Source organism: Mustelus asterias, chromosome 2 (genome assembly GCF_964213995.1).
Source record: "Mustelus asterias chromosome 2, sMusAst1.hap1.1, whole genome shotgun sequence".
Classification (NCBI taxonomy): Eukaryota; Metazoa; Chordata; class Chondrichthyes; order Carcharhiniformes; family Triakidae; genus Mustelus; species Mustelus asterias.
Genome location: NC_135802.1, coordinates 145,872,883 through 146,356,695, shown reverse-complemented (window position 1 = coordinate 146,356,695; position 483,813 = coordinate 145,872,883). Strand labels below are relative to the sequence as shown.

The 483,813-nt window shown below is 44.0% G+C and overlaps 5 protein-coding genes, 1 non-coding gene and 3 pseudogenes across 29 annotated transcripts; 2 read left to right on the top strand and 7 right to left on the bottom strand.

Annotated features, from left to right (window-relative positions):
* Positions 1 to 24,569: 24,569 nt before the first annotated feature.
* On the bottom strand, positions 24,570 to 24,775 carry LOC144481752 (U2 spliceosomal RNA; annotated as a pseudogene).
* Positions 24,776 to 59,051: 34,276 nt separating this feature from the next.
* LOC144479228 (solute carrier family 12 member 7-like) lies at positions 59,052 to 324,105 on the bottom strand. 5 transcript variants are annotated; one of them, XM_078197896.1, is made up of 26 exons: positions 323,685 to 324,105; positions 162,194 to 162,288; positions 155,223 to 155,354; positions 140,032 to 140,178; positions 134,964 to 135,018; positions 132,700 to 132,830; positions 128,108 to 128,349; positions 126,500 to 126,711; positions 122,218 to 122,385; positions 119,467 to 119,565; positions 116,653 to 116,710; positions 113,749 to 113,923; positions 113,415 to 113,533; positions 111,422 to 111,520; positions 109,351 to 109,470; positions 109,115 to 109,219; positions 107,324 to 107,492; positions 104,489 to 104,684; positions 93,633 to 93,802; positions 92,700 to 92,831; positions 88,289 to 88,396; positions 84,285 to 84,392; positions 72,015 to 72,190; positions 69,414 to 69,428; positions 66,161 to 66,294; positions 59,052 to 63,132 (listed from the first exon to the last, which is right to left on the bottom strand). In XM_078197896.1, exons 1-26 carry the CDS (start codon positions 323,839 to 323,841, stop codon positions 63,041 to 63,043), a joined length of 3,414 nt encoding a protein of 1,137 aa, XP_078054022.1. In that variant the 5' UTR covers positions 323,842 to 324,105; the 3' UTR covers positions 59,052 to 63,040. The 5 variants fall into 5 exon arrangements, with proteins under 5 accessions (XP_078054022.1, XP_078054031.1, XP_078054045.1 ...); XM_078197905.1 differs by lacking the exon at positions 323,685 to 324,105 and adding an exon at positions 255,303 to 255,477; XM_078197919.1 differs by lacking the exon at positions 323,685 to 324,105 and adding an exon at positions 209,212 to 209,325.
* LOC144481894 (U2 spliceosomal RNA) lies at positions 200,213 to 200,387 on the bottom strand (annotated as a pseudogene).
* LOC144481611 (U2 spliceosomal RNA) lies at positions 319,713 to 319,922 on the bottom strand (annotated as a pseudogene).
* A 29,185-nt stretch (positions 324,106 to 353,290) lies between the features above and the next one.
* On the bottom strand, positions 353,291 to 353,373 carry trnar-ccg (transfer RNA arginine (anticodon CCG)). Its single transcript has one exon. It is a non-coding gene; the product is annotated as a tRNA-Arg (tRNA).
* A 9,706-nt stretch (positions 353,374 to 363,079) lies between these two features.
* anks6 (ankyrin repeat and sterile alpha motif domain containing 6) lies at positions 363,080 to 410,577 on the top strand. Of its 3 annotated transcripts, XR_013495484.1 has the most exons (16): positions 363,084 to 364,142; positions 369,571 to 369,615; positions 371,507 to 371,711; positions 372,394 to 372,500; positions 377,112 to 377,257; positions 384,292 to 384,514; positions 385,984 to 386,033; positions 388,427 to 388,630; positions 389,850 to 390,027; positions 391,835 to 392,004; positions 393,350 to 393,533; positions 396,660 to 396,727; positions 397,657 to 397,700; positions 401,917 to 402,033; positions 407,896 to 407,992; positions 409,428 to 410,576. XR_013495484.1 is itself a non-coding variant. In XM_078197878.1 (15 exons), exons 1-15 carry the CDS (start codon positions 363,317 to 363,319, stop codon positions 409,481 to 409,483), a joined length of 2,676 nt encoding a protein of 891 aa, XP_078054004.1. In that variant the 5' UTR covers positions 363,080 to 363,316; the 3' UTR covers positions 409,484 to 410,572. The 3 variants fall into 3 exon arrangements, 1 of the variants encoding a protein (XP_078054004.1); XM_078197878.1 differs by lacking the exon at positions 397,657 to 397,700 and having other exon boundaries at positions 363,080 to 364,142; positions 409,428 to 410,572; XR_013495485.1 differs by lacking the exons at positions 393,350 to 393,533; positions 396,660 to 396,727 and having other exon boundaries at positions 409,428 to 410,577.
* Positions 410,578 to 417,578: 7,001 nt separating this feature from the next.
* On the bottom strand, positions 417,579 to 433,070 carry pdcd6 (programmed cell death 6). The gene is made up of 6 exons (XM_078197967.1): positions 432,813 to 433,070; positions 428,057 to 428,118; positions 422,731 to 422,775; positions 421,640 to 421,798; positions 419,671 to 419,780; positions 417,579 to 418,381 (listed from the first exon to the last, which is right to left on the bottom strand). Exons 1-6 carry the CDS (start codon positions 432,896 to 432,898, stop codon positions 418,283 to 418,285), a joined length of 561 nt encoding a protein of 186 aa, XP_078054093.1. The 5' UTR covers positions 432,899 to 433,070; the 3' UTR covers positions 417,579 to 418,282.
* An 82-nt stretch (positions 433,071 to 433,152) lies between these two features.
* On the top strand, positions 433,153 to 445,711 carry pigm (phosphatidylinositol glycan anchor biosynthesis, class M). Of its 2 annotated transcripts, XM_078197947.1 has the most exons (5): positions 433,153 to 433,635; positions 440,797 to 441,383; positions 441,526 to 441,784; positions 443,203 to 443,304; positions 444,220 to 445,711. In XM_078197947.1, exons 1-5 carry the CDS (start codon positions 433,414 to 433,416, stop codon positions 444,385 to 444,387), a joined length of 1,338 nt encoding a protein of 445 aa, XP_078054073.1. In that variant the 5' UTR covers positions 433,153 to 433,413; the 3' UTR covers positions 444,388 to 445,711. The 2 variants fall into 2 exon arrangements, with proteins under 2 accessions (XP_078054073.1, XP_078054081.1); XM_078197955.1 differs by lacking the exon at positions 443,203 to 443,304 and having other exon boundaries at positions 433,156 to 433,635; positions 444,220 to 445,705.
* A 2,804-nt stretch (positions 445,712 to 448,515) lies between these two features.
* exoc3 (exocyst complex component 3) lies at positions 448,516 to 482,043 on the bottom strand. Of its 17 annotated transcripts, XM_078197831.1 has the most exons (18): positions 481,853 to 481,989; positions 478,055 to 478,120; positions 477,952 to 478,019; positions 477,617 to 477,667; positions 472,564 to 472,612; positions 472,376 to 472,397; positions 470,891 to 471,057; positions 469,171 to 469,390; positions 462,262 to 462,943; positions 460,373 to 460,490; positions 459,719 to 459,844; positions 456,891 to 456,991; positions 455,884 to 455,994; positions 455,485 to 455,641; positions 454,225 to 454,347; positions 453,049 to 453,210; positions 451,301 to 451,428; positions 448,516 to 449,480 (listed from the first exon to the last, which is right to left on the bottom strand). In XM_078197831.1, the coding sequence occupies exons 7-18, from the start codon at positions 471,032 to 471,034 to the stop codon at positions 449,309 to 449,311; spliced, it is 2,244 nt and encodes a 747-aa protein (XP_078053957.1). In that variant the 5' UTR covers positions 471,035 to 471,057; positions 472,376 to 472,397; positions 472,564 to 472,612; positions 477,617 to 477,667; positions 477,952 to 478,019; positions 478,055 to 478,120; positions 481,853 to 481,989; the 3' UTR covers positions 448,516 to 449,308. The 17 variants fall into 17 exon arrangements, with proteins under 17 accessions (XP_078053957.1, XP_078053876.1, XP_078053911.1 ...); XM_078197750.1 differs by lacking the exon at positions 472,376 to 472,397; XM_078197785.1 differs by lacking the exon at positions 472,376 to 472,397 and having other exon boundaries at positions 477,952 to 478,085; positions 481,974 to 482,043.
* Between the last annotated feature and the right edge of the window lie 1,770 nt (positions 482,044 to 483,813).

The following is a 483,813-nucleotide window of genomic DNA, read 5'->3' as shown; positions in this document are numbered from 1 at the left end:
GGCAATTATCTATTCCTCAATCAGCATAACTGAAAAACATAATCTGATCATTATTGATGGTCACAAATTCTGTTTGTGGGAGTGTGCTGTGGGTAAATTGGATATTGCCTTTCCCACACTTTCCTATAAGTGACTACACTTCAGCAATCAATTATAACGTTCTTTGGACATCTGAGGTAGTGAAAAGCATTACATGAATGCAAGGTCCTTCTTTCGCTGATGAGAATTTAGACGCGGCTTGCAGAATATATTGGGAATTTATTTTTGATCCGTCAAAAGATTGTTCAAAACGAACACACAACACTCAAGTCACCGTATTAAGATCATGTACAGACCAGAGATGCAATGAGCTCTCATAATCTGATTTCTGGGTAACCTGGTTGTATTTAAATAAAACCTGCGTGTTGCTTTCCTTTTGATGCAGTTCCACCTTCGTAAGGTAATGGCCCCTTTAAGATGAAGCATTCTTATACAGTTTTTAAAAAAAAAATTCTCAGTATGTTGTGACAATGTCAGCACTAATTCCTTCAGAGGGCAAGTTTGATGCAACTAAACAGCTTGTCAGGTCACGTCAGAGGGCAGTTAAAAGTCAACCACATTTTTGTGGGAATGCAGTCACATAGGCCAGACCAGGTAAGGACAGAAGATTTTCTTCCCTAAAGGATATTGGTGAACAGGTTGAATTTTTAAGACAGTGCAATATCTACGCTTAAGTTTATTTACTAGTGTCACAAAGTTTTAAGGTTTAAAGTTTATTTATCCATGTCACAAGTAGGTTTACACATTAGCACTGCAATTAAGTTACTATGAAAATCCCATAGTTGCCGTACTCTGGCGCCTGTTCGGGTACACTGAGGGAGAATTTAGCATGGCCAATGCACCTAACCAGCACATCTTTCGGACTGTGGGAGGAAACCGGAGCACCCGGAGGAATCCCAGACACTGGGAGGACATGCAGGCGCCGCACAGATAGATATGATTTGATTTATTGTTACCTGGAGGAAACCCACGCAGACACGGAGAATGTGCAGACTGCACAGACAGTGACCCAAGCCAGGAATCAAGCCCAGATCCCTGGCGCTAACCACTGTGCTACCGTCTATTCAGTGGTCCAGAGTTCAAATGCAATAGCCTTTACTCTGGTTGGGGAGTAAGTGACAAGGGGGGTCACCATTTGAAAATTGTCATGGTGGGATGATTCAGAGGAAATTCTAATTGCCTGGGGCTTGGAATACCATGCCACTGGAAGTGATAGAGGCTGAAAACATCACAATTTTTTTTTAAGGAAAATTGGATAAATATTTAAAGCAGAGAAAGATGTGGGTTAGTCTTGGAATAATCCAGCAGAGAGCCACGATGGGCTGGGTGGCCTTTTGCTTTCTGCGCTTCAGATTTTAATTAGGTTTTAGAAGTCTTCTCATGTTCCCATTGTTTTTCCACAGTGGATCAACAACAGGATGTGTAGGTTCGAGTTAAGCACAAAAAAATACAATGTTTTATTTGGTGGGCCCACCCAGGGTGGTAATTCAAAAACCTTCTCCAAAGGATCCCTGTGGTTTAGTTGGAAAATCGTGAGTTTTGGATGTTGCAAAATTACAACGATCAGGCCTTTGCAAATCCTAACCATTTAATTTATGATGGACATTAAAGTACTCTCCTCAGAGATGAGAAAAGGATGTTTGGCCCATTACCTGCTCCTTCCACGGACCTTATAATTTTCCCATTGCAGGAAAAAGGCCTTGGGGAGGTGCCAATGCGGAGATGAAGGAAAATCAAACAGAAAAGAAGCATATTGAGCCATGCCAGATAGGAGACAGCTTTTGCAGTAGATTTGAGCAGTGTGTGCTTGAAAAGATTGGTTGAATAGAAGAATTTTTTTATTGTGCACCTCTGATATCTAGAGTCATGGAAATGTTACGGTGCACAAAAGGTGGCACAGTGGTTAGCACTGCTGCCTCACAGCGCCAGGGACCCGGGTTCAATTCCTGGCTGGGGTCGCTGTCTGTGTGGAGTTTGCATATTCTCCCCATGTCTGCGTGGGTTTCCTCCGGGTGCTCCGGTTTCCTCCCACACTCCAAAGATGTGCGGGTTAGGTGGATTGACCATGCTAAATTGCCGCTTAGTGTCAGGGGACTAGGAGGGTAAGTATGTGGGGTGATGGGGATGGGGCCTGGGTGGGAGTGTGGTCTGTGCAGACTCGATGGGCCAAATGGTCTCCTTCTACACTGTTGGGATTCTATGAAAGAGGCCATTCAGCCCATCATGCCTGCGCAGGCCAGAAAAGAGAAAAAGTAACATAGCTGCTTATTTTAATCCCATTTCCCAGGCAGCACCTGCTCCATAGCCACATTATTTTGGTTGAATTTTTATTTTAAGATGGCAACGGCCCGTGTGAAGAGATCAGTTGGTCATTTTTGGCTTTCGGATGGCATATGGTCCATGCATAATCCAGTGCGTCACCATTGCCTTGGAACAAACCACACCACGGCATCACTCCAATGCTTTCCATCCTCCATACCAGTTTGTCGGAACCCAGTAGCAAGTGCAGTGTGTCTGTCAGTGATTTTTTTTTAACCCTGCCACTTCATTTAAGAACTTTATTTAAGTCAAAGAAAAGTACAGTACAGGAACAAGCCCTTAGCCTTCCAAGCCCGTGCTGATCACGATGTCTTAACTAAACTAAAAATAAAACCACCTTAAACAAAAATCCTTCTATTCCCTCCCTATTCATGTACCCATCCAGATGCCTTGTAAATGTTGCTAATGTATCTGCTTCCACCACCTCCTCAGGCAGCACGTTCTAACATCATTTATATCTAAGTCCCATGCTGACCACTTTGGGTGAGTCAGCATAATATTTGTCGATTATAGCTTTCCTTATTTAAAATGACAATACAAAGATTTGATCGATTATGGAGTTGGGGGAACAAAAGTGAGTCTCAAAATGGATTCCCCAGATAACATATCTGCACCTCCTTTTGCTGATGTCTCCCTGGATTTAATTCTGCAGTGTGTAGCGGGGAATAGAGTGATAATCTTCCCTATCAAGGCTGTCATTGAAAGTAAGAAGGCGTGGCTGGAGGAGAACCGAAGGACCAGTGCCATCTTCCTGAATTCGGTGCCAAAAGTGGTTCAATGATCCAATCAGGGCAGGAATGCTCAGCATAGCGACATGTTCAAATACATCCTATTGTGTGCATCACACCACATCCCCTTACTCTGTCTTAAGCATTTCACTCCTCACGCTATTCACCCATCCCCATCTGACTCTCCACCACCAACACTCGCCTTCTTCATAATGCAAAGTCACGAGGTCGCACTCAACAAATGCCTTTCAATTCCATTGCTCCTAATCACAAGTCTCTACCTCCTGGCAGGAGAACATCGAACACTTTGATGTAGCAGTTAGTGAAATAGGGGCTGCAATTCTCCGTCTTGTACACCCACCACTCCTGCAAGCACGAACAGGGAATTTGGTGCTCGACCATATCTCCATTCACAGCAGAGAGACTGAAGAATCCCAGCCGCGGGCAAGGTTGGAGAATCCTGTCCATGATCATGTGCAGGACGATCATTTAAAACATTTTTCCTTGATGGCTCCAATTCATGTCTTTGATCGATCATCCCATAAGAGGTGGTCCAGGAGGGCAATGATGACTTCTTAGATGAAGTCATACATTCTGAGGATTTATCTCAGGATTTATGCAGGCAGCATCTCAAGTGCTCTCACTTTGGTGGGCTTGGTAAGCAAGATAGTTGACTTTTCAACCAGTATCTCTCACATTACAAGTGGGCATGCGGATAGTGGAGACTGGGAGAACAGTGGAGGGCACAGGACTTTGCAACTTCTGTTCAGTTGATTTGATTTGATTTATTATTGTCACATGTATTAGTATACAGTGAAAAGTATTGTTTCTTGCGTGCTATACAGACAAAGCATACCATTCATGGAGAAGGGAAGGAGAGAGTGCAGAATGTTGTGTTACAGTCATAGGGTGTAGAGAAGGATCAACTTAATGCGAGGTAGGTCCATTCAAAAGTCTGATGGTAGCATCATTGGAGGAAGATGCTGAACCTTTAGGACTTGTAACAAAGGGGATGCTACTGAAAGTATATTTTTTAAAAGACAATCAACAATGGTTTCATGGTCATCGTTTGCCCTTTTAGTTCCAGATGTTCATGGATTTCAAATTTCACCATCTGCCGTGGTGGGATTTGAATCCAGGTCCCCAGAACATTACCTTATATCTCTGGATTACTAGTCCCATGACAATGCCACCACCTCCCCATTACTTTACACCTTGCTCCGCCTGAAGCCCAAAGTTTAATATTGTACAGAGTGCAGCACACCATGACCATGCTGGAGACCCTGGCTAGTACATCTCGAAATGCATTTGGGACCTGTTGTGACACCGGAAGTACATCTCCTGCATGCTGACTGTATGCTGAGTGACACATCTGCTTATCATATGTCTTTCCCTTTAGTCATCCTGGGCCTCATTGCTTGGGTTCCTCACAGGTCAGGTCTTGAGTAGATATCTCTGTGTCTCCAAGCAGCCAGCCAGTATATCTGCTTCAAGGTGTGAAGAGGCGAAGGAGGCCAGACTGGTGCAGGACAAAAGCAGCACAGCAATTTCCCCTTTATCTGGAGCAGACCTGCATAATCCTTTTTGGCTGAGTACCAATTGTGCATTGAGGGTATAAAAACCCTTGTGGTTTATGAACACTCCTGGGTGATCTGGGAGTCAATACTGCCGCACTTCAGGGGGAACTTCCAAAAGTGTCTTTGAAGCAGGTCTTTTGTCTTCCCTGCAATGTTGGCCATTTAGAATCATAGAATCCCTACAGTGTAGAAGGCGGCCATTTGGCCCATGCTAACCACTCGGGCGGCACGATAGCACAGTGGTTAGCACTGCTGCTTCACAGCTCCAGGGACCCGGGTTCGATTCCCGGCTTGGGTCACTGTCTGTGTGGAGTTTGCACATTCTCCTCGTGTCTGCGTGGGTTTCCTCCGGTTTCCTCCCACAGTCCAAAGATGTGTGGGTTAGGTTGATTGGCCATGCTAAAAATTGCCTCTTAGTGTCCTGAGATGTGTAGGTTAGAAGGATTAGTGGCTAAATATGAGGTGGGGCCTGGGTGGGATTGTGGTCGGTGCAGACTCGATGGGCCAAATGGCCTCTTTCTGCACTGTAGGGTTTCTATGATTCTACGTGCCTCCTGATAAGTCCAGGAAGCTGATCCTCTGCCTGCACACACTATGTTGTAAACAGTGGCCGGGACTTTCCGGCTCCCCCGTGGCAGGTTTTCCAGCGGTGGTAGGATCTTCCTGTCCTGCCAAATCAACGGCCGTTTGCGTTGCTCACCGGCTCTGCCGCCAGGGAACCTGTCGACCAATGGTGACCTGCCTCCACCGTTGGAAAGCCAGACAGGGGAGAGTTGGAAAATCCTGATCATTGACCCGAGCTCAAACTGTTAGCTCAACTCTTAGCTCAAACTGCTCCTGATGTGGAGGAGAGGGATGTTTCTCCTACTGGGGCTGCCGTTGGTGCTCACACCGCTGGTTCCCCTGCTTCTCCTGGTGCTCTCCTTGCTGCTACCAGTGCTGTTGGTGTTGCCGGTTATCTTGCTTCTTTTCTGAGGCCTGATCTCAAACCCAACACACTGAGGATCCAAGCTCATCTGATACATACGGCAGCACAGTGGTTAGCACTGCTGCCTCACAACGCCAGGGACCTGGGTTCGATTCCTGGCTTGGGGGACTGCCTGTGTGGATTTTGCACATTCTCCCTGTGTCTCCGTGGGTTTCCTCCGGGTGCTCCGATTTCCTCCCACATTCTGAAAGACGTGCTGGTTAGGTGCATTGACCCGAACAAGCGCCGGAGTGTGGCGACTAGGGGAATTTCACAACTTCATTGCCGTGTTAATGTAAGCCTACTTGTGACTAATAAATAAATACACATACACTAAATTTCCCCAAGGTGCCAGGGGGGCTATCAGGGTAAATACATGGGGTTACGGAGATAGGGCCTGGGTGGTAGTGTTGATGTGGAGATGCCGGCGTTGGACTGGGGTAAGCACAGTAAGAAGTCTCACAACACCAGGTTAAAGTCCAACAGGTTTATTTGGTAGCAAATACCATAAGCTTTCGGAGCGTGCTGCTCCTTCGTCAGATGGAGTGGTAATCTGTTCTCCAACAGTGCACAGACACAGAAATCAAGTTACAGAATACTAATTAGAATGCAAATCTCTACAGCCAGCCAGGCTGTAGAGTTGTCAGTAGTGTTGTCAGAGATTTCACAATAACTTCATTGCAGTGTTAATCTAAGCCTACTTGTGACTAATAAATAAACTTTACATCACACAGGCAAAGAGTAGATCAGATGCACAAACCTCCCAAGTAGTGAAAGTGACTTCCAATTTATTAGAAATCGCCTGCAAAGCGATTTTTAAAAAAAACCTGAAGTAGTGAAAACAAAATCTGAGAACAAATCTTTCTGTGAGCAAAGGTCTTTCCCACGATTGTGTAAGGAAGCAGCTGTGAGGTTTCAGTTTTTATGGGGAGTATTTTTCCTTTCATTTCTCCACCCCCCTCAGTTACCACTGCGTCCCTGCCTTGTTTTCAACTGGCAAGTTCCAGGGAGGTTTTAACTACAAAGAGAAAGCAGCCTATAACGTTGAACATAAACGTAGTCCACAGATTCGCAAAATTGCATAAAGGGCAAGTGTCTTGGGGAGGTACGATGGCACAGTGGTCAGCACTGCTGTCTCACAGCGCCAGGGACCCAGGTTCGATTCCCGGCTTGGATCACTGTCTGTGTGCAGTTTGCACATTCTGCCCATGTCTGTGTGGGTTTCCTCCGGGTGCTCCGGTTTCCTCCCACAGTCCAAAGATGTGCAGGTTAGGTGGATAGGCCATGCTAAATTGCCCCTTAGTGTCAGGGGGACGAGCTAGGGTAAATGCATGGGCTTATGGGAATAGGGCCTGGGTAGGATTGTGGTCGGTGCGGACTCAAGGGGCCAAATGGCCTCCTTCTACACTGCAGGGATTCTATGAGCCCGTGAACCAGTGCAATTTATGTTGGTATGGTATTGCTAGCTGCATTAGCCTCCACCCTAGGTCCCCGATATGATGGGGGGAGAAACCCTCGGTAGAGGGTCTCCACAGCGGAAGTTCCAGGAAGGCTCACCCTTCCTGGATTTCCCAAACCCCAATTAAGATAGCATTTAATGAGCTATTGACATTTCGGACTTGCCAACCCACCACTTTTGATGGGGTTTCTCGTATGCAGCTAAGTGCAGGAGTTGATGGATTGGAGCCAGCTCCTTGTTTCGCTGTCAATATCAGCACTTTTAACCAAATAACTCTATTCTCCCCTTACCAGGGTGGCACAGTGGTTAGCACTGCTGCCTCACAGCGCCAAGGACCTGGGTTCGATATCTGGTTTGAGTCACTGTCTCCCATCCATGACTCTGTCTATACTTCCTGCTACCTCAGCAAAGCAGCCAGCATAATTAAGGACCCCACGCTTGGATATTCTCTCTTCCACCTTCTTCCGTCAGGAAAAAGATACAAAAGTCTGAGGACATGTACCAACCAACTCAAGAACAGCTTCTTCCCTGCTGCTGTCAGACTTTTGAATGGACCTACCATGCATTAAGCTGGTCTTTCTCTACATCCTAAGTATAACAGTAACACTACATTCTGCACTCTCTCGTTTCCTTCCCTATGTATGGTATGCTTTGTATAGCACGCAAGAAACAATACTTTTCACCGTATGCTAATACATGTGACAAATCAAATCAAATCATATTTATCTGTGCAGAGCCTGTACGTCCTCCCAGTGTCTGGGATTCCTCCGGGTGCTCCGGTTTCCTCCCACAGTCCAAAAGATGTGCTGGTTAGGTATATTGGCCATGCTAAATTCTCCGGAGGCACCGGAGTGTGACGACTGGGGGATTTTCACAGTAACTTCATTGCAGTGTTAATGTAAGCCTACTTGTGGCACTAATAAATGAACTTTATAAACACCCCCACCCTGACACACACACACACACACACCTGCTCCCAAACCCACTCACTCGTGAAAGTTAAAACATCCTCCCAATAGTCCCTGAGCATGTATTGCACTGTAAGAAGTCTAACACACCAGGTTAAAGTCCAACAGGTTTATTTATAGCAAAAGCCACTAGCTTTTGGAACAGCTTGTTCCAAAAGCTAGTGGCTTTTGCTACCAAATAAACCTGTTGGACTTTAACCTGGAGTGGTTAGACTTCTTACTGTGTTTACCCCAGTCCAACGCCGGCATCTCCACACCATGTATTGCATTGCCAGAGATGCTGGGGTTAATTTTCCTATTCCACCAGCCATGGGAATCGTAGCGGGTGAGGGGTGGACCATGGGAAGGTTCGCTGACCTTGGGCGAGATTTTCCGGTTTTGGGGAAAGCATAGCCGGAAAATCCTGCCCGCCATCTTTCAGATGCATTTTAAAATCAGGATATTATTTGCCTTCCCAGGTAGAGGTAAAAGAATCCATGCCACAATGTAAGAATAATAGATACGTTCTCCTTAACGACCTGGTCAATATATATCTCTCAACCAACAGCCCTAAAACACTGGATAAAAGCAAATTACTGCGGATGCTGAAATCTGAAACCAAAAGAGGAAACGCTGGAAAATCTCAGCAAGTCTGGCAGCAAATGTAAAGAGAGAAAAAAGAGCTGACGTTTCGAGTCCAGATGACCCTTTGTCAAAGCTAAAAGGCATAGAAAGTGAAAGATATTTATACTGCAGGTGAGGGAATGAAAGATGAGTCATAGCCACAAAAACAAGGGGAAAGGCTAAGAGGTGCTAATGGTAGTCCATAGAGAGAATAGAAGATGGCCAAACAGCAGAGAAGCTGGAATCAGAGGGTAAACTGTGATAGATGAAGATGTCGGGGGAGGGGAGGGGGGAGGGGGGGGGGGGGGGGGGGAGGGGGGGGGGGGGGGAGGGGGGGGGGAGGGGGGGGGAGGGGGGGGGGAGGGGGGGGGGAGGGGGAGGAGGGGGGGAGATGGGTGGGAGAGAGGTAAGATTGAGAATAAGGGGGAAAAGGGAAGCAAAGGGGGAGAAAAGGTAAGAAAGGGGGGATAAAATAGGGGGAAAGAGTGGGGGTGGGGGGGAAACATTATTTGGTCGCCAGCTCATTGTTGTTTGTAGATCTTTGCTCCATACAAATTGGTTTCCGTATTTCCCTCCAACAGTGGTTACACTTCAGAACTTCTTCATTGGTGGTGTAGCACTCTGGGGAGTTGTGGGTTTGTTGCACTAAGGTGGGCTCCTTTAATTCATTTTGGGCTTCAGATGTGTGTAACCCTTCGATTTGATATTGTTTCACTTGTTCCCCTTCCAGAGCGCCTCCAAGCCTCACCACAGTTTAAACATGAGTGTGACGATGTGCATAATTCCAGTCGAGTGGAAAACCAATAAAGCTGAGACAGTTGGGAAAATCTCATTTCCTGTCGATTGCGGTTACAAACCAATCTGACATAACAGAGGTTTTAATAGATATATTCAAACTGTGGGGATCTCCATGTTCCAGTAAATGTGTCACCAAGGGAATCAGACCAACATGACAATTAAGCACCAAGAGTATATTTTTCCATTGTTCTGATTGCTCCATTTACTGCTGTATTTCATTGACGTGTTGAAGTGGAAAATATCATTATTCAAAGCCGTGGTCTACTCATGCTCCATAAACAATCCAATTTCCATTAAACTTTGAACATGTTGTAGGAACTGATTGTGAATTATCGGTGAGAACTCTCTATGCAACAGTTTTATACACAATCTAAAGGGAGGCAATGGTCTAGTGATATTATCACTAGGCTGTTAATCCAGAAATTTAGCCAATGTTCTGGGAGCCTGGGTTCGAATCCCACCATGGCAGCTGATGGAACTTGAATTCAATAAAGGCAAAATATCTGGAATTAAGAACCTACTGATGCCCATGAAACCTGTTGGACTTGAACTTGTCGATTGTTGGAAAACCCCATCTGGTTCACTAATGTCCTTTAGGGAAGGAAATCTGCCATCCTTACCTGCTCTGGCCTACATGTGACTCCAGAGCAACAGCAATGTGGTTGACTCTCAACTGCCTTCTGAAATGGCCAAGTGAGCCACTCAGTTCAAGGGCGACTAGGGATGGGCAATTGGCCAGCCAGTGACACCCATGTCCCACGAATGAATAAAAAGAATAATTTTATTGCTTTTTTTGAAAGGTACATTGTCAACTCCCTCTTCTTAACTGCCGATGGGTTAACAGCTTTCCAGGATTGGCCTGGAGTCTTCTAGAACTGAGGATTCATCTCCTGGACACTGCATAGGGAAAAAAACAAAGTAGAGAATCAAAATAAGTTACCTGGTCATTATCACATTGCTGTTTGCAGAACACGGTTGTGCAGAAGTTTATCTCATCTCTCGACTACTTCAAATCTTCAACACTTTTATTGGAAGGCTTTGCTGATATGGTCAGATGATAGACATGATGTGGAGACGCCGGCATTGGACTGGGGTGGGCACAGTAAGAAGTCTCACAACACCAGGTTAAAGTCCAACAGGTTTACTTGGAATCACTAGCTTTCGGAGCACTGCTGCTTCATCAGGTGAAGATCAGGACAGAATGTCCAAAGAAATCGCACATATCACTCACCTGAGAAAGGAGCAGTGCTCCGAAAGCTCGTGATTCCAAGTAAACCTGTTGGACTTTAACCTGGTGTGAGACTTCTTATGACGAGATGAAGAAGAGTGTGAGGAGCCTCATGTGCAGTATAAACAATAGCAACGTTTAAAGTTTATTTATTAATGTCACAAGTAGGGTTACATTAACACTGTAATGAAGTTACTGTGAAAATCCCCCAGTCGCCACACTCCAGCACCTGTTCGGGTCCATATGCATCAAGACGTGGACAACATCCAGGCTTTGGCAAGTCACATTCATGCCGCATAAGTGCCAGGAAATGACTATCTCCAATAAGGGAGCATCTAACCATCACCCCTTGACATTCACTGGCATTTCATCATGGAAAACCCACCATCAACATCCTGGGGATTACTATTGACCAAAAACTGAATTGGACCGGCCATATAAAAACTGTGGCTACAAGAGCAGGTTAGAGGCTGGGAATTCGGTGGCGGAAAACTCACCTTTTGACTCCCCGAAACTTATTCACCATCTACAAGGCATACGTCAGGAGAATGATGGAAAATTCTCCATTTGTCTGGAAGAATGCAGCGCCAACAACACACAAGAGACTTGACACCATCCAGGACAAAGCAGCCTACATGATTGCTACCCCTTCCACCACTTTCAACATTTACTCCCTCCCGCACCAATGGACAGTTACAGCTCTGTGCACCATCCTCAGGATGCACTGCAGCAACTCATTCAGCCTCCTTAGGCAGCATCTTCTAAACCCTCGACCATTACCATCTAGAAGGACAAGGGCAGCAGATGTCTGGGAACACCATCACTTGGAAGTTCCCCTCGAAGCCACTCACAATCCTGACTTGAAAATATATCGCCTTTCCTTCACTGTTGCTGGGTCAAAATCTTGGAACTCCCTCCCTAAGAGCACTGTGTGTGTACCTACACCACATGGACTGCAGAAGTTCAAGAAGGCAGCTCTCCACCACTTCCCCAAAGACAAATAGGATACGCAATAAATCCTAGCCTAGCCAGTGATGCCCACATCCTGTGAAAGTATAAATATTTTAAAAAGACTGTGGATTCAGGGTCAATTGAAATTTTCAATATTACTTTCAAAATAAATTTTTCGCACACAGATACTTGTTTTCAGGCTTTAGGTCAACTTTGAGAAACCCCACATGTTATGTTGGGATTTCAATGGGTGGCACAGTGGCACCATGGTTAGCATTACTGGCTCACAGCGCTAGGCACCTGGGTTTGATTCCTGGCTTGGGTCATTGTCTGTATGGAGTCTGCACATTCCCCCCGTGTCTGCGTGGGTTTCCACCGGGTGCTCTGGTTTCCTCCCACAGTCTGAAAGACATGCTGGTTAAGTGCATTGGCCAAGCTAAATTCTCCCTTGGTGTGCCCGAACAGGCGCTGGAGTATGGCGACTAGGGGATTTTCACAATATCTTCATTGCAGTGTTAATGTAAGCTTATTTGTGACTTCAATAAATAAACTTAAACTCTTGGTGATGGCAAATATCAATGCTCAATGTTGGCAGTCCTGGCAATGTTCATTGTGGTGCTAAGTAGAGACTTTCATCCTTGGATAGCACAAGGCAGAAGAAGAAACAAAAATACAGCCAAATGTCAGGGTAGGACCATGAAATGCTGTAAAGCTGCCTCAAATGCATCATCAAACTTAGTAAAAATGAGACCTTTCCATAGATCAGTGCAAAGGCAGAAGTTAAGCTAAAGCGATTGTATGGAAAAAGGAGCTGGATACATTTGTGGATAGAAGGAGCAGTTACAGGGATTGGCAGCAATTCCGATGGACCATAATGGTCCGTTCACTGGGGGTAGATGAGGCTCATTACTTGTGGAGGGCAACAGGATCCAGTTAAATAATAAGAACAAATGATTATTTGATGGAGGGAATTGGAAGCATTTCTTTGCAAGATGTTCCCTTCAAATGGTTAAATAGGAGGAATAAAGGTTGCACGTTAGTGAGTTAAAATCTACATTGCCTATGAAAGGAGCTAGCTTGGAACGAATGAAGAAGTAGCAGAATTTAAATTTGTATTGTGCATTTCGAAACCTCATGTTGTCCCAAAATGTTTTACGACAAATGAATTGCTTGACGTCAACGTTGCAACATAACGAAATGCAGCAGTCACTTAGTGCACGAAATGTCTGGTGAACCACAATGTTATAATGACCAGATTATTTGTTCTGGTGATGTTGGTTGAGGGATGACTATTGGCCAAGACACCTGGGAGAACTTTGCTGGTTTTCTTTGAATATTGGCACAGGACATCTGGAACAGAACTTAAACCTATAACTTCCTGGGCGGAATTTTTCCGTCTCGTCCGCCAAGGGGAATCATAGCGGGCGGGACAGGACCAGGCAAAGGTCCATTGACCTTAGGCAGGATTTTCCGGTCTAGAGGTGAGTGCGGCCAGAAATTCAAACCCGACTCAAAATTGAGAGGGGGCCATGGCTGATATCACACAGTTTATATATAGGGCAGCCAACACGTCAAAGGCAGTTATATACCCTGGTGGTTAATTAGGGATCTAGCTGGGGGTTTTTCTGATGTCAATAAATGATATTTAATAAAGAAAAAATATTCTCAATTTTACAGATGGTGAAGTCATTGTTGCTTATATCTGAAAGACGGTGTGTGATGATATTGTTATGTGAGCATAACGCTATGTGACAGGCTTGTGAGCATAATGCTATGTGACAGGTTTGTGAGCATAACGCTACGTGACAGGTTTGTCTTAATACTAAACTATATAAAGGAGCTGTGGAAGGAGGCAAAAGGGGGAAAACCTCTTTCAAAAATACACCCAATAAACATATTTGTAAAATGTCTCAAATTAACTAAAAAGTTATCAAATGAATGAGCTGAAAGCGCCCCTCTGCCAAACGTGAGTGACTGCAGCCTAGGGGAGCTTCGGACAAGCTTCTGTTCATTGATTTTATTGAGGAGAGCATTCACTGTTAACATAGAAACATAGAAGATAGGCGCAGGAGGAGATCATTTGGCCCTTTGAGCCTGCTCTGCCATTCATTACGATCATGGCTGATTGTCCAACTCAATAGCCTAATCCTGCTTTCTCCCCATAACCTTTGATTCCATTCGCCCCAAGTGCTATATCCAGCCGCCTCTTGAATACATTCAATGTTTTGGCATCAACTACTTCCTGTGGTAATGAATTCCACAGGCTCACCACTCTTTGGGTGAAGAAATGTTTTCTCTTCTCCGTCCTAAATGGTCTACCCCGAATCCTCAGACTGTGACCCCTGGTCCTGGACTCTCTCACCATTGGGAACATCCTCCCTGCATCTACCCTACAGGGTAGTGAAATATGGGCTTGTAGTTACTAGTAGCACACAATTCCTGAGTTCCTGAGGCCATTGTGGAAAGACACTAAGCCAGGAAAGGAAGCAAATAATCTTTGCAGGGTCGACCATTACAAATTGAGATTCACTAGGTTGATCCCAGAGTTGAGAGGGTTGGCTTATGAGGAGAGACTGAGTAGACTGGGACTATACTCATTGGAATTTAGAAGAATGAGGTGAAATCTTATAGGAACATATAAGATTATGAAGGGAACAGATAAGATAGAAGCAGGGAAGTTATTTCCACTGGTTGGTTATAACTAGAACTAGGGGGCATAGCCTCAAAATAAAGGGAGCAGATTTAGGACTGAGTTGAGGAGGAACTTCTTCACACAAAGGGTTGTGAATCTGTGGAATTCCCTGCCCAGTGAAGCAGTTGAGGCTACCTCATTAAATGTTTTTAAGACAAGGATAGATAAATTTTTGAACAGTAAAGGAATCAAGGGTTATGGTGAGCGGGTGGGTAAGTGGAGCTGAGTCCACGAAAAGATCAGCCATAATCTTATTGAATGGCGGAGCAGGCTCAAGGGGCCAGATGGCCTTCTCCTAGTTCTTATGTTCTTATGCTCTAGTGTCCCTCCTTGTGGCCATCACATGCCACATGGTCAGATCCCCTGAAGGAGGTGGCTGCCCTCAAATGGGGGAATAACATAAGTGGCAGGAAGATAAAAGTATCCATTCAGTAATCTTTCAAGATTGCTAAAGGTTCGGCACAGAGAGGTTTTGCTATCTTTCTACAATATTGTCCTCCCCTCCACTGGACTATTCTGTCATACAGCTCCACAGTATTCACACTTCCATTGGACACCATCAGACAGCAATCAGGAATTGGAAGCCCCGCTGCTTTTAACTCCTTCCCCTGGTCCTGGGTATTGAGGTCAAAAATTCTGCACAAACCGTTCTCTCAGTTGAAATGTACTGGTTCTACACAGACTTGGGATCTCTTAGCACTCAGCCACTAGCCCCAAGGAGAGCGTGGAATGGCTAGATAGAATAAATAAGGAGAAACTGTTTCCAATGGCAGAAGGGTCAGTAACTAAAGGACACTGATTGGCAAAAGAAACAAAGGTAGGATGAGGTGGGGGGTTTTTATGCAGCGAGTTGGGATCGATAGATGGGCGCTTGATGGGGCCAGCACAGACACAGAGTCATAGAGTCATAGAGGTTTACAGCATGGAAACAGGCCCTTTGGCCCAACTTGTCCATGCCGCCCTTTTTTTTCAAACCCCTAAGCTAATCCCAATTGCCCGCATTTGGCCCATATCCCTCTATACCCATCGTACCCATGTAACTATCTAAATGCTTTTTAAAAGACAAAATTGTACCCGCCTCTACTACTACCTTTGGCAGCTTGTTCCAGACACTCACCACCCTCTGTGTGAAAAAATTGCCCCTCTGGACCCTTTTGTATCTCTCCCCTCTCACCTTAAACCTATGCCCTCTAGTTTTAGACTCCCCTACCTTTGGGAAAAGATAATGACTATCTATCTGATCTATGCCCCTCATTATTTTATAGACCTCTATAAGATCACCTCTCAGCCTCCTACGCTCCAGAGAAAAAAGTCCCAGTCTATCCAACCTCTCTTTATAACTCAATCCATCAAGTCCTGATAGCACGCTAGTAAATCTTTTCTGCACTCTTTCTAGTTTAATAATATCCTTTCTATAATTCTATAATCCTTTCTAGGGTGACCAGAATTGCACACAGTATTCCAAGTGTGGCCTTACCAATGTCTTATACAACTTCAACAAGACATTCCAACTCCTGTATTCAATGTTCTGACCGATGAAACCAAGCATGCCGAATGCCTTCTTCACCACTCGGTCCACCTGTGACTCCACTTTCAAGGAGCTATGAACCTGTACCCCTAAGATCTCTTTGTTCTGTAACTCTCCCCAACACCCTACCATTAACTGACATGATGGGCTAAAAGGTCTCATTTGGTGTTGTAAAGCTCTCTGACTCTGTGGAGTAGAGTGTCGCAAAGATTGGCGGGAGGAGGTTCAATTATAATTTTCAGAAAGGAATTGAATGTGTACATAGAATCATAGAATCCCTACAGTGCAGAAGGAGGCCATTTGGCCCATCAAGTCTACACCGACCACAATCTCACCCAGGGCCTATCCCCATAACCCCATACATTTACCCTAGCTAATCCCCTGACACTAGGGTCAATGTAGCATGGCCAATCCACCTAACCCGCACAACTTTGGACTGTGAGAGGAAACCGGAGCACCCGGAGGAAACCCACGCAGACACAGGGAGAATGTGCAAACTCCACACAGACAGTGACCCAAGCCAGGAATCGAACACGGGTCCCTGGCGCTGTGAGACAGCGATGCTAACCACTGTGGCACCCATCAAAAGGAAAAATTTTTCTTATGGGGAAAGGACTGGAATTGAGATGAACTTCATTGCTCTTCAAAGACACAGCACAAGCAACGATGGGCTGAATGACCTCCTTTTACAGTGCATGACTCGATGATTTCATATTTGCTGCTCAGTTCAATTCAGTGAAGCCTCTTTCAGGAGGCCCCTGTTGAAGCCTTTCTAAAGATGTACAAGCACCCGTTGCTGCAACTTGGATCTCCTTTTAGAGTGGCACGGCGACACTGAGATTGCATTTCAGTGGGGAGGAGCACCTCCTGAGACCAGGGCTCTTTGTGTAGCTCAGATCAAAGAAGCACCAGAGCCCTAAATGTCAAGCTTTGGGCATTCAGACGTGAGTAATAGGCACCAGAAGCATAACACTCACATTGTCCCAGATCATAAATAATCAAAGCCTTCTGCAACCGATCCAAAGAAAACACAGGCACTCACACAAAGCCAACGCCATCAGCCTTCATTAACAAGCAGCCCATGTAGGGTCAGCAATACAGCCACAGCAAAAGAGATCTCTTTGATCTGCACAACAAGCCCTATGTTGGTTCAGTTATTGCTTGCTTTTCAATCTCGCTGTTATCCTACGATATTTACCTCTTAAAACGAATGGAGTCCACTTTGGGTGGGGGGAAGGGGCGGAAAGACAAACCTTCCCCAGTGGAAACAGATTGACGTAGACTCAAAGTTCTCGATGGCGAATTTTTCCACTGTTTGGACAGGTTTGGATATAATTGATTTAAATTTGGAGCCAACTGCAGTACATAATGTGCACATTTGTGCAGAAAGCGTCTGGCTAAGGAACAACGTACAGACCTCCCTTTGATTGCATTTATATATAGTCTCCTGCACTTCAATAGGAATTGGGGTTTATTTAGTCATCATCGAAATACATGGTCCAGGGATTGGTGAGAGTCATCGCAGAGATGCTGGGCATTTTTTAATATTTTTGTTTTCTGCGAACATTATCAAACTGGTGCCACACTTCATGTTGTTGTTTCCACAAGCCTTATATTTTTCTTGTATTTTACAATCTCTCATGGTGCTTTCATTTCTTATTACGGTAAGCTCTCAAATATCAAGACCATTTCCTCATTACATCATGAGGGCCTCACTCAGCCCCACCCATACCAACAACTTTCAAAAGGCCTTCCATTTATTATCAGTTCCTGTAAGCACATTTTACAAGCAGCATTCAAAAGGATACTTCAGAGGGGGCATGAAATACTCTTAATGTTCTAACTCCTGAGGGTGACCTGGCTTTGGTATCAAGTCATGTGGATATAAATAGCTGCTCGGCCTTCCCCAAGAAGCATCCGAATCCTTCCAATTTCACAACAGAATTTTGTCACGGTAAGAAATACTACAGGATAATACAGGAATCCAGATTTTCATAGAATATCTACATTGCAGAAGGAGGCCATTCGGCCCATTGGGACCGCACTGACTTTCTGACAGAGTAACTTACCGAGGCCCTCTCCCCCACCCTATCCCCATAACCCCACACATTTCTCACGACTAATTTATCTAACCTACACATCTTTGGATGCGAAAGGGCAGTTTAACGTGGCCAATCTGCCTAACCTGCACATCTTTGGAGTGTGGGAGGAAACTGGAGCACTTGAAGGAAACCCACGCAGACACGGGGAAAATGTGCAAACTTAAACAGACAGTGACCCAGGGCAGAATCGAACTCGGGTCCCTGGCACTGTGAGGCCACGTCACCATTTTTGATTTTGTTTTTATTAAAGTAAGGGCGTTAGCCTCAGCTCCAGTTCCCTCCCCCAACTCCCTCCGATTCGTTAGTCAAAATAATATTTTTTGCTCTCCTGCTTTCCTGAAGGTACTGACTCATGTTGGAATGAAGCTCCACAGCTATTGGCTCTCCACCACCCAACTAGAATAGTGAATGTCAGTCTGTCTCAATCCTGTCCTTAACCTATGTGCTTTCCTCTAATTTGGTGAATGTTGGATAGCATATGCTATAGCGATATAATATAATGGCACAGAAGTCAATAGTAATGTCTTTGCATTATGAACATGTTCTCTGTGTGATAGAGACTAAGGAGGCAAACTTACGAAAAAATTCTAAGTGAGAATACAGGAGAGTTTCAGACCCTATTTTTTTGGTGAGTTTGAAAATGCAATCTTATAATGTTTTGTCATTTTTTTTGAACAGTAGTGCGGTTCTCACCGGTGGCTGGGCAGTTGGGGGGGAGTTTAAGCTTGCTGGTGATGCCAGCTGCAGACTGCTCGGTGCGCCATTGTGCAGGTGCCCCGATCTCCTAGTGAACTGGGAGACCTCCTGCCATACCTCTTGCTACTCACTTGTGAGGACCTGTCTCAAAGCCCACCCACTGCAGGTTCCCGCTGAGGAAACGGGTCAATAGTGAGGGCCATTCGAATCGGGCTGTAAACCCATTAATTATATTGAAATGTGTGGATTTGAATCATGCATTGGGTTCCTGCCCATATCGAGGCCGGTGGGGCGGCCTGGGGGGTCACAGCGGATTTGGTGCCCAGCACAAAATCTGCTTTCCCACCATCTCTTGATTCTCTAGGCTATCGCAATTCACGATCGGGGCTAGTGGAGAATTTCCCACCATCCCCTTCCCCCCACCCATAGACTTGTTTGTCCTTTCTCTCAGTGTTAATAAATCCAACAAATCGCTGCCCTATGTAATATGGATTAATTTACCCAGTTAGTCTAACAATGATTAGGAGTTAAAATTGTGTTTTTTTAATAACTCCTAATTCATTGTATTCATTTGTACACACCTGTGTACCCATTCGTACATGCCTGTGTACTCATTTGTACACACCTGCACTGCAGGAATTGGCCACTTCAGCACAGACAGAAGAAAACATCTAGGCCGTATGGCCCAATCCCACAAGTATTATATATGCTCATCAAACGAGCAGGGAGCCCTAATTACTTTTAGCTGCTTCTTGTTCTTAAATCCTCTGCACCCCTGGATTAAGGAGAGGAATAAAATCACCCAGACTTTCCAACTCCTGATTTGGAAAGAACTTAGAGGCCCTCAGGTGAGGAAAGGATCTGATGAAAGTGAGATGCCCTGCACTAACAATTAACCTAACGCACGCCGTTAATATAATGGCAGGTTCTGAATCTGCTGAAGTGCATTGGGTGCAAAGGTTTATGGCCCACAACATATCAAAGATGCTCAAGCATCGAAATTAGTGTGGAGAACTAGTATAATATGGAACCATAGAGGCTTCAGAACAGACAGAGGCCATTCAGCCCTTGACAACCATGTTGGTTCTTTGCTAAAAAAATCTGGAACTGTTCCCGCTTCTTTTCCCTTTCTCCCCATTATCCTGTATTTTCCTCTGCATCAAATATACGCACTGTTCCTTTAAAAGGTGCAATGGAAATGTATGTCATACTTCAACAATGAAGCTTGCCTTTTTGTAGCACTTTCAATGTAGTAAAACAACACGATGGCTTCACAGGAACACAAATGTTTGACACCGGATCACATGCGATGATAGTCGGACAATTTTCCTAATCTCCCTCCGTGACAATGTTAAATTGATGGACCCGTCATTACTGACTCACCAACCAGAAGAAACATTCTTTACATATTTACTTTTTCAAAAGCACTGAGAGGGAGGTCTTGTGGAGCAGTGGGTAGCATTCCTGTCTCTGACCCATGAAGCTCTGGGTTCAAGTCTCACTGCAGGACTTGATGGCCCATGCAAGGTGCATACATAATGTGGCCAAACAGACAGACAATTCTTCCAATGTGCCTATAGCAGGTGGTAAGGGCAGGGGAGACTCTTGGTCAACCATGTGTGCATGTGTGACATTCCTCCGGCTTCAGGATAGCAACCTCTTGCAGGAAAAGTAAACTATGGAAAACAGACAATGCATGTGTTTTGTCTGCTACATGTGTCCCTAGACACAGGAAGTCTTCTAAGTCTAAAACCACTCACAAAACTTCAATTAGATATCTGCTTAACCTTTGCTGCGCCTCTGTAAATGGAATTTCTGAAGTTCCTTTTTAACCAGTTTCCCATCCTAAACATCATCCTGTTGAATCTACACTGTACATAACCTTATTTTAATATCCTTTCTACGATGAGTAGGATTAATACAATATTGTAGCTGTGGCCAGACCAATGTTTTGACAAATGTATGAATGCTTCTTTATTCTGATACTCTGCATGGTACCCCAATCCATAAAGATTCTGTTAGCTTTTATGATGCTATCTATCTTTTTCCTGAATTTTTAAGGAGTTTTGTAATTGAACCCTTTGGTCTCTGTTGTTACAGTTATGAGGTTTGTAGGATTATTATATTTTGGGACTGTAGCTTAAATTTAGGGAAGTTGAGGGAGGTCATGTGATCTGTCCTGAAGTCTGCCTGACAGTCAGCCTGGGCGATTTGGTTGTTAGAGATCAAAGAAAGGCTTACATTGTTTTATTGGAAAAAAAATGCAAATTATTTATGCTTGGAGACAATGGCAGCAATCTCTGAGCTTGTCTGAGTAAACTCTGAGTCTCCTAATGTCCCAGAAAAGTGTTGTTTGTATTGTGTTGTAAACGGTTTTGCTGTAAATGGGCCATTTACTTCTATAATGCAAGGAAGTTTTGTTCACAGATCACTAATTAGCAATTTTACCTAGATACAAGGCTAATGTGCTTCATGTAGCTATGGGGAAGAGAGCAGAGGAAGCAATTTTTAACATCAGGTTACAGCCTTCCCTATGAACATTGAATATATCATAAGGAGCCAGCAGTTTGTTTGGAGCAGTCTCCAGCCATCTTAGAGGTAGAGAGCAAGAGAGAGATGCAATCAGTATTGCACCTGAAGCAAAGAAAATGCTGATTCTATTGTTCACCATATAGAATACGGTTGGGAGTTTATACTCAGATTGCAGAGTTAAATTTGTAAAGTTTTAAAGGAGGCTGGAATATTTACCTAGCTTGGGATGAAGACAAGGAATCTACAGCGTAATCACAATGAAATTCAATTCCAGAATGTAGAAATAAAGCAAGCCATCAGAAGCAGAGAATAATTTTAGACTGGTTCCTGGAGGATTAAGTCCACTTAATGTATAACTGTGGCAGGAGATTTTCAGTTGTGCTGAAGGTTTAATGGAAAATTCCTTCTCTGTAGTTTAAAGTATGAGGTGCCTATAAAATAAAATAGTTTTTTGTTGTAATTTGTTACAGTAAAAGTTTTAATACATGAAATGTTGGGCCATTCTTTCAGCTTTAACTGTTACTACTAATAACTCTCTTTGTTAAAAGTTATCAGTCTCTAAAGAGATCATAATACTGTTCATCTACACTCATCAGTATCTTTCCTTGCCTTTCTTCCTGAACTATATTATTTTACAATTAAGCACCATATTGCATCAGCTGCCCATTCCATTTCTTCCCAAAAGCCCTCAATCTAAATACAAATTATCTATTACTATATCAGAATAAAAGTGGATGAAGCAATTTGGAGTCACAAGTTCTAACCTATCTCCAAACCAAATCAATTTTTCCTGACTCTTTGGGTGAGATTTTCCACTCCCGCCAGCTGCTGGCAAGACCGGAAAATATTAGCCTTTGTTTCCTCTCTGTTGATTGATATTCAATTCTTGCTTCTGACAAATCTTTTTTGTGAAGCACCTGACCGAACATCGATTGAAAGTCCAAATATACTACTATCACATCCCCTTTATCTGCCCAATCAATGAATTTACTGTTACCATCAAATGAGAAGATTAACCCTAGTTCAATGAGTGGATTATCCATCTCAACCTCCTTCAATCTTCAGTTAACTTGACTCGCTCTGTGTGATATCAAGAAACAACTGAATTCACTGAACACAGCAAAGGCTTTCAGTGGCAACAACATCCTGGCTTTAGTGCTGAAGACATTTGCGCCAAAACTAGTTCTGGCTGCATGGTTGCACAGTGGTTAGCACTGCTGCCTCACAGCGCCAGGGACCCAGGTTCAATTCCTGACTTGGGTGACTGTCTGTGTGGATTCTGCACGTTCTCCCCGTGTCTGCATTGGTTTCCTTCGGGTGCTCTGGTTTCCTCCCACAGTCCGAAAGATGTCCTGGTTAGGTAGATTGGCCATGCTAAATTGACCCTTAGTGTCAGGGGGATTAGCAGGGTAAATACGTGGGGTTGCAGAGATAGGACCTGGGTGGAATTGTTACCGGTGCAGGCTCAATGGGCTGAATGGTCTCCTTCTGCACTGTAGGGATTCTATGATTCTATGATTCCCTTCCATGATTCTAGTTGTTTTCTGATGACGTGGGGATGCCAAATGTCCGTATGTCGGGGGGACACATTTCACACAGCTTTTCCTGCCTGATCAAAAAGCAATTTTGAGAATATTCCATCCATTGTCATTTCTTCACCGATTGTTAGGTGAAATCCGAGGATTCCCTTCTTAACGACACTGTGGATACATCCACACATGTAGATTTCAGTTGTTTAAGAAAGTGGTTCACCACAATCTTCTCAAGGGAAATTAATGTTGGCCAATTGTTACAATCCCTATAGAAACTGATAATCTTTAAATAAAATGAATTTCTCAGCAACCAACAGAAGTGAACAAAAGGATAAGACCTCAAGGGACAAGTTTTAAGACTTTTGCTGTAACAAAGAAACTCAAACCAGCAAAAATAAACGTGACTTAAAAACAAACTAATACAACAAACTAAAGAAAAGGTGCTTTCCCATTACCTGATACAACTGAGATACACCTAAAAGCTCTGTTTGCTGTGCACTGCACTTAAAGTTAAAAGTTTATTTATTAGTCACAAGTAGGCTTACATTAACACTGCAATGAAGTTACTGTGAAAATCCCCTAGTCGCCACACCCCGGCACCTGTTCGGGTGCACTGAGGGACAATTTAGCATAGCCAATTCACCTAACCTGCACATCTTTGGACTGTGGGAGGAAACCGGAGCACCCAGAGGAAACCCACGCAGACACTGGGAGAAGGTGCAAACTCCACACAGTGACCCAAGCCGGGAATCTAACCTGGGTCCCTGGCACTGTGAGGCAGCAGGGCTAACCACTGTGCCACTATGCCGCCCCTTCGGGCAGATCGGGAGAATTACAATGAGTTACTAATTATTTTTAGTTTTCCAGCATGCTCATTTCTCCCTTCCACAAAAGATCAAATCTTCCATAGTCTTTCCAAAATTTTCCATTCAGTCTGTGTATTCCAGAACTGAGTTCCATTGGCAAAGCCCACCTCAGCAACTCCTTGTTCATTAAATCTCCAAAACATCCCATCTGCCCCATCTTCTTCTTTTTAAACAAAGAACCAGCTCTCACCAGCATCCATCTTGGTTGCTATCACAGAAAAAAGCTTTTCCTGCTCTTCACAGCAGAAGATGATTATTTTTCTCCTTTGGTGTCTCTGTGTCTCAGTGTCTGTCTCATATAAAACAGTTGTCCCATTTCTGCGTCAAAGTGTGAAAGCTGATACTTGATTTTCAATAGAATTAGATTTGGATTGCTCTCCCCATGGCAGTCAGATCACATGGGCCTGTATCTGGGCAGATGTTTAGTGAGTGAACTGTCACCCCTATCCACTTTACAAGACTTTCTGGTTCACCGTAAGTTAAAGAAGACACTTTAAAACGTAACCATCTTGTAAAGTCCTGCATTTTTAAAAATATTTTTTTATACTTTTCCAATTCAATCAAATCAAGTCCAATTCAGAGTCTCAACAAGTTGAGACATTTCCGATCCAAGCTGACAAGACAGGGCCTTCACACCTGTCTTGGGCCTGATCTACATGAGCCAAGCTGTTTGGAGGAGGGGGAGGTTTCCTCCTCCAAGGCTTGATCTCATTTGCATCTTAGCCAAAAGGCTGAGATGCCGCTTTTAAAAATTGCTTCATATGAATATGAAGCTTAAAAGCAACCCAATGACCTCGACCAAGCGCAGCATCCAATCCATACTACACTTGATCTTAGCCAAAATGCATTTTTTTAAATACTTTTCCAATTCAATCAAATCAAATCCAATTCAGAGTCTCAACAAGTTGAGACATTTCAGATCCAGGCTGACAAGACAGGGCGAGCGACCAAACCACCCTGTCCTGGGCCTGATCTACATGAGACAAGCTGATTGGAGAAGGGGGAGGTTCCTCCTCCAAGACTTGAGCTCATTTGCATCTTAGCCAAAAGGCCGAGATGCCGCTTTAAAAAATTGCTTCATATGAAACATATGAAGCCTCAGCGTAACCTAATGACCTCAACCAAGTGCGGCCGACCATGGGCTGCCGACCATACTACACTTGATCTTAGCCAAAAGGCCGAGAAGCGATACCCTTGCCAGTGGCATTCACATCTCATGAACAAATAGAAAAACATTCAAGTTAGCCTCAGTTAACCTACAAATTTGTCACCTTTCACTAATGGTGTTTCTATTTTTAGATTCCAAAGTTTGCCCACAATTGTCATTTGACTAATTTGCCTATAGTTATCTGCTTTAATCTTCTCTCCCTTCTCGATCAAAGACATTACAAACTAAATTAATGATATTTTAAAATATTTTACTTTCTGAAATTCAGATATGCAGAAACATATCAGGAGTCGATTATTTACTGAAACTAATTAGCCTACCCACTTCCATTCTAATAATGTATTAAAAAAAGGTTCCAAGGCACAAAAAAACCCTGTAAGCTATGAGTCCGCACTCCACATGTGTGGCGTGGTATGATTAGGTGTTGTACAAAGTGATATTTTCATTGGAATTATATCATGAAAACTCTGACTGCTGTTATTTTCAAACTCTGGGTATTTTTAGATCTGCCATTGCATTAGTTAACATTCTGCAGACAGAAACACAAAAAGGATTTAGCCCACTTAACTCAATCTTCCAGGGTGATGTCACTCGGGAAGCACTCCACCTCGTACGGAAAGGCGAACAAGGAAATTGGTCTGGCGAAGTGCGCATGTGAGTCGAGAAATAAATGATAGAAACTTCTGGTACCAATTAAGTATGAAGCGATGAGGAACCAAAAACAATTTGTAAATTCACTGCAGTAAACTCAGTTTTAAACAGCGCGCAAACCACAATGTGTTTTATGGCATTGTGAAGGGAAATTGTGTCATAAATCATAACTGGGCAATTTGATCACTTACGAACATCCTCTAGGCCCAGAGAAGATTGTAACAGTTAAGCAGGCTGTGGTATTCTTTATAATGAGGCAAAAGCTCTTCTTTGTGTGTTCTGTGGTCTACATCAAGTGACTCACTCAACACACATATTGAGGGTTTTAATTCCTTCCCATTTTTCTCTCCCTCTCCCGCCCAAGATGTTGATTCTTAGGTATGTCTCCACTGCCTTCATTATCCTCTCTGTATTTGCCCCAAGTGTTAATTCTTCATTTTTGATCCTGGAGTGACAGAGGCCCACATTTTCAATGTTGGAGTCCAGAGGGACACGCCTAAGTTTTAAGTTTATTTATTAGTGTCACTAGGAGGCTTACGTTAACACTGCAATTAAGTCACTGTGAAAATCCCCTAGTCGCCACACTCCGGCACCTGTTTGGGTCCCCCTGAGGGAGAATTTAGCATGGCCAATGCACCCAATCAGCACGTCTTTTAGGCTGTGGGAAGAAACTGAAGCACCGGGAGGAAACCCACGCAGACACAGGGGAGAACATGCGGACTCCGCACAGATAGTGACCCAAGCCGGGAGTTGAACCCCAGTCCCCTGGCGCTGTGAGGCAGCCCTGCTAACTACTGTGCCACCGTGCCGCACACTCAGTCCCAGAGAAAATAGGAAGTCGTCACTGAACTTTTGGGGGTTCCATTATATGTCACTGTGGTTTCTCCAGGAAGAATGATCAACATGCGTCACCTGAAGCAGGAGTCCATTAGAATTACCTCACATGGCAATCAGACATTCAAAAGTGAATTTAAAAGATTTGTTCCTGACAAGGTAATATTTATTGTCTATCTTTATTTACATAGAGTAATCACATCTGGAAGAAGAAATATGGAAATATTCTCTTCACTCACCATAGGGAATTAAATTGGGCGGCAGTTCCAGAGGGTGAGGCCTTTGCCCCAAACCTATTCATGAGACCTGCAGTTTCTTGCCATCACAAACAATGCGGATGTTATCTAAGAGGGCATCTCAACATGATACATTGGTTTGTGGTGGTGTATAGTTTGTATTTGGAATGGTGTGAGCAGTCATGTGAAACCCCCAGTGAGAATAACCAGCGCATTCATCGTGTAACAATTACAAAAGACTATTTATTAAACTAAAGAAAGGATAAGTACACACAAATAGGACTACAGCGCTCTAAGACAGTTAAATATATGAATTACTAAACACCCACGTGTGTGTAAATATGTGTGTGCATGTGTGTGTGCGCATGTGTAGCTCCTCATTTAAGGCACTCCTGAATGTCTACCTCTTAGACCAAACTTTCACCAATCTCGATATATCCTTCTTTGGCTAAATGTCAATCTTTTTCTGCTAACAATTCTGGGTGGCATCTGGGAATGTGACACAGTGGCACAGTGGTTGGCACTGCTGCTTCACGGCATCAGGAACCCGGGTTCAATTCCAGCCTCAGGTCACTGTCTGTGTGGAGTTTGCACATTCTCCCCGTAACTGTGTGGCTTCCTCTGGGTGCTCTGGTTTCTTCCCACAGTCCAAGGATGTGTGTGGTTGATTGGCTATGCTCAATTGCCCCGTAGTGTCAGGGAGATTAGCAGGGTAAATACGTGGGGTGAGGGGAATTGGGCCTGGGTGGGATTGTTGTCAGTGCAGGCTCGATGGATTGAATGGCCTCTTTCTGCACTGTAGTGATTCCATTTATGTACAAGTTGTTCTTATTGGCAGTGGGCAAATCTATTGGTCAGTCAACTGTTCATGACTAGGACTGATTTAATATAATCAAGCTCCTTGCCTAGACCTCATTGGACTGACTGACTTTCCTTGTGTTCTTATTTTTGACCTGTCTGTCCCTAGGAAATGGAGAAAGCTGTCACTTTTCCATTCAGGAATTTGCCAGAGGGTACATCAATCAAAGTGGCTACATCCCTCTTAAGATGGTGGCAGAAAAATGGATAACCAAACAAATCATCCCAAGCGGATAGCCCACCGCTTGTCTGGCTATATTCCATTACCCCTAGTCATTGTGGAAAACAGTATGTAAACTTAACTCATTACCATGCCAATCCCCTTTTCCCTGGGCGGGTAAGACAGTAAGGAGTCTAACAACACCAGGTTAAAGTCCAACAGGTTTATTTGGTAGCAAACGCCACTAGCTTTCGGAGCGCTGCTCCTTCGTCAGGTGAGTGGGAGATCTGCCACTCACCTGACGAAGGAGCAGCGCTCCAAAAGCTAGTGGCGTTTGCTACCAAATAAACCTGTTGGACTTTATCCTGGTGTTGTTAGACTCCTTATTGTGTTTACCCCAGTCCAACGCTGACATCTCCACATCACGGGTAAGACAGACCAATATATATAATCAGTTCAGCAAAAAAACATTATTTTTCTCCTACCTTTGCGATATACTTTCCAGAAAGCAAATCTCTTGCTGTCCTGTAAAAATTCAATGTGTTTTATTATTTTATTTAGGAAGAACTCAAACTTTTATAATCTCCTCTCTGGGATATCCCAAAATGCCTCACAAGCATTAAATACTATGTATATGATGGGAATAGGGGGATATGGTCCCCCGAAGGGTAGGGGATTTTAGTTCAGAGGGGCACTATGGTTGGTGCTTGGAGGGCCTGTGATGTAATTTTCTTTGTTCTTTGTTCTAACCAACGCATTACTTAAGAAGTCTAGGCCTTATGGTTGTGTCGGAAAATGTGGCAGCCAAATTGCGTACAGCACTAAGAGAAGAGACTTATGGGATGAATATATTGGTCTGAAATAAGAAAAACTCCCTGATCCTGGATTGACAGAAGGCACCTCAGCTTCATTCCACCAGGAAAAACAGATATATAGAGAAATGTTATTGTTCAGAAGGAGGTCATTCGGCCCATCAGGTCTGTGCCAGCCATAGAAGAGCTATCCAGTCTAATCCCAGTTTCCAGCTTTTGGTCCATAGCACTGTAGACACTTCAGATGTATATCCAAGGACTTTTGAAATGCAATGACGGTTTCTACCTTTATCACCCTTTCAAGCAGTGAGTTCCAGACCCCACAACTCTCTGGGTGAAAAAATTCTCCTCTAATCCTTCTGCCAATTACTTTAAATTTAAGCTCCGTGACTATTGATCGCTCTGCCAGAGGTGATTTGTCCTTCTTATCCACTCTATCTAGGCCACTCATAAGACCAGAAGAACTAGGAACAGGAGTAAGCCATTCGGCCCCTTGAACCCGTTCTGCCATTCAGAAGGATCATGGCTGATCTGACATTCCTCACGTCCACTTTCCTGCCCTTTACTTTAAAACCCTTGATTTCTTTACTGATCAAAAATCTATCCATCTCAGCTTTACAAAGGTACTTGGCCATTTTCTCATTGCTGTTTGTAGGTTTGTAGGACCTTGCTGATGCAAATTGGCTGCTGCATTTCTTAAATTACAACAGGTCCAAAGTAACTAACCGGTTGTATAACGCTTAGGGAGGTCATGAAAGAAAGTCCTGTATAAATGTAAGTCTTTCTATCGAATCCCTTTAAAGATCTTAATATGATCAGCCCTCAATATCCTGGATATGTAGCATTCTGCTACATGTACATATTTTTTTAAAAAATCCTTTTGAATACTGTTTTCTCCCATGGGTTTAGACAATTAGTGGCGACGCCCTGGTTCTAGAAAGCGAATGCCAATAACACTTCAGCGCTGTTGTGAGGGAGCAGCAGGAGGGCTTGATGCAGTCCAGCTGGTGACTGCCCACAGCTGACTCTACTTAGGCCACACCTGTACCCAATAATGACGGGGAAGCAACTTCAGATGTCGACAAGAGGTAAATCCAACTTTTGGAGACCATGCCAAAGCGTCTCCTTAAAAGAAATATATATATTTTTATTCACAGCTGGACAATGATGAATGGCTCATTCAACTTACGTTTGCAACTATAAATAGACAGTTCTTTATGGCACCTTGTCCCTTGGCCTGAATGATCCATTGAAAATGTAAATAACACCGATGTTTCTTTGGTGAGCTATGAATCTCCATGGGTAAGGTTTACCAGCCCTCCAGCATTGGCTTGGAATCACCTGAAATGGAAGATTAGTAACCAGGCCCATAAATCCAGGCAAAAATCGTGGCGATGTGGAGAAGGCTCTTTCACCAACAGTCAGGATTTATCCAACTGGGTTACATACGGATGGCTAAGTGGAGCAGATTAAGGTGCATGTGGTCAGTTAAATCCCTTAAAATGGATGCTGGGTAGGAATCCCAGCATTATCCTGCCTACTTTTGAGTTTCATCTGGGCTAGTTTGCAGGCAAGCGGACCTCCTGACCCCCAGCCCCCTCACATCCCCCCTCCCCCCCACCCCACCTTGGAGCTCAGTTAAGTAATTAAAATACTGATATAGGCCACTAACTGCAGTTTGTAAGAAAAACATAGAAATATAGGAGCAGGAGTAGGCCATTCGGCCCTTTGAGTCTGCTCCACCATTCAACATGATCATGGCTGATTCTCGATCTTAACACCATACAACTGTGCTGTCCCCATATACCTTGACACCTCTAGAAATCTATTTATTTCCTTCTTAAATATATCCAGTGACTTGGCCCCCACAGGTTTTTGTGATAGAGAATAGGGTCACCACCCTCTGGGAGAAGAAATTTCTCCTCACCTCAGTCCTGAATGGCATACCCCACATCTTGCGACTGTAACCTCTTGCTCTAGCACACCTGGGCCAGAGGAAGTAACATCCCTGCATCCAGCCCTATCAGAATTTTATATATTTCAATGAGATCCTCTCTCGTTCTTCAAAATTCCAGTGAATATAGGGCCAGTCGACCCAATCTCTCCTCACACGCCAATCCTGCCATCCCAGGGATTAGTCTGGTGGACATTCGCTGCACTCCATCTATGGCCAGAATATCCTTTCTTAGATAAGGAGACCAAGACTGCACAGCAATCATTCTGCTTTTACCAGCCAGCTACTTCGTGAGCTGTTAGGAACTCAACAGGGTCAACCAGATGGGTGCACAGTGAGAAGAGGTTCTTCAGTGAAACTGACAGGCCAGAAAACCTTCAAACGCTGAAACAGAGGAGCTCCAGCCATGGCCAGCTGAAAGGCCCTCAGGACTAAACTAAAAGCAAATCACTGCAGATGCTGGAATCTGAAACAAAAACTGAAAGCGCTAGAAAATCTCAGCACATCTGGCAGCATCTGTGAAAAGAGAACAGAGCTAACATTAAAATAGCGTATGGAAATCCGGTTTTCAATGTCATTAGCAGGCCCGGACTGGTCTCCGAGGCCACTAGCGTCTCCCACCCTCCCCCATCAGGTGTGGTTCACTCCAGTGGATTTACAACTGCTCCCCACTAATGGGGAACTGGTGGCCAACCCCACTGGAATGAAGAGAGCCCATTGAGACAACCCCCCCCCTCCCCAGGATGCCGGGGCTAAAGGGAAGCCAGCCTGGCACCCTGGCACAGCCCAATGGGCAAACTGGCAATGCCCAAGGGGCATTGGGCAGCGCCAAGGGTGGAGGGGTGCAGGGGGGCGGGGTCTATTGGGGCCGAGCCTATGGGGGTGATCGGAGTGGGTGGGACCTGCTGCCACTCTGCATTCGGGATCGCAGACAGAGGGAAGTAGGGTGGCGATTGGGCCTGGCCATTCGGCTGGGTGTGGGTCAGGAAGATCGGGGCTGGCCCGGTGAAGTCTGGGAGGCCAGTGATCAGGGCGTGGAGGGAATGGGGGAGGGGTCGGATGGCCAGTGATGTGGAGTCGGGGGGACCGGCCAGCAATTGGGAGGCCGGCAATGAGGGATCCACTGCGCATGCGCCGATCTCGGTGCTGACAGATCGGCACATGCACAGTGGCCCGCTCAGCGTTATGCTGCCGGCCTCTCCGGCAGGGATAGGCTCCATCCCTGATTTTCAGCGGGAATCCCGCTGGGGCACTCAGTGATACACAGAGTGTCGGAGATTCATTCTGAAAATCACGCTGAAAATAATCAGCAGGAGTGACTCCCATTTTCACACAAACTGGGGACTTTTAGTTTTTTTGGGAGAATCCAGGCCAGGATGTCTAATTTTCACAAAAGGCAGTAGGTGCTGATCTAAAGCAAATGACTTCAATGAACCCAACAGTAGCAGCTAAATGCATGATTACCATCAGCATCATTAACATGTCCAACCCTTAATCCTTCTCAGGCAACACGTCAGATTCTTCCAGTTCAATATCGCTGCTCGGCCTTTTGGCTAAGATCAAGTGTAGTATGAAGAGGATGCTGCACTTGGTTGAGGTCATTAGGTTACATTCAAGCTTCATTTTCATATGAAGCAATTTTTAAAAGCGGCATCTTGGCCTTTTGGCTAAGATGCAAATGAGATCAAGCCTTGGAGGAGGAAACCTCCCCTTCCTCCAATCAGCTTGGCTCATGTAAATCAGGCCCAAGACAGGAGTGGAGGCCCTGTCTTGTCAGCTTGGATCAGAAATGTCTCAACTTGTTGAGACTCTGAATTGGACTTGATTTGATTGAATTGGAAAAGTATAAAAAACATATCTTTCTCCCTTGATACCTCCAAGGAGTGGCCTGGTGGCACAGGGATTAGCACTGACTGCCTGTGTGGAGTTTGCACATTCTCCCCGTGTCTGCATGGGTTTCCTCCGGGTGCTCCGATTTCCTCCCACAGTCCAAAAATGTGCAGGTTAGGTTAATTGGCCATGGTAAAATTCTCCCTCAGTGTACCCGAACAGGCGGCAGAGTGTGACAACTAGGGGATTTTCACATCTTGTGGCAAGTGTGAAGAGTGACAGTGCAAGCACTGGGATCCCTTGAAAATAAATGGAAATGTGCATCAGGACAGGGATTATTCAGAAACATCACTGAGCAAAGTTGTTTTAGATGACAGATAACAAAATAATTCCCGATACAGGAACTATGTGGGAGAACTTCTGTATTACTGCCACTGTTTAATTAAGTTGTGTACTTAGAAAGTGTTCTGAGACCTGTCTCAAGAATCTTTAGGGTAGAGTTTTATTTTTTTAAAGTTAAAGTTTATTTGTTAGTTTCACAAGTAAGCTTACATTAACACTACAATGAAGTCACTGTGAAAATCTCCTGGACGCCACATTCCGGCACCTGTTCGGGTACACGGAGAGAGAATTTTGAATGGCCAATGCACCGAACCGGCACTCCTTTCAGACTGTGGGAGGAAACCGGAGCACCCGGAGGAGACCCACACAGACACGGGGAGAATGTGCAGACTCCGCACAGACAGTGACCCAAGCCGGGAATTGAACCCGGGTCCCTGGTGCTCTGAGGCAGCAGTGCTAACCCCCAGTGTCTCAAGTTCAAGGGCTGTTTATGTTTTCCACTAACACCCTTTACATTACATCCCACTCTATTCTAATTCTATTTCTTTCTAGATATTACATTTGAATGCTAAGAGCTTCCAGCAATAATATACGTTCATATAGCATCTTTCATGTAATGAAACATCCCAAGGCACTTCACAGGAGTATTATAAAACAAATGTGACACTGAGCCACAAAAGGTCGTTTTGGACAAGATGACCAAAAGCTTTGCAATGAGGTAGATTTTCAGAAGTGTCCCAAAGGAGGAAAGCGAGATAGAAGCAGAGATGCGTAGAGAAGGAATTCCAGAGCTTGGGGCCAAGGCAACTGAAGGCACGGCCACCAATGGTGGAGCAATTATGATTGGGAATGCACATGGGGCCAGAATTTGAGCAGCGCATGTGCTCAGAGGGTTGGGGAGTCAGAGGAGACATTATGACATTAAACAAGGTACTCATTGATTGGGTAACTGAATCCAGCAGTGTGATAGCCATTTTCCAAGCAACATTCATTCTTGAGACATGGTCATCCCTGGCAAGGCCAGCATATATTGCCCACCCCTAGTTGCCCTTGGCAAAGAGGTGGCAAACTTTCTCCTTGAAGCACTACAGATGGTGTAGTGAAGGTGCTCCCTTGGCGCTGTTAGTCAGGAGTTCCAGGATTTTGAGTCAGCGACGTCAAAGGAACAGTGATATATGTTCAAGATAGGATAGTGTGTGGCTCAGAAGGGAACTTAAAGGTAATGGTGCTGCCATGCACTAGCTGCTCCTGTCTTTCTAGACATTAGAGGTTGCCATTGAAGAAGCTTTGGTGAATTGTCGCTGTGCATCATGTAGATAATTATTCTGGCACCATAGTGCTCTGGTGGGGGCAAAGGCGATGTTTAAGTTTGTGGATGGGCTGCTGATGAAGGGGATCGTTTTGTTTGAACTTGCTGAATGTTATTGCAGTTGCACTCCCATAAACAAGTGGAGAATATTCTATCACATTCCTGATTTGTGCCAGTTGGAAGTTAGTTGGTTAGTTGAGAGCTGCCTGGGTTCACAGATGCGCAGCAGTCCAGAACTTACTATTCACAATAGGCAATCCTTGTAAGATGCATGTGTGCGTGTGGCCTTAAAGGCACTGTGAAACACGACAAATGGTCTGTACACAGCGAAGGGATATTAGAGGAAACATTGGTCAGGAGGTGAGATACTTACAGCAGAATACCTAGTCTTTGACCTGCTGGTAATTGCCCTTGAGAAGGTGATGATGGGCCTTCTCCTTGAAGCACTGCACTCGTGGTGATTACTTGATGAAACACTAAATACAAACAGTCATTTTGTGCTACAGAACTTGAATACTTTTGAAAAGAGAGACACTTTGCTGAAGCTTTTCACCGTGTACTCATCAGGACGTACGCAAGAAAAGGCAGCAGGGCACAGTAGTTAGCACTGCTGCCTCACAGCGCCAGGGACCCAGGTTCAATTCCAGCCGTGGGTCACTATCTGTGTGGAGTTTGCACATTCTCCCCGTATCTGTGTGGGTTTCCTCCGGGTGCTCCAATTTCCTCCCACACTCCAAAGATGTGCGGGTTAGGTGCATTGGCTATGCTAAATATACCCAAAGTGTCAGTGAGGCTAGCGGGGTAAATACATGGGGTTACGGGGATAGGGCCTGGGTGGAGTGTTGTCGGTGCAGACTCAATGGGTCAAATGGCCTCCTTTTGCACAGTAGGGATTCTATGATTCCATGAATAGGTGTAAACGAACCACATTATGAGCTTGACTGCTTATCGTAAATTGGTTGTTAGTGTTGCTGTTAGCACACTGACATTGTCTACACTTGCTAGAAGCAACATGCATTCATACACAAGGGTTTTGATTTGTTTTTATTTGATTATCGTCACATGTATTAGTATACAGTGAAAAGTATTGTTCCTTGCGCGCTATACAGACAAAGCATACCGTTCATAGAGAAGGAAAGGAGTGAGTGCAGAGTGTAGTGTTACAGTCATAGCTAGGGTGTAGAGATAGGACAACTTAGTGCGAGGTAGGTCCATTCGGAAGTTTGATGGCAGCAGGGAAGAAGCTGTTCTTGAGTCGGTTGGTATGTGACCTCAGACTTTTGTATCTTTTTCTCAATGGAAGAAGGTGGAAGAGAGTATGTCCGGGGTGCGTGGGGTCCTTGATTATGCTGGCTGCTTTTCCGAGGCACTATTTTTGAATTACCTGGGAGCATGGGTGCCTATATATCGCCATTGATTTCCGCGTGGCATTGCCGCGGCCAATCAGAGTTGACTTGCCAACCATTAGAGCCCTTTTCTCCTGCAGCATAAATTGTTGTTTGAAATTTGGTATTCTTGTGTTTGTCCCGATGGGCGCAAGACAAAAAGATTCAGTGGTGTGTCTCTCTTTTCAGCCATGTTCAAACTACAAGGTTAAGAGTGTGGTTGCCGTGTTGGTTTAGTGGCTGGGACCGACTATCTGTCCCATTAATTGGACGGCGGACTACAAGCCCTACCACAGGGTTACTCTGAATTACTCAGCATGGTGTTTCCTCAAGCCATTGCAACCAGCATACAGATTAGCAGAGTTTGTGCTTGCGAATGCAACCCCTTGTTTGCAAAATCCTCTGATCAGGATTTCCATAAACAACAGGAGATAGGGTAGGTGAAGGATCACTTTTGTCTGCATTGACTTAAGAGGATTATAAATCCGATTATAAATATGATAGTATTCCGGTGTACTTGCTACCAATAAATATGAGGGAAGAAGAATGCAGTATGTCAGCCGTAGTTCTGTAGTAGAGGGTCAAGTCCCACTTGAGAGAATTAAGCACAAATATTTGTCCAGTGCTCCCACTGCAGTACTGCATTGGAAGTCCAATCTCTCTAAAACTAAGGCCCATCTGTTCCCTCAGGTGGAAATAAAAGAAGTAGGACCTGCAGAGTTTCACTGGCTGTCTTGTCTGGAGACAATACACATCTTTTTAGCCTGTCTTGATGCTCTCTCCATTCACGTTGTTTGTATCTTAAAGACTTGATTGGCTGTAAGTATTCGCATTCCAACCATTATTCATGTAAATTGAGTCTGTGGCTTTATATGCCCTGTTTGTGAACAGAATTCCCACTCACCTGAAGAAGGGGCTTGGAGCTCCGAAAGCTTGTGTGGCTTTTGCTACCAAATAAACCTGTTGGACTTTAACCTGGTGTTGTTAAACTTCTTACTGTGTTTACCCCAGTCCAATGCCGGCATCTCCAGAAATAAAAGAACACAGGGGAGATCGCCCCACTGTATTGCTGAATATTTATCCCTCAACCTACATCTAAAACATCCCACCGGACAGAGGGTGCTGGGGTATGGCGGAGCAGACTCAAAGAGCTGGCTAGCCTACTCCTGCTCCTAAGTCCTATGTTCCTATGGCATCAAGTGAAGACAGTGTTCTTTAATGGTGGTTAGTAGCAATGCTTGTCCGTGACCCACAGGGCAAGTCCAGGCCTATGCTGGCCTCTGCTCCCAATCTCCCCTGACCCCCTGTAATGGGACTCTTAGAATATCCCTCCTGCAAGCTAGCTGCTACTTACATAGAATCATAGAATCCCTACAGCACAGAAAGAGGCCATTTGGCCCACCAAGCCTGCACTGACAACAATCCCACCCAGGCCCTATTGCCGTAACCCTGACACTACGGGACAATTTAGCATGGCCAATCAACCTAACCCGCACATCTTTGGAATGTGGGAGGAAACCAGAACACCCGGAGAAAACCCACACAGACATGGAGAGAACGTGCAAACTCCACACAGCCAGTCACCTGAGGCTGGAATTGAACCCAGGTCCCTGGTGCTGTGAGGCAGCAGTGCTAACCACTGTTGAGGGAACAGATTCCCGACAGGATTCAAATCCTGATGACTCAAATGCTAAGATGGGATTTCCATCCATTCATTTTGGGAATTAATATTGGCCTGATAGCTTCATTCCTAAGGTGCCTGTTCCCAATTGGTGTATAGTGCACAGTTCTGGTTTGGAGTATTGTGCGGAGTTCGTCACTTAAGGGGCTAAATTGGATTACTCCAAAAATAGGCATGTGCAATTAACCCATGCAGGTTTGTTGAAATGCAGTCAGCATGCCAATTTTGTGCTCTTAAAGGGAAGGTGACTCTACCAGGAACTGGCAATCACACAGGAAGTGAATCTATGCTGCCAAACAAAGAGGAATGGCACAACATTTTTGATTGCTGCACTGAAGGTCTTGGTGAGAGAAATGGAGAGGGGAAGAGCTGCCCTGTATCGACAGGAAGTTCCCTACACATATGGTCAAAAATCTAGAGGAGCTGATAGTCTTGGAGATCAATGTGAGGAGATTAGTCCCAGGACCTGGATGCAGTGCCGCATGAAGTTCAATGCTCTCATGCGAGTGAGAGTCAAGGTCAGTTAATGCATCTTCAAATGGCATCAAGTGCATCACTAGCCTCAGACACACTCCATCATTTATCTACCAAGGACCCCGCCCAAAATGTTTCACTTTGCTGTGGGGAAGAAGAAACTATTTGTGAGATCAGGTTACCAGCTTCCTTACAAATCAATGAATATCATAGCCTGATATCAGTTTGATGTGGTCAACCAAGAGAAAGGCTACTTAGCCTCATGAGCTACCACAATGCACCTAACTGGCATGTCTTTCAGACTGTGGGAGGAAACCGGAGCACCCGGAGGAAACCCATGCAGGCACAAGGAGAACGTGCAGACTCTGCACAGACAGTGACCCAAGCTGGGAATTGAACCCGGGTCCCTGGCACTGTGAGGCAGCAAGTGGTTTGAAAAAAGGTTTGAAACATAAAATCTTGTTGTATCATCTTCTTCAGTAGCTCTTAAGTGGAAGACTTAATTTCCTTTACAACATTACTGGTTTCTATGAACAGCCCACCAACATACTGCAGCCAAGTTGCACTGCTGATGGAGAGATTGGATGGTTATGGTTGTCCTGGTCAGTGCTGAACTTCTCGAGTGTTCTTACAGCATCACCCATCCAGGAAAGTCTATTTCATGACACTCCGTCCCTTGTGAGTGGTAGAGAGGCTCCGAGGATTCTGAAGAAATCATAGAAATCATAGAAACCCTTCAGTGCAGAAAGAGGCCATTCGGCCCATCGAGTCTGCACCGACCAAGATCCCACCCAAGCCCGATCCCCACATCCCTACATATTTACCCGCTAATCCCTCTAGCCAAGCATCCCGGGACACTAAGGGGCAATTTAGCATGGCCAATTAACCTAACCCGCACATCTTTGGACTGAAGATGAGCCACATGCCACAGAATATCCTGTCTCTGTCTGACTTGTTCTAGCAGCTATGACATTTATGTGGTTGGTATTGTCGACCTTCTGGTCAGTGGCGACCCCCTAGATATTGATGCTGGGAAACTAAATGATGGCAATTCACAAGATTGACAGAAGTGTCATTTGAGAGCCTTCAAATAGAAAGGAAAAGGAAAATAATCAATTGGTAGAACAGGACTTGAGTAATGCTACAAAAAAGAGACATGCTGTTGAATCTTTTCATCTTGCACTCATCAGAGCAGATACAAGAATACCAAATTGAAAAGGGAACAACAATTTGTACTGCATGAGAAAAAGGTGCTGATTGGTTGGCAAGTGAACTCAGAAGAATAGAGATGTTGCCATGGAGAATGCACCAGTGAACAGCTGACCGCCAACCTTTTGTTTAGATTCAAACCAGGCAAGTTGATTCCAGTTTGTCAAGTTATTGCTATGGGGAATGAATCAGGAGATCATTGAATCATAGAATCCAACAATGCAGAAGGAGGCCATTCAGCCCATCGAGTCTGCACCGATCACAATCCCACCCCGGCCTTATCCCCATAACCCCATGCATTTACCCGAGTGAGTCCCCCTTATACTGAGGGGCAATTTAGCATGACCAATCCACCTAAACCGCTCATCTTTGGACTGTCCCACAAGCTTTCGTTTAGTTGAAAAAGGCGCAACGTATGAACATGTTCTTTTTGTTTGAAAAGGACAAGGTTTTCTGTGTGAATAAAGAGAAATAGGAAATTATTTACAGAAAGAAAGATGAAGGTCCTACGTTACCAGATTGAAAGTAATGAACCTCATTGCTGGCAGCTTTGAAATACTGATGCTTTGTCCTAGCTTAATATAATCATAGAAAGAGAGGTTAAGCTATCCACACATATTCTGAATAAACTTTCAATGCACTTCCCTCTCACAGGGTTTTACCCTGACCAGGAACTTTCATTCAAAGAGGTTGAAGGGAAGAGGGGTGGGCGGAATACAAACAATCAGACAGTAATAACAACAGGGTGGTGTCACAGAGATTAAAGGGAAGCCTCTCCACAGACAGAAGTAATTCTTAAACCCTTGCCTGGATTTCTTTGTCTTGTACAAGAGAAACATGAAGGGGCTCTTCAAAGTTTATTATTCTTCATGAAAGATGAGGAAGAAGTTTCATCTCAGTGTGTAATTCAGACCCTTTGGCCACCTTAGTAGTGACATCCTCCTAAATCCCTTTGACAAAAAGCAAAGTAGTTCCTTTCATTTCCTCTACCAACACAAGTAGGACGGAGGTTGCTTTGAACAATATTCTGTTTCTTTTCTTTATTCCCTCTCTGCTGGCTCAGTGTATTCAGCGCAGATCTTAATGATCCTTAAGAGAAAACGCTTGTGAAGTTAATCAGAAGACTGCTGAAAAGGACTGAGTTGGCCACGTAACTCTGTCTTTTCTTGTTAATCAGCATGTACAGCTCAAATTCACTGTGACTCACCACCAGAACCTACTGTTTGTTCTTGCAGCGGCAGGTATTTATTAAATAAATGAAGAACTTGCATTTATATAACATCTTCCACATTCAGGATGTCTCAAAATGCTCGACCGTCCATTAAAAACTTTTGAAGTGTAATGAGGAAATGTGCACACAGCAAGCTACCAGAAATAGCAATGAGTTAATAGTTAATGGGTGGCATGGTGGCACACTGGCTAATGCCTGACAGTGCCGGAGTCCAAGTTTGATTTCAGGCTTGGGTCACTGTCTGTGTAGAGTCTGCACGTTCTCCCAGTGTCTGCGTGGGTTTCCTCCGGGTGCTCCGGTTTCCTCCCACTGTCCAAAAGGTGTGCTGGTTAGGTGGATTGGCCATGCTAAATTCTCCCTCAGTGTACCCGACCAGTGTAGTGACTAAGGGATTTTCACAGTAACTTCATCGCAGTGTTAATGTAAGCCTACTTGTGACACTAATAAATAAACTTTAAACTTAGCTCAATCATTTGCTTTAGTGATATTGGCTGAGGATTAACGGCTAAAGCACTAATCTTCTTCAAAGTAATGCCCACCAGGTATTTTACATCCATTTGAGAGGGGGCATTGGTTTCATGGTTCATCTCTAGGAAGATACCTTCAAAAGTGAATGTCAAATTGGATTTTGTGATCAATTTCTGGAGCAAGGCTGAATATCCAAAACCTCCTAACCGGAGCCGAGGCTGGGTAATGCAGGATTAAGGTGCAGGGAATGCACAAAGATACCAGCACGGTGATCTTTTATTCCACCAGCATCAAACCTATGTGTACACTCCTGAAAAAGCTTATCCTAAAAGAACTTCTTACAATGGATGACTGTGGCTTGACACTCCAAACACAAAAACATTGAGACCTCAACTCCTAGTCTTGAATAAGCTGTGTTGCAGGCTTGGTTTTGTTGAACAGTAGGAGCAGGGAGAGCTTTGTGTCCTTTCTCTCTTCCTTCCTATTCCCACTCTTTGCAAAATGAGTTTGAGGTCAAAACTAGATTTAGTACAGCAAAGAAACAGGGTGGAGAGCCAACATGCTTGGGGCATTGCCATTGCTGATTCCCCTCATACATGAGTCAGATTACCTTTCCATTCAGACCACAAATGTTATTTTCCACATCCAAAGCTTCTCAGAATCAGGGGAGGTTTGGTGTGTTGCTGTCCTGTCCGGACATGGATCCCTAACAAATGTGTGCCTTCACCTCAGCAATTCTCCAGACACTGACAGACATTTCTGACCACTCATTATTCATGGATCCTGCTCCTTCTGTCTGCTCCTGCCCACTCCTCTTGGCCTCTTGTTCCATCCTGACTTCAGTAACTTCTGGCCTCTGCGTCCATCCCGACCTCAGTCCTCGCTTTTGGACTCTGGCTTCAGCCACGCCTTTTCTGATTGTCAAAAATTGCTCTCCAATCCCAAAGCAGATGGGGATGCTCCTGCCCGGCTGACAGGCAGCATGGGAACCGCGAGGAAGGCCCGGGCCCAGAATCCAGGCCCATGCAACATATCTTGACATCCTCCAGACTTAACAAAAGCATTCTCTCACTATGTAATCCTTCCTACCATATTGCGATGGTACAGCTATTACTAATCATGTACTCATTCTTGAAGGCACTTGAAAATCTGAATTGGGATGACCAAGTGTGAATCATTACGTTACACAGGAAGTATACTCATTACGTTACTGGATGGATAATACCCAGAACATGAGTTCAAGTACAACAGCGGTGATTCAAAAATTCGAATTCGATCTACAAAAACTGGAAATAAAAAAGCTGGTATTGGTAAAAATACACTACGACTCTCACCAATTTCACAGATGCACCACAGAAAGCACCCTTTCCAGTTGTACCACAGCTTGGTATGGCTCCTGCTCTGACCAAGACTGCAAGAAGCTACAAAGGGTTGTGAACGTAGCCCAGACCCTCACGCAAACCAGCCTCCCATCCTTTGATTCCGTCTATACTTCTCGTTCCAAGAACACGACTCAAGAACAGTTTCTTCCCTGCTGCCATCAGACTTTTGAATGGCCCTATCACATATTAAGCCAATCTTTCTGTACACTCTACCTGTCGCTGCAACACTGTATTCTGCATCCTATGCTTTTCCTTTTCCCCTATACACTTCATGAACGGTGTGTTTTGCCTATATAGCGCGCAAGAAACAATACTTTTCACTGTATCACAGTGCATGTGACACTAAAATTAAGTCAAATCAAATCAAATGACCATAAAGCTGTTGGATTATTTTAAAAACTTAACTGATTTACTCATGTTCTTCAGGACAAGGAAAGCTGCTGTACTTTCCCAGTCCGCCTTGTATGTGGCTCTCGCCCCACGTCGATGTGCTTGACTTCTAATTACTTCCTGAAATGGCCTAAGCTCAGTTGTATCAAATGGCTACCAATGGGTTCAAGAGGGCTGCCCAGAGCAACCAGGGACACTCAGAAAATACCAGCCTTCCCACTGAAATCCCATGCAGGAATTTAAAACAGGATCTGTTAGCTGATGTACTTCGGTGTTGAAATAAATACTGCCTGAAATTAAAGTCTTCATTTAAACAGGATTCGGTTCTCTTGGCAAGTCATCCTTCTGTCTCACTGGCTTTGCTCTTTTGATTTGATTTATTATTGTCACATGTATTAGTATACAGTGAAAAGTATTGTTTCTTGCGTGCTATACAGACAAAGCATACCGTTCATTGAGAAAGAAAGGAGAGAGGGCAGAATGTAGTATTACAATCATAGCTAGGGTGTAGAGAAAGATCAACTTAATGCGAAGTAGGTCCATTCAAAAGTCTGATGGCAGCAGGAAAGAAGCTGTTCTTGAGTTGATTGGCACATAATCTCAGATTTTTGTAGCTTTTTCCCGACGGAAGAAGGTGGAAGAGAGTATGTCCGGAATGCATGGGGTCCTTAAAGTTTATTTATTAGTCACAAATAAGGCTTACATTAACACTGCAATGAAGTTACTGTGAAATTAATTATGCTGGCTGCTTTGCCCCGGCAGCGGGAAGTGTAGACAGAGTCAATAGATGGAAGGCTGGTTTGCGTGATGGATTGGGCAACATTCACGACCTTTTGTAGTTTCTTGCGGTCTTGGGCAGAGCAGGAGCCATACCAAGCTGTGATACAACCAGAAAGAATGTTTTCTATGGTGCATCTGGAGAAGTTGGTGAGAGTCGTAGCTGACATGGCATGAGCATAATGTTCACCTTCGTTCTAATATATGGCACAGGCTTTTCTGAATTAATGTATTTCAGCTAAAAAAAAAGCCCATATTGTTAAATAGATTTTTATTTTAACACAGTAGGTATTAGACCTGTCTCTGAGATAAGAACAAAGGACTAGGAGTGGGTCATCAGGAGAGCTGGACGCTGCTGACGGAGGTTGGGAACCTCAACGTCGAGACTTTCTCGAGGCAAATGGAAACAATCATCAGCCTCAGAGCAGATTCCATGAGCAGAATGGTTTTGATCATTGGTGCGGCTTTTCCTCATTGAGGCATGGAATCTCCGGCTCTGATGGCCCCTCATGGTCCACAGCAGAGAGACCACTTCCATGAAGTTGGCAGCTCCACACGTAATTGCACAGGTGACGGGGCGGTGGGGGGAGGGGAGCAGTGAATTCTGCCATCTCTAAAATGGCACTGAGGTCACAAAATCACCTCTAAATGGGGTCTCAACCATTTTATTTCCTACTCACCTTTTGGGAGTGGGAACAGATCCACTTCCCAGCCCATTTCTAGGAAAGATCCCTGGCAGCGGGATTGTGTCGGGGAGTCATTCTGATGCAGTTCTCCATATTTTCCTGCCCTCTGCTTCCAATCCCACAACCTCGGAGCCGGGAACATTCATCCCATTCTTTCTGACATCTTTAGAGATATCAGAGGACTGCCCCAAGACTTCTTGAACAATGTGTGCAGTTAGTCCATGCTATAAGGAAATGGTCAAGCAACAAAACAAAGGCCGCTGGCTTCAATTTACATTGAGAAAGGCACCATCTGCAATGATCAGATACTTAACTGTTTGAGTTATTTGCAACCAGTACTGAATCAGCCAAGCTTCAGCCAGAGTTTTACAGCATGGAAAGAGGTCCTTCGGCCCATTATATCCATGCTGGCTATTGAGAACCTATTTATTCTAATCCTATTTTCCATCACTTGGCCCATAGATGTGTATGCTATGGCATTTCAAATGCTCATCGAAATACTTCTTAAATGTGAGGGTTCCCGCCTCTACCACGCTTTCAGGCAGTAAGTACCAGATTCCCATCACCCTCTGGGTAAAAAGGTTTTCCTCACATCTCCTATAAACCTCCTGCCCCTTAACTTAAATCTATGCCCCCTGGTTATTGACTCTGCTCCTAAGGGGAAACCTTCTCTCCTATCCTCCTTATCTATGCCATTTATGATTTTATACACCTTAATCAGGTCCCCCCTCAGCCTTCTCTGCTCCAAGGAAAAAAACCCATCCTATCCAATATCTCGATAGTTGAAGTGCTCCAGCCCGGGCAACATCCTGGTGAATCTCCTCTGCAGCCTCTCTAGTGCAATCACATCTTTCCCATAGTGTGGGAATGTAAAAATATAAGTTACGAGGTAGAGGAGGTTACAATTAGGCCAATTAAGGTTCAATGAGAAAAGGCAATAAATAAAGAGTTCATTGACAGTAAATGTGCTGACCACCGTTTGATATAAGCAAACACAGTATTCAGCTTAGTTGAAAGAGCAAGAAAGCGAGGCACACAGCTTTTTTCCTGTTTTCAGATGTTCATTCTCCAGACTGTTCCAAAGCAAGTAGGGCAATATAATAAAAAAATTCAAAATGGTGATCCTAATCATGTGACCTGTCTCTCCATGATGCTTGAATATTTCACATAAAATAACTGATTAGCTTATATGTGGGCAGATCGTGGCTTTTTTAAATTTAATTTTGGGATGTGGGTGTTGCTAGCTAGGTCAGCATTTATTGTCCATCCCCAGTTGCCCCAGAGAAGGTGTGCTGAGCTGTCTCTTGAATCACTGCAGTCCATGTGGTGCAGCTTCACCCACAGTGCTGTTGGGGAGGAAGTTCCAGAATTTTGACGCAGGCTTTTGCTTTGGCCTTTTTTAATAGTCATAAAGTCATAGAGGTTTACAGCATGGAAATAGACCCTTCGGCCCAACTTGTCCATGCCGCCAAGTTTTTACCATTAAGCTAGTCCCAATTGCCCGTGTTTGGCCCATATCCCTCTATACCGATCTTACACATGTAACTGTCTAAACACTTTTTAAAAGACAAAATTGCACCTGCCTCTACTACTACCTTTGGCAGCTTGTTCCAGACACTCACCATCCTCTGTGAAAAAATTCCCCTCTGGACTCTTTTGTATCTCTCCCCTCTCACGTTAAACCTATGCCCTCTAGTTTTCAACTCACCTAGCTTTGGGAAAAGATGTTGACTACCTTATCTATGTCCCTCATTATTTTATAGACCTCTACAAGATCACCCCGAAGCCTCCTTCGCTCCAGGGAAAAAAGTCCCAGTCTATGCAGGCTGTCCTTATAACTCAAAGCATCAGGTCCTTGTAGCATCCTAGTGAACCTTTTCTGCACTCTTTCTAGTTTAATAATATCCGTTCTACAATAGGGTGACCAGAACTGTACACAGTATTCCAAGTGTGGCCTTATTAATGTCTTGTACAACTTCGACAAACATGTCCAAGCCTTCACTTCTGAATCTCCCATTTGCCCTTGTAATGAGTTAGGAAGAACATAATGGGGCGGGATTTTCCGGCCACACGCACCCCAAAACTGGAAAATCCTGCCCGAGGTCAACAGACCTTTGCATGGTACGCCACCCCCCACAACCCCCCCACCCCCGCTACGATTCCCATGGCAGATGGGACAGGAAAATTCTGGTCATCGTCTCCAAGGTGTCATCGTTGTCTCTGTTGACTTTCCGTCCCCAGCCTGACACAATAGAATGTCGCTATTAGAGGGATGCTGATGGTAACAGCCATTTTAAACTTCCGTCTACTTTTGAAGTAATTCTTGACATCAGCAAGTGTGAAATTCCGCAGAAGGGCTGCCTGGACATGTTTTATTTGCAATCCATATTGGAAACTTCCAAAAATTTGACGAACTTGCAGTTGCAAACACCTTGGGTGACCTCTGGCAACCATCTTACATCAGTGCCCTTGTTTTAGCTGTTGATGCAGCCTTTTTAAAAAAGTTCCATATGTGAATCCAGAGACCTCTGTAACAAGAGAAAATAAACAAACACAAAGAAGGTGGAATGGGGGGAACCATATCCTTACAACCAGTGAGAGAGAAAAACACAAAAATAAAAGTTTATTTATTAGTCACAAGTAGGCTTACATTAACACTGCAATGAAGTTACTGTGAAAATCCCCTAGTCGCCACACTCTCGCGCCTGTTCGGGTACACTGAGGGAGAATTTAGCATGGCCAATGCACTTAACCAGCACAAGAGGAATTTCTTCTCCAGAGGGCGAGTCTTTGGAACTCATTGCCACAGATCGTTAAATAGGATCATAGAATCCCTACAGTACAGAAGGAGGCCATTCAGCCTATCGAGCCTGCATCAAATACACCCTATCCCCTTAACCCCACATATTTGCCTGCTAATCCAGCTGAAACTAGGGTCAATTTAGCATGGCCAATCAACCTAACCCGCACATCTTTGGAGTGTGGGAGGAAACCGGAGCACCTGGAGGAAACCCACACACACGGGGAGAACGTGCAGACTCCGCACAGATGGTGACCCAAGCCAGGAATCGAACCCGGGTCCCTGATGCTGTGAGACAGCAGTGCTAACCACTGTGCCACCGTGTCGTCCACAAACATGTACCAGTTAGAGAGAGAGAGAGATTTATTTTTATTTCAATTTTCCAGGGCTCCGCAGTTTTTGCTTTTAGATAAAACAATTCTAATTGCAAATTCCAAGCTTAGGGCAAAACTCTTTGATTTCCTCAGCGCTCTGGTGACTGCTACTGGATGAAAGAGAATTCTCTTTGATCATTATGAACACTCACTGAGAGGAAAGGGGGAGGAACAAAGAAGACGATGCACAAGATCGATGGTATGTGCCCCTCTACTCGAGTATGTGTGGGGTAAGGATTAAAGGTGAAAAATAAATTCAGTATTATATGCATTTACTCTCAAACAGTTTAATGCACTTACTCGCCAAACCAAAATTTTACCGACCCTGGAGAAACGCCCCTTAGTTTCGGTATTTATTAGAATTTTACCATGTGGAAATATAAAAGGCAGAACAGCTTACAAGCAGGAAAATGAAAAATAAAACTCGGAATAGTGAATGGTCTTGCAGTCCGCAGGGACATCTACCACCTCAAATAAGAACCTCCACATTCAATGGTCGACCTCCGTCACCTCCAGTATAATGTCACCATGCTTTCCTCATCTTTCGGCATTCCAAAGGGGTGGCACTGTGGCACAGTGGTTGGCACTGCTGCCTCACAGCGCCAGGGACCCGGGTTCAATTCCAGCCTTGGGTCACTGTCTGTGAACGTTCGCCCCGTGTCTGTGTGGGCTTCCTCCGGGTGCTCTGGTTTCCTCCCACAGTCCCAAGGTGAGTAGGTTAGGGGGATTAGTGGGGTAAACATGTGGGGTTACGGCAAAGGGCCTGAATGGGATCCTCTGTCGGAGAGTCGGTGCAGACTCAATGGGCTGAATGGCTTCCTTCTGCGTTGTAGGGATTCTATGGTTCTATGGAATCAATCCCTGGTCCACCCTCTAAACATTCCCAACACACCTGCCTCTTCCTGCGGCACCTTGACCTGGAAGCACAGGAAATGCAAGTCTCTCCTTTCACACCCTCACTCCCATTGTCTCAAATCCCAAACACTCCCTCCAGGTGACACAATGATTTACTTGGACCTCTTACAATTGAGTATACAGGTCGGGACTTAATAACCCCGCTCAGATGAGGCTCGTAAAATCCTGCCTAAGGCCAAGGGAGAATTCCGTTCTGCGAGCCTCACCCGCCCCGGAGGTGGTAAAATTCCGGCCTCAGTGTCCACTGCTCACAATGCAGTCTTCTCCAGATTGGGAAGACTGAACACCCTCTTTCAGTCCACAAGTGTGCTCCTGAGTGTCTGTTTTCCTGCCATTCTCTGATCCACTCCCCCTCTGACCACTCCATCCTGGCACTTCCACATGTTCGGAGTGAAGCTTAATGCAAACTTGAGAAACAGCAGCTCACCTTGCTCTCAGGCAATTTACAAGATTTGACGATGATTTCAATAACTTCAGATCGCATCCACTGCACCCATTTATTTTTCAGATAATAGATGCTGGTAATGGGCAGTAAGGTGGCACAGTGGTTAGCGCTGCTGCCTCACAGCGCCAAGGATCTGTGTTCGATCCGTGGTTTGGGTCACTGTGTGGAGTTTGCACATTCTCCCCGTGTCTGTGTGGGTTTCCTCCGGGTGCTCCAGTTTCCACCCACAGTCCGAAAGATATGCTGATTAGGTGGATTAGCTATGCTACGTTCTCCCTCAGTGTACCCGAACAGGCACCGGAGTGTGGCGACTGGGGAATTTTCACAGAAACTTCATTGCATTATCAATGTAAGCCTATTTGTGACACTAATAAACTTTAAACTTAATGGTTCTGCCGCTGTCATTTATACCTCCTTTAGATCCAACTTCTGTTTCTTACCCTCTTTTATAGCACCATCCCTTTTATGCACTCCATAGAATCCCACAGTGCAGAAGGAGGCCATACGGCCCATAGAGTCTGCACCGACAACAATCCCACCCTATCCCCATGTATTTACCCTGCGAATTCCCTGACACTAAAGGGACAATTTAGCATGGCCAATCAACCTAACCTGCACATCTTTGGACTGTGGGAGGAAACCGGAGCACCCGGAGGAAACCCACGCAGACACGGAAAGAATGCGCAAACTCCACAGAGTCGCCCAAGGCCAGAATTGGACCCGTTTCCCTGGCACTGTGAGGCAGTAGTGTTAACCACTGTGCCACCATGCCATCCCCAAAACCTTTTGCAATCTTGCGAATGTTTTCTCCCCCTTTTCTCTGATATAAAAGGATATGTCACTGGAAATATTCAGCAGGCCAGGCAGCATCTGTGGTGAGAGAAACAGGACAAATGTTTCTAGTTGATAGCCTTTTTCTCAGGACTGGGAGAAGTACAGAGACCGGGGAAATGGGCAGGGGTGGATATGGAAGAGGGGAAAAAAGAACAAAAATAGAAAGTAATAGAACGGAGGGCAGGCAGTGATTAAATGTACAAAAGAGATGACGCTTCATGGTAAAACGCGATAAGAAACAAAAGGAGAAAAACAAATGCTTTTCAAATCTAAATCTAAATGTGGGTGGCACAGTGGTTAGCACTGCTGCCTCACAGTGCCAGGGACCCCGGGTTCAATTCCTGGCTTGGGTCACTGTCTGTGTGGAGTTTGCACATTCTCCCTGTGTCTGCACGGGTCTCCTCCCACAGTCCAAAGATGTGCGGGTTAGGTTTATTGACCATGCTAAATTGACCCTAGTTTCGGGGAGATTAGCAGAATATGTGGGTTTTCGGGAATAGGGTGGGATTGTTGTCGATGCAGGCTTGATGGGCCAAGTGGCCTCCTTCTGTACTGTAGGGATTCTATGATTCAAGTGTAGGGCTTTATTTTTTAAACAGGCTAAATTATGGAAAATATTTTTTTTAAGTCAAATTACATGATGATCAGTTGTGCTAGAGCCTGGAACCAATCTCTCCCCCAGATTTTTATTATGTATTTGGTGCTCTTTACCCCATAACCTATGATGTCTGCTCATGGTCCAATGTCATTGGCCTTGCTATGTAGGTTTATGGTTGCAGGTGAAACATTCAGAGTACAATATGAAAGATGTAAAATCACAGAGTCTGTCATTTGTGTTGTTGGCTTTTGTGGTGGTCATTTCTTACATGACAGGCCAGCAATGTGATTAGAAATCTCCAAAGTTTATTTCCACCTCTGCAGTGTTAGTCAGCAGTGGAATGGCGTGTGTGCGCGCACGCGTGATGGATAGGCCAAGAATAAGTCCTCTCCGCTTCATTCTAAGGTGCTTTTGTACTTTTCAGAGAAGGAAACCAGACATGTAAAATAAAGTAGGCTCACCAGAAACTGATAACTGTCAGCACCTAATGATTTGCTAGTTTAATAAGAGTATGCAGGCTGACCATTTCTTCTCTGTCACTCGGCAATCACGCAAGTATTTCCATGACAGGATAGTTTTCTCATGCTGCAAAATCTGTACACTGCTTTCCAAGGTAGCAGACATGAGGGAAAAATTAATACCTCAATAATTGTGTCAGCTCTGGCTTGGTAGCCCTCTCACTTGATTCAGAAGTTTGTGTTTTCAGGGCCCAGTCCAGTCACTTGAGCAACATAATCTAGCCTGGAGTGCAGTATGGAGGGAGGACGGCACTGTCAGAGGTGCCATCTTTTTGGATGCCCCACCCTTCCATGAAATAGCACCGTAGATCTTTGACTAAAAGCTGAGACGGAGAGGTGGCTATTGGCCTCATGGCGCATCTAAAAGGCGGCATGCCCAACAGTACAACACACCCTCAGTATTGCACTGAGCTGTGTGTAGGGTTGGATAGTGGATTGATCCTATGACCTTCTGACCCTCGAGTTGAATGAAGGTTGGCATGTGATTGAGGTAACATGTAAAACTTTTACTCCATTATTGAATAGGAAAAAATGCTAATTAATGCACATTTAATTTTCACATTTTCATTCTTTTCCCGAAAGCATTAACATCGTGCCATTGCTTGGGGCTGTTTCGCTGCATTGAGTGTCTTTTGGCACAAGGTTTTAAGTAACCTGAATTCATGTGTGGGGTTATGGGGATAGGGCAGGGTGGCATATTCATAGAATAGAATCACAGAATCCCTACAGTGCAGGAGGCGACCATTTGGCCCATTGTGTGTGTACTGACTCTCTGGCAGAGCATCCATGCCTTATTCCCATAACCCATGTAATTACCCTACTAAAGCCCCTAACCTGGACATCTTTGGACACTAAGGGGTAATAAGCAAGGCCAATCCACCTAACCCGCACAGTATTAGGTGCACACAGACAATGACCCAAGGCTGGAATTGAACTTGTGCCCCTGGCGCTGTGAGTCAGCAGTGCTAACCACTGTGCCACCATGCCGCCCCTATTCTATCACCTCTCTTTCACAGGCACATCTAGGAAGTAGCCCGGGACTTCAACTCCAGCTCCAGCAGCAGCACAGCGGAGACATTTAAAGACCCTGATATAGGAGAACTGTCACAGCACTCACCCACCATCCACCAGCTCAGAGACACACACTGATGCGCTATCAATAAGGCGAAAGACTACCAATGTGCCAATACAAGTGTAGGCTTTTATTCACAACAGAATCAGGAGCAGATCCCAACAAATAACCAACCTGGACTGAACAAGGGGGAGGAGACAGCCACCTTTATACTAGGTGCCGAGGGGAGGAACCAAACTGGAAGGGGATGTGTCCAGGTATGACAAGCACACACAACGGTGGTCCATATAGGACAAAGGCACAACTGATGTCCACCACACACACCTTACTGGGACCTAGTTCCAGAGGAGCCTCAGGGTCACAATCTGGTGAGCACTCTCAGAGTCACAGCAGGTCAAGGCAGGGACAGTCCAGGGTGCTGGAATTCGGAGGATTACTGGAGGCCTGGAATCTGCTGAGTCACAGTCAGATGATTCCTGGGTCTCTGGACTTAGTCACTCTGAAGTTGCTGCAGCTCCAAAGGAAAACTCATTAAAATCAGGAAGGGAGTCCATCTGATACTGCAATGCAAAGATGTCAACACAGCTAGGGCGTTGGCCACCATGGAGACCTTAGTGTAAGACTTTTGTCCTGCACTATGGTAAGACATGCGCTCCCCATGCAGGAACCTGCTGGGATCCATCAGTGCCAATACCAGAGGTTGTGGGGCTTTTCAAACTCACTCCAGCCTCCCCTCTATCTCAAGGAGGAAGCACCCATAGGCAGGAGGATCAGTTGGCGCAAACCCTGGGGCCACCTACCCAGGTGACTCTAGGAGTATCCCACCCATTTGAATCCCCTCTTCTTGTGACTGCTTCAACTCCATCGCCACAGACTGAGGATGGTGGCTGATGCACTATCAATAAGGCGAAAGACTACCGATATGCCAATATAAGTGTAGGCTTTTATTCACAACAGAATCAGGAGCAGATCCCAACAATTAACCGACCTGGACTGAACAAGGGGGAGGAGACAGCCACCTTTATACTAGGTGCTGAGGGGAGGAACCAAACTGGAAGGGGATGTGTCCAGGTATGACAAACACACACAACGGTGGTCCATATAGGACAAAGGCACAACTGAGGTCCACCACATTCACCCCTTCCTTTTAAAAAAACAACACGGGGGTGAAGCGGAAACAATATCACAAGTCCAGACGAACCGGTGGCTTGATCCGTCGTCGCGATCGTCGTAGTGCAGGTCGCAGAGTCGTCCGAGCAGGGAGCGATGTCGGCCCAGGCTCCGTACAGTGAGCGTCGAGAGAAGGCGCTGGGTGGTGTGAAGCGGACCGATCCGTCGTCCCGTCCAGTCGTCGGGTACTGCGTGGCGACGGCTCCGGCGACTCAAGCGAGCTGTACATAGGGGCGAGAGGAATGGGCTGTGGCCCTGGTGGCGTGTGGGGAACGGTGGGAACCGGAGCTGGGGGGTGGGGGGCTGCAACAGGCTCTGGGCACACTACATTGGGGACAGGGACTGAGGGAGGAAGAGGCGTAGCAGTCTCCGAATGGACGACACCAGGGACCGTGGGGCGGAAGGACGTGGTGACCTCCGGGGCACCCGCGGGTGCCAAGTCACGGACAGAAACCGTGTCCTCCCGCCCATCAGGGTACGCTACATAAGCATATTGGGGATTAGCATGGAGCAGTTGGACCTTCTCGACCAAGGGATCTGCCTTATGGGTCCGGACATGCTTCCGAAGCAGGACGGGTCCCGGGGACATCAGCCAATCCGGGAGCGAAGTACCCGAGGAGGACTTCCTGGGAAATGAAAACATCCGCTCGTGAGGGGTCGTATTGGTCGCTGTGCACAAGAGTGACCTAATGGAATGTAATGCGTCCGGAAGGACGTCTTGCCAACGGCTGACTGGAAGGCCCCTAGACCGTAACGCTAATAGAACGGCCTTCCAGACGGTTGCGTTCTCCCGCTCTACTTGACCATTGCCCCTGGGGTTATAGCTAGTGGTACGGCTGGAGGCAACGCCTTTGGCGAGCAGGTACTGCCTCAGCTCATCACTCATGAAAGAGGACCCACGGTCGCTATGAATATAGGCTGGGAAGCCGAACAGGGTGAAGAGCTTGTTCAGGGTCCGAATCACTGTAGCCGTGGTCATGTCCGAGCAGGGGAAGGCAAAAGGGAAACGTGAGTATTCGTCAATGATATTCAGGAAATAAACATTGCGGTTAGAGGAGGGGAGGGGGCCTTTAAAATCAACGCTAAGGCGCTCGAACGCGCGAGTGGCCTTTACAAGGTGCGCCCTACCTGGCCGGTAGAACTGCGGTTTGCACTCAGCGCAGACCCTGCATTGCCTGGTAATCGTCCGGACTTCCTCAAGGGAGAAGGGCAGGTTACGGGACTTGACAAAATGGAAAAATCTGGTGACACCCGGGTGACAGAGGTCGTTATGGAGGGACTGTAGCTGGTCTAGTTGGGCACTGGCACATGATCCACGGGACAGGGCGTCTGGGGGCTCATTGAGCTTCCCAGGCCGGTACATGATGTCATATCTGTAGGTGGAGAGCTCAATCCTCCACCGCAAGATCTTGTCATTCTTAATCTTGCCCTTTTGCCTGGTGTTAAACAGGAAGGCAACTGACCGCTGGTCCGTAATTAAGGTGAATCGTTGGCCCACGAGATAATGGCGCCAGTGCCGGACGGCTTCCACGATGGCCTGGGCCTCCTTCTCGACCGAGGAGTGTCGAATCTCAGGGCCTTGTAAGGTCCGGGAAAAGAAGGCCACCGGACGGCCCCTCTGGTTAAGGGTGGCAGCTAGGGCAAAGTCAGACGCATCACTTTCCACTTGGAATGGGATGGATTCGTCCACAGCGTGCATCGCGGCCTTCGCGATGTCCGCTTTGATGTCATCGAAGGCCCGACAGGCCTCCTCCGCCAGGGGAAAAGAGGTCGATTTTAGGAGCGGACGGGCTTTATCTGCGTAACGGGGAACCCACTGGGCATAATAGGAGAAGAAGCCCAGGCATCTCCTCAGTGCTTTGAGGGTAGTAGGGAGGGGAAGCTGCATAAGGGGACGCATACGGGCTGGGTCGGGGCCAAGGACACCATTTTCTATCACGTACCCAAGGATGGCGAGGCGGCGTGTCCGGAAAACACACTTCGCCTCATTGTATGTGAGGTTCAGGAGAGTGGCCGTACGAAGGAATTTTTGTAGGTTGGCATCATGGTCCTGCAGGTCATGGCCGCAGATGGTGACGTTATCCAGATACGGGAAAGTGGCCCGTAGTCCGTGCTGGTCCACCATTTGATCCATGGCCCGTTGGAAGACTGAGACCCCATTGGTGACACCAAAGGGGACTCGGAGGAACTGGTAGAGGCGGCCATCCGCCTCAAAGGCAGTGTATGGGCGATCCTCCGAGCGGATAGGGAGCTGGTGGTAAGCCGATTTCAAATCGATCGTTGAAAAAACCCTATAGTGCGCGATGTGGTTGACTATGTCCGCGATACGGGGAAGAGGATATGCATCTAGTTGGGTATACCTGTTTATGGTCTGGCTGTAGTCAATCACCATGCGGTGTTTCTCCCCCGATTTAACTACGACCACTTGCGCCCTCCAGGGGCTGGTGCTGGCCTGGATAATCCCTTCCTGGAGCAAACGTTGTACCTCGGACCGAATGAAGGCCCGGTCATCCGCACTATAGCGCCTACTCTTGGTGGCTATAGGCCTACAATCCGGGGTGAGGTTATCAAATAACGGGGGGGGGGTGATCTTGAGGGTCGAGAGACTGCAGGTGGTGCGCGAGGGGCGCTGCCGTGACGGCGCCTTGCAGACGGAGAGCGGGGGATAAGGGCCATCGTACTGCAGGATGACGCTTCTATGATGGCTGAGGAAATCTAACCCCAGCAGTACAGCTGCGCAGAGTCGCGGCAGCACGAGGAGCCGAAAACGCTCGTAGACTGTGCCCTGTACCGTCAGCGTCACCAAGCAGCACCCGAGGACCTCCACTGAGTGAGAATTCGAGGCCATGGAGATGGTCTGGCTCCAGGGTCGCACGGGAAGGGCATATTGACGCACTGTGCGAGGGTGTATAAAACTTTCCGTGCTCCCACAGTCAAACAGGCAGTTTTCTGCATAACCATTTACCTTGATCTCCATTATGGACTTGGAGAGTTGATGTGGCTGCGACTGGTCCAGGCAAATCGATGCCACTGTTGAATTAAAGAAGAATCCATCTTCGTCGCCGTCTGATGACGTCACGGATGAAGCTTCCTGCTCAGCTTGCCTTGATGCCAGTCTCAAAGATGGCGACTCCCGCACTTCCGGTGACCGCATCAAAGATGGCGATTCCCGCACTTCCGGTGACCGCATCCAAGATGGCGATTCGCGCGCAGCCGCCGCCTGCATCAAAGATGGCCGCGCCCTCGGAGCACACATGGCTCCACGAGTCTTCAGAAGCGGCTTTGCTCTGCAGACTTTGACAAAGTGGCCTAGCTTACCGCATCCGGAGCAAATCGCGTCCTTTGCCGGGCAGTGACGCCGAGGGTGCTTAGGGAGGCCACAAAAGTAACATTTGGGCCCTGCTGGAGCAGCCGTCGCAGTGGAGCCGTCGGTGGAACGGGATCCAAGGTAAGACCCGAGATTATGGGAGGCTGCTTCTAACGTTTCAGCCATAGTGGCCGTTTTCCGGAGGTCTAGGTCATCTTGTTCCAGCAGACGCTGCTGGATGTATGTAGACTCAATGCCCGCAACGTAGGCGTCGCGGATCAGATCCTCCGTGTTCTGAGCTGCTGAAACAGCCTTACAGTCGCATGCTCGGGCGAGGACTCGCAGGGCGCGCAGAAATTGGGCGCACGATTCTCCTGGCTGCTGTTTGCGGGTAGTTAGGAGGTGTCTGGCGTAAACCACGTTAGGGCTCTTTCGGAACTGCCCTTTTAGGAGTTCGATAGCGTCCGCGTAAGTAGCAGCGTCCCGGAAGATTCCATAGACAGTTTCGCTTACCCGGGCGCGGAGCACGTGGAGTTTAGCAGCGTCGGTGTCGATGGCCGTAGCGGTGTCGACGAATGCTTCGAAGCAGTCCAACCAATGATCAAATTTATCAGAGGCTCCAACCTCTTGAGGGTCTAAAGCTAACTTGTCGGGTTTTAGAAACTGCTCCATACTAGTAACTGTTGTGAATAAAATTGATGCACTATCAATAAGGCGAAAGACTACCGATATGCCAATATAAGTGTAGGCTTTTATTCACAACAGAATCAGGAGCAGATCCCAACAATTAACCGACCTGGACTGAACAAGGGGGAGGAGACAGCCACCTTTATACTAGGTGCTGAGGGGAGGAACCAAACTGGAAGGGGATGTGTCCAGGTATGACAAACACACACAACGGTGGTCCATATAGGACAAAGGCACAACTGAGGTCCACCACAGTGGCATTGCCACACAGTGGGACCCTAAAAGCAGGCTGGGCACCTCCAAGTGTTGGCCCTCCAGAGGACACCTGTCAAGGTCATCACAGAAAACAGGGTGTGGCAGACAGCAGGCCACATCCATCTCCTGCCGTAATGTCTTGGTGCATCCCCAACTGAGTCAGACATTCACAGAGGTATTAGTTGCTGTCAATTCCCACCAGTTCAATCCATATTTTATAGAATACAGACGCACTATTTTTCTCCCTGTTCTAGGGATTCCCATTCCAAATATTTGATCGACAGGTATAATCATCACTAAACAGCCGCAGTGTCTATGAAAAGCTGATTTTATATTTGTCGAAAGTCAAATTTCTCCATTATGCTAACTAACAAATGTGTAAAGATTTTTCTATTTGAGATTTTCCAGCTGTGCATCCAAATCATTTATTGGCACTTTTAATTGAGTGAAAAAGTCAAAGCATTTTAATCCCTGTGGGCAGCATGGTGGCACAGTGGCTGGCACTGCTGCCTCACAGCGCCAGGGACCCGGGTTCGATTGCTGGCTCAGCTCAGCTCAGTGTGCGGAGTCTGCACGTTCTCCCCGTGTCTGAGTGGGTTTTCTCCAGGTGCTCCGGTTTCCTCCCACAGTCCAAAGATGTGCGGGTTAGGTTGATTGGCTATGCTAAATTGACCTTTAGTGTCAGGGGGAATAAAAGGGTAAATACATGGGGTTATGGGGATAGGGGCCTGGATGGAGTTGTGATCAGTGCAGACTCGATGGGCCGAATGGCCTCCTTCTGCACTGTCGGGATTCTATTCTATTTTAGCTGCTTGACCTTCCTGATCACACGTGCTGGGTGGCTGGAGATTGGCTTTGTTTGGGGCCATACTCAAACTGATGTCAGGAATAGGGACATCTTTGCTGCAGAGATCACTGCATGTTTGTGGGCACCTGTTTGAGGGCAACGGCAAGCCCCAGTGCTTCGTCACTGACCCTGAAATCTAAACTACCAGAAATGTCTGTTTATATTCATGATCTAGATTCTGGTGTGCAGGAGACTGTTTCAAAGTTTGCAGATGATGGGGAGGCAATGGCCTAGTGGTTTTATCGCTAGACTTCTAATCCAGATACTCAGCTAATGTTCTGGGGACCCGGGTTCGAATCCCACCACGGCAGCTGGTGGAATTTGAATTCAATAAAAAATATCTGGAATTGAGAATCTACTGATGACCATGAAAACCATTGTAGATTGTCGGAAAAAACCATCTGGTTCACTCATGCCCTTTAGGGAAGGAAATCTGCCGTCCTTACCTGGTCTGGCCTACATGTGACTCCAGAACCACAGCAATGTGGTTGACTCTCAACTGCCCTCGGCCAAGTCTGGATGGGCAGTAAATGCTGGCCAGCCAGCGACGCCCATGTCCCAGGAATAAATAAAAAGAATACAAAACTTGTAAGCATTGTAAACGGTGAAGAGGACAGTGTAGAACTTCAAAAGGACATAGACAAGTTGGTAGAGTGGGCAGATAAAGTTCAATATGGTGATGCATTTTGGTAGGAAGAACATGGAGAGAACATAAAATAAGGGGTAAAATTCTAAAAGACTTTAGGAGTACAGGGACCTGGATGCATTTGTGCATAAATCATTGGAAGTGACAGGGCAAGTGGAGAGAGCAGATGATAACACATATATTATCTTGGATTTTATTAAAGCAGCATAGAGTACAGATGCTGAACTTATACAATGCTCAATAGACCTCAGCTGGAATATGGTTTACAGTTCTGGGTGCCACGCTATAGGAAGAATGTGAACACATTGGAGAGAGTGCACAAGAGGTTTACAAGAATGGTTCTGGGGATGAGAAACTTCAGTTATGGAAATAGATTGGAGGGGTTGGGACTGTTCTCCTCGGAAAGGCGGCTAAGGGGAGATTGGATAGAGATGCTCAAAATCATGAGAGGGCAGGACAGAACAGATAGAGAGAAACTGTCTCCCCTCTTAAAAAGATCAAGAACGAGAGGGCACAGATTTGCAATTTGCAAAAGAAGCAAACGTGATACGAGAAAAAACATTTTCACTTTAGTTTGGGTCTGGAATGCACTGCCTGGAAGTGTGGTGGATGCAGGTTCAATCGAGGCATTCAGGATGATTACTTGAATAGAAACAATGTGCTGGGGTATGGGGAAAAGGCAGGGGAATGGAACCAAGCCATAATGCCTGTTTGGAGCGCAGGTACAGACATGATGGGCCAAATGGCCTCCTTCTGCACCATAACAATTCTGTGATCTAAGTGTGCAACACAATGTCAGGATGAGCAAAAAAATACAAGGCTTGGCTTAACTTTTAAAGCTACATGAACTGCATTTTCTGAGTTTCTGAAAATAAGGGTTTTCTTTCTTGAGAACTTTCTTCAAAAAGGAATAAAGCCTTTAACTTCAAGACAGCTCCATATTAAAATCTACAGCATTGGAATAAAATGCAGAAAGTAAATGGACTGACCACAAACACTTTGTTGACTGAAAAGTTAAAGTGGTAATTATGTACAAAATGTGTGGATTTAGCATTTGTGCTAATTCTTCAATCGAACATCAAGTGAGGAAGACAAAACAAAAAGTTCTTCAAAACTTTCACTGATCCAAAATTTGCAATGAATTAATCCCAGTCGCTGAGAAAGATAATCAAAATGTCACCCATTACATTTTTATATTGCAAACCATAACCACTTTGCTCCCAGCTGCACACAATAATACAACAGTGCAAATAGCTTCAACAAGATACATTATGCATTGCGTTTTACTCATTGCTCAAGAACAGTACTTAGTCTTTAGAAAGGTTGGAAATTTAATTTCACAATATCAACTTGTTAAATACATGTGTTAGTTATACAATTGTAACATCTGTTAAGTTTTAGTTACATTTACACCAGTTTTTTTTAAAACCCACTTCCTCTCATCCCACCACCCCTCCAAAAATAAAACATAGCCCAAATAAGTTACCCTACCGAAACTGGCCTGAAAAATCATTACAACTAGTTTAAATTACTCGTCAAAAAGTGCAGCTAATATATGAATGCTGGTCATTTTAAAAAATGAAACTACTTTTATATTTACTTGAAATAAAAGGCCAACTTCACCATGTATATTCAGTGCATCATTTGTCCTGGCATCGCTTTTGGGAAAGGGCCTGTGTAAATTTTTGTCTTAAGCTCCAGTGATCTCTGCGGGTTATAATTAAAAGGTGCCTCAGATATGTAGCTTCAATCGGAGATCACATGATAACCATACTTGGTGCACAGCAGATCCTACTTCTGCCAACCGACTTTTTCTTCTTCTTTTGAGATGCCACATGAGGATTGCCGAGTGCCAACCACTGGGCACCTTTCTCCCAGATGCTGCTAGTTAGCGTTAACTCAGTTCTACTTGCTGCCCTAGCTTGTGATGTAAAATAAAAGTGGCAAGAAGCTTCTGTATCAGTTGGTGCCTTGATATCTCTCTCCATCAGTGTGTGTGTGTGTGTGTGTGTGTATGTTCCCATGTACAAGGCAAACCTAGGAGCTACGGAGTAGGTCTCATTGGGGGAAAAAAGGTGCTGTTTTGCTGGAAAAATTCCATTAGCTGCACCCTAAATAATGGGAGTTCCTCCTTGTAAAGCAGTCGGCCAAATCATCCTATTCTAACTGCTTTACCATTAGAAATCATACAGTGCAGAAGGAGGCCATTTGGTCCATCGAGTCTGCACCGACAACAATCCCACCCAGGCTCTATCCCCATAACTCCACTTATTTACCCCGCTAATCCCTCTAACCTACGCATCCATGGGTACTAAGGGGCAATTTAGCATGGCCAATCAACCTAACCGGCACATCTTTGGACTGTGGGAGGAAACTGGAGCACCCGGAGAAAATCCACACAGACATGGGGAGAATGTGCAAACTCCACACAGTGACCCAAGCCGGGAATCGGATCCAGGTCCCTGGAGCTGTGAGGCAGCAGTGCTAACCATTGTGCCACCAGCGTAGGGGTGGTGGGGGTGCAGAATAACACAGAACCAACTACTGCACAGTGCAAACATAAATTCAACACATTTAGAATAAAATGTTGGGTGACAAGGTTTTCCAAGAATTGCCAATTCTGGAGCCCATACTCTTAAAAGGCAAAACTGTGTGCAGCACAACCATGGGGACAGTTCAATCATTGTGCAGTGTGGCGTTCTGTAAAAATGGTGCTTCTTTCACCAGGAGCTATGAACTACTTGAGAAATTTTAGCACAGGCAATCTTTGGACTGTGAAGATTTGAGTTGACATTACTTCAGTCACACTGTGTGTGGGCGGGTCTAAATTTCCCAACAGACAAACCATCACACTTAAATTGGAAAACAAGAAATGCTGCATTTGGTTTTCTTCTAATTAATCAAAATAACCCAATAACAAAATGAAATTATCTTTACTTAGAACGTAAAGATTTAAAGTCAACTGCATAGAATCTTGGGAATTCTCAGCTCAGGATAGCTGAGAAAGTTTAGCTACCCATTCACATTTACACCCAGACTAATGCAGGGGAGATGCAAGGTTCCTATGTTTGAATAGATAGCGCTGACTGAACGCAGTGTCAGATATGCAAAGAGGAAGGACCCCACCACCAACTAGAAATTGGACCAACCTCTGTCGACAGACACATGGAAGAATTCAAAACAACATGGAGGGCGGGTTACATAAGAGATTTGAGTGACTGAGAATTAGCTTATCTAAAGTGTGAATAATAAAGGTGGACTCTGTGATAAGGAAGCTAGGTTCACAGGGGTAGCCAGACCTGGACTGACCATGAGAACGAGGCCCACAACTACAGCCAGGCCTGTGCAGAGAGCAGGTGTTCAAATAAAAAGATGGGGGCATCTTGATATGAACTGGAGGTTTTAGAAAAATCTTGGATGTTTTAAAACACTTTATACAATCCACAATTATAGGCAGACAACTTGTCTGCTAGGCACACGTTGTCAGCCTATAATATGCTAGGAACAAGCACGTTTAGTGAACAACACAAATGGATTCAAACTGGGCAAAGAACTCAGAAGGAAAACATGTCTCTTCAGCTGTGAATTTCTGTTAAAAAAAAATGATTGGGGTAGGTCACTTGAATAAGAACGCCTGTGCACAGAAAACACAAAAGTGCACGTGCCAAGAATTGATGTGCAGAAGAGAGATTTCAGGAAGTATTTGTTCATTCGCCTCCACAAAGTGGAGGTGGTAAATATTTGAGACATTGAGGAACAGTGGGCTATGGGGAAATGGTGCAGAAAAGAGGCCAGCATAGATCAACCGTGATTGCGTTGAATGGCGGGGCAGGCTTCAAAGGCCTGGTGGCCTACCCCTGCTTCTATTTCTTGTGTTCCGATGTTCTTCAATGTGAATGGACAGAGGGCCTTGCAAAGTGTGCAGCCTTGATACCCAGTTCCTCAGACGAACTCTGCAATGAAATCTACCCAGTTCTATTTGCACAAAGAGAAAAATAAAAATCCTGGGGGGGGAGGGGGTAACGTTCATACAGTGTGTAGAAAACAAAAACTGAAGATACACTTAACCTGTCCCTATTCTAGATCAATAAAAATAATTAGGTAAATACACATTATTTAGATTCTTATGGTCATTTAATCAGGACTACAGTTTCTTATTTTAAGAAAGAGGATTCCTACATCGATAAAGTGTAAAAATTCATACTTTGTTATCCTTAATGCTGCTTTTTTTCCACTTTTAGAAAAGTATGTGACAAAATATTCTTACATTTAATACATTCCTAGCATCAAAACTCATTTGATCTGCAATATACTGCGTATTTATAGAAATAAGGCTGTCATTCAAGCCTATTTTCCTGCAAGAAGTGAAACAAATGCTTAAACTGAGCGAATAGCTTTTTTTCTGAAGTAAAAGTGATGAGACTCAAGGTCTCGGCAAATGCCCGCAAGTGCCGACAAGGCGGACTTGCCGAAAATCTGACAGACTGCTCCCTGCATGGGGATGAACAGAGCAGGAGGGCCACCCAGTGGCCTGTCCTGGCAAGTGCCTGGAGCAAGACGACTCGCAAAGTTTCGACCTGGCAAAACTAAGGTTGACCAGAAAAAAAAAACATAGGAATTTTACATTTATTTATACAGCGAAAACAAACACTTTTTGCAGGATGCATTCTCGTTTCTCCCTCCACCCCCCCCCCAAACGGTGCTGATATTCCTTGGCTTTGATCCAACTGTTTCTGAGGAGGTGTACAATCACTCAGCGTTTAAGAATACACCAGTGCTATCGATAGTGGTACACATTTAGATTACACAATTTGCACACAACTGTTGTGAGAGATAGAGAGCGAGCGAGAGAACATAAAGATGATCGCCTGAATCAAGCGTCTATGGTTTTGTTTCCACCAAGAATTGTGCAGCGATGTCTCCGGTCCCTCATGGTCCAGAATGTCCAGTGGAAGTCTGTTCACCCTCAGGATGCTCCTCTCCTCCATCACAATCAAAAGATCCCAGCAGCAAATGACACACAAAAGCAAAACATTTCAAACCCCCCCCCCCCCCCCTCCCTCCAGTCACACAAAAGCCAAACGTCACCAGTGAAAGTTGTTGGCATCCCATTCGGTACAGATGCTCCGAAGCTGGCCAGCGGAGTGGTCTTATGAATAAATGGTGATCACTTCACTGCCGCCACCTCGCACCATCAACACTCTATTTAAGCCCTCGGTCAGCACCTCCAGGAACTCCATGTCTGTCAAGCTTTAAGTCAAGGGTGTATCATCCTCTAAAACTAGGTGAAGCGCTGAGGGAGACTGCAATTGGAAAGGGTACAATAGAAGGCAAAGATCTGATCAAGAGGGAGGGTCACGCAGTGGTTAGCGCTGCTGCCTCCCAGCTTCAGGGATCCAGGCTCAACTCCGACCTTGGGTAACTATCTATGTGGAGTTTGCACGTTCTCCCCCTGGCTTTCCTCCAGGTGCTCAGATTTCCTTCATTCTAACCTGCACATCTTTGGACTATGGATTGGCCATGCTAAATTACCCCTCGAATGTCCCACGGTTTGATGGATTAGCCATGGTAAGGTGTGTGGGGCTAGGAACATAGGAACAGGAGTAGGTTATTTAGCCCCTCAAGCCCGCTCTGCCATTCAATAAGATCATGGCTGCCTGTGGCCTAACTCCATGTAGGCTCATATCCCTTGATACCCCTGCTCTATAAAAATGTGTCTATCTCAGACTTAAACCTAACAATTGAACCGGCAATTACAGGGATAGGGCAGGGAAGAGGGGCTGGGTAAGATACTCTGTCAGAGAGTCGGAACACACGCGATGGGGTGAATGGCCTCTTCTGCACTCTATGGATTCTATGATTCTAGGAGGTTGGGGCAGAGAGGGATTAGAGACACAAGGAGAGAGATTTGAATAAACTGTCTTGCAGGGTTTAGTAATATTCCATAGACACTTTGAAGTTGAGAATTCAGACATGCAGTCCTCCCTGCATTTCATAGTGTTCTCCAATATAAATCTGGCAGCTTCCAACAGATTCCAACAATCACATTTTCCTGGCACCAATCCTTGCTTATCTTTCACTGATTTTGATGTGCAAGGCCAGCATAATTAAACAAATCGGGTTCAAACAACCTGCAGAGATCAGGGTTGCTTTGTTTCAGGGCCCTTCAAGGGGTTCATGTATTTAAATATAAAAGTGCTTTTATAACACATACCATCCCAGGTAGCATGTCCACCAGCAACTAATTTGCATAAACTCAAACCATTGGAATTACTAAAAAGGCTATCAAGTCAAGTGCCAACAAATATAAACGCTCAAGCATTTGAAAGCAGCTCTACACTATAAATGCAGTTCAAATTCTCTGAAGACATAACTGAGCATTGATACTAGCTCCTGAGAGATCACAGAATCCCTACAGTGCAGGAGGAGGCCATTTGGCCCATCAAGCCTGCACCAACAACAATCCCACCCAGGCCTTATTCCCATAACCCCACATTTTTACCCTCCTAATGCCCCTGACACTAAAGGGCAATTTATCATGGCCAATCAACCTAACCCGCACATCTTTGGACTGTGGGAGGAAACTGGAGCACCCGGAGGAAAACCCACGCAGACACGGGGTGAACTTGCAAGCTCCACACAGACAGTCATCTGAGGGTGGAATTGGACAAAGGATCCCCGATGCTGTGAGGCAGCAGTGCTAACCACTGTGGTGCCCATAAAAGAACATTCCACCCAGGCCCACCACCTCCACCCTATCCCCGTAACCCCTTTCATTTACCACGCCTACACATCTTTGGATACTAAGGAGCAATTTAGCATGGCCTATCCACCTAACCTGCACATCTTTGGTCTGTGGGAGGCAACCAGAGCACCCGGAGGAAAGCCACGCAAACGCGGGGAGAACGTGCAAACTCCACACAGAAGGATGAAGGATTACAGCTGGTCAGGTTTAGCAAAAGCACACAATACTCCCTTCAGAGGAATCATGAGGAGGATTGTTATTTTACACCCAGATCTTTGGCAGCACTTCCCTTTCCTTGTGGTGAGCCGCTTGGCTCCTTTGAACAGACACAAGGGAAATTCTCAAGTCTGAGCTGCTGAGTCACAAAGTCCGTGCTCGGAAGTTAGAGGAAATTAAGAAATTCAATGTTTCCTTTATAAAGCCAGGCCACCCCTTCACAGCTCGCCACCTCAGAAAGCAGAACTCCTCAAGGATCTGAGTGGCAACGTGACCATGAATAATGGCTACATCCAACTTGCCAGTGGCTGGTGGAACAATATCAAAAAGCAAATATTCTTGCCAAAAATCTAGCAAGCTATCGACTTCAAAACGTGGCAGCCATTTTGAAAGGCTGAAATGAGGAGGAGAGGTAACCATTAAAATGTGGATATCAAGGAGGTCAGGAAGGGAAGTCGAGTGATCAACAGTTGCATTAGACTAGACAAGGGATGGGTCACTTGGGTAGGAAGAGGATGGGGACAATGAGAAGGAAGAAAGCAGCAAGGGTGCAGAGCCTGGGTAGGTGGCACTGGTGGGAGATTTGTTTGATGGAAAAACGTGGGGACCAAACAGCTGAAGCAGGATTAAGTTTAAAGTTTTAAAGTTTATTTATTAGTGTCACAAGTAGGCTTACATTAACACTGCTATGAAGTTACTGTGTAAATCCCCTAGTTTCCACACTCCAGCACCTGTTTGTTTACACTGAGGGAAAATTTAGCATGGCCAATGCACCTAACCAGCACATCTTTCGGACTATGGGAGGGAACTGGAGCACTCCGAGGAAAGCCAGGCAGATACGGGGAGAATGTGCAGACTCCGCACAGACAGTGACCCAAACCAGGAATCAAACCCAGGTCCCTGTCACTGTGAGACAGCGGTGCTAACCACTGTGCCGCCCATGCTCTCTAACTCAAGTGAGAAGGTTGAACATGAGCTCCTCGCACTCATTAGCGGTGAGAGCGGAGGGGGCAGGCTTGAGGGGGATTAGTGAAAGGTTTGGAGGTTGAGAAAATAAGCTCTGGAGGGTATGTTTGATCAGCAGTGTTCAAAAAGTGGCTGAAAAGTCAAGGAGAGAAACATAAGGAGAGAGAGAGGTTAAAAATTGTTCAGGAATGAAATACTCATTACATAATCAAAGACAATGATGCACAGTTTGATGCAGCTTTTTCAAACAAACCTGCAATCAGATTACAAATAAAATGTCATCTTTCCAAACCTGTTCTTCATCATAGTGCACTATCTGTAGCAGCTGCCATTGAAAGGATACAGTTTTCGTCACCTTGTCTGTTCTTGGGGGGACCTGGCATGTTCAGTAACACAAGTCTGGCATCCTGGGACTTGTTGACAACAACTTCATTGAGTCTCACCGCAGTATGCATCCGCCGAACATTGGACTGATTCCTGAGAGGGGGGAAGATTGATAGATGTGTACCTTGGGTCAAGTGATCAGGAATGGAGTAGAATGAGCTTATCATTCACATAACCTCCTGCCTTAACCATGTTAAGGTGGAAAGGCACTATGGTTAATTACTCTCTTGGCACACACAGAACAAGGAATACATTTAGAAAAGCTGATTGAATTTAACATGGGCTACCTTAGTGACATTTTAAGGAAAAGAACTTGAGCAAACAGCTCGTCAAATTCCACCTTGCTCCCTGCATCCAAATTCACTGGAAATGCACTTGGCTAATTTTTGGGAGTAGGCACATTACAGGTGTTTTCGGAAGGCGAGATTGCCCAGGTACTCCGACATAGCAGCATCATCACCACCCCTCTAACGCATAGCCAGGTGAGATTAAACATTTCCTACTGTATGGCCAATTGCAACGGCAGAAAGCATTCATACGATGTGCAAGATCTTCACGATCAGTGTCATGCTTATAAATCCAACAAGTACATGCAAGGTCATTATCTTTCAGTCCTTTTCAGCCGATCCAACCCAAAAGCTTCATTGATTGTCCAAACCAATAGTCTATTATATTTAAATGTTATGTATTAAAATCTCTGTTTGGTGATGTGTTCATTTCTGCCAAGGATCAATGTACTAAAACTTATGGCGCCCTGCATCTAACTCTGGACTGAGTGGCAATGCTGCTTAGTAGCAGGGACAGATTCTTAAAAAAAAACCTAGGGCGTCACGGTGGCACAGTGGTTAGCACCGTTGCCTCACAGCGCCAGGGACCCGGGTACAACTCCAGCCTTGGGTGACTGTGTGGAGTTTTCTCCCCTTGTCTACGTGGGTTTCCTCCCATGCTCCAAAAATGTGCAGGTTAGGTGGATTGGCCATGCTGAATTGCCCCTTGGTGTCCCAAGATGTTTAGGTTAGGGGGATTAGCAGGGTAAATACGTGGAGTTTTGGGGATAGGGTCTGGGTGGGATCGTTGCCCGAGAGTTGTGCAGGATCGATGGGCTGAATGACCTCCTTCTACACCATAGGGATTCGATAATCTCTTCAATGTGTTTTCAGTCAGCGAATGATAAAGCAGTCTTATTTAAAAGGGAGTCCACCCGATGGCTTCACCTACAAACATATTGTGAAGTATGTTGCTAAGCAAACTGAGCAGCTTGCTAGACCATTTCAGATGGTGGTTGACAGTCAACTGTAGCCCTTCTCACCCAGGGTATTACTAGGGGGAGAATTAAGGAAGAGAAGTATGAACTGAAAATCCAATCCAATTCCTCAACTTCAATCCACCCATTTTGCTACTTGATGTGTGTTTGCATAGATATGAGATGAAGAAAGTTTCTCTGTTAATTCATGATGATGGGTCAAAGCATTGCTCCTTCTACATCCTAGCACGACTCAGTACTCAAGTCAATGGTAGTGTTAGGAATATTGCCATCATTTTTGAATTAATGTGAACACGGGTTTGAGTAGTTACATCGGAGATGGTCTTCCTTTTTGGCTGAGTCAATTCACCCTCATTGGTGGTGAGGTTTGAAGAGGTTGGAAAAATGACTCAGAAGGAAATTAGTCATTTGAGTTGGGGTAAACTCTCCAAATATCAGTTTGCGTTATAGGTTTTGTAACGACTTTAATCAGGCAATTGAGGTTGGCCTGTTAGAATAGTAACTCCCTGATCAAGAGGCCTAAATTGATGGGCCAATCTTGTTTTGTATTTAACCAGGAGTGTCAGTTCCTCTGGAACTCCTAGTGTAGACTGTTAACTGAAAGCACTCTGTATGCTGTTGTCAGACCCGTAAATAAAGGGATTTTGGTGAAGGGACTTCTGCCTCCAAGGACTTATTACAGGTTTCACCTAATTAATTCTGGTGAATGAGATTTGAACCAGCCATTAATTCAAAGTACCCTCTAACACGGCAAAATATCCCAAGGAGCATCCACAAGTGCATTATCGGACATTTTATACTGAGCCAGACAAGGAGATATCAGGATAGGGAATCATAAGCTTGGTCATAATATAGGGATTTATTTTAAGGATCATCTCAAAGAAGGAGGCAGAGAGAGGCAGAGTGGTTTAGGGAGGAAATTCCGGAGCTAGGATCTGGATAGCTGAAGGCATCGCTATCAACGGGGGTGCAAAGAAAACCGGAATACACAAGAGTCCAGAGTTGCAAGAATGCAGAAATCGTAGAGGGTTACAGATGGTGGATATACAGTCAAGGAAGGCTAGAATAGATTGAGAACGTTAAAATTTAAGGCATTTACTGGACTAGAAGCCAAGGTAGATCAGCGAGCATAGGGCTGATCAGCGAACAGGACTTGGTGCAGGTTCCGATACCGTGAGCTTACGTTAATGGAAAGTGATAGATGGGAGGTGAACTTGGGAGCACAGGTCTCCACTGGTGCGACCAGTTTCCAATGTCAACCAAAGGACAAAATACACTCTCCTAGTCACTGCCCAGATAGGAAAAACATTTCAAAGATCTTTTTTAAAGTTTAAAGCTTATTTATTAGTGTCACAAGTCGGCTTACACTAACAATGTAATGAAGTTACTGTGAAAATCCCCTCATTGCCACTGGCGCCTGTTCGGGTACACTGAGGGAGAATTTAGCATGGCCAACGCATCTAACCAGCACGTCATTTGGACTGTTGGAAGAAACTGGAGCAACCGGAGGAAACCCACGCAGACATGGGGAGAACGTGCAAAGTCTGCACAGTCCGCGACCCAAGTCGGGAACCTGCGTCCCTGGCACTGTGAGGCAGCAGTGCTAACCACTATGCCACCCTTCATAGTCCAGGAAACTAGGAAGGTAAATTAAAATATACAGAACTGTATGGAGCTGCACTGGACACCACATTAACATCCAATTTGAACATGTAAATGATTCACTAATAAGCAGACAAAACAATCTTGGCATAGCAAGTGCCCAAACTGAATTAGTGCAAACAAAATGAACCCTTACTCTCGAGAATAATTTGAATATAGAGCAAACTTCCTCCAGTCTGCCGCTACTGAAGCTTTTGGAGAAAACATCATGTGCTGTTAAGGACTATCTACAAACACAAACACACATAAGGAGCACAGATTAAATTGAAATCAAAATGCGACTTACAGATTTCCCCATTCTCTGGAACAAGAGAAGGAAAGAAAAATGACAGTTACTGCATAGTTCAAAAACTGAAGCTCTTTATTCCTATTTTCACAAAAAGTCAATGAAATACCTAAAAGATTACAGGATGTCATAATGCAATACACCAACTCAACAATACATCAAACAGTTCAAATTGTTTTCTGGCATGGTTGACATTTGCAAGTATCCTTGATTGACAGTGATGTGACAAATCAGAAAACACCAACATGGTTTTCCCCAAGAGGCAGATTTTAACCCAGGGTGGGAAACTACACAGGCGCTACATTGGCACGGTAATCTTAACAACCAGTTAAATACCATTGGTCCACTCCTACTCCTGGAATGGGCCAAAAGCAGGTAAAGATCAGGTAAGCATCGGTGGTGATCCACTGGTCTCTAGGCAACTAGCATGGATAGAGTTTGGAGAGGATCTCATGGGCAGAAGCGAAAAGGTGGGTTGAGTGTCTTGGGCAGCGAGGGAGACCATGACTTTCCTTGTGCAACATGGAAAGAGCACTTCTTTTCCTCGTGGTTCCATAAAAGGAAAGCATTAAGACTCACCAGAAGGAGGTCATCTGTCTCCAGATCAGCTGCCAATCTCCTCTGGTCAATGCTAAATGCATCACAATCTTTTAATACAGCCAGTTGGTATGGTTATGAGGGGAGGTGATGGCCTAGTGTATTATCACAAGACTATTAATCCAGAAACTCAGTTAATGTTCTGGGGACCCGGGTTCAAATCCCACCACGGTAGGTGGAATTTGAATTCAATAAAAAATAAATCCGGAATTAACAATCTACTGATGACCATATGACCCTTGTCGATCGTCAGAAAAACCCATCCGGTTCACCAACATCCTTTAGGGAAGGAAATCTTCCGTCCTTACCTGGTCTGGCCTACATGTGACTCCAGAGCCACAGCAATGTGGTTGACTCTCAACTGCCCTCGGGCAACTAGGGATGGGCAATAAATGCTGGCCAGCCAGCGACGCCCATGAAAAAAAAAATCAGGCTTTCACCAGGTTATTGCTGCTAACAGACAACCTTTGAGTGGGCAAGTTACCTGCTGGTTGTAAACTGCCAACTCTTACACAACCCCTTTCGTTAATATTGAGTCCAAACATTGCCACTTGCTTTCTCCCCTCTCAAGTTGAATCTCACCTCATGATGGCAAAGCTTTACATCCATCTCTTATAGGACACCTAGTAAGGGATTGTTGCGTGTGCTAACGAACCTGATCAGACAAAGGAAACTCTACACATCCCCAACTCTTATCTACTGCTAAGATCTCTTGTTCTGTCTTGTTGATGTCTCTAATTTGTCAAAGAACAACAGCCACTCCCATCTTAAATAATCTATGCTGTTGCCTGAACTCAAATATGTTTTGTGCTCAGTGACTAATAATTGCAATTAGAATGGTCTTCAAGGATTTGCTAGAATAACCATTTCAAAGCTTTTCTGAATTCACAACATTCTGGTGTTAGTTGAATCTCTTCTTAGTACAGTAAAGTTTATCTATCTACTCTGGGCCTACCTGTGAATCCAATCCCATACTATGTGGTCAATTCTTTATGTCCTCAGGGCAGTAAACATGGTCTTGGTGACCCAACCTGGATTACTAGCCTAGAACCATAACCACTAAGCTAGGCACAGGAAATTCATACCAAGGCCCACTCCCCGCCCTATCCCTGCAACCTCATGCATCTACCTCGCTAATTCCCCTAACCTACACATCTTGGGTCGCTAAGGGGCAATTTACCATGGCCAATCAGTCTAACCCGCACATCTTTGGACTGTGGGAGGAAAGCGAAGCACCTGGAGGAAACCCATGCAGACACGGGGAGAACATGCAACCTCCTCACAGACAGTGACCCGAAGTCGGAATTGAACCCAGGTCCCTGGCACTGTGAGGCAGCAATGCTAACCACTGTGCCATTGTGCCACCCTGTCCAGTTAGAAGAGACACAAAAGGAGACCTGTTATTTAAACCAGCCTCCCATCCATTGACTCGGTCTACACTTCTCGCTGCCTCGGAAAAGCAGCCAGCATAATTAAGGACCCCACGCACCCTGGAGATTCTCTCTTCCACCTTCTTCCGTTGGGAAAAAGTCTGAGGTCATGTACCAACTGACTCAAGAACAGCTTCTTCCCTGCTGCCATCAGACTTCTGAATGGACCTACCTCGCATTAAGTTGATCTTTCTCTACACCCTAGCTATGGCTGTAACAACGCATTCTGCACCCTCTCCTTTCCTTCTCTATGAACGGTATGCTTTGTCTGTTTACGTGCAAGAAACAATACTTTTCACTGTATGCTAATACATGTAACAGTAATAAATCAAATCAAAATCAGTCAGCTTAAACGTGCGTCAGCCACTGGGGGTTAACAAAGGAGTTTGGTTTTCTGGTGCCTTCTCAGTCAAAAGATTTGGAACATTTGTGAACCGACTTGAGCAGACCTCAGGATTGTACAGGGAATTGAAATACACGTTTCGGCTCACACATTAACAGAACACACTTCACAGAAAAGCTGAGGCTGAACATGGGGCAGGCTCATTTAAAAATAAAACTGAAATCAACTTACGGTTTCATGTTAAAAATATCCCTCACACCTTCAGGCGATAACGATTCTTTGTTTCTGTTCTTTTCCGCGCTGATTTTCTCTTTGGTCCAGGTCATGTGCACTCCTTCGGGAACTGCTGAAAGCTTGTCGGTGGCAGAGGAGTGAGCTGCAGCGTTCCGGTCGTGGATCAGCTGGGCCTACGGTGGAGTCAGCAGGAGACAACAGTCACCAAATCGGCACAACTCCCCAGCCACACGGAACCAAGTGAAGAAAGTAAAACTGCTCGCTCAGTTGATTCTGGGCCAAGACCACGATTACTGTTCCTATCTGCCCTGGCAGGCATTTAAAAAAATCAACCACTGGAGTCACATGTAGTGGGGAGGTAGTGGCCTAGCAATATTATCACTAGACTATTAATCCAGAAACTCAGCGAATGTTCTGGGGACCCGGGTTCGAATCCCGGCAGATGGTGGAATTTGAATTCAATTTTTAAAAATCTGGAATTAAGAATTGACTGATGACCATGAAGCCATTGTCGGAAAAATCCATCTGGTTCACTAATGCCCTTTAGGGAAGGAAGTCTGCCATCCTACATGTGACTCCAGAGCCACAGCAATGTGGTCGAGTCTCAACTGTCCTCGGGCAATGAGAGACAGGCAATAACTGCTTGCCAGCCAGCAACGCCCAAGTTCCACGAATTAATTAAAAAAAAGATCAGGGAGAGACAGCCAAGTTCCCTTCTTTAAATGGCCTCACTGAACAAGTTGAGTTCTTATATGGAGAAAAGTCATCATCTTTATCTGATGCTAGTCCACAATCACCAGATTCATTCAATTAGTTTCTTCATTTGCCATGGTCAAACTCCTGACCTCATTAGTGCCCCACTACCTGAGCCATAAATGGCATCAACCTATTCGAGGCATGTTTCTGGGCCCTCATCTTTTGTGTGAAATGGTGTAGGAATCAAACACAGATCATGAAGTTCAATCAATCAAAAAAAGGGTAAAAGCGAAAGAATGAGACTTTAGGAGACAGACAGGAACGCAGCTTCTCACTATCCGAGACTCACTGCTGCGCAGGAACAATGGACAAAGCAGGAACAAGAGGTATAATTCTCCCATTTTCAGGCTAAGTACAATCCCTGTAACACACGTCCCGCCGACCAGTTCCTCTCTGACTGTCCTGGTGAGCTGGCGGCTGAATTGTCCACCCGTCCAAACCCCAAGGTTCAAAGATCTCAGCACCAGATTTAAACACTAGTCCAGCACAGTCATATCACTCTCTCCAGACTAACTGTCTTCCCCAGACAGTGCAGGATGTCATCAACCTAGAGGGAAAAGGCCGGCATCCTCAAGAATCCAACCCCCCCCCCCACCTCTCCCAACCGAGCCCATCACCTGTGAAGCACCCATGCCCCACTTGGGCCTTACTGCATCTGGAAACGTTGTGTATCCACATCCAGTGAGTGATGGAGTATCCATTTGATCCCCTTGCCTGTGAACTTTTCATGCAGCCTTGTCGGAATCCGGCTTCCCTCTCCTCGGTCTTCTATTGTTCATCATCTTCATCCACCTCCCTGTCCCTCTGGCTGCCATCATGAGCCCTCGCACTTCACACCCCTCCTTCTACGTTGCCTCCCTTAGAGATTTATAGCCTGGAAACAGGCCCTTCAGCCCAACTTGTCCAATGTCACCCTTTTTTTTAAACCCCTAAACTAATCCTAATTGCCTGCATTTGGCCCTTATCCCTCTATACACATCTTCCTCATGTAACTATATAAACGCTTTTTAAAAGACAAATTGTACCCGCCTCTACGACTACCTCTGGCAGCTTGTTCCAGACACTCACCACCCTCTGTGTGAAAAAATTGCCCCTCTGGACCCTTTTGTATTTCTCCCCTCTCAACTTAAACCTATGCCCTCTAGTTTTAGACTCCCCTACCTTTGGGAAAAGATATTGACTATCTAGCTAATCTATGCCCCTCATTATTTTATAGACCTCTATAAGATCACCCCTCAGACTTCTATGCTCCAGAGAAAAAAGTCCCAGTCTATCCACCCTCTTCTTATAACTCAAACCATCAAGTGCCCGTAGCATCCTAGTAAATCTTTTCTGCACTCTTTCTAGTTTAATAATATCCTTTCTATAACAGGATGACCATACCAATGTCTTACACAACTTCAGCAAGACATCCCAACTCCTGTATTCAATGTTCTGACCAATGAAACCAAGCATGCGGAATGCCTTCTTCACCACTTTGTCCACCTGTGACTCCACTTTCAAGGAGCTATGAACCTATACCCCTAGATCTCTTTGTTCTATAACACTTCCCAACGCCCTACCATTAACTGAATAAGTCCTGCCCTGGTTCGATCAACCAAAATGCATCACCTCGCATTTATCTAAATTAAACTCCATCTGCCATTCGTCAGCCCACTAGCCCAATTGATCGAGACCCCCTTGCAATCCTAGATAACCTTCTTCACTGTCCACTATGCCACTAATCTTGGTGTCATCTGCAAACTTACTAACCATGCCTACTAAATTCTCATCCAAATCATTAATATAAATGACAAATAACAGTGGACCCAGCACCGATCCGAGGCACACCTCTGGCCTCCAGTTTGAAAAACAACCCTCTACAATCAGTCCCTGGCTTCCGTCATCAAGCCAATTTTGTATCCATTTGGCTACCTCACCCTGCATCCCAAGAGATTTAACTTTATGCAACAACAACCTACCATGTGGTACCTTGTCAGGCCTTGCTAAAGTCCATGTAGACAACATCAACTGCACTGCCCTCATCTACCTTCTTGGTTACCTCTTCAAAGAACTCAATCAAATTCACGAGACATGATTTTCCACTCTCAAAGACATTCTGACTGTCCCTAATCAGTCCTTGCATCTCTAAATGCCTGTAGATTCTGTCTCTCAAAATACCTTCCAACAACCTACCCACTACAGATGTGAGACTCACCAGCCTGTAGTTCCCAGACTTTTCCCTGCAGCCCTTCTTAAACAAAGGCACAACATTTGCCACTCTCCAATCTTCAGGCACCTCACCTGTGACTATCAATGTTTCAAATATCTCTGCTGGGAGACCCACAATTTCCTCCAGTGTCCTGGGATACACTTCATCAGGTCCCAGGGATTTATCTACCTTGATGCGCTTTAAGACTTCCAGCACCACCTTCTCTGTAACATGTACACTCCTCAAGACATCACTGTTTATTTCCCCAAGTTCCCTAACATCCATGCTTTTCTCAACAGTGAATACTGATGAGAAATATTCATTAAGGATCTCACCCATCTCTTGTGGATCTGCACATAGATGACCCTGTTGATTCTTAAGAGGTCCTACTCTCTCCCTAGTTACTCTTTTACCCTTTATGCATTCGTAGAAGCTCTTTGGATTCTCCTTTGCCTTATCTGCCAAAGCAATGTCATGTCCCCTTTTTGCCCTCCTGGTTTCTCTCTTAACTCTACTCCTACACCCTCTATACTCTTCAAAGGATCCATTTGATCCCAGCTGCCTATGCATATGCCTCCTCCTTCTTCATTGTCTTCTCCTTGTCTTCATGAGGCCACATTCCCCTCACCCCCTTCTGGCCTCACCTCGCACTCCACACCCCGTTGAACTGTGGATGTTTGTTGTGGTGGCTGCACGACTCCTACAGTGGTCCTGTCCAGATAAATACTGGTGTGTAGCACCAAGGGCAAAGAGACCCCTGTACTCCCCAATCCCCAGCGCAGTACTGATCTGACTCGATGACACAGCAGGGTCCATGGGTCCAGCAGCACGGTGCTGCCCAGGAAGACCAGCATGGCATGGAGATGGAGGGCAGGAACCAGTCTGGCCTGGCAGAGTGGTGTATAGCACATTAGGAGCCATGCAGCACTATGGCGGAAAGTTGTCGCACTCACATCAAAGTCTCTCATGAGCTGAGGAACGACCTTGTGCATGCCACTCTTTAACAATCGCTGAGGTAAATTCCCGTTGGCGTGACCCAAGATTGAGTGGCCTGATGGGACACTGGCATGCAGCTGTTTTGCAGCTGCTTTAACGAGCATTCATGAGATGCAAATGAACGAAAATGGCATTCATGGCACCAGCCAGCAGGAAGAGTGACCCACCGTTAACTCACCACTGGGAGAATTGCAATGTGATCACCGGCAGGTTTCTGACTTTTTAGCTCTGGCCAGATTCACCAATCCCGCCAGCCACCAAACCCACCATGGGCTAGTTAGGAAAGTTCCGCCCCAGGTCTTTCATCATCTGGTACTTTCTAAGCTCCATCGAGTTCTGCTACCACCATCTTCACTCGATGCAGCGATAACCAAGTTTGTTGACTAATCAATCTCTAAAAATCAGTTAACAATTAAGCCAAACACGAGGTAAGAAAAACCGTGTTTTTTTGTCCTAGGCCTGCTGCAATGTTCCAGTGAAGCTCAACGCAAACTGGAGGAACCGCATCTCATCTTCCGGTTACAGCCTTCCAGGCTCAACATCGAATTCAACAACTTCAGATGATTAGCTCTACACCACCTCAACCCCTTTGTCTTCATTTTATTTAACTTTTAACTGTTCTCTACCTTTTAATTCTTTATTGCCTTTATTTTTCTTCCCCCCACACTCTTGCCTCTTATTTTATTCCCATTTCCTTACCTTTTCTTCCCCTTTTTCTCAATTTTATCTATCTCATCTATCACATCTTCTCCTCTGATTTCAGCTTCTCTGCCATTTGGCCATTCACACCTCTATTCTCTCTATGGACTGCCATTAGCACCTCTTAGCCTTTCCCCTTGTTTTTGTGGCTATGACTCATCTTTCATCCCCTCACCCTACAGTATAAATATCTCTCACTTTCTATGCATTTCAGCTTTGATAAAGGGCCATCTGGACTCAAAACGTCAGCTCTTTTCACTCCTTACAGATGCTGCCAGACCTGCTGAGATTTTCCAGCATTTCCGCTTTTGGTTTCAGATTCCAGCATCCGCAGTAATGTGCTTTTATTAAGAAAAAAAACACATGTTGTGGAGATCTTTGGGAACCATTGGCTTAACATTAGCTGTTCCTCCCCAAGCAAGCAACAGTTACCACACATCACATTTTTAAAAAAAATGACTCACATTGTATCCCAAATGTTATTTTCTGAAACTACTTTGTATTTGAACAAATCAACAATTCCATCACCTCCCAGGGAGCCTGTTTCATCATAATGGAGGGTAAAGGAACAAGGTGTAGATTTAGCTCTAACAATCCAGACATTCACTTCTATTTGTATTCTTGAACTTGGGCTGATATCCCGAAAGATTCACGATGCTGGTGTTGGGTGCAGAACTCCACCTCAATCAGCCGGGCTTGCCTTGAATTATCTTCACCCCGTACCTCTCACCGCTGGTCGAGTTGGCCAAAATAACCCAATCTCGGTCCACCGAAACGTCCCTCATTCTCACCGATTGTGGCAACAATCCTTACCTCGACCTCCTGGATTCTGTACGGTCTTCAGCTATCTGACTACGACACGTGATCCCAAATGTATAAGTTTGCCTGCTTCGATCGGGTTGCGCAATGGAGTGCCATGCACCAAGAGAAACACATCTTTAAGGGCGGTGAAACAAAAACAGAAAATGCTGGAAAATCTCAGCAGGTCTGACAGCATCTGTGAAGAGAAAATAGAGCCAACGTTTCGAATCTAGATGACCCTCTGTTTGAGCTCTGACGAAGGATCATTCTGACTCAAAACGTTGGCTCTATTCTCTCTCCTCACAGATGCTGTCAGACCTGCTGAGATTTTCCAGCATTTTCCGTTTTTGTTTCAGATTCCAGCATCCGCAGCAATTTGCTTTTATTATGGGAGAAGATGGCTTGATTTGAAATCACACCAGTGACGGACTGGGTGAAGAACACAGTACATATTCAATCGGCAAAGGCAGGATTCATGGCACCAAGTGATGCACAGAAGGAGCAAGAATGTTTTTCTTTATTTGCTCTTGTGACACCATGCAAGGTTAATTTCCCTGAAGTCATTAAGATTCGAGGACTGGAGTCACAGATCATAGAAGTATTACAGCACAGAAGGCTGCCATTTGATCTATTGTGCCTTGGCTAGACCGGCTGGAGGCGAGTCTGGCCTGAGTAACATCAAATTGGCACAACACATCTTTCCAGGTAATTTTCCATTGGTGCTGTACCAGACTGACTGAATTCCATTGCCCATCTTGGTGTGATGAGATTTGAGCTCATGGGGTGGTATTTAATGGAGGCAACAAGGGTCTCACCCACCACCTGAAGAGCAGGGAAGTGCCTCATGTTGCCTCTTTTCAGGAGCGCCTGCTGAAACATCGTTTAGAGAAGGAAATCTGCCATCCTTAACCTGGTCTGGCCCACTTGTGACACCAGAGCCACTGCAATGTGATTGTCTCTCAACTTCCCTCTGAAATGGCCTAACAAGCCGCTCAGTTGAATCAATCGCTCAAGAAGGCAGCTCACCACCATCTTCGAGGGGGCAATCAGGAACGGGCAACAAATGCTGGCCAACCATGGATGCCCATGTCCACAAATGAATAAAATCAAAGTGCCAATCAGACATTTAACTGGACAGAGGTGGGCCTTCCCTAGGAAATCCCACCCAGAGAGAGTTGCTAGCCAAGCAGAGGCCAGTAGCTCTATTGAATGGCAATGCCACTAGAGAGATAGTGGCTGCTGCTGGTACAACACCCACCAAGATCGAATGTTCTCCACAGGAACATTGGAATGGGCACTCAGCTGTTCAGAGTCTGCTCTGCCACTCATTCAGATCTGGCTCTAACTTTTTCCCGCGCCATCCCCATACGCCTCAATGTCATTAATATCCAGAAATCTATCAATTTCTGTCTTGAACAGGCTCAAAGACTGACTTTCCACAGCCCTCCGGGTAGAGAATTCCAAAGATTCACCGCACTCCGAATGAAGAAATTCCTTCTTGTCTCAGTCCTAAAAGGGTCTGTCCCTTATTCGGAGGCTGTTTCCTCTGGTTCCAGACTCATCAGCCAGAGGAACCATCTACAGCTACCCTGTAAGTTTCAATGAGATCACCGCTCATTCTTCGAAATGCCACAGAATACACAACCAGTTTGCCCGATCTCTAATCACTAAAACAGGAGACTAACTATTGTGCTAGTTGTTCATTAAAGTTTCCACTGTTGCTATACTTTGATCAAATGACAATTGATTCCTAATGTTATTAACAAAAAGGTCAAAATTACAATTTATTTTCCTTTGAACCCAGGACACTCATGCTCTCATTCATAACCAGACAAAATTTGTTCTGTGAAGAAAAACACAGGAAAAATGTCAAATTAGATCGTACAAACACGCCGTTTTGCTGTGGTAACCTTCACACCCTACACTGCCCCTGCAGTCCTTAACACTACTGTCCTTAACACTGACAAAAACAAGGTAGCAGGTAGGAGAATAGATACAGAGAAGCCACCGCAAAGTAGCACCCTGTCCCTTCTGCAACAAATTAAGAACGCACAAAGTTCTGTTATTTTGCAACTATTAGCTTATTTTGTTAAGGATCAAGGATCAATATTGCAGGAACACCAGCAGAGTTAGAGCAGAGAGGGGGAGGTGAGGTAACTTGAACCAGTGTGATACAGGCAATAGCAAGCTTACGTCTTTACAAGTCTTGTACACTGTAGGAGAGAAACATAGACTGGGGGAAATGAATCAGTAGGTATCAAGCGCTGAAGTACTGAGAAAGAGGATTCAAAGGAAAAACAGTAACAAGTCTCAATTTCAATACTGAGAGGATGGTGGGAGGGACAGAGGACGGTAACATTTCACTCAGCATTCTGCTCAGATTCAAGACATCCAGACAACTAAATGTTTTGGGCTCTGGTTATGTGATTGTATCATTTAGATATCCACAGCCTTTGAGATCCCAAACTGGCTCCCAGGTGATATTATTGCAGGGTAGAATTTACAAGCGGCTGGAACAGGTTCACTGAGCGAGGAAGCACTCTCACTTCATCCTTCATTTAAAGGATGCATTGTGTTTGGCTCTCTGATCTCTTCGAACGCTTTAGCCGAATAATCAAAGCATTCTCACACTTCAAGGAAAGGGAGTTTCCACTCTTCCGATTAAAAGACAGATATATTGGGAAGTGCTGATTTGGAGAGGAAAAGAGCTTCAACAAAAGAAAGACAGACAGACAAGCGCAGATGAGACAAGGCGCAAGGGCGGGAGCGCGAGGGAGACAAGGCGCAAGGGCGGGCGCGCGAGGGAGACAAGGCGCAAGGGCGAGGGTGCGAGGGAGACAAGGCGCAAGGGCGGGCGCGCGAGGGAGACGAGGCGCAAGGGCGGGCGCGCGAGGGAGACGAGGCGCAAGGGCGAGGGTGCGAGGGAGATGAGGCGCAAGGGCGGGAGCATGAGGGAGACAAGGCGCAAGGGCGAGGGTGCGAGGGAGACAAGGCGCAAGCGCGAGGGAGACGAGGCGCAAGGGCGGGAGCGCGAGGGAGATGAGGCGCAAGGGCGAGGGTGCGAGGGAGACGAGGCGCAAGGGCGAGGGTGCGAGGGAGACGAGGCGCAAGGGCGAGGGTGCGAGGGAGACGAGGCGCAAGGGCGAGGGTGCGAGGGAGACGAGGCGCAAGGGCGAGGGTGCGAGGGAGACGAGGCGCAAGGGCGAGGGTGCGAGGGAGACGAGGCGCAAGGGCGAGGGTGCGAGGGAGACGAGGCGCAAGGGCGAGGGTGCGAGGGAGACGAGGCGCAAGGGCGAGGGTGCGAGGGAGACGAGGCGCAAGGGCGAGGGTGCGAGGGAGACGAGGCGCAAGGGCGAGGGTGCGAGGGAGACGAGGCGCAAGGGCGAGGGTGCGAGGGAGACGAGGCGCAAGGGCGAGGGTGCGAGGGAGACGAGGCGCAAGGGCGAGAGTGCGAGGGAGACGAGGCGCAAGGTCGAGGGTGCGAGGGAGACGAGGCGCAAGGGCGAGGGTGCGAGGGAGACGAGGCGCAAGGGCGAGGGTGCGAGGGAGACGAGGCGCAAGGGCGAGGGTGCGAGGGAGACGAGGCGCAAGGGCGAGGGTGCGAGGGAGACGAGGCGCAAGGTCGAGGGTGCGAGGGAGACGAGGCGCAAGGTCGAGGGTGCGAGGGAGACGAGGCGCAAGGGCGAGGGTGCGAGGGAGACGAGGCGCAAGGGCGAGGGTGCGAGGGAGACGAGGCGCAAGGGCGAGGGTGCGAGGGAGACGAGGCGCAAGGGCGAGGGTGCGAGGGAGACGAGGCGCAAGGGCGAGGGTGCGAGGGAGACGAGGCGCAAGGGCGAGGGTGCGAGGGAGACGAGGCGCAAGGGCGAGGGTGCGAGGGAGACGAGGCGCAAGGGCGAGGGTGCGAGGGAGACGAGGCGCAAGGGCGAGGGTGCGAGGGAGACGAGGCGCAAGGGCGAGGGTGCGAGGGAGACGAGGCACAAGGGCGAGGGTGCGAGGGAGACGAGGCGCAAGGTCGAGGGTGCGAGGGAGACGAGGCGCAAGGGCGAGGGTGCGAGGGAGACGAGGCGCAAGGGCGAGGGTGCGAGGGAGACGAGGCGCAAGGGCGAGGGTGCGAGGGAGACGAGGCGCAAGGGCGAGGGTGCGAGGGAGACGAGGCGCAAGGGCGAGGGTGCGAGGGAGACGAGGCGCAAGGGCGAGGGTGCGAGGGAGACGAGGCGCAAGGGCGAGGGTGCGAGGGAGACGAGGCGCAAGGGCGAGGGTGCGAGGGAGACGAGGCGCAAGGGCGAGGGTGCGAGGGAGACGAGGCGCAAGGGCGAGGGTGCGAGGGAGACGAGGCGCAAGGGCGAGGGTGCGAGGGAGACGAGGCGCAAGGGCGAGGGTGCGAGGGAGACGAGGCGCAAGGGCGAGGGTGCGAGGGAGACGAGGCGCAAGGGCGAGGGTGCGAGGGAGACGAGGCGCAAGGGCGAGGGTGCGAGGGAGACGAGGCGCAAGGGCGAGGGTGCGAGGGAGACGAGGCGCAAGGGCGAGGGTGCGAGGGAGATGAGGCGCAAGGGCGGGAGCATGAGGGAGACAAGGCGCAAGGGCGAGGGTGCGAGGGAGACGAGGCGCAAGGGCGGGAGCACGAGGGAGACAAGGCGCAAGGGCGGGAGCACGAGGGAGACAAGGCGCAAGGGCGGGAGCGCGAGGGAGACAAGGCGCAAGGGCGGGAGCGCGAGGGAGACAAGGCGCAAGGGCGAGGGTGCGAGGGAGACAAGGCGCAAGGGCGAGGGTGCGAGGGAGACAAGGCGCAAGGGCGAGGGTGCGAGGGAGACGAGGCGCAAGGGCGAGGGTGCGAGGGAGACGAGGCGCAAGGGCGAGGGTGCGAGGGAGACGAGGCGCAAGGGCGAGGGTGCGAGGGAGACGAGGCGCAAGGGCGAGGGTGCGAGGGAGACGAGGCGCAAGGGCGAGGGTGCGAGGGAGACGAGGCGCAAGGGCGAGGGTGCGAGGGAGACGAGGCGCAAGGGCGAGGGTGCGAGGGAGACGAGGCGCAAGGGCGAGGGTGCGAGGGAGACGAGGCGCAAGGGCGAGGGTGCGAGGGAGACGAGGCGCAAGGGCGAGGGTGCGAGGGAGACAAGGCGCAAGGGCGAGGGTGCGAGGGAGACAAGGCGCAAGGGCGGGAGCGCGAGGGTGACGAGGCGCAAGGGCGGGAGCATGAGGGAGACGAGGCGCAAGGGCGAGGGTGCGAGGGAGACGAGGCGCAAGGGCGGGAGCATGAGGGAGACGAGGCGCAAGGGCGAGGGTGCGAGGGAGACAAGGCGCAAGGGCGGGAGCACGAGGGAGACAAGGCGCAAGGGCGAGGGTGCGAGGGAGACGAGGCGCAAGGGCGAGGGTGCGAGGGAGACGAGGCGCAAGGGCGAGGGTGCGAGGGAGACGAGGCGCAAGGTCGAGGGTGCGAGGGAGACGAGGCGCAAGGGCGAGGGTGCGAGGGAGACGAGGCGCAAGGGCGAGGGTGCGAGGGAGACGAGGCGCAAGGGCGAGGGTGCGAGGGAGACGAGGCGCAAGGGCGAGGGTGCGAGGGAGACGAGGCGCAAGGGCGAGGGTGCGAGGGAGACGAGGCGCAAGGGCGAGGGTGCGAGGGAGACGAGGCGCAAGGGCGAGGGTGCGAGGGAGACGAGGCGCAAGGGCGAGGGTGCGAGGGAGACGAGGCGCAAGGGCGAGGGTGCGAGGGAGACAAGGCGCAAGGGCGAGGGTGCGAGGGAGACAAGGCGCAAGGGCGGGAGCGCGAGGGTGACGAGGCGCAAGGGCGGGAGCATGAGGGAGACGAGGCGCAAGGGCGAGGGTGCGAGGGAGATGAGGCGCAAGGGCGGGAGCATGAGGGAGACGAGGCGCAAGGGCGAGGGTGCGAGGGAGACAAGGCGCAAGGGCGGGAGCACGAGGGAGACAAGGCGCAAGGGCGAGGGTGCGAGGGAGACGAGGCGCAAGGGCGAGGGTGCGAGGGAGACGAGGCGCAAGGGCGAGGGTGCGAGGGAGACGAGGCGCAAGGTCGAGGGTGCGAGGGAGACGAGGCGCAAGGGCGAGGGTGCGAGGGAGACGAGGCGCAAGGGCGAGGGTGCGAGGGAGACGAGGCGCAAGGGCGAGGGTGCGAGGGAGACGAGGCGCAAGGGCGAGGGTGCGAGGGAGACGAGGCGCAAGGGCGAGGGTGCGAGGGAGACGAGGCGCAAGGGCGAGGGTGCGAGGGAGACGAGGCGCAAGGGCGAGGGTGCGAGGGAGACGAGGCGCAAGGGCGAGGGTGCGAGGGAGACGAGGCGCAAGGGCGAGGGTGCGAGGGAGACGAGGCGCAAGGGCGAGGGTGCGAGGGAGACGAGGCGCAAGGGCGAGGGTGCGAGGGAGACGAGGCGCAAGGGCGAGGGTGCGAGGGAGACGAGGCGCAAGGGCGAGGGTGCGAGGGAGACGAGGCGCAAGGGCGAGGGTGCGAGGGAGACGAGGCGCAAGGGCGAGGGTGCGAGGGAAGGTAAAACGGAAGGGCGGGGGCGCGAGGGAAGGTAAAACGGAAGGGCGGGTGCAAGGGGAGACAAAGCACTGGGATGAGTGCGGGGGGGTGTGGAGACACAAAGTGCAGGGGCTGGTGCAAGGAAGGCAAAGGCACAAGGGCGGGGGCGCCAGGGGAGATGAAGTGCAGGGTCAGGCACAGGGAGGGCGCGAGAGTAGGAAAGTGCAAGTGAGAGGAAAGGGAAGAGTGAGAAAAGGAAAAGGAGAGAGATCCCAATATATTATAAGTGATCGAGAAGAATATTTGAAGGAGTTGGCATGATTGGAGAAATGTAGTCATGGGTAAAAAAGACTACCTCTTCATTGGGTACACCATCAGGATTCATGGCCTGGAAATCCAAAGAAGGGCGTGCCGAATTCTTCCTTATAGTAGCGCCACGAGACTCATCAGCAATGCTCTGAATCTGGGGTGTAAGGGGTGATAAGCACATGCAAGCAACCACAATCAAGTTAGTCAGCAGTACTAAGAGCAATTAGTATAACCAACATAATCAGAATTCACCTCTCCATGGCTGCATCCTACTGATTGTTACATACCTCCCACACAGTTCTTGACTTTATTTCTTACCGTCTAACGCTTCTATTGAAGATAGAAGCTTCCCACACAAATGGAAGCGGAAGAATGACTGCGGGTCTTCGGGAATATTTCTCAATGGCCATTTAGACCCAAGGGCAGCATGTGCACCTGTTCTTGGTTGGCATGTGAACAGTCAGTGCCGGGTTAACAAAAAAGCCATCTCAAATTATGATGTTCTGAAAGTAACAGCCCTTCTGGCAATTGCAAAAATAGCAGGTGAGAAACAGAAGGCAGCAGATGGAATTGCAGCTTCAGTTCTGGTGTTTACTTTGCTGAAGGAGTGTCTCTGTGACATTCAGGGATACAGTTTTCACATCACAATGTACAACCTGGGGAGAACGGACCATTTTGAAAGCCTTTTGACATCAGGTTCACACTGTGCAAATCTGCAGGCTGTTTAGTCAAATACCAGACTATTTAGTAAGAAGTCTCACAACACCAGGTTAAAGTCCAACAGGTTGATTTGGAATCACGAGCTTTTGGAGCGCTGCTCCTTCATCATGAGTGTCTCACCTGATGAATAAACCTGTTGGACTTTAACCTGGGTGTTGAGAGACTTCTTACTGTGCCCACCCCAGTCCAAAGCCGGCATCTCCACATGGGCTATTTAGGGCTAATGACAATACAAAATGCATCATGTGCTGCTTAATACATTGCCAGTAGACTTCAATTAAGACAGCACCATGAACAATGGTATTTCAATCTGTATACAGCATTCATTTGTTGTGAGCAAAAGCCCACTATCATTCATCCCAACATAAATAGCAATATGCAGCCAGGTTTACAGCAAATATATTAACTCACACACTTGTGTGCAAAACAACCTCACTGTAATTGTAGTGTTTAATAGTAGCTTTCCTTACATAGCTCCCACATGATCCAGGATTCTACAGTGAACCGATTCCAATTCATTCGGTTTGAGCATTCACATTATTGTATACTCACCTGGCGTCTGCCGGAGCTGGAGACAACTAGAATCAGGAGCTGCTGCATGTGGGCAAGGGCTGGGGACTCTGTCTCAGCGGGACCAAGATTGAAAGAGAAAATTGATGAAGGAAAAGTGGTCAACAGAAAGACCAGGCTGACAGGAGAATAGGACGGAGTTGAGACTGGCTGGCCAATTTGCGTACAGTACTTACAACCAAATCACCATTCCCAAGTGTGACCCATTGGGATAAGTTTTCATTTTCACTGTGCGTGCGTTAATCCGATGGAATGGATGACCTGTCACCCCTGTAGTTGTGCATCGCATGAGATCTACACACGTCAGATGATCTGTTGCCAGATTACCATCCCAGTAGTGGAATGCTTACTCCTTTACACAAGGCAGTTTTAAGATTGGACCCCACAGTTAACACTATTATGGGTTTTAAGTGTAATATGAATTGTATTCACATAGAATTTCTCATACATCCTTGCAACCAACGAAGACTGTTCTGAAAGGAAATCATTGCTCTAACATAGGAAATGCAGCAGCCAAAAGCAAACTCCCATAAAGAGATATAATAATGCCCAGATAAACTTGTGATGCTGATTATGGGTTAAATATTTGCCAGAATCTTTGCTCTTTTTCAAAATATTTGTATATTTACTGGTGTTACAAGTAGGCTAACATTAACATGGCAATGAAGTTACTGTGAAAATCTCCTCGTCACCATACCCCAGCACCTGTTTGGGTACACAGAGGTAGAATTTAGCATGGCCAATGTACCTAACCAGCACATCTTTCGGACTGTGGGAGGAAACTGGAGCTCTCACAGGTGCGGGGAAAACATGCAGACTCCACATGGAGCGGGGAATCTAACCCAGGTCTCTGGTGCTGTGAGGCAGCAGTGCTAAGCACTGTGCTACCATGCCGCCCCAAATAATGCCATGAGATCTTATACATCCAAGCAGACAGACCATTTAACGTCTCATCTGAAAGACCATACCCTTCGGCAGTGACTAGTACAATATGTTCCAGTACGTACGGCAGCTATTAACCGCGTGATCTATTGGTAATCCTGACGTGTCCAATTGCATTTCTGATCAGCAAATCAAAAAAACGCAAAAGACAGTGTTCTGGTTTGTAATGTCATCACGCAGATGCTTGGTGTGTGTGTGAACCTTCCTCTGCATTTGTTGGTAAAATGAGAAGACAAAAAGCAGAGAATGTGTGAGGATTTGTTTAAGTAATTGGAGCTGCTTTATTCCCTTGGTTACTGAAGGGTGGTAGACGTTTGTTAAGTAAAACTTAAACTATGCCTATAAAATGTAATTACCACAATCAGGTACAATTACACGATTGGCAAATTTGTGCCTTGTAGCACTGCAGTCATTTTCACTTTGTGGAATTGTGAAAAGCTTCAATAAAACACTTGCGTCAATTATCGAATATGTCAGAAAATGAGGCTGGAAGTGAATGAGGAAGTCAGTGATACGTGGGAGCGATTTCTAGCGATCCCACGAGAGTGAGAGTGCGAGTGCGAGTCTTATATTGTAGCTCCAGTTGTCATTGCCTCGTCTCCAGCCCAATAGACAGAAGTTTATTTGGGAATGACGACAGTGGCCCAGGAGGATGCAAGGTACAGATCCATTTCACAATCATAGAATCCTACAGTGCAGAAGGAAGCCATTCACCCCAACGAGTATGCATCGGCTACAATCCCACGCAGACCTTATCCTCATAACCACATGCATTTACTCTAGCTAGCCCCCCTGACACTAAGGGGCATTTTAGCATGGCCAATCAATCTAACCCGCACATCTCTGGACTGTGGGAGGAAACCGGAACACCCGGAGGAAACCCACGCAGACACGTGGAGAACGTGCAAACTCCACACAGTGACCCAAGCCGGGAATCAAACCCGGGTCCCTGGCGCTGAGAGGCAGCAGTGCTAACCACTGAGCCACCATCCCACCCGTCAACCAATACTTAACCAACATTTAATCGATTTGTGGAAGTGAATGACTGATCCTGCAACTGGTAGGGTTTTGCTTCTGTTCTGTAATAACTGGGCTGTTTTTAACCATTTCCACCACCTCTCCCATGGCATCAGGCCACCAGATGCAGTCGACCACGAGAAGCTGGCCTTTACCTGGAGGACTCGCACTTGACTGACTTTTTAACCTGCACACGCCCATTTATTCATTCCAGTGTAGGGCCAGCCGGGTTTGCCAAATGCAAGGAGTCGTTTATAACTAAATGGTTTGTAACCAAATTAACCTGCAACTTCTTCAGAATGGACCAGCAGCTCAGTGAGCGCCCAATTATGAATCCATGATTCAGAGTGGGTTACACCAACTTCACCAAAAATATTGGCCTCACGACATCAAACAATCGTTCAATTGGCTCCCAGTAATTATTTGTGTTTATTCATTCACACGTCTGCTATTGGCAGAAACTGTTTGGAATCAGTCAACACAGTTTTGTTTCAACCATAACCCAGTGGAATTGCTTTCTAGAATCCTTACCTTTTACTGTCGCGTGTTCAATATAATTTTCTACCTTGACGCAGCATGACTGACATTTAAACATATATTTATGTATCACTTAGAGTAAAAGTAGGAACTGTGCAAAACATTATGAAATTGACACACAAAAAACCCAACAAACATGTTGTGAACCTGCAAACAAATACTGTTTCGTGCGAACATCATCAGGCATGAGAGAGCTCTTTGCAAGTAGAATGATGTACATTTCTTCGGCAGTAGTGAGCAGATTTGCAGCCAAAACATGCTTACCTCTCGCTCCCTTTCGTTTTTGGAGAGTTGCATCTGTTTCAGCATCTGTGATCTCTGCTCCATCACCAAGGTTCGCTCGTACGTGAAGGCTGAAATATCATTGTCCAGCTGGGAGTTGAAACAAAAAGGGACAAAGCCCCAAAGAGTCACTAATAAACACCCGACATGCTGGCCTTTGTTCAGGAACTTAAATTCACCGGTGGTACATGAAACGATGAGGACCGTTACAACCTAAGCTTCTCCTCCGAGTTCAGCAGATTCAAAGAACGTTAAAATGAGAAGGAGATTTAATAGGTTAGAGAAAGAGAAAAACTGTTTATTAATTAGCGTCACAAGTAGGCTTACATTAACACCACAACGTACTTACTGTGAAACCTAGAAACTAGAAACAGAAGTAGGCCATCAAGCCTGCTCCACCATTCATTTTGATCGTCAAATTCAATATCCTGACCCCCCGTTCCCCCTATATTCCTTGATCCCTTTAGCCCCAAGAGCTATATCTAATTTTTTCTTGAAATCAGACAACGTTTTGGCCTCAACTACTTCCTCTGACAGTGAATTCCACACATTTACCATCTTCTTGTTGAAGAAATTTTTCCTCACCTCAATTCTAAAAGGTTTATAAGAACATAAGAACATAAGAAATAGGAGCAGGAGTAGGCCATCTAGCCCCTCGAGCCTGCCCCGCCATTCAATAAGATCATGGCTGATCTGAAGTGGATCAGTTCCACTTACCCGCCTGATCCCTATAACCCCTAATTCCCTTACCGATCAGGAATCCATCTATCCGTGATTTAAACATATTCAACGAGGTAGCCTCCACCACTTCAGTGGGCAGAGAATTCCAGAGATTCACCACCCTCTGAGAGAAGAAGTTCCTCCTCAACTCTGTCCTAAACTGACCCCCCTTTATTTTGAGGCTATGCCCTCTAGTTCTAGTTTCCTTTCTAAGTGGAAAGAATCTCTCCACCTCTACCCTATCCAGCCCCTTCATTATCTTATGGAAACTATGATCCCTAGTTCTGGACTCCCCCACCATTGGGAACATTCTTTCTGGATCTACCCCCTCTAACCCTGTTAGAATTTTATAAGTTTCTATGAGATCCCCTCCCACTCTTCTCAACTCCAGTGAACATAATCCTAACCGACTTAGTCTTTCCTCATATGACAGACTTGCCATCCCAGGAATCAGCCTAGTAAACCTTCGCTATACTCCCTATGTAGCAAGGACAACCCTCCTCAGATAAGGACACCAAAACTGCACACAATACTCCAGGTATGGCCTCACCAACACCCTATATAACGGCAGCAAACCATCCCTATTCCTATATTCAAATCTTCTCGCTATGATGGCCAACATACCATTTGCCTTCTTTACAACCTGCTATTCCTGCACGCTTAGAAGAATCATAGAATTATTACAATGCAGGAGACCATTTAGCCCACTGAGCCTGCATCGACAAAAATTCCATCCAGGCCCTATCCCCATAACCCCACGTATTTAACCTGCTAATCCCGCTGACATAAGGGGCAATTTAGCACGGCCAATCAACCTAACCTGTACATCTTTGGGTTGTGGGACGAAACCAGAGCACTGAAGAAAAGTATGAATTTAATTCCTCAGCCATTTCGTTATTCTCTGTTATGAATTCTCCCGTTTTTGAGAGTAAGGGGCCTACATTTGTTTTTGTCAATCTTTTTCTCTTTACATATCTATAGAAACTTTTATAGTCAGTTATGTTCCCCGCTAACTTACTTTCATACTCTATTTTTCCCTTCTTAATCAGTCCCTTGGTCCTGAATTTTAAACTGCCCCCAATCCTCAGGCCTATTGCTTTTTCTTGCCAATTTGTATGCTTCTTCCTTGAATCTGATACTATCTCGAATTTCTCTTGTAAGCCATGGTTTGGTCACAATTCAATTACCACTCTTGTGCCAAACAGGAACAAACAACTTTGAGAGTTCACCTATTCGTTCTTTAAATGCCTGCCATTGCCTATCCACTGTCTTTCCTTTCAATGATGTTTCCCAGTCCACCATGGCGAATTCATGCCTCAAACCATCATTGTTACCTTCATTGAGATTCGGGGCCCTGGTCTCAGAATCAACTGCATCACTTTGCACCTTGACAAAGAATTCTACTATATTATGGTCATTCATCCCCAAAGGTTCTCTTAACTAAATTGCCAACTAATCCTCTCTCATTGCACAACACCCAGTCCAAGATGGCCTGTTCCCTTTGTTGGTTCCTCAATGTATTGCTCCAGAAAACCATCCCATATACACTCCAGAAATTCCTCTTCGATTGTACGGTGACTAATTTGACTCTACCAATCTATATGCAGATTAAAGTCACCCGTAATCACAAATGTTCCTTTAACAGATGCATCTCTGATTTTCTCTCTAATGCTTTTCCCAACATTACCGCTACAGTTTGGTGGTCTCGATACCACCCCCACCAATGTTTTTTGCCCCTAGAAAATTCCCTAGTTGCCACACTCCGGCGTCTGTTCGGGTACACAGAGAATTTAGCATGGCCAATACACCTAACCAGCACGTCTTTCAGACTGTGGGAGGAAACCGGAGCAACTGGAGGAAACCCATGCAGACACGAGGAGAACGTGCATACTCCGCACAGACAGTGACCCAAGCCGGGAATCGAACCCGGATCCTTGCCGCTGTGAGGCAGCAGTGCTAATCACTGTGCCACCGTGCTGCCCATTCATTCTGGTGGGAGAGTTCAGAGCAAGGGAACAAAGCCTAAAAGTTAGAGCTCAGCCTTTCAAGGAGTAATGTCAGAAAGCACAACATTTAATTAAGTATTTAGATGAGTGAAAGGCTACATGTGATGGAAAATAGGATCAGAATAGATAAGTGCTTGATGGCTGGCACAGATACAATTGGCCAAATGACCTCATGATGGGCCATAAAAATTCCATGATAATGACACTTATCACAAAGTTTAGTGACAATCCGGAACTCTCCCAAATGGATGTAGATGCCGTGTCAATTGAAAATTTCAAGTAGATTTTGTTACATGAAAGTATCCAGGGCTCTGAGGCAAAGGTACATAAATGAAATTGAGGCACAGATCAACCCTGATCTAATGGAATGGTGGCACAGGCTCAAGGGACAGAATGGCCTACTGCTATCCTGGTGTAAAGGCTGCACTTCCGTCATCTTTCAGGGACCAGCATCCTGCACTGCAAAGGGCAGAACAAAGTTTCACCTGAAATTATGTCAGGTAATTTTTCAGGCATCCCTCGCAAGCACCTGAAACAGGAAATGCGAACAAAGGGCACTCCAAAACCCCATTTTAGGCCACCTCATTAAAGCTGGCTGAGCATCAGTCAGTGTGGCAGCAATGGAGAGTGCTTTATTTAAAAACTTTGATTTATTGGTTGGTTGCGAGCTGCCTGTGGAGGTGGGACAGGAAGCGGAAGATGACCCAGAGGCAAGAGGCTCAAATTAGAGTCAACCTTAGGGACCCCAGCTTGGAGATGCTAAGTGCCCACTAGTATCCCTTTGGGCTCGAGATTAGGTGGATTGGCCATGGTAAATTGCCCCTTAGTTTCCCAAGATTTGTAGGTTAGGGGGATGAGTGGGGTAAAAATGTGGGGTTATGGGAATAGGGCCTGCGTAAGACGCTCTGTTGGAGAGTCGGTGTAGACGGGCCGAATGGCCTCCTTCTTCACTGTAGGGCTTCTATGATTGCAGCCAGAAAATTTCTACCCCACCATTGGATGGTGCCCCAATAAATGTAGACTGATACTTCAAGATTCATTATCACCCAATATGGTCATAGAACATAGAACAGTACAGCACAGAACAGGCCCTTCGACCCACGATGTTGTGCCGAGCTTTATCTGAAACCAAGATCAAGCTATCCCACTCCCTATGCCTATCCAATAGCCACTTAAATGTTCCTAAAGTGTCTGACTCCACTATCACTGCAGGCAGTCCATTCCACACCCCAACCATTCTCTGCATAAAGAACCTACCTCTGATATCCTTCCTAAATCTCCCACCACGAACCCTGTAGTTATGCCCCCTTGTAATAGCTCCATCCACCCGAGGAAATAGTCTTTGAACGTTCACTCTATCTATCCCCTTCATCATTTTATAAACCTCTATTAAGTCTCCCCTCAGCCTCCTCCGCTCGTACAAGTAAAACAAATGTCGGATGGGTAGATCTCTATGGACCCGAACTGTTATGAAGTTCACTGAATGTCCCCAACTCAATTTGGCTGGCATCATAAAACAAATGGAAGGGGTAAACCTTAGGAACGTAGGGTCATGAACATGCCCCCCCAAACCTATTCTTTCATTCAATTAGATCATAGGAACTAATGACTGTTCCCGCGGCTGGTAGGCTTTTGTTTGCATTCTGTAATGGCCAGACTGTTCTTACCATTTCCACCACCTCAACCTCGGCGTCGAGACGGAGTTGGTACAGGAACAGCTGCAAATCCTTCTTCATCTGGATACTGTTGTCATCTATCTGGGCGACAGTGAAGATGCGCATCTTGCACTTCCTCCAAACCTGCAACACATTCACTTATCAGTCACCATTATTATAAACAGCAACTTGCATTTATAGAGCATCTTTAACCTAGTCACATTTTACAAGTTGTTTATTTCTATTTATTTATTATTGTCACAAGTAGGCTTACATTAACGTTGCAATGAAGTTACTGTGAAAATCCCAGAGTCGCCACACTCCGGCGCCTGTTCGGGTACACTGAGGGAGAATTTAGCACGGCCAATGCACCGGACCAGCTTGTCTTTTGGACTGTGGGAGGAAGCCCATGCAGACATAGTGAGAAGGTGCAGACTCTGCACAGACAGTGACCCAAGCCGGGAATCGAACCGGGTCCCTGGCGCTGTGAAGCGGCGGTGCTTGGAGCCTAAGCAGCTGCTGAGAGTGGTTGGCCATGGAGGGGTGAAAGCAATTTGGAATGCACAAAGGTGCCAGAACTGGGAGGAATTCAGACATCTCAAATGTTTATACACTGAAGGAGTTTACAGTAATTGTAAAGGGCTAGGCTAATGCAGGGTTTTGAAAGGAACGAGGACAATTTAAAATCCAGGGATTGTCAGAGCAGAGCTAATGTAAACCAATGAGCACAGGACTGATGGTTAAATGGTATTTTCTGCGAGATAGAATGCGGGCAGGGTTTGGAGGAGTTTAAGTTTACAAAGGGTGCAAGATGGGAGACTGGCATTGGTCAAACCTAGAGATATCAAAGGCATGGATGACAAGGCTGCATTTGTAACACTGGAAGCAAGCGGTTAGACTTCCAGTCATTGTGACTGAATCTGTTGAAAGGTGTAGAAAGGTTACCTTGTGCTGACTGAGGAGGAATGGCAGTAACATCAGTAATCCCCCATCGTGGACAATCCACCAGATATCGATGGTGCCTCCGGCGAACCGCTCCTGGTTTGTCGGGAAGGAATCTATGTTCTTGGTCACCAGCAGCGCCTGGTGAGCAGCTGTCGTTTCACGTACCATGTCTGTAATGGGACAAAATCTGTGTATTAGCTTCAGGGGGAGACGGTGGTATAGTGGTATCACTAGACCAGTAACTCAGCGGCCCAGGTCGCTGCTCTGGCGAGATGGGTTTGAATCCCACCACAGCAGGTGGTGCAATTTGAGTTCAATTAATAAATGGGGAATTTAAATCTAATCTCAGTAATGATGCGCATGAAGCTATCATTGAATGTTATAAAAACAACCCCATCTGGTTCACTATTGTCCTTTAGGGAAAGATATCTGCAATCATGCAACTCCAGACCCACAACAATTTGTGTTGACTTCTATTGGCACGGTGGCATAATGGTTAGCACTGTTGCCTCACAGCTCCAGGGACTCGGGTTTGATTCCCTGCTTGGGTCACTGTCTGTGTGGAGTTTGCATGTTCTCCCCATGTCTGAGAGAGTTTCCTCCGGGTGCTCCGGTTTCCTCCCACAGTCCGATAGAGTGCGGGTTAGGTGGATTGGCCATGCTAAATTGCCCCTTAGTGTCAGGTGGACTAGCTAGGGTAAATGCATGGGGTTATGGGGATAGGGCCTGGGTGGGATTGTTGTTGCTGCAGACATGTTGGACTGAATGACTCCCTTCTGCACTGTAGGATTCTATGATTCTATTCTATAAAATGTCCAACCATTTTCTTCAGCGCTTCAGTCTCTTTCTTGTAGCTCTGGCCTTCCTCCTGGAAAGTAGAACACTCCTGTGTCTTCTCTGCCAGCTGGGTCTCCAGTTCCTTCATAGTGACATTAAATTCATTTTGCACATCTTTGGACCGTGGGAGGAAACCGGAGCACCCGGAGGAAACCCATACAGGCACGGGGAGAATGTGCAAACTCCACACAGACAGTGACCCGAATGGAACCTGGGTCCCTGGTGCTGTGAGGCAGCAGTGCTAACCACTGTGCCACCCAACCTTTAGAACACATTACAGTTTAAAAGGTATGACGGAGACCAATTGATAGAGGGCTCGAAATGCTTAAATGATGAACTTGTAGAAGCAGATTCAACAGAGATAGCTCTTCAATTAAAACTTCAGCAATTTCAAGCATCAGAAATGTTGTGCAAGCAGCAAGAACAATGTTAACAATATGCAAAAGAATTGCTCAAGTTTTAAAGTGTATTTATTAGCATCACAAGTAGGCTTACACTAACACTGCAATGAAGTTACTCTGAAAATCCCCTGGTTGCCACACTCCGGCACCTGTTCGGTTACACTGAGGGGCAATTCAGCACGGCCAATGCACCTAACCAGCACATCTTTCGGGCTGTGGGAGGAAACCGGAGCACCCGGAGGAAACCCATGCAGACACGGGGAGAACGTGCAAACTCCACACAGACAGTCATGCCGGGAATTGAACCTGGATCCCTGGCGCTTTGAGGCAGCAGTGCTAACCACTGTGCCACCATGTTGATGCTCGAATGCAGAACTGATAACAAAACTGATGGAACTGTTGAACTCTGATCCAGCCTGAACTGCAGGATGGATGAGATGCACAGTATGGAGGAGCAAATCCAGACCTTGAAAGCAGGGAAGGGAAATTCTAAGAAACACATTGAGGATCTAATGATTGAGTCAAAAGATTCTGAACAGCAGGGAGTGACCATGCAAGAAACATTCCGGAAGAAACGGAATGCCCAGGTGAAGTTTCTGCAGCAAAGACAACTCAACTTACCGGAGGAGTTGTGGAGCTGAATGAAAAAGCCAACAAGCTTTGAAAACAACTGGAAAAGAAGTAATCAAACATTTGGCTAAAATTGGGAATACAAATTGGAACGAACTTCCATATATGTGGCAATGACCCACACGGTGAATGAAAAGGAAAAAGATCCAAGAAAGAGACGAGCACAATGTTCGTCCACCCCAACAACCAGCATGACAGCTGAACTGACACAAAAGAATGAAAGAAAAGAATGGAAAAAATACCCAGATGCCAGAACAACCTCCAAGTCTACAGAAAGAACAGGCAGCTACAGAGCCTGCCAGTCCTCAGACAGTACTGTGGGTAAGATAGGAAAGGGGTAAAAAGCCACCAGAACATCTGAAACTTTGAAATGGAGGAAGAGAGGGGAAATGGGATCGTGATAATATAGTAATAACAATATAAATGGCCAATGGTAATAACAATGTAAGACATAAGAGAAATTATAATCACTTAAAATACATTGGATAAAGACTTGTGGGGAGATATAGTATATGGGTCTAACATATATAGGGTTAGTGAGGGACTGAGTACAGTACCGCCCAGGGAGCAACGCACAGAGCGCAGTACCGCCCACACAGCAATGTACAGAGCGCAGCACCGCCCATGCAGCAACGTACAGAGCGCAGGACCGCCCACGCAGCAACGTACAGCGCGCAGGACCGCCCACGCAGCAACGTACAGCGCACAGTCCCGCCCACACAGCAATGTACAGAGCGCAGCACCGCCCACACAGCAACGTACAGAGCGCAGCACCGCCCACACAGCAACGTACAGAGCGCAGCACCGCCCACACAGCAACGTACAGAGCGCAGCACCGCCCACACAGCAACGTACAGAGCGCAGCACCGCCCACACAGCAACGTACAGAGCGCAGTCCCACCAAGGCAGCAACGTACAGAGCGCAGTACCGCCCACGCAGCAATGTACAGAGCGCAGCACCGCCCATGCAGCAACGTACAGAGCGCAGGACCGCCCAGGCAGCAACGTACAGAGTGCAGTCCCACCAAGGCAACAACGTACAGCGCGCAGTCCCGCCAAGACAGCAACGCACAGAGCGCAGTCCCGCCCAGGCAGCAACGTACAGAGCGCAATCCCGCCCAGGCAGCAACGTACAGAGCGCAATCCCGTCCAGGCAGCAACGCACAGAGCACAGTCCCGCCCAGGCAGCAACGTACAGAGCGCAGTCCCGCCCAGGCAGCAACGTACAGAGTACAGTACCACCCACATAGTAATGTAATAGGGTAAAAACATGGGGTTGCTGAGAAGGGGGGGGGGGGGGGGGGGGGTGGGAGAGGTGGCTGGGCAAGATGTTGAGTCAGTGCATACAAGATGGGCCAAAAACCCCATGTTTTTACCCTGCTAATCCCCCTAACCTACACATCTTGGGGCAATTTAGCATGGCCAATGCGTCGAACCTACACATCTTAGTGGGAGGAAACCGGGACACCCGGAGGAAACCCACGTGGACACAAGGAGAATGTGCAAACTCTGCACAGACAGTCACTCAAGACTGGAATTGAACCTGGGTGCCTGGCGCTGAGAGGCAGCAGTGTCATTGCAGGGATTCTATGATTTTAGCTCAGAAACAGCAGAATTAGTTTGGATGGAGCTAACAAAAAGCCAGTGGCAGAACATATTGGTGGGTGTTATTTATAGGCCCCTAATGATAGTTATAGTGCAGAACAGAGTATAAAACAGAAAATTAGAAGTGCACACAATAAGGGTAATACAGTAATCGTGGGGAAGTTTAACTTTACATAATCGAGTGAGCAAAGCTAATTTGCAGTAACAGTGTGGAGGGTGAATTCGTGGAATATATACAAGATAGTTTTCCTAGGCTGAGAAACTAACTAGAGGACAGATTATTTTGACTCTAGTAATGTGCAGTGAAAAAGGATTAACTAATAATCTTATAATAAAGGGGCCTGAATGGGAGAGCGATCACAACATGATAGAATTTTAAGAAGTTTGTAAGTCAATTAGTTAAGTCCGAGCAGAGGTGAAACCACAATCAGGCAGGGGATGAAGTTAGCCCATTGCACAGGGGGGTGTGCTGACATCTGCGATCATGGTTTTCCCCAGAGTAAGCGATCAGGGTAGCCAATGAGGGTAAACCGAGGCTTTACCTGATGTAATTTTTCAAAGCTATCGCGACCTTTTGGCTAAGATGAAGCATTAAATCAAGCCCAGGAGGGGGTGTGATGCCTCATCCTGTCAGCTGGCATCTTGTTTGATCGAGCCCAAGATGGGATGCAATATCCTTGTCTCGTCAGCTTGGACCTGCCTTGTCCCTCATGCGGGGACCATGATTGGACTTAATTGGCTTTTTGATTAGAAGTACCAAAAGGTACAAAAGAAAAGTCAATTAGTTTTGGGTGGCATGGTGGCACAGTAGTTAACACTGCTGTGTCAAAGTGCCAGAGACCCGGGTTCAATTCTGGCCTCGGGTCACTGTCTGTGTGGAATTTGCATTTTCTCCCCGTATCTGCGTGGGTTTCCTCCAGGTGCTCTGGTTTCCTTCCACAGTCCAAAGATGTGCGGGTTAGGTTGATTGGCCATGCAAAATTGGCCCTAGTGCCAGGTGGATTAGCAGGGTAAATATATGGGGTTACGGGAATAGGGCCTGGGTGGGATTGTGGTTGGTGCAGACTCAATGGGCCGAATGGCCTCCTTCTGCACTGTAGGGATTCTGTGATTCTAGCTAAGTCCAAAAGTCTTAAGTCTGAACAAAGCAAACTTGAGGAAGAAAGCCAAATTGACTCAGATAGATTGGAGAAAACTATCAAAATAAATTACAAGCAATGGCTAGCACTTAAATAATTAATACATAATTTACAACAAATACACATTCTTTTCAGACACAAATGTGTGGTGCAGCTATGATTAGTGAGGAGTTAAATCTGGTGTTCAATCAAAGGAAGCATCTTATGCTTTGTCAAAATAGCCGTAAGCCTGAGAATTTGGAGGATTTTGGAATTCAGCAAAGGAGTCCCAAGAAATCGACAAGAAAAGAGATTAAGAGTAGACCAAGAAGCCACTCAAAAAGAGACAAGAAAAGTTTCTGTCGGCATGTAAATAGGAAGAGATGAGTGAAAGTAAACATGTACCATAGAGGCAGAGACAGGTTAAAATTATAACGGGACATTAGGATTTGGAAGACATTAAACAAATACTTTGCATCTGTCCTCGGTGTGAAAACACTAAAAACATTCCAAAAGTAATGGGAAACCAAGGGATTAGCCAGAATGAGGAATTTAAAGCAGTCAGTGTATGTAAAGAAATTGTTCCATTTAATCTCTCCAGTACTAAGTAGTGACAAATCCCTTGGAGATGACTTGCACCCTGGCATTCTCAGAGATAGCTGCAGAGATAGTGGATGTATTGGTACTGATCTTCCAGCGTTCCCCAGAATCTAAATCTGTTTCCAAGGTCTGGAAAGTCACAAACATTTAAGAGGGAGAGAGAAACCAGCAAACTATAGATCAGTTAGTCTAACATCAGTAATTGGCAAAATGCTAGAATCAATTATGAGAGACACAGTAACAGGTGTACTTCGAAAACCATAATATAATTAAACAGCAGACTTCTGAAAGGGAAATTTTATTTGTAAAATCAGTTGGGAATTTGCGAGGATGTAACTAGTAGGATGGCTCAGAGGGAGCCAGTGGATGTAGTGTATTTGAAATTTCACAAGGTATTCGATAAGATGTCACACAAGTGGCTATTACATAAAATGAGGCAATATGATTCATACAATCATGTTGTTATGCATTTTTAGAATGCATCAGGGCTCCGATTTGACCTTGAGTTTAGGGAGGACCTGATTGAGGTGTTTAAAATGATCAAAGTTGTAGCTGCTATGGGCAGCATGTTAGCACTGCTGCTTCACAGCGTTCGAGACCCAGGATTGATTCCCAGCTTGGGTCACTGTCTGTGTGGAGTCTGCACGTTCTCTCCGTGTCTGCATGGGTTTCCTCCGGGTGCTCCGGTTTCCTCCCACAGTCCGAAAGATGTGCTGATTAGTTGCATTGGTCATGCTAAATTCTCCCTCAGTGTACCTGAACCGGCACCAGAGTGTGGCGACTTGGGGATTTTCACAGTAACTTTACTGCAGTGTTAATGTAAGCCTACATGTGACAATAATAAATAAACTTTAAAACTTTAATTATTTTCTCTGGGGAATCCAGAGCCAAAAAGGGTGAAAACTTCAAATTAGAGTCAAATTACTGAAGAGTGGGACACTGGGGTCAACTTAAGATTTTCAAGACTAACACTAATAGATTTTTGTAGAGTGAGGGTATCACGGAATATGCTAGAAAGGTGGAAAAGTGGAGTTGAGGTACAGATCCAATCTGATTGAACTGGCTCAAATCGTAGAACCATTGAAATCATAGAATCCTACAGTGCAGAAGGAGGCCATTTGGTCCATCGAGTCTGCACCAACCACAATCCCATCCAGGCCCTATCCCTGAAACCCCACATATCTACCCTGCTAATCCCTCTAACATTCACATCCCGGGACACTAAGGGGCAATTTACCATGGCCAATCAACTTAACCCGCACATCTTTCAGACTGTGGGAGGAAACCGGAGCACCCGGAGGAAACCCCACGCAGACACGGGGGGAATGTGCAGACTCCACACAGACAGTGACCCAAGCCAGGAATTGAACCCAGGTCCCTGGCGCTGTGAGGCAGTGATGCTCACCAGTGCCTCACAGCGCCAGGGACCTGCAATGACCATGCTGCCCCCTAGTAATAGTATACTTGCTTTCACCATCCCCGAAACAAGTTCAAATAGCTCTCCACATTTATAGCCTGGCTCGGATGGTACTATATTATAATTTCCTCGTTGAGTCAAAGTTGATGAGATAAATACTGCTGTGCAATTATAATCAAGTTTTACTGACTCCTGTTCCTACGTATTGGGGCAAAGTATTAGCAAGGATTGATTATTGGTTAATGGACAGGGCGCTACGGTGGCACAGTGGTTAGCACTACTGCCTCACACTGTCAGGGACCCGGGTTCAATTCCAGCTTGGGTCACTGTCAGTGTGGAGTTTGTACATTCTCCATGTGTCTGTGTGGGTTTCCTGCGGGTGCTCCGGTTTCCTCCCACAGTCCAAAGATGTGCTGGTTAGATGCATTGGCCATGCTAAATTCTCCCTCAGTGTACCCGAACAGGTGCCTGGGGGATTTTCACAGCAACTTCATTGCATTGTGAATGTAAGCCTACTTGTGACTAATAAACAAGCTTTAGAATTGGAATAAACAGGATATTTTTGTGTTAGCAGGATGTAACTAGCAGGACTTCGCAAGGGTCAGTACTTGGACCTCCGCTATTTGTGATCTACATTGTCATACACTCGGGGACTGGGTGTAACCCATCCTAGTTTGCTGACAATACAAAGTTAGCTGGGAAAGTACACAATGAGGAGAGTTCAAAGAGGCTGCAGAGGGATACAGAAAGCTAGAGAAACGGGCAAGAACATGGCAGATGGAATACAATGTGGTGAAATGTGAAGGCATCCACTTCCATCAGAAAAATTAAAAAACACAATATTTTTGAATGGACAGACTGGGAAACATTTGCATTAATAGGGACCTGAGGATCCTTCTACATAATAAATCACAATGCAGGTGAAATGGTATGTTGGCTTTTGTTACAAAGGGATTGGGGTGTGAGAGTACTGCTCCTATTTAGGACATTGGTGAGACCACACTGGGAGTAGAGGGTGCAGATTTGGTCGCCTTATCCAAGAAAGGACCTACTTGCTCTACGAGGTAAGTAATAAAAGTTCACTAGACTGGCTCCGGGGATGAGAAGATTATCTGATGAGGGTTGAATAGATGAGGCCCATACATGTGGAGTTTAGATGAAAAATGATTTAACTGAAATGTATAAAATTGCTAAGCGGCTTGACAGGGTGGGATGCTGAGAAAATATTTCCCCGGACTGTGGCTTCAAGAACATGGGTCAGAATAAGGGGCTGGTCATTTGGAACGGAGACCAGGAGAAATTTCTTCACTCAAGGGCTGTGAATCTTTGGAATTCTCTACCCCTGAGTTTCTATAGTTCTTCATCATTGAGTATATTCAATAAGTCGTCTCACAACACCAGGTTAAAGTCCCACATTTGGAATCACGAGCTTTCGGAGCGCACAGGTGAGTGATGAAGGAGCAGCGCTCCAAAAGCTTGTGATTCCAAGTAAACCTCTTGGACTTTAACCTGGTGTTGTGAGACTTCGTACTGTGCCCACCCCAGTCCAACGGCGGCATCTCCACATCATGAGTATATTCAAGACAGAGCTCAGTATGATTTTTGGATATTAAGGGTATGTGCGGGAGATTGATCATGGTCTTGTTGAATGGTGGAGCAAGTTTGAAGGGCCAAGTGGTCTACACCAGGTCCTAATTCTTAAATTCACAACTGCAGGGACTGTACTGACCCTTCCAACTTTTCAAAAGGTGAGCTGTGAGCGCCACCTCCTGTTTGCAGATAGGAGCGCAGAGATCCAGAGAAAGTGCCCATTTTATCAAGGACCACCACGCACAAAACCTTTCTGCAATTATTGATAACTTATGCTACACGAGAACAGTGCATTTTATCTCTGTTTACAACACTGAAGGTTTCAAATTGTTAACTCTCCATTAAAATATACACGTATGACATGCACATAGAGTTTCACATTTCAAAGGATGATTGGACTAACAGCGAGCAATTTGTACTTTTCTCCAACATGTCGACTGTGATGTTTATATAAATGGAATAGAAAAGAATTATCCAATGCTTACAGTTCAGAAGTGAGGCATTCAGTCCATCATGTCTGGACTGACTCCCTGCAAGAGCAACCATCGAGAATCATTCCCCTATCTTTACCTGTAGCCCTTCAGATTTTCTTTTCAGATACTTACCCAATTCTCTTCAGAAAAATGATACTAAAGTCCTAAAACAGCTGGATGTGAAACTGCGGTAAAATATTGTTAGAGTGAGTATATCGCTTCATCGATAGTCCACCTACTGGTTTACACATTCACTCCCTCCATTGCTGGTGCACTGTGGCTGCAATGCGTATCATCTACAAGAGGCACTGCACCACACGGTAACTGTAGAGTTCAATCACCAGCTCCCAAGGGCAAGAAGGGCAGCACGGTGGCACAGTGGTTAGCACTATTGCTTCATAGCACCAGGGACCCGGGTTCAGGTCACTGTCTGTGTGGAGTTTGCACATTCTCCCCGTGTCCGCGTGGGTTTCTTTCGGGTGCTCCGGTTTCCTCCCACAGTCCAAAGATTAACGGATTAGGTGGATTGGCCATGCTAAATTGCCCCTTAGTGTCAGGGGGACTAATTATGGTAAATACATGGGGTTTTGGAGATAGGGCTGGGTGGGATTGTGGTCGGTACAGACTCGATGGATCAAATGGCCTCCTTCTGCACTGTGGGATTCTAAGGGAAGGGCCACAAATATCAGCGCCCACAGAATGAATTTTTAAAAAATGTGTCTGGATGCACAATCCAGAATCCTGGGCAACTATTGACCATCCCACAAGCAGTCAGAACCTCTTGAGTGCACTTTCAAAGTGACTTGAGATGGATTATGCACATCCCTGAAAGTTACATCAGGTATCAGGGAGGAAATAACTTGCTGGATTTTGGTGGTATCTTTATAACGTAGGAATTAAGGCACGCCTTAAGTTTAGCTCCTGGGTTTTGATATTAAAAAAATTGACAATCCATTTGTTAGGCCTGATCAGCTGTGATGCTTTGCAAACACAATGGAAGAAGCAGAGAATGGATCCATGGTGTACACATTACACAACTTCATTTGGACTGGAAAAGTGATTGTATAATCTTGCAAGCGAAACATAGGAACAGAGGAAAGCCATTCGGCCCTTCTATCTTATTACACAGGAACAGGAGTAGGCTAATAAGCACATTCGTTCCACCATTCAATTAGATTGGACCTGTACCTCGATTCCACTTTTCCAACTATTCCTAGATATCCTTGCTCTACAAAAATCTATTAACGCTCGTCTTGAAACCCCAGCATCCACAGGAAGAGTTCCAGATTTCCGCAAGCCTTTGTGTGACGAAATCTCCCTCTTGAATAGCTTGGCTCTATCTAATGTGAAGATTGTGCCCTTTAGTTCTGGACTGCTCAAAGAAAACGTTTTCAGTGGTGAACAGTGCTTAACAGTGGTTAGCAGTGTCAGCTTGGATCTTGTTTGACCGAGCCCAAGATGGGATCAATATCCTTGTCTTGTCAAGGATGATAGGATGAGAGGATGATAGGGAGTGGGATAGCTTGATCTTGGTTTCAGATAAAGCTTGGCACAACATCGTGGGCCGAAGGGCCTGTTCTGTGCTGTTCTATGTTTGTCAGTTTGGACCTGCCTTGTCCCTCATGTGGGGACCATGATTGGACTTGGTAGCTTTTTGATTAGAATTACCAAAAAGTAGGAAAGAAAAGTCAACTAGTTTTGGGCGGCACGGTGGCACAGTGATTAGCACTGCTGCTGCACAGTGTCAGGGACCCGGGTTCAATTCCCGGCTTGGGTAACTGTCTGTGCAGAGTTTGCACGTTCTCCCTGCGTCTGTGTGGGTTTCCTCTGGGTGTTCTGGTTTTCTCCCACAGTCTAAAGATGTGCGGGTCAGTTTGATTGGCCATGGTAGTGTCAGGGGGACTAGCAGAGCAAATACGTGAGGCAATGGGGATAGGGGCTGGGTGGGATTGTGGTCGGTGCAGACTCGATGGGCCGAATAGCCTCCTTCTGCACTGTAGGGAATCTATGATTCCTCATCAACCAGCCTTGATCATTTTTAGCATCCCCGCGCCAATCATCCCTAAACTCAAAATGGATCCCCAATGGATTCCCAAAATGCACAGCAGCTCAATTGGGAAAAGAAGACTTGGTGCCTCTGCGACTAATCGAGAAAATATTCAATGAATAATTCAACAGTACTGACCGACAAAGCTCTTCCACCCAGATGGACCATCTGTCTGTCTCCATAACTCTGGCCACGCCACCAGTACGGTGTTGTGTTTCATTCCTCCCAAGCCGGACGACTGGATCAGGTGGGAGACCCCATCTCGCCGGTTGGATGACACGACCACATGGCAGAAACCTTTCGTCTTCTCCAGCCCCATCAACGACTTGATATTCTGTCAACAAAACCAACCACGTAAGCAGGGGCAAAGGCACAGTTTCCACTGGGGTACGTGTCTGTCATGCTGGTGGAGTGCGCGGACACATTTTATGCAGTAATGTACAGTGGATGTTAATTAGGGACAAGGTGGCAACAACTATTACAATTCCAACCCAGACTGCAGCAGAATGGAGGCACTCAGGCTCACTTCCTCCACTCGGCATGCCTGAGATTCGGAAGTCAGCAAAGGCCTAATATTCCCTAGACGGGAGGAGGAGAAAATGAAGAGTCAGTCATCACTGCCATGGGCCAGTTACAGAGTCGCATTGGTGTACAGTTGAAAGCAGGTACTTTGCCTGCTCACTCAAGCCACTGAGAGCCAACAACACCCAAACAGCAAGGAAAGAGGGGGAAAGTAACAGGGTTCTCCATGTTCTCTGGCAGCACAGTGGTTAGCACTGCTGTCTCTAAGCGCCAGGGACCCGGGTTCAATTCTGACCTTGGGTGACTGTGTGGAGTTTGCACGTTCTCCCCGTGTCTGCGTGGGTTTCCTCCCACACTGGTTAGGTTGACTGGTCACGCCAAATTGCCCCTTCGTGTCAGGGGGATTAGTAGGGGTAAATATGTGGGGTTATGGAGATGGGGCCTGGGTGGGATTGTTGTTGGTGCAGGCTCAATGGGCCGAATGGCCTCCTTCTTCATTGTAGGGATTCTATGATTCTTATTGACAAGCTGCAAGGGTTTATGCCCCACCACCTGACTTTCTGTATAACATAAAACATTGTGGCCACCATCTCACTCAGCACGATTGATGCTTTGCCACAGAGAATGGTGAATTCAACACTTAACCCTACTGCCAACCAATCACACGGAACTGTTGGCATTGGATATAGAAACTATCAACCTCAAATTTCTCAAGGCTCACTCTGCAGACTCCTACCCCAGTTCATTCTTTTAGATAGTGAATATCCCCTAGCATCTAGTGAAAATCTCTCACTCTCCAAGGTTGATATGCAATGGAAATTCTGTCTTCTAGTAAAACTTTGCAATCATCAGATAATTAGACTCTACACTGGTGGTTACAGAAGACAATTGTTGGTCTAATTCCAGTCAAACAGGTGACTTGGGTCAAAAATACACTGCATCCCCAAGAAAACATTGAAAAGGTTTGCTTACAACTCAACATGTCATCTATCAGAGATAATTTGGGGGGGGGGGGGGGGGGGTAGAGAGAGAGAGAGAGAGAAGTGGAAGAAGATGGCCTTAAATATGGTTGGTCACAACGAAGACCTGAACACAAATCGATCATAGCACTTGGGACGAATGGGATCAAAAGTTATGGGGAGAAAGCAGGATTAGGCTACTGAGTTGGACAATCAGCCATGATTGTGATGAATGGCGGAGCAGGCTCGAAGGGCCAAATGGCCTCCTCCTGCTCCTATCTTCTATGTTTCTATCAAGGTTTGTGATTACTCAAAAATCAATTCCATGTAATGCATTTTCCAAGCTACATTTTATTGTTTCACTAACTTTATGTGGAATATCTTCCCGCCCACCCACCACAGGAATCATAGCGGGCGGGACACGGACCATGCAACGGACCTCAGGTGGGATTTTCCGGTTTTGTGGCGAGCGTGGCCAGAAAGTCCCGCCTGAGGTGTCAAATAGAATTGAACAGCTTTGCAAAGCTCGGAGGCAGTTGTAAGCAGAGAGATTGGTCCGAAATCTTTGGTCACGAGATTTTGATAACCTATCCAGGTTCTCTTTGCAATGGGCGTCAACCCAAATCTTCCGAATGGTGAACTGGCCCATGGAAAATGGTCCCAGTCTTTCTTGGTTTTGTTGCTGTTTTGAGCAGGTCAATCTTCCATTCTGGTTTTGGTTTTAAAAGGCCGCTATTGTTGTGAGAAGTCTGGGTTTGGAGCTACACAAAACAGACCGAAAACATATCATGCCACCCCAGCCAAGAAATGTCAGGCCTACAAAGTTGTTGAGCTTCCTTCCCCAAACAAATGATGGGAAAATATAGCATTGGAGATGACCATTCAGCCCATTATGTTTGGGCTAGCTCTCTTGAAAGTGCAATCCAAAGCGTCCCTAATTAACCTGGCAATGTTGCCTCTTCTCACAGATCTTAATTTCCTTTTGAGAAGTTACTATTGAATCCACTTCCAGTACCCCTTCAGGTACGGCATCAGGGAAATCACTGATGTTTTTGTCTCTCAGTGAATATAATGAGGGGCATGGACAGGGTGAATAGGGAACAGCTGTTCCCCTTAGTTGAAGGGTCAGGTGCAAGGGGACACAAGTTAAAAGTGAGGGGTGGGAGGTTTAGGGGGGATTTGAGGAAAATTGTTTTTACCCAGAGGGTAGTGACGGTCTGGAATGCGCTGTCTGGGAGGGTGGCAGAGACGGGATGCTTCACATCCTTTAAAAAGTACTTGGATGAGTACTTGGCACGCCATAACATTCAAGGCTATGGGCTGGCAAGTGGGATTAGATGGGCCGGTCAGGACCTTTCATGCGTCGGTGCAGACTCGATGGGCCGAAGGGCTTCTTCTGCACTGTAGTATTCTGTGAATGTCTGAGGCCAAGTTGACAAGTTAATTCTGGTCAGCTACAATGCTCGCTGGATTTCTGTGGTTGGACAAGTACCTGCTCAGCATTCTGAACATCAGCGTGCCTCTCCAGAAACGTCCCTTCCAACACGGAGCCAACGATGGACAATCCCTTGCCAGCCTTGAGCTGTGTGGTGAGCGACAGGAGACGAGGGTGCTTCACATTCTGTTCAGAATCCAGGTTCAGCAATATCAGCAGTTGAGGCCTGAATGGGAAGGCCACAAAAGAGGGAAGGGGAAAGTAGAAGCAAAAAGGTTAGACCAACAAGCCTAGTCCGCTTTGTGATCTGTTCCTTTCCCTTTTTTAAAACAACTAACTCCCCTGGGTGCACAAAAGACTAAAAAGACTGGCTGTTCATTTTTTCCCTTCCTGCCCCTTAACTCACCCATGGCTAGAACAAAAAGACAACGCCTGGTCTCCAGTAAATTGGATGACATCGCTTGGTTTTTACCTGCAGTGTTATACCCTCTTGTGGCAAGTGGATTCACCACACCTTGTGGTGGCATTCTGCATCAGTAACTGAGGCCAACACCACCTCCAGGAACAAATGCTAAACGCAGAAATGCAGAGAGGAAAAGGCACGACCCCCAAGGCTCAGTGGCACAGCGGTTAGCACTGCTGCCTCACAGCGCCAGGGACCCGGTTTCAATTCCCAGCTTGGGCAACTGTCTGTGCGGAGTCTGCACACCCTCCCCGTGTCTGCGTGGGTTTCCTCTGGGTGCTCCGGTTTCCTCCCACAGTCTTTTGAAAATGGCGGCACAGTGGCAAGCAATGCTGCCTCACAGCGCTAGGGTCCTGGGTTAGATTCCCGGCTTGGGTCACTATCTGTGCGGAGTCTGCACGTTCTCCCCATGTCTGCATGGGTTTCCTCCAGGGGCTCTGGTTTCCTCCCACAGTCCGAAAGACGTGCTGGTTAAGTGGATTGGCAATGCTAAATTCTCCCTCAGTGTACCTGAACAGGCGCCAGAGTGTGGCGACTACGGGATTTTCACAGTAACTTCACAAGCCTACTTGTGACATTCATAAAAAAAACTTTAAACCTTAAAAACTTCATGTACAATATACCACCCCAACGAGTTTGAGTTCCAACTATGCTATTTTATGTAAAGATTGCTTGGAGCAAAATACAAGATCAAATTTAAAGAAAAACATCTCCAATGTCAAACAATTTATCACATTTCTGTCTACTAAGTCACATGTGAATGTCCATTTTCATGCTGACTAGTCTCATTGGTTGGTGCAGTGCTCAGTCTCAGTGCCGTGTTTCCCAGTATACAAATGTTGGGGCTAAGAGTTTGTACGGTCATTCCGACTGACTGATTGTTGTCTAATTTTCATGGACGCTGGGCAAAAAAAAGGGCAATGTCAATCGATTCCAAAACCTTTGTAGTTTACTGTAAATAGGGTCAGATATAGATTCCCATTCCGAATGTACTGCATGATAAGGAAGTAATTGAATCATTCTGGTCGGGTTTGGTGGTAAAACACACTCTCGCACAAGAGCTCTGGGAGTATTAATTTGCTTGAATCCCAGGACATAGAGTCCTTGAAGCTGATCTCGAGTGAACACGAGTTTGATCTTAGGCTGCAACATCCCTCATTCTGATGAGCACACCAGACAAGTCGCCAAGAAAATGAAAATGGACTAAACACCCCCGGGAGTAAATGTTGCTACTAAAGGCCTAATGGCCTCCTCCTGCTCCTATCTTCTATGTTTCTAAGCAGGACAACAAGCTTTGTGCTCACGATCGTAAGCTCCTTCCTGGAAAAGTAAACTTTGAACAGCTTTAGAGATTTGTACCCGGCAAACTCCAGTTCTGATTTTACCTCCAGTTCTTTGTGTGGGGTGGTCCATCCTCCAATCGCAGCAGAGCGTATCGGGCTGCATTAAGGGACAGGCCCCTAATCCCATCGCCCCATTCTTTCTCGGCTCTGAAAGAAAACATTAATTAAAATCATTTCACACCAAAGAAAAATGGACACAAACCATGCAAATAGTCACTAGGTTAATACTCTTTCATATAAAAATGTATTTGACTAATGGAAGTTGGCAGCCATCTTACCCTCGATATTCAATGTACTTGTAGATACATCCTGCTATAACCATGGCGACCAGTGCGTAATACCAGGAACAGATGAACATCAAGGCAAGACATAAACTCATTCCCAGGAAGGACAAGGTCCTAGAAGTAAATTACTTACAATAAGGCACTAAAAATCAAAACATTTTCACATTTTTCAGAGTCGTGTATACTAGGCCTGGAGGCAAGATTGGATACATTTGAACTCAGTAACTCCCTTCCTATCAATAGAATCATAGAATCCCTACAGTACAGAAGGAGGCCATTCGGCCTATCGAGCCTGCAATGGCAACAATCCCACCCAGGCCCTATTCCCGTAACCCCACATATTTACTTGCTAATCCCCCTGACACTAAGGCGCAACTTAGCATGGCCAATTAACCTAACCCGCATATCTTTAGAGTGTGGGAGGAAAGCGGAAAACCCAGAAGAAACCCACGCAGACACGGGGAGAACTTGCAAACTCCGCACAGACGGTCACCCGAGGCTGGAACCAAATCCGGGTTCCTTTGCGTTGTGAGGCACCTGGTTTAGAGAAAAGATGTGAGACTGTATGCATTGCATTTTATGGCTGAGGGACATGAGGCTGTTGCACTGATCTTTAATCTCCAACATCACAGGTAACAACCAATGAAGTCCATACTGAACCATGTAATGTCATCAAGTGTGCAGCATGCCACAAGTACAAACAACACACGTGCTGGTCAATTCCACCAAAAAGCAGCTCAAAAAATTCAGCAAATATAAAAATATATAATATAAAATATATTTTAAAAATAAACCTCTGCATTTCGTATAAACATGGTGCAACTGAAAATTAGCAGCATGTAAAATTAAGCAACGATGCAGTGCATGCTTATCGTATCACTGATATAATACACCTGGTTCTAAGGAGACTTGACCACGCAAAGGATTACACTAGAAGTAGCTTAAACGTCGGCTTTCTACAGTTAGTGTGCAAGTAGCTCATGCGAAGAGTGTTATAATGATGGAGGGAAAAGAAAACCACGGAATTATACACAGAAAGATTGGACTTTAAAAAGACCTGAAAAATCAACTAGTGGAATCAACATGCATTAGCCGCTCAATGTTTACTCCTGTTCTGTATACCTTTATTTCAATATTTACTTATTATTGGACATTAGCTGCTAAAAAGGTAAGGGGAAATGGTAAAATATATGCATCTACATTCATATAGATCAGAGGTCAGAATTAAGTTAGTCCATCTTAACTCAAGGCGGCCTGGTTAAGTTGGCTTCTTTTTAAACATAGCCATTGGGTCTGGGAAAGGTATCCAGGGGAAAGGGAACCTTGTTAGATTAACCCTTTCTTGCTCCAAGCAGAGGGTGGGTTGAATGAAGGCACAGAGACAGTTATCTGTCTGGCTCTGACGAAGGATCATCCTGACCCGAAACGTTGGCTCTATTCCCTCCCCACAGATGCTGTCAGACCTGCTGAGATTTTCCCGCATTTTCTGTTTTTGCATCTGTCCTCACCTAAATTGGGGCATCCCAGCCAGATGGTGACAAATCGAGGGGTCTTGCCCAGATCAACCTTTGGGGAACCTTAGCTGGGGCTGGTCCTAACATGAGATTTGTTGAAGAGGTTCCACACTAAAATTGTTCGAATGATCTATTAGTGAGATAGTGCTAGCGAATGGCAATTGACGTTTGCTGTGCACTACCAACTAAATCCCATACAATCCCTACAGTGCAGAAGGGAGCCATTCAGCCCATCGAGTTTGCACCGGCTCTCCAAAGGAGCACCTTACCCAGCCCCCCACCCCATCATCCGACATTTACCGTGGATAATCCATCCAACCTATACATCTTCGAATACCAGGCCAATCCACCTAACCTGCAGCAGGAAACCAGGACACCTGGAGGAAACCCACACAGACACGGGGAGAATGTGCAGACTCCACACAGTCACCCGAGGCCGGGAATCGAACCCGGGTCCCTGGCGCTGCGAGGCAGCAGTGCTAACCACTGTGCCACGGTGCTGAGGAAGCTGTCAACTATTGTTTCTTTTGTGCGTGGTGCTTCTGTCATACCAGTGATAGTACTTAAATCGCGGCCTCCAATTGGGCGTCTTCAAGAGTGTTTGTAGTGCGCACGCCAGGTTCACAAACATGTAACACATCAAGAAGAACCTGAGGGAGGGAAAACAAATGTAAATTAAAATGTTTTTGTACAGTTAAATGCAGCACTATGCTGCGGTCTCCCTGTTTTGCTACATGCTCAATTTTCCAGCTTTTTGTTCCAATACCCAGCTTAGTCTTATTTTAAATACTTCACTCTATTCTTGCTCCACTTCCCTTTTGTGTCAAATCTGGGTTTCCAACTGTTCCCAAATCTGCCCTTTAGCCCTTGAATCAACTATTCCCCCAAACTGTAGCAGGCTCACAAAGTGGGCGGAATTTTCCAGCCACGCTCGCCTCAAGACCGGAATATCCCACCCGAGGTCAACGGACTTTTGCATGGTTCCCCCCGTTGCCCGCTAAGATTCCCATGGCGAGCGAGACAGGAAATTCTGCCCAGTGCCTCTCCTTACAAACCACATGGAAGGTGAATAATGGATGCCTCCCCATTTTACAATGTTTCAGTCCAAATATTAAATGTGGCCCCATGTGAGGAAAAGCAATGAAGCTCAAGTGGCTTGCATTAATCATATTATTGAGTTCACTCCTATGAAGTTTATTTTGTCTGCAGATTTTGGATTAATGCTTTGATCTGTACTTTTGGTGCTTTTTTTCCCTTGATGTACAATGAGGCAATTTAGAAAGGCATTCAGTTACTCTGCTTTACCAGTCAGTCTGATACATTATTCACTCCTCCATGACTTGCAGTCCTTATTTTGACCCTAATCAATTCCTAGTGTCTCCAGTCAATAATGAGGCACAAGCTACAATTATGTAGAAATGACATATCCTTGTAAAGAAAAGCTTATTTATTTGTCACAAGTTAGGCTTACATTAACACTGCAATGAAGTTACTGTGAAAATCCCCTAGTTGCCACATTCTGGCACCTGTTCGGGTACACTGAGGTCAATGCACCAAACCAGCATGTATTTTGGACTGTGGGAGGAAACCGAGGTACCCGGAAGAAACCCACGCAGAGAGGGGGAGAACGTGCAGACTCTGCACAGACAGTAACCCAAGCCAGGAATCGAACCTGGGTCCCTGGCACTGTGAGGCAGCCATGCTAATCACTGTGCCACCTTGCCGAATAGACTGCATCAACAATTGCATGCTTCTGGACAGCATTATCATTCCATACAGGATGAAAACACTTCCTGCTTCCTTCAATGTTGAGCCCGTGCGACTCCAGTCCAGGTAGTCCCAGGCTATTTCATATTTGTTCGCCTACGACTATTTGAGAGTAGTGTGAACATCTGCCTCCCCATCTTTTTGTACTTGTCCAGTTTGATTTTACTAGTATGCCTGACCTCTACTTTTAACCTTGGACTTTAACCTGGTGTTGTTAGACTTCTTACTGTGTTTACCCCAGTCCAACGCCGGCATCTCCACATCATGTCCTCTACTAACAGAGCTTTTCTGACTTTGGCCTTTTGTGCATCTTCTCCCCAACCCCTCCTTCCCGACGACCTTCATGAGCATCACTCCTTCCTTCTGGAAGTCTGTACGTGAACCTCTTGACTTCACCACTTCCTTCTCCTCCTTAAAAAACACTTTCTTTTCCTTCACACCAAGTTCGCTGTCCCAGCCCACACGACCCCCAAAACACATCGCTTCTGATTCAGCACTCATTTTCCTAACAGCAACCCACAAAGCGCCCTCTTCTTATGCTGAAGACATTTTGTAAATACAAGCCGACATATACTGTTGAGACCACAAAAGCAATACTGAAGACACAAATGCACACCAGACACTCATGAACGAGAGGGTAAATGTATATGCCTGATGGGCACATTGCAAAAGATCTCAGAAGCCAACCACCACTGACTTTGGACCATCTTAAGAGATGGAAACTGTACAGATTCTTCAATATCAACTTGATTTGGATAAAAGAAAATGTATACTTACATGGAAAGAATGGGGGCTACGCTGTCAAGAGAAGCAATCAAAATGCCAATCTCACAAATACCAGCTGTGAGTAGGAGGGCCCATGTTGGTTCACCATTAGCCTTTCCGTGACCAAAGACCTGGTTTTAAAAGTAGAGAATTTATATATAAAATAGGCTAATGTTTTCCAAGGGGTATTTGGCCCTCTTATTCCTTCTACCGAAATATACCACCTCCTTCTCATCTATTGAAACTAATTTCTATTTACACGCTTACTCTGCAAGTTTAACAACCATATTTTAATCAACACCTTATTTACGTTCAACACAACCTCCCCCTGCTTACACACACATACCCGGAGGAAAGGAACTATTCCGTCCCTGGCGATGGCCTGCATTAGCCGAGGGGCCCCGGTGAGACTCTGGAGACCGGCGCCACATGTTGAAAAGAACGAACCAATCACAATAACCCAGGGAGATGGCCAGGCCAGCGTCCCAATGACAAGGTTGCCATTTACCGACTCACCAAACCTAGAAAGATAAACAAAACGAAACTTCCTATAAACGCAAGTTTTAACAAGAGGCCAAGAAAATTATGAAAAAAAGGAAATTCATCAGATGTATACCTAGCCTAGCCATGTGGAGACAATCCAGTGAATCATACAATCCCTACAGTGCAGAAGGAGGTCCATCAAGTTTGCACCGTTAACAATCCCACCCAAGCTCTATCGCTGTAACCCCACGTAATTACCCGCTTAATCCTCCTGACACTAAGGGGCAATTTAGCATGGCCAATTAACCTAACCTGCACATCTTTGGAGTGTGGGAGGAAACCGGAGCACCCGGAGGAAACCCACGCAGACTCAGGGAGAATGTGGAAACTCCACACAGTCACCCAAGGCCAGAATTGAATCCAGGGTCCCTGGCGCTGAGAGACAGCAGTGCTAACCACTGTGCCACCCTGCTAACCAGTGTGCCACTGTGCCACCCAGTACAAACAACCAGTGTAAAATCTGTACCTCCCTCACCGATTCACAATAAGAGGTGGAGGGGGTGTTCAGAAGAAGTGTTACTGGACAAAGTAGCAGCAAGGCATCCAGGATGAATTTCCTCACTAGCCCACATCCTTCGAGGCATGGATCCACTGAAGAGTCTAAGAAGCTAGGCACCTGCAGGGAATTCTTCGCAATCCCATTCAAAACTAAAACTATTGGACAGTTTGGGTCATGAGGTTGATATCCTGCTGGTCACTCCATCTCAACCTAATGGTGGCAGATAGTAAATCCTTAGAAGCAACGATAAAGCAGATCAACTGAGGAGTGATCTTATAGAGGTGTATAAGATCATGAGAGGCATGGATAGGGTGAATGCGCTCAGTCTTTTTTCCCCAGGGTTGGGGAATCGAGGCATAGGTTTAAGTTAAGAGGAGAAAGAATTAATGGGAACCTGAGGAGCAACCTTTTTTTTAAAAAAACACAGAGGGTGGTGCGTATGCGGAATGAGCTGCTGGAGGAAGTGGTTGAGGCAGGGACATTTTCAACATTTAAAAGGCATTTGGACAGATACATGGATAGGAAAGGTTTAGAGGGATATGGGCCAAAAGAAGGCAAATGGGGTTAACTCAGATGGGGCCTTTTGGATGGCATGCCTGGGCTGAGGGGCCTGTTTCCGTGCCGTAGATTCTATGATTCTATTTGTCCACCTTTCATCCATAACCCCCAGTACCAATAATAAAGCAACAAAATATTTTTGTGCTGTGGACATCAATGCCACTTGCAAATAAACACCAAGGAGTGGCTAAAAACTCAATATTCGTGGAAAGGTTGCAGATGGAAGCCTTCACACCCATTGGGGTTCATGCTAATAGGCAAAAAACAACATTCATTCAATAACTTCTATATCTAGAAGCTCAAACACTAGGCAAATACCTAACATTGAAATGCATAGCACATTGGCAGTGAATCTGATCGGCTCCTGATATTTCATCTTATTATTCTTTAGTAGAAATAGAATCAATGATATAATACGTCAATGTTTCTTCATATCTTTCCTGCCGGTACATGTCAATTGTTGAATCAACAGCTTAACCAAAAGATCTCATCTAATCATTTGTGTCAGGGAGTAACATGACCCAGTGTTGAATAATGATAGTCTGTGATCTATTCTGCACTGAACCATCTATCAGAGTTTTGAACTAGGCATATTTGCTATCACACCATATAATTTCCATCACCTCATTCGGCTATTAATACAGAACTAAGTGAATCTCTTTACAGTACTTTAGCATGGTATAGTGCAAGTATTGATTGTATTTGAGGGATGCAGTATAATTTGCAAACTAACCTTCAATGAAGCCTCTATAATTAAATAGTATTAAAACTGCAAACGCAGTGGGACTGAAATAGTTTGGTGAGATTGGCATCATAAAATTGCAACAATATAGACTATAAAGAAATACAAATTCTAAGAAATGTTCTGAAAATTGGGTCGTTTTGTGTTATAAAGAGCATCTATCGGGCAATTGGATATTTTCTGCTTACGCAGTGATAGCATTCTCACCCGAGTCTCTTTTTAAACACGTCAGATATTTCCTATCCCTTCTTCTTTAGGAGATTGGGCAATTCTACTGGCAAACCACCCAGCTCCAAGTAAATCACTAACTGTCTGCCCTGCAGCACGACAATTGGAAGATACCAGTGAGAGTGCGATTAACCAAGTCATTTAAGATGCATTCAGATGGACACAGGGGGAACAAACAATCAAACGGATTCCAAAAATAGATTACAGAGCAGACACAGCTTGTGGGGGGTGATTGGGTAGTTACTGAGAAGAGATAGGGGGGGGAAGAAAATGGTACTAATACTTGAAGACATCATGTCAACATGTACATTCTGGAACAGTGTTCACTTATTAAATTAGAACTTAAACATATGCTCACTTTATTGAACATTAGCATATCATGTATACAACTCCTGGTCAGCCACGCTTGATGTGGAGAGGTGCCCCCAAGCTATAAGCCTCTGGCAACAGATTAGCAACCCGTTCCGGTAATTACTAGCTATGGAAACAGACAAAAGTCTGCCTTAGTACACCCCCAGGTGCAGGAAGAGAATTGAAATGGAATAGCACATGTGTGTGTGTAAATGATTTACGTGCACTGATAGACCTTGATAGCTTGGAACATTTCGTAATATTGGATCTTAGTAAAAACAGACAAGCGATTTTTCAGAGAATTCCATAAATTTATGTTAACCGCTTACTTGTCCCTTAACAGTACACCTTCGATGCAAGCTCCAAACAAGATAATGCAGGTCAAGTCTGTTGTTGATTATCAAGGAAATTATGATTTTCTTTTAAAGAGAGCAATGTTACCTTGGTTAGTTATACTACACTTACTGGTAAAACACACAATGTCAAAATCCTCTGTGGGGACAAAAAATACTCTTTCAATTTTATCTATGCAGTAATAGTATTACAGCTTGTTAGTGGAAATTTTAATGAGTCATGGATTCTTCAGTAATGACCCACCAATTAGGGAATGTAGATCAAAGTAATCTATTTTTTTAGTGAGGGTGTGACTACAAGAGGGTTAGAGGGGCCACTTTTCTCTGAAATGAATCTGCTGAAAGTCTGACCAAAGATCAAAGGGATGGAGCACATTGTATTTTAGGGTGTGCAGTAATCACCAAGCCAGGCAATAGTTTCCCTAGTGGCTAAGTGGAGCTCTTTGAGCCCTTGGTGGGTTGCACCACAACTCTGGGTTCCCGACAAAGCCCCACTTGTGTTGATTTGCTGCACAAAGACTTTGGCCAGTGTGGAAACGGTTGAGGAGTGCCCAGTGTTGGTGTGGCAGGTTGAAGCCGGGTAGGTGAGATCCATGATGAGGAAGGGGTGTTGAATGATGGTGTTGGTTCCATTCCTGCTGCCATAAGGCCTCTGCTGTTATTCCTTGGCATGGTGGTCTTAACCATACAGGCTGACATGAAGGAAGCAGGTGGATTGGTACGGTCCTTGTATAGCGGAAAGCTTGGGTTGATGTAAACCTCCAGGAGCTTCCTTGTTGCAATCTCCGTCCTTATGTGAGGGATGGGATGTTGCTCAATTATTTAATGAAACTCAAATGAACCATTCACTGTGGTAGGATTTGAACCTGGAGCCCTAGTGCATTGCTCTCGGTTTGTGGATTATCAGTTTAGTGGAAGCCAGGGGAGTTGAGTTGATCAGAGAGTACCGGGGATGATTTGCATTGTTGTGTTGAAATGGGTATCTACAAGACTGGCGTGGGAAGACTTGTACCACACTGGTACACAGTATTTTGCAGTTGAGTAGACAATAGTAAGAGCTGTGGTCCTTAAGGTTGGAGCATCTGCACCCTATGGAGAGCCAGCAAGTTTGCTGAGGAGGTTGTTTCATGATCTTTGCTGATGTCTTGCTCAGATGTTTTTTGTACGTCAGTATTCGTTCAAGGGTAACATCAAAATAAAGGATGGATTTCGTGATTCGGTCTCTTACCATTCGAGGAGATGTTGAGTTCCCTCTTGGTGCTGACATTGTGAAGGTGGAATGTACCTGAGATTGTTCTGTTGCTGCCGAGCTGAATGTGCCATGTCTTACAGCGGTTGGCCAGCTGTGCAGCATCATTGTTTAGCATTGCCTGGAGTTTAGAAAATGTCCGAGCCCGAGAGACACACAAATGTTGTCAGCATTGACAAACTTCCGATACAGGGTTCAAGGCAGATCATTGACACAGGAAATTGGAAGTGGTTGGGCCTAGAACAGATCCCTGGGGAAGCCCGATGGACTGTTTCCTCCAGGCACTTGTCTCATCACCCAAGTGCACCCTGAACCATCCACTTTGATGTAATAGTTTGATGGCATCAGTAACCTATAGAGGGACTTGACAAGGAGACCAGTGTGCCAGACCATGACATATGCTGCAGTCAGGTGGAGAAAGACAGCGCCTGCTTTGAGGTTATTTTTAAAGCCAATTTTCAATGAAGATGGTTAGGGCAAGGACCTGGTACATGTGCGTCATCCTCACTGAAAGCCAGCTTGTTCAGCTTTCAAGATATTCTCCACCTCGGGCTCCATCCGCTGTCCCTGTGGAACACACTACCCTTCCGACATGTGCAAGAAATTAAAATTATATTTAAATGATGTAATAAGTTTAATGAAAACTTGTTATGGGCCGCACGGTGGCACAGTGGTTAGCACTGCTGCCTCAGAGCGCCAGTGACCTGGGCACGATTCCAGCCTCGGGTGACTGTTTGTGTGGATGTCTGCATGTTCTCCACGTGTCTGCGTGGATTTCCTCAGGGTGCTCCGGTTTCCTCCCATGGTCCCAACATGTGTAGGTTAGGGGGATTAGCCATGATAAATTGCTCCTTAGAGTCCAAAGATGCATAGATTAGGTGGACTGGCCAAGGTAAATGCGCAGGGTTACAGGGATAGATGCTCAGAGAGACAGTGCAGACTCAATGGGCTGAATGGCCTCCTTCTGCACTGTAGGGATTGTAATCTAAAATTGAGCATTGAAGAGAACACTTCAAGGTTTGGAAATGGGGCCTGGTTCCAGTATTCTAACTCGACTTGTGGAAACGATTGTGGTGCGGGCGTGAAAGGAAAAGTTAAAGAGTGACTTGCCGAGAAGGATACTGACTACATTTAATCAACCGGCTTGCTTCTGGTATTACAAATTAATGAGCTTACAGGTCTGAAATAAAGTTTGAGAAATGGACTTCTGGATAGTCAGCTGCATCGACAGTATTGATTGTTACCCCAAGAGCATTAAGTGTGGAACAAGAATCACATGTAGACACTGGTAATGGTGGTAACCTCTATTACCTAAAGGCAATAATTAAATGTCTGAGATTCTTACAAGAGTTAATTAACATTTTATGTCCCAATCCATAAATTACCAGATCTACTGAATTCAATTTCCCGAATTCACGACCTTTACGTTACCTGTCCAGTTCCACAGCAACTGGAGCCTTGTATCCCCAGAACATTCTGAAATTTCTGCATATTTAAGTGATTTACATTCAGAGTTCGCTCATTTCCCAATGTAAGGATACAAATGAAAGAAGTTGTGATAATTGCCAACAGTGTTCCAGTAGGGATGGATTTCTGAGCATCCTTCAAGTCTCCAGACCTATTTGAACCAGCCATGATACCTGTCCAGGGAAAAGGAACCTTAGTCAGAACCAAGTGTTTCATTCATGAAAGTTATGCATGAGCTCACCCTTGCTGTTTTGCGACATTTACCTTTAGTCTCACTAGACGTTTTGCTCATTCATTTGTACAATTCTGTTTGAACATCCATATTACTAAATCTGTCCCTTCAGGCCCTTGCTAAAGTTAAGAAAGCCCACCAACGCCTCTACTTCCCCGAGAGGCTAAGGAAATTTGGCATGTCTGCTACGACTCTCACCTACTTTTACAGATGCACCATAGGAAACATTCTTTCTGGCTGTATCACAGCTTGGTATTGCTCCTGCTCTGTCCAAAAGACCGTAAGAAATAACAAAAGGGTTGTGAACGAAGCCCAGTCCATCAAGCAAACCAGCTCCAGCCCGTTGACTCTGTCTACACTTCCGGCTGCCTCGGAAAAGCGGCCAGCATAATCAAGGACCCCACGCACAGCGGACATACTCTCTTCCACCTTCTACCGTTGGGAAAAAGATACAAAAGTCTGAGGTCATGTACCAACCAACTCAAGAACAGCTTCTTCCGTGCTGCCATTTGAATGGACCTACCTCGCATTAAGCTGATCTTTCTCTACACCCTAGTTACTGTGACACTACATTCCCCACTCTCTCGTTTCCTTCTCTTTGAACGGTATGCATTGTCTGTATAGGGTGCAAGAAGCAATACTTTTCACTGTGTACGAAGACATGTGACAATAATAAAATAAAATAAAATAAATTCACCGTTTTAGCTTGTAAACACATGTCAGAAAAGCACCCCTTTCAAAAGAATCAGGGAAGTGCTGTTATTTTAGTGATTGCCAATGGGATTTACCAGTTAGGGAATAATTATTAAATCAGGACATGCTGAATGCAATGTGTATCCGGGTGTGAGTTTTGGAGAATGTGGGTGATGCTTTTTAAGAATCATCTTTTTGCTATGAACGCCAGACCATGATGGAAAAATTCCCAAATCATGAGAGGCTCAAAATTCTCGGAGAAGGTTCTGAAGCGCAGCCAGGATTATTAGCAACACAACACCTTCAGAAAAGAAGTGGGCTGGGAGGCAACAACCTGATGAGGGTTACAACATGTTGTTATGTATGACAAAGGAGAGGCAACTAAAACATCACTGTTTAGCCACTGTTTAAAAAAGGAGGTAGACAAAAGGCAGGTAACTACAGGCCGGTTAGCTTAACATCCGTAGTTGGGAAAATGCTGGAATCTATCATTAAGGAAGAAATAGCAGGACACCTGGAAAAGAATGGTTCAATCAAGCAGACGCAGCATGGATTCATGAAGGGAAAGTCATGTTTGACTAATTTACTGGAATGTTTTGATGATATAACGAGTGCGGTTGACAGAGGGGAACCGGTGGATGTGGTGTATTTAGATTTCCAGAAGGCATTCGATAAGGTGCCTCACAAAAGGTAGCTGCATAAGATAAAGGTACACGGAGTTGGGAGTAAAGTGTTAGCGTGGATTGAGGATTGGCTATCTAACAGAAAGTCGGAATAAATGGGTGCTTTTCCGGTTGGCAATCAGTGACTAGTGGCGTGCCGCAGGGATGGGTGCTGGGGCCTCAACTATTTGCCATATACATAGACGATCTGGAGGAGGGGACTGAGTGTAGGGTAACAAAGTTTGCGGATGATACAAAGATGAGTGGGAAAGCAAATTGCGTGAAGGGCACAGAGTCTGCAGAGAGATTTGGATAGGCTAAGTGAGTGGGCAAGGATCTGGCAGATGGAGTATAACTCTGGTAAGTGTGAGGTTATCCACTTTAGAAGGAATAATAGTAAAATGGACTATTATTTAAACGGCGAAAAATTGCAACATGCTACTGTGCAGAGAGACCTGGGGGTCCTTGTGCATGAATCACAAAAACTCAGTTTGCAGGTGCAGCAGGTAATCAAGGCGGCAAATGGAATGTTGGCCTTTATCACGAGAGGGATGGAGTATAAAAGCAGGGAGGTCATGCTGCAACTATACAGGGTACTGGTGAGGCCGCACCTAGAGTACTGTGTACAATTTTGGTCCCCTTATTTAAGAAACGATATATTAACTTTGGAGGGGTTACAGAGAAGGTTCACCAGGTTGATTCCGGAGATGAGGGGGTTAGCTTATGAGGAGAGATTGAGTAGACTGGGCCTGTACTCATTGGAGTTTAGAAGGTTGAGGGGAGATCTTATAGAGACATATAAGATAATGAAGGGGCTAGACAGGGTAGAAGCAGCCAGGTTATTTCCACTTACAATGGAAACAAGAACTAGGGGGCATAGCCTCAAAATACGGGGGAGTCAATTTAGAACAGAGTTGAGGAGGAACTTCTTCTCCCAGAGGGTAGTGAATCTTTGAAATTCTCTGCCAATGAAGCAGTAGAGGCTACCTCGTTAAATGTGTTTAAGTCACAGATAGATAGATTTTTGACCATTAAGGGAATTAAGGGTTATAGGGAGCGGGCGGGTAAGTGGAACTGAACCCACTATCAAATCAGCCATGATCTTATCGAATGGCGGAGCAGACTCGAGGGGCTAGATGGCCTATTCCTGCTCCTATTTCTTATGTTCTTATCTTATCATGCAAGGGACTGCTCAGTAATTGTACACTCCACTGTCTCTTCACAACCACAAATCTCACCCGTCACAGAAGGGAAGTAGATGCCAACCAGCATGGTGAAGTAGGTGGTAATGTCACTGAACACGTATGGGAGCCCGACGTTTGTTGCATCCTCCGAGGCAGGTACAGATGGCACTCCGTGCTTTTCCAACATTTCCCCCTGTGATCCGTAAACACTCCAGATGTTGTCTGGTAGGAAAAACAAGAACCACAAGCGCCATATGTGTTTGGGTAAATGAGACAATTAATTCAAAGCAATGGTTCAGACTCTGGAGTTGCAACGATGGCAAATACTGTCAGCATTCAGTAAAAGTAAAGTTTATTCATTAGTGTCACATGTAGGCTTACATTAACACTGCAATGAAGTTACTGTGAAAATCCCCTAGTCGCCACACTCCAGTGCCTGTTCGGCTACACTGAGGGAGAACTTAGCATGGCCAATGCACCTAACCCAGCACATCTTTCGGACAATTGCCATTTTATAGAATTAGAGAATCCTACAGTGCAGAAGGCGGCCATTTGGCCCATTGGGCCTGCACCAACAACAATCCCACCCGGGCCCTATCCCCATAACCCCACGCATTTACCCTGCTAATCCTCCCTGAAACTAAGAGGCAATTTAGAATGGCCAATCAACCTAACCTGCACATCTTTGGACTGCGGGAGGAAACCAGAGCACCCGGAGGAAACCCACGTAGACACAAAGAGAACGTGCAAACTCCACACAGACAGTGACCCATGCCGGGAATCGAACCCAGGTCTCCGACGCTGTGAGGCAGCAGTGCTAACCACCATGCCACCCAGTGTACTCCTTTCCTGGAGTTCAAGCTGCCGATTCCTCGAAGCACCTCTCTTTATCTGGGTGGCTGATTTTAGAAACAGAAGTAGAACACTCCATCGCTGGGAAAGTGAGAGAAATAAAAGCTGGAGGTACAGTTGCTCGATTCCAAAAAGGGCTCAATTTCAAGGTGTCTGGATCAAAGCCAAAACTTGTATCAGCACATTTCATTTCCCACTGGATGAAAGTATCTTACATCACTGAAGCAGATTAGTGGATTTAAAAGCTTTGAAACATTGCTGCTAATACAGTTGAAGTTCAGCCAAAAACTCCCATTTAATTACTGCTCGAACGTTCATGTATTTGTGTGTGCTGCCATGCTCCTCAAGATCTGTGCCTCCAAACTCAATAGCATCCATCACCATCTCTTCGACTGCTTCTCGGGCGGCACGGTGGCACAGTGGCTGGCACTGCTGCCTCACAGCGTCAGGGACCTGACGCCTCACAGCGTCAGGGACCTGGGTTCAATTCTGGCCTGTGTGTGGAGTTTGCACATTCTCCCTGTATCTGCATGGGTTTCCTCCAGGTGCTCCGGTTTCCTCCCACAGTCCAAAGATGTGTGTGGGTTAGCCATGCGAAATTGCCCCTAGTGTCAGGACGATTAGCAGGGTAAATGAGAATTACAGGAATAGGGCCTGGGTGAGATTGTGGTTGGTATAAGCTCGATGGGCCAAATGGTCCCCTTCTGTACTGCAGGGATTCTATGATTCTCGTCAATGCTTCATTCCATCTCTTCGCAAATTTACTGTCATCATCCACCTCAAGCGAATGAAGCCCCTCTGTGTTGAAGTTGAGATTCATTGAACACGCTTTAATTTCCTTTCATCCCCCTCTGAGGAATAGATTACTTTCCTTCCTTCTGAAGTTACCAGGATTTTAAAATCCATAGAATCTCTACGTTGCAGGAGGCCATTCGACCCTTCAAGCCTGCACCGACCACAATCCCATCCAGGCCCTATTCCCGTAACCCCATATATTTATCCCGCTAATCCCCTGACACTAGGGTGAATTTTAGCATGGCCAATCAACCTAACCCGCACATCTTTGGACTTTGGATCCACACTTAATTTCATTTAATCTCAACCTCCATGATCAGCTTTGTGTGCTATTTTGCATTTGTCAGACGTTTGGAGGTCTTCAACATAGTTACGGGCACTTCAGCTGGGTCTCAAGGCATTCCAAAATCACCTTTGGGGTGGAATTCTCTCATCCTGCCCCCGGTGGGTTTGGTGGCGTGCTGGAGCAGAGAGTGGGAGCCAGAAAGTCAGAAACCCACCAGTATAAAATCATGTTGCAATTCTCCCAATGGCAGGTAACGGCAGGTTGGTCCTCCCACTGGCTGGTGTATTAATTTGCATCTCTATAATGTTCATTAAAACAGCTAGATGCCAGCATCCAGCAGGCCTTTCAATATTGCTTCATGCCAGCTGGAAATTACATTGGTTTAAAACCCAATTGCTAACCCGATTAGGGCGGCACAGTTGCTAGCACTGCTGCCTCACAGCTCCAGAGACCTAGGTTTGATTCCCGGCTTAGGTCACTGTGTGGAGTTTGCACATTCTCCCCGTGTCTGCGTGGGTTTCCTCCGGGCGCTCCAATTTCCCCCCACACTCCAAAGATGTGCGGGTTAGGTGCATTGGCCATTCTAAATTGCTCCTTCGTGTCCCGGGATGCGTAGGTTCGAGGGATTAGTGGGGTAATCATGTGGGGTTACGGGGGATAGGGTCTAGGTGGGATTCTTGGTGCAGACTCGATGGGCCGAATGGCCTCCTTCTGCATGGTAGGGTTTTCTATGATTCTAAACAGTGGCATGCACAAGGCGGTTCTCAGGTAGCAGGAGGGTTCAGGACAAGTGCAAGGAAGTCTTTCTGCCACAGTGCAGCTTGGCTCCTGATGCACTGTACAACACTCTGCCAGGGCAGACCAGTTCCTGCCCTCCATCTCTGTGCCAAGCTGGTCTTCATCTGGACCCATGGGCTCTCCAGTGTCACCGAGACAGAGCAGCACTGCACCTGGGATTGGAGAGAGTACAGGGGTCTCCTTCCCTCTGGTGCCACACAGCAATGTCTACCTGGACAGTATTATGCTGTCGGACTCATGCAGCCACTGCAACAAAAGTCTGAAGTTCGACCGGGAGTGGAATGCGAGATGAGGTGGTGGAGGTGGTGACAAGATGCATGGACCAACAAAGATAAGGGAACAATGTGGAAGGTGGGCTGTGCAAGGAGGAAGAAGGGTGTGGTAGGGTGAGACTCACAATAAGAAGTCTCATAACACCAGGTTAAAGCCCAACGGGTTTATTTGGAATCATGAGCTTTCGGAGCCCCTGCTCCTTCATCGCTCACCTGTGCGCTCTGAAAGCTCGTGATTCCAAATAAACCTGTCGGACTTTAACCTGGTGTTGTGAGACTTCCTACTGTGCCCACCCCAGTCCAATGCCACATCTCCACCTCATGGAGACTCACAATGGCAGACAGAGAGGCAAGTAGGCGGATGAAGGAGACGAACAGTGGAAGGCAGAGGGAAAACTAAGGGGAGGGAAACTGGACCTCAACAAGGCTTTCCCCAACATGAAAAGCTCAGAAACAAGGGCATCAAAGGGATACAACATCGTTCACTGGAATGGGGAGGTGGGCAGAGAGGCATGGGGGAGTATGAGGATTGGGGGGGGGGGGGGTGGAGATTGGGGTAAGAGATAGGTAAGACGTTTTGAACTTGGTGTTCAAAAGGTTTGTTCATCCAGACTATGGTTCCCCACACCTCTGAGGGACCTTAAGCCACAACTTACTGAAACGTCGGCTCAACATCCATGAAAATTGCAATGGATTAGGAGATGCCTATCCCTGCAGCTGAGAATTCCAGGCAACCGCCATCAGCCAGCCTGCACCCTTACTCCATGCTGACTAACACTGGGATACCAGGAATTCTGGAGTCAACACCTGACTGCCATTTTTAAAAAGGCTTGTGGAGTCTCCCTGACTGTGCAACAATCCAGCCGGTTAGTTCTGGTTCTCTCTCTTAGGGGGTGATCTCTCTCTGTACAGACTGATGGAGGTCAGCTGAGCGTTTTCCAAGATTTCTGCTTTTGTTTCCGATTTCCAGCCTCTGCAGTATTTATCTTCTACTTTGGTAATTGGAACAATGAGATTTAAATCTCCACAATTCTTTTACTTAGAGCTATAACAGACAGTGCAATATTAATGGGTGGGATTTTATGGCGTCACTCGGGCGAGATCGGAAATTCCCGCCCGAGGTCAACGGAGATTTCTGTTGTCGGACCCTCGCCCATGCCGGGCAAGGTGGTAGAGTTCCAGCCAATACGTCTGGGGGAACCTTCATTCTTAGAGATGTATTAGGGGCAATCTTTCAAGTGTGTTTTGACTCATGCCACAGTTATAAGCTGTCTATTAAAATATCTGCCTCGTGCAACTGCTAGAATTATCTACTTTTCTAATGAATACTCACCAAGTATCACTCTACTCGCAATACCAGGGATCCCTTGAATTATTGTTACGTTGTTGAGATTAAAATATTCACTGCAAGTGGCGTTGAGATTGGGACTATCACAGAAGAGCTGCCAAAGCTGAGTTGTCACGGTCTGGTTGCCTTCGACGCTAAACTTAGCGCATACGTCAAAAGTTTGCCAGGCTAAGGTCCGGTTTCCAAGCATACAAAGGCTGTAGAGGGGAAGAAAATAATAGTGTATAAAATTGCAATGTGAAAAATATAAGAACAAGAACAAGGAATTAGTTTGTCACAAGAGTAGGAGATCAGAGCTGTAGAAACATTCTCCTATTTCTAGGTTCACGTTCCAAGAACACAACGGGAATCAAGGGCAACGAATGGCAATATTGATTCAGATACATTTTACCCAAGGAATGATTCAGTGAACACTGGGTACCTGCAAATACGCACCCCAGCAACAGTCAGCACCTTGAGGAGGGGAACTAAATTGAAAGGGGTAAAAGGCTTCAATTGCGAGAATAAATTGCATAGATTAGGCTTGTATTCATTCAAGTACAGAAGAATAAGAGGTGACCTAATTAAAATTCTTAAGATGATCAAAGGAATGGATAGGGTCGATAGAGACAAATGGTTTCCTCTGGTGTAAGTCTTCAGATGCAAGCGTTCAGAACAAAGGGGCTATATCTTAAAGTTAGAGCTAAAAAGCACTTCTTCACACAAATTTGACTGCAAATGTGGAATGCACTCTGCAAAAAAGCTATTGAGAGTAGGCCAACTGCAAATTTCAAAACTGAATCATTTATTTTTTGTTAGGCAAGGTTAAGGGAATTATGATACCTTAATCTAAATGACAGAATAAGTTCAAGAGGCCAAATGGCCTATTGCTGTTCCTATCTGACAGAAAATGAACATGATCTTTCATTTCCAATCTATATTGTTGAGAGCAAATGTTACAACTCATTTTTCATTTACTGTGTACAGTTCTCATCACCCTATTATAGAAAGGATATTATTAAACTAGAAAGAGTGCAGAAAAGATTTACTCGGATGGTACTGGGATTTGATGGTTTGAATCATAAGGAGAGGAGGGATAGACTGGGATTTTTTTCCTTGGAGCGTAGGAGGCTTAGGGGGTGATCTTATAGGAGGTCTATAAAATAACGAGGGGCATAGATAAAGTAGATAGTCAACAACCTCTCCCAAAGGTAGGGGAGTCTAAAACTTGAGGCCATAGGTTTAAGATGAGAGGGGAGAGATACAAAAGAATCCAGAGGGGCAATTTTTTCACAAGAGGGTGGTGAGTGCCTGGAATGAGCTGCCAGAGGTAGTAGTAGAGGCGGATACAATGTTGTCTTTTAAAAAGCATTTAGACAGTTGCATGGGTAAGATGGCTATAGAGGGATATGGTCCAAATGGAGCAATTGGGACTAGCTTAGAGGTGAAACCTGGGGCAATTGGGACTAGCTTAGAGGTGAAACCTGGGCAGCATGGACAAGTTGGGCCGAAGGGCCTGCTTCCATGCTGCAAACCTCTATGACTTTAAGTGACCAGACTCTTGCAGAATTCAAGGCAGCTCCTTCAAGGTAGCTGATGGATGGGTGTACTTACGGAAAGTCAGGTGGGTAGAAGGCAGTTTTGATGACCCCTGCATAGATGGCAAGGATAGAGAGGATGACGCAGGCTAGGAACACCAGAGCCAGTTTGTTGACGTATTTGACTCCGACAAATACCACCGTGGCCATCAGAGTGATCGCACATGTGCCATAAACCCTCATGTTGTTCAGCAGGGCCGAGTTTTCTTGGCTGGGATCCTCTGCTTTGAATATAGCTGCACTTGGAACAATGTAGGTCTAGAAGAGAAGTTGTGCATTAGACACGGAAAACGTCACTGATTCACCATTCTTTAATTTACAACATTTTGGCAATAGCACAGAATGGCATCAATGAGCTTTTGACAACTTCCATACAATTGCTACATCTATCTCCCTTACCCCATCAAGTGTGAACACAAGCTTAAACTGGAATACAGTTGCACTTTTCTCTTCAGAAACTGTTCTTGAAAGCAAGTGTCATCTAGTTAACCAGGTATCTAACTCAGCCCAATTCAATCTTTACCAGAGACATTAATGTGCACATTGTGCGAGCCAGAAAATATTAGGCAACAAGGTTTTTAAAAATGTATTTGTTAGTGTCACAAGCAGGCTTACATGAACAATGCACTTACAATACAAAGATCAAAACCGGGTTAGGTTGATTGGCCATGCTAAATTGACCCTAGTGTCAGGGGATTATCAGTGTAAATGCATTGGGTTACAGGAATAGGGCCTTGGTGGAATTGTGGTTGGTACGGACACAATGGGCCGAATGGCCTCATTCTGTACTGTAGGATTCTAAACTATGAAAATCCCCAAGTCACCACACTCAGGCCTGTTTGGGTACACAGAGGGAGAATTTAGCATGGCCAATGCACCTAACCAATATGTCTTTTGGACTGCAGGAGGAAACCCACGCAGACACAAGGAGAATGTGCAGACTCCGGGCAGACAATGACCCAAGCCGGGAATCGAACCCGGGTCCCTGGCATTGAGAGGCAGCAGTGCTAACTGCTGTGCCACCGTACCGCCCATAATGAAACATGCAAGGTGCCTTGAGCTTCATGCCCCTAAGATTTTATTCACTTACAAGGCATCCATGGAGGACACAACCTTGGGACAGGACAAATTGACATCGAGTTTCTCATCCTGCTCCAATTGCACCTCCGGTCACTGAGTTACAAAATGGGATTCATGGCAGTTATGCAAACATCTGTCAGCTTCTCCTGGTTCAGTGATAACTGGAGAAATAGCCCTATAGGTGAATGCCAACAGAATTCAGGAGTTACTTCATTCCAATTTATGCATATAAAGGAGGAAGAGGATTACGGGCAGCACAGTGGCATAGTGGTTAGCGCTGTTTCCTCACGGCACCATGGACCTGGGTTCAATTCTGGCCTCGGGTCACTGTCTGTGTAGGGTTTGCACATTCTTCCAACGTTTGCGTGGGTTTCCTCCGGGTGCTCCGGTTTCCTCCCACATTCCAAAGATGTGCAGGTTAGGTTGATTAGCCATGCTAAATTGCCCCTTAGTGTCAGGGGGACTAGCTAGGGTAAATAGGTGGGGTTAAGGGGATAGGGCCTGGGTGAGATTGTGGTCGGTGCAGACTCGATGGGCCGAATGACCTCCTTCTGCACTGTAGGGATTCTATGACTACAACTAAGGCTTTAAGTTTTGTTGCAATTAACCTTTGTATTGTTGTGGGAAATTTATCACCGGAGTCAGACTTGGAGGTTTCAACAATACAGTTTTATTTCGGATATGAAGCTTCGGGAGAAAGCGCTGGTACTCCGCAGTACTTGGCAGCTACCTTCTCAATTACACAATAGCAGTTGATCATTTTTGTACCTTTTAGACAATAGGTAGTCCGGACATTAGCCGTTTAACACCTCGTTATAAATTGAGATGACAGATTACGGACATCGGTAGTTAACACATCGTTACAAGCAGACATGTACAGTTAACATATCATTGTTCATAGAATGGATACATTTCCTCTATCAATGACTGGTTTCGATCTATACATTCAGTGGTTGATGTTGTTGCATTTATGTATTTATGTTCCCATCTGTGGCTGACCTTATTATCAGACTTATTGTTCTGGGTCTGCCCTTAGCTTAAAGTGCCTCAAGCTCTGAGTAGCTTCCTGCAGCATTTCGGTTCCTGCATGTTTTAACTTTAAGTAACTTGACTGTGCTAAAAGCCAGTGCCTGTCCCTTCCCAGGTAACCATTTCTTTAATTCCCCCACAATAATATTACAACATGCGTCAGTACTAGGAGCATTATTATTCAATCATAACGTTCGTAAGGGAATTTGAAAATGAAAAATGCGCAGGGGGTACGGTAAAAATGAAACTAATTAGATAGCTCTTTCAAAGACACAATAGGCCAATGATTGGCACCTTGTGTTGTATGATTCTATACCAATAAACTCCCAAAGTGCTCCATCACTGGCTTTGAATCTCCTCATGGCTGGGCGGACAAATGCCAGTTGCCTGGGAAATCAGGAGCACAGCCCACTCCCCCCAAAATAGATCAATGAAATTCAGTGATGTGCAGGAGGCCTGGATTGCAGGGCAGAAGGAAGTTACAGATGTAGGGTAGGCAAGGGCTTTGAGGGCTTTGAACATGAGGATGAACATTTTTAAATTGAGGCCGTACCAATGTAGGTCAGTAAGCACAGGGGCGATGGGTGAATTGGAGAGTTCAGATAACGACAAGAGTCTTTTGGACGTGGAGAATGCAAGGACAAGGACAGAAAGACTGGCCTGAAGAATATTGAAGCCAACTTCTATCTAAAATTGAAGGAGGTGAAAACGGGGCCTTTCTCAACAATGAACAATCTAATTAACACAATGAATGTGTGACTTTGAAATGTGCAATTACTCAGAATAGAATTCCATTAGGTCATTAATTACAGAGCTACACATCTTTCATTAAAATAGTAATTTCATGCCTCTATGTTAATTGTAACAGAACACTGTCAAGTTCAAAGACTATGCTTGCAAACATTTGAATTTCAAGACCCAGTATTTAGCATTTACGTATTTTGAGCATATAGAAAATCTTCTACAGCAAACCAATACAAGAGACTGCAGGCTTTAGCTAACAACTCAGCTCTGGAAGGCAAAAATTAGCATGTGATCTCGTCCCTCTTGGCTATCCAACGAATCCCAGTTTCAGCTCTCTTAGAAGGGCGACACAGTGATTAGCACGACTGCCTCGCAGCGCCAGGGACCCAGGTTCAATTCCAGCCTTCGGTAACTGTCTGTATGAAGTTTGCACATTCTCCTCGTGTCTGCGTGGGTTTCCTCCAAAAGATGTGCGGGTTATATGGACTGGCCATGCTAAATTGCCCACTAATGTCAGGGGGATTAGCAAGGTAAGTACGTGACAAAGATAGGAAATATACAGTAAATGGTAGAACCCTTAAGAATATTGATAGGCAGAGGATCTGGGTGTACAGGTACACAGGTCACCGAAAGTGGCAATGCAGGTGGAGAAGGTAGTCAAGAAGGCATACGACATGCTTGCCTTCATCGGCCGGGGCACTGAGTTTAGAAATTGGCAAGTCATGTTGCAGCTTTATAGAACCTTAGTTAGGCCGCACTTGGAATATAGTGTTCAATTCTGGTTGCCACACTATCAGAAGGATGTGGAGACTTTGGAGAGGGTACAGAAACGATTTACCAGGATGTTGCCTGGTATGGAGGGCATTAGCTATGAGGAGAGGTTGGAGAAACTTGGTTTGTTCTCATTGGAACGACGGAGGTCGAGGGGCGACCTGATAGAAGTCTACAAGATTATGAGGGGCATGGACAGAGAGGATAGTCAGAAGCTTTTTCCCCAGGGTGGAAGAGTCAATTACTGGGGGGCATAGGTTTAAGGTGCAAGGGGCAAAGTTTAAAAGAGAAGTAGACGCAGACTTTTTACACTGAGGGTGGTGGGTGCCTGGAATTCGCTGCCGGGGGAGGTGGTGGAAGCAGATACGATAGTGACTTTTAAGGGGTGTCTGGACAAATACACGAATAGGATGGGAATAGAGGGATATGGTCCCCGGAAGGGTAGGGGTTTTTTAGTTCAGTCGGGCAGCATGGTTGGTGCAGGCTTGGAGGGCAGAAGGGCCTGTTTCTGTGTTGTAATTTTCTTTGTTCTTTGTGTGTTTGTAAGGATAGGGCCTGGGTGGGATTGTTGTTGGTGCAAGCTCAATGGGCCCAATGGCCTCCTGCCCTGTAGGGATTCTATTCTATGATTAGGAACAGCCAACAGATTAGGTACCCGAGGACTAGCAGTGCCTAAGAAAGTGCAACCCACCAAGAGGTGGCTTCAGAGCTGAATCAAGTACCTTATGAGTCAACCATGGCACTCCCCTCAGTCTGAAGGTTAAGGGTTCAAGATCCACTTCAGACACTTCAGCACATTTAAAGCAGAGATCAGCCATGATCTAATCTAATGACAGAGCAGCCACGGAAGGGTTGTGGTCTGTTCTTCTCCTTATGCAATGCTTTTGAAATAATTTAAAAAATATATATTTATGCAGCTTGGAAGGAATTCGGATTTCACAAGTATCCTGGGCTTAACTCAGCTCCTGAAAAGTTGCAACTCACCAGTAGAATTTCAATTGTTCCCAGGATGTACATGGCTCCAGCAAATGTAGTTCCCAGATAAAAGCAGATGCCCACAGCCCCTCCAAACTCTGGGCCCAGTGACCTTGAGATCATGTAATAGGAGCCCCCGGCTGTGAAAAAGGAGACATAAGAGTGTGAGAATTAGTGAAAGGTGAAAAGGATAAGAATTAACAGAGATAAAGTGGGCCAGAGAGGAAGCAAAACATTCTAGCTTGAGCAACATCAATAGCAGACAGGCCTAGGCTAAACCCTGACGCTGGCTATTAACCATGGATTTTCGAGAGGTATTTTCCTCAGGATTGCTTCTGCTCCACGCTTTATCTTACACTCATGCTTGTAAACAGAGGATGTGTTGCACATCAGGTTAGGTTATGAAAACGGACCCAAGGAAATTCCCAGCCAAATCTGTATGGCACCCTCATCATGTTAGCTGGAGCTCAATGGTCATACTCATCACTTCAAGCAGACGCTTGATTGTTCAAGCACCAGCCCCAAGAGACTCCAGCACAAGATTCAGAGCAGCTTTGGGGATGTGCTCCACTGCGGAATTTGCCCCCTTTCAGGTGAAACTTAAATCATGGTTATTTGCCCTCTCAAATGGGCATAAAGATCCTAAATCACTATTCCTATAGAGAGGAGAGTTCCCTCTTGCATCCTGGTCAATAATTATTTCTCAAGCTACAGCACTAAAAGAGAATAAGACTGTAACTGATTTCATTGTTATTTGTGGCAGCATGCTGTGTACACATTGCTCGCTGTATGACAGCAGTGACTAGACTTTAAAAAAAATAATTTGCTTTAAAGAACTGAAAGACACTGGGTCAAATTTTCACAGATGTTGGCAAAAGCCGATAGCAGACGGAATAGTGACATTAAAGCCACCAGCCACCGACTTTTTCCACTGTATCCATCGGGACAGAGGGGGGGGAAGAAAACAGCAACAGAAGGGTCCCATGAGCCTGCCATGCCAATGGCTCAAGTTTTCTGAAGATCAGGGAGCCATTTTTTAAGGCCGGCCTGTGCACAATAGTTCGCTTGGAACTGTCCCCCCTGCATCCCAATCCCCACCCACGCAATGCACCACATGCCCCTTCCTCTCCCACCCTAGGCACTGCCAGGGGGCCGTGCTCAGGTATGACCCTCTGCCCCGAGTGATGCACTTATGTGTTTTCCTGGGAGACCTGCTCATCAGGTGCACGCTTTGGGAGAGCAGACATAATTCATGCCTGATAATGATATGCTGATATCTCAGTTTTAAGTTTATTTTATTAGTGTCACTGGAAGTCTGACATTAACACTGCAATGAAGTTAATATGTAAATCCCTCGTAGCCACACTCCGGCACCTGCTCGGGTACACCGAGGGAGAATTTAGCATGGCCAATCTACCTGACCTGCACATCTTTGGACTGTGGGAGGAAACCAGAGCACAGACACGGGGAGGACGTACACAGACAGTGACCCAAGCCGGGTATCGAACCCAGGTCCCTGGCGCTCTGAGGCAGCAGTGCCACCGTGCCGTGGAAATGATGTTCCCGCCACTGAACGTCAGGAGATGCATGCCCCCTCCCCCCTCAACAAAAATGGGAATGGAATATCTCGGTCGCTATATTAAAAAACAAAACTTCGTTTTCTCTAGTAAAAGATGCATTGCTTGTTCATCTGCCATCACCAAAATACTGTCCAGCTTTATTTTAAAAATTAAAAGCTGGAGTTGAGGCTCCCTTGCAGTGAATTTGGTCATTATCCCTGGGTTCAATTAATTGCTGTTAGCCGATCAGAGTGTGGTGATAGCAGGAAGGATAGCAACAAACAGACTGACCAACTCGCACTTTATAGGGCGCCTATCAAACCCCCAGGAAATTGTCATTGAGACTTCATCCCAAATTAAAGGAGCAGTGGGTTGAGCCTGGCCACCCAGCGGACTGGAAAACCTTGATGCCCATTTATATATGCGGGGTGCAGAAGTTGACACAGAGGGCGGGATTGTACAGCCTCGATTGGGCGAGACCACAAGATCCCGCCCGAGGCCAACAGAGATTTCCGTTGTGGGACCCTCACCCATGCCGATTCCGGGGCAGGCGAGGTCTTGTAGTTCGGGCCAGAGAACGTTTTGTTTTTGGAAACAAGTCAAACAGAATAAATCACTCCACTGATGTGCAATCCCATAGGATATGCAGAAATATCGATAACGTTTTTAAAAAGTCTTTCCTGGGAGGCGGACATTTACAAAGGGTTTACTTACCTGGCACCACACCATTGGTCGCAATGGCACTCATCGATATTGCTGTCAGCAAGGTCTGTGGAGAAAAACCCCCAGTGAAAATTAGCTTGGCCTTAGTGCTGACAGATACACAGCAACGATCAAGTCAAGAACATCACCAGCACTCATTCATTTACAGAGCAACACTGTTTCAAATCTATTCATTCTCATGTTGTGGCAGGCCAACATTTAATAGAAACATAGAACATAGAAAAACTACAGCACAATACAGGCCCTTCAGCCCACAAAGTTGTGTCGAACATGTCCCTACCTTAGCGATTACTAGGCTTACCTATAACCCTCTATTTTACTAAGTTCCATGTACTTATCTAAAAGTCTCTTAAAAGACCCTATCAAATCCACCTCCACCACCGTTGCTGGCAGCCCATTCCACGCACCCACCACCCTCCGAGTGAAAAACTTACCCCGACATCTCCTCTGTACCTACTCCCCAGCTCCTTAAACCTGTGTCCTCTTGTGGCAACCATTGCAGCCCTGGGAAAAAGCCTCTGACTATCCACTCGATCAATACCTCTCAACATCTTATACACCTCTATCAGGTCACCCCTCATCCTTCGTCTCTCCAAGGAGAAAAGGCCGAGCTCACTCAATCTATCCTCATAAGGCATGCCCCCCAACCCAGGCAACACCCTTGTAAATCTCCTCTGCACCCTTTCTATGGCTTCCACATCCTTCCTGTAATGAGGCGACCAGAACTGAGCACAGTACTCCAAGCGTGGTCTGACCAGGGTCTTATATAGTTGCAACATTATCTCACGTCTCCTAAACTCAGTTCCTCAATTGATGAAGGCCAGTACACCATACGCCTTCTTAACCACAGCCTCAACCTGCACAGCTGTTTTGAGCGTCCTAAGAACTCGGACCCCAAGATCCTGCTGATCTTCCACTCTGCTAAGAGTCCTACCATTATTATATTCCGCCATCCTATTTGACCTACCAAAATGAACCACCTCGCACTTATCTGGGTTGAAATCCATCTGCCACTTCTCCGCCCAGTCTTGCATCCTATCAATGTCTCGCTGCAACTTCTGACATCCCTCCACACTATCCACAACACCTCCAACCTTTGTGTCATCAGCAAACTTACCAACCCATCCCTCCACTTCCTCATCCAGGTCATTTATAAAAATCACAAAAGAGTAAGGGTCCCAGAACAGATCCCTGGGGCACTCCACTGGTGATCGACCTCCATGCAGAATATGACCCATCTATAACCACTCTTTGCCTTCTGTGGGCAAGCCAGTTCTGGATCCACAAAGCAATGCCCCCTTGGGTCCCATGCCCCCTCACTTTCTCAATAAGCCTTGCATGGGTCACCTTATCAAATGCCTTGCTGAAGTCCATATATACGACATCTACTGCTCTTCCTTCATCAGTGTGTTTAGTCACATCCTCAAAAAATTCAATCAGGTCTGCCTTTGACAAAGCCATGCTGACTATTCTTAATCATATTATACCTCTCCAAATGTTCATAAATCCTGCCTCTCAGGATCTTCTCCATCAACTTACCAACTACTGAGGTTAGACTCACTGGTCTATAATTTCCAGGGCTATCTCTACTCCCTTTCTTGAATAAAGGAACAACATCCACAATCCTCCAATCCTCCGGAACCTCTCCCGTCTCCATTGATGATGCAAAGATCATTGCCAGAGGCTCAGCAATCTCCTCCCTCACCTCCCACAGTAGCCTGGGGTACATCTCATCCGGTCCCAGCGACTTATCTAACTTGGTGCTTTTCAAAAGCTCCAACACATCCTCTTTCTTAATATCTACATGCTCAGGCTTTATAGTCCGCTGCAAGTCTGCACTACAACCACCAAGATCCTTTTCCATAGTGAATACTTAAGTAAAGTATTCATTAAGTACCTCTGCTATTTCTTCCGGTTCCATACAAACTTTCCCACCGTCACACTTGATACGTCCTATTCTTTCACGTCTTATTCTCTTGCTCTTCACATACTGTAGAATGCCTTGGGGTTTTCCTTAATCCTGCCTGGCAAGGCCTTCTCATGACCCCTTCTGGCTCTCCTAATTTCCTTCTTAAGATCCTTCCAATTAGCCGTATACTCTTCTAGATCTCGAACGTTACCTAGCTCCCTGAACCTTTTGTAAGCTTTTCTATTCTTCTTGACTAGATTCATTGCAGCCTTTGTACACCACGGTTCCTGTAACCTACCATAACTTCCCTGTCTCATTGGAACGTTGCTATGCAGAACTCCAGACAAATGTTCCCTGAAGATTTGCCACATTTCTTCCGTACATTTCCCTGAGAAAACCTCTTTCCAATTTAAGCCTCCAATTTCCTGCCTGATAACCTCATAATTCCCCTTACTCCAATTAAACACTTTTCTAACTTACCTGATCCTATCTCTCTCCAATGCTATTGTAAAGGAGGTAGAATTATGATCACTATATTCAAAATGCTCTCCCACTGAGAGATCTGACACCTGCCCAGGTTCATTTCCCAATACCAAATCAAGTACAGCCTCTCCTCTTGTAGGCTTATCTCCATACTGTGTCAAGAAACCCTTCTGAACACACCTAACAAACTCCTCCCCATCTACACCCCTTACTCTAGGGAGATTCCAATCAATATTTGGGAAATTAAAATTTCCCATCACGACAACTCTGTTATTATTACACCTTTCCAGGATCTGTTTCCCTATCTGCTCCTCAATATCCCTGTTACTATTGGGCAACCTATAGAAAACACCCAGTAAAGTTATTGACCCCTTCCTGTTCCTAACCTCCACCCACAGAGACTCCGTAGACAATCCCTCCATGGTGTCCATCTTTTCTGCAGCCGTGACACTATCTCTGATCAACAGTGCCACTCCCCCACCTCTTTTGCCTCCCTCCCTGACCCTTCTGAAACATCTGAAACCCAGCACTTGAAGTAACCAGTGCTGTCCCCGAGTCATCCAAGTCTCTGTAATGGCCACATCATATTTCCAAGTAGTGATCCACGCTCTAAGCTCATCCACTTTGTTCACAACACTCCTTGCGTTAAAATAGACACATCTCAAACCTTCGGTCTGAGCGCTCCCCTTCTCTATCACCTGCCTATCCTCCCTCTCACACTGTCGACAAGCTTTCTCTATTTGTGGGCTAACCTCCTCTCTCCCAGTCACTTCAATTTGATTCCCACCCCCCAACCATTCTAGTTTAAACTCTCCCCTGTAGCCTTAGCAAACCTCCCCGCCAGGATATTGGTCCCCCTGGGATTCAAGTGCAACCCGTCCTTATTGTACAGGTCACACCTGCCCCAAAAGAGGTCCCAATGATCCAGAAACCTGAATCCCTGCCCCCTGCTCCAATCCCTCAGCCATGCATTTATCCTCCACCTCATTCCATTCCTACTCTCACTGTCGCGTGGCACAGGCAGCAATCCCGAGATTACTACCTTTGCGGTCCTTCTTCTCAACTCCCTGAAACATCCGACCCTTTATCCCATTTATCAATTTAATGCTCATGTCTTAGGGCCCTTGAGATGGTGATGATGAGCCTTCTACTTAAGTGGCTGCAATCTGCTTCCACTAAGTATGAAGTCACAGGATTTTGAACCAACAACAATGAAGGAATGGCACTGTGTCCGAGTCTAGATGGTGTGAGACTTGAAAGGGAATTTGGGGATTGATGGTGTTCTTGTGCACTTGCTTTGATTTACCAATCACAATTCTTTCCCAGAGTAAAATCCAAAGGTTGACGCTACTCAACTGAATGGTCTCTTGCTGGCCATTTTCATTAAAATGACTTGACCAAAGGGAACGGCACCAGTGATTGCTTTGTTGGATCATTACGGACAAGAAGAGAGAGGGGGCAGTGTGGGGCTAATTTCAGCTCCTGTGCAAATTAAAATGGCACTGAAGTCAACAGTGTTGTCAAATTGTTTCTCTCCAATCGATTGGTGACACTATTTTCTCAAATAGCTGTGGGGGATTTTTCAAAACATTGAGTGATACGCTGGGAATGGAACATGAAAAAAGGCAACAGCACATAAGCTGGCATGCAACACCCAAAGCAGTTATGAGATCAGAGTCTATCATATGGGACTGGCTCAGAGTAACAATATCTGCCACTTATCCAGTCTAAAATGTAGCTTTTAATTATTTTCATAGAGAACCCCATATTAACCAGCATTGGAAATTTCAAATGGATGGCTGCACCCAGGACAAGAATCATAAAATCCACATTAGTGACATTCTATCCTACCAATTCACACCAAAGCAAATGTATCTTTAAGGTTCACACCCTAGTGATACTAAGTCCCTTATGATTCATGCCATAATGAAACTAGACAATTTATACCCTCAAAATTCGTAGCCTTAGGTTAACAAATTCAATACTGGATTTCATAGAGTTAAGGGAGTTCATAGAATCCTATAGTGCAGAAGTAGGCCAGTCAGCCAATCGAGTCTGCACTGACCATAATCCCACTCAGGCCCTATCCCCATAACCCCATGTATTTACCCTGCTAGTCCCCCTGACACTAAGGGGCAATTTAGCATAACCAATCCACCTAACCCACATATCTTTGGACTGTGGGAGGAAACCGGAGCACCCGGAGGAAACCCACACAGTCTATACACAGACAGTGACCCAAGCCAAGAATTGAACCCGGGTCCCTGGAGCTGTGAGGCAGCAGTGCTAACCACTGTGCCAAATGTCAAAACCCATTTTTTACATTTTGTCAGCATCAATTGAATTGAATTTGAGCCCTGGTCAGAAGCATATTTTAGATTCTAGTTGAACACCAGGTTCAGCATTCAGCAGCCAATATTCACTGGTTTAAGAACCCAATCATGATGGAACAGATAGCTCCTGTACATTTCCTGAGAACATTTTGCAAAGCAGTGGGTGTTGTTCAAAAATCTCCTTTCAGTGACAAACATTCTCTGCATTTTTTTTTGAGCACTTTGAGAGAGAATGTTATATTCCAAACAAACATCAGACCCTTTATCCCATTTATCAATTCGCAAAAAAACTAACGGCTTCCTAAAGATGTATTGGTGGTAGCTTCCAACTTACGCAAGCGCAGCACATGAAGACAATCCAGAAGGACCCGAAGATTCCTGCAGCTCCAACAATCCATGTCAAACGCAAGAACAAGATAACTCCTAGAATGTTCTGTAGACATGGCAGGTAGACTCCTATAAATGTGCCCATTTGAGGAGCCTGCAAGACAGGGTTAACTGAATTAGGACTTTGCTTGAGAAAGCAGAAGCAACAACAAGCATCAACGCACAGCAACTGCTGAGAAATGGCAAGACTCGATCTTATATAGCAACAAAGCTATGCTCGTCACTAAATAGCATGACTTCGACATGTTACATTCACATCATAAAACAGTTGAGTGACTGAAGGCTATTAAGGCAGTTTTTGTTGTTTTATACTTTTGTCCAGATTACTGAAAAGTCGACAAAAAGTCGTGCATCTATATGGTCACTTTCACCCTCAGCACACCCCCAAGCACTTCACAAGCAATGAAGCACTTTTGAAATTAAACCCCTGTTATGTAGAGATGATTCGCACACACCAAGGTTCCATCAACATCAAGGACTAAATGACAAAACACCTGTTGAATAAGGGTTAAACATTAGCCGGATGACCTGGAGAACTCACCTGCTCTTCTTCATATAGCGCCATGGGAACTTTTACACCCACCCAAGTGGTAGTTTGACAGTTCATTCCAAAGACAACCCCCGCTGCAGTGTAGCACTCCTTCAGCACTGGGGTGGCACAGTGGCAAGCACTGCTGCTCCACAGCGCCAAGCACTGCTGCTTCACTGTGCCAGGGATCTGGTTCAATTCCGGCCTCAAGTCACTGTCTGTGTGGAGTTTGCACACTCTCCCTGTGTCTGCTTGGGTTTTCTCTGGATGCTCCTGCTTCCTCCCACCATCCAAAGATGTGCAAATTACGTAGATTGATCATGCTAAGTTGCCCCTTAATGTCCCAAGATGAGTAGGTTTAGGAGGATTAGTGGGGGTTGCGGGGATGGAGCCTGGGTGGGATGCTCTGTCAGGGAGTTGGTGCAGACTCGATGGACCGAATGGCTTCCTTCTGACTGGGAGCAGCAAATCATGGCTTAGGTGCTCAAATACCTGGAATGGGACTTGAACTCTCAATCCTGCCTAGCTCAGAGTTGACGGTGCTATCACTAAACCATAGCTGACACCGAGATGGCCATCCCAGGAGATGGGCATGAACTTTAGGGACAAAGGATGTACGATGAAGGAGCACTGGCATATTTATATGGTGTTATTAAGTAGTAAATGAAGTGGAGTTGAAGGCTCTAGCAAGATTTTTTTCAATTATATACTCCTGGGTTGACAGGATAGAAGCCACAATCCAAGTCTAATGCTGGAACTTTCCATCAAATGTCCCAGATCCAAGCGAGAACGACAATATTTTCTGATTATTTAAGAAGTATTATTTTCATTCACAATCATGTGCTTAATACCAATGATTGCAATAAATTGCAACTCAATTAAATTGGGTTAATTGAGATCCCAGTGTTAATCATGGTAGAACATTAGACTGTAGATTAGATACAATTTACCACTGGAGTAAATTTTCCTCTTCAGTGCCTGGGTAATAATGCAGCAGAGCAGAATGCCCACTTGTCACACAGTTATAATTTCTGATGGGGTCAAATAGTAAATTGGGAGCAGAATTCACCATTTACAAGTCATGAGACCTTTGGAAAGGACCAATGAAAGCGCGATTTCACATTTTTAATTTTGCCAAAATGAAGATTAAAAACTAAAATATCTAATTTTAAACGGCAAAACAGCATAGAGTAAGAGATAATTTAATAGCAAATCAGCCTTGAAATTCTAGCAGTGGACTTTTGGGGAGTTGATTGTAGAATGGGGATGTCAGCAAATTCCTGGGGTGGGGTGGTTCGAACCCCCACGTTTACTGGCCAGATGGGAATGGAGATAAAACGCGTACATTTTCCTACTGCACTTCATCACTACAGCTCAATAGCATTGATTTTGTGCTAGCTCTTGCAAAGAGTGATCACGGAAACAGAAATAGACCATCTATTCCCTCGGGCCCGTTGGACAATTCAAACGAGACCATAACTGAACTGTGGCCTCACTCCATATTCCTACTTTTGTCCAATATCCTTTTAATATTTTCGGTACAGTGTCAACCATGGCTCAGTTAGTAATACTCTCACCTCTGAATCAAAAGCTTGTGGACTCAGGTCCAGTTGCAGTATTTGAACATAAAAGGTGCAGGCTGACACTCCAGTGCAGTACTCAGGGTGTGCTGCACTGTCAGATGGGCCGCGTTGCTGCCTTCTCTACATTCCTCGCCAGAGGATGTGAAAGATCCCATGCCGCTATTTTGTAGAAATAAAATGCAGGGATATTATCCTAAGTCTTCTGCCCACTATTTACCCCTCAATCAAATTCACAAGACAGATCATCTGCTCATCATCACACCGCTGTTTGTGGGAATTTGCTGTACTCAAAGTGGCTACTGCATAGTTTCCATTACAACAAACACTGCATTTCTAAAGTACTTCATTGGTTACAGTGCTTCGGGATGTTCTGTGGTAATGCAAGACTGTATATGTACACGCACGCACCTTTATAAAATTCTGTAAAACTTAAAATTAACCAATGGCCTAGCATCAATTGCTATTTTTGGAGGAGAATTCCAAACTTCTCGCACCCTGTGGAATTATTTCCCAACTTCATCCCTGAAAGCTCCAGCTCTAATTTTTGGGACCAAGCTCCCAGTCCTAGACTCCCACTGCCAGCAGAAATTGTCTCAGAGCTTCCCAGAATAGCTTTGATCAAACTGCACCGAAAACCTCTAAAGCTGGTTGGTGTAATCTCTCCTTGCAACTTAACCTTCGAAGATGAGGCTTCATTCTGGTAAATCTATGTTGCGCTCCCTCCAAGGCCAACATATCCTTCCCAAGATGTGGTGCACAGAACTGCCCTTGTCACTTTAGGAGCGGGCAATAAGTGCTGGCCTAGCCAGCAATACCCCACATCTCGTAAATAAATAAAAATAACTCTAGATCCACCCAGAACTTTGCATAGCTGTCGCCTAACTTCTACCACCCTGTATTCTAGTTCTATACATAAAGACCAGCATGCCATTAACCTTTTTGATAATTTCCTGTACCTGTTCATGACAATCTAAATGATATATGCACATAAACAAAGTCTCTTTGGAGTTCCACTGATTCCAGCTTTCCACCATTTAGGAAATACTCACTGCCACCCTTGATCTCACATTTGCCTACATTGAAATCCATTTGCCACAGTCTTACCCAATTATTTTTATCCATTTTATTTATTCATTATTTTATACATTTTATCTCTTATTTTATTTGGGCGGCACAGTGGTTAGCACTGCTGCCTCACAGCGCCAGGGACCCGGGTTCAATTCCGGCCTCGGGTCACTGTCTGTGTGGAGTTTGCACATTCTCCCTGTGTCTGCGTGGGTTTCCTCGGGTGCTCCAGTTTCTTCCCACAGTCCAAAGATGTGTGGATTAGGTTGATTGGCCATGATAAATTGATCATGGTGTCAGGGGGATTAGTAGGATAAATATGTGGGGTTACGGGAAATAGTCCTGGGTGGGATTGTGGCCGGTGCAGGCTCGATGGGCCAAATGGCCTCCTTCTGCACTGTAGGGATTCTATGATTCTAACAATAGGACATGCTTGTTAGGTGCATTGACCGTGCTAAATTCTCCCTCAGGTGTACCCGAACAGGCGCAAGAGTGTGGCGACTCGGGGATTTTTACAGTGACTTCATTGCAATGTTAATGTAAGACTACTTGTGACTAATAAATAAACTTTACTTTAGGACTTTGCAATTTTATGCATCCATCCACATTGCTTACGATGCAACATATATTTGTGTCATCAGCAAACTTGGATATGTGGATCTCTCGTGCATCGTCTCGGTCATTAATAAATAGTGAATAATTGAGGCCCCAGCATAGATTCTTGAGCCTCAACTTTAGCTGACAGTCCCTTGAGGTGCATCATCAGATGCCTTCCGGAAATCCATATACACAGCGTCCACGCACTCTTGTCACCTCTTCAAAATGATGGGGTTAAACCTCCTCCCTGACTCTTTCTTCATCTCTCTTAACCCGCCCCCGCCTTCAATTATTTATTCAATTCCCTTTTGAAACCCATCACTGAATTCATATCACCACTTTATCAGGCAGTACACATAATAAGTGGTTAGGGCTTGGATTTGGCTTTTCCACACATCATATCTATTTCCTTTAAATCACATGCTCAGGTCTGAAGAATCATGAGGCTTCAATCCACATCCTACTGACAAGAGGTCAGAATCCTACCATTTGAGCCACGTCTGGTTAGTCATAATATGTGGAATTCTCTTCCCCAGAGAACAGTGGAGGCTGGGTTATTGAATTTATTCAAGGCACATTCCAACAGCTGACCATTCAAACCAAAGAAAATGTCAAAGGCAAGAACTAAGAATTGTTTATTAACCATAGAATTGGATTTTAGTTAGCAACACCTAAACATGGGCAACAGAAATAAATAGTATATAGGCTTAATTGATTAAATAAACTGAAGGATACAAAGATAATTCAGTCATACCATAGCAGTTCAGCATCAGTTATTTGCTGGCAAGTGATTGAAATCTGTGGCTGTGATTTGACATAAATTGGTGAGATTAATTTAGGTTAGACTTCAGGTGATAACTGACAAGTCAATACCATTAGATAGTCAGAATATTGAATGGATAAAACCTTATGCTATAATTACCAATGTTTTCAGATTAGCACAACCTCAAACTTATGAGCTGGTATAGATGCTTCCCTTCCCCTCACAGGAGACTAATAATCTTCCAAAACTTCAGAGTAATCAATCTTAGTAAATCCACCCCAGAGGCGGACAGCCTAGTATCTCCAGTCTATCAATGCTGATCGCTGACTCAAGAACAGCTTCTTCCCTGCTGTTGTCAGACTTTTGAATGGACCTATCTCGCATTAAGTTGATCCTTCTCTGCACCCTAGCTATGACTGTAACACTACATTCTGCACTCTCTCGTTTCCTTCTCTATGAATGGTACGTTTTGTCTGTATAGCGCACAAGAAACAATACTTTTCACTGTACGTTAATACATGTGACAATAATAAATCAACTCAAAATCAAATGTATTTTAACTAGCTGCTTTCAATCTCATCTCTCTTACTCCCAGAGATTCCAAGTAGGCATACTAGTATTGTTGTATAATTTTAACATTGCAACTCTTTTTTCCCTCTCTCTCCGTTGGAGATGCATTACAGAGATGCCATCCACAAATACTAGATGCCATTGAGTAGAAAAAATTTCAAAGGAACCAGAACCACACTAAAAGGACTAAAGATTTTAATGTCAAAATATGTCGAGATGAAGCATCTTGGCATTGCCTTAATGACTCAACGAACATGTAGTCTCAGTGGTTTTATTTTCTAACCCCATAAGGAACTCTTAGCTTGTGCATACCTTCACAGTTTAGTTAGCTTTTACTCGCTTTCTAATCCCTCCATTTTGAGGACACATTTAAGCCTATCCCAAGAGCATTTCTTATAGGGACAACTATGACAGTTCATCAGAACATTCAGGAGGTTGTACAAAACATGAATCTAGGGAAGAGGATAAGATTGGATTTAAAATGTTGGTTAAATCAGACAACAATGTTTTTGGATCAACTAAATTTTGGATGATATGACGGAATGAGGAAAGAGGACAAAAACAAAGGGTGGTAAAGATGTCAAGTTCAGGTCCCAGGGATTGTGCTTTGATCACTGTTTCTCGTTTGTTTAAAATAACCTAGATTGAAAAGTGTCAATACATTCTAAAACAGCAATGCCATAACCACTGAGGGTCCAGCTAAGGATTTGCAGAGGGGTTTGTGTCCTTCACACAAATGGAAAGGTAGATGACAAATTAAACTTTAACTATTGACAAGTGGAAAGTGTTGCACTCTGGACAAAATGTACCCATGTAAGCAAAATAGAATTAGAAAACAAGGGCACCAATGTAAAATCTATAAATAGATTTCTGGAGAAGCTTCAGCTGATACTTTCTATAACTCTTGTTGGCCCCAGATCTACCTCTCGACTCTCCAACTGACTCTAACTTGAACTCCTCAGTTAATCAGTATCTGCTCCAAACTCTCCCTTCCTCTGTCGACAATTGGACTTTGTTTATCTGCTGCTCCCTGAACCTCAGATTGGGATTTTGGACGGATCATTTTCTTTCCTTCCATCTTGTTCAGAATCATCCATTCCTCCTAAGCTTCTCACCTCCAGTCTCCCACCCATTGTAGTCAGGAATATAACCAGTTTCAGCTTCCTCCCCATATTGTCTCCCCTCCCACCACTCTGTGGCAGCCTCCATCATCTCCCTGATTAGTCATGGAGAATATGAATTCCATGTGTACTCACTGTTGACTGTGTTCACTGTGCTAATTTTATTTATTTTGTGCTTGAATCATACATATATTGTCCAATGTGCAATACTTTGCATTTGCCCCACCCATTCCCTAGATTCATAAAAGCCCACTCATGGGCAATTAGCAGTAAGCAATAAATGCAGACCCAACCAGCAACACCCATATCCCATGAAAGAATATAGAAAAAATATTCCCTCTTGACCACTCAAGTCTCTTATACTGGTATGTTCAATGAGTCATTTTTTCTCACACACCATCCCCGTTCCCTCCGAAATAACACATTCTCCCCATCTAATTGCTCTCTCTAACAACTGCCCTACAAGCAATTGTTACAAGTGCCTCCAGCTTTTTACTTCCTCCCAAACCCTCCAGTCCCAATTCTAGTTTTAAGTATATTTATTAATGTCACAACTAGGCTTACATTAACACTGCAATGAAGTTACTGTGAAAATCCCCTAGTTGCCACACTCCGGCGCCTGTTTAGGTACACTGAGGGAGAATTTAACTTGGCCAATGCACCTAAACAGCACGCCTTTCGGACTGTTGGAAGAAACTGGAGTGACCCCACGCAGACATGGGGAGAATGTGCAGACTCCAAAGAAAATGACCCAAGCCGGGAATCAAACCCGGGTCCCTTGTGCTGTGAGGCAGCAGTACTAACCACTGTGCCGCCCATTTGCCTGATGAGAATGGGGTACATGGGCACTGGTTGCATTACACCCCACGCAATTTTCAGCTCTACTGAAGTCAACACAAATATATTTCATGTTCACTGGAGATGTTAGGTTAAAATCGGGGTTGTTGCTATAGAAAGAAACCGTACAGTACAGAAAGAGGCCATTCGGCCCATCGAGTCTGCACCGACCACAATCCCACCTAGGCCCTACCCCCACATATTTTACCCACTAATCCCTCTAACCTACGCATCTCAGGACACTAAGGGGCAATTTTAGCATGGCCAATCAACCTAACCCACACATCTTTGGACTGTGGGAGGAAACCGGAGCACCTGGAGGAAACCCACGCAGACATGAGGAGAATGTGCAAACTCCACACAGACAGTGACCCAAGCTGGGAATTGAACCCAGGTCCCTGGAGCTGTGAAGCAGCAGTGCTAACCACTGTGCTACCGTGCCACCCGCTCTTCTGGTCTGTCTTTCTGGGCTCTTCACCCCACCACCGACAGCCTCAGGTCTCCTCTGCCAACATGAAAATTTTCTCCTTTAAACCTCACTATTTCTTACTACATCTTTAACTACCTTTCCAACAAAATCAGTCTTCACACCCATAGGTAAAGCATCAAGACATTTACACACGGCACGGTGGCACAGCAGTTAGCACTGCTGCCTCACAACACCAGGGACCCGGGTTCGATTCCCGGGTTCAATCACTGTCTGTGTGGAGCTTGCACGTTCGCCCTGTGTCTGCGTAGGCTTCCGCTGGGTGCTCCAGTTTCCTCCCACTGGTGTGCAGGTTAGGTTTGATTGGTCATGCTAAATTGCCCCTTAGTGACAGGGAGATTTTCAGGGTAAATATGTGGGGTTACGGCGATAGGGCCTGGATGGGACTGTTGTCTGCATAGACTCACTGGGCCAAATGGCCTCTTTCTGGAGTAGAGGGATTCTATAGATTCCTAATGCGTGCAAATTGCTGTAGCGGTTGATGGAATAAATCCTGGGCGTTACTTTAACAGGAGAACTTGCACAAGTAAAGCTTGTGGGGAAAAAAATTAGATCAGGCATCAGAAGGATTTCGAAGATAGATTTGGTAAATTTTTTATGTTCTGCATCAGAGTAGCGTGTTGCAGGCTTTAAAGATGTTCAAAACTAGGATGGGAAAATTAGCATTCACACGGAACAAATTTCACAAAGTCAAATGACTCTGCATCATCCTGGACACTTCCTGTGATCCTATTTGACTAATATTATGCTACAACAGATATAGGTATTGCCAGTAGAAAACAAGGGCATTAAAAACTTTGCAAGAGATGTCAGACCTTATGCAGTCAATTGCAGATCAAGTCCATAGTCTGAAGTGCCAAAGAACGTGACACCTATTTTTAAATTAAAGGAGCTGCATTTGCGCATCAGATTCTGGAATGCATCACAAGACAACTGATTGAACAGCAGCCTGCTGTGCACTCAAATTTATCAGTCATTCAAAACACTTGGAGCAGCGAAGTTTTATGATGGTAACTGGCCCAATATACTAGATAACAGCAAACTAGTGTTGTACTGAACACTGCTTGCACTGAACTTGGGCCGTTGGGGTGGATTTTACAGGGGCGGTGGCAGGGCACACTGCTTTGCGCTAGCAACTCTCGCACTCCTGGCAGTGCCAGGGCTCCATAGTGGCCGCTGCCAGGACTGCAATAGGGGCACAGGAAGGTCAGAAGATGGACACCGGAGCCAGTTAAGTCAGGTCTTTCCTGAAGTAAGGTGGGATCAGGCAGCCTAGGGAGGGAATGGTAGCGGTGATATTCTGGGGGCCATGCGGGAGGGACTGAAGTGGAGGCGGGGGGGGGGCAGAGAAATACCCCTGATGTCCCAGAAGGAAAAAGTAGTTGTAACCGGGTCGGATCCTAATCAGCACTTATACTGGGGTCAACCAGAAAGCCCCGATTTTGTCAGCCAAGTGTAGGCTGTCTGGTTGTGAGATATGTTTATTGATTTGTGCAATGTCGTTGTCACTGGCGAGGCCTGCATGTATACCAACCAACAGCCCCTGCACTTAAACCAGGAACATGAACATACACATGGTGTTCTGTTTAAATCTTCTTACTGCAAATCTTTCCTTATGAACTGAAGCAGCCAACACTCATTTTAATATGGTGTAAATGGAATGGCTACTTTCAACGGCGAAGATCTCAGGATGAATGTCTTAATCTTCATTTATCTCAATTCTGCTCTGTTGCTGGAAACAGAGACTCTGCACAACTCCTCCACACTATGAACCGATTCATGCTTGGTGCTATTTTTCATCTATCCAGGACAATAATTAAATAGATATAAATCATAAGATTTTATCAGATAACACTGGACAGCATTCATCATAGCACAAAAGCCTCTTGTGTCTGAAAGCTGTCTGTTTAAGCCCCACAGGGGCCTTGAGTACATAAGCTCGACTGACACAGCAGCGCAGTACAGAGGGAGTGCTGCACTGTCAGAGGTGCCCCTCGTTTGGATGTCATGTTAAAAACTTAAACCTTGCTCCACCTTCTTGGGCGAATGTAAAAGACCCCACTGCACTTTTCAAAAGGCCAATTTATGTTCCTCAGTCTAAACCACTAAAATAAATCATCTGGTTATCTTTCTCATTGCTGTTTGTGGAGCCTTGCTGTGTACATACTGACTGCTGGGTTTCAATGCATTAGAGCTGTGGCTGTACTTCGAGAGCACTTTACGATGTCCTGAGGACATGAAAACTGTCAAATAAATATAACGCTTTCTTCCTGCACAGCAGAGGTAATAGCTATGATACAGGGATAAAAGATGTCAAAGAGTACACTTCTAATTTAGGACATTATTTTTGATAGCTCTATCATCGTGCAGCTCAGTCTATTTATGGAGCTGAACAAATTTCTTGGTTGCAGTGGAACAGAAGTGTTTTGTTATGGATGCACCCGACACAGATATTTTTATCCATTGAGCTTAGAGAATGTGTTGTTCTCCAAATGTGCCCACACAATGTGTCACGTCTACAGAAATACTCTTACTGGACAAGGCACTTAGGCTGGAGACATATTTCACATTGTTTCCACGCTGTTAGCAAAACTGAGAAAGATGTCGGCCGGGCAGAAATGTTCAGTCTATTAGAGGGCTTGATCGCGTACAGCAATCGATTTGCAGTTTCATTTCACAAACAGGGAACAACCCTCAGGGAGAAGAACATTTTCCTGCTACATGTACATGGCACCAAGTGGTGCAGCAGTCTTTGAAAGGGGGTAGCTGAGCTTAAACTACTCACTTATCCTTCTAACACATGGCCATTATGAACAGTCTATACCCAGCAGCATACCATGATGTGGGGCGGCACGGTGGCACAGTGGTTAGCACTGCTGCCTCACAGCGCCAGGGCAGTGGTTAGCACTGCTGCCTCTCAGCGCCAGGGCAGTGGTTAGCACTGCTGCCTCTCAGCGCCAGGGCAGTGGTTAGCACTGCTGCCTCACAGCGCCAGGGCAGTGGTTAGCACTGCTGCCTCACAGCGCCAGGGCAGTGGTTAGCACTGCTGCCTCACAGCGCCAGGGCAGTGGTTAGCACTGCTGCCTCACAGCGCCAGGGCAGTGGTTAGCACTGCTGCCTCACAGCGCCAGGGCAGTGGTTAGCACTGCTGCCTCACAGCGCCAGGGCAGTGGTTAGCACTGCTGCCTCACAGCGCCAGGGCAGTGGTTAGCACTGCTGCCTCACAGCGCCAGGGCAGTGGTTAGCACTGCTGCCTCACAGCGCCAGGGCAGTGGTTAGCACTGCTGCCTCACAGCGCCAGGGCAGTGGTTAGCACTGCTGCCTCACAGCGCCAGGGCAGTGGTTAGCACTGCTGCCTCACAGCGCCAGGGCAGTGGTTAGCACTGCTGCCTCACAGCGCCAGGGCAGTGGTTAGCACTGCTGCCTCACAGCGCCAGGGCAGTGGTTAGCACTGCTGCCTCACAGCGCCAGGGCAGTGGTTAGCACTGCTGCCTCACAGCGCCAGGGCAGTGGTTAGCACTGCTGCCTCACAGCGCCAGGGCAGTGGTTAGCACTGCTGCCTCACAGCGCCAGGGCAGTGGTTAGCACTGCTGCCTCACAGCGCCAGGGCAGTGGTTAGCACTGCTGCCTCACAGCGCCAGGGCAGTGGTTAGCACTGCTGCCTCACAGCGCCAGGGCAGTGGTTAGCACTGCTGCCTCACAGCGCCAGGGCAGTGGTTAGCACTGCTGCCTCACAGCGCCAGGGCAGTGGTTAGCACTGCTGCCTCACAGCGCCAGGGCAGTGGTTAGCACTGCTGCCTCACAGCGCCAGGGCAGTGGTTAGCACTGCTGCCTCACAGCGCCAGGGCAGTGGTTAGCACTGCTGCCTCACAGCGCCAGGGCAGTGGTTAGCACTGCTGCCTCACAGCGCCAGGGCAGTGGTTAGCACTGCTGCCTCACAGCGCCAGGGCAGTGGTTAGCACTGCTGCCTCACAGCGCCAGGGCAGTGGTTAGCACTGCTGCCTCACAGCGCCAGGGCAGTGGTTAGCACTGCTGCCTCACAGCGCCAGGGCAGTGGTTAGCACTGCTGCCTCACAGCGCCAGGGCAGTGGTTAGCACTGCTGCATCACAGCGCCAGGGCAGTGGTTAGCACTGCTGCCTCACAGCGCGCCAGGGACCTGGGTTCGATACCCGGCTTGGGTCACTGTCTGTGTGGAGTCACCCCGTGTCTGCGTGGGTTTCCTCCGAGCGCTCCGGTTTCCTCCCACAGTCCAAAAACGTGCAGGTTATGTGCATTGGCCATGTTAAATTCTTCCTCAGTGTGTCTGAACAGGCGCCGGAGTGTGACGACTAGGGGATTTCCACAGTAACTTCACTGCAGTGTGAATGTAAGCCTACTTGTGACTAATAAATAAACTTTAACTTTAAACAAGAGCTCCAGTTCTTTCTAACCACAGAATTTAGCTTTAACAACCTCAATGCCGTCACATAATTCACACCGCTGGGTCCACAGCCAAGAGAGCCCTGATTAAATTCAGCATTGACTTCCTGCTTTAATCAGATTTAACCGCTTCAATAGCCAACAGGTTATAAATCCGTTGAGGCTCAAGAGCTGCAGTTTTGAACGAGGGCGAACGGGATGCAATTATCCTCTCACTGGCAAATGAGATTGAAATGCAGATTATAATTGATTTTGAAACATGCTGCAAAGCACGAAGAGCTCATCGCAAACAGCCAAGCGCCACTGGGAATAGCATTTTCAGTCATGCTCAGGTGATGCTTTTCAGGCCAAGGTGGGTTGTGGACACAGTGGGGGCAGGGGATGGTAGTCAGGTGAAGGAAGAAGTGAAGTGGATTGTGGCTGGGTAATCGTGGTTGTAACCAGAGATGGTCAAAAGTGGGAGGTGATGCCTCTAGTGGTATTATTGCTAGATTTTTAGAAACTCAGCTAATGTTCTGGGGACCCAGGTTCGAATCCTGCCATGGCAGATGGTGGAATTTGAATTCAATAAAAAGAATTAAGAATCTACTGATGACCATGAAACCATCGTCAATTGTCAGAAAAACCCACCTGGTTCACTGATGTCCTTTAGGGAAGGAAATCTGCCACCCTTACCAGGTCTGGCGTATGTGTGACTCCAGAGCCACTGCAATGTCGTGGACTCTCTTCTGCCCTCAGGCAACTGGGGATGGGCAATAAATGCTGGCCAGCCAGCAACGCCCATGTCCCACGAATGATATGATGGGGACGTTTAAGGGACTTTTAGATAAGCATGTGAATATGCAAGAGAAGGCAGAAGGGATTAGTTCAATTTGGCATCATGTTCGGCACAACTTTGAGAATGTCACTTTGTTTAAATTGGATCCATCTTCCCCTCCATAGGCCAAAGGGCCTGTTCCTGTACTATTCTATGTTCTAATAGTATTAGGACCACTGCACTTTTTGACACATTTGGAAACAGAGGTCATTATTTCATTTATTGCAAATGACATGAAAATCAAAAACAGAGTAATCAATGGGGAAGATAGTAAAAGATTTTTTGGAGGATATGGGGAGATTGGCAAAATATGCAGACAACATGAAATTTAACACAAGTCCAAAGTGATGCATTTTGGTAAGAATGAGAGCCAATTTAAACCAAGTGATAGAATTCTCAAAGGAGTGCAGAAATAGATACCTGGGGTACATACACATATCTTTGGAGGTGGCCAGACACATTGAGAGGTCTGTAAAACAATTTATGCCTCTTGGCTTTATTAGAAGAAAAAAATACGAAAGGATGTTATGCTAAACCTTTATAAAACACTGATCACTTTGGATGGAGTATCATGTCCACAAGGGTGACTGATTACCAGGATGGGCTGGTTAAAATGGCTCATCTTGATTCTCTGGGGGCTTATTCCTAATGGTTTGCTTTTATCTTGGGCCCTCTAGCCCTCACTCCTTCCCCATCCCTCCCACTCCCCATGCCCCTTCTATGCCAGCTCACATTCCCCACCCATCCCATGTGGTCCCACATACCATCCATGCCTACTCATTGCATGCCCATGCCCTTTACTTGATATACACTGTACGTAGCCCAAAAATGTGCAGGTTATGTGGATTGGCCATGCTAAGTTACTCCTTAGGATCCCAAGATGTGTAAGTTAGGGAGATTAGCAGGGTAAATGCATGGGGTTACAGGGATAGGGCAGGGGGTGTGCCTGGGAAAGATGCTCTGTCAAAGAGTCAGTGCAGACTCCATGGGTCGAATGGTCTTCTTTTGCATAGCAGTGATTCTATAATTCACTGCACAGAACCAACAGCTGTAATAATACCATGTATCAGACTACTCAAAAACTACAATTTTCTTAAAAATAATGGCCAAAACTCGACTACCTCACCCGCCTGATTCCAGGGCAGGCGAGGTTCACAGAATGGAAATCTCCCTCGACCTCGGGCGGGATATTACGATCTCACCCGAGCGAAGCCATAAAATCTCACCCAATTTTTTTTAAAAACCTTCATTTTATGGGGTTATAGCTGTTGCTATAACTCAATAGAAAAGTCAACCTTTAAGGTATCAGCACTTGACACCTCTTTATCTTGTGGAAACAAACACTGAGCATTGACAAAAGAAAGAGGTCACTGAAAAAACTAAACTCACTCATAATAGTATCATGGGAATCTGGGCTGTGTATGGAAAGATTGACAACTTATGCAAAGGTAGCAAGTCCGTGGCTGAAAAGAGATTTGACGCAATTGCCAAGGATACACAAAGGCATGACTTTTGGGGCTGGAAAAATGGGGTGGCCCTGTATACCTGGTTGACTTAAGTGCCTTCATCTACACTAGAACTCAACATTTTAGGAGTGAAATTAGGAAATTCGTTTTGATTTAAAGGGTGGTAAAAGCTTGGAGTCCATCTGCAAATGACAATTGATGCTGGGCCAATTGTTAATTTAAAATTCGACTGACAAATTTGTCCTAGCCGAAGAGATCAAGGAATTTGGGAAAAAGACAAGTATATGGAGTTAGGTTGCTGCTCAGCTATGATCCCCGAGTGGCAGAATAAGTTCAAGAGGCTACTCATAACCCTACGATCCTACCAATTACCAAGACACCAATTACTGACCAGACAACGCCCGATTCTCTCTGTGGCATTAGTCTCCCCTCAGTACAGAAAAAAAAACACAATCATCTTCTTATTCTAGGACACCTAGCATCAAACATGCAACTCTACCCCTCAATTTTTATTTAATAAAATGTTCACGACAGAGACAGAAGTATATTTTATCCCACAGGTTCAGATGACAACAATTAGCCCTTCCAGCTTTGCTTTTGTGCTCATGGTGCATCGCCAGTCCTCTAGGGGAAACTGCAGCCTCATTAGCGCTCCCAATTAGTTATCGAATTCAGCTTCCCACCGTCGCTGCGAGGTTTTAAAATTGTAAACATATTCTTGGCGTCCGAGAAAGCACAAGCATAAGATGGATCATTTTCACATTAGGAGTTTGCTCTTCCGTTTATTCGGATTGGAATCATTACTGGGCAACCTGCCAGACAGAAGTAGTTCGCCGCTAACACCCAAATCATATAATTCCTCACGCAGGCCAAGCACATTTACCTTAATTTCTTTCTTTCTCGGTTCCTCATTGTTTTCTGCCTCCTCGTGTTCTCGAACGCCCTGGGTCAGGTTGGTGTAGTTCGCCAGTCTGTTAAGCAGGGAGGAGACCATTGGGTTCCTGTCCATTTCCTCCTATTGAGGAAGATCAACACCAGAATGTTATATATTTTCACTTCTTCAACAAATAATGCATTATATTTCTTCCCCCAAAAGGACAAGATTCAGCGATACACAATCCAAGAGGATGTCAATAATGCAGGAAATAGTCCGTTATCCCAACATACTCTTGCTTGGTCTCCCACGTTCTACCCTCTATAAATGCAAAAGTCATCCAGAACTCTGTCTAAATTCACACTAGGTCCTGTTCCCAATCACACTTGTGTTCAGTGATCTACAGTAGCCTCTGGTCAAGCAACCTCTTGATTTTTAAATTCTCATCCCAGTTTATCCCACCATGGCCTCATCCTCCCCATTTCTGTTGTTGAAAGAGGAGCCCATGGACTCCTCTATTCCCACGTCAAATCCCTGTGTGCGTCCCGCAGATTGGTAAAACAGTAGATGTCGGTTGGTTCATGCACTCTCTTGGCCAGAGTGAGCTGACAGCAAGAGGAGGGAAGAGAGAAGTAACAAGCAGACAATGCATGAAACACAAGTTCAACACATGGAGAACCAGGAATATTCGACTTGTTTGGAATCGTACAAATGGCTGCTAATCAACAAACATCATTTCCTATTGCTAAGTTAATGAGGTCATAATGCTCCTTCTGAGTTTACATGTAGTTAGAAATAATGGCACTAAACCCAAATTGAGGACTATCCAATCAGCAAAGTTATCATGCACATGCAATGGATAATCTTTAAGGAATTATTACATATTTTACATCAATTATAGGGGAGGCAATGGCCTAGTGGTATTATTGCTAGACTATTAATCCAGAAACTCGACTATTGTTCTGGGGACCTGGGTTTGAATCCCGCCGCGGCAGATGGTGGAACTTGAATTTATTTAAAAACGAATCTGGAGTTAAGAATCGACTGACGACGCATGAAACTATTGTCGATTGTTGGAAAAACCCATCTGGTTCACGAAGAAGGAAATTTGCTATCCTTACCCAGCCTGGCCTATATGTAACACTAGGGCCACAGCAACATAGTTGACTCTTAACTGCCCTCTGAACAAGGGCAACAAGGGATGGGCAATAAATGTTGGCCCAGTCAGCAATGCCCTTGTCCCACGAATGAATTAAAAAAAAATTATACATTCCTTTAAGGCACAAAGACCCAAAAAAAAAATCAGTCAACCATGGCTACAATATGAAATTAAGGATTGCATAACATTAAAAGAAAAGGCTTGCAAAGTTGCCAGAAACAGTAGTAAGCCGGAGGATTGGGAGGATTTTAGAATACAGTCCCATGCCTTCCTGGATTGTGTTTCTTTTACCTTTGCTTGGTACCACACATTGCATGAGTAATGGCCAGTTATTCATGGGTTCTTCATGTTAAGGTACCCTCTCTCTCTCCATCACAAATCCACCGTTCCCATCTTGATCCAAGGGGTTGTCACTATGTCAGGGCCTCCATTTGGCCTCCCAGCTCTTGGAAGCTTTACTGCCATTCTTAATTGGAAGATGAACCCCTGCCTACCAGGAGTTGGCACAGACCTTAAACATCCAGGTGGGCATGTCAGGAACATGGTGTGCATGGATGGGACATTGAATTGAATTGGCTGCAGACTCTTCTCCAAGGTATGCTCAGAGGCTCCCCCATCAGCTGTATACAGTACTGCACCACGATAGTGCCCAAACCAAAGCTATCTGCACCTGGCTGGAACCTATCTAATCAAGTCCTATTCAAAGACATGTTCCCCGTCCCAATGTTTGAGAGATTTCTTGGGAATGTAAGCCCTGTGAATGATGGGACTTTTACTATACAGCAAAGGAGGACCAAGAAACTGATTAAGGAAGGAAGAATGGAATACAAATGTAATGTAATGGGTCATTCTTGCATTGTATAGCTAGTGGGACACTGCAGGGAATAGTAGTTGGGCTCCAGCTGTTCAAAATATACCAATGATTGTGATACATGGACCAAATGTACTATTGCCAAGTTTACGGATGACACAAAGCTAGGCGGAAACGTGTGTATGTGAGGAAGATGCAAAGTGGCTTCAAGAGGATTTGGACAGATTTAAGGAGTGTGCAAGAACATGACAAATGGAATACAAGGTGGAAAAATGTCAGGTTATCCACTTTGGTGGAAGGAACAGATGCACAGACCATTTCTTAAATATGAGAGAGATTAGAAAATTTAAATATGCAAAAGGACTTGGGTGCCCTCATCATTAAACCACTGAAAGCTAATATGCAGGCTCAGCAGGCAATTAGGAATGCTAATCGAATGTTGGCCTTTATCACAAGTGGGTTGGAATACAGGAATAGTGAAGTCTTGCTTCAATTGTATAGAACTTGGCTTAGATTGCCCCTCGAGTACGGTGTGCAGTTTTGATCCCCTTACATTAGGAAGGATATTATTGTCATAAGTGAGCAACAAAGGCTCACCAGACTTGTTCCTGAAATGGCCGATGATGACAGGGCAAACTGAGCCTGTATTCTTCAGAGTTTCGAAGAATGAGTGGCGATCTCATTGAAACCCACAAAATACTTGATAGATAGACAGGGTTTTCCCTGGTCAGGGAGTTTAGAACCAGGGGACACAATTTCCAAATTAGGGGGAAGCCAATTCAAGGTGAGGAGAATTTTTTTACCCAGGGGGTTGTGAATCTTTTGGAATTCGCTACCCCAGAAAGCTGTGGAAGTTCACTCATTGTGTATGTTTAAAGCCTACCTAGTCCAAAGATGTGCGGATTAGGTTGATGGTAAATTGGCCCTTAGCATCAGGAGGACGAGCAGGGTAAATACATGGGGTTACGGGAATAAGGCATGGGTGGGATTGTTGTTGATGCAAGCTTGGTGGGCCGAATGGCCTCCTCCTACACTGTAGTGATTCTATGACTGATTTCCAAATGCCAATGATGGAAAGAGATATGGAGATAGCGTATGGAAAAAGACATTGAAGTGAACGATTAGTGATGACCATACTGAATGGTAGAGCAGGTTTGATGGGCTGAATGACCTACCCCTGCACTTATGTTTCCATCCACTGGCAACCACACCCCTTAGAATAGGGCCTGATTTGGTCAGAGGTCAGGAACAGGAAGATGTGATTATGAGTGATGCAGGCAAGGGGATTGACGAGTTGGAGGTGGAGGAACCTCAGCGCTTGAAATGGTCCAACGGGTTTGAGGTTCTTGAAAATTATATGGATGAGCGAGGTGGATAAGCAAGCCATGGCATCATGGTACAGGAAGCCATTCAAGTGGAGGGGACTAAATAGAAACGTTGTGGTAGAGGGGGATGGATACAGGACTCTACAACCAAGCGCAAGAGTCTGTTGTGTTGCCTGCTCAAGTCTGGAAAGGAACTTGCAGCAGAGGAGAAGGATTCTGCTGTCGTAGTCTATCTGGGGTACGAATAGCACAGCTAGGACCAGGAAAGGGGTTCTACGTAGAAATTATGAGCAGCTAGGGGATAATTTAAAAAGCAGAACCTCAAAAGGCATGAATCTCTGGATTATTATCTGAGCCACAAGAAAATTCACATCAGGTAAATAAGATTAGAGGGAAGGATTCGTGGCCCAAAGGCCACCAGGGGAGAAGTAAGTTTTGATTAATGGACCACTGGCACCAGTACTGGGGAAAGTTGGAGCTGTAACATTCCTTCAGTCTTCGACTGAACCTGGAGGGGACTAGTATTCTCACAAGCTAGGGTAGTTTAAAAGGAGGCTTGAAATGAAATAATGGGGGAAGGGATCACATGAGGTGAGAATTAAAGAGAAACAATATAGTTATAGAGCAGAGTACTGATTTGGATGGCAGAAAGGGACAAAGAGTTCAAACTTAAGAGTGCATCAGCTGATACAGCCGGAGAGTGCAAAAGTGGTAAACAGACAGACTTTGGCCAAAACTTTACCATCCCACCCGCCACGGGAATCGGAGCTGGCGAGGGGCGGAACATTGAAACGTCCATTGACCTCAGGTGGGATTTTATGGTTTCGGGACGAGCGAGGCCATAAAATCCCACCCTCAGTATCTGAATGCATGTTGCATTTGTAACAAAATGGATAAATTGTTAGCACAGGCAGAAATAATGTAACATATGACCATTACAGATACGTGGTTGCAAGGTGACCAAGGCTGGGACTCTGAATATTGATAGGATATTTTGAAAAGACAGGAAAGTAGGATAAGTTGGTGGGATAGCTCTATTAATTAAAGATGACATTAGTACATTTGGCTCGAAAGAGCACGACGTAGAAACAGTTTGGGCAGAGAGAGGAAATAGGAAAGTTGAGAGGTCACTTACAGGAAGAGTTTATAAGCCCCCTAACAGTAGTTCCACTGTAGGACAGAGTACACAGGAAGAAATTAATGGGGCATGTAAAAAAGGTACAGCAATAATCATGAGTGACTTTACATGTACATTGAGCAAATCAGATTGACAAAGATAGACTGGAAAGTTAGTTCATAGAGTGGATTATTTTAGACCTGGTAATGTGCAATGAATCACATTTTTGAAATTTATTCAACTTTAAATTTTTGGATCATTTGGACAGTTCCTGGCCTAGGTGGGATCTGGACAAGCTGGATGGGTTGCACCTGAACTGGAACAGGTCCAATATTCTTGCTGGGAGGTTTGTTCAACCTGGTGGGGAGATTTTAAACTAATTTGGCAGGGGGATGGGACACAGAGCATATGTAGAGTTGGGAGGGAGGTTCAGTCAAATAAAGAAGGAAAACTGGGTCAGTCCAGCAGGCAGAGAAGACATGGGCCTCCAACAGTCAGAGGGAGATAGATGAGCATTCCAACCATTATTTTGTAAATTGAGTTTGTGTCTTTATATGCCCTGTTTGTGAACAGAACTCCCACTTACCTGACGAAGGAGCAGCGCTCCAAAAGCTAGTGGCTTTTGCTACCAAATAAACCTGTTGGACTTCTCACAAGTGAAGAGCCAGATGACTGGAAGAAACCTGATGTGGTACCGCATTTTTCATCCAGAGGGTGGTGGAAATATGGAACGGCTGCCAAGAGGGAGGTGGTGATGTGGAGATGCCGGCATTGGACTGGGGTAAACACAGTAAGAAGTTTAACAACACCAGGTTAAAGTCCAACAGGTTTATTTGGTAGCAAGAGCCACACAAGCCTTCGGAGCTCTAAGCCCCTTCTTCACCTGAAGAAGGGGCTTAGAGCTCCGAAAGCTTGTGTGGCTTTTGCTACCAAATAAACCTGTTGGACTTTAACCTGGTGTTGTTAAACTTCTTACGAGGGAGGTGGAGGCAGGGACTTTTGCAGCATTTAAGAAGCACATGGATGAGCACTTAAATCACCAAAGCATAGTAGGCTATGGGCTAAGTGCTGTTAAATGGGATTAGCATAGGTTGGTACTCAATGGTGGGCTGAGGGGCCTGATTTGTGCTGTATCTAATCAAATGGAAGAGCAGGCTCTAAGGGCCAAATGCATCACTGCTCCTCAGTCCTACTTTCCTAGAAGTCTACACCAGAGCCTCCAACGTTCAATACAGCGAGACTGATTCAGTTAATTCACACCTTTTAAATCTTTTCAATGGTCATCTTGAATCTCAGGAGAAACCATTTTAACATACAAAATCTCTTTCTCATTGACTTAGAGCTACACATCATGTTGCCAGGCTATCCTGCTGCAGGTGAGAGGTAAAGAAAGTAAACAGTCGCATCCCTTGTCCTTTCAACATACACAGCGATGCATCTAACAGAATGAATACTAATCACATGCAGGAACCCTACTCACTTGATTGGCCTCCGCTGACACATGGAGAGCAATTACCACATGGACTGAACAAGGTCAAAGTCAATGTATGTGGGACCTTTTGCTATGGTTCAACTCAACATTGGCTATGATTCAATAAGGGAGCTCATAATGCATCCATGCCGAGTCCATACAATCTTTAGCCTATTGTAGCAATTTGTCAATCTACTGCAGGACTGACGATTCTTTTTCATCCATTTGTGGGACATGGGCGTTAGTGGCTGGCCAGCATTTGTTGCCCATCCCTTGTTGCCTTTGTACAACTAAATGGCTTGCGAGGCCATTTCAGAGGGCAGCTGAGAGTCAACCACATTGCTGTGGCTCTGGAGTCACATGTAGGCCAAATCAGGTAAGGGTGGCAGATTTCCTTCCCTACAGGACATGAGTGAACCAGATGGGTTTTTCCAACAATGGTTTCATGGTCATCAGTAGATTCTTAATTCCAGATATTAAATTCAAACTCCACAGCCTGCCGTGGCGGGATTCGAAGCCGGGTCCCCAGAACATTATCCGAGTTTCTGGAATAAGAGTTTAGTGATAATATCACTAGGCCATTGCCTCCCGGGCAGTCTGCAATTTGCTGTACATTAAGTTCTTAAATGCTGTACTCAGGCAGATGAAGAAAATCCATTTAGCTTCAAAGCACAAGCTTGTGAAGCAAAGATCTGAATGCATCAGGGCACCAGAACAGAATAAACAGGCTTCCTCAATCTTGAGATATTGATCATAATCCAGGTATGGTGAGTTGTTACTGGAATGAATTCAAATCCTAACATGGCAATTGTGAATTTGAAACAATCACTGATTTTCATGACCCTCCCCCCGCCCCCGCCCCATTAATGGCCATGCCTACCGCTCTCTATTGTTCCCAAGATCTTAGATTAGCTCCCTTCACTTCCCCACCTCTCTCTTGCTTTAACACTACTCCTTAAATATTTGACTAAGCTTTTAGTACATGGCTGGATTTCACGCATTTGTCTGGTTATGCTCTTGTGGTGCCTTAGGAATTTTATGGCATTAAAGTTATTATTTACGTCAAATACACTGAGCAACAAAAATATACTGTTTACCTCAAAAAGCGCCAAGTTTTTCCCTTCATACAGGATTCCTTTGTCAATGTCCGTACTGTTGATGAAAGGACTGCTTTCTTTGGGAATTCCATCTCCTGGTTCAAATAAAATAAATACATCAGTGTTTGAGGCAATTAAGAGTTTAACATTGTTCACCAGTTAATGGTGCATCGCTTCAGCTGATGAGTAGAACGAGCATATCATTGTTATGAACTGCTAATTATTGCGCAGTAAATTTACTTGAAATCTTTCCTTAACTGATCATTTATATTTGACAGGCTGCATACAGTTTATGACAAATGATTTTCACAACAAATTGCCTTAGGAACGTACAGCTCTTTAAATACAATTCCACTTTTACCGTTATCTTTCAAAATGCATATTAAGCAATTCACAGTGGTCGCAGAGGGTTGAGGTTGGTTGAAATGCCCTAGCATATCGTTCTCAGCACATTACTATAGCCCATTAAACATGACATGGCTTAACTGTAAGTAGTGTAATGTTTGGTTAGGCTTCATCCAAGACCTTCCTGTAAAAAGATGGCAGCTTTATTTAACCTGATATTGAGCTGGAGTGGGAGAGCAAATCTGTTATTAACACCAATAGTCATCAGCAAACACACAAACAACACACATTATCCAGTGTTAACATACAAGCAGGTTCTACAGCTCATTCATTCCCTTGCTTTTCTCAATGTCCAAATATTGCTGGAGAAGGATTATTTAAATTTACTATCACTATGGTTACTTCCTTCTGCCCATTCCCATTGGGAAAGGTTATGCTACAACATCGATTGGGCTAGATTTGTGGTTAGAGTTCTGCTGAATGTTATTTTTTGTTAATAGAAGTGCATTGAAATCTTTAATTAGCAGTTCCACATTCCTAAATATAGTAGTTAAAACATGTAAGTTTAATTTAAAAGTTAGACATCATGTCTACACATCAAATAAATTCTCAAACATTCATTCAAAAATGAGTGTCTGGTAGTATTCCAATCTATCCGGTTTGGATCCAAGGGCTTGGGAGTATTAAAACAAAACAGCTTACCCCCTCATGAGTTAGATTACTGTGGACTCAAGTTCCACTGCAGAACAAGAGCACATCATCTTGGCGAACCCTTCCTCAGTGCTCCACTGGAGGTGCCAACTAATATTAATGAGATTGTGGTGGACCTCAGTTGTGCCTTTGTCCTATATGGACCACCGTTGTGTGTGTTTGTCATACCTGGACACATCCCCTTCCAGTTTGGTTCCTCCCCTCAGCACCTAGTATAAAGGTGGCTGTCTCCTCCCCCTTGTTCAGTCCAGGTCTGTTAATTGTTGGGATCTGCTCCTGATTCTGTTGTGAATAAAAGCCTACACTTATATTGGCATATCGGTAGTCTTTCGCCTTATTGATAGCGCATCAATTTTATTCACAACAGTTACTAGTATGGAGCAGTTTCTAAAACCCGACAAGTTAGCATTAGACCCTCAAGAGGTTGGAGCCTCTGATAAATTTGATCATTGGTTGGACTGCTTCGAAGCATTCGTCGACACCGCTACGGCCATCGACACCGACGCTGCTAAACTCCACGTGCTCCGCGCCCGGGTAAGCGAAACTGTCTATGGAATCTTCCGGGACGCTGCTACTTACGCGGACGCTATCGAACTCCTAAAAGGGCAGTTCCGAAAGAGCCCTAACGTGGTTTACGCCAGACACCTCCTAACTACCCGCAAACAGCAGCCAGGAGAATCGTGCGCCCAATTTCTGCGTGCCCTGCGAGTCCTCGCCCGAGCATGCGACTGTAAGGCTGTTTCAGCAGCTCAGAACACGGAGGATCTGATCCGCGACGCCTACGTTGCGGGCATTGAGTCTACATACATCCAGCAGCGTCTGCTGGAACAAGATGACCTAGACCTCCGGAAAACGGCCACGATGGCTGAAACGTTAGAAGCAGCCTCCCATAATCTCGGGTCTTACCTTGGATCCCGTTCCACCAACGGCTCCACTGCGACGGCTGCTCCAGCAGGGCCCAAATGTTACTTTTGTGGCCTCCCTAAGCACCCTCGGCGTCACTGCCCGGCAAAGGACGCGATTTGCTCCGGATGCGGTAAGCTAGGCCACTTTGTTAAAGTCTGCAGAGCAAAGCCGCTTCTGAAGACTCGTGGAGCCATGTGTGCTCCGAGGGCGCGGCCATCTTTGATGCAGGCGGCGGCTGCGCGCGAATCGCCATCTTGGATGCGGTCACCGGAAGTGCGGGAATCGCCATCTTTGATGCGGTCACCGGAAGTGCGGGAGTCGCCATCTTTGAGACTGGCATCAAGGCAAGCTGAGCAGGAAGCTTCAACCGTGACGTCATCAGACGGCGACGAAGATGGATTCTTCTTTAATTCAACAGTGGCATCGATTTGCCTGGACCAGTCGCAGCCACATCAACTCTCCAAGTCCATAATGGAGATCAAGGTAAATGGTTATGCAGAAAACTGCCTGTTTGACTGTGGGAGCACGGAAAGTTTTATACACCCTCGCACAGTGCGTCAATATGCCCTTCCCGTGCGACCCTGGAGCCAGACCATCTCCATGGCCTCGAATTCTCACTCAGTGGAGGTCCTCGGGTGCTGCTTGGTGACGCTGACAGTACAGGGCACAGTCTACGAGCGTTTTCGGCTCCTCGTGCTGCCGCGACTCTGCGCAGCTGTACTGCTGGGGTTAGATTTCCTCAGCCATCATAGAAGCGTCATCCTGCAGTACGATGGCCCTTATCCCCCGCTCTCCGTCTGCAAGGCGCCGTCACGGCAGCGCCCCTCGCGCACCACCTGCAGTCTCTCGACCCTCAAGATCACCCCCCCCCCGTTATTTGATAACCTCACCCCGGATTGTAGGCCTATAGCCACCAAGAGTAGGCGCTATAGTGCGGATGACCGGGCCTTCATTCGGTCCGAGGTACAACGTTTGCTCCAGGAAGGGATTATCCAGGCCAGCACCAGCCCCTGGAGGGCGCAAGTGGTCGTAGTTAAATCGGGGGAGAAACACCGCATGGTGATTGACTACAGCCAGACCATAAACAGGTATACCCAACTAGATGCATATCCTCTTCCCCGTATCGCGGACATAGTCAACCACATCGCGCACTATAGGGTTTTCTCAACGATCGATTTGAAATCGGCTTACCACCAGCTCCCTATCCGCTCGGAGGATCGCCCATACACTGCCTTTGAGGCGGATGGCCGCCTCTACCAGTTCCTCCGAGTCCCCTTTGGTGTCACCAATGGGGTCTCAGTCTTCCAACGGGCCATGGATCAAATGGTGGACCAGCACGGACTACGGGCCACTTTCCCGTATCTGGATAACGTCACCATCTGCGGCCATGACCTGCAGGACCATGATGCCAACCTACAAAAATTCCTTCGTACGGCCACTCTCCTGAACCTCACATACAATGAGGCGAAGTGTGTTTTCCGGACACGCCGCCTCGCCATCCTTGGGTACGTGATAGAAAATGGTGTCCTTGGCCCCGACCCAGCCCGTATGCGTCCCCTTATGCAGCTTCCCCTCCCTACTACCCTCAAAGCACTGAGGAGATGCCTGGGCTTCTTCTCCTATTATGCCCAGTGGGTTCCCCGTTACGCAGATAAAGCCCGTCCGCTCCTAAAATCGACCTCTTTTCCCCTGGCGGAGGAGGCCTGTCGGGCCTTCGATGACATCAAAGCGGACATCGCGAAGGCCGCGATGCACGCTGTGGACGAATCCATCCCATTCCAAGTGGAAAGTGATGCGTCTGACTTTGCCCTCGCTGCCACCCTTAACCAGAGGGGCCGTCCGGTGGCCTTCTTTTCCCGGACCTTACAAGGCCCTGAGATTCGACACTCCTCGGTCGAGAAGGAGGCCCAGGATATCCCCCCTCTCTTCTCATGTATTACATACCTCAGCACTACTTAAAGAGGAGTAGAGGTCCTATCCTGGTCAACATTTATTCATTAACAGCTTAGTTGGTCCTTTATCTCATTGTCATTATTTTGGATCTTGCTCAGGTTGCTAACTGATCAAATGTATCCCTGGAGGTTTCATCACATGAATTGCCTCTCCCACTCCTATCATTAGTTGGCCAACACATCTACCCTCATGATATACTACCTGCCTACATCAATTTGAAAGTACCAAAAAGATTAATTGCCCAATTAGATGATGCTTAACTGTCAAGCTAACTGCCTTCCCGCACGCTCCCCGCCTCCACTTTTCAATATTTGTATAGCTGGTAAAGATAAATATTCAAATAAAATGACAAAGAAAACTATATTTTTTTAATGCCCATATGATTTTGTTTCTCCAATGTGGCGCTCAGCAGTGTCCTGGAGACTGATTCTCAATTCCTAGAGACCCCAGGTCAGTCCTGGAGGGTTGGAAACCCTAATCTTGCCATAAGCAAATTAGCTGTTGTATTTCACTGCATCCTAAATAACTGCACTTTAACAGCACTTTGTAGCGAGGGAAGTGCTTTGAAATGTCCCGAGCTCATGAAATTATGTCAATGCATGTTCTTACATTCAATGCTGCTTGAGGCCTAATTGTGTACAAAATAGCTGCCACATCTGCCAACATCAAGTGCCAACGCTTCAAAAGCAATGAAGTGGCAAAGAAATATTTTGTGATCTGAAAAATCACTCGTTAAACACAAGCTCTTTAACTGAAAAAACAAAAAACTTACTTAAATATTTTACTTACAGCATTGCAGATTGCTACAGTTAAATTTAGCTCAGGACAAAGTTTCCGCCCTCAACCCTGAAATAACTCCTCAGAGGCCGGTGTCCCTTCACCAGATTTCCTTTATTTACAAACTCAATTGCACTCCTAAGAGTGCTTCAGGTACAAAGTCAGAATCCAGAGTGTCAGTAGTCCTAACACACACATGTATATGTAACATTTATGTATAAAATACATAGAATTCCTGCAGTGCAGAAGGCGGCCATTCAGCCCATCGAGCCTGCGCTGAGAACAATCCCACCCAGGCCTTATCCCTGTAATCCCACGTATAAACCTGCTGATCCCCGACACTAAGGGGCAATTCAGCAAATCTACCTAACTCGCACATCTTTGGAGCGTGGGAGGACACCGGAGCAGCAGGAGGAAACCCGCGCAGACACGGGGACAACGTGCAAACTCCAGACAGTCACCCGAGGCCAGAATTGAACCCAGGTCCCTGGCGCTGTGAGGCAGCAGTGCTAACCACTCTGCCACCCAGGTAGGACTCCCTGATTGGACAGGCAATCAGGGAGCTCGTACTCCAATAGGCCACGGGCCTCGTTGAGGTCATTGCAAACCCTTACTGATCAGTCTTGTAAATGACTCAATTTGGCTTCTGAGCACTTATCATTTTATTGACTTCTCTCATCCTGTGACACATCATGATGGTAACCTTCTTCCTTTCCGTTGTAGGGAAGTGAGATCATTGGACAAAGCAGTGGTCAACACTTTTGTTTCCAAAACAATACCAAACAGTGGTCACGTAAGTATCTCAAAGCTATAATTGTCACTGTCAAAAAACAACCCCAAAGCAATAATACATTGAAAATGGAGCTAGCTATAAATAAAAAAACCTCCATCTGCAGTGAAAGAAATTCAGTTTGATGTTATGGTAGCACTTTTTATGAGTTATGAGTAATTTTACCTCAAGGCTATTAGTTGGAATACAGACCAACTTTCAGCAAGTCTTAAGCAAGCACATCTTCGGGCAGCACAGTGGCAAGCACTGCGCCTCACAGCTCCAGGGACCCGGGTTCAATTCCGGCCTCAGGTTGTTGTCTGTGTGGAGTTTGCACGTCCTCCCCGTGTCTGCGTGGGTTTCCACCGAGTGCTCCGGTTTCCTTCCACACTACAAAGATGTGCAGGTTAGGTGGATTGGCCATGGTAAATTGCCCCTTCGTGTCAGGAGGATTAGCAGGGTCAATGTGTGGGGTTAAGTGGATAGGGTCTGGATGGGATTGTCGTCGGTGCAGGCTCGATGGGTCAAATGGCCTCCTTCTGCACTGTAGGGATTCGATGATTCAAAACAACTCTGGGGAATCTTGAGCTAACTTCTAATAGCCACAAGCCCACAGTACAAAACTAACATTAACTCGCTATCACATTCCAAACACTCTTGTTCAAGGGAAGACAAAAATCATAAATAAAATGGAATTCGATGCTACAAAAGTCAAATCATTGCACCCCATTAGTGTGTCAGCCTAGAATGTATGCCCACCCTGGAGTGGGATTTGTATCCATCAGCTTGACTCACGAGACGAGCGCACTATGGTTGATACTTGGAATAATTTGTACTAAAGGCAACACTGGAAGACCACCATTCCTGTCCAACGTGCACAGAATCATGACTTGAATACATAATTGCTGATTTTTCATCACAACTGCATCAATATTTTGAAATCCTGGCACCATTGTGGGAGTATCTTTGTAGCAATTCAAGCAAAAGGCTCACCATCAGCTACTCAGCAGTGCTGCTCACATCCCATGATCAAATATTAAGCAGCAAGAAACTACAAAGGGTCGTGAATGTCGTCCAGTCCATCACGCAACCCAGCCTCCCATCCACTGACTCCGTTTACATTTCCCATTGTCTCAGCAAAGCAGCCAGCATAATCAAGGACCCCACACATCCCAGAAATACTCTCTTCCACCAGGAAAGAGACACAAGAGTCTGAGATCGTATACCAACCGACTCAAGAACAGCTTCTTCCCTGCTTCTATCAGACTTTTGAATGGACTTATCATATATTAAGTTGACCCCTCTCTACACCTTATCTATGACTGTAACACTACATTCTGCTCCCTCTCCTTTCCTCTCCTCTATATTCTGCACCCTCTCTTTTCCTTCTCCCCTATGCACTCTGTGAATGGTATGTTTTGTCTCTATGGTGCTCAAGGAACAATACTTTTCACTGTACCCCAATACATGTGACAATAATAAATCAAACCAAAGATAAAAGGATCAAAAATTTGTAAGGAAAATATGAATAAAAACAGGAGGGTGAAAGTGGGTTACGGAAATAAAAGCAGAACATTCAAAAGTAAACAGTTTAATACCTAAATTACGTACATACAATTTTCCAATACAACAATAGACATTGCAACCCAATTGGTTTCCAAGTGTTTAGGATCCACATGAGCCTAAACCCACCATACTTCACCTGTTCCTTTATCCCTTCTGTACTGATCTAGCCTCTCCTTCATTGCACCAATGCTTATTGCATCGATTACTTCAGATGGCAGCAATTTTCACATTCACACCACTCTTTGGGTAAAGACGTTTCTCCGGGTTCTTATAAGGGTGATTTTGAGCTCTTGGGATTGGTGTTGCAAAATAATCTGACAAATTAATATTGTAATATTACGGCATATTTCAAACATTAGTGTTTTAACTAAAGAAAACTAACCCAGATGGTTTTTAAACATTGCAACTTGTTGAAGTGTTCAAAGCTGCCTCAGGACAATGGAAGGGGTTTACTATTTCACTTTCTCCTGGTGCGGTTATTGTAATTAGACAATGAATGTTTTCTTCTATGTGCTGTTCTGGATGGTCCACTTCCTTTCACCTAGCGATCATCCTCTCCCTTCTTCAGCCCACACCCAATGTTTTGTTATTCATTCTCAGTGTTTGTGACACTGCTAAGCCCAAGGTTTATCGTCCTTCCCTAGCCACCTCGAATAGCTGGCGGTTTCTATCTCTGAACCAGTCAATGTGCTCCCACAATGAGAAATAGCAGGAAATTCTAGGAAACCTAGCCAGTGCCAATGAAGGACCAATGTATGCCACATTGTACATTTATTATGTACATTTCTCCCACAGTCCTAAGCTGTGCAGGTTAGGTTGATTGGCCATGCTAAATAGCACTCAGGGGATTAGCAGGGTAAATGTGTGGGACTGCGGGATTGGGGCCTAGGTGGAATTGTGGTCGGTACAGACTCGATGGGCTGAATGGCCTCCTTCTGCACTGTAAGGATTCTAAAATTCAGGGGCAGCACTGTGGCACAGTGGTTAGCACTGCTGCCTCACAGCGCCAGGCACCCGGGCTCGATTCCCAGCTTTGAGTGACTATCTGTGTGTAGTTTGCACATTCTCCCTGTGTCTGCGTGGGTTTCCAATGGGTTCTCCGGTTTCCTCCCACAGTCCAAAGATGTATGGGCTAGGTTGATTGGCAATGCTAAATTTATCCTTAATGTCAGGAAGTTAGCAGGGTAAATACATGGGGTTATGGGGATAGGGCCTGGGAGGGATGGCGATCAGTGTAAACTCGATGGGCCAAATGGCCTCTTTCTATACTGTAGGGATTCTATGACTCACAGTATGGATGATGTACCATCTGGAAGCAATTAAGTTTCGCCATCCTTTTTTCCTTTTGTCACTTCTTGTTCTTCCCTAGAAATGTTCAGTCAGTCATTTTCTGGAGGCTTAAATGTGCGCACTTTGTTTTTGAATATATACAGTAAGAAGTTTGACAACACCAGGTTAAAGTCCAACAGGTTTATTTGGTAGCAAAAGCCACACAAGCTTTCGAAGCTCTAAGCCCCTTCTTCAGGTGAGTGGGAATTCTGTTCACAAACAGAGTTTATAAAGACACAGACTCAATTTACATGAATAATGGTTGGAATGCGAATACTTACAACTAATCAAGTCTTTAAGAAACAAAACAATGGGAGTGGAGAGAGCATCAAGACAGGCTAAAAAGATGTGTATTGTCTCCAGACAGCTTCCACCCTAAACACGTTAAAGAAGCCATCCCCTACGTACAAGCCCTCCGTATACACAGGATCTGCTCGGATGAGGAGGATCGCAACAGACACCTCCAGACGCTGAAAGGTGCCCTCATAAGAACAGGATATGGCGCTAGACTCATTGATCAACAGTTCCAACGCGCCACAGCGAAAAACCGCACCGACCTCCTCAGAAGACAAACACGGGACACAGTGGACAGAGTACCCTTCGTTGTCCAGTACTTCCCCGAAGCGGAGAAGCTACGGCATCTCCTCCGGAGCCTTCAACATGTCATTGATGAAGACGAACATCTCGCCAAGGCCATCCCCACACCCCCACTTCTTGCCTTCAAACAACAGCACAACCTCAAACAGACCATTGTCCGCAGCAAACTACCCAGCCTTCAGGAGAACAGTGACCAAGACACCACACAACCCTGCCACAGCAACCTCTGCAAGACGTGCCGGATCATCGACACAGATGCCATCATCTCACGTGAGAACACCATCCACCAGGTACACAGTACATACTCTTGCAACTCGGCCAACGTTGTCTACCTGATACGCTGCAAGAAAGGATGTCCTGAGGCATGGTACATTGGGGAAACTATGCAGACGCTGCGACAACGGATGAATGAACACCGCTCGACAATCACCAGGCAAGACTGTTCTCTTCCTGTTGGGGAGCACTTCAGCGGTCACGGGCATTCGGCCTCTGATATTCGGGTAAGCGTTCTCCAAGGCGGCCTTCGCGACACACGACAGCGCAGAGTCGCTGAGCAGAAACTGATAGCCAAGTTCTGCACACACGCGGACGGCCTCAACCGGGATATTGGGTTCATGTCACACTATTTGTAACGCCCACAGTTGCGTGGACCTGCAGAGTTCCACTGGCTGTCTTGTCTGGAGACAATACACATCTTTTTAGCCTGTCTTGATGCTCTCTCCACTCCCATTGTTTTGTTTCTTAAAGACTTGATTAGTTGTAAGTATTCGCATTCCAACCATTATTCATGTAAATTGAGTCTGTGTCTTTATAAACTCTGTGAACAGAATTCCCACTCACCTGAAGAAGGGGCTTAGAGCTTCGAAAGCTTTTGTGGCTTTTGCTACCAAATAAACCTGTTGGACTTTAACCTGGTGTTGTCAAACTTCTTACTGTGTTTACCCCAGTCCAACGCCGGTATCTCCACATTTTGAATATATACACAGAATACCACAAATTACTAAACAGACACTGGCCATTTGGTCTCAGGCAATGTTCATGTTCCATACAAGCTTCCCCCCCATGGCACTTTCCTCACTCCTTTTCTCCCTCATGCATTCATCTAACTTCCCCATAAATTCATCAGTGCTATTTGTTATGGCCCTATACATGTAGAGATAGGCACAGACATTACCTCACCAGCGCTAGCAGTATATTAAAGAAAAACAACACCCCAATTAAAACAAAACTAAGAATGAAATTTGCTCCTTTCCATAATTGCCTAAGATGAGCAACGTTGCTGGTTTCAAATCTACAGAGGCGTTCCTGGCCAACGTTTTGTGAGCAGGAGTGGCTCAGATAAATCAAGTACTTTAAAAACACAAATTCATATTTATATGGTACATTATATGTTGGTCTATAATATGCAAACTTCATAATCATTATATACTCAATGTTGTCTTGCAGATTTACTGCTGCTTTATTGTTGGCATCTGGGTTTGCAATAATTTTCACGTGTTAAAATGGGATCCAATTGGAAAGTAGCTTCCAAAGTGCTACTCTATGCAATTCAGTGCACACTGGTTTATTTATTAGTGTCACAAGTAGGCTTACATTAACACCGCAATGAAGTTACTGTGAAAATCCCCCAGTCGCCACACTCCTGCGCCTGTTCGGGTACACCGAGGGAGAATTTAGCATGACCAAAGCACCAAACCAGCACATCTTCCAGACTGTGGGAGGAAACTGGAGCACCCGGAGGAAACCCATGCAGACATGGGGAGAACATGCAGGCTCTGTACAGACAGTGACTCAATGTACACTTGTCGCCACTTTTTTACCTAATTTAGTCTTTTCAAAGTGGTAGCACAATGATTAGCACTGCTGCCTCACAGCGCCAGGGACCTGGGTTCGATTCCCGGCTTGGATCACTGCCTGTGCGGAGTTTGCACATTCTCCCCGTGTCTGCATGGGTTTCCTCCAGGTGCTCTGGTTTCTTCCCATAGTCCAAAAGACGTGCTGGTTAGGTGCATTGAGCCGAACAGGCGCCGGAGTGTGGCGACTGGGGGATTTTCACAGTAACTTCATTGCAGTGTTAATGTAAGCCTACTTGTGACACTAATAAATAAACTTAAACAAGCATTAATTTTAACTTCAGAAAAATACTGTGGATGTTGGAATCAAAAGCAGAGAATTTCAGCCAGCACTCATCAAATCTCACGTCGATGACCTGGTGAATCGTCAACCAACTGAAACATGGGTCAGAATTCTCCGGCCATTCACGCCCCGCCACCACTGGCAGCGAAGACGGAGAATTTGGCGCTCAGCCAAATCTCCATTCACTGCAGCAGACGGGACAGTCCTGGCTGTGAGCAAGGTTGGAGAATCTCTGCGCTCATGTCGCCTAACACAAGTTCTTCCAATGTTTTCTGTTTTTATTTCATTTTAACTTGTTTGCTAATCTGTCCCATTAGGAATATACATTAGTCTTGAGCTACATGAAAAACAGCAAACCAACAACTCGCTTCCATTGGAAAAGAAAATTAGACAGAGGGCAAAACTGTTCATCAACTTGCTGCTGCCCATTTTGCACAACGGCCCCAGAAATGTCTCTTTATTTCTAAATTTAATCCACACCTTTTAGGTGGGGGAAAACCTGTTCAAAAAGGGCCATTTCCAGTGCACTGATTACTCTTAACATTTGTTAACAATATTGCTTTCTTAATAATGGCAGTATCTGCTAGAATTTAGCCATTATGTTTGGAGTGAAAGACTGGGGACACAGACTGCTTCTAAGGATTGGGGTGGGGGGTGGGGGGGGGGTTGTTGACATAAATGGTAATGTCACTGGACCAGTATTCACAGGCACAGACTAATGCTCAGGACATGGGTTCAAATCCCACCGCAGCAAATGGTGGAATTTAAATTCAATAACTAAAATTTGCAATTAAAAGCTAGTCTCAGTAATGGTGACCGTGAAACCATTAGCACAAAATCCATTCCAATTCCCTCCTTTAGCGAAGGAAGTCTGCTACCCTTACTCCTCTGGTCGCCACACTACCAGAAGAATGTAGGGACTTTGGAGAGGGTACAGAAAAGATTTACCAGGATGTTGCCAGGTATGGAGGGCATTAGTTATGAGGAGAGGTTAGAGAAACTTGGTTTGTTCTCACTGGGACGACGGAGGTTGAGGGGCGACCTAATAGAAGTCTACAAGATTATGAGGGGCATGGACAGAGTGGATAGTCAGAAGCTTTATCCCAGGGTGGAAGTGTCAATTTCTAGGGGGCATAGGTTTAAGGTGCGAGGGGCAAGGTTTAAAGGAGATGTACAAGGCAAGTTTTTTTTACACAGAGGGTAGTGGGTGCCTGGAACTCACTGCCGGTAGTGAAAGCAGATATGGTAGTGACATTTAAGGGCGCCTTGACAAATACATGAATAGGATGGGAATAGAGGAATGCGGTCCCCAGAAGGGTAGCAGGTTTTAGTTCAGTTGGACAGCATGGTCAGTGCAGGCTTGGAGGGCCAAAGGACCTGTTCCTGTGCTGTAATTTTCTTTGTTCTTTGTCCCTTCTGACTTATTGCGACTCCAGATCCACAGCAATGTGTTCGACCTTTAACGGCCCTCTGAAATGCTCTGTTGAATGCTGGCCTTGCCAGCGGCGCCCATATCCCATAAAATAATTTTTAAAAATGTCAACTGGTCACTTTTTCCTAAAAGCTCAACTTCATGTACCTGCCTTATAGTTCAATGTCTTGTGATACCATTAGCTAATAAAATCCCATTTCTAATGGAAGCGCCAATTGAACCGGCATCTAGTTCCATCACCTTTTGCACGAAGAAGTGCTTCCCAATTTCAGTCCTAAACGTTCAAGCTCTAATTTTAAGATTAGGCCCCTTGTTCTTGATTTCTCCACCAGATGAAATAGTGTCTCTGAAATCTAATCAAATCCCAAAATACTTTTCAACACTTCGAATATAGATCAAACCCTGCATCTTAACTCAAGGAAATATAAACAAACTCTTCTCAATTTGACCCTTTTAAGATCCAGTATCATTTCAACAAATCCATACCATCACCCTTCAAAAGGCCAATATATCCTTCCTGAGTAAACCAAAATTCAACGCTTTCCTACAGATAGGGTCTAACCAAAGGTGTGTGCAATTGAAGCATTACTTCCTCACTTTTATATTCCAACCTTGAGATGAGGTACTAGCAGTGATCTGACGACAGTAGTCATCTCCCAGAGTTCTGCAAGAATGGGATACAGCGGATGACTCTTAGAATTACCCCCTCATACCTATGGAAGCTCAGTATCTCAGTGGCAACTTTTGTCCATGATCAAAAGGCTTCTCTGTATGGAGAAAATTGGTAAACATCCAATTGTTGCAAAGCATCATAGTTTCAAAGGCACAACCCACCAACTACTAACCTTCGAATTTCTCAGTTTCACAGAACTCGAGTACAATGATTTTTATCAGGCATTAGTCACATCATTGAATTTATAGTACAGAACCAGGCCATTCCGCACAACAGGTTTATGCTTTACATAAGCCTCCTACCACCTTATCTCATCTATTGGGATAACCTTCTATGCCTGATTTCTTTGCATACTTGTCTTGCTGGCCCTTAAATTCATCAATGCTATTTACCCAAAGAGGTGGGAACATGAAGTTTGCAACCATGTGGAAGTGAAGTAACTTTCTTTGTTGGTTAATGGACAGTTGGACTTTAACCTGTTGTGAGACTTCTTACTGTGCCCACCCCAGTCCAATGCTCTCATCTCCATGTCATTCCTTATTGAATTTATTACCGGCTATCTGTTTTGAACTGCCTATAAATTGAATCAGTCCACATCTATCCTATTGAATTCCTTCATAACCTTAAAGAGATAAAACACAATATTGCTCATCTCTTTATGAGCTCCAACTAGTTCAGTCTTTCCAGATTGTGCAAGGATAATATCAGAACTTTCTCACAAAATTCTCATCATCTTTTGGCTCTATCAGTTGCATTTATATTAAAATGGTTGTGTGTGTCTTTGTTGGGTGTAATGGCTTATTATCATTTGTAATACCCAGTAAATTGGGTTGGGGAAAAAAGTATAACACTATGACACTGACTGAGGCAAAGACAAAACAAATGGAAATGATGGGGTATGAAGTTGGGCACAGTTCGCGTGTTATTGGCAATTTTGGGCGTAAATGCCAATCAAAATTGCATTGGTTTTACAAAGTTGAGTTGAAGTTCACAGTTCTGTCCTAACTCACTTGCACAATCAAAAACTTAAAATCTTTCAGAAACCAGCAGAGTCTAGCAATGGAGAAGAAGAAAACTACTTTTGTTCCTTGCATTAAAAAAAAAGATTGGTGCTTTGCGCTTGTTATCTTTGGTGATAAGCTTACTTTTAGCTGTAAGAGTGTCTTGTCCACCACCAGTATGTAACCTGATTTTAAGATTACTGGAAAGGATATTAGAAATGTCGAACCATTTACTAATTTCATCGGTGCACAATGTAGCCAGTTTCTTAGTAAATTAATAATGGTTTCACATAGTCCTGTTCTGTTATTGACTATGATCATGGCTGATCATCAAATTCAATATCCTGATTCCCCCCCCCCCCCCCCCCCCGCAACCTTCCCCCTTCCGTTTACCAATAAAGACTTGGGAAATGTGCCCATCAGCGCCTCGGTGCTTAAAACACGTTTAACTTGAAGGTGGTAAAATACTGTGGATGCTGGAATCTGAAACACAACCAAAAACGGCTGGAAAGTCTCAGGTCTGACCGCATCTGTGGAGAGAGAATAGAATCAATGTTTCGAGTCAGGGTGAACCTTCATCTGAACTCTGACGAAGGGTCATCCAGACTCGAAATGCTGGCTCGATTCTCTCTCCACAGATGTCGTCAGACCTGCAGAGATTTTCCAGCATTTTTTGGTTTTGTTTAATTTGAAGAAGCTCTTTGAATGTACCCGTTTGGGACAATTCATGACTTGGATTGGGAGCATGTCCAGTAGCGGGGCCATCTTTGAGCACAATGCTTTTAAACTAACATTACAAGATTGTGAAAATTCAATTTAAGCTCAACAGACCTGTGCTTAAAAGTGTACAATTCTCTTTACACTGCTCTGACCAATTTCATGCGAATTATTCTTGCAGAACCACGCAAATGAGGGAGCAATGTTGCTTCACCCATAAAGAACAAACAAAATAAAACATTTGCTTTTTCCACAATAAATGAAAATGCTTCCATGTATACAATCTACATATTGATTTCACTGTGCTAATGATGGGAATGATGCTGCTAAGCTTATTGAACAGCATGACATCAGACTCTCGAGTCAAATCATTTTCCTTTTAAACTCACTGATAAAAGCCCCATGACAATTCCAAGTGGAGGAGCGAGATTTCAGGGACAGATAAGCAAGAATGGAATGCATTCACCCTTCATTTATTGCAGATGCTGGCCTCTGAGCAATACCGAGTTCAGTAAGAAGTCTCACAACACCAGGTTAAAGTCCAACAGGTTTATTTGGTAGCACAAGCCACTACCTTTCGGAGCGCTGCCCCTTCATCAGGTGAGTGGGAGTTCTGTTCACAAACAGGGCATATAAAGACACAAACTCAATTTACAAAATAATGGTTGGAATGCGAGTCTTTACAAGTAATCAAGTCTTAAAGGTACAGGCAATGTGAGTCGAGAGAGGGTTAAGCACAGGTTAAAGAGATGTGTATTGAACTGTCCTGGCTGGAGACAATACACATCTCTTTAACATGTGGAATTTGGCAGGAGGTCCATAAACTGCTTTCCACCAGTGTGATTCTTTCCAACAGGATCTTCCACTGTAGGTCCATCTCCCAGCTTCAGAATTTTCTTGGAGATTGATTTTCTTTCTTCAGGAGGTCAATCTTCTTTCTTCACTGGTGGGTCAGTGATGTTGGGTGCCTTTTACACATGGCACCCAGATGTGGTGGTAGGACACCTACAGTCAAGCCTCCCCTCCCCCCCCCCCCCCCCCCCCCCCCCCCCCGCCAAAACCTTGCAAACCCGCAATTTCTACGATCTATAGATGGACAAGGACAGCAGATGCATGGGAACACCACTACTTGCAAGTTCCCCTCCAAGCCACACGCCATCCTGACGGTAAACTATCACCAGTCCTTCACTGTCGCTGGGTCAAAATCCTGGAACTCCCTTCCTAACAGAACTGTGGGCGTACCTACACCAGATGGAATGCAGCGGTTCAATTATCTTATTGGGGCAATTAGGAGTGGAAAATAACAGCCAACACTGCCCACGCCATGTGAAAGAATTAAAGAGAGTGGTAGAGGCACAGAGAAATTTGAAGGAATTCTAGAGCAAAGGTTTGATGGCTGAATGCACAACAGCTAACGGTGGGTCAAAGGGAGCACATTGTACAAGGGAGAAGATTCACTTATCTGGAATCAGGTCAGGCCCCAATTACAAACTAATGCACCAAATCCAGCAGCAGCAAGCAGAGATGTTCAACCGGAATCATAAACATGCTCTTGGTGAGGAAACTGTACTGCATGCTAGACCAAGCAGTAAATTCGGAGGACATTTAATCACATGCAGTTCTGCCCGATGGGTAAGCTGCTACATAAATTAACTCAACTGCACAAAGTAAATCAACACATCATCCACTTCTGACAGAGCAAGAGGCAGGAGGGAACGAGGCAGCCAAGAGACCCAGTTAGTGCTTGTGGTATTTATTTTCTAATTCTTGTTTGTGGACAATGCTGGCAAGGCCGCTATATGAAGATATGTAGATAGGCTGAAAAAATTGGGCGGGGATCCTGGATTCAGGATTCAATCCTGGACCGGGGAGCGGCGCGGGCTTGGAGGGCCGAAGGGCCTGTTCCTGTGCTGTATTGTTCTTTGTTCTTTGTTCTTTGAACTTGAAAATATAGCGATAGGACTTTGTTTGACCACCGCAGTCAATGCAAGGTCCTTCCACAATGCTGTTAAAGCAGGAATTTCTACAACAAAGAAACAGTCCAACACCAGGACGCTGTGCAAGTTGGAGGGCAACAGGAAGGGGATAGTGTTCCGATGCACCTCCTGCCCTTGTTCTTCCAGCTGCTGAAGGACACAGATTTGGGGAGGTGCTATTGAAGCAGACTTGGCAAGTTGCTGCAGTGAATTCCGTGGACGGGACACTGCTACCAGAGTTATCTTTGGGAGTGGATTTTAAGGCTAGCGAACGAGGTGGTCAGAATAAGGGCACTCTCACCTCCCCAACTCAGAAGGTTGTGGGTTCAATCATAGAATGCCTACAGCGTAGAAGGAGGCCATTCGACCCACTGATTCTGCACCGATTCTCCGACAGAGCATCTTATCCAGGCCGTTTCCCTGTAACACCATGTATTTAGCCCGCTAATCTTGGGACACTAAGGGACAATTTAGCATGGCCAATCCACCTAACCTGAATATCTTTGAAATGAGGGGGGAAACCGGAGCACCCAGAGGAAATCCATGCAGACATGGGGAGAATGTGCAAACTCCATACAAACATCCAAGGCTGGAATCGAACCCGGGTCCCTGGTGTCGAGAGGCAGCAGTGCTAACCACTGTGCCACCACATCTTGCCCTTAATGTAATAAAACTTCCCCAGGTGCTTCATAGGAGCATTGTAAAACAAAATATGCCACCAAGCCACACAAGGAGATATTAAGCCAGGTGGCCAAAAACTTGGTCAAAAGAGACAGGTTTTAACTTTTCAGGTGAGATTTAAATGGAGATTTTAGGTGGATGACAGTTATGCCAAAGCACTCTCCTAAAGAGGAACAAGGCATTTTTGTCAAGGCAATTGTGCCTAAACCAACATCCCCAGAATCTCTCATCACTGTGCTCTTTTTCTATTCCTTCAAGGGATCTGAATGTCGCTTGCAAGGCTAGCATTTATTGCCCATCCCCAGTTGCCCCTGAAACTGAGTGACTTGCTAGGCCATTTCAGAGGGCAATTAAGAATCAACCACATTTCTGTGGATCTGGAGTCACAGATAGGCCAGACCAGGAAAGGACAGCAGATTTCTTTCCCAAAAGGACACAAGTGAACCAGATGGGTTCGATGATTGCCATGGTCACCATTACCAGTTTGAGACTAGCTTCCAATACCAGATTTATTGATTGATTTTAAATTCCTGCCATGATTGCATTTGATCCCATGTCCCCAGAACTCTACCAGTACACCATCACCCCCACTATACATGTCCCCCATTACTTAATGACTGATGACAGGGGGGGGGGAGGTGATGGCCGAGTGGTATTATCGCTAGACTATTAATCCAGGAACTCAGCCAATGTTCTGGGGACCTAGGTTCGAATCCCGCCATGCCAGATGGTAGAACTTGAATTCAATTTTTTTTAAAACTGGAATTACGAATATTCTGACGACCATCGATTGCCGGAAACATCCATCTGGTTCACTAATGTCCTTTAGGGAAGGAAATCTGCCATCCTTACCTGGTCTGGCCTACAGACGACTCCAGAGCCACAGCAACATGGTTGACTCTCCACTGCCCTCTGAACAAGGGCAACTTGCCAGCGATGCCCATGTACCACCAATGAATAAAAAAAAAAAAATTTTCAAAGGCAACTCCTTAGCTTCAGAGCCCTTTTGGATGCCTGAAGAATGTGAAAGGAACAATATAAATAAGCTCACCTATCTGTAAATGGCAAAGAGGAACATTTCCAACAGCTATTTGGATAGCTGCAATGCCTTACATCCTTGTTAAGGAAGCAAAAAACAAATGTAATGTGAGCTGAAGGTAATTTTTAAAAGTGAGCTGCATTCGACTGAAAGCAAATCAAGATAATGGAGTACTTTTAACACGACAAAGACAGTTGTGCTGCCAGCTCGCATCACTGAAGTGGAGAAAGGTCAACCTCTGAGCTAGTGCACTCAATCCCACACACAGCATTGATCGCGGACTTTCAACTGCTGGCAATTTCTGCTCTTGATGAACTCTTGAATTGATCAGAGGCTCTGCAGGTCAAGAAGGGCAAAGCGGGTGCTTGCAAAAGTGGCGGCACGTTGGCACAGTAGTTAGCACTGCTGCTTCACAGTGCCAGGGACCCGGGCTTTATTCCCGGCTCGGGTCACTGTCTGTGTGGAGCTTGCACGTTCTCCCCCGTGGCTGCGTGGGTTTCCTCCGGGTGCTCTGGTTTCCTCCCACAGTCCAAAGATGTGTGGGCTGGGTGGATTGGCCATGCTAAATTGCCCCTTCGTGTCAGGGGGACCAGCTAGGGTAAATGCATGGAGTTATCCCACCTGGGTGGGATTGTGGTCGGTGCAGACTCGATGGGCCGAATGGCCTCCTTCTGCACTGTAGGGATTCTATGAAGTGAAGAATCAGAGGACCTCCAGCACCAACGCAGTTCATAGTAGCTGACTCATTGGACTTGTGGGTAAAACTGGTTACCTCCTTAGTGCATTTATCTTTACTCATTAAAGAATTAGACAAGTATGCTTGAACGCAGCAGCTTAAAAAAAATTCCAGCAACGTTACTTTTAGTTCCACATTCAAGTTATGTGACACACACAAAACAGATGAACATTACATTAAAAATCCAAGTGACATAATATCACAAAGAGGAGCATTGGAACAATGGCTGGTATCTGCCTTTTCCTTGAACCTGAAGTTACTGATTTGGGTCACAGTTGCAAAGATATGCAGCCAGGTAACTTCCCTCTGGCGTTAGCCTTGGTTCATTCAGCAATGCAATCACTTCAGAGTCAAAATGCTCTGTACTCAAGCTCCTCCCCACTCTAATATTTGAGCAGAAACTCGAGGCTCGCATTTCTGTACAGCATTGAGGGAGTGCTATACTGTCAATAGTACCATCTTCCAGATGAGGTCTTAAACCAAGGCCCTATCTGAATTCTTAGGTGGATGTGAACGGTACCTTGGCTTGTCATTATTCAAAGAGCAGGGAAGTTTCTCTAATTCAAAATTTATCTCACAATCAACAACAGCGGGTTACCCAGTTATCACATTGCTGTTTGCTGGAGTTTACTGCATACAAATTGGCTGCCAACTTTCCTACAATACAACAAATTGGCTGCCAACATTTCTCCAATGCAACAAACTGGCTGCCAACATTCCTACAATACAGCAAAGCTCAAAAAATATCTAATTGATTCTGAAGAGTTTGGGGATGTCCTGAAGTTGTGAAAAGCACGGCACAAAGGAAAGCTGTTCTTTCTCTCCAATGCAGAAGGAACACAACCATCTCCCAAACACTCAACCTCCATCACCTACAAGGGCAGCAGATACCATCACCAAGTTCCCCTCATAGCATCCTGACTTGGACCCCATCACCATCACTCCTGCTTTGTTGTTGGCTTAAAACTGTGGAACTCTCTACAGAACAGCACTTGGGAAGCACCTGTGCCACACAGGTGCCATGATTCAAGGTGACAGTTCACTATCACCTCGTCAAAAAACTAATCAGGAATGGACAACAAATGGTGATCTCCATAGCAATGTCAATATCTGATGAATAATTTAAAACATACGTACTTTTCTTTTTAAAGTATGTAGGTAGAAAAAGACAATACACATGGGGCCTACAGCGCGCAATAAATCAAAAACAACATCAAGCTGAAGAGAACATCACACCCCATGGGAGTTTGTCCATTTGCTTTGTCACAGATGCTGTGCGTCTTGGGGAGGCTCAGTTTGAAAGGAAAGCTTAGGCTGACACGGTTGCCAATAAACAAAACAAGAGAAATGAAAAGCTCCACAATTGTCACACAGCGTCGAACCTAACTGAAGGATGGATTTAAAATGCAACACTTAGGAGCATGGAAAATTGCAAGCAAAGCCATGGTCAAAGTCCATTGAAGCCCAACTCGCTAGTATTGTGGGATCACCCTCAAATTGCACAAATCTCACCTCAGTCAGATAATTATCATTATGGACTGCACCATGATAAAACATTGGCGGCATCAGTCTATAATCAAACTGCAAAGAGTTTATGTAAGCATGATATTGTGTCTGGGTGTATTTAACTCTGGTTCAGTGAGCTCGGTATTACATGGCAAGAATTACTTCAAATTAGCCATTGCCTTTTTTTTTGCAAAAATATACTTTATTCATTAAATATCTGAAAGATTACAAACATTTCAAATAGGCCATCACAAAGTGCAATAATATTCCAGCTTTCTACATAGATCATGCTTCTCATGCAAGTCATACAGTCTGGAGGGGTCTATACAATTTCCAGCCCCTTGGTATACTATGGCGGAAAGGTCTTAAATAGTGGCCATTCCCATTGTGTCCCCTTGGCGACTGCCCCAAGCAAAAGTGCATCCCTCAACACAAAGTCTTGGACATTGGAACATGCTGTTGCAACATTCAGCTGGGGACAACCTTTTGCTCTGGAAGACCAAAAGGTTTCAGACATATCAGTGAGCATCTTTCACTGAGTAGAAGATCCAACACCATCCCAAAAGCTTTTAAATATTTAGCCCTTATTTTCCAGAAATATATGACACATTTCAGTTTCTCCCTCCTTATGGTGAAACTACCCAACTTATTCTTCTTCTTTAGGCAGTCCTTCAGAATTGAGGATGGCTTACTTCCACTCCAGTTTGATGGGTTCGGAGATTGATCTGCAGACTGTGTGTCACGTGGTGCAGGGTGTGTTTGAAGGGTTGGGTAGATGGGTTGTTTGGAAGTTTGTGCACCTCGACCTCACCTCTCCAGCTTCCCAAAGCTTCAACGTGTTTGGTGCCTTCCAGACTGAACCTTCTCCATTTAGTTCGGTCACAAGCCAGGATCTCGCATTAGCCAGCGGGTAGGTTGGCCCTCTTCGGGAATGTTCTGTGGACAGCCCTAAAGCATTTCTACCATTCTCCTGGAAGTCTCCTGCCGTGACAGAGTTCAGAGGAGAACAGTTGCTTCAGGGGTCTGGTGACAGGCACACGAACAACATGTCACCGCCCAGCAGAGCTGGTTTCAATCAGCACCTCCATACTGAATAAGTTGGCATGGGAGAGCACAGTGCTGTTGGACCTCCTCCCTTGCCACTGGATCTGGAAGATCTTGCAGAGGCACAACTGATGATATTTCGTGTTTGTTTCCCTTAGTTGACTGAAGGCACCTCAAGAAGAATTTGGTCATCTATGCCCACCTTTGACGAGAGGCGGTGGCACGGTGGCACAATGGTTAGCACTGCTGCCTCACAGTGCCAGCGACCTGGGTTTGATTCCCGGCTTGGGTCACTGTCTGTGTGGAGTTAGCACATTCTCCCCGTGTCTGCGTGGGTTTCCTCTGGGTGCTCCGGTTTCCACTCTCAATCCACGAATGTGCGGTTAGGTCGATTGGCTGTGCTAAATTGCTCCATAGAGTCAGGGGCACTAGCTTGGGGAAATGCATGGGGTTATGGGGATAGGGCCTGGGTGGAATTGTAGTCAGTGCAGACTTGATGGCCAAATGGCCTCCTTCTGCACTGTGGGATTCTATGAGGTCCCCAAGGTACGGGAAATAGCTCTCATTTTCCTGCATCTCGCCAAGGATCTTAATTGATAGGCGTGAGCCTTGCTGTGGGTGTTGGCTGGAAGAGGACCTCAGTTTTCTGGTGTTAAGAGAAAGGTCCATTTTTCATACACTTCAGAGGAGGAGGTGTCGAGAATGACCTACTTAATACGCAATGTTAACAGTACAGAAACAAGCTATTTAACTCAATGGGTCCATGCCAATGTTTATGTCACACATTAGTCTCCTCCCATAGCTCATTTCACACACAATCATATATAAAAGGGGGCTGGGGATGGGTTCACGTCAATACTTCCTGCGGAATTCTATGTCTACATATACAATAATACTGTCTACGTAAACGTCTATTTACAAATCCTGTACCAACTGCTCTCAAGGCATTTAACCCTCCCCTTCACTGCAAAGAGCACTGGGATGCTGGATGGTCATGGAAAGATGCTCTATGAATTCACATTTTTTCAGTTTTCTTTCACTGTGGCATGGTTTGAAGTTCCCTTAGGTCTGGAGATAGCTAATTGCTGACACATGCACCATCTTCAATATGCAGACGCTGGATTTAAATTGATCCAATGTTAGACACTAAGTCGATAAACTCCTGTTGACAGCATTACTGCTGTACGATTCACACCAGCAAACAAGCAGCAGTTAAGTGCTTTAGATACAACCTAATTCTGGAAGTTGGTGGAGTCCTTGCCAATAACATATCCTTCTGAAGCTCAAAATCTTGAATCAACACCTTGCAACGTTCCTCCCTTTCTACCATAGAATCCCTACAGTGCAGAAGGAGGCCATTCGGCCCATTGAGTCTGCACCAACTACAATCCCACCTAGGCCCTATTCCCGTAACCCGCATATTTACCCTGCCAATAGGGTCAATTTAGCATGGCCAATAAACCTAACCCGCACATCTTTGGAGTGTGGGAGGAAACTGGAGCACCTGGAGGAAACCCAAGCAGACACTGCGAGAATGTGCAAAGTCCACACAGACTATCGTTGGAAAGTGGAACGAGTTCGAGGTACAATTCCCAAAGCATGGCTGCAATGACGTCAGTTGGCAAAGGGTGGGAACACAAAAACCATTAACAAGACAACAGAATTGAAAGCAGATAATTGCTGGGATTTTAATAAATGGAGCCTTTGTTACTTAGGAGTTTATAAAAAAGATTGTGTGTCTACCTGTGTAAGGACAAACATTACACAAACTTGACAGCTTTGCTGAATGCCAGCCTATATTAAAGCAAGCATCCTGTACTGTCCTGCAATAATGGCACTGTATTACATTAGCCCAGTAAAAACAAAGGACAGAGCTTAGTCTATGCTAGTCCCAGTATATCAGTTATCAAGCTCTCCCAATATTAGGGAAAACAGTAGGGCGGTGGTTGTATTACTGAACAAGTAATCCACAATCCCTAGACTATTAATGCAGAGAGTACCAGTTTGAAGCCCTCCAATTCAAAAAAAATGGAAATAAAAAGCCAGTAGCAGCAAAAAAAAAGTCACCATGTAACTATCAAAGTGGAATAAGAACAAAACTGATAGATGGAATCCCTGCAGTACAGAAGGAGGCCATTCGGCCCATCGAGTCTGTATCAATCACAATCCCACCCTGTTTCCGCAACCCCATACATTTCACCCAGCAATCCCCCTGACACTAGGGCCAATCTAATCCACACATCTTTGGACTGTGGGAGGAAACTGGAATACCAAGAGGAAACCCACGCAGAGACAGGGAGGAAGTGCAAACTCCACACAGACGGTGACCCAAGGAACTGAACCTATTCCCTGGCACTGTGAGGCAGCAATGCTAACCACCGTGCCGCCCACTCATTCACTACTGTCCTTCGGTAAAGGAAAGCTGCTTCTGGACTGTCACATTTGAAATGTGACACCGGTCCCACACCCTCAAATCAAAACATCCGATCCAATATATGATTATGGGGTGGCACAGTGGCCTCGAAGTGTCAGGAACCCGGGTTAAATTCCAGTCTCGGATGACAGTCTGTGCGGAGTTTGCACATTTTACCCATGTCTGCGTGGGTTTCCTCCCACACTCCAAAAATGTGCGGGTCAGGTTCATTGGCCCTTAGTGTCAGGGGGATTAGCAAGGTAAATACTTGGGCTACGGGGATAGGACCCGAGTGGGATTGTGGTTGGTGCAGGTTTGACAGGCTGAATGGCCTCTTTCTGCACTGTAGGGATGCTATGATTCTATGAGTTCAGTTTAGCAATTTGGCTAGCTTTGAGGCACTTCATGAGAGGCAACCGTTTTCTTACACACCAAACATCAACTGGTGTTTTGAGACCATCAATTCTGAAAGATGCTCTTTGGTGTGCTTGTCACCTTTTGGCCTTCCAGAGCAAAGAACAGTCCACGGAGGTGTGTTGTGGACTGGCACATTCCAAGGTCCAGGACTGGGTGCTAAGGGATGCAATAAAGCTTGGGGGTGGGGGGGCAAGTGTCCACAAAAGGCTCATGGGGAAAGATCACACTCTTTAGGTCCTCCCTCCATTGAGGGGCTGGAACTGGTGGATAATCCCTCGGCCTGAATGCATCAGAGATTTTGACACAAAAAATATATACTGGAAACACAGCCTGTGATGTTAAGCGTGGTGAGGCACTGGCTTGCCATGTTTTTGTTAAAAGAAAATATTGGACTTCCAAAATTTGAACTTCAACAGAATTTTATGAAGTGTATATTTTGAGGGGGGAAATAAATACTCTGACTAGTTATCAACAACAACCTGCTCAGCCTTTGCATGTCTGAGGGAGTGCAAAGAACAAGTAAAGGCTCAGAAGTAGGCCACTTGGTCCCTCGAGACAGTTCACCATTCAATTAAATCACAGCTGATCTGTACCTCATTTCCCACTTCTGATCCATATTTCTTCAATACCTTAACAAAATAAAAATCAACTTCAGTTTACTTAAACTTCCTTTTTTTGTGGGGGGGGGGGGGGGGGGGGGGGCGGCATTGAAGACAAGAGAGCCCTAGATTTCCACTACTGAGAGAGGAATAAACAGTTCCCAATTTCACTCATGAATGAGTTAGCTCCAATGCTAAATTTGTGCCCTCTTGTTCTGGGCTCTTGCAGAGAAAGATACTTTCATAGAATCATAGGAGGTGGCCATTCAGCCCATCGAGTCTGCAACAACCACAATCCCACCCACGGCCTATCCCCATAACCCCATGCATTTACCCTAGCTAGTCCCCCTGACACTAAGGGGCAATTTATCATGGCCAATCCACCTAACCCGCACATCATTGGACTGTGGGAGGAAACCGGAGCACCTGGAGGAAACCCACGTGGACACAGGGAGAATGCGCAAACTCCACACAGACAGTGACCCAAGCTGGGAATCGAACCTGGGTTCCTGGCGCTGCGAGGCAGCTGTGCTAACCACTGTGCCACCATGCCGCCCTTTCTCTGCTTCCAACCTGTGAATCCCTTTATCGCTTTAAACATTTTAATTAGGTCCCCACTCAACCTTTTAAACCCCAAGGCAATACAGGTTTATACTTTAACCTCAAATCAGCTAGTTAAGCCTCACAATTCTAGTCACCTTCAGTTAAAAAGGCATGATAAAAGTCATGCTGAAAAGCAACTGGAGCAATGAACTTAAATTAATTTGGAACCCTGGCAGCAAGAGTCAAGTGGCAAAATAGGGTTCAGCGGGGAGACCTCATTTGGAGAATGCTAAAACTGCAGAGGAGAAAAGCAAAGAGAGAAATGCAATGTAACTACCAAACTGCAGCAATAGAGCACATTCAATGGTGCTAGCTGTAGCTCTGTGGTAGTACGCTTGACTCAATAAAGAAGTGCGGATCAAGCCCCAATCTCAGCTGACATCTCTCTGCTCTACCCCAAAGTAGCTGAAGATGTTTCCACTTGCAAGAAGTCCAAAATAAAGGGTCATAAATATAGTCATTAATATACCCGATAAGATTTTTGTTTTTACCCAGGCAGTGGAATTTATTGCAGTTGGGCAAATAGCAGAGATATATTGAAGGAAATGCTAAATAAGTACAAGAGCGAGAGAGGAACAAAAGGATGCATTATTAGATTTAGATGTAGCTATACAATGCAGAAAAGGCCCTTCGGCCCATCGAGTCTGCACCGACAATAATTCTTAAAGTCATGCTAATCCCATTTTCCAGCACCTGTCCCATATCCTCAAATGTGGTGAAATTTCAAGTGCTCATCCAAATACTTTTTTAATGTTGTAAGGTTTCCAGCCTCCACTATCTTCCCAGGCAGTGCATTCCAGGTTCTCACCATCCTCGAGTAAATTTTTTTCTCAAATCCCCTCCGAATTTCCTGCCTCTCACCTGAAAACTATTCCCCCCTCATGAATGACCCCTCAATCAAGGGGAACAGCTGTTTTCTATTCACCCTGTCCATACCCCTCAATCATGTCTCTACTCTAAAGTAAACAATCAAATCCCATCCAGTCTCTCCTTATAGCTCAAATGCTCCATACCAGGCAAGATGTTGGTGAATCGCCTCTGTACCCCCTCTCATGCAATCACATCCTTCCTATAGTGAGGTGACCATAACAGCACACAATACTGGCCTAACCAACATTCTGCCCAGCTCCAACATAACCTCTTTGCTCTTATAATCTATGCCACAATGATAAAAGCAAGTGTGCCATATAACTACCCTCTTCACCTGCTCTGCCAACTTGGAATCTGTGAATAAATACCCCAAGATCCATCAGTTCCTGTGTTCTGCCATTAATTACATACTCTGTCTTGTTACTTCTCCAAAGTACATTACTTTGCACTTATGGTTAAATACCATTTGCCACTATTCTGCCCATCTGACTAGCCCATCTTCCTGTAACCTATGACCTTTTTCACTATTAATCACCCCACCAATCTTGGTTCATCTGCAAACTTGCATATTCCCCCACATTCTCATCTATATCATTTATGTATATAACTAACAATAAGGTTCCCAGCACTGAACCTATGGTATGTCACTGTTCAGTGGCCACACACTCAGATGATCACTTTTTTAAAAATTCTATTAAATTTGTACGGTGAACCTCACTCTGACTAAGCCATGCTGACTATTCCTAATCAACCAATGCCTTTCCAAGTGGAGATTGGTTCTCTCCTTCAGAATTTTCTTCAATAGTTTCCCACTGTTACGAGACTCATCAGTCTGTAATTCCTTTGTTCATCTCTACCACCCTTCTTCAAAAGTGGAACCACATTAGCCACCCTCCAGTCAGTCCTCTGGCACTTCCCCCATGATGTGGAGATGCCGGCGTTGGACTGGGGTAAACACAGTAAGAAGTCTAACAACACCAGGTTAAAGTCCAACAGGTTTATTTGGTAGCAAATGCCACTGTGGCGTTTGCTACCAAATAAACCTGTTGGACTTTAACCTGGTGTTGTTAGACTTTTTAAAGTACTTCCCCCATGGCCAGAGAGGAATTAAAAATTTGCGTCAAAGCCCCTGCAATTTCCTGCCTTGCTTCCCACAACAGCCTGGGATGCAATTCATTTGGGCCTGGGGATTTGTCCATTTTTAAGCCCGTCAAGACCTCCAATATCTTTTCACTTCCCATGTCAAACTGCTTAAGGTCCTCAGTCCCTTCTCCTGAGTGAAGACCAATGAGAAGCATTCATTTAACACTCTTCCAATGTCCTGTAGCTTCACACACAGATTGCCCCCTTGGTCTCTAATTGGCCCTACTCTTTCCCTTGTTAGTCTCTTCCCCTTCATTTATAGAATATTTTAGGATTCTCCCTAATCTTGTCCTTTTCATGCCCCCTTTTTGCTCTTCTAATTGGTTTCTTAAGTTCCCTCTTGCACTTCCTATATTCCTCTAGGCCGCAGCTGAATTGCTCCCTTGAGACGTGCTAAAAGCCTCTCTCTTCTTCCTTACCCAGTCCAGAATAATCCTAGGCATCCAGGGTTCTCTGAGCTTATTGCTCCTACATTCCCCCTATAGGGGGTATGTTGGACCTGTACTCTCCCCATTTGCTTTTTGAATGTCTCCCCACTGCTCTGCTGAAGATTTTCCCACACGGAGCTTTGGCTAGAACCTGCCTTATTTGAATAAAATCTGCTTTCCCCCAGTCCAAATACATCTTTTATGAGCCATATTTCTCCTTGTCCATAACAAATTTGAACTATACCGTGTTATGGTCGCTTTCACTAAAATGCTCCCCCACTGCCACATTGAACACTTTTCCGTCTTAATTCCCCAGCACCTCTCCATCCCTCATTGGACCTTGAACATATTGATACAAAAAACTCCCCAGAATGAATCTCAAGAAATCCACTCGCTTTGAACTCTTCACACTATGACTATCCCAAAATATGTTGGGGAAATTGAAATCCCCTCGTATAATTATCCAATTATTATTCTTACACATCTCAGCAAATTATCTATGTATCTGCTCCTCTATTTCCCACTGACTCTTTGGCTATAATACACTCCTACTAATGTGGCTGCCCCCTTTATATTTCCAAGTTCACCTCATTTGAAGACTCTTCCAAGATATCATCTCTCCTTATTGCAGCAATTGATTCTATAATAGTTAACACCACCTCCCTTTTTACACCCTCCTCTGTCTTGCCTATAGATCCAATACCCTGAACTGTTAAGTTGCCAATCTTGCCCCTCCCTCAACCATGTCTCTATGATGACAACAATATCAGACTTCCATGTGTCAATCCACACCCTTAACTCAGCAGTTTTACCTATTACAGTCCTAACATTAAAGTAAGGACCATCCAGCCTTGCTGTACTCTCTTGACATTAGTGTAGCTGAACTCACTCTGACTTGCTCCCTTTACTATAGCATGATGTGTCTCTATTTTCCTAATGTCTTGTGTTCCTTTCTCCTGCCAAACTAGATCAAATTCCTCCCATGAGCACTAGCAAACCTACCTGCAAGGATGTTGGCCCCAGTGTGATTCAGATGTAGACCATTCCATCTGTACATATCCCACATTTCCCAGTAACAATCCCAGTGATCCAGGAATCTAGAACCCTCCTTCCTACACCAACTCTTGAGCCACGCTGCTCGATTTTCCTATTTCTCTACTCACTAGCACATGGCACTGGGAGTAATCCAGATCTTACAACCTTAGAGACTTCTTAATCTACTGCCTGGCTCCCTGAATGCAGGACCTCACTCTTCAGTTTATTTATATTGTTGGTACCAATATGTACCATGACCTCTAACTCATCAACCTCCCCTGTCAGGATGCCCTGCAGCAGTTCAGTGATATCCCTGACCAGGGTGGCAACACCCCAGCCTGGAGCCACGTCTTCGGCCGCAGAAACACCTGTCTGCTCCCCTGACTAATGAATCCCCCATCACTATAGCTCTTCCTCCCCCCCATACAATCATAATTGTATTTTGCAGTAACAATCTTACACAAATGAATCTAAATGAGCTGAATCAAGGCAATATTGCAGAGCACGAGGAAGAACGAACTTGCATTTATCTGATGTCTCGTGCTAAACGCGATGGACTGATCTATTTTGGAAACACATATTTGAAGGGTGAGATCTACACCACATGGCACGAAAGATGCATAAAAACAGAAGGAGTTAAGCTGCCTGATAAGTCATGCTGAATATCTTTAATTTCAAAAGTATTTTGCCACAAAATCCTTTTCACCATCACACTCCAGTGCTCCAAAAGCAAAGGTTATAAACAGTTTCCACAAGGAATTTCCCGGAAATGTGGATGCAGTTCCCCAAAACCCCCATGCTCACCCTAGCTTTCAGAGACAGAGCTAGTTGCTCAAATGGAAATCATTGACACCAGTGCTGGAAGTTCATAAGATATAGGAGTAGAATTAAGCTATTTGGCCCATCGAGTCTGCTCAGCCAATCGATCATGGTTGATATGCTCCTCATCCCCATTTTCCTGCCTTCTCCCCATAACCCTTCAACCCATTACCAATTAAAAATCTGTCCAGCTCCTCCTTAAATTTACTCACTGTCCCAGCATCCACCGCACTTTGGAGTAACGAATTCCACAGATATTGGTCTGGTGCAACAGAACATATCGTTCACTCCATCAGAAATTAAGAGCAGAAATTTGGTAACTTCACAGACCCTGGTTTTCAAAACCCAAGGAAATTGATCTGAAAATCTATTCTTGGGAGCCCGATTAGATATATTAATTCAAAGAAGAGCGACAGACTGGCATTGCACAAGGGGCATCCCCCCTGCCCCCAAACTCCCAGGCAGGGGGTGGACTCAATGGCCTCTGTCTCCACCAGCGAGGTGATCACGCCTGGTCCCCGTTGATGGGGACCAGCTTTAATCCCCGGTGGTGGGAATCTTCCCCGGCACAGGGGGCAAATGTTAGCGAGGCCAGGCAATACCGTCCCGGGCTCACTAATAACATGGAAATTTAGATTTCCATGTTGTACGTTTATAGAAAAAAATGGCCTGGGAAAGTCGCGATCGGCTGGACGCCAGTGGCAAATCCCACTACAGACCCCCCCCGCCCCGCGCTGACATTTCCCGGCCCACTGCTCTGTTCAAGTAGCGCAGCGGGCCAGGAGAATCACACCCGTCATAGCATAAATCTTGATAGTTTTAAGTTACTTGATTTTACACTTGGGCTTATCATTAGCAGCAGTCCACTGCATCAACATGTTGCGCTTAGAAAGAGTAAGACATGAGAAATCTTCACAGGAGGAGTAAAAAAGACTTCCTCAATATCTCCCATCCTCCAAGCCTCAGAACAACAATGTTGAACAATTGAAAGAAAACTGTCCACTCATCCTCTCCGATGAACAGAGTGTCATTTAAAAAACACAAGCTGCATCTTAAATGCATGTTAGCCTTGCTTTTCAACTATTTACATGTCAGGTTCCAAGGCTCCCCAAACTTTTTCCAGATTCTGAAAGTTTCCTCAACTCAGTATCAAGTTCAGGCAATGTGCCAATTTCATCAGTACAGTTCAGAAGTGAAAGCCAAACCGGATATTCCAAAAAGCAATGGGTTCAACGCTATTAAAAGGAGGATTTCCCATGCTCTGTTTCTGGCTCTGCCCGATAATCTTTTAATCCCCTGCCAGCATACAGAAGCTTGGAGGTTATTACTTAAGTGGAACATTCCTTTCTCCCCAGTCCTCCAGATTGATAAAACAGCAAAAGCAACTACAATTTAACAGATTTTCTTGCTCACTATTTAACTAGAAGACAGCAAGTGCAATTATAAATCACACCTCATGCTGGAAAACAGCTACTCTGAAGCATTGGCATGAGACGTAGCACCATATTATTTAAAAGGAATGGATTAAAAAAAGCATCATAGAACCCCTACAGTGCAAGAGGAGGCCATTCGGCCCATTCAGCCTGCCCTAGTTCTCCGACAAGGCATCCCATCCTAGTCCTATCCCTGTAACTCCACCCATTTACCCCCACTAATCCCCCTAATTTACACATCTTTCGACACTAAGGGGCAATTTAGCATGGCCAATCCACCTAACCTGCAAATCCTTGATTGTGGGAGGAAACCGGAGCACCCGGAGGAAACCCACGCAGACACGGGGAGAATGAGCAAACTTCAGACAGTCAGTCACCCAAGGCTGAAATCAAACCCGGGTCCCTGCTGCTGTAAGGCCACCCAAACACAAAGAGCCAAAGGTACAGTCCCAGCATTATCTCACTGAAGGTGTAATCGAAGATAGCACCATTACTTATTACAATAATACTAACTCTCCATGGATAAGCTCTTCATTAGCTCAGAAGAAAATAATAGCACTTTACAAATTGAAAAATATGCTCATGAGCACTTTGGTTGTAACGAGCTAAAATGATTGTGGTCTTGTTTAAAATGTCATGATTACCTTAATATTCAGTACTCACCTGATAATTAAAATTGCATTTAAGGGCTAAATATTGAATTAAATAATTTTAATTAGTTATATTTGATAGTTTAAAGTTTAAGTTTATTTATTAGTGTCACAAGCAGGTGTACATTAACATTGCAATGAAGTTACTGTGAAAATCCCCTAGTTGCTCCACTCCGGCACCTGTTCGGGTACACTGAGGGAGCATTTAGCATAGCCAATTCACCTAACCAGCATGTCTTTCAGACTGTGGGAGGAAACCGGAGCACCCAGAGGAAACCCACGCAGACATGGGGAGAACGTGCAAACTCCACACAGACGGTGACCCAAGCCGGGAATCAAACCTGGGTCCCTGGCGCTGTGAGGCAGCAGTGCTAACCATTGTGCCATCATACAACAATAGAGATATGGCAGTGCAATGGTTATGCCAATGAACCGGTAAACCAGGCATCTGTACTAATAATCTGCCACATACCCCACTTTGGAAGTTTGAGAATATTCATTAATCTGAAGAAATTTGGAAATAAAAGTAGACAAGGGATCACCAAATTGTTGCAAAAACCCAAAAGGCTCATGAATGTACTTTAGGTTTGCCATCAATACCCTACACACTGGTCTTATTATCGGCTACTTAACTCTAGTCCCACAACTGCAGTGTGGTGTGTTGTACTCAAGTTCCATGAGGACAATTAGGAATGAGAAATGTGTGTTTGCCTTAATTCTGATGCCCAATGCTGCAAATTGAAAAGTGACCAAGAAGCTGGCTTTTTTAAAAACACATAATCACAGAGTGTTTCAAAATTCATTATATTCTTGAGAATTTAAAAATGGACCTAAAGGCCAAATGTGGAATTAATTTAAAGTTGGTTAATTGAAATTTAACAGTAGATTTATCATAGAATGGTTATATCAAAGAAGAGTGCATTTAGTGTATTGAATCCATGTAGGCTTTCTGCATGAGCAATTTAGCTAGGCCAACTTCCCTGCCCAATCGCCACAGGTTTGCTTTCAAATGCTTATCCAATTCCCTTTTGAAAGTCAACAATTGAAGTTGCCTCAACCACCTTTTCAGTTAGTGCATTCCAGATTGTAACCACTTGCTGCACAAACACCAACTCCTGCCAATGACCAGGATGCACACTTGGCCCACATGGCTGCCACTGGCACAAGAGTAACTATTCCCAACCCCTTTCCGGTTGGCAGGAGTTCAGAATATGGGGGCACCAATGAGGTTGTTTAGCTATAGCGTTGAGTTTACACTGGTATCAAGTTGCCATGGAAAACTTGCAGTTGAGGGCCGAAGGGCCTATTCCTGTGCTGACATTTTCTTTGTTCTTTGTAGGAGTATCAGCAGATGCCTGGTCCCTTTGCTAGTTGCCATTGAGAAGATAATTACCTTCCACCCCATGCCCTCATCTACATTGTCCAAGCATTTGCAGGCTTGTCCCTCCCCAGCCACATACACCAGCAGCAAGGACAAACATTGTGAATGTAACCATAACCCTTCTATTGCATGCATACAACTATGAAAGTGAACCACTTCCATTTATGTTGCCTTAGTTCTTAGGTAGCCTCACTATCTCAGTGGGTAGATAATGTGACTCTTAATCCACGGGTCAAGAGTTTGAATCCCATATTTTCTCAAATATTTTTAAAATACTTTGTTTTAAATCCAAAAAGTGCCCTTAAACTGTATAGTACAGAAATTCCCAATTATATATCATTTACTGAATCATCAGAAGCATATTTTACAGAGTTAAAAATGATTGGTAGACTTGATAAAATAACGTAAGCCTACTTGTGACACTAATAAATAAACTTAAACTTCACAATAATTTCAGCAGCATCGACTACGTTGGTAAACACAGATGCATATCAGTGGCATCCAGAAAAGCAAAAAGTTTTAATTCCTACACACAAAGTCCTCTGTGCCGATGATTACCATTGTGCTATTTATTTATAATTCATTTTATCAGCTTAAACAAGGAGATTAGGCCGAGTTGCACTGAATTAGATTAGCAAGGGGAAAATAGAGACAGTTCATGCCAAGAGTGTTAACACCGCCTGTTGAAAGCAAATGCTCGATCTAGGATACTCTTCCATTTGCTCACAGCTCCTGTCAACTCCATCATAGTTTCAGATGTTCACATTTACAATGGAAAATACAAATGCAAACATGTCACCTTGCAATCTCAACCTCGAGGGAATGCACCATTACCAGTGGGAAGGTGCAGAATAGATGTCACAACATGATTAGTTTCCTTGCCATTCCTTCACTAATATCATGAACATTCCACTCTTAAATCTAGTCATTTCAAAACTGAACTAAAAGTAAAAATAACAGAAAATGCTGGGAAAGCTCTGCAAACGTTGCAAGATCTCAGGGTTAAGTTGAAGTTTATTTATTAGTGTTACAAGTAGGCTTATATTAACACTGCAATGAAGTTACTGTAAAGATCCCCTAGTCGCCACACTCTGGGTACACGGAGGAAGAATTTAGCATGGCCAATGCATCTAACCAGCACATCTTTCAGACTGTGGGAGGAAACCAATGCAGATATGGGGAGAATGTACAGACTCCGCACAGACAGTAATCCAAGCTGGAATCGAACCCAGGTCCCTGGCGCTGTGAGGCAGCATTGCAAACCACTGCGCCACTCAGAGTTAACAGGTTGATGTCTGTGGTAGCATGGCCCCTTTAAGGAGGCGTTCCTGAGGGCCACATGGTCGGGCCGGACCCTTTGGAGTGTCAAGACAGAAATAAAGCCAATTAAGTGCAAGGGCGCGTATCTTTGATCGGGAAGGATTGGCATTTGGAGTCTGGGAGGAGTGATGTACAGTCGCATAGTAATTCTGTCGGACTCTATTTGTATATATAATGAATCAATCATTGTGGTGACAATAAAGCCCTTTTGTTCTGAAGCTTCATCGAGTCATCCTTGATTTATTACATTGGCGTCAAGGAAAATCATCCCAAGATCCTTGGGGATCACAGCGCAAAACTAGAGGGGGAAGAGATTGGAGCGTTGAAAGTAAGAGAAAGCAAGGTACAAGCACATATTAAAGTGTCTTGGACTGGGAAATTAGAACATTTCGACCCCAAAGTAGTAAACTGGGGCCAGCGCATGGAGAGGCCGCATTTTGTTCTGTAGCAAATGAGATAACAATTGAAGAAAAGCGGAAGGTTATTCAGCCCAGTTTCTGGCCACAGACTTACAGTTTAATCAGAAGTTTAACGTCGCTCGATGCTCCAGACACTCAGTCTTTTGACCGGATAGTTGAGCTGGTTAAGAATCATTTAACTCCTGACCCTTAATCATTATGTTCAGGTACAAATTTCACTCAGTAGTCCGAGAGCCTCGGAGACAGTTTCAGGCTTCATGGCCAGATGGAGAGGATTAGCAGAGCATTGTTAATTTGGTCAAGCTTTAGAAGAAATGTTGAGGGACCATTTAGTCTGTGGTATAAACAACCATATTACACAAAAGAAATTGGCAGCGACCAAAATTTCGAGAAAAAACTGCAGAGTAGACCTAGGTGATTGAATGTGTAGGAAAGGGCTGGTCTCCTGCATTGTAGAGATGCCAGAATGTTGCATCAAGAAACATGCAAGTCTCCCAAGGAAGAGTAGTGCCTGATACAAAGGTCAACAGGTGACTCCAGCAGTACAAGTAGATCCGCTTGGAGTGGGAGTGGGGATCTGAGTTGTAAGTAAGGAACAAGAGCACATAGTTGTTTCAGTAACAGAGTATACAGCAGCTGCCAAGGATGATCTAGACCCTGGGTTGAACAGTTTGCCATTCGCCTTGTCCTGATCCAATTTTTCATATCCAGGCGAACCTCGCTCAGAGTTGAGGCATCCTATCAGAGTTCAGAAAGTCGCTAGACCAACTAAAGTTTTCATGGGGGGTTTCCCCCTGATTTGTTTTTGTAAATTGTTGCTCATGTCAATGGTATTTTTCTTTTTATTTTCCCCTTATGTGACTTCAGGCATTGGGAGGGGAGGGGGTGAGTGGGGAGGAGTATGGTAGCGTGGCCCCTTTAAGGGGGCATTCCTTGAGAGCCACACAAGTTGCCTTCAATTTATTACAGTGATCTTTCATCAGAACTGGAAAATATGCAACAATCTGTCTTTTGTCCTTTAATCTCTCCTGTCTTGCACTCTGTCACGGATCCGTCTTTTAATTTTTTTCATCCCCTCCTTCTTTTTCTGCCTCTGTACTTTCTTAAAACCCGCTACATGTCTAATTTTTGATTTGTTATTATCACATGTATTGGTGTAGAGTAAAAAGTATTGTTTCTTGCGCATTATACAGACAAAGCGTACCGTTCATAGAATACAAATGGGAGAAGGAAAGGAGAGGGTGCAGAGTATAGTGCAATAGTCATAGCTAGGGTGTAGAGAAAGATCAACTTTATGCGAGGTAGGTCCATTCAAAAGTCTGATGGCAGCAGGGAAGAAGCTGTTCTTGAGTCAGTTGGTATGTGGCAGAACGTTTGACAAGTTCGGATGGAAGGTGATTGCCCTGAAGCATCAACTCTGCTTCTCTCTCCACAGATTGACCCTGATCTCAAAGAATCCTGACAGTGCAGAAGAAACCATTTGGCCCATCGAGTCTGCACCGACTCTCTGACAGAGCATCTTACACCCAGGCCCACTCTCCCGCCCTATCCCTGCAACCCCATACACATTTACCATGGCTAATCCAGCTACTCTACACATGTGTGGACTGTGGGAAGAAATCGGAGCACCCAGAGGAAACCCACGCAGACACGAGTGAATGTGCAAACTCCATACAAAGAGACAGTCACACAAGGGCAGAATTGAACCCAGGCCACTGGCACTGTGAAGCAACAGTGCTAACCACTGTGCCACCATGCCACCCTGAGTCTGATCTGCCAAATATTTCCAGAATTTTCCATTCACCACCTGTTTACTTTGTCGAGCAGGTACCTCGAAATATCAGTCCTCAGGAGTCCTTGGTTAGAATTTCAACCCAGATGAAGTACACAAGCACCCAAAAGGTGTCACAAGACCCAAAGTTCAGGATGTCTCTCCCTACACCTCACTACTTATGCCTCCTTCAAGATACTCCTTTAGAAATCTCTAACCAAATATTTGGTGACCTATATCTCATGGCTTAGTGGTAGAACTTTCTCAATAACATCCCTGTGAAGTACTTTGGGATGCTTAGCTACGTTATAAAAGTGCTTATAAAAATACAAATTGGTCTCGTTGCAGATCCATTCCAGCTTGGAGACAACAAGATCGACCCTCCAGGTTATGTGTGAGCATGATGGAACTAAGAGATTGTTTCCTCCCTTCAGACAGTGTGTGTGTGGCTTCACAGAAATAACCAGCTAGAACTTCACCCATTCTGGTGAGCCATCAGCATGCTATAATACCATGGAAGGGGGTAACCAATTAGAATCAAACGTGACCATGTCCTGATCGCGCACACTTTCTCAAGAGTTCACTGATTAATAATCAGGAGCTGCAATCCTGGCTGATTTCTAGAATCTTCCCCTGCTCTGACTCACAAGGGCTCCCAAGCCCTTAGCTGGTCAAAGGTAACACCTCAAATGATTTTTAAAAATGTATTCCCAATCAAAAATCCAATTTGGCTCCGAGTACCCACAAGAGAGACATTACAGATCCAGGCCGACAAGATGGGGCCAAACCTCCTGTCTTGGGCTTGATCAACAAGATCCAAGCTGACAGGATGAGGCATTACACCCCCTCCTGGGCTTGATCTGAGCTTCATCTTAGCCAAAAGGCCAAGATTGCTTTTAAAAATTGCTTCAGGTGAAGCCTCAATGTAACTTCATTGCCTTTTATCAATTGCAGGATCAGAAACTACACTTGATCTTAGCCAAAAGGCCGAGATTCTAAGTAACACCTCACTCGATGTCGTAGTTGAGTTCCACCAACTCTCAGCACAGGCATTTGTTACCGTATGCACGGCTCAAGAACCACATTAGGCTGTGACTTAGCAGCTCAGCAGCTGGTGAGAGGGGAGGGAAGAATCTACAGAAAATTTGTACAGGCATTTTCTTTGAGCAAGTAACTCTGATCAAAAGATTGTGCAATGATTATCAGAAAGGGAACACCAGAAAGCGGTAAGGAGAATGTGAAACTGCGTTAGCCAGATTTCAATGTAGTAATTTGAATGTCACAGCATATAATTCTAATACTGAGTCGCAGCAGAACTTAAATGGACTTGATGGCATTTGGACGCTGGTAATTGAAGTTACCCAAGTGATAACTTCACTGCTCTTTAACACCATAACTTGCTACCTATAATTGGAGCTCCAAGAAACAGGCTCTGGCTTATTAGGAATAATGTACTACAAGATATTTTAGCAATCCTACATTTGCTGTCATTTACCAGGCTGATTCTGGAACTAGTCACTTCGCAAAATATTTGCCTCCAACTGCACGATATCAAGCATTATCTTTTTATTTTTAACTCTACTTTTTTCCAATAACTATATTTCAATCATAAGACACACAAGGAGAGCAATCAGCCAATCATGCCTATGCCAGTTTGGATAAAGAGTTACCCAGTTTAGCTAAAGTTTGACAATAATGCCTAGTATGAAATGTTTAAGGACCAATTGGTTGCAATAGGTTTGGGGAGGGACGACTTGTAAAGCTAACTATGGACCCACATTAGCTCTACATGTTAATTTCAATTCTCATTCACAGCAACAGGAAGTGACTGGATCCTAACACACAATGCCAACAACAGCCTGTTCACATTGGGATCATGCAGAGTTAAGAAACATAGCTCAGGGATTTAAAACAAGTCCAAAACTTTGCTGATCAATTTATTGAGTTCCTCCTCAATGGACTGGGATAGCACACACCACCTGCTTCAATACAGTGGCATCCAGACCAGGAAACTCCCAATCTATACGTTTGGCACTCTACTGGGTTAGCCTCCTACCTGGCACCCACTTTAAGCTTGGGTTCATCCAAAACTCCTCTGCCCATATCCATTCACATCATGAACCATTCACGCTAGGCCACTGCACTCATCTAATTTTAACCCCCCCATCTATTTCTCGCTGCTTGACCATTGGGGATCATGCATTCAAGTCCCCTAGGCATCTGTTCTAAACCATTCCTCACCTCTCTCTTCCTACAGCCTATTTTGACCAAGTTTGTTTGTCACTTGACCCAATATCTCCTTTGGTCACTGCATCAAATTTTGTCAGGTAACGCCCCCGTAAAGTGCTTTGGAACATTCAGACTACGTGCTTTATAAATGCAAGCTGTTATCATTTGGCAATTACACCTCCTGGTATCATACTGAGCCATTTTAGACCATGAGACTCCCAACTTTGATGTTTGGAGTTACTGGATCTCAAAACAAACAGCACGCCACAGTGCTATCTTCAATTTCCTCAGGGAAGAGGAAATTCCAGGAAATTCAGCCCCATCAGTCTCTTGCTGCCATCCAAAGATGACTGCTAGGGATAAATTAACACGTGCAATGGGAAGATTGGTCTCAGCTGCTGCTCAGAGTAACAAGGCCCATTGGGACTCGCTGTTCAAAATGAACAAACAGCAACCCAGCTTCAAATCTGAATCTCAGCAACGTAATGGATCTTTAAGCAGCATGCCCTGGCAAACATACTTTCAATATTTCTAAGTTTGCTTCTGAACTATTGAAATGACAGAGGGATGTCAACAGCTTGTTTGTGGAAGCACGCACACACAATGATTGCGTACCTTTGGTAATGCCTTGTGTTGAAACTACACAGTTCCAATTGGGTAATATGTTCCTTCTTTTCAGCAACAGTCTTACTGCAATATTATAGCTCAAATGGGATAGTACAGTAACTTTAAAAAAAGTATTTATGTCTCAGTTCTGGGATTGCTGCTGTTCCAGCTGGGCCACACCTTGTGGTCCAGGTCAGTTATAAAGAACAAAGAACAAAGAACAGTACAGCACAGGAAACAGGCCCTTCGGCCCTCCAAGCCTGTGCCGCTCCTTGGTCCAACTAGACCAATCGTTTGTATCCCTCCATTCCCAGGCTGCTCATGTGACTATCCAGGTAAGTCTTAAACGATGTCAGTGTGCCTGCCTCCACCACCCTACTTGGCAGCGCATTCCAGGCCCCCACCACCCTCTGTGTAAAAAACGTCCCTCTGATGTCTGAGTTATACTTCGCCCCTCTCAGCTTGAGCCCGTGACCCCTCGTGATCGTCACCTCCGACCTGGGAAAAAGCTTCCCACCGTTCACCCTATCTATACCCTTCATAATCTTGTATACCTCTATTAGATCTCCCCTCATTCTCCGTCTTTCCAAGGAGAACAACCTCAGTCTACCCAATCTCTCCTCATAGCTAAGACCCTCCATACCAGGCAACATCCTGGTAAACCTCCTCTGCACTCTCTCCAATGCCTCCACGTCCTTCTGGTAGTGCGGCGACCAGAACTGGAAGCACATCGCAAGTTTGGAAGAATAATAAGTCAAATTCAATTACCATACCAATAAGGAATCAACCCCGCCACTTAGCGTGCGTTCGACTAACTGCTAACAGTTATCTAAAAGTGCTGATAACGCAACAGAAACAGCATCTAATCTTCTCTCATTTAAGGTTTAAAGTCAATATAGTTCCTATTGCAACCAAGGAAGAGGAAAACAAAAAAGAAACCCAACTTAACACAAAACTGATATCTACATGGTCAATTGTAGGAAGCCCATTTCATCCGGGGTTAAGATGATCGCTAGCAACTGCAGTTGAAGAGGTGAAAAGAACAGAGAAGCGGGGTTGAGACGAAGGGCATTTATAAGTTTGGAATAAGAATGGAGGAATGAAGTGACAAGCCCAGATTGTTCATAATGATGATTTAAAGTCCGTTGTCCACTTCAAATCTTGCAAGCCATTTTTCTAGTATTTAATTCTTATTCTCTTGAAAACACTTACTCTTCCAGTTATGTGCTGTTATGGTGCTGGGAAGCCTCCAGGTACTTGGCAAGAGTGTTCATTCTCTTTGTGCAAGGATGACTTTCAGCAGGCTATTTAACTGCTGAAGTAATCACAGCTGTGCCTGAACCTGTTCTCCCCTCAGCACACTTTTTAACAACAGTCACTTGACAGTGAACAGAAGCAGGAAACCTGGTTGATTTTTCTCCCTCTCCTTTAGAATCAGAGAATCATAAAATCAGAATCCCAACAATGTAGGAGGAGGCCATTTAGCCCATCGAGTCTGCACTGGCTGCCTGACAGAGCATCTTACCCAGGCCCCCTCCCCTAACCCCACACATTTACCTTGGCTAACTATTCTAACCTCCACATCTCAGGACACTAAGGGGCAATTTAGCACGGGCAATCCACCTAACCTGCACACCTTTGGACTGCGGGAGGAAACCAGAGCACCCGGAGGAAACGCACACGGGGAGAATGTGCAAACTCCACACACACACACACACAGTGACCCGAGGCTGAAATTGAACCCAGGCCCCTGGCAGTGAGAGGCAGCAGTGCTAACCACTGCGCCATCGTGTCGCCCATGGCTCATTTCTTTCAAAATATAGCACATGGTACAGAGACGTTTCGATCTAAATTGTTAATTTTGGGTCATATTTAATTATATTTTCTGATCTCCATGACCACTGCTTGTTGAACTCATGCTTAGTTACAGCCGTAAGCCCTAGTGATGCTTTTGTGAATTAATTTTCAAAAGTCCAAGGCTCAAGTTACTGCACTGGTTTTACCTTTACCAATTATTACATTTGCCACTTTGTCTTTCTTCAAAGGGAATTGCAAACACGAAAGGGTGACTGATATACAATAACACTCCTTTGACTCAGAGTGCTCTTGCCGCCAAGTCAGAATCTCGTGAATTCAAGTCCCACTCCTGAAACTCAAGCACATAATTCACACACTCTCCAATGCTGCACTGAGGGAGTACAATACTGTCAAAGTTGCAGTCTTTTGGATGAGATATTAAAGCATCTCACAGCATTATCTAAAGAGGAGGGTGGGGGGAGGGGTGGGGGAGAGGAGAACCCCCCCCCCCATTGTCCAGGCTAATATTTATTCTTCAACCAACTACTATAACATAGTCACATTGCTGTTTGTGGGACATTGCTCTGTGCCACACTCCCTACATTACGGGCCAGATTTTCCGACCTCCCAGCTGCGGGTTTCCTGGTGGTGGAAGGTGGCGGGATTCCCTGGATTTCCCATTGATCACGCCGCCGCGAAACCCACAGGCAGGGATGCGCTGCTGGCAGGATCAGAGAATCCTGCTGGCCTGAACGGCCGAAGAATTCCAGGCGACAACAGTGACTAGACTTCAAGAAATATTTAATTGGTTGTAAAGCACGTTGTGACATCCCGAGGTCATGAACAGTGTATAGAAAAGCAAGTTCTTTCCCTATAATGGCCCATGTCAAACAGGCCATCACTTCGCTAACATGTTATTTGTAAAATGCAGCTTGCTGTCTAATGATTTCAACCATGCGTCCATACAATTTTAATAGGAAATCTTTAATCTGCCATTGCAACACCATTTAAAGATGAAACTCCCAGGAATTTTGGAGAAAAAGATGGGGGCCGGATCATTGTACCTTGATTGTCTCCCCTCCCTCCCCATTCCTATTGATGAGTAACAGACACTCTGAAGGCTTCAGAAACAGTTTCCAAAGATCTCTTACTCGTGCAGCCAACACCGTGAATCCACTTTCAGCAGGTCTGTCATTCTTAGGATCCATGATGTGGAGATGCCGGCATTGGACTAGGGTAAGCACAGTAAGAAGTCTCACCATTCTTGGGATCACCATTTTCCCTTACCACAAACAAAATCTTCCATCTCTTCCACTAACAAAGCTACTTCAGAAAGGTTCAATTTCCTTTGTCACCTTTTTTGCCCTTCTCAACAGCTCCCAATGAAGTCAAAATCTGCCGAGGACTTGAATGCCGATCCCACATCTGTGGGAGATCTTTGTAACATATCCCTGGACAGGACAGAGGAAGGAGCTAGGCAACCACTTGTCTCCACGCTTTCCTATGCTGCAAATGCTCTTTTGATTTTAACAACATCTTCTAGGATTTGTGTCACAAGGATCGCTAACCAGAAGAGTGAGATTTATGGTAGTTGGCAAAAGAAATGAGGGTGGGTAGAAGTAAATAGAAAATTTTTTTTTTGGTAAGTATGCAACCAGTTATGACCGCACTGCCCAAAATGGATGGTGGCAGTAGATTCAATAGTAACTTTCAAAAGGGAATTGGACCTATATGATGAATCATAAAAGCTAGTATGAAGGTACAGCAAGTAATTAAGAAAATTAGTAGAATATCATTTATTGTGAGGGGAATTGAATATAAAAGTAGGAAGAGCACTAGTGAGACCACATTTGGAGTATTGTATACTGTATTGGTCACCTTATTTAAGGAAAGATGTACATGCGTTGCAAGCAGCTCAGAAAAAGTTTTCTAAACTAATACTTGGATATAAGAACAAAGAAAATTACAGCACAGGAACAGGCCCTTCGGCCCTCCAAGCCTGCACCGATCATGCTGCCCGACTTAACTAAAACTCCCTACCCTTCCGGGGACCATATCCCTCTATTCCCATCCTATTCATGTATTTGTCAAGACGCCCCTTAAAAGTCACTACCATATCCGCTTCCACTACCTCCCCCGGCAACGAGTTCCAGGCACCCACTACTCTCCGTGTAAAAAATCTGCCTCGTACATCTCCTTTAAATCTTGCCCCTCGCACCTTAAACCTATGCTCCCTCGTAATTGACTCTTCCACCCTGGGAAAAAGCTTCTGACTATCCACTCTGTCCATGCCTCTCATAATCTTGTAGACTTCTATCAGGTCGCCCCTCAACCTCCGTCATTCCAGTGAGAACAAACCAAGTTTCTCCAACCTCTCCTCATAGCTAATGCCCTCCATACCAGGCAACATCCTGGTAAATCTTTTCTGTACCCTCTCCAAAGCCTCTACATCCTTCTGGTAGTGCGGTGACCAGAATTGAACACTATATTCCAAGTGCGGCCTAATTAAGGTTCTATAAAGCAGCAACATGACTTGCCAATTTTTAAACTCAGTGCCCCGACCAATGAAGGCAAGCATGCTGTATGCCTTCTTGACTACCTTCTCCACCTGCATTGCCACTTTCAGTGACCTGTGTACCTGTACACCCAGATCCCTTTGCCTATCAATATTCTTAAGGGCTCTGCCATTTACTGTATATTTCCTATCTGTATTAGACCTTCCAAAATGCATTACCTCACATTTGTCCGGATTATACTTTAATGAGGAAAGGTTGGATAGGCTTAGCTTGTATCTGCTGGAGTTTAGAAGCACAAGAGGTGATTTGATTGACTCTTACAACTTAGGAACCTAGAAATTAAGAGCAGAAGTAGGGAAATTCAGCCCTACGAGCCTGCTCCACCACTCATTCAATCAGATTATGGCAGATCTCTCCCTTGTCTCAAATCCACCTCCCTATCTGTTCCCCATATCCCTTTATCTTTTTTTTCATTAGAAATATATCTATCTCCTTCTTGAAAACATTCAACAAATCAGACTCCAAGCATGAGGAGCTCTTGATAGGGTGGATCTGGAGAGGAGAGGATTCTTACAGGAGAATCTAGAACTAGGGGTTACTCTCTAAAAATAAATAAAAATAAGGGGTTATCAATTTAAAGTGGAGAAGAAGTGAATTTTTCTCACTCAAAGTTCTGCATCTTTGGAACTCTTTTCCTGAAAAGGTGACGAAAGCAGAGTCTGAATATTAAAGCAGAGGTGGATAGATTCTTGGTAAACCTGGGTGGTAACAGGTAACAGGCTATGGGTGGGATGCAGAATAGAGATCAGCCATGATCGTATTAAATGGGAGAGCAGGCTCAAGGAGCCAATTGGCTCACTCCTACTCCTTGTTGTATGTTCATATGTCAGTTTATTTGAAGACAAAACATTTGGAAGATAATAGAGAGAGCCAGGGAATGGGATTGACTGGATAGTTCTTGAAGGGCACAGACCACCAAGTGGTCTCCTTCTGCGCCATGATTCTTGGGGTTGAACTGTCCGCTCATTCACTTGAAGATATCAAAATGCCGTCAGCCAATCTATTCTTTACCTACAATTCTCCAGTGAATGAACATCAAGATTAATCATCGCCCCGGAACTTTAGATGACAGAATTATTCACTTTCCCATCTTTCCCCACTCTTACAATCAAACTTCTAAAAGCTAAACTGGATGTCAACGAATCAGCCTCCTATCCATTGACTCCATCTACACTTCCCGCTACCTCGTAAAAACAGCTAGCATAATCAAGAACCCCACGCACCTCGGACAAAAAGCAGAATTTTCCCATCCCATCTGCCGTAGGAATCATAGCTGGCGGGACAGGACGATGCGAAGGTCTGTTGACCTCAGGTAGGATTTTCCGGTCTTGGGGCAATGCAATCAGAAAATCCCACCCATACTCTCTTCCACCTTTGTCCATCAAGAGATACAAAAGTCTGAGGTCACGCACCAACCAACTCAAGAACAGCTTCTTCCCTGCTGCCTTTAGACTTTTAAATGGATCTACCTCATATTAAATTGATCTTTCACTACACCCTAGCTATGACTACAACATTACATTCTGCACTCTCCCTTCCTTCTCAATGAACGGTTTGCTTTGTCTACATCATAGAATCCCTACAGTGCAGAAGGAAGCCATTTGGTCCATCAAGTCTGCACCAACCACAATCCCACCCAAGCCCTGACACTAGGGTCAATTTAGCATGGCCGATCAACCTAATCCGCACATCTTTGGACATCTATGTAAACTCCACACATACAGTGATCCGAGGCCGGAATTGAACCCGGGTCCTTGGCGCTGTGAGGCAGCAGTGCTAACCACTGTGCCACCGAATAGTGCTCAAGAAACAATACTTTTCACTATAGATCAGTACATGTGGCAATAGTAAATCAAATCACTACGGGCGCGATTTTCCAGCCAAGCTCACCCCAAGACCGGAAAATTCCACCCGAGGTCAATGGATCTTTGCATGGTCCGGGCAGGAATTTCTGCTCCTGAGACAGGCGGGACCAATTCCCGTGGTGGGTGCGACGGGAAAATTCCACTCTATGTCTTGACTGCTTTTGTCAACTTTTGGTTGCGCCTTGGGCTTCAGCCCTCCAACTGGGTTTCTCAACAAAGGAAAAGTTTTCAATAATCCAAGAAACTCATTAAATTACACGTTACCGAAATGTTCTACCAGTTAGACATTAGCAAAACTTCACAAACAGTAGTATGCCAAAACTGAACTACAGACCATTCTGTTAAATTAGAGGAGGTGAAAGGACCATTGATGGCAAGGAGAGCAAAATCGCACATGCCCCCTTGCTCCTCACCAGCCAGCATTAAGATGAAGTCAAAAATCAGGTAAGAGGGGCACTGAAACGTCAGCAAGATGCTACACATTGAAATTAAAAGCAGTTCAACACTTGGGTGCTACATTAGGGGAGAGAGGCTTGCCTGGCCAGCACAGAAGAGCTCACAAAAGGCTTGAACTAAAATCATTTTTTTTTAATACAACAGCAAATTGATTTTAACCTTACTAGTATTAGTATTCCAAAAAAATCTAGCATTAGGAGTGAGAACAAAATAGGCACACAAGGAAAGAAGAATATATAAAATTATGTATATATTGCAGTCAGTAGCTGCATCATTCTGCAGTCTCGCACTCACCCAGGCTGGAACAACCTTCCCCATCATCCTGCTCATTCATGTCGCGGGTTTATTGTTCCTTCTCAATGTGGAAAAAGCAGGCAGGGAGAGGTGACAAGTGCCTGCTCGTCTCCGGGGAAGAGGGGAGGGGGAGCAGGAGGACCTCGTGTCTAATCCACCAGCTCTGGGTGAAGAACAGTGAAGGGAGTCATGCAGGGGAGTACGCAGTTTAAAGCCACACAGTGTGGAAAGCGGGGCTGCAGTGCAGCACAGCACGGTGCTTACATACTCTGACACTGAAATAACAGTGAGCTTCGGGACTTCACCGAGCGATACAATATAACAGACACACCGAGGTAATTTGGGAAGGGGAGGGGGATAATTAAGAAGAGAAAAGTAATATTTATTTTTTTTTAAAAACAGAATTCTACAGTATCTTAACACGCTTGTGGCACTGCTCTATAATTACACCCTCTATCCCAACGGGGTTAAGCAATAGTCTAATACTACTGACGTATTATAGAACTGCAATTCTGGGTTATAAGATTACACTACATTTAAAGTGTTATAAGAGGATGAAGGGAGGATAACAGGTCGACTGTTGGGTTGTATTTTTGGAGCACCAATGAGGCTTTTCGGACAAAAGCACAAGGTCCCTCCTCATTTTCAAATGCATTTCAGCAGCGCGTGTTAAAATAATAAGCAGCCAACTTCAAACTGCGAGTTAAAATATTGCTGTTCAAAATTTAAACACAGTCTTACCGTTGCTGTGTCTCACACACAATGAGCCTGACCACTGCACTCCTGGGAGCTGAGGGGAGGGGACTGCCTTTCTGAACAATGGTTATGTTATTACTCAGTTCTCTGATACCATGTACCTGTGCTATATTATTGTGCTCCTTCAGCTGGAGCCAGAGACATGATCAATTGACTCAGGCTGAATCGATCACGTGTGCATAAAGCTTGGTGTTACCATTGTTGGTGCAGCTTGCAAATTGGTGGGTGCAAATGGACTGCTGCGTTAGCCTTATAGTTTCATCAGTTGAGCGTGAAACACTTCTGAGGCGTTGCGGGGGGTGTGAATGGAGCCATGTAAAAATTAAAAGTTCATCGTTGCAGTCTCGTAGAAGGTCGGCCCGCAGGTGCAGCATGTAATTAAAAAAAGGTAAATGGGATGTTGGCATTTATTGCAAAGGGACTGGAGTATAAAAGTAGAGAAGTGGGTGGCACGGTGGCACAGGGGTTAGCACTCACAGCACCAGGAACCCGAGTTCGATTCCCGGCTTGGGTCACTGTCTTTGCGGAGTCTGCACATTCTCCCCATGTCTGTGTGGGTTTCCTCCGGGTGCTCCAGTTTCCTCCCACAGTCCGAAAGACGTGCAGGTTAGGTGCTTCGACCATGCTCAATTCTCCCTCAGTGTACCTGAGCAGGCGCCATAATGTGCCGACTAGGGGATTTTCACAGTAACTTCATTGCAGTGTTAATGGAAGCCTACTTGTGGCAATAATAAAATAAACTTAAAGTTACAATTGCAAGTTTATATCGGGTGTTGGTCAGACCACATCTGGAGTAATGTGTCCAGTTTTGGTCTCTCAGGGTGGCACGGTAGCACAGTGGTTAGCACTGCTGCTTCACAGCTCCAGGGACCTGGGTTCGATTCCCGGCTTGGGTCACTGTCTGTGTGGAGTTTGCACATTCTTCCTGTGTCTGCGTGGGTTTCCTCCGGGTGTTCTGGTTTCCTCCCACAGTCCAAAGATGTGCAGGTTAGGTTAATTGGCCACGCTAAATTGCCCCTTAGTGATCCAGGATGCATAGGTTAGAGGGATTAGCAGGTAAATGTGTGGGGATGTGGGGATAGGGCCTGGGTGGGATTGTGGTCGGTGCAGACTCGATGGGCCAAATGGCCTCTTTCTGCACTGTAGGGTTTCTATGATTCTATGATTTGAGGAAGATGGTGGTGGCATTGGAGGCAGGTCAGAGGGGGTTCACCAGATTGATTCCAGGGATGAAAAGTTTGACATATGAGGAGAGATTAAACAGTTTGGGCTTGTACTCACTGGAGTTTAGAAGGATGAGAGGGGATCTGATCGAGGGATATAAAATACTAAAAGGGATTGATAAAGTAAATATAGATCACTGCCCCCTTATGGGGCAATCTAGAACAAGAGGTCACAGGTAGAGGTTGAGAGGTGGTAGATTTAAAACTGAGATGAGGAGGAACTACTCGCAGAGAATGGTGAATTTGTGGAACTTGCTGCCCCATAGCGCGGTGGAGTCTGAATCATTAAATGTTTTCGAGAAAGAGATAGATATATTTCCGATTTTAAAAGTAGGTTAAAGGGATACAGGGACCGGGTGGGGAGGTGGAGTTGAGACCAGGAAGAGAGCAGGCTCGAAGGGCTGAATTTGCCTACTTCTGCTCCTAATTCCTATGTTCCTATGCTCCACTGACACAAAAAAGGCAATAAATTATTTCACAGCATTGGAATTAATTAACATACATTTACAACAGATTTCACAGCAAGTTTTAAAAAAAATATTAATCCATGTTGTACTGGAGATGGCGTAATAAGAACAGAGAATGCTGGAAAATCTCAGCAGGTCTGACAGCATCTGTGGAGAGAGAATAGAGCCAAGATTTGGAGTCTGGATGACCCTTCGTCAGAGCCCATGCAACAACTGTTGCCTTCCTGCCCCACTGCGGGGTGATACAGCACTGACCAGTCAGAGTTGTACCAGACTGACACAGAGACCAGAGTCAATTTCTGCGGTGCACAGAACACCCAAGCAATGGGCCACCAGTGCAAAGATCAATTCAAAAAAAGATCGGCCCCTTGGAGTTTTAAACACTGAACCATTAGATTGAAGTGCTTCATTGGAAACAGCATCTCTTTCAGCTGAGTGTTAAAACAACAGGAAATAAAATGCCATTAGGAAAGTCACATTGCATCATTTACTTGCAAGAACATCATTTCGACACATTTCTCAGAAGTTTGCTAAGCACTCGCATTCTCAATTATTAAATTATCAGCTATTTTGTCAGTCCCTGCATTCTCAAGGAATGAGCAAATGATTTCCCAGGATGGTTTCAGAGGGAGGATATTTAGCTATGGGGTTAGGCGGGAGAAACTGGAGTTGTGCTTCTTGGAGCAAAGGAGATCGAGTGGGGGTGGGGGAGAGATTTGATAAGAGGTGTACAATATGATAATCAATTGCGATGAAGTAGACCAAGAAAAGCTGTTCCCATTAGCCAACAGTGCAGAAACTAGGAGACTCAAATTGAAGGTTTCAGGCAAGAGAGATGTGGGAGATGCGAGGAAGAACTTTGTAAAAAATTAAACAGTGAGCCTGTAATGTCCTGGAATTTTCAGCCGACAAGTGTGATGGAAGCAGAGATTAACAATTGGAAATTGGATGCACACTTGAGGAAAACACAACCTGTAGGATTACAGGGACGGGGCAGGGGAATGGGACTGATCAGATTGCTCTACAGAAAGCCAGCATGGATTTTGATGGGCTGAATGGTTCCTTTTGTGCCATAATGTATTATGGCTATGTCCAATTACATCGTTAATTACACTTTATCAAGCCCCATGTTCAGATTTTAAGCAGGTTTCCTCTGTGAAGATACAGCCCAAAATCATTTTAAAATGCTCAACAGTATTAATGGTTTCCCACCAATGTAAGCTGGGCTCGGGTTCTTACACTTTCAAGCCCCAAGAATAATTAGATGTTTAAGAGGCAGCACCGTGGCACACTGGTTAGCACTGCTGCCTCACAGCGCCAGGAACCTGGGTTCAATTCCCAGCTTGGGTCACTGTCTGTGTGGAGTCTGCACGTTCTCCCCATGTGTGCGTGGGTTTTCTCCGGGTGCTCCGGTTTCCTCTCACAGTCCAAAGATGTGCAAGTTTGGTGGACTAGCCATGATAAATTGTCCATTAGTGTCAGGGGGTTAGCAAGGCAAATATATAGGGTTGCAGGGATAGGGCCTGGGTGGGATCGTTGTTGGTGCAGGCTCGATGGGCCGAATGGCCTCCTTCAGTTCTATAGGGATTCTATGAATGCAGGTGCGGAGGCACCCACATGCACATCCCCTCCTCCCGCAAAACTGAATACACTACCAGCTTTTCCAGAGAGTTATAAATTGGGATTTTCCAGCCCTTCCTGCCAGCAGGCTCTTCCAGTCCCGCCGATGGCGGCCCCGCACAGTGTTTTCCCTGATGACAGAGGGGGCAAGCCAAGCACAGGATCGAAGATCCCACCGCCAGTCAATAGTGGGCCACCTCCACTGTCAGAAAGCTGCGGGGCGCCCGGAAAATCCAGCTCCGTGGTCAATTCGGTTTTGTTGATTAAAATAGAGACATTGACAAACAACCAAACATAGATTAAGTAGTAGTCAAATATTCCACTCGGGTTAAAGCACGATACATACACCAAGGGCAGATTGTCTGGTCCCGCCTGTCCCAGGAGCAGAAATCCCTGCCCGAGGTCAATGGACCTTTCGCTGGTCCGTCAAATTAATCTTCCCACCCTCCACAGTTCCCGCAGTGGGTGGGGAAGATTTCGGCCCACACCTTATTTTGTGATGGAGTCAGTCATTTCTCAGTCTGTAGGACTCTCACTTCAGAGTCAGAAGGTTGAGCTTCCACTCCAGAGATTCGAGCATAAAATCCATGTTGGCACTCCACGGTGCAGTGTTGGGGGAGGTTTGCACTATTGGGGGTGCATCGAGACCCTATGTGCTCTCTCGAATGGCTGTCGAAGATCCCTGGCACTATTCAAAGCAGATTGATGGAGCTGTTCCTGGTGTCCATCATCCCGCAACCCAGAATGACCCAGAGCATCGATTCCACCATTTGTGGGATCTTGCTGTGTACAAACTGACAGCTTTTTTTTTACATTGCAAGAAGTACTCCAATGTCTGTGATGCAGATTGGGATGTCTTGAGGTTGTGAAAGGACATAAATGGAATTTCTTTTAAACCACTTAAAATCCATTTCTAAAATGGACAGATGTTGCTCCAATATACTGATGAAAGCAGAAGAGCCCAACACTCAGCTCACTGAAGCTGTTTCTACCAAGCCACCAACTGCAACAAAAAAAAACAACCACACTGTCCCAACAGGGTTAATCTCCCAATTAAATTCCTGTGTAGTGCAGCCAAACACTTCAGAAAGTAACACTGCTGCCATTGTGGTGACTACAGCACTAATAAAAAGCTACGTCCATGGAACATGTCTCCACTTGTCTACATCGACCGGGAACCCAGAAATTCAATGAAAACATCAATAGCCTCCCGGTGAACAAATTAGAAGGTTGGGCAACAAACAAACATTTCTTTGGTGAATGCTTTTGAGTTTTCCTCCCTTCTCAAAGAGGTAGAATGCCAGAGAAATGGGTGCTGAGAGAACGTAAACCCGTGTGATGAGTTGCAAAGTGGCTGAATTTGGATGTTCTCCTGTCCATCCAGATGCTTTCCCTTTTCCGTATTTCTTCACAACACATCCTGCTTCAGTTTATTAAACTCTCTTGCAGCCGTAACATCTACCCAGCTTTGTTTTACTAGTTTCATCCTATGGAAACCCAACTAGCTACATCCAGGACGTGCTTAATGCAAATTCTACACTTTTTTGCTGTGTTGGTACCAGCCACCTTGGTTGATTAACCATTAACATTCATGAAGCATTTTTAAATCCCAAAAATCACAGTGGTTTGGGATGAATTCCAACTTCCACCTTCTTCCGTCCGGAAAAAAGACACAAAAGTCTGAGGTCACGTACCAACCGACTCAGGAACAGCTTCTTCCCTGCTGCCATCAGACTTTTGAATCATTCAATCCCTACAGTGCAATAGGAGGCTATTCAGCCCATCAAGCCTGCACCGACAACAATCCCACGATCCTACACATTTACTCTGCTAATCCTTCTAACCTACACATCCCAGGACACTAAGGGGCAATCTAGCATGGCCAATCAACCTAACCCAGACATCTTTGGACTGTGAGAGGAAACCGGAGCACCTGGAGGAAACCCACGCAGACACGGGGAGAATGTGCAAACTCTGCACAGACAGTGATCCAAGCCGGGAATCGAACCCGGGGTCGCTGGAGCTGTGAAGCAGCAGTGCTAACCACTGTGCCACCATGCCGCCAGAATGGATCTACCTCATATTAAGTTGATCTTTCTCTACATCCTAGCTATGACTCTAACACTATATTCTGCATTTTCTCCTTTCTTTCTCTATGAATGGTATGCTTTGTTTGTGTAGCACGCAAGAAACAATACTTTTCACTGTATACTAATACATGTGACAATAATAAATCAAATCAAAATTATGAGCAAATATTTTGGCTTGATCTTTAACACAAATACCTCATATGCAAGTTGATTTGATCTCGATGTTACTGTAGATAACCGGAACCAATCTTGCCCCAGGCCAGTATAAGGTGCCACACCCGGGTTGCAACACTGCAATTCCACAGACCCTACCCTCTTTATTCATATTCATCCTGGATTCCTTCCATACCCATCCCCCCACCACCACCACCCTTATATATTAACGATGACTATGCAATTCAAAAATCGTTTAGAAAAATACTTCGTCAATATTATTTTAATTCAGTCTTTGATGTCAAACAGGGGTTTATTACATTTACCCCTGAACATTTACTTATTTGTGTCACAAGTAGGCTTACATTAACACTGCAATGAAGTTACTGTGAAAATCCCCTAGTCGCCACACTCTGGCGCCTGTTCGGGTACACGGAGGGAGAATTTAGCACGGCCAATGCAACTAACCAGAACGTCTTTCGGACTGTGGGAGGAAACCGTAGCACCCGGAGGAAACCTACGCAGGCACGGGGAGAATGAAGAGAAGTCGGCACAATGACACAAACTGGGAATCAAACCCAGGTCCCTGGCATTGTGAGGCAGCAGTGCTAACCATTGTGTCCTTTGTTCATGATTCAGACAGACCCTCTTAGTTTTAACAACACCTCTGATTGACTATAGGAGGGAATTACACCTGACCCTCAAGGGTATCAATAATCTCCCAAATCAATAAAATGGTCTTGAAATACAAGAACTACTTTGCTGTGAGTTGCTAAACTATTGCTGAATGAATGGAAACACAAACTTGAAGCCAACAAGGACTGTGTAGCTCCTACATACGGTCAGTAGCCATGTTACAGCGATGTCACCCAGAGTGAGAAACATCTCGGAGTAGCTCCAGCCTCCTCTTGGTCTTGTTTGACATTTGTAAATAGTATGTAAATAAATATTTCTGGACAAAAGACTCCAGCAAGATCCATTCCAGATTGAGAAGCCAAAGTGGAAGTATATCAATGGGAAGAGGATAACCAGTGAAAGAGTAGGGCCCATTAGGGACCAAGGGGGCAATCTGTGGGTGAAGGCAGAGGACATTGGTATTTCATATCTGTGTTCACCCATGAGAATGAGGAGGTAGTTATGGAACTCGGGGAGAGAGACTGTGAGGTTCTAGAGAAAATCAAAGGGGAGTGACAAGGTATTGGAGGTATTGGCGGGCTTAAAAGTGGACAAATCTCCACGTCCGGATGAATTGTGTTCCAGGCTGTTGTGGGAGGCAAGGGAGGAAATTGCAGGGGCTCTGACACAAATTTTCAATTCCTCCCTTGCCACCGGGGAGGTGCCAGAGGACTGGAGAACACTAATGTGGTCCCACTATTTAAGAAAGGTTGTAGAGACAAGCCAGGAAACTACAGACCAGTGAGTCTCACGTCTATGGTTGGGAAACTACTGGAGAAGATTCTGAAGGAGAGAATCTATCTCCATTTGGAGAGGCAAGGTTTGATCAGGGATAGTCAGCATGGTTTTGTCAGAGGGAGGCCATGCCTAACAAATTTGATTGAATTTTTTGAGCATGTAATCAAGTGTATGGATGAGGGTTGTGCGGTTGATGTAATTTGCATGGATTTCAGCAAAGTCTTTGACAAAGTCCCACATTGGAGACTCATTAAGGCGGCTAATGCACATGGGATACAGGGTGATCTGACAAGGTGGATTCATAATTGGCTTAGTGGTAGGAAACAGAGGATGGTGACAGACAGCTGCTTTAGTGATGGAGGCCAGTGACCGGTGGCATACCACAGGGATCCGTGCTGGGCTCCCTATTGTTTGTCATTTATATAAATGACCTAGGTAACTATGTGGAGGGTAGGATCAGTAAGTTTGCCAATGACACAAAGATTGGCCGGATGGTTAACAGTGAGGTTGAGTGTCTTGGGTTACAGGAAGATATAGACGAGATGGTCAAATGGGCAGATAAGTGGCAGATGGAATTTAACCCTGAAAAGTGTGAGATGATGCACTTTGAAAGGTGTAATTTGACAAAGAAGTATGTTATGAAAAGTTTGACACTGGGAAGTTCCAAAGAACAAAGGGACATTTGCGTGTTTGTCCAAAGATCTCTGAAGGCGGAAAGGCAGTAAAATAGGGTGGTGAAAAAGGCATATGGCACACTTGCCTTTATCAATCGGGCTTTAGATTACAAAAGCAGAGAGGTCATGATGGAGTTGTGTAGAACTTTGGTGAGGCCACTGGGTGCAGTTCTGGTCGCCACATTATAGGAAGGACGTGAACACACTGGAGGGGGTGCAGAGGAGATTTACCAGGATGTTACCCGGGATGGAACGTTAAGATAGGCTTGAGTTGTTTTCGTTGGAGCAGAGAAGACTGAGGGGCGACCTGATTGAAGTATTCAAGATTATGAGGGGCATGGACAGGATGGATAGGAAACAGCTGTTCCCCTTAGTTGAAGGGTCAGTTACAAGGGGCACAAAAGTTAAAAATGAGGGGTGGGAGGGGAGATTTGAGGAAAAACATTTTTACTCAGAGGGTAGTGATGGTCTGGAATGCACTGTCGAGGAGGGTGGTGGAGGCAGGATTCCTCACATCCTTTAAAAAGTACCTGGATGAGTATTTGGCACGCCAAACATTCAAGGCTATGGACCAAGTGCTGGCAAGTGGGATTAGGTGGGCAGGTCAGGGCATTTCATGCGTTGGTGCAGACTCGATGGGCTGAATGGCCTCTTCTGCATTGTAGTATTCTGTGATTGGTCTTATTTGACATTTGTAAATAGTTAATATGTAAATAAATATTTTTGGCAAAAGACTCCAGCAAGATCCCTTCCAGAGTGAGAAGCCAAAGAATGCAGAGATAAACCCACATTAACAGATGGTGATAGCAGTGGCTGCAGCCACAGAGATTTCCCAGAGGCAGAAAAAGCCTCCAGTGAAATGCAGCAACCACAGAGGTGACAACCAAATAACTAGGGCAGCCCAGCGAGTGGCAAGACAAGCAACACGGAGAAAACACCACCTCAAACTAAGGTGAGAAGTGGCTACCACTTTGCCCCTACCCAAATCCTTTCAAAACACCGATGCTCCTAGACAGGCTGTGCAAGGGCAAAATTGGTGACAATGTTTTACCTGGATCCATAATTTATAGCTCATGGAATAAAAGGGACAATAGCAACGTAGACACAAAATTGGTTGAGTATTAGGAAACAAAGAAAAATGGTCAATGATTATTTTTGGGCTGGAGGATTCCCTTAGGGATCAATATTGTGGGATCTCGCTGTATACAAACTGAATGCTTCTTTTCTACAAAGCAAAAAGGGCAGCACTAACGGTGGTTAGCACTGCTGCCTCACAGCACCAGGGACCCGGGTTCAATTCCCAGCTTGACCAGACTGTGTGGTCTGCACGTTCCCTCCGTGTCTGCGTGGGTTTCCTCCGGGTGCTCCGGTTTCCTCCCACAGTCCAAACGATGTGCTGCTGAGGTGCATTGGCCATGCTAAATTCTCCCTCAGTGTACCCAAACAGGCGCCGGAGTGTGGCGACTAGGGGATTTTCACAGTAACTTCATTGCAGTGTTAATGTAAGCCTACTTGTGACTATTAAATAAACTTTAAAACTTGATTTCAATGCCTGTGATGCAGGTTGCTTTTCCTATATAAATAAAATATTAAAGATATTGGTGTGATCCTTGGTGTGCAAGGAACAATTTCAAAGTTTGCAGATGAGACAAAACTTGGAAGTATTGTAAAGTGTGAAGAAGAGTGTGGAACTTCAAAAGGCAAGTTGCTGTAGTGAATAGATAGGTGGTAGATGAAGTTCAAATGCGGAGAAGTGTGACAAGATGCATTGTGATGGGAGGAACATGGAGAGACACTACAAAATAAGGGGTAAAATTCTTAAAGGGTTGCAGGAGCAGAGGGATGTATATTTGCATAGATAATTGAAGGTGGCAGGACAGGTGGAGAAAGCAATTAATAAAGCATATTAGTACACCACCGGTCACGGGCTTCCAGTCACTAAGGCAGCTGTCCGTCACCACCCTCTGTTTCCTACCGCTAAGCCAATTATGAATCCACCTTGTCAGATCACCCTGTATCCCATGTGCATTTGCCTTCTCCCACGTGGGACTTTGTCAACGACTTTGCTGAAATCCATGTAAATTACATCAACCGCACAACCCTCATCCACACACTTGGTTACTTGCTCAAAAAATTCAATCAAATTTGTTAGGCATGGTCTCCCACTGACAAAACCATGCTGACTATCCCTGATCAAACCTTGCCTCTCCAAATGGAGATAGATTCTCTCCTTCGGAATCTTCTCCAGTAGTTTCCCAACCACAGATGTGATCATCACTGGTCTGTAGTTCCCTGGCTTGTCTCTACAACCTTTCTTAAATAGTGAGACCCACATTAGCATTCTCCAGTCCAAATTCTGGGCTTTATTAATGGGGTATAGTGTAGAAGAGCGAGGAAGATATGCAGAAGTTCTATAAGACACTTGTTAGGCTAGTAAGACCTCAACTGGAATATTGTGTACAATTCTGGGTGTCACATTGTAGAAAGGATGTGAATGTATTGGAGAGAGTGTAGAAGAGGTTTACAAGGTTTTCAGGGATGAGAAACTTCAGTTATGAGGATAGATTGGTGAGGTTGGGACTGTTCTTCTTGCAGAGAAGGCTGAGAGCAGATTTGATAGAGATGTTCAAAATCATGAGGGGACTGGACATAGATGGGGAGAAACTATTCCTGCTTGAAAAAGGATCAAGAATGAGGGGAGCACAGATTTAAAATTTGCAATGAAAGCAAATATCATCTGTGAAAAACATTTTCACACGAGTGGTTCGGGTCTGGAATGCACTGCCTGGAAATGTGGTGGCGGCAGACTCATTCAAGGCATTTAAGAGAGCATTAGATGATTATCTGAATAGAAACAATATGCAAGGCTACGGAGAAAAGGCAGGGGAATGAACCAGTGCAGAAGGAGGCCATTTGGCCCATCGAGTCTGCACTGACCTTAATCCCACTCGTGTTTACCCTAGCTAGTCCCTCCGACACGAAGGGGCAATTTAGCATGGCCAAACCACCTAATCCGCGCATCTTTGGACTGTGGGAGGAAACCGGAGCAGCTGGAGGAAACCCATGCAGACATGGGCAGAACGTGCAAACTCCACACGGACAGTGACCCAAGCCGGGAATCGAACCTAGGTACCTGGTACAAGTCATGTTGCTCGTTTGGAGAGCTGGTGCCACCATGATGGGCCAAATGGCCTCCTTCTGCACTCTAACAATTCTGTGATTATGTAACTTACTGAGAGGTGAGTGTGAAGTATTTCAGAGTAGTTTCAGAAATGCCTTGGTCTTATTGAACCTTTGTCAATGGTTAGCATGTGAATAAAGGTATTTTTGAACAAAAGATCACTGCCTCCAGCAAGATCTCTTATGGAGTAAGAAGTCAACAAATCCCAAGATAAATCCACAACAACAGAGGCTGTCACTTTTAATTACTTACTCTAGAAACTGTTGAAAAGTTGTTTTCGATAAACTCTTGTGATGCAAACAAGATTATGCACTAAATACAGAGTGTGACCAAACAAATACAAAAGAGTGGCCCCAACAAGAATTAACAACAATCATTTATCAAATGGTATTAATATCAACTGCCAACAAGGCTGTAATTCAATTTTTGGAGTCAGATTATTATAAACTGTCCTTCTTGCTTACAATGTCATTTGAATTCCTCAAACAGCAAACTGCTTTGTGATTAATCTCAGCTGTCCATTATTATTCTCTAACTAAATAGTGTACAGAGAACAGCTTTAAATTACTCACATACCTAGGATGTATCTGCTGTCCTACAAATTGAAAATGAATAGTTTCAACTTCAGTGTGATTTTATAACTTAAATAAACAGAATGATCAAAGAATCCCCACAGTGCAGGAAGAGGCCCTTCAGCCCAATGACTCTGCATTGACTCTCCGTTGGAGCAGCTTATCCAAGCCCCCTTCCCAAAACCCCACATATTTACCCTGCTAATTCCCTAACCTCCACATCTTGGGACACTAAGGGGTAATTTAGCATGGCCAATCCAGCTAACCCACACATCTTTGGACTGTTGGAGGAAGGAAACCCACGCAGACATGGGGAGAACATGGAAACTCCATTCTGACACTCACCTATGCCAGAATTGAACCTGGATCCCTGGGGCTGCGAGGCAGCAGTGCTAACCACTGTGCCACCCAAATTATTTGGGCAGCACGGTGGCAAGTTGGTTAGCATTGCTACCCCACAGTGCTGGGGTCCCAGGTTTGATTCCTGGCTTGGGTCACTGTCTGTGTGGAGTTTGCACGTTCTCCCTGTGTCTGCGTGGGTTTCATCCATGTGCTCCTGTTTCCTCCCACAGTCCAAAGATATGCAGGTTAGGTGGATTGGCCATGCTAAATTACTCCTTAGTGTCAGGGGGATTAGTGGGGTAAATAGGTGGGGTTAGTGTCAGAGGGATTAGTGCAGTAAATAGGTGAAGCCTGAGTTGGACTGTTGTCAGTGTAGGCTTGATGGGCCAAATGGCCTCCTTCTGCACTGTAGGGATTCTATTCTATTTTCTCATTTCTAGAGTTCAGTCTGTAATAGTTGAAGCTGAAATTCAATTTTTTATCCTGGTATAAACTGTCAAGGCAAGACTGCTGTTGCAACACTTTTCAGTCACGAACATTCATGTCACAATGGTCACAGTGAAAGACCTGATGTGGAAATGCCGGCGTTGGACTGGGGTAAACACAGTAAGAGTTTTAACAACACCAGGTTAAAGTCCAACAGGTTTATTTGGTAGCAAATGCCTTTAGCTTTCGGAGCGCTGCCCCTTCGTCAGATAGAGTGGATATCTGCTCTCAAACAGGGCATACAGAGACACAAAATCAAGTTACAGAATACGGATTAGAATGCGAATCTCTACAGCCAACCAGCTCTTAAAGATACAGAGAATAATGCTCCCTCCACTCACATTCTCTGTATCTTTAAGACCTGGTTGGCTGTAGAGATTCGCATTCTAATCAGTATTCTGTAACTTGATTTTGTGTCTCTGTATGCCCTGTTTGAGAGCAGATATCCACTCCATCTGACGAAGGGGCAGCGCTCCGAAGGCTAATGGCATTTGCTACCAAATAAACCTGTTGGACTTTAACCTGGTGTTGTTAAAACTCTTACACAGTGAAAGAGGCAGATAATCCCCACCTCACAGCAGCAAAGTAGCTGAGGAGTAGCAGCAAAAAGAGAAAGGAAGGGAAAGCCTACCTGCTTAAAAAGTCTTTGACCTTTGATTTGTTTTTGCACCGATGGACTTGCCAGATAATCAATATTCAAATTAGTGGAAAATCTGACTGAACGACAACAACACAGGTGACACCACCAGACCACATCCTGGTAAAGACTTACTTTGGCAAGAGATGCCAGGCTGCATTTTTGGCTTTTAAATCAAAACTTTGGTTTGACCCAATGGCGCAACAAAACACTGAAAGAGCTACACATATTCCTCAACTATATTAACGCACTCTAATGTAATAAACTATTTCAGGTTTGTCTCAGGGATCATATGCTAATGTATCTTCCAATCTCAAATTCCAAAGTAAAGTTCATTTATTAGTCACAAGTAGACTTACATTAACACTGCAATGAAGTTACTGTGAATGCCGACGTCGCCACACTCCGGCGCCTGTTCGGGGATACGGAGGGAGAATTTAACGTGGCCAATGTATCTAACCAGCACATCTTTGGACCGTGGGAGGAAACCGGGGAACCCAGAGGAAACCCACAGACACGTAGAGAACGTATAAACTCCACACAGACAGTGCAGAAAAGATTTACTCGGATGCTACCGGCACTTGATGGTTTGAGTTATAATGAGGGGCTGGATAGACTGGGACTTTTTTCTCTGGAGCAAAGAAGGCTTTTTTCTCTGGAGCATAGAGGGGTGATCTTATAGAGGTCTATAAAATAATGAGAGGCACAGATCAGCTAGATCGTCAATATCCTTTCCCAAAGGTAGGGGAGTCTAAAACTAGAAGCCATAGGCTTAAGGTGAGACGGGAGACATACAAAAATGGTCCAGAGGGGCAATTTTTTCACACAGAGGGTGGTTTGTCTGGAACAAGCTGCCAGAGGCAGTAGTGGAGGCGGGTACAATTTTGTCTTTTAAAAAGCATCTAATCAGTTCCATGGGTAAGATGGGTATAGAGGGATATGGGCCAAATGTGGGCAATTGGGACTAGCTTAGGGCTTTAAAAAAAAAAGGGCGGCATGGACAAGTTGGGCCGAAGGGCCTGTTTCCATGCTATAAACCTCTATGACTTTATGACTCAAGCCGGAAATCGAACCTGGGTCCCTGGTGTGAGGCAGCAGTGTTAACCACTCTGCCACCGTGCTGCCCCAAAACTGGTTTTATGGTCATCAGTAGATATTTAATTCTAGATTTTTTTATTGAATTCAAATTCCATCATCTGCTGTGGCGTGTTTTGAACCTGGGTGCCAGAACATTAGCTGAGTTTCTGGATTAATAGTCTGGCGATAATATCACTAGGCCATCGTCTCCCCAAGATGGCGCCAGAGCGTGTTGCCAATTGTACTTTTCACTCTCGTTCTATGCTTTCAAAACTCTATTTTAACTCTTTTCACCCTCTCCTTTCCTTCTCTATGTACCGTATGCTTTGTCTGTATAGCACGCAAGAAAAAATACTTCTCACTGTATCCCAATAGATGTGACAATAATAAATCAAATCAAATATGATCTCCTACTGGCGCTCACTGGGATTTAATTTTAAACATCAATTTCTTATAGGTTGCTTACCATTCAGCAGCTTTCCATGTGCGAGTCCATAGTTAATCTGGATTATCACACATACTTCTCACCCCTACAGCTGTATGTGTGGGTGGCCTTTGAGCCAGGATTACTGCTTCATGATCAATACAGAGAAAACCCATCTAGCCCAAGGATCCATCCATCAGAGGCCAATTGTAGAGCTCCTATAGCACCAACACCCATCAGCAGATGGAAACCGGAGTCGCACTGATCTTATGTCTTAGATACCATATGCGAAAAAGTCTCAGTCACTGGGGGATTCCCAGGTCCAGGGATGATCACATTACAATACCCAAGGCACTTGAAAGCTGGCGACTATTGTATGGTGTTGGTTACAGTTTGGCAAGTCTGAAGAAGTCTTTGTAGTTAAACATTGACACTTAGCTCCTAGCTTTTACTATACCTTTATTACATTTGTACCTAGGTGACCTACATTTGTACCTAGGGACCTAGGTGTGCAAGTCCACAAATCCTTGAAGTTGGCAACACAGGTGGAGAAGGTGGTGAAGAAGGCATATGGTATGCTTGCCTTTAAAGGACGGGGTATAGAGTATAAAAGTTGGAGTCTGATGATGCAGCTGTATAGAACGCTGGTTAGGCCACATTTGGAATACTGCGTCCAGTTCTGGTCGCCGCACTACCAGAAGGACGTGGAGGCGTTGGAGAGAGTGCAGAGAAGGTTTACCAGGACGTTGCCTGGTATGGAGGGTCTTAGCTTATGAGGAGAGATTGGGTAAACTGGGGTTGTTCTCCCTGGAAAGATGGAGAATGAGGGGAGATCTAATAGAGGTTATGAAGGGGATAGATAGGGGATAGAACAGTGGGAAGCTTTTTCCCCAGATCAGAAGTGACGATCACGAGGGGTCACGGGCTCAAGGTGAGAGGGGCGAAGTATAACTCAGATATTAGAGGGATGTTTTTTTACACAGAGGGTGGTGGGGGCCTGGAATGCACTGCCAAGTAGGGCGGTGGAGGCAGACACGCTGGCATAGTTTAAGACTTACCTGGATAGTCACATGAGCAGCCTGGGAATGGAGGGATACAAACGATTGGTCTAGTTGGACCAAGGAGCGGCACAGGCTTAGAGGGCCGAAGGGCCTGTTTTCTTTGCTGTACTGTTCTTTGTTCTTTGTAAATGGTTGGGTCTCCATGCTAGCTGCCAACACTCAGTTGACTCTGCATGCAGGTTATGTGCGTTCTTGCATCACACTGTGGATGGTACTGTGCTCACCTTATGTGCATAACCCTTTTACTACACCTCCCCAAGTCTTCATCCAATGTATTTTAAGTGATTATAATTTACTATGTGCCTTATTGTTTTTAACCACTATACACTTGTATTGTCATTACCACATCATCACTACCCCATCTGTCCCTTTCAAGCCTTTGGATTCAAAGGTTCAGGCGGTCTGGAGGCCTCGCATTACTGTCAGAGGAGAGGTAGGCTCTATTGCTGTTGGTTCTTTCTGTAGATTTGGTGGTTATTCTGGTATCTGGGTCTTTTTCATCCTTTTCTTCCATCCTTTCATGTTGAATTGCACTTGGTTGGTTAGGCTGTTGCACTGGTCGGTGATTGCGATGGACAAATGTTGTGTTCACCTCCTTATCATTTCTTTCACTTTTTCACATCACTGTGTGGATCATGGCCATGTCCTCTGCGGCGGAGGATGAGCATTCTTGTGACTACAAGCTGATTCAGTGGTACGCTCACCTCTCAAGTTTAGGTGTCAACAACAGACGGCTGCTACCAGGTTCAGGCATCTTTTTGTGGCTTTGGCACGCGAGCTGGGAGTTTGCAGAATGTTTTGAGGCTAGTGTTGACTTGTTGTGCCATTGGAGCTGGAGGCAAAGTTCATCAAAGGGCTGGTCGCTCTCTTTTACTGGAGATGCAGTGATTACCTCCTGGGTGGTGAGCTGGTTTGACCAGCTGGTTTGAAGGTTTGCCGGTACCTGTAATAGAATGGACAAACCTGCTCTGCAAAGGGAAAAGTCTGTTCAGAGCTGAAGCCTCAATCAGGATGCTATTTTTTATCGTTCGAGTACTTGGGAACATGCAGTTCCCTATGATGAAGTGGGTATTTTGACATCTCCTGTCATTTTGAGGAGAGTCATGATGTGGAGAACAGATATCCACTCCATCTGACGAAGGAGCTGTGCTCCGAAAGCTTATGGTATTTGCTACCAAATAAACCTGTTGGACTTTAACCTGGTGTTGTGAGACTTCTTACTGTATTTTGAGGAGATCCAGGGCTACAAAAGACATCCTTTCTCAAGAGAGAAAGGCTGGTTACGATGACAAACACCAAATCAAAGATTTGTCTTCAGCTGTACCGTAGTGGTTCCAGAATAAAAGTTGGTTTCCTCCAAGCTCCTCGGGTGATGGGTCTGTTGTTTGAAGGCAGAGGTCTGTTAGCCACAGTTCTTTGTCTGACGGGACTGTTAATGTTGGCTGCTGTGTCTAACTTCAAATTTTGTTAAATGGCCATTGACTGAAACGTCTACATTCCTACTTTCTCAGAAGACTAAGGAACTTTGGCATGTCAGCTACGGCTCTCATCAACGTTTACAGATGCACCATAGAAAGCATTCTTTCTGGTTGTGTCACAGCTTGGTATGGCTCCTGCTCTACCCAAGACCGCAAGAAACTACAAAAGGTCGTGAACGAAGCCCAGTCCATCACGCAAACCAGTCTCCCATCCATTGACTCTGTCTGCATTTCCTGCTGCCTCAGCAAAACAACCAGCATAATTAAGGATTCCACGCACCCTGGACATCCTCTCTTCTGCCATCAGGAAAAAGATACAAATGTCTGAGGTCACGTAACAACCGACTCAAGAACAGCTTCTTCCCTGCTGCTGTCAGACTTTTGAATGGACCTACCTTGCATTAAGTTGACCTTTCTCTACACCCTAGCTATGACTAACACTACATTCTGCACTCTCTCCTTTCCTTCTCTATGAACGGTATTGTGTGTCTGTATGGCGCGCAAGAAACAATACTTTTCACTGTACACTAATACATGTGACAATAATAAAATCAAATCAAATTCAAATCGAGAAACCAAGATCTTTGACCTTACCCAAGAAGCATGGCTGTGCCCTTCCTGGCTTGCAGTGTCGATTTTGTAGATAATCTTTGGGCTTCCTGTGCATTTAAGAGTTTTTTCCCCTGCACACTTTGCTGTAGTATCCAATTGTGTTGCACTGAAAGCGGAGGCCCAAAATTGTAGGACATTGATCTCCCCTGGTTGGGGGTGGGGGGGGGGGGTTGATTTGCTTCACAGCATCAGCATGGTGCCTCTGCTGGCCATTTCAGATATTGCTTTCCCTGACCTAGACTGACCCAATGGCTGCGATCTTACCTTCTCGTCCCATTGGCTGATGGGCGTGATGAGCCGGTAAGATTTATAGAGCGCCGAGAAATCGGGTTCATGAGGATCGCGTATGATCCCGCAGCAACAGGGACCAGACGCGATGGCCTCACTGGTAGAAGCAGAATCCATTGACGCTCCCCAGGAGGTCGGGGGTGGCAAGGGTGGTTGCCCCCGGGACACTGCCACTCTGCAACGGCAATCGGTCAGAATGGGGGAGGGAAGAACCGCTGCCACTCTGCAACAGCGATTAGTGGTGGTGGGGTGTAGGGTTGCTGGTTTTGGCCACAATCGATCCAGGGAGGGGAAATCCGTGATCATTCCGAGCTGGGGTGTGTGGGGCTTGTGATTCGCCACAAGGCCCCTCAGTAGCAAGGGGGAGGGGGGTTGAGGTCACAGAGGCTGGCTAAAAACAGCAGAGGCACTTGTGGGTCTCTGTGCTCTTATAGCAGAGAAATCTTCATGCACGCAATTGCACCTGCTGCTGCTATCAGCCAGCTTTCAGGTAATTTAGGCCATGCCCACCCCCCCTTCAGGCTAATTTCAAGTTTGTCAAGATTTTTTTCACAACAGTGTGGTAAGATTCAACTTTTAAGTTGCCCAAAAAGAGGCATGATTTTCTCCCGTTTGCACGCTAGTTCGGGACTTAAATTTTTTGGTACAATCGCCCCAATGTCTTTGTTGTGCGAATGGTTGAACTGTGGGTTGGGCTTTGCAACATGGTTTATTTTCTCCCCTTAAAAATGGTTCTGTGCTGCTCACGAGTCCTGACTGCCTAAATATGTGGATTGTCTTTTCTAGGCTGAGATCTCCCTTTATTTGCATGAGGCCAGAGAGTATACGTCATCTGCTACTCCGACCAATGTTCTATCCCTGACAAGTTCAGATTTTAAATCTCCATACTCAAACTTCTGCCATCCTATACAGATCATTCAGGTTTGCCCTGGCTACCGAGCTCCCTTATTGAATTCAGCTCTATTAAGTATTCTATGTATTATTCTTGTCGAGCATATTCTTCTTGCATTAAAAGAGATTAATAGGTAAAATACCTCTTTGAATGTTGCAGATGATTCATTAATCCCGTGTTTTGAACTAATATTGTTCACAATTGTACCTACTGAGTAAAACAGCGTGTTCACCTTTCTTACTGGGCGGCACGGTAGCACAGTGGTTAGCACTGCTGCTTCACAGCTCCAGGGTCCTGGGTTCGATTCCCGGCTTGGGTCACTGTCTGTGTGGAGTTTGCACATTCTCCTCGTGTCTGCGTGGGTTTCCTCCGGGTGCTCCGGTTTCCTCCCACAGTCCAAAGATGTGCGGGTTAGGTTGATTGGCCAGGTTAAAAATTGCCCCTTAGTGTCCTGGGATGCGTAGGTTAGAGGGATTAGCGGGTAAATATGTGGGGATAGGGCCTGGGTGGGATTGTGGTCGGTGCAGACTCGATGGGCCGAATGGCCTCCTTCTGCACTGTAGGGTTTCTATGATTTTTTTCTACTTTTTATTTAAACCTAAAGCAATGCTGTGTCTTGAGAAACTTCTACACCAAAGTCCCTAATTTCTGAGATTGATCTGGGTCTTGGATTAGTCCAAATTGACATGGAAATGTGAAATTCTGATTCCTGGGTCAATCTTTTGAAGTGTAGGTTCTGCTTTAAGAGCTATCTGAATATCAAGTTGGCATCACTGTTCACATGGAGACAAAAGGGAGTTCCTGAATTTGCCTGTTTTGGTGAACTCTGCAACAATGGCAACCTGCTTGAAATAAATTTCAACAATAGCTGCCTGCAGGGAACTCTTGTTCAATGGTTGAACTTGTTTAACAATACAGCACAGGAACAGGCCCTTCGGCCCTCCAACTCGCAAGTCCATCAAATTCTAACTTCTGCTTACACTTTACCAAGCTGAACAGTTGTGATGTTCCCAAGATATTTAATTACTTTGTCATTTCTGATGATCTTCGATGCTACATGTTCAGACTCTGACTTCGATATCAGGCTTTAGCATTGGGTTACTTTGAAATTGCACTTCAAACACCAAACTATTCTCAGGATTTGCTACAGCCTGAATTTTAAATGATTTCACTCATCTTCTGCCAATTCCACACGCTGAAGCTGGACTTCCAAAGGAGATTCAATGGAATCTTCCAGTGGGGTCAGAATTTTAAATTCCTGCCTTCAGCTTCCAAGCCTTTCTTTGAAACTTTTTCCTGGTGATTTTTTCCTCTGCGCCTCTGCTTTTGGAGCGGAGTCAGAATGCTTTTCTGAAAATTTCCTCAGTCTTCCTGTATTTCACTTTGTCTTTGAGTGAGGTTTTGGTTTTTTTCTATCAGCTGCCACTATGTTTTCATAGAAACCCTACAGTGCAGAAGGAGGCCATTCCGCCCATCGAGTCTGCACCGACAACAATCCCACCCAGGCCCTATCCCCATCAACCCACATATTTACCCCGCTAATCCCTCTAGCCTACTCATCCCGAGACACTAAGGGGCAATTTAGCATGACTGATCAACCTAACCCACACATCTTTGGGCTGTGGGAAGAAACCGGAGCACCCAGAGGAAACCCACACAGACACGGGGAGAATGGGCAAACTCCACACAGACAGACAGTCATCCAAGCCAGGAATCGAACCCAAGTCCCTGGAGCTGTGAGGCAGCAGTGCTAACCATTGAGCCACCGTGCTGCCATTTTAGGGCGATGGTTATAGTTTTGGTGAGCTCTGAAGTAGTTTTTAATAGTCATACATAAGTTAAGCCTTTACTAAAGACCAGAACTATTTATAAATAAAGAGTACAAAGCTAGGAGCGGTTTCCCTGCTAATCTCTGTCTGCATGTGGCTCTAACACTGCACTCATGTGGGGTGTGGGTTATGTATTCTCTTACTTCACTGTGTGGATGATACTGTACTTAGTCCCATATTAACCCTATATGTACCAGACTACAGTAACCACTTTGAACTTATCAAAAAACACAATCAGATATCGCAGCTACCCAACTTTGCAAGCACTTTGCAACATAGCATCTGTTCTGCAAGCATTTTCCAGCTGCTCCAATGTAACTGAGGATGTCATTCATGGTCAGTAGTTACCCAATAAATAAGATTCAACCGGCATGTGTACGCTATAAAAGAGGCTTCGAAAAAGATATAGATCAACTTCCAACTTCCACTATACAAGAAAACCTCCATTGTTATCATCCACCAGAATTTTGCAAGAGCCATGACTTGCACAAGACAAGGGTTTACTTGCAACTTGCTTGGTTGTTTATAACTTATTTGCCAGCACCGCTGCCTCACAACGCCAGGGACCCAGGCTTAATTCCAGCCTCGGGTCACTGTCTGTGTGGAGTTTGCACGTTCTTTTCGTGGCTGCATGGGTTTCCTCTGGATGCTCCGGTTTCCCCTCACAACCCAAAGATGTGTAGGTTAGATGGATTAGCCAGGTAAATGCATGGGATTACAAGGATAGGGCGGGGGCCTGGGTAAAACACAGAGTACCAGAACAGAGAACAGTACAGCACAGGAACAGGCCCTTCAGCCCTCCAAGCTTGCGCCGATCACGTTTACCTATCTAAATCAACTGCTTATATCCCTCTATTCCCGTTTTGTCCATATGCCTATCAAGATAAGTCTTAAATGTTGCTAACGTAACTGCCTCAACCACCTCACTTGGCAGTGCATTCCATGCCCCCACCACCCTCTGTGTTAAAAAACTTCCCCCGCACATCTCCAGTGAACCTTCCCCCCCGCTTATCCTGAACTTGTGTCCCCTTGTAATTGTCATTTCTGCCCTGGGAAAGAGCTTCCAACTGTTCACCCTATACCTCTCATAATTTTATAAACTTCTATCAGGTCGCCCCTCAGCCTCCGTCTTTCCAGGGAGAACAATCCCAGTTTATTCAATCTCTCCTCATAGTTAATGCCCTCCATACCAGGCAACATCCTGATAAACCTTTTCTGCACCCTCTCCAAAGCTTTCACGTCCTTCTGATAGTGTGGTGACCAGAATTGGACAAAGTATTCCAAACATGGTCTAACCAACATTTTATACTCGATGCCCTGACTGATGAAGGCAAGCTTTGCTGTTTACAAACAGCAAAGGTCCCAGCATAAAAAGAAAAAAAAATCTGTTTGTAATATATATATATTACAATGATTTGGAGGAAAATGTAACTGGATTGATTAGTAAGTTTGCAGACGACACAAAGGGTTGGTGGATTTGCGGATAGCGATGAGGACCATCAGAGGATACAGCAGGGTATAGATCAGTTGGAGACTTGGGCGAAGAGATGGCAGATGGAGTTTAATCCGGACAAATATGAGGGAATGCATTTTGGAAAGTTTAATACAAATAGGAAAATACAGTAAATGGCAGAACCCTTAAGAATATTGATAGGCAAAGGGATATGGGTGTATAGGTACACAGGTCACAAAGTGGCAATGCAGGTGGAGAAGGTAGTCAAGAAGGCATACGGCATGCTTGCATTCATCGGCCGGGGCAATGAGTTTAAAAATTGGCAAGTCATGTTGACGCTTTATAGAACCTTAGTGAGGCCGCACTTGGAATATAGTGTTCAATTCTGGTCGCCACACTACCAGAAGGATGTGGAGGCTTTGGAGAGGGTACAGAAAAGAGGTTGGAGAAACTTGGTTTGTTCTCACTGGAGCGACGGAGGTTGAGGGGACACCTGATAGAAGTCTACAAGATTATAAGAGGCATGGACAGAGTGGATAGTCAGAAGCTTTTTCCCAGGGTGGAAGAGTAAATTGCTAGGGGGCATAGGTTTAAGGTGCAAGGGGCAAGTTTTAAAAGAGATGTACGAGGCAGACCTTTTACACAGAGAGTGGTGGGTGCCTGGAACTCATTGCCGGGGGAGGTAGTGGAAGCGGATACGGTAGTGACTTTTAAGGGGCGTCCTGATAAGCACATGAATGAGATGGGAATAGAGGGATATGGTGTACGGAAGCGTAGGGGGTTTTAGTTAAGTCAGGCAGCATGGTCGGTGCAGACTTGGAGGGCCGAAGGGGCCTGTTCCTGTGCTGTAATTTTCTTCGTTCATGCCATATGCTTTCTTCACCACCTGTTCCACCTGTGCTGCCACTTTTAAGGATCTATGGACTTGCACACCCAGATCTCTGTGTGTCTATGCTCCTGATTGTTCCGCCATTTATTTTATAGCTCCCACCTGAATTGGATCTATCAAAATGCATCACCTCGCATTTGTCTGGATTAAATTCCATCTGCCATTTCTCCGTCCAATTTTTCAGTCCATCTATATCCTGTTGTATTCTCTAACAATCTTCATCACTATCCACAACTCTGCCAACCTTAGTATCATCCACAAACTTGCTAATCAGACCAGCTACATTTTCTTCCAAGTCATTTATATATATTACAAACAGCAGAGGTCCCAGCACTGATCCCTGTGGAACGCCACTAGTTACAAACCTCCATTCAGAAAAACATCCTTCCACTGCTACCCTCTGTCTTCTATGGCCAAGCCAGTTCTGAATCCATCCAGCTAGTTCACCCTTGATCCCGAGAGGTTTAGTCTTTTGCACCAGCCTGTCTTGAGGGACCTTACTAAAGTCCATGTAGACAATATCCACAGCCCTTCCCTCGTCAATCATTTTTCTCACCTCCTCCAAAACCCAATTAAATTAGTGAAGCATGACCTCCCTCATACAAAACCATGCTGTGTCACTAACAAGACCATTCAGTTCCAAATGCGTATAGATCCTATTCCCAAGAACCTTCTCCAACAATTTTGCTATCACTGACGTCAAGCTCACTGGCCTATAATTACCCGGGTTATCCTTGCTACCCTTCTTAAATAACAGGACAACATCGGCTATCCTTCAATCCTCTGATCCCTCACCAGTGGCCGAAGAAACAAAGATTTCTGTTCGAAGACCAGCAATTTCATCGTCTCCCTCAGTAATCTGGGATAGATGCCATCTGGCCCTGGGATCTGTCTACCTTAATGCTTTTTATTTCACCTAATACCCCCTCCCTCGTAATGATAACTTGTTCTAAAGGGTTTACACATCCCTCCAAGACACCATCAATTGACGTGTCCCTCTCCTTTGTGAATACCGATGTAAAAAACTCACTAAGGATCTCACCACTTCCTTTGGTTCTACACATAATTTCCCTCCTTTGTCCTTAAATGGACCAACTCTTTCTCCAGCTACCCTCTTGTTCCTAATATATGTATAAAACACCTTGGGATTCTCCTTAATCCTGTCTGCCCCCTTCTTACCCTCCTAACTCCCTGTTTGAGCTCTTTTCTACTTTGCCTAGATCTCATGTATGCATCCTTTTTCTTTTTGACTAGATTCACAATTTCCCGGTCATCCACGGTTCCTGAATCCTGCCTTTCCTGTCCTTCCTTTTCATAGGCACACGCCTGTCCTGCACTCCGATCAACTGCCCCTTAAGGCTCCCACATGCCAAATGTGGATTTACCCTCAAACAACAGCCTCTAAATCCTGCCTAATCTGGTTATGGTTAGCCTTCCCCCAATCTAGCATTTTAACCCTCGGACAGCATTCATCCTTTTCCCTCAGTATTCAATAGCGGAATTGTGGTCACTGTTCACATGTTCCCCCACTGCAAATTTGATGACCTTGATGTCTTGTGATGTCTTGAGGAGTGTACATATTACAGAGAAGGAGGTGCCGGAAGTCTTAAAGCGCATCAATGTAGATAAATCCCCGGGACCTGTTGAAGTGTATCCCAGGACATTGTGGGAGGCTAGGGGGGAAATTGCAAGTCCCCTAGCCGAGATATCTGAATCATCGATAGTCACAGATGAGGTGCCTGAAGATTGGAAAGTGGCAAATGTTGTGCCTTTGTTTAAAAAGGGCTGCAGGGAAAAGCCTGGGAACTACAGGCCAGTGAGCCTCACATCTGTGGTGGGTAAATTGTTGGAAGGTATTTTGAGAGACAGGATCTACAGGCATTTAGAGATGCAAGGACTGATTATGGACAGTCAGCATGGCTTTGTAAATGGAAAATCATGTCTCTCAAATTTGATTGAGTTTTTTGAAGGGGTAACCAAGAAGGTAGATGAGGGCAGTGCAGTTGATGATGTCTACGTGGACTTTAGCAAGACCTCTGACAAGATACCGCATGGTAGGTTGTTGCATAAGGTTAAATCTCACGACATCCAGGGTGAGGTATCTAAATGGATACAAAATTGGCTTCTTGACAGAAGCCAGAGGGTGGTTGTAGAGAGTTGTTTTTCAAACTGGAGGCCTGTGACCAGCGGTGTGCCTCAGGGATCAGTGCTGGGTCCACTGCTATTTGTCATTTATATTAATGATTTGGATGAGAATATAGGAGACATAGTAAGTTTGCAGATGACACCAAGCTTGTTGGCATAGTGGACAATGAAGAAAGTCATCTCCAATTCCAACGGGATCTTGATCAATTGGGCCAGTGGGCTGACAAATGGCAGATGGAGTTTAATTTAGACAAATGCGAGGTGATGCATTTTGGTAGATTGAACCAGGGCAGGACTTATTCAGTTAATGGTAGGGCGTTGGGAAGAGTTACAGAACAAAGAGATCTAGAGGTATATGTTCATAGCTTCTTGAAAGTGGAGTCACAGGTGGACAGAGTGGTGAAGAAGGCATTCGGCATGCTTGGTTTCAATGTCAGAACATTGAATACAGGAGTTGGAATGTCTTGTTGAAGTTGTACAAGACATTGGTAAGGCCACACTTGAAATACTGTGTGCAATTCTGGTCACCCTATTATAGAAAGGATATTATTAAACTAGAAAGAGTGCAGAAAAGATTTACTAGGATGTTACCAGGACTTGATGGATTGAGTTATAAGGAGAGGCTGGATAGACTGGGACTTTTTTCTCTGGAGCGTAGGAGGCTGAGGGGTGCCCTTATAGAGGTCTATAAAATAATGAGGGGCATAGACAAGGTAGATAGTCAATATCTTTTCCCAAAGGTAGGGGAGTCTAAAACTAGAAGGCATAGGTTTAAGGTGAGAGGAGAGAGATACAAAAAAGTGTCCAGAGGGGCAATTTTTTCACACAGTGGGTGGTGAGTGTCTGGAACAAACTACCAGAAGTAGTAGTAGAGGCGGGTACAATTTTGTCTTTTAAAAAGCATTTAGACAGTTCCATGGGTACGATGGGTATAGAGGGATATGGGCCAAATGCGGGCAATTGGGACTAGCTTAGGGGTTTAAAAAAAAAGGGCAGCATGGACAAGTTGGGCCAAAGGGCCTGTTTCCATGCTGTAAACCTCTATGACTCTACAACCTGGGGCTCATTCCCTCGTCATAGGTCCAGTATAGCACCCTCTCTAGTCAGACTATCCATATATTGTTCCAAAAAGCTTTCCTGGACACACTTGACAAGTTTCTCACCGTTCGGACCCTTAGCCCTTCAATATGAGGAAAATTCAAGTCTTCCAATACAACAACTCTATTATTCCTACATCTGTCCAGAATCTGTTTACATATCCATTCCTCAACTTCCCGTGGGCTGTTGGGAGGCCTGTAGTATACTCCCATCATAGTGACTGCCCCCTTCTTGTTTCTGAGTTCTACCCACACTGCCTCATTAGATAAAAGCCAATTACTGCAGATGCAAAGCTTTGACAAAGGGTCATCTGGACTCAAAACTTCAGCTCTTTTCTCTCCTTACAGATGCTGCCAGACCTGCCGAGATTTTCCAGCATTTTCTCTTCTGTCTCAATAGATGATTCTTCCAAGATGTCCTCCCTCTGTACAGCTGTAATATGTCCCCTAACTAGTATTGCAACTCCCCCTCTTTTACCTTCCCCTCTGTCTCGCCTGAAAGATTTATATCCAGGAATATTTAGCTATAAGTCCTGTCCCTCTTTTAACCAAGTCTCCGTTATCGAAACCACATCCAATTTCCGCGCAAGAATCAAGGCCAAGTTCATCTGTCTTACCTGTTCTACTCCTTATAGTAGTTGCAGACTCGACGGGCCGAATTGCCTCATTCTGCACGGTTGGGATTCTATGATCTCTGTTTAAAGTCATTTTTCCTGCATGACATTTCCCTTCATTCTCAAGCCTGGGACTTCGTCATGTTGAACACCCTTGAGCAAAATCTGGGTGTTCTCAATTCACCCAGTTTCCATTATCCTGCCTACAGTACAAGTTTTTGGAGATTCCACTCTTGTGCCCTTTCCCAACCAGTACTGCTACCAAAGCAGCATCCCAACTGCACACAGCATTAAGCTGTCAGGAGTCTGATGTCTTAATTTCCAGTCCAACAGATGGTTACCAGCTCCCAGCTGACCAGAATAAACCTACAGATTAAAAACACATCATCTCTTCTGTGTACACTGATAAAAAAAAAAGCCATTTCCTTTTAAGGAATCCATCAGCCTGCAATCTTAAACTCTCTCTCTCTTTTCCCCCTCCCCCAGTACAAACATCTTTTCCCACACCCCGTTGCCTCTCCCTCCAAACCCAGAACAATAACATCTGTCGGCAGAATAATTGTACCACAAAAATTACAGCTAAAACGTGGCTTTGCAACCATTTTCAAGCGCAAGAAATCCCAAGTGATCTGTCATCTGTCAATACAATGTTTTATTTTCTTGATATGTATTCTCAGTGTTGCAAGATCAAATATTATTTCAAAATGCATTAAATCTGGCCCTGTTGGCTTTGTAAAAGATAAGTTCATAGGACAATAATTACAAGTATATCTTGTGGGGAAGGCGAGATCAGGCTATTGAACTGGATGTTCAGCCATGATCACAATGAATGGTGGAGCAGGCTCGAAGGGCCGAATGGTCTCTGCCTGCTCTTATTTTGTATGTTTCTCGGACAATCAGAAAATACCAACTGTTGACCAAATCAATCTCCAATTTAGGCATAATTTTCCAATATCCGTATAACCTAGTGTAGCATTGATTAATGCCATTGAAGCAGTCACCTCCTCATTTGGTTAGTGGCTCTTTAGCAAATTGGCTATCTACAATACAGCGACCGTAGTTCAAATGTAAAGCATTTTGGAAGTGGCCAAGGATGCAAAATCAAACAAGTGAAGGGACTGAGTAACACCAAGTTGGGGCGAATGGGATCACAGGTTATGGGGAAAAAGCAGAATTAGGCTATCAAGTTGGATGATCATCCATGATCGTAATGAATGGCGGAGCAGGCTCGAAGGGCCAAGTGGCCTCCTCCTGCTCCTATCTTCTATGTTTCTATGTTTCAAGTTCTGTATTCAGCTACTGCTCAACTAAAAACGAGTCACCTTGCACTTATAAAGTGCCTGTCACATTTCAAAAGAGAACAAATCCCTTTACTTTGAAGTCCAGTCACAAAAATGTAGGCAAATACATCTCACAAACAGCAACAAGTTAACTGACCAGTTAAAATGCCCTTGCTGACGTCAATTGAGGACTAGATCTTGGCACCAGAAGTCTCTTTTTTTCTCCCCAAGTGTCTTGGGATCTTGTTTGTGTCAAGGAAACGTGTTCTCCTCTTTACTGGATTGGCCACAATTAGCTCATGCTGCATTGCTAGATTCGCCTCGCGTAATGACTGACATTACTTTGTAATCCATTAACTGTATCCCAAAGGATTAAAAACTCTGCTTCGTTGCCATATCACACAATAAATTGCTTCAAAAAGAAATTTAAATTGACCCCCTTATGGTCTTAAAGTCGATGCAGGAAATCCCAGTAAATCAATGCCAAAAAGAATTACATCTGCACCAAAGTTAAAAGGGACGAAATAATCAAACAAACCCCTTGGTGTTTTATTTTGACAATAACTTTAAATTTTATAATTATTTTAAATCACAGAACAAGGTGATTTGAGCCCACTGAGGCTAGACCAGGTTAACTTCAATTGGAGATATATTTTCAGAATCACAGGATCACAGAATACTACAGTGCAAAAGAGGCCCTTTGGCCCATCGAGTCTGCACCGACACATGAAAGGCCCCAACCTGCCCACCTAATTCCACTTGCCAGCACTTGGCTCATAGCTTTGAATGTTATGGCCAAGCATTCATCGAGGTACTTTTTAAAGGATGTGAGGCATCCCGCCTCCACCACCCTCCCAGGCAGCGCATTCCAGACCCTCACCACCCTCTGAGTAAAAACATTTTTCCTTAAATCCCCCCAAACCTCCCACCCCTCACTTTTACCTCGTGTCCCCTCGTAACTGACCCTGCGTTTAATTTTATTCTTCCTTTCCAAATACTTACCCACTTCCCCTTGAATATAATAGAAAGATCGAAAATCTATTACAGGAGTCCATTCAGCCCATCATGTTTGTTTTACCGAAAGAGTAGTCCAACTCAAACCTGCTGTCCAGCTTTTGGGCTGACGCCCTGCTGGTTATGACGCTTCAAGTGCATAACCAAGCTTTTTTTTTAAAAAGCAAAATGAGCATCTATGCTTTGATCACCCTATCAGGCAGAGAGTACCAGAGCCGCAACGTCCACTGCGTAAAAAGAATCTCCCCTCAATAGCCCTTTAATCCTTCTACCAATCACTTTAAAGTCTATGTCCTGGATTATGGAACAGTCTACAGGTCCTCCTAGCCACTCTAACTAGGCCACTCAATTTTATACACTTCAATTAGTTTTCTCCTCAGCCTCTTCTGTTCTAAAGAAAACAACCCCAGCCTTTCCTTATAGCATAGGACGGCATGGTGGCACAGTGGTTAGCACTGCTGCCTCAGCACCAGGGACCCAGGTCAATTCTGACCGCGGGTCACTGTCTGTATGGAGTCTGCACATTCTCCCCGTGTTTGCGTGGGCTTCCTCCAGATGCTCTGGTTTTCTCCCACACTCCAAAGATGTGCGGGTTAGGTGGATTGGCCATGTTAAATTGCCCCTTCGTGTCAGGGGGATTAGCAGGGTAAATATGGGGGGGTTATGAGGATAAGTGGGATTGTGGTTGTTGCAGGCTTGATGGGCCGAATGGCCTCCTTCTGCATTGTAGAGATTCTATGATTCTCTTGCCGCTTGTCCTTGCATCCCATGGGTTCTTAATTTTCTGACCAGTCTGCCATGTGGGGGCTGTTCAAAAGTCTTTTTTAAATCAGTGTAGACGATATCAGATATGCCACCATCATGGACCTAATTCAATTAATTTAATCAGACACAATCTTCCCTCATCAAATCCACATCGAATGTACTTGGTTAATCTGCGCTGTTGTAACTGACTATTTATACTGTCTCTCAAGATTTTTTTTGCAATAACTTGCCCATCACCAACTTTAGGCTGACTGACCTGTAACTACTTGGTCAATCCCTTCTTCCCTCAATAGACATAGAATAAAGCACTCCACATTCTAATAATCCTCTGTGAAAGGATTCTATTTACTTCCCCTTCTTGCTGATGGTATTCCTGAATTTCTATGTCACCATTCGGTTTACCAATCCATGGGAATAATTTGTCCCCTTCGTTTACAAGGGCCAGCAAAGATAGTTATAAAATATCCGATTCACAATGTTACTGGAGGACCTGAATATTTGGATGGTCAACTAGAATAGTGAGGTGAAGCGAGACCTTGTCACCAAGGCAGCATTGTGGCATCAAGGAACTCTAGCAAAACGGAGATAAAAGCAAAAATACTGCGACTGTGGATGCTGGAATCATAGAATCCTACAGTGCAGAAGGAGGTCATTCAGCCCATCAGGTCTGCACCAACCACAATCCCACCCAGACCCTTTCCCCGTAACCCCATGCATTTACCCTAGCTAGTCCCCCTGACACTAAGGGGCACTTTAGCATGGCCAATCCACCTAATCTAAGGCGTTTGATAAGGTGCCCCATGCAAGGCTGACTGAGAAAGTGAAGGGGCATGGGATACAAGGGGACATTGCCTTGTGGATTCAGAACTGGCTTGCCCACAGAAGGCAAAGAGTGGTTGTAGATGGGTCTTTTTCAGCATGGAGGTCAGTCGCCAGTGGAGTGCCCCAGGGATCTGTTCTGGGACCCCTGCTCTTCGTGATTTTGATAAATGACCTGGATGAGGAAGTGGAAGGATGGGTTGGCAAGTTTGCTGATGACACAAAGTTTGGTGGTGTTGTGGATAGTGTAAAGGGATGTCAGCAGTTGCAACGAGACATAGATAAGATGCAAGACTGGGCGGAGAAGTGACAGATGGACTTCAACCCAGATAAGTGTGTGGTGGTTCATTTTGGCAGGTCGAATAGGATGAAAGAATATAATATTAAGGGTAAGACGCTTGGCAGTGTGGAAGATCAGAAGGATCTTGGGGTCCGGGTCCATGGGACGCTCAAAGCAGCGTCGCAGGTAGAGGCTGTGGTTAAGAAGGCGTATGGAATACTGTCCTTCATCAATCGAGGAATTGAGTTTAGAAATCGGGAGATAATGCTGCAGCTGTATAGGACCCTGGTCAGACCCCACCTGGAGTACTGTGCCCAGTTCTGGTTGCCTCATTACAGAAAGGATGTGGAAACCATAGAAAGGATGCAGAGGAGATTTACAAGGATGTTGCCTGGATTAGGTGGCATGCCTTATGAGGATAGGTTGAGAGAGCTAGGTCTTTTCTCCTTGGAGAAGCGAAGGATGAGAGGTGACCTGATAGAGGTGTATAAGATGTTGAGAGGTATTGATCAAGTGGATTCTCAGAGGCTTTTACCCAGGGCTGAAATGGTTGCCACAAGAGGTCACAGGTTTAGGGTGCTGGGGAGTAGGAACAGAGTAGACGTTGGGGGTAAGTTTTTCACTCCAAGGGTGGTGGGTGCGTGGAATCGGCTGCCGGTAGTGGTGGTGGAGGCGGATTCGATAGGGTCTTTTAAGAGACTTTTGGATAAGTTCATGGAAGTTAGTAAGATAGAGGGTTATAGGTGAGCCTAGTAGGTAGGGACATGTTCGGTGCAACTTGTGGGCCGAAGGGCCTGTTTGTGCTGTAGCTTTTCTATGTTCTATGTTCTAACCCGCACATCTTTGGACCGTGGGAGGAAACCGGAACACCCGGGGGAAACCCACGCAGACATGGGGAGAATGTGCAAACTCCACACAGATAGTGACCCAAGTCGGGAATCATAGAATCTGAAACAAAAACAGAAAAAGTTGGAAAATTACAGGTGATGCTAGTCTTGCTGAGGAGAGAGAATAGAGCTAACATTTCGAGTCTGGATGTCTCTTCGTCAGAGCTCTATTCTCTCTCCACAGATGGAGACCAATTAACTCAGCCCCAGGACATCACTGCAGGAGTTTCTTAGACCATCTTCCACCTTCTCCATCTTCAGTTGCTTCATCAATGACTTTCCCTCCATCATAAAGGTCAGAATTGGAAATGGGCAGCTCGGTGGCACAGTGGTTAGCACTGCTGCCTCACAGCACCAGGGACACAGGTTCAATTCCGCCCTTGGGAGACTGTGAAGTTTGTACGTTTTCCCTGTGTCTGCGTGGATTTCCTCCGGGTGCCGGATCCGGTTTCCTCCCACAGTCCAAAGATGTGCAGGTTAGGTGGATTGGCCATGCTAAATTAAGTGGGTAAATATGTAGGGATATGGGGGTAGGGCCTGGGTGGGATTGTGGTCGGTGCAGACTCGATGGGCCGAATGGCCTCGTTCTGTACTGTAGGGTTTCTGTGATTTCTATGATAAATTGTTCCTTTGATGTCCCAAGATGTGTTGGTTAGGGGGTTAGTGGGGTTCCGGGGGAGAGGGGGGTAAAATGCTCCGTCAGAGAGTCAGTGCAGACTCAATAGACTGAATGATCACCTCCTGCACTATAGGGATTCTATACTTCTAGGATTGCAAAATGTTCAGCACCTTTGCAACACTGAAGCAGTCCATGCCCATATGCAGCAAGACAGACAACATTTGGGCTGATAACTGGAAAATAACATTCATGCCATACAAATGTCAGGGGACAACCATCTCCAATGAGAGCAAATCTAACCATCTTGACATTCAATGGCATTGCCATCACTGAATCACAGCCCACTTGGTCAGCATCCCAACCACCATCTAAAATTCTCATGCCTTCCACCACTAACAGTGCCAGTAGTGTGGACCATATTCAATATGCACCGCAGAAGCTTGCCAGGTCTCTGACACTATCCACACCTACAACTTCTAACATCCAAGGACAAAATGCACAGGACCACCACCAGCAAGTTCCCCTCCCAGCCACACACCACCATGACTGGGAACTATATTGCTGTTCTTTCACTGTTGTTGGGGCAAAGAAGCCGCTTCCCAACAGAACTTTGGGTGTACCTCCACCCCATGGACTGCAGAGTTCACCACCACCTTCAAGAGCAATTAAGGATGAGCAATAAATGCTGGCCTTTTGCATCCAAATAAATAATTTTAAAATGTGGACAGTTTGACTAACAGAAATAAAATCTCCAAGTTCATCTCCAGTAGCTCAAATCAAAACAGGAGACATTTCTTGCGATTGTCTACGGCTACCCAGTTAGCAACAATTTTGCATATTCACACTCATTATTAATACATTAGTAACGCTTGGTGCAGAGATTTAAAAAGTACCCCCAGTATTAACTCTAGCTTGAGTCCATCTATCCTTAAATATTATGTTTCCACTCATGTCCTTGTTGCCCTTACGGAATACGCAACAACTGCTTTTCTCTGGATTTGATTACGATGCAAACATGCAACTAAAAGCGACGATTCACTTCCCAAAATCAATACCGTCATTCGCTAACCCACACAAACTCTGCACAATGGGTCACTGTCGGTGCAGAGTCTGCACATTCTCCCCGTGTCTGCGTGGGTTTCCTCCGGGTGCTCCGGTTTCCTCCCACAGTCCAAAGATGTGCGGCACGGTAGCACAGTGGTTAGCACTGCTGCTTCACAGCTCCAGGGTCCCGGGTTCAATTCCCGGCTCGGGTCACTGTCTGTGTGGAGTTTGCACATTCTCCTCGGGTCTGCGTGGGTTTCCTCCGGGTGCTCCGGTTTCCTCCCACAGTCCAAAGATGTGTGGGTTAGGTTGATTGGCCCTTAGAGTCCTGGGATGCGTAGGTTAGAGGGAATAGCGGGTAAAATATGTGGGGGTAGGGCCTGGGTGGGATTGTGGTCGGTGCAGACTCGATGGGCCAAATGGCCTCCTTCTGCACTGCAGGGTTTCTATGATTCTATGATTCTATGAATTGGCCACGCTAAATTAATCCTAGTGTCAGGAGGATTAGCAGGGTAAATATGAGGGGTTACGGAAATAGGGCCTGGGTGGGATTGTGGTTGGCGCAGACCCCAATGGGCCGAATGGCCTCCTTCTGCACTATAAAGATTCTATGAACAAGGAACAAGCCAAATCAGAATGAGCAGAGTTCTGGTCAGATCTCTACAATGTGAAGCTTAGCGCTGTACCAGGTTATTAATAGTCTTTGCCACTAAAGGTTTGACTGTAAACTTCTGCTAGCTGTAAGGGGCAAATGTGAATTAAATGTGACGGTTCTCATTAGAGATTGCAAGACTGCACAGCAGGAAAGTACTAATTGTTTAACACCAATTGGTGTTTTTTTTTACAAAGAGGATGCTCGAGATTGTGGTTCAAGTACAAATCGGGGAGAAGTTACTTTGAGCTCTAATGTTTCCTAACTCCATCGGGCTAATGACATTTACATGAATAAAATTAGCAAGTTAAGTAAACTGATAAAATGGCACACTCATCTTTTTCCAACTGAGTGGAGTGGGGGATTGCAAGCACCTTGTCTAACTCTGGGCTACAAAGGAAACAGTAGCTGTGAAAGCTGCAGGACAAATCCACACTCATTCGTCGAATGCCAATGTGAACTAGTCTCTGGAGCATGCAGGACGAAAACAGTTGTGATGCCCTGTTCCGTGGCCCTCACTCACTCTGGAAGATACCTGGCCACCACAGACCACGAGGGTCTTAAACAAATGAGCCAAAAGTCCCTGGTGACATTTAAAAATGGATTTGTATTAAATCTTTTGCACTTCAGATAACCAGCTGGAACCCAAGAAAGGCAGCCCCCCCAACGGGGGCAGAGCTTTTGAATGAGAATGTGACCATCTGGACCAGCACCTGTCCATGTCGGAAAACCTGTGACAGCACAGCAATTCCTATTCTGCGGTACAGACGGGCAAAAATAAACTTCACGTTATTCAGAACTCTTTGAATGTGGAAGTTTCCCCTTTTATTACAAAGGTGTTCCACAGACATTTTAATCCGCAGTAGTTTTGCTTCAATTGATTCAGAAGTCAACAGATTAGCATGGTCAACATTGATTTCACTGTACAACTCGCACCTTGATGCGCACTGTACTCGGCTCGTGCAATATCAGGAAGGCAAGTGCCTTACCTGGAAGTAAAAGTTACGTCAGGTGCATGCAGCTCTATAAATGATTGCACATTGTGTGTATATATTTTAAGGGTCCAAAGTCTGTGTTGCTTGGTTTCAAGCCCAAGTCTTCCTGTGAAACACAGGCAATTCCTCGATCAGGGAGATTAATGCCATTCAGGAAAGTACTTCCCCGCCCTCCCCCACACAGTGCCTCAGAGGGTAGGGCACCTCAGAAATTGTTCAAATAAAAGGCTAGTTTATAAATGAGGGGAGTGTTACCCAATGTGGAATGCAGTAAGGTGGAGCTGTATCCAAGGTTGCAAAGTTTAATCGTTTGGTGGAGGGGCTTGGGCAATTATTAAATTGTTTGGTAAAGGGAAATTCGAATCTTGGCATGTGCATGTGGGCTTCAGGTCAGAAGTCAAAAATGATCTTTGGCTCTGCAACAGCAGCACAAACTTTCTGGTGTTTGTAGCACGACTACTGGAGAAATTTTAATGTCCGACGATAAAATGGGAGTTATATTGATTGGGACAGGGTTGTCTGGTCTTGGCAGAGAAAAGGTCCAGTTAAATATTAAAAACTCTTTCAAATTTTTAGCTCAACGTGACGGTCCTCAACCTTCGCAGGGCAATTAGGGTTTGGGAAAATTATTGCCGCTTTGCCCAAATCCTAAAACTATTATTTTAAAAACAGTGTGTAGAAAATCCAATCAGAAAATGATCTGATTGTTGGGAATACCAGATTATTGCCACATATTCAGAACTGAAGCAAGATCAGTGTGTAAGGCAGGGAGGGAACAGATCATGCGAATGGATCCTTCCTCTCCAACCAATATAAAATCTTTCTGCCCATTGCTCAGCATATTTAGCTTATTGCCTTCGCTCTGTCACAGAGCTATCTTCGCTCATAACTAGCATCCCAGCCATCACCTATTTATACTTTTTTGGAGAAAGACAGGTAACCAAATTAGACCATCCCTTATTTATCTGTGTTCCAAGTACTTAACCATACAATGCTCTTCACCCGTGCATCTTACCAATACAATTAACATACCATTAACCCATCCCAAATGGTGGATCTGAGAGTGCTGGTAGATCAAGAAAATGACAAACCTCGAGCCTAAGTTGGCCCCCGACTCCAAAGGTGTTAATGCATAGATGTGCATACACAGCTTTATAAGCATGGTCCAACCATAGTTCTATATAGGTTTAACATAAGTTGTCTGTCTTTTAATTCTACTTACCTGAAAACGAATCTCAAGTACTTTTGTTTGCTATTTTGAGCTGATGAGTTACTGTGAAATTATCATCCTGGCACAGATTTGCTTTTCTTCCCCATTTTACTTGTTAAAAAACTACTGGGACAACTGTTCCCTGTCGTTCCCCACCCCCCCCCCCCTCCCCCCCCCCAAAAAAGCCTCATTTCTCCCTTTCCCCTCCACAGACAAGGCAATGATTTCTGACAACACAGCTCCTGTGGGATTCCCCATCACCAAGCTAATCGTGAAACAGCGGGCGGGCCTTTACAGCCTCACTCATCCCAAAATCCCACCAGAGGTCAACGGACCTTCCCACTGTCCGCCCCTCGCCCGCTCCGATTCCCGTGGCTGGCGGGACGGTAAAATTCCGACGAGGGTCCTTTCCTGCAAATCCATTCTGCAAACATCCAGCACACAAAACCCAAGTCAAATGGAACTATCAGATGTCACCTTGCTATCTTAGCACCTCCACCCACCGTTGCTTTCAGTGCCCCACATGTTAAGAGTTTAAAAAAATATACATTGACAGTCAAATTGTGCACACCAAGGACACAAACAGCCAAGCAATAAAATAACAAATCACTTATTTCAGAAAGTACCATTTGAGGGATGAATGTTGGCCAGACCAGGAAAATTACCCTGCTCTTCAAAATCATGATGTGGAGATGTCAGCGTCAGACTGGGGTAAGCACAGTAAGAATTCACAACACCAGGATGAAGTCCAACAGGTTTATTTGGCAGCACTACCTTTCAGAGCCCTGCTCCTTCATCAGGCGAGTGAGGACTTGTGTTCACAAACAGGGCATACACAGACACAAACTCAATTTGCAAGATAATGATTGGAACGCGAGTTTCCACAGGCAATCAAGCCTTAAAGGTACAGACAATGTGAGTGGAGAGACGGTTAAGCACAGGTTAAAGAGATGTGTATTGTCTCCAGCCAGGGCAGTTAGTGAGATTTTGCAAGCCCAGGCAAGTCGTGGGGGTTACAGATAGTGTGACATGAACCCAAGATCCGGGTTGAGGCCGTCCTCATGTGTGCGGAACTTGGCTATCAGTTTCTGCTCAGCGATTCTGCATTGTCATATGTCGTGAAGGCCGCCTTGGAGAACGCTTACCCGAAGTTCAGAGGTTGAATGCCCATGACTGCTGAAGTGTTCCCTGACTGGAAGGGAACACAACTGCCTGGTGATTGTCAAGCAGTGTTCATTCATCCATTGTCGTAGTGTCTGCATGGTTTCCCCAATGTACCATGCCTCAGGACATCCTTTCCTGCAGCGTATCAGGTGGACAACGTTGGCCGAGTCGCAAGAATATGTACCGTGTACCTGGTGGATGGTGTTCTCACGTGAGATGATGGCATCCGTGTCGTGCAGAGGTCGCTGTGGCAAGGTTGTGTGGGTTGACACGGGACACGACGGACAGAGTACCCTTCGTCGTCCAGTACTTTCCCGGAGCGGAGAAGCTATGACATCTTCTCCGGGAGCCTTCAACATGTCATCGATGAAGACGAACATCTCGCCAAGGTCATCCCCACACCCCCATTTCTTGCCTTCAAAACAACTGCACAACCTCAAACAGACCATTGTCCGCAACAAACTACCCAGCCTTCAGGAGAACAGTGACCACGGCACCACACAACCCTGCCACAGCAACCTTAAAATGATGGAAAATATTGCATAAAGTGTAAATACTTCAAATGAATCACTATTCAAGCAGTTCAGAAAAGGTTCACTCAACTGATTCCAGGGATGAGGGGGTTATCTTGTGAGAAAAAGTTGTACCCATTGACATTTAGAAGAATGAGAGGTGATCTTATTGAAATATACAAGATCCTGAGGGGACTTGACAGGGTGGATGCGAATGGATATCTCCACTTGTGGGAGACACCTGAACTACAGGACAGAGTTTAAAAAATAAAGGATGTTAGTCTCTCATCTAAGATGGAGCGGAGGAGAAATATTTTCTCTGATAGCGGTAGAGGCATGGTCATTGAATATTTTTAAGGTAGAGGTAGGTATGTTCCTGGCCAACAAGGGAAACAAAGGTATTGAGGTGGCAAGTCAGTTTATAGCATGGAAACAGGCCCTTCGGCCTAATCTGTCCATGCCGCCCTTTTTTTTTTAAAACCACTAAGCTAGTCCCAATTGCTCGCATTTGGCCCATATCCTTCTATACCCATCTTACCCATGTAATTATCTAAATGCTTTTTAAAAGACCAAATTGTACCTGCCTCTACTACTACATCTGGCAGCTTGTTCCAGACACTCACCACCCTCTGTGTGAAACAATTGCCCCTCTGGACCCTTTTGTATCTCTCCCCTCTCACCTTAAACCTATGCCTTCTAGTTTTAGACTTCCCTACCCTTGGGAAAAGATGTTGACAACTATCTGATCTGTGTCCCTCATTATTTTATAGACCTCTATAAGATCACCCCCAAGTCTCCTACGCGCCAGGGAAAAGAGTCCCAGGTAGTGGCACTGAGGCCACAATCAGATCAGCCATGACCTTAGTGAATGCCAGGCCAGGCTCGAGGAGCCAGATGACCTACTCATCTGGCTCCTCGACTCAACTTTTGAGAAAGTGACCAAGGAGGTGGATGGGGGCAAGGCAGTGGACGTGGTATATATGGATTTTAGTAAGGCGTTTGATAAGGTTCACCATGGTAGGCTTCTGCAGAAAATGCAGATGTATGGGATTGGGGGTGATCTAGGAAATTGGATCAGGAATTGGCTAGCGGATAGGAAACAGAGGGTGGTGGTTGATAGTAAATATTCATCATGGAGTGCGGTTACAAGTGGTGTACCTCAGGGATCTGTTTTGGGGCCACTGCTGTTTGTAATATTTATTAATGATCTGGATGAGGGTATAGTTGGGTGGATTAGCAAATTTGCTGATGACACCAAAGTCGGTGGTGTGGTAGACAGTGAGGAAGGGTGTCGTAGTTTGCAGGAAGACTTAGACAGGTTGCAAAGTTGGGCCGAGAGGTGGCGGATGGAGTTTAATGCGGAGAAGTGTGAGGTAATTCACTTTGGTAGGAATAACAGATGTGTTGAGTATAGGGCTAACGGGAGGACTTTGAATAGTGTGGAGGAGCAGAGGGATCTAGGTGTATGTGTGCATAGATCCCTGAAAGTTGGGAATCAAGTAGATAAGGTTGTTAAGAAGGCATATGGTGTCTTGGCGTTTATTGGTAGGGGGATTGAATTTAGGAGTCGTAGCGTTATGTTGCAACTGTACACAACTCTGGTGCGGCCGCACTTGGAGTACTGTGTGCAGTTCTGGTCCCCACATTACAGGAAGGATGTGGAGGCTTTGGAGAGGGTGCAGAGGAGGTTTACCAGGATGTTGCCTGGTATGGAGGGGAGATCCTATGAGGAGAGGCTGAGGGATTTGGGATTGTTTTCGCTGGAAAGGCGGCGGCTAAGAGGGGATCTTATTGAAACATATAAGATGATTAGAGGTTTAGATAGGGTGGATAGTGATAGCCTTTTTCCTCTGATGGAGAAATCCAGCACGAGGGGGCATGGCTTTAAATTGAGGGGGGGTAGTTATAGAACCGATGTCAGGGGTAGGTTCTTTACCCAGAGGGTGGTGAGGGATTGGAATGCCCTGCCAGCATCAGTTGTAAATGCGCCTAGTTTGGGGGCGTTTAAGAGATCCGTAGATAGGTTCATGGACGAAAAGAAATTGGTTTAGGTTGGAGGGTCACAGTTTTTTTTTTAACTGGTCGGTGCAACATCGTGGGCCGAAGGGCCTGTTCTGCGCTGTAATGTTCTATGTTCTATGTTCTATGTTCTATGTTCTACTCCTAATTTGCATCTTCATATGTTCAATCTCCAATAAAAGGCATACAAGCCAAATTTATGCAAGCCACCACATAAAATTCAGCTGGTGGATCAATCTGTGATCACAAACAGCTCCAAGATATTCAGCATTCCTCGAATCACTGCGTTCTATGCCTCCCAGGATCCACGTTCAATGCCACATGTGCCACTGACCTCTCTCACCCTTCAGCAGCACCAGCTCACTTTCTTCCAAAGTTATCCTGCTCCACAGTTCCAATTCATCTCGCTTTAACAAAAAAAAATTTCCTATCCTTAAGGCATCAAGGACCGTACACTCCAAAATCTGGAATACCAGTGCTGCTCTGCATCCTTCTTTCATTTCATTTTCCGTCCATCCCACCCCTCCTTCCAATTTCACCCCTTGCCATGTTTTCATTATTTTCTCAAACTCTTCCCTCTCTGACCCTGAGCTATTGGACCTCAGTTTGTTCAGGTGTGGCATAGGGGAATGGAGTCTGGCACAATATTAAAGTAGTCTTCCATTTCCTTCACCTCCCTGCCCACTCTTTCATCCAGGAGTCTTCCCCTATCCCCCCAATCTTCACACAGCAGATCCCCTCCCCCCATTTGCAGCCCTTCCTCTGGTCTGTTACTCACTAAATAATTTCCTCTTCAATGGTCAATGTGATATTTCTATTTCAATGAACTCTAACCTCTATCCTTGGCCTCCCACACTGTCCAGCAAACTCAACGAAAGATTGAGAAATAGGACCTCATCCTTTGATTGAGCATTTTAAAACCTTCTGGGCTGACCCATTTTAACTATTTCAGACAATAAGTGCTATTCCTTCCCCACCCTCAAAAAGGATAGCATACACCAGTAATAAATCTGCTGTTCACTTAATCTCCTCCACCCCAACATTTCTTTACCTCAGAATTTGCTTAAAATAGACAGGTGAACTTGCGTTAACTCAATTTCCCTCACAACAGCTACTGCTTGACAATAAATGTCAATTTAAGCTCCTGCCCCATCTCCAACCGCACATTCCAATCCAAAGATCTCTAAAATCGGGGCCAATCATACACTTAAATCCAATCCCATCAAATTAGGTTTCTGCCCTTGCCATAGCACCAATACAGCTCTTAAAGTTACAAGTGATACCCTGTGCAACTATAACAAAGGTAAACTATCCTTCCTGATTCTGCTCGATCTTACTGCAGCCTTTGACCTGGCTAACAACACTGTCCACCTCCAACATCTCTTCATCCAGCTCATAGAATCATACAGCGCAGAAGAGGCCCTTTGGCCCATCTAGTCTGCAATGAGACATTAGAAACAACTGAACTCCCAACTAATCCCATCTGCCAGCACTTGGCCCATGTCACTGAATGTTATGATGTGCCAAGTGCTCATCCAGATACTTTTTAAAAAGGATGTGAGGTAACACCGCCTCCACCACCCTCCCAGGCAGCGCATTCCAGACTGTCACCACCCTCTGGGTAAAAAAGTTCTTCCTCACATCCCCTAAACCTCCTGCCCCTCACCTTAAACCTATGTCCCCTTCTGACTGACCCTTCAATTAAGGGGAATAGCTGCTCCTTAACCACTCTATCCATGTCTTTCATAACCTTGTACACCTCGATCAGGTCGCCCTCAGTCTTCTCTGCTGCAACGAAAATAACCCAAGCCTATCCAACCTCTCTTCATAACTTAAATGTTCCATCCCAGGCAGCATTGTGGCGAATCTCCTCTGCACCCCCTCCAGTGCAATCAGACCCTTCCGATAATGTGGTGATCAGAACTGCATACAGTACTCTAGCTGTGGCCTCACCAAAGTTCGACACAACTCCAACTTGACTTCCCTGTTTTTATATCGTCTGCCTCGAGTGACAAAGGCAAGTATCCCATATGCCTTTTTCACCACTCTACTTTCAGAGATCTGTGGACAAACACGCCAAGGTTCCTTTGTTCCACAGAACTTCCTAGTGTCTTGTCATTCATTGAATTATTTCTTGTCCAGAAACTTACTAATCCTACACCCCACATAGTCATTTAAAAAATGATATTGATGACTAACAATAGGGGGCCCAACACAGATCCCTGTGGTACGTCACTGGACACTGGCTTCCAGTCACTATCACTAAGCAGCCTTCTATCATCACCCTCTGTCTCCTACAGCCAAGCCAATTTTGAATCCACTTTATCAAATTACCCTGTATCCCACCTGAATTTACCTTCTTCACAAGTCCTCCACGTGGGACCTTGTCAAAGGCTTTGCTGAAATCCATATAAACTACATCGACTACACTACCCTCATCTACAGACCTGGTCACCTCCCCAAAAAATTCTATCAAATTTGTTAGGCATGACTTCCCTCTGACGAAGCCATGCTGACTATTCCTGATAAAGCTTTGCCTCTCCAAGTGGAGATAGATGCTCTCCTTCAGAAGTTTCTCTAATGGTTTCCCTACCACTGACGTGAGACTCACTGGTCTGTAGTTCCCGAGTTTATCCAGTTGGGAGGAATTGCAATTGTCTGGTTCAATCCTCATCTATCCAATCATGACCAGAGCATTACCTGCAGTGGTTACTCAGTCCCTCTCATTACTCACCAACATGATTCCAATCTGAGGCATCATCCAGAAATGCAACATGTAGAGACAACAACCCACCATCATGTCTCTCGTTCTCCTCCAACACTGTCTCATAATTGGCTGACATATAGTACAGCTTGGGTAAAACCACTCTCTGAATATTAGGAAGGCCAAAGTCTTGTTTCCAGACCCCACCCCAACTCCATTCCATAGCCACAGATTCCACCCTCTCCTTGACAATTAACTCAGGTTCAAACAGACAGTTTGGCAACTTTGATGTCATATCTAACGCAATGATGAACTTTTGACCATATATCTCTGCCACGGTGGCACAGTGGTTCGCACCGCTGCCTTTCAGCTCCAGGGACCCGGGTTCAATTCTGGCCTTGGGTGACTGTGTGGAGTTTGCACTCTCTCTCTCTCCAGTGTCTGCGTGGGTTTCCTCCGGGTACTCCAGTTTCTTCCCACAGTCCAAAGATGTACAGGTTTGGTGCTTTGGCCATGATAAATTGTCCCTCAAGTGTCCCAAGATGTATAGGTTATGGATTATGATGTGGAGATGACGGCGTTGGACTGGGGTAAACACAGTAAGAAGTCTAACAACACCAGGTTAAAGTCCAACAGGTTTATTTGGTAGCAAAAGCCATTAGCTTTCGGAACAGGCTGTTCCTTCATCAGGTGGGTGGGAGTTCTGATCACAACTCCCACCGGAAGGCTGCTCCTTCATCAGATGGAGTGGATATCTGCAGATATCCACTCCATCTGACGAAGGAGCAGCGTTCCGAAAGCTAATGGCATTTGCTACCAAATAAACCTGTTGGACTTTAACCTGGTGTTGTTAAAACGTTTACTTAGATGGATTAGCCATGGGAACTGTGGGGTTATGGGGACAGGACAGGGGAGAGGGCCCTGCTAAGATACTCTCTGTCAGAGAGTCGGTGAAAACTCAATGGGCCTTCTGCACAGTGGGGATTCATGATTCATAAGCTCACATTACCGTCTCCGTCATATCACTCAACTCCACCCATCCTTTTGTACCCTCTCCTTTCCTTTTGCCTCATGTTCCCACTGAATGGCACGCTTTGTCTGTATATCACAGAAGAAACAATACTTATCACTGTATACCAATACATGTGAAAATATTAAATCAAATCAAACTTATCTGCTCCTGAAACGCTCATCTACATATTGATTACCTCTAGATTGACTATTCTAATGCCCTCTTAATTGGTTTTCCATTTTTACCCTCAATTGAGGTCATCAAAATCTCTGCTGGCAATAGTCTTAAGTTACACAGATCCAATCTTCCACCATGGTCACTGATCTACAATGGCTCCCAGTTAAGCAAACACCTCAAAGGCCTCGCTGCCCACCTTTCACCCCCCACAGTCCCCACCACCACTCGCAATCTGTTCCAGCCCCGCAACCCTTCGAGATCCATGTTTCTCCAATTCTAGTCTCTTGAGGACCCCAAATATAAAATCACTCCATCACTGCCAATCATGCCTTCAGCAACCAAGGGCTAAAGATGTGGAATTCTCTCCTTGACCCTGGTCACCTCTCTTAGGGACACTCCTTAAAGCTGGTTTCATCAACTCCAACATTTCCTTATGCGACTCAGTGTCAAATTTTGTTTGATTATGCTCCCGTGAAGCATCTTAAGACATTTTAACGTGTGAAAGGCTGCTGTTGTTATTGTTAAGCCCTGATATCAGCCTGGTGAATCTACACCGTGGACTCCACCTAGGCCAATACATCCTTTCTGAGGTGCGGTATCCTTGCGAGAAACAGCACTCCCAACTCTCGATGAAGGCTCTACAATTGAAGCATAATTTGGTTGCTTCCGAATCCTCTTAGCAGAAGTGCAGGCTAATTAAATCTTCATTCAAATGAATCAATGCCCCGTCCTCTTACTGCAGAGCACTTGGAGTTAACTTTGTAAACTACAGACCCTCAGCTGCAGTGCTAATTGAAAACACAAGACGGGTTTCCAAATTTTAAACAAAAGGTCTCAAAGACAGGACGCAGCAGAAACAAATACTGCACATCCAATGCTCAAAACATGCAGCTTCTACACTGCAGACATTAGCTTGCAGTTCAGTTCTGTGGGGTTAATTCTATCAGCTCAGACGCCACCTCTCAGCCATGGAATGTGGTCCAGTCACTTTAAGGATACTTACGTCAGATAATTACGTTTTTGATCTGAAAGGAACAGGAAAGAGCTTACAAGTACAGAACGTGGGGAATAGAGATCTCAACAAGCATGGTCAGAACAATGTACTAATTTCTGACTTCATTACTGAGACCACAAGTTCAGCATCGATACTGAACACTGAAATAAAAGGAACATGCTTCAGATGCTTAACAGCAAGTGTGCTACTCTGCTTGGAGATCCAAACACACTGCGGTTTATATCGTTCACAGATTTCAAAATCAGCACTATTACTCTTAACAGAACTTTAAACACTGCTGGCTAGTTCACCGAAAAGAGTTACAGATAAAATTCCTGCAGCTTAAGTTGTCTGAGTGGGAGGATCCAACCACCTGCCTGTTGCAACCTGCTTTCCCATTGTTTAACAAGCATTTCGCTCCAGCCAAAGGAAAAAAAACACAAGAGTTTTGTTTGCAGCTTGTTCACTCACCAGAAGCCGATACTTCAGGGTCATTCTCCTCATCAGGACCTGGGCCCTCCTTGGGGGCTCCTTCATCGTCCACTGGCAGAACAGTGAAGTTGGTCGGCATTTTTACACCATGTGTGTGGGCTGCTGTGACTGGGCTCAACTAACTTGCTGTTTTAATTCTATTGCTGGGATCTCTGACCATGTGACCTGTTCCCTTATATGGAAACCACCACACTCCACCCCTCCTTGGCTGAACACTGTACTGATTCATGCCATTACTTCAGGTATCTTGGTTTAGCTGTCTAAACTGAAGGAAATAAGTTTACAGGTCTGCAACTGGGCCAGGCCTGAGGCAAATGTTGAATCTCAGTACCCTAGCCCACCAAATGGATTGCAAAGCACACATTTTGTAAAACAAACAATTATTTTTTTAAATGTTGATAAATTGTGCCTTCTCGCTCTAATTATCCGGATCAATTTCAAAGCACCAAAAAACGATATTCTCCTTCCATTCCGACTTTTGAGAGAGACACCATCTTAAGATGGAGGAACGAAAGGAGAAAAAAAAAATCTCACAGGTCATTTAATGCGAGGAATTCAGCAAGAATCTTAACGGCCATTATTTATTTGAGAAGGATGCTCAGGAGACCAACTGAGTCTGGATAAATCACCAAAAGGACTGTTCTTTTGGGAAATTTCAGGCAGCGCTCTTAGTGCAGGAGCTTAAACGTATCGCCAGTGGACGATGAAGGAGCCCCAAAAGGAGGGCCCAAGTCCTGATGAGGAGAACGACCCACAAGTATCGGCTTCTGGTGAGTGAACAAGCTGCAAACAAAACTCTTGGGCGGCACAGTGGTTAGCACTGCTGCCTCAGTGCCAGGGATGCAGGTTCGATTCCCGGCTTGGGTCACCGTCTGTGCAAGCTCCACACATTCTCCCGGTGTCTGGGTGGGGTTCCTCCTGTTTCCTCCCACAGTCTGAAAGACGTGCTGGTTAGGTGCATTGGCCATGCTAAATTCTTCCTCAGTGTACCCGAACAGGCGCCGGAGTGTGGCGACTAGGGGATTTTCACAGCGACTTCATTGCAGTGTTAATGTAAGCCTACTTGTGACTAATAAATGAACTTTACTTTTTACCATTTGAGAAAACAAATATTCCAAGTGTCGGAACTAACGATGCATCACTGGTGAGTCAAGGGACAGCAATTCAGTTTATTAGCATTGTGGTCACAAATCTTTACATCGCACAACATGCCCCCCCCCTCCCCCCAAGCTGCCCACACTCCCCCCACCAGCCACCTGACACTCTTAACAGTTCCCAGAACTAAATAGATGCAGCAGACTGATGAAGTTTTTTTTAAAACTGCCCTCAGAGAAAAGTAGACTGAGAGATGGTGGGGAAAGAAGAGAGGAAAAAATGTGGGCAAGGGCAGTGGTGGGTAAGGGAGTGGAGAAAGTCAAAGGGAAGAGAATGATGAAAGGGAAATAAAGATCAGAAGGGGGTAGAATCGCCAACCCTCTCGGCCATTATTTATTTGAGAAGGATGCTCAGGAGACCAACTGAGTCTGGATAAATCACCAAAAGGACTGTTCTTTTGGGAAATTTCAGGCAGCGCTCTTAGTGCAGGAGCTTAAACGTATCGCCAGTGGACGATGAAGGAGCCCCAAAAGGAGGGCCCAAGTCCTGATGAGGAGAACGACCCACAAGTATCGGCTTCTGGTGAGTGAACAAGCTGCAAACAAAACTCTTGGGCGGCACAGTGGTTAGCACTGCTGCCTCAGTGCCAGGGATGCAGGTTCGATTCCCGGCTTGGGTCACCGTCTGTGCAAGCTCCACACATTCTCCCGGTGTCTGGGTGGGGTTCCTCCAGTTTCCTCCCATTCAAGAGTAATCTCCTGGATTATGGCTGCAAAAAGCACTGCAACACGGGAGCCAATGACTGTTTACTTTCCAATTGGCGTGGAGAGACAACGTACTTTGGGATCAATATTAGGTGACCAATGGTGTAGTTACAGAGCCATAGAATATTACAGCACAGAAAGAGGCCCTTCAGCCCACTATGTCTGCACCAGCCATCAAGCACCTATCTATCCTCATCCCATTTTACAACACTTGGTCCGTAAGTCTTGTATGCTTTGGCGTTTCAAGTACTCATCTAGATACTTATTAAAACGTCGAGGATTCTCACCTCTACTACACTTTCAGGCAGTCAGTTCCAGATTCCCATTACCCCCGGGTAAAAAAGTTTTCCCTCAAAGCTCCACTAAGTCCCCTGCTTCTTACCTTATATCTATGCCCCCTGGTTAGTGACCCCTCTACAAAAGAGGAAAGTTTCTTCCTATCTACCCTATGTAGCTCATAATTTTCTATGGGTAAATCAGGTCCCCGTTCCCCCCTCAATCTTCTCCACTGTAAGGAAAACAACCCCAGCCTAAGCAGTCTCTCCAATTCTCCAGCCCAGACAACATCCTGGTGAATCTCTCCTGCACCCTTTCCAGCACAATCACATCCTTCCTTTCGTGTGGTGACCAGAACTGCACATGGTACTCTAGTTCTGGCCTAACAAGCATTTATTAAAGCTCTCTGCTCAGAAATGAAGTAGTAACAATGGCAGATCATAGAATCCCTACATTGCAGAAGGAGGTGGTCATTCGGCCCATCGAGTCTGCACCAATCACCCAGGCCCTATCCCCATAACACCACATATTTACCCTGCTAGTCCCCCTGACACGAAGTGGCAATTTAACATGGCCAATCAATCTAATCCGCATATCTTTGGACTGTGGGAGGAAACCGGAGCACCTGAAGGAAACCCACGCAGACACGGGGAGAACATGCACACTCTGCACAATTACCCAAGCGGGGAATTGAACCCAGGTCCTTGGCGCTGTGAGGCAGCAGTGCTAACCACTGTGCCGCCCCATCATGTGATGAAACGTCCTAGAATACATCCACGCACAGCTGACAACCCTAGGAGGGAGAGAGAGAAACGAGAAAGGCAAGAAAAAGAAATGAGGGGAGAGAAGGACGAGACAGGAAAAACCACAAAAAAATACAGAAAACTGCATTTACATTACTTATTTGACTTTCAAATCTTCATGATGCCTGAAAAGGTCAAAAAGAACTATTTTGGAAGAGGTGCCAGCGACACAGATAAGCACAATCATCAATCTGCACAGAGCCGGAACTTATAAACAGCAATGATCTAAGTGACCCATTAACCAGTTATTGATACTTTAGCTGAAAACGCAAACTTATTCAGGATTTGCTTTATTTGCCATCAGGTGACTTCACACAACTGAAATTAACATTAAAGCATTGCACAAGAGCGACATAGCTCAAGTTCAAATAGAGAGTGAGTTGAGCAAAAGAGCTTATGGAATTAGTCAAACAACATTAATGCACCAAGTCTCTCACTGCTGGAAACCTGACGAAGAGCAACAAGAAATCACAGCTGGAGACATCAAGGAACAAGGTGGTGTCAGGAACGTTCAGCTGCGAGATTTGTCATTAATAGTGTTGACATGTCACCTATTTGGCCCTCTGAACTACAGCACGCAAGTGGACTTTGTGTCACAGTAATACAAAACCATTGAATTAAGATTTTGTGAATACTGCTTCTCAAGGGCAACAGGGACTTGAGAATAAAACCAAGCATGGAGAAGAATTGGGTCTTCAAGTAGAAAGCGACGGTTATTCAATCGAGGAGTAAAGCAATGTCAGTGGTGAGGGTGCTGGTATCAAACTGGATAGACTGCCCCAGAGACTGACAATAGGATCTGGGTTGCTTGGACGCTGGTGTCACTAACAAGGCTGACGTCAATTGCCCATTCCTTGCTGCTTGTGAACAGATGGTGGTGGATAAGCCACTGCATTAGTATAGTAAAGGGATTCCAACAGGCGTGCAAGGTTGAGAATTCAAGAATTTAGACTCAGCAACAATGGAGGAACGATCATATATGTACGGCCTGGTACAGTACTTTAATATTGTTGAAAAAAATGTATATGCTGTCTAACATTTTTGTCTTGCACCCATCAGGACAGATTACCAAAAGTAAAGGGAACATATCTAACAATCAGAGTCAACTTGCCAAACAATCAGTCCTCTCTTCTCATGCAGTATAAATTATTGCTCCCTTTACTGTTGGTAACATTGCGATCTGACCTGATGAGTGCAAGGTGAAAAGTTTAGGCAGCAGATGCCCTTTTTTCAGCAATGATATATGTCCAAATGTAATGGTGTCTGATTCGGTGTTCCAACACTTGCAGTGCTCGTCCTTCTAGGTAGTGGACGCCGTGGGTTTGGAAGATTGAGCCATACATCCCACAGATTTACACTGCAGTCAGTGTGCCACCAGAGGACAGATTACCAATCAAATGGACTGCCGATCAAATGGATTGCTTTGGATAGTGGCAAGCTTCTCAAATGCTGCTGCATATAGCAATCACAAGACACAGCGGGCATATTTCCCATTTGCCACCTGAGCATAAAAGTGGCATTGTGTACTAGGTCCCCTGCTTTTATGATTTCGAAGTAAACGTAGGGAGAATGATCAAGAGGTTTACAGATGATACAACAATTGAGCTGCATGGTGGCACTGTGGGCGGCACAGTGGTTAGCACTGCTGTCTCACAGCACCAGGGACCCGGGTTCAATTCTGGCCTCAGGTGTGTGTGTGGAGTCTGCACATTCTCCCAGTATCTGGGTGGGTTTTCTCCCACAGTCCAAAGATGTGCAGGTTAGATAGATTGGCCATGATAAATTGCCTCTTCGTGTCCCAAAATGTGTAGGTTAGGGAGATTAGCCGTGGTAAATGTGAGGGGTTGCAAGGATAGGGTAGGGTACTCTGTCAGAGAGTTGGTGCAGACTTGATTGGCCAAATGGCCTCCTTTTGCACTGTAGGGGTTCTACGATTCTATAAATTGGCCGTACGGTTGATAGCAAGGAGGGTTAGTTACGACTGCAGGAAGGTATCAATGGACTGCTCAGATGGGCAGTGAAAAATGGAATTCAATCCAGAGACAAATGTGTGATGATGCATTTGGAGAGGTCAGAGGATACTGTAGAGGAAGTGAGCAATCTTGGAATGAATGTCCACAGCTCCCTAAAGGTAGCAGCACAGGTTGATAAGAAGCGTACTGACCACAGCGAATGTTAATTGCTGAGCAAAGCAGATCCTATGAGGAAACTTGACTGACAAACCATAACCCTTTTTTTCTTGCATTCCAAAAATGAGAAGAAACGGACTAAGCTTAGCAGCACTGAACCACTTTTGGGATTTTAAAAGTTAAAACAAGAAAGAAATAGAAGCATACAAAATTACAGTCTGCCCAAGGTCGTGAATGTAGCTCAATCCATCACACAAACCAGCCTCCCATCCATTGACTCTGTCTACACTTCCCGCTGCCTCGGAAAAGCAGCCAGCATAATCAAGGACCCCACGCACCCTGGACATTCTCTCTTCCACTGGGAAAAAGATACAAAGTCTGAGGTCACGTACCAACCCTGCTGCCATCACTTTTGAATAGACCTACCTCGCCCTAAATTGATCTTTCTCTACACCTTAGCTATGACTGTAACACTACATTCTGCACTCTCTTGTTTCCTTCTCGATGAACGGTATGCTTTCTCTGTATAGCGTACAAGAAACAATACTTTTCACTATATACTAATACACGTGACAATAATAAATCAAATCAAATCACACAGTTAAAATAGTCTTAAACATCTCCCCCAAAAATCTACTTGGTCAGACCCATAAGGAAACACCTTTCAGGCAACACTGTCCAATAGACATTTAACTCTAAAACTCAAGTAATATTACCCAAGGCAAAACTGCTGTTGCTGTAATAAATGTAAGCCGCACAAACTTCTCAACCTCTTCCATTCTTGCTGTGGAAATCCAAGAAACATCAGAAACAGAATGGCTTTCTGAAACCCAAGACTTTCTGAATGGCTAATTCAGAATCCACGCCTTCTCTCAGCACAAAGCTGTCTCCAGGATGTCTTCCGTACACACAGCCAACCCCAATTCAGCTTAACACCTCCTTAAATATCCTTTCATCTATGATTCCATTGTCCTCCGCATTTCTTGGACTCAGTTTTGCCAAAGTACAAAAATCTTTCACATTTTCCTATGGCCCTCACTTTAAAGGTCAAATAAAATGTGTTTACTTTTGAAAGCCTTACAAGCTGTAAATGTTCCTTGCCTTCCTTTGAAATTTAATAGCTGAAAACCTAATTCCCTATCGATCTCATAAATATAAATGTCTAAACTCTATTGAATTATGGTTTCATTACAAATGCTTGCTTTTAGCACCTCTACTCCTTTTTATCACTCAATTCCCCAGACAAACTGCAATAAAATTGAAGGCAACTCACTGTGGCTTCAAGTTATAAAGGATTTATCAGCAATATTTATATATGTACAATCAAGGATCTGACAGAACTACAATATACACCTACTCCCTTTTCCTGCCCGACTCCAACTGAGGTTCCTCCCTGACCCAGGACATGAGTCTTTGCACCCAATTTGCTCAGCTTCCTGCACTGCCTCTCCAGAGGGTCCAGTTCAATCACATGGCCCTCAGGGATCCCCCCTTAAAGGGGCCATGCTACCACCCTCCTCCCCAACTTATGAAACAAAGGAACGTCATTAAACATAGGCATGCACAACTCAAGGCATCAGGGACATCTCAGGAAAAACTTGGTCAAGAGACTTTCGAACCCTCGAGGAATGTCTCAATTCGGTTCTATGATCTTTGATGAGTGAAGAATCCAAGCAGGCTGTTGCAAAAGGCAAACTCATTAATCCTGGGTTTATTTATTTGATGTGGAGATGCCGGCGTTGGACTGGGGTAAACACAGTAAGAAGTTTAACAACACCAGGTTAAAGTCCAACAGGTTTATTTGGTAGCAAAAGCCACACAGCTAATCAAGTCTTTCAGAGTCTTTAAGACACTCTTGCAACTCGGCCAACGATGTCTACCTGATACGCTGCAGGAAAGGATGTCCTGAGGCATGGTACATTGGGGAAACCATGCAGACGCTGCGACAACGGATGAACGAACACCGCTTGACAATCACCAGACAAGACTCTTCCTGTTGGGGAGCACTTCAGCGGTCACGGGCATGCGGCCTCTGATATTCGGGTAAGCATTCTCCAAGGCGGCCTTCACGACACACGACGGCGCAGAGTCGCTGAGCAGAAACTGATAGCCAAGTTCCGCACACATGAGGACGGCCTCAATCGGGATATTGGGTTCATGTCACACTATTTGTAACCCCCACAGCTTGCCTGGACCTGCAGAGTTTCACTGGCTGTCCTGTCTGGAGACAATACACATCTTTTTAGCCTGTCTTGATGCTCTCTCCACTCACATTGTTTGTATCTTAAAGACTTGGTTAGTTGTAAGTATTCGCATTCCAACCATTATTCATGTAAATTGCGTCTGTGTCTTTATATGCCCTGTTTGTGAACAGAATTCCCACTCACCTGAAGCGGCTTGGGGCTCCGAAAGCTTGTGTGGCTTTTGCTACCAAATAAACCTGTTGGACTTTAACTTGGTGTTAAACTTCTTACTTTAATTTATTTGTACAGTAAGTAGTCTCACAACACCAAGTTAAAGACCAACAGGTTTATCTGGTAGCACGAGCTTTCGGAGCGTTGCCCCTTCATCAGGTGAGTGATGTCACAATTAAGGCTTACATTAACACTGCAATGAAGTTACTGTGAAATTCCCATAGTTGCCACATTCCGGCGCCTGTTCAGATCAATGCACCTAACCAGCACGTCTTCCAGACTGTGGAGGGAAACCGGACCACCCGGAGGAAACCCACGCAGACACAGGGAGAACGTGCAAACTCCACACAGACAGTGACCCAAGTCAGGAATCAAACCCAGTTCCCTGGTGCTGTGAGGCAGCACTGTTAACCACTGTGCCACCATGCCACCCCAAGGGTCAAGGTCCTCCTCAGTAACTATTATCTTCTCAGCTACGGAAACCACTGGTTGCCCTGGTTCCACATTTACAACATTGTAAATTGTGGTTGGCGCAGACTCAATGGGCCAAATGGCCTCCTTCTGCACTGTAGGGATTCTGTGATTTAACAGGGATCCTGTATCAGCAACTGATGAACCCGATTCTATTCAGGAGATGTCTGTTGATCCTCTGTATCAGGCCCAACTCTCTTCCTCAAATGATCCACATGTTTTTTTTATACACGGCAGTCTTATACTTCAACGGGGAGTCTTGTTTTGCTTTCTGGGAAACTTGTCTCGCCTCCACTCTCCCCATCAAATCTAGAAATTCCAAATCCAGACGTGTCCATAAACAGCATCCATTAATGACTCAGCTGGCATATCCAGTGGTCGCATTTGACATGGTATCATAAGACAACAAGAAACTTGCCAAACTATGGGTAATGGCCCATTGAAGGAGGGAAAGGGTTAAGGTTTTTTGTACTCAATGTATTTTGTGCCTGAAGGGTTAATGGATGTTGTACCTAGAATGTGTCACCATTCCTTCATTGGCTAATCTCCCCAGGTTTATACTGTTTCTAACATCAACACAAGTTATTCATTCTTTAACTTTTATTCTTATAAGGGTACAGAGACGGACTGTATTACTAGCTGCATACAGCTACTCATTCCAGCATCAATCAGGGATGCAAGTATCGAATGTGGATGCAGTTAGCCGCTTACCTCTGTCACAGACACTTCAACACTGGTACCAAATAGTGTTGGCACTGCACTTTCTAGAGACTTTGCTGGTCTCAGTGAATCATATAAAATCTTGACCCAGAAGGGACCCAGTATTATCAAAAGCCAAGAGGATGGTTTTGCAAGGATGGCAATATGATGAGTCAGAGCAACTTGAACCTTAACAGCAGCTCAGGATGGAGGTAACATGTGAGGATGGCATGTCATTGTGGGGGTTCATGTTATAGTGCTACCCCAGGGGCAAAGGCTTTTATTACAGGAATTGCACTGGTTTATCCTCTTGGAATAAACGCAACAATGGCTTGTGATCTGATACTATGATGAAATGTCAACTATATGATGAAACTTCTTCACCACAAATTACTGCCAGACTTCCTTTGTCTATCTGAGAATATGTTTTCTTAGCATCTGATAATGTTCTTGACACAAATGCAATTGGTCTTTCTACTCCATCTGACATCTGGTGGGACAAGATTGCTCCCACCCCATATGGTGATGCATCACAGGTAACTACCAATGGTTTGGTTGGATCAAACAGTATCAACAACTGTAAGACCTGATTTTGGTCAATGCTTTTCTTTGTGCTTATCCCTATTTCCAACACTGATGCTTTTATAAAAAGTTGAAGTGGGGCTAAGATTATAGACACATTTAGTAAGAATCTGCCATAATAATTCTCCATTACTAGGAATGATTTTAACCCCAATAAGGCTGAAGCACTTCCTTAATGGCTTTAATTTCTGTAAGCCTCGCGTGTCCACCCTGAAACACAATACATAACTTCATCTGCCTGGAAAGTGCATTTCTCATGTTTCAAACAGATGCCTGCTGCTTTAAATCTTCTCAAAACGTCCTCCAAGTTTGACCTTTGTTCCTCAGGCGAGGTTCCTATAATTAAGATGTCATTTAGATACACAACTACGTTAGGAATGTCCTGTAATGAATTTTTCATCATACGCTGGGAAATAACACAGGCCAATCAATGAGATTCCAAGGGAATAGTCCATTGTGTACTTCAGAATCCTCATCCAACTCCAGCTGCTGATAGGCGTGACTGAGATCTAATTGGGTGCACTTGGACTGCACGGTGGCACAGTGGTTAGCACTGCTGCTTCGCAGCGCCAGGGCCCAGGGTTCAATTCCGGCCTTGGGTCACTGTCTGTGTGGAGTTTGCACATTCTCCCCGTGTCTGCGTGGGTTTCCCCCGGGTGCTCCAGTTTCCTCCCACATTCCAAAGATGTGCAGGTTAGGTTGATTGGCCGTGCTAAATTGCCCCTTAGTCTCCAGGGAAATTTGCAGAGTAAATAGTGGGGTGATGGGGATAGGGCCTGGGTGGGATTGTTGTCAGTGCAGGCTTGATGGGCCAAATGGCCTCTTTCTGCACTGTAGCGATTCTATGATTCCACTTCAGGCTCTCTGCTAATTTGGTGCAGCAGTCCTCAATTCTGGGAATAGAGTATCTACGATTAACTATTAATAATCCCCACAGATTCTTACCGTCCAATCCAGTTTGAGAATAGGGATTATAGGTGCAGCCCAGAGAACTGTACAGGGTTTTACAATCCCTACGTCTTCCAATCTCCCGTTCTACTTCAACCTAATGATGTAATGCATAAGGCACTGGACGGGCCCAAAAGAATTTTGCGGTTGTCTCTGGATTCAAATATATTTTGACTTTAGCTCTTTTTATTCGTCCCAGTTCCTTTTGAAAAGCCTCAAAGTATTTGCACAGTAATTCTTGAAAACCTCCGTCATGTAGGTTTAATATTTCCAACCAATCTGCTGAAGCCAATCTTGATCCATGAGGCAAGGTCTATGACCCTCAATTACGAGAACAGATAGTCGAGCTGCTGGGTTTCTGGAGGATACAATAACTGTTATTGACCCTACTGTCTTCAATGTCCCTCCTGTGTAAGTAGACAATATGGCTCCTGACTATCGAAATGCCTACTCCCCTATGACTGTGGTAACAGCTCCTGCGTCAACTTCCATTTTAAGAGATCGGCTGTTTACTATCAAGGCTATCTCTATAGGAGACACCTTATTTAGTTGGACCTGGCTTAAGATATACAACTCGGGTCCTTCGACCAGTTTTTTTGGGGAGTCGAACTAACCATTGCTTTTTTTTTGCATGTCTGTCCTGACTGCTTCATTCTGCACCATGCTTGTAAATGACCCTTCCTTTTACATCAGTAACAGAGATAATTTCTGCACCAGCAAGATTCTTGGGCTCTCCCCCGCATCTGAAACAAGCTTCCACCCCTTGTGCTTCTGCGCCCTCACTCGGAATGTTCCTTGCAGTAGCTGTTTCCCATCATGAATGATTTATCTCATTGGGCACACCTTGTAACTTGCTTACACCCTGCTCAGCACATTCAACAAGTTCCCCAACACAATAAGGTCATTGCAAATAATTTGATTTTGTAATGTTGGTTGAGGGATAAGTAGTGACCAGAACCCCAGGGAGAATTTCTTTGCTCTTAATGCAATAAGATTTTTTAACATTCAAATGTCTCATTCAAAAAGACAACTCCTTCTTCTAACAGCTTACATTGTGTGCTCAAATCCCATAACCCTCTCATTTGGGGGTGAGATATTCAATGGAGTTGGAAAGATAATTTCTTTGATTTGAGATTTATCTGGTTCTCTTCATCCTCTCCTTTATTTTGGGGTGGTACAGTGGCTAGCACCGCTGCTTCACAGTGCCAGGGACCTGGGTTCGATTCCCGGCTTGTGTGGAGTTTGCACATTCTCCCAGTGTCTGTGTGGGTTTCCTCCGAGTGCACCGGTTTCCTCTCACAGACCAAAGATGTGCGGGTTAGGTGGATTGGCCATGCTAAATTGCCCCTTAGTGTCAGGGGCACTAGCTAGGGTAAATGCGTGGGGTTATGGGGATAGGGCCTGGGTGGGATTGCGGTCAGTGCAGACTCGATAGGCTGAATGGCCTCCTTCTGCACTGTAGGGATTCTATGATTGTCGACCAAGGAATATCGCTCTATCGTTCAGTTCTGATGAAATCATAGAAATCATAGAAACCCTACAGCACAGAAAGAGGCCATTCGGCCCATCGAGTCTGCACCAACCACAATCCCACCCAGGCCCTACCCCCATATCCCGACATATTTACCCACTAATCCCTCTAACCTACGCATCTCAGGGCAATCAAACCCTACACTAAGGGCAATTTTAGCATGTCCAATCAACCTAACCCACACATCTTTGGACTGTGGGAGGAAACTGGAGCACCCAGAGGAAACCCACGCAGACACGAGGAGAATGTGCAAACTCCACACAGACAGTGACCCAAGCTGGGAATCGAACCCAGGTCCCTGGAGCTGTGAAGCAGCAGTGCTAACCACTGTGCTACCGTGCCGCCTCCACTTTTATAACACTTGTAAGTCTGTTTTCATTTTCGATGCTCACAAGCCTGCTGTCCTTTCTTCCTACATTTGCTTTTATGTCAAATAATACTTTCATAGAAAAGGGACATGTTCAGAAAGGAACGATATATTCAAATCCAGCGATGATGTTCTCCTTTTAGGCTGCTGCCTGATTTTGTACTGGATGCCACAAAGGAAGATGGTATCTCGCATGCTGTGCAGCAGTTGACACCATTGCCCAACTCTTGCTGAGGTCAATTCTGGAAACAAAGTTGTGTAATTCCCAAGCAAGATAAAAATAATAATCTTAGCAGGCAACTGGTATTGTTCGTGCCAGTTACAGAGCAGTACCGACAGTGCAGGAAATGGGCAACCCATCCATGTGGAGGATGAAATTAAAGATGCATGCAGAACAAAAGGAGAAAAGAAATTATAAAAGCCAATGGCATAAACTGCCTCCTTCTGAGATTTCCTTTGCCTATTACCAGACTCCATTAAAAAATCTCTCTTACAAAAGCTCCATCAAAACCTTGCTCATTAGGAATGGACAATAAGTGCTGACCAACCAGTGATGCCCATGTCCCACGGATTAATAAAAAAAAAGTAACGCCAATTAAACAGACAATAAACAGAGCAGCACATTAGAGATATCCCAAAATATTTCCCACTTATCATCTTCACAGGTTCTGACCCTCGGAGGATGACGGATAAATGACCTTAGTTAAACCTCATGTGCAATACATGGAGCAGATCTGGTCACTTCACACAAACTGGGAGATAGATGCCCCAAGTAAGAAAGCAAAGCAGCAGAATTAATATGGGTTTTAGAAAGTCTTTGGCTATCATGGTAGCCTTAGGGAGGGGTCCTTTTACTCTAGAAAAATGAGACGACCTTTTTTTTTTGAAGTAATTACGATGAAAAAGACTGGACTGTGCATTACTGGATATATTATTTGAACTACACAGCAGCAGGTCTCTTCCCAGCTTACTTCATCCTCAGCCTATCAACATGTTCCTTTCTCACTCACATACCTAACCAGCTTCCCCTTAAACGCACCAATAATCTTAACCACGTGTGGTAGTTCCACATTCTCACCGCTCTCCAAGTAAGGAAACTTGTCCTGAATTCATAGAATCCCTACAATACAGAAGGAGGCCATTTGGCCCATCGAGTCTGTACCGACCACAATCCCACCCAGGCCTTATTCCTGTAACCCCACACATTTACCCTGCTAATCCCCCTGACACTAGGGTCAATTTTAGCATGGCCAATCAACCTAACCCGCACAAGTTTGGACTGTGGGAGGAAACCGGAGCACTCAGAAGAAACCCACGCAGACATGGGAAAAAAATGCAAACTCCGCACAGACGGTGACCCGAGGTCAGAATTGAATCCGGGTCCCTGGCGCTGTGAGGCAGCAGTGCTAACCAGTGTGCCACCGTGCCACCCCAATTACTAACTGATTTATTAGTGACTATTTGTGGCCTCTTGTTTTGGACACCTCCACAAATGCAAACCTCTCCTTTACCTCTACTCAAATGCACCACTTTAAAAGATCTCCGATCAACATCTTTGACTATCTTTTGGTCATCTGCACTATCTCCTTATAAGGCTCATTTTGTTTTATAAGACCTCTGAAGTACTGGGGGACATTTTATCACGTAAAAGGCTATTTAAATACAAGCTGTTGTTATGGCATCCATCGCTCACAGTCTCATAGAATCATAGAATCCCTACAGTATAGAAGGAGGCAATTCGGCCCATCGAGTCGATACCGACCACATCCTATCCAGGCCCGATTCCCCTTTCCCATTCATTTACCCAGCTAATCCCACTGACACTAGGGTCAATTTAGCATAGCCAATCAATCTAACTCGCACATCTTTGGACAGTGGGAGGAAACCCACACAGACATGAGGAAAATATGTGCAAACTCCACACAGACAGTGACCCGAGGCCAGAATTGAACCTGGGTCCCTGGCACTGTGAGGCAGCAGTACTAACCACTGTGCGACTGTGTTGCCCAACTGACCAGAACTTTCCTCCTGTGTGGCCACTTTCACAACTGCTCTGCACACAAATACCATTTTCAATATTACAAGAATGGAAACTATGTTCCACCATTTGAAGTTGGAAGGCTCTCTGTTTGATAGAGGGTGGAAGGATTTCCCATTGAGAATGCCAACACTGATTAGTGGCATTGGTGGAAGTTTCATCACATTCTGACCACAATCACGAGTGTTAGCGCATTTGCCTTCAAGGCTAAGTTTGCAGTATTTGAGTATATTTGCTTATGATTTCAGGCCAGCTGCTATTTGTACAAGCTGTTCCAAGGCTGACTTTCAGCATGCAAAGAGGGGAAAACTGAGATATTATAGCACACCAAGAACCTTCAAGCCCTCAGTCCAAAGATGTGCGGGTTAGGTTGATTGGCCATCCTAAATTGCTCCTTAGTGTCAGGGGGGCTAGCAGCGTAAATAATTGGGGTCACGGAAATAGGATCTGGGTGGGATCGTCATCGGTGCAGGCTCGATGGGCCGAATGGCCTCCTTCTGTACTTTTGGGATTCCATGATTCTTAGAGCTGGTGCTCTCCACCTGGTAACTTCCAGAGCCTTCTGTGTTGCTTCAATCCAGATATTAATAAGAAAGGGAAGGGGATAAATAGTACTCTGTACCTGAATAGCCACAAGTGGTCAACGATTCCGCAGACCTTTTCTTTTCCCTCATTGGTTCTTCTACTTTAATAATTTCCACTCCATGTTGTTGCTCCTGTCCCTGCAAATAATGATGGCACCACCTCATCCCTGCATCAGCCCAAACTCCCAGACTCTATCTTCTGCTCCCCATTCTCTATCCCCCTCACCTGATGGCATTTTAGCAGTACCCATTCAGACCCAGGGCAAAATGTTAACAGACACAACTCCAGCCCTCTTTCAAAAGCTTTATTTGTGATTGTGGCTCTCTGAAGGCGACATTATAGAATCCCTACAGTGCAGAAGGCGGCCATTCGGCCCATCGAGTATGCACTGACCACAATCCCACCCAGACCCTATCCCCATAACCCCACATATTTATCCTGCTAGTCCCCCTGACATTAAGGGGCAATTTAGCATGGCCAATCAACCTAACCTGCTCATCTTTGGAGTGTGGGAGTAAACCGCAGCACCCAGAGGAAACTCACGAAGGCATGGAGAGAGCGTGCAAACTCCACACAGACAGCCAGGAATTGGGTAGAGAAGGATATGGGCAATTGGGATAGCTTAGTGGTTAAAAACTGGGTGGCATGGGCAAGCTGGGCCGAAGGGCCGGTTTCCATGCTGTAAACCTCTATGAACCGGGGTCCCTGGCGCTGTGAGTGCTAACCATTGTGCCACCCTAATGAAGTTAGTGTGAAAATGAACTAGTTGCCACACTCCGGCACCTGTTCAGGTACATTGAGAGAGAATAAAGCATGGCAGTTCATCCAAAGTGAGTGTATTATGACAGATATTATCATTTGCACTTCCATAGAAAATTCAAGTATCTCCCAGGATGTTCAAGGCAGCACCCAGGAAACGGGCGCCCTATTTTGCACGTGTACCTGTCATTCAGAAGTGTGGATCCCTATGCCTGGTTCAATTTCCAGATTTTGTGGGATGCGCATTTTACACAACATCCATAGCATCAGAAAAACCACTCTATAGCCTGGGGCTAGGTCTGTAAAAGCATTCAAACTCCGAGATGGAGCAGTTTCTCTGCTACTGTGGACTCTGGCTAGAGATCCTCATTCCGCAAAAGCTGTTTTTAAACTGAGGCTATCTTATGCTTAACCTCTTGTGTCCGTGTTTGGTCTTGAAAATGGATTTCACGCTTTGATAGCTGCCTGGTTTTCAATTTGCATTTGCCCATAGTTTCAAGGTGCAACTTGTGTCCATTATAATGCAAGAAATTTGGGACCATCACTAAATGATCTTTATTTTTGCAGGTATCCAATCATCCAAATTTCATTGCATACATTAGCGCCTCTGTTCTGTTTTTCTTAGTTTCTTTGAGTGTGGATGCATCTGGGCTAGAGGATTTATCATCTCCCTCCTATCCATCTTAAAAATATTTATTTGTCTAGTGTCACAAGTAGGCTTACATTAACACTGCAATGAAGTTACTGTGAAAATGTCCAATTTATTCACCTAATGCAATGTCCAATTTCATGTTCTTTCTGGTAAAAACTGAAGTAACAAATCAATATTTCTGTCATTTCATAGAGTTTACCTTGGGCATTCCTTTTGTAATTGATCCATTGTCAAAGAAAATAAAGAAATGCAATATTGTTCTTCTGAATAATATCACTGCTGCATAGCATACGTACTGGGAAACAGGCTGTTGGGGTTATTTGTGTGGTAATTGGAGTAAAAGACAAGTGACGGCAAGACTCTAAAATAACAGTAAGAAGTTTTTTGATATGTTAATGAATCAAGAGGAACTTAAATCAGAATTTTACATCTGGCAAAAACAGGAGTAGTTTTAAAGTGCATTATTCTTGATCAAAAAAATGCAAGTAAATCAGGTAAAGATCGGATGAGTTGATAGCCCACGAGCCACAGCAAAGAAATACATTTAATCTGTTCTGGGGAGAAAGTATTTCTGAGGAGACTGGCTGAGACAATGGAGAGATCAAAGGGAAATAATCACTAAGGAAATACTGAAGCCTCGGTGGCAGGGAAAGAGGTGGGTGGCGGTGGGGTGGGGGTGGGGTGAGGCTGTTTAGATCTCCTGGAAGAGTGTGATCAAAGTGAAGCCTCAAGAACCCGTTACTGTCAGCCTCAGAAGACACACCAAGAAAAAAACGGCACTGTGATAAAAACTAATGAAATTCTATCAACTTTAAAATGTATAAAGGTATTTGCTAAACAGAAAAGGGGAGGCTCTGTAGGAGGGTCAATGGACTCAAAACGTTCCGTCTCTCCATAGATGCTACCAGACCTTCTGAGTTTATCCAGCATTTTCTGTTCTTATTTCGGATTTTTCAGCATTCAGAGTGTTTTGCTTTTAGAGAGAAGGTTAGCATTAAGGATAGTTTAAATTAAGATCTTTTGGAAGTATTAAAGCACTGTTTACTGTATGAAGTCATTCTTGTGTTTTAAGTGTAATTTTGTTCTTTTCCCTTTATATTTTAATAAACATTTAATTTACTATAAAATCACGACAAGTGGTCAGGGTCATCATTTCCAGGTTTCAAAACCCCTCCTCATACTATACAAATTGTAAAATCTGTTTTGTCGGCTGTTTCAAAATTCTCTTTGGAATTTGGGAAGCTTGGCATTTACCGTCACCAATGCCATTTCAGTGTGGATAAAAAAAAGTGTTTCTTTGTTAATTTCATGCAGCAATTCCACTTCACCTTTGCAATTGTATTGGTTTATTTCTTCATCCATTTGTGTTTCACGACAAGTTCGTTTGTTCGAGTTTTCCTTTTCTTTTGCAGAATATGTTTCTCTTCAATGTTGAGAAAACTTCCCACTGTTACATTATAAATTTTCCAATTCCTGATTTCTAACCTCTCATTGAATGTCATAGGAGTTAGATTTATGTCACCAGACCTCGATTTTTGCATAGTAATGTGGCCCTCACTGTGAGCATGCAAAGGCATAGAGTCATAGAATCCCTACAGTGCAGAAGGAGGCCATTCAGCCCATTGAGTCTGCACCGACCACAATCCCACTCAGGCCCTATCCCCGTAATCCCATGTTTTTACCCTTGCTAGTCCCCCTGACACTAAGTGGCAATTTAGCATGGCCAATCCACATAACCTGCACGTCTTCAGCGTGTGGAAGGAGACCGGGGCACCCGGAGGAAACCCACGCAGACACAGGGAGAAGGTGCAAACTCTACACAGACAGTGACCCAAGACCGGAATCGAACCTGGGTCCCTGACGCTGTGAGGCAGCAGTGCTATCCACTGTACCATCTTAAGCACACCTCCCAAAACCCAGGACTTAAAATAGTAGCTGCCACAAACGTGGTAGTATAGAAAAATAGGAAAAGGAGTAGACCATTCAGCCCCTCGAATCTGTTCAGTCATTCAATTCACTTAACACGTCCACTCTACAAAGTTCACAGCTTTCCAAACTTCAATAAAAGACAATCGATCAATGATAGGCATTTGGCAATTTCCTCTCCTGCTTCATGTTGTGTACAGCTTGTAGGTCAATAGTAAACACTGAACCACTTCAATGCAAATCCTGAAAAGGACGGTCAGATGGCAGGGCAAACAAGTCTCAATTATTCAATCACCAATGAAGGAAAAGCAGGTGATTGCAAGGTATGCTATCCAACTGGTATTTAAAGTGTGTTAATTTACAGGACACACTCTCTTGCACTCCTACACGCAAGCCATAAGATACTTTTTAAATGCTGCACATTCAGTTCTATTTACTTCATAGTGCAGCAGACTGAAGTCTTCCATTCTTGTACCTTTATCTGAAATTATTAACGTGCATTTGGGACAAAATGAAAATTTGTGCAAACACTAAAGCTACTTCAAGCCATCGCAAATCCAGTGATACCAACACCGGACTTCCAGAAGATTTTCAGGCAAAATAAGAAGTTGTGATTTTCCTTCATGCTTGACTGGTAGATCAAAGCATTGTTCAATTTTTGTTTGAATAAAAGTTTCCCCCAATCACCGACATCCAAAATACGATTGCACAAGAAACATGTCTACATTTCACAGTAGGCATACTGTATGTTTGTAATTTCTGAGGTGTGAACCATTGCCAAGTGAAAAACGTGACTGGCTTCTCAGTAGAACTGGATGTGAAATGCAAAAGATTGTGGTTATGGGTGCAGCGAGGCTAATCACCCCAGTCCCAGGACAACACTGCAAGGAGTTCCACAGCATAGTGTCATAGGCTGAACCACATTCAGCTGCTTCAATCAATCATAGAAGCTCTCTCAGCGCAGAAGGAGGCTGTTCAACCCATCAATTCTGCACCAACCACAATCCCACCCAGACCCTATTCCCATAACCCCACATATTTACCCTGCTAATCCCCCTGACACTAGGGGCAATTTAGCATAGCCAATCAACCTATCCCGCACATCTTCGGACGGTGGGAGGAAACCGGAGCACCCAAAGGATACCCACGGGGAGAATGTGTAAACTCCACACAACCCGGGTCCCTGGCGCTGTGAGGCAGCAGTGCTAACCGCTGTGCCACCCTTGACCTGCCCTGTACCATAAGGTCAGAAGTGGGATATTAGTTGATAAGCACCATTCACAACTCCTCAGATGCTGAAGCAGTCAGTATATTGTTATGAAGATACATTGCATAAAACATTGCTTTATATTGCCACAAGCAGGACATACATATGTCTTGAACTTTTGGAAAAGAACACTTTTCCTAGGCATTGGACACTGACTTACAGCAGCGATGTCACATTTGAAGGCCACAAGCTGCTTTTTATGGAGACACAGTCCAAGGAATTCTCAGAGATCCACCTCAAGAGTAAAAAAAAGATACTAGATTTCAGATAATCAGACTGCCACAAGGGCAATGGCCTTGACCCATCTCTCTTTCTTCTGAAATCCCTCTCAAAGTCAAGCTGTTTATGATTTGAAAAACCCACCGGAAGACCTGATAACTCTTGGTTTGCAGTTCTTAAAAAGGAGACGTCTGAAACCACTAAAGTCTCCAGTGAGAACTCCAAGAACCAGCAGCTACTATGGACCAGGATCCTTCAGCTGTACACAAGCATCTGGGCACAAGTATTTTTTTCTAGCTCTACTCGGACAATTTTTTAATATCTGATACTCTGTGCCAGAGCTTACTTCTTTTTTGGCATGCTTGGGTTGAGTGGGGAAGGGGGGGGGGTGGAATTTTACCATCCCCTCGCCACAGAAATTGGAGCAGGCAAGATACAAAGGTCCATTGACCTCGGGGAGGGGTGGGGGGGATTTTCCAGCTTTGGGGCGAGCTTGGCCAGAAAATCCTGCCCATCATGTCAGTGTTGTTTTTGCATTAGTCGCTGGACATATTTGTACAATTTAACTTTAAAATATCTGCTTCTTTACTCTAGTGAGTTTTAGCAATAAAACTCTTTGTCAACTTAAGGAACCCGGCTGGCTTATTTCTATACACAGAGCTATACACAGTTAAATATACATAAAATTGGCAATACCACCTTGCTTTTAAATTCAACTCTTATAACCAACTCAGGGATGGGTCAACGAGAAGGGCCAGTTCAATCCTGTTAACCTGGCCTTTACAATATATATATATATACAGCAAATCCTGAACAACATTCTGACTTGGGCTAATAAGTGGCTAGCAGCAACTGTGCCACACAAGTGCAGACAAAGGGAATAATGAAGAGAGAATGGTTAGAGGGCCAGCAATTGGTGAAGGTGGGAGAGATTGACAAAGATGTCATAGAGAAAAAGACAGAGAATGTAAATGGTGGCGATCATGGCCAAGAAGGGTGCTAATAGCGGCGCATTGAGAGATCAGAATGGTGTCACAAGAATGACTCGGGTCTGATCATATTGGAGGATCTGAAGCCGATTCTGTACCTGTGCAACATGAAAAACAAAAAATAAAATGGCGAAAGAACCAGGCACAGCTTGGAGTTAACTAGAGACTAATTACTGGGGGCGACATTTCTGTGGAATAGCAGCAGCAGCTCATTTGATTCTTGCCTCCTGCTCTTCGTAAGAATTTGTAAGGTTTCTTTTTTTTTTTAAAAATGACATTCTTGGTGTGATACCATTTTGATACAAGATAAAACAGCTAAAGCGAGATGCATCTGTTTACACAGGATTGGTAAAATGTTTAAAATGCAGAAGTTGTCCAAGTGCGATTCACAGGGAAAATACCTTCACCTCGACATTTGTTCAAACACGTTTATTTTGGTGTGTCACCGGATGCCAGCCTGCGGAAATCTAACTCCATCGGATTAATAAATGAAAGATTAAAAGCTCCTCCCCACCATAATATGCAGCATGATAAGATCAATGCCAGCAAATCTAAATAGATGGTTCAGTTTGCTGCAAAAGCAGTGATTGGAAGGCATAAAGGTAAATACCAAGGGAACGCTGTACAGTGGGAGGTGCCAACATTTCAGGTGGGACATTAAACTGAGGCTTTGTCTGTCTCCTCTGGTGGATATACAAAATCCATGGTACTAATGTGCTGGGCAATAAATTATCCCTTAACTGACATCACAAAGATAGCGCCCAGTCATTCTGTCATATTGTTGGACTGCGCTTTTCACTAGCTACAAAGCAATTTGGGATATGTGGAAGTCAAGAGAGGTGCTATATCAATACAATTTTTAATTCATTGTTACAAAGATGTGTTGTGTTGAATATTCATTTGAATGTGTACATTTTGTATGAAACAACAGATCCTGGCCCACAGCAGCCATTAAGTTGTATTTGCGAAGGCTACAAAACTACTTATTGAAGATAGAGTTCACGGAGCTCTCAGAGACAATGGCTAAGATAAGCCGAAGATTGAAACCAGAAAGAGGTCACTTAACCCAACTCCTGGAGCTGAACAGACAGAAACTACCAAGGGGACAGTGAGGGCAATAGCCTTAGCGCCTCTCTCTCAGAAACCTCTTGCAGCAAAGCTGAGTGGTTTGATAACACACAAGACCTCATTGCTGCAAACCAAAGGCTCTTAAAAGGAAGATTCCAACTCAAAACCACTGCCTTCAAGAGGAAAGGCAATCACCAGTTACAACTGCAGAACCACCGTGGAAGGTGACTGTAGCTGTGAGCAAACATTCAGACAATCCATGAATCATTCTTCAGACTTTACCATTTTTATTTGTCTAGGTTTTAACATTGGATACTCTATAATGCCTTATTTGTTTTTATGCATGACTGGGTGTTTTGTTTGCATTAGTGGAAAGTTAGACACATTTGTACATTTTAAACCTTTGTGTTAATAATTTCTCTATCTTTACCTGACTTGAGTTTTAGCCATAAAATCATTCAGATTCCTGCATCCACAGTATTTTGCTTTCATCTTAATTGGTTGTAACATGCTTTGGGACATCCTGCAGTTGTGAAAGGTGCTATATAAAAAGTCTTTTTTTTAAAACAACATTTTAGGACACATTCCTACATCTACGTAGTGACAAACCTGACCCTTTGAGCCCAGGAAATCTGTGCCTATTAGCAGATAAAATGTGCACTCAGGTTCTATGCGAAGTACATACGCCAACATTTATTTACTTCTCATGAGACACTAATGCACAGGAAATCGAGTAATGTGTAATTAAGCATGAACATGTGCAACAGTGCTCCAGATTTTATTGAAGCTTCAAGTAGCTAATTGTTTCTCGTCCAAATCCTAGGTGTCATTACATATCACTTGCATCGATAGACAAATAAAAGCATTAATTCAGTTGTTATATATAAATCATCCTCCTCCTAAGCAAGTATACTCAAGGTCCCAACACATGCGCACCATTTTGAATGAACCAGCAGAAAGAAGATTGTTGGGTGGGATTTTCCAGTCCCACCTACCTCCAGTCCTGCCAAAAGTCAATGGACTTTTAGCTGGCACACTCCATCCTCCACAGCAGGTCCCACCACGGGGACACCAAAAAAATCACAGCTAAAGTTAAACTATTTTTGGAGCATAGAACATAGAACAGTACAGCACAGGCAGGCCCTTCGGCCCACGATGTTGTGCCGAGCTTTATCTGAAACCAAGATCAAGCTATAGATGGCAGAGGGAAGTTATGTGTGGAACCGGAGGAGATTGGTGAAGCATTGAACCAATATTTCTCTTCGGTGTTCACGCAAAGGGACATGAATATAGCTGAGGAGGACACTGGGTTGCAAGGGAGTAGAATAGACAGTATTACAGTTGATAAGGAGGATGTGCAGGATATTCTGGAGGGTCTGAAAATAGATAAATCCCCTGGTCCGGATGGGATTTATCCAAGGATTCTCTGGGAGGCAAGAGAAGTGATTGCAGAGCCTCTGGCTCTGATCTTCAGGTCGTCGTTGGCCTCTGGTATAGTACCAGAAGATTGGAGGTTAGCGAATGTTGTCCCATTGTTTAAGAAGGGGAACAGAGACTTCCCCGGGAATTATAGACCGGTGAGTCTCACTTCTGTTGTCGGCAAGATGTTGGAAAAAATTATAAGGGATAGGATTTATAGTTATTTGGAGAGTAATGAATTGATAGGTGATAGTCAGCATGGTTTTGTGGCAGGTAGGTCGTGCCTTACTAACCTTATTGAGTTTTTTGAGAAAGTGACCAAGGAGGTGGATGGGGGCAAGGCAGTGGACGTGGTATATATGGATTTTAGTAAGGCGTTTGATAAGGTTCACCATGGTAGGCTTCTGCAGAAAATGCAGATGTATGGGATTGGGGGTGATCTAGGAAATTGGATCAGGAATTGGCTAGCGGATAGGAAACAGAGGGTGGTGGTTGATAGTAAATATTCATCATGGAGTGCGGTTACAAGTGGTGTACCTCAGGGATCTGTTTTGGGGCCACTGCTGTTTGTAATATTAATTAATGATCTGGATGAGGGTATAGTTGGGTGGATTAGCAAATTTGCTGATGACACCAAAGTCGGTGGTGTGGTAGACAGTGAGGAAGGGTGTCGTAGTTTGCAGGAAGACTTAGACAGGTTGCAAAGTTGGGCCGAGAGGTGGCGGATGGAGTTTAATGCGGAGAAGTGTGAGGTAATTCACTTTGGTAGGAATAACAGATGTGTTGAGTATAGGGCTAACGGGAGGACTTTGAATAGTGTGGAGGAGCAGAGGGATCTAGGTGTATGTGTGCATAGATCCCTGAAAGTTGGGAATCAAGTAGATAAGGTTGTTAAGAAGGCATATGGTGTCTTGGCGTTTATTGGTAGGGGGATTGAATTTAGGAGTCGTAGCGTTATGTTGCAACTGTACACAACTCTGGTGCGGCCGCACTTGGAGTACTGTGTGCAGTTCTGGTCCCCACATTACAGGAAGGATGTGGAGGCTTTGGAGAGGGTGCAGAGGAGGTTTACCAGGATGTTGCCTGGTATGGAGGGGAGATCCTATGAGGAGAGGCTGAGGGATTTGGGATTGTTTTCGCTGGAAAGGCGGCGGCTAAGAGGGGATCTTATTGAAACATATAAGATGATTAGAGGTTTAGATAGGGTGGATAGTGATAGCCTTTTTCCTCTGATGGAGAAATCCAGCACGAGGGGGCATGGCTTTAAATTGAGGGGGGGTAGTTATAGAACCGATGTCAGGGATAGGTTCTTTACCCAGAGGGTGGTGAGGGATTGGAATGCCCTGCCAGCATCAGTAGTAAATGCGCCTAGTTTGGGGGCGTTTAAGAGATCCGTAGATAGGTTCATGGACGAAAAGAAATTGGTTTAGGTTGGAGGGTCACAGTTTTTTTTTAACTGGTCGGTGCAACATCGTGGGCCGAAGGGCCTGTTCTGCGCTGTAATGTTCTATGTTCTATGTTCTATGTTCTATCCCACTCCCTATCATCCTGGTGTGCTCCATGTGCCTATCCAATAACCGCTTAAATGTTCCTGTATTTCAGAATGTTCTCTCCCAGGAGCCTTTGTTCAAGAGCATCAAGTGGACAATACTTTGACCCAGACTTGTCAATCCCATCAGGCAAGATTCTCTGCCCTCCCAGCTGTGTGTTTCTCTGCGGTGGAAGGCAGCATGCCGTTCACTGGTGGCAGGATTCTCCCACTGCTGTCAATGGGATTTCCCATTGAAGGTACTCCACTCCGCTGGAACCAGAGAATCCCGCTGGCGTGAACGGCCAGAGAATTCTAGCCATCAGGTCACAAATCCCAGACCCTATCCCCGTAACCCCATGTATTTATCCTGCTAATCCCCTAACACCAGGGTCAATTTAGCATGGCCAATCAACCTAACCCGCACATACAAAATAGACATGAATAGGAGCAGCACAGACATCCTGCAGTGTGTTGTGGGGCTGGAGGAGATTAGAGAGAGAGAAAAAAAAAGGATTTTGAAACAAGAATGAGAATTTAAAAAGTTTGACTGGGAGCCAATGTAGATCAGTGAGTAGAACAGAAGCCAATATAGGTTGACACGAAAGCCAAATAATGTGAATGCTAAAAATCTGGAAAACACAAAATGCTGAAAATACTCAGTAGGTCTGTGCATCTGTAGAGGAAGAGATAACATTTCAGTTCTGTGACCTTTCAGCGGAACTGTTCAAAGTAGTACAACAGGTTTTAAGCAAGTGAAAGTGGGAAAAAGTAGAAAAGCACAAAAAAAGGAATATGGTCTATAATAGGATGGAAGCCAAAGAGATTGACTGACAAAGGTTTGATGGTGCAAGGTTAAGCATGGAAATAGAACAAGCAGCAACAAAATGTGCCCAAGAAGTGACAGAATACTGAAAAGCTACCATTTGAAAGGAAAAAAATATAAGTTTTAAAATTAATTTATGAGCGTCACAAGTAGACTTACATTAACACTGCAAATGAAGTTACTGTGAAAATTCCTCCGTCGCCATACTCCAGCACCTGTTTGGGCACACCAAGGGAGAATTTAGCATGGCCAATGCAGCACGTCTTTCGGACAATGGGAGGAAACCGGAGCACCCGGGGGAAACCCACGCAGACACGGGGAGAACGTGCAGACTCCACACAGACAGTGACCGAAGCTGGGAATCGAACACAGGTCCCTGGCGCTGAGGGGCAGCAGTGCTAACCACTGTGCCACTGTCCAAAAGCAAAGAAAAGGGAAACAAAAAGAGGGACAAAAGTTACAATCAGAAATTGTTGAACACAATGCTATTGTGGCAGGATGCAGAGTTCCTAATCACAAGATGAGGTGCTATTTCTCAAGTTTTGAGCTTTACAGAAACACTTCAGAAGGCAAAAAAAAGTGGAATCAAGGTGGAGAATTCAAATGTTAGATCACCTGAAAGTTACACTTGCAGACTAAATGGTGTTTTACAAAGCGGCCAACCATTATGGGCGGCACGGTAGCACAGTGGTTAGCACTGCTGCTTCACAGCTCCAGGGACCTGGGTTCGATTCCCGGCTTGGGTCACTGTCTGTGTGGAGTTTGCACATTCTCCTCGTGTCTGCGTGGGTTTCCTCCGGGTGCTCCGGTTTCCTCCCACAGTCCAAAGATGTGCGGGTTAGGTTGATTGGCCATTCTAAAATTGCCCCTTAGTGTCCTGAGATGCGTAGGTTAGAGGGATTCGCGGGTAAATGTGTAGGGATATGGGAGTAGGGGCTGGGTGGGATTGTGGTCGGTGCAGACTCGATGGGCCGAATGGCCTGTTTCTGCACTGTAGGGTTTCTATGATTTCTATGATCTCATTCTGCATTTTGTTTCCCCATGTAGAGGAAACCGGATGATGAGCAGAGAATACAACGTACTCTACAAACAAATGCAAGCAAATCCCTTTAATCAGTTTTAAAATGTGTTTTGGGGCCTTGGACAGTGAGAAGGGAGAGGTAGCAAAAGAGAGAAGAATGATGCAAGTTCAGGAAACCAAGATTTGGAAATGGTTTGGGTGGAAATGAATAATGGTAAAGACAAGAAGTCACTGTCAGAGTCATGTACACACCCCTAACTATAACCAAATGGTAAGGTCGAGCAGAAAAAGGAAGAAATAATGGGAGCTTGTCAGAAAAGCACGGTGATAATCATAGGGGATTTTAATCTACATACAGACTGGGAAAAAAGTCTGATGGGCATTTGGATAAGTTCAAGGCAATCAGGCAGAGTCAACATGGTTTTGTGAAAGGGAAATCGTGTTTAACTCATTTATTGCAGCTACCTGAGCAAGTAACGTGCTGTGGATAAAGGGGGACTGGTAGCTATACTGTAATTAGTAAAGTGCCACATTAAAGAGTATTGTGGAAAATAAAAGCTTTTGGTGTGGGGGTAACATATTGGCATGGCACAATTAGGTGGCTGACAGAAAGCTGTCACAAATGTGTATTTTTTGGGTTGGCAAGATGTAATGTGTGATGTGCCATAGGGATCAATGCTGGAACCTCAACTGTTTACAAATTCATGTAAATGACTTGAATGAAGGGATGTATGGGTGCCAAATTTGCTAATGGTACCAAGCTAGGTAGGAAAATAAGTTGGTAAAACATGACAAAAGGAGGTTACAAGAAGATAGGTTAAGTGAGTGGGCAAAGATGTAACAGATAGACTATAACGTGGGAAAATGTGGAATTGTCCTATTTGGCAGGAATAATAAAAGCTTATTATCTCAATGGTGAAAGATCACAGAGCTCCAAGATGCAGAGGGATCTGGGTGTCTTAGTTCATGCATCCCAAAAGGCTAGTATGCAGCTACAGCAAGTAATTCGGAAAGCTGATAGAATGTTATTGTTTTTTGCGAGGGGAATTGAGTACAAAAGTATGGAGGATATGCTTCAATGAACAAAAAAAAGTACGACACAGGAACAGGCCCTTCGGCCCTCCAAGCCTGTGCTGATCATGCTGCCCTAACTGAAAAAAAAACTTCTACCCTGACACAGTCTGTATCCTCTATTTCCTCCTTATTCATGTACTCATCCAGATGCCTCTTACATGTTGCTAATGTGCCCGCTTCCACCACATCCTCTGGCAGCACGTTCCAGGCACCCACCACTCTCTGCGTGAAAAACAACCCCTCACATCTCCCTTAAACTTTCCCCCTCTCACCTTGAACCTCTGCCCCCTTGTAATTGATCAGGTGTACAGACCACAAGTGAGACCACATCCGAAATATTGTGCACAATACTAGTCACGTCATTGAAGGAAGGATAAAGTTAGAGGTTTGCCAGACTAATACCTGGAATACATGGGTTGTCTCATGTGGTTGGACAATCTAGCCTTGTATCCACTGGAGTTTAGAATAAGAAACAACTTGATTGAAACATACAGGACCCTGAGGGGTATTGACAGGGTGGATGTGGAGAGGATGCTTCCTCTTATGGGAGAATCTAGAACCAGAGGTCACAGTTAAACCATGGGGAGGTGAAATTCTCTCTCGCAGGAAGCCATGGTTCTTTGGAACTCTTCCTGAAAATGTGGTGAAAGCAGAGTTGTTGAAGATTTTTTAAGGCAGAGGTGGACAGATTCTTGGTAAGAAAGAGGGTGACAGGTTATCTTGGGTAGGTGGGATGTAGATTTGATCAGTCATGATCTTAGTAAATGATGGAGCAGGCTCCAAGGGCTGAATAGCCTACTCCTACTCACATGTAAAGGGGTAGGAGTTGCATGTCCTGCACTTGCAATTGAAAGATGGTATGGGAAAGGGTATTGAGGGTGATTGAGGAGTGGATCACTGAGTCACAGATGAAACAGCCCCTTCTTAATGTTCGAAGTGGAGGTGTGGGAAAGATGTCTCCAGTGGTCGAATCATGCTGGGGGTGGCAAAATGACAGAGGATGATCCACTGAATCATAGAATCCCTACAGTGCAGAAGGAGGCCACTCAGCCCATCGAGCCTGCACTGACAACAATCCCATCCAGACCCTATCCCTACAATGAGACGCATTTTATCCTGCTAATCTCCCTGACACCAAGGTGCAATTTACCATGGCCAATCAACCTAACCCAGAGGGTTAACCTTGGAGGCTTGTGGGGGTGGAAGGCAAAGATAAAAGGGAACCCTATTACTGTTTTGGGATAGAAGAGGAGTGAGCAGAGCAGAATAAATAAGGGAAATCAAATGTACATGGTCAACAGCCCTGTCAACTATGGGATGGAGGTGGGTGGGGGCGGGGGTGGAGTTGAAGAGATGTATACGTGAGAGAGAGAGAGAGAAAGGGAGGGGGAGAGATCCAAGCTTGAAAAAGGGAGACATATCAGAAAGGGAAGCATGAAAGACTGCATCATCATAATAAATGCATCAGGGATACAGAAACTGGGAGAACATGAAATATCCTTTGTTCAAGTTCTACGCAGACTTCCTCCCTCACCCCTTTCGTTGACTATTTGTGGTATTTTCTGCTCAAATTTAATCAACTTTTCTTCCAGTTCCCATCTCACTCTCACCTTCACATGGTTCACCTCCTAATCTTTGGTTCCATTTTCCTCTGCCTGTTTTGATGGTTAGACCACCAATATAATACAAGCCTCAGCCACTTTGACCACACGCCCTGCTTCCTGTTGACCTGATCGTCATGATGCTAAAACAATCATCCTTGTGTTTAGATGAATATTGAGAGAAGAATCATTCGACATTCCAAACAATAGGAATGGAGTCAAATTAAAAATGAACGTCCTCCCAAAAACACCTGAATATAAATTGATCCATACCACAGAATTTGTGCTGTGCTTTTGCTTCAAAGTAATAAGTGTGATCTTATTACACATTTTATGCAAATATCACATATTGGTAAGTTTATAAATAACTCAGTAATTATAAAGCCGCAATGATGTTTGTGATTGTGTGCAGTACTTTTAATAAGGTGGCAATGTACTAAAATGGTTGGGGGCCGTGAGCAGTATTAAAAAAGCAATAGCAGCTTCAGGGTCTTTGCCCCCATTTTTGTTTCCCTATTATTTGGTTTAATTTGTGAAATGAAAGTTGCCACAATCCGAGGGGGCAACAGGCTGCTCTCCCCTTTGAGAGAGAGCCGAATGGTGCCGAGTTACCCTCAGGCGAGGAGCAAGGTTGAGGAGGCATGGCCTTCATGGATAACCTCAACCGCTACGGGAATTGAACCCGCTTTTGGTGTCACTCCACATCACAAAACAGTCGTCCAGCTGCAGTTACCTTTAAATCATTAAGAGTTCATCATTCCACCCATTTATACCACCACCTGGGTTTTGTCACTTGTTCTAATTTCATGCTTAACCTTGTACCATCAAACCTTTTGTCCTTCAATCTCCGTCATCCACAGAGGCCTTCTCTCCTTGTTTTGCTATTTTCACCCCACCCTCCCCCTTTCACTGGGTTAAAACCTATTGCATTTCTTTGAACAGGTCTGCTAAAAAGGTCACAGAACTAAAATGTTAATTCATTCTCCACAGATGCTGCCGAATCCTTCTGCTTTCCCGTATTTTGCGGGGGGGGGGGGGGGGGGGGCCTTGCGCTTCAACGTATTTTGTGGGGGCTCATGCTTCCCTGTATTTTGCAGGGGGGGGGGTTTGTGTTTTCAGTATTTTGCGAGGGGTTGTGTTTTCTGTATTTTGTGAGGAGTTGTGTTTTCTGTATTTTGTGAGGGGTTGTGTTTTCTGTATTTTGTGAGGGGTTGTGTTTTCTGTATTTTGTGAGGGGTTGTGTTTTCTGTATTTTGTGAGGAGTTGTGTTTTCTGTATTTTGCGAGGAGTTGTGTTTTCTGTATTTTGCGAGGGGTTGTGTTTTCTGTATTTTGTGAGGAGTTGTGTTTTCTGTATTTTGTGAGGGGTTGTGTTTTCTGTATTTTGCGAGGGGTTGTGTTTTCTGTATTTTGCGAGGGGTTGTGTTTTCTGTATTTTGCGAGGAGTTGTGTTTTCTGTATTTTGCGAGGGGTTGTGTTTTCTGTATTTTGCGAGGAGTTGTGTTTTCTGTATTTTGCGAGGGGTTGTGTTTTCTGTATTTTGTGAGGAGTTGTGTTTTCTGTATTTTGTGAGGGGTTGTGTTTTCTGTATTTTGCGAGGGGTTGTGTTTTCTGTATTTTGCGAGGGGTTGTGTTTTCTGTATTTTGTGAGGAGTTGTGTTTTCTGTATTTTGCGAGGAGTTGTGTTTTCTGTATTTTGCGAGGAGTTGTGTTTTCTGTATTTTGTGAGGAGTTGTGTTTTCTGTATTTTGTGAGGGGTTGTGTTTTCTGTATTTTGTGAGGAGTTGTGTTTTCTGTATTTTGCGAGGGGTTGTGTTTTCTGTATTTTGTGAGGAGTTGTGTTTTCTGTATTTTGTGAGGGGTTGTGTTTTCTGTATTTTGCGAGGGGTTGTGTTTTCTGTATTTTGTGAGGAGTTGTGTTTTCTGTATTTTGCGAGGGGTTGTGTTTTCAGTATTCACAGTGTTTGTTTTTTTGTGTCTGACTACTTTGCTTCCTGTTTTGTCCCTGTGCTAGCTGATCCATACAGAGTTGAACCTCCTCAACAGACGCAAACTCCTGGCATCTCCCCAACCTGAAAGAAACCGTATGTAATTAAATTTTCCACTGCTGAGTATTATTAATCTCTGTAACAAAAGAACAAATCAGCAGACAGATAATAAGCAGCCTGGTCTGACCCAGGTCCCAAAGCAAATATCAGCACAGAAAAATTCCCAGGGTGGGAATGTATGCTCACCTCCAGTCAGAAAGTTGTGGGTTTGAGCACAAGCTAGGCTGACACCCAAGACATTGGCAGTAATCATACAAGCAAGCCTCATCTAGCCTCATGATAGCATTTTGTTGCCTCTCATACATATCGAAGTGCCATACATGCAATAAATTGCTCAGTGGAGCACAGGAGTCAGTGTCCCATCCATTAAAATAATCATGCCAGCTTGGATTGGACAGTCAGCAGCCATTCATCCTGCTTCTAACTGCAGACAGACTTTTCATGGTCTTCTGAGCAGCTGCTTACGGGACTTAGAGATCTTGCCAGCACAGCACCTTCTACAGGGAATCTATGGCATGTCCAGCAGGTCAGAACAACTGCGTTGGTCTTTAATTAGATTTAACAATTACAACTGAAGCACACACTCTTAAAAACAGGAAGTATGAATTTTTAAGTTATAATATTTACTTAACTGTAAAATTTGTACAGTAAGGCAAGGTGAGATTACAAGATAAAGGGGAAAAAATAGCTTTCTAACAGCACCAATAATTAAATTCTGAAGGAAAAGAGACTTGTAAAATTAAATTGTGACTCAGGAGAAGTTGTGTGGTAACTCACTTCTCTATTCATCGCATCCCACTCTCTGGTGGCCCTTTAGGGGGTCATCCTTCGCGGGTTACATGATTGGGCTGGATCCTATGGAACAGAAACGCAGGAAGCCGGACCAACAGGAGTAAGGGTGCGCGACCTGGTGACCGGGAGGACTTCAGTTGGAGCCAGGGAGGAAGAGAGATTAGATGTATGTGATGATTCTATCAGTCCCTTAGAGTGTAAATAGTTATTATAGTTTAAATCAACCCTTTTTGGTTGTTGGAGCCACAGCGAGTTGCCTCCAGTTATTATTATAGGTTGGTTGGTATTAACATTTATAACAATATTAAAAATGCACCAGTCCTAATTTTTCTGGCAGACTTAGTAACAGACAAGCATTGGAGCTTCCATGAATTTCAATGCTGAACCTCTTGGTGGAGGTACTGCAGAAGCAAGAATGAGAAATACAGCCAATTCCAGATCACAGTTCTAACTGCGCACGTGCAGAATCCAGAAGTTGTCATCCAATTTACTCCACAACAATGAGCAGCAGCAATAACCTGACCATTACTCTTGGTACAAAACCCAGCCATTAAATAAAAAGGTCACTTCAGTCTATCCAAGAACCCATGGCAAGTTGAAGGGCAAAGAGACCTTCCAATTCTCTGGTCAGTATTCTTCCAACATTATGCAGAGACCGATCTGGTCGTTGGTTAACATGACAGAAATAGATCAGATACAAGCATATGTTAAAGTTAATAGTAAAATTGCAGTTTAGCATTGAGCTGCAGGGAGTTAGGATTCATGGTGGCACAATGGTTAGCACTGCTGCCTCACAGCACCAGGGGCTCGAATTCAATTCCGGCCTCGGGTCAGTGTGTGTGTGGAGTTTGCACATTCTCCCTGTGTCTGCGTGGGCTTCCTCCAGGTGATCCGGTTTCCTTCCACAGTCCAAAGATGTGTGGGTTAGGTGGATTGGCCATGCTAAATTGCCCCTTAGTGTCAGGGGGACTAGCTAGGGTAAATACATGAGGTTTTGGTGATAGAGCTCGAGTGGAATTGTGGTCAGTGCAGATGCAATGGGCCAAATGGCCTCCTTCTGCACAGTAAGATTTTATGATTCTATGATCCGGTCATTGTGACAGGAAGAGATCAGATACAAGCATATCTATGTAAAAGCTAATTGTAAAATTGCAATTTAGCATTGAGTCCTAACTCCCTGCAGCTTTATGATGTACGGAGCTTGAAATTCAGAAGCTCAAGTGTTACTTTGAACAACAGAAAAATCCTCAAATACTAACAGAGGCACACCAGTAATCATAAACAGAATCTCAGCCCAACAGGGAACTGATCATCAGCAATCAGATTAGCTATCGTGTTACTTTAACCACTGCTACCTTTAGTTTTACGTTTTCAGTGGTGCAAAAGTTAAGGAAGGGATTAATGTTTGAGCCTCTGGCGTACAGAATGCTACTTCCCAGAAGAGTTTCTGATTACCCAGTTAAAATTAAAGTTGGCACTTTTATAGTGACAGAGGGGAGCTGGATTAATGGCATAATTCAGCCTCTTTCTATAATTACAAGGAAAAATGTTTGAGAATGTGCCAGAAGCGATCCCAGGTCAGAACATTTCAAACAGTACACTAATTAAATTTCTACAATGTCTGCAGCAGACAATAAATTGCTTTATGTTCTTCAGCAGCTTTTCATTTTTTGGCTTACAGAAGTTTAATAAACTGTGTTTTTCAAACTGCCTCATATCAGGAAAAACAGGTTCTTTCCTCTATCTCTGGCCAAATATGTACTTTTCACACAACATGAGCAACCTTCAAAGCAAACAGATCCCATATAATGTTTGTAATGACAATGGCATCCTTCCAACTCACAAGACAATGGTTTGTGCAGTGGTGGTCAACTGTGCTGCAAAGCATCATAGACTCCTGACAGTATAGAAGGAAGCCATTCGGCCCATTGAGTCTGCATCAATCACAATCCCACCCAGGCCCTATTCCCGTAACCCCACATATTTACCCTGCTCATCTCCCCGACACTAGGGTCAATTTAGCATGGCCAGTCAACCTAAGCCGCAGATCTTTGGACTGTGGGAGAAAACCGGAGCACCCAGAGGAAATCCACGCAGACGTGGGGAAAATGTGCAAACTTCACACAGTGAGTTGAGGCTGGAATTGAACCCGGATCCCTGGCGCTATGAAGCAGCAGTGCTAACCACAGTGCCACCAAGTCACCTGGCTTGGCAGTTTTTGCTGTGACAGTGGGACAAGACTGTGCACAATTTGCTGCCCTTTGATTTCTCCAGGCCCTCTTGGCCAGCTGAGCTTTTAGGGTTTGCTCACGTTTTCCCTATCAGTCAGTCTCCAGAGCTCATGGCTGTCAGCAACTGTCTCCCAGTTGTCACTGTTCATCCCCCAATGTGCAGGTGTCTTTGTGGTGGAGGACTGGGCCCTCAAGAGATTGTGGCCCAGTAGCCAGTTCACCATACAGAAGATCTTTAGATATACAGCCATCATCCAACTGATGAACACGTCCAAGCCAGTGCAGATTTTGTTGGCTTAGCAATGCATGTATTCAGATGATATTAGCATGCTCCAAGGCCTCCGAGATGGTGACCTTGTCCTGCCAAGGGATGCAGAGGATACCGCTAACCAGCAAAGGTGACAACTGTTAAGCCTTTTATCTTGCCTAGCTTATGTTGTCCAAAGGGGGAGGAAGTGGTGTAGTGGTACTAATCGCTGGGTTATCAATCCAGAGACCCAGATAATGCGCTGGGACCCAGGTTGGAATCCCACCACAGCAGATGGTGAAATTTGAATTCAACAGCAAAACAATCTAAAATTAAAAGCGTAATGATGACCATGCAACCATTGTTGATGGTCATAAAACACATCTGGTTCACTAATGTCCTTTAGGGAAGGAAATATGTTGTCCTTGCCTGGTTTAGCCTACATGTGACTCCAGATCCACAGCATTGTGGTTGACTCTTAAGTGCCCTCAGGGATGGACAATAAATGCTGGCCCAGCCTGCGACATCCACAATGAACGACGTCCATGAACGAATAAAAAAATAAAGCCTCATAACAATGGAGTTGGCGGAGGACAGAGCTTGATTGGGTTCGCAGTTTCAGGTTGCTGCTGTTCCACAGTCTTTCACTTGGTCTTGGACAGAGCAGCTGCAGCTTTTGCAATGGTGTAAAACAAATGGTGGAAATACTCAGGTGGTCAGGCAGCATAGTAGGTTAAAATCAAGTTAATGTTTCACATCAATGACCTTTCACCAGAACAGAAGAGAAATAGAAAGGTACACGATTTAAATTCAGCAGAAGGGGCGGGGGAAAGAGTACAAGAAGAACAAAAGAACAAGGTTGTGTGATAGGGCAGGAGAAATTACCCAATAAAAAGATTTCATGACTTAAAAGCCAAAAAGAGAGAGTGGTAATAGGTATAGGAAAGGAAAGAGAGGTTTTTGTCCAGATGAGGTGTGAGTGGCAGGCATCTGGATCTGCAGGAGTTTGCTTTCGAATGGTGTGCTGCTTAACATTAAGTGGCAGATTGGAGCTCAGATCTGTGAAGCAGCCAACAACCTCCAGTGTGCATTGTCAATGCTGACATTTGGTGGTATGGAAACACCCTGAACTGTGACATTCATTTTCCTGATGCCAAGGTCAAACCAAACTCTTTACAAGTACGGAGACTCTGTCTATTTGCCTCTGAACTTGTTCTGTGGTATGGAACTCTCGTGCAACATTGGCAGTGGAAAGCAACTCTATGATGGGGGATTGGCAACTTTTGTCTCTGATCTCAAACAAGCAAGGTTTAACAGCTTTCTATCAGTTATGTAGACATCCTACGTATGCCTTCAGGTCACCTACAAAGGCAGCAAAGAGGAGAATATGTCAGAAAGAATCTCTGTGCCAGAACACAACGCTGTTTGACAACACTGCTGACCCCAAAGGATTCCGATATTGCACCATTAAAGCTGACCTTACCCATCAGATTGTCATGCAAAGAGATCACATTGAGCAGCTTCAGTGGGCAGCCAACAGCTTAAATATAACGACCGCCTCTGCTCCTGTGATCAAAAGAGAGATTGATGAAGGCGATATATGACCATCTCCTTTGTTCATGGTATTTCCCTTGCAGTTGCTGGATCAAAGATCACATTAATTGTAGATCTTCCAGTTCTGAAGCCACATTGTGATTTGGGAATTCAGCCAAGATCTGCAGACTGATAAGGACAACACAGACAAATATTTTCCCTATGAAACTCAACAGGCAGATGCCTCAATAGTCACTGTTCTTGTACAGGATCATAATCTTTGCCTCCAGCGGACAGGGATTATGGCCGGAATTCTCTGGCCGTTCACGCAGGCGGGATTCTCCGGTCATGTCGGCAGCACACCCCCACCGGCGTGGGGTGACGTCAATGGGAATTCCCATCGACAGCGGCGAGACCAGAGAATCCCGCCACTAGCAAACAACACACCAGCTCCCACCAAGCGGGAAACACACAGCTGGGAAGCTGGAGAATTTTGTCCAGTATGTTTGTGCAGATGCTGCTGGAGCACTGGTTCCCTGTATTCAAATGGAATAGCGTCAGCACCTGAAGGTTTGTGCATGACAGATTAGACAACAGATTTGCTGAACTCCTCCAACATAGGTTCAATATCCAACTTGGCCACAACAGGCAGGCTGTTTCCTTGGTGACAGTGTTTTCCATCATGTACAGCTCAAGGTACTGTTAACTGCAGTCGTTGATGACTTCTCTGCCTTTGGTTCCAGTGGAGTTCTGATGGACCTGTTGCTTGTTTGATGCATGCCCCTAGTACACCGCCTGTCAAAAGGACATCTGGATATTCTGGCAAAGGTTGTAACCAGTAGTCATTGGCGCACTGCCTCACAATCTGTCGGACTTGACTTTGAGCAGCTGTTCGTGCACGAAGGCTCCTCTCGCTTAGCTCTCTCTTGTTATTAATGAGAGTGGACCACATGGTTTCAATGACAGGTTCCACCACAGTGATGTTAGCTTCAAACCAGTCAACAGATTTCCACTCATTTCCCATCTGTTGAGTGTGTGGTAACTGTAGATAGTGTCATGAAGTAGATTAGCAAGTGACTAGTTTTGTTTAGAATCTGGATTGTATTTCAGAGCCAAGGCATCTATAACAGGCTTGTCCAATCTTTCCATGTGGGCACTGTGAGGCAACAATGTTAACCACCGACACCCTGCTGCCCAACTGGGGAATCTAAATCTAATTGGCTTTAAAAAAAAGTCTGGAAGTATCAGTAATGTCAGCCATAAAACAACTGGATTATCTGGTTCACTATAGTTCATCAAGCATGATAGGCATCTCTCATCAGAGTCCAGGAAGGTGAACATGGGTGTAAGAATATGATAACACCGGACTAGTGGTTACATATAGCTCCAGACATATAATGATGTTGTAGACTTAACTTCCCTTGGACATGGCACACAAAATCACAAAACCAGACAGACCAACATCAATCTAGGCATGTATGATAAAGGCATATCCAAACTAGTCAATACCGCAAAGTCCTCTTCACTACAACAGGGGACTTCTTCCAAAACTGCAGGCTAGTCTGCGACAGCCTATTTTTAAATTCACAGAACCATATCTTCCAGCTAATGTTCCAAACTCCCCCATACTCATTCTTTGGTATTCTGTTCCAGCAGCACCACAGACCCACTAGAGGTGGCAGCACAGTGGTAAACAGTCTAAGTGAGGGGCCCTGGCAATCCTCACCATTGACTCCAGACCTCATGAAGTTTCATAGCATTACTGGGGTGGGCACAGTAAGAAGTCTCACAATACCACTCACCTGATAAAGGAGTAGCACTCTGAAAGCTCATGATTCCAAATAAACCTGTTGGACTTTAACCTGGTATTGTGAGACTTCTTACTGAAAATATGTTGTTACTTCTTTTTCCCAAGGTGGAAGAGTCAATTACTAGGGGGCATAGGTTTAAATTGGTCAAGGAAACACCTCCTGATCACCACCCGTCATCCTTCCCTAAACTGAGGAATCAGTACTCCATGTTGAATGCCACTTGGAAAAAGCACCGAGGAGTGTAACAGAGCTCGACAGGAACCATCCTAAATATACCTAGGTCCCAACCTTGTGAGGTTACAGAGGATTAACTGTGCGCTAAGCCACTTTCTACAGACAGAGCTAATCACTTCCTCAACTAATGGTTGATATCAATGTTTTTCCATCCTGCCACACTCAGTAGTAAATGGTTACAGACAATTAGACCAATGAGATATGAAGCTGCATCAACATAGTCACCATCGCTGATGGCAGAGCGTAGTACGAATGCAAAAGACAATACTAAAATGCCCCACAGTAAAACCTTCACTCCCACCATCAGCACCCTGAGGCTACAGTATATACCATTTACAAGATACACTACAGCTACTCGCCAATGCTTCTTCAACAGTACTTTCCAAACACGCAACCTCCACTGCCACAAAGGAAAATGATGGTGGGTGCATGGGAACATCACTTCCTCCAAGTCAAACACCATCCTGACTTGAAAATATATTGTCATGATGTGGAGATGCTGGCATTGGACTGGGGTGGGTACAGTAAGAAGTCTCACAATACCACTCACCTGATAAAGGAGTAGCACTCTGAAAGCTCACGATTCCAAATAAACCTGTTGGACTTTAACCTGGTGTTGTGAGACTTCTTACTGAAAATATGTTGTTACTTCTTTTTCCCAAGGTGGAAGAGTCAATTACGAGGGGGCATAGGTTTAAGATGCGAGGGGCAAGGTTTAAAGGAGATTAAAGGAGAAAAACGTACGAGGCACGTTTTTTTACCCAGAGGGTGGTGGGTGCCTGGAACTCGCTGCCGGGGGAGATAGTGGAAGCAGATACGATAGTGAGTTTTAAGGGGCACCTGGACAAATACATGAAAATGATGGGAATAGAGGGATATGATCCCTGGAAGAGTAGGGGGTTTTAGTTCAATCGGGCAGCATGGTCGGTGCAGGCTTGGAGGGCTGAAGGGTCTGTTCCTGTGCTGTAATTTTGTTCTTTGTTCATTGTCAATGGGTCAAAACTCTGCAATTCCCCACCTAATAGCACTGTGGAAATACCTTGATCATATTTACTGCGATAGTTCAAGGCAGCAGACCATCAGCTTGGGTGAAATATGGAATGGGATATAAATGCTGACCTTGCTAGTAGTGCTCACATCCCATGAACAAATGATAAATTGAACTAGGATTCAGTGGTAACTCGAATGCCGTGGCTCAGGAGTTGGAGCCATCTCATTTAATTCCCGTTGATTCCATAGCAACAATTATTAGAGCAATGCACAGATTTCAGAAAGACAGCTGTTCAACATTCAATAGCCTGCTACACCTCTCCTGAAGTGGACACCTAGTGTTTATAGAAGATATTAGCAGGAGAAGGCCATTTGGCCCTTTGAGCCTCCTCTGCCATTCATCACGATCATGGCTTATCATCCAACTCAATAGCCTAATCCTATAGAAACAAAGAAGATAGGGTATGGTACTGTCTACCAATACGGGCATGGGCATTCAGCCTTGGATCTTCAGGTAAGCGTTCTCCAAGGCGGCCTTCACGACACACGACAGCGCAGAGTCGCTGAGCAGAAACTGATAGCCAAGTTCCGCACACATGAGGACGGCCTAAACCGGGATGTTGGATTTATGTCACATTATCAGTAACCCCCACAGCTTGCCCCTGGTCTTGCATAATCTCACCAGCTGTTCTGTCTGGAGACAATACACATCTCTTTAACCTGTGTTTAATGTTCCCTCCAACCACATTATCTGTACCTTTTAAGACCTGGCTGGCTGTAGAGATTTGCATTCTAATTAGTATTCTGTAACTTGATTTCTGTGTCTATGCACTGTTGGAGAACAGAGACCACTCCATCTGACGAAGGAGCAGCAAGCTCCGAAAGCTTATGGTATTTGCTACCAAATAAACCTGTTGGACTTTAACCTGGTGTTGTGAGACTTCTTACTGTCTACCAAACCAGAGGTCTGATCGCACCAAGACAAGTTGTGAAATTGAATTACATGCTAGTAATTTTGCAAGTACCAGAAAAGTGATCCATGAAAACATCCCGATTGTCACGAAACCCACTGGTTCCCCAATATTCTTCAAGGAAAGGAGAACTGCCAACACTTACCAATTCTGGCTTCTAGGTGACTCCCAACCTCACAATGTGATTAACCCCTAATATCCTCTAAGGTGGCCCCCTCTACTATGCCTGGTTAGCGAGGGAAGAGCAATAACATGACTCCTACAGCGGCTTGTGACTTCCACAGTGACAGTAGCAGAGCTTCCATCAGTAGTACAAACAGGGGCAAAACAAAATCTGCAACAAATTGTCATTTGTTTCTGATGCAAAGATCCAATTAAAGTTTATCAGAATAATCCATCCCTCAAAAGGGATTTGCTTAAAAGTCAGATTTTAAAACTGCATTGATTTTTTTTTTCAATTTAAATCTTCTTATAAAACAATGTTGGAGGATAAGCCACTCTTTTCCAAACTCTTTAAGATGTATTTTTTAATGAATATGGTATTAGGATTATAAACAATAGTTCAACTAAGTATAGACTCGAAAGCTCTATTACATTGGTAAGGCCACATTTGGAGTACTGTGTACAATTCTCGTCATCCTGTTACAGGAAGGACGTTATTAAACTGGAAAGGGTGCAAAAAAGATTTACAAGAATGTTACTGGGACTGGAAGGTTTGAATTATAAGGAGAGGCTGGAACATTTTTTCCTTGGAGCATAAGTGGGGTGACCTTATAGAGGTTTATAAAATCATGAGGGGCAGAGATAAGGTGAATAGCCAAGTTTCCCCAGGGTAGGGGAGTCCAAAACTAGAGGGCATAGGTTTAAGGTGAGAGGGGAAAGATTTAAAAAGGGACTTGAGGGGCAACATTTTCACACAGGGGGTTGTGCATATATGGAATGAGCTGCCAGAGGAGGTGGTAGAAGTGGGTACAAATGCAACATTTAAAAGACATTTGGAAGGTACATGGATGGGAAAGATTTAGAGGGATATGGGCCAAAACGCAGGCAGATGGGACCAGTTCAGTTTAGGAAACCTGGTCAGCCTGGACGAGTTGAGCCAAAGGGCCTGTTTCCATGCTGTACATCTCTAAATCAGTACTTGCAGAAATGTACTCCCGCCACAGAATCAGAGCGGGCGAGGGGCGGACAACAGAAATGAATCCTAACCTCAGGCGGGATTTTCTGGTCTCACTCAAGCGAGGCCATAAAATCCCACCCATAGTGTCAAACCAAGGGCCAGAGGTTAGATAGCTGGGATATTGAAAGTGCAGCGAACACAATGAAAATGTATTTCTGCTCAAAGGGAAAAACAACAATGGTGTCAATTCACTGTGACAAAGTTATGCTTAACCTTTAGAACTCGATAGAAGCAGCATCACACTTCAGGATGTTGAGACTTGGAGAGGATGCAACAAATTTAATAGAGAATGCCACCAGGCACGAAGGTCTTATTATGAGTTCGGGTTGTTCTCCTTTGAGCAACATTTAATTAAAAGAGTTCAAATTTATGCCATTTTGATCAAGTAAGTAATGAGAAACTTTTCTCATTGACAATATGATCAGTAGCCAGAGGGCACAACTTTAACCAAATTGGTAAAATAATCAGAGAAATAATGAGTCGACAAATTGTTATGCCATGAGTTTACGGTGATCAACAACTCGAAATGGTAGTGAACGCAGATATTAAATTTCAAAATAGAATTCGAAAAGTTAAAGTTTAAAATTTGTTAGTGTCACAGGTAGGCTTACATCAACATTGCATTGAAGTTATTGTGAAAATCCCCCAGTCGCCACACCCCAGCACCTGTTCAGGAACACGGAGGGAGAATTTAGCATGGCCAATGCACTTAACCCAGCATGTCTTTTGGACTGTGGGAGGACACTGGAGCACCCGGAGGAAACCCACGCAGACATGGGGAGAACATGCAAACTCCACACGGGCATGGACCCAAGGCCGGAATTGAACCCTGGTCCCTGGCGCTGTGAGGCAGCAGTGCTAACCACTGTGCCACCATTTGCAGGGTTTATAGGTAAAGAGTAGGGGAGTGGAACTAATCGAAGAACTCTTTTCAAACATGGGCATGGTTGGCCAAATGACCTCATTGTGCGAGTTATGACTGATCTTTAGAAAGGAGTAATCTGGTCTTTCTACAAATGAAACAAACTCATGATTACACTACGTAAAAAAAGAGGGAAGAATTTGTGAACAAGATGAGCACTAAATTTAGCTGAAAAATCTAATTAAATTTTGAATGATTCTATAGAATGCTTGCAATTTCAGTCCTCCATCCACCTACCCAAGTAACAATCCAATCAAAAATACTCTGTCATTCATCACAATAGTGATGATTGCTAACAGTGAAACCTATATCAGAGCTCACTTTTATCTCACTTGTTCTAGTTGCAGATGAATCTTTGCCAAGACCTTTTGGACTGCTCTGCATCTGTGAAGCGGTCCTAAAAATATAAAGATTAGTCAGAGTTGTTGAAATGATTCCAAAAGCGAAACGATAACATGCCACACAGACCAAGTTTCCTCTTCACAATTACATACTGGAAACAAAATGCGGTGGTGATGTTGATGCAGTAACTGGAAGAGGCAGGATGTACGGAAGTGTTAAAAGTTGAAATGTGAATCATTTCTTCCTTAAGATAACAGCAGTGATTAAATATCTTCTTTGTCACCTCATGAATCAGTGCTGGACAGCAGAGAGTTGAGTCACCTAGACAGCAGAAATAGATTTTTCTTCAAATACAAAGCTACTTGCACCAGTATCATTCACATTAGGATGATTTGTTGGGAAGATAAAGAAAAGAGAGAATGTTGATGCTGTGATGAAGCAGATTGACTGTGGACCTTGCTGTACCATTCTTCAACTTCTGGGCCATGGACTTAATTCCAGCACAGTTTAGTGAAGCATATTGCTTTTTTATTTTGCATGGACATCAAGCATTTTGATCATTGCAAAAATCAGTTCCCAGAAACACCTGGACTGTATGACAGGACAGTTTTATTAAGTTTGGCAAACATCGTCGCTGACATTCTCACTCAGGGTGAAGACATAAAGAAAAATGTACAGCTGGGAGTGAAATTCGATCTTATTGTAATACTATAGCAGGACCTAATCCAAACTCTTCAATTGCTGAAATCTGGCTAATGCTCTACCATATTTACTTCACTTGATTTAATGTTGTCTCGGATATAAAATTCGAAGGTATCCTCAAGTTCTGTTCGCTCTCCACTCATTTTCTCCCACCTCTCCTCAACAATGATTTTATTCACTCCAGCAGCGCTCTCAGTGATTATCCAGGCTTCTGTTTGAAGTGATTGTTCAAAGGTTGTGACAAGCCTAGTTAGGCGTAACCTCATGCTTGTCTGATGTCCAAACTAGGCAGCCTTTCCAGCAAGGAATTCTGAGCAAGTTTTCATCATCTCAGGAACCAAAAGCTTCAACACGGTCGTTATGTCCACAGTGTTGATTTAGCCGATCTTGGCCAAAGAACAAGAACTGAACACAAGAAGAAATAGGAGTTGGAGTGGACCATTCAGGCCTCAAGCCTGCTCCAGCATTTAGCACAATCATGGCTGATCTTCAGCCTCAACTCTTCCTGCCCACTCCCAATATTCCCAAAGATATCAAATTCCATCAAAACGAGGTCTTGGAAACGCTCAAAGATGGATCATCGACAACCCTTTAGGGTAAACAATTCAAAAAAATTCTACTAATTTCAGTCACAAATGATCAATCCCTTCAACCCAAGACAGTGTCTCCACGTTCTAGAATCCCCAGGCAAAGGAAACAACTCAGTGACCAAGCTGTCAATCTCCTTCAGAATCTTGTATACTTCAATGAGATCACCTCTCATTCTTCCAAACTTCAGCCCCTTATGTTGCTCCAATGTATTTTCTTTGCCCAATGTTAAATTACCTCAAGTTCCTCACTCTTCCTAACCTCTTGGTTACCCTCTTATTTCTGGTAGGTAATTTGTGTCTTGCACTGTGAACAGACAAAATATTTATTCAACATCTCTGTCATTTCCTCAAACCCAATTTCTCCTATCTCTGCCTCTAAGGGGCCAATGTTTACCAAGGTGCAGCACTTCTGTTACAGGATGCAGGTTCCTTGCTCAGCATAGTGGAACAAATATGCGCAATTAATTAATTAGAGCACAAGCAACTGAACCCCTCCCACTCTCCTTAAGTAATTTCACTGGCGTCATGACTCATCACAGGGGAGGTGATGGCCTAGAGGTATTATTGCTAGACTACTAATCCACAAACTCATTAATGTTCTGGGGACCCGGGTTCCAATGCCACCACAGAAGATGGTGGAATTTGAATTCAATTTTTTTTTTAAATTGGGAACTAAGAATCTACTGATGACCATGAAACCATGTTTATTGTCGAAAAAACCCATCTGGTTCACTAATGTCCTTTAGTGAAGGAAATTTGCCATCCTTACCTGGTCTGGCCTACATGTGACTCCTGAGCTACATCAATCTACTCTCAACTGCCCTCGGGCAACTAGGGATGGACAATAAATGCTGACCAGCCAGCAACGCCCATGTCCCACAAATAAAATAAAATCTGCATAGTGAACTTGCAACAAAAAAAAACCCATTAGAAATATTTTTTCAAAACAACTCCACTAGCTCAGATTTTTTTCCTGAGCTGTCCTGGGGCAAGGGGGCCTCTGCATAATTGATGCTTCAAAAACCTCATCATTTTCTGTACAGAAGGGTATGAGATGAATTGAATCACTCAAGCTAATGATAGCTTAGTGGTTAAAAACAAAGGGGCGGCATGGACAAGTTGGGCCATGATGGACAAGTTGGGACTCTATAAGACATTTATCAAGATCTTCACTGCTAAAAGAAAAAACGGCGTGCATTAAAATAGTCCTCACAATGACCCGAAATGCTTTACAATAAATACTGTTCTAACGTAGGATATAACTAGAGCCAAATTTATGAATGCCAAGATCCCACAAGCAGCAACAGGATCATCATCAAATAATCTAGTCAGCAGTACTGGTTGAGAGACAAATATTGGCCAGGACACTGAGAATAACAATGCTCTTGAAATAGTGTCACAAGGTCTTTTATGCCCACAAGATTGTACAGCCAGGACTTCAGTTTAACATCTCCCTCAGTCCTGAATAGAGTGTCAGTCCCAGTCTGGTGTTGGAGTCTCTGGAGTTGGTTTTCACCCCACAATGTTCTGATTAATTCAGAGACACAAAAACTATCACTGGTCCATGGCTGACACAGTAATACCACCAACTCGAACGCTCTCCAAAATGCCCGAAGTGTGAGCATCAAGAAACATGAATGTTTGTGTATAAACTATACAAGTTCTACATCCACATAGGGAGGATATGAGTGGCATGAAACTACATCGCGAGCAAGTAACATTTGTGCACGAGTTTCAGACTTTACGCTTCACGCTAGCTTAGAGCACCAAAATTATCTACACATCTCTCCGATGCAGAACATAGAGGCACACAATCCACAAGTTATTTGTAAATATGCGCCGAGGGCAAAAGTCTGGATATTGGTTTTATGTGCAAGTCGTTCTATTGTGGAATTCATTCATTGCTCGAGGATGAAATGAAAAACACTCCGGATTGCCAGGGTACAGTTGGAACATTCTTCCTGCCCACACCCATCATATGTTGGTCACAAAAATCACTTTCAGGAACGCCGAGCCCTGTGTAACAGGGTCAATAACATCTGTACACCTTTAGGAGAATGCTTTGTGCACACCCTCTTCCTTTTTGTTCAACGTTTCTTTGCACACCAAAATTGAACACACACCTTCAAGCGCAGATTAATCTATCAAGCAGAAAACAAATATGATGTATGATTTGGTAGCAAGTGTGTATCAAGCACAATCTTACCTGTCATTCACACCCCGCTGCGGTTGTAAGCGGGGATGGAGAATTTGGCGCTCAGCCAAATCTCATCACATAACGCACCAGGAATTAAAAATTGTTATTGCAAACTGGTCAAGATTAGCCACGGTACTTTTACCCACCTTTCACTTTGCAACAGTATAATCAGATCTGGTTCTGAAAATGTTTATTTTCAGAAGGTGACAATGTGTTGCTAAGCACACGCAGACTTGAATCAGATCACACTCTTGTGTCTCACCACTCAGTGACTCAGATTGGGAAGAGTGTGAATATTGTGGCATCGTTTAGCATGGGAGGAGAATGGTGCCCCTGTGGCACCATCAGCTGGTGATGAGTTCATGTTCAACAACTTTAGACTGTGACCTTTCCAGTAACTACATTGCAGTGTTAATGTAAGCCTACTTGTGACACTAATAAATAAACTTTTAACTTCTAATCCATCTGGTACCAAAGAAAAGCCAGGCAGTGTGCCTTAATGACTATCGTCTGGTGGCTCTGACATCCATCATTATGAAGTGCTTCAAAAGGTTAGTCATGGCACAAATCAATTCCGGCTTCCCAGATTGCCTGGATCCATTACAGTTCACCTACCATCACAACAGGTCCACAAGCAGACACCATCACTCTGACCCTGCACTCAACCCTGGAACACCTAGATAACAATAACTTCACGCTTGCTGAATACTTAAAGCTTTGTTTTCTTGCTTTCTCACAGCAGGATAAATATATTGCTTATATGTTCTTAACGTTAACCTACATGTCTGTATTGAAATGTATATTCTAAAAGCTTCCTCTCCCCCTCCAGGTATATATTCACTGTTTATAACACTCCCCCATGTGCTGAACAACATTGTTTCACATAACATCATGCGGCAACACCGCCCAGGGCCACGAGCTATTCTTTAAAGGATAAGTTTAGCAACATCATGGGAGTCATCACCAACAAGTTCTCCTCCATGCCACATAATAACTTATAGAAACAGTTTGGCCCATTGGGCCAAAAACCTGGAATTGATTAACAACCCAACAACCAAATCATTTGCAGTGCGTACTCTCAACAGAATGCAGTGCAGTAACTTGCCATAGGCTTAAAGGATGACATGGACCAGTTGGGCCAAAGGGCCTGTTCCATGCTGTAAACCTCAATGATTCTATGACTCCCCAAACTCACATTGTCCACCACCTAGGAGACAAGTGCAGCAGCCACATGGGAGAACCATTACCTTAACGTCCCCCTCCAAGATTCACACACCAATCTCGACTAGGTCACAATCACCATTCCTTTATGGATGCTGGGTTAAGATGTTAGAACTCACCAGCCAGCAGCACTGTGAAGCACCATCACCACACAAGGTTCAAGGAAGACACTTTTTTTCAACACCAACTAGAGACGGGCAATAAACCTTGACGTTGTCAGTGGCAACTATATCTCAAAATAAAATATGGAGCATTACTGGAATTCCCCTCAGAACAATGCCACCGCAGAGACTACAGGATCAAGGATAAAGCCCATCATATCTCTCTTAGGAAGACGCCAGCAATACCTATATCCCATGAGAAAACAAAAAGTCACACACAGCCTTCATTTATCTGATACAGTAGACAGAGAGATAACATCTATTGTACAACAGGGTTAGTATTCAACTACCTAGAACCTGAACGTTCAAAAGAAAAACAAAGCAATTAGAATTTGCCCAGCAGAGGTCAATGTATCAAAACAAAATCTATGACCTGAACAAAGTAGAGATCTGCATTGTTTACTGCTTATTACACTCTAAATAAATGCTGGCAACGGCAATGTCACAGTGAGAAAGTATCAATTACATCATACTTCACCCACCATCACTCTCTAATTTAATCAGTTCTTGCATATAAACAAAGAATGATGAGAGCACAGCTAGAGGCACTTTGGACTGTTTTGAATCCATGCAAGGCTCTCTGGAAGTGGGCTTGAACATTTTTAAAAAATCTAATGTGACCCTCAGCATCATCAACTACCAAGATAGAACTTTGCTTCTCCAATGAAGTAACGCAAGAAACTATAAAGGGTCGTGAACGAAGCCCAGTCCATCACTCAAAACAACCTCCCATCCATCGACAGTCTACACTTCCCGCTATCTCGCAAAAGTAGCCAGCATAATTAAGGATCCCACACACTCTGGGCATACTCTCTTTCTCCTTCTTCCGTCAGGAAAATGATACAAAAGTCTGAGGACACATACCAATTGACTCAAGAACAGCTTCTTCCCTGCTGCCATCAGACTTTTGAATGGACCTACCTCGCATTAAGTTGATCTTTCTCTACATCCTAGCTGTGACTGTAACACTACATTCTGCAGTCTCTCCTTTTCTTCTCTATGAACAGTACGCGTTGTCTGTATAGCGCACAAGAAACAATACTTTTCACTGTACGCCAATACATGTGACAATAATAAATCAAATCAAAATAACTTGCATCTTCATCATGCCAATTTCTCAGAATATGCAGTTGGGCCCTGGGTTCTTTTGCCATCATTATCGCAGCAACTTTGAAGTAGCACATACAGGTAGTAACTTAATAGGTGAGTACAGCTGATACTACAAGCAAAAAGGTGAAGGAAGTGTATTTGGAACAACAGCACATCAAAAATGTTTGCCATTGTTGTCAAAATTTCATTCTCGGGAAATGGAATTAACTTAATTTTGAAAATTAATCAGCAGAATGGGCAGCACGGTGGCACTGTGGTTAATACTGCTGCCTCACAGCGCCAGGGTCCCAAGTTCAATTCCAGCCTCGGGTCACTGTGTGTGTGGAGTTTGCACATCCTCCCCTCATCTGTGTGGGTTTCCTCTGGGTGCTCCGGTTTCCTCCCACACTCCGAAGGTGTGCGAGTTAGGTGGATTGGCCTTGCTAAATTAACCCTAGTGTCAGGAGGATTAGCAGGGTAAATGCATGGGGTTACGGGGATGGGGCCCGGGTGGGATTGTGGTCAGTACAGACTCGATGGGCCGAATGGCCTCCTTCTGTACTATAGGGATTCTATAAAATAGAATACGGAAAGTATTCATTGGTACAGCTGATGAGATGGTACTGAGGCATCCTGGGAAATTAGTTTCGTTCACATGCTCAGACTGCACAACCTCAATTCAGCTCACTGCTTGGGTTTAACATCTGAACTGCAAATCCAGGCTTGAGGGGGTAGCAAGGCCATTAGCAAAAGCTTCCTAGGATAATTTAGTGCACAATTTGAAGCACATTCAAATGTTTTTGGTATTTGCAAAGCTACTGAGAACATTTGAGAATTACCATGATTTTCCAACCACATTGGAGCACTTTCTGAAGATACAGTGCCAGCTGGTGGTCAGGTCCTGCAACTACAGTTGTTAATCAACATCTCTGTCATTGAAACATTGTTTGCAAAAGTTCTGTCTTTTACACTTGCTGTGAAAGCAGACATGCAAATTTTAATTCATTACTAGTTGCGCTATGACTTTGCACACACGGAGCGAATAGAGACCTTCAGGTGCAGTACGTTGGTGGGCTCTGAACCAATTAATTTGACTTGGGGCGGCACAGTGGTTAGCACTGTTGCCTCTCAGCGCCAGAGACCCAGGTTCGATTCTAGCCTTAGGTGACTGTGTGGAGTTTGCGCATTTTTCCCGTGTCTGCATGCATTTCCTCCGGATGCTCCTGTTTCCTCCCACCCTCCAAAGATGCGCGAGTTAGGTTGATTGGCCATGCTAAATTGCCGCTTAGTGTCAGGGGGATTAGCAGGGTAAATATGTGGGGTTATGGGGATAGTGCCTGGGGTAGAGGATTGTTTTTGGTGTAGGCTCGATGGGCCAAATGGCCTCTTTCTGCACTGTAGATTCTATGACTCTGGGAGTTGTTCAGTTCCCAATTCTAACAAAAAATTACTTTTATAATTTATAATCTAGATTTCTATTGGAAACTGCTCGTGGAAGTTTCTCATTCTGTAATCGTACCTTCCCACTACAAGTGGCACTATAGGAAGTTCCTGTAATCTTTATGCATCATACAGTAAACTAAACCTAGGGCTTCTAAAGGAAATTGAGTTTATTTTTTGCTCCTATATCTCCCAGTGCTGCACACTTTTCTCAGTTGAAAGAAGGTGCTAAAGGTTATATCATTTAATACTTCCTTAACATTCATTTGGCAGATGACATAACTTGATGATTACTGAGTAAACATCCCTTGCTTCTGAATAATAGCAGCCTTGGGTTTGTAATAAGTGGATTGTACAGTGTCAATTAATTGCCAATGATAAAATTGGTCCTTGACATGCTGTTCAATGTTAAAGTGAGCAGTAGGATCTGCTCCAGCTTGCAATTAGCCACTGATTCATATGCAAGAGTTAGGTTTCTTTACTTCAACGAAGCACCACACTCAATACAAAGACTTCACTTTTCTTGACCCTCATGAAGGTGGAAGGGACCACAAGAGACCAAGCTTCATTCAGACAATGTGCCTCTGCTGCAGGGCTGAGTTTCCGACAGGCAATCAGCTTTTGAAATTCCTGTGCATGAATAAGAAATACACCACCGTTGCCTCCTTTATACCCTTGGGAGTGGCCCAAAATGCCACAGCGATTACATGTAGATTTTGCTTCGTTTGAAGGTTACATGTTCTTCGTCATAATTGATGCACACTCAAAGTGGCCAGAAGTTATGAGATCTACCACATCTGAACAAACCATTGAAAAACTTGATAAAATCTTTGCTACATTTGGTAATGTGTAACAGATTGTTAGTGATAGTGGCTCACAATTTACTTCACAGGAGTTTGCGAATTATCTTAAAGTAAATGGTATTCAGAATATAAAATCTACACCTTATCATCCATCAGCCAATGGATTAGCTGAAAGATTCACACAATCCTTGATACATTCTTTAAAAGCTTCAAAAGACTAAAGGTTTATCACATCGTGAGAACAGCTTTTTGCCATCTTATAGAAACACTACTCATGCGACTAACCAAAGTTCGCTTGCATCACTACTCAAAGATAGAGAACTATGTTTGATTTATTACCTCCAGAAACTGCAGAGATAGTAGGGCGTCAACAACAATCTAAAATTGCTAGACAAGTGAAGAAAGGACAATGTCCATTTCAACAAAGAGATTAAGTGTTAATGCGTAATTATGCCACAAGTGAGAAATGGGTACCAGAGCTTTAGCAAAAACTCTAATTTCTACTTTTGCAACGCCATGCTGACCAAATGTCATCATGAAATCATTTCTCAGAATCATCTCCAGAAGTACCAACTTCTTTAGTCCCTAGTGTTGTGAATACTACTATGAAAGATTTGGTTGAATCCGAGTTGCCTGATGATTGTGTCTTTGCTACTATACCATGAGAGAATAATGCAGAATTAGTTCCAAGAGACTGTCTACTGAAATTCCAAATCATACTTCAGGGGCAGGATTGTTATATATTTAAGTGGTTGCATGATTGCTTTAAGAGCTGGTCACATGATTTGATGATGCTGTCATTCAAGTGTTTCACAGGTCGAATTGTTTTCAGAACAGCTATTCGTCAACGGATGGATGAAAAGAAGGGAGATAATGTCTGCAATCTAGGGATAAGCCAAACGATAGTCCACTTAACATTACTAGATAATGGACAGGATTTTACAGAATCTCTTCCGCCGCCCCCACCCCCATCCCCCACACACTGGCAGCGAGGGCAGCTTGCTACTGGCTGCCAGTGGGATCTTCCGGTCCTGCCGATATCTATGGTGTTTTGCATGGCTTGCCTAACCTGCCGCATAGAGGTCACCTTCAGCAGGACCAGAAATCCTGCTAGTGGGAAGGGCCAGAAAATCTCACCCAAGGTTTACATTGAAAAAGTTAAGAAAATATAATTTTTTTCCATCCTTACATGACTAAGGGGAGAGTAGAAGATAAAGAAGTGGGGGGTGGGGAGAAAAACAGAACAGCCAGAAGAAAATTACTGAGAACAGCTACATATTATTTTCACTACATCATGCATTCATTACTGAACAAGAACACCGCAGAGTTGAGCTTCATGAGCGAGGAAGGATGGCTGATTTAACATTAAAAATGGGGAAAATGGCACCTGCAACATATTTCTTTAGTGGAAAAAACTCTATTTTACAAGTCTTCTGCTTGAAAAAAAAACTACAATCAAAAATCAAAAATTATGTTTTGCGCACTGTTATAAATACAGATGTGCAAAATTTATACCAGAAACAGCCTGTAAAAAGCAGTCTCACTTTAGTTACATTCACCTCCCAGTGAAAGAGACACAGTACTATCAATAGCATGCAGTGCAATTACAATGCAATAAGTTTACTTTTGGCTACATTTGTAATGGAAACAGCTCCAAGAATTTGTAAAAATGACTAAATTACATGTTCAAGCACAATCTTGGCAGAGATGCTAACCTTTTAACAGAAATTTGAATTCCAGTTATTAACTGAAAAGACCATGCAACAAGATTTCACCGAAGCATTATATCTAGTATGCATTTATACTTTAAACCCCAAATTCCAAACAGAACAGGGACAGCACTGGCAGCACAGTGGTTAGCACCGCTGCCTCATAGCACCAGGGATCCGGGTTCACTACTGGAATTGGATGACTGCCTTTGTGGAGTGTGCACAACCTCCCCATGTCTATGTGGGTTTCCTCTGGGTGCTCCAGTTTCGCCTCTCAGTCCAAAGGTGTGCAGGTTGGGTGGATTGGCAATGCTAAATTGCCCCTCAGTGTACCAAGATGTGTAGATTAGGGGGAATAGCAATGGTATATGTGCGGGGTTATAGGGATAGGGCCAGGGTGGGATGCTCTGTCAGAGTCAGTGCAGATTCAATGGGCCAAATGGCCTCCTTCTGCACTGTAGGGATTCTATTATCCTATAAACCCTTCTTGTTCCACTTTTAATTTTTAAACTGAGGATTCCTTTCTACATCACAGTTTCTTGAGCATTCATTCAGATTGCCTAGAAACAAACCAATGTGTTTCTCAGCTCCAAAGGATGTTTTCTTTTCTCCGTGGTTACCTTCCAGGGACAGAGTGGTTCCCTGGAGATCCCACTAGCATCCAGCTGGAAGAATCCGCCAGCCCTTCTTCCAAACCTCAGGTATTTGGATTTCCCCAGCATAGTGACGCCAAATCAACCTGGCTCTTGATGCCCCTCTGCTCCTTGCAGATCCTTTCTTTGATTTGATTTAGTGCTGTCACACGTATTGGGATACAGTGAAAGGTATTGTTTCTTGCACGCTATACAGACGAAACATACCATGTGTAGAGTGCATAGGGGAGAAGGAAATGGGAGGGTGCAGAATGTAGTGTTACAGTCACAGCTAGGGTGTAGAGAAAGATCCGTTTAATATAAGTTAGGTCCATTCAAAAGCCTGATGGCAGCAGGAAAGAAGCTGTTCTCGAGTTGGTTGGTACGTGACTTCAGACTTTCTCTGCACATCTCAAAGCTGCTCTCTGGCTGACTGCCTCACATTGTGAAAACAGTAGAGGTAAACGAGAACAAAAAACAACTTCCTAATACAACCCCTGCCCCCCCACCAATCTCCATGGCAACATGTCACACCTGATCTGTTGTTCCCAGATTGAAAGGCGAATTCATTATCTTATATTTGAACCTGTCCTTTGATTTACAAGATACATGGATACTTTACAAATTTCCTTTGTCTACCAGGGTGGCTTCAAATCTTCTTTGACCTAGAAAGAACACATAAATAATTTAAGACCCCCTCCCCCTGTTCAAACCCCCCTGCCAACACATCTCCAGAGCTATTCAGCGAGACCACTAGGATCCAAGGTATGAATTACTCTCACCATCATCTCAGGAACACGCTGACCTGCATTTCCAGGCCTACCTGCTGAGCAACCCAGAAGAATCTTTCTTGCACCTATCCTTCACCGGCATGGTGGCACAGTGGTTAGCACTGCAGTCTCACAGCGCCAGGGATCCAGGTTCGATTCCTGGCTTGGGTCACGGTCTGTGCAGAGTCTGTCTGCATGGGTTTCCTCCGGGTGCTCCGGTTCCTCCCACAGTTCGAAAGACATTGGTTAGCTGCATTGGCCATGCTAAATTCTCCCTCAGTGTACCCAAACAGCCACCAGAGTGTGGCGACTAGGGGATTTTCACAGCAACTTCATTGCAGTGTTAATGTAAGCCTACAGTGACACTAATAAACTTTTATCCTACATTTAATAATTCCAATTTCCAAACCATAAGAAATAGGAGCAGAATTAGGCCACTTGGCCCATCGAATCTGCTCCGCCATTCAATCATGGCTGATTTTTTTTCTCATCCCCATTCTCCTGCCTTTTCCCCATAACCCCTGATCCCCTTATTAATCAAGAACCTATCTCGGTTTTAAAGACACTCGATGACCTGGCCTCCTGCAGCAAAGAGTTCCACAGATTCACCGCTCTCTGGCTGAAGAAATTCCTCCTCATCTTCATTTTAAAGGATCGTCCCTTTAGCCCAAACCAGAAATTCATAACATTGTAACATGGTCCAACTATCCTCTGACCTACAGCATCACTTGCATCGAGTCTGCAGCACAGCTAGTCAACGCCAACATTTCTGTTCAACATAAATCTCCTCCCATCTCATATTATCTAACACTATTAATATATTGTTCTATTCCCTTCTCCTTCATATGCTCATTTAGCTTCTCCTTGAATGCATCCATTTGCCTCACCACTTGTTACGATAGCAAGCTCCACATTCTAACCACTCCTAGTGATGGGGGGGGGGGGGGTAGTATAGAATTCTTAGTATGAGGCCCTTCTTTTAGTTTTACCATAATAAGTAGACTAGGTTAAGGTGATTATAAAGTGCCTTTTATATATATAAGAATTCACAGTGAGCCTGGAACAATATATGCAAAGGTATTATAAACTGTATATCTACGAATTAACCAAGTATTATAAGCTTAAACTGTATTTTCAACCCTGTATTGTGCGCCTTGGCCAACTTCGTTCTGAATGCAGCATGATGGGAAACACAGTGGTAGGCAGGCCAAATTCTGTTGATACAATGCAACACAGAAAGACAGCTTCTCTTATCTGTTTTTGGATATGCGAAAGGCAAGTTTAATCACAGGCCTGGTATGTAAGGGAGTGGATTTGTTCATGGGTAGCGAGGTTGGAGCAGTCTCTCAAGCTGATAAAGGAGGCCCAGGTTCCAGCAAAAGAGTGACTCCTTTCACCAATTAAAAATCACAGGTGTTCGTTATGGCCTTGGTTACTGGTAATGACGTGTGTCAGGTTTCCTTGGTAAAGGGGAAGGAACCTACATGGGCAATAAGCTCCTATTCCTGTTGACAGGTGGAACGTTATTGGCCAAGGTAATAATGTTGAATATTGTGATTGGGCCCTCCAGTCTGATTGACGAGACTAGGCGGGATATTGAAATGTTAAGAATCATATAATAATTTTACTGGGCAATATTAGGTCAGAGAGCACAGTCAACCCTCAATGACTGTGTCTATCTCCTGATGCATGCATTAGCAAATAAATTCCTTTTCGTTCTTTAAATATATGCTGTCTCTTGCAATCTATGTATTGGTCGAGTGAGGTTCAACAATTACAGGGCACCCCAAGGGGAACGCCCTTCAGAAAATTCCTCTTACACTCAGATAAATAAGTTTCTCCTGAATCCACCACTGGGTTTACTAACTGCCATATTGCCATCCTTCACAAGTAGAAATATTTTCTCTATATTCATCCAATCAAATCATTTATCTTAAATGCCTTTATCAGGTGTGAAGTTTAAAGTTTATTTAAAAGTGTCACAAGTTGACTTACATTAACATTGCACTGAAGTTACTGCCAAAATCCCCCAGTCACCACACTCCAGCGCCTGTTCGGGTACACAGGGAGAATTTAGCATGGCCAATGCACCTACCCAGCATGTCTTTTGGATTTGTGGGAGGAAACTGGAGCACCCGGAGAAAACCCATGCAGACTCTGTCCAGACAGTGACCCAAGTCAGGAATCAAACCCAGGTCCCTGGCACTGTGAGGCAACAGGGCTAACCACTGTGCCACCCAGATTGAGGTTGACCCTCAGAATTCTATTTTTCTATAGAAAAAAGTACCTTATATTTTCTGTTGACAGGTACAACCTCTCAGCTCTGGTGAAATCCTTGTAAAATCTCCTTCTCCAATATCTTTATTCATTCATGGGATGTGGGTGTCACTAGGAAGGCCAGCATTTATTGCCCATCCCCAATTGCCCTGGAGCTGAGCGGCATGCTAGGCCATTTCAGAGGGCAGTTGAGTGTAAAGCACATTGCTGTGAATCCGGAGTCACAGAGCAGCACAGTGGTTAGCACTGATGCCTCACAGCGCAGTGAACCAGTTCGATTCCCAGCCTGGGTCACTGTCTATGCAGAGTCTGCCCAGTTCTCCCCATGTCTACATGGGTTTCCTCTGGGTACTCCAGTTTCCTCCCACTGTCCGAAAGACATACTGGTTAGGTGCATTGGCCATGTTAAATTCTCCCTCAGTGTACCCGAACAGGCATCGGAGTGTGGCGACTAGGGGATTTTCACAGTAACCTCATTGCAATGTTAATATTAGTCTACTTGTGACACTAATAAATAAACTTTTTTTAAAATGTAGGCTAGACCAGCAGATTTCCTTCTCTAAAGGACATCAGTGAATCAGATGTTGTTGTTTTTACAACAATTGGCAATGGTTTCACGATCACGGATATATCTCCACAGCAATTGGAGACAGTGACTGCCTCCAGCACTCTTGAGGATGGCTGGAGGACAGGCACCCTAGTCTAAGTCAGGTGCTGAGCCTCTGATATTATTGAATTCAAATTCTGCCATGGGGAGATTCAAACCCAGGTCCCCAGAGCATTAGCCCGGATCTCTGGATTACTAATCCAGTGACAATACCACTAGGCCACCGCTCCCAATGTCTCTACGTCCTTTATGTACCATGGAGACCAATACTCCAAGTACCATCAAATTGAAATGTTAACTGCTTCTCTCCCTGTAGATGCTGTCAGACTTGACGATTTCCAGCTTTTGTGTTTTTAATTTCAGGTTTCCAACAGCTGCAGTATTTAGTTTTTGGTCCTGTGTTCTAACCAAAGTTCATATTTTCCCAGCATTGAGTTATAACCTGCAGTGTTTACACAAACTTTTAAAGCATGGCAGAGTAACTTAAAAAAATTACCAAGAAAAAGTCAACTTTGCAGTTTGAGGCATTTTAATTTGATTTATTATTGTCACATGCATTAGTATACAGTGAAAAGTATTGTTTCTTGTGTTCTATACAGACAAAGCATACCATTCATAGAGAAGAAAGGAAAGAAAGGAAAGGAAAGAAAATGTAGTGTTACAGTCATAGCTAGGGTGTAGAGAAAGATCAACTTAATGCGAGGTAGGTCCATTCAAAAGTCTGATGGCAGCAGGGAAGAAGCTGTTCTTGAGTCGGTTGGTACATGTCCTCAGACATTTGTATCTTTTTCCTGATGGAAGAAGGTGGAAGAGAGTATGTCCGGGGTGCGATGGGTTCTTAATTATGCTGGCTGCTTTTCCGAGGCAGCGGGAAGTGCAGTCAGAGTCAATGGATGGGAGGCTGGTTCGCGTGATGGATTGGGCTACATTCACAACCTTTTATAGTTTCTTGTGGTCTTGGGCAGAGCAGGAGCCACACCAAGCTGTGATACAACCAGAAAGAATGCTTTCTATGGTGCATCTGTAAAAGTTGGCGAGAGTCGTAGCTGACATGCCGCATTTCCTTAGTCTTCTGAGAGGCATTGGTGGGCTTTCTTAATTATAGTGTCAGCATGCGGGGGGAGAGGGACCAAGACTGGTATGGGCACCGAAAAACTTGAAGCTCCCCATCGCACAATACACAGAAAAAGTACAGGCACCATTTAAATTTGTAATTTCTAGCCAAGCTTTTTTGACACACCCTTTGACAACTAGCATTTTCCAAGCTATATAATTTTATCTCCAGCAGATTTTAAAATTCCACTGGCTCATATCGGCCTGTGGACCAAGTTCAGTGACAGCCAAGAAATTACTACATCAGCAAAATCAACAGAGTTTTCCCCAAAGATGAAAGGAAAACACAGCTCATTAGAGACCATGCTGGATAGTTCAGTTCCTCATTACAGGTCACCTATCCATCAGTATCATATATGATCAACTCTCCAGATTGGGGATTGCCACAATCTAGTTTTGTTTTTGTGTAACTGATAAAACCATGCAAATTCGCGGTGCACATCAACACAACTGTATATGTTACCTAGCATTTCACTAAAGCGGCCAGGATCCGGTCAAATCATCTTGGAAATAAAAACATTTGGAGGAGAGATTTCAAGCACATCCCCACAACTGCACTGCCAACAATTAACACGCATGGATTAATCATAGACAACTCATCAGCAGCCTGCAATGCAAGAAGATCAAACCAAGGGTTACCCGAATTACAATCCAAGTTATATAGAATCCCTACAGTGAAGGAGGCCACTTGGCTCATCAAGTCTGCACCGACTCTTACCCAGGCTTACCCCATAATCCCATGTATTTACCCCACTAATCCCCATATATCTCGGGACACTAAGGGCAAATTTAACATTCTTTTCCATCATGAAAAGATTCTGAGAAAATATGCAGAAATACTAAGTGTAATGCTTTACCTATTCATGATTTTCCAAAAGTAGGGGAAAGTCAAGTGGGGTAAAGGGTAGTTATTATAACTTGACTAGGCAGATGAGCCAAATACCTGGAACCTGGCAGGAGAACTAGAATGTGTAAAGAAGGTAGCTTCTTGGGGATTCACCATCACATACTAAAACTTCTACATGGATTATTCTGAATTTTTTTTTTAATCCTTTCAATTAATATTCTATATGGCCATATTTTGATGATAATCTGGATTTACACAATTTCTAAATATCAATGCAGTTTCCATTTAACCGGCTTCTTATTCGCGGTAGATTTTAGGCTGCTGTATATTTCCATTTGAAGGGAAAAGTTGCATTTATGCAGCCATGACCCGGAGGCCATTCCAACGCACCAATGGAAGCACCTTTGAAGTGGTCACTGTTGGAATGCAAGGAAATTTGGCAGCGAGGTGATAACCGATTCCATGCTTTAACAAGGCCAAATATGAAGCAGTTAGTTTTAGCTTCACTCGTCCTTTACTTATAAGCAAAGATGACACTGAAGCAGGTTTACAACTTGCCATGCTCTGTGCAAAGTGGATTGGCGACAATTTGGACAAACCGTCCAATTTTTTATTTCCATTAGGCAGTTTCTGTTGATTTGATTTATTATTGTCACATGTATTCGTATACAATGAAATGTATTGTTTCTTGTGCGCTATACAGACCGTACATAGAAAAGGAAAGGAGAAAGTGCAGAATGTAGTGTCACAATCACAGCGAGAGTGGAGGGAAAGATCAACTTAATGCGAGGCAGGTCCATTCAAAAGTCTGATGGCAGCAGGGAAGAAGCTGTTCTTCAGTCGGTTGGTACGTGTCCTCAGAATTTTGTATCTTTTTCCCGACGGAAGAAGGTGGAAGAGATTATGTCCGGGGTGCGTGGGGTTCTTAATTATGCTGGTTGCTTTTCTGAGGCAGCGGGCAGTGCAGACAGAGTCAATGGATGGGAGGCTGGTTTGCGTGATGGATTGGGCTACATTCACGACCCTTCGTAGTTTCTTGCGGTCTTGGATAGAGCAGGAGCCATACCAAGCTGCGATACAACCAGAAAGAATGCTTTCTATAGTGGATCTGTAAAAGTTGATGAGAGTTGTTGTGGATATACCAAATTTCCTTAGTCTTCTGAGAAAGTAGAGGCATTGGTGGGCTCTCTTAACTATAGTGTAACAAGTACCCAATCTGCAATCCTAGTTCTGGGCAACAAATTTGAAAACCTATCCCACTTAGTCATTAAAGGTCAGAGGTGACGTATTTCCAGACCTTAGTCAGGAGGTAGAAAACATGAACAGATATGATCAGTAATGTACAATAGAACCATCTTAGAATCCCTACAGTGCAAAAGAAGCCATTCGGCCCATTGAGTCTGCATCGACTCTCTGACAGAGAATCTTATCCACGCACTTTCCTTCACATAGCCCTGTAACCCGCGTTTTTAGCATGGCTAATCCATCTGACCTATGTATCTTGGGACACTAAGAGGCAATTTAACATGGCCAAGACATCTAACCTGCACATCATAGAATCCTATAGTGCAGAAGGAGGCCATTCGGCCTATCGAGTCTGCACTGACCACAGTCCCACACAGGCCCTATCCCCATAACCCCATGCATTTACCTTAGCTAGCCCCCCTGACACAAAGGGGCAATTCAGCATGGCCAATCCACCTAACCCACACATCTTTGGACTGTGGGAGGAAACCGGAGCACCCAGAGGAAACCCACACAGATACGGTGAGAACGTGCAAACTCCACACAGACAGTGACCCAAGCCAGGAATCGAACCCGGATCCCTGGCGCTGTGAGGCAGCAGTGCTAACCACTGTACCACATCTTTGGATCCAAGTTTGAGTGGGTAAAGGATGATTAAAGTGGCATTCATTCACCATTGGCAAGGGCATAGACAAGTCATACGAATAAAAATTATACTTTGGAATAATCAAGTTAACATTGGGGGCTCTCTCATTAAAGGATTACCCTTTCCAATTTATTCAGGAGAAGTTCAGAAAAATATTTGAAATTCCATAATTTTTATCTACCCCACATCGTTCAACCTTCCATGAACATTTCCATTTCTGAGACCAGAACTACAGTATCTTGCTCATACCCAATGTGTTTCAGCATTTGTAACAATTTTTCAACTTCTGTTGGTGACCATGCCCATTTCACATACAGTAGGTCCAAGAGTACAAACAGGACCTGATATTTTGCCAAGTGCATCTACGGACATATGTATGAAGAAGTATGCATCCAAATATCAATAACCCATCTTTTCACTCCAACTCATTGATTTATATGAGAATCATAAGCAACCTTGGTCTATAGTGTCAGTAACTAGTGAGACTAGTTTTCGAGTACCAATGACTCTTGCTTACTCTGACAGACTAAACAATCTCCTGTTTCATTAGTTTCAATATCTTACATTTCTCTTGCACATGAGCCTTTCATTGTTATTTCTTTTCCCTGTCTCTATGTCTCGGTTTTAAGTGTCCCTACAATTCTGTGGCTCGGTCTTTCCACATCAAAGACCTGTACTTCCAAGAAAAGTGCAGAACCAGACTGCTTATATTACAGAGGCTTTGCTCTGGCAACACAGGCAGACGATAAACAAATCCACATCATCCAGCTGCCTCACCACTGCACTTCTCATGGCAGGTTCCAACTTGTTGATTTTTGGTGTGTTTACTGTAATTTTGAATTAGAGGAGGAAAAAAAGACTTGCATTTATATTGTACCACTCATGGCCTCAGGTCTTCTCACAGTGCTTTGCAGTCATTATGTGCTTTTTAAATGTAGTCACTGTTGTCACGCAAGAACTGCACAACCAATTTCCACACAGTAATGTGGCAAATGGCTAGATAATTTCCAAAAGATGTGCAGGTTAGGTGGATTTGCCATGCTAAATTGCTCCTTACTGTTGGATTAGCCATGGTAAATGCACAGGGTTACAGGGATCAGGTGGAGGGGAGGGCCTGGGTGGGTTGCTCTTTCAAAGAGTTGGTGCAGACTCAATGGGTTGGATGGCCACTTTCTGCATTGGAGGGATTCAATGGGTCTAATTTTTTTTGAGGTGGCTGAGAGATATGTATTGGTCAGGACACCAGAAACAACTCCTGATTCTTCTTCAAAATGTGATATTTTATATTCCGCCGAAGGGGCAGATAGGACCTCAGTTTAACGTCCCATCCCAAAGAGTTTAGACCCTACAGTTTAGAAGTCTTGAATCAAGACAACAGCACAGCCCCACTTGCATTGACATCAGAACAGTTGCTGTGGAAGTAACATTTATTCCTTAGAAGCGAATGTCAAAGCTTTGGAGTTACAAATGCATTGGTATATTTTAAAGTCAATTTGTCAGTTGTTAAATGGCTTTATAATAATCTACTGGTAAGAGATCTTAGTTATAGATTATTTGTCAACATTATTACTCAAAAAGTGATCATTCTCAGCACGATTCCAGATGCTAATAGTGATGAAAGGCAGTATCGCCATTAGTTCAATTCAAGTCTGCACAAAGTTAACTGAACTAAAACAGGATGGCAGCATTATGTTATAATTCTCTGCAGCTTTCAAATCCTTTTTAATTGCAAGATAATTCAAGTGCAAGAGTAAAGAAGTCTGCAATTGTATGGAGCCTTAGCGAGACCCCACCTAGAGTTCCGATGGGGCTCGACAGGGTAGATGCAGGAAGGATATTTCTTCTGGCTTTGGAGGGGGTGCAGAAATAGAGGACCGTGAGAGAATAAGATTTGATTCATTGTCACATGTATTATACACAGTGAAAAGTATTGTTTCTTGTGCGCTATACAGACAAAGCATACCGTTCATAGAGAAGGAAAGGAGAGAGTACAGAATGTAGTGTTACAGTCATAGCTAGGGTGCAGAGAAAAATCAACAATGCAAGGTAGGTCCATTCAAAAGTCTGATGGCAGCAGGGAAGAAGCTGTTCTTGAATCAGTTAGGCCATTTAGGACTGAGGCAAGGAGGGATTTATTCACTGAAGAGGGTGGTGAATTGTTGTAATTCTTTACCCCAGAGGATTGTGGAGGCTCAGTCATTGAGTATGTTTAAGACAGAGAGGGACAGGTTTCTAGATGCTAAAAGATGTCAAGGGATAATGGGAATAGTGTGGGAAAATGGCACTGAGTTAGAAGATCGGCCATGACGACTTCTAGTTGAGGGGCCTAATGACCTACCTGTTTCTATGTCTTATCCTATATGTGAGGCAGCAATGCGAGCCACCGTGCCACCCACAGCAGTGAAAACTCAGCCACAGTTGTAATTTTGTAGGCTTTAAAGCAGTTTAGGGGTACCACAAAGGATAGTATATGAATTCAAGTCTTTCTTTTGTTTTGTTTTCTTTCCTTTAGGGCATACATGTGATGACGACAGATGTGGTGTTGGCCATGATGCCCTCTACAATTGGAAAGCCTGAAAACAGTCACCAAGGAAGACAGAAATAATGGCTACTTGGGAGAGGTAGTAAAGGCTAGTCACCGCCATGACCTCTAATGAGTCAGGAATTTATTGCTCTCAGAAGGATAAAACGGGAAAGAAATTTTTAAATATGTAATTACCAAAAATCCTTGTGCACTCAAGCTAGTTTTAACCATTAATCATAGCATATAGAATCACAAACATAGGAAGTTGTCTTTCAGTTTGTTATGCCTATGCCAGTTCTCAGCAAGAGCTACTCAGCTAGCCCTACCCCTTCCCTTTTCCCATGTCTCAGCAAATTCTCTCTTCAGATGCCAATTCCCTTTTATAAGCCACAATTGAATCTGCCTCCACCACGCCTGCTGGCTGTGTTTTCCAGATCCTAACCACTTGCTGTGCAAGCTTTTCCTCATGGTTCTTACACCAATCATCTTATATTAGTATCCTCTGATTCTTTGCCCGTATGCCAATTTCTCTGTCTAGACCCAAAGTGATTTGAGCACTTCTTTCAAACCTTCCTCTCAAAACCACTCTTCTCAAAAGGAAAAAGCCCCAGGTTTTCTCATTTATCCACACAACTGAAGTCCCTCGTCCCTGGAATCACTCGCGTAAATCACTTCTGCACCTATAAAGCCTCATCATCCTTCCTAAAGTACGGTGCAGAGAATTGGGCAAAATCTCTCGTTAGATCAAAGAGTTTTATAAACTTCATCATAACTTCTTTGCCTCTATTTATAAAGCCCAGCATCTTGTAAGATTTTTTTCAGCTACTTTCTCAACATATTCTGCCACCTTCAATGTTGTGTGCACATATACCTCCAGGTCATACTGCCCCTGCACCATTTTTTAATCACCTCTCCTCATTTTTCATATCAAAATGCACCACTTCATAGGAATTTAATCTTATCTATTACTCTTGGCCCATCTTTGTATTAAATCTACCCCATGTCCACCCATTCCACCAGGCTGCCTGTGGTTTTGTGAAGATGATCACTGTCCTCCTCACAGTTCACAATACTAAACTTTGTGTCATCTGTCATTGTGTCTGGGTCATTAGTTAAGAAATGCCACGGTCCTACCAAACCACAGTATACCTACCTCCAGTCTTGAGGAGCAACCTTTCATCACTACTATTTCTTTCACTCAGTCACTTTACATTCAAATTTGCATTTAACGCAAACAGTTCCCAATTAAATTTTCCACCAGTGAGTCAACAATCTGGGTGTTCCCTATACTTTTCCCAAACCGGTCACATCAGCAAATGATTCCCCTACTTAAAATTTTTTTTTTTTAATATACTTTTCCAATTCAATCAAATCAAATCCAACTCAGAGTCTCAACAAGTTGAGACATTTCAGATCCAGGCTGACAAGACAGGGCGAGCGACCAAAATCACCCTGTCCTGGGCCTGATCTACATGAGCCAAGCTGATTGGAGAAGGGGGAGGTTCCTCCTCCAAGACTTGAGCTCATTTGCATCTTAGCCAAAAGGCCGAGATGCCTCTTTTAAAAATTGCTTCATATGAAACATATGAAGCTTCAGTGTAACCTAATGACCTCAACCAAGTGCAGCATCCAATCAATACTACACTTGATCTTAGCCAAAAGGCCGAGAAGCGATGCTTAAAATGGTCATAATGTCCTAAAGCACAGAATCGCTGATCTGATACCCACTGTGCCATCCCCTCCCTGAATATTTGTGGTATTCTCCCTTTAAGGTGAGGCACTCTGACTGTCTCAATGGGATTGGGCTGTTCAAAGTTGCGCACAAGTCACGATCCCATGATATGGCAGGGATCCATTTCCCAAATGATTCAACAGATTGTCTTGTTATCAACCAAGGAATACATCCAAATATCATTGAATGCTGGATTCCTTCAGTATAGTGGGAGGCAGAGAGGAGCAAGGGAGAGGAAAGACAGCAAGTTTTAAAGTTGACTTGTGTAGGAAAGCTTCAAGTACACCTTTACTTTCATTACTGATTTATGATCTTGTGCCCAGAAAAAATGAAATTTTGCAACACATTAAATTTGAAAACAGTACAATTGCAAGTGTTTTTTTAAAGATCCAGAACTCCTGGTTGCTGAGTTATAAGATATCTGATTATAACGTGTACCTTTCAGAAGGTTCAGATTCTAAGTAAAATATATCAATGATAGTTATAAGGGGCACAAATAAAATGGCAGTAAGGCAGCTCTTTAGAAAAAGAAAGCAATCAAAATGGCTTTTTAAGTTCCTTGTGTTTAAAAAGACCTCATGTGAAAAAAAAACACAATAGATTTAACCTCTCAGCCTCGAGCGACTACTCACATAAAACAGCCAGGGCTCAAATGTTTCCAAGCAGGAGCAAGTGTCAACACTGTCATTTTCAGGTCACCTACTCACTTGTGACAACAGCAAATAACAAAATAACAAGCTCCAATCGAAACAATTTTGGACTGACGAATAGATAGAAGCCTGCAACCTGTCAAAATAATATTCTAATCCTCAGTTCACTGTTAAGTGAAACCCTATTTGTCTGTACATTACCGGTAGCTGCTTTGGCAACTTTTAAAACAAAAATCAGTGCGCCATTGCTACATATGCAAATAGCAGTGTACCTTGGCATGGAAACCTACATGTTTCATGGTTATTTACTGTATTGATTGGTATGTAACCCGAGGTCTTTCTCCTTTGTCATGCTATACAGCTTTCCCAATGACAGCTGCCTTTTCTATTTTTACTACATACAGTCAAAATAACTTTAATCATATTTAATAAAAAATGTAGCAGTGAAATCACATGTCTGGTTTCAGTTAAATATAGAAAAAGGGCGCGTGGGCACAACTGTGATAAGTCACTTTAAAGAAGTTAAGCTGAGACTGGAATTTTACTCATAATTAAAAGGTTTCTCTTATGGAACTGTTTACAATGACCCCACACAGTGCAACCAGTAAATTTACATAGGCTGCTCATATACCAAGGGTATACCAAAGTTGGGCACAGAATGCAACTTATTTACTTCCACTCTTTCGTTTGTTGGCACTATCTTTATTCTATCAGGTTGACTTCCATGGATCTCCACCTCTGTACTGTGTACCCCTTAATCATTCTGCACAAGTTAACCACATCTAATTCATTATATATGTCATCCATTTTATCCTATGTTTCCCATTGCTCTTCCCCTCCAATAACTGTCACTGCCTAACCATTCACTCCAATGCGTGAACAGAATAAGTGTTTTCCTCTGTGGTTAAGCACTAATGTCCTCTTTTCTCCAATCACATCTCGCCCTTCCTCATTAGTCTTTGTGTGTACAAGATATGCAAAAAATTCCTCCCATCTGTCCACGTGTTCCATTTTATTCCAATCAATTACATTAGCATTGAACTGGAGTACTGCTAAAGAGAGTTATGTAGTCAAACTGTTTCACCTTGCACTCATCAGAACGAATTGCAAGAATGCTAAATCTCAAATGGAACAACAGTTTATACTGAATGAGCTGAGGGTGCTGATTGGTTGGCAAGTGGACTCTTGATTGATAGAGACTGTGTCATTGAGTATGTATCAGGGAACAATTAACTGCCAAGCTCTTGTTTAAAATTTGATCAGATCAGAATCCACTTGCCAATCAATTAGCATGCTCTTCTCATGCAGTATGAATTGTTGTTCTCTTTGAGAATTGGTATTCTTGCAATTCTATCCTGATGAGGTATTCAAAATCATGAGGGGGCTAGAGAACTGTCCACACTCATAAGAGGATCGAGAATGAGAGGGCACTGATTTTGTGATTTTCATAAAAAACAAATGTGATGCGAGCGAAAACTTTTCATAGTGAGTGGTTGGGGCCTGGAAGCGTGGTGGAGGCAGGTTCAAATCGAGGTATTCAGAGGATATTAGATGATTACATGAATAGAGACAATATGCAAAGGTACGGAGGAAAGGCAGGAGAATGCACTAAGTCATAATGCTGATTATGTTCAGTAATAATAAAGCATTTGATAGATGTTAAGATACACAGCTCTTGAAATCACAAGTAATCAAAACTAGCGAGGACAGAAAAAGCTGGAGATATTTAGCAGGTCCGACAGCATCTGTGGAGAATCGCGCTAATGTTTCGAGTCTGGATGACCCTTCGTCAAGACCTTGAAACATTGGCTCCATTCTCTCTCCAGAGATGCTGTCAGACCTGCTGAGTTTCTCCAACATTTTCCTGTTTTTGTTTCAGATTCCAGCATCTGCAGTATTTTGCCTTTAAAATGGGCCTGGCACCTATTGTGATCAGTTGGGTTTGATTTACAAAACCATTTCACAATATCGGTACATATTACTGTATAAACCTACGAATTTTAATAGCAGAATAGCAAAAAATTATACACTCCAAGAAAATATTTTTTCCTGAATAATTGCTTGTGGTGCACTTTTATTAAGGAGTTTCCACTGTGTTTATACAACTCCTTTCATGTAACATCACATCCCACAGTATTCTAGAGGAGCAGCCAGGAGATTTAATGCAGAAATTAGGTCATTAAATCTGATGTAATTGAGGAAAGTGGTGATTAAGTGTTCAGGACCATTCCTAAACTGTTGCAGCATAGGGCACTTTAATAAGAGACAATACATGCTACAAAATCCAGAATTTATCAGCATTAATAGAGATTTTTAAGGAAACTGCAAAAATATAACTGCAACCCAATGGAGTTAACCATAGCGCAGAATTCTGTGTACTGTTCTAATTCTCCTGCATGTTGGGCATCCAATATTGCAGTTTATGAAGTGAAGTTGCACAAATGTGAAATGGTGCCTTTACTTTTTCCCTCCAAAACATCACATTAAAGCCATGTTAAAATAGTAAAACATTAAATCAAAAAGGCATAGTGATACAAGGCAGAGAACAATTAAAAATACAAGGCAGTATTTTCAGAGGTTGGGAATGTTTTTTTTTAAAAAGTGACAAGTGCAATCTATTCTCTGTGATCACGAATCCATGTCACTGAACGACACAAACCAGGGGAGAAGCAAAGGGACGGAAAGAAACAATGGTTGGACTAAATTTTAAAAATGTTAAAAACGGAGGGGGGGGGGAGGGGGGGGGGAGTAACAAAAAAACGCAACAGCTCAATAATTTGCCACCCCCAAAAAAATCCGACTTAGAAAATTAATCAGAGTTTTGTTGGTGTACTTCTGTAATTAACATTGGTCCAGTATTTGATTATGAGTGATATACACACAGCTCCAAATCTTAATTGCTCTATTGCATAATTAAACTGCATTTGGCAACCTTAATCTACTGACATAAGTAAATTATTACAGAGAAAAAGCCTTGCCTGTCTTACTCCAATCGCTATGGAAAAGTGAAGCAAGTTTCCCATTCTATTAAGAGAGTTATTTCTTGTCTCCTTACCGTATCTGTTGGGCTCTCTCAGATACTCGAGTATGGGCACGGTACTCTGTGTCACACTGCTGTCATTCCTGTCCCCATTCTGCATCCCATCGCTTCCAAGTCCGTCTCTCCGGCTGCTGTGGACAGCGGTGACAAGAAACCTCTGGGACTGGGACATGCCGGAGACGGTCCTTCCTGGCCGGCGGTTCTCTCTCTGAGGGGGAAGGAGGAGGATTAAAAGTCCCTCTGTGCCTATTCCTCCCCTGTTGAACTCTGAAACAATCGGCCAGCGGTCTCAAACCCCGAGGAGGAGGAAAGGCAAACTCCTGCTGATACACCAAAAGACAACCCGCCCCCAGGCTCCACCTCCCCAACCAGCGCTAACTTTAAACCTGAACTGTTCCAACAAAACCGCTACACCTAACCATGTGCACCTCGCTTCATTGTGTTGGTTCCAGCCTCAGGCTGCGCAGCTTTGCTGTTGATGTGAATGCATCGCGGCTCTTTTCTTAAAATTGCGACAGGCACCAGAAGTCTTTGGAAGGGAGTGACGGTCACCCTCTGGTGATTGACATGTGGCGAAGCTGTTAACCTCAGATAAAGTGACCTTCAGGCGCAAGTTAAAACTGCGGGCTCTAAGTGCGATATACAACTCACAGAGCAGACTCGTGCGACCAACTCATCCCAATGCCAGTGTTGCTAACACAATGATTGAAAGGTTGCGCCTACTTCAGGCTTCTAATTTATATGTAGGAATTGAAGATTTCCAACTAATTGCATTATAAAAGCAGAAAATCAAAATCAAACTAGGGGATTTTCACAGTAACTTCATTGCAGTGTTAATGTAAGCCTACTTGTGACACTAATAAATAAACTTTAAACTGAGTGTATTTTTCAATAGGAAATTTATTGCATTATCGAAGAGGTTTCTTTGTTCTCACTGTCTAAAAACCATCAAATAAGATTGGTTAGGCTAAAGTATTGGTTATTAAAATTCAATCTTCATTAGCCAAGATATTTACTGTAGCAGGTTTTACCCAAATATTCCCTGCATTTATGGTGCCACAGTGGGTTAGCACTGCTGCCTCACAGCACAAGGAAGCTGCGTTTGATTTCCTTGCTTGGGTCACTGTCCATGCGGAGTCTGTACATTCTCCCTGTGTCTGCGTGGGCTTCCTCCAGGTGCTCCGGTTTCCTCCCACAGTCCGAAAGACGTGCTGGTTAGGTACATTGGCCATGCTAAATTCTCCCTCAGCGTACCCGAACAGGCACCAGAGTGTGGCAACGAGGGGATTTCACAGTAACTTCATTGCAGTGTTAATGTAAGCCGACTTGTGCCATTAAGAAATAAACTTTAAACTTTAACTTCCTGATCTTCTTTAGGACCGTCCTTAAAACTCACCTCTGGCTGAGCTTTTGGCCACCACTTCTCATCTTTCCTTCTTTGGGTCATCACACAGAGGCAGAATCCATGATCATCTGCCAACTTATGTCATAACTGATATGCTGACGTAAAAACAAAATCTGAAAGCAACAAAAAAAATTGAAAATAGCACTTCAAATCTGCTTGGACTATTTCATTTGACATGGGAGTTATTTTTGGTTTGAACTTAGTAAAGATTTCCTCACATTACATAGGCACTTCACTAATTGATATTGATGTTTAGCACACTGTGTATCACACACTCAAACTGATAATATGTCCCAGATTCAACATGGTCCAAAAAATTCAATATCCATTGATTAATTGAGACAGAAACTCATGGATGTACACAAAGTTCATGATATACATATGTTGTTTTGCTAACACACAGAAGGTTGCTCAATTTGTTTGAATGTTGGATAAAGTCCAAAGAAACATTAAAGTAGCAAGGCTAATTTCATATGCTGTAGTTAAATGAATTAATACAAATGCATCAAATGCAAACAGAATATTGGAATCACAATCAAATTCTAACAACAAAGGAGGTATGACAGCATTTGCTATACTTTACAGGCCAAATTATTTGAAAGACATAGAGGAGTAGATTTGTAAATAAATTATTGAGAATAACCGTAGAGTAGTGATAATGAGAGATTTTAACTACCCCAATGGGGCAGTGATTGTGTAAAGAGGAAAATAAAGAATTTTTGATGATGTTCAGGTGAATTTTCTTGATAAATGTGTTTAATGACAAATAAGGAAGCATTGATGGATCTATTCTGGGGAATGAAATGGGTCAAATGGAGAATATCACAGTTGAAAATCATCTTGGAAATGATGGTCATAATATCATGACATTTTTATTAATTACGGATAAGGATAGAGAGCAATCTAGATGAAGGGAGGAGGGCTAATTTCAGTGAATTGAGAATGGTTATGGCCTGGGTGAATTGGAATCAAAGACTGGCAAAGAGAAATATCATGGAGCAATGGGCAGCCTTTAAGGTAGAGATAGTTGGGGTATAGTGTAGGTATATTCCCACAAGGCGGAAAGAGAGGGCAACAAAAGCCAGAGTTTCTTGGATGATGAAGACTTAGATTTGGATGAAGCAGAAAAAATGGTTCCATGACAGATATCAGCTTGATAATACAAAGGAGAACCAGACTAAATATAAAAAGTACAGAGGAGAAGTGAAAAAGGAAAGAAGAGCGTACTAGAACAACTTTGTAGTTAGAAAAGGGAATCCAAAGTCTTCTACGGGCATATTAACAGTAAAAAGGTTGTTACAGGAGTGGTGGGACCAATTAGGGACCAAAATAGAGAACTATTGGTGGAGGCAAAAGGCATAGTTGAGGCATTAAATGAATACTTTTCACCAATGTTTACCAAAGAAGAGGATTTTTCCAAAGCTTTTAGTAAATAAGGAGATAGGTGGAATACTGGTTTGAGATTCATAGAATCCCAACAGTGCAGAAGAAGGCCATTCAGCCCATCGAGCCTGTACCAATAATAATCGTACCCAAGCCCTATCCCTGTAACCCCATGTATTTACCCTACTAGTCCAACTGACAATAAGGGGCAATTTATCACCTAACCTGCACATCTTTGGAGCATGGGAGGGAACTGGAGCACCTGGAGGAAAACCAGCAGACACGGGGAGAAAGTGCAAACTCCATACATACAGTGACCCATGGCCGGAATTGAACCCGAGTCCCTGGTGCTGTGAGGCAACAGTGCTAACCACTGTGGCACCGTGCAAGTAGATGAAGAGGAGGTACTTGAGAAGCTGGTGATACTTAAAGTGGATAAGTCACCTGATCCAGGTGGGATGAAGCCTGACTAACTTGGTTGATATTTTGATGATGTATCAGAGAGGATGTATGAGAGAAATGCAGTTGATATTGTTGTATATGGACTTCCAAAAGGGATTTGATAAAGGACCACATATAAGGATAGTTAGTTGTTAAAGACAAGATGCACAGACAAACTGCACTGATTTCCTCTTATCACCTGTCTGTAAGCAGAGGGTGTTTTTAAATAGTTTTTAAAAATAGGCAGTGGCATGTTTTCCCAATCCCCAAGCTTTTGTGAAATAATTTATTAATAATCCACAGCAAATTCAAGTTAAGATTAACTCAGAAAGATAGTTTATTTTTTCCGTATTCAAAATCCTGTGGAAGGAGTGTTCCCAATATCCCATTCCAAACACACACACCCACACACAGTAAAGAGAGGGAATAGAGAATATAAGTTTTACAAGAACCACTGAAATGAATATATGTTCACATGATTTCCAGAGTCCAAAGTCAGAGTCAAATGAGGAATTCTTTCATGTAGATGTTTGAGTTCAGCTGACTGAAGACAAAGTCATAATATTCATTTTCAGTTGGTGCTGACAGCAAGGTGAAATAAGTATACAGTAACTGGGTTGGTTCCGTAGGCAGTAGGATGAAATCTTTCAGCAAAGACAGTTAGACCATAAGACATAGAAGCAGAAGTAGGTCATTCAGCCCATCAAGTCTGCTCCACCATTCAATGAGATCATGCCTGATCTGATATAATCCTCAACTCCACTTTCCCACTTTATCCCCATAACCCTGATTCCCTTACTGATTAAAAATCTGTCCATCTGAACCTTCAACATACTTAAGCCAGCCTTTACAACTCTCTATAATAAAGAATTCCAGAGATTCACTACCCTCTGAGAGAAGAAATTCCATCTCATCTCTATTTTAAATGGGCAACCCCTTACTCTGAGATTATGTCCTCTGGTCCTAAACTCTCCCACAAGTGGAAACAACCTCTCAGCATCTACCCTCTCAAGTCCTCTGAGAATCCTATATGTCTCAGTAAGGTCACCTCTCATTTTTCTACGCTCCAATGCATACAGGCCCAACCTATTTAACTTCTCATAAGAAAATCCCTCCACACCTGGGATCAACCAAGAGAACCTTCTCTGGACTCCTTCTAATGCCAGTATATCTTTCCTTAGATAAGGGGACCAAAACCATTCACAGTATGCCAGGTGGGGTCTAACTAGTGTTTTGTATAATTTTAGCAAGACTTCTTTAGTTTTATACTCCATTCCCTTTGAAATAAAGGGCAACATTCAATTTGCCTTCCCAATTACCCGCTGAACCTGCATGCTAGTGATTTATGGACAAGGACCCCAAATCCATCTTCCTCCATTTAAATAATATTCAGCTCCTTCATTTTTCCTACCAAAGTGCATTACTTCACATTTTCCTACATGGGGTGGTACGGTAGCACAGTGGTTAGCACTGCTGCTTCACAGCGCCAGAGACCTGGGTTTGATTCCCAGCTTGGGTCACTGTCTATTTGGAGTTTGCACATTTTCTCTGTGTCTGCGTGGGTTTCCTCTGGGTGCTCCAGTTTCCTCACACATTCTGAAAGATGTGTTGGTTAGGTGCATTGACCTGAACAGGTGCTGGACTGTGGCAACTAGGGAAATTTCACAGTAACTTCATTGCAGTGTGAATACCTTACTTGTTACTAATAAAAAAACTTTATTTATATTCCATCTGCCCAGTTTTGGCCCACTCACCTAATCTGTCTATATTCTTCTGTAGACTCACAGGGCACAATCTTACAACCTCGTCCTGCCCGACTTTGGCCAGACATGGTGGTAAGATCGGGCAGTAGGCAAAAAATCAGGTTCACGGCCGATTTTTCACCTCCACCGATCTTACCAACACTGTTTTGCCGGCGAAATCGGGCACAAAGTCAATTTAAGTATTAATGACATGCTAAGGAGGAATAGGAGGCCATTGAAGCCCTCGGGTGGTCAGGGGCAGGGCCGGGCAGTGCCTGCCTGGCACTCTGACACTGCCTGCCTGGCACCCTGGCAGTGTCCACCAGGCAGCCTGACACTGCCCATTTGGCACCATTACTGTGCCAGGGGCAGAGCCAGAGTGGGGGTGAAGTCAGAGTGGGCAGAGCCATGAAATGGGGGGAGGGGGAGACAAGAGGGGGGCTCTGCAAGGGGTGGGAGGGAGGAAACTCTTCCAGGATGGGTGGGAAGGGAGGAACTCTGCTGGATGAGACTTACAAGTTAAACAAACTTGCAGTTAAATGTGAAACACAAATGCAAACAATATTAAATTCCTTGAAAGATATTTAAAATTTCCCACTTCTCGCCAAACTTCCACACTCTGTTCAGAGCCACATTCAGTTTTGAGGTCCAGGTGCCCAAAAGAGAAAATGCTGGAAAATCTCAGCAGGTCTGGCTGCATCTGGAAGGAGAGAAAAGAGCTGACGTTTCGAGTCCAGATGACCCTTTGTCAAAGGACTCGAAACGTCAGCTCTTTTCTCTCCTTACAGATGCTGCCAGACTTTCTGAGATTTTCCACCGTTTCCTCTTTTGGTTTCAGATTCCAGCATCCACAGTAATTTGCTTTTATTTGAGGTACAGGTAGTTGTTCTGCCTCAAGGGGTCAAGTTCTTGGTGGTTCCTCAGCTGTCTGTTACTGCAGACTGACCATTTCTCAGTTCTCAAAGGCATGTAGGGATTTCAAAATGGTCACTAGAAAATTATGTGACCTTCCTTCTACACCAATGGCTTCAAAATGGGATGTCTATCCAATGTCTGGAATTGGCTTTGATTTCAATGCTAGTAACGTCCCGATCGTTTGTTGTTGAAAGAGTAACCATCTCTGTTCAAGGTCTGGTGCTTGCGAAGCCATTGTCTAGGCAGACTCAATGACTGCACCAGCAAGCTGAACTTATCAGATGCAAATTACTTCCTTGTTGTTCGCTTTGAAGTGGATCTGGGCAGTCCCAGGTGTGATATGAATCTGTTTACAGCTCTTTAGACACAACAAATTCTGACTTGCCAGTCTCCTGGTCTTTTGTGATTACAAGGGTCTCTGTTCAATGAAGTATGAGATTCCGAAAGCTGAGTTTCTTGTTCTTGTAATCCATGAGGATAGCGCCTACCCTGTGGTTTGCAGCAGGCATCTTTTTAATTCAGCTGGAAATACATTTTTAAAATAATAACGAGGATAAAGTTTTGAATGTACAAATTTGGGATTCTTCTCATGTCATAGGAACCTGATGGAGCAAAATTGAAGTCTAGAGGATAAAAGAGGAAGAAGCAGAATTGATACAAAATTGGCTAAGGGAGAGAAAGCAAGAGTTGTGGTGAACGACTCATTTTTGGAATGGCGAGAAGCATTCGGTGGATAAAAGCAAATTACTGTGGATGCTGGAATCTTTATTTTTATTTATTATTGTCACAATTAGGCTTACATTAACAAAGATGTGCGGGTTTGACTGATTGGCAATGCAAAATTGACCCTAGTGTCAGGGAAATTAGCAGGGTAAATGTGTGGGGTTGTGGGAATAGGGCCTGGGTGGAATTGTGATTGGTACAGACTTGATGGGCCGAATGGCCTCCTTCTGTGCTGTAGGGATTCTATGATTCTATGAACACTGCAATGAAGTTACCGTGAAAATCCACTAGTTGCCACATCCGGCACCTGTTCGGTCACACTGAGGGAGAATGCACCTAACCTGCACTTCTTTCGAATCTGAAATAAAAACAGAAAATGCTGGAAATCCTGGGTCATCCTGACTCAAAATGTTGGCTCTATTCTCTCTCCACAGATGCTGTCACACCTGCTGAGATTTTCCAGCATTTTCTGGGTTTTTTCGAAGTGTCCAGTGGAGTTCCACAAAGTCCATACTAGAACCAGGCGGCATGGTAGCACAGTGGTTAGCACTGCTGCTTTACAGCTCCAGGGACCTGGGTTTGATTCCTGGCTTGGGTCACTGTCTGTGAGGAGTTTGCACATTCTCCTCGTGTCTGCATGGGTTTCCTCTGGGTGCTCTGGTTTCCTCCCACAGTCCAAAGATGTGCGGGTTAGGTTGATTGGCCATGCTAAAATTGCCCCTTAGTGTCCTGAGATGCGTAGTTTAGAGGGAATAGTGGGTAAATATGTAGGGATATGGGGGTATGGCCTGGGTGGGATTGTGGTCGGTGCAGACTCGATGGGCCAAATGGCCTCTTTCTGCACTGTAGGGTTTCTATGAACCACTGTTGATTTTGATATACATTTATGACATGGACTAGGAGGTACATGTAACAGTTTTAAAATTTGCAGGAGATACAAAACTTGGAAGTCCAATAAATTGTGAGCAAAGTCGGAAATGACTTCAGGAGGACAGAGACAGTCTGGTCAAATGGCAAAATTTTAGAGGGGTGCAAGAATAGAGAGACCAAATGGTCTGAAAACACATCACTTTGACCAAACCTGCCATCGCACCGTCTTGGACTCAGTGCTCATTTGTTTTTCATTATGCTTTTGTGAAGCACTTTGAAACAATTTTCAACATTAAAGTGCCATATAAATGCAAGATGTTGCTCTCGCATCTTCTCTGTACAAGTTGCTTCCCCAAAGCTTGGTTCAAACTCTGGAGTCAGATGCAGATTTTTAGGTGCAATGCACAGCAATAGAATATCTGTGGTGTTTGCTCTGGGCCCCCATTATCGAAAGAAATATGACCTCATTATCTGAAGAAAGTTTCAGAGAAATTATTTTTTATAGGCTGCTCTTTGTTGCCCTTTGTCTGTGGCTTATGAGGGCTGTTGTCTTTTTTCCCTGCACAAGAAAGAAAGAGAGAACTTGTATTTATTCCATACCTTTCACACTCTTTGAACATCCTAAAGTGCACATTTTCTACTGAAGTATAGTTACTGATGCAATGTAGGAAATGTTATAAAGGACCCCATGAGAAGTACTTTATGGGTTCACCACTTCCAACACAAGTATAGAGTATTCAAACCTTCAGAATACATTGCTCCTAAACCTTGACATAAATATTCATTATTTAACCAATGTCACTTTATATCAACATTTTTCAAACAATGCAATTTTTTTCTTAAATTAATGAAAATCTACATGAAGCCCTTGTTGCCAGCTATATAATTTCAAAGTACTCAAACACAATCACAATTATCTTAACTCCAACCTGGCATCCATATTTTCATGTTAAGATGGTTAATAACATAAAATGCTTAGGGTTACACAGGACATTCTCTCTTCCACCTTCTTCCGTTGGGGAAAAGATACAACAGTCTGAGGTCACGTACCAACCGACTCAAGAACAGCTTCCTGCCTGCAGACTTTTGAATGGACCTATCTCACACTAAGTTGGTCTTTCTCTACACCCTACCTATCCCTGTAACACTACATTCTGCACTCTCTCCTTTCCTTTTCTATTAGCAATGTTATTGTGTTGCATAATTTTTTTTTTCCATGCTACACAATTGCGCGTTTTGTATACAAATGATACATGCATTATCATTCACAAAAATACATTGAGCTGCACCAGAGCTAAATTGCTGAAGATATTTGTTTCAAATTTCCTTCCTTCAGAATCTGAGTTGAACCCTCTGTTGGAATCAAAACCCTTCACACCTCCCTCCAAACTTTCTCCAGTCAAGGGAGGAAATGTTGGATGAATTCTACTCAATGGTGAAGTACTCAGACATTAAGTGTCTCTGACACGGGAACCTTTTTGCAGGTGTGCTGTTCGGAGTTCGCATAGTCAACAAATATACTCCACATTGTCGCTGGAGATAAGCTATAATCTCATACTGCATCTTTCAATCGGAACTGAATCTTTGCCTCTGTCGATTCTAACTTGGAAGAATTGGTCATTAATCAACCATTGGGTTTTTAATGGGCGGAATGGTGGCACAGTGGTTAGCACTGCTGCCTCACAGTGCCAGGCGCCCAGGTTCGATTCCCGGCTTGGGTCACTGCCTGTGTGGAGTCTGCACATTCTCCCCGTGCCTGCGTGTGTTCCCTTCAGGCGCTCTGGTTTCCTCCCTCAGTCCGAAAGACGTGCTGGTTAGGTGCATTGGCCATGCTAAATTCTCCCTCAGTGTACTCGAACAGGCACTGGAGTGTGGTGACTCGGGGATTTTACAGTAACTTAATTGCAGTGTTAATGTAAGCCTTCTTGTAACACTAATAAATGGACTTTATTATCACCCAATTTTGCTAAATGCCTTTACAACAGCCATGGCTCAAAGGTTGCACTCTCTGAGTCAAAAGATTAGCAGTTTCCAGCCCCAGTCAGGAAACTGAGAGCGAAATCTATGGTGAAACTTCTCTAACAGAGGTGTCGTCATTCAGATGAGATGTTAAACCATGGCCCCATCTGCTCCCTCAACTGAACGGAAGAGATTCCATCGCAATATTCAAATAGCAGCAGAGCTCTGCCCAGCGTCTGGACTAATATTTAACCCTCAAGAACATACTAAAAGAGATTATCTGAACATCTATTTAATTGTTGTCTGTGCACCTTTCCCTCGTACAGATTGGCTGCCATGTTTCCTACATTAGAGCTGAGTACAGTTTAGAAGTATTTAATTGGTTGTAAAGTACTTTGGAACACTCTAAGGCAGAGGCGAGGCAGAGGTTGTGGGGAGGGGGGGGGGGCGTGGGTTGTGGGGAGGGGGGGCACATTTCCATTTTGAGCGCATTTCAGAAAGATCAGATGTGAACAACATTAAATATGAATTTCAAAATAATGGAGATTTGAACAAAAGTAACAACTTAATGAGCAAAAATAAAGCAATATCAAAGTAATAAATTGATAATTTAAAAAATGATAAAGATGACCATTAGAGTGTGAGAAGGTGAGAATGTGTGTGTTAATCCTCCAAAAATGCAACACCTCAGACTTTTCAGAGATAAATCCCACTTGCCACTGTTCTGCCCATCTGATTCTAGGTATGTGTCAAGGTTTAAACAGCAAATGGGCTGAACTGGACATTGGTGAGCTATGTTGGAGCAGAAGCAAGCCATTCTGTGTGTGATGGAGAGCATCTGTATACCCAAGTCTAGGTCATTAATATGGGGCAGCAAAAATCCAAAATAGTGATCTTGAGCCCTGCCGCCATTTCTGTGGACAGCAAGCATGGGTTCAAGATCAGCCCCACTCTCTCTTTCTCACACACACTTTCTCTCGCTCTCTCACTCTCTCACAAATACACACTCTCTCGCACATGCACACACACACGACACACTCTCTCGCTCTCTCACTCTCTCACAAACACACTCTCTCTGACATACACTTTCTCACACACTCTCACTCTCACAAAAGCACACTCTCTCTCACACACAAACCCCACTCTCTCTCATACACACACACACACTCTCTCGTACACACACCCAAACACACTCTCTTACACACACTTTCACACACACACACTCATATAAACACTCTCTCTCATACAATCTCTCTCACACATGCAGACACACACTCACTGTCTCATACACACTCTTTCTCACACACAGCGAGTCTCTTCCCCCTCCCAATCTGGGCCTCACAACCAGTAGCTCTCCCTATCACTCCCTCTCCTCAAATCCTTCATTTTTCACTCCACCTACTCACAGCTGCTAAGTGTTTGTGGCTCCTCCAATCGGAACCTGTTTCTCTCCCATCTTTTCTGCTGATAGGCTCACTAGCGAGTCTTCAGCTTCTCTTGCCTGTCTTACTGGTATTTTGAATACTGGCTTTAGGGGCCACATGTAACGGCTTCACAGGCCAGATGTGGGCAGTGAGTTGGCCAAGCCTGCCCTAAGATCGTGAAAGAATGGGGCTTTATAAATGCAAGTCCTTTCTTTCTTTGCTGAGGATGATTACGAATCAGAGTTCCTGCAAAAGGAAAGTGACCTGGAACAGAATATTGGAATTCTGTGTTCAGATTAGATTCTGCTCCTATAAGCTGAATAAATATTTGATACATGAGAGTTACTTGTACAGTTCTGTTCTTTGTCTAGTAGCCAGATGTTTTATGAAGCACAGGATAAGTTAGCCTGAGAAAAATAATGCACACAGACCACTAGCCTCAAGGACTTAAATATTTGGTCTGGTGTTTGTCCATCACACATGGAAATACCACACTTAATTACAGCCACAAAAGCAATCCTCATGGGGGGGGAGGAAAATCAGCTACTGCATGCTAGGTTTTTCTGATTGAGAACTGGAGATTTATAAATGACCACACTTACCTCCTAGTGTTTATAGCGGGTATAATCATCTTGATTAATGCATTTAGACTACTTCCCCACAGAGAGTGATTGAACAGTGGCCTTAAAGGAATAGGCTAGAAGAAAAAACAGCTCTATCTTAGCAGTTCGACGTCAATACTCTGCTTGAGGCTAACTGTGAACAATACCTAGGAATAGGCTGTAATATAAAATGTGAGATCAATAATTCATTTATATTGTACTAAATAAAAGTACGGCACAAGAGTAAAGCAGAAAAGAACACATTATTCAATGTCACAGTTGTTGGTGATTTTCTTGAATGTTGTGATGAATCCATATCTTTGGAACAAAATTCATCGGCAAGTATATAGTCAAATTTGCAATTGCAATAGTTTGCTAGCTTATGACTGATGAATGGTGTAGTCACTAGTTATGACATGTGATGAGGAAGAATCAAATTTCCTGATTACCAATTCATATTCTGCAAGAGTTGAATGTCAAATGCGTTATGTATTTCTTGACTCTTATTGAATGCAATTATAACTGTATAATATTATCTCTAACCAATTATTGTTCTCAACATCTTAACCTTTAGCATCCATCATTTTTGTTTGCTTCTGTCACTCATAAAAATCTCTTTTAAGAGCAATAAATCTGAAAGCTCTAGGGGACACTGTAATATGTGTTGCAATCTCCATAGCGACCAATAACTTTTAAAAAGAGCTTTGAACTTCCAGTTACTAGCTGCAAAAATACATGACAAGATTTTAGAGTCATAGACATAGTAGTTTACAGCATGGAAACAGGCCCTTCAGCCCAACTTGTCCATGCCGCCCTTCTTTTTTTAAAACTCCTAAGCTAGTCCCAATTGCCCACATTTGGCCCATATCCCTCTATACCCATCTTACCCATGTAACTGTCTAAATGCTTTTTAAAAGACAAAATTGTACCTGCCTCTACTACTACCTGTGGCAGCTTGTTCCTGACACTCACCACCCTGTGCGTGAAACAATTGCCCCTCTGGACACTTTTGTATCTCTCCCCTCTCACCTTAAACCTATGCCCTCTAGTTTTAGACTCCCCTACCTTTGGGAAAAGATATTGACTATCTAGCTGATCTGTGCCCCTCATTATTTTATAGACCTCCATAATATCACCCCTCAGCCTCCTACGCTCCAGAGAAAAAAGTCCCAGTCTATCCAGCCTCTCCTTATAACTCAAACCATCAAGTCCCAGTATCATCCTAGTAAATCTCTTCTGCACTCTTTTGAGTTTAACAATATCCTTTCTATAATAGGGTGACCAGAACAGTACACAGTATTCCAAGTGTGGCCTTACCAATGTCTTGTACAACTTCAACAAGACATCCTAACTCCCGTATTCAGTGTTCTGACCAATGAAACCAAGCATGCTGAATGCCTCCTTCAACACTCTGTGCACCTGTGACTCCACATTGAAGGAGCTATGAACCTGTACCCCTAGATCTTTGTTCTGTAACTCTCCCCAACGCCCTACTATTAACTGAGTAAGTCCTGCCCTGGTTCAATCTACCAAAATGCATCACCTCGCATTTATTTAAATTAAACTCCATCTGCCATTCGTCAGCCCACTGGCCTAATTGATCAAGATTCCATTGCAACCTGAGATAACCATCTTCGCTGTCCACTATGCCACCAATCTTGGTGTTATCTGCAAACCTACTAGCCATGCCTCCTATATTCTCATCCAAACCATCAATATAAATGACAAATAACAGTGGACCCAGCACTAATCCCTGAGGCACACTGCTGATCACAGGCCTCCAGTTTGAAAAACAACCCTCTACAACCACTCTCTGGCTTCTGTGATCAAGCTAATTTTGTATCCATTTAGCTACCTCACCCTGGATCCTGTGATATTTAACCTTATGCAACAACCTACCGTGTGGTACCTTGTCAAAGGCCTTGCTAAAGTCCACGTAGACATCATCAACTGCACTGCCCTCATCTCGCTTCCTGGTTACCCCTTCAAAAAACTCAATCAAATTTGTGAGACATGATTTTCCACTCAAAGCCATGCTGACTGTCCCTAATTAGCCCTTGCGTCTCTAAATGCCTGTGGGTCTTGTCTCTCAAAATACCTTCAACAACTTACCCACCACAGGCTCACCAGCCTGTAGTTCCCAGGCTTTTCCCTGCAGCCTTTTTTAAACAAAGGCACAACATTTGCCACCCTCCAATCTTCAGGCACCTTGCCTGTGACTACCAATGATTCAAATATATCTGCTAGGGGACCCGCAATTTCCTCCCTAGCCTCCCACAATGTCCTGGGATACACTTCATCAGGTCCTGGGATTTATCTACCTTGATGTGCTTTAAGACTTCCTGCCCATTTACCATTTTATATGGGAATCTTTGCACCTTCAAATCTTGGTTCCAGCAGGGAGCTTTACACGTGCTTAAAACTTGTGTTCTACCACCGTAAAAAATGACAAAAAAAAAACACTTTTGACTAAACATTATTTTCCTTTTTTTCAAAAAAAGTACTTATTAGTGTCACAAGTAGGCTTACATTAACACTGCAATGAAGTTATTGTGAAAATCCCCTAGTCCAGTGCCTGTTCGGGTACACTGAGGGAGAATTTAGCGTGGCCAATGCACCTAACCAGCACGTCTTTGGACTGTGGGAGGAAACCAGAGCACCCGGAGGAAACCCACATGGGGAGAACATGCAGACTCTGCACAGACAGTGACCCAAGCCAGGAATTGAATCCGGGTCCCTGTGAGAGCAGTGCTAACCACTGTGCCACCATGCGTAGACAACTTATACTGTACAACTACAGAAACTGACACTCCCCTTTTACATTTACCACCCATTGCATTATGTATAGAATTACAGTCCTTTTACCAAACAGACAGTTTCTCCAAGCTTCCAAAGGGTCCCCATATCCCTGTTTCACAGAGTAATAACCTCGAGTGACCATCTCTAGGTGCTTTCCTCAGTTTTTGGAGAGTTTTTTTAAATCCAGCATCAGCAGTAAAGTCTATTCCATGAGTCTTCTTGCCCCTGGCCATGTAAGAACAATCTCCTGGAACCCTATAAGGCTGCAGGATATGTTTCTTTAACCAGAGATGATCTCCATCCTGCAGTTTGCTGTGGTAACTCACAAATGTGTCGGGAAGCATGTAGCCTGATCTCAAAAATAGCTCCCTTTACACTCTTCTGCAAGGTAAAGTGATAAACATGAACTGTTGAACCCAAAGTTGAAACACATTAACTTCGCATCCAGGTAGAAATGCTGATTTAGCTATTCTTGACTCCAACTCACTTTCATTTAAGAAGGAAGTGGACTGTTTACAGCACAATTATTTACAACCCAATACCTATAACATCTTTCTAGGACTTTAGAAGATTCAAACGGCTGCTTTAGCAGCCGGCGTAAAAGCTCATAATGGTCGCTGAATTACACGGGTGGTTAACAATGGGACTTGCACTGGCTCGGTCTCAGTTTGAGATCTTCCCCAACCTCTGGACCGGAGTCATAATCAGACTTGAGCATTAACCTAATTTCCATATATTTTAAATGTCAGCCCAGTACATTTCTTCCCCCCGTGTGGGGGGTGGGGAGGGGGGGGTCCTATGTTGGGGGTTCCTGATGTCCATTTTGAGAGGGAGGTGGCCTTAAGTTTAACTTTGAGATTAGGGCATCATTTTTTAAAGGGCGCCCCTACCTTAGATTCCCAGTGTTGCTGGCATGTTCAAGCCCCCGACCCTCCAGCTGGCTGTATGATTCTCACAGTAAGAAGTCTCACAACACCAGGTTAAAGTCCAACAGGTTTATTTGGTAGCACAAGCCACAAGCTTTCGGAGTGCTGCCCCTTCATCAGCTGAGTGGGAGTTCTGTTCACAAACAGAATGAACACCGCTCGACAATCACCAGGCAAGAGTGTTCTCTTCCTGTTGAGAACACTTCAGCGGTCACGGGCATTCTTCGGGTAAGCGTTCTCCAAGGTGGTCTTCACGACACACGACAACGCAGAGTCGCTGTGCAGAGACTGATAGCCAAGTTCCGCACACATGAGGACGGCCTCAACCGGGATCTTGAGTTCATGTCACACTATCTGTAACCACCACGACTTGCCTGGGCTTGCAGAATCTCACTAACTGTCCTGGCTGGAGACAATACACATCTCTTTAACCTGTGCTTAACCCTCTCTCCACTCCGTTGTCTGTACCTTTAAGACTTGATTACCTGTAAAGACTCACATTCCAACCATTATTTTGTAAATTGAGTTTGTGTCTTTATATGCCCTGTTTGTGAACTCCCACTCACCCCTGATGGAGGGGCAGTGCTCCGAAAGCTTGTGGCTTGTGCTACCAGATAAACCTGTTGGACTTTAACCTGGTGTTGTGAGACTTCTTACTGTGCTTACCCCAGTCCAACGCCAGCATCTCCACATCATGTATGATTCTCCCCAACACTCTGAAATTGCTCAGAGTGCTGTTAAATCTGGCGAGAAAAAGCAGCTAGGAATCTGACGAGTTTGACACATTTCCTTGCCTGATCCAACTCTGTGCAATTTTGGGAAGATTGCACACAAAGTCTACTAATTGTAAACTCAGAGAGTTTATTGTCTTCAAGCATAAATATCATGTACCTTCCTCCCAGTAAAATAATATAAGCTTTCCTTTGATCTCTAACAATCAAACTACCCAGGCTCACCATCAGCCAGATTACAGAACAGGACACGTGACCCCCTTGATTTACCTAAATTTAAAGCTTCAGTCCCAAAATACATTAATTTTATTCATTCATTTATGGGGTATGGGCATTTCTCTCAACGCCAGCATAGCCCACATAATCAAACGGAGTAGAAGTCCGCTTGGCGATTAGCAGGGAAACAATGTCAACATGGGCAATGCAGCTATAACTCAAAAACATTCAAGAAAAATATAACAATTTCAACATCCAAGTGAATAGCCTTATTCAATTACAAATCTTTTCTCTTATTTTTTCTGGTTCTCCCTGTGGCTTCAGTCAGAGTGGCTGCTAATATCCCAGTGCTGACTTCTCAGATGCTCCTGACCAATGGAATCTATGAGGTTCATCCAAGGACTGTACCACAGAATCCCTACAGTACAGAAGGAGGCCATTTGGCCCATCAAGTCTGCACTGACTCTCTGAAAGAGCATCTCACCCAGCCCCACCCATCTGCACTATCCCTGTAACCCAGTGCATTTACCATGGCTAATCCATCCAATTTACAGATCTTTGGACTGTTGAAGGAAACCGGAGTACCCAGAGGAAATCCAAGCAGACATGCGGAGAACGTGCAAACTTCACACAGACACCTAAGGCTGGAATTAAACCCAACTTAGAGCTCTGAGGCAGCGGTGCTAACCACTGTGCCACCAGCTTCATCTGTGCAGAGGCAGGCATGGCCATTCTGCCAGGAGACTGAATGTGAGGCTCTGACTGAGGTGAGGAAGGGGACTAAGGGGTGGAAGCACTTTGAGCAGAATCCCCAGTTCCATGCCCCCTTCATCTTTCATCCCATTCATTCAGCTAGCCAAGAGTCAGAGAGCACTCTTCTGCACTTCATTGAGGTGGTGAATGACCAAGGTGAGGTTTTCATCAATCCTGTTTAAGGTGCAGTCTGTATCTCTTGTTGGTGAGGACCAGCAAGCACTCGGTTACCTGCTGCACCTGAACATTCATGCAGATGGCTACTTTTTCTTTGGATGTAGACATCTACAAAAAGGCCTGAAATATCATGGCACCCACGCCACTGACTGACTCCTCCAATCTCTCTCCAGTGTTGTGCTCTGGAAAGGTTGACAAAGCCTTAAACATTTCCTGCTACAGCTCCAGTTGAGCCAAGCCTGGAGTGTCCTGCACCTCCAACAAGGACTCTTTACTGCTGTATCTTTCTTCATCATATGTTTCTGCTCATTTGTGATGTGTGCTTCTCCATGTGTCAACTCAACTAGTTTCTTCTCATTCCACTGAGGCGTATGTACCTGAACCGCTGAAGGACACACATGAGCTTTGTGATAGCGTATCCTGAGAGTGGGTAACATCCTTTGAGAAGTCTTCATCCACCTCTAGCACCATCTCCTGAGGTGGACCTGTAGGTCTTCTTGGAGATAAAAGATGTGAATTAAAAAATACAAGAGAGGATTCTCAGCTATTATTATGCAGATGATCACATTAGTGGCTGTTACCATCATGTCAACATGAGGGTTATATATCATGTGGCTATATTGTAAATAATTCTGTCATCGGGTAGCTGGAAACCTCTTGCTCTCCCTTGCCAATGGACACATGCTGAGACCAGGCTTATCTCCATTGCCTCCTCCTCTGTCGTGGTCTTGTTGGTGATGACTGGATGGTCACATTTGCTTATCTGCCTTCTCCTGGTGTTCTGTGCTCTCTTCTGAAAGGAAAGAAAGAGGAGACCTATGATTGTGAGCAGTGGACAAGTTTAAGAGACTGGAAGGACAACGTTTGTGGAGACTCACACTGGGGCTCACTGTGATTCACTGGGTGGAATTTTGCGTCCTGTGCACAGAGTGCTGGCTGAGGCAAGAAAACCGGCGTGCGGCTATCCTGCTGTACAACAAACTTTTTTTCTCTAGATCCTCTGGCATTCTGCACATAGAAAATCTGGAAGCGGGGTTTTCACCGTCACGCTGGGGGGGATGGAGGAGGGAACCTGATTGAGCCAGCTCCAAAGAGATCAGGGGCCCCTTTTTAAAGCCACCCTGATCTGTACTGAAAAGAACATGGCCCCTGCTCCCCGATGGATATGGGGAGAATCCCCTCCCCTTTCACAAGCACTGGGCAATCCAAGGTTGGCACTGCCAGTGTGGCACTGCCAGGTTAGTGCTGTCAGGGGGGTGCTGGGGCAATGTGCATTTCCTCTCCCATGGGGGCTATCCTTTGTCCCCCTGGTGGGCTCCACTTGATGGCTTCACAAAAGCAGTTGTAAACCTTGCCGACATTTTGTTGTGATGGTGTGAGAGATTTCTTTATGTGACGGGTAACATAGAATGGGGGAGCCCTTTAGGTGTATTTAAATTTATTAAGATGTATTTAAATAAGTTTCCTGTTGTTACATCACTGGCAAAGGATGAGGAAAATCAGAGAATGAGATTCTCAATTCAGCGGTCTTGCAGGATTTTCCACCAGCGTTGCCATTTACGCCCATGGTGATCGCTGGCAGGAAATCCCGTCCATTGTTAGAAGATAAGGTGAGTGTCAGTGGTGGTTGGTCAGACCAGACCGTGAGGATGTACCTCACCAGAGGGGCAAATGCACCTGGAATGTCTATTGATCTGAGGAATGATGTGCAGAAGTCTGGAAAAGGCAGGCTGAGGGGATTTGCAGTTGAATGTGCCATGCCACTCACCTCTCTTGCCCTTATCAGGTCATTAAATCTCTTACATTATTTAGTAAGAGTTTTAACAACACCAGGTTAAAGTCCAACAGGTTTATTTGGTAGCAAATGCCATTAGCTTTCGGAGCACTGCCCCTTTGTCAGATGGAGTGGAAATCTGCTCTCAAACTTGATTTTGTGTCTCTGTATGCCCTGTTTGAGAGCAGATATCCGCTCCATCTGACGAAGGGGCAGCGCTCCGAAAGCTAATGGCATTTGCTACCAAATAAACCTGTTGGACTTTAACCTGGTGTTGTTAAAACTCTTACTGTGTTTACCCCAGTCCAACGCCGGCATCTCCACATTATTACATTATTTAACCAGAAGTGAGGCCTCATGCTCTTGCTGACAATATTGTTGGCTACCTCCAGAAACACCTCCTGGTTCTTTGAGGCTGCCTTCTTCCTCCCATCTACAGCGAACTGAATGTCCTTGCAACCTGCAGCATTATATCACAAGGACTCCTCGGAGATACTTGGTGAAGCCTTTCCACGTTGAGACTATCTGAGCTCTGTCATGACACTTCCATGACACTTCAATTCTGACTCCAGTAGGATCTCTTTAGATAGTGGAGATGTGTAAGACCGATGTGGTCATCGCCATGCCTACCTGCTCCAATGTTGGGAAAACCTGAAGTCAAATTCAAAGTCACTGATTAAGTGAAAATCTCACTGGCACACGCACTGCTACAACATCTGGATTGTTGACATGCTGCAGACCTTCCCACTCCCAGTGGGTGTGCAAGTTAAAATTCAGCCTCAGGCTTTACATATGATGGTCCCATTGCAATGGTATTTGTAACTTTTTGGTCTATTATTTTGGATTTTACATCCGCTTAAACCATTACTTCTGTGTCTGACAATGCCCAAACAAGACTTGCTTTGCTTCCATTCAGGCAAGTTTCCCTCCCATAAGATGAATGCGTTGAGGATTTTTACTTTACATAAGCTTGGTTATGAGCCACCAGTACAAGTGGGATTCAAAAAGCATAAAACAAAATATTACCCCAAACATTCCCCTTGGATGCTGGGGGTACTTAAGTGTTACTTATAAAGTAAGAGGATCGAGCAACCCTCAGTCCCTGATAATCAAGTGTTTCTGGACTCTGATTGGGGAAGCGAAGGAGCATGGACAGACAACTGAAACAGGCAATTGGAGGAGAATGGCATTGTCAACCGCATCAATGGCTACAAAAAGGTCACGAAGATCAGAGGGAGAGTGCGCTACTATCACAGTCACAGAAGATGTCTTGGTTTATGGCTGGAGTAGATAGAGTAGTAATAGATAAAAACTTGGTGATATTTAAGGAACGATCGGATGCTACAATGGGAGCAGAGCCTCTCTTAGATGGTTGAATAAAAATGGGCCAAATGATGTTTTGGCAAGGTGGCACAGTGATTAGCACTGCTGCCTCACAGCACCAGGGACCCGTGTTCAATTCCAGCCACGGGTCTGTGTGGAGTTCTCCTAGTGTCAGCATGTGTTTCCTCCAGGTGCTTCGGTTTCCTCCCACAGTCCAAAGATGTGCGGGTTAGGTTGATGGGCCATGCTAACTTGCCCCTTAGTGTCAGGGGGACTAACAGGGTAAATATGTGGGGTTACAGGGATAGGGCCTGGGTGGGATTGTTGTTGGTGCAGTCTCGATGGACCGAATGGCCTCTTTCAGCACTGTAGGGATTCTATGATTCCAAAAATATTGTGGTTAAATACATAAAGGAAATGATACACTGAGGTTGCCCAGAGTGTTGTTCCCAGATCCTTTTCTAGATGTAAACGTATGAGACAGAAACAGAAAACAATGAGAGGAGAAAGAAACAGTGAAGTAGAGAGAGTTTGGTTACCACAAGAACATGTTGACATCCTTGCTACAATTATCCATGACCTTCATGAGGATATTACAGCACTGGTTAAGGAAGTGGAAAGTGTTGTGTTGCAGTCAAGTTAACAGTTTGCTACCACTTCTTCTGAATCTATCTGTAACTTAAATACTCATCTAATGTGGCCCCACTGAATATTTAATATGTCCAAGATGTCCTCCTTCCATTCTTTCAAAATACAACACCAACTTGCATAATGCAAAATGGATCAGAACATGGCAATCAATGTGAGGTGCATGACTGAGAATGTTGCGAGTAACAATAGCATGAAAATTAGGAGGACACCTTTACAAAAGCAGGGAAACAAAATTTGGTATGATCGTTGCCTTGACAACTAGGGCCATTTTAGTTAGCCCCTTCAAGTCTCCTGTTCATTTTCAGTGACCGTATGGTTGCTAAGTGATGGCTGTGGAATTTCTCTGAGGAAAGAAGCTCTTGTAAAATTGTGTGCACAATCTGTTTTTCCACTCTCTATTTTCCATAAATTAAATAACTTTTGAAATTGAGATTGTAGCTAATGGGTGTTAAGTATATTTATAAACTGGTCTAGAACTTGCTGAATATCAAGTGGTCTAGTCCTGAAATGTTCTCATTCATTTCACAAATGCTGAAAATATTTTCAGGATCGAAAATCTAAATTCAAATGACAGAATTATTTGAATTTCCCTCCCTTCCCCTAATAAAGCATAAAATGCATATTTTATTTTATTAAAATATAGTAAAATTAAAAGTATGATATGTTATTTATTAGTGTCATAAGTAGGCTTACATTAACACTGCAAGGAAGTTACTGTGAAAATTCCCTAGTTGCCACATTCCGGCGCCTGTCTGGGAACACTGAGGGAGAATTTAGCATGGCCAATGCACCTAACCAGCACGGGAACCTGGGTCCCTGGCGCTGTGAGGCAGCTGTGCTAACCACTGTGCCACCATGCCGCCCCTCACAGTTCACAACATTCCAAGATGTTTTCCTGCAAATTTTGAAATTGTGCCCTGCAAACTAAGTCTAGGTCAGTACTATCAATCAAGAACAGAAGGGAAGAAAGAACTGGTGCAGGACAGAGGGTTTCAGATTCGTGGATCACTGGGAAGTCTTCCAGGGAGGATGGGACCTGTACAAAAAGGACGGATTACACCTGAACTGGAGGGGCACCAATATCCTGGCTGGGAGGTTTGCTAGTGTGGTTCGGGTGGGTTTAAACTAGTGTGGCAGGGGGGTGGGGATCAGAACAATAGGTCAGCAAGCGTAGAGACTGGGGACGAGCATGGGGCCAAGACAAGGCTACCTAAGAGGAAGAGCAATCTGGGGTAGAATGAACTCAGTGGGCCTGGAGGTCTGGAGTGCATCTGCTTCAATGCAAGGAGCGTAGCGGGCAAGACAGATGAACTTAGACCTTAATGCATGCGCAGAACTTGGATGTGGTTGCAGTGACAGAGACTTGGTTAAAAGAAGGACAGGACTGGCAGCTGAATATTCCGGGGTATATGTCTTAGAATCTTAGAAGCCCTACAGCACAGAAAGAGGCCATTCGGCCCATCGAGTCTGCACCGACCACAATCCCACCCAGGTCCTACCACCGTATCCCTACATATTTACCCACTACTCCCTCTAACCTACGGACACTAAGGGCAATTTTAGCATGGCCAATCAACCTAACCCGCACATCTTTGGACTGTGGGAGGAAACCGGGGCACCCGGAGGAAACCCATGCAGACACGAGGAGAATGTGCAAACTCCACACAGACAGTGACCCAAGCCGGGAATCGAACCCAGGTCCCTGGAGCTGTGAAGCAGTAGTGCTAACCACTGTGCTACCGTGCCGCCTATGTGTTTTAGGTGAGACAGAGGAGGGGCTAGAAGAGGTGGGGGAGTAGCAATACTGGTTAGGGGGCATATTACAGCGGTACAGAGGGTGGACAGTTTGGAAGGATCATGTAACAAGACACTGTGAATAGAGCTCAGAAACAGGAAGGGCACAGTCACTATGCTGGGGGTATACTACAGGCCTCCCAACAGCCCACAGGAAGTTGAGGAACAAATATGTAAGGAGATTCTGGACAGGTGTAGAAACAATAGGGTTGTTGTAGTGGGAGACTTTAATTTCCCTCATATAGACTGGAAATCCCTTAGGGCTGGGGGTCCGGATGGGGAGGAACTTGTAAAATGTGTCCAGGAAGGTCCTTTGGAACAATATGTTGATCGTCCAACTAGAGAGGGGGCTATACTGGACCTAGTACTGGGGAATGAGCCCGGTCAGGTCATCAAAGTTTCAGTGGGGGAACATATGGCGAACAGTGGCCACAATTCTGTAAACTTTCGGATAGTCATGGAAAAGGATGAGTGTTGTCTTATGGGTAAGGTGCTGAATTGGGGGAAGGCTAACTACAGCCGGACTAGGCAGGATTTGGTGGCTGTTGATTGGGAGAGGCTGTTCGAGGGTAAATCCACATCTGGCATGTGGGAGTCTTTTCAGGAGCAGTTGATTGGAGTGCAGGACAGGCATGTGCCTGTAAAAAGGAAGGACAGGAAAGGTAGGATTCGAGAGCTGTGGATAACCAGAGAAATTGTGGGTCTAATCAAAAAGAAAAAAGAGGCATACATAAGGTCCAGGCAGCTAAAAACAGATAAATCACTGGAGGAATACAGAGAAAGTAGAAAAGAACTCAAACAGGGAGTTAAAAGGGCAAAAAGGGGTCGCGAAATGTCTTTGGCAGACAGGATTAAGGAGAATCCCAAGGCATTTTATACATACATTGGGAATAAGAGGGTTGTCAGAGAAAGAGTCGAACCTCTCAAGAACAAAGGAGGGGAATTATGCTTAGAACCCAAGGAAGTAGGTGAGATCCTAAATGAATACTTTGCATCAGTATTCACAAAGGAGAGGGATACGTTGATTGGTAGTGTCTCAGAGGGATGTGTAGACCCGTTAGAACAAATCACAATTACAAGGGAGGAATTGTTAGGTGTTTTAGGAAGCATTAAGGTAGACAAATCCCCAGGGCCAGATGGCATCTGTCCTAGATTACTGAGAGAGACAAGAGATGAAATTGCTGGGCCTCTAACAGAAACTTTTGTTTCTTCATTGGACACAGGTGAGGTCCCGGAGGATTGGAGGATAGCAAATGTGGTCTCGTTATTTAAGAAGGGTAGCAAGGATAACCCGGGTAATTATAGGCCAGAGAGCTTGACGTCCGTGGGAGGGAAATTGTTGGAGAAGATTCTTTGAGATAGGATCTATACACATTTAGAACTGAATAGACTCATTAGCAATAGACAACATGGTTTTGTATGAGGGAGGTCATGCCTCACAAATTTGGTTGAGTTTTTTGAGGAGGTGACAAAAATGATTGACGAGGGAAGGGCCGTGGATGTCGTCTATATGGATTTTAGTAAAGCATTTGACAAGGTCCCTCATGGCAGGCTGGTGCAAAACGTTAAATCTCACGGGATCAAAGGTGAACTAGCTAGATGGGTACAGAACTGGCTTGGCCATAGAAGACAGAGGGTAGCAGTGGAGGGCTCTTTTTCTGATTGGAGGTCTGTGACTAGTGGTGTTCCGCAGGACTCTGTACTGGGACCTCTGCTGTTTATGATATATATAAATGATTTGGAAGAAGATGTAGCTGGTCTGATTAGTAAGTTTGCGGATGACACAAAGATTGCTGGAGTTGCGGATAGTGATGAACATTGTCAGAGAATAATACAGCAGGATATAGATAGGCTGGAAAATTGGGCGGAGAAATGGCAGATGGAAAATAATCCAGATAAATGCGAAGTGATGCATTTTGGTAGATCTAATGCAGGGGGGAGCTATACAATAAATGGCAGAACCATCAGGAGTATAGACACACAGAGGGATCTGGGTGTGCAAGTCCACAGATCCTTAAAGGTGGCAGCACAGGTGGAAAAGGTGATGAAGAAGGCATATGGCATGCTTGCCTTTATTGGACGGGGCATAGAGTATAAAAGTTGGCAATTAGAACGTTGGTTAGGCCACATTTGGAATACTGTGTCCAGTTCTGGTCGCCACACTACCAGAAGGGTGTGGAGGCTTTGGAGAGAGTGCAGAAAAGGTTTACCAGGAGGTTGCCTGGTATGGAGGGTATTAGCTATGAGGTGAGATTGAGTAAACTAGGGTTGTTCTCCCTGGAAAGACGGAGGTTGAGGGGCGACCTAATAGAAGTTTATAAAATCATGAAGGGCATAGATAGGGTGAACAGTTGGAAGCTTTTTCCCAGGTCAGAAATGACAAACACAAGGGGTCACAAGTTCAAGGTGAGGGGGGCAAGGTTCAATACAGATATGCGGGGGACGTATTTCACACAGAGGGTGGTGGGGGCCTGGAATGCACTACCAAGCAAGGTGGTTGAGGCAGACATGCTGGGATCATTTAAGACTTATCTAGATAGCCATATGAACAGACTGGGAATAGAGGGATACAAACGGATGGTCTAGTTAGGAACACATGATCGGTGCAGGCTTGGAGGGCCGAAGGGCCTGTTCCTGTGCTGTATTGTTCTTTATTCTTTGAGTTCTACCTTCTGTTGTAATATCACTTTAAGGATTTGCAGCATGGCATCACTAGAAAGGAAAGTTTAAAGTTATTAGTGTCACAAGTAGTTTTTCATTAACACTGCAATGAAGTTACTGTGAAAATCCCCTAGTCACCACACTCCGGCACCTGTTCGGGTACACTGAGGGAGAATTTAGCACGACCAATGCACCTAACCAGCACGTCCTTCAGACTATGGGAGGAAACCGGAGCACCCGGAGGAAACCCACGCAGACACCAGGAGAATGTGCAAACTCCACACAGACAGTGACCCAAGCTGGGAATTGACGCTGTGAGACAGCAGACTGCACTCTCTCCAAAGCCTCCACATCCTTCTGGTAGTGTGGCGACCAGAACTGGACGCAATATTCCAAATGTGGCCTAACCAACGTTCTAATTGCCAACTTTTATACTCTATGCCCCGTCCAATAAAGGCAAGCATGTCATATGCCTTCTTCATCACCTTTTCCACCTGTGCTGCCACCTTTAAGGATCTGTGGACTTGCACACCCAGATCCCTCTGTGTGTCTATACTCCTGATGGTTTTGCCATTTATTGTATAGCTCCCCCCTGCATTAGATCTACCAAAATGCATCACTTCGCATTTATCTGGATTATATTCCATCTGCCATTTCTTGATCTCACCATCTGCCTCAGGACAATGATTGGAGCTTTGGTGCACTGATTTAGTGTACTAATGAGTGATGTGGCATTCTGATATACATGTATCCTTACTCATGAACAATATAGTTCCTAAATCGTTTTGAAATATAACAATGCAATATCCCTTTCTCCTTAAAAACATGCTTCCAAATATCAAAGTTATCTTGTAATCATTAACTTAAAATGAAAGTAATTTCAAATCAACAATTATAATTAATCATGCAATTCCGAACGTAAGACATTTTTATAGCTTATTTTCTTTTCTCAAAGAACATTATTCATGGCATAGCTGTGAACAATGCTGTCTCCATCTCACTGATTTGGCATTCATTGGTTTCAGTAATGAGCTGGCACACTTTATTGACAATGTTGTGTGTGTTGCTCAGTATTGAAGGGGTTGTGCTTGATGTTGCTGAATTGGTGTCATTTGTGAATAATATTGTTGATATTTCTAATGACCTTTGCTGCCTTATCAGTTCTGGTGTAGGCTGAACATGGACTCTGTCCTCATCTACTTACTGCGTTCAGTCTCAATGATGTATGACCTTGGATTCTCAATTTCACCAACAACTGTTGCTGGGTTCTAAGTTACAATGTGGAGATGCCGGCGTTGGACTGGGGTAAGCACAGTAAGAAGTCTCAGTAAGAAGGTTGGAGACAATACACATCTCTTTAACCTGTGCTTAACCTTCTCTCCATTCACATTGTCTGTACCTTTAAGACTTGATTACCTATAAAGACTCACATTCCAACCATTATTTTGTAAATTGAGTTTGTGTCTTTGTATGTCCTGTTTGTGAACAGAACTCCCACTCACCTGACGAAGGAGCAGCGCTCTGAAAGCTTGTGGCTTGTGCTACCAAATAAACGTGTTGGACTTTAACCTGGTGTTGTGAGGGTTCTAAGTTACCGGCAGGGGTGGGATGGTTCACCTTTTCCCACCTCTCAATTGAGCAAAGTCAAATATATTTTAAACAAAAATTCGTTTTAACCCCTGAGTGCTAAGGATAATGACAAATACTCTTGTAGAATTTTAAAAAGGATAAATGTTGATTACTCATTGCACGAATGTATATGCAACAGCACCCACTCACAGTGACAGGCACACACAAGAAGACATGGTTTCAAAAAAAAAGGTCGCATGCATTTAGACTTTAAAAGTCCAACTATGCACTGCTTCTTTCGAGATGAAGGCTTGAAGCATTGCAGGCCTGTGATTTCCTTGTTAGGCCCATTGAACAAATAGAGGTTGGAAGTTTATGAAAATAGATTCACACTTTGCTTACTGCTGGCATATGCAGCTCTCTTTGGCTTCACTACAATCGAGGTGTAGTCAAACCCCAGGAGCAAAAACATAGTTGGTTTCTCAAATAGGTAAAAGTTAAAAGGAAGAGGGAAGCTTATGTAGGGATGAGGAAACAAGGTTCAGATGGCTCGACTGAGGGTTACAAGTTAGCAAGGAACGAGCTGAAAAAGGGGCTGAGGAGAGCTAGGAGGGGACGTGAGAAGTCCTTGGCGGGTCGGATCAAGGAAAACCCCAAGGCTTTTTACTCTTATGTGAGGAATAAAAGAATGACCAGGGTGAGGTTAGGGCCGGTCAAGGACAGTGGTGGGAACTTGTGTATGGAATCAGTAGAGATAGGCGAGGTGATGAATGAATACTTTTCTTCAGTGTTCACCAAGGAGAGGGGCCATGTTTTTCAGGAAGAGAAGGTGTTACAGGCTAATAGGCTGGAGGAAATAGATGTTCGGAGGGAGGATGTATTGGCAGTTTTGAATAAACTGAAGGTCGATAAGTCCCCTGGGCCTGATGAAATGTATCCTAGGATTCTTTGGGAGGCGAGGGATGATATTGCAGAGCCTTTGGCTTTGATCTTTGGGTCCTCGCTGTCCACGGGGATGGTGCCAGAGGACTGGAGAGTGGCAAATGTTGTTCCTCTGTTTAAGAAAGGGAATAGAAATGACCCTGGTAATTATAGACCGGTTAGTCTGACTTCGGTGGTTGGTAAATTGATGGAAAAGGTCCTTAGGGATGGGATTTACGACCATTTAGAAAGATGCGGATTAATCCGGGATAGTCAGCACGGATTTGTGAAGGGCAAATCGTGCCTCACAAATTTGATAGAATTTTTTGAGGAGGTAACTAGGTGTGTTGATGAAGGTAGGGCGGTTGATGTCATATACATGGATTTTAGTAAGGCGTTTGATAAGGTCCCCCATGGTCGGCTTATGATGAAAGTAAGGAGGTGTGGGATAGAGGGAAAGTTGGCCGATTGGATAGGTAACTGGCTGTCTGATCGAAGACAGAGGGTGGTGGTGGATGGAAAATTTTCGGACTGGAGGCAGGTTGCTAGCGGAGTGCCGCAGGGATCGGTGCTTGGTCCTCTGCTCTTTGTGATTTTTATTAATGACTTAGAGGAGGGGGCTGAAGGGTGGATCAGTAAATTTGCTGATGACACCAAGATTGGTGGAGTAGTGGATGAGGTGGAGGGGTGTTGTAGGCTGCAAAGAGACATAGATAGGATGCAAAGCTGGGCTGAAAAATGGCAAATGGAGTTTAACCCTGATAAATGTGAGGTGATTCATTTTGGTAGGACTAATTTAAATGTGGATTACAGGGTCAAAGGTAGGGTTCTGAAGACTGTGGAGGAACAGAGAGATCTTGGGGTCCATATCCACAGATCTCTAAAGGTTGCCACTCAAGTGGATAGAGCTGTGAAGAAGGCATATAGTGTGTTAGCTTTTATTAACAGGGGGTTGGAGTTTAAGAGCCGTGGGGTTATGCTGCAACTGTACAGGACCTTGGTGAGACCGCATTTGGAATATTGCGTGCAGTTCTGGTCACCTCACTATAAGAAGGATGTGGAAGCGCTGGAAAGAGTGCAGAGGAGATTTACCAGGATGCTGCCTGGTTTGGAGGGTCGGTCTTATGAGGAAAGGTTGAGGGAGCTGGGGCTGTTCTCTCTGGAGCGGAGGAGATTGAGGGGAGACTTAATAGAGGTTTATAAAATGATGAAGGGGATAGATCGAGTGAACGTTCAAAGACTATTTCCTCGGGTGGATGGAGCTATTACGAGGGGGCATAACTATAGGGTTCATGGTGGGAGATATAGGAAGGATATCAGAGGTAGGTTCTTCACGCAGAGAGTGGTTGGGGTGTGGAATGGACTGCCTGCAGTGATAGTGGAGTCAGACACTTTAGGAACATTTAAGCGGTTATTGGATAGGCACATGGAGCACACCAGGATGGTAGGGAGTGGGATAGCTTGATCTTGGTTTCAGATGAAGGTCGGCACAACATCGTGGGCCGAAGGGCCTGTTCTGTGCTGTACTGTTCTATGTTCTATGTTCTATGTAGTTATTTATTAGTCACAAGTAGGCTTACATTAACATTGCAATGAAGTTACAGTGAAAATCCCCTAGTCATCACACTCCGGCGCCTGTTCGGGTACACTGAGGGAGAATTTAGCATGGCCAATGCACCCAACCAGCACGTCTTTCAGACTGTGGGAAGAAACCGGAGCCACCCGGAGGAAACCCACGCAGACACACGGAGAACGTGCAAGCTCCGCACAAACAGTGACCCGAGCCAGGAGTCGAATCCAGGTCCTTGGCACTGTGAGGCAGCGGTGCTAACCACTGTGCCACCATGCCACCCATGAATCAATGTCAGGAGTGGGATTTGAACCCACGTCTCCAGAGGAGACTGCGACCGGAATGCAGCGCCTTAGGCTGCTCGGCCATCCTGACTCTAGGTAGGTAAGAGCCTGTCCGAATTCTTTGCCTCCCAACAGATTTTAGGCAGGGCCCAATGATCTGGAAGTCTCCTTCTTTCAATCTTTCAAAAATGTGTCTATTCAGATGTTTTATATCAGAAACCTGTTTTTGTCAGGTGACCATAGTATCTGTTGTTCATTGTCCTAACAAATAGTACCTAATGCCTTAGCCATTAACATACAGCGATGTTCAAGTTTCACCCATTTACATATCCTTGTGATAGAATGGGATTCTTCTCGCACCCATTCTTTAGAATTCCACTCTGAAGCCAAGAAGTCTACAACTTCATTGTGAAAACGTTTCTGTAACTATTTGGATAATGGCAGCCATTAATCCACATGAACTTATTTTGCATTTTAATGCATTCTCAATTAAATATTTCAGAAGGTTGTTTGCATTTTAATATTTTCTCCAGGCATACAGACTTTCCAGGACTTTGTGTAGTGACATGTATGTTGACGAAAAGAAAGGTGCCTAATCGCTCAACTCTTTTGTTTTAACAGTAGTATCTACAGTGAGACTATATTGCATAAATGTGACGGTTTTAAGGATTGGATGCACAGTTTGCTCTTTCAAAAACTTCGGGTAAGGATTTGTCGTGCATGTTGAAGTGTTGACTTACTTCAACCTGTGGTTCGGTAAATTGTTGTCTTACCTCCTCCTGGTGTCAGGAAAACGAATGTTTTATATTTTTTCTTTTTTAATATCACTGTCACATTCTCATATCAGATGTTAAATGCTGTCTAGCAAGGCCTCATACAGCTTTGCTGAATTTGCTCCTCGATTTAAATGACTTTTGTTGAAGGTAATGTGCAACTGAGTCATTCAGACCTGAAGGGACCTTGTGTATATGCTATGCCTATAATTGGACACTGAGATGATGGCTGATTTGTTCAGTGAAATTCAGTGCTTTTGAATTATAGTAAATGGTATAAGAAGGCCATTCAAATGGACTGAATTTCACTGAACAAATCACTGGCAGCCATCATCTTAGTGTCCAGTTACAGACATAGCATATACACAAGGTCCCTGTTTGCTAAAGTTCCAATATTTTGAGCCCCGACATCATTTATTTTAACTGATGGAGCTGTTATCATTGCAGCTATGGCATTACAAAGGGATATGCTTTTCCATTGAAGACATATACCATCCTTAATGGTTTATGGTTCCTGCTGGAGTTGCACTGCCCCTGCCCCCGTCTTTTTAAAAATTCATTCATGGGACATGGGTGTCACTGGCTGGCCAGCATTTATTGCCCATTCCTAGTTGCCCTTGAGTGGTAAGCTGCCTTCTTGAATCGCTGCAGTCCACGTGCTGTGGGTTGACCCACAATGCCATTAGGGAGGGAATTTCAGGATTTTGGCCCAGCGACTGCGAAGGAATTACGATGTATTTCCAAGTTAGGGTGGTGTGTGGTTTGGAGGGAACATGCAGGTGTTGGTGTTCCCATGAATCTGATGCCCTTGTCCTTCCATATGGAAGTGGTCGTGGATTTGGAAGGTGCTGTCTAAGGATCTTTGGTGAATTGCTGCAGTGCATCTTGTAGATAGTACACACTGCAACTACTGAGCCTCGGTGGTGGAGGGAGTGGATGTTTGTAGATGCGGTGTCAATCAAGGGCTGCTTTGTCCTGGATGGTGTCAAGCTTCTTGAGTGTTGTTGGAGCTGCACCTATCCAGGCAAGTGGGGAGTATTCCATCACACTCCTGACTTGTGCCTTGTAGATGGTGGATAAGCTTTGGGGAGTCAGGAGGTGAGTTACTCACCGCAGTATTCCTAGCCTCTGACCTGCTCTTGTAGCCACTGTGTTTATGTGGCGAGTCCAGCTGAGTTTCTGGTCAATGGTAACCCGAAGGATGTTGACAGTGGGGATTCAGTGATGGTAACATCATTGAATGTCATGGGGCTGTGGTCAGACTGTCTATTATTGGTGATGGTCATTGCCTGGCATTTGTGTGGCGCGAATGTTACTTGCCACTTGTTAGCCCAAGCCTGATTTTGTCCAGATCTTGTTGCATTTGAACATTTACTGCTTCAGTATCTGAGGATTCACGAATCGTGCTGAACAATGTGCAATCATCAGCGAACATCCCCACTTCTGACCTCATGAAGGAAGGTCATTGACGAAACAACTGAAGATGATTGCACCTAGGACACCACCCTGAAGGACTCCTGCAGAGGTGTCCTGAAACTGAGATGAGTGACCGTCCACAACCACAACCATCTTCCTCTGTACCAGGTATGACTCCAAGCAGTGGAGAGTTTGCCCCTTGATACCCATTGATTCCAGTTTTGCTAGGGCTCTTTGATGCTATACTTGGTCAAATGAGGCCTTGATATCAAGGGCTGTCACTCTCACCTCACCTCTGGAATTCAGCTCTTTTGTCCATGTTTGAACCAAGGCTGCAATGAGATCAGGAGCTGAGTGAAACCCAAACTGGGCATCATTGAGCAGGTTATTGATGGGCAGGTGCTGCTTGATAGCAGTGTTGATGATCCCTTCCATCACTTTACTGATGATTGAGAATAGACTGATTATTGAGAATAGACTGATTGGACGGTAATTGGCTGTGTTGGATTTGTCCTGCTTTTTGTGTACAGGATATACCTGGGCAATTTTCCACATTGATGGATAGATGCCAGTGTTGTAACTGGCAACTGAACCAAGGTACTAGTCCTGCCTTTACTCCTTATCATATTCCAATTAATTTGTTGTCTCGTCTTGGATATGTTTACAGGGGAGCAATATTTTAATTGTAAATGTGTTACCTGTTCTAATTAAGCACTTATCCTAATAAATGAATACATGAATACATCGGAGCACTCCGATTATTATTGTGCCTTTTATGTACTCAAGATGTCCTAAAGCACATCAAACTCAATTAATTATTTTTGTAGTGCAGTCACATTTTCCACATATTCTTCAAAATTTATACGAACATTCAAAGCAATTCCTTTATCTTCCTCGTTTCCTCAAAGAGATCTTATTTGTCAGACTCACGCTGCCTTTCACAAATTCATGATGGCAATCCTAAAATGAGCCATTTCTTTCAAACTGAATGTTTAATCTTCTCTCACTTTTGATTTACCAAGTCCTGTAGAAAGGCTGACAGGCATATGCTTTCCTGGATCATCCTTTCCTCCCTTTTTGACCTGATGCATTCCATTGATAACCCTTCCAGTCCTCTGATGTAACTTTTATATCCAAGGATGTGCTAAAAATTATGGGCGCAGTCTCTGGCACATATCCCCACCTTGACTTCGCTCTGCATTCCCGGATATGTGCCAACAGGTTCCAGAACCTTTTCCACTTGCCAATCTAATTTCTCCACCTCCTCCTATCCTTAATTGGTCCTACCCTTTCTTTTACTAATCTTTTCAAGGGTTTAGAGGATCCTTTTCCTGTTTCATGCCAATCTTCCTTTGTTTCTTCTATTCGCCTTCTAATCTTTGTTTATCCCTCGATATTTGGCTTGAATTTCTTTTGTATTATGAGCTTTGCTACCAGAACATGTAAAGTTGTGTATAAGAAGTAGTGTCTCAATAGAACTCAGTCACCCTCTTGCATGTCAGTAGTAGTGCTCTTGTTTCTGAGTCAGGGTTCAAGTCCCACTCCACAGTTTGAGCACTTAATCTAGGCTGAGGTTTATTGGGTGCGACATTAAGCCAGGCAATATCTGCAACTTCCTGTGGACAGAAATGATTCCAAGGCACTATTCAAAAGACAGCTCGGTAATTCTTCTGTTGTCCTGGTCAACATCTATCAATCAACATCATGAGCAGAATTTTACAGTCCCTCGCTGGTGGATTTACAAGTGAGGGTGCCTGTAAAATTCCCTGGATGCCTTCCCGGTTCCTTCCAACTTGTCTATGGTGGGCAGGTGGGTGAGGCTTAGGGCAGCCTGCCCGCCCTCACAAATGAGACCCTTAAATAGCCAATTAATGGGCACTCCCCGGCTGATCTCAATTCTGGGGCTGGCGAGAAGAGTTGGTAAGAGTTTTAACAACACCAGGTTAAAGTCCAACAGGTTTCTTTGGTAGCAAATACCATTAGCTTTCGGAGCGCTGCTCCTTCGTCAGATGGAGTGGAAATCTCCATGTGGTTATGAACCACATCTCCACATCATGAGAAGAGTTGGGCAGGGAAGCCAGCAGGTCACCTTGTTCATGCTTCAGGCAGGAAGGTAGGTACCTTACTTAAAGGTCCTCTTTCTACATTGGACATATCCCCACCCGCCCTCCCAAAGATCTGTTCCTCCACAGGTGCTCCCTTTATCCCAGCCTCTCCATATCAACACCCTCTCCTTCTTCCCAGCTGCCTCCTCCCTTGCCCCCACCACTCTTCCTTCCCCCTCTCCCCCCAGGCCTCAACTCCCATCCTGCTGTGGGATACCGGCACTCGTGCTAGATTTAGATTCCACAGACTGCTTGTTCTGGACACTGCTACCACTGGCACTGCTGGGACCAATCAGACTGGCTGAGTGAGGGGCGGAGGTTTGGTCTCCAGCCAACTAATACTCCTGTGCTGTAATTGGTAGGGATTCCCCACTGATTCTTTGGGTGATGGGGCAGGGATTTTTCGGAGGGTGGGGTTTCCTGCCCCATCAAAATAAATCAATTGGTTATTTTTCTCATTCCTGTTTGCGGAATCTTGTTATGAACCAACTGGCTGCTGCATTTAATTTATTGACCGTGAAACGTTTTGGAATATCATGAGGACGGGAAGGATGCTTTATAAATAAAAGATGTATTTGTCTTTTCCTTGTTCATTTCATGAAAACTATCAATGGGAGAGCATCAATATTTACATAATAAAACTGTTCAGTTTTATACTTTAGAAAATAATTGATAATAAGGTAAAGCAACAAACCATTGCTTCCTACTCTACAAATCAATAAGCCACTGGTCTGCAACCTCAGCATTTTGGAAAATGAAAGGTAACATTAAATGTGCTGAAATTGACAACAGCAAAAAACAATGAGAAGAAAAATCAATACAGGTTCAGAGCTCAGGATTAAATGAGGGCTACCTGTACCGATATGTGTAGGGCAGAGCATATACCATTTCCCTTGCAAATTTATTTACAAAGAACATCTGTGTATAGTTTTACGGTTGCACCCTAAATAGCTAGGGTATCTGTGATAGAATTCTGATCACATTGAGGAGAGGCACAAACTATGTAGGTTTCTGCGTCATGGTAATATGAAGGGCAAGCAGTTAGTGCTCTTTGCACTGTTTATTGGCAGTTTGCCCGTTGGGGCACTGGGAAATCCGGCAGGCGTTTCAATATTTAAATACAGGCTGTATTTCTTAAAGCGGAGGCGCTTTTTAACTATACTGTCCTCTTTATTGCTGGCACTGCAACTCAAGTGCTGCAATGACTCCCAGCTTTTCAAATGATGCCATGGAGCATGTGAAAAGACTGGGAGAACTTTAGTGATGGAGGGTTTGATTATAAGGGGAGCTGACAGGCATTTGTGAAACAGACTCTCAAATGGTATGGTGCCTCCCTGGTGCCAGGGTCAAGGGTGTCTCAGAGCGGCTACAGGGCATTCTGAAGGGGGAAGGTGAACTTCCAGTGGCCGTGGTACACGTCGGTACCAACTACATGGGTGGAAAGAGAGACGAAATCTTGCAACAGGCATTTAGGGAGTTTGGTAGTAGATTAAAGAGCATGACTTCTAAGGTTGTAATCTCTGGATTACTTCTGGTACCATGCACTACTGAGTATAAGAACAGGAAGATAGGTCAGGTGAATGCATGGCTAAAAGGATGGTGTGGGAGAGAGGGCTTTAGATTTTTAGATCATTGGTACAATTTCTGGGATAGGTGGAAGCTGGACGGGTTGCACTCAACCGAAACAGGTTCAGGTGTAAATAAGCAAGCCAACAAAAAAAAACACAGAACAAGGGAGGTTATGATCTAAAGTTGTTGAACTCAGTATTAAGTCAAGAAGGTTATAGTGTCGAGATGAATGATGAGGTACTATTCCTCGAGTTTACATTGAGCTTCACTGGAACACTGCAGCTGGGCATGGATAGTAAGGTCAAAGTGGAAGCAGGGTGTGAGAAAGTGTAGTCAAGGGGTCTGTGAAGTCCATGGTTTGTAGTGAACATTAATTGATAGCCTATCTCCAGAAACAGAAGCAGAGAAGTTGAGGAAATTAATTAATAAAGGAAATAAGTGAATGTTATTCACGAGTTCCATGACTCGCTGTTGTAACATAATATGGTGAAGGAACTATTGACATTGCTCATTCTGAATGGAATCAGGGAAAACTAAAGATTAATTGTTCAAAGACAAGACATACCGAATAGTATGCATTTCTACTTGAACATATAGAGTATCTAAATTATATTCTTAAAGTTGCTAAGGAGGTTGTAGACCAACAAAGGAATGAGTTGTTTGCACAAAAAGAAGTCCTTTTGAATTTGCTATCTCAAAAAGAGAATCCAAAGTGTTTGAGTCTGGACAATGGGCTGAAAAATAAAGATAAACCTGCAGTTGAGCAAAAGAAAGGTAGATTAACTGTGGAATTACCTGGGTCATTCTATTCGAACAATGAAGAAACTACAAACTAATTCTGAACAGACTAATTCAGACTGTGCATGAAACTTCACAAGCGAGTGTCAATGAGGAGTTTCCTCTTATGAGTAATAAAATCAATTTTTGTATCCACCACTCTCCTCCTTCTTGTCCAAAGAGGGTATAGGCAACCATGGGACTTCCATTGAACTTGTCCATGATTATGCTTGGTAATTTACTGCAGAAGTGGTTTGCCGTTGCCTTCTGTAGTATTGCTCTCCTGCTTTTACCTCCTGCCGTCTGAGGATTAAAAGCCATCACCGGAAGAAACAATTGTAAATTTTAATTGTATTGTGGTTCCTGACTACAGATTAAGCAAAGTAATGTTGTCAAGAGACTAACCAGTGAAACAATTGGGGGCAGGGAACATTGTGTATTGCATGTGGTAAAACAGTTGTTACAATGCATAGATTGTTGTAAATTGTCGTACTTTACATGGTTAGAATAAAAACACATTGTGACGAGGGTGGATTTTTATATTTTCCTGGGGGAAAGTGTTGCGAAAATGTGTAATTTCTTGATTCATTTGTTTTAGGAGTGTAACTTTCAGTTTAGGGATTGAAATATTTAAATGAAAGATAAATGGAAAAACCTGGGATTGAGAAACTGGTGAAAGGGGCAAGAATTAGAAGTGTTTATTCAAAGGGGTGAGAATTTGAGGTATGAAAATTGTAAAATAGGTGGTCACTTTGAGTTTCTTCATATACTTGAGATGTCTACAGTTGCCTTCAGTATGAATTTTCATTATTCATATGGTTTTCTAGAACAAAGGAAAATTTTGGGAATGGGAGGTAATGGCCCAGATCCTCCAGTTTCCAGATGGTCGGAGACCGGGTGTAACCCAGAAAATGTGCTACTGACTCACTTATCTGGATACCCTTTAGTGTGTTACTGATGGTAAATGCATGGGGTTATGGGTCTGGGTAAGATGTTCTTTTGGGGAGTCGGTGTAGACTTGATGGGCCAAATGGCCTCCCTCTGCCAGGAAACGTTAGACTTAATAAGAAAACAGGTCCAACTGGGTAACTATACAACTCCCTCCCCACTAACCCTCCAACATCCTCTGTCTTTCCCCTTTACCCTCCGACTCCTTTCCCAACTTCACGAACCCCACCCTTGCCCTCAGACTCCCCTGACCTTCCAGCTCACCCCATGACCCTGCGACTCCCTCCCTCCCGCTCCAACTAGTCTTTGACCTAACCTGACCACCTTATCTAAGCTGTCACCCTATCTACCCTGGCATTAGAGTGGGTGCAGAAAACAAATCACAAAAATGGTTTTAGGGATGAGGAACTTCAGTTACATAGATAGATTGGGAGTGTTTTCCTGGAAGAAGAGAAGGTTGAAAGGAGATTTGGTAGAGCTATGCAAAATCATGGGGGATCTGGACATGTTCGAGGGAGAAAAACTGTTCTCATTGGTGAAAGAATCAAGAACAAGGGGGCACAGATTTAAGCAGCAATGGTGATATGAGGAAATTTTATTTTCACACAGTGAGTGGTTGGGATCAGAAAGCACTGTTTTAAAGTGTGTTGGAGGCAGGTTCAATTGAGTTATTTAAAAGGGAATTGGTTTATTATCTATAAAGGAAGAATGTGCAGGGCTACGGTAAAAGGGCAGGGCCTTGGCACCAGACAAATTGTGCCTTCAGAGAAAGACAGTGGAGATACAAAGGGTTGAATAGCATCTTTGTGTGTTATAACCATTTTCTGATTCTGTATACTGCCAGCTGAGCTGTTTTTTTTTGAGTGATTAGCATCTCAATGCTGGGCATATTGGATTGGGAGAGAGTGCTGCTGCTGGACCAACTTTCTTACTACTGGATTTGGAGGGACTTGTAAAGACATCGCTGGTGGTACTTCTCCAGTGCTTTGAGGTGTCTGCTGCAGGTTATACAAGTCTCCAAAGCATATGTGAGTGCAGGGATCAAAACTGCATGGTATAACATGAAATTAGTCTTTGGTTTGAGATCCTGGTCCTCAGTCCAAAGATGTGTAGGTTAGGTGTATTGCCCATACTAAATTGCCCTTTAGTGTATTAGCCATGGTAAATGCATGGGGTTAGATGCTCTAATGGAGATTTGGTGCAGACTTGATGGGCCAAATGGCCTCCTTCTGCACTGTAGGATTCACTGGACGGCACAGTGGTTAGCACTGAGCCCCAAGGACCCAGGTTCAATTCTGTGACTGTGTGGAGTTTGCATGTTCTCCCCATGTCTGCGTGGGTTTCATCCGGGTGCTCCAGTTTCCTTGCACAGTCCAAAGATGTGCATATTAGTTGGATTGGCCATGCTAAATTGTCCCTGAGTGTCCCAAGATGTGTAGGTTAGTTTGAAAGTTTATTTATTAGTGTCACAAGTAGGTTTACATTAACACTGCAATGAAGTTACTGTGAAAATCCCCTAGTCACCACACTCTGGCACCCATTCGGGTACAATTTTTGGAGGGCCGAAGGGCCTGTTTCCTGTGCTGTACCGTTCAATGAGGGAGAATTTAGCACGGCCAATGCACCTACCGAGCACGTCTTCCGGATTGTGGGAGGAAACTGAAGCACCCGGAGGAAACCCACGCAGTCATGCAGATAATGTGCAGACTCCACACAGAGACCCAAGCTGGGAATCGAGCCCAGGTCCCTGGCAGTGTGCCACCCGTGCTGCCCTGGGGAGTTTATATATTAGCCTGGCTAATATGCTCTCGGAGAGTTAGTGCAGACCAGATGAGCCGAATGGTCTCCTTTCGTTGCGAGTGGGAACACACACAAGTCACCTGCAACCCTGGAGTTCAGTGACTTGAGGTTTGGAATGACTTCAGTGCGGGAGGCCCAGCTGTGACGCGCATGCGCCCTCAGCCAGCCGCTGACCAACTCAGCGGTTGTCATCTCATCGTGACGCACGACGTAACGTCATTCAGCACAGCTGCTGCTCTGACGTAACTTTCCGCCGACACCCCGCCTCCTCTTCGCTCCTATTGGCTACTCAGCCCGAGTTGGCGCACCCGTTGCTAGGTTGCCCTCGGCGCGCAGTCAGGTCGCGAGGCGACGGAGGGAACTTTGATTGGTCGCTGGTGGTGCCAATCACCGGAGCCCCGCCCTCTCCCCCTCCCGCGGGATGTTTTCATGAATCCAAGTTGGCGGCGCGCGCCAGTCGAGGACTAACTGTCGTCTGGTCTCCGTCATCAAAGAAGTGGATGTAGGTGACCTGCAAATTTCACCTCAACTAAAGAGAAATCCCTTCATCGAAGCGATGTCTTTGCAGGCTGGCTGGGCGCTAATGGACGATTGGGCTGCGAGGAGGAGTTCGCTCTTATGGTCGCCGCCCCGCCGTTAGAAGGCGATGGAGTGCGGCATCCCCCCGAGCTACCAGCTCCTGTTCCGCGCCTGCGAAGAGGGAAACTTCGAGAGCGTCAGGCGGTTGCTGGAGCCGGCAGCGCGAGACGGCGAGGAGGAGGAGGAGGGAGATGACGGGGAGGGGGTTGAGGAAGAGCAGGAGGAGGCGGCCGGGGATTTCAGGGCTCCCCAGGTGCCGGTGGACTGCACGGACGACGACGGCAACACGGCGCTGCAGTTCGCCGCCGGGCACGGCCACGAGCCGCTGGTGCGCTTCCTGCTGATGAAGGGCGCCTCGGTGGACAGCCGCAACCGTTACGGCTGGACGCCGCTGATGCAGGCGGCGCGCGGCGGCCAGCTGGGCGTGGCTCGCGTGCTGCTGGAGCACGGCGCCGACGTCAACGCGTTCAACAAGCTGGGTGCCAGCGTGCTGAGTGCGGCTGCGCGCGGCGGCCACGCCGCCCTGGCGCGAGCCCTGCTGGAGAGCGGCGCCTGCGCGGATGGCGGCGGCGCTGGGGGGGAGGGGCGAGCAGGTGCGCTCACTCCGCTCATGGTGGCGGCGCAGCACGGCGCCGAGTCGGTGCTCCGGGCCCTCTTGGAATGGGGGGCAGCTGCCGCCGACTCCGGGGCCGGCCCCGCTGGCGGCTGGAGCGCCCTGATGCTGGCCGCCCTCAACGGCGAGCTGGCGGCAGCCCAGCAGTTGACGGAGAGGGGGGCGGACCCCAATCAGGCCAACGTGGGAGGGATGACCGCCTTCGAGATCGCCTGCGCCTGCAAGCAGAAGGAGATGAAACACTACTTGGATTCGAAGACCACCAACAGACCCAAATCTGGTAAGATCCTTTCATGGACAATTCAGAAATTGAAGGAAGGTGCTGCAAATACTCAGTAGGTCTGACAGCATCTGTGCAGAGAGGAAGAGATTCTAGGTTTCAGGCTGATAACGAGACTTCCAAGTGTGAAATAGTGCAGACTTTGGGGAAGATCATCTTCCCCCTGTCAGTAATTGTACCCTCTCCTTTCCTCCTCCCCTATGTACTCAGTGAACGGTATGTTTTGTTTGTATAGCTCACAAGAAACAATACTTCTCACTGTCATAGAAATCATAGAAACCCTACAGTACAGAAAGAGGCCATTCGGCCCATCGAGTCTGCACCGACCACAATCCCACCCAGGCCCTACCCCCACATATTTACCCACTAATCTCTCTAACCTACACATCTCAGGACACTAAGGGGCAATTTTTAGCATGGCCAATCAACCTAACCCGCACATCTTTGGACTGTACCCGAAGTGACAAATCAAGCAATCAATCTTCTTGGTTTGTTTGGGATATATTCCTTTTTTGTTCCTTCTGACTGTGCCTTCAGTTGGTAGCACTTCCCCTTTTTTGAGTCAGAAATTGGTGGGTTTAAATCCCAGAGGGTTGAACACAGAATCCAGTGCTGCTGATGCACTGTTATAAATGACATGAGAATATTTCAAAGAAGAGCAAAGGCATCTGCCCTGGTATCCTGGCCACTGTTTATCAAGTAAGAAGTTTAACAACACCAGGTTAAAGTCCAACAGGTTTATTTGGTAGCAAAAGCCACACAAGCTTTCGGAGCTCTTAGCCCCTCTTCTTCCCCTGTTTATCAACCCAGGGGAACCAGTCGATGTGGTATATTTGGTCTTTCAGAAAGCATTTGACAAAGTCCCGCACAAGAGATTATCATGCAAGAATAAAGCGCATGGGATTGCAGGAAGTGTATTGAGATGGATAGAAACGTGGTTGGCAGAGAGGAGACAGAGTAGGAATTAATGGGTGCTTTTCAAATTGGCAGGTAGTAACGAGTGGAGTGCCACAGGGATTGGTGCTGGGACCCCAGCTATTCACAATATATATTAATGATTTGGATGAGGGAACAAAATCAAACGTTTCAAAGTTTGCAGATGATACCAAGTTGGGTGGGAGGGTGAACTGTGATGAGGATGCAGAGATCCTTCAGAATGATCTGGACAGGTTGGGTGAGTGGGTTAATCAATGGCAGATGCAGTATAATTTGGCTAAGTATGAGGTTATTCATTATGGAAGCAAAAACAAAAAGGCAGATTACTACCTGAATGGCTGTAAATTGGGTGAGAGGAGTGTGCAGTAGGACCCGGGTGTCCTTGTGCACCAGTCACTAAAGGCAAGCATGCAGGTGCAGCAGGCGGTAAAGAAGGCAAATGGTATGTTGGCCTTCATTGTGAGAGGTTTCAGTACAGGAGCAGGGATGTGTCGTTGCAATTGTGCGAGGCCACACCTAGAATATTGTGTGCAGTTTTGGTCTCCTTTTCTGAAGAAGGATGTTCTTGCTCTCGAGGGAGTGCAGCGAAGGTTTACTAGGCTGATTCCGGGGATGGCAGGACTGGTGTATGAGGAGAAATTGACTAGGGTAGGATTGTTTTTGCTGGAGTTCAGACGAATGACAGGGGATCTCCATAGACTTATAAAATTCTAACCGGATTAGAACATAGAACATAGAACATTACAGCGCAGAACAGGCCCTTCGGCCCACGATGTTGCACCGACCAGTTAAAAAAAAACTGTGACCCTCCAACCTAAACCAATTTCTTTTCGTCCATGAACCTATCTACGGATCTCTTAAACGCCCCCAAACTAGGCGCATTTACTACTGATGCTGGCAGGGCATTCCAATCCCTCACCACCCTCTGGGTAAAGAACCTACCCCTGACATCGGTTCTATAACTACCCCCCCTCAATTTAAAGCCATGCCCCCTCGTGCTGGATTTCTCCATCAGAGGAAAAAGGCTATCACTATCCACCCTATCTAAACCTCTAATCATCTTATATGTTTCAATAAGATCCCCTCTTAGCCGCCGCCTTTCCAGCGAAAACAATCCCAAATCCCTCAGCCTCTCCTCATAGGATCTCCCCTCCATACCAGGCAACATCCTGGTAAACCTCCTCTGCACCCTCTCCAAAGCCTCCACATCCTTCCTGTAATGTGGGGACCAGAACTGCACACAGTACTCCAAGTGCGGCCGCACCAGAGTTGTGTACAGTTGCAACATAACGCTACGACTCCTAAATTCAATCCCCCTACCAATAAACGCCAAGACACCATATGCCTTCTTAACAACCTTATCTACTTGATTCCCAACTTTCAGGGATCTATGCACACATACACCTAGATCCCTCTGCTCCTCCACACTATTCAAAGTCCTCCCGTTAGCCCTATACTCAACACATCTGTTATTCCTACCAAAGTGAATTACCTCACACTTCTCCGCATTAAACTCCATCCGCCACCTCTCGGCCCAACTTTGCAACCTGTCTAAGTCTTCCTGCAAACTACGACACCCTTCCTCACTGTCTACCACACCACCGACTTTGGTGTCATCAGCAAATTTGCTAATCCACCCAACTATACCCTCATCCAGATCATTAATAAATATTACAAACAGCAGTGGCCCCAAAACAGATCCCTGAGGTACACCACTTGTAACCGCACTCCATGATGAATATTTACTATCAACCACCACCCTCTGTTTCCTATCCGCTAGCCAATTCCTGATCCAATTTCCTAGATCACCCCCAATCCCATACATCTGCATTTTCTGCAGAAGCCTACCATGGTGAACCTTATCAAACGCCTTACTAAAATCCATATATACCACGTCCACTGCCTTGCCCCCATCCACCTCCTTGGTCACTTTCTCAAAAAACTCAATAAGGTTAGTAAGGCACGACCTACCTGCCACAAAACCATGCTGACTATCACCTATCAATTCATTACTCTCCAAATAACTATAAATCCTATCCCTTATAATTTTTTCCAACATCTTGCCGACAACAGAAGTGAGACTCACCGGTCTATAATTCCCGGGGAAGTCTCTGTTCCCCTTCTTAAACAATGGGACAACATTCGCTAACCTCCAATCTTCTGGTACTATACCAGAGGCCAACGACGACCTGAAGATCAGAGCCAGAGGCTCTGCAATCACTTCTCTTGCCTCCCAGAGAATCCTTGGATAAATCCCATCCGGACCAGGGGATTTATCTATTTTCAGACCCTCCAGAATATCCTGCACATCCTCCTTATCAACTGTAATACTGTCTATTCTACTCCCTTGCAACCCAGTGTCCTCCTCAGCTATATTCATGTCCCCTTGCGTGAACACCGAAGAGAAATATTGGTTCAATGCTTCACCAATCTCCTCCGGTTCCACACATAACTTCCCTCTGCCATCTATAACTGGCCCTAAACTTGCCCTAACCAACCTTCTGTTCTTGACATACCTATAGAACGCCTTAGGATTAGACAGGGTAGATGCTTGACATACCTATAGAACGCCTTAGGATTAGACAGACTACCTGCCAATTTGAAAAGCACCCATTAATTCCTACTCTGTCTCCTCTCTGCCAACCACGTTTCTATCCATCTCAATACACTTCCTGCAATCCCATGCGCTTTATTCTTGCATGATAATCTCTTGTGCGGGACTTTGTCAAATGCCTTAGGATTAGACAGGGTAGATGCAGGGAGGATATTCCTGATGGTGGGGGAGTCCAGAACCAGGGGTCACAGTCTGGGGATTCAGGGTAGACCATTTAGGACAGAGGTGAGGAGACACTTCTTCACCCAAAGAGCGATGAGCCTGTGGAATTCATTACCACACGAAATAGTTGATGCCAAAACATTGAATGTATTCAAGAGGCGGCTAGATATAGCAATTGGGGCGAATGGGATCGAAGGTTATGGGGATAAAGCAGGATTAGGCTATTGAGTTGGATGATCGTAATGAATGGTGGAGCAGGCTCAAAGGGCCAAATGTCTTCTGTTTCTATGGCCCCAGGGGGGGTTGCGGGCCTGGGTAAGATGAATTTTTGGAGAGTTGGTGTGGACTCTATCAGAGATTCTATGACTGGTTGCAGCGAATCCTGTAGGTATTGTAGATTGCAGCCACAAGCTCCTAGCCGTGGATGTGTTTGTTCTTCCTGACCACAATATTTCGGATGTATTCAAGCATGTCTCTTATTTTCTGGAAGCATCTACTGCCTGGGTTTACTGTTGTACACTTCAATCTATTATTTAATTTGTAACCATACTATTTACTCAACACTTAATGTTGGTTGTATTAAACCTTTTGCAAGCATGTTACTAAACGTAAACATCAACGTGCTCTCAATTTCATTCTTGTCACATTAAGTTTTTGTTTTATTTTGAACTACTTGGTATTTTGTACAGCATATTTCTCAAACTGTAAATGTGACGTGTGAATGGGGTTAAAAATCACTTTCCCGTCTTATATGGGTGTTCCCAAAGTCCAGATAGCTAGTCCCATTGCATGGTATAGTAGCTAGTCGTGCATGTCCATGGAAGAGTGGAACTTGGGAACAAGAGTAAGGTAGTCAGCCTTTGAGCTGTTTTGCCAGACATTTTGATCCTGACTGATATTAATTTCATCTATTCACCTTTGCTCTGTAACCCCTGCTGTCCTTGCCTGACACTGTTTCCTCGATCAACATTTTCTTTGGGAGGGTGCAGAAGTGGTGAGATGCGGTGAAAGCATTTCACATAGATCCCTATGCTGCAGAAAGAGGCCATCTGGCCCACTGAGTCATGAAAGAGCTTCCCACCCAGGCCCTCCATTCTGCTCTATCCCTGTAATCCCTTGTATTTACCATGGCTAATCCACCTAACCTAACATCTTGGGACAACAGGTGACCATTTAGCATGGCCACTCCACCTAACCTGCACACCTTTGGACTTTGAGAGAAAACTGGAACACCTGGAGGGAACTCGCGTAGACACAGGAAGAAGAAGCAAACTCCACAGTCACTCAAGGCTGGAATTGAACCTGGGTTCCTGGCAGTGTGAGGCAGCAGTGCTAACCATTTCCACCATGATATCCACTACCCTTTTTGTAAGAAGTGTTGGTTGACATCAGCTCTGAACAGCTTGATTAAGATTATAAAATATAACTGGGTTGTTCTTTGTTTATATTGCTGCTTTCAGATGACACATAATGTAAGTTTAGTAGGGAATTTTCTGTCAACTAAGAACTTTTTGTATCCTTATTATGATTGGACTTTTGTACTTGCCTTCACATCTTGAAATATAATTTTTCTATGTTTGGTACCTTTTGTCAGTTAACTTGGTTATTTGGTGTTTTGTGCACCAAGGGATGAGAGTTTTATGCTGGAGAAGATTGATGGAGAGGAAAAAAATGCTGCAGCGTTATTTATACAAACTCTTTCTGTTTTATCTAAAGATGAAGAGAAAAGGAGACCAGATATATTTCATGCACTAAAAATGGGTAAGTACTATACAACATTCCATTTTTGCCTTCATTGGAGAGGACAAGAATATCCCCCCCCCCCCCCACCCCCCCACTTGTGGACTCAACCAGTCCTCACTCCTGATGTCCAAGCCACCCTGACCCGATTTTCCCCTTCACAACCAGCCAAATCCCATCCATTTACTTTCTCCCTGGTCTGTCAATTTCACTGGGTCCTTTAAAGGTATCTGCAGTAATAAACTGGGGTGTGATCTCGGAGTTGAGCTGGGCTGGGCCTGCTCAGGCAAAGAGATTTTAACAAGTTTCCCATAGTAGGTAAGTGTGTTTTTAAGCTCTTGTAGTTCCAGCAGGCCATGACTTTCCAAGGCTAGTTGGAAGTTACGACCCAATGTCTTATCTACAATACTGCACTTCCAACTATGTGCATAGGCACAAAAAGCATTCTGTCGGTATTGCATGAACTGTTGGCCTCCTTTTGTGCTCTAGTATCAAGCTTGAATTTGAATCCTTGATTATTTGGTGAAAATGCTGCCACTGAGCCAAGGTTGATATCAGGGGGGGGGATGAGGTTGAGGAGAACACCGATTCCATGTCTCTGACTTAGTTTGAGATGGCAGATGATGAGGTTCATGTATAATTGTGGCTAAGTATGCAGAAGTCTGCTTCTCATTTTCTCTGGTCTGTGTAGTTTCTCTTTTGTCTCATTCTCCTTTAATCTTTCCTAGTTAGAATCCCTACAGTGTAGAAGGAGGCCATTCGGCCTATTGAGCTTGTACTGACTACAATCCTGCGCAGACCCTATTCCTGTAACCCCACGTATTTACCCTGATGATCATAGAAATCATAGAAACCCTACAGTACAGAAAGAGGCCATTCGGCCCATCGGGTCTGCACCGACCACAATCCCACTCAGGCCCTACCCCCATATCCCTACATATTTACCCACTAATCCCTCTAACCTACACATCTCAGGACACTAAGGGCAATTTTTAGCATGACCAATCAACCTAACCCGCACATCTTTGGACTGTGGGAGGAAACCGGAGCACCCAGAGGAAACCCACGCAGACACGAGGAGAATGTGCAAACTCCACACAGACAGTGACCCAAGCCGGGAATCGAACCCAGGTCCCTGGTGCTGTGAGGCAGCAGTGCTAACCACTGCCACTTAACCTCTTCCAAGGTGCCCACCATATGCTCTTGGGTAAGATGCTCTGTCAGAGTTGGTGCAGACTTGATAGGCTGAATAGCCTCCTTCTGCATTGTAGGGATTCTATAAATTGTTATGGTAATTGGGGCCCGGGCAATAAATGCTGGTGTTGCAGCAACGTCTCTATCCTATGAATAAGTAAAAATAATTATGGTATGGACTGTTCTTCTTGAAAGATGGAGGCAACTTCCGAAAGGGAATTGGATTTCCACTTTTAAACAGTAAAATTTATATAATTATGGGGGAAATGTTGTTAACAGATTCCTGGAAACTGATGTTGTTTTCTGATTTGAATTTGTTTCTTTAACCCATGGGATTTGCGTCCATCCTTCCTTTCACCCGCATTAATGGTAGCAGATCTTTTAGCTGTCTTGGGTGGGGAGGCAAACCCTTAAGTCCTTCCCTTGTGTCTGTGCACAAGTTCTTTGTCTTTCTCTGACTTTCAAACACTTTTCTCTTTTTTGACCAAGGTTTTTGCTATCTCTCTAACATTAGCATTTGTTTCTTTACCTTTTTTAACTTATTCCTCAACCTGTTGTGAAGTGACTTGGGATGGATCTTGTCTTAAAGGTGCTGTATAAATACGATATCTTGTAGTATTGTCTATGCTATAAAGTTCCTCTTTCAAACAAAATGCAAAAATATTTTCCTTCCGTTTGCTGTATCCCTTCTGTAATCTATTTGTTTGTTTGTAAATAGGAAGCTATCAGTTGGTGAAAGAGATTCTTGATGAAGATGCAATTCAGGCCAATGTAATTAATGCAGATGGTGCCTCTCCATTAATGATTGCTGCCATGACAGGTCAGCTAGACCTTGTACAGCTTCTTAGTGAGAGGAATTCTGATATTGACAAGCAAGATGGTGTACATGGGTGGACAGCCTTAATGCAAGCTACTTACCATGGGTACATATTAATATTTATTTTCATATTTGTTGAGATGTTTTGCCTGGGGAAGGGCACCGTAATAAAATATGCATTAGTCAAGCTTAAGCAGGAGACAGGAAGTTGCTGTTTTAAGTTGGAGTATAGGGAGCAAGTTTATGCTTTTGTTTCTGTACTAATTTGTTTAGGTATGATGTGAAGATGCCGGTGCTGGACTGAGGTGGGCACAATAAGAAGTCTCTCAATACCAGGTTAAAGTCCAACAGGTTTATTGGTAGCACGAGCTTTTGGAGCATTAATCCTTCATCAGCACTCGCCGATGAAAGAGCAGTGCTCCGAAAGCTCGTGCTACCAAATAAACCTGTTGGGCTTTAACCTGGTGTTGTGAGACTTCTTACTAATTTGTTTAACTAGTCTTTGCCAGCTAAAATGATTTGACTTTTCTTGTACTAAATCCAATATTAAGATAACACTGTAGCTTTACATCTTTCTGTTATTTAGTACCAAAGTTCACCAGTGCTCTGTTTTGTGCATGGGTTTCTTATGTAGAGTGCGATCATGATGATTCCAGGATGTACCTTAAACTTTTTCATTGCAAAATCATTAAGTCTGGGGGGAAAAAAGATATTCTCTTGTTTCAATATAGGTTTTGATATTTGCAGAGTGACAGGAAATTACAGTACATTTTATGTATTTTTTAAAGGAGTAAAGAAGTTGTGAAGTACTTGTTGAATCAAGGAGCAGATGTCAACCTCCGTGCCAAAAATGGAGTAACTGCATTTGATCTTGTAATGCTGCTAAATGATCCAGGTAAATTAACCCAAGACCTAGATGAACACTGTGAATTATGCAGCATTACTTTAAGCTAAAAGAGCAACATGTGACGGTTTTGACCAGGTTAGGAGTCAAATGGCTCCCTCCCTAATCCTCTCCTGTTTTGACCACAACAGTTTTTTGTTTAAAAAGATATGCTTGCCAATTTAGTGAGTACTTAACTCTTATAACTCTTATTTTCATATAAACTCTTATAAGATAACCTTGGTTGCATGATTGCTTTAAGAGCTGATTGCATGATTTCATGGTGATGTTGTGGGGTGTTTCACAGGCTCTTTACTTCCATTTTGTACTCTATGGACAACAGCTCCTTCAATAAATCTGTTGTTAATTTGAATCTACATGTGAAAACCATTTTTTCTATTTTGTTTAAAACCCACTAATATAGTTAGGACATTACAAACCTTTCGGATAGGTTTTCTTGAGTTTAATAAAAGAGATTAGAATCTAAGTTTAAAAAAAATAAAATATGCATTGATTTTCATGTACACATGCACAAAAAAGCTTTCACACACACAAATACAGATTAGAGTGAAGGATAGCTTAACCAAAGTTGGAGTCCATTTTTTTTTTAAAAAGAGTATGCTGTCTGATGAATGAAATACTGCTGATGCTGGAATCTGAAACAAAAACAGAAAGTGCTGGAAAATCTCAGCAGGTCTGACAACATCTGTGGAGAGAGAATAGTGTCAATGTTTTGAATCAGAATGAACCTTCGTCAGAGCTAAAGCCTCTAAAGTATTAGCTCAGACGAAAGGTTATCCTGATCAAAATGTTGGCTCTATTCTCTTGCCACAGCTGCTATCAGACCTTCATTTTCTGTTTTTATTCAAGAGTATGCAGTCTATGGTTTGGTGACTCAGCTGACTTCAGATTGAACTCACTTGCATTTACTTCCAACTTAAAGATGTAAATGACTGAGTAAGTTGGCTTTTGGATGACAGTTGTGCTGGGTTTGATTTTTTTTTCAAAAACAAATCTGTTTGCAGCAGGAATCCATGGATGTTCATAGTCAGGAAACAGGGCTTCCTGGGTAGCTTGTAGAGAAATGGAGCAGGAAGGACCCCACTTGGGTCTTCCTTAGCAGCTTGTCCTCAGTTCTCTAGAGAAATAATGTGCATAAACGTACAAAGGGTTGGCTTGACATGTGACCTTCCTGCCCCAGCTGCTGGGGGATTCAAAAACGGATATTGTCTGTGTCTGCAAAGGGATATAGATAGTCTAAGTGAGTGGACAAGGGTCTGGCAGATGAAGTACAATGTTGGTAAATGTGAGGTCATCCATTTTGGTAGGAATAACAGCAAAATGGACTATTATTTAAATGGTTAAAAAATTGCAGCATGCTGCTGTGCAGAGGGACTTGGGTGTCCTTGTGCATGAATCACAAAGTTGGTTTGCAGGTGCAGCAGGTAATGAAGGCAAATGGAATTTTGTCCTTCATTTCTAGAGGGATGGAGTTTAAAAACAGGCGGTTCTGTTGCAGCTGTTTAAGGTGCTGGTGAGGCCAGACCTGGAGTACTGTGTACAGTTTTGGTCTCCTTACTTGAGAAAGGATATACTGGCATCGGAGAGGAGAGAGGAGATTCACTAGGTTGATTCCAGAGTTGAGAGGGTTGGCTTATGAGGAGAGACTGAGTAGACTGGGGCTATACTCATTGGAATTCAGAAGAATGAGGGGAGATCTTATAGAAACATATAAGATTATGAAGGGAATAGATAAGATAGAAGCAGGGAAATTCTTTCCACTGGTGGATGAAACTAGAACTAGGGGGTATGGCCTCAAAATAAGGGGGAGTAGATTTCAGACTGAGTTGAGGAACTTCACACACGGTTGTGAATCTGTGGAATTCCCTGCCCACTGAAGCAGTTGAGGCTACCTCATTGAATGTTTTAAGGCAAAGATAAATTTTTGAACAGTAAAGGAATTGAGGATTATGGTGAGCAGGTAGGTAAGTGGAGCTAAGTCCACAAAAAGATCAGCCATAATCTTATTGAATGGCAGAGCAGGCTCGAGGGGCCAGATGGCCTACTCCTGCTCCTAGTTATGTTCTTCTTCCAAAGGTGATTAATTTAGCTCATGCCTGGAAGCTAATTTAGTCAGGGTTCCATTGTCCAAGCGATTGGTCTTAATATTAGTCCAATATTTAAATACCTGTAGTGATTGCTGTAGATGCCTTGCTAATGGGACAGGAGGTGAGTTCTTCACACTCCCTGAAGCCACTGATTTTTGGATATTGCAGACAGACCGACAGTATTCCAAAGAATTGGAATGAGTAGAAATGCAAGTTGTGGTTGGCCATCTCGGGCTGAGTTTATATGGTTTTAGTCTCTCTATGTTTTTAGTCTGTTTTTAAAAGTTCAATTCCAGTTTCCAGTCGGCGGATTAAAAATCATTATTTGGGCATAATGCACATCTTCACGACGCCAACGTTGTATCACCTTTCCACATTATCAATTTTGAATAAATTTTTACTATTAGCCAGACAGTTACTATTATTTGCAACAACTATTGTGTGACTAAAAGTGAAAATTATTCAAAACCAAAAAAGTGATTCCATATTGGCTGGATACAATCCGTTTTGAAACTGTTACAATTGAGAATGCAAAGCACTGACATACCAAGTGAGAGGTGAAGGAAAATCATGGTTTTAAAAAAATATTTTAACAAAATCCTTAAATGTGGCAAAGCAGAGAGCAGAGCCTATAGTGCTTAATTGAGTGAGAAGAAGGGGCTTGGAGCTCAAAGCTTGTGTGGCTTTTGCTACCAAATAAACCTGTTGGACTTTAACCTGGTGTTGTTAAACTTCTTACTGAATTGAGTGAGACCAGCAGCATTACCAGTTTGAACCTGCCTTTTTCATTTGCAATTTAGATCTTAAAGAAACAGTAGTTTAATTTTTAACTAACTTGGCATTAGTCGATACATATTAGCTTATTATCCAGGCACTATAGGTAAAAGCTTAAAATGCACAGCAAGTTGATTAACTTGTCTTTCTCTATCAGGTGCTAATGTTTAGCTGTAAACGTTCACCTGAACCGTTGCAGTCAGTTCAGAGAAGTCCTTTTATAGCGCTGACGAGGATAAGCCAGGACATATCAAAGAAAACCAACGTGGTGGAGAGAATAGGTAACAGTCACATCAATCCACCACTTTTACAAGGACACCTACTTGAAAAGTCTATTAACAAATAGTCTACCAACAAAGTGTTGTAAAGAGGCATGGACCATCAGAAACTATGAATTTAACCTCGCCTGAAGGATAGCCTTTTGTTCAAGGGTGTGAATGTTCATGTTACCAAAGTGGATAGATGTAGTTAAGGTACAGATCAACCATGACTGAATTGAGTGGGGGAACAGACTCAAGTGTATGAGCGGGCTGCTCTTGCTTTTGTAATCTGTCCCTTCCTATTTGATGGCTGTTGGTTGATGCTAATCTGCTCCAGGACCCCAAGATATCTAGATATTGCTAAATGAATCCATAATTGGCACACATGGTTCTTTGCATCCTCTAATTTGCGTTTAGATTTGTTCTTCAAGCTCTCAGCACCACCTCAATTACCAAGTCTCACTAGATCATCGTTTTCAAGATGGTCGATGAAGTGCAATAGATTTGCATGCAAGTCTTCCAACAATGCAGCACCATGTTTATAAAGCAGTGTTGTGATGCTTGAACAGGCACTCCTATTCTTTGCCATTTGATTTGATTCAACATGTCATTGAATGTTAAGTGAGAGATCACAGTCAAAAAGATTGCATTACTACTGTTTCAAGAGAGATGTGTTCCATAGGTCCCTCTCTACATATGTACTTACTTTGGAAGTGGTCTTTCTTTTAAAATCCAGGATTTGACTGTGCATTCAGAGTATGAGCTATATAAGTATAGGAGGCATTGGCTCAAAAGTCTAACAAAAATCACACAGCAGTGTAATTGAAGTGCAGAAATCTAGTTTGGATGAGGAAAAAGGTAGTGGCTGTTTTGATGAGGATGAGGCGTGTGGTGTAATTTTGGATGGCATGGAGATTAATAAAAACCTTCAAAAAGTTTGGACTTGAAATGATGAGCCTAATACACTCCTTGATTTTTTTCATTTGGCCTTCCTTTCACACAACTGATTAGTCACCAAGGTTCTTTCCTTCCATCACTACAATCTGTGGTTTGCCCTCTTTCCATTGATGCTGAAACCCTAGACCATGCCTTTGGTCAATTAAGTTGCAGACAATCAACAAAAAAAGTCAAGGAGTCATGTGGTTTGTTGGTCTGAAAATCCAAGCTCACATCTAACATGGACTAATGGCATTCAAGTAATTAAATTTCCAAATTTATCAATCTTGGTTCCAAACGACTGGCTAAATGTGCGGAAGTAAATTATTTTCTGCTATAGTAAAAATGTTCTTGTGCGATTGAGGCCATAAGAGCTCTAGTGTTGAGTATAGCTCCTCCTTCCATTTGTTGTTTGTAGCTTGGGGGAGTGTGTAGGCACTGCCCCCATCCCACTCTACTCCCCCAGGGAACGTATTTTAGCATTCTGACTTTACAGAGTGTGATCAAAAATTCTTGTAAAATTTTAATTTTTTACTGTCCATTAGATACAGAACTTGTGCGGCTTCTGGCATCTGTCTGCATGCAAGTAGATAAAGAGAAGAGCAAACCAAAATCCAAGACCATGCCTCGCTCAAAAAGTAAAACGTCTTTAAACATTCCTGTACCTCCAGATGACAAAGGGGGATTAAAGGTATAATAATTGTTTGAACCATGCAAGTTTTTTAGCAATGTATTTTGTGAGTTTTAAGAAACTTTCTGTTAACTTGGCTCTCTGGTTTATTGACTATCCATAGAGAATGATGACCATTTCTTTCTTGGGGCGTGAATGGTCCTCTGTAACATAGTTAGAATTGACTATGTATTGTTCATACTGTTATATTATCTCCTGTGGTGTTACTTTTTATTCTATGAAATGAACATAAGTAACAGTATCACACTATTCTGCTAAGGTGGAATTCTGTTTACCTTGGGATTGATCCTTATAAGAACAAATTACACACAGGAACAGGCCCTCCAAGCCTGCACCGACCATGCTGCCCGACTTAACTAAAACCCCCGACCCTTCCGGGGACCATATCCCTCTATTCCCATCCTATTTGTCAAGATGTCCCTTAAAAGTCACTACTGTATCCGCTTCCACTACCTCCCCCGGCAACGAGTTCCAGGCACCCACCGCTCTGTGTAAAAAAAAAAAAAATCTGCCTCGTACATCTCCTTTAAACCTTGCCCCTTGCACCTTAAACCTGTGCCCCCTAGTAATTGAACACAATGATGGACACAATTATGGACACAACTTAATGATGGTGAACTGTCAACTCGATGTTGGTGATTAATTAATGTTTCTAAATTGGCAGTAGTTTGTAAATCGCTTGGACAGGTCAAATTGAAAGCCCAGAGAAGCAAATGAAAATTAACAGCCTTGCCTTTCTCCAATATCCTTATCTATCCATTTGTGCTTTCATCCATATCGAGCAGACCAAAGAAACCATTAAGGTAGTTAGACGATTTTTACAAAATAAATTAACATTTTTAAATGTTATTTGAAGTAGCCTGACAAACGATCACTAAATACAAGAAGTTGTTTGTACATTATTTGTTATAGAATAGGATCCCAACAGAAGGAGTAGCTATTCAGCCCATAAAATCTGCACTGACTCAATAGAGCATCTCACCCAGGCCTACCCCCACAACCCACGTATTTATCCTGTTAATCCATGTAACCTGCACATCTTTGGACTGTGGGCAGAAACTGGAGCACCCAGAGGAAACCCACGCAGATACAAGGCTGCAGTTGAACCTGGGTCCCTGGTGCTGCGATGCAGCAGTGCTAACCACTGGGCCACCATGCCACAACTTACAAATAGAATGGCCTTCTCCCACTTTCATACTCATTTTTCAGGATGATTAAAGGAACGTGTGCATTTATGAAGCTCCTTTCATGACCTTTGGGTGTCCCAAGGATGACTATCAAAATGTAGTGATTGTAATCCAGGAAACACAGTGACTGATTTATGCCTGCAGGCCTCCACGGCAATAATAGTTACCAGATTTTGTTTGTGATTTACACTTGGTTTAGATTTTACCTCAAAGGATACATGGTGTTATTTTTTACACTATCGAACCACATTGCTACTTGCTCCCCATCCTAAACTGCTATATTAGATAAAAGAATAATGCAGCCACATGGTTCCAGGTTGCTTGCCCTGATGGATGACTTGTGCAACTAGTAAGTAAAGGGAACAGCTTTTATCTGTCTGCAGTGGGTAAAGAACACAGTTTGGTTCTTAGAACATGATTTTAAAAAAACACATTTTTCTCTAACTATTTTCCAAATCTTTTTAGCTGCCATATGTACACTTCCATTAAATCAAATGCATAACAACTTAGAAAGTGTGCATCTGAAAATTATTGTGCCACTTGGCCAAAGATTGCCTAAAGTGACAATCCAAGTTAATCACTTACGAAATGGAAAGCAATGAAAATTGGTTCCATCGAGTAGACAGATTGAAAAACTTCTATCATGAAATCACACCCAATAGTCTGCAACCAGCAGCTATTACAAAACAAACTTGTCAGATTGCTCAAATAATTCATAATTGTCGGTTGCCATTCTCCTCACCGCTGAGTTTATAAAGCTAGCAATAACAAGCACATAACAGCATTTCTAACTTATCCCTTAAGCAAGGAGGGGATAGGGCCTCTTTTTGCAGTGCAGGGATTCGATGATTTACCATGTACATTGCCACATTCTAAAGGTGAAAGCACCGTATTCAGAGCTTTTTTGTTTAGAGTCCTGGAGCTAAAGTTGAAAATGTAATTTGGTGCAGGAGATTTCTGTGATGCAAGTTGTAGTTTGACTGTGGATCTACCTGCAGTGCACAGCCCATAACGCTTGGCAACCTTGCAACAAAGGGTTTAGGGAAATTTGGCCATAATAAATTCTGTTTGTTTGAGACTTGTTGAAAATAGAAATTCTGAATCAAAGGGTTTTGGAGTGGTGTTTTTGTCTTCATTGCTGAGGGTCTGTGCTGAGTCTATATGGCTGTTTATAAGGCATCCAAGCTCCAAATCCACTGTGAACTATAAGTGCGGGGGAGGTGGTGAATTTTTTAATTAAGTGAATAATGGCAAGTTTCAGAGAGGGAGAAGCTTTGAATACAGTGCTTTCACCTTTAAAATGTGGCATTGTAAGTGGCAAATCATAGGATCACTGCACTGCAGAAGGAGGCCATTTGGCCCATCAAGCCTGCAGCAACAACAATCCCATCCAGGCCCTATCCCCGTGACCCCACATATTTTACCCTGCTAATTTCCCTGACCCTCGAGGGCAATTTACCATGGCTGATCAACCTAGGCCTTTGGGCTATGGGAGGACACCCACATAGAGAATGTGCAAACTCCACACAGGCAGTCACCCGAGACCAGAATTGAATCTGGGTCCCCGGCGCTATGAAAACAAATAAATGTTTTCTATTGATATGCATGCCACTGGTTCCTCTGAAGTATTTACCATGATTCAAAGATTAATAACGATGAACTGATCGATCCAGTCACCCATAATTTGTATGACTGGTATAAAAACTACTGAAAATGTTGAGTTTGTATTAGGGATGCCATGAGTAAAACGCATCCTAAATGTGCTAGATGCTGTTAGTTTTGCCAAGCTGAAGTGCACACAAACTCTGCATAAGACTGGCAAATAAGGATTATCAGTCAAGTTGAACTGCATTGAATGCTTCTTCTGTGGCCAGCAAGTCTGTGGGAGCGAGTGCAAGTGAATGAGGGCATTCAAGTAGTTAACGGAGTAGAGGGCGAGGGAGAGGTTGATGGCGTTTCATCAAATCGGGTCCAGATAAAAGCTGGAATAAAGACACTTTGCCTGAATGCACGAAGCATTCGGAACAAAGTTAATGAGTTGATGGTGCAAATCAGCACAAATGGGTATGATCTAGTGGCCATTACAGAAACGTGGCTGCAGGGCGACCAGGACTGGGAGATGAATATCCAGGGGTATCAGGCATTTGGGAAGAATAGACAGGAAGGCAAAGGTGGTGGGGTAGCTCTGTTAATGAAAGATAATATCAGGGTAGTAGTGAGGGACGACATAGGCTCTAAGGAACAAAACGTGGAATCGTTATGGGTAGAGATAAGGAATAGTAGGGGGAGAAAGACACTAGTAGGCGTGGTCTATATGCCCCCAAATAATAATGTTGAGGTGGGGAGGGCTATAAACAAGCAAATAATGGATGTGTGCAAAAACGGAACGGCAATAATCATGGGGGACTTCAACCTGCATATTGATTGGCTGACTCAAGTTGGAAGAGGTGGGATGGAGGAAGTGTTCTTAGAATGCTGTTGGGATAGTTACCTTGAACAGTATGTTACAGAACAGATGAGGGAACGAATTATCTTAGATCTGGTAATGTGTAACGAGGTAGGTAGAATTAAGGATGTTCTTGTGAAGGACCCTCTTGGGTCAAGTGATCACAACATGGTCGAATTTCTGATACAAATGGAAGAGGAGAAAGTAGGGTCCCATACCCGGGAACTCTGTTTGAACAGAGGGAAGTACGATAGGATGAGGGCTGAATTGGCTAAGGTGGACTGGGAGAGCAGACTGGTAGGTAGGACAGCTGAGGAACAGTGGAGGATTTTTAAGGAGACCCTTTTCAGTACTCAGCAACAATATATTCCGGTGATAAAGAAGGACTGTAAGAAAAGGGATAACCAACCGTGGATAACGAAGGAAATTAAGGAGAGTATTAAATTAAAGACCGATGCGTAGAGTGGCCAAAAATAGTGGAGAATCGGAAGATTGGGAAAACTTTAAGAAAGCGATAAAGAAAGGAAAGATAGGTTATGAAGCTAGGCTAGCTCTAAATATAAAAAATGATAGTAAAAGCTTTTACAAATATATAAAAAGAAATAGAGTGGCAAGAGTGAATGTTGGACCCTTGGAGGATGAGTGGGGGGATTTAATAGTGGGAAATGAGGAAATGGCTGAAACTTTAAATAAGTTTTTTGTGTCGGTCTTCACGGTGGAAGACACAAATAGTTTACTGAATATTAACGATAGAGGGTTGGTAGGAGGAGAGGTACTCAATACAATTAATGTTACCAGGGAGGCAGTGCCTGGTAGACTAACGGGGCTGAAGGTGGACAAGTCCCCGGGCCCGGATGGAATGCATCCCAGGATACTGAAAGAAATGTCGGAGGTAATAGCGGATGCGTTAGTGGTTATTTATCAAAATTCGTTGGATTCTGGGGTAGTGCCGGCGGATTGGAAAATGGCTAATGTTACGCCGCTGTTTAAAAAAGGAAATAGACAAAAGGTGGGTAACTACAGGCCGGTTAGCTTAACGTCTGTAGTTGGGAAAATGCTGGAATCCATCATTAAAGAAGAAATAGCAGGCCATCTGGATAAGAAAGGTTCGATTAAGCAGACGCAGCATGGATTCATGAGGGGAAAGTCATGCTTGACAAACATGTTGGATTTTTATGAAGATGTGACTAGTGCGGTTGACGGAGGGGAACTGGTGGATGTGGTGTTTTTGGATTTCCAGAAGGCGTTTGATAAGGTGCCTCAAAGGTTGCTGAAGAAGATTGGGTCACACGGAGTTGGGGGTAGGGTGTTAGCATGGATTGGGGATTGGCTATCCGACAGGAAGCAGAGAGTTGGAATAAATGGGTGTTTTTCTGGTTGGCAGATGGTAACTAGTGGCGTGCCGCAGGGTTCGGTACTGGGGCCTCAACTATTTACCACTTATATAGACAATCTGGAGGAGGGGACAGTGTAGGGTAACAAAGTTTGCAGATGACACAAAGATAAGTGGAAAAGTGAATCGTGTGGAGGGCGTAGAAGGTCTGCAGAGAGATTTGGACAGGCTGAGTGAGTGGGCGAGGATCTGGCAGATGGAGTATAACGTTGACAAATGCGAGGTTATTCACTTTGGAGGAAATAATAGCAAATTGGATTATTATCTAAGTGGAAAAAAATTACAACATGCTACTGTGCAAAGGAACCTAGGGGTCCTTGTGCATGAGGCGCAAAAACCCAGTCTGCAGGTGCAACAGGTGATCAAGAAGGCAAATGGGATGTTGGCCTATATCGCAAGGGGGATAGAATATAAAAGCAGAGACATCTTGCTGCATCTGTACAGGGCATTGGTGAGGCCGCAGCTGGAATACTGTGTGCAGTATTGGTCCCCTTATTTGCGGAAGGATATATTGGCCTTGGAGGGAGTGCAGAGAAGGTTCACCAGGTTGATACCAGAGATGAGGGGTGTTGATTATGAGGAGAGACTGAGCAGATTGGGTTTGTACTCGTTGGAATTTAGAAGGCTGAGGGGGGGATCTTATAGAGACCTATAAGATAATGAAGGGGCTGGATAGGGTAGAGGTGGAGAGATTCTTTCCACTTAAAAAGGAAACTAGAACTAGAGGGCATAGCCTCAAAATAAAGGGGGGTCAGTTTAGGACAGAGTTGAGGAGGAACTTCTTCTCTCAGAGGGTGGTGAATCTCTGGAATTCTCTGCCCACTGAAGTGGTGGAGGCTACCTCGTTGAATATGTTTAAATCACGGATAGATGGATTCCTGATCGGTAAGGGAATTAGGGGTTATAGGGATCAGGCGGGTAAGTGGAACTGATCCACTTCAGATCAGCCATGATCTTATTGAATGGCGGGGCAGGCTCGAGGGGCTAGATGGCCTACTCCTGCTCCTATTTCTTATGTTCTTAAGTCCTAGCATTGGACTCGAGTGGTCCAGCGGTAGGGATGCTAGCACTGCATCACAATGTCTCCTATAGGACATAAATCATTCTGCAGACTTTCAAACTAACTAATCTGCAACAGCCCAATTCAATTGGTGCGACTGATGCTCTTTATTTTGCTTCTTGAATAACTTCAGGACTGCTGGTTACTTGGCATTACCACCAGGATGGGAGGAGTACACAGTTTGACTTGCCCACTATTCCACAGGTCACACCATTAGTTTTAAAAGTTTGATTCACTCACCAAAATGGCTAGTTGTTTACCTTACCCATTGGTATCCAGAATAAGAGAGACTAACCAGGCTTCTTTCAATAGACAAAACCTGTCTTGTCAAATAGAAAGGCATAATTTATTAAATAGTGTTTCTTGTACACAAACACATCCCCCAAAACAAAAAGAGGAATTCTGGCAAAAGTTGAAAGTCAGTAGTTCAACGGAAAAGGAAGACTGGTGGTGTCCGGCTTATACGGTAGTGTTCTCGGGACTGATCTGTGAGACAGTTGATGACTTTTGTGCTGCTTTTCGAGTGGGCTTGAGGAATACTTACAGGTACTCTATTCCAGCATGTAGAGCAACCACTATTCATTTCCGACTGTTGACTGCAAAAAGGCTGCTGTCGTCTTTTCACATGCAGTTGATTCTCCTTAAAGCAAAATAAACTTTAGAACACAGTTTTCCAGGCATGTTTTTTTTTCTCCAAGCTATAAACTACCGTGTGACTCTTTTGTACAGTCCACCAGTGTCTATTAGTTTCCAGCTTCCTTAAAACTGCTTAATTACCTTCCCTGGTAAATGGATGTCTCTTAGAAAAATCAGAGCTCTTGTGTAAACCCATTGGAACAGTGTCTTAAAACACATTCTTCCAGAATATTCTTGGTTCTTAAAGATGAACCATTCTCTATGATTATTTGTGACAATTGAAATAATTGAAGTTTTCTCAATTCCGTGTAGTCTTGGTGGAACAGAATGTCCAACAGATTCCGTAAACTAAAACTGACGCGGACACTCAGGCATGGTTTTTCCACAAACCGGCTTGCCCCTTTTATCGATGAGCCTGAGGTGGGACTGGATATAACTATGAAAGCCAACCTGAAGGATGACCACAATCATTCAGCAGTAGTCATGTCTACAGCCAATCCTGATTCAGTTTGGGCATCAAAAAGAAAGGACAGTGGTATGAAAAAATAATGCATTTTTCAAAATAAACAATTGTATGATGAATGAAAGGTGAACAATAAAGATTGCAATTAGTAATTCTGCTTTAATTCTACATTTACCATGTTAAATTAAAACTGATAACATGGTGGTAAAGCTGCTACAGGTTAATAACCTGTTCAATGATTCATGGGGTATCTATTAATGTGAATCATGTTGCTTTGTGTCTTATCCAAGGGGTGCATTCACAAATCCTTCCAAGTTCTTGCTCTTCCCATGCAGGGTTTTTTAATTACAGGGTATGTGTTATGCAGTAGGTTTCTGGGATGGTTATTGAAGCAGACAGAATGGGTTGATTTAGGACATGATGGATTTGTTGATTTAAGGGAAAGGTAATTGGGGATTTGTTCAAAAGGTGGGTAAATGGATTTGTGTGTGTTTGGAGGGGGGGGGGGGTCTCTTTGACTCGAGTAATACTTCGTTGTATTAAATTTGTTTCTTAGGATTCTAGTTTCCCTTCCAGCCCAAGACCTCATATTCATTTGGAGTTTGAGGAGTTGCCCAAAGTGCTCAAGGATACCGAGAAGAAAAGTCTTAAATGAGTGACCCCTAATTCTGAAGCTCTACCCCCTGGTTCTCGTTCCCCATGAGGAAACGTCATATCAGCAATTTTAAAGTCCAGTAAAGTTAAAGGAGAATGCAGTTCTTGAAGTTTGTTGACTTGGCTGGCTTCAGGCTGAACTCGGTCTTTCTAGGTAGTGTGGAGGTGGTTTAAAGATGTAGATGGATGATTTTTGTTCTTCAGATAGCAGCTGTGAGGTTGAGTTCTTTGTTTAAATCTACCACACAAACAACCAGCATGTGTACACCAAGCTTATCACTTTGAAAGTATCAACTATAAGTAGTGCAACCGTTGACCCATTTTGTCCTGGCTTTGGAGCCTCTGCCTCTGCAAGGACCTCCCTTGTCTTCATCTTACCTGCAATTGATTTGAGAAGAAACAAACCTGGCTTAACATTAGAACATAGAACATTACAGCGCAGTGCAGGCCCTTCGGCCCTCGATGTTGCGCCGACCAGTGAAACCAACCTAAAGCCCCTCTAATCTATACTATTCCAATATCATCCATATGTTTATCCAATAACCATTTGAATGTTCTTAATGTTGATAAACATTTTAATTATCATTTTTCTAATTCTGTGTACCGTACTCTCAAACAGCCATTCCGCTTTGGTCTTGTCAGATAATGACATTGTTAGCACTGGGTGAAGTCAACTCCTGTTCTATTGGGTGTCCAGCACTTTAATATGATTTGAGTTAGAGTATTATGCAGCAGTTAAAATGAGAATTTTTGGGGGGATAGATTCCCTGTTAATATTTCTAATTATTCCTTGGTATGATATTTTGATTTGTATTAAGTATTAGAGTAATCTGTATCAGACCTAACACAATTCAACTTGTATTTTTTTTTTTCAATTCACTTCATAGGACTTGACAATACTAGTGCAGGAAAGGATGACATTCTTCTCACAACTATGGTAGGTTATGAATTTGTACATGGGGTAATCATTCTTTTGAGCACTTTTAGTGAAATAGGGGTTGGATTTTTCAAAGATGATATAGTTGCTTATCCGACTGCTATGTGCATTATAAAGATTAATATACTGAGCTTGCTACTACAAGAAAATCACTGACAAATTTGGACAGTGCCATATTGCAACTGACAAGTCGTGACACGTCTGCAAATAGGATAACTTTGTCGTTTTTACCCCTCTTCAATTATTGTGCTCGATGCTAGCACTAGATACTGAAACACTTAATGTGGTTGCCCAAGATGCTTCTTTGTCTCAATTTAAGATTTCCCACAGTGCATCGTTGTAGGTGTCCATTCCCCATTTTAGTTGTTCTTGTGGATTTTTCCTGAAAGATTGATGATTTGGTGTTTTGAACTTGCATCCAGGTCTTTGATTTATTTATTTTTTTAAATGAAGAAACTGGACCCATAATTATCATTGAGGTAGGAGAAAGGTGACTTGGTGATTCAGGAACGAGTGATTGACACCAAGCCATGATTTCAAAGCCTGAAGTTTTTAGGGTCAGGGGAAAACTGAGAGGGTACAAGAAGTTCCAATGTTGAGCAACTTGGAAAAAGTGAAGTAGTGTACAGAACACTCATGAGTCTTGATTTTAACATGATGAGATGGCAATAAAGTGGAAGACTGTGCAGTAGAAGAATTGAGGAGGAACTAGAGAGAGCATTTGGATAGTTGGTTGAATCTGTACTGCATTCTGTCCTTCAAAGGAGCTATTATGTTGGGATCTCCTTTTTTTATTCTCCATGTAACTCATATTTTCAATAAAGGATTAATAGATTTTGATTAAAATGACCAAAACTGGATTTCCATAATTGCTATTTGGTAAATGCACAGTTCAGGTGGGATGCAGTGAATTGTGGATGAAGTATAAGAACTAGGAGCTGGAGTAGGCCATCTGGCTCCTTGAGCCTGCTCTGCCATTCAATAAGGTCATGGCTGATCTTTTCGTGGACTCAGCTCCACTCCCCACCTGCTCACCATAACCCTTAATTCCTTTACCGTTCAAAAATTTATCTATCCTTGCCTTAAAAACATTTAATGAGGTAGCCTCAACTGCTTCACTGGGCAGGGAATTCCACAGCTTTACAACCCTTTGTGTGAAGAAGTTCCTCCTCAACTCAGTTCTAAATCTGCTTCCCCTTATTTTGAGGCTATGCCGCCTAGTTCTAGTTTCACCCACCAGTGGAAACAACTTAATAAATAATAGTCCATTTTGCTGTTATTCCTACCAAAATGGATGACCTCACATTTACCAACATTGTGCTCCATCTGCCAGACCCTTGTCCACTCACTTAGACTATCTATATCCCTTTGCAGACTTTCAGCATCCTCTGTACACTTTGCTCTGCCACTCCTCTTAGTGTCATCTGCAAATTTTGACACACTACACTTGGTCCCCAACTCCAAATCATTTATGTAAATCGTAAACAATTGCAGTCCCAACACTGATCCCTGAGGCACACCACTAGTCACTGATTGCCAACCAGAAAAACACCCATTTACCCCCACTCTTTTTGCTTTCTGTTAATCAATCCTCTATCCATGCTAATATATTACCCGTAACACCGTGCACCTTTATCTTGTGCAGCAGTCTTTGGTGCGGCACCTTGTCAAATGCCTTCTAGAAATCCAGATACACCACATCCACAGGTTCCCCATTGTCCACTGCGTATGTAATGTTTTCAAAGAATTCCACCAAATTAGTCAAACATGACCTTCCCTTCATGAACCCATGCTGCTTCTTACCAATGTGACAATTTATATCCAGATGTCTCGCTATTTCTTCCTTGATGATAGATTCAAGCATTTTCCCTACTACGGAAGTTAAGCTAACTGGCCTACAGTTACCCGCCTTTTGTCTACCTCCTTTTTTAAACAGTGGCGTTACATTTGCTGTTTTCCAATCTGCAGGAACCACCCCAGAGTCCAGCGAATTTTGGTAAATTACCACTAGTGCATTTGCTATTTCTCCCACCATCTTTTAGTACCCTGGGATGCATTCCATCAGGACCAGGAGACTTGTCTACCTTTAGCCCCATTAACTTGCCCAGCACTACCTCTTTCATGATAGTTTCTAGCCGTAGCCTTCCTGTCATCAATTTTTGGCATGTTATTTGTGTCTTCCACTGTGAAGACTGACACAAAATATCTGTTCAATGCCTCAGCCATTTTCTCATTTCCGGTTATTACATCCCCCTTCTCATTGCTGAATGTGTTTTGGATCTTTTAATGTATACTTTAGCTAATGTAAAAATTGATACAATCCACTTCATAAGGATTTTTAAAGCTATAAAAGTATTGATTGCGCCCCTGTTAAGATATCCTCTCTGTTACAGTTGAGAAATGGTGCACCCTTCACTCATCTTCCCAGTGACAAGTTGAAAGCAGTTATCCCTCCATTTTTGCCTCCATCAAACTTTGAACTGTGGAGCTCTGACAGGACACGAATGAACAAAGAGGGAAAATTGGAGCACACTGCGCTATCTATGCCCCGCCGGCTTGCAAAACCCAATTTCAACAGCAGTGGAAATTCTGACATTGTAAGATTGTTTTATTCAGATGTAACACATTTATTTGTCTGTCCGGATAAGTCTTTCAGTAGGTATTAATGAAGCTTGCTGCAAGCTTGAGTGAATAGGGACCTTAGCATACATGGTATTACTATGGTTTAACATTATTCTTAATGGAGGTATTCTAACTGAGGACCCATGACACTTGAGAACCAAGACCTGACTTCCCGGAGGCCATCAACCTGTCGATCGTTAAAATTTTCACTTAAAATATGCACGGATGGATTAAGATGGCTATTTGGCTAAGAAGCGTATGAAATGCCTTGAATCTTATTGATGGGTTATTTTGAAACCTAAAATGGATTGAGGTGGGAACAAACTTTGTAACTCATTTCCTGTGGATCACGTTAAACTTGTGTTTTAAAAAAAAGTTTCCAAATTGCTATATCGTGCTTTAGTGGTCTCCAGTCAAGTTTCATATTAAATCAGTTATCTGAAAGACTATTGTACTTGAAGCCCAAGCATCAGATGCAGTAAACTGAATATTCTGTCTGTTCAATGTGATCTTATTTTCTTGTAACTAATTAACTTGATTCACTTGCAACTAAATTGGTTTCAAATATGTTGGTGAGGAAATGAGTATCCCTGACTCGGAGAGTATTTATCTAGTGTAACAGAAGTGCTTACTGGTAAGCAAGGTACGTGAATTTTATTGAACTCTCTCAAGCTAAGTATCTTCTGTAGACATTGTGCCCAGTTAATAAGCTGACTAAGGAATTTCTGGACAGTCAGATGGTGAAATCTTTGTATTCGTATTATTCAACGTAGGCTAATAATTATGGTTGTGTGCTAGAAGGTAAATGCTTAATGTATTTGTATCATGTTTTGATTTTAACAAATTTTAACCTATTTGAAGTGAATTGGTGAATATCTGTGTTAAGAGTAGACATTTAAACACATTAAACACCTCAATTAATAACCTGACAAGTTCCATCCCTCTATCTGTTAAAATTTGAAAGTAGTTACCTGCAGCACATCATTTCTTTTCTATTTTTTATTTCAATTAAGATGTTCAGCATCATAATTCATAAACATATTGTGAAAGTTGCCCTTTGACTTTTTTAAGAAGTTTTAGCTTTTCCCAAAACCTGATTTTATTTTGATAACGTTGAATTTTGGAATAAGTTTAAAAATGTGTAGTGTTACAAATATTTATTTTGACGTACCATTTTCTGTCTTTTTGTTTCAGACCTCTGTCAGCAGAATGGGGAGATCTGTTAAACTTCCTCCTATTACAAATCTCGCCAGGAGTCCAGCTTCTTCCCCAAACTCAGGGCATTTCAATTATTCTCCGCATTCTTCTGGTGGATCTAATGGTGTGGTTAGCATTAGTAGACATTGCATCAGTGATCCACATAACCGCTCAGGTCAGAAGGATATTCTTGTCAGTTTCTTTGAAGAGTATATTTTTGTCTACGTTGAGTGCCTTTTAGTTGTCAAGAGTGGATAGTCAATCAATGAGATTAAATTGATTCTAGCAGCTTGGATTCTGCAGTCCACCTTTTTTAAAAGATGAAGGTCATTTCAAGTTAATTTTTGTACTTGTCAGCAAAGGTAACATTTCAAGCCTTTAGTGTTTCTTTCTCTATCCTGAAAAACCATCGGATCTTGCAGCACAGTAAGAGACTGTTTGTTTGCCGCATTGTGGCTGTGCTAAAGAACTATCCATTTAACCTTACCTCCTTGACCTTATCTGTAGCTCTGCTACATGTAGTTGTTTAAAAAATGTCCTCAGAGATTTGGATAAAGGATGTTCAACCTGAACGAGGGAGACATTTTAGAATCACTTGGCATGACATGGTAGAACATTTAAGGTGACACAAACTAATTGGTTAGAACTGTTATGGATTTGTGAAGGGAGAGTTCTATCAGACCACTTTAATGTTATTTACTTTGATAAAGAAGCTAAGATGTAGACTGAGGCAACTGTGCACATGTAGTTCCCTTGCACTTTGTGAAATCTTTGAAACATGTACAGATGTCACCCAAGTAGTAGCAGGTAAATGAGGAAGAGGGAGGAGCCAATGAACAAAGATTAGTTAGATCAAATTGGAACCATGCAAGTATAATCTTATGAAAATGGATGACTGAGGACAATGGTAAGATGAATCATGTCTAACATTGCAGATGTCCAGCAAGGATGAAGTACGTTATCACAGTTATTGAGTATTTTTTGGCACCTTTTTGGTTAGAGCTGCTTCATTGTAATGAGAAAGAAAGCAACACAATGATAATCAGGCAGCGAGTTATTAGAGAGCTTGGGAGATGATGACCCAATGAGTTGAGGAAAGAGAATATGTAACACAGGCAAAGGCAAATACAGAGGCCTCACCGCGCCAGGGACCCGGGTTCGATTCCTGGCTTGGATCACTGTCTGTGTGGAGTTTGCACGTTCTGCCCTTGTCTGCGTGGGTTTCCTCCAGGTGCTCTGGTTTCCTCCCACAATCCAAAGATGTGCGGGTTAGGTTGATTGGTCATACTAAATTGACCCTAGTTTCGGGGGGGATTAGCAGGGTAAATATGTGGGGTTACGGGGATAGGGTGGGATTGTTGTCGGTGCAGGCTTTTTGGGCCGAATGGCTTCCTCCTGCACCGTTGTGATTCTATGATTTGTCTTTTATGATTCTACAAGGATGATCTCTATCTCAGTAACTAAGAAATCCATGAGCTTGTACTTGATGTTTAAGGATGTCGTTTTTTAAAAAAAATTGTGAAATCATTCAACTAGGCAAAATGTGAATGCAGCAGATCAGTTAGTGACATCTGATATAAAGGGACATCAGAATAGAATATTAGTGTAAGATGAAAAGGGGTAAAATTCTTGAAGCACCATAGGGAAAATTTGTTGATCTCCAAGGCCAAATTGAAATAACTTCTTTGGAGAAAAGCACATAATCAGTTACTATTGTTAGGACAACCGTGAGTTGACTATAGCCTTTCCAGCCATGGGAGCATGAGAAAAATAGGCAACTGACTTCAGGGTTCAGTTGGTGTAATTCTTGGGCTGCTGGAAGTCATGAGACTAGGCCAATGCCCTCAGTGGCTTTCTGCACAGCATGGCTGAGATCTGGTTTTAGCTGGGACATCCCTGTAACCTTCTATCCTGTTACTCCTTACCAGCAATTTGAGAATTTAACTGTAAAAATATGTATTTATTTTCTTTAAAATTTGCAGGAGGAAGCTCAGATAGTGTCTTGTCACAAATTGCAGCCCAAAGGCGGAAAGCAGCAGGATTACCCGAATTAAAAACAAACCGGTGTGAGGTTCTGCCTCATCCAACTTCTGTTGAAGATAGCCTTCCTGAATTGCCAGCCTCTCCAACTGTGGGTAACTGCATTGCACAGGTAACTTGTCCTGAGTTTAAAAATTATGACCATATCAATAATAACCATATTCTTAAAATGGCACTCGTAGCTTTGTTATGAGCATTCAGATTATTACACAATCAGAAATTTGGTTCAACAATTTCTGCATTGGTAACTATTAAACAGTGGAAAAGCCATAGAGTTGCAGTAACATATATTTATCATCTTTGGCAAGAAAAAAATATATAATCTGCATTGAAAAGTCACTATGTTCTCATTGAAAAGGGCTGTGCTAGCATTACTATTATGCCAATTGACAAAAGGTGAAGAATACAAATTCAAAAGTTATCCTTGCCCTTCACCTTTGCAAAACAATTTGAAAATGCATTGAGCTGTGAATTATTTACTGATTCTTGATGTATACCATTATGTTATCTTGGCCTGCTTTTGATTGCTCTGGTAATTTTCAGAATATTTTTACTCTTGTATCAGAGCTCTTTTTTTTGTTTTTTGCCTCTTTCCAGCGTATCACATGGCTTGGAGGATGGGGAAAGAATTATCTAGTGATCATAGAACATAGAAAAGCTACAGCACAAACAGGCCCTTCGGCCCACAAGTTGCGCCGAACAATTTCCTTGCCTTCTAGGCTCATCTATAACCCTCTATCTTACTAACCTCCATGAACCTATCCAAAAGTCTCTTAAAAGACTCAATCAAATCCGCTTCCACCACCACTACCAGCAGCCGATTCCACACACCCACCACCCTCTGAGTGAAAAACTTGCCCCTAACATCTCCTCTATACCTACTCCCCAGCACCCTAAACCTGTGGCCTCTCGTGACAAACATTTCAGCCCTGGGTAAAAGCCTCTGAGAATCCACTCTATCAATACCTCTCAACATCTTATACACCTCTACCAGGTCACCTCTCATCCTTCGCCTCTCCAAGGAGAATAGACCTAGCTCTCTCAACCTATCCTCATAAGGCATACCACTTAATCCCGGGAACATCCTCGTAAATCTCCTCTGCACCCGTTCTATGGCTTCCACATCCTTTCTGTAATGAGGCAACCAGAACTGGGCACAGTACTCCAGATGGGGTCTGACCAGGGGGTCAAATACAGAGAATGGGGTCAAATAAAAAAATTCAAAACCAGGATGAGTAGATTTTTCTTGGTTGTTTTTTGTTTCAGAATGTGGGACAGACTTGAAGGTCTAACTGATCTGTCAGTTTCTTGTGTTCATATTCTACTGCATTGATAAATGTTAGCTGCTTAATACTGAACGGACATGAGAATATTTGTGCACTTTCACACACAAATTGTTGTCGCTCCTTAATTACCCAAGTGTAAAATGTTATCAATTATTTCTCTTGGTAATATAGAAATGTGGAAAACCGCGTCCCTCATCTGCTACATCATCAAATTCAAAGAGCACCTCTCCTACTCTCACTCCATCACCATCTCCCACCCCTAAAAGTCCCCAGGGCGAATCATCATTGGCCTCGTCTTCACATCAGCAGTCTAAGAGCAGTGGTGGGTCCAGTAGTGGAACCCTCACAGATGAAGGTAAGGCAAATATGCTAGGAGGGGACCCCTCCCCCACTTCCCTCCGGTAAACTTCATTGTACTAAGTGGTACAAAGAGCCTATATGCTCTTGACACTCTAATTAGAATTTATAAATCAACTGTTGACAGTTCATAGAATCATAGAAACCCTACAGTGCAGAAGGAGGCCATTTGGCCCATCGAGTCTGCACCAGGCCCTACCCCCACATATTTTACCCGCTAATCCCTCTAACCTACGCATCCCAGGACACTAAGGGGCAATTTTTTTTTTTTAACCTGGCCAATCAACCTAACCTAAGTTATGAAAAGGTAAAGAACTAATTTAATACCCATGATAATGAAAGTGCTGTAACAGCATTTTTGTAGCTACCAATCTGTTCACTCACACCCTCATCACAACCTTTGTCCTTATCCCATAAATACCATTGCTGACTCTGCCTAGTTAATCCTCCTGTAATGGACCCTTTTCCTGCTTCCTTAGTCCAAGAGACACAAAGTTAAACATTTATGTTTGACAACTGAAGTTTTAAACTTTAAAACTTTAAATTTTAACTGGTTTAGCCATTCATGACTTAACCTTGCTGGACCTGACAAAGCACCATATTGACCTGATTTCCTCTGCCAGAACTGATTACTATTCTAGGTTTATCTTGGAATGTAAAGATGACTCCCATTTATATAAGGAAGTAGCAGTTGGAGTAGGCCATTTGGCATTTCGAGCTTATGTTGTGAACTAACAAGATCATAGTTGACTCTGATCTTAACTCCACTTTACTGTCTGTCCCTTGTAACCCTTGACTTATAGATCAAAAATCTGTCTAGCTCAACCTTGAAAATGGTCAATGATCCAATCTCCATTGCTCTGTGGAGTAAGGAATTCCAAAGATTCTTGAGAGAAGAAATCCCTAATTTGTCTTGAATAGATGACACCTTATTTTGAAATTGTGCTTCCTCCTTGTTTTTGATCATCTCACCAGGTGAACCATTCTCTCAGTGTCTACACTGTCAAGCTTCCTCAGAATCTTCCATGTTTCAATAAGAATATATCTCATTTTTTCTAAACTCCAATAAGTATAGGCTTGATGTTTTCTCATAAAACAGCCCCTTCATCTCAGGAATCATACTAATAAACCTTCTCTGAACTGCTTCCAATTAAATATATCTATCAAGTAAGGAGACCAAAACTATACATAGTAGCCTAGATGTATTATCACTAATGCTCTGTGTAGTCATAACAAGGATTCTCTACTTCTATATCCATCCCCCTTGCAATAAATAAGGCCAGCATTTGTCTTCCTAGCTACTTTGTGATTTGTGTACAAGGATGCCCAGTTATCTCTGTACCACATCATTCAGCAGTCTCTCTCCTATTTTAAATATTTTTCTGCTTTTCTATTTTTCCCACATTACATTCCATCTGCTTATTTTTTTGCCCATTCATTTGACCTGCCTATTTCCGTTTGTAGACTCTTGGTGTCCTCCTCTCTATTTGCTTTCCAGCCTTCCTTTGTATTGTCAGCAAATTTAGTTACAATGCACTTTGTCCTTCATCCAAGTAATTAATATAGATTGTATATTGTTGAGGCCCCAGCACTGATTCTTGTGGCACTCCATTGGTTACAGTTTGCCAAACTGAAAATTACCCATTTATCCCAACTCTATTTCATGGTGGTTAGCCAATTCTGACTATGCCAATAATAGTGCCCACAAGACCATGATCTCTTAGCTTGTGCAGTAAGTTTTTATGTGGAACCTTATCAAATGTGTTTTGGAAATCCAAATACACTACATCTACTTGTTCTCCTTTATTCCCCCTACTTGTTACATCCTCAACGCTAATAATTTAGTCAAGTACAATTTCCCTTTTACAAAACCAAGTTTACTCTGCTTCATTGTATTGTGATTTCTTAACTAATACTACCTGCACCTCCTGATTCCCCATTGCCTGTTCACCATCTACAAAGCACTAGGCTGAATACTGTCCCATTGCCTGGATGGATGAGGCTCCAACAACACTAGAAGATTGACATCATCCAGAACAAAGCAGCCTGCCTAACTGGCACCCAGTCCACCAATTTAAACATTTACTCTCTCCACTATTTACATACAGTAGCAGCAGTGTGCACTCTATACAAAAGGTACTGCAGTAATTTGCCGAGGCTCCTTCAACAACAATACCTTCCAAACTCATGACATCTACCATTGATAAGGACAAAGATAGTAGATGCATGTGAGCACCGCCACCATAAAATTCCCCTCCAAGCCATAATCTATTCTGACGTGGATCTAAATTGCCTTTCCTTCACTGTTGCTGATTCACAATCCTGGAACTCCTGAACATCACTCTGGATGCACCTACATCACATATTCTTCAGTGATTCAAGAAGACAGCTCACCACCACCACTTCAAGAGGAATTGGGGATGAACAACAAATGCTGGCCTTTCAGATGCCCACATTTCATGGAAGAAAAAAAATCCCAGCATTTCTCCACCTCTAAGTTGTGCTTTGCTGGTTCCTAAAAGTTTTCTCCAACTTCCAGCCTCTTGCCAACCTTTGCAGCCTTTCAAATTCAAACTATTCTCAACTTCCTTAGGCGGCCATGAGTGATGCATTCTTTCTGTATAGTTTTTCTTCAATAGAATATAGTTTTGTTGAGCATTGTGAAATATCTCCAGAAATGTCTGCCTCTGCTTATCTACCATCTTTCTTTTAACCTAGTTCCCAATCCACTGTACCAACTCTATCTTCCTACCTTTAATTGTCCTTATTTGAATGTAAGCTGCTAGTTTCAGACCCAAATTTCTCAGCCGCAAACTGAGTGTTATGATCTCTAATTTGAATTCTACATCTGCTGGTCTGTAAAGGTAATGGTCCATCAAACAGCCAGAGTGCATTAAAGTCTCCTTGCCACATCCTAAGAAGTACAATATCAGGAAGATGTTAAGTATGGGTCTTTGAGGGCTGGAAGCTGTATGAGGAAGGTCACATCTTATTTGTGACTTGTCCTTTATCCATAGCCTCCTCCTTGGATTGTAAGGTTCTTGACTGAATTCCAACGTGATGCAAATAACTATGATTTAAAGTAAAATCAGCTAATATCACATGTTCAATTCTTTCTCTCCAGATGAATTATCCAGTATTCTAAAAAGGTTGTCACTGGAAAAATATCAACCTATATTTGAAGAACAAGAGGTAATACCAGTATTCTTTAGAAATGACATTATGGAGAATTTTTCTTGTTTTACTTGAACCTTCCATCTTGCAAGAAGGAAATAAAAGATGGGATGTATACACCTGCCCCCATGACACAAAATATTTTATTTTGTGAGGTCAACTTTGACACTGGCTGTATTCTTTTCCAAAGTGTATGATGTAGAAGCTTGCCCTTCTACTCTAATTCTCTCCTGCCTATAATTTCAGCTGCTATTTCTTAAAATGTTTTCCTTATCGAACTTGGTAAATAACTTTTTTTAAAAAAGAGTGATTCTCAACTTTATCTTTACATGAGTATACTGGGATCAGTGTGGAAAAGATTGAAGAAAAGCCAAAGGACATTATGGTCACATTGCTTACAATTTATAATCAGTTTTCTTTATATTACCTTACCTTTGTGGTAGATTTGATTTCTACATTTTATTTTAACTTCAAGCTTTCCTCAACTCTATCATCATTGCCAAAAATTCTTGGCTTTTTTTCTTCCTTGTATTTACTTGGGTCACAGACCACTCCCTAACTCAGATGCAGCAGGAATACGGCCAGCACTCAAATCGTCTGCCAATGCTGGTCTTGGGCTTGTCAGTAATCTGGTCTACTTGTTCTTTAACCACATTTTTCCTTACTTCTAAAACCTGTTTTCTCAATTTTTCAATGGATTTTTAGTGAATAGAGCAAACTATTCTTTGTGTCTCACAGTTCTGCTTCCAATTGTTTAATAGTATTTTGCTTTCTTTCAGTTTCTATTACTCTTAATTTGCCCTCTAGAGGGAGTCTTTTTAAAAACTATTCTGATTGTGATTCTGTCAGTGCTGACTCTTGCAGTAGTGTTTTTGTTCATTACTGTGTATAGTCCAATGGAGTATAACATCCCACTTCTACATGTTCTCTCTCTTGTCTTTCTGCAGTCTTCCACTTTAATTCTCTCTCTAGCTGTGAAAATAACTTGATGGTGAGTATTCATCCTTATACAGAATGTCTATCCAGTCTGTTCTTGATTGTTTCTCATAGTACTTGTTGCAGAATTGATTATGAAGAACCAGCTTTTTTCGTGAGCAATCTAAAATTGAAAGCAGAGACACAATTAACGATGAGTTAAAATGTCAGGTGTAACTTCACCTAATTTGATATTCAAAACTATAATTGAGGCCGGTTACAAAGTTGACTGCAGTAAATTAACTTGTCACGGGGTGCTATTCTGTTGCTGCAATAAATTAGATGGAAATCCATTCTACATCTAATGTAATCATTGAGAACTTTGGAAATGATTAATTGTTCAACTTTCTCGAGCTAATGCCCTTCGCTGTGTTGCAAATAAATAGAGCAAATAGTATGCATATTGCACTTCAAACCAGTGCAGCAACTGGTTTCCTGCTGCAACCTGATCCGCTCACTGCACTCTGAATTGACAACCAGGAAACATTGTAATATAAAACATCAGCTATTTTTTCTGATTTTTAAAATTTATTTAGAGGTGTATTGTTGCTGTGGTTATATTTGAAGATGTTTGTTTTGTGTATGCTGTTGGTCAAATGACAGATTTCCAGTGGTTTGTATTTTTATGGTGAATGACCTTGTAGTGCAGTTCCTTTGGAATTACCTTCTGTATGTTATAACGTGTATTACTACTTCAAAAGAGCCTTATTCTATCTCTTACATTCCTCTTGCAATGCCTGAAGTGAATTGTCAAGGAAAAAGTCACTTAAAAATATAGTTCTGTGACTTCTTGTTCTCATGACCATCCCAATTATATACAGTATCACGTAAGCGATCTCTCCTACCTGGACTACTATTAATTGTTCCAAGTGTGTATTTGATGCTTGTGCCCAAATTGGAGCTTCAAGCAAAAAAAAGGAGCCTTGTTATACCTGTTGTCTTTTTTCAGTATTTTACTGAATTTCCATAGGATATGTTCCTCAAATCCTTGAATTATTTAATACCATCATCTGTGTCAGTTTTAGCGAATGTTGAGTTTGCAAGCACTTGCTGTAGTTGATGTCTGAGCAGTACCACTCTGGTATGGCTGCTAAAGAAAGCATGGCCTATAATATTTATCTGTTATGTTCTTTGAAGCTTTTTGGCAGATATTGCTGAAATGTTGTCACTCTGCCTTGGTTAACTACAAACACTCTCAAAACTGTATCATTATTGGATCAGCATCCATCACCATCTGCAGTGCAGACAGATATTAGTTTTACCAAAGTCAACAAGAAACATAGAATCATAGAAAATGCATGACACAGACGCAGGCCATTCAGCCCTTTGCATCTGCTATCTGATCTGATTCAGCTTGATTCCACTTTCAAGCACTTGGCCTGTAGCCCTGGAGATAACTGCACTTCAAGTGCATATCCAAGTATTTCCTTAAATGTAATGACTCTACCTCCATTGTAGTGAGTTTCAGACCCCCAATATCTGCTAAGTGAAAAGTTCCCTTGCACTTTTCTCTAATCCTGTGAAATATATTTTTCCCTAGTTATTAATGCCTCTGTTCATCAGATAATTTCTCCCCATACACTTTATCTAGGTCCATCATAATTTCATACACCTCAATGAAATCTCCCCACAGTCTCTTTTTGCACCAAAGAAGACAGCCTGTTAACTGTTCGTTCCGTACATAAAATTCTATGTTCTTGGCAGCAACATGGTAACTCTCCTCTGCACCTCTCTAATGCTCAACCTATTGTGGAAGAAATTTGTGCAATAGTTACTCGACCACTCTCTCAGTAAAACTTCTTGAATATATCCCACATTTTACTAACCTACGATTGATACGCAGCTTCATTATCTATGTTCCTGTGACTCCATCTAATTCTGTAGGGGTTTATTATGAGAACATAATCCGGGTTTCCGGTTTGAGGGCGTTCCATCTCTGGTCATGAGAACTGGGCGGCATGGTAGCACAGTGGTTAGCACTGCTGCTTCACAGCTCCAGGGTCCTGGGTTCGATTCCCGGCTCGGGTCACTGTCTGTGTGGAGTTTGCACATTCTCCTCGTGTCTGCGTGGGTTTCCTCCGGGTGCTCCGGTTTCCTCCCACAGTCCAAAGATGTGCGGGTTAGGTTGATTGGCCAGGTTAAAAAATTGTCCCTGAGATGTGTAGTTAGAGGGATTAGCGGGTAAATATGTGGGGGTAGGGCCTGGGTGGGATTGTGGTCGGTGCAGACTCGATGGGCCGAATGGCCTCCTTCTGCACTGTAGGGTTTCTATGTATCAAATTGGGTCCATAATTTTGTCTTTCAGAAATGAATGTATCCTCTCTTTGAACTTTATGATATGTGCAATTTGAAACACTTGTCATGGAAATACTGCACTTTTGGTGTTCTTGTTTCAATGTGTAGTTTGAGAGCTGCAGCTACTAATTGTCAATTTTATCATCCAATCCCAGCCTTGGGATTTGTTGCCAAAGACTGTAACCCATTTTGAACCAAGAAATTGAAATTCTTGCCTTTTCTCTCTCTCTCTCTCTCTCTCTCTCTCTCTCTCTCTCTCTCTTCCTCCTCTCCCCCCCCCCCCCCCCCCCCCCCACACACACACACACACAACCTTTGAAATAAATATAAGCTAAATTGGGGTTTAGTTTATATGTATTCCTGTACAGCTCTAGCATATTATGTGGATTGATGCTGTCTCTGGATGAAAACTGTGAAGGGCCATTCAGGTAGAGTACTTCCAGTCTGGCTACCTGCAATTGTAACATTTTATTTGAAGTAGAATTTTAAAAATAACATTTGTGGACAATTTAGTTAGCTCTGCATTGACACAGTATGGTACTGAACTAGTTACCAGCTTTCTTCTCCAATGTATCCTGTGCTGCAAGCAACCCATGACCCCTTCCAACCTGGCTTGACCCAAATTTCAATGGCCTGAACCAGCCACCCCGAAATCCAGAATTATCTGAAATCTGGCATGGTCTCGGGGTGTTGGATTTGAGGTAGTTACTGTGCAATGGCAATTTCCTGTATATCCCTAAAAGAAATGCATACTGATATCCCCACTCCAGGGATTGAGTATCTAACTAAGGCTGACACTTCAGGGCAGTACTGGATGCTTCATGTAGTATGTGGAGTCTTTTGTACTCATTGGAATTTAGAAGAATGAGAGGCAATCTCATAGAAACATATAAAATCCTGATGGGACTGGACAGGCTCGATGCGGGAAGAATGTTCCTGATGATGGGGACGTCCAGAACTAGGGGTCACAGTCTAAGAATAAGGGGCAAGCCATTCAGGACTGAGATGAGGAAGAATCTCTTCACTCGGAGCTGTAAAGCTGTGGAATTCTCTACCACAGAGAGCTGTTGGGGCCAGTTCATTAGATATGTTCAAGAGGGAGCTGGATGTGGCCCTTGTGGCTAACGGGATCAAAGGGTAGGGGGGGGAGTGGGATACAGAGTGCACGATCAGCCATGATCACATTGAATGGTGGTGCAGGCTCGAAGGGCTGAATGTCCTACTCTTGCTTTTCTATGTTTCTGTGATGTGTTAAATTGAGACCCTATTTTTCCCATTGTGTGGATATAAATGATGATATGGCCGTTTTAAAGAAAAGCACGGTCAATGTTTATCCCATCAATTAACATTGCTAAAAGCAGATATTTTCACCAGTTAGCTCCGTGCTATTTATGGGACATACTGTGGTCAAATTGACTGTTCTATTTGCCGATATAACAAGTGTGACTGCAAGTAATCTATCGGTTGTGAAATGCTTTGGGATTTTTGTTCGAAGTTTAAAAATCATAATAAATACGTCAATAAATGGGAGCTCCTGTCTTTTTTATGAATCTGTTTGGATCTGCAGCTAGTTTTTATTTCCTTGCCAGGCTACTCCTTCCTCTGTGGTTTGATTTCACACTCGGAAAAGAGAGAAACCTTGTTTTCATTCTTTCAACATCATGATTTATTTCCTCTCCACCCATTTCCTTGAAACCAATGAAATGTAAATTGTATACTTTCAACTGATGCCTTGTTTCAAAAATGAATTGACTTAAGAGCAGAGCATGCATTTTTAATGCTGCTTAATAGCAGTGCTTTTCAAATTGGGATCTCTGTACCAAAAGATTTTAAACAAAGATTGTGTTCATTTCCCGGCAGAATTCATGTATGGACGATGCTCAGTATACGTCTGCTATTCAAGTGTCCAAAAATATAAACTTGCTCTTGCATTGCAGGTTGATATGGAAGCATTCCTGACACTAACTGATGGAGATTTGAAGGAGTTGGGTGTAAAGACAGATGGCTCGAGGCAACAGATCTTGGCTGCAATCTCAGAATTAAATGCTGGAAAGGTATGGATAGAAATAACTACAAGACACGGTGGAAAAAATTTGATTAGTTTAAATTTGTTTCTTGTATATTAATTCAATGGCATGAACACCAACTGTTATTTCTTGTGGTTCAGACTGTGTGTGTGTATAATGCAAATTCATGTTTTGTGACTAGATCCCATTAATGTAATAACTATTAGTCATATACACTCAAAAACTAGTTTCCTGCATACAAGCTTTATGATCAGGTTTGGTTTCTGTAAGTGATACACTTTCTACTATGTTGAACTCTAACCACAAGGAAGCTACTTCTCATTCACCTATATTCCTGTATACCCATAGTGCATGTCCAAAGGTCTTGCATATATTCTTTAGAAAATCTTCCCCTTTGGGGTCATTCATAATCTCACAATGCTGAGAATGTATATTGAAGTAAAGTTCTTTCTCTCCAAACCTGCAGACCTTCAGATAATGCATCTTGATGGTTAACTGCTGATCAGTTTTAAGCTGATGTGTTCTGCCTCACTGTACAAAGGAACAAGGAATGCCCTGGACCTTCCCAGATCATTAAAATTGCGGGCTGAATTAATATTGGCTGATCTATTCCCCCTAACCTAGCCTCTGACATTCTTGACAATTTGCATTTACTTTATATAGTGCCCTTAATGTGTATGGTGGCACAGTAGTTAGCACTGCTGCCTCACAGTGCCCAGCGACCCAACCTTGGGTAACTGTCTATGTGGAGTTTGCACATTCTCCCCGTGTCTGTCGGTTTCCTCCGGTTGCTCCTGTTTCCTCCCACAGTCCAATAATATGTGACTTGGGTTGATTGGACATGATAAATAGCCCCTTAGTGTCAGGGGGATTAACAGGGGAAATATGTAGGGTTTGAGTGGGACTATTGTCGGTGTAGGTTTGATGGGCTGAATGGTCTCCTGCACTGTAGAGATTCTGTGATATCTATGATAAACAGCTCAAGATGCTTCATAGAAGTATTATAAAGCAAATGCATCAGAGAGCTGCATATTTGGGTAGATGGCCAAATAGTTTTTTTAAGTTTAAGTTAACTTATTGGTATTGGATCTGAAAGAGAAACCATTATAGGTGAAACTTTGCCTATGATTAGATGCATAAGAATTCAATCAGACAAATGCCCTCCTACCCAGAGGCATTGGAGGCTTGATGGTGGAGTCAACAATGTCAAAGGCTGCAGTCAGGTCAAGAAAGACTTAGGAGGGTTAACGCATACCTATCTGTCAATGACTTCAGATGTAATTGAGTGTGATGAGACACTTGGCAAAGCAAATTCTAACACCTAGGTATGTATTGAAACTACTCCCCTTCACAGAACTTAAAGGGTTTATTTTTATTTTACAGTAACTGCTTTCTAATAATTCCAGAAGATAAAGTTAAAATTTTATAACCATCAGAGGGTGGGACCTGTACAAGAGAGACGGGTTACACCTGAACTACAAGGGGACCAATATACTTGCAGGGAGGTTTGCTAGTGTTATTGGGGAGGGTTTAAACTAGATTTGCAGGGGGATGGGAACCAGAGTGCCAGAGCAGATAGTGCAGCGGAGGTGAAAATAAATGATAATAGTTCATGCAAAATCACAAATCGAAGGGTTGTGTGTGGTGGTAATAATCTTGAGGTGTGTCTATTTCAATGCCAGGAGTATTGTGGGGAAGGCAGACGAGCTGAGGGTGTGGATTGACGCATGGAATTATGACATTGTAGCCATTAGTGAAACTTGGCTACAGGAGGGGCAGGACTGGCAGCTCAATGTTCCAGGGTTCCGATGTTTCAGACGTGATAGAGGCAGAGGGATGAAGGGTGAAGGGGGGGGGGGGGGGGTGGTTGGCATTGCTAGTCAGGGAAAATGTTACAGCAATGCTAGGCAGGACAGATTAGAGGGCTTGTCTACTGAGGCCATATAGGTGGAGCTGAGAAACAGGAACGGTATGACCACATTAATGGAGTTGTATTATAGACCACCCAATAGTCAGCGAGAATTGGAGGAGCAAATCTGCAGAGAGATAGCAGACAACTGTGGGGAAATATAAAGTTGTGATAGTAGGGGATTTTAATTTTCCACATATAGATTGGGACTCCCATACTGTTAAAGGTCTAGACGGGTTAGAGTTTGTAAAATGTGTTCAGGAAAATTTTCTAAATCAATTTTCTAAATGCGAAGTGATGCATTTTGGAAGAAATAATGTAGGGAGGAGTTATACAATAAATGGCAGAGTCATCAGGAGTATAGAAACACAGAGGGACCTAGGTGTGCAAGTCCACAAATCCTTGAAGGTGGCAACACAGGTGGAGAAGGTGGTGAAGAAGGCATATGGTATGCTTGCCTTTATAGGACGGGGTATAGAGTATAAAAGCTGGAGTCTGATGATGCAGCTGTATAGAACGCTGGTTAGGCCACATTTGGAGTACTGCGTCCAGTTCTGGTCGCCGCACTACCAGAAGGACATGGAGGCGTTAGAGAGAGAGTGCAGAGAAGGTTTACCAGGATGTTGCCTGGTATGGAGGATCTTAGCTATGAGGAGAGATTGGGTAAACTGGGCTTGTTCTCCCTGGAAAGATGGAGAATGAGGGGAGATCTAATAGAGGTGTACAAGATTATGAAGGGGATAGATAGGGTGAACGGTGGGAAGCTTTTTCCCAGATCAGAAGTGACGTTCACGAGGGGTCACGGGCTCAAGGTGAGGGGGGCGAAGTATAACTCAGATATTAGAGGGACGTTTTTTACAGAGGGTGGTGGGGGCCTGGAATGCGCTGCCAAGTAGGGTGGTGGAGGCAGGCACGCTGACATCGTTTAAGACTTACCTGTATAGTCACATGAGCAGCCTGGGAATGGAGGGATACAAACGATTGGTCTAGTTGGACCAAGGAGCAGCACAGGCTTGGAGGGCCAAAGGGCCTGTTTCCTGTGCTGTACTGTTCTTTGTTAATATATAGAGGTACCAACTAGAGAGGATGCAATATTAGATCTCCTATTAGGAAACTAGTTAGGACAAGTGACGGAAGTGTGTGTAGGGGAACACTTTGGTTCCAGTGATCATAACGCCATTATTTTCAACTTGATCATGGATAAAGATAGATTTGGTCCTCGGGTTGAGGTTCTAAACTGGAAAAAGGCCAAATTTGAAGAAATGAGAAAGGATCTAAAAAGCGTGGATTGGGACAGGCTGTTCTCTGGCAAGGATGTGATTGGTAAGTAGGAGGCCTTCAAAGGAGAAATTTTGAGAGTGCACAGTTTGTATGTTCCTGTCAGGATTAAAAGCAAAGTGAATAAGAATAAGGAACCTTGGTTCTCGAGGGATATTGGAACTCTGATAAAGAAGAAGAGAGAGATGTATGACATGTATAGGCAACAGGGAGCAAATAAGATGCTCGAGTATAAAAAGTGCAAGAAACTATCTAAGAAAGCAATCAGGAGGGCTAAAAGAAGACATGAGGTTGCTTTGGCGGTGAAGGATAATCCTAAGAGCTTCTACAGGTATATTAAGAGCAAAAGGATAGTAAGGGATAAAATTGGTCCTCTTGAAGATCAGAGTGGTCGGCTATGTATGGGACCAAAAGAAATGGGGGAGATATTAAATGGGTTTTTTGCATCCGTATTTACTAAGGAAACTGGCATGGAGTCTATGGAAATAAGACAAACAAGTAGGGAGACCATGGAACCTATAGAGATTAAAGGGGAGGAGGTGCTTGCTGTCTTGAGGCAAATCAGAGTAGATAAGTGCCCAGGACCGGACAGGGTATTCCCGCAGACCTTGAAGGAGACTAGTGTTGAAATTGCAGGGGCTCTGGCAGATATATTTAAAATGTTGGTATCCACGGGTGAGGTGCTGGATGATTGGAGGATAGCTCATGTTGTTCCGTTGTTTAAAAAAGGCACAAAAAGTAATGTGGGAAATTATAGGCCGGTAAGTTTGACGTCAGTAGTAGGTAAATTATTGGAAGGAGTACTAAGAGATAGGATCTACAAATATTTGGATAGACAGGGACTCATTAGGGAGGGTCAACATGGCTTTGTAGGTCATGTTTAACCAATCTATTAGAGTTTTTTGAGGAGGTTACCAGGAAAGTGGATGAAAGGAAGGCAGTGGGTGTTGTCTACATGGACTTCAGTAAGGCCTTTGACAAGGTCCCGCATGGGAGGTTAGTTGGGAAGGTTCAGTCGCTAGGTATACGTGGAGAGATAGTAAATTGGATTAGACATTGGCTCAATGGAAGAAGCCAGAGAGTGGTAGTGGAGGATTGCTTCTCTGAGTGGAGGCCTGTGACTAGTGTGCCACAGGGATCAGTGCTGGGTCCATTGTTGTTTGTCATCTGTATCAATGATCTGGACGATAATGTGGTAAATTGGATCAGCAAGTTTACTGATGATACAAAGATTGGAGGTGTAATGGACAGTGAGGAAGGTTTTCAAAGCTTGCAGAGGGATTTGGACCAGCTAGAAAAATGGGCTGAAAAATGGCAGATGGAGTTTAATGCAGACAAGTGTGAGGTATTGCACTTTGGAAGGACAAACCAAGGTTGAACATACAAGGTAAATGGTAGGACACTGAAGAGTGCAGTAGAACAGAGGGATCTAGGAATACAGATACATAATTCCCTAAAAGTGGCATCACAGGTAGATAGGGTCGTAAAGAGTGCTTTTGGTACATTGGCCTTTATAAATCAAAGTATTGAGTATAAGAGTTGGAATGTTATGGTGAGGTTGTATAAGACATTGGTGAGACCGAATTTAGCATATTGTGTGCAGTTTTGGTCACCTAATTACAGGAAGGATATTAATAAGGTTGAAAGAGTACAGAGAAGGTTTACAAGGATGTTGCCGGGACTTGAGAAACTGAGTTACAGAGAAAGGTTGAATAGGTTAGGACTTTATTCCCTGGAGCGTAGAAGAATGAGGGGAGATTTGATAGAGGTGTATAAAATTATGATGGATATAGATAGAGTGAATGCAAGCAGGCTTTTTCCACTGAGGCTAGGGGAGAAAAAAACTAGAGGACATGGGTTAAGGGTGAAGGGGGAAGGTTTAAAGGGAATATTAGGGGGGGCTTCTTCACACACAGTGGTGGGAGTGTGGAATGAGCTGCCAGATGAGGTGGTGAATGCGGGCTCACTTTTAACATTTAAGAAAAACTTGGACAGGTTCATGGATGAGAGGGGTGTGGAGGGATATGGTCCAGGTGCAGGTCAGTGGGACTAGGCACAAAAATGGTTCGGCACAGCCAAGAAGGGCCAAAAGGCCTGTTTCTGTGCTGTAATGTTCTATGGTTCTCGAGGCATTTTTAAATAAATGATGATTTTTTTTTTTTTTAAATCATTTTGTTCTTTACAATGTGCTATCTGGCTCAGAAACATGGGTACCCCTTTTGCCAGTACACTTTTTATGCTTTCTTTTGGGATGAGTACCCAAACTACTTTAAACAAATTTTGTTCAGGGTTCCAGCCCTTTTTCCCCACTGAGGTGCATGATGCTGCAAGCAAGTTGAGAATTGACAAGAATTCACTTGATGAAGGAGTGAATGCCAGTGTGCAGCTCTAGGCCTCATCTAAATTTGTAATCTGATCATCTGCATTTGCTGAATTGGAATGTGATCTTCAATTTGAGCTACCTTTTGACTGACTATAGGTTCATGTGTTTGTAGGCTCTGATTAAAGACTTGGTAATTACCAAGAGACCAAGTAACTTGAATCCATAACACCTGGATGCGTGGAATTCCGACAGCATCACCAACTGCACCATTTGTCCAGTTTCTTCCCCTAAGCCTCCTGCTCATGTAGGCCTTTATTCCTTGTCTGACAAACCGTGTGTATTACTATATTGCAAATATAAATATTGTTTTTAAATACAGGGGCGAGAGAGGCAGATTCTACAGGAAACTATTCATAACTTTCATTCTTCTTTTGGAAGCAGTGCGAGTAATACCCATCAACAGAATTTTCTGCAATGTAAGTTTTTTCTGACTAGAGCAGTTGATGAATAAACTACACGTGATTACTTTAATTCATAGGAGTTTGCATATTTGGAATAGTGTGCGTACAATTGGAGTAACTATGGAAAGTTAAGAACTCTAAAGCCTATAGTTTTCAAAATGTGCTGTCCAATCTTTGAGTGAAAATCCTGCCTGTAATGCTGATAGCTGCCTTATTCTTATTAACCTGAAAGTTGATGGCATTTCTAGCTGGACATCGTTAGATTAGATGTTGAGTGTTGCTACATGCACACTGATGCCTGCTGTTTTAATTGAACCACCTTCATCTTGGAAGAAAGACTGTTCATGGTTTGTGGAAGTTTTGTATGACATTGCTTCCATAGCTTCCTCAACATTGAACGGATATTGTGGACAGTTGATTTAACCATTTAATTGTCAAATGTACCTGGGCCAAAATGGTTTACTACTCCAGAATCATCCCTGAATGTGAAGAAACTGTCAGCTTCTTTTCTCTACAGCACCTATCTTCGGTGGCACTCTAGCTCTGCTGCCTCACAGTGCCAGGAACCCAAGTTTGATTCCCTGCTTGGGTCACTGTCTGTGTGGAGTCTGCACATTCTCCCTGTATCTGTGTGGGTCTCCTCCGGGTGCTCCGGTTTCCTCCCACAGTCTGAAACATGTGCTGGCTAGGTACATTGGCCATGCTAAATTCTCCCTCCGTGTACCCGAATAGGCGTCGGAGTGTGGCGACTAGAGGATTTTCACAGTAACCTCATTGCAGTGTTAATGTTAAGCCTATTTGTGACACAAATAAATAAACTTTTTAAACTCCACCCTCAGCAAGTGCAAAAGCTCATGGACCTCTTTCTCATTAAGATTGAGACCATTTTATCCACCCATTCTGTCATTTCCTCCTTTCCCTGTGGATCTACTTCTACCACTTTTCCTGGCAATGTAATCGAGCACACCATAACTAGAACAAGGATACTGGGTCGGCCATTTAGAACTAAGATGAGACACTTAACTCTGAAGGTAGTGAACCTGAGGAATTCTCTGCTACAGAAAGCAGAGAATGTCAAGTCACTGAATATATTGAGGAGCTAGATTTCTAGACTACATGAAAGGTTATGGGGAGAGTGTGGTGTTAAGATAAAGAATCAGCCATGATATTGAATGGTGGAGCAGGCTTGAAGGGCTGAATGGCCTTTTATTTTCTATATTTCTATCTCTGCTCATAGGATGCTATTAGATGGCTTCTATGGATGTTAACTTTTGATAGTCTAAAAAAGTTTCCCATAATCTATTCTGCTTTGCTTAATTTGGAAGTCTGACATACTAATATATACCTGCAGAACTGGATTCCTGGGTGAGATTTATTTTCAGCTGAAGTTTTAAGATGTCTTATTATTGGAAGCCATGTGAAATGTAATGTATCTATTTAATTTCCACAGCTCCTACTGCCTGGGTTAGTAAACCAGTTGTAACAACAGACAAGAGATTATCTTGAATTGGAAGGATGGTTGAAAGAGAATCTGTATTTTGGTGCATATTCACTACCGTGACTAAGGTTTCGGATGAGATGAGACTTAAATGGCTGCTTGCTCACTGAAGGAAAGGACTTGTGAAAATATCCAAGAAGCTGACTATCCAACAAAAGCTATGGTATCATGCCAAACTGAATGGGAGAATAGAGATCAAATGTCATTTTGCATTGATAGCACAAATAGTGAAGTTCTACCTTGTTTTGATTTATATTTGATAAAATTTGTGCTGTCTTAAAGTATGCAAGATGCCTTTCAAATATGCAACCAATAATTTTGCACAATTGTAGAGTATGAAGTGTGATTACCGTAACAGTAAACGCAGTCTATCGAAACCCGTGTTTAACTTATTTTCTTTAGTGTTCAACTCAGCAACTGATAACTTAATACCCTGATGTAATTGGGGATGCTACCAAGCCTGAGAGCTTCAGCTGTTGGCGATATTCTATGTGCAAGATTAATTTAGGTACAGTAAAGCTAAACTTTCCACTATTTAGCCAGTGAGAGTTAGTTATGGTATCTTTGAACTAATTAATAGGATAAGATTGGGGAAGGAAATCAGTTTCTAATCATGGTTGAAGCTGGTTGCACAAAGACTTAAACATTTAGCTAACCATGAATTTGAAACATTTCACTTGGGGAATTATATTACTGGAATAAACAAAATTACTGTATTTAGCAAGTTTCTCAACTGTACAGACCACAGTCCCAGGTTTAATTATCACCCTATGTTAATTGATTTTGTGAATAGCAGTAGAGTGTAATTGAACTTCAGTGGGAAAATACAGTCACCTAGAACTGATGGTTGTCCATCTTTTTGACATGCTAATAATGTGAAAATCATGAAAAAAAATTTGGCCCCTTGTAACAGTCAAACAAAATTGGGATTTGTTTGTATAATCCTATACTAAATTATCTTACTATTTGAATACATGAGCTCATCCATGACTTTACAACAACTATAAATAAAGCAACAAGAGTATGTATAATGTCACATGTAATTTGTTTATAAAAACAATATTTGTATGTTGAAAATAAACATTCTATTTAATAGCTTTTGAATCTGTTGTATTATGTAGAGTCTGAATGTTCACTAATTGCCTGATATTGCCCCCAGTAGTTTCTGACCCAACAGGCCGTAATGACTTCAGGATGAATGGTGGCAAATTTTATTTATTTATTCACATGTAATAACATAGTAAAGTATTGTTTCTTGTGCGCTATACAGACAAAACATACCATTCACAGAAGGAAACAAGAGAGTGCAGAATGTAGTGTTACAGTCATAGCTAGGGTATAGATAATTATCAACTTAACACAAGGTAGGTCCATTCAAAAGTCTGACAGCAGCAGGGAAGCTGCTGTTCTTGAGTTGGTTGGTACGTGACCTCAGACTTTTGTATCTTTTTTCCAAAGGAAGAAGGTGGAAGAGAGAATGTCTGGGATGTGGGGGGTCCTTAATTATGCTGGCTGCTTTGCCGAGGCAGCAGGAAGTGTAGACAGAGTCAATGGATGGGAGGCTGGTTCGCGTGATTGGGCTACATTTACGACCTTTTGTAGTTCCTTGCAGTCTTGGGCAGAGCAGGAGGCACACCAAGCTGTGATACAACCAGAAAGAATGCTTTCTATGGCGTATCTAAAAGTTGGTGAGTCATCGCTGACATGTCAAATTTCCTTAGTCTTCTGAGAGAGGCGTTGGTGGGCTTTCTTAACTATAGTGCCGGCAGGGGGGGACCAAGACAGCTTGTTGGTAATCTGGACACCTAAAATCTTGAAACTCTTGACCCTTTCTACTTTGCCCCCATTGATGTAGACAGGGACATGTTTTCCTTTACACTTCCTGAAGTCAATGACAATCTCCTTTTTGTTGACTTAAGGGAGAGATTATTGTTGTCGCACCAGTTCACCAGATTCTCTATCTCGTCATTGTTTGAGATCCGACCCACTACGGTGGTGCCGTCAGCAAACTTGAAAATCGAATTGGAGGGGAGAAACTGATAAGTATATAGGTTGCTGATAGCAGAAAATCAATCCCCAAAGACAAAAGTCGAGGAAGGAAGAGTTTGAGATAGACTGTAAAGGTAAAGCATAGATAGAAAATTTCCAGCATGATTAGCCAGATCAGTAAAAGGAAACCGATTTGGAACAAATTCAATGTATTCTGAAGACAGTACAGGAGAAGTAATATTTTTATCTTGCTGCAAAAGCAACTTTTAAGACCAAGATTGCCTTGGAGGAGGCAGTGACCAGAAGCTATAAAAGTCTTCCTGCTCGGAACAAAATGTTTTGCATTTTTGCTTTATTTGAAAGTCTGCCACACTAGAGCTAAATAACAAGACCTGCAGAACCAGATTCCTGGGTGAGATTTATTTCCAGCTGCAGAGTTTTGATTTGATTGTTTTATTCACATCACCATGCTGCACTTGATATTTTTGGTTTGTATCATTTACAGATGCTCTGGAAGAATACCTTTATCCCAATCATGGACTTTATATAAATTAATTAGACAACTGAGGAAATGGTTTTAAAAAGTGCTTGTTCAGGTCTTTTGATTCTAATTTGATCATCATTCCATCACGTCCACAAAGATTGGAACCAGCACTATGATTAAATTCCCAGTTTAAATAATGAAATTGGACAATATCAAGCTAAGTGGATGAACACATACTTGATATCCTAAAATATTTTTCCCTAGGAGTGTAATTTATTGAAGTGGGTTCTAGGTTGAGGGGATTGACCTATGAGCAAAGATTAAGAAGGCTGGACCTATAATTCCCTTAAATTAAAAACAAGGGGATTGACAGGGTAAATCCTGGAAGTTTTCTGACTCGGGGACCAAGAATATGTCTCAGCCTCAGAATAGGGTGGAGATGTTAAATTTCAAAGAGCTGTGAATCTTAATTCTCTCCCCTAGAGACTTGAATACTCATCTAACACTAAGGAATTAAATATGGGGATAGTGCAGGAAGCTGGAGTTGTGGATAATCCGTGATCTTGTTGCATAGCAGTGCAGGTTCAAGTGTTCAGAATTTTATCATCTCTTAGAATAGAAAAAATATGTTCAATACAGCAGCCATTGATGTTGGCCATAAGTTGGTCAAAAGCTTGTGGGCTCAAAGCCCATTCCAGTGAACATAGAACAGTACAGCACAGAACAGGCCCTTCGGCCCACGATGTTGTGCCGAGCTTTATCTGAAACCAAGATCAAGCTATCCCACTCCCTATCATCCTGGTGTGCTCCACGTGCCTATCCAATAACCGCTTAAATGTTCCTAAAGTGTCTGACTCCACTATCACTGCAGGCAGTCCATTCCACACCCCAACCACTCTCTGTGTAAAGAACCTACCTCTGATATCCTCCCTGTATCTCCCACCACGAACCCTATAGTTATGCCCCCTTGTAATAGCTCCATCCATCCAAGGAAATAGTCTTTGAACGTTCACTCTCTATCCCCTTCATCATTTTATAAACCTCTATTAAGTCTCCCCTCAGCCTCCTCCGCTCCAGAGAGAACAGCCCTAGCTCCCTCAACCTTTCCTCATAAGACCTACCCTCCAAACCAGGCAGCATCCTGGTAAATCTCCTCTGCACTCGTTCCAGCGCTTCCACATCCTTCTTATAGTGAGGTGACCAGAACTGCACACAATATTCCAAATGTGGTCTCACCAAGGTCCTGTACAGTTGCAGCATAACCCCACTGCTCTTAAACTCCAACCCTGTTAATAAAAGCTAACACACTATAGGCCTTCTTCACAGCTCTATCCACTTGGGTGGCAACCTTTAGAGATCTGTGGATATGGACCCCAAGATCTCTCTGTTCCTCCACAGTCTTCAGAACCCTACCTTTGACCCTGTAATCCACATTTAAATTAGTCCTACCAAAATGAATCACCTCACATTTATCAGGGTTAAACTCCATTTGCCATTTTTCAGCCCAGCTTTGCATCCTATCTATGTCTCTTTGCAGCCTACAACAGCCCTCCACCTCATCCACTACTCCACCAACCTTGGTGTCATCAGCAAATTTACTGATCCACCCTTCAGCCCCCTCCTCTAAGTCATTATTAAAAATCACAGAGCAGAGGACCAAGCACTGATGCCCGTGGCACTCTGCTAGCAACCTGCCTCCAATCCGAAAATTTTCCATCCACCAGCACCCTCTGTCTTCGATCAGCCACATTAAGAAGTCTCACAACACCAGGTTGAAGTCCAATAGGTTTATTTGGTAGCAAATACCATAAGCTTTCAGAGCACTGCTCTGAAAGCTTATGGTATTTGCTACCAAATAAACCTGTTGGACTTTAACCTGGTGTTGTGAGATTTCTTACTGTGTTCACCCCAGTCCAACGCTGGCATCTCCACATCATTTCGATCAGACAGCCAGTTACCTATCCAATCGGCCAACTTTCCCTCTATCCCACACCACCTCACTTTCATCATAAGCCGACCATGGAAGACCTTATCAAACGCCTTACTAAAATCCATGTATGTGACATCAACCTTCATCAACACAGTTAGTTACCTCCTCAAAAAATTCTATCAAATTTGTGAGGCACGACTTGCCCTTCACGAATCCGTGCTGACTATCCCGGATTAATCCACATCTTTCTAAATGGTCATAAATCCCATCCCTAAGGACCTTTTCCATCAATTTACCAACCACCAAAGTAAGACTAACCGGTCTATAATTACCAGGGTCATTTCTATTCCCTTTCTTAAACAGAGGAACAACATTCGCCACTCTCCAGTTCTCTGGCACCATCCCCGTGGACAGTGAGGACCCAAAGATCAAAGCCAAAGGCTCTGCAATCTCATCCCTTGCCTCCCAAAGAATCCTAGGATATATTTCATCAGGCCCAGGGGACTTATCGACCTTCAGTTTATTCAAAACTGCCAGGACATCCTCCCTCCGAACATCTATTTCCTCCAGCCTATTAGCCTGTAACACCTCTTCCTCAAAAACATGGCCCCTCTACTTGGTGAACACTGAACAAAGTATTCATTCATCACCTCGCCTATCTTTACTGACTCCATACACAAGTTCTCACTACTGTCCTTGACCGGCCCTAACCTCACCCTGGTCATTCTTTTATTCCTCACAAGAGTAAAAAGCCTTGGGGTTTTCCTTGATCCGACCCACCAAGGACTTCTCACGTCCCCTCCTAGCTCTCCTAAGCCCCTTTTTCAGCTCGTTCCTTGCTAACTTGTAACCCTCAATCGAGCCATCTGAACCTTGTTTCCTCATCCCTACATAAGCTTCCCTCTTCCTTTTCACAAGACATTCCACCTCTTTCGTGAACCATGGTTCCCTCACTCGGCCATTTCCTCCCTGCCTGACAGGGACATACCTATCAAGGACACCCAGTATTTGTTCCTTGAAAAAGTTCCACTTTTCATTAGTTCCTTTCCCTGACAGTTTCTGTTCCCAACTTATGCCCCCTAATTCTTGCCTAATCGCATCATAATTACCTCTCCCCCAATTGTAAACCTTGCCCTGCCGTACAGCCCTATCCCTCTCCATTGCAATAACAAAAGACACCGAATTGTGGTCACTATCTCCAAAGTGCTCTCCCACAACCAAATCTAACACTTGGCCCGGTTCATTTCCCAGTACCAAATCCAATGTGGCCTCACCTCTTGTCGGCCTATCCACATATTGTCAGGAAACCCTCCTGCACACACTGCACAAAAACTGCCCCATCCGAACTATTTGACCTACAAAGGTTCCAATCAATATTTGGAAAGTAAAGTCCCCCATGACAACTACCCTGTGACCCCCACACATATCCATAATCTGCTTAGCAATTTCTTCCTCCACATCTCTATTACTATTTGGGGGCCTATAGTAAACTCCTAACAACGTGACCGCTCCTTTCCTATTTCTTACCTCTGTGCAGATCCCCCTCGAAGTGCCTTTCCGCAGCCGTTAAACTATCCTTGATTAACAATGCCACTCCTCCACCTCTTTTACCAGCTTCCCTACACTTACTGAAACATCTATACCCCGGAACGTCCAACAACCATTCCTGTCCTTGTTCTACCCACGTCTCCGTAATGGCCACAACATCGTAGTCCCAAGTACCAATCCATGCCCCAAGTTCATCTACCTTGTTCCGGATACTCCTTGCATTGAAGTAGACACATTTCAACCCACCTTCCTGTCTACCGATACCCACCCTTGACCCTGATACCTTCCCCAATACCTCACCACCCATAACACTGACTTCTGGACTCCAACTCCTTTTCCCACTCCCCTGACAAATTAGTTTAAACCCCCCTGAAGAGCTGTATCAAATTTCCCTCCCAGGATATTGGTGCCCCTCTGGTTCAGGTGCACCCTGTCCTGTTTGTACAGGCCCCACCTTCCCCAGAATGTGTTCCAATTATCCACGTATCTGAAACCCTCCCTCCTACACCATTCCTGCAACCACATGTTTAACTGCACTCTCTCCCTGTTCCTCAACTCGCTATCATGTGGCACCGGCAATGTACCAGAGATGACCACATGTTTTGTCTTGGCTCTCAGCTTCCAGCCCAGCTTCCGAAATTCCTGTTTTAAATCCCCGTCCCTTCTCTTACCTATGTCGTTGGTACCAATGTGTACCACGGCTTGTGACTGTTTCCCCACCCCCTTAAGAATCCGGAAAACACGGTCTGAGACGTCACGAACCTTGGCATCCGGTAGGCAACATACCATCCTTGAGTCTCTTTTGCTGCCACAGAACCTCCTATCTATCCCTCTAACTAACGAGTCCCCAATAACTATTGCCCTCCCGCTCTGCCCCTTACCCTCCCGCTCTGCCCCTTACCCTCCCGAGCCACAGAGACGGACACAGGAGATCCTCTCACTGTGGCTCACCACTGGTAGGTCATCCCCCTCAACCGTATCCAAAGCGGACTACTTGTTGCTAAGGGGAACGACCACAGGGGATCCCTGCACGGACTGCTTCCTCCCAGCCCCTCTCACCGTCACCCATCTGTTTTCATTCCTCGGAGTAACTGTATCCCTAAAGCTTCTGTCTATGGCCACCTCTGCGTCCCTAATGATCCTAAGTTCATCCAACTCCAGCTCCAGTTCCCTAACACTGTTTTGGAGGAGCTGCAGATGGGTGCACTTCCCACAGATGTAATCAGCAGGGACACTGATGGAGTCCCTCACCTCAAACATAGTGCAAGAGGAACATAGCACTGCCTGCACACCCATCCCCTCTAGATGCCTTGCCAGTACCAGGTAGAAACAGCAAAAATGAATTAAACTCACCCCTGCTCGCCCTTTCTGCCTAAGCCCTGTGAGCCAAAGCCCTTATAGCTCACACTCTGCTTCCCGTCCGCTCCCGACGCTGCCCGCTGTATACTGCAGCCTACCTTTTATACTTCTCGCGCTTAAAAAACCCTTCCCAGACTCCTTAGCAGCCCACTTCCGGTTTTCACTTTAAACTTAAGAAAAATACTACAACAAAAGTAAAGGCCAAAAAATAAACACACTAATTAAATAAATAAATAATCCAATCGATCTCTCACCAGCACTCCTGCCTCCAATCACTCCCTCTCTTCTTGCTCCAGTGGAACAATGAGGGGGAACCTCCCAGGTAACTGACTTTTAAAGTTAAAATAAAAACCCTTCCCAGACTCCTTAGCAGCCCACTTCCGGTTTTCACTTTAAACTTAAGAAAAGTGACTTGCAGTGATCTTGGCTGACACTAGCACAATACTTAAACTGAGGTTCTGTGGCCCTATCTATTCTCAGCTAGTCAGGTTTACAGCATGGAAACAGGCCCTTTGGCCCAACTTGTCCATGTTGCCCAGTTTTTAACCGCTAAGCTATTCCCAATTGCCCACATCCCTCTATACCTATGTAAATGCCTATAAATGTAAAAGATCCCAGGGTACTATGAGAGCAATGGTGTTAATTTCCTGGCCAATTTTTCTCATTCAATGTCATAAAATCATAGCTGTTAGAAAACTGACTTTTTAAAAAATCACACTTCAGATCTACTTCATTGGCAGTGAAAGGCACTATTAAAAGCAAGATTTACTTGCCATATGTAAAACCCTAGAATGCATAAGTTACAACATATTGAAAAATGAGATTTATTAGTGAATTACCATAGGTTTACATTATAAATGTTACAGTAAATAAACATTTGGCACCACTTCTAGTTTTATACAGAGCATTTTGCATATACAAGAGCAAGTATCAAATGGCATTTCCTCGAGCTGTACTCAAAGGTTGGTCTGTGGACATTACATGATACTTAACTAGATTCCCATTTTTCAATCTCCATTGTGGAACCATTAACATAATTGTTACTTAATATAAATTATGAATACTAGGCATTTAAAATGAAATACATCTAAGCTTACCAAGGCCCAAGCTTGTCTAGGTTAATCTACATTACAAATTTACTCAGTTCAGGCCAAATATTTAACAAACATTTGATATTAAAATGTATTTTGCTTAAGGAAATTTCATAAGGCACCATGCATAATATTAAAGCTTTTCTTGCTATAGATAGTCTTGGCCACTGTAGATCTATCAACTCATTTGTTAGATGCAATAGGATATGGCACATCTGCATGCAGTAAACTAATTACAAATATTAAAGTAGTCAGTGATTCTCCAATTTACAAAGTAAAAAGTGAACTGTCAATATTTCCTTAATTGCCTCGAGACTTACACGAGCATTTAACTTCAAATTTGTGTTGTTAGGTCTAAGTTGTGATGTAATCAGGTATAATCAAAGCTTTATATCATAGCAAACATTTATAGTACAGTGAAGACCAGGTTGAGGTACTGCTCATAAGAAACTTGAATCCAGCCATCTTGGTCAGTGTCGTATCGCCTGAATACATCAGTCAGTCTCTGTACAAAGAACAATAAATCCTTTTTACGTGAAAGTTCAACATTCAAGCCAGAGATGTTTAGCTTTCAGTGTTAAACACTTTTCCTGTTTACCCTCAAACACAGGAACAAAATCAAGGTTTTTTTGTTGTGCTAACAATTTCAGATTCTTCCCCCTGCCCCCCAAAAAAGTATTTTGATTTAATCTAAGCTAGCTCTGAATTATTAAAATCCAGATTCAATAATGAAGTCAAAATGAAATCCCAAGTTAAGCCAACTATATCAGGAACTCAACTGTCCCCTACACTCCCAAAGGTGCTGACACTTCATGGATATCAGCTGTTAGTGACAATTCACTTCAGTGTGGGAGTCCGGAGGGTGTAAAGGACCATTATGGATCATGAATAGATCACAGCTAAGTCTGATCATGCCCTCAACTGATTTACAAGACAATCATTTGATAGCTATTGAGAAGTGATCCTTCTCTTTCCTCTCCAAGTGTAGTGGCCAATCATTGTACTTCCACTTTTGCTTGGAATACAACCTTCCAGGTTCAATTACCAATTTTTTTTGTCCCACAGTAATGTCAATACACTATCTTAAATCTATAATTCGGTATAAGAATCAGGATTGAGATAAGTGGTGAAAGTAGTGTTCAATTATTTATCAGTATCTCAGCACAGATGTATTATTATCACTGGAATAGATTCCCATGAATATTGTAAACCTATCACTACTTACAGTTGTGTTTTGTTTTACAAAGAGTATTTCAGAGTCATAGCACTGATGCATTTAAGGGGAAACTAGATAAGCAGGTGAAGGGATATCCTGACAGATGAAGTAGAGTGAGAACAACATGTGTGGGACATAATGGCAGCATACATCTTAAGTGCCAAATAGCCTATTTCTGTGCTGTACAATCAATGCAACAATTTAGAAGATGGAAGTTTCTACTGAAATGTGAAAATTGATGTCAAGAATTATTTTGCACTTCAGACAATTTATCACAGTATTGAGTGTGAAACTGCCTTGTACTCCACTCCAGCTCACTGCAATCCAAACAAATCTAGCAACTATTTTCTGCGCTCACTTTTTCAAGTTTGCTGGTGGAGATCGCAGCAACCAATGGACAGATAGTTCTTCTCTATACTCCCATAATTAGCACCTACAATGAGTTCTCATCATATTAATTCTATACCATTCTTTAAACTTCCTCCTCTCTTTGCTACATTGTTATTTTTTCTAGTTTAATCTCATGCCTACTTGCGGAATGGTCCGGAATGAAAATTATTAAATGAGTTCAACCTTACCTGCAATACAATGCAGCACTGAATAAAATCATCAAAGGCTATCTGTCCTCTTCCTTGTCTGTCAAATTTGCTAAGAAGAACATTGTAGAATTGGTCTGACAGACGGTACCCTTGAAAAAAGTTAGTGATAAAAGTAATATTTTAGAAAATCTTAGTGAGCACTGTTACACTTTAACTTTCATATCCCCACACACGCAGTAATACAAACATAAAACAAGGACTGAATTAATTCAAACAAGTTGATTGATTTTCATAGCTTCTCCTATTTGAAATAATTAAAATAAAAAACATACGGGTGGCATCGATCCTTGGGAGTGACTGGATTGGTTTAGACCCAGAAAGGTACAGGGAAAGAGATCATTGAATCCTACAGTGCAGGAGGCAGCCATCCGGTCCATCAAGTCTGCACCGATCACAATCTCACCCAGACACTATCCCCATAACCCCACGCATTTACCCTAGCTAGTCCCCCTAACACTAAGGGGCAACTTAGCATGGCAATTCCACCTAACCCGCACATCTTTGGACTGTGGGAGGAAACCGGAGCACCCAGAGGAAACCCACACAGACACAGGGAGAACATGTGAACTCCACAGAGACAGTGACCCAAGCCAGGAATCGAACCCAGGTCCCTGGCACTCAGACAGCAGTGCTAACCACTGTGCCACCCAGTACTTGGCGCTGACCTGTAATACCTAAACAAGTCCCATGTAGCCCGCAATTTTATTTCATAACACTGGCAAGATCAGGGACTGTGACATCATCTCTCTGATAAGGATTTCAAAAGGAATTGGGGGGTGGAGGGCAGAAATAATGTATTTGAACAAAAAAGAATGACTTGAGAATGGTATCCACACCATTTTATTTATTTGACAGAACAAATGTCAGCAGCTTAACCAACTGTAGGTAAATTACTAAACCTTTAGCTACATGGAATGATTTTAACATTAATCCTTCACTTTTGCAACCAGTTATAAGGGTTGTGGCATCCTGTACTACATGATAAAGACAAATGATTTAAAATTGCAGGGAGACAGTGGCATAGTAGTGTCATTGGTAATCCAAAGGCCTAGGCCAATGCTCTAGGGACATGGGTTCAAATCCCATTACAGCAGGTGGTGAAATTAAAAATATGGGATTGAAAGCTAGTCTCTGTAATCGTGACCATGAAACTATCAAATGTCATAAATATCCAGCTGGTTCAGTAAAATCTTTTAGGGAAGGAAATCTGGCATTCTTAGTCTGGCCTACCTTTAACTCCAGACCCATAGCAATGTGGCTGATTCTTAACTGCCCTCTGAAATGGCCCACCAAGTTCTTAGTTCATGGGCAATCAGGGGTGGGCAACAAGTGCTGACCCAGCCAGCGACACCCACATCCCATGAAAGAAAAAAGGGAACACAGCATTAATGAGTATTGTTGATTACAGGTTAGTGCCAAATACTTGATTCATCTTTTTGTTCACAGGGTATTCCAATTGAAAAAACCAAAATAGGGAGCAAGTTAGCAAAGGCAAAACTAAAGTGCTAAATGGTGAGATTACCAATGTCCGTCACCAATCTTGTCATAGCGGGAAAACCTGGGTCATGTGACTGGTCATCTTGGCTAGAGGCTGAAAGGTCTTCTATTGTGCTCCAATCTCAAATTATTATTATAATGAATGACACAGCATACATAAAAAAGCTTTCACCAACATTACACTGCAGAAAACATCCTCAAACCAGAAAAGATTGTTTTTAAATGCATGGGAGTTTAAAATGTTGCATTTTAATCTCTCAGTTCTGGTCGTTATCCACATCCCTTATTGACTGACAAGACCTGTAATGCATTGAGATCGCTATTCTAGCTTACCCAAAACGGTAATCTGAAAATAAAAGTTCTGTAATTCCTACTTGCTGTTTTTCTCCACTTACCATTTCAAAAAAAACTAATTAACTCGTTACCACTCAAGTTCTTTTAAGCAACTTACCAAAACCTGATAATGCTTGTTTAAGTTCATTCTTGTCAATGAAATTAGAGTTGTCTCGGTCGTAAGTTCGAAAGATGTTCTGCCAGTCATTTATGTACTTCCAAAGACCCATGAATTCATTGAAATCCACTCCTCCTCTATTATTCCGGTCAAACATTCCTGTGTTTACAATAAAACTAAAATGTGCCATTGTGTAACAACATTTCACGTGGTGCCATATTAGTTAATGTTGGTATCTGAAGTATCAATGCAAAGAGAACTTCATATCAATTGGAAAGGATATAAAATACTCTATGACAATCTGTCAAGCACTACACAATGTGCATTTTACCCAATAGAACATAGATGAGATTATCCAACCACCTGTCAATGCTCCACAACTAGAGGAGAAAGGATTCTCCTCTTGATGATGGATTTGAACCCAGGTAGGAGGACTATTACTTATTACCTGGCTTCTAGCGAACCATCAAACTATGGAAACTTCAAGGAATATCAACACTATTATGCCCATTCTGATTGTTTCAAACTTGCCAAACCATACATTCATTCCACAATTTTTATCTTTTTGGTTTTTTTTAGGTGACCAGTTAGGAAGGGGCCGTGGATTTGTATTTGAAACAGAATCACAAATGAGCAATTAACAACTTCACAAATGGACATCCTCTGTACAAATCTTTAAAAGTGATCCACTTTGATTTGACCCATTGGTCGGTTGACTTAATATTGCTCTGTAGAAAGTATTATGCAGTGTCATTGATGAGCAGATGGTCAGGAATATTGTTCCAGTATTCAAACAATGTCGAAGATTATTCCAAAGTAATCTTTAGTCCTGACTTCCAATACACATGGTTAGTAGCACAGAGGGAAGATTCACATTTACATCTAATCCTTTGGAAACCAGTTTCAGAGCCATTAACTATTGTCATTCCCAGATAGCATAATATCCCATACCCCACCTCTTACAAATTTTCTTTCTTGCATTTAATGCAGGGCTTTTCCCAACAGCTTAACACAACATTAATACTTTTGCTCTAAAATGACAGTTCATTGTCTGATTAAGACCAAATGAAATGGAATGAACTGGTACTTACCTACGATGGACCTGACGGTCTTTGGATTGAAGGGTGTCCATGTTCCTGATAAAGAAAAATATTGATTTATCCGTGGGAATTTTAAATTGGTGCGCGAGTCATCTCAGCTGTATATAAGGCAGTGATTTTAGCAAACATATGACCAGTGAGCTTGCGCAAGCCAGTGAAGAGAGACTGCAGCCAGAGTGAGATTCAGCTAGAATGAGGGTATAGGGAATTTGGAGCGGAGTCGGAATTCGGTGCTGAGGGGAAAGAGTGCTCAACTTCGGGAGGAGCAGAAAGGCAGACCTGCGAGGGAAACTCGAGGGCAAGTGAAGGGTAGAAAGAAATCAAATTGTGCCGTCACAGCCAGCAGATAAGTGATTAGCTGGTGACTGGCAAGTAGTTTTTCCTTTTTTCTGGCTTGACATTGTAGTTGTTTTGTGAGTTAACTTAAGGGTTAAGTCATGACAGGAGATCCCAGGCCCACGTCATGCTCCTCTTGTGCGATGTGGGAATTCAGGGATTCTTCCGGTGTCCTTGGCTCCTTCATGTGCAAGAAGCGTATCCAGCTGCAGCTCCTGATAGACCACTTGACAGCTCTGGAGCTGCGGATGGATTCACTTTGGAGCCTCTAGGATGCTGAGGAAGTCACGGATAGCACGTTCAGTGAGTTGGTCATACCGCAGATAAAAATTACTGAGGGAGATAGGGAATGGGTGACCACCAGATAGAGGAAGAGTAGGAAGGCAGTGCAGGGGTCCCCTGTGGTCATCTCCCTCCAAAACATAAATACTGTTTTGGGTACTGTTGGGAGATGGCTCACCAGGGAAAGGGCTCACCAGGGAAAGGTGGCAGCAGCCAGGTTCACTGCACTGTAGCTGGCTCTGCTACGCAGGAGAGCAGAAAAAGAGTGGCAGAGCTATAGTGATAGGGGACTCAATTGTAAGGGGAATAGACAGGCGTTTCTGCGGACGCAAATGAGACTCCAGAATGGTACATTGCCTTCCTGGTGCAAGGATGTTTTGGAGCGGCTGCAGGACATGCTGGAGGGGGAGGATGAACAGCCAGCTGTCGTGGTGCATACAGACACCAATGATATAGGTAATAAACAGGATGAGGTCCTACAAGCTAAATTTAAGGAGTTAGGAGTTAAACTAAAAAGTAGGACCTCAAAGATAGTAATCTCAGGATTGCTACCAGTGTCACGTGTAGTCAAACATAGGAGTGTCAGGATAGCTAAGGTGAATATGTGGCTTGAGAAATGGTGCAAGAGGGAGGGTTCAAATTCCTGAGACATTGGAACAGGTTGTGGGGGGAGGTGGGATCAGTACAAATCAGAGTGTCTGCACCTGGGCAGGACTGGAACCAATGTCCTAGGGGGAGTGTTTGCTAGTGCTGTTGGGGAGGGTTTAAACTAATGTGGCAGGGAAATGGGAACCGATGCAGGAAGTCAGGGAGAGGTAAAGTGGGGACAGAAACAGAAGACAGCAAGGGGAAAAGTGAAAGGCAGAGAAACCAAAGACAAAAATCAAAAAGAGCCACAGTACAGAGACTGTGGAGAACTCAGTGAATGGATCCAGTAAGGCTAAGATAAATAAAACACAGGGAGAGTATACAAAATATGACAGGACAGATGGTCTGAGAAAGCAGGCCAGAGAGCAAGGGAAGTCTAGATTTCAATGCAAGAGGCCTGACGGGCAAGGCAGATGAACTCAGGGCATGGGTGGGTACATGGGACTGGGATATTATAGCTATTACTGAAACATAGCTAAGGGAGGGACAGGATTGGCAGCTCAATGTTCCAGGGTACAGATGCTATAGGAAAGACAGAACAGGAGATGAGAGGAGGGGGAGTTGCGTTTTTGATTAGGGAGAACATCACGGCAGTACTGAGAGGGGACATATCCAAGAGTTCGCCCACTGAGTCTGTATGGGTAGAACTGAGAATTAAGGGAGAGATCACTTTGATAGGATAGTACTACAGGCCCCAAATAGTCAGCGGGAAATTGAGGAGCAAATATGTAAGGAGATTACATATGTAAGGATAGTTCCAAGAAAAATAGTGTGGTAATAGTAGGGGACTTTAACTTTCCCAACATTGACTGGGACAGCCATAGTATTAGGGGCTTGGATGGAGAGAAATTTGAGTGTATTTAGGAGGCATTTCTCATTCAATATGTGGCTGGCCCGACTAGACAGGGGGCAAAACTTGACGTCCTCTTGGAAAATAAGGAAGGGCAGGTGACAGAAGTGTTAGTGAGGGATCACTTTGGGACCAGTGACCATAATTCTATTAGTTTTAAGATAGCTATGGAGAATGATAGGTCTGGCCCAAAAGTTAAAATTCTAAATTGGGGTAAAACCAATTTTGATGTTATTAGACAGGAACTTTCAGTAGTTGATTGGGGGAGTTTGTTGGCAGGCAAAGGAACATCTGGTAAATGAGAGGTTTTCAAAAGTGTGTTAATTAGGGTTCAGGGATAAGCATATTCCTTTTAGAGTGAACGGCAAGGCTGGTACAAGTAGGAAACCCTGGATGACTCGGGATATTGAGGCCCTAGTCAAAAAGGAGGCGGCAGCATATAACATGCATAGGCAGCTTGAAGAGTATAGATTGTCAGAGTAGAGTTCAGAGAGAAATCAGGAGGGCAAAAAGGGGACATGAGATTGCTTTGGCAGATAAGGCAAAGGAGAATCGAAAGAGCTCCTACAAATACATAAAGGGAGACTAGGGAGAGAGTAGGGCCTTTTAAGGGTCAACAAGGTCATCTATGTGCAGATCCGCAAGTGATGGGTGAGATCCTAAATGAATATTGCTCATCGGTATTTACTGCTGAGGAAGGTATGGATGTTACGGAACTTGGGGAAATAAACAGTGATATCTTGAGAAGTGTACACATTACAGAGAAGGAGGTGCTGTAAGTTTTAAAGCACATCAAGGTAGATATATCTCCGTGACCTGATGAAATTAATCCCAGGACATTGTGGGAGGCTAGGGAGGAAATTGCAAGTCCTCTAGCACAGATATTTGAATCGACAACCACAGGTGAGGTGTCTGAAGATTGAAGGGTTAGCAAATGTTATGCCTTTGTTTAAGAAGGACTGCAGGGAAAAGCCTGGGAATTACAGACTGGTGAACCTAATGTCTATAGTGGGAAAGTTATTAGAAAGTAGATACATGACCTGCAGGCATTTAGAGAGGCAAGGACTGATTAGGGACAGTCAGCATGGCTTTGGGAGTGGAAAATCATGTCTCACAAATTTGATTTGGGTTTTTCGAAGGGGTAAGCAAGAAGATAGATGAGGGCAGTGCAAGTAAGCAAGTTCTTTGACAAGGTATCGCATGGTAGGTTGTTGCATAAGGTTAAATCTCACGGGACCCAGGGTGAGGTAGCCAACTGGATACAAAATTGGCGGTTGTAGAGGGTTGTTTTTCAAACTGGAGGCTTGTGACCAGTGGTGTGCCTCAGGGATTGGTGCTGGGTCCATTGTTATTTGTTATTTATTTGATGATTTGGATGGGAATTTATGGGGCATGCTTAGTAAGTTTGAAGATGACACGAAGATTGGTGGCATAGTGGACAGTGAAGAAGGTTATCTAGGATTTCAACAGGATCTTGATCAATTGGGCCAGTGGGCCAATGAATGGCAGAAAGAGTTTAATTTAGATAAATGTGAGGTGATGTATTTTGGTAGATCAAATCGGGGCAGGACCTACTCAGTTAATGGTAGGGTGTTGGGGAGAGTTACAGAACAAAGACATCTAGGAGTACAGGTTCACAGCTCCTTGGAAGTGAAGTCACAGGTGGACAGGGCGATTAATGTGGCATTCGCCATACTTGGTTTCATTGGTCAGGATATTGAATACAGGAGTTGTGACATCTTGAAGTTGTACAAGACATTAGTATGGCTACACTTGGAATACTGTATACATTTCTGGTCACCCTATTATAGAAAGGATATTATTGAATTAGAAAGAGTGCAGAAAAGATTTACTAGGACGCTACTGGGACTTGATGGTTTGAGTTATGAGAAACTGGATAGACTGGAACTTTTTTCCCTGTAGTGTAGGAGGCTTAGGGGTTATCTTATAGCGTTCTGTAAAATAATGAGGGGCATAGATAAGGTAGATAGTCAACATCTTTCCCCAAAGATAGGGGAGTCTAAAACTAGGGGGCATAGGTTTAAGGTGAGATGGGAGAGATACAAAAGGATCCGGGGACAATTTTTTCACTCGAGGGTGGTGAGTGTCTGGGACGAGCTGCCTGAAGCAGTAGTAGAGGCGGGTACAATTTTGTCTTTTAAAAAGCATTTAGACAGTTAGATGGGTAAGATGGGAATAGAGGGATATGGGCCAAAAGCGTGCAATTGGGACTAGCTTAATTGTAAAAACTGAGTGGCATGGACAAGTTGGGCAGAAGGGTTTGTTTCCATGCTGTAAACCTCTAAGGTGTAATCTTCTTTTCTTGTTCCTTGCATATCAACTGCAGCTGAGAAAGTAATTGGGCAATTCAATTCCAGGAAGAGTTGTGAAAATGCCCAGGAATTAAATGTTCATCTTTTCACCACTTACATGCACACTCGCCACTCCCCTCCCCAAATGCAACATCAAAAATACTCATGCTGCTGTGTTCTATATTGTTTTGCCTTATCATAAAGTAAATGTTACAAAAGTTACCATTTTTATCATAGAAATCATAGAAACCCTACAGTGCAGAAGGAGGCCATTCGGCCCATCGAGTCTACACCGACCACAATCCCACCCAGGCCCTACCCCCCACATATTTTACCCGCTAATCCCGCTAACCTACACATCTCAGGACTCTAAGGGACAATTTTTAACCTGGCCAATCAACCGAACCCGCACATCTTTGGACTGTGGGAGGAAACCGGAGCACCCGGAGGAAACCCACGCAGACACGAGGAGAATGTGCAAACTCCACACAGACAGTGACCCGAGCCGGGAATCGAACCCAGGACCCTGGCGCTGTGAAGCAGCAGTGCTAACCACTGTGCTACCGTGCCGCCTTTATGCTAGTCAACTTCCCCTAGAGTTCTAATCTTTCTAAATCTCTGCTCAAATCACAGAAGCCAAAACAGTAACTTTTGTTCGAGTAATGTTGAACTGAATGCTCAGTTTTACTTCCCATTAGTCATTTAAAAAAATTTCATATCCAGTATTTCATCTTCTGCTTAAGCCAGCATTGCTATATGTTCCATGTATCTCATGATTATGAAATTTAAAAATGACACTGTTTCAATAACATGCTCACTCAATGACACATTCTTTGTAGTTTTCAGGACGGACACTGTAAAATTAAAGAGTTTGCACGTTCTGACTTACCATTGGATAAAGCCTGCTGAAGCTCACTTTCAGATATAACGCCACTTCGGTCTCTATCGACTCTGAAACAAACACGACAAAGGCATGAAAATAAAGCTCCAAGGTGTAACAGGAGTACTATTTATACTTCTGTGGACTCCACACACACTTCTATAGACCAAACCAAAACAGAAATCCACCCCATTGTATCTAGCATCACCTATACTGCAGTAAATGAAGGTGCTAATTATATTTACTGCTGTAAACAGGTCAATAATTTGCCTTCAATTCCCTGGACCCTTAGCTAACTGACTTTTGTGACTCATGCCTTCTGAAGCCCATATAAATAAAGTACCCAAAGACATTTCCCTGTCCATTATTTTTGGCACCTCTAAAAAAAAATAAGGGTATGACTTAGCCTTTATAAATTCATACTGTCTGTTCAGTTGAAAATTGCAGCTTCTGTCACTTTATTCTTATGCTGGTAATTTTCCAATAGCAAATGTTAGACTAACGCTCTTTCACATGTCCTGAACAGCAGAATGATGTGCACAATTTTCCAATCTTTTATTCATTTGTTCATGGGTTGGCAGTGGCACTGTCTAAAACAGTATTTTTATTCTCCATCCCTAAGCATAGATCCCTGAAGGTGGCAGAGCAGTTGAATAGAATAGTTAAGACGACATTTGGGACACTTCACTTTTATTAGTCGTGGCATAGTGCATAAGAGCAAGGAGGTGATGTTGCAGCTGTACAGCATGTTGGTTAGACCACAGCTGGATTACTGTGTGCAGTTCTGGTCACCTCACTATAGGAAGGGAATACAGAGGAGATTCACCAGGACAAAGGCAAAATATTGTGAATGCGTCATCCAAACTCATCTATTCTCTCTCCACAGATGCTGTCAGACCTGCTGAGATTTTCCAGCATTTTCTGTTTTTGTTTCAGATTCATCAGGATGTTGCCTGGAATGGAGCATTTGAGCTTTAAGGAGACACTGGATTTGTTTTCCCTAGAGCAGAGAAGGCTGAGCGGAGACAGGGTTGAAGTGGGTAAGATTATGAGGGGTATGGACAGGGAAGCAGCTGCTCCCCTTGGTTGTGGGATCAATCATGAGGGGGCATACGTTTTAGGGTAAGGGGCAGGAGATTCAGAGGGGATTTTTCACTCGGAGGGTGGTGAGAATCTGGAATGCGCTGCCTGGGAAGATGATGGAGGCCAGAAATCTTACAACCTTTAAAAATTATTTAGATGAACAATTGAAACATCATAACATTCAAGGATACTGGACAAGTGCTGGAAAATGGGTTTAGTGCAACTTTATTGGTAGTTATTGTCTGCGCAGACTCGATTGGCTAAAGGGCCTTTTCTGTGCTGTATGACTCTAACAAGACATTACTGTGTCTAACATTGTCCCAACAGGCAGCTTGACCACGACTGCAGGTCTGTGGGAACACGTAGCAGCACTGTGTCTTTGTTCAAGACAGATTTAGTGGAACCAAAGAATGGAAGTTGAGATTTAAAAAACTGCAGAGAAGTTGAAATATATTACAAAAGGGAAGCAGGTCCCCCTGTATGAAAACTCAAAGCACACAAAATGAAACTTAATTGAATCAGACCATGTTCACCGAGTGATTGCAAAAGAAAGAAAGTGAATATTCACCGAACAATAGTAAGTACATTGCTGCTGGAAACGAACTTAATTGACTTTAAACCCCAACCTTGACCAAGAACAATCACCCACATGCACAAGTGAAGCTCTGTATTTTCCATAATAAACCCCATTAAAGTACCAAATACAACTCCTATTACAGAAGTTTCCGTGGTGCCTCTTTAATTGCTAGAAGTTAATCCTAGCATAACTAACATTGCTTAGCAACTGCAAAAAAAAAAGCTACATAGGTATCAAACAAAGTTCTGGTGCAGAAATTCTGTTACTGACAGGATGAACTCTCCAATTCATTTTTACAACTCAATCTCATTCCAGAACTCAACCACACTACAAACAATCAAAATGTAAGATTTGCAAAAGTGCCTTCTTTCAAGGTTGAAAAGATGTGAGTGGTTTGCTAATGTAGTGGGTTTCCTCCAGGTGCTCCAGTTTCCTCCCAGTCCTAAGATTTGCAAGTTAGGTGGATGGGCACGCTAAATTGCCCCTTAGTGTCCAAAGATGTGTAAATGTGTGGGGTTACCGGATTGGGGGATGGACTTGGATAAGATGATCTTGCAGAGAGTCAATGGGCTGAATAGTCTCCTTCTGCACTGTAGGGATTCTATGAAAGTTAGAAATATTTTTCCCATGTAAGCTTGCTAAATATTTTTTCATTCAAACTCTTTCTGGCCAAAGCACCACTTTGCATATGCAAACTGACTGCCGTAAGGTTTTCAACCACCTACCTTCTCAATCGACCAACGTCTTTGCACCATTGTAAAGCCTAAAACTACACACAATGGTACTGATACAATTTTATATTTATACTTTCAACCTAGATTGAGAAGATTTAATCTGAAGTCTGGAGCTATAGTCAGCCTTTGTGCATTATTTAAAAGTTACCCCAATTCACCCACTGGATCTCAGTACCTATTTACAACTTCAAGTGTGAACTCATCGCAGAGCAGTAAGAACACAAAGAAAATCCTATACCCTAACCTGCCACGTGACAATAGAATGAAACCATTTAGTGTTTCAATGTTTTCCCTTCTGCAGCTCCGCTGAAGGGAAAAACTAATGCTGGAGTCCCACTGGTACTGACTTCCCCCCAGTGCTACAGGCAAAATACTGAGTCTTTACTTGGGGAATAGAAAGTGAGTGGTAATATGCAATTTTACTTTGAGGGCAGGTGCAAACAACAGGTATGATTACATCCTCAGATACCCAATGCAAGCAGGTTGTTCATGGAGCATGGTCATGGAAGAGAAAGAGGGGAAAACTTGTTGACTTCCTTCCTTTCCCAAAGGCCAACTGTAATATCCCCACTACCATAAATCAAGTTCAAACTGCAGATTCTTTTGGTATGGGTTTGTACTACACTACATTTTACATCTACACAGAAATCTGAACAGTATTACAAAGTATGGCAGATGTAATTATAACAGGTAACCACACCTTGATTTTCTTCAAACCAGGCTCATGTTATTGGTTTCCCATGACTCATCTATTCTTGATACCTTAATATCAAGGTGGGTGGCACGGTAGCACAGTGGTTAGCACTGCTGCTTCACAGCTCCAGGGTGGCACGGTAGCACAGTGGTTAGCACTGCTGCTTCACAGCTCCAGGGTCCCGGGTTCGATTCCCGGCTCGGGTCACTGTCTGTGTGGAGTTTGCACATTCTCCTCGTGTCTGCGTGGGTTTCCTCCGGGTGCTCCGGTTTCCTCCCACAGTCCAAAGATGTGCGGGTTCGGTTGATTGGCCAGGTTAAAAATTGCCCCTTAGAGTCCTGAGATGCTTAGGTTAGAGGGATTAGTGGGTAAATATGTGGGGGTAGGGCCTGGGTGGGATTGTGGTCGGTGCAGACTCGATGGGCCGAATGGCCTCCTTCTGCACTGTAGGGTTTCTATGATTTCTTTCTATGATCAAATAGTGGACTGAATTAAAACACAATATATAAAACACAAGACGGGGTGGCACGGTAGCACAGTGGTTAGCACTGCTGCTTCACAGCTCCAGGGACCTGGGTTCGATTCCCGGCTTGGGTCACTGTCTGTGTGGAGTTTGCACATTCTCCTCGTGTCTACGTGGGTTTCCTCCAGGTGCTCCGATTTCCTCCCACAGTCCAAAGATGTGTGGTTTAGGTTGATTGGCTATGCTAAAATTGCCCCTTAGTGTCCTGAGATGCATCGGTTAGAGGGATTAGCGGGTAATATGTGTAGGGATATGGGAGTAGGGCCTGGGTGGGATTGTGGTCAGTGCAGACTTGATGGGCCGAATGGCCTGTTTCTGCACTGTAGGGTTTCTATGATTTCTATGATAATATGCAGTTTTCAGCACATCCCAGAAAGTACATCTACTTCAGTTCTAGTGCAAAGTATTGAAACAATATCCTAGCAACTGAAAATGGTAAACTTGCCAGTGATCAGCATAACTTCAATTTCTCACTTGCCTTGAAAAGAAACAGAACCCATGACAGAATCGTGGGTTTTCCCGCAAATCTGTATTTCATTAAATTCAGAATTTTAGATCAACGCTTAATTTGGCAATATAGCTCCACAAACACCTAAAGATGCTTTAACTTCCCTATAACAATAATGAAACGTTGTAGAAATAGACTATTTCCTAGGACATTATTAGAGTTAGTCAGGAACTGCAAACCAGTCTCACCCCACACCCCAGTGCCGACCCTGCTGAGGGGCCCAGCCTCTCTACCCCAGTGCCCACCTTGCTGAGGGGCCCAGCCTCTCTACCCCAGTGCCCACCCTGCTGAGGGGCTCAGCCTCTCTACCCCAGTGCCCACCCTGCTGAGGGGCCCAGCCTCTCTACCCCAGTGCCCACCCTGCTGAGGGGCCCAGCCTCTCTACCCCAGTGCCCACCCTGAGGAACGGTGGCAGCCTTCACCCCACCCTCAGTGCCCACCAAGGGAAGAGCCCGGTCCCTATCCCCCACCCCAATGCCCACCGATGGGGGCAATCTCCACCCAGCCCTCAGTGCCCACCCTGAGGGGGGGATTATTTCCAATCCGGGGGTGGTGGGGGCAGAACTATGGTCTCCCTCCCCCCACCGCAGAGACGGTCTTTCTCTCTCGCCAGGCACACGTTCCGCGGAGGCTGTCGATCCAGTACCTCTGGAAGACGTTCCAGAGGAAGCCTTGGTCGGGGAGGCCGTTGTTCGGTTGCTGCTGCTGCTGCTGCCGGTACTGATACGCCATCGGAGACAGTTAGCGCCACGAGCCAAGTCCCAACCGCTTCCCCCTCTCTCGCGCTACCGTACACCCCCGCGCCCAGGACTTCCGCCAGCGTCACCTGACCCCGCACTGCGCCTGCGTCCCTGACCTCCCGGCTGCGCTGCGCCTCCGCTCCTGACAGCACCGCCCCTGCGTCACTTCGCCCTCCCCCCCCACGCCGCGCATGCGTCACCTGACTCCGCCTTGCGCCGCGCATGAGTCATCAGACTCCGCCTTGCGCCGCGCATGCGTCATCTGACAACCAAGTCTGCTCCCCTCGGTGAATCAGCCAGTCGTGTTTTAATTTCGCCGCGTGGATTCTAACGGCTGCAAAAATAATAACACGGGACCGGATTATTTTATCACTCGGGAAATGATGGGAAATGAAATCCTCTGGAGGGACAGGGAGGGCGTGATTTGGTTTCCTCAGATTGAACCGTCTGGCTTTCAAACGTCAGCAGGTGTGACCTCCCCTTTAAAGCCAGCTCGCTCAATTTTAAATGAGCCGATGTAAATTCCCGGCAGTTAAAGGGGAGGTGGCGCCGCTCTGCTTCTCAATGGGCCCGGCTCCCAGTCCCGGCCTCCCTGGCCTGTTTGCAGCCGCTCTCTGCATCCGCCTCGGCCTGGTCTTTTATGGGCTGCACCAGGACCGTTCCATGCTGGTTAAATACACCGATGTGGACTATCATGTCTTCACAGACGCTGCCAGGTTCGTCACTCAGGTAAATTGGCCCATTTTACTGAGTGTGATTAAAAACAGAAAGTGTTGGAAATAACCCAGCGGGTCAGGCAACAACTATAGGGAGAGAAACAAAAACAGAAAATGCTGGAAAATCTCAGCAGGTCTGACAGCATCTGTGGAGAGAGAATAGAGCCAATGTTTCGAGTCTGGATGACCCTATGGGGAGAGAACGGTTTTGGGCAAATACCTTTTATCAGAAGTGGAAGAAGGACACAGGCTTTAAATAAATGTTTGAAAATTGAGATAGTTTAAGTAATTTATATTTGTACTGTATGTATTAGGAATTGAGTTTAATTCGAGTAAGCTAAATTTCAATTTTGCTTCATATAGGCACATTTTTTTCACAAGTCTACAGGTTTTAGTTTCACTTTAAACTTTGTCTGCATTGTAACTAAGGTTTACAAGCAGAGGCTCAGACTGAGAAGCAGAGGCTCTTTGAGTTGTCTGTTTGAACCAGGCTACTCAGAAGCAAGAAGTTTCCCACAGAAACTGTCGGTACGGACGGGGCAATACAGAGGGACATAAAGAAAGTCCCAGGAAGACTGTGTAGGCAAAGGGACAAAGAACCAGAATCTGAGCAAGATACTGTTCACTGAAGAAACATAACATAGAAGATAGGAGGAGGCCATTTGGCCCTTCGAGCCTTCTCCACTATTCATCACGATCACGGCTGATTGTCCAACTCAATATCCTAATCCTGCTTTCTCCCCATTACCTTTGATCCCATTCACCGAAGTGCTATTTCTAGCTGCCTCTTGAATACATTTCACTTCAAGTTAGAGAAAGGGGCAGAGGAGAGGCTCTCCATTAAAGAAAAGGCTACAAGATGATAAAAGCAAACTACTGTGGATGCTGGAATCTGAAACAAAAACAGAAAATGTTGGAAAATCTCAGTATGCCTGACAGCATCTGTGGAGAGGCTACAAGGTGAATTGGCTAGTGAAAAACCAGAAATCTGCCTTTGAAGCAGTGGTGTTCTGTTGGTGTGGCTGGGTACCTGAAAGATTGTGTGGAAGTTTGAATGCACATGGTGATCCCGGGAAGAGGAATACTGGAAGGTGAGATTGGAATCCCAGATGTGGATCCCGGAAATAATTAAAGAGAGAGCACTATTTGAGAGAAGATTCCAAAGCATGTTCTTGAAGAGTGGAGTTTGGAATGCCTCATGTGAAAGTCAGGGTTCCGGTGAGACCAGTTGGTTCACAGCTTGATAGCATCTGGGGAGATATAGCTGGGGGGACGGAGTCGAGTATTATAGTTATTGTTGTTTAATAAATGTTTTATTCTTTATAATTAAGAGTAATGTTTGGAATACTATGCATAAGTTTGGTCTCCTTACCCAAGGAAGGATATACTTGGAGTTGGGGTGGTGCACTAGATTGATTCCTTAGATGCAAGGGTTCTCCTAGGAGATTAGGTAGAATAGTCCTTTATTCTTTGGCATTTAAAAGAATGGGAGGTGACAGGAATGCTGAAAATATTCAGCTGTCGAAAGGGAAACAGAGTTACTGGTTCAGATCTGTGACCGTCAGAGAAAACTGGAAAACATTAGAAATGTGAAAGGGGCCAGGGGAGTGGGACGAGGAACATCAGGGAAGGTCTGTATTAGATGGAGGACAGGAGGAATTAAATAACACTTATTCAGTGATTATGTGACAAGTAAGAAACAAAGATATCAGGAGGAGGTGTGATTAGTTGAATCCTGAATGGCTACCATCTCAAAGTAAAGAAAGGACAGAGCAATGAAAGGGAGGGGGAAAAATGAGCAAAAGAAAAATGGAACATACTGAAGGCAGAGTTGTGATCTAAAATGGTTGATCTTAGAGTCCAGAAGTGCCCAGTCAAAAGATGAGGTGCTGTTCCTTGAACTTGTTTTGAGCTTCATTAGATCATTGTAGGAGGCAGAGACAGAAATGTCAGGTGACATCTCTGGAAGCTCTGGGTCACACTTGCAGACTGAATGAAGGTTTTCCACAAAGCGGTCACTTAGTTTGCATTTGGTCTCCCTAATGTAGAGGAACCCACATTATAAACTGAAAATAAAGTGTAATAAATTGAAAGAAGCACTCACTGGCTGTGTTGCCTGGAAGGAGTGTTCAGTGCATTGGACAGTGAGAAAGGAGGTGGTAAAAGGGCAGCTGTGGCACCTCCTGTGCTTGCATGGAAACGTTTTGTAGGAAAGGGAGGGTGTGATTGAGGAGTCGGCCAGGAGGGAATAATCCTTCAGGATGTTGAAAGGAGGGCATGGTACATGTTTGTTGGCACCATGATGGTGGTGCTGGAAGTAGTGGAGGATTGATCCATTAAATATGGAGGCTGCTGGAGTGGGAAGGACAACAGGCGTAGTACTGCGAGGGAGGGGAAGGAATGAGAGTAGAAATGTGTCATGGCTAAGGGCCCATTGACCAGGGTGGGAGGAGAATCCTTGCTTGAGGAAAAAAGACATAACTAAAGCACTAGTCTGGAAGGTGGCATCATCCAAATAGATTCAATTGAGAGACTGAAATAGAGTGAGGTGTGGGGAAGTGTAGTCAAGTCAACTGTGGGAATCAGCTTAAATTAAATATTAGTTTGTTTCCATTTCTGGGGCTACACTTAGAGGTCAGGAGGAGTTGAATGAACAATGTGAAAGCGAGGGAAGAATGGAGGGTGGAAGCAAAGTTGATGATAGTTTCCAACTTTTTTGATTTGATTTATTATTGTCACATGCATTAGTATACAGCGAAAAATATTGTTTCTCGCGTGCTACACAGACAAATCATACAGTACATGGGGAAGGAAAGGAGAGAGTGCAGAATGTAGTGTTACAGTCATAGCTAGGGTGTAGGGAAAGATCAACTTAGTGCGAGGTAGGTCCACTCAAAAATCTGATGGCAACAGGGAAGAAGCTGTTTTTGACTCAGTTGGTACATGATCTCAGACTTTTGTATCTTTTTCCAGACGGAAAAAGGTGGAAGAGAGTATGTCCGGGTTGCGATGGGTCCTTGATTATGCTGGCTGCTTTTCCGAGGCAGCAGGAAGTGTAGATAGTGTCAGTGGATGGGAGGTTGGTTTGAGTGATGGACTGGGCTCCATTCACGACCCTTTGTAGTTTCTTGCGGTCTTGGACAGAGCAGGAGCCATACCAAGCTGTGATACAACTGGAAAGAATGCTTTCTATGGTGCATCTGTAGAAGTTGATGAGAGTTGTAGCGGACATGCCAACTTTCTTTCGCCTCGTGAAAAAGTAGAGGTGTTGGTGGGCTTTCTTAACTATAGCGTCCGCATGGAGGGATCAGGCCAAGTTGGTGATCTGGGCACCTAAAAAACTTGAAGCTCTCGACCATTTCTAATTCGTCACCATTGATAGACAGGGGAATGCCCTCCACTGTTTCCTGAAGTCGATGACTATCTCTTTCGTTTTGTTGACATTGAGGGAGATTATTGTCGCCATCAGTTCACCAGATTCTCTATCTCTTTCCTGTACTGTGTCTCGTTATTGTTTGAGATCCGACCCACAACGGTAGTATCATCAGCAAACTTGAAAATCAAGTTGGAGGGGAATTTGGCTGTACAGTCATGGATGTATAAGGAGTATAGTAAGGGGCTGAGGACCCAGCCTTGCCGAGCACCGGTGTTGAGGATGATCGTGGAGGAGGTGTTGTTGCCTATCCTTACTGACTGCGATCTGTGGGTTATGAAGTCTAGGATCCAGTTGCAGAGGGAGGAGCCGAGCCCCAGGCCACATAGTTTTGGAGATGAGTTTCATAGGAATGATAGTGTTAAAGGCTGAGCTGTAGTCTATGAATAGGAGTCTGACATAGGTGTCTTTGTTATCTAGGTGTTCCAGAGTTGAGTGTAGGGCCATGGAGATAGCGTCTGCTGTGAACCTGTTGCAGCAATAGGTGCACTTTAGTGGATCCAGACAGCCTGGGAGGCAGGAGTTGATTTGTGCCATGACTAACCTTTCGAAGCGCTTCATAATGATGGATGTCAGAGCCACCGGATGATAGTCATTAAGGCACGCTGCCTGGCTTTTCTTTGGTAACGGGATGATGGTTGACTTAACATAGAACATAGAAAAGCTACAGCACAAACAGGCCCTTCGGCCCACAAGTTGCGCCGAACATGTCCCTACCTACTAGGCTTACCTATAACTCTCTATCTTAATAACTTCCATGAACTTATCCAAAACTCTCTTAAAAGACCCTATCGAATCCGCCTCCACCACCACTACCAGCAGCCGATTCCACGCACCACCACCCTCTGAGTGAAAAACTTGTCCCTAACATCTCCTCTGTACCTACTCCCCAGCACCCCAAACCTGTGACCTCTTGTGGCAACCATTTCAGCCCTGGGTAAAAGCCTCTGAGAATCCACTCTATCAATACCCCTCAACATCTTATACACCTCTATCAAGTCACCTCTCATCCTTCACCTCTCCAAGGAGAAAAGACCTAGCTCTCTCAACCTATCCTCATAAGACATGCCTCCTAATCCAGGCAACATCCTTGTAAATCTCCTCTGCACCCTTTCTATGGCTTCCACATCCTTTCTGTAATGAGGCGACCAGAACTTCTTGAAGCTTGCGGAAAGAACAGAAAATTGCACCAATCCACTTATTGATGTGCTGGAAAAGGGATGAGGGAGGAGGTCTGCGTACGATTGGAATAAAGAATGTTCCATAAATACCACAGTCATAGCTAGGACCCATGTGGATATTCATGGCATCACCTTTAATTTGGAGGAAGTGAGTTGAAGGAGAAATTACTCAATGTGAGAACCGGCAGTTATCTGTTGGAGGAAAAACGGTAAGTTCTTATGCTGTGTCCTGGTGGTGGTGAAGGTTTAAAGAGATTGGGCATCCCTGATGAAAGGAACCCCATTAGGATCAGGGAAACTAGATAATGTGATTGAGAGGCTGTTACCCGTGGCCGAAGAGTCATGAACTAGGGACCATTGTGCAGGATAAGCAATTGGACACTTGGTACTAAGATTAGGAGAGATTTCTTCACTTGGGTTGTGAATCTTTGGAATTCTCTAGCTCCAAAGAAGAGAATGTTCAAGGCTGATCGATCGATTATTAGGTGAGGGAAACCAAGGCTTTGGGTTTAGGGCAGGTTGGTGGAGTTGATGTAGAAGTTGGGCCATGATACGGACATACAAATTAGGAGCAGGAGTAGGCCACTCAGCCCCTCAAGCCTGTTCTGCCTTTCAATAAGATCATATCTAGGAGGCACTGTTTTAAAATTGTGTTTTTTTAGGGCAGAGATGAGGAGAAATGTTTTCTGTGGGTTGTGTGACTTTGAAACTCTCTTCCTCTGGAGGTGAGGTTATTGAATATCTTTACGGCATAGGTAGATTCTTGTTATGTAAGAGAATCAAAGGTTATCAGGAGTAGATGAGAATCTGGAAATGAACGCACAAACAGATCAGCCATGATCTTATTGAATGGCAGAGCAGTCTTGAGAGGCCAAATGGCCTATACTGCTCCAATTTCATAAGTTCATATGTACAAAATACTCTACATATGGTCTCACCAATGCCCTGTATCGCTGAAGCATAACCTCACTACTTGTGTATTCAATTTCCCTTGCAATACACAACATTCTATCAGCTTTTCTAATTACTTGTCGTACCTTCATATTAATCTCTTGCGATTCACACACGAGGACACCCAGATCCATCTGCATCTTGGTGCTTGGCAATCTCTTGCGACTTAGATAACATGCTGCTTTTTTATTCTTCTTGCCAAAATGGACAATTTCACATTTTCCCATGCTATGCTCCATTTGTAATTCTTTTCCCATCTTATTGAATGGTGGAGGATCAGGCTTAAGAGCCTTTATTGACTCCTAGTTCTTCTGTTCCTATGAATCGCTGGATTTTTTAAAACAATGAATGCTCCTAGATTCTCTGAATTATTAACCTAATAACAACTAATACGCTACTACATTCTAAACTCCTGTACAAATTGGAAAATTAATCACAGTGGACCTTTAAGAATGTGAGGCAAATGTGAGTCACAAATTCTTCTGTGCAGCTGCACCCTGTTCTCCACTTCGATGTTGTAATTGTTTTATGTTTCTTTTTCAAAGGTTCCAGGAACAAAATGGTCTTTTGAGAGCATGGACTGTAATAAACACCTTTTAGACTGTTTATCTGCCTCTGTTTTCAAATAATCAAAACTACTAAAAACATTTCAATGAAATTGTGTCTTATTCCTCATGGTATTGAGCCCATCGCAAGTAAACCTGCCTTTTCAACTTGGGAGAAAACAGTTTCCAAATTAGACTTTCATATTCTATGACTATAAACGAGACACAAAGCTAGACTCTGTCTAGGCATGGACAGTTTTGTGTAGTTTTTTCCAGAGTCAGAAGTTTGATTCTGTTAACATCTTTAGAAATTTGTATTTTAAAAAATAATTACTGTTGTAATTAAGATACTGGCAAACGTTTTGCTCTCCGCTACTATCTATTTAAAAGGTGCTGTTATTTAAAAAGAGTATTAGAATAGGTTGAAGAGAAATTTTGTAAGAATGATTTGTGTAGAGCTGCTAAAGCTTAACCAAGATAATGTGTGAGAGGTACAGTTATACCAAATGTATTTATATTTTATCAGGGATGTGCTAAACTATAGTCATGTAATAATATGATAGCCTAATTAACTGTTGCACTCATTAGCTGCTCTTAACCCAAAGAGGTGGTGATACTTTTTGGATTTTAATTATGTTTGAAAAGCTGGATACGATCTCCTTGGCCAGAGTTTTCAACAAACCTGAGTTGTGACTGAAAGAGATGTTGCAAGCGCTTTAAGGAAACGTGAAACTTATGGCAACTGAAGTATCATTACCAGCATCTCAGCAAAGCTTGAAGTGAAGAAACATTTGCCAATTTAATTATTGATCTTCTTTTAAGCTTAGGATTTGGAAAGGCAGTTTTATGCTGCAAATAAAAACAGGGTTAAGTACTGATGGCTATAAACCTCGCTGGTTATGGGTGATGTGGGACAGAATTGAGATAAATTGAGTTTTGTGTAAGAATGATACTGCATTGAGTTGAGGCACATATTTTAATTATTTGTACCAAAATGCTAAACCATGCCTGGAGCCAATACTGATCATTGAATAAATAATTTTCCTATTTCAAACTTCTTTCAGGGAGCTTCTCCATATAGAAGAGCAACCTATCGTTACACCCCATTGCTGGCATGGTTGCTGACTCCCAACATCTACCTCACAGAACTGTATGGGAAATTCCTCTTTGTTATATTCGATGTCTTTGCTGCTCACCTCATGCACAGGATTCTATGCCTTCAAGGACTGGACAGTCGCAGAGCCAGCTGGTATTGCAGCCTATGGCTTTTCAACCCTTTGCCAATGGCCGTCTCGAGTAGAGGGAATGCAGAAGCTGTTCTTGCGGTTTTGGTGCTGGCTACTTTGCACTACCTAGAGAGCAGACAGATTGTGAAAGCTGCATTGTTTTACGGGCTTTCCGTACATATGAAAATTTACCCAGTGACCTATGCAGTCCCCATAATCCTATCACTTCAGAGTGACCAACAAGCAACAGAGAAGGATACTCCAACTACATGGAATAAAGGCTATCTAAAAGACACTGGTTTTCACAGTTATTTTTTGAAGGCTTTTCTGAAGCTGGTTGTCAGACTGCTAAACAGGGAGGTGCTGCTATTTGTTGGTGTTTCTGGACTATTATTTCTTGGCCTGGGAGTTCTTTTCTATTGCAGGTAATGTCTGCTTTTCTTATTAAATCCTCATGGTACATAATTTGCACAGTAAAATTGCAATCTATTTAAGAAAAAAAGCATTGTTAGAAACGCTTACAACATCCACAGTCTGTTTATAGATCTTGTGTTTCTTTTAATCCAGTTATGGCTGGGAATTTCTGGAGCACACGTACCTTTACCACTTAACACGAAAAGATATTCGCCACAACTTCTCCCCCTATTTCTACATGTTGTATTTGACTGCAGAGAGTGAGTGGAGCTCTGCTCTGGCACTAGCTGCTTTCTTCCCACAGTTCCTGCTGCTCCTCATCACGTCATTTGCTTATCATAAGGACCTGATCTTTTGCTGCTTTCTGCACACTGCTATTTTTGTCACTTTCAACAAAGTGTGCACTTCACAGGTGAGTGAAGAAATTCTCCTTTTGGATGCTCTTGCAGATGCACGTCTTTTCCCTGGGAAAATTAATGTTCTAGAAAATTGGATAAAACAGACTGAATAATTCTTCTTTTGGAATTCTAAAAGGACAAGATGATTTAGAACACATTGTTTCACCTTGTCCAAACCAGAAGGCATAACCTAAAATAAAGGGTAAAATTGGAAAAGTTGGGCTGAATTTTGCCTGCTCTCGGAAGGTGGGAGTGGACTCAGAGTGGGCAAAATAGCAGGGAGCAGCCTGGTACAACTCTATTACTGGGAAGTTTCCCAGTTGCCGGCCAGGGGTGTGGATAGGTTCCATGTTTATGAGCTTTTAAATGGGGCAGCCAGCATTTTGTGGGCATTGGTGCGACTGGACTAATCCACCCACCCAATAATGCCGTGGGAGGTAATCAGCTTCAGGGAGGTGGCTTCCCTGCAGCAGCTCCGGAGACCATCAGTGCCAAATGCTCCATGGCCCAAAGAGGGGATTGTGGGTAGGAATGGCAGGCCCAACATGTCCTCCCCTGTAAAATCAGCCTTTGTCATTGAGTTTTAAACTGCATTTGACTCCAGGGTGCCTCCATATTGAGTTGTCTCAGCAGCACCCACTTTTCTCTATGATCGGGCCGGCACTATCAGAGGACTGCCCCGTTATCTTGAATTTAGGGTTGCCAGCCCTTCAGGATTGAGCTGGAGTCTCCAGGAATTGAAGACCAATGTTCAGGACACTGCTGTGTGCAAGCCTGGAGAAATGTAAGGACATCAAAAAAAGAGTTTTTATTTTCATTTCCTTTGAACATCTCTCTTTATCACAAAATGTTGAAAATTAGAGGGGTAAAAAGGCTGACAGTCCCTCACAGGAGGGATGTGTTGGCCTACTAATGGCTGAAGCATGAGGGCAATTCGCATGATGAAATCTCCAGAAATACATTTAATTGCAGTTGGTAACCCTCGCTCAACTGGACAGGAGGCCACCCTTGGTAAAATTGCAGATTTGGTCCTATTGCCAGAAAGTACAAATTTTGGGATCCCCTCTTGGTCCTGAGGTCGTGCCCCAAAGACCACAGCAAAATTGAGCCCATTATTTCAATGAGCAAGTAGTGAATCTATGGAATAATCTATGATAGAAGTTGATGCATGCAAAATAGTTTTTCTTCAGAAAATACTTGGATACAGAAATTCTGTAGTCTGTGAAAATTTAAGTGTATCATACTTCATGGTCCCTGAAATTTTCTACAACTAGATTTCCCTTACCCCATGCCTTTGTCTGTTGTATACTAATTTATACAGATTAATTGCTCAATCTTTGTTTTGTCTTTGTCTCATGGGAAAAGAGAGAATTAGTGAAAAGTGCATTGAATATGTTAAAAGAACTTGTGTGCTATATGCTTACCATTTTAGTATTTCCTGTGGTATTTGTGTCTGCTGCCAGTGGTTCTTCCATATCTGACACTTACCTGGAGAAGAGGCATGGTGCTGCTAGCTTTGTGGTTCATTGGTCAGGTTAGTACTGTTGCTTACTGTCCTTCTCATGCCATCAGAAAACACCACAAATGTATCTGTAGCATCCTGTATCTGGAGCGTTAAGATTCTGACGTGAATTTGCAGGCAATTAAAGCTCTGTGGGGTGGAAGATTATTGCTGGGCTGCTTTTGTTTAGTTTATTATTGTCACAAGAAGGCTCACATTAACACAATGTGGTTACCGTTAAAATCCCTAGTCGCCACACTCCGGTGCCTGTTTGGGTACACTAAGGGAGAATTTAGCATAGCCGATGCACCTAATCAGCATTTCTTTCGGACTGTGGGAAGAAACTGGAGCACCTGGAGGAAAACCATGCAGACACAGGGAGAACCTGCAGACTCCATACAAACAATGACCCAAGCCAGGAATTGAACGTGGGTACCTGACATTGTAAGATACTGTGCTTACCCCAGTCCAACGCCGGCATCTCCACGTCATTGTAAGGCAGCAGTGCTAACCACTGTGCTGCTCCTCTGCAACTCCTGTGGGCAGTGTTGCACAGGCAGAGTTTAGTACGTGAATCTGATGCCTGTTTACCTCGCCATTCTTTTTTGAAATAATTTGAGGGGAGTGTGTGTCATGGGCTAGGCCAGCATTTCCCATCCCTAATTGCCTCGAGGTGGTAGTGACCTACGTTCTTGAACCGCTGCATCAAAGACCAACAGCTTTCCCCCAGAATGAAATAGGATAGTGGGAGAATGATGAAGCTGGTTGCCTGTCTAATCTCTCCAGTGTCTGATGCAGTTAGGAATAATTCTGGGGAAAATCCATTTTTAGATGAGCAAGTTCCAAACTCATCAGATGCCAATAGCTTATCATTTGTATAAAATTACATTTCTTTGGATCTGGTACTGATTTTCTCTTTCTTGTTTTGGATTGTGCCTGTCAAACTAGGGATTATGGCTCACCCCTGCATATTACCTGGAGTTTGAAGGACGCAACACCTTTCTGTTCATTTGGTTGGCTGGGCTGGCATTTCTTTCCATCAACTGCGTCATTCTGTTGGTACTAATCTCAAACTACAAGAAACGGGAATTGCAGTCAAAAACAAAGACAGAATAATGGCAGAAACAATTCCCCACTCAGGATGGTGCTGTTTCCTACCCGGATTGGACATAAAATGTATTCTGACCCATTACGATATTGTGGGGCAAGCTGAGTCTGCTTGGTCGAGATGTTGTCATGGAGATTGCTTCAGAAAACTATTGTCCGCCAAGACTTTGTTTATTTTTTAAAAAGGGCAATGCTGGTCATTTTTTTTTCACCTCCAGAAAACAGTCCCTGTGTACAAATCACAAGTAGCTTCTGCCAAGTGAAAATGAGCCACATTGCAAGCATTGATTAATCTTTAAATTTATTTAATTCTTAGTACTTAGCAAAATTATAATTCGTCCTCTTGCAATTGATGCAAAATCATAGAAGTCCTTTTCAAATATTCTGAAAAACAATTACAGATGCCACAGATATTTTAAAGAAATTACAAATGTTCCTTACTGCTTCCAGGTCAAAAGTCACCACAGAACCTAAACATGAAGATTTACTATAGAATTTCCTTTCACTGTGATCCTTAGAAGGTGATCTGTAAAATGTTTCATTCTGCTGTTTGGCACTCGTTGGATAACTTATTCATTAACTAAATGTGTTTTCAAGAAAACATGGGCCCAAAATCCACAATCTTGATGAACTGGATGTGGAATCACCATCTACTGGTGACCTGCATGCTTAAGCCCCACCCTGGAATTCCAGAGGTCAGGTAGTTTACAATGTACTAGTGCATGACTCTACTGGTATGCACCAAAGTAAAAGGACCTACAAGAATGCAGTATCAACCAACTATTTGTAGCAGCTTAAAGTCTAGTTTCCAGAACAAAGTGTTGAGGGCTAATTTCATTGAGCTTTTAAGTATTGCAGGCCAGTCTGAACCTCACTTGTGCTATTCTGTGGTACTGATTGTTCACTCTGTTCAAAGTATGGGACACATTACCCCCTTCCCTTGTTGATATGCCAGACTGATTTGGAATGATCAAAGTAACCCCTCTATGAAATCCCTGCAGATCTATTGTGGCAAGAGCTCTGTGTTTCAACTTTACTCAGATTGTCTTTTCTATTATCATGCATCATTTCAGGCATTTTTCATTTGGATAATGTTTAAGCAAATTAAGATATAGTCTGAAGCTTTCTCAATGTTTGAACCATGTGAATGTGAGGGTCATTGAACTGAAGCCTTAACTCTAGCATTCTGCTGAACCTATTCTATTATTTCAAGATTTCCACATTGCTTTTATGTTATCAGGGTGTTTGTATACTGATGGTGAAATAGGAGCCCCAGATCTGTCTGCTTTTGTTTAATTTTACCTCAAAATAAATTTTTGAAAGAAAAAGTGATAATCTGAATGTACTTTCTTGTAGTTCTTCTTCCATCATTAAGTAATTATTAGAATGTATTTTCTTTAAACAAAACACATCCTGCAGCATACCTTTAAAATGTATGTTATTCAATTGCTGGATGTGATACAAGATGCATGCATTTTACACAAACTAGTGATTGAAGGTAGGAAGAATAAGTGACAATTTCAAGTTCCTTGAGGCAAATGTTGATTTTAGGTCTCTTTCTGTATCCCAGGAGTGTGACGTGGTATGTGCAAAACAAGGCTCAAGATTAAATTGTTTAGGGAACATAACCATAGTGGTTATGCTATTGAACTAGTAATCCAGGATGGAGACATAGGATTAAATCCCAATTCAGATAAATTAAAAGTTTGGCAGTGTCCTAGTATGAACCATCTTCAGCTGTTTTAACTGTTCATCTTCCCTCCATCATTAGGTCAGAACTAGGAATATTCACAAGTAGCAAGTAACATTTTTGCCCCACAAATGGCAAGCAGTGACTGTCTCCAATAGATATGAACCATCTCTTGAAGTTAAAAAGCAATACTGTTGCTGAATAAACACCATATTTGTATAGCATTAATATAACATTTCTAGGATGCTTCAGAGGTGTATTATGAAACAAAATGATACTGAGCCACTGGCTGAAGACTTGGTCTAGGACAGGGTTCCCAAACCTTTGCAGCCATGGAACCTTTTTGACCTTCCATGAGTATTGACAGAACCCTTGAGAAACATTAGGTTGAAGAGTTCAACCACAAAATCTGATGTTTCTGCACAATAAGTCCAAACATACAAAAACAAATTTAAAAGTCTTTTCTATTTCTTATGCATACATTATAATTTAAAAATGCCCTTGTGCAACAAATACTAAGTCCTAACTTATTTTTGTAATTTTTAATGGGAGAAATTAAGCTGCTTCTTTTGCTCAGATTAGGAGTGCTGCTGGAGAGACGGCTTCTCGTATCAGGTATACACACACTCACCCCTCTCATACCCACACCCAGATGCAACTCTCTCACACACAAATAGTCACATACACACCTCTCTCTCAAACTCCTATTGAATTATAGGATGACAAAAACAGCCAAAGACTGGGAATTCTGCAGCAAGAAACATCTCCTGACTTGCTAAAGCCTGTCCACCATCTACAGCGTACAAGTCACAAATATGATTGATGCTTACTTGTCTGGGTAAGTGCAGCTGCTGTAACATTCAAGAAAGTCAACCACATCTGCGACAAAACATCCCTCTTGATTGCACTGGTGGATGGGGGTGCTAAAAGTGGTAGCAGCATATACCATCTACAAGTTCTGCAGTAACTCATCAGCTACACCTTCTAAACCCACAATTTCTACCACCTTCAAGAAGATGGGCAGGCAACAAAGGCATAGGAATAACACTGCCTGCAAATCTCCCCACTCCTGAGTCACAGCAATGCCCACCTATGAACAAATAAAAAGCTAGTATCTGTAATGACTGGGTGACAATTGTCGTAAAAACAAATGATGTTCACCAATGTTCTTTAGGGATGGACTATACTTGACTTGAGACCCACAGCAAAGTGGGTGACTCTTGCGCCCTCTAAAGTAGCCAAGTAATTCAATCAGTAGTAGTCAAGAAGGCTAATCACTCACACCTTCAAGAGCTATGACTATTGAACATCTCATTGACACTCCCATTTCTGTTGAAATAAATGTCTTTGTATATGCAAAGTAGGTTGCTGTAATGTTAGGTTTTCATTGTAGTTGAAACGTGCTTCCTTTCTCCTCACCCAACCTAATACAAAATAATTATAAAAACAAAGAGCTGAAAATTGTCAGCTGGTCTGGCAGCATCTGTGGGTAAAGAATTGGAGGTAATGTTAAGTCCAAAATAATTCTACTTTGGAACTGACAAAATTATGGTTCAGAAGGACATTCAGCTCCAATTAATCCCTCCACCCCTCCCAACCCCATAGATCCTAAACCCCATATTAGAGCATTCCCTGATTTAGGTGATTTCAGGGTTTTAACCTCCATTAAAATTCATTAGCCCAGTGAAATTTCAGTCAGCTTATTTTGATGTGTTCTTTTCATCATGCTTTGTGGAATTTTCCATATACTTTCAGCTTAAAATAGGTGTCCTGATTTTTCCCCAGTGAGATGATGGGCCGAGTTAGGAATGCAGCAATGAACATATTCTGGAATTTTAAAAGTTTAAATTTTGCTCTTCAGCCATTCCAAATAGCAAACCTAGATACAATCCCCAAGTAGTCAAGTGGGCGGCACGGTAGCACAGTGGTTAGCACTGCTGCTTCACAGCTCCAGGGACCTCGGTTCGATTCCCGGCTTGGGTCACTGTCTGTGTGGAGTTTGCACATTCTCCTCGTGTCTGCGTGGGTTTCCTCCGGGTGCTCCGGTTTCCTCCCACAGTCCAAAGATGTGCGGGTTAGGTTGATTGGCCATGCTAAAAATTGCCCCTTAGAGTCCTGAGATGCGTAGGTTAGAGGGATTAGTGTGTAAATATGTAGGGAAACTGGGGTAGGGCCTGGGTGGGATTGTGGTCGGTGCAGACTCGATGGGCCGAATGGCCTCCTGCACTGTAGGATTTCTATGATAGATCAAAGCTCAAGATTGCACAACTAGAATTTTTAAAAAGTAAAATGCAAGATCCTATGGTACTGGTCCATTTATCAGCAAATACCTCTGCTCTGTCCAACAACATCTCACCATACACTAAGCCAAAGCACCGATCATCATTTGAAACTCAATTTTGAGATGCCTGATAAACAATGGTATTTCACAGTACACTAAACTACAGTAAACCTTTACACCAATGCTTTATTGCATTTTCTTTTACAGACTTGAACTTGTCAACAAAAAACAACTATTGCACAAAAACATTTTGAAATGTTCACTATTAAACATTCTATGATTTAGTTTGGATGTTAAATGTACATTTGCAAAGTTATTTTACTGCAGACCATTTAAATCAGATTTAAAAACCCACTGCAAAACAGCCAATCCATTTTGTTAATGGATATACACCATAAATTCTGTACAAGTGTGCATACATAAAAATACATTCCTCATTCTATAGGTCTTCCAAAATGTGGCATTAATTACTCTGTTCAAAAAATGCACAAGAGAAAAGGCAAAAAATACATAGAAAGTAGCCCCTCAAGAATAATACAATTGTATCTCATGTCCCACAGCTCCCTCAGTAAGTAATAAGTTCATTAAAAGCAGTCTAGCCCCACAGTTTCCAGATATTTTTAGTTAACAAAATAGTGAAGCCGCACTTCAGTCTTGTGGCAATCCAATATCTGAGGTCAGAAAGCTATCTCAAAGCTGCTCAGATGACATACCATAAGCACTGTGAGCCCACTGAATGACACTGGCACCTCTTTCTCTAGTAGATAGAGCTCACTCATTTCACAATTCAAGAATGACTTTTGAAAAAGGACAGGCTTACATTGATAATTTAAAATGACTGCAGGAAAAGTATACTGGAGCTTATAATTGCTTTTTCTCTCATACTTTATACATGCCTCCCAAATGCAGCTGTATTGAGTGAGGGTTGACTGTATATATTAACTTTCAAAATGCACATTTCATTTGACTAATTTTGCCAGTGTTAAATTTTGCACTGAAATATCTTTAAAGATTGGCTTAAAATTAGGACCAGGATGAGTTGGGTTTTGCCACAAAATTTCAATAACTGTCTGCTTCATTTCCCTGCTGGCATCTCCTCTCATTGCCATTAGTGCTGTAATGTGTTCTTCCCTGTGGGGCAAGATAAACAGTTAAGAGAGCAGTTAAATTACAAAATGTTAGCGAGAAAATATGTAGATGCATGATTTTAATATAGATGGGCAAATACATTAGTGTGAACTAGAATACACACAATTGTTAATGCAATCTAAAGAGAAAAAAAACTTTCGCTCATGGTTTGTATATTCCAGTGCAGTGAAAGTTAGTGCAGGAAGCTGCAGTTACTACAGCAGATTTGAATTAGATTTCTACATCCTTTTCTCCCAGACTTTGAAAACAGTTTCGACACTAGTTACATATTGTACAAGTGGTATTGTACAAGTGGTATTTACACTTACACTTATACAATATGCATATAGCTGTTTGCAGCTATATGCATATTATTATATAACTGCAAATGTGCAATATATTTCAGGGTCAGTGGCCAAGTCAGTTTGTGTAAAGTTTGACCTCACCCATGTCATTTATGGTTTTAATACCCCCCCAACTCACAATACGAGTCCATGTCACTGATCATGTCCCATAAAGTTAATTTATTAGTCACAAGTAAGGCTTACATTAACACTGCAATGAAGTTACTGTGAAAATCCCCTAGTTGCCACAGTCTGGAACCTGTTTGGATTAATGCACCTAACCAGCACGTCTTTCAGAATGTGGGAAGAAACTGGAGAACCTGGAGAAAACCCATGCAGACATGGAGAACGTGCAAACTCCACACAGACAGTGGCCCAAGCTGGGAGTTGAACCCAGGTCCCTGGTGCTGTGAAGCAGCAGTGCTAGCCACTGTGCTAATAAAGAAGTAGCAGCTAATAAGTTCAGCTTAATTTTTCATCCAGTCACTTGGAAAGAACTTCGCTTGAATGAAATATGAATTTGTTACTGGAGGAATACCAATGCACTACATTGGTAGGGAGCCGATGAAGTCTACCTGTGGTAATACTTGACATGTTTGACAGATGAGGTTGGAACATTTAAATATCCCAGAGTTTATCTGCTCGGCTTAATAACCTGATCTCTACCTCATGTTGTTGGTCCAAGCCTCACTCCAGGGCATGAGCGCATAGTCTAGGTAGACTCAGGTGCGCTGTGAATGGTGTAATACATCAGATGAGCTGCTAGCTGTTCAATGGTTTAGGTAAGCATCAAAGACCAGCTGCTCTTTTGCCAATGTTACATTTAAATGGAAACTCTCCCTCTAACTTCAGTCAGGAATTAGAAATCTATCAAAATCATATGCTCACTATAGAGGATGATAAAGCGAGATTTGGAATAAAAACACACATTTTCTGAACAGAATGGGTGTACTAGCAGGCTACAATCCCCACTAGCAACACCAGTTTTCAAAATGTGATAAAAACTTAGTTATGGGATTTTACCTGTACAGCATTATGTCAATACACGTTTCTATTAAATTTACTTTCCACACTTTTTCCTTGGATTTTATTAAAGCTTTCAAATTCCCAACTTCTGTGACTGCACAGGTGAAGCGTCTGAATTTAAAAAATGATTTTCTTTCTCTCCCAGTGCACCCTGTCACTCCATCAATGAACAGCAACTGGTGCAAATTAAAGCATTTCTTATTAGAAAGAGAAAATTTTTGCCTTTTGGTGAAATGAAAGCTCTCATTCCTTTTAAAATAATCTTGCTGACAATTTCATTAAAAATCTGAGTATTGTGCAGTTCTGGGACTTGAACCTTCGTCCCAGCATGAAGTTTAACCAGTTGCATTTAACCAGTCATTAGTGTACTGAGCAATAGCTCTAACCTGTTGCTCCCTATGAAACAATATCATTTTTCCTTGACAATAGTATGGTCAACAGAAAATATCTCACCTGAAGTCAGGAAATTTATTAACCAATGTAGAGACCTCAAGACATAATAAGGAAGGATCAGTGAGCTTCAGGACTTCAGCCAAAGCTGGAATAGCATCACACAGCAGATCAGTGTCCTCTCCAAAGCCCTGTATGTAGTAATAAAGCAAATGGTGGATACAAATACAACAGAAAATACTCTACACAAGTGTGAAACCCAGTTATGCCATTGCATTTGTGTGAAAGATAATGGTACATTTTAGATTGCTCACACACTCTTACCAATTTTCCTATATTCTCTAGTTTCTGCGACAGACTCTATCTCTCTGCTAACAGATATCAGTATAGACTGTTGATGGCATCCTTCCAACATGAGGACAGATGCATGGCATCTAATTGCCACAGGAGTGCTGTCAAGAGTAGCAACTCTCTCCAGACTGAGGCAACTGAGTCTAGTTTAACTGGTTGGCACTGCACTTGCAGTGTCAACACATTGCACTAGAATGCTCAAAATAAAGAAAAAGAATAAATAATCTTATTTAAAGTCTTTGTGCAATCCATGCCTTTGTTATCCCTACCTTAGGCATTTACACATTTATTGTGGGGGAGCCCCAAACCAAAGCTCTCCTCAATGGTTTTAAAGATAGAGAATCAGGGTGGCATTTTAAGACATTGTGCTCAAGACTGGCATCTATAATTACCAAACAGTAAGTTATATACCAGTACAGAAAAGCAGGAGGTGCCAGCTTTTGGTAGAAAGAAAGGAGGGCTGGAATTAAAATGCAGAGAAGTTACTTTAAATTTAGAAAGACCATAGTTAAGAGTCCTGTGCAAAATTCTTGTCTCCATACTGGAAAAAAGATTTGGATACCAGAGAAGCACAAACTACATACATGAATGACATCAAAATTTAGGAGACATCATCATCAAGGAAGGTTTTCTCTCGAAAAGAGAAATCAAGGGCGGACCTAATAACGATTGATAATGAAGGAGTTTTATAGAGTTGATGCAAAGAGGTTTCCACTTTTGTAGGAGTCCAAAACCAGAGGCCATAAGTATAAGCTAATCACCAATAAAAGGGATTGCAGAAGGCATCACTGATAAAGTGATGAGAATGTGGAACTGGCAACCACATTAAGTAGCTAAGATGAACAGTATATGCATTGAAAGGGAAGCTACTTAAGTACATGGAGAACAAATGAATAAAATGATTAATTGGTAGGGTTAGGTAAAGGAGGGTAGGAAGAGGCTTCTGTGTACAGAAGCACCCACATAAACCAGTTAGGCCATGTGGCCCACTTCTAATGCTGAAAACCTAATGTAATTCTGTTGGGAACACCAAGTGATTCATACATACATTTGTGTGACCAATACCACAACAAATTACTGGGGACAATTCAATTAAATCACACTTGCAGCTGGGAGCTGTGCACAACGGAAGCACAAGCCAGGAATTGGGGCAACTAACTCCCCACAATGTATCTTGCATTAAAATTAATTAAGAAAGTTGTATGGGCATAATCTGAATTCTCAATTTGTGCTCCCATCAGGTGAACTCTGTGTCGCAGCAGTTTTATTAAACTATTCTCTCAATAGTCTCCTCTCCTGCTTGTAAATTAGACAGGAGGCCAGAAAAAACGATGGGAGCTAGAGGAACTTTCGTTGTTCATGTCTAAACTGATTACATCTCATGAAGCTTATGATGCACATTCCATCACTTTAGAAATATCACTGAAACCACAAAGGTAATGGAAAACCAAACTACTTACAGCTGAAAGTTTCTTGAACAAGAATCGAAATTGCTCTGCATCTTTGATCACTCTCTCTGCCCCCTCTCTGCGTTCATCCAAACCCCTAAAGGTGATCCTTTTTTGCATCATAGTTCTGATGTACTCCACCACGACCCTTCGATGAGCCTCTATTGTTATTTCCTGTGTAAAGAACACGAGTGTTTTTGATGCCATGAAGATCTCATTAAAAAAACTGTCAGAAATTATGCCTTTTCCAAATCAGAATGATCCAATCTACCAAACGTCGCTGAATGAACAAAATCTGTAGCTGAGAATGGTACTTTTCTGCATCTTTGGCTTCAATTTACCACAACATAACGATACCCAATCTTTCAGCAATTGGTAAGGAGTTGTTTTTTTAAGACTGATAAAAAGTTAACAACAAATGATAGAGTCATAGAGGTTTACAGCATGGAAACAGGTCCTTCGGCCCAACTTGTCCATGCCGTCCTTTTTTTAAAAAGAAAACCCGTAAGCTAATCCCAATTGCCCACATTTGGCCCATATCCCTCTATACCCATCGTACCCATGTAACTATCTAAATGCTTTTTAAAAGACAAAATTGTATCCGCCTCTACTACTACCTCTGGCAGCTTGTTCCAAACACTCACCACCCTTTGTGAAAAAATTGCCCCTCTGAACACTTTTGTATCTCTCCCCTCTCACCTTAAACCTATGCCCTCTAGTTTTAGACTCTCCTACGTTTGGGAAAAGATATTGACTATCTAGTTGATCTGTGCCCCTCATTATTTTATAGACCTCTATAAGATCACCCCTCAGCCTCCTACGCTCCAGAGAAAAAAGTCCCAGTCTATCCAGCCTCTCCTTATAACTCAATCCATCAAGTCCCGGTAGCATTCTAGTAAATCTTTTCTGCACTCTTTCTAGTTTAATAATATCCTTTCTATAATAGGGTGACCAGAATTGCACACAGTATCCCAACTGTGGCCTAACAATGTCTTGTACAACTTCAACAAGACATTCCAACTCCTGTATTCAATGTTCTGACCGATGAAACCAAACATGCTGAATGTCTTCTTCACCACTCTGTCCACCTGTGACTCCGCTTTCAAGGAGCAACAGTAAGGACATCAGCTCTGTAGGGTCAATGACATTTTGAAAAAAACGATATTCTAAGTTAAGAACTAAATTTACCTTGCTGTATGGCTTTTTAATTTTAGCAAAGTCATTGAAATAATCCTCAATGGTAACACAAATGGTATCCACAGCATTAGAGCCAGCAAGCCATTTTCTGGTCATCAAATCCTGGAGGTGGGTCTGAAATAAGATATGTGGATTTTAGCGATGCACAATGACTATTAGTCCAAACAATCCACTCCAGAGATACAGCGATCTGTACTCAAGAAATCACAAACTGCCATGATTGTCGATAGCTGTTTAGGCCCATTTGAATCATTTATCTTACTTGAAAGAAAAAATGTTTATCCATAAATTAAAAAGAGAGCTGCAATGAATAAACTTATATTAATATACAGTGCCCCTTACAACCTCAGATGCCCTACAGTGTTTTACAATTGATTACTTTTAAAGAGTAGTCAACTGCTAAGTAGGCAAAGATGAATAGTCATTTGCACATAGCAAATAAGATAACCGTTTTCGTTGGGTGGTTGCAAGACGACACAGAAAACTTGCCATGAATTTTAAATGCTCCCATGAGATCTTCTGCATTACATGATCAAACAGATGGAATCTGGCTTAATGACTCATTCAAAGACCAACATCTCCAATGCTGAAGCACTCCCTTGGTTCTGTACATTTTCATTAAACTCATGCTCACTGAAACCAGTCATCTGGGCAAGTACCAGTCTCCCCTGATTTTCTCCCCCATATAACCGCATGACTGAAATGAGTAAATCAGTGATGCAGGGTATTGCAGGGATAAATATACAACTTACCCTGGTGTCAGAAAATAACTTTAAAATAAAATACATCAATTGTAAATAACTCCAAAGTGAAAAAAAAAGATAAATAAAGAACTTTTCATAGAATCCCTACAGTAGGAGGCCATTTTGCTCATCGAGTCTGTACTGACCACAATCCCATCCAGGCCCTATTCCCGTAACCCCACACATTTACCTTGCTAATCCCCCTGACACTAAGGGGCAACTTAGCATGGCCAATCAACTTAACCCGCACACCTTTGGACTGTGGGAAGAAACCGGAGCACCCGGAGAAAGCCCATGCAGACACGGGGGAAAAGTGCAAACTCCAAGCAGACAGCCCCTAGTTCTGGAGAGGGAGAGGTCAGATTATTAATATACAATTTATTAATATATTTTGGCAATTGTACCAGACATCCAATGTCCTTAAACCATCCAATACAATTTTTGTTTATTTGAGTCAACTTACTCTAGATTTTATCACCCGTTAAAGATACATTTAGTGTACGCTCACCTCCAAGTCAAGGAAGACTTCATCTAACAGATAGGCACATCCATCCTTGGCAATAGTGTCCAGGGTTACCTCCATTGTTGGCTGATTAGCATAATGTTCTTCCTCCATCACGAGCTCATAGTTTGTATATTTTCTCTTCAAACTATTAACAGATTCTCTGCAGTAAAGAAAATGAATTTACTTAACTAATTATGTTAAACAAAACAGATTTTAAGAATGTTTAAACTTCTTGTAATGCAAAGATATTTCTCAACATCCCAATTTATATTTACACAACTGCACAAGCACAATAAACAACTATATAAGAAAGCACTTTAATACTTAATATTGCCATTTAAATGTTTGTTGTTAAGCGCTGGTTAATATAAATATAATTAAAATATAAAGTTGCATATTTACTTGAAAGTCTGGCAGTTGTTAACAACTGCAATCATGTATTGAATGTAGAACTGAGGATTCTGACGATCTTTCAGATGATCATCTTTATATAGAGTCACTTCTTCTTTGTACCTGGCAAGGGGAGAAATCCCATTATTTTAGTGTTTAGACAAATCTGCTTTTGTACAATTCAGAAATATCTAAAATCTCCATACAAAATTTAAAAATAAAAAAGCCTGCTCACTTCAATGACACTATATTCTATCTTTAAAAGCACTACATGCAAATTTTTTATATTTTACAAAGTCATCTGTAAAAATTCAGCATTTTATTTCCTCCATCTTCATTATCGCCCTTGAATGGCGTAAGATTACAAGCAGACAACTTGCACCGTGGCATCCTAAAGTATCACTCCGATCAGCTATGATCGCATCACATTTTCAGTTATTTTAAGAGGGCAGAAAGCATGTTCCACATGATCCCTGTTCTCTCCCACATGTTCGGTGTAACTACCGGTAAATTCTTCATTTTCAGCACCCAAAAATTTGGCTGAAAGGATTATGTGGAGTTCATCATTTCATTATTGGTGCGTTGAATTGGAATGAAGAGATTTTTCAATTCATGATGCTGCTTTATTTCTCGCGTCAAAAACCCCAGCCTGAGCCAATTCTTCTTTAAAACTTTTGTCAGTCTCTGCATCTACATATAAAAATCTATGTGTGAAAGAGAATCTGTGTATGTGTGAAAGAGGGAGAGAGAGAGAGAGGAGAGAGAAGAGAGAGTTAGTGCGTGTGTGAGTGTCTGTGTGCACGCTGGGAAGAGATTCATTTTTTTTGAGAGGAAACATGGAGTGTTTTCAGTTTTATAAACGCCAGTCGAATCAATGAATCCTGACAAAATGCATGAATTTTTGGACCAAAATTCACCAGTAGCAACTGAATTCCAAAACCAAAACATCACTCAGTTCAGTCGATATTACGTGGTCTCTGAACAGCAGGAGTGCAAGAATGGTGGAGAAATGTACTCACCTGCTCAAGAAAGAGTTCATTTGCTGAAGGCACAACGTCAACACCTTAAGTTTCAGATCATCACTGATCTGAGCGGCTACCTGCAGATTCTGTTCAAACATCTGAAACGGCCCATGTTAAACAATGAAGCGTGACATTCTGTGTACAGCAATCACACTTAATACACCCGAAGCACACACATGTCTGTCAGCAGGAGGGCTTGCATGTATCTATCCAGTTATACTTTCCTGTTCTCTACCATAAATTTTAAAACAGTTCTGCTTTAGCACAAGCAAATTAGACACACTGTACCACTTGCTTATGTGTGTACATGATAAAAAAGGCCTGAAATTCCAAGAGGCTACCATAAAGTTGTTTATTCCTTTTCACTGGGTTTACAGTAGGAGTTCGAGCAAACCCACAAAGGAATTCCATGGCTATTGTACAGGATATTCATGAATAGCACAAACAACAGCTAAACAACAAAGGCAACAGTAACAATAGCCTCAAACTGGTTCTGCAAAAGTACTGCAGTGTTTTAGTACAAGAGTGCAAGCTTTGGGTCAGTCTGGGAATCAAAGAAGAGTAACCTCACTCTGGGAGGAAATGTTACCAGCTAAGTTAGCAGCAGCATGGTCTGAAAATGGTGTTTCCTTGAGGGTCAAACTCATAGCCTGTCAAAGGTCCCATTAACATTGAGTCCAGGATACAGGCAAATTCTCTGTCAGTGAAACAATCGACAAGCTCAGAGTGGGGCAGACCACAAGCAGGGCAGATTTGAATAAAAGCAAATTATTGCGGATGTTGGAATCTGAAACCAAAAGAGAAAATGCTGGAAAATCTCAGTAGGTCTGGCAGCATCTGTAAGGAGAGAAAAGAGCTGATGTTTCGAGTCCAGATGATCCTTTGTCAAAGAAGCAGATCTGACTTTGATTAAAAAAAGGTCACATTTTGTAGAGCCATATTTCTATCAAAGCTGCTCAATACTTGCAACAGAAAGTATTCCTCCAATTTTTCTTCCTCTTTAACAGAGGTGACGCAGAGACATCTTGCCAGGTTTGAATGCTTTGGTAACACATAGGAACACCTACTTTATTAAAAATCTCTATTGTATTGAAATCCTTGTTTATTATGGTAAATGTGCCCAACCTACAAAACTTGACCCAAAATTTTGCTTGAACATTTTAAACAAGGGGTTTTAACAGTGAAGAAATACTGGACCCGTTAGAATTTTGTAGCAAACTAGTTCATCCGTTTAGGTGTGAAACATAAGGAGCCAATATTAAATGCAGTCTTCATCTGAATTTCAGTTAAAATGCGAGGTGTAATTAGATCAAAGAACCCAGATATAACTCGCTCCCCACTTTGAAGATGTATTCTATCCTTATTTTTATGTAATGTCCCAACTTTTTCCTTTAGAAATTCCTCTGCCCATATGTATAATGACCACTGCCCATATAAACTTGTCATGATGTGGAGAAGCCGGCGTTGGACTGGGGTAAACACAGTAAGAGTTTTAACAACACCAGGTTAAAGTCCAACAGGTTTATTTGGTAGCAAATGCCATTAGCTTTCGGAGCGCTGCTCCTTCGTCAGATGGAGTGGAAATCTGCTCTCAAATAGGGCACAGAGACACAAAATCAAGTTACAGAATACTGATTAGAATGCGAATCTCTACAGCCAACCAGGTCTTAAAGATACAGACAATATGAGTGGAGGGAGCACTAAGCACAGGTTAAAGAGATGTGTATTGTCTCCAGACAGGACAGCCAGTGAGATTCTGCAAGTCCAGGAGGCAAGCTGTGGGGGTTACTGATAGTGTGACATAAACCCAACATCCCGGTTTAGGCCGTCCTCATGTGTGCGGAACTTGGCTATCAGTTTCTGCTCCCTCCGCTCACATTGTCTGTATCTTTAAGACCTGGTTGGCTGTAGAGCTTCGCATTCTGATCAGTATTCTGTAACTTGATTTTGTGTCTCTGTGCCCTGTTTGAGAGCAGATTTCCACTCCATCTGACGAAGGAGCAGCGCTCCGAAAGCTAATGGCATTTGCTACCAAATAAACCTGTTGGACTTTAACCTGGTGTTGTTAAAACTCTTACTGCATATAAACTTGTCACAGCGTAACATCACCCTCCACCACTGTGGTGTTGTAGTGCATCCGCTGACTGAGCTAGGTTTACAGCTTGCATAGGCAGTTTCCATGATACACGTAGACATGAATTTCAAGGGGAAAACCCAATAGAAAATGGATGAACATGCAAGATTTAAAAAATCTTAGAATCCCTACAGTGCAGAAGGAAGCCATTTGGCCCATCGAGCCTGCACCTACCACAACTCACCTACTCCCCATCCCCGTAACCTCACCTTCTAATTCCCTGACACTAAGGGGCAATTTAGCATGGCCAGTTAACCTAACCTGCACACCTTTGGACCATGGGAGGAAACCAGAACACCCGGAGGAAACACACGCAGACACGGGGAGAACATGCAAACTCCACACAGTCAGCCGAGGCCGGAATTGAACCCGGGTCCCTGGTGCTGTGAAGCAGCAGTGCTAACTACTGTGCCACCATGCCACCTCAAATCTATCATAGATTGCACACAAGAAAAGCAGAGTTCCTGTGAGTATAAATTTAACATCTCTGGGGACAATTTAGTTTTGTCATCTTCGTTTTGATACCCATGGGAACGAGTGGGCTGTGGAGGCACAATTTAAAACAAAAACAATGCTGTACCGGAAGCGAAAACTCATCTTGCTTATCACTGGTAGCAGTTTAACCACGTTAGGGCGTCCAAATAATAAAATACATAGAGTACTTGCAAGAGGTATAATTGAATGAGAATACCTGAAATACAATAGCTGGAAGCGTGGTCTGATAGTATCCATCTTGATCTGCTTCTGGCTCTTGCTCCTTTTTCCAATCCTTCTTGTCTGTTTCAAGTGCTTTCCGTAGCCAGCCAATAATGTTAGACTGTAAAGAATAAAGTAACCAGCATTCAGGTTGAAAATTCTTGTCGTATTTTCGATTAGAACAGCTGACGCACTAATAATGGAATCAAAACTCAAGAGTTAGCCCAAAGGATAACCTAAAGAGCAAGATCTTTATAAAAACTGACCATTAACTTCTTTCAAAGTTTCAGAAATAAAAGTGGGAATTTTAAATGAAGAGGTATATTTGGGATTACAACAAATTTGAAGTTCTACAGGACCAATTTGTAACTAAAATAAAAGCCACCGGTTAAAGATATAAAGCAAAGAGCAACAAACTCTTATCAAATGCCTTATGAAAATCCAAAACATTACATCCACTACTTCCCTCTTACTTATCCTGATAGCTAGGCCGTCAGACAAAAAACTCAAATGGATTTGCCAAAAATTATTTCCCTTTCATCAAGAAAAATTGTGGAAAATCTGCCATAAATCTTTAGCTTTATCAGAAAGGGTGCATATGCTGGTTTTAGAACAATTATACTCCCCTACTTATAAGCTTCTAACTCACTGTAAGGGTTGTCATGTATTTGGTGAGAAGCGCATCGGCCATATTACTCGACAGTAAGGGTTCCAGGGTCTTCACATCCACCTCTGGAGCTAGGTCTGGGTGTCCCATCATATCCACACTATACAGTAAAGACAGAATTTAAATTCAATTAGAAGCAAAATTCAACAGCACAAACACAGCAAAATTTAAGCTGAACAGCCAGTAAAAGACAAAATCTGGAAGCTTTATAGTACAACTGAATAAAGTTCTGGTTAAACAGCATTGGAAATATGTCATTAAATTCTGAACACCACACCTCAGGGTGGATACTGACCTTGGAGGGGTCACAGCACAGATCTGTCAGAAAGATACCAATGCTAATAGGGTTAAATTAAGATGGCAGGTTTCACAGACTAGGGATGTATTGTCTCAAGTACACATGATTGTGGTTGATCTAACTGAGGTGTTTAAGACAACTAAAGGACTTGATTAGGTCAACAGAAACTCTACCACATGGAAGGACAAGGGAGCTGACGCGTGGTACCACCACCAGCTGCAAGCTCCTCTCCAAGCCACACGCTATCCTGACTTGGAATGTCATTTTTCCTTCACTGTTACTGGCTCAAAATCCTGGAACTATCTTCCTAACAGCACCATAGGTGTACCTACACCACATGCACTGCAGTGGTTCAAGACGGCGGCTGACCAACACGTTCTCAAGGGCAATTAGGGATGGGGCAACAAGTGCTCGCCTAGACAGCAACGCTCATATCATATGAAAGAATTTTTAAAAATCCTTTGATAGAAAATCCAGAACAAAGGGCACAACCTTAAAATGAGAGCTAGGCTCATGTCAGGAAGTACTACTTCACACTATGGGTCGTGGGAACCATTCACTTAAAAAGCTGTTGGGGCTAGATAAACTGAAACATCAAGACTGAGATTAATATATTTTTTGTTAAGTAAAGGTATAAAGAGTTATTGAACCAAATTAGAGAAATGAAATTGTACAGGTGATCTAACTGAATTGCAGAACAGGCTCAAAGGGCTGAATGACCTCCTCCACTTCCTACATTCCCACGTTGTGTCTGACTTTGTATCTCTCTTTATCATTTTTAGTAACGCCTTCTGCAAGTTTTCGTCACTGGAACGAGACAATGGTAACTGGAAATCAGCTCCATTTAACAGCAATCACTAGGATTTCCAAAATTATGATTAAAGTTTTTATACCTCCATCAGGAGTCCAAAATACCTCATGACGCACTCACTGTATCTGTGGAGAAGTGAGCCTCCTTGGTGTCAACTGGAAGTTTTGACTCCCAAAACCCTGGGGCGCTGAATCCTGCTCTGCCTTGCTAGCTTTTCATGCCTCCACTCCTACCTACCTCATATCCCACTTCTGCAACTATGTCGAACTCATCTGTGTCTCACAGAAGCCTTTAATGTCTTTGTTTTCTCTCATACTGCCTCCTATTGCCTCAAGCTAATGTCATTTCCCCATTCAGCCATCTCGTTTTTACTGAAACATTTTAAAATTCCCATGTGCATGTTTTTCCCTCTTCCTTTCCTCTGCTTTTCCTTTTAAATATTTGCAAAATCCTTCAGTTTACGCAGCCATTCTTGTTCACGGATGCTGCTGAAATATTTTCCAGCATTGTGTTTTTGTGTCAAAGAAACACCTCAGCTAACAACCGCAATCAACCTATAATGGCAATGTTTTTTTAATATATTACATATTTTTGGTTGGACAGGGACTTGCCTCTAATTTCCCTTTTTTTTGCACTAACCATGAAACGTCTGCATCTCCTAAATTTGGGATGGTGTGTCAGAATGGGAACTCACCATGCCAGGAAAAATCATGAGAGAAGCTGCCTTCTTATACCCCACATGATATCACATTAATCTCTTACCTGAGGTATGTATTTAGAACCCAAGTCAGAAGTGAAACAATTTCATTGGCCTCCAAGTCCTCCGAGGCAAGTTCCTCGACACGTGCTACTAGTCCCTCGTGATACAAATTCTGAAGTTTATTGAAGATGTCGTAATGAGGAGGAAAGCACTGCACCATCAGGTTCTTCATGACCAGCAAGTCCTCAAGAACATACTTGCGTGTAAGCTCTAGATGACGCACAAGCCACATTTTGTCTAGCTCCCGTGTATCAGACTGACTGGCCTCAATCCGATTGGCAACAGTCTGTTCTAGCACCTCAAACAACCTGTCTTTCCACCGTTTTGGTCTGCCGGGAGGAATGAACCCTGTCTGCTTCTGACGGTCCAGCATCCGCTTATCGATTTTTTCTTCTCTCTCAATGATTCGAATCGCTGAAACGAGCTGGGTCGGATCACTGCGGACTGATACTGAAGACCTTTGCACCAACATCCAGATCTGCTTGCCCATTTGCTCCGAGAGGTTCTGCACCTCAGTGAAGTAGGCCTGGATGAGTTTCATATCATGTGTGTTCTTGCTATCCATACGATACTGCTCATACATAAGGTCATCGCGGGAACACTCCAGATCCATCAGTTTTCGATGGGCTGAAAGCAGTTCTCCACGTTCAATCAGGTCACAGGCCTCTTGCACAATCTCTGGAACTGAAAATCAGACAATAAAGAACATTAGCTGGTGCATGGTCACTGCGCCGACAGCAATATTGCTGCACAATAATAAAAATATTGAAAATTATTTTCACCATGTTATGATCTAGCAGGTGGTAATTGCCATGCTAACCAAATCCCAAAAGTAAATTGGCAAGCTATCACAATGATTTTCAATTTGTACATCACTACCAGAAAATGTGTGTGCTGAAGTCAGGCATCACAAACTCGAAGAAAACTTTAGGAGATTTTAAATAGTAAATTTAAACATTTACTAATAAAAGAAAGGTAACTTAAAACACAAGATTACATTTACACAATTAAAATTAGTCTTACAATTTTAATTGTGTAAAATATATTTCCCCAACAGATTCCGATTTGGTTAGACTCAAAAATAAACACCTCTTTAGGCAACCGTCCCTGCAGAAACTTAGTCTATAAAACAGACTCCAGTAATATTATCACAAGGTACAATTCACTAAAGGGAAGATATGTCACAGGGCTTCTTTTTCTCTCTCTCTTCACTGTGGAAATTCACGACTTTAAACAAAATCCTTCTTTCTGGAATAAAGCGACACTCCTCTGGCGTGGCTGCAGGCTGCTTACTTCACCTCTTCACAGTTCAGTCTCAGCATAGCACTCTCTTCAGGTTCTTACACGGCCATATCTAACATAGCTTCCAACTTCTCTAAATATATTTTTTCCTCTTTCCCAATCGTCCTTATCCTTCTTTGAAACTTATCTTTCCCAGAATATAAAAACCTTTTATGTTTTCCTTATGCCACTACTTTCAGCTAAAATAAATTTAATAACTTTGCCTTATTTATTATAACAAGATGTAAACGCCTTACTTCCCTTTAAAATTCAACAGGTAAAAACCCATACCTCAACTTATCTCCTCATGCAAATTTCAACCCATGTTGCGTTTACCCATAGAACATCCAACTTGACCCAATTCACATCAAGTGCAGGCTTTTTGCACCCAGCCCAGTTGATGGTTTCAATGCCATAGACACGCAGCCCCAGCTTAATTAAATTAGTCACACATACACAGACAATCCCCAGAATCCTGCTTTACAGAGAAATAATTTTTTAAAATGTTCTTCACAACTGAGGATTATCATATCAAACAATGTTTTACAAATCTTTTACGAAGGCAAGAGATGTTAGGGTAAACTATTTTTATACAAAGAATTACGGTAGAGACCACTGCATCTTTTAAAGAAAATTGATTTTTTAAAACCAAAGACATGATGGTCCAGCCTCCTCCTGTGCTGTAGGTTTGCATGCTGGCAAGTGAGAAAAACAAGTTCAAATAACACAAACTGAGACATCACATTATGTCTATTCCCAATGGTGTGAAACCTTCCTGTTTACAACCAAACTACACATTCTTTCGTGGGTGTTGTTTTTCTCAATGTTTGTGTCAGTATGTGATGGAAGGGGATGAAAACAACTGCTCAGATATAGGGAAAATGTATTCATAATGCTTTAAAATTCTTCTCCCACAGTTATATTTTTGGTGTGCTAAATGCAAGAGATGTGCCCAATTCCAAGCTTCCTATGGTCAATTCCTTTTGAAAGTAGTTGAATTTATAATCACACGCATAAATGTTTCAAAGATGAACACAGTTTAGTTTTGAACATGCTGCAATGTCACAAAATTTAAAACGACCAAAATCAACTGTAAGCAACACTGGTTATAGGTGATTGTCATGGAATGGTAAGATGAGCTTCTGCTCATATTTCCCCAATCTACTCAGCTGTAACCCACGTAATAGCGGGCAGATGCTCAGAAGTAAGAGAGAAAGGCCTCAGTGGGTTGTTCTTGCAATTCCCCTGTGTGCCAGATCAACAGTAACAATTAATTAAGAAGCTTGGGAGTAAGTGGCATGCTCATTGTCGCTATACAGTTGGTAAACTGCCTGAGAAGGTCATTTTGAAAATATTAGGAGCGATCTCTCCTATCACTAATAACTAACTCCTGACATTGAACATATCTCATTGATTTTTGTTTCTCCCCTGTTAATCGGTGATGCACTTTAAGATGTGGAACGGACCAATGCACACACTAAAAAATGAAACTTCATAGTTGGCACAGAGTTAACACAGTGCTTGCGGAGACATACGCCGAAACCCTACCACCTCACCCGCCCCGATTCCGGGGAGAGCAAGGTTCCCAGAAGGGAAATCTCCATTGGCCTCAGGTGGGATTTTACGATTTCGCCCGAGCGAGGCTGTAAAATCCTGCCCAAAGTTGAGGGTCCTTTACTGTGATTTATGGCTCTACCACTGTGCTAAACTGGAAAGATTCAGAACAGATCTAGCTGTTCAAAACCAAGTATCAGTGAGGCACTGTGGCCATCAGATGATTTGTATTCAACCACAATCTATAACCTAATGTGTCCCTGCCATTACAATCAAACCAGGAAGTTCAACAAAGAGTAAGAAGCATACCAGGAGCTGCACAAGGCATACCTAAAAATAAGGTGACAACCTAGTAGAACACAGGACTATATGTATATTAAACAGTAGAAGCGTCATGCGTTAGAGCTAAAGGATCCCACAACTGACAGATCAGATCAAAGCTCTCCATTCCAACCACATCCAGTCGTCAACAGTGGTGGACAATTAAACAACTAAGTAGAGACAGAGGCTCAACAAATAATTCCATCCTCAGCGATAGCAGAGCTGAGCACATCCATGCAAGAGACAAGGCTGAAGCATTTGCAACTATCTTCAGCCAGAAGTGCCAAATGGATGATTCATCTCAGCCTCCTCCTGAGTTCCCCAACATCACAGATACCAGGCTGCGGCCAATTTGATCCACTCGTAATATCAAGTAATGGCTGGGGACACTCAATACAGCAAAGCTATGGGCCCTGACAACATTCCACAGTAATACTGAAGATTTGCGCATCTAATCTAGCTGTGCCCATACCCAGTTAATCCAGTACAGCTACAAAACTGGCATCTACCCAACAATGTAGAAAATTTCCCAGGACCTTGGCTTGAACATAGACAAAACAACTGAACTATAGAGCCGAGGTGAGTGTTATCATCCTTGACACTAAGGCAGCATTTAACCGTCATGATGGACCTCTAGCAAAATCGGTGGAAAAATCTTCACTGGCTGGAGTCAAACCTAGCACAAAAGTAGGTGGTTTAGTTTGTTAGAAGCCAATCATCTCAGTTCCAGAACATTGCTGCAGGAATTCCTCGGGGTAGTGTCCTAGGCCTAAACATCTTCAGCTGCCTAAACTAGGACTTTCCCTCCATCCTAGGTCAGAATTGGGCATGTTGACTGATGATCACACAATGTGAAGTACCATTTTAAACTCCTCAGCTACTAAATCAATCTGTGCCTGCATGAGGCAACACCTGGACCTTGGGTTGACAAGTGATACTAACATTCGTGCCACACAGGTGCCAGGCAATGACTATCTCAAACTAGCGAGAACATAAGCCTATCTATCAACATCCTGGGAGTTACCACTGATCAGAAACTGAACTGAACCAGACTTGCAAATACTACAAGAGCAGGTCAGGTGCTAGGAAATCTGTGGTGAGTGACTCACTTCTTGCCTTCTCAAATCCTGTCCCACTTAGAGGTACAAAGTCAGATGTCTGATGGAATACTCTCCACTGGACTGTTCCGAGTGTCGTTCCAACAACATTTGAATTTGACACCACCCAGAACAAAGCAGTCCACTTGATCAGCATCTCATCCACTACTTTAAACATTTGATACCAATCCCCAACTGTCCATTAATGCTCAGCGGCAACAGTGTGAACCATATACAAGATGCACTGCAGTAAGTCACCATAGCTCTTCAGACAGCACCTTCCAGCCTCACAACATCTATCACCTAGAAGGACAAGGACAACAGATTCATGGGAATACCACCGCCTGAAATTATCTGTCCAAATCACCCTGACTTGCAAATATATCGCTGCTCCTTCACTATCACTGGGTCAAAATCCTGGAACATCTTCGCTTAAAGCACAGGGGTGCATCTATGCCACATGGACCGCGGCAGTTCAAGCAGCAGTTGACCACCATTTTCTCAAGGGAAATTAGGTAAGAAGATAATTGCTGGCCTTGTCAGACATGCTCACATCCCATAAACGATTTAAAAACAAATTGTGGTTGGATTGGTATTTTCGTGGCTGGGTTACATTTTATTTTGTGGAAACTAGATCAATATGGCTACACTTTTTTTTATATCGCAAAAGAAGTATCCAAATCCCAGAAACAGTCACTTTAACTATCCTATTCTAAATTTAAAAATAGCAGACAAACGAATTACATTGATAAATCATTGTTTAGGGTGAAGTATTGTATTCAATTCTGGGCTCTCCACTTTAAGATGTCAAGGTCTTGGAGTAGTATATAATAACACCAGGTATAAGGGACTAGTTATGTGGAGAGAAAAGGGAAGCTCAGGTTATACTCCTTATAGCAGTGAAGGTAAGGGAAATTTAATATACTTGTTCAGAATTATGACAGGTTTTGACAGTGAAAACAAGGCGAAATGTTTCCACTGGCGCAAGAGGCTATCACAGTAAGAAGTTTAACAACACCAGGTTAAAGTCCAACAGGTTTATTTGGTAGCAAAAGCCACACAAGCTTTCGGAGCTCTAAGCCCCTTCTTCAGGTGAGTGGGAATTCTGTTCACAAACAAGAGCATATAAAGACACAGACTCAGTTTGTTCTGTTATGCTCTGTTTGTGAACAGAATTCCCACTCACCTGAAGAAGGGGCTTAGAGCTCCGAAAGCTTGTGTGGCTTTTGCTACCAAATAAACCTGTTGGACTTTAACCTGGTGTTGTTAAACTTCTTACTGTGTTTACCCCAGTCCAACGCCGGCATCTCCACAGCAAGGGGCTATCAACAGACGATACAGATTTAAGATAGTTGACAAAAAAAACCCCATAGCAAGTGAGAAGAGATATGTTTTAGTGAATTATGATGATATGGAATGGAATGCAATGCTTGAAAGGATGGTGAGTGCAGATTCAATATTAATTTTGAAAAGGGAGTTGGATATATATTTGACAAGGACAATGTTCCAAGGCCAATCGAAATAATTGGCTAAAGAGCTGACACAGGTATGGTGAACTATGATGTAGCATTGCATACAAAACAAGAGACAAATTTAGAGGATTTTATTCTTCTTGAAAGTAGATAACACTTTGAATGGCATGGTCTAATGTTCAAATAATGATAAAGGCTAATGGACTTCAGTATTTGTTAATATTTCAAGATAGTTAAATATAATTTTAAAAGATCTTTGAAATAACAGTGCAATATATTGTGGGATGTATTTTCTATAGAGGGAATGCAGCGAAGGTTTACCAGGCTGATTCCTGGGATGGCAGGTCTGTCACACGAGGAGAGACTAAGTCAGTTAGGATTGTGTTCACTGGAGTTTAGAAGAGTGAGAAGGGATCTCATAGAAGTTTATAAAATTCTAACAAGATTAGACAGGGTAGATTCAAAAAGAATGTTCCCAACGGTGAGGGAGTCCAGAACTAGGGGTCATACTTTGAGGATAAGAGGAAAATCTTTTCGAACTGAGGTGAGGAAAAATGTCTTCTCCCAGAGAGTGGTGAATCTATGGAATTCACTACAGCAGAAAGTAGCTGAGGCCAAAACATTGTGATTTCAAGAAGATATTAGAGATAGCTCTTGGGGCTAAAGGGATCAAGGGATATGGGGGGGGGGGGGGGGAAGGTGGGATCAGGATATTGATTTTGATAATCATCCAAGATCAAAATGAATAGCAGAGCAGGCTGGAAGGGCCAAATGGCCTACTCCTGCTTCTATTTTCTTTTCTATGATATTGTTATTGCACCGTTTTTTCAAGAATGCTAACTGACTTCCGAAGAGTGATTAATTTTTAGTGTCAGTGTGTCTTCCTCAAGTTAACGTAGACACTGCAGCTGAAGATTCCTTTCATAATCTTGAAGGACAAGTCATTATTTCTCAAAGAATGAATAGTCTTTGTTTATTGGTAGCCATCACAACAATATAAAAAACGATTTTGTGCTTTGTCATTACTAGTCAATCCTCTGCAATGTTACACACAGGAATTCAACAGCACGTGCAGCCTTCATACAAACCAGGGTTAGATTGAAGGGACAAATTGACCAGGATATTCTTACTTCAGTTTAAATTCACACTTAAGGATTTATCAAAAATGCAAAAAACTGAAAATTACCTGAAAAAATATTTTTGAGGTTCTCTACAGCAGCTGCCAGCTGACTGTGCTGGACCACAGCATCTTTCACATCCTTCAGGTTCTCTATAGTATTAATGCTCTGTCTCCAATCCTTACTGACATCTGCCAAGGAATGCTGAATGTCTTTAACATCATTCAAGGCATTGTGAAGCTGGCTAAGCCCTGTCCGCACTCCATCCAACTGGGACTGGATGGCTGCCTAAAAGACAATTCAAAAGTAATCTCTGTAAGAATGGGAGAAATGCACTGATAAGGCAAGTACATGTGTTGGCCTACAATTTTCAAAATGAATTAGATGATGTCTCTTTCTCAGTGTATGTTTGTATTTGCTTGCATCCGGTTTGAAGGTTAAAAATGAGGACAGTTTTTTTTTTCTGTGGCAACTGCCTCAGTTCATATGGAGCGTAAACATTAACACGGACAGGTTCGGCTGAATAGCCTGCATCCATGTTGTAACATCTAAGTACCATTTGTGAACATTCAGGTTTTGAGTCACCATTAAGTACCAATGATCTAGGAGGTGCACAAATATGAGACTCGTCAAAATGGAAATTAACCTGGTGCACTTAAAATTTGTCTTATTGTGAATTAAAGAAAATTAAAGCAGCTTGTGCTGGTAGGAATTATAAGTAGCATCAAAAATTATGTTTTTCACAAACCAATTAATTATTGCAATAGTTGGTTAGAGATGGGCTCCAATGGAAATTAGTAAAAGCAGGTACTGGAAACGTTGAATCCTTCAGTATAACAATTTAATTAAATTGCTCTTAATGGTCACTTTGAACATCACATTTTTCATTTAAAATATAAAAGGAGCTTGGTGCTATAAGGAGGGTGAGCTTATTTTAGGAAATAGAATTAGTTTTAGTAAAAGATGTTAAAAAAACGACTGAAACCTAGCAAACCCAACCTTTTATAATACCAAATTTTGAGAAGTTTCAAGAAACATCAATATTGAAAGTCTTGCACTTGCCCTTAGTTCTGCTGATACAGTCATAGAGTCAGAGTCATTATGGCACAGGAGGCCATTCCACCCATTAAGTCCATGTCTGCTGTCTGTAGAGCAATCTAGTCAATTACCCCACTCTATCCCATAGACCTGCAAGTTTCTTTCTCCCAAATACCCATCCGATATGCTTTTGAAGTCACTGATCTTCTGTGCTTCCAACACCCTCATAGGCAACGAGTTTCAGACGATTACCACTCACTACATAAAGAAGTTCTTTCTTCTATCCCCCCGCTTCAAAATCTTATGTGCCCCCTAGTACTTGCACCATCAAATAGTAAAATAAAATTGAATTAAATTAGTGGGAAGTTGATGTTATCCAACAGAAATGGCCAGGTCCACATTTATTTAATTTGTCAAACTGCAATTACACCACCACAAGTGGAGGCACTGCAGTGCAGCCAGTGGCATAATGATGTATTTACAACATGCCAAGCTTACACAGGGAGTTTTGAATGTGGAAATATAAATAATTATGACAGAATGAATGACTTTAAGATGCGAGCTGAATTATTTATCTGTCCCCTTGTCCAATTCTCAGCGCCTTTCACTTGAGTGCTTGCTTTCCATTGTGCATTGCAACAGGAAATTGACTAATTATTAGTCACATTATCAAAAACATGCTAGGAGATGCCTTCTTTGCAATGTGTAAATACAAAGCAAGAGTAGTTTCTTCCTCTTCTGTGTACTGACCTTCAGCCTGGCTTCCACAGAGGCCTTCTTCCGAGCCTCCCGCCGGCGATACTGCTCCACTTTGTCCAGCTGATCAGGCCGCTGCAGCATTCCAGCCACTCGCTGTGCAGCTGTCCACACAGCTTCCCGGTCAGTTTCTTCCATGTTCACAATCTTTACCAGAAATCCTTTGGAATAACATGCAGATATTTAACATTTAAATCCTCTCTCCTCTCCCAGTTTAATACAAAAATTAAGTATCACACAAAACCAGACTGAAACCTCTGGCACTGGGGGCAGATTTTAAATGTTTTGTTTTACTTAATGTTTTGTCCACCCCACCATTTTTAGTTATTCTGGCAACCTTCCGGCCATTTGTATGGACGGACAGCGGAGCCAACTTTGTACTCTTGCAGGATTTTATTTTGCTGCCCATAATTTTCCAATTCTTGCATGTCACACACTGTTCTCTACTCAAGAGCATGAATGATGATCAACCAGCCAACCAGGAACCTAGAGGCAAGCCTGTCACCTGGATCCAGATACCTGGACAGGCCTTATCTGATGGGTAGATCAGTCCTAGCTGGACAAATAGTAAACTGATAAACTAGGTGGTTTTAGTTGGGCCCAGTAATGATCTTGCACATCCTAGGACTTGGCTGTGCCAACATTCACCCAAGCTGTATAGATTCAGTTAAGTGTGATTTATCCCAAGTGCTTTCTATATTGGAAACCTACAGGGGGATTTCCTAATGTGAATTGGGATTCGTGGCAATGGTTTCTGCAGGTATTAGGCACCTGCCGAGAATACAGATACATGACTCACCAGTTAAAGGTGCAGACAGCAATCTGACCCTACACTATGCCAATGACAGTTTAGAGCCAGCAACAACAGTGGTTACAGAAAAGCCACCATATTTCTCACCTTCTCTAACCACCCACAAATAGAATACAAACTTCAAGACAACACTTTTTTTCACAGATAAAATGGCCCAACTGCCCCACAGTTTTGCACAAAGCTGACTGTGATCTCAAGTTCAATCGCGGAAAGGCATCTGCTGGGTGGAATAGACTATGGAAAGAAAACAGTCATGTTTTCATGTTCAGGAGAAAGATAGCATCATACAGTAACACAGCAATTAGGAACTATTCTTAAAAGGCTTCAAACACCAAAAGTAGCTGTATCCATCAATGCCTTGCAAATGAAATGTTCTTCTTTATTGTCCTTGATGTTCCAGTGTAACATTCAGTAGCTAACCACTTGATGTATCATCAGCAAAGATTGTGTTATGGTACTCATAAGTGATAGGAAAATTAGTTTAAACAGGTACTCGTAATCTTCAATGCGTTTTGTGATTATCTGCTCTGAGCCTTAAAATGCTCATTCCACCACCATACTCAGGTACCATACCATTCAAAACATTATCTCCAACCATAACTCATGTTTTAAAGGTAACTCCTTCATTTGCACTATCACCATGGTCAAGACAAAAATTCAAACCATACCTTAATCTTGAAGTCACCGTGTCTACAGTAGACAGACAATAGTTTTCAAAATACACAATTTTAAGATGTTGCTTTCTTTAGTAAATCTAAATAATTCCAAATTTCACGGTAATTAATGTTATTTTTTTTAAGATGAACCCCTGAATTGGAGTAGATCAAAGTGAAAGATTATTGAATGTTGTACTTACTTCACTTTACTATTAATTGAAGGGTGAATTCTGAGGGCAGAGATCCAACCTGTATTACGAAAAACAGAAATTTAAACTGTTTGCTGTAGAATGCAAAGATAGTTTGAACAGTTATACTAAAGCACAGCAGTATTACCATTACACTCTGGGCAGAAGCATAGTCTCCTCATAATCACATTCTGGTTGCACCAGTCAGTGTGGTATCTGATCCCTCCTCAAACCCCTTTCTCCTGCAAAGGTACCTCTGTCAGTAGGATAGTCACAAACCTGCTCTGGAAGGATACCTCTCCTCTTGTACCAGCATGCCTTGCCTTTGAGGGGATTCCTTCTTATACTTTTTTTTCCAGTGTGGCATCCGATTCCTCCTTGAACCCTGTTTTCCAGTAAGGTACCTCTGTTTACAGGATGGTCCTGAACCTGCTTTGTTTGACATTCACATCATTATTAAGATCATTGTCCCTCTGAACTTGATCCTTCAACGTTTGAATGTGGCGTGTTGCACTCTTCCTCCTCCCTGCATCCTCACTATGTTTGAGACGGATCATACCATCTCCTCTTCAAACTCATTCTTAACCAGAACTTCAAACTGTGGACAAAATTACCTTCCTTCCCTCTTGCAATCTTCTGGCTTTTAAATCCCAAGCCCTAAAACAAATCACTAGCTCTTGATTTACTATTTTTTCTTCTACATTTCATAATTCTGGTGCTGTACTGCAACACAGACTTTAATGTGTCACTTAGATTTCTGATCAAGTAACATGCTTCAAATGCATCCTGTAGAGAGAATATTGCATGGTCACTGGATGCTTATGCCTCTGTTATTTGTGGGGTTTCGTACATTGGGAAGAAAAGAGCTGCCAATTTAGGGTGTTGGAGAAGAATATTACAAACTATTTTAGCCTAACATCTGTTCTATTCCAGAAAGCCAGCTGATGAAGGATAGAACAGGAACCAATCTTTACACAAGCACATATCTTTTAAACCTACAATCTATCTCCTCTGGCCAGGAGCTTCCTCTTTGTACTTGTTTACACAGATTATGGAGACTGATTTAATCCAATCATTACCAAGGCCACCATTTGACCAGGCTCTATCACGGGAATGTTTACAAACCATTGGATTTACAATGATGGTGTAGTGGTAATGTCACTGGACTAATAATCCAGAGTCCCAGGTTAATGCTCTGGGACATGGGTTCAAATCCTATCATGGTAGCTGGTAGAATTTAGATTATAAAAGCAGGGAAGTCATGTTGGAGTTGTATACAACTTTGGCGGGGCCACAGCTAGAGTTCTGTGTGCAGTTCTGGTCGCCATATTATTGGAAGGATGTGATTGCACTGGAGGGGGTGCAGAGGAGATTCACCAGGATGCTGCCTGGGATGGAACATTTAAGTTATGAAGAGAGGTTGGATAGGCTTGGATTGTTTTCACTGGAGCAGAGAAGACTGAGGAGTGACCTGGTTGAGGTGTACAAGATTATGAGAGACATGAACAGAATGGATAAGGAGCAGCTTTTCCCTTTAGTTGAAGGGTCAGTGACGAGGGGAGATCGGTTCAAGGTGAGGGGCAGGAGGTTTATGGGGGGGATGAGGGGAAAAACTTTTTTACCCAGAGAGTGGTGATAGTCTGGAATGTGCTGCCTGAGAGGGTGGTAGAGGGAGGTTACCTCACATCCTTTAAAAAGTATCTGGATGAGCACTTGGCACGTCATAACATTCAGGGATATGGGCCAAGTGCTGGCAGATGGGATTAGGTGGGAGTTCAGATGTTTCTAACGTGTCGGTATGGACCCGATGGGCCGAAGGGCCTCTTCTACGCTGTATGATTCTATGATTCGAGTTCAATTAATAAAATCGGGAATTATAATGCTAGTCTCAGTAATATTGACTCTGAAACTATCATTGCTTGCTGTAAAATTGAAGTTAAAGTGCAGAGTCACACGGGATCAGGACAACACTTTTACAAAACCCATCCAGTTAATTAATACGTTATAGAAGGAAATTTGCCTTCCTTACCTGGTCTGGTCTACACATGACTGACTCTGCAAGTCTAGCAAACCACCCAGTTCAAGGGCAATAAGGGATGGGTAACAAATGTAGACCTTGCCTGCCACACCCACATCCTATGAAATAAAAAAGAATGTGTGGGAAGGTCTTCACAAAGGTCTTGGAAGCTTAACCTGGCCTGGCAGACAGATGACACTTAACATCACTGGTAACTGGAGCATTCAGACTAATGCTAGGCAATCTCCAGACCTGCTGTGAAAAATCATATAAACAGAAATCCTCTGATAGGAAAGGCAAGCCAGTGCAAGAGCATCAACTACTGGTGCATCCAGGGAATGATGAGGAGACAATGTTTCTGTCTCGAGCTTAATGGTAATACTGCTACACTTTAACATTACTGTTCAAATATTAGCTTCTGTCAACTCTTACACTGAATAAAATTGTCACCAAAAGGAATATCACTTTAAATCATTTTGGAATTAAGGGATTAAATATTTAATTGACTCCCAGCACTCAGATTTTACAACGTGTAAACACATGTACCCAAGCTTCCTCTATCAGCTTAGGTCTGAAGTTGTAAAAAGGAGTGTTCAGACTAGATAGAATCATAGAATCCTTAGTGCAGAAGGAGGCCATTCAGCCCATTGCGCCTGCATGACAACAATCCCACCCAGGCCCTATCCCCATACCCCACATATTTACCCTTTGAATCCCCCTGACACTAAGGGGCAATTTAGCATGGCCAATCCACCTAACCCACACATCTTTGGGCTGTGGGAGGAAACCGTAGCACCCGGAGAAAACCCACGCAGACACGGGGAGAATGTGCAAACTCCGCACAGCCAGTGACCCAAGCAGGGAATCGGACCCAGGTCCCTGGTGCAATCGATGTTTGCAGAGTGAGACGAAAGGCAGAATAGAATGAAGTTTAAAGTGCAGAGTCACATGGAATCGAGTCAAAACTTGCTGATGTTGTGCAAAACTGTTAAGTGGCACTTAATGCTGTTTTTAAAAAAAGCATTTCTGCTTAGAAAGGCAAAAATCTGTCTGTTGCAGGAACTATGAGACGTGAAATATTTCAGCACCCTAAAACCATGATTGCTGATTGAGAAAGTAGTTTCTGATTGCAAATATGTTGCACAACAAATCTGCATTTATAATTTTGCTACAAATAAATGGTACTTAAAACTGGAAAACTCCCAGGGAATGCTTCCAAATAGAGGAAATTGATTTTGCAATGAGAAGTTTGAAATATAGCTACAATAACAATTAGTCTTTAAAAACCAAAGAATAACAATTAGTTATTTCTGTAACTAAAATATGATGCCATAAAAGTGCATATTGACATTGGTAACAGTACAGCATTACAAAGAATCATCCTACTAACCTGTCACTCAAAAATCATAAATTAAACAAAAACTGTGTCATTTTGTTAGTAACTACGATAAAACAGTGGTCAGAGATGGAATCCTGTGGGGATATCATTACTAAGTGTTAGGAATATAGGATTTGGGAACAGGAGTTGGCCATTCAGCTATTCAATACCAACATGGCCAGTAGGTGGTCTCAACTCCACTTCCGTCTGCCCCACATAACCCTTGACTCCCTTGTCCATCAAAAATGTATTTAACTCTTCCCTGAATAAATTCATTGACTCAGCCTCCCACTGCTTTCTGGGGAAGAGTATTCCACAGACTAATGACTCTCTGAGGGAAAAGAATTCTCATCATCCCTGCCTTAAAAGGGATAAGACTCCCCCACAAGTTGAAAGCTTCTCCTGGTATATACCTTATCAAGTCCCCTCAGGATCCTATGTTTCAACAAGATCGCCGCCCTTTCTTCTAAACTCCAATGGATATAGGCCCAACCTGTTCAACCTTTCTTCAAAGGATATGCCCATCATCCCAGAAATGAATAAAGTAAACCTCTTCTGGACTGCTTCTAATGCAATTATATCTTTTTTTAAATCAGGAGACCAAAACTGTGCACAGTGCTCCAGACGTGGTCGCACCAAGGTCCTGTACAGCTGCATAAAACTTCCCTACCTTTATATTACAGTCCCTTGCAATAAATTTAAACCAGCCTGATCCTTCAATGCTGCATTGAAGGAGTGAAATGTCAGAGGTTCCATTTTCATTAAACCAACACTCAGTTCACTTATTTATTTGCCTTCCTAATCACTTGCTGTACCTGCATACTAGCTTTTTGTGATTCATGTACCAGGACACGCCAGATCCTTCTGTACCAGAGTTTTGCAATCTCTCTCCATTTAAATAGTATACTGCTTTTCTATTATTTCTGCCAAAGTGGACAAGTTCACATGTTCCCACATTATACTCCTCTTCCTTGATAACTTATTTTCCACTTGTCTTGGTGTCATCGGCAAATTTAGCTACCGTATAGTTGGTCCCTTCATCCAAGTAATTGATGTATATTATAAGCAGGTAAGGCAACAACACTGATCCCTGTGGCTGTCAGATCCATATTACAGCTCTTAATCCAAAAATCATAGAATCATAGAATCCCTACAGTGCAGAAGGAGGCCATTCGGCCCATCAAGTCTGTACTGACCATAATCCCTCCCAGGCCCTATTCCCGTAACCCAATGCATTTACCCTGCTAATCCCCCTGACATTAAGGGTCAATTTAGCATGGCCAATGCACCTAACCCGCATATCTTTGGACTGTGGGAGGAAACCGGAGCACCCGGAGGAAACCCACGCAGATACGGGGAGAATGTGCAAACTCTACACAGACAGTGACCCGAGGCCGGAATTGAACCTAGGGACCCTGGCACTGTGAGGCAACAGTGCTAACCACTGTGCCGTCCCCTTAGATCTACTCTTCGCTGCCTGTTAGCTGACCAATACTTTATCATATTACCCCCCTACACCATGTAGTCTTATCTTGAGTAGTAACCTTTGTTAGCATGGTTCAAGATACCATTATGAAGTGTTAACTTCTCTCAGTGACAACATTCTCACCTCAGAAGGTCAGAAGGCTGCAGATTCAATCCCCAATATAGGACTAGAGTGCAGAACTAACCTGATGGTTCAATGCTGCATTGAAGAGTGAATTGTCAGAGGTTGCACCTTCCTGCGGAGACATTAAACCAACACTTAATTCACCTCTTTATGAAGCTCCCAATTACATCTTCCAAATTCCATCCCCATTTTGATCTTAGCATTTCTTGTGAAACTGCAATACTAGAATATTAGCCACCTAACCAAGGCCAAAGGATAAAAAGTGCCGGACCAAAATTCTGACATAACCCTGGATTGTTCAACTCTAAACAACACATTCCACTAACTCTGAAACAGTCTAGCTAACACAGGTGACTAACAACACAAAAAAGTGGGGTAGCAATGACATTTGAGTACCAGGCACTAGAGCTGCAATGATCTCCAATTCCAGATCCCAGAACGGCAATGGTCTTTTCCGTCAGAGCCTGGAACTGCAGTGATCTCCACTGTCAGAGCCTGCCTGGAACTGCAATGATCTCCACTGTCAGAGCCTGCCTGGAACTGCAATGATCTCCACTGTCAGATTCTGTAGATAGAAAGAGTCATAGAGTGTTACAGCACAGAAAGACACCCTTCAGCCCATCATGTCTGTGCTGGGCATCAAACACCTATCCATTCTAATGACATTTCCCAGCACTTGATCCACAGCCTTGTATGCTACAGTGTTTCAAAAGCTCATCTAAACGCTTAAATGCCTCTGCCACCCTTTCAGGCAGAGGAAGGCTTTCCTCAAATTCCCTTCTCCTTACCTAAATCAATGCCCAGTGGTTATTTCCCTTCCACTAAGGGCAAATGCTTCTTCCCATCGTGAAGGGCAAGTCGTGCCTCACAAATTTGATAGAATTTTTTGAGGAGGTAACCAAGTGTGTTGATGAAGGTAGGGCAGTTGATGTCATATACATGGATTTTAGTAAGGCGTTTGATAAGGTCCCCCATGGTCGGCTTATGATGAAAGTGAGGAGGTGTGGGATAGAGGGAAAGTTGGCCGATTGGATAGGTAACTGGCTGTCTGATCGAAGACAGAGGGTGGTGGTGGATGGAAAATTTTCGGATTGGAGGCAGGTTGCTAGCAGAGTGCCGCAGGGATCAGTGCTTGGTCCTCTGCTCTTTGTGATTTTTATTAATGACTTAGAGGAGGGGGCTGAAGGGTGGATCAGTAAATTTGCTGATGACACCAAGATTGGTGGAGTAGTGGATGAGGTGGAGGGCTGTTGTAGGCTGCAAAGAGACATAGATAGGATGCAAAGCTGGGCTGAAAAATGGCAAATGGAGTTTAACCCTGATAAATGTGAGCTGATTCATTTTGGTAGGACTAATTTAAATGTGGATTACAGGGTCAAAGGTAGGGTTCTGAAGACTGTGGAGGAACAGAGATATCTTGGGGTCTATATCCACAGATCTCTAAAGGTTGCCACTCAAGTGGATAGAGCTGTGAAGAAGGCCTATAGTGTGTTAGCTTTTATTAACAGGGGGTTGGAGTTTAAGAGCCGTGGGGTTATGCTGCAACTGTACAGGACCTTGGTGAGACCACATTTGGAATATTGTGTGCAGTTCTGGTCACCTCACTATAAGAAGGATGTGGAAGCGCTGGAAAGAGTGCAGAGGAGATTTACCAGGATGCTGCCTGGTTTGGAGGGTAGGTCTTATGAGGAAAGGTTGCGGGAGCTAGGGCTGTTCTTTCTGGAGCAGAGGAGGCTGAGGGGAGACTTAATAGAGGTTTATAAAATGATGAAGGGGATAGATAGAGTGAACATTCAAAGACTATTTCCTCGGGTGGATGGAGCTATTACAAGGGGGCATAACTATAGGGTTCGTGGTGGGAGATACAGGAAGGATATCAGAGGTAGGTTCTTTACGCAGAGAGTGGTTGGGGTGTGGAATGGACTGCCTGCAGTGATAGTGGAGTCAGACACTTCAGGAACATTTAAGCGGTTATTGGATAGGCACATGGAGCACACCAGGATGATAGGGAGTGGGATAGCTTGATCTTGGTTTCAGATAAAGCTCGGCACAACATCGTGGGCCGAAGGGCCTGTTCTGTGCTGTACTGTTCTATGTTCTATCTATATCCCTCAATTTTGTACACTTCGATGAGGCCCCTCTCAGCCTTCTCTGCTCTAAGGAAAACCAATCCCAGCCGCGCTTCATAGCTGAAATGCTCCAGCTCAGGCAACATCCTGGTGAATCTCTTCTGCACTGTTCCTAGTGCAATCGCATCCTTCCTATAGTGTGGCAACCAGAACTTCACACATTTAGCTGTGGCCGAATGAGCGTTTAATACAGTTCCATCTTAACCTCCCTGCTCTTATATTCTACACCTTGGCTAATAAAGGTAAGTATCACATATGCCTTCCTAATCACCTTATTAACCTGTCTTGCTGCCTTCAAGGAGCTTTGGATATACATTCCAAGATCCCTCCGGTCTTCTGTACTTCCTAGCATCCTCCCATTCAATGTATACTCCCTTGCCTTGTTAGTCCTCCTAAAATATATCGCCTCACATTTTCCAGAGTAAAATTCCATTTGACACTAGCCCATCTATATCATCCTGTAATCTAAGCTTTTCCTCCTCACTATTTACTACATCACCAATTTTCATGCCATCTACACACTTACTGATCATACCACTCACATTTACATCTAGATTAAAGTACATTACAAATGTACGCTACAAACAGCCTGCAGTACACCACTGGACACAGGTTTCCAGTCAATTTGCTTCAATAATTTCCATCTGCCTCCTGTTATTAAGCCAATTTTGGATCCAAATTGCCAAATTGTCCTGAATCCCATGGGCCCTTGACTTCCTGATCAGTCTCCCATGGAGGATCTTGTCAAAGCCTTACTGATGTATAGACTACATCAACTTCACTGCTCTCATCTACATATCTGGTCACCACCACTAAAAGTTCAATCAAATTTGTTAGACATGAGCTTCCTTTTGACCAAGCCATGCTGACTATCCTTGATTATCTTTACCTCTCCAAGTGGAGATTAAAGTTAAAGTTTATTTATTAGTTACATGTAGGCTTACATTAACACCGCAATGAAGTTACTGCGAAAATCCCCTAGTCGCCACACTCTGGAGCCTGTTCGGGTACACTGAGGGAGAAAACCGGAGCACCCGGAGGAAACCCACGCAGACATTGCACAGACAGGCACCCAAGCTGGGAACTGAACTTGGGTCCCTGGAGCTGCGAGGCAGCAGTGCTAACCACTGTGCCGCCTCTGCATAATTCTGAGCCTTGTAATTGTTTCCAATAATTTCCCGACCACTGATGTTAGACTCACTGGCCTGTAATTATCTGTTTTTTTCCCCCCCAACTTCCCTATCCTCCAGTCACAAAAACAGAAAATGCTGGAAAATCTCAGCAGATCTGACAGCATCTGTGGAGAGAGAATAGAGCAGTTTCGAGTCAGGATGACCCTTCGTCAGAACTTCGACCAGCTTCTGCAATATTTTGCCCATAGCTGCCCTCCAGCCCCTTTCCTGTGGTCAGGGAGGATTTGAAAATTAGCCTTACAGTCCCTACATAGAATTTTCATAGAATCTCTACAGAACAAAAAGAGACCATTCGGCCCATCGAGTCTGCACTGACCACAATCCCACCCAGGCCCTAACCCCACATAATTACCCTGTTAATCCCCCTGACATTAAGGGGCAATCAAACTAATCCACACATCTTTGGACTGTGGGAGGAAACCGGAGCACCCGGAGGAAACCCACACAGACACGGGGAGAATGTGCAAACTCCACACAAGACAGTGACCCGAGGCCAGAATTGAACCTGGGACCCTGGCGTTGAGAGGCAGCACTGTGCCACCATGTCACCCAATCCCTTCCTTTGTCTCTCACAGCAGCCTAGGATACATCTCATCTGTAATGATCTCCAGTGTCAGATCCTGGAACTGTAATAATGCAAATTGCAAATGATAGTCATTGCCAGGCCCTGAGACTGTAATGAGACACTTGGCTGGATTTGAGGAACATAATAACATTGCTAGGCTGAGAGAGGAGCATGACAGACTCCCAGACTGGAGCATCAACATTAAACCCAATGGCTCCAATGTCACCGAGTACCTGACTCCCAGGGGGGCTGCATTAAAATGAAATGTCCGATTCTAAAGGCTCTGAGTGCCCGACCCTGGCGGGGGAATCACATCACACCAGGGGGCTCCCTGGACCGCCCGATCCGCAGGACAGGCCCCAAACCCAGTCCTCCCACTGCCCTGCACCCCTCGCCTGGGGGCCGCTTACCTGCAGGCGGACAGCAGCCTGGAACAAGGCCAGAGGCGCTGGGGGAGGGGAAACAATAACGGCATAGAACGCCACCCGCATTCAAACCCTCCAGCGCGCAGCCCCCTCCGCACCGGCTCACCCGAAACCGCTCCGGCCGACGGGTAATGTTGTTCGCCCGTCCTCCCAGAGAACTACACCTCCCGGCAGGCACCGCGGCTGACCCAACTACATCCGGTCTTAGGGCTGGGGAAAGGGGCGGGGCTGGACTTGTTCTGTGAGTGACAGCTGTCAACATTTCCCCCTGTTAGAGAGCAATGCAATACATCAATACATGAGAACACAAGAATTAGGAGCAGGGCTCGGGTGTCTGGCCCCTCCAACCTAGGTGGCACAGTGGTTAGCACTGCTGCCTCACAGCGCCAGGGACCCCCGTTCGATTCCTGACTTGGGTCACTGTCTGTGTGGAGTCTGCATGTTCTCCCCGTGTCTGCGTGGGTTTCCTCCAGATGCTGTGGTTTCCACCCACACTCCAAAAGACGTGCTGGTTAGGTGCATTGGCCATGCTAAAGTCTCCCTCAGTGTACCCGAACAGGCGCCGGAGTGTGGTGACTATGGGATTTTCACAGTAACTTCATTACAGTGTAAGCCTATTTGTGACACTATAAATAAACTTAAATTTACCAATACATTAGAACACAAGAATTATCGACAGGGCTAGGACAGTCAAGCCTGCTGTTCAATAAAATCATATCTAATCTGATGATGCCCTCAATTCTACTTTTTATTTGCAAGTATGGGGCATAATGTCTGCTTGACGCAACCTGTTTAGTATGGAGTTTCCAGCCCCAGTTACATTCAGGAAAATGCGACCTACGTATGACCCATCAGTCGAAGCATAAAGGGATCACTACAGGTAAGATTTTAAAATGTAAATGTCCAAATATAGATCTGGGACCCTCCCACCCCATTTACCGCCCTCCCCCCCTGCCCCAAATCGTTACCTGTCAATTCTCTCCTGACCCTGGCCATTGCTGGAATGGGCTTTAACCTCATCAATGAAAGCACAATCAAACTCTTACGCCATAGGCAATATCTCATAATGACAACCTCTGGGCTTCTGTGAATGTCAAGCTATAGCTGGTCACTGGGGAGGAAAAACAAGAGAAGGCTGGGATAACTGCTGTACTAATCATTCTTTGTTAGATTTCACCCTCAGCGCCTCCAAGTTAGAAAGATTATGTACCCATCTCCTAATCCACAGTGGGCGTGGAATTCCTAAGTGTCTATGATAACTCCAGGAATTGGCTGTGAAAGAACCGTGCTTTTAATGCACAAAATGAAAATAAACAATAACCACAAGCCTGTGGTGAACACAACAGGTCCCAACCGGGACTAAAAGGTTAATGGACCCTCTCAGGGTCTTGCTTTATACAGGGTTCAGTATATGAGCTCCACCTGGTTGGCTACTTACAAATTCCCAGGGATCTTGTATTCAATGAGCCCAACTGGAAGGTCAATGAGTGATGCCCCATGTACATCATGGGGGTTATCACACTGGCAACTCGGTTGGTGCAAAACTAATCAGAACGACTTTCCATTTTAAACCCCCGTTGAATTTTGGTCCAAATTGAAGTCCATAGAAAGTAAAATGGAGGAGGTTTAAAACGGACAACTCGCGTGATTCACTTAGCTTCAGGCTGAACTGATTAGTTTAAAATTCACCCTCAACCTTCCCTCCTCCCCAGTACTTCCTTCTCACATCCTGTGCCACCAAAGCTGCTGGCGTTTTGAATTATTGTTCAAGAAGAGGGGAAGGTCTGCATTAGAAAAGTACAAGAGCTTACAATATAAATTTCAGCATGATGCAATTTGGCGGCGAGTCAGAGAATGTTGCACATTGTGGGCTGAATCTTTCACATAGACAGCACTTGTTCAAATGTTAACTGTATTTATCATGGCTGGGCACTGCAACACATAAT

Bases quoted from the DNA above. Each gene is read 5' to 3' on its own strand.
- LOC144479228 (XM_078197896.1), bottom strand. From the start codon at position 323,841: ATGTCCCAGTCCCAGAGGTTTCTTGTCACCGCTGTCCACAGCAGCCGG. The intron at 162,289-323,684 runs GTAAGGAGACAA...TATTTGAACCAG, and splicing joins GAGAGAGCCCAACAGATACG to GAGATGGAATTCCCAAAGAA. The intron at 109,220-109,350 runs GTAAGATGGCTG...GTTTTCTTTCAG, and splicing joins AAGTACATTGAATATCGAGG to AGCCGAGAAAGAATGGGGCG.
- anks6 (XM_078197878.1), top strand. From the start codon at position 363,317: ATGGAGTGCGGCATCCCCCCGAGCTACCAGCTCCTGTTCCGCGCCTGC. The intron at 377,258-384,291 runs GTATAATAATTG...AATTCCGTGTAG, and splicing joins ATGACAAAGGGGGATTAAAG to TCTTGGTGGAACAGAATGTC. The intron at 407,993-409,427 runs GTAAGTTTTTTC...TAATTTCCACAG, and splicing joins TCAACAGAATTTTCTGCAAT to CTCCTACTGCCTGGGTTAGT.
- pdcd6 (XM_078197967.1), bottom strand. From the start codon at position 432,898: ATGGCGTATCAGTACCGGCAGCAGCAGCAGCAGCAACCGAACAACGGC. The intron at 421,799-422,730 runs GTAAGTACCAGT...TTGTAAACACAG, and splicing joins GACCGTCAGGTCCATCGTAG to GAATGTTTGACCGGAATAAT. The intron at 419,781-421,639 runs GTAAGTTGCTTA...ACTTTTTTCAAG, and splicing joins ACAAGCATTATCAGGTTTTG to GGTACCGTCTGTCAGACCAA.
- pigm (XM_078197947.1), top strand. From the start codon at position 433,414: ATGAGCCGATGTAAATTCCCGGCAGTTAAAGGGGAGGTGGCGCCGCTC. The intron at 441,384-441,525 runs GTAATGTCTGCT...CTTTTAATCCAG, and splicing joins GGAGTTCTTTTCTATTGCAG to TTATGGCTGGGAATTTCTGG. The intron at 441,785-443,202 runs GTGAGTGAAGAA...TTACCATTTTAG, and splicing joins ACAAAGTGTGCACTTCACAG to TATTTCCTGTGGTATTTGTG.
- exoc3 (XM_078197785.1), bottom strand. From the start codon at position 471,034: ATGGAAGAAACTGACCGGGAAGCTGTGTGGACAGCTGCACAGCGAGTG. The intron at 455,995-456,890 runs GTGAGTACATTT...TCCCCTTGCCAG, and splicing joins ATGAACTCTTTCTTGAGCAG to GTACAAAGAAGAAGTGACTC. The intron at 451,429-453,048 runs GTAAGTAGTTTG...TACTACATACAG, and splicing joins TGTTCAAGAAACTTTCAGCT to GGCTTTGGAGAGGACACTGA.